General features: G+C 38.2%; 2 protein-coding genes, 1 non-coding gene and 1 pseudogene across 4 annotated transcripts; 2 read left to right on the forward strand and 2 right to left on the reverse strand.

Moving 5' to 3' along the window:
* The first annotated feature begins 16137 nt into the window (after positions 1 to 16137).
* LOC109278745 (UPF0538 protein C2orf76-like) lies at positions 16138 to 16738 on the forward strand. 2 transcript variants are annotated; one of them, XM_053899249.1, is made up of 2 exons: positions 16138 to 16264; positions 16542 to 16738. In XM_053899249.1, exons 1-2 carry the CDS (start codon positions 16138 to 16140, stop codon positions 16736 to 16738), a joined length of 324 nt encoding a protein of 107 aa, XP_053755224.1. The 2 variants fall into 2 exon arrangements, with proteins under 2 accessions (XP_053755224.1, XP_053755223.1); XM_053899248.1 differs by having other exon boundaries at positions 16138 to 16254; positions 16463 to 16738.
* Positions 16739 to 87363: 70625 nt separating this feature from the next.
* GUCY1A2 (guanylate cyclase 1 soluble subunit alpha 2) lies at positions 87364 to 411628 on the forward strand. The gene is made up of 8 exons (XM_019469312.2): positions 87364 to 87787; positions 118126 to 118187; positions 126707 to 126828; positions 164022 to 164740; positions 282095 to 282580; positions 310782 to 310925; positions 365082 to 365236; positions 409237 to 411628. Exons 1-8 carry the CDS (start codon positions 87476 to 87478, stop codon positions 409442 to 409444), a joined length of 2208 nt encoding a protein of 735 aa, XP_019324857.2. The 5' UTR covers positions 87364 to 87475; the 3' UTR covers positions 409445 to 411628.
* On the reverse strand, positions 156671 to 156790 carry LOC128776349 (small Cajal body-specific RNA 7). The gene has a single exon (XR_008421426.1). It is a non-coding gene; the product is annotated as a small Cajal body-specific RNA 7 (non-coding RNA).
* Positions 256612 to 272203, reverse strand: LOC109278714 (protein dpy-30 homolog; annotated as a pseudogene).
* Positions 411629 to 576716: the final 165088 nt, after the last annotated feature.

Below are 576716 nucleotides of genomic sequence, written 5' to 3' on the forward strand. Positions count from 1 at the left end.
TAGATAATTTTATAAACAGCTAAAATATAATATTGATAACTCATTACTATATGTATAGTTGGTCACTTCAGATGCAAGAGAATTCATTGCAAATATTTTATTTTCCTCTCTCCTCTTTTTGCCTTAGATTAAGCCCTGTTTGATATGCCTATAAAAATTCAGAGTAACTTCTGGTCGTTGAGATAAGTTTTATAATTAGTGATCTCCGCTGCAGCTGTTTATGACAATCTGAATTAAATAGAAGAACTTCTGACAATTTCCATATCTAAAGCCAACACAAATTCTCATTTTTTCCAAAATACGACAGCCCAAGATCACATATATGTCATAATGAAAATGAGAAAAACTGAACTATTAAAGGGATAACACTGTCAAGACTGGGTCCCCAGAAAATCCAATATTTTCTGTCCATAAGAAATACATTTGCAGCAAAGTCATTTAGAAAGTTTTTAAGTTTTTAAAAAGTGGGCCGAATATTACTAGGAAAACACACACACACACACTAGCACACAAGCAAACTGGATATTAATACAGGATTAGTTAGATGTTAGAATCACACAGGGTTAAAAAATGAATAAAGAAGGGCAATTGATAAAGCATAAATTTTTATAAATTTTGTTGCATCAAATAGCATAGTATCATTTCAAAATGGCAACCAAAACAACTATAACAAAAAGTAGAATAATATTAAGGTAATTTTCATCCACCTCTCTCAGCTCATAAAAAATTAACCCTATGACCCAGCAACCTATGACCCATAGGGTTAAAAAATTAACCCTATGACCCAGCAGTAGCACTGATAGGAATTTACCCAAGGGATACAGGAGTACTGATGCATAGGGGCACTTGTACCCCAATGTTTATAGCAGCACTCTCAACCATAGCCAAATTATGGAAAGAGCCTAAATGTCCATCAACTGATGAATGGATAAAGAAATTGTGGTTTATATACACAATGGAGTACTACATGGCAATGAGAAAGAATGAAATAAGGCCCTTTGTAGCAACGTGGATGGAACTGGAGAGTGTGATGCTAGGTGAAATAAGCCATACAGAGAAAGACAGATAGCATATGTTTTCACTCTTATGTGGATTCTGAGAAACTTAACAGAAACCCATGGAGGAGGGGAAGGAAAAAAAAAAAAGAGGTTAGAGTGGGAGAGAGCCGAAGCATAAGAGACTCTTAAAAACTGAGAACAAATTGAGGGTTGATGGGGGGTGGGAGGGAGGGGTGGGTAGGTGATGGGTATTGAAGAGGGCATCTTTTGGGATGAGCACTGGGTGTTGTATGGAAACCAATTTGGCAATAAATTTCATATATTAAAAAAATAAAAAAATTAAGTGCATAATACAAATAAGTAACAATATAGAGAAGACTTTCTCTGACTATGTTCCAAGGATCACTTGCAGCAAACTCTGCCAGGAATCTTATAAAATAGAGTATATTCCAAGACCCTACTCCAGCATACAGCCTTAGACTAATATATTGATGTATAAATATACACTAAACAGAATATACAATTTGTAATCAAATGACCACAGAGTATTTACAAAAATTAACCAGAAAGTGCCATGAAATAAGAAATATATATATAGAAACAATAAGAACACACTTCTTTCAAGAATTAAAAAAATAGAAAAGCTAGAAATTAATGTTTTTGAAAGAGAAATTACATCTTGACTAGTTGAAAATTTAAAACTCTCTCTCAAACAATGTGAGCCAAAGAGAAATATCTAAATATTGCAGAAAGTTGACAAAGTAAAATGATAACAGTGTACACATCAGAACCTATGGAATACAATTTAAAAGAGTTTGAGAGATATTCACATCCCAAAATGCTTAATTACTGAGCAAGATAGAAAAATGATAAATAAATATGTAGTTCCCCTCAAAAATTAGAAGTGTAACAAAAAAATATAGTCAATGAAAAGAGAAGTAATTAATACGAATAGTTAATGGATTGAACATGAATCCTATACATAACACATAATAAACACTAGATCTGTTTCTTAAAAGTAATAAAATAAATACTGAATATATTAATAAAAATGAAAATAAATCAAAAACAAAAGGTTACATATAATTCCATTTATAAGAAATTTATAGAAAAGACAAAACTATAGAAATAGCACATCAATTATTCCCTGAAACTGGAAGTGGGCACAAGAATTGATGGCAAATGGGCATGAGGGAACTTTGTGGGGTCATGACTGCACAAAGTATAAATCTATTAAAAATCAAACTGTATACTTACAATGAATAAATTTTATGTTTAATGTTACAGTTATGCTTTAATAAAACTGCTAAAAAGTATGTTGATAAAATATCTCACTTACTATAGCAATTGAAAAATGGAATACCTAAAAACATGAAGGTAGTATTTTTTGAGGGAAATTAACTAAGACTTAGATGAATAAAGAGATATGACTTGTTCTTGGAAAAACAAAGGACGTAAAATATGCTTGAATTTATCTACACATTTAACTCAATCTCAACAAAAATATAAAACTGTAATTAGACAATCCCATTATTTTTTTATTTGGAAAAATGTCATTTTTTAAAAATTTATTTTCTTTTAAAAAATTTTTTCTTTTTTTAAAAAATTTACATCCAAATTAGTTAGCATATAGTGCAACAATGATTTCAGGAGTAGATTCCTTAATGCCCCTTACACATTTAGCCCATCCCCCCTCCCACACACCCTCCAGTAACCCTCTGTTTTTTTCTCCATATTTTTGAGTCTCTTATGTTCTGTCCCTCTCCCTGTTTTTATATTATTTTTGTTTCCCTTCCCTTATGTTCATCTGTTTTGTCTCTTAAAGTCCTCATATGAGTGAAGTCATATGATATTTGTCTTTCTCTGACTAATTTTGCTTAGCATAATACCCTCAGTTCCATCCACGTAGTTGCAAATGGCAAGATTTCATTCTTTTTGATTGCTGAGTAATACTCCATTGTATATATACACCACATCTTCTTTATCCATTCATCCATCGATGGACATTTGGGCTCTTTCCATACTTTGGCTATTGTTGATAGTGCTGTTATAAACATTGGGGGTGTATATGTCCCTTCGAAAGAGCACACCCATATCCCTTGGATAAATACCTAGCAGTGCAGTTGCTGGGTCATAGGGTAGTTCTATTTTTAGTTTTTTGAGGAACCTCCATACTGTTTTCCAGAGTGGGTGCACCAGCTTGCATTCCCACCAACAATGCACAAGAGATCCTCTTTCTCTGCATCCTCGACAACTTCTGTTGTCGTTTGCAAATATCTTCTCCCATTCTGTCAGTTGCATTTAATTTTGCTGATTGTTTATTTCGCTGTGCAGAAGCCTTTTATTTTGATGAGGTCCCAATAGTTCATTTTTGCTTTTGTTTCCCTTGCTTCTGGAGACGTGTTGACTAAGAAATTGCTGCGGCCAAGATCGTAGAGGTTTTGTCTGCTTTCTCCTCAAGGATTTTGGTGACTTCCTATCTTACATTTAGATCTTTCATCCATTTTGACTTTATTTTTGTGTATGGTGTAAGAAAGTGGTCCAGGTTCATTCTTCTGCATGTTGCTGTCTAGTGTTCCCAGCACCACTTGCTGAAGAGACTGTCTTTATTCCATTGGATATTCTTTCCTGCTTTGTCAAAGATTAGTTGGCCATACAGTTGTGGGTCCATTTCTGGGTTCTCTATTCTGTTCCATTGATCTGAGTGTCTGTTCTTGTGCCAGTACCATACTGTCTTGATGATTACAGCTTTGTAATACAGCTTGAAGTTCGTGATTGTGATGCCTCCTGCTTTGGTTTTCTTTTTCAAGATCGCTTTGGCTATTCAGGGTCTTTTCTAGTTCCATACAAATTTTAGGATTGTTCTATCTCTGTGAAGAATGCTGGTGTTACTTTGATAGGAATTGCATTGAATATGTAGATTACTTTGGGTAGTATCAACATTTTAACAATATTTGTTCTTCCTATCCAAGGGCATGGAATCTTTTTCCATTTTTTTATGTCTTCTTCAATTTCTTTCATAAACTTTCTATAGATTTCAGTGTATAGATTTTCCACCTCTTTGGTTAGATTTATTCCTAGGTATTTTATGGGTTTTGGTGCAATTGTAAATGGAATTGATTCCTTGATTTCTCTTTCTGTTGCTTCATTGTTGGTGAATAGGAATGCAACAGGTTTCTGTGCATTGATTTTATCTCCTGCCACTTTGCTGAATTCATGGATCAGTTCTAGCAGTTTTTTGGTGGAATCTTTTGGGTTTTCCATATAGAGTTTCATACCATCTGTGAAGAGTGAAAGTTTGACCTCCTTCTGGCTGATTTGGATGCCTTTTATTTCTTTGTGTTGTCTGATTGCAGAGGCTAAGACTTCCAATACTATGTTTAATAACAGTGACAAGAGTGGACGTCCTGTCTTGTTCCTGACCTTAGGGGGACAGCTCTCAGTTTTTCTCCACTGAGGATGATTTTAGTGTCTAGTCATTCATATATGGCTTTTATGATCTTGAGGTGTGACCCTTCTATCCCTACCTTCTTGGGGTTTTTATCAAGAAAGGATGCTGTATTTTGTCAAATGCTTTCTCTGCATCTATTGAGAGGATCATATGGTTCTTGGCCTTTATTTTATTGATGTGATGAATCATATTAATTGTTTTTTGGATATTGAACCAGCCCTGCATCCCAGGTATAAATCCCACTTGGTGGTAGTGAATAATTTAAAAACAATTTTTATAAATGTTTATTTATTTTTGACAGAGAGAGAGACAGAGCATGAGTGGGGGAAAGGCAGAGAAAGAGAGGGAGACACAGAATCTGCAGCAGGCTCCAGGCTCTGAGCTGTCAGCACACAGCCCAACGCAGGGCTCAAACCCACAGACTGCGAGATCATGACCTGAGCTGAAGTCAGATACTCAACCACCTGAGCCACCCAGGCGCCCCGGTAGTGAATAATTTTTTTAATGTATTGTTGGATCCGGTTGGCTAATATCTTGTTGAGGATTTTTGCATCCATGTTCATCAGGGAAATTGGGCAATAGTTCTCCTTTTTAGTGGGGTCTCTGTCTGGTTTTGGAAACAAGGTAATTCTGGCCTCATAGAGTTTGGAGGTTTTCCTTCTATTTCTATTTTTTTGGGACAGCTTCAAGAGAATAGGTGTTAACTCTTCATTAAATGTTTGATAGAATTCCCCTGGAAAGCCATCTGGCCCTGGACTCTTTTTTTGGGGGGGGGGGGATTTTTGATTACTAATTCAATTTATTTACTGGTTATGGGTCTGTTCAAATTTTCTTTATCTTCCCGTTTCAATTTTGGTATTATATATGTTTGTAGGAATTTGTCCATTTCTTCCAGGTTCCCCATTTTGTTGGTGTATAATTGCTCATAATACTCTCTTATTATTGTTTTTATTTCTGCTGTGTTGGTTGTGATCTCTCCTCTTCATTCTTGATTTTATTTATTTGGATCCTTTCCTTTTTCTTTTTGATCAAACTGGCTAGTGTTTTATCAATTTTGTTAATTCTTTCAAAGAACCAGCTTCTGGTTTCATTGATCTGCTCTACTTTTTTTTTTTTTTTTTTTTTTGGTTGATAACATTAATGTCTGCTCTAATCTTTATTATTTCCTATCTTCTTCTGGTTTTGGGTTTTATTTGCTGTTCTTTTTCCAGCTCTTTAATTAAGGAATAAGGTGTGTCTGAGACCTTTCTTCCTTCTTTAGGAAGGCTGGAGTGCTATATATTTTCCTCTTATGACCGCCTTTGTTTTGTCCCAGAGGTTTTGGGTTGTGGTGTTATCATTTTCACTGGCTTCCCTATACTTTTCAATTTCCTGTTTAATTTCTTGGTTATCCCATTTATTCTTTAGTTGAATTCTCTTTAGTCTCCAAGTATTTGTTACCTTTCCATATTTTTTCTTGTGGTTGATTTGGAGTTTCATAGCATTGTGGTCTGAAAATATGCACGGTACGATCTCAGTCTTTTTGTACTTGCTGAGGGCTGATTTGTGTCCCAGTATGTGGTCTATTCTGGAGAACATTACATGTACACTGGAGAAGAATGTATATTCTGCTGCTTTAGGATGAAATGTTCTGAATATATCTGTTAAGTCCATCTGGTCCAGTGTGTCATTCAAAGCCATTGTTTCCTTGTTGATTTTTTGATTAGATGATCTGTCCATTGCAGTGAGTGGGGTGTTGAAGTCTCCTACTATGATGGTATTACTATCAATGAGTTTCTTGATGTTTGTGATTAATTGATTTATACATTTGGGTGCTCTCACATTGGCACATAAATGTTTACAATTGTTAGGTCTTCTTGGTCTATAGACCCCTTGATTATGATATAATGCCCTTCTGCATCTCTTGATACAGTCTTTATTTTAAAGTCTAGATTGTCTGATATAAGTATGGCTACTCTGGCTTTCTTTTGTTGGCCATTAGCATGATAGATGGTTCTCCATCCCCTGATTTTCAATCTGTAGGTGTCTTTAGGTCTAAAGTGGGTTTCTTGTAAACAGAATATAGATGGATCTTGTTTTCTTATCCATTCTGTTACCTTATGTCTTTTGATTGGAGCATTGAGTCCATTGACGTTTAGAGTGAGTACTGAAAGGTATGAATTTATTGCCATTATGTTTCTTGTAGAGTTGGAGTTTCTGGTGTGTTCTCTGGTCCTTTCTAATCTTTGTTGCTTTTGGTATTTATTCACTCACTCATTCATTCATTCATTCATCTTTTCTCCCCTCAGAGAGTCCCCCTTAAAATTTCTTGCAGGGCTGGCTTAGTGGTCACAAACTCCTTTAATTTTTGTTTGTCTGGGAAACTTTTTATTTCTTCTTCTATTTTGAATGACAGCCTTGCTGGATAAAGAATTCTTGGATGCATATTTTTTCCAACTCAGAACATTGAATATATCCTGCCACTCCTTTCTGGCCTGCCAAGTTTCTGTGGATAGGTCTGCTGCAAACCTGATCTGTCTTCCCTTGTAGGTTAAGGACTTTTTTTTCCCTTTCTGCTTTTATGGTTCTCTCCTTTCCTGAGAATTTTGTGAATTTGACCAAGATATGCCTTGTTGATGGTCAGTTTTTTAAATATAATTGGAGTCCTCTGTGCTTCCTGGATTTTGATGTCTGTCTTTTCCCAGGTTAGTAAAGTTTTCTGCTATAATTTGCTCACTTCTACCTCTATTTCTCTCTCTTCCTCTTCTGGGACCCCTATGATTCTGCTGTTGTTCCTTTTTAATGCATCACTGATTTCTCTAATTTTTAAATTGTTCTCTTTTGCCTTAGCCTCCCTCTTTTTTTCTGCTTCATTGTTTTCCATAAGTTTGTCCTCTATATTGCTGATTCTCTGTTCTGCTTCATCCATCCTTGCCACCATGGCATCCATTCGAGATTACAGCTCAGTTATAGCATTTTTTATTTCAGCCTGACAAGCTTTTACTTCTTTTGTTTCCACAGAAAGGGATTCTAATCTATTTTTGATTCCAGATAATATTCTTATTATTGTGATTCTAAATTCTCGTTCAGACACGTTGCTTGTATCTGTGTTGGTTACGTTCCTGGCTGTCGTTTCTTCTGCTCTTTTGGGGTGAGTTCCTTCATTTTGTCATTTTGAAGGGAGAAAAGAAATTAATGAAGGAGAAAAAAATAAATTAAAAAAATTAAAGTTAAAAAATTAAAACAAACACACACACACAAATTGAGTAAATGATGCTAGATACTAGGTATCTTTTGGTCTGGGTGTTGAAAGTGGCTTGATAGAGAAAAAAGGGGGGAAAAAGAAAAAAAAAGAAAATCGTTTGAAAATTTGAAAAACATGAATACACTGAAGTAGACTAAAATGAAATGATGGAAGTAAAATAGAATTTGAAAAAATTTGCATAAAAGTAGAAAATATAGTATAAGAAAAATTAAAGAAAAATATTTTTAATAAAAATTGAAAATAAAAATGAATTTTTTCTCTTTCTGTATTCAAGAAAAAGAAAAGAAACAAAAAAGAGAAACAAAAAAAAAAAAAGAAAAAAAAAGAAAATTGAATAGTTGGACCAGCTAACAGACCCTAATAAGACTGAAATTACTTTGATTTCCCCTAGAAGTCAAACTATGAATTACTTTATATTCCATAAACTAAGCAGGTGGTGAGACTTGGGTTCTTGAAGAGTGAGGTTGGCCCAGTTGGGCAGGACTTAGTGTAATGGCTCCATTCTCCAATAGACGGAGCTCCTAGCCTACTAGGGTGGATTGTTGCGGCGCATGTAGGTGTGCATGCGCGGGAGCGGTGAAAATGGTGGCACCCAGCTACCTGGTCTCTAGTATCAGACCTCTGTTCTCCCCGATCAACAATCGTGCACCCATCCTTTGTCTTGGCTTCTGTCCACTCCCCACTTCCACACTGTCCGTAACCAAGCCCCAGGTAGTACCTCTCTCCTGAGTTTTTTCTCAGATGTGGCTGCCTTCCCCTGCCCCCCACTTCTGAGGGACTGTGGCTTTGACCTGCTCCACCCCTCTGCAGAGGGTCTCACAGAGCAATGGCGGGGTGCTGGCTGCACCCAGGAAGATTCGTGGGATGGTGCTGCTGCCGATGCCCAGAGACTGTGGCCAGGTGCCAGCCCGCCCCAGAAAAGGTTCACAAGACAGTGTAGCAGCAGCACCTCAGGGATTATGGAAAATCACAACACATATCTGGCACCAGGCTTTACCCACAATGACCTTATTCCAGCACCAATGAATGTGGCCATTCTCTGGGGTCTTCTGGGCCCAGGTGGCCTCACAGCCTCTACCAAATGTGCTTCCAGCAGTGGAACCGCTTCTCCCCATGTGTCCTGAGAACCTCCTGGACCCCACTCTGCTCTTGGGGATTTGCTCTTCCCACCAGAGCACATCCAGGTGTCCAGCTGTGGAGTTTCAGACTCTGCACTCCCCTTGTTTACCATCTGAATGGAATCTAAACCCTCTCCTTTCTCCTTTCTCCCTTTTTAGTCCAGTCACTGTGGCTGTTTCCAATTTTCCACTTTCTCTCCAGCTGCTTTTATGGAGGGGTGCTTTTCCTGTATTCCCCTCCCCGTCCCTGTCTCCATCTTCACTCTGTGTGCAAAAGTGGTTCCTTGCCCTCTGCAGCTTCTCTCTCCCCAAGTTCACCTCTCCACGCCGTGTACCTGCTGAATTCTATGGTTCAGGTTGTGCAGATTGTTGTGTTAATCCTCAGATCAGTTTTCTAGGTGTGCAGGATGGTTTACTATTGGTCTGGCTGTATTTCATGGATGTGAGACACAAAAAATTTCCATGCTGTTCTGCCATCTTGGCTTCTCCCCTCTTACATTTCTTATTTGAGTTTATAGCATCTCACTTTGAATCTACTTTGATAGATTATTATCTCTCCTTTGAAATCTTTTTTTCAGAAAGACAGTATTTTGTTTAATTCATGGGAGATGGTTATGCAAAGTTTTTCTATCTTTTTAATACTTTTAACTTTTGCTTATTTTTATCTCTTTGCTTTTATTTTCTTATATATTTCTTATACTATATATGTTAAAATATGTATTATTTCTTTTTCCATGTTTCAGACATCAATGATCTTTAAACAGGGGCCATTTTTCTATGCCTGATATTTAAAGAAAAACAATGTAAGGGAAAGATTAAAGGAAAAATCTAGAGCAGAAAGCAACTTTAATTATTAGGTGCATTGGTGTTGAGGTCTCTCAGTTACATCTCTGCTCTGACTGACCAGATCTGCCTGGCTAATAGCAAAACTATGCATCTTATCAGCCCTTGATGTATCAGACAATTGGGCACTGCCTTCTCTATACATTGCAGGACTGATTGCCACTCACTCCTCTTCAACTCTGTCTCACTAACAGTATATTTCTTTGAAAGAAGGCAAGTCTGAATGAATCTTCTTTGTGCCTTGTATCTTCTACTGCATGGCTCAGGAACCTTCCGTCTTCATAGGCTCCTAGATCTTGCTACTTCAAGCAGTGGATCATTGGTTCATTACATTATTTTTGCCACCCACTTTGGATGGATTTGGGGCACTAACAGAGTTGTACAGAGACATTTCCATTCTCAGCATCTTTCCTGGACTTAGCTGAAATTATACTGTATGTAGAATATATACCACTCTTCATAGATTGTGACTTGGAGCTGTACCTTTTTTCTAGTTATAACAGAGATGGATCAGTGTTTTTTTGTTTGTTTTTTGGGGGTTTTATTTTTCTTTCTTTCTTTCTTTCTTTCTTTCTTTCTTTCTTTCTTTCTTTCTTTCTTTCTTTTTTCTTTGCTTCTCATTCTTTTTACTACTTTTGGTTTTAGAAAGAACACTGTAAAAAGACAAAGACCAGAAAATAAAACCTTCATTAGTTAACTATAAGATGTTGAAACCATCTTTCTCTCTTCCTGTCTGTGTCAGTGTATGTTTGAGAGATAGGAGGGCTAAGACATAGGGAAAAGACTTTGTTACGAAGAATTTTTCAGGAATCTGTGTTCTACCTGGATGGACTTTGTCTGTGTGGATCCCTGCAAAGATCACCAAACATTACATCTTGTCAAACAGCTTGTCTCTAAGCCAGCTGAGATAAAAAGGACTACAAATTCCCAAGGAAGATAGACTTAAAAAGTTAGAACTGACCAGTTTCCAGGAGCCCTCCTTAGTGCAGCTATAATGCAGCAGTGTTCATTGTCCATTTAGCATAGATCACTTCGGGCTCTCATTCTTTAAGTCTTGGTATGGACCTGGTACACATTTGCTTTACAGCACTCCACCTGAGCACCAGCAATTATTTTATATACAGTGCGAAGAAACTGAAGTTCAGAGAGGTTAAGTGACATATTCAAAGACATTAATCAGACATTTCAGAGGTAAGATTAAAACCCACCTTTTCAGACCCCAGGTGCTTTTATTTTATTTTAAAAATCATCATCTCTAGTAACTGTCCTAGGAGGATTTTATTATTTCTGCAGGAACTGCATCAGAGAATACGAGTCACTTGCCTTGGGCCATAGAGATGATAATGGGAGAGCTGATCTGGGACTCAGATCTTCTGACCTACATCCAGGGTACTTTCTACTGCAAAAGTCTGCAGTCTGATTATGCTGATTAATCAATGTTTTCTTCCTCTCTCAGTATAGCAGCTCCAAGCCCACTTCCCTGGCTATATCACTATATTTTAAAGTCTTGTGTATGCTATATGCAACCCTCTAAGAATTTCTTGAATAAGTCAAGATGGAGTAGTTCAGTTTTTTTCTCTATTATGTCCCCAGGCTCTGGAATACTGTGCCTGCTGCCAGTGAGTATTTAAAACTTTTTCCTTTTTGCTCATACTAAGGCAGTTTCAGACTTTGAATGAAGTCAATGGGGGAAATCCGTGCTTATTTATAAATGCTTTATTGATACTGCTCTAAAAAGCCATCAAGGAGTAGAGATTTGGAAAGTTCCCACTGTAACCAGGATGTGTTAATTATCCAGCTGTGAGATACTGAGTTAGAGGCTCCGGAAGCTAATAGTCTTGTGTTGTAAAGATTGCAGTGCTGAGTTTAATTTTCTGAACTTGTTTCAATTTTCACCCTACCTTGAGAAAGACTGGGTACTACTGGGATGGTAAAATATCCATGAATTATTGGGAGTACTATGCTATATCCTGTAGGTAGGGAGATTATTTCCTTGAGATCTTTCGAAGGTATCTTTTTTTTTTTTTTTCAACGTTTTTTATTTATTTTTTTTGGGACAGAGAGAGACAGAGCATGAACGGGGGAGGGGCAGAGAGAGAGGGAGACACAGAATCGGAAACAGGCTCCAGGCTCCGAGCCATCAGCCCAGAGCCTGACGCGGGGCTCGAACTCACGGACCGCGAGATCGTGACCTGGCTGAAGTCGGACGCTTAACCGACTGCGCCACCCAGGCGCCCCTCGAAGGTATCTTTGAAAGATGTCCACCTGCATTTGGAGATATTAAAAAGATGTTTCATTAATAATGAAATAATATTTCATGAAAGTCAGCTGATTTTAGGTCAGTAGATGGGACAGATGTCAAACTGTACTAGAGAATATAGGGATGAGCAGTTTAAATAACCATCTTTAAAAATTTTTTAATGTTTTATTTATTCTTAGAGAGAGAGAGAAAGAGAGAGAGAGAGAGCATGAGTGAGGGAGGGGCAGAGTGAGAGATGGACACAGAATCTGAAGCAGACTCCAGGCTCTGAGCTGTCAGCACAGAGCCTGACCTGGGTCTCGAACCCACGAACCATGAGATCATGACCTGAGCTGAAGTTGGACGCTCAACCAACTGAGTCACCCAGGCACCCTTTAAATAACCATCTTAAAGCAAATTCTACCATATTTAGTTAGATAAATCTTGAATCATTCTATCTAAAGCATCTTCATTTGTTATTTTTACATGTGAGTTGATTTCAGCCTTAAAGGAAGTGTTATTGTTTTTTAATTTCACTTAGAGTTATATGATTGCAATGTCATTTGGGAAGAATATTATCTTTTTGCTTTTAAAAAAGGAGCACATATGTGGATGGTAACTAGTGAGTTTAAAATCTGTAACACATGAATGGTGGATGCAATTTGGCTAAATGTGCTCTTTCTATTCCTGTCTAAACAAGACTCATTTTCAAGAGGGTATACACTAATGGCAAGCCAAAACATTAAGATTCATATCAGATTTTGTGTTTTTGTTTTGTCAAAGCACGAGTGCCTCATTTAAGTGTGTTTCTGGCCCTTATAGTATTCTAGATTTTTCATGCAGCCTTTCTGGTAACTTCTAGTCTAGTAATGTTTAAAGGGCTTTAGATATCTCTCTAAAACTGAGCACATATAAATGATAAATCAATTGCCTGTGAATGGTGTTTGCCACAGTGTCTGATATCTGATTGTGTCTGTTTTTTTTCTCATTTTGGTTTTCAAACTGGACAATGCATGGAATTACAATTGTTTGCCGTGTCACAATCCCCTTTTGAAAAAGTAACCCTAGGTAGTTGCTTGCTAAGAAATTGTTAGGCTTTGGGGCAAAAGATCCTGTTCTCTTGGCCATAACACATTTATTGGAGGATCTGTGCCTTAATCAAAGTAAACATCTGAGTGATTCCTAGCCTGAGGTCTGCAAAGGGATTTCAGGGACATTTGTGCAAATATATTTGAAAAGGTCTATAGTTTTAATGCATTTTTGAAGGCAGAATTTCCTAAAATGTAGCTAATGTACAACTCAGAATCCTTGTAAGACTATAGAGTACTTAACAGGCCCTTGGCAATTTTAGAAAAAAGTTCACACAAATACATTATACATGTGAAATGTAAGTTTGATCATATTTGCAGAGAAATACATTATTCTTTATTTTAATCATTATGTCCTTGGAGACACTGAATGATTTAGGACTGCATTCATCAGTCTTTTAAAATATTCATTAATCAAGTTGAAGTTTAAAATGGTTAACCTATTTTTACATCATTTGTATGCTTTTGTTGTACCTCATGAATTTACCTTTTTGCTGCTATATTATATGAATTGCATTACATAAGCAATTCACAAAAGATAAACCTGTATCTCAAATTGACAGTAGTTTAAATATTACAACTTTAAAGAATATTCCAAATGTACAAAGTGAACAAGGCTCCACTGCCAATATGGAGTGTGAAGGTTTATGAGCTTGAATAACAGAATATAGTGTGATAACTTTCTTAAGGATTAGAAAAAGAAAAGAGTACAAATAATGAATTGTCTGAAAGCAGCTGGCCCTGCACCTATCTTACAAAATTTTGAAAAACATCGCATGAACCCTGAGAGGTTTTCATGTCATTTTCAAAGAAAGCACAGTGACCTCTCCAGTAAAATCAAATTTTTCCAAAATAAGAATAACATAATGCTTCCAGTATGAAATTGATACATTTTGATATTAAAGGCAGAGAAGAAGCCAAAACAAAACAATAGATCATAAATGAAGTTATACTCTGCATTCCTTGAAAAAGGATACATGTTTTGGTATGGCCAAGGAAGTTATAAAACAAGCTGCAAATGTAAGTGAAATAATTTTCCCCACACAGTAGAATGAAGCCATATCCCATTTTATGGGATCATCAAGTAACTCCAGGTTTTGAAAAGTAAATTGGAAAAAACTCTCAGCACACCTTCCTTGGAAGTTGAAGTATAGATTTGTTTTTATTCACCCTCTCAAGAATCCAATAAAGGTAGAAAAAACTCACCCTTAGGAAAAACTTTCTAGCTCATGGAAGACACAGGTATAAGTTTATATTTAATTACACATAATGCAAATATACCAAATTGAGAAACAACACAGAACTACTGAGAAGCTTTCCTCATTTGGTGAAGGTGGAGTAATCAGGACAAGATTTAGGCTGAAACTTCTGAAAATAGACAAAATATCAGAATCAAGGGTTTTCAAGACACTGGGCATCAGGCAGTTAAGAATGTTGATCTTTAGATATGAGAAATAAATTAAGTGAGCCGTATGATTGCCCTAGCTTATTGGCCAGACAAGGCTTAGGGAAGGGAGCCTCCTCCCTAAGTTGAGAGACAGATGTGGTAGTTTGGAGAGGCTAAGACAGCTAGAGTTTACAGGACTGAATAACATAAAGAAGAAAACTGCACAGAGACAAGACTTCAGAAATCAGCAGAGACACTCTTTCAAATATGCAGTACAGTAATGATCAGTACATGAATTTGAGGAAATTACTCAAAGTTTGGGGAAGAAATACGCCAAATGAGAGGAGGGAATTACCTAGAAAGTCACATATGACTGGGAATATTGCCAACAGAGTGAAAAAATTAGTAACTAATGATGTCAGTAGTGGGAAAAATTAACTCTAGATTAAATGTTGCTTTGTCCCCATGTAACAAAGCTTAAAAGTCACATCTAAAAGGATAAGTTTTTAAATCACTTAATTATGTTCCAGAATGAAGCTCAAACATATTTATAGGAATAAAAAAGTATTAGCACCCAACAAGGTATAAAGCACAAGGTCTAGCATCCAAGTGAAATTACCAAACATGCAAAGACATAGGAAAATGCAACCCTTAATGAGAAAAATCAATCAATGAAAATGAAACTAGAAATGACACAAATGGTAAATTTAGTAGAAGGGACATTAAAAGGATCATTATGATCATATTTTATATGTTCAAAAAGCTGGAGGAAAGACTCAGCAAATCAAACTTCAAATGATAAAATTATGATTTCTGAGATCAAAAATACACTGTATAGGATTACTAGAAGATTAAATAATAAAGCACAAAATACATATTAATAAACTTGAAGACATAGCAATAGAAAATACCCATAATGAGACACAGAGAAAAAAATACTTAAAAATGAAAAAGCATTAGTGACCTGTAAGACAAATTTAAGGAGCTAAATATACAAATAATTAGAGTCCCTTAAGAAGAGGATAGAGAGGGGGAACTTAAAAAACATTTGAAGAAAAAGTAGCTAAAATATATCCAAATTCATTGAAAATTACAAGCATGTAAATCCAAAAGTTCAAAGAACCTTAAATACAAGAAAGATGAAGGAAACTATACCAAGTCATTTATTAATCAAATTGCTTAAAACCAGTAATAAAATCTCAAAATCACTTAGAAAATATATTCCTTATGTTCAGAAAAACAAAGGTATAGATGACAGATTTCTCACTAGAAACAATAGAAGAAAAAATAGAGGTGCAACATCTTTAAAGTATTGAAAGAAAAAAAATATATCAGTCTAGAATTACTTTACCATTAAAAATATTCTTCAAATAGAAGAATATTGGAGGTGTCTGGGTGGCTCAGTTAGTTAAGCGTCAGAGTCTCAGTTTCACCTCAGGTCATGATCTTGTGGTTTTGTGAGTTTGAGCCCCGTGTCGGTCTCTGTGCTGAAGGTGCAGATCCTGCTTGGGATTCTCTCTCTTCTCCCTCTATCTCTGCTCCTCCCCTGCTCATGCTGTCTCTGTCTCTCTCTAAATAAATAAATAAACTTAAAAAAAAAAAGAATATTGGGATACCAATTTTGACTAATCACAGGCTTAACTTGCTGAATGTTCGGTAAAACCAAATGGGCAAAATATATTAGCAGAGTTTTCCTTGTTTGTGTATGTGAGAGATTCCCTAGGGAGCCTACATGTGAAAAAAATTTTGGATCAAAACAATTTCTTCACATGACTTCTGGAGAGGTGACCATTATAGTTTGCCTCATTCATTCATTTGAGCATTATAATTACAAACCTGTAGTATATCATGGAATTAATTTGGACCAAACTGTAGAGAAATTTATAGTATTTCTTTTTTTTTAATTAAAAAAAAGTTTCATTATTTGTTTTTGAGAGAGTGAGAGAGCACAGGAGAGGGGCAGAGGGAGAGGGAGACACAAAATCCAAAGCAAGCTTCAGGCTCTGAGCATCAACACATAGCCTGACACAGGGCTCGAACTCACAAACTGTGAGATCATGACCTGAGCTGAAGTGGGACACTTGACCAACTGAGCCACCCAGTCCCCCTGTTGTATTTCTAAAGCAAGAGGTCTCTTTAAGGGCCAGCCTGACACCACCATTCATTAATTATACATATGACAAACTGAAGGTAATTCATCAAGCTCATAAATCAAACGCAAATAAACTTGTGTTGAATTTGGAAACTGGCAGACCCCTGGTAAAAGAAGGTAGCATTCTGGAAGCTGCTAGAATCAGCAATGAAACTGAAATTGCATCCTTCCATGAAGAGGATTATGAGAACTACAAAGCTAATCCCATTTCATCCTAGTGAAAACCTCATGGGGCTTCCTTTTTTGTGTGCCTGTATTAAATTCTTTTATTCCACTAGTGAGGTTTTTGAAATTAACAAACTTAAAAATTTTTTTAAAAGACTTGTTTTGGAAAATTACATTTTCTTCATGCATACACAAGTTGCAATGATTCTTAACACAGAGACCTGCAGTGCAAGACGTGTTAAGAGAAGTCCTTCACGTAGATGTAAATTATATCATATAGAAACCTTGATCTACACACAGAAAGAGAAAACAACAGAAACTAACTACACGGGTAAATATAAGAACTTTTCTTTTTTACTTTAAACAATTTTCTTGAAAATATAATTAACTCTTTAAAAATTTTTTTTTGACATTTATTTATTTTTGAGAGACAGAGAGAGACAGAGCATGAGCAGGGGAGGGGCAGAGAGAAAGGGAGACACAGAATCTGAAGCAGGCTCCAGGCTCTGAGCTGTCAGCACAGAGCCCAACATGGGGCTTGAACCCACGAACTGTGAGATCAAGACCTGAGCCAAAGTCAGACGCTTAACCGACTGAGCCACCCAGGCACCCCTAAAAAATATAATTAACTCTTAAATAAAAAGTGATAATGTGTTGGAATTATAAAATTCATAAATAAAATGTATGAAAGAAAAGCATAAAACCTTGTGGAAGAGAATTAGAACTTCTCCTTTAAATAAATTTTGTAAAAAAATTCTGTAATTTTCTTATAAAAGAACTGATAAAGTATCATCTAAAAGCAAACTGCGATAAATTTTTAAAGAGTATTATATATACCCTAAAGTAACAACTAAAATAGCATAACAAAAATTTGTAGCTGTTAAACCAAAAAGGAGATAAAATGAAATAATAAAAAAAATGCTCATTTAGTCTCAAGGAAGAAAAAGAGGAAAAGGCAATCAAAGGACAGATGGAGTATATAGAACAAAACTAACAGGATGGTCTGTTTAAACCCAAAGGTATTTAAAAAATCACATTAAATATAAGTGGTCTAAACAGCCTAATCAAAAAGTACAGATTGCCAAATTAAAATTTGTTTAATGTTTATTTATTTTTGAGAGAGCGAGCAGGGGAGGGGCAGAGAGAGAGAGAGAGGGAGAACAGAATTCCAAGCAGGCTCTGTGTCTTTTGCACAGAGCTGGATGTGGGGCTTGAACCCACAAACCATGAGATCATGACCTGAGACGAAACCAAGAGTTGGATGCTTAACCAACTGAGCCACCCAGGCGTCCCCAGGTTGTCAAATTAGATTAAAAGAAAAGCAGTATATTATTATATGCTGCCTACAAGAAACTTGCAAGAAACTTTAAAGACACAGCTAGGTTAAAAATGAAAGGATGGCTATAATATATATGCCATAATAACTTCAAGCAAAAGCAAGCTGGGGTGGTTATTTTCATTTTAGACAAATTAGATTTCAGAGCAAAGAATATAACCAGGGATAAAGAGGATAATTTCATAATGTTACAAAGGGTAAATTTATCAAGAGGAAATAAGATTTCTAAGCATTTGTGTACCTAATAACAGAGTTCTAAAATAAAGCAAAACTGATAGAAAATATTTGGCAAATCCCAATTATTGAATATTTTAATACCGTATCTCAATAACTAATGAAACCAGTAGACAGAAAATAAGTAAGTATATAAAGACTTGAACAGTAGTGTTGACCAACTTGATCTGTGTCATTTATAAAATTTCCCACCAAACAACAGGTGCTTTTTAAGTGAATAAGTAAAAGTAAGCACTTATTAAGATAGACCACATTTTTGGCCATCAAAAAAATCTGAATACATTTTAAAGGAGTCAAGTCAAACTACATAATTTTCTCTGAACAAAATTAAATTTTAAGTAAGTAGCCAATAACAAAGATATCGGGAAAAACCACAATATTTAAAAACTAAAAAAAAATCAGATTAAAAATCTAAAAAAAAAAACAAACAAAAACCAGAGCTCATGGGTGTAAAGAGCAGAATGAGGCGGCTGCCTGAGGTGGAGAGTGGAGGATGGGCAAAATGGGTGTGAGGGTTTCAAAAGGTACAGATTTCCAATTGCAAAACGTATAAATCATGGGGATCTATAGTGTGGTGACTATAGTTAAGGATACTGTATTGCATATTTGAAAGTAGCTAGGAGAACGGATGTTGAAAGTTCTCATGAAAAAAATTTGTAATTATGTATGGTGATGGATATTAATGGGAGTTACTATGGTGGTCATTTTGCAGCATATACAAATATCAGTATGTTGTACACCTGAACTAATATGACATTATGTCAGTTATACCTCAATTAAAAAATTAACATACTTATAATCCAAGATTTAAGGAAACATTAAAAAATTGAAAATGTGTTGAACTACATGGAAATTAACTTATCAAAATATGTGGGATGTGGCTAAAATAGTAGTTCAGAAGATAATAAAATTGTGAAATAAAATCTCTAGCCAAAATAGTCAGGAAACAGAAAACACACAAGTTATTATGATGAGAAATGAGATAGGTGACATAATTACAGATTCTACAAATATTAAAGATATTAAGGGAATATATAATAAACTTAATGACAATGAATATGAAAAATTGAGCATATTCCTGAAAACACAAACTTTCACAGCTCACAAAAGGAAAAAAAAAACCCATAAAACCAGAATAGCTCTCTTTATATTGAATAAATTAAATTTTGGTTAAAATCTTCAGTTAACCTTTCTGTAGATATCCAGTTTCCACTCGGACATGTACTGAGCATGGAAGTTACCATTCCCATTCTCAGAAAAAGCTGGACAAATGGAAAATTAACAACTTGTCTTGCACCTTGTAGCAAGGTAAAATCTCAGGGCAAACTGCTGCCTTTAAATATGGAGAGACGGCACACGAAAAACAAATAACCCAGTGAAGAAATGGTCAGAAAACATGCATAGACACTTCTCTAAAGAAGACATCCGGATGGCCAACAGGCACATGAAAAGATGCTCAACGTCATTCCTCATCAGGGAAATACAAATCAAAACCACACTCAGATATCACCTCACGCCAGTCAGAGTGGCCAAAATGAACAAATCGGGAGACTATAGATGCTGGCGAGGATGTGGAGAAACGGGAACCCTCTTGCACTGTTGGTGGGAATGCAAATTGGTGCAGCCACTCTGGAAAACAGTGTGGAGGTTCCTCAGAAAATTAAAAATAGACCTACCCTATGACCCAGCAATAGCACTGCTAGGAATTTACCCAAGGGATACAGGAGTCCTGATGCATAGGGGCACTTGTACCCCAATGTTTATAGCAGCACTCTCAACAATGGCCAAATTATGGAAAGAGCCTAAATGTTCATCAACTGATGAATGGATAAAGAAACTGTGGTTTATATACACAATGGAGTACTACGTGGCAATGAGAAAGAATGAAATATGGCCCTTTGTAGCAACATGGATGGAACTGGAGAGTGTGATGCTAAGTGAAATAAGCCATACTGAGAAAGACAGATACCATATGTTTTCACTCTTATGTGGATCCTGAGAAATTTAACAGAAACCCATGGGGGAGGGGAAGGAAAAAAAAAGAGGTTAGAGTGGAAGAGAGCCAAAGCATAAGAGACTCTTAAAAACAGAACAAACTGAGGGTTGATGGGGGGTGGGAGGGAGGGGAGGGTGGGTGATGGGTATTGAGGAGGGCACCTTTTGGGATTAGCACTGGGTGTTGTATGGAAACCAATTTGACAATAAATTTCATATATTGAAAAATAAAATAAAATAAAATAATAAATGTGGAGAGACGGACATGTCCAGAGAGATACAGAAATCAAAATCTGCTTACCCAGAGAAGAAACCACTAGAGCCTTCAACTCTGATAGAAACACTTGCATGGTAGTTTTGATGGGTTGCTGAGACTGTGTGACTTGAGTAAGAGGAAGAAATTCTTGGGGTCACAGCAGTAGGGGTTCTCCATGCTTATAGTTAGTCCTTTGGGAAATGGAAATTAGAACCACAATAGGATACATGATACAGTTATTAGGCTTTCTATAATTAAAATGAATTGATGAATATGTGGGTAAATTGGAACCATTATACACTGTTAGCAAGGATATATAATTGTACAACCACTTGGAAAACAGGTTGGAAATTAAAAAAAAATGTAGATATATGCCTTCTATATTACCTCAACATTTCATTCCTAATATTTTGTTCAATGTAAGAATCAAATCAACAAAGAGTACATAATTTATTATTCCATTTGTACAAGGATCTAGAAAATGCAAACTAATCTATCGTGGTGGAGACAGCTCAGTGGTTACGTGGGGAGGAGGAGGTGGGATGGGGTGTGGGTCAGGAGAAATGGATTACAAATGGCACCAGAAACTCTTTTAGGTGATGAATATGTTAACAATTTTGATTACAGTAATAATTTCATGAGTGCCTAAATATGTCAAAATTTATCATATTGTATACTTTATTCATGTAGATTTTATTTTTATGTCAATTATACTTATATGTCAATTATAAGTATATGTCAATTATACTTGTTAAAAATTGCTAATCTAGGACTAGTGAAACCTTTGGGGCTTTTGCAGTAGAAATGCAGAACTTTAGCGTGGCTGCTTTTCTACAATCCAGAATACTTGTCTAGGAAAAAACAGCCCTACAAGCACAGCTCACAATAACAAAACAATTATAAACCACTCTGTATGTTGTATGGGAGTGTTGACTCGCTAATATTACACTGTATGTTAACTAACTAGAATGTAAATTAAAAAAAAAGAGTGACTATATTAAGTAGTAAATTAGATATAATTAAACAGAGAATTAAGGTAAAAATGACACTAAAAGAAGTCATTTAGAGAACAGAATAAAGTGACTGAAAGTATTAAAGAGTGATTGAGAGACATGGAAAGCATTTTGGAATAAATACAAGAGAGATAATATAGAATGAAGAAATGGGTAAGAATGTTCCAGAAAGCAAGAATTCATTAGATAAAGAAAAATAAATAGAAACCTGGGAACATAGTGAACTTGCATTACCTCAAGGAACAAGATACTATTTAAAAAGCTACCAGAGGGGCACCTGGGTGGCTCAGTTGGTTGAGCGTCCAACTTCGCCTCAGGTCGTGATCTTACAGTTTGTGATTTCAAGCTCCAAATTGGGCTCTGGGCTGACAGCGTGGAGCCTGCTTTGGATCCTCGGTCCCCCTCTCTCTCTGCCCCTCTCCTGCTTGTGCTCTCTCAAAAGAAAATAACATTAAAAAAAATAAAATAAAGGGGCACCTCAGTGGCTCAGTTGGTTGTGTCCAACTTCGGCTCAGGTCATGATCTTGTGGTTTGTGGGTTTGAGTCCCACGTCAGGCTCTGTCGCTCTCTCTTTCAAAAATAAATAAACATTAAAAAATAAGTAAAAAGCCACCAGAAAAAAGACAAGTCATCTGAAAGGAGTACCAGTTAGACTGACAGTAGTTGTTATCAGAAACAAGAGTGGCATAATGGAATTAGGCATAATTAGGCATATTTAGGGCATAGTAGAGTAATATATTGAAGATGCTGAGCATAAAGTAACTATCAACTGTGGACTCTGTATATGTCTATACTACTTTCAAGAATAATAGTGAAAAAAGACAAAAACTGAGAGCTTACTAATCACAGATTAATCATCACTGAAAAATCCATTAAAAGTTTACCTCAGGGGCACCTGGGTGTCTCAGTTAGTTAAGTGTCTGACTTCAGCTCAGGTCATGATCTCATGTCTCATGGGTTCAAGCCCCTCATCGGGCTCTGTGCTGACAGCTCAGAGCCTGGAGGCTGCTTTGGACCCTGTGTCTCCCTCTCTCTGCCCCTCCCCTACTCACACTCAGTCTCTCTCTCTCTCTCTCTCTCTCAAAAATAAACATAAAAAAAAAAAGTTTACCTCACGATGAAGAAAATTGAATCAAGAAAGGAATACAAAAGTTTCCAGGTGAGTAAAGAAATTAATCAAAATATAGTTAAGACTAAATTAACACTGTGGAAAACAATCTTTAATACCGATTAATTAGAGAATTTTAAACAAGGTAGAGATAAAATTCTGGACAAATATAACATGGAATTTGTGGAGCAGCAAAGCAAGAATTTCAATGTCAGAAAAATTTATTTTATTTGCCTAATTTAACCACATGAAAGAAGAAAAATTATGACTGTTTCAGTGGATACAGGCATTTTATTTTTTATTTGTAAAAATATTTTTTAATGCTTATTTTTGAGAGTGTGTGCAGAAAGTCTGAGCAAGGGTGGGGCAGAGAGAGAGAAGGAGACACAGAATCTGAAGCAGGTTCCAGGTTCTGAGCTTTCAGCACAGAGCCTGACGTGGGGCTCGAACTCACGGACTGTGAGATCATAACCTGAGCCTAAGTCAGACACTTAACCGACCGAGACACCCAGACACCCCATCATCATTTAAAAACTCAAATTAATATCTTCTGGAATCCACAGTTTCTGAGTCCATATTCCATCTTAAGAGACAAAATTATCTGGAAAAGAAAGACACTACGCACTCCCTGCTATTGCCGGTATTATTTGGAGTTTATATTTTTAATTTTGTAGAAGCAAAAACTAAGAAAAGAAACTTCCTGGATAAGAAATAACCCATGGTCCAAGCTCTCAGTGGTCTGTATAAAAACATATTATCTCACCTTTTACTGAAACAAACTAATATTAGTATCATAATATATAAAAAGTTATGCTTTCATTATTTAAATGTATTATGATTCTCATACATTTTTTTTTTTACCTAAAGTTGTTATTGGAGGCATTATACAAATGTCCATCTAATGACCCAAAGATATTACAATTTTGAGAAACATTCTTTAGGTTTCTTGTGGTCCATGAGAGAGTAAGATCCACTCAACTGAAGATTGTGTTAAAGGTCTACAGGGTGTCTTGATGGAAGAATTGTCCTCAGTAGGCTGTGCCATCATGGATGAAGACATTCTTACCCACTACGACTCTGTCCTTGGGGAAGGTGAAGTCCACACAGAGGAAAGGCAATAGGCAGTGTTAGATGCAGGGATAGGTGGCGGTAGAAGTGAGCACACACAGAGAAAAAGATAAAACTCTGACACAGAGCAGAAACACCAGGATATGGAGTAACCGCTTGTTCCTGACAAATGACACGTTCACTAGGGCAGAGCTCTGTAGGCTCACCAGAGTGATCTAGGTGTTCTGAGGGATATTGAATGATGTTCTCTTCCCACTGTCCCGTCCCCTGCAGTCGAGAGCACGAGTGCTGGAATGGCTTCTTGTCTTACAGTTGTGACTTTGTTAAATTAACATCTGTAGAGTAGAGCCCCAGTGTATCTCATGGATTTAATAAAGGGCCACAGGGGAATTAAAATAGAGAAGTTTATTACTCCCAAGTCCTGGAGGAGGTACAGGGTGTGCCTGGAGGGATCACATGGGGAGGTCAAGGCAGCACGCAGGCAGTGAGAGCCCAGGAGGATCTGGAGTATGTGCCTTTATGACAGTCCAAGAGTGAGGGGCTTTCGGGTTCCCTGGCTGAGGCCAGAGTGGCCAATACAAACCAAAAAGTGCTGGCTTTTGGTGAGCTTCTCAGGGGTCTTCTCTTTGGGGCACACCAAGGGAAGGTCCTAGGAGACAGGGAGAATGCTTTTTTTGGGGGCCTCAGGGGATGTCACTTCAGGAGATCACATTTGCTCGTGACTCTGTGGGCATGCTCTGGGGGCAGGGAGCACGAGCTCTGGGGGGCTCGTGACTCTGTGGGCATGCTCTGGGGGGGGGGTGTCAGTTCTGCTGGCCCCCCTTGCCCACACAGAATGGAGGCCCAGGCAACAACAGGTACGGAGTCTTTTAGCTAAATTCTCAACATTCGATTCACCGTTTAACATCTCAGTATTCCCATTACTTGAGAGTGGCTGCTCCTTGCAATTAAATAAAGCCTATTTGATACAGAATAACTCTGACGATTAAAGTAGTTCTCTTAAAATCATCATCTTGTGATGAAGCATGCCATATTTGCAAACTTCATTTTCTTCCCATTTTTTCATTCCTCATTAATAATGTTCAGAATTTCACTTTTATCCAGTAAAATCACTTGTCATTCTCGTGAGCTAAGGAAGCGCTGAATTTATCTAAAATTAAAGATTCGAGTTTAAGCAAATAGCTGAGGAACCTGAATCCAAAGGAGATTTTGTACAGAACAATGCTGTGAATTAGCCTGTGTCGGATTAACCGCATTCCTGTGTAAAATGGCCCAGGGCAGAAGGTGGATAGACTTAAAACATCATGAGCCAATAAGACGTTGCCATTTATAACAATAAATATATTATGTCTAGTTTGCTATGGAAGGAGTTTTAGAGCAAGGTGCTGTTATCAGACCTGGTCTTTGATCAGAATGTGAAAGCTGAAAGCAATTATTAAAAGCTACATACTTGCATCCTTTCCCTTCGCGAACTCAGCTTGGAGATAACTCACAGACACATTACAATGTAAACAATATTGAAAGGTGCCATTCCAGAGTAATGTGAGTTTCAGAGGAGAAATATTTTCTTTTTCCCAGTATGATTTCCAGAAATACTGGAAGCACAACAAAGCGACCCAAGACACTTTGAGGCTCTTCGCAGATCGGGCTGTTTTGGGAAGAAGTAAAATGCTGTCTTCTCACGGAAGCCACAAGTCAAACATTTCTGACATATATTCATATCATCACTTCCTGGCCTTCCCATCACAGAAAAACACTTAGGGAAACCCCCACCCTAGACAAGAAGAAGATCGGAGATAGATGTATCAGTGCACAGGAACAACTCTGGACAACATGGAGCACTTTGTTAGAGGGGTCTCATTTCACAGGAAATATAGAGAGTGAAACCATCAAGCAAAACTTGGGTTTACCAAAGACATGGGAGACGATATTGTAGGTTCATACGAATTTAAGACACATCTTTGGGAGGGGGAGAAGGGAACTTAAATCTCTTGGCTACTTGCTATATATCAGGTGCTTTCTGTATCCTATCACATTTAACATCCAGGTTCCCTGTTTTCCATATGATGACAGGTGACGGTTTTGGCCTAGCTGCCCTAAGGAGATTTGGTCTTTACAAAGCATGAAAGACTTGCTAGTAATCACGAATGATTATGCTCATAACCGTTTACATGCTCATCTCCCGGGCTACACTGTTTAGCTCTTTTACAGTCAGAGCCATGATGTGTTTTCACTGTGGTATTCAATAATTTTGCAAGTTGTCTGATACAAAGCATTCATTTAGTAAATGTATGCTGAAAGACTGAACATACAGGAAAGCGGACTGCCTCAGGTGGTGATGATGTATATTATCAACCTGTCGAATTATCCGTACGGGGATTCCTCCTGCAGTAGAATAAATGGGTCTACTATTAGAGAAAGCCAGATCACTCCACCAACCTAGGAGATGGTTATTATTATCCACCTTTTGTAGATGAGGAAACCCACCTGCAGAAGGGGAAAGACATTTTCCCAAGGTAACTCAATCACTAGTAAGCGATTGAACTAGGATTCAATTCTCAGATCTGACACCAAAGCCTTCCCACACTCCCCTTCCGTACTAAATTCCCAGGGAGCCTTCCATTGTATTCTTTGGCTTCTTGAAATTTGAACTCCTAAGGCCTCTCAAGGAACCATTTTCCAGATTGGGGGTAGGGTGTGGGGGCACAGGCAGTGAGTGCTGTTTCTGTTGTGTGTAAGGATAAACACCACCCAGATCTTTGGGAACTTTACTGTCCTCTGGGAACAAAACACCTCTCTGAGTTACTTCGTTAATATCAGCCTTTGATCCAGATACAAGTTCTTTTTGGCATTCTCTGCAGTTCTCATTTGCCAGAACAGAATACTCCAGAAATTGCACTTTGGGATTCAGAATTTGTTTTTCGAATTGTGTTGTTTTGCCATTGTCTTCAGCTCCTGAGTCCCAGCGTAATGCTGGCTCTTCTCTGCCCCTAAGAGGCAGGTCACTGAAGGCCAGCATTTCCGAGTTGCATTCTTCTCCACAACTGACTTCAAGCACAGGGTTCCTCTCATCCATCGCTGTCATGTCAGGAGTGTGAGAAGAAAAATGGAGAATTATTCTCGTGGTTCCCACAATTCCAGCTTCTTCCCTTTACTTCCCAGTCATGCCAGAGCTACTTCCTGTATTTGCTTACTTCCAGGTTATCTTTGGTCACTTTCTGCCTTTCCACTTCTTCAGTGCCTAACTGATCATTCTCTACATTAAATTCTCTCCGTTTAAGTAACTGGTGTGGGTTTTGTCTCATGACTGAATACTGACTCACACAAGGATTCAGCAGTGGCAGATTATGGACCTCCTTCTTTTTCATCTAGAGGAGAGCTATCACAGTTACTCAGAAACTTTGTGACCCTGCGTTTTATTTTTTCATGTGTTCAGGACAGACCGACCGATGTGTGTCAGGGGTCTACTCTGGGATCAGTCAACTTTGGTAAATAGGAAAGAATCATGTAGTTAAAACATGTTTCACTGGGGGCAGTGCCTGGATGGCTCAGTTGGTTAAGCATCTAATGCTTGGTTTCAGCTCAGGTCATGATCTCACAGTTCATTAATTTGAGACCCACATTGGGCTCTGATGCTGATGGTGAAGAGCCTGCTTGGTGTTTTTTCTCTCCCTCTCTCTGCCCCTCCCCTCCTCATGTGTGCTCCCTCTCCCCACAAAATAAATAAATCTGTCCTCTCTCTTTCAAAATAAATAAATTTAAAAAAAATGTTTCACTAGGACCAGAGAAAGAGGAACTAAACAAAGGGCATCCACTATATAATTATCATTTTGGGTTATTTAACAGTCCTAAGGGACTCAGAGTCCTTCTAAATCACAAAAGGAAGACAATGGTATTTTCTGCTGACTTAATATTACTTCTGTTACACCATGTTCTATTTTTTTAATTGATAATATATGTAACAACATAGTCATTGACAGGAAGAAATTGTAGAGAAAGAAAGAGGAGGATGGGAGGAGGAAGGGAGAGAGAGGGAACATGAACAATTTAGTTAAGAGAAACTTGGTTTTTGTTTTAATCTGTGTATTTTCAGGACACAAAGAAACCATGAGTAACTCATGGATTTTACTCACAAACAATTATCTCTGCAGTGCTCACACTCAGAAATGTAGTCATACTGCTACCTAGTGAGTTCTTTGAAGGGAAAATTTACAGGAAGTCTTGGAATGCATTAGTCCAAAGTCATAGAACTTGAAAGCTGGAAAGAATCTTATGATTTAGGTCAATTCCTTCATTTCAAAAATAGAAAAACTGTTATTTGAAAAAGTTAGCTGGCTTAAGGCCATCCAATTTGCTGGTGGGGATGAAAGATGACATAGAATCTCGTCAAAGTAAGCTGAACATTTGATAAATATTTGTTTTGCCTTGTGCTGTATCTATTTAAAAACATTAATGATATTTCAAAAACGTAAATGCAGAGAGAATAGCCTACTGAACACTTTTGTGCCTATCACCCACCTTCAATAATACATGCTCATTATAATTAATAAATAGCCCTTTATTCATTCTTGAGTGAGTTTTGGTAGTTGGTATATTTCAAGGAATTTGTCCTTTTTTCCTCTTATTCTTTGACTAGATGGAAGAGCCATAGTGATGTATCTCTCATTCCTGGTATTGGTAATGTGTGAATTCTCTCTCTCTCTCTCTCACTATATTGATCTCACTAGAGATTTATCTGTTTTTATTGATCTTTTCAAAGTATGAGTCCTCCAACTTTGTTCTTCTTTTTCAATATTGTTTGGCTATCCTGGGTCCCATGCATTTCCATCTAAATTTTAGGATAAGCATTTTTGTTTTATGCCAGCTGGGAAGCTGATTTCTTTATGTTGATTTTGTATCCTGCAGCTTTACTAAATTTGTTTTTGGTAGAGCCTTTAGGATTTTGTATATGTGAGATCATATCATCTGCAAATAAAGACGGTTTTACTTCTAGCTTTCTGATCTGGATGTCTTATATGCCTTTTTCTTTCCTGATTGCTCTGGCTGGGACTTCTGTGTCAAACAGGAGTGGTGAGAGTGGACACCCTTGTTTTGTTTCTGATCTTAGAGGAAAACCTCTGCGTCTTTCACCACTGAGTATGTTAGCTGTGAGCTTGTCATATGTGCTCTTTGTTATGCTGAGATATGTTCTTTCTACACACAATTTGTTGAGAGTTTTTTTTATCATGAAAGGGTGTTGTATTTTGTCAAATTCTTTTTCTGCATTCATTGAGTTGATCATATGGTTTTTATCTTTTCTTCTATTAATGTGGTGAATCACATTTTATTGATTTATGTATGTTAAACATTCTTGCATCCCAGTGATAAATCATGCTTGATCATGGTGATGACCCTCTTAATGTGATGTTGAATTCAGTTTGCTAATATTTCGTTGCGAATTTTTGCATCTGTGGTTATCAGAGACATTGGCCTGTACTTTTCTTTTCCAGCCGTGTCCTTATCTGGCTTTGTTATTTGAGTAATGATGGCCTCAAAAAAGGGTTTGTGAGTATTCTCCCCTCTTAAAGTTTTTGGAAGAGTTGGAGAAGGATTGGTGCTAATTCTTTATTTTCTCTTAAATGCTTATTTATTTATTTTGAGAGAGAAAGATAGAGTGTGAGCCAGGAGGGGCAGAGAGAGAGGGAGACAGAGAACCCCCAACAGATTCTGTGCTTTCAACACAGAGCTTAGCGTGGGACCTCAACCCATGAACCATGAGATCATGACCTGAGCCAAGATCAAGAGTCTGACGCTTAATCGACTGAGCCACCCAGGTACCCAGTGGTAACTCTTTAAATGTTAGGAACAAAAGTTTTAAACAGTGGGAAGAAACTTAGGGTACTAATTAGAGTCACTCTTACAATAGGGCCTATGCTCCTGACTGACCTTGGACCTTGCAGAGGCAGTGTGAGCAAGAGAGCTGGCCACAAGGTGAAAGGGGATAGGGGAGCCAAAGGGAGTTGGTGCAAAGGGATTTTGTGGGTGTCTGTTCACTAACCTGTCATATCTGTGTAACTGCCTGCTCCATATTATCACAATTTCTCCTTTTTTCTTAAATCTGATTCCTCCAACCCTTTATTTTTACCACTGTGTCCAAGTACTTTCCAATTTTCTCTTCCATATGCACTCTCCACTCTATCTTTGCCCCAGAATGCTGACCCATAGCAATAGGCTTCCTGTTCCTCAAACATCAAGCTGGACTTGGCTGATGGAGAATCGCAGGAGTTGGGGTGGTGGTGAAGTCAGGGTATTTATTCCCCTGGTTCCCTCTCTTCAGGGTCACCTTGGGCTTGTTGCTTCCTCCTTGAATGATGAAAGGCCATAGTGACTTCCACGTGAAACTCTCCTCACAGTTCTGTTTCCAGGTTCTAGCTACGTCTCCATCCCTCACCATCATCATTCTCATGACTTCCCTGATACCTGCTCAAACCTTTGTACATGATCTGGTTTTTTAAACCCTCCTCAGATTTTTCCATGTGAGCGTGCCGTTTCCTGCTGGGACCCTGGCTAATCACTTTGCTCACCATATTCCTATCTTCCTAATTCTATTAGCCATTCTTTATTTGAAGGAAACAGAGGTTGAATGCCTTTTCCTTACAACAGCATATGTTTTAGTTAGGTTTTTTGTTGTTGTTGTCGGGTTGTTTTTAGGTTTCAAGGAGTTGAGACACACTCATGCTCCCTTAAATAACGAGTTTATTATGAAGACATCAACAGAAATAAATAAAATAGTAATTTCTATCATGAAATTAGACTTTAAGAAGAGCTGATATTGCACAAAACTAGATCTCAAGGCAACTAGCAGGCAGTCCAGTTTCTTTTAAGTCAAAATCCTGACAGAGCATAAGGGAGTTCTATACATATTTTTCTAGGTTCTCCCTTGATCTTAACTCTCTTTTGTAGGTCCAGGGTTCATACTCATACCCTTTGGAACCAATAAATTCAAGGCCATACGCTTAGTGGCTAGGTGTTCTGGATCTAGCATCTGGTGTCCCTGACTTGAGTTTTGACTTTACTAACTGGCTGTGTGCCTTGGGGCAAGCTGCTTCATATTTTCTTAGGCTCAGTTAGGCCACGTGTAAAATGGGAATAATGACCAATCTTTATTTGATTCTTGGGACAATTCAATCCGAAGAAAGATGGGCTGGGTAAAGAATAAGTACGCACTGAATGTAAGGGCCTGCTACTATCATTTTCATCAGCAGCAAAATTGTTTTGCCAACAACTTACGGGAAAAATCACTGAACCTCTAGGTGAGCTATCATTTCAAGGCAATAGATAAACCTCTGGTGCTTGCGTGTTGTTATCAAAGGAGTTGTGTGGATAAGGACTGTGTACAAAGTTGCTGAAATGGCATAACCAGGGTCAAGATCTACTATTGTTAGGATGCCTTGGGAGACTTGTTACAGCATCAGCTGAACAGTGAGCACTGGTTAACCTTGTGTCTCAGTGCTAGCTGGGGCTCATTAACTCCTCCCTAGAGTTGGATTGGAATAGTCTTTCAGTTCTAGGGAGCAGATGTTCTCATTCATCTCTCATGGCAGGGATTCTAGGTTCTCTCCTTTAGTGTGATAGCAGCCTCTCACTTTGCTATATTCTGGATGTCGTAGGTTAGCCCCTGGGCCTTCCATTCTGAATGTCTCATGATTGGACTCTCTCAGACAAATACGTGATCACTACAGGTGGTTATGATCCTCTCTGCTGGGAAACATTTTCTTGTTAACTTATCTCATGGGCCCAGAGATGCCTGTGGACTGGCTGCCTTTGGGTCTGGGGTCCATTCTTTATTAAATCAGCTAATTCATAATTTGTGGTGTAATGTGACAGTAGCATGGTGACTTGTGTGAAAGTAGTTAAGAAGGAGCCCTTAGACAGGAGTCCCTGAGAAGGAGCTTTGCGCATAATAGGTCTTTCAGAGATTTGGCCCACCTAGTAAAGAATTAAATTCTACCACCCAGATGAATTTTATGTCATGTAAATTATACCCACATAAAGCTGTTTGATGGGAGTGGAGCAGAAAAGACAGATGATGCTGAGTAGAGTGTGTGCAATGACTGTTCAGGGCATCATCAACACCAAATATTTGTTGACATGTACTATGTGTCAAATACCATACTAGCTGTTGAATGTAAAATTTAAATAGATATATTCCCTGCTTTTGTTGAAATAATACTTGGGTATTATACTAGGGTATTAATATTTCACTTCAAGGTAGAAGTACAGTGTAGATGGCACTGTGGTATAGATTTTGTTTCTCAGGGCATAGACAAAAAGCCCTATTTCTGTATCTTGTCTGTTAAGTACAAAAATATTTATGGAGTGACACAGAGTGCCTCATGGAAAATTATGTTTCTGATCAGGCAAACTTTTTATCTGAGCCATCACTTCAGATATTGAGTAGAATTATAATTTTGGTAACTCAATATCTGACTGACAATATGAAACTAACCGTACATATTTTTTCATTTCCTGGAGACATCAAAAAATAGTTCTTACCCTCATGACAATGGAAATAATTTTAAAGCTGCTATTGTCATAGGTATATAACATAATTATTTTCATGGTCTTGAAGCAATCTGTCTAGCCTATGATTCTCCATGTCTCCTTCCTACCTCCCCTCCCCTCCCCTCCCTTTCTCTCTCCTTCCCTCCCTACTTTCCTTTCCTCCCTCCTTCCTTCCCTTCCTTTAGATCTGAGTAGGAAATGGTTGGAGAATATATAAGAAATGGCTGTTTGGTTTTCCTAAAGGAGAATTTCCAGCTCCCACTGTCAAGCAAAGATAGTCATTATCTCTTTTTCCTTATACAGGTGTACATAATTGATACTTTACCATATTTACACATTGCTTAACAGTGATTCACTTATCTGCTTAGCAAACATGTTTTTAGTACTTTGTGTCAGGCTGTGGTCTTGCTACTGGATATAAAAATGCAAACTATTGTCTTTTACAAAAAGAAATGACTGGGGTGCCTGGGTGGCTCAGTCGTGAAGCCTCTGGCTTTGTCTTAGGTCATAATCTCGTGGTTCAAGAGTTTGAGCCCTGAGTCGGGCTCTGTGCTGGCAGCTCAGATCCTGGAGCCTGCTTCAGATTCTGTGTGTCCCTCTCTCTCTGCCCCTCCCCCTTTTGTGCTCTGTCTCTTTCAAAACAAAAACAAAAACAAAAACAAAAACAAAAACAAAAACAAAAACAAAAAGACATGACTATCCATTGAGTGGCAGACAGCATCCTGAAAGTGGTCTTCCCTTTAAATGTTCTCAATACCTATGTGTCACAGTGTTTCAAGACAGGGAAATAAAAATTTAATTCACAAAAATCAGTCACTCTTTCACAAAGAGTGTTCACTGTCCTAGGAAACTTATCACCCTGCTTGAGTTTATGACATACCAGACTCAGCTGGTTCCTCACTATGGTACTAATTTAGATCCAGAAACTCAGGACAAAAAGTATCAGAGTTAAATTTTGATAGGTTATGTCAAATTGTCCCCCAATACTATTATAGTAATTTGTATTCTTCCTTACAATGCACACTTCTCATAAACTTGCCAATCCTGGATATTATCAGTTTTGTGTGACATTTTAAGCTAAGCTCACTGTGCACAACAGATGAAGGCTGTGAGCTGTGACTGAAATGAAATCCCGGTTGGGGAGGGCCACCGCCCTGTCTAGTCAGCTTCCCGTCTCCCTGTCCTGGGGGTCCTCAGTGGCATCTCTCAGGAATCGCAGAACTCCATTAAACGTGGTTTGAAAATCATGGTTTATGAGTTTGCCTTCATGGCTCTATTTGGTTGGTATTTGGCTTTCAAATTAACAGTGTGTTTCTTTTGTTGGTAATCCTTGAGTTGTAGTAGTATTTAGATATTATTTCTAGTTCTCCAGACACAAAATAAAAAGTCATTGTGTGCCTGTTCATTGTTTGAAAAAACTACTAACCAAGATCTCAGTAGGATGCCAATATAAAGAGCTTTATTATCATCAGTGTTCAAGTGGTACCCTCCTTACAAGAGAAGCTGTGTATGTCACATTAACTCTTTCAGGTCACAAGAGAAATGTTTAGCAAACTCCAAGGGTAGCAGCTCTAAATTTAATGCATTAGTGTATTCCATTGTGAGGCCTGAAAGACTTTTCAAAGGATTGAACTAAAGTCTTTGGAAGTATTCAGGCTTAGGTTGGAAGGCTTATGATAGCAGGACAGTCCATGGAATGCATAGGGTTTTAACTGCACTGCATTAGTTTGGTGAAGAGTGGGATTTGGGAAGACATGCTGGTGAGAGTGATTCTTCTGGATCATGTTCCCCACTTCGTTTTTCTGTGAAGGCATGCTCTAAAACTGCATTAAGCATGCATTGGCTATAAACATGGTCTGAAGCACCAGGATGTATTTACTGGATGGGGACTGTCCTAAAAGGGGGTGGGTTTCCAGTTCTTCCATACTTGGAAGAAAAGTAGAGGAGAGAGCCATGTTGTCCTGCCAATTCAGGAACTCAACAAAGTGGCTCCCGTCACAGAGGAGTCAGCTAGACTTGTTTTCAGCAGTTGTGTCAGTGACTACATGGGAGGTAGCCCCCAGTGACCCCTGCTGCTGGGCCTTTACACCACTGTGTCATTTCCGCTCGGGGACTGCGGGCTGGACTGAGGGACTTAGTTCTAATGAACAGAGTATGGCAGATTGTGAGCTGTCTTCTGTGAGATGAGGTTGTAAAAAGACTGCACTTCTACCTTGGGTACTCTCTCTCTTTTTCTCCCTCTTAGATTGTTCTGGGGAATGGCCCTCGTGGTGAAAGACAGCCTTTTCAATAATTAGGTGAATGGGATTGGAAGTGGACTCCCTCAGTCATTTTCCCATCAAGCGTTCAGATCATATCGCAGCCTCAGTTTACTGTTTGAGAGGCCCTCAGACAGAGGGACCCCAGCTAAGCTCTCCCTGGATTTCCCAACCCAAAGAAATTGCTTTGTTGTTGCTATTTTAAGCTTTTATATTTTTGTGTTCATTTTTACATGGCAATAAACAAATGGATTGTTTAAAAAATACAAATCCATTGTACAACATCTTGAACAGGGTAAAAGTAAAGAAAGGTCTGTGCTAAGTGGTCCTCTGTTAGTAAAACTTCAGGTACCTTCTCTTTGATGATAACTCATCGAACAGAGAGGCAATTCACTTGGTCAATGGCATTGTTAGCCCACATTTCAGTACAGCCACCATGACTGCTAACTTTACACATGTTTAACTGACATTGTCCTAAGTCATATTTAAGACCAGGGTCCCAGGAGGTCACCTAGAGATTTACAACTTCCTCTGGTTTAGAGTTTAGACGTTGGTAGCACCGTACTAGGGATGTCCTACACACTAGACTATTTCACCTTCACAGGAACAGTGTGAAAGAAGTATCCTCACCATTATTTTAAAGATGAGGCAAATTCAGAGATGTCAATAGGCCGATCAAGGAATCATAGGTAGAAAACACTGCAGAGAGATTTGGGATTCGGGGCCGCCTGGTTCCAAAGCCAGAGCCCTTTCCACTTTCTTATTCCTCCTTCACACACCGGTTTAAAGCCTAAGGTGAGAAGGACAAACATGGAAAAGGTTATTACAGATGTGGAGGACCTTGAAGAGGTGTGCAGATTTGAGCTGACGTGTTGTGCTGGAACCCAAGAGGCCTGTGGGAGGGAAGCGTGCACTTCAAGAGAGACAGGATGGAGCACTGGGAATTCATGGGTCCTGTTAAGAAAGGAAGTCAACCGAATCCATTGCTCATGTGCTCTGACACAGCTCGGCTAAGATAAAATGAACTGCCACCTGTTCTCAGGTGGCCTCTTACTATTCCTAATTTATTGTCCCCAAGGAGGGGCCCTGTGAAGCAGAAAGTTGTCACAAATCTAAAAATACAGCATTTTTATGGAAAACATTCATTTACACTAAATGCACTTACGTACAGGGTGTAGCCCATTCTAGTTTGTTCCATTTTGTTAGCCAAAATTATCAGTGACAGTTCTTGTAATTATTTTCCCTTTTTTTTCCCCCCAGTTACAATCTTTATGAAATTGGATTTAAATAATTACATCCTTCTGGGATTTCTTTTTTAAAACGCGTTGTGTGTAAGGCTAAATTTGGGATGCTTCATTTAACATTGCTGAAGGAAAGAACAGATACTAAAATATTTTGAGCTGGAGCTTTACATAGACAAAGAGAAACTTCAAATACTGATTACTAATGACATTTGTATTTTGCACACCAAAACGCAGGAGCAGTTGCAAATATATTTGACAAGTTTCAAACTGTGGCAGTAACTGCCTTGTAGAATTTTTAAAATTTGAAGCTGATTTTGGGGGGTGGGTGGGTGGGTAGTAAGAGTCCCAGCAGGTGAATCCCAGTCTGACAGTCTCGATGGCAGTTGGATGTGTCTGATTTGATATCATGGATATTTCATGATCTTAAAAACAGCCTTCAGCTTCCATCTTGTGCTGTCACTAAGAGGTGCCCGCAGATGCTCACACTATCATTCCATCCAGACCCTTCCCCTACCTCTGCCCATGGCATCACTGTAGATAGCCTGTCTTTGACTTTCACCCCAGTCTCAGGGCATGACTCCTATCTCCCCAGGAGGAGGGAGGGCTCCTTTTTACATGTAGTACTTCCTATTAAAAAAACCCCCAAAACTATAATTGCTTATTTCTTAGGGTCACGTTAAAATGTAAAAATGTGGCTGTGTCACATTGGCTTGCGAGAACATCGTGTATCTGCAGCTGCTAAGAAAAGGCTCTCATGTGTCAGTACAGGGTGCACAGGCAGCACCGAGAAAGCCAAATGGTTTCCCAGGGAGAGTGAGTCATTGATTGTCACCTCTCCCCCCACCTTCCCTCACTCCCTCCTCCATACCCCACATCACCACGTGAGGTTGGTGTGGGAGTCGTGCTGGTCCCTTGTGGAGGCTTGGGGTGAAAACAGAGAGAGTCTGGAAGGGGCTAACATTTGTTGAATATGGACTGTATGCAGGTGCACATGCTAGTTGCTATTTGAGTCCCGCTTAATCCTTGCAAGACCCCACCTGTTCCATTAGCATTGACCTCATTTGGAAAGATTAAAAATGGAGGGAGAAAGACTAAATAATTTTGTGATTATTGTGTGAGACTGGCTTAAACTTGGGTTCATCCAACTCATGCTTATCGTCTCAGAATTTGTGAAGGGATATGGCTGTCCCCTGGAAATGTTTGGGCATCCTTGATTTCCAGGAATCATTCTCTTACAGGCTACCTTTTTCTTTTTTAAAGTTTTTATTTATTTATTTTGAAAGAGAGAGAAATCACAAGCAGGGGAGGGGCAGAGAAAGAGGAAGCAGAGAGGATCCCAAGCAAGCTCCCCACCATCAGCACGGAGCCGGATGTGGAGCTCAAACCCACAAATCATGAGATCATTATCTGAGGTGAGGTCAGACGCTTAACCAACTGAGCCACCCTTGTAGCCACCCAAAGGCTCCCCTTGTAGGCTACCTTATATTCTGTGTGTGTGTGTGTGTGTGTGTGTGTGTGTGTGTGTGTGTGTGTGTTTGGATGCACATGCATGTGTAATAGGTTTGATAAATAGAGCTCCGGTGTATTGTAGGAGGCTGAGTTCTTTAATATGATCATGTCAGATATGTACTGATTTGTAATCTATTCTGGTTGAACAGTAGAAAATAAAATCGATGCTCATTAACTTAGTTATCACAACTTACAGGGTAATTGGCACTGTATTAAACTGTGGTTTCTGATTCCTGACTTGAGAAAGTCCTGCTCTAAGTCAGGAATGTTTCCTTGAGGACTGTTTGCATGGTATTATTTTTCAGTCAAGGCAGTAAAGGGGTAGTGATTAGAATGGAGGAGAATTATAGTTTGAGGTAGATCATATAGATTAGTTGGCTGAACTAAATTTGAAGGCCAACCCCAAAGAAACACTAGAACTCTTGTCACTGTTGCTCATGTACAGCAAGAACGTGAAACAACAGCCCGAAGGGAGGAGAGGAGGAGATCAGGAAACAACTTCTGAAAACAAATTCTAATAGTTGTTTATTTTGAGCAGTCTCTTCTTTTCTGACAGATCTTTAAGCTTTTCAGTATTAATAGTCATTCATGCAGTTTTCAAAATGTGTCCTTAATAGGGCAAACATATTTCTAAGTTTTTTAGGATTCTCCTGGTTATACTTGTGAGTGTGGAAAAATTTTTAGGCTCCCCCCTTCTTTCTCACAAGCGTCCCTGCTTGAGTGATCAGTTCCATGGTTACTCTGCGGAACACCCACCATATGGTAGGATCTGGAGAGAGACACAGAAGCAAACAAAACAAACATGGTTCCCTATTTTCAAGGAGCTAATGTTCTAGTGGAAGGGCCATCCCACACCTCAAAAAAAAAAAAAAAAAAAAAAAAAAAGAGTCACAGAAAAGGTAAGCAAAAATTTACAGAGTAATGTGAAGGAATCAAAGCAGGACCTGAGATGATAATTGCAAATGAGAGACCATCCTTAGAGAAACTAGAAAAAGAACTTCTGAAGAGGTATCATTTAGGCCAAGACCTAAGAGATGAGGAGTTAGCCATACAAAGTCAGGGGCAGAATATCTCTGGCAGATGCAAAGGCCCTGAGGCTTTGTACTATGGCATATTTGAGAAATTGAAAGAATGCAGTGAGGATGTTGTTTAATATCAGAGAAGAGTAGTAGACAAGGCTCAGATCATGAGCCTCACGAACTGTGATATCATGACCTGAGCTGAAGTTGGACGCTTAACTGACTGAGCTACCCAGGTGCCCCAAAAGTTTTGTTTTTATACATTTAAATATATAGGCATATATGTTTCTCTCTCTTACTCTGATGCTCTTGTCCTTTCCTCAAGGATAGTCGCTATTAAAATGTCTTGTGTTTCCTTCAAAATTTTATTCAAATACCTGAATATTTGTATGTATAAAAAACAAAGGGATCATGTTTACATGATGTTCTGTACTTATCTTTTCACTGAATAATATATCGACACCTCGAAAACCTCATTCTTATAAAAAGCTACATAATATTCTGGCTTATGAATTCATGATCTTTTTTTTTCACCAATTACCTATCAATAGATATTTTTGTAGCTTTCCTTTCATTTTTGTTTTGTCATAGCAAACAATACTTCCCGCAGAATCTTTGATCATAAATCTTGGAGCTCTTTTGCAAGCTTAATTATTAAGTAACATTACTATGTGCTTTTCAACTTTTGAAAGATAGTGCTGAATTGTCCTTCCAGAATGATTTCACCAATTTAAAACCGCTCCCTTCAAATATATGAGTGTGCCTGTTTTCCTACACCTTCCTGAACACTGGATAATATTAAGTTTTTAAACAATTTTTTTTCACGTTTATCTATTTATTTTGAGACACAGAGAGAGTGCAAGCAGGGAGGGGCAGAGAGAGAGGAAGAGAGAGAATCCAAAGTAGGCTCCACACTGTCAGTGCAGAGCTTGACACAGGGCTTAAACTACAAACTGTAAGATCATGATCTGAGCTGAAATCAAGAGTCAAATGCTCACCCGACTGAGCCACCCAACACCCCTATCATTAAATATTTTTATTTTAAGTTTTGCCTACTTGGTAAGTAGGAAATGGTATCTCCATGTCTTTTGAAATGACATTTTTTGAATCATGAATTGAGTTTTTCTTATGTCTATAAGTTTTTCATGTTTGTGTCTTTTCATACATTTTAATCACCTTTATCCTGGGTCCTTCTTTTCATTATGGATTTATTTGAGTTCCTTGTGAAATAATTACTTTGTAATTGAGGAAAGGATGCCTGGTGATACTGTAACAAATATATTTTCCTAGCTTGATATTTTGCGATCCAGAGTTTTGATTTTTAAGTAGTCAAATTTGTCAAGTTGTTCTTCATGGTGCCTAGATTTAAACCATGTTTAAAAGAATTTTTCCACTTCCAGATCATAAATATATTACAGATAAACTCAACTGTATTTTCATCTGCAACTATCATTTTGAATAGTTTCAAGCAAGCTGGTGATATGTTTTGATTTGTATTTTAGTTTTAATAATTAATTAATTAATTAATTTTTAAAGTTTATTTACTTTGAGAGAGAGAGAGAGAGCAGGGGAGGGACAGAGAGAGAGAGAGAGAGAGAGAGAGAGAGAATCCCAAGCACTGACAGTGCAGAGCCTGATATGGGGCTTGAACTCATGAACTGTGAGATCATGACCTGAGCTGAAATCAAGAGTTGGACACTCAACCAACTGGCCCACCCAGGCGCCCCTTGATTTGGATCTTAAAAGCTCATTTTTGGTGCTGTGTGGTGTGTGGACTGGAGGAGAGCAGGGGTGGGTATGGAGACATGAGCTGGGTGGCCGATGGGTGGAAGGAGATTGTGAAGGCTGGCTTAATGGGGTAGTGGGAGAGCTCTAGGGAAGAGGAACAGCAAGATAATTTTGGAGATCATGTTGATAGGACTTAATTATGTACTGGATATGTGCGCTGCTGGATAAGGAAGAATCTGGACCAGCTTCTAGGGTTTTCGACTTCTGAAGTTGGGTGGATGTCATATTACTCACTGAAATGAAGATGGTTGGTGTTGGCATAAGGGGTGTTTTGGGAGACAAAAGTCTCATTCTAGTTTCGGCATGTAAAGTTTGACATCTCTGAGCGACGTCTGGCTAGCTGTAGCTTTTCACTGTTAGGTGGGTAACTGATCCATTGGGAGCTGAGAGGTAAGGTGTTTTTCAGATGGTGTTTCAGTCACTGAGATTCAGCAGGGATGAATCAGAGAAACTCTGACTCAGGTCAGGATAAAGGACAAAGAGCCAACAAAGGAGTCTGGGAAGGGGTGGCTGGAAAGAGAGGGGAAAATCCTGGAAGGAATGATATTGCTGAAGCCAAGAGAGGGGTTCTGTGAGGTAGGGAGAAGTCAAGTCTACAAACTGCTAGTGAGAGCGGGCACACGAGGACTGGATTTGGCCCACGGGCATCACTGGCCATCTGGAAACTCCCAGCAGGATTTGGGGCAGAAGCTTGATTGGATGGATTAAATTGGATGGTGAGTATATACTGATTGTATGTCCATCGTCCAGCCTTCCCCGTGTCATCACAGCACTCCTTGCTCTTCATGTATAGGAATAACCTTCTGATGAGGACCATCCATGTCACGTCTTTATTAGGGCCCTGTTCCCTGTTGTGTTCTTATTCTTGTTCTCAGATTATCGTAACTACCTGTGCATCTCCTATTACACTTGCTTCTCCTGCCTCTTCAACTCCTCAATTCCTCCCACTGCGCCCTCTGGAAATCACAGTGTGTTGTTTCCAGAAGTCTCTGTATCTTAGTCATTTCTCTGAACACCCCTCTTTGCTTGCTGCTCTCACTGACATCTGGCCTCTCCAAGGGTCCTGCTTTCCCTACAGCGATCCCCAGTGGTAGTTGCTTTTGCTCTCATTGCCTTACCAACCTGGAGATGGGAGGGAGCCCTGTTTGCCCTCCACTTTTGTTTGCAGACCATGCTCACTCTTCCCCTTCTTCAGAAGTTCATCTTGGAGTCTCACAACATTGGATTATTTTACCCACCACCACTCACGGTTCCTTTGCTCTTCCTTCTCCTGAAGCATTTCCCTTACATTTCCCATCATTTTGGCTCCTGCCTAACTGGAACTGTCTCATATGGCTCATCATAATTCTTGTTTTTTTCTTCAATATTTTTTAAATAATCATTCCCTGCACCCTCATTCCTTGAAGTTATCTTCTCCAAGGCTCTGGCCTCTGTACTGAGCAGCTTGTTTTTCAGGCGCATGACCTGGAGCTTGTGAACAGTGGTAGCTGCAACCCCTCCCTCATTTTTCTTTCTGCTTCACTGCTGTTAGTACTCCAAGCCCAGCAATTTGTTAGTCCCACTAAGATCACCAATCTATTGCTTGATTTTTACCTCCTTTTCAGGTGAACCCCCCCACCTTTTTTCTTTTTTTTGAGAGAGAGAGAGAGAGAGAGAGAGAGAGAGAGAGAGAGAGAGAGAGAGAGAATATCATAAGAAGACTCCATGCTCAGTGTGGAGCCTGAGATGGGGCTCAATCTCATGACCCTAGGATTATGACCTGAGCCAAAATCAAGAGTCAGATGCTCAACCAGCTCAACCACCCACATGCTCTGATCTTTACCCCCTTGAGGTCCTCTTTCCCCCCTCTTTGCCCAGCTTATGCTTTATGGTCAGTTGTTATAATCACTCCCTTGTGTGCTCGTTGACTCTCAACACTCTTGTTAAACTCACATCCACCAACCCCAAGCATTCCCTTAGTGCTGCTCCACACTCTTTCCCCTCTATACTTCCACCTTCATACTCTTTAGACAATTATTTCAGACCTTTTCTCTACTTAAACATCCAACGTCATCTTCCCCAAACTACCCTAAGCTTATGAAATTTCCTACTTCCCTGCAAAATGAAAGCACTCAGACAGGATCTTACCCTAACTACCATTCCCACATTTATCCCCCTCCCTAAACCTGCATCCACGTTTTCTGTTCTCTGCCTTGTTACCATCCATGACCTAGTCATAGTCTTATTGAAAATCAGTCTTGCCATTTGCTGACTACTGTCCTCTCCTCTCACCTACTCAGAGATACTACTCCAGCAACTCCCCTTCTCTCCTACATGATGAACTTTCCCCTGCACCAGAACATTCTCATCAGCATGCAAACATATTGCTATTTCTTCTTTCACAAAAGAACTGGAAAGGAAACAGAACAGAACACTTCTCCAGACTTACTTATTTACATCTCCTTCCTAGGAACTCCTCACGATATTTGTTTGCACTCACAATTTCTGCTATTTGTTTGTTTGTTTCTTTTTAATGTTTGTTTATTTATTTATTTATTTATTTATTCATTCATTCATTCATTCATTTATTTATTTATTTATGAAATTTATTGTCAAATTGGTTTCTATACAACACCCAGTGTTTATCCCAACAGGTGCCCTCCTCTATACCCATCACCCACTTTCCCCTCCCCCCCCACCCCCCATCAACCCTCAGTTTATTCTCAGTTTTTAAGAATCTCTTATGATTTGGCTTCCCCCCTTTCTAAGTTTTTTTCCCTCTCCCCCATGGTCTTCTGTTAAGTTTCTCAGGATCCACATAAGAGTGAAAACATATGGTATCTGTCTTTGTATGATTTTTTTCACTTAGCATAACACTCTCCAGTTCCATCCACATTGCTGCAAATGGCCATATTTCATTCTTTCTCATTGCCAAGTAGTATTCCATTGTATATATAAACCACAACTTCTTTATCCATTCATCAGTTGATGGACATTTAGGCTCTTTCCATAATTTGGCTATTGTTGAAAGTGCTGCTATAAACATTGGGGTACAAGTGCCCCCTATGCATCAGCGCTCCTGTATCCCTTGGGTAAATTCCTAGCAGTGCTACTGCTGGGTCATAGCGTAGCTCTATTTTTAATTTTTTGAGGAACCTCCACACTGTTTCCAGAGTGGCTACACCAGTTTGCATTCCCACCAACAGTGCAAGAGGGTTCCCATTTCTCCACATCCTCTCCAGCATCTATAGTCTCCTGATTTGTTCATTTTAACCACTCTGACTGGCATGAGGTGGTATCTGAGTGTGGTTTTGATTTGTATTTCCCTGATGAGGAGTGACGTTGGCCATCTGGATGTCTTTGTTAGAGAAGTGTGTATTCATGTCCTCTGCCCATTTCTTCACTGGGTTATTTGTTTTTCGGGTGTGGAGTTTGGCGAGCTCTTTATAGATTTTGGATACTAGCCCTTTGTCTGATATGTCATTTGCAAATATCTTTTCCCATTCCGTTGGCTGCCTTTTAGTGTTGTTTATTGTTTCCTTTGCAGTACAGAAGCTTTTTATCTTCCTGAGATCCCAATAGTTCATTGTTGCTTTTAATTCCCTTGCCTTTGGAGATGTGTCATGTAAGAGATTGCTGCGGCTGAGGTCAGAGAGGTTTTTTTCCTGATTTCTCCTCTAGGGTTTTGATGGTTTCTTGTCTCACATTCAGGTCCTTTATCCATTTTGAGTTTATTTTTGTGAATGGTATAAGAAAGTGGTCTAGTTTCATCCTTCTTCCTGTTGCTGTCCAGTTTTCCCAGCACCATTTGTTAAAGAGACTGTCCTTTTTCCATTGGATATTCTTTCCTGCTTTGTCAAAGATTAGTTGGCCATACTTTTGTAAGTCCAATTCTGGAGTTTCTCTTCGATTACATTGGTCTATGTGTCTGTTTTTGTGCCACTACTATGCTGTCTTGATGATGACAGCTTTGTAGTAGAGGCTAAAGTCTGGGATTATGATGCTTCTTGCTTTGGTCTTCTTCAATATTACTTTGGCTATTCAGGGTCTTTTGTGGTTCCATATAAATTTTAGGATTGCTTGTTCTATCTTCGAGAAGAATGCTGGTGCAATTTTGATTGGAATTGCATTGAATGTGTAGATAGCTTTGGGTAGTATTGACTTTTGAAGGAAAGAGAGACAGAGTGTGAGCAGGGGAGGGGCAGAGGGAGGGAGACAGAATCCAAAGCAGGCTCCAGGCTCTGAGCTGTCAGCACAGAGCCCAACGTGGGGCTCAAACCCATGAACCGTGAGATCATGACCTGAGTTGAAGTCAGATGCTTAACCAACAGAACCACTCAGACACCCAAATTTCCACTGTTTCCAGTAATTCTCTTTGTCTGTTAAGCCAATTGCAATTATTCTTTCACCTTCACTACTTTGCTTCAGTTACTCTTGTCAGTGTCACCAACAACCTTCATGTTGATGATTTCAGTGGCCCATTCTCAGTCCTCATTTTATCTGAATTTTTATCAGCACTTGGAAATGTTCACTCTGTTCTGTGTGCAAAGCACACACCTTGTTTGGCCTCTAGAACAATGCAGTGTCCTGGTTTTCTTTCTACCTTGAAAGTCACTCCTTTTTTTTTTTTTAATGTTTGTTTATTTTTGAGAGAGAGACAGAATGCAAGCAGAGGAGGGGCAGAGAGAGAGGGAGCCACAGAATCCTTAGCAGACTCCAATCTCTGAGCTGTCAGCACAGAGCCGGACCCAGGGCTTGGGCTCACGAACCTTGAGATCATGACCTGAGCCAAAGTTGTATGTTTAACCTACTGAGCCACCCAGGTGCCCCCCAAGTCACTCCTTTATAGTGTTTGTGGAATCGTCCTTTCCTTCTTCACCTCTTAATATTGGACTCTGTCTTGGTTCATGTCCTCTTTATTTTCCTGCGTGCAATGACTCCTTTGGTGACCACTTCATGACAGTGATTTACAACTGCGTACCTCCAGCCTAGGCTCCTCCCAAACTCCAGACGAATGTATCCAACTACCTTAGAGACCTCCAATTCAGCGTGACCCTAAACCAAGCTGTCGTCCCGAAACTGCTCCACCTTAAACATTTCCCTTTTCAACTGGTGGCCACAATATTTTTTCATGCAGCTACTCAAGCCAGATGGAGTTATTCATGATTCTTTTCTTCCTCTTAACCCCCATATCCAATCTCTCAGATAATCTTTTTGATTCTACCTTCAAAATACATTTGAGATTAGACTGTATCTCCCTATTCCTAGTGCTGTTACCTTTGTGTTTCTGCAGATTATTGAAATATCCTTCTAACAGATCTGTTTCCATTCATCCCAATCCCCTCCCCCAGTCCATCCTTAAAACAGAACCCAGAGTAACCCTTCCCAACATTAGTCAGATTGTCACTCCTCTGTGAAAAAGCATACATTGAGCCATTATGTCCCTATTTTACCCAGATATAATTCATAATGTCTTCCAAGACCCTACATGATCTGTATACCCAACTACCCCTCTACCTTTTTGTTGCCCTTTCCTTACTGCGTGGCACTGAGCTCACACTAACTTAAATGGTTTCTTTGATGTTCCTTGAACTTCCAGACATGGCTAAATCTCTCACCTCCTTCACTTTTTTGTTTGAATGTCAATAAAGCCTACCCCAACCACTCTATTAAAATGAAAACCCCCTCATCTTACTATCCCTCTCATCCTACTCTTTATTTTCTCCCCCCATTACACTTAAGACTCTAACATGCCATGGATAGTTAGTTTTCTCTTTATTTTAACTATTGTTTATTTTCTCTTCCCATTAGAATATAAGCTCCAAAAAGATTGTAGATCTTTACTGGATCTCAAGCACATAAATGGTGCCTAGAGCATTCTCAATACTCAGTAAATATTTCTGAATGATTGAATAACATGTTTGGGTGAACAAATAAATAGTTCCAAAGTTACTAGTCACTTGGCAGAGTGAGTGTCCCATCCTTTCAGGCAGGTACTCTGTAGGCTGACCTCTTTCTTATTCAGCCAGTTTCACTTTCTTTCAAAGCCTATATGAGACAGAGTAGATGTTGCATGTACAAAGGCAAAGGAAATTGGCTCAGACACTTATTACTCTCTAAGACATGACCAAATGGGCCTACTTATCATTCATAAAATCTCTAAAATCTATTAGGCTCTCTAGGGTCTGTTTACTGAAATCAATACAACAAACCACATTATTAAAGAATTATGATGGCAAAATTGAGTGCTTGAGTGCTTTTGGTATACAGCCAAAGATATAGGCAAGCGAAGCCAAAAGCATACTCACTGTCTGCCTTTAATCTTTATGATTGGTTAAGTGTGATTAGGAAATGTGAGTTCTTCCTAAAACATTTTGTTAACTAGGAAGGGAGAAAAATGCATGGTGTCCAACACTGTGAGTCTGTGACTGAACTGCCCCAAATGGTTCTGGAAGGTTATGTAGACTAGATGATACTCTTTTCTACTTACCTTTCAAGGGGTAATGATGATGATAGTGACAAGGAAAGTGACAACTATATTAATAGCTATGAAGGAATAATTCAGTTCTTCTTTTTAGTTAGGTATCTAGATACAGTGGAATATTTAACCACTTCTCACCTCCAAGAAAGACTGTTTTCTTTCCACACTGTCCTTCTAGATTAGACAGTGATTTGTTATTATAAAAACAAATTTGGCCACATTTTAGAAATGGACAACTTTTCCAAATTAATTCCTAAGATTCTAATCCCTCTTGTTCGAACAACGTGGGTGGGTGTGTATTTCTGTGTGTGATGGAGGATGTGGCATATGGGTGGGTGGTATCCGTTGATTGTCGAATACACTTGCTATCATCCTTTTTCCAAAATACCTGATGATCCACTAATTAATATTTATGAATTCATATGCTCCTCTGTGGGTAAATTTTTGGTAGTTTTTCACAGTATATTGCCCTTACTGAGATATTCACCTAGCTGGAGAGCTGAAAGGCTGTGTGTGTGTGTGTGTGTGTGTGTGTGTGTGTGTGTGTGTGTGTGTGTGTATTCATGTGTGTGTGCAGGTGTGTGGGGGAAAAGATGTTGAAGCTCATGTTTGGGACTTAGAACATCTCAGGGAGAAGAAATCTGGATGAAGCCCTATAAATAGGTCTTTAAAATCACCCTAAGATTAGCTGGTGGTATTGGGAGGAGGTGCCAGTGATGGAAGGTTCTAGAGTTTTGGATGTGGGAAAGGAAGAAAGAAAAGATGTTTAATAAATATGTGTTGAATAGTTTGTGTATCAATAAAAGAATGAGTGATTAGATGTTCTCTGAGTCCAGAAGGTGATAATAAAAATTATCTGACACATTTCACAGGCTGTTTGTGGGTGTTTCAGAGATCACTGGTGATCAAAGAGTCTCTTTTGGGGAGTGAACAGAGCATTTTCAAAAAAGTAGTTTTGCCTCTTTTCTTCACCCTCAAGTCTAACAGAAACCATTTTGCTTGTTCTTATGGCTCTTCCCTGAAGAGAATTTCTCTTTGATAAAATTTTCAAACTTTTCCTTCTTCCTGACTTGTGAATCAGAAAGATCAGATGGCCAAGACCTAGTCATTTTAAGTTGACCTTCCTTGCAGGCAGCAGAGAGGAAAGAAGATGACTTTAAAGCACCCCCCTCTCTAGGTTTTAAAAAGTTGTTCCTTGTCTTTACCAAAGGTGACTTGGTGCTTTGAGGCTCCTTATAGAACCAATTTAGTGTTTTTTCCTTTCTTGATGTGGAAATTTTAAAACGTTGCTTCTAGTTAATGTTTATGTTGGTATTGTGGGTTTTCTCTTTCTTGTTCTCTCACGTATGTGTGCTGTCTCTCTCTCTCTCAAACTGAGAACCAAATATACTTGCTACCATCCCTTTTCTAAAATACCTCATAATCCACTAATTAATATTTAAGAATTCACATATGTATGTGTGTGTAAATATAGACATAGATTAGATATAGATATAGATATGGATACATTTTTTTAACCTCTGCTGTTCCACTGGGATAGGGAATGGGGATAAATTCTTAAGGTTTGTTCCTGAAGAAAGCAAACACCAGGGCTTACTCAGTTTGTTGCTTTGAACAACTTCCAAAGCTGAGGTTTATCTTAGAATATTCATGAGCTTGTGTCTGGTTATGACACTTCATTTGAGATATTTTGAGGGTCTTGCTATGGGTAAAATGAAATGGAAGCCTGGAACTTGAATAGAACTCCATCAAATCCTGACAAATCTACCATGGTTCTTTTTCAGGGCTCTTGATGCATCCAGAACCTTACTGACCCCAGAACTGGGGCATTCTATTTCCATCTTAGTTACCAATACCACTGCTTCTTCAATAAGGCAGATTTCAGTTTACATTTGAGGACGTTTCAATCTGTTTTACAAAGCATCTTGACGGAAGGGTGTATTAGTCAGGGTTTTCCAGAGAAACAGAACCAGTAGAGTGTGCGTATATATTTTTACATATATAAAGAAATTTGTTTTAAAGAAGTAGCTCATGTAATTATGGAGGCTGACAAATTGCAAGATGCACATTTGGCAAGCTGGAGACTCAGGACAGCTGACGGTATAATTCCGGTCTGAAAGTGGGCAGGTTTGAGACACAGGAGGAGCAGATGTTCCATTTCAAGTCTGAAGGCAGGAAAAAAAAAGTGTCTAAGCTTGAAGTCAGTCAGACAAGAGGAATTGCCCTTTCTTTTCAGGAGAGGGTCCTGAAAAGTGCCTCTAACCTGGTGGCTTAAACAATAGAAGTGTGTTTGTAATGTCTCCCAGTTCTGGAGGCTGCTTTTTGTTCTATTCAGGCCTTCACCTGATTGGATGAGGCCCACCTACATTAGGAAAGGCAATCTGCATACTCAGTTCACCAAATTACATGTTAAACTCATCCAAAAACATCATTAGAGAAACATTCAGAATAATGTTTGACCAAATATCTGGGCTTTCAGCAGCCCCAATTTGGCACCCATACACCTGTCCTTAAACCATACTTAATCTCCAGGCACAGAAAATAGCAAGGTCATAATTCTGCCTAACACAATACAACCATCCTGCATATGGATGAAATGTTATGGACTGAATCCACATGTTAAATCCCCATCTCCAGCATGGCTATATTTGAGAGTAGGGCTTCTAATGAAGTAATTAAGGTGAAATGAAGTCCTAAGGGTGGTGCCTTGATCTGATAGGATTAGTGTCCTTAGTAGAAGAGGCACTAGATTGCTCTCTTGAGCTCTGTCTCTCTGAGTGCACACACCAAGGAAAGGCTGTGTGAGCAGATAGCAAGAAGCCGGCCACCCACAGGCTAGGAAATGGCCCTCACTAGAAACCAAATGGGTGAGAACCTTGATCTTGGACTGTCAGCCTCTGGAGCTGTAACAAGTTCAATTTCTGTTGTTTAGGCTACCCGGTCTTTGGTATTTTGTTATGGCAGCCTGAGCACAGGAAGGCACAGGAAAACTTGTGGACAGAGTAAATCTCTTCTTCAGGCTTCTTGGTATCAGGGACTTTTTTTTTTTAAGACAACATTCACTGCTGGATTTATGACACGTTAGGAAATGACGGAAGTCATTACGACTCAGAAATGAGGAATCGAGAGATCTTTTTGAGAAGTGTTGTTGCTGCTGTACTTTGAACAAAATAGTAAGTTATAAACATTTCTTGGATAAATGAGCGAATCATCTAAAATGAATATTGAGCATTTATAAATAAAGTGATTCACATGAAAGCATTAAAAGTTACATTCTTATATATGTTTCTTACGTTACTCTAAAGAAGGATACTGCAGAAACAACTTTAATTGTCTACCAGAAGAGGGGAGTTCCATAATTTATGGCTCATCTACTCAGTGGAATCTTATATGATAATCAAATGTGATCATTGTGAATCCCACTTGGGAAAATGGTTATCATATGTGTTAATGAAAAATAGAAAATGCATTCTGCTATATTATACTTAAAATTATGCATGTATATGGACAAGACCGCTCTTTTGTTTGTTTTATAGTAATTCTGTATGACAATAATGTTTAAAAGGATGGATATTTATTTAATGACAGAAGTGCCCCAAAGCTGCCCATATCTGTCATGCTGTGCAGCCTTCCTCACATCTGCATGGGACAGAGATCCTCTGGCTTGGATGAGCCAGATGGCATGCAAACAGCAGAGAGAACTGAGCTCGACACCATTTGAGTCACACTAAATGTGTGTTTGGTACATGTTTTTCTTTCTGGAAGCCATTTGCATTAAGTACTCTCCAAAGAGCACACCTTTCCTTTTTCCCTCCACAGAGGGACAGGTTCTCTTGAGGGAGAAAGACTGAAGACTAAAATGGTTAAGGCATCCAGGTGGGAGAAAGCTTTGAAAAGTTGAAACTATATTTGGAATCACAATCCTTATTGTTTAAGGGACAGTTTTCAAATTTAGCATTAGATTTTTGCTTTTTACCAAATGGTTCCCCCCACATTACCCTTCTTCCTGACTCATACAGTTTCTTTTAAGGGGTTCTAAATGGCTCACCATGTTCTTTGAGTTTATAGACTGCAGTATTTAAAAGGGGCTGACGTATCTTTTACGGCCATTCAAGACCTTTCTCACATGCCTTGTTCTTAATGTTCATTTATTTTTGAGAGAGAGAGAGAGAAAGAGGGAGAGAATGAATGAATGAGTGGGGGAGGGGCAGAGAGAGAGGGAGACTCAGAATCGGAAGCAAGCTCCAGGCTCAGCCCTCTCAGCACAGAGCACAATGCAGGGCTGGAACTCACGAACTGTGAGATCAAGACCTGACGCTCAGCCACAGCTACCCAGGCGCCTCTTGTCACATGCCTTCTGTGACTTTCTCAACCAGGAGGTGAGTTGTCTCCTGACACTGGCTTCAGGCCACTGTTGCCACAGGGATCTTTGGGATAAAGCTAAGGGAGGTGTGCTTGTCTGACTGGACGTGGAGCTTGGGTTGGAGGGTTAGAGAGGACACAACTCTACATGAATTCAGCTTGTGAATGTGCCAAGAAGTACACTTTGATCTTATGGTATTTATTTATTTATTTATTTATTTATTTATTTATTTATTTATTTATTGATTTATTTATTTTACTAATTATTATTTTTTTTAATATATGAAATTTATTGTCAAATTGGTTTCCATACAACACCCAGTGCTCATCCCAAAAGGTGCCCTCCTCAATACCCATCACCCACCCTCCCCTCCCTCCCACCCCCCATCAACCCTCAGTTTGTTCTCAGCTTTTCACAGTCTCTTATGCTTTGGTTCTCTCCCACTCTAACCTCTTTTTTTTTTTTTTTCTTCCCCTCCCCCATGGGTTTCTGTTACGTTTCTCAGGATCCACATAAGAGTGAAACCATATGGTATCTGTCTTTCTCTGTATGGCTTATTTCACTTAGCATCACACTCTCCAGTTCCATCCACGTTGCTACAAAAGGCCATATTTCATTCTTTCTCATTGCCACGTAGTATTCCATTGTGTATATAAACCACAATTTCTTTTTTTTTTTAATTAATTTATTTTTTTACAACACCCAGTGCTCATCCCAAAAGGTGCCCTCCTCAATACCCATTACCCACCCTGCCCTCCCTCCCACCCCCCATCAACCCTCAGTTTGTTCTCAGTTTTTAACAGTCTCTTATGCTTTGGCTCTCTCCCACTCTAACCTCTTTTTTTTTTTTTTCCCTTCCCCACCCCCATGGGTTTCTGTTACGTTTCTCAGGATCCACATAAGAGTGAAACCATATGGTATCTATCTTTCTCTGTATGGCTTATTTCACTTAGCATCACACTCTCCAGTTCCATCCACGTTGCTACAAAAGGCCATATTTAATTTTTTCTCATTGCCACGTAGTATTCCATTGTGTATATAAACCACAATTTCTTTATCCATTCATCAGTTGATGGACATTTAGGCTCTTTCCATAATTTGTCTATTGTGGAGAGTGCTGCTATAAACATGGGGGTACAAGTGCCCCTATGCATCAGTACTCCTGTATCCCTTGGGTAAATTCCTAGCAGTGCTATTGCTGGGTCATAGGGTAGGTCTATTTTTAATTTTCTGAGGAACCTCCACACTGCTTTCCAGAGCGGCTGCACCAATTTGCATTCCCACCAACAGTGCAAGAGGGTTCCCGTTTCTCCACATCCTCGCCAGCATCTATAGTCTCCTGATTTGTTCATTTTGGCCACTCTGACTGGCGTGAGGTGATATCTGAGTGTGGTTTTAATTTGTATTTCCCTGATAAGGAGCGACATTGAACATCTTTTCATGTGCCTGTTGGCCATCCGGATGTCTTTAGAGAAGTGTCTATCCATGTTTTCTGCCCATTTCTTCACTGGGTTATTTGCTTTTCAGGTGTGGAGTTTGGTGAGCTCTTTATAGATTTTGGATACTAGTCCTTTGTCTGATATGTCATTTGCAAATATCTTTTCCCATTCCATTGGTTGCCTTTTAGTTTTGTTGGTTGTTTCCTTTGCTGTGCAGAAGCTTTTTATCTTCATAAAGTCCCAGTAATTCACTTTTGCTTTTAATTCCCTTGCCTTTGGGGATGTGTCGAGTAAGAGATTGCTACGGCTGAAGTCAGGGAGGTCTTTTCCTGCTTTCTCCTCTAGGGTTTTGATGGTGTCCTGTCTCACATTCAGGTCCTTTATCCATTTTGAGTTTATTTTTGTGAATGGTGTGAGAAAGTGGTCTAGTTTCAACTTTCTGCATGTTGCTGTCCAGTTCTCCCAGCACCATTTGTTAAAGAGACTGTCTTTTTTCCATTGGATGTTCTTTCCTGCGTTGTCAAAGATGAGTTGGCCATACGTTTGTGGGTCTAGTTCTGGGGTTTCTATTCTATTCCATTGGTCTATGTGTCTGTTTTTGTGCCAATACCATGCTGTCTTGATGATGACAGCTTTGTAGTAGAGGCTAAAGTCTGGGATTGTGATGCCTCCTGCTTTGGTCTTCTTCTTCAAAATTACTTTGGCTATTCGGGGCCTTTTGTGGTTCCATATGAATTTTAGGATTGCTTGTTCTAGTTTTGAGAAGAATGCTGGTGCAATTTTGATTGGGATTGCATTGAATGTGTAGATAGCTTTGGGTAGTATTGACATTTTGACAATATTTATTCTTCCAATCCATGAGCAGGGAATGTCTTTCCATTTCTTTATATCTTCTTCAATTTCCTTCATAAGCTTTCTATAGTTTTCAGCATACAGATCTTTTACATCTTTGATTAGATTTATTCCTAGGTATTTTATGCTTCTTGGTGCAATTGTGAATGGGATCAGTTTCTTTATTTGTCTTTCTGTTGCTTCATTGTTAGTGTATAAGAATGCAACTGATTTCTGTACATTGATTTTGTATCCTGCAACTTTGCTGAATTCATGTATCAGTTCTAGCAGACTTTCGGTGGAGTCTATCGGATTTTCCATGTATAATATCATGTCATCTGCAAAAAGTGAAAGCTTGACTTCATCTTTGCCAATTTTGATGCCTTTGATTTCCTTTTGTTGTCTGATTGCTGATGCTAGAACTTCCAGCACTATGTTAAACAACAGCGGTGAGAGTGGGCATCCCTGTCGTGTTCCTGATCTCAGGGAGAAAGCTCTCAGTGTTTCCCCGTTGAGGATGATGTTAGCTGTGGGCTTTTCATAAATGGCTTTTATGATCTTTAAGTATGTTCCTTCTATCCCGACTTTCTCAAGGGTTTTTATTAAGAAAGGGTGCTGGATATTGTCAAAGAACTTTTCTGCATTGATTGACAGGATCATATGGTTCTTCTCTTTTTTTTTGTTAATGTGATGTATCACGTTGATTGATTTGCGAATGTTGAACCAGCCCTGCATCCCAGGAATGAATCCCACTTGATCATGGTGAATAATTCTTTTTATATGCCATTGAATTCGATTTGCTAGTATCTTATTGAGAATTTTTGCATCCATATTCATCAGGGATATTGGCCTGTAGTTCTCTTTTTTTACTGGGTCTCTGTCTGGTTTAGGAATCAAAGTCATACTGGCTTCATAGAATGAGTCTGGAAGTTTTCCTTCCCTTTCTATTTCTTGGAATAGCTTGAGAAGGATAGGTATTATCTCTGCTTTAAACATCTGGTAGAACTCCCCTGGGAAGCCATCTGGTCCTGGACTCTTATTTGTTGGGAGATTTTTGATAACCAATTCCATTTCTTTGCTGGTTATGGGTCTGTTCAAGCTTTCTATTTCCTCCTGATTGAGTTTTGGAAGAGTGTGGGTGTTTAGGAATTTGTCCGTTTCTTCCAGGTTGTCCAATTTGTTGGCATATAATTTTTCATAGTATTCCCTGATAATTGTTTGTATCTCTGAGGGATTGGTTGTAATAATTCCATTTTCATTCATGATTTTATCTATTTGTGTCATCTCCCTTTTCTTTTTGAGAAGCCTGGCTAGAGGTTTGTCAATTTTGTTTATTTTTTCAAAAACCCGACTCTTGGTTTCGTTGATCTGCTCTACAGTTTTTTTAGATTCTATATTGTTTATTTCTACTCTGATCTTTATTATTTCTCTTCTTCTGCTGGGTTTAGGCTGCCTTTGCTGTTCTGCTTCTATTTCCTTTAGGTGTGCTGTTAGATTTTGTATTTGGGATTTTTCTTGTTTCTTGAGATAGCCCTGGATTGCAATGTATTTTCCTCTCAGGACTGCCTTCGCTGCGTCCCAAAGCGTTTGGATTGTTGTATTTTCATTTTCGTTTGTTTCCATATATTTTTTAATTTCTTCTCTAATTGCCTGGTTGACCCACTCATTCGTTAGTAGGGTGTTCTTTAACCTCCACGCTTTTGGAGGTTTTCCAGACTTTTTCCTGTGTGGTTGATTTCAAACTTCATAGCATTGTGGTCTGAAAGTATGCATGGTATAATTTCAATTCTTGTGAACTTATGAAGGGCTGTTTTGTGACCCAGTATATGATCTATCTTGGAGAATGTTCCATGTGCACTCGAGAAGAAAGTATATTCTGTTGCTTTGGGATGCAGAGTTCTAAATATATCTGTCAAGTCCATCTGATCCAATGTATCATTCAGGGCCCTTGTTTCTTTATTGGCGTGTGTCTAGATGATCTATCCATTTCTGTAAGTGGGGTGTTAAAGTCCCCTGAAATTACCACATTCTTATCAATAAGGTTGCTTATGTTTGTGAGTAATTGTTTTATATATTTGGGGGCTCCGGTATTCGGCGCATAGACATTTATAATTGTTAGCTCTTCCTGATGGATAGACCCTGTAATTATTATATAATGCCCTTCTTCATCTCTTGTTACAGCCTTTAATTTAAAGTCTATTTTGTCTGATATAAGTATGGCTACTCCAGCTTTCTTTTGGCTTCCAGGAGCATGATAAATAGTTCTCCATCCCCTCACTCTCAATCTAAAGGTGTCCTCAGATCTAAAATGAGTCTCTTGTAGACAGCAAATAGATGGGTCTTGTTTTTTTATCCATTCTGATACCCTATGTCTTTTGGTTGGCGCATTTAATCCATTTACATTCAGTGTTATTATAGAAAGATACGGGTTTAGAGTCATTGTGATGTCTGTATGTTTTATGCTTGTAGTGATGTCTCTGGTACTTTGTCTCACAGGATCCCCCTTAGGATCTCTTGTAGCCTGGTTTAGTGGTGACAAATTCCTTCAGTTTTTGTTTGTTTGCGAAGACCTTTATCTCTCCTTCTATTCTAAATGACAGACTTGCTGGATAAAGGATTCTCGGCTGCATATTTTTTCTGTTTAGCACACTGTAGATATCGTGCCAAGCCTTTCTGGCCTGCCAAGTTTCAAAAGAGAGATCAGTCACGAGTCTTATAGGTCTCCCTTTATATGTGAGGGCACGTTTATCCCTTGCTGCTTTCAGAATTTTCTCTTTATCCTTGTATTTTGCCAGTTTCACTATGATATGTCGTGCAGAAGATCGATTCAAGTGACGTCTGAAGGGAGTTCTCTGTGCCTCTTGGATTTCAATGCCTTTTTCCTTCCCCAGTTCAGGGAAGTTCTCAGCTATAATTTCCTCAAGTACCCCTTCAGCACCTTTCCCTCTCTCTTCCTCCTCTGGGATACCAATTATGCGTGTATTATTTCTTTTTAGTGTATCACTTAGTTCTCTAATTTTCCCCTCATACTCCTGGATTTTTTTATCTTTCTTTCAGCTTCCTCTTTCTCCATAACTTTATCTTCTAGTTCACCTATTCTCTCCTCTGCCTCTTCAATCCAAGACGTCGTGGTTTCCATTTTGTTTTGCATTTCGTTTAAAGCGTTTTTCAGCTCCTCGTGACTGTTCCTTAGTCCCTTGATCTCTGTGGCAAGAGATTCTCTGCTGTCCTGTATACTGTTTTCAAGCCCAGCGATTAATTTTATGACTATTATTCTAAATTCACTTTCTGTTATATTATTTAAATCCTTTTTGATCAGTTCGTTAGCTGTTGTTATTTCCTGGAGATTCTTCTGAGGAGATTTCTTCCGTTTGGTCATTTTGGATAGTCCCTGGAGTGGTGAGGACCTGCAGGGCCCTTCCCCTGTGCTGTGGTGTATAACTGGAGTTGGTGGGCGGGGCCGCAGTCCGACCTGATGTCTGCCCCCAGCCCACCGCTGGGGCCACAGTCAGACTGGTGTGTGCCTTCTCTTCCCCTCTCCTAGGGGCGGGATTCACTGTGGGGTGGTGTGGCCCATCTGGGCTACCTGCACACTTCCAGGCTTGTGGTGCTGGGGATCTGGCGTATTAGCTGGGGTGGGTAGGCAAGGTGCACGGGGGCAGGAGGGGCAGGCTTAGCTCGCTTCTCCTTAGGTGATCCACTTCAGGAGGAGCCCTGTGGCAGCGGGAGGGAGTCAGATCCGCTGCCGGAGGTTTGGCTCCACTGGAGCACAGAGTTGGGTGTTTGCGCGGAGCGAGCATGTTCCCTGGCAGGAACTGGTTCCCTTTGGGATTTTGGCTGGGGGATGGGCGGGGGAGATGGCGCCGGCGAGCGCCTTTGTTCCCCCGCCAAGCTGAGCTCTGTCGTCCGGGGGCTCAGCAACTCTCCCTCCCTTTGTCTTCCAACCTTCCCGCTTTCTAAGCAGAGCTGTTAACTTATGACCTCCCAGACGCTAAGTCGCGCTTGCTGTGGGAACACAGTCCGTCCGGCCCCTCCGCTTTTGCCAGCCAGACTCGGGGGCTCCGCTTGGCCGGCAAGCCGCCCCTCCGCCCCGGCTCCCTCCCGCCAGTCCGTGGAGCGTGCACCGCCTCGCCGCCCTTCCTACCCTCTTCCGTGGGCCTCTGGTCTGCGCTTGACTCCAGAGACTCCCTTCTGCTAATCCTCTGGCGGTTTTCTGGGTTATTTAGGCAGGTGTAGGTGGAATCTAAGTGATCAGCAGGACGCGCGATGAGTCCAACGTCCTCCTACGCCGCCATCTTCCCTCTCTCCTCGATCTTATGTTCTTTAATGTTTGTTTTATGTAACCAGAAAATATTCCGCATGCCTAAAAACGAAGCTGGAAAGTCCCTGAAGGAAAAGGTCAAGAATTTTTGGCCTCACTGCTCAGAATTTTCATAATTTCTATAAGATATTGGTCATCAAACCTATGAAGGTTTCTGACCTATTTTTTTTTTTTTTTGGCAAAATTTCCTCATCGGGAACATTCTCTTTCAGATATTCTGACTTTTCTCTATTGGACATTCATTCAGTTGATCATTCAGAGTTCAGTGAAGATCCCTTACTGACAGTTGCTAGGTACTAATCTAGGCCTGGAAAGAATAGATAAAAACCCCTCTTTGCAGAACATACATGTTTTCATGGATTACATAAATAATTTAATCCTCAGGAAAGACCTATTAAGTCATCATTATTATCTACATTTTAGAAAGAGGGAACCAAGGCTCTGAGAGATTAAGTACTCTGCAGCAAGGTCATGTAGTTGGAAGAACCAAGATTCAGTCCTCAGTCTGAGGAGGGGTCTTTTTTGCGCTTGGCCTGCACAGGAGTTTTCAGTGCCTGAAATGGTGAAGAGTTGTATGGATGGCCTTCCCGAGAGCAGCTAATACGAAGATCAATGAGCATCAATGCAACCAATGTCTAATAAAATTCTATTATGTTCCAGGCACTGCGCTACAGCTGGGGATGCAGTGATGGGCATGACAAGACAGGACTAGATTGCAGGGGTGGGGAGGAATGTAAACAAGAAACAAAGGAACATGTGCATTTTATATAATGTGTTATAACATGTGACGTGATTTTAGGTAGTGATGAAGACTACAAAAAGTAAGTAAGGTACAGGGACATTCACTGACATGGCGGGAGGCGTTTTTATGTGGGCGCAAATAGAAGACCTCTTTAAAAAGGACCTATTTGGGCAGACACCTGGATGAAGTATGAAATCAGGCTATGAAATTGCAGGCGGTGGTATTTTGCGGAAGGATCCTCTAATAAACGTACTTTTCATCAGGAAACTCTGACCAGCTCCAACTAGATCCTTGCCAGATAACTGAGCCCTTACCCAAAATGCTTCCTAGAATAATTTGGAGGTATCCAATCTCAAAAGCTTTTTCAGGGTTTAATAGAAGAAAACATGACCAATGGATTGAACAGTAAACTTTCCTGAGAGGAAAGTTTGAAGACTTCTTTTCCTGCCACATCAAGATGCAGTTGACATCTATCATTGTACAAGTGTAAGGTGTACATTGGGATGATTTGACACACTTATAGATTGCAAAATGCTTGCCCCCAGAGCATTAGCTAGCATCTCCATCACACCACATCATTACCATTTCTTTTTTGGGATAAGAACATTTAAGGTTTACCTCTTAGCAACTTTCAAGTATGTGACACGGTATTATTAACTATAACCACCAAGCTGTACAATAGATCCCCAGAACCTATTAATCTCGTAACTGGTAGTTCGTACCCTTTGGCCAATGTCTCCCCACTTCCCTCACCCCCCCTGCCCCCAGCTGCTGGTAACCACCATGCTACTCTGTCTCTATAGGTTTGGACTTTTTAGATTCCACATGGAAGTGATATCATATGGTATTTTTTTTCTCTGACTTCTTCCACTTGGCTTTCTCCTCAAGGTCTGCTTATGTTGTTGCAAATGGCAGGATTTCTTTGTTTCTCACAGCTTTCTCACACCACATCTTCTTTATCCATTCATGCATTGGTGGAAATTTAGATTATTTCCATAAATAGTGGGGAATAATGCTGCACAGGCTTTAAGTTTTTATTTCCTAATAAAAATGGGAGGAAGTTTCTGCAGGAGCATCTGTGGATAGGCATGGTAGCGAAGCCAGAATGGAATCTATCCCTTTGTGTGCTGTGCTTGGCCCAATGGTCAGATTCTATGGAGCAAGAGCTCTAAGCAGATGCTACAGAAGCTCTTTCAACAAAGGGATCAAAATGTGGGGATAAAAGCAGCGTTTCTGCCCAGACGGGTGGTATTGGTGCCTAGCTCTGGAGAATTTGGTGAACCCAAGTGTGAATACCCTTGGGGTGCTTTCCAGAGGTATTGCCAGACTGGGTTGGGGCAACCCGTGATGAAGACTATTGTTGATGTGCTTTCCTCTGGAGGCAGACAGGTGGATGAGACCTGGAAACAATTAAACCTAAGTCAGATACTTCCTCATTTCGACCTCAATTCTAACGTGTGATACTTACTTATTAACAGCTGCTACAAGGGCTTTAGGGAGGGGCAAGTTCACACCGCCATATTAGATGTTCACACTGCCATATTAGATGTCCACACCAATTTTAAGAGATATCCTGATTTCAGAAACTTGAAAATGTGGAGGAAACACTGTTCCTGAGAGCCAAGCTGGTGAGCCATAGACCGTGTTATGTTATAACGTGGTCTACCAAATATAATGGCCTATTTCACTGCGCTAGGCTCCGTTCAGTCACTTTGCAGCAAAAGCTTTGGAGTCAAAGAAACCTGACTTTGTATCTTGGCTCTTCAACTGCTGTAAGTTACTTAAGGATTTAAGCTCCCTGCACCTCACTTTGTTTTCTGGTAAACTGAGGTAATGATTGATTGAGCATGATAAGGGATCATTCTTGTAAAGCACTTAGCATACTGAATGGCACATGTAAGGGGTCTATACTCTTGTGATTTATAATAAGAAATATATGTGGGGTCTTTGTTTCTGGCACAGAGCTCCTAAAACCTTTGGCATTTCCTAAGTAATGAGAGCCACAAAGGTGTCTTTTGTTAATTAGTTGACTTCTGGATCCCCTGTAAGGATGAGGCCGACTGCCAGGAAAACCAAGCTCACAGGCGATTAGAGCGTTGGGACTTTGAGCTTCATGCTCACCTCCCCACCTTCAGAGAGGGGAGAGGCTGGAGGTCAAATCAGTTGCCAATGGCCAGTGACTTCATCAGCCAAACCTATGCAATGAAACCTCCATAAAAACCCACAAGGGATGGGTTCAGAGAGCTTCTGGGTTGATGCACTTGCAGAGATTTGCAAGGAAGTGGTGTTCCTGGAGGAAGTGGTCGCTCATCTCCCTTTCTCCATGACTTGCCCTAGGCATCTTTTATGTCTGACTGCCCCTCGGGTATATCCTTTTATAGTAAACTGGCGATCGAGTATGTAATAAAATGTTTCTCTGAGTTCTGGCAGCTGCTCTGGCAAATTAAGGGAACTGAAGGAGGGTGTCGTGAGAACCTCTTGTTTATAGCCAGTCTGCCAGGTAACAACCTAGACTTGCACCTGGCATCTGGTGGGGGCTTGCTGGAGTCCCCCAGTCTATAGCCAGGTGGTCAGATGCACAGATGACAGCCTGGGCTTGTGACTGGTGTCTGAAGTCGTGGAGGGCAGTGCTGTAGGGGTGAACCCTCCCCTGTGGCTCCTGATTGCTCTCTGCAGGTGGATACTGTCAGAATTGAGTTGAATTCTCCTTGAACACCTTCTGGCATCCCTGAACCATTTGTTGGTGTGGTGGGAACCTTGCCTCCCCTACCCCCAAACATTAGAATTGATTCCAGGTACCCAAAAGAGCCTCAAAAAATGGTGGTTATTGTTACTGTTTTGTTTTTGTATAGTAGAAAAGTAAAGTTTTACAGAATATCAAATCACAACTTAAAAGGAACATTAATGTTTGTAGAAAGATAGCCAGGCTGGGGAAGGACCTGTTAACCAAATGAGACAAATAATTATTGAGACAGTGGGAATGATTTGCTGTGAATTAAGCAGGAGGTGGATTGGTAAAGAAAAAAAGCCTAATTGTTAGCTGCAAAGGTGAAGAATTGTCATATATGTAAAATGGAGAACAGATCCGTGGTGTAAAAATCTAGGTGTTGAGAATATAAGCTCTCTTGTGCATTAATGGTTGGGAATTGTAAAAATGTACCAAACTTTCTGTGTTCTTACTCAGACCAGGCCCCGTTGGCTTAGGTCTGGTCACTGCTGCTTTTTCGGGCAGAACATACACGACTCCTATTTGCTCTTGCTTATTTTCAACTTTGGTCTGTATGGCTTGGGGCAACAGTAAGGCCATCTGAGGTCAGTGCCTTGGACATTTGAAACTGTCATAAGGGCAGAATGATTAGCGCCTTGGTGGTTTCGCTGGCTTTTCTCAGTCAGTGTTGGGCCTTTTATGTAGTGATGTTTTGGGAGGAGGTTGAGGGGGTCTCTGGAAGGCAACACTGAGTGGTGGCCAAAAGGCCGGCTGAGTTTTCATTCTTGTGTTCACCACAAATAGAAGCTGAGAAAATTCCCTCTATTCCCTCACACTCCAAGCTCCTTGTGTGTAGAAAGAAATGTCTAAAACACAGAGCTAGGGACTCCTATGAAAGAGCTGTTTTCAGGTAAGTCTTAGGAGTTCGCCTCGCGTTCCTACATGAGTAGCCGTGAAGGAGGACACCCTGGAGCTTGAGTGTGCATGTCCTGGTGCGAAGATTACTGGTGTCTCTCACGTGGCCTTCAGCGTAGTGTTACCACTCGTGATGGGGTGACGGCCCGTGAATACTGAATCTCACTCTTCAAATGCAAACCACGGGCCTGCACATGCTCTGTGGCAGAGCTCTGACTCAGTCTGCCTCTTTCATTAAGCCTGGCCCAAATGAGGCATTAATAAAGTGTTCTCTGTGACACTGACCGAGAGTAGTTTCCAGATAGTTGTGTGTCCCCCTCGATCACATTAATGATCACGTTAATGACTACGTTCAGTCAGTAGGCTGGTATGTAGGTATTGCATTCCTGTGTTGGGAACAGGTGCAGGTTTAAGGAGCTTGCAGAACAAAAACAAAGGCAAACACGAAAGCGAGAGAGAAGCATTACCAACCTCGAGCCGGGGGCCGGGAAGCTTCACTGTCAAATCCACGGCCCTGCTTCTGTGTTTTTGGCCAGGTGAGTTTCATTGCTATAGGCAAGTAGCTAGATCATTCTGTGGTGGGTGTTTGTTCCATTGCTGACCTGTCACGTTTGCGGGAGCGCAAGGACGCATAATGCGGATGAGGGGCTGAGGGTGATTTTGTATGTGCCAGATGGGAGCCTGTGATATGGTCTCCCCTGATGGTGGAAGCAACTGGCTTAGAATGTTCTTGAGCTGCAAAAGCATCTCCTCATTACTGTGTACAATTAATTACATGCCACCAGCTTATTGTTTGCTATAAATAGCCACACATTTGTCTTCATTTACATTTTAGAAGGCGTACTCTGCCCAACAAAGCATCACTTTTCACAGGAGCGTGTTGGAGAGATGTCTAAGGGAGATGTGGCAAACCCCTGGTGGGTCTCTGGTATTTTTAAAATAGTAATTCTAGAGGGGCTCCTGGGTGGTTCAGTGGGTTGAGTATCCGACTTCGGCTCAGGTCACGATCTCAGGGTTCGTGGGTTTGAGCCCCGTGTTGGTCTCTGTGCTGATAGCTCAGAGGCTGGAACTTGCTTCAGATTCTATGTCTCCCTCCCTTTCCGCCCCTCCCCAACTCACAGTCTGTCTCTGTCTCTGTCTCTATCAAAAATAAATAAAAACATAAAAAAAAAGCCCCAGTAACTTGATTATAAAGGATTTCTTTTATTTTAATCATTAGGAATTGTTTTTATTTCTTGTCTCCATCAAGCATACCATTTTCTGAGAAGTGTTGTCCATCAAACACTTTCTTCCCATTTTAATTAAAAACAGCAGCCATAATTCATAAGTTCTAATCAGGTAATAAAATTATAGCTAAGAAAGAAAAAAAGAGTGATGTTTTAGTTAGGCTTTTGTTGACTTTTTAGAGATAGTAAGTGCAATTCCCATTAATTATTCTTTAAAAAACAGTGACAAATAGTGAAATAGTGAAAGCTCTCCAGCTTTTATTAACGCCTTCCTGGGCATGGGGGTCCAGGCATCTTAGACCAGGCAACTCACAATTGCCAGTGTTCTAGCATTACATAGGTGTTATATTATGATTGATGGTCATTACACTTACAATTTATATTTTTATATAAGAATTTTCTTGTATTATCTTATTTAAGTAATCAGAGTAGTTCCCTCAGGTAAAATTCTTAAAAATTTGTTTGTTTATTTAGAGTTGCAAGCAGGGGAGAGGCAGAGAGAGAGGGAGGGGGGAGAATCCCAAGCAGGCTCCATGCTTTCAGCAGAGCCCAGTGTGGGGCTGGAACTCATAAACTGTGAGATCATGACCTGAGCAGAGACAAGAGTGGGACACTTAACTGACCAAGCCACCCAGGTGCTCCCTTCATGAACCCACAAACCCATGAACCCATGAACCATGAGATCCGGACCTGAGCAGAAGTTGGACGCTTAAGCGACTGAGCCACCCACGCTCCCCAAAGAAAGGAATTAAAAACAGAGAAGAGAGATGCAGGAAAAGAAAGAATCAGAAGATGGATAAAGAGACAAGAGAGTGGACACAAGGGGCCAGGGGAAAGGAAGAGGGATGTTACTATATATTTAGGGAGGAGGGAACTGTGGCAGTGATAGGGAAATATCTGTTATAGGATGGCCCACAGGACTGATAGGGCAACTCCAGTCCCTGTCTGAAGACACCCTTGCGGGTTCTCCTTCCCACCTTGCTTGCCACATGCACCAAATTACCACTAATCAGGAATGCTGAAGTAACAGACTATACACTGTCCCCTCTGCTTATGTTTGGGGTGCAGACCGGTGGAGAATGATCTCCTCTGATAACACCGGTGTAAAATAAACCTCCTGCCTTCCAAGATCTCCGAGTGCTGCTTGGTTCCTCTGCTGGGTGATCCAGACCAGTTTCCCTAACAAGAAGAATCACACCTACCAGCAAAATGGAAGTCAGTGGGCACACACACACACACACACACACACACACACACACACACACACACAATTTCAAAAATGCCTAAAATGTATAAATAAAAATTCTCATTCATTTATTAAAACATGGAAAGCTTTACTTTTTATTGCTTTATTGAAATATGTCATGTACCTTACGATTCACTTAATACTGTTCAGCCCCAAAAGACCTTGTACCCATAAGCAGTCCGTCCCATTGCCCTCCCAACCCCAGTCTTAAGCAATACTAATCTACTTTCTCTCTGTCTAAATTTGCCTGTTTTGGACACTTTCTCTAAATGCATTCATACAATACCTGGTCTTCTGTGATGCACTTCTTTTTTTCCTTCCCACTTTACTGAGGTTATAATCGACAAGAGAAACTTTGTATATTTAAGGTAATGTTCTGACACACATATGCATTGTAAAATGATTACCACAATCAAGTTGATAAACATATCCATCACCTCACAGAGTTAAGGTTTTTTGTTTGTTTGTTTTGGCATGTATGGCAGGAAAACTTAAGATCAACTCTTGTAGAACATTGCAAATATATGATACAGTATTATTAACTATAGTTACCACACTGTTCATCAGATCTCCAGAACAACCCTTAGTCGATCGATTAATCTATGGAAGTGACTGTCCACTAGTATTATGAGGGATAAAATTTAGTGATGAGAAGTTTATGGGAATTATATCATCTAGTGGAAAAGAAGTGTTAGGAGCTGTACAACTTTGTGTTTATGATTTGTCTTGTTTTAAGAAATCCTACAAAGGAAAATGAAATGCATCAAGCTGGTAGAGTAAGAAGAATCTTTATATTCCAAAACTATTCTTTTTTCATCAAAGTATGTTTGGCGGGTATCTTCTGAAGTATAGATGCTTGGTACATTTACATGTGAACTGTGATCAGTCAGAAATAAGACATCTGGGAAGATGTGTGATTACATATGTCATTTCGTTCAATATGAAGTTATTACCCAAACTACAAAGTAATTGGGTGTATTTTAAGAACCTATTTTACCAGGGTTAAATGAAAGTATCTCTGCTTCTCCCAAGTTATGTCATTTACAGTTAGCTACATATGTTTCCTTTTAAAGTTAAGTGAAATGGTAATATATGAGATGGGTTCTCGGACTGTGTGGTATTATATCCTATCAGTGGTGCAGTAAATCAAGTCTGGGCAATATTACTTGAAGTATGTTCATAATTCACATTATATTCATGCTTGAATTTGCAGGCCACCTTGACACAGATCCAAATATAAATATTTTTGTAAATAACTGAAGTACCTAATTCAATCACATTCACTTAGATGGTCATGTATGAGTAATTCTCATTCTGATAATTATATATGAGTAATCATGATATTCAGAATCATAGTGTGGTTAACTATCTAAATTAGATAGAAAGAAGTATCTATTTTGGACTGTGTAGAACAAGTTTCATTTAGCACTGAAAGGTCAGGCTGAAGACATTTTTAAATGGCACTTCCAAAAACTGCTTTTATTGCCAAAAGACAGCAAGAAATGCATTTCTCCACGTAATTTCGAATGTAAAAAGGAAATCAAAGAAATAAATGTCAGTGTCATCTTTTATCTTTTAGCCAAATGTCACTGATCAGCATGAATCTTTGCCAAAGTGTCTTCATTAATAGCTTTGGAAACTGTCATTTACTCCAAAGTTATCATGGTTGTGGAGATGGCAGGACAAGGTGTTTGCGTTCTTTTTGAATGGTTTCACTTCCCCTGTGGGTTCCCAGAGATGCCTTTTCAGATTTCTGACTTTTATTTGGCTGAGGTAGAAAACAAAAAGTTACGTGAAGACTTGTTTTGAGAATGCCCTTCTGTGAAAACAGTTACACTGTGAGAAGTGGTTTGTTTAAGGAACCCACAGTAGTTCATAGACACCTGTGAATGTCTGTATTAAGTAGCTAAGGAGAAGGTACGTAGCTTCAGTCACTGGCCATGTCTGTCTTTCAGCCCAGTTTCTTTTGGCCAAGAAAGGTATTAGCAGTGCTAGGAATAGTATCATTTATGCCTACGGTTTCAAAAACACAATAGGACAGGGAGAGCCTTTAGCCACAGTTTGCTAGACTACCACAAGATGGGGCTAAATTATAAACAAGACAGCTAATTTTGGGATCTATGAGAGCAAGCAGTTACCTAGTTTTATTTTTGCTATTGTTGCTGCTGTTGGGAACGGGCATGAGTTTGTAGCAATATAACGCTTACAAATTTTAACTGGCATTTGAAATATTTTAAAACAATTCTGGAAGAAGTATTTCTTCTTCCTAAATGATCTTAATTTTAGTGGATGCGTATAATTTTTTCTTGCCAAATAGTGAGTTTGAGTTCTTGCCTTGAATTCTTGTACTGACTATGTATCTGCATGTGTAACATAAAGTGGTACTTCTAAAGAGATTTTTATAGCATTCCTTAACATACAATAACTCTTCCTAGCCTTCCTTTCTTTCCCCATTCCTTCTCCTTCTCTTTCCTTCTTCTCCCTTCCCATCCCTCCTCCTCCTCCTCCTCCTTCTTTTTCTGTCTCCTTTTCCATCTGTCTCCCATTTTTACCAGATGACTAATATGCTAAGGATGTTTTTTCATTTCCTATATCTCCTCCCACAACTGTGAATGAGAAGGCTAAGCTAGACATGCTTAGATAGAACTGAAGGGATTTTCTGGGTTGTATGTATCCGAAGGATTTGGGATCTTCTCTTATGTGTCAAATGTCGATGGAAATCAAATTGTATCAATAATCATTCATTAATCAACCACCCATCAAACACCAACTCTGAACTAGGTATTATCCTGTATATTAAATATCATTAGTTACTAAGTGTTAAGTGTGTATTACTTAATTATAGCTATTAAGTATACCTTAAGTTAATAAGACAGACATGAATTCTTTATAATCAAGTTTTTGTACATGCACAGAAAAATTTTCAGTTTGATGGCTTCTGACAAATATATTTACCTATAGGAGTAACCTTCGAGTCCAGATATAAGACATTTTCATCACCCTAGAAAGTCCCCTCACGTCCCTTCCATTGATTTCAAGGCAGTTCCCCCTGAGCACCCCCTACCTGCAGCACCCATTCTGATTTCTATCCCTATAGATTAATCTGGCTTCTTCTTGAACTTCATATAAATAGAATGCGATTTTTTATGTGTGACTTGTTTCACTCAGCATCGCATTTTTGAAGTTTATCCATGTTGTTGGGTGAATCAATAATATGGGTTTTTTTATTGTGAGTAATATTCTATCATATAAATGTACCACAAATTGCTTGTGCATTCTACTGTTGATGGATGCTTCAGTTGCTTGTATTTGACTACCATGAATAAGGATGCTATGACCATTCTTGTGCACATTTTTTTGCAGACATATAGTTTCATTTCTTTTGGATATATACCTAAAAATGGAATGGCTGGGTTCTAGTATAGATGTATTTTTAACTCTACAAGGAATTGCCAAATAGTTTTCCAAGGTGTTTATACTATTTTATACTCCTGACAATAATAGAAGAAGTTTCAAGTTGCTCTACATCTTTAGCAACATCTAGTACAGCCAATGGTAATTTGAAGCATACTAGGGGTGCAAAGTCGTATTTCATTGTGAAGATGTGCACCTGACTCAGTTGTCAACAATGCTACCATAGCCCTGGAGGGCATGGTGGGAAAACTTGGGAGATCGGGTGTGAAAAGAGGAATCTTGGAGAGAAAAAAAAACCAAAGTGACATTGGGAAGAGATTTTGTGCTAAGAGCAGACAGGTGATCAGAGGCTTTCATTTTAGCCAGCTAAGTAAGAGAGGTAAGAGCCATTTAAAAGTGCAGGTGGGAGCCCATACCTCAGGTATGCAGTGCATTTAGCTCTGTGCAGCCCAACTGATAGTTGAAACTTTACAAACTGTCTACATGATAGTGGGATGTTGGAATTAGAACAGCCCAGAACCTATTCTTGGTCTTATTCTTATGGTACCATAACATACTGGTCATAGTCTGTTAGAGTAATTAAACCCGCTTGTAGAAGACACTTCATCCTGAAGAGTTTTCTAATATTAAATATACTATTCACACTTCACCCCTTTACAGAGACTCACTTGTGGATGGGACCTTCTGTTTTGAAATCATCTTTTATCATAGCTGGGAAGGGGGCTTTCTGTAGATCTTCTCATAGTAAGGTGAATATAATTTATACTTAAAGGAGAATATAGAATTTATTGCTACCATAGATCATCAAAACATCTTGGTGGACTTTTATTGGTCATAGATATGATGGAGCTAGTATATTTAGATCTTGGCATTAAAAAAATCGCTCATCACTGTACTTATATTTCACAATCTTAAATGTTAAATTCTGAATTTTAAAATGTGCCAACCAACTTTATAAAAAATAAACATTTAATTTGGGATAATTTTAGATTTATAGGAAAGTTATGAGGATAACACAAGGGTCCCATACACCCTTCACCCATGTTTCCCTAATGTTAACAATGTACAAGGTGCATTTGTTAAAACTAAGAAATAATACTGATATATTACTGCTAATAAACATAAGATTTTATCTGGATTTTGCCAGTTTTTCTAATTTTTTTTTTAACGTTTATTTATTTTTGAGACAGAGAGAGACAGAGCATGAATGGGGGAGGGGCAGAGAGAGAGGGAGACACAGAATTGGAAGCAGGCTGCAGGCTCTGAGCCATCAGCCCAGAGCCCGACATGGGGCTCGAACTCACGGACTGTGAGATCGTGACTGAGCTGAAATCGGACGCTTAACCGACTGCACCACCCAGGCGCCCCTGGATTTTGCCAGTTTTTCTACTAACGTCCTTTTTTTTTTTTTTTTTTTTTTTTTTTTTTTTTTGGTTCCAGGACCCAATCCACAATATCACATTGTGCTTAGTTGTCATGTATCCTTAGATACCCTAGATCAGTGACAATTTCTTAACCTTTTCTGGTTTTTCAGGATCTTGATAACTTTTTTTTTTTTTTTTAATTTTTTTTCAACGTTTTTTATTTATTTTTGGGACAGAGAGAGACAGAGCATGAACAGGGGAGGGTCAGAGAGAGAGGGAGACACAGAATCGGAAACAGGCTCCAGGCTCCGAGCCATCAGCCCAGAGCCTGACGCGGGGCTCGAACTCACGGACCGCGAGATCGTGACCTGGCTGAAGTCGGACGCTTAACCGACTGCGCCACCCAGGCGCCCCAGGATCTTGATAACTTTGATGAGTCCTGATCAAATATTTTGTAGAACATCCCTCAATTTGCTCATCCGATGCTTTTCACATGATTAGACAGGAGTTATGGTTTTAGGTTACAAATACCACAGAGGTGGAGGGTCCTCATCATATCTTTTCAGAGATAGATGATATCAACATAACTTATCACTGGTGATATTGAGCTTGGTCACTCGGACAAGATGCTACCTGTCATATTTAACCACATGAAGTTACTGTTTCTCTCTTTTCATTCTCTGTTCTTTGGAAGTGGGTCATTAAACTCAGTCCACACTTAACATATGTGTACCTATAGTAGAGGTTGGGGGAGGATGGAGATTGTTTCATGTTTTGGAGCGAGGGAATATCTACTTATATTATTTGGAATTTTTCTGTAAAGAAGATGTATTTTCTATTTATTATCTATCTATCTATCTATCTATCTATCTATCTATCCATCCATCCATCCATCCATGGACTAATGGATATTCATAACTTTATAAACTTTGGGTTATAGTCTAATAATACATTTTTCTTCAAATTCATCTAGTGTTGACCACTGGTCTAATAATACATTTTTCTTCAAATTCATCTAGTGTTGACCACTAGAAGCTATTTTAGGTTGGCTCCAGTGTTCTTTTGCCATACATACCCACTATTTATTTATTTCCTTCCTTTTCAGTGTTTCTTTATTTTTTGGCACTGGAAGATGCTCTAGAGTTGTCTCGTTTTTTCCCTGTGCCAGCCCTAGAATTAGCCCTTTCTCCAAGGATCCCTAGCTCCTTTATTGGAAAATTGTGTATAGAACACCAAGATCAGAGCAGTGAGTGTGCTTATTGATACTGGGGTGTCATTACCTCCAGGCTCTCTCTGAGAACAGAGCTAGGAAATATGTGTACATACACTAAAATATGTATAAACACCTATCCATAATCAGTCTGTCTGTCTATCTATCTATCTATCTTTCTATCTCCATCGATCTATCAGTCTATCATCTATCTGTCCATCCATCTGACCATCCAAAACATGAGTTCATACTTGATGTTGCTGACTCTAATCAAGTACCACAGAGTTTAGCTTAGACTCTTCCCCTTGCTGTTTGTAATTTCTTTTTCTGATAGTAAGAAACCTAGATCCTATTTATCTATCATTTATTCACTTAATGTTTTCAATCCTAGTGGACATGTAAAATAATTTCAGAATGTTAACTGATACTCCTATGGGAAACAAATTTACTAACTTGCATACTGTGTTTATGCACAGTTCTTTTTGTCTCTAGTCTTATTTTCAGTGAAAACACCATTTTACTGTCACTTAGGTAAACCCCTTTTACCCCTACTACCTTCAGTGAGGTTATTCATACATTTTGATTTTAAATAAATTCATTATGCCAGTCATATTTGTATCAAAATGCTTATTATTTTCTCTGTCTCTATTCTTTTGTTTAGTACTGTGTTATATAGTAGATATGTACCCTTTATATTTTCAAGAGATTTTAGTAGAATGGCTAGATATGAATTTGAGGACTGACTCACCTACTTAAAATTCTCTGTGAAATTTAAGTTGTAATATGGACTTTTTCTTCACAGAAGCAGAATGTTTCACAATGGCTTGGGAAATACCTTGGCTTGAATTACCATGGGAAATGCCAATGTTACGAAAGTCTTGAGATGGATGGGAAATATATACGCTGTGTCCAATCCTCCTGTAGTATTTCTTTCGATGGACATGGGTTCTATGGATTTGGCAAATCATTGACAGAGCATCGGACTAATTTTTCAAATGACTGAATTATATTTTGATGTTTACCTTTTCAAAATAGAATGTATTACTTTAAAACTTTTTGTTTTATTATTTATTTTGAGAGAGAGCGCGTGAGCAGGGGAGACAGACAGAGGGGAGCAGAGGATCTGAAGCCGGCTCTGCACTGACAGCACGGAATCCGATGTGGGGCTTGAACTCAGGAACTGTGAGATCATGACCTGAGCTGATGTCAGACGCTCAACTGACTGGGCCACCCTGGTGCCCCAGAATTTATTACTTTTAATTTCTCATTCTCCTTCAGTATTTTAATCTGAAAACTACCCCTACCACAAGTACTTCTTCCACGAATGTTTAGGCTATTCCTATATTATTTGCCATCTTTTATCTTTTTTTTTAATGCTTCCGTAATGGACTATTTTTTCTTTATCTAGTAAGTCCTCATATTTTCACCACTAAAAAAATCTCATAGAATAAAGCTATAACGGAAGCCTGACTTACATACTCCAAACTATTTTCCAGTTTCCACCAACTGCCAATCTAGCTGGTTAAACCAGATTATAGTTCCCCGATCTTCCTCTAGCATTGCCTGTTTTCCTCCTGTGGTGTTTACTAATGTTGAGGTCTTTGAGACATGCGTTTATTTCTTCCTCTCCTTTCATCATTAATTTTGGGTATCTGGGGGAGGAGGGTTGGTTCTTATTTCCTATCAGTTATTTTTTGTTGTTGTTGCTGGTTAATTTTTTTTCTATGCATTTCTCTATACTGTAGGGCTTTGTTCTTGTTTTTTATTTTTTCTCTTTCTTCACAGATTCTTATCCTGCACATGTCCAGTCTCCTCTGCCATCCTGTGGTCTCTCACTGGATACCCAGGACCTTTGTTTGTTGAGTATCACTTGCCAGAGTAGTTGGGCGATATACATTTGTCCATATAAAAAAGTTATTAGTAGACCCCTCTGTCATGTTTGACTACATCACCCTCCATTCCTAAAATTCTTTGACTTGACATTCTCCTAATTCTTTCTGGTCCTTTTCTGATCGATTTTCCTCTTTCTCCTCTGAGAGTTGTTCTTAGAATTTGGTGTTGCTCAAATATTTTTGTTTCTATTTTCATGATAGTCTCTCTGTGTGTCGGTTTGCTATTGCTGATGTAATAAATTAACTACAAATTTAGTGCCTTAAAACAGCACAAATTCATTCTCTTGAAGTTCTGGAGGTCAGAAGTCCAAAATCATTTTCGCTGGACTGGGTATCATGAGCCTAGGTATCATGAGGGCTTGTTCCTTCTGGGGGTTTTTAGGGGAATATATATTCTCTTGTCTCTTCCATCTTCCAGCCGCTACCTGTACTCTTCTGTATTCTTCAGCTTGCAGCCTCTTTGTCCATTTTCAAAGTATATCACTCAAATTTGTGTTCCTGTCATCACTTGGCTTTCTTTCCTAGCTCTGATTCCTCCTGCATTCTTACAAGGACCCCGTGATTACATTGCATTTACCCAGATAATCTAGAATAATCTCCCCTGTCTCAAATTCCTTATCTTAATCACATCGGTAAATTATCTTTTGCCATTTAAAGTAACATAGTCATAAATTCCAGTGATTAGGCTATGGAGGTCCTTGACAAGGGCATTATTCAGCCTATCACACTTTTATCAGTCTCTCTTACTCTTTTTTTTTTAAGTTTTATTTGTTTGTTTTTGTTTCTTTTCTTTTCTTTTCTTTTCTTTTCTTAGAGAAAAAGAGAGAAAGATGGAGAGAGAGGGGAAGAGAGAATTCCAAGCAGGCTGAATGCTGTCAGTGCAGAGCCTGACGCAGCGCTCAGTCTCACCAAGAGTTAGATCATGGCCTGAGCCAAAATCAAGAGACAAGGCTTAACCACCCAGGCACCCTAAGTCTCCTTTATTCTTATGGTTTTGATTAAAACCCAAATGCTAATAATTTCCGTTATCCACATGTCCTATCCAGTTCCCTTTCCTGCATTCAAGGTCCATACATCTCACTGCTTGCTAGACATTTTCATCTGAATCTATTTCAAATTCAATTATAAGAAAGAGACCTTATCATCTTCACCAGACCGTGTCCTTTTCCTGTGTTCTTTATATCAGTTGACAGTCTCCAAAACTGAAACATGGGGTCATTCTTAAATCTCAGCTCTCTCTCAGTTCCTGTATTAAATCAGCCACTGTGTCCTCCTAACTTAGATTCTCTACACTTGTCTAATCTTTCTCCTTTATCTTTATTTTCAATTATCATTTCCCTCATTTGCAAAATGGTGTGATAGTGTATAATTCTTGTAAGCACTATTATGCCAACTTTACAGATAAAGAAATTGAAGCATAGGGAGATGAGGGCCCGTGTATGGTTACCTAGTGAGGGAGTTGGGATTTAACTGTGATGTCCACTGTGAAACTCAGTTTAGACATCTTTATCTCCAAGAAGGTCTTTAGACCTTCTTTTTCTCCTAAGTTGTATTAGGTACCTCTTTGTAAATCCTGTGTGATCTCCATTATTAAACCTACCATTAAAAGATGTTTATCATAGGGCATCTGGGTGGCTCAGTCGGTTAAGTGTCTGTCTTCAGCTCAAGTCATGATCTCAGAGTTGGTGAGTTTGAGCCCCACGTCGGGCTCTGTGCTGACAGCTCAGAGCCTGGAGCCTGCCTTGGATTCTGTGTCTCCCTCTCTTTTTCTACCCCTCCCCTGCTCATTCTCTGTCTCTCTCTGTCTCTCAAAAATAAATACACATTAAAAAAAATGTTTATCAGTTTGTGTGTCTGTTTCTTCCAAGGGGATTTAAAAAAAAAAAAAACTGTATTGCTGGGTCCTTGAATAAAAAGACTGTTTTATACTCCTTTTTGTTTACAACACCAAGTACAGTGCATGACACAAAGTATTACTCAATAAATGCTTGCAGATGAAGGAATGAATTAGCAAATATATGTTGGTTTTATTATTTTTTCTCAATAAAACCAGAAACATTCTTTGTGTTTTCTGCATGAAGCCATTATCTCTAAGTCTTTAAGTAATAATCATAATAGAGGTAATTACCATGCTGGAGAAAAGACAACTTAATTCTATCCTTGATATGGATTCCTGTTTTTGTAAGGAATTGCTTTATACAAAATAATAAAAATAAAATAAATCATGAAATTAATGTTAAATAGAACAATGCTTTCATTACCCTTCAGAAAGCATTTTCTACTTTTTTTCCTGGTTTAAGTAAGCTGCAAGTATAATGTAGAGCAAATGTAAAAAATCTTTATTCACATAATTTAAATTCCTCAGAACTAACTAATGGTGGAAATGAATTCTTTTTCTGTTTGTGTTGGTATCCATTCAAGCATGAATGCATCTATAATTTGTTCTCAGTTATCAATTTACGTAACAGGAATATGTCTCTTTTGTAGCTTAGAAACTGGGTAGCAAATACCTTGGAAAAAAAGATTATTTTTCTTTGTGAAAAAAATGTATAGCTTTACCTCAGAACATTGGAACTCACCACGGTAGAATACCAGCGTGTCACTGATTGCTGTATGCCAGTGAATTTGAGTGACAGTCTGACTTTGCCAGTGCTGACGCTTACTCAATTCCCAAGTGTATGAAGACTATTATGATCTATTTTATAAATTGACACTTTTTTAGTGATTAATATTGAATTCCCTTTAAATCTGGCCAGATTGCACAGAAATTATGTCATTTGTATAATAAGAAAACTTTTTTTTTTTTTTTGCTAATGGAAAACTACCAACAGAAAGCAAACAGCAAAGAGCAAAGGTGTTCATTTTCGAAATAGGACACCAAATAGAGCAGGAACAACTGAGGAAGAAATTCTGCTAAGATAACTGGAAATCAAGGACACTGAGAATCTATGACCTCATCAGTCTGGAAACAATTAATTTTATTATGGTTCATTACATAACCTCCTAAAGAAACAACCACCATATAAACTAAGACAAATGAAGGAGCAGTTGAGAGCTACAGATAGAGAACAAGTTGAACATTTTCCTTTAGTAGCTTTAATGCTATTTTGGTTTTGCAAATACTTTAGTTATCCTGTGAAAAGAACACTTTAGAAGCAATTAAGTATGATATTTGGATGGGACATTTGCATTTAAACTTTAATCAAATCTTTGAGGCACTTCTGAACAAAGTTACAAATGGTGGTTACTGCCTTATAAAATGGACAGTGTTTATGGGAAATTTGGGAGATGACTCTTGTTTTCTTGTCAAAGTAGTGAACACTCTCAATTTTGCTGTCTCTGAGTAAAGATCCCATTTCTCATTAATGGGCGGCTCAGTCTCTTGAGCATCTGAATCTTGATTTCGGCTCAGGTCATGATCTCATGGTCATGGGATCCAGCCCCACATCAGGCTCTGTGCTGAATGTGGAGCCTGCTTGAGATTCTCTCTATCCTTCTCCCTCTGTCTCTTCCTCTCTCTCTCTCTCTCTCTCTCTCTCTCTCAAAAAGAAAAGTCTGGTAATTTCAGATACCTGTTTGCTCCTGTTTGGTCCATCTTCACTCCTGTTTGGCCAATATTTGTTGTAGAATTGTATATGTTGATCCCATGATATCCTCCTCCTCTCCCCAGTTATCCTATAGTCACCATGACAATGATCAGTATTCACACAGCCATCTTCCTATCTCTCTCTCCTCCTCCCTGCCTCTAGAATCTCCAGGTCCTGGCTGATGGTGCTTCCAAAGTATAATCTGCACTGGCTCACTAACTGACAAGAAATGCCTGGAAGCCAATCCTTTCAGTTTGTGTGGATGAACATTCACTTTCAGCTGAGATACCAAAGGGAGCAATCTCACAGTCTTTCTTTCACAGGAAAGGGAGCTGTATTAGATTGAATGTAAGGGTACAATGTATTTGGTATGAGTCAAGGTGAGATGATTTTCTTGACCAATGTGGTTTAGGATCCTTTTCACTGAGTCAACTGCATGACTGTCTTAGGACACCAAAGGAAGGATTTTTGTGTCTGTCTGTTAAGTACAAGACATACCACTGATCCTAACACACAAGTGGTAATTACTGGGTCTTTGGGGGGGTTCCATATTTTAAACAAGTGGTTTCTGTAGAAGGTAACTCTTCTTCCAACTGCTTTATTATGACCGATGTGCTTTGCAAATTGGTCATTTTAGACACTAAGAAAGCTGAAATGGAAAGTTGATGTCCTTTATGGATTTGGATTATATTCTTGGATAATATCATAGGCAGATAATACATAGCAAGTATGCCCCAAATTTGAATGAGATTAAAGAAAGTGGTTGTGTGTGTGTATGTGTGTGTGTGTGTGTGTGTGTGTGTGCATGTGGAGGAGGGAACATCATGAAGAGGCAGCATACTGTAGTTTTAATCATATGCAGCCAATTTCTTGGACAACTGAGGCAGTTTTGCTGATTTATGTTCTTGGAAATAATGGGTTGTAGAGATGAACGGGTAGCTTTTTTTCACATGTCTAATACAGTCTTAATGTCACCTGCCAGGTAAAACAATTAGAATAATTTTTTTTTCAATGCTTGCCAGAACAATTGGGATAGTAAGGCCTATCCCAATCTGGTCTTTGTTTTCTTATTAAACTTCCCACAATCCCTCAGTATTTATTCTTTGACCCTGTTTGGATTGCGTGCACTGTATTTCTGAACACAAAATACCCTCTCTTCCATGTCCAATTTATTCATTTACATCTTTTCAAATATTACCCATTCTTCAAAGGCCCATTTGGGTCTCATTCCCTTCATATGGAAACAGAGTTTATCTTTCTTTATTTTCTAAAATATTGCAACTTATTTTCCATAGGACAGCTAATCTGGTATATTTTGTAGGGCCATTTAGGTATTGATATTATTTAAGTTTTCCTTTTGCTTTTTAGAGTGTAAATTCTCCAAAAGTGGAGACCATATTTTGTCTTTATAATGTCCACTGTTCTTGGCTTAATAATATACTTTTAAAATATGCATTAAGATGAATGGACATGGATGAATTAACTTCTCCATAATGGTCATGTGTAAGGGGATTAATGCAAGTCTATTCTTACTATCTGAGAAAACAACCAAATAATATTCTTTACAAATAATGAGCTAAACTTTTTTTCCTTTCCCAAGGGAGTCTTTCTTAGAAACAGTATTCTACTATAGAACTATGAAACGAGATTTTGCAGTGCTAAGAGCTCTACCTGTGATTAACTATGTGCCGTTGAACCATGGACAGGTCTTTCAATCTCTGAACGCCTTTGTTTCTCTATCAACAAATGCCATAAAGTTCTTTCTTTCCCCTGCGTGGCAGTAGATGTTATAGGGAATAATGAGCCCTACCTTTGCCTTTCCTGGCCTTATCAACAAAGAATACTTACCAAGATTTCAGGGTCGGTTTTTACAAGAAAAAACATAAAAAAATCTTTAACAAGTATTTCATAAGGTAATACTGTTCTGCTACACTATTGGCATACACAATCTTTGGTAAAAAAGATTATATGTATAAGAAATATTAAAAGCAAATATTTTATGCGTCTTTCCAAATTATTTAATTTCTTACTAGGCATTCAAAGCTTTAGTTGATAGACAATTAATGAGTTAAACTATGAAACATTTTTAAATCATAGAATAATGCACTGTTAATCATACTTAAGGTAATATTCTGTACACAAATTTATTACATTAGAAAATGGCATTAAAATGCATAACTTTCTTTTTTTTTAATATGAAATTTATTGTCAAATTGGTTTCCATACAACACCCAGTGCTCCTTCCAACAGGTGCCCTCCTCAGTGCCCATCACCCACTTTTCCCTCTCTTCCCCTCATCAATCCTCAGTTTATTCTCAATTTTTAAGAGTCTCTTATGGTTTGGCTCCCTCCCTCTCCAACTTTTTTTTTTCCTTCCCTTCCCCAAGGTCTTCTAAGTTTCTCAGGATCCACATAAGAGTGAATACATATGGTATCTGTCTTTCATAATTTTCATTTTACACTGGTAAGCTCTTAATGTCTATTTACTCAGAGTCTGTAATCAAGATAACGGGCAAGCTTTTTTGAGAACTTTGGAAGGGCTGAGCAACCACGGTCATAGTTCCCAAGTTGCAAAGCAACAGATTCCTGGGATGCTGTCATGAATGCACAGGGGTGCGGAGAGAGTTTAAAAGCCCAAGGGAAAAATGCCTATACTTAACATCTGTTAAAAACTGACCAGACTGTTAGCTTTAAGTAGTTTACGGTTTTAATATTGGATTGTGCTACATCATTTTGATCACTTCATACATTTGTGAGGCTGGGTTTTTGGGAAGTTGCTGTGATAAAAAAGTGAAAAGCACAGGAAAATCAGTGTGGAACAGGGTATGAGGGTGGCACCGTTGTCTCCTCACTGGGTTTGAGAAGGTGTGCGGTGCTCAACCTCATTATTAGTTAGTTTAAAAATGAATTAAATAATTAAAATTACTTAAGAAATATTTTTTTGTTCATGTTACACATGTTTTTAAGTGCTACCAGATTGTTAAGTTGTGAATGCTTATTAAATTGTTTGGGTGCAGCTACCTTACAAATTGAATTGTTGCGTATTTCTTTTGGTCTAGGGTGCTATCAAAATTACTTAGAAAAGCTAAAAACCAAGAAAATTTGGGACTTCTGTTCTTTGAGATCAAAGTGCAAAGGCTTTTGGATCGAGCAAGGATAGGTCCAGTTTACGTGTGTATAACCTGGACGGAGACAGAGTCACTTGTGGGGTCTTAGGACAGAGGACGTGTGCGTACACAGTTACATGGTTCTTGTTTGGCAACAAGGATTTCTCTGTATTTGGCCCTGATAAGACTTACTGTGAGTTAGAGAAATGGAACGTTTTCTAGTTCATGGTGGTGGTATGGATGCCCATTGATTTTGGTCCACCAAAAAGAGGAATTAATGCCGTCACTCTAAGGCGAACTGTCGGGAATGAGTAAACATATGTTTTATTTGAAAGGTTTCAAATCTTTTGGTGGGGAAGTGTTTTAGAATTATTTTACCACTGTTTTTATGCTTGAAGTGATCTGTTCATTGCTGAGGTCACTCATTGCAAAATCAACCTTGAAATGTTTTTCAGAAATGATAATGGCATGAGTATAAATTGTGATTTCTTAATTTCTTAAACAGTTTGTTCCTATTAATTATTTTAAGGGATCTAAGTACATTGCCATTTAACCATTGATAGTGATATTTTGCAACTATTTACTTTATATCTTGTGACAAGGGTACAACATTTCATTCTTAATGCTAATACTTTTAAGAATTCTGATATTTATATAAAAATTGGATTTTAAAAGAATAGAGTCTTTGTTTTAAGATACTGATTAAATAACAGATTGCATAATCATGACAAATTGGGCATATTTAAGTAAATGTCTGTTAACATTAACAAGGTTATATCAAGATACTCTTACTGATAATTCATACTTATTATTGCTAGCTGTCAAGCTTAATAAGTTGCAGACAGGAAGATATGATTCCTTTCTATAATATAATAAAGCAGACAGAGGAATTAGGTTATGAAAAGACAGGGAGACGGTGAACATCTAACCAAATACAATTGAGATGAAATTTTTTTTTTTATCCATTTAATCCTGTGGACCATGTTCACGGCAGCTTTGTATAAGGAGAAGATCTTAGGCAGTTACAGAAAGGATTTGCTGAGGAATTGCATTCTCAGAAAGGATACAGTGGGGAGGAAGAATAGAAGATGGCCTTATGATGTGCAAGGAGAAATTTTTCTAGGCACAGGGTATGTCTGGAGTGAAAATGAGTAACTACACAAGTAGAAACATTATAAAATACTGGGGATTGATCATAGCCTGGAGAGTTTAATCGAGAGGTGAGGGGTCTGATCCCAGGGAGGTTAAGCAAACTTGCTTGTGGCTAGTTATTAGCAGAGCAGCTTCTAGAACGTGGAGATGCTGCACCCATCAGTGGTTTTCCATGACACTTTGTGCCAGGGAATAATTCCAACATGTTAATTGTGTATGCAGTATTTATTTGTAATGCAATAAACCACTCACATTGTGATTTTAATGCATCAGATTTGTTTTTCTCTGTGTTTTTAGGACATTTGAGGACACTTACAAGAAGCAGTCAGGAAACGTGTTTCAGTAGAGAAAGCACAGGCTTAGGAGTCAGGGCTGGAATTATGACTAATATTTATCAGCTCCATGACCCTGGGGAAGACATTTAAAGTCTCTGTGCAAGAATTTTCATATCTGGGAGTACCTGGGTGGCTCACTTGGTGAAGTGTCCAGTTTTTGGTTTCGGCTCAGGTCATGATCTCACGGTTCATGAGTTTGGCCCCCGCATTGGGCTTCACCCTGGCAGTGCGCAGCCTGCTTGGGATCTGTCTCTCTTCCCCCCTCCCTTGCTCATGTTCTCTCTCTCTCTCTCTCTCTCAAAATAAATAAACTAAAAAAAAAAAAGAATTTTTATATATGTGAAAGTGGGATGATACGTCCTAGTGTGGCACTGAAAAAAATTACATGAAGCTAATGAAGAGATCCTGGTCCTTAACAGGTTCTCAACAAATGTTAATTCAACTTTGCTTATATAGATCTGGAAAGCAAAGGTTTGGAAATAATTTGGAAGGTAAAGGTATGGGTACAAGGTGGAAAGAGGTATTTAGGAAAATTTTTACAGGCTACAGTGGACCACAATAGAATCATTAGTGAGAAAATATTGCTCTTATTAGACCTATAAGGGCAATACTGTGGTCTACAAAAACATGTAGGCAAGGGCACACTAATCTTAAAATATAGTCTTCACTTAGTATCTGAAAAAGAATCCTAACTTAAGTAAAGTGTGCAGAGAGCTAATGATGCTGAAGACACAGAGGCTGGGAATTATAGGAGATGTTGACTTATAGGGTCTTTCCTTAGCAGAAGATAGGTTTCTGCAATGCATGATGGAGAATGCAAAACCACTTAGAGCCACGTAGGAAAGAGAGCGTAGTCTGCCAAAGGCACCAAAAGACACTGCTTTCTTTCCCTTTTCTTGCTTTCTTGGAAATGGTAGCATCAAAAAGTAGCCATCCCACTCATAACTCATGAGTATCTTTCTGGAACAAATTCTACTAAACGTTGCATTAATTTTATTACTTGCCTTCTACCTCCCCCCACTGCACGCCCCCCTCCCCCACCTTTTCTTTTTTTGAGTATCGAGTGCTTTCTCCCTTAGGGATGGTTTCATAATGAAATGGAACCGTAGGATGATGGATTGCATTGTCTTCCATGCGTCTATATATGAACAAAGCAGATGGTTCTTCTCAATTTGATATTATCCTTAATATTTATTTTTACTTGCAAAGTTATGCAAAACTATGAAGTATAATATCTCCACTCTTATTTGTTCACAAACTTGCAAGAAAGTATTTTTGCTCTCTTTTAAAAAGGAAAGTATGAGAAAGTGGGAGGTATAGACAGATCTCATTCAGGGAGATCTGTACCTAGGGTTAAAACTACAGGGATTGAGCGTATGTGTATGTGTGTGTGTGTGTGTGTGTGTAATTTTCTAGGTTAGGGATCCAGAAATGCTTGCCCTAGTTAAGAATTCAGCAGCTACTATATTTCATTAGAGAACTTGCTTTAATGTTACATGTACAGTTCCTCTGAGGCACCAGATTTATGTAAAGACTGACTCCAGGGAGAGATTTCATCAGACTTCTGATAGTAGGCAAGAGATCTGCTCCAGGGAACACTTATGCAGATGTTACAGGTTTTCTTTCTGGAGACTTAGATGGATGAAAAGAAATTAAGAAAGAGTTTGAGGTTCAAAAAGCAAAGAATTTGGGGAGCAAGGACTGATTGTAGTTTTTATTTGAATTTGACAGACGTGAGTTTTTAAAAAATTAAAAAAAAATTTTTTTTAATGTTTATTAACTTTTGAGGGACAGAGAGAGACAGAGTGTGAACAGGGCAGGGGCAGAGAGAGAGGGAGACACAAGGTCCAAAGCAGGCTCCAGGCTCTAAGCCGTCAGCACAGAGCTGGATGCAGGGCTCAACTCATGAACCTGAGATAATGACCTGGCTGAAGTCAGGTGCTTAACTGACTGAGCCACCCAGGCGCCCCAGATGTGACTTTTTAAAACTACTTCTCCAGGAAGGATGAACATCAAATTAAATGGAAAATGTAAGTGAAAGGAGTTTATAAATGGTGATGCTGTATATGAAGCTAAGGCATACACAACAGTTTTATGTTTAAAGGGGGGAAGAGTCACTATCTTAATTAAGGTGGAGAATCTGCTTGCTTTTAAAAAATATTTTGGAGCATTCTTCCCTTTTTTAAATTGAGGTACAATTGATATATGACATATTAGTTTCAGGGGTACGAGCTAATAATTTGAGTTTTGTATGCATTACAAAGTGATCATCACAATAACTCTAGTTACCATCCATCACCGCATTTGACCCCCTTCACCCATTTTACCCACTCCCACCTACCTCCCCTTCTGATAACCTCCAATCTGTCCTCTGTATCTATGAGATTTGTTCTTTCCCTTTGTTTTGTTTTTTAGATTCCACATATAAGTGAAATGAAAGTATTTCTCTTTCTTTGTTGGACTTATTTCACTTAGCATAATATCCTCAAGGGCCATTCATGTTGTTGCAAATGGCAAGATTTCATTATTTTTTATGGCAGAGTAGTATTCAAGTATATATCTATAACTGTCTATAACTCTATCACATATTCTTTATTCACTCATCCTTTGGTGGACACTTGGGTAGCTCCCATACCTTGGCTATTGTAAATAACACTGCAGTGAACATAGGGGTGTATGTATCTTTTCATATTAGTATTTTTGTTTTCATTGGATAAATGTCCAGAAATGGATTAGCTGGACCATATGGTAATTCTACTTCTGGTTTTTTTGAGGAACCTCCATACTATTTTCCATAGTGGCTGCAACATTTTGTATTTCCACCAACAGTGTACAAGGGTCTCTTTCTCCAAATCCTCTCCAACACCTGTTGTTTCTTGTCTACTTGGATAATACCCATGCTTAATAACAGGTATGAGGTGATAACTCACTGTGGTTTTGATTTGCATTGCCATGATAATAAGTGATGTTGAGGACCTTTTCATGTGTTGGCCATCTGGACGTCTTCTTTGGGAAAATGTTTCTTTAGGTCCTCTGCCCATTTTTAATTGGATTGTTTTGTTTTGGCTATTAGATGCTAATCTCTTGGTAGATATATGATTTACAAATATTTTCTCCCATTTAGAAAGTTGCCTTTTCATTTTGTTGATGGTTTTCTTTGCTCTGAAAAAGGTTTTTAGTTTGATGTAGTCCCACTTGTTTGCTTTTGGTTTTGTTATCCTTGCTTACAGAGTTAGATCCAAAAATTCATTGGTAAGACCCATGTCAAGGAACTCACTGCCTATGTTTACTTTGAAAAGTTTTATGGTTTCAGGTCTTATATTCATGTCTAATCCGTTTAGGGTTAATTGTGGTGTATGGTGTAAGATAGTAATCTAGTTTCATTCTTTTGCATGTGGCTGTCCAGTTTTCCCAACACCATTCAAATGTCCATTCCACATTGTGTATTCTTGCTTCCTCCGTTGTAAATTAGTTGACCAGGAGAATCTGCTTTCTTAAGGAGTGTTTTCCAATGCTTGATCAATCTGAAACGAGTCCTTGGGTGCCCTCTCCAGCCTCATAAACAAACCGAGTATATTCCTGTATTTCCCTTTTCCATTGGGAAATGATGCTTTAAGGAGTTTATTGAAGCACGGTGTATCCAGCAGGGCTAGATTTGTGGGTATGAGTCTTTGAAAAAAAATCAGAGCACAAACTCTTCATTTTCAGTAGACTACTCTTTCCTAAAGTGTTTGGATTCCTTACACTAGGCCTAAGCCTTAACAAATTTTTTTATGAGAATCGATTATGTTTCCTTTAAAAATGTTAATTCAACTATAGAACACAGCATTCTGAATCCTACTCCTGAACAGAAATACAAGGGAAACTGTTGAAAGTAGTGGAGATGATCTATTGTCTATATTTAGGCCTCCATTTGTTTATAGTTTAAAGATCAGTAGGAAAATCATGATGAAAGGCAGGGTAATTTATACAGAAAATCATAAGACCCCTTCATCTGGCTAGGTTCTATAAAGAGTCTTTGATTCAAATGGTTCACACAAAGCGGAAATGTTCCAGTGGTTCAAAGTTCTTTCTGGCAATAAACTTGCAGTGTAAACAGGAAGACTACTTAGGCCTCTTGTGAATTTTAGAAACAGAAGATACTTATTGCTTTGCACCCAGTCATTTTTACTTTGAAACATGAGTTGGAATGTTTAGTAAAAGTTCTGGTTTTAAGTTCAGTGCACAGGTATTTCCCTTAGCGTAGAAATACGTGTGTGTGTGTGTGTGTGTGTGTGTGTGTGTGTGCACTCGCTCAAAGCAGTACTTGGTTAAAAGAATGAAGGGCGTATGCCATTTAGCATCCTTAATGGAAGCTATAAAATCCTGTGACTCTGAAGAACTGGCCAATTACTTCATTAGTACTAAAGAATTAAGAACTACAGCTTGTGCTGTGATGGATACCGCACAGCAAGATTATTAAACAGTTTCTCCCAAGTTGGAATAATGTACTTTTCAAAGGCACCATCCGTTGTATTTCATGGGAAAAACAAGGACTAGAGAAGCTTTTTAGCAAAACTGATGACTATTCTTTATGATAGAAGGTATAATTTGTGTCTCATTTCCAGTGGAAACAAATACATATAAGATTAAATGAGGTAATGGGAAAATCAACAGTAGATGCACCACACGATCAAATGAAAAATAGCAACAATGATAATTATATGTAATAATTACTATAATTATAATAATCATTATTGTTTTATTTATTTTTTACAAGTTTTTATTTATATATATTTTGAGAGAGAGAGCAAGAATGGGCCGGAGGGGCAGAGAAAGAGAGAGAGAGAGAGAGAGGGAGAAAGAGAAAGAATCTCAAGCAGGCTCCTAGCTGTCAGTGGAGAGCCCAATGCAGGGCTTTATCTCACGATCTCACCAACCTTGAGATCATGACCTGAGCAGAAATCAAGAGTCAGAAGCTTAACCAACTGAGCCACCCAGGCCCATATTATTATTTTAAAAGCAAGACCTGAATTTCCTGTACTAGGATAACCTATGCAGTTAGGAACTTATTCAGCAGGTTCAGAAAGAGTACATATATTTTTGAAGGCGAGCATGTGAGAGTACACACTTTTTATAACTTTAACGTCTACTTAAAATCTGAGAAGAAGGGATGTCCTGAATTAATTGAGTGGATTTTCCCAAAATATAAAAGGAGACCTCGAATAGCATTTATACTTATTTGGGTCCTCATAAACAACTGGGAAGATTTAGAGTTAAAATCAAATTGGGGTTGGACATATAGCAAAGGTTTTTTTGTCGTGTGTGTGTGTGTGTGTGTGTGTGCGCGCGCGCGCGCGCCTGTGTGTGTGTTTCAATACACAAACAGCCCACAAATTCATCTGCCTTCACCTTGGAAGGGCCAGTCCTTTAAACAAAAACACCACCAAAAGCACTTTGGCATGTGCACCCTTGAGGAGCTAAAGCTAGAGCCCCTGAACTTTTCTTTCCAGGCGAGTGGAGGTGGGGAGCGTGCTCACCTGCTCTGCCGCACGGGGAAGCACAGCCCGGGACCCCTCTTTTTGGTGACTCTCTTATTTGCCCTTTTTGTCCCCCATCTCTTCCCTAATGTCCGAACAAGTCCGACGCTTTTCAGGAGCTAACAAGCAGGCGCAATGGGGCCAGGCTCTGAGGGCGGCTGCTGGTTTGCCACGAGGCAAGCTTTGGAAGGAAACAGCTCCACCGCAAACTCGCGGCAAGAGATGTGCTCGCGCCCTGGCCGGTCTGCTCCTGGGCTTTGAAAGGCCTTTCTCTCCATCCTCCCTCAGCTTTCCGAGCGGCATGCCAAGTGCACAGAGATCGCATGTGTAGCGCAAAGAGCAGGGAGACTGCGGGGCCTGGAATCACTCCCCGGTGTCCCTCGGCCGGGTCCTAGGTAGCGGAGTGTGCAGAAAACAGGCGGAGCTGTCCAGCACTCGTGCGGAGCCGGCGGGAGCCCGGAGCCCCGCGCGCCCCAGCCCCGCGGACGCGCAGCAACAGGGCTCTCGCCCGGCAGAACCTTGTCCTCGTTAGCTGCCTCCCGGCCCTGGGCCCGCTCCGAGCCCCCGCGGCCTCGACCGAGGCGAGCACTCCGCCCCGCGAGCTGCTCCGGCGGGCTGGGTGCCAGCACGTTGCCCCTTCCCTCCCCTTGGAAGCGTCTTCTCTGGAGCCGGCGGGCTGCGCCCACCGGCCTTTCCCCTTCGCCTCAGAACTTAAATAAACTCGGAGGAAGGCAGGGGAAGGACGGCTCTGGACCCCCCGCTCTTCCAGTTGGCGCCCCCAGGCTGCCCCGAGGTGGCTCCACAGGGACGTCTCCCACGCTCGGCCCCCCGCGCTGTCCGTCCGCTCCCGGGCTGGCCCCCCGCGGTCGAGGGCCGGGGGCGCTCGGGGGCTGTGTGGGCCCTGCGGTCCGATCCGCCCCGCCGTGCGCTCCTCCTCGGAGGAGGGGAGGGTGGGAGCGGGGAGGGCGCACAGAGGACGGCGACCAAGTGTCCTCGTTGCTCCTGAAACGTGGCGACGGGCGAGGCTGGGACTCGCAACGAGTATGATGGCGACACGTGATACCGGCGGAGGGAGCGCACGGGGGGGGCGGGGGGCTGATAAAGGGAGAAGGAGGGAGGCGGGCGGCGAGGGGCGGGCGGAGAGAGGGGAAGGGGGGAGCGATCGGCGCGCGGGCGGCAGAAGCTCAGCCTCCCGGACCGCTCGGGGCCGCAGCGCCGCCGCCCCGCCGCCCGCGGCCGCACTCTCGCAGCCTCCCCGCGAGCGGGAGCGGGAGCGCGGCGCACCGCCAGGCGGCCGGGCGAGCGCAGAGGCGGCGCGGCGCGAGCAGCGGCGGAGGCGGCGGCGGCCCCCTAGCGCAGCCTGGCGTCGCCGCCGCGCCCGGGCCCCAAGTTCCCGCCATGAGCGGCCGCCCGCGCGGGCTCCGCGGCTCCGGGGACTCCCGCCCGGCCGGGCGCGCCCGTACAGCCCCGCGACCCCGACGCGCCTAACGCCGCCGCCCGCGGGTCCCGCCGCCGCCGCCGCCACCGCGGCCGCCGCCCGCGTCCCCGCCGCCGCCGCCGCCTCGGCCGCCGCAGGGCCGCCCGCAGCATGTCTCGGAGGAAGATCTCGTCCGAGTCCTTCAGCTCCCTGGGCTCCGACTACCTGGAGACCAGTCCCGAGGACGAGGGCGAGTGCCCCCTGTCCCGGCTCTGCTGGAACGGCAGCCGGAGCCCGCCCGGGCCGCCCGAGCCCCGCGCGGCCGCCGCCGTCGCCCCGGCCCCTGCCGCCGCCTCCTCCTCCTCCTCCTCCTCAGCCTCAGCCGCCGCCGCCGCCACGGCCGGGGCCCGGAGGGCGCAGCGCCGGAGGCGGGTCAACCTGGACTCGCTGGGCGAGAGCATCAGCCGCCTGACGGCGCCCTCGGTGAGCCCGGGGGGGTGGGGGGCGGAGGACCCGGGTGGGGAAAGTTGGCGCCGGGAGAGCGCGGGCGTGCGCGCCGAGCCCGGCCTCTGGGGGGCGAGCCGGCTGCGGTCCCCGGGCCGCCCCCGACCCCTGCGCCCGGCCGGAGGGGGGCGTCAGCGCGCGCGGCGGCGGGGCGAGGCTTCACACATGGGGTGTCAGGGTTCTACGCGGGGGAGGGGGGGGTGTGGTGGCCCGGACGCTCCCCTCCTGGCCGTGCACTCCTGCTCGCTCTCGGTCACCCCGGCGCCCCCTTCACACCCACCTGTTCTGCTATCCCTAAACTTTCCCAGGCCCAGTGTCGTGCAGCTCCCCTTTCCCGGTCTTGCCTCACTGTTCCCCAGGATCCCAAAGGAGCCCCTGCCCCTTCCAGGAAACTCTTCCTCTCTTTTTTCCCACACTCTCTTGGGCTCCGCGTGACCTTTTCTGACATCTCTGAATTCCACAGGCTTTCTGCCTTCTGTGTTGCATCCCTTTTCTCAAGAATTTCAGGAACTGGCTGTCAGATACTTTTCTGAGTTGCCTTCTAATGATCTCTGGTTTTTTCCCCCACCCGCTGCCCCCCCCCCCCCCCCTTATTCCCTGAGCATTTACTGGCTCAACTTTCTTCTCTGGGGGAGCCTGGTGTCTGCTTTTCTAAACCTCCCTGGTGTTTCTTGCACACCTACCTCAACCTTCACTCCCTTTACCCTGGATTCTTCAGTGCTTTCTCCCTCATTTTGTCCTGGCTGCCTTGTATTGGACGCTTTATACTGATCTGTTGAATTACTAAATGCCTTCCTAGCCTTCTCTTAAACTTGTGCTCACCCGGGATGTCTGCATCAGCATTTCGGGGTGTGCTCCAGACTCCTCCACGTTCTAGACATTTTTCCAGTGGCTTCTGCCTCATTCCTGTTCAGGCTGTTCAGCTACCCTTGACTTTTACCGACCGCAGGAATGCCAGACCTCTGTTCCAGTCTTTCTGTGACAGATGAGCTCTGTTTTGAAGGAATCCGCTCCAGTGCAGACGGAATCCTAAGGAGATTGTGTCAAATCTCCTGAGAAACCTTTTATTCTCATCCTGGTCTTGGGTGCAGGGGCTTCCACTCGGGACAGAACTTTAACCTTTGCACCCCTGGGTGCACCCCTGCACTCCTCTTCCTTTTCTCAAAGTTTGTGAAATGAATCTGAACAGCCATCTTATTTGACTATTCTGGAATCTCACTTTTGAAAGCACTCTTGCAAATGATGATAGGAGGCACCTGTGAAAGCGTGGGATCCGGAGGGACAGGGTATTAGTACCAGGCAGTCCTACAAATATCCCTGTGGCCCTGGCATTAGTGAAGAAGGACCTTTTCTGTCTCTGACAATGAAACTACTCTCAGTCCTCTTCCTTTCCTTGCGTATTTTCCCTTCAGCGTCCCTTTCTTCCTTCCACGTCTTCCATTGATAACATACAAAACAGATCTCAGAATGGGTTGGCAACTGTTTGCTATTCTTTACTGCAAATACTTCCCAAGACGCATCATCTTAGGAACTATGTGATGTTGCAAATTGTTGAACTTAGAAGCCTTTATAAAAGGAGGCCGGTAATCCTGCAGGTCTGTAGTTTTGTGTTAGTACCTAAAGCAACATTTGTGCAATGTAGTAATTGGTCAGTACAACAGATTCGTATCTGATACAGTGATTTTACTGAAGGAAATGACTAGTTTTGGGGAGTGTTTTTTTTTTCTTTTATCATTTTGGAGTTTTCTTTTTGCCTTTGCATCAGAATTTACAAATCTCTAAAAAGTCATGGCAATGCCTCCGGTAATGCCGATTTAACTGAAGGCTGTTCTCGACCGCTTAGGTGAGAGGTGCATAAAATAAACTGAACTCAAGTATTTACTGCCAGAATAAGAGGGAAGGAAGGAATAGCTTCTGATTTTTACCTTTATAGGTCAAATTTGAATGACACTAGCTTTCTGATGGATAAAAAGCATGTGCCCAGATAATAGTTTTCAGGATAAGAAATTTGCAAATCATTGCAATGATCATATATAGGTAACAGCTCTGTCTGCTTCCCATGCTACAGTTATTTTCCATTTTGAAATTAGCCTATTAGCTACAATGCTGACAGCACACAGGTGAGTATGGTATAAATATTTGCAACATCGTAAGGCACGTAGGAGCAAATTTTCTTTGGCTAACCATATCACCTGTAGACTTGGTAACACAAAAACAACAGAAAGATTTTATTTCAAAGCAGTGACTTATTTCTGTGTTCTCCACCCTCCCCCCCCGCCTTTTTTTTGGCAGTCTAGAACTCTGCTTCAAGAAGTTTCTGTAGATTCATTTTCTTATGTTGTCAGCATTCTAAGTTTCTCTGAAAACACTTGGGGAAACAAATTATGTCTTCTGCATTCTCTTTCATTAGCACCAAGTGACTGTTTTTGAAAGAAGTAATTTAATAGAGAGTAGTTATAACCAAAGCATTCTTAGAGGGCAGTTTCCAGCTGTTTTGTGTTGGGAACCCTTTTTTGTATTCTGTCACAGCGTACCTTAGGAGAAGCTATCTTTGCTGTGGAAGTTTCTGCCTTCTTCGTGGCCTCGCCACGGAATGTTGTCTCAGCCACAGCGGATTGGCTCTTTATTCAGAATAACTTGCAAGTAGGAAATGAATTTAATAAGCCCAAGGATATGGCCAAGTGATTCAGCTAGCTGTTGGATCATTGGAATAGTCACACTCAGGTTTTTGACATTTTGATAGGCATTGTTAGATGCATTGATGTTGGCTGTAAATATTGTAATACTTGACACAGTTTTAATGATAAAAGTAAACTGAATTGGTGAAAGTGAAAAAATTCCAGAATTCATGAGGCCTGGTTCTCATTCACTGGACCTTGGACAACTAACTACTTATCTATCCCTGTGCATGTTACTTTAACCCTCTAGGAGCCCCCTTGTCTGTACGGTGTGACACTTAGGGTTCCCAGGATCCCTCCCTGTTCTTGCAACCTATGAAGACATATTTTCAAGCTTTTGATAAGCTCTTATAAAGGCATGTCAAAGGAAAGCAGGCATCTATAAGTTTTAAAACTTTGAAGAAAGTAGATTACTTTCTGAAGTAGGGACATTTATTCTGCGCAGTTATTTAAAAATATTTGAAATATTTGTGGATCTAGTGTGTGGTAAGTATTGTGCAAAGTACTGGCAATACATATTCCAAACAAAACATTCCCGGTCCTTGACCTCATGGAACTTCTTTAATTATAGCCTTTATTTTAAGGAAGCTGTGCTGAAGGAAAACATAAGAACTCCGATTGTCTTGGAGCTGTCTATGGGAAGTTGATTTACCATTCGCTGTGGATAATTTTGTTCATTGTGAATTTCTGGGGCACAGCCATAGCAATAAAAATAATCCTAAAGACCTGGCTGAAGATGCATAAATCACTTATCACATTATTGATTTTGAAATAATTTACTTGGGAACACATATGGAGAAACAGCTGGGGATTTTACATCAAGGGTGAATTTAGTAACTCATGTATTGCTATTTTGTTCTTATAAATGAGAGTTGTTGAGAACCCTATCACTTAGAACCCTATCACTTACCGGGCTTGGGATTGCTAATGTCAGCCTGTCAGTGAAGATATTCCAAGGGACCAGTTTAAGGTCATGGCTTTGCTGGTTTTCTTGTCGGAGAACTGTTGGCTGTCACAGCATCGCAGGTGGCTCTCAAGGCCCCAGAAGCTTTGGAGAGCCGAATGGCAGGAAGAAAAGTAACTGGAAGGGTGGCAAATAAGGGGAGGAAAGCTACTGACAGAGAGTAGTCCAAGAAAATGAGAGAACAGCGAGGAAAGGAAATGGAAGGGAAGCCTACATTCAAGCAGCAAAAAAAAAAAACAAAAAACAAAAAACAAAAACAAAAAACAAACAAAAATTGCTTCATTATTAGTGGAAAGGAAATTGTATTGGTACATGTCTAGGAAAAAGTGGAAGAACATGAAAAAACATTTAGCCTTCCCTGATATTAAATAAAATGAGCTCTCTGCCCTGTGTAAACCCTTAAAAAAAAAAAAAAAAAAAAAAAAAACAGAAAAAAAACCCCTTAGAATGTGACAGTGGTACTAATATGGAAATAATGAAAAATGAGTATGGTATATTCATGAGAGAGGATACTTCATCAATTTATATATCTTATTGATGATTTCAAGATTTGGGGCTCAATTTGGCTAATAAGTTCTGAGCAACACATCCATTAAAATTAAAAAGTTAGACAAAAGGTATTCTAGTAGATCCATGTTTTTATATCTGTAGTAATTAGATGCTGGAATCTGAAATCAGAATTTGATGGGCATCTGTCGCATTTCCCTACCTCATCCCTAGTCATTGAGAAGCATCATGGCAGAGCTGAAGGAAGGCGGATTTGGAATTTGACAGCTGTGGGTTTGAGTAACTCCCTGCTGAGCCCCTTACTATGTGTGGGACCCTGGAAAGGTGACTCCTCCCTTCTCAGAGCCTTGGTTTCCTATTTTGTGAAATAGGAATAATAGCTACCTTGTGGATTTGTTGTGAAAGAGGGCACTATTCTTTGTGACACTCCTGCAACACAGTAAAACATTAGCTTCAGACTGCGATCCATCAATTTCAACTGAATTAGAATGTCTCCAAATGATTGAAAATTTTTCTACATAAAAATTTTCTTTTTCTTTTACTTTTTTTTTTTTGCAATAATTACTTGCTAGTAACCTTACTGAAGGAGTTTATGGGTTAACTGATGTCATGTCCTCAGAAAAAAAGGTGATAAGAAGGAATTAATTTTGTTGGCCTTGCCCAGCCAATCCATTAAAAAAATTAAAACTGGAGTCCCTTTTTGGCTTCCTGGCTAGGACTGCTGTGTGCGCACGAGCATGTGTAATCATTGCAGATTCAAACATTTCCAGCAAACTGCTGAATGCTATGTGGCATTATGAAAACCAGTCTTGTAAATTCTCTAAAAATACAAGGGTGTGTATATTTGGTAGAATGTGGGTATTTTCCAATAAGTCAGTTTTAGATTAGAAAGAAAATTAGAGAGGTGATAGAGAAATTGCTTATTTTTATTGCCTGAGAATTTCAAGCATTCCCCATCTAACCAATTCCCCATTCAAACGAATTTGTACGGCTGTTCAAGGGCTTAGGCTGTGATGTCCAGTAGTTACTCAGCTAGTGGCATTTATGTTTCACGTACAGTGCTCTATCCTTGTTTGGCTACTGGTTCAGTTGTTAAGTCTTTATTTTGAAGTTGATTTTTGACAATGAGAAATGCCATCAGTGATTCTTAGTTTATAGGCCGAGGTGATAAGTGATTATACATTCCATTTTAGTATGTGATTTATCTACCTTGAAATACTCTGGGAAATGTGGGGAGAGTACTTGAGTACTGTTACGTGTTTTCCATCTATATCATCATTGCTCTTTTATTTACCTTTTTTTTTTTTTTTGGACTTGTTCCATCATGTAGAGCTGAAGGTAGAAATTGAAAGACACGTATTTCATTGCATATGGTAGTAAAATAAATGCATTGATTGTATCGAGGTATATACATCATTCACTGTGAGTTAGCAAGAAGACAGAATGATCCCTTTTGGAATTTCACACATATCTAGGAAGGAAAAAGGATCAGCTGATATTAGCAGAGAGAATATTTGCTAGGGTTGTCTGGTGACCAGGTTTCCCTTACTTGATGCATGAGCTAGTATTTAGCTCAAAATTTAAAGTTCCTCTTTTTAAATTCTGACTCTTACCTTGATACTCTTATGTTGGTCTCATATTTAGCACAGTACCTGGTACCTGATGGGTGATTCAGTAAAATACTCAGAATAAATGAGTGGATGTTCTTTGTTCAGTTGTCAAATTCCATTATTTCTTTTGTGTTTGAGGTTTCTTGTATTATGTGTGGTTCAAACAAAGTATTTATATTTTGTGCCCAGTCTGTGAGAGATACTTTCAAGTATGTGAACCTGTTTGAATTTTACTTACACCTGCCATTAAAAAAATTTTTTTAAGTTTATTTATTTGAGGGGGGGGGTGGGGCAGAGACAATCCCAAGCAGACTCCACATTATCAGCACAGAGCCCAATGCGGGGCTTGAACCCACAAACCGTGAGATCATGACCCGAGCTGAAACCAAGAGTCAGACACTTAACTGACTGAGCCACCCAGGCACCCCCTACACCTGCCTTTTAAAGCAAAACTTCAGAATGCAGTCATGTTCAAAGAGAGCAGATGGAGTAGTTTCCTCCTCCTGGAAACTTAGCGAGTGGCCCATTTGTATTTTAAGAAGTTAGGTAAATGTGATGACTCTCCTCCAGTTTCCTTATATTTTCTTAGTTTTTTTTTTTTTTTTTTTATACAATTCCCTCCCAAATGAGAGAAACATGTTTGTCAGCAAGTGGGATCAGGCTGCCAGAAATGCACTCTTAAGAGCTGGAATGACATAATTCTGCTCTTCAAATATCACTTCAGGACAGGATCTGAAGACCTAGAATTATGTGCTGTAAACTCAGAGTATCTCATAAAATTGACAATTCCAGACTAGAGTGATTTAGGAAGTAGGGGAGCTGGAAATATCTCTGAAGCCTGGAGATCTGTTGAGCTGTGGTGGGGAATTGAGAAAGAGTGAACATTCTTATAAATAGAACAGTGAAAAGTCACTATCAGTACAGGCTTTATCTAAGGCTTATTAAACAGGTCTTCCTTTAAGCTAGTGGTTTATCAGACCTCGTTGAACGTAAGAAATACCTGAAGAAAGTTGTGAAAATGCAGATTCTTGGGTCCCTTCCTCAGAAAGTCTAGTTTGTAGCCCTAGGGAGGGGCATGGGCTCTAATTTTTAAGTCACACTCCAGGTGATTGCTAGGCACACTGAAAGTGACTGAATTCCATACTGTCAGGATCGTGGATCCAGGCTCACTGAGCTCTGCAGACTGAATTTTTTGGACAGAATAGATCTGGAAGTAACTCCTTTGGGGTGAATACATGTCAAGCAATTACTGACCAACAGGGGACAGAATAAAGGCAGTGACTTGGAGCCATGTCTCATATGGTATCCTTTGTGTTCAAAATAACCTGGTTGGTTGCATGGCAGAAGGTATCTGAGATTTCACTGTTTGTGGTTTCAATTATTTATGACCCTTTTCCCATTTTTGCTGAGGATGCCTTGTTAGCTTCCCGAAGTTTCTGTTCAATAGGTCACGTGTCGTTGCCGTCAGTGTTCTGTGGCCTCTTTCCTCTGATTCAAGAAACAGCTATTCAAAAAACGTTGGGGAGAGTAGAGGAGAAGGGAGAAGGGTTGTTGTGAGGGTCCACTTGACATTGCATTCCGAGTTTGGTTTTCAGACTGAGGCTGACATGGCATTTCTCAAATGTTCCTTCTACTGGTTCCTTTTGGAGCAATGACTTGTTTGTATGCCAATACATTTTTTTTTAAGGTGAAGGGAGAAAGAAACATCTGGATGCCAGAAAAAAATGATCTTCCTAGAAAAGAAGCAATAGGACATTCAGATAGCAGACATGTAGAACCAGCCTTCAAACCCTACCAAAACATGACAAATACAATACTGGTTGCTAATATCTCCATCTGTAGCCAATTAGTCTTTCTCTTATTCCGTGGTTGAGCTGGGTAAGAGTCCAGTTGAACTGTCCAGATAAATGGTGATCCAACATTTAAAGAAATTTGCATTTGCAGAGAACTCTAGAACCATTCTGTCATGAGAGGAGGCTGTCCCTGTGGAAATCCTGATGTTATCTTACTTGTAAGTCCTTGAAGTCACCTTTGCCTCCTTTTCCTTTCACCGTAGTTTGTTATGTGTGAGTCTGCTGTGCCTGGTGGAGGAAATAAAAATGTTCTAGAATATGCTTCCATTTCTTGTTGCTTTATGCCTATACTTCTTCATGCATAAACCCTCCAACTTAATATTGGGAGAGAATGGTTTTTTTAATTAGTATTGTGCACACACAACTAGAGACGGACCGACAGGCAAACATACACACACACACACACACACACACACACACACACACACACAGACACAAACACACACACACATCCATCATCTTGTTTCCAGTCACTGCATTATTTTCCCCATGGACTACTAAGTTATCTTTCACATCTCTAGTATAGTACTTACTGTGTTGTGATGTGATTTTGGTTTATTCTGCCTCCTTAAGGCAGAGATCTATATATGTTCATGCCTAGTAGAAAGTCATTTACCTATTTATTTACTTATTTATTTATTTTAAAGTTTATTTATTTCTTTTGAGAGAGACAGAGACAGACAGTGAAAGTGGGGGAAGGGCAGAGAGAGAGGGAGACAGAGGATCCCAAGCAGGCTCTGTACTGCCAGCACAGAGCCCAATGTGGGGCTCAAACCCAGGAAACTGTGAGATCATGACCTGAGCCAACACCAAGAGTCAGATGCTTAACCGACTGAGCCACCCAGGTACCCCTAGAAAGTCTGATTTATATAGACCCTCAGTAAATGTTAGGAGAACAAATAAATGTTGAATAAATCCTTGTGTAGATTGTGGTGTATCTGGTAATGCTTTGTAGGCTCCCATTATTTTATGCTGCCATATTTCAGTTCTGCTTCATGAAGGGTTCTGTTTGTAGCTTTTGCTCAATCACAAATAGGAGTAAATATAGTTATAACATGTTTTACAGTGCTTTAAAATTTTCACGACACTCTGTATTGGGTATTTTATTGTAGCTTCACAATAATCTATAGATTTTATGCCAATTATCTTTAACTTTGCTTAGTATGATTATCGTAAATGCCTAGAGACACAGTAACGGGGGGGGGGGGAACATACGTATTCTCACTTAGAGGTGTTTGTGTTTTTTCTGCGAAAGGGATATGGTTCTCTATAAGTTATAGAGATGGTATCCCGCTCTGCTCTTTTATTCAGCGTTATCTCAATGTATACGAAATCCTGTGTTATCAAACATTCTACTAAACAAATTCTTCACAAACTAGCACATCCACAGTGACCATTATAGACATAATAATGGTGCTGGAGGGATAGAGTCTTCAGGAAAGTGGTAAAGTTAGAAATTATTGACGTAAGGAATGGAAAAGAAAACTGATCAGGAATAGGTAGATGTATTATTGGGTATTTTTTGAGGGCCCAGCTGAGGCTGAACGTAATGAATTTGTAGCCTAAACTGAGCAGGTGATTACAACTAGAAGAGACAGAAAGTTGTGAAGGTATATGCGTTGTATATTAAAAGGTCTATATGTCAGTTGAGTTTGAGGTGTTTGAGAGCAATCCATTGAAGTAGAGGGTTTTGCTTTGGGAAATAACGAGAATGAATGTCACAGGGGGCAGACTGTAATATTCAAAGGCATTTCTAGTCATCCTCTATTGGACGCAGATCTGATGTTAAGCTTATTTAATTTATATCTCGGTCTTATTGTTTTCGCTATTGAAATCATTCTCTTAGAATAGCTGATTCCCCCAGGTGGCCTTCCCTCTCCACTACACCATCCCCAAACCAGAACTGGTAACTCATAATTCGTGATTGAAAAACTCAGTTCTATCTGCTTGATTAGTATTTACATGATGTTTTCAAAGTTAGAATTAATCCTTGAAAAATATGAGAATATTCAGTTACATCATTCAATGCACTATTTATGGTCCTTAGTTGTCACACAATGAGGTTTCCTTGGCTCAGACTTGATACACTGCTTCTTGAGTATGAGAAGTAATGTGTATGTACAGTATGTGGAGTTTAGAGTAATGGTGGCTACCAACACATTTCCTCTTGTATTGGAGAGCACATTTCTTTCTTTCTTCCTTCCTCTCTCTTTCTCTTCCCTTCCTCCCTTCCTTCTTTCCTTCTTTCTTTCCCTTTCCATCCTCCCTTCCTCCCTCCCTTCCTTCCTTCCTTCCTTTTTCCCCAGCAGATATTTTCTTACCTGAAAAGTTAAGAAAATAGTTTTGGTGAACCAAACATTCTAAGTAAACTGTTACATATGCAATATCAATTTGTCAGTGGATGAAATTCAATAAAACACACTTGAGGGTTAAGCAATTTTCATTGTATTAATCAGTCTTTGATAATCCCAGAGACTGGCTATGGGTTTCAGTACCTCATTGTCATCATTATGCGTCATAATTACCACTGTGCTATAGGTGTGTGGACATTCTCATAAGTGGAATATCTTAGATAATCAGATGCTTATGAACAGGACATTTCTTCTAAATGGAAACACTGAAGAACTCTAAGGTTCTTGTGGCCTCAGAGAGTTAATATGCGTTTACTTAGTTTCTCACACTCCAGCAGGAGGCAAGGGGAGGCAAGTTAGGAGTGGATTTTAAAAGAAGTTTTAATTTGGGGTGCCTGGGTGGCTCAGTTGGTTAAGCATCTGACTTTGGCTCAAGTCATGATCTCATGGTTCAGTTCATGAGTTGGAGCCATGTGTCAGGCTCTGTGTTGACAGCTTAGAGTCTGGAGCCTGCTTGGGATTCTGTCTCTCTTTCTCTCTCTCTGCCCCTCCCCCATTCATTCTCTCTCTTGCTGTCTCTCTCTCTCTCTCTCAAAAATAAATAAACATTAAAAAAATTAAAAGAAGTTTTAACTTTTACAGTCCTCTTTATAATTTGGCTAATGTGCATGTGTGTGCCTTGTTTTCTTGAAAAATGCCTGTGTGTGTATGTGTGTATGTTTGTGTGTTTGTGCAGAAGCTACAATTCAATACATGCTGCATTCTGATTTTTGTTGTTTTAATTTGACTTTGGGGAAATAACTCCTGTCTCTCTTTCCCCATCTCTGAAATCATATATGATAATACGAATCTCTTACTTAAGTGTAAATATGTAATTAAATGTGGATGGTGAATTGAAGACGTTGTGTTTAACTATTATGGATTACTTCATTGTGCTGCTATGCTGATTTTTTGAGGACCACGGCATTGGTTCAGATTCTTTTGCTCCCTGCACTCTGGGAAGAGACCAGGCTGTGGGGTCAATCACTGACTCTGGCCATTATTTTGTGTGTTCTTGGCTAAGCCTCTTTGAGGCTCAGTTTCTTGTCTATAAAATGAAGGTGATGAGTGGATGGTTAGCTCCGTGGGTTCGAGCCTGGTGCTGATAAGATGAAGGTAATAATTTATAGGATTATGAAAATCAGAAGTGTAATGACAGCATAGTATTTTGAATCCGGTAAATAATCCGTGTTGCTGCCTCTATCCAACCCCTTCCTGACGGCCATTTTACCAATAGGCATATTGTTAATCACATCTCCTGATAACCTTCCTTCCCCTCCAGCCACAAGTTTTGGCAAAACCTGTAGGTGCTCCCCTTTGTTAGAGGGGTATCTTGTTCAGCCTTCTTGTGCTTTTTATGGGAAACATTTCCACCATTTTCTGGGCATGCAACCTTTCAGGGTTATGAACACTTCCAGAAGTTCTGTCCTAGAAATCTAAAAACCACATATGATTCTGGTCTCTTGTTCATTTGTGCATTCCCCTACCTCTCATTTTCATTCATTCATAGAGCATTTATTTAGCAAATGAGCATTCAGTGATTCATTCAGCACGCGCACCATGTGCCTGAAGCAACATGACTGAAGTAGGACATTCAGACAGAAATGGGATGTGGTCCTTTTGGATTTAAAAACCATAAAACCACCTTAAAAAAATTACTGAATAATGTACATGACAGCTGCTTCTACCCCTCCTTCTGTCTTTCCCCTTCGTCTTACCCCAACTTTTCTTTATTTGGCATGATACTGGGGATATAGGGACAAAAAAAGGGTTTGTATGCAAAAGACCATTTGAAACTGCAACAATAATGACGTGATAGTAATAACAATGGTGTTGATTTATCAAGCCCTCATCATGCCTCAGGCGTCGTGCTAAGTGCTGTGCGCATTGTATTTAATGAGCTACTCCTAACAGTAATAGGGAGTGCTACCTTACCATGGTCTACATGACAGGGAAAGCCTACCTTTCTGACCTCACCTCGTGAGGTCTAACCTACACTCACGGTTCTACAGTAGCTCCCTGAACATTCCAGGCAAGGACCATCTTGCCTCTGGACTTTGGTCCTAATCCCCAGGTCAGAAATGCCCCCTGGCTCCAGTTGTCCACGTGACTGACCCTTTCTTGGTTTTCACGTTCCAGCTCAATGACACCTTGTTGTGGAAAACCCACCTCTATGTGAAGACAGAGTCTGGGGATAAACAGGATCAATAGCTTTATTGCTTTGGGGGACAAAAGAGGCTGCAGGAGGCCTAGGTCTTCAAACTGCAAGCCCACCGAGAGGAAGGAGCTGGGGGTTTTAGCGGGAGATACAGGACCTCATGGGTTTCGGGACAGGGAGTGTGTATGTGCTGCCTTTGTCGTGTTTTTAGGGTGGCGCTGGTTCCTGAAAGAAAGGGCTAAGGAAGGAGGAGGGAAGGTTTGCAGAAGAGACAGGAAAGGGGCTACTTAGTGTAACATCGAGCCTCACTGAAGCATCGGGCAGGCATTTTGTTTTCGCTCAGCCTTCTGCTCTCAGGAGGTTTCAGCCTCAGCAGCAGGCAGCCCTTTGTCACCCAGCCCCTGTCACCTGGCTGTTTACTGCCATCACAGCCCTCACCATCACAAGTTACTCTTTATCTGCTTGTCTTCCTATGTGTTCTCCGTCTTCCCTGCTGTACTTCCGGCTCCTCCAGGGCAGAGGCGTTGTCTGGGTGCACACGACGGTGTTCGCTGTGCCCAGAGCAGGCCTGGCTGGCACGTGGTGCTCGGTGCATCCTCACTGACTCGATGAGCAAGTGTCATTTTGGAAGAAGTCACAGCACTTGGGAAAGAAAGAGCAGAGTTCTAAACAACAACACTACCAACTTAGAGGGTGGAAGAAGGCAATTAACCTGTGTAAGGCATTTAAATGTTTCCCCATTTGTGTCTGTGACTTTTAAAAATAATCTTATCAGAGATTCAGAGAAGTTGAGCAACTTGCCTAGGATCACAATTCCTTACTGATAGAGAAGAGATTAGAATTTTGGTGTGTTTAGCTCCAAGCGTTGTATTCCTTCCACCCTGTGGTATATTTTGAGCCTCAGTGCGCATGGTGGACATTGTGATGCAGTGTCTAGATGCCCCTTTAGAAATGAAGGACTTATTCCCCTGGATGCTAGCCATGATGCGAATTCTCACCCTCCATTGTCAGTACCTTGGATGCATTGCCCAGACTGAAAAGAGCCGCCTTGTCCAAGGTCTTGCCCCCTTCCAGTAACTAGTGAGCATGAAGCTATGAAGCCTTGATCTTCTTGCCCTCATTTAGCCAACTCTGAAGGGACATCTTCATGTAGGGTAAACTGAGGCCTCCCCTGAGACTGCATCACCCTCCATCTCCTCCTTTCCTCTTGTTCTGCCTCCTTCTGTGCTGTTCCATGGGTATTGATCCCAAGAATACCCCCTAATAAGCTTTGTACATGCTGATCTTCTCAGAGTGTGCTTCCCAGGGAGCCCAGCCTGTGCCTGCATTTGAAAACAGTGATAGACACAGGTAGTAATGGGGAGATGGCATGTGGGAGAAATATAATGATAACCTTGTTTGCACTTGGATTAAAAAATTTTTTTTAATGCTTATTTATTTTTGAGGGAAAGAGAGAGAGAGAGAGAGAGAGAGAGCAAGCAGGCGAAGGGCAGAGATAAAGAGACACAGAATGTGAAGCAGCCTCCAGGTTCTGAGCTGTCAGCCAGAGCCGGATGTGGGCCTCGAATTCACGGACCATGAGATCATGACCTGAGCTGAAGTTAGACGCTCAGCCAACTGAGCCACCCAGGTGCCCCCTTTTTTAAGAAAATTTTTAATGTTTATTTTTCAGAGAGAGAGAGAGAGAGAAAGAACGAGCAGGGGAAGGGCAGAGAGAAGGAGAAAATCCAAAGCAGTGGATGTTTTGAATTTAGGTGCAAATGGTTGGCTGAGCCATGTGCATTCTTTCAGGGCTTGGTATTGCTGGATCACCAGCCTCAGCACAGTCAGTGCCTGTCACGTTGCAGGCAATGTACCCAATAAATAGAGATTTGGGATTGGGTTTTGACAAGAGCTTGTGGACGTAGTAGCTAATATCTTGAAAACTGATGAGCTCTCTGAGTGAAAGAGAGAGAGACAAAAATCCTAAGAGAGCATTGAGACTAGCATACTAAGAGAAGCTGAAGAATGTAGGTGCCGGGGTGCTGTTTTGTTTGTCTGCCTGTGGGGGTGGGAGGTGGCTGGGAGCATCTGAGAGCAAGGGCTGCGGTGGTTGACATTTGTGAAATGACCATTTGTGAAATGACAGGAATTTAAGGCTGGTGCTCAGTGTGAATGAAGCGGCTGGGGGCCTTAGGAAAGTGATGTCAAACCTGCTTCGGAGATAGAAACCTATTTACAGAGGGAATGTGTGGTGAGTAAACAAAGGATATCATACGCATCAATTTATCACCCGAGACATTTGGCAATAAAAGTAAAAAGCGAGAAAGAGCTGACAGGGCCTGTGAGGCCAAATAAAAGTTTATTAAAGAAGTGGAGACTAGTGTTTGAAGGTAACAGTCAAAAAAAGTTGGAGATGGATGAGATAAATAGGCTTCAGAAAAAATGGGATTGATCTAGAGAGTCTTGAGTCCCTTGGCCAAGCATGAGGATATTTTCTCTCTGCCCAAGGGGAAAGTAATATGGTGCACTAGGGGTGTGATGCAAAGGCAGCTGGCAAAGTTTGGTTTTATTTACACCTGTTTTATTATGATCTCATCCTGATTTTATAACTCTGTGATCGGCCAATAATTTTGTATACCTAATGAGTGTTACGTTTAACTTGTGCTATTTGCGGTTCCCAAGATCTAGTTCAACTGTGGTAGCTGCACTGACCATGGGATGTCAGTTGAGGCCAGAAATGTCACTAATGCATCCTTCAGAAATTTTATACTCAAATCAGGAAGTACATTTAAAAATTTTTTTTAATGTTTATTTTTAAGAGAGACAGAGAGAGAGAGCACACATGAGCAGGGGAAAGGCAGAGAGAGAGGGAGAGACAGAATCTGAAGCAGGCTCCAGGCTCTGAGCCGTCAGCACAGAGCTTGATGTGGGCCTCGAACTCACAAACTGTGAGATCATGATTTGAGCCAAAGTTGGATGCTTAACGGAATGAGCCACCAAGGTGCCCCAGGAAGTACATGTTTTCATTTGTATATTATACTGCATATAATTTTTGGATTGTTTTTATCACTGTGAACACTTCAGATTTTTTTTTTTATCCTTCTAAAGATAGAATTTGGTAAGCCTAATAACATGTGGTGGGAACTATTTTTTTGATTTGTGCTTGTATGAGTGTGCTCTCTTTCAGTTTTAAAGGTAATTTGAGATATATATTTTATATATATAACCCCTGTTCTTACCCTTGCCATGTCTGATATGACTTTGTTTAGAGTTAGAGCTCTTTTTGACCCTGATGGAAAGGTCCCTAATGGAAGGAACTCTCCAGGGATTAGGGGCCAAGTGCATGGGACTGTACTTTGTTGTTATATTGAATGCGTTTCACACAGTTGAAAGGAGGTGTGTAAGGTCAGATAAGGCCAGTCAGGGCATACACAATCAAATATAGCTCATTGGCCCTCTCCTTTTCCTTTTCTAGATAAATTTTGCTCAATTTCAACAAGCAAGGATTTTTGTCTCTTTTATATACTGCCAAATCCCAGGTTTTCCAGGGTCTGGCACAAAGTAGCTGGTCAACAAATATTTGTGAAATGAATAAATTTAGAGTAAATATAAGAATATTTATTTTCACTATACCATACAAATGTTGTGAGAAAAAAATGAATTGATAAATACTAATGTACTTTAGGGTTAAAATTGGTAACAATAAAAAAAACAAAATAAAACATAATATATAGATTTAAGAAATTATTTTGTCCTACTATTTTTATTCTTTCATAATATGTTTACTATATGCCCACTGTGCATGCTTGACTTTATTGTGTCATGAGCCAAAACACAAGATCTATGGAGAAGAAAATGGTGCTAGTAAATATGCAGAGTTGAAAACCAAAGTGTTGGGTTTTCCTTAAATACTCTTGTAATCTACTATACCACTCAATTTACATCATGTACAAGGAGGAAGAAATAAGTTTTTGGTATGTGATCAAACCATATTTAAAAAAAAATTCAACTCCAGTTCATTAAACAGATACCTGTTGTTGGCTTTTTCTGTGCCCAAAATTGGCTATGTCATATTTACATGGGAAAAATTACAATCCCCCCTTTCCGACCCCATTTTTTCTTATGATTCTGTTGCAAACATTTCAGGATTAAAGCATGAAAAAGATTTTATCTTTCTTCCAACCTATTTCTTGTGTAAAGTCTTCCCGAGGGAAAGCAAAAACTCTTGGAAGAAAAACTCACATCACCCCAACAGCACATTTAAGGAGAATCTGCTGCTGCCCTGGTGAGAAGCCTGTCATCCTAATTCGTAACCTTATGGAGATCTCAACGAAAGAAAAAGTGTCTTGTTTAAAAATGCCTGTTGACCAGATTCTCCCAGTGCAGGGTCACTCTGTCTTCTTATTTCACATATTCATGTGTGATTGGTTTAATTTGTGTATAAGAGGTGTCTTGATTTTCTTTTTTATAAAAGTTTTTATTTACTTATTTTGAGAGAGAGAGAGAGAGCAAGCAGGGAGGGGACAGAGAGGGGGGAGAGAGAGAATCCCAAGCAGGCTCTGTGCTGTCAGTGCAGAGCCTGATGTGGGGCTCCATCACCCGAACTGTGAGATCATGACCTGAGCTGAAATCAAGAGTCAGACGCTTAACTGACTGAACAACCCAGGTGCCTGGAGATGTCTTCATTTTCAAAAGTTGTGTCAGGAAATATTTGATTTTTAACTTAAGGAATTTATTTCTTTATTTGTTTTTCACTGAGGAAAGGGTTCAGAGATTATTACAAACTGCGTTTTCATCATGGTATGTACATATATAAACATGAGTTTATTTTAATAGCATTTTTGATATTTACCTATTTATCGACGTATTTGTCATTCATGTGTGTATGTATGCATGTATCTTTCTATCTACTGTTGATCATGCAGGGCAGAAAGAAAAGGACTCTGTCTTTGGATTCTGAATTAAAAAATGCCACTCAGTAGGAATCTGGAGTAGGTATAATTACTATCATTGTGTTTCTTTAATAATTTGCCACGAGTAGTGAAAATGTCTTTTATCTCCTTAACAAAAGAATCTGCCTCTAAAGGTGTTTATTACAAGGAGTGATAATGATGAAGTAACTGTGTTGTAATGGAAATGGAACAAAGATTGGGGGAAAGAGTAAATTGTAGCTCCTGCCTATTGTGATTCCATCTGAAGCTTCAGACACATAGGAGGGAGTTTCTGGTGTGGATGCTGGAGAAGAGAGGTTTATTGTTTCCTCCTGATAATAGCGATCAATAAGCACTTTGTGGACCTGACAGTGTTTGCAAGCTAGAAAGTCTCCTTTTTTCCCCCTCTCTCCCTCTTGTGTAAACTTACTGCCATTATAAACACATTTCAAAGAAAACCAGTCTTTCCTTTTGTTCTGAATGAAATTCTTTCTCTAAGAGTTTGCTTGCAAAGTATGAACCCAGCCTTTGTGCTGAAGGAGAATGGTTGGCACCCTCAGCTCTCAAGGACCTAACTGTGTAAGTCTGGTATATGAGGCTGCTGCCTGCTGGTATTTGAAGCACTTGGTCAGTTCATTCCTTATTCAACTACATTCTCGGGATGGGGGTAGGGGGAAGTTGGAGGAAATCAAATACTAAGTTAAATTGTAAGTGTAAGTTTCCACCATTAGCCTTGCATTCTTGACTATTGAGAAAAATCTAGGTCTCAGATATCTAGTTAACGCAGATATCCAATTATTTTGATTATAGCAGTGGGATAAATTGTCTTAATCAGTAGCATTCATGATGACAGTAATGACAGAAATTACCAATTCCATCGGGTATATAATTGGAAAAAGCATTTTACTACAAGTCACTCCAAGACACATAATAATTTTTCAAAGAAAAATTGAGTAAGACACTTTCAAGTACGGGTCAATAAAAATGTTACCATTGTAGAACTATAACATACGAGGCTAAAAATGTGAATCTGAAAATAAGATCTGACCAATGGTTCTTGGCCATTAAATAAGGTATTCAGCTACTTTCTGTGATTTATAAATCAAATCAAGATACGCCTGCCTGGAAACATCTTAAAAACCTAAAATAACAAAGTTTATTATTTTGTTCTTCCAGAGTCACTAACAGGAATGAAAGCAAGGGTATATCATGTATGCTTTACGTTAAGAGTATCAAAGTTTCTGCCTTGATGTTAAACTCTCATATGCTATGACTTAAGGTTGAAAAAAAATTGTGAAGCAGGGGACAGTTACTTCTGGTTGTCCCTGTTCTCTCTCTCTCTCTCTTTTCTCTCTCTCTCTTTCTCACTGCTGTCACTCTTTCTCTATTATCAGAACCTCATGCCGCAAAAATCTGCCATGAGTCTCTCCCATCAGACAAATTGGACTTACGTTAAATTCTTGGTTGAAAAGTACCTCTCTTGATTTTAAGAACCTTAAAGGAGTGGAAAGTAAGTTTTGGCCGGGGAGGACTGGGAATGGATGGCATGAAGATAGTTCTCTTGGTGCTCCTAAAATCCTGAAATCAAACTTGGTGTCGGTTCCCACAAAGCTCCGACATACATTGATGGCTATAGAAGTGGGTATATCTCGCTGCTTCTCAGGCCGCCTTCTAGAGCCCTCTGGAACTGCAGTAAACTATCTAATGTTCTTGGTCTGTAGGAATCAACTATGTGTGTATATATAATATATGGGAGATATAATATGGGATAATATATATTCCTTGGTCTGTAGGTATCAAGTATATATATAAATATGTATATATATATGTGTATATATATATATACACACACGTATATGATGGGATATATATAACATAGGGAATATAATATGGGATAATATGTAATATACAGGAGATTATATATAATAGATATATACATCTATATAAAACTTTGATTATATGCTGTTATACTTATTAATTTTGTATCATAAACTATTATGTGTTTTTTAAAGAGCTGTTACTGCTACTTCAGGGTTCATTTGAAATAAAGCTCGCAGGACTGATGTTGTCCTTATGTTTTATAATGCTCAGAGATTCTGGAGATTTGGCTACTGAAATGAATAAATTATGGGTTAATATGTATTGTGCCAATTATGGGTGCCCTTGCACTGGGTTTGCCTTGGAAACTCCAGTTAAGAGCCCTTGTACGTGCAAGGAAATTAAATTGTTTTTAAAGCTGGAAAGCACTGGATGATATCCCATCAAGATCTTGTTCCCAAGCATCATTTCATTATAATTCTCTGTTGTTTGGTGTAAATGTGTACATGTGACTTGTGTGGATCCACATTTGAATGACATTTGTAGAGCTGGATGGCAGAGTAAGGTATTTAAAACTCATGTAGTATTCTAGGAAGGATGTGAAAAAATAATACTGCACCAGAAACATTTCTCCTCTTCTGTAGGCAGCTTTTCCCAGTATCCCTTTCTTACTCACATCCTTTTACCCCGCCCCTTTTCCCAGTTACTAATTTTCCATTAGGTAATGAGGCAAGCAAATGGCTAAGAATTACCACATAGTTAAAAGTTTGGTTCTAATGTGAGCAAGCTTCAATGGCTTTTGTTGGAATTCATCTAAAATGACCACAGCAATTCTTATTATCATGGCCATTTTAGGTGATAAATGGCTTATTTTGATTAGTTTTTAGTGTAAGCCGATTTGAAGAGGAGTTTGAAAAATCAAGGGCTTTTGCTGACTGTATTTTTTTTTTTTTTAGCACTCAAGAACACAAAGCCTTAGTGACATTTTTTTTTTTCCCCTTCTTAATTTAACCCCCTTCAGGACTGTGAGGGAATGATGTGCTGACCCACACTTTCCATCCAGAAAAGCCACTAGCAGTGAGTGCCATCATTGGAGTTTACAAGGCATGTTTCGTGCAGGACATGTATGACGTAGGCAGGACCACGATTAGTATTAACTCCAGTTTAAGGAAGAGGAAACCAAAGCTCAGAGAAGAGCAGTAACTTGCCCAAAGTGAAGATGCCAGCAACCACCTGCATTTTAGTGTCCAGCCTCCTGTGTGTAGCCCTAGCTCTTGCCATCATGGTGTGGACATCTGTCTACGCGGCCATGAATTGTTTCATCCTCCACATACCGTGTAGACTCCCTGTTTCGTCTCTCACATGTTTCCTGAGTGTGACTCTCTGAGGGATGGCTGGTCGCAATTTCCTGTTGGTTTTCCTGAACCTGACCCTTCCTTGCCAGTTGCGCACTTCCTGACTGTGCTTGGAGTCCCAAATCGACCGGTGTTAGAAACCACAAGGACTCTTTCTTCATCAGGGCTCTGCCTCCGGGCTGACCTAGTTTGCCTGTCCACTGTCATGTCTGTGCGCTCTGGGCTCCCGTAGGCAAGGCAGCTCTGAACAGACTGACAAAAGCCATCATCACTGCCAGTAGTTTAGCTTCCGCCGCAGTCTGGGAAGAGCAGTGATGCTACTTGTGGTTTGATTTCTGAATGCAAAAGAAGTCATGATTATCATAGAAATAGTTATGTAAGTGAGGGTTTATATTTCTCTTCATAGGTTGCGTATAATTGTGCATACCCAGACATACACAGATCTTGGTGTAATTAAATACTTTGTGGGAAGGAGTGGGGAAACAGTGTAATAATGGAGTGATCCCTAGAGTAAAAAAATGGGCTCACGTAGAGTCGAATGAAAGAAAGTAAGGCTTTTCACGTCATGCAGGGTTAGCGTTCTCTTTGCCTGCATGTTTTTTCCAGAATGAAGTGTGATTATTCCGTGCCTCAGCCTAGGAACGTGATGCATCATAAACACTGATGACGTAGGCGCCATTATCTGCCTAGTAAGCACGCTTCTATCTGTCTGGATCATCAGATTGTAGTTAACACTAGACAGGACTATATTTAGGCCCTTGTTGAGTTTTATCTTCCAAGAGAGGTGGGAGCAGCAGAGCTGGGCAGGACCCTGGGTGGGATTTGGACGGTTGTCCATGTTTCAGCAACCGAGACTTTTAAACTGCAGGGACCTGTTCTACTCAGTATCCTGAAGCCATCAGACCTTCAGCCTCTGACTGACTGAACAAAACACCTGTGTCACTCTAGTTGTGGCATCTGCGTGACAATTTACTTATTGACAGTGAGCAGTAAGTGTGAAGTGAGGCTCATTACCTGAAGTCTGTGTGGTCAGCACATTTCTTACCTGTTCAGGCTACATGATGAGCCAAGTCATAATTAAAAGTTTGCTTTAGTGGCGTCTGGGTGGCTCAGTCGGTTAAGCGTCTGACTTCGGCTCAGGCCGCGATCTCACGGTTTGTGGGTTCGAACTCCACGTTGCGCTCTGTGCTGACGGCTCAGAGCCTGGAGCCCGCTTCGAATTCTGTGTCTCCCTCTCTCTCTGCCCCTCCCCCTCTTGTGCTCTGTCTCTGTGTCTTTCTGTCTCTCAAAAATAAACATTAACAAAAAAAAAATTTTTAAAGTTTGCTTTAATCCACTTGGAGTCAAAGCAAAATGAAATTTCAAGCCGAATGATTCAATCCGGTTTAAGGAGCTATTGGGTTCGATCTTGCTAATGAGACCTGATGCTCCATGGCTGTTGATAAGAATCCCTCTGGTTAAGGTGGTTGGGCACTTTTTTGTTTAGGAATAATCTTTCTCCATGTGACGGAGGGCAGTATACCCTGAACGGTGTTAGATGTAATGTTTCATAAACTGTTCCCCTTCCTTCTCTGCCCTGTGGGTTGCTCTCTGTTAACCTCACCTTCCGTCCCCATGCCCTGTTTGCATCCTCTTGACCTTTGTTGTATCTGTTGCTCAGTGGCCCATTTTGCCTGGAGCTGTACTTTGGGCTGGATGATTGGAGATAAATCTCCGTCACCCATTTACAAATTATCTTTGAAGCTGATGCATTTGGAGTTGACAAAACATTTCCCCGTTTTGTGGGTTAATTTTGTAATTTAACTGTCAGGAAATCCTACTTCCCTCATCTCCAGGCTCCTGTTGGGAAAACCCCTTGCTGTGGCTCCCAAGTACTAGAAACAATAGAGAATTCTTTGGGAATGCCCAAGTGCAGGCTGCAAAGGAAAGTAAGGGGCTACAAATGATTTCCTGACACGAGGGCCATTGCTCTCCAATAGCATATTCAGGAGTTGAAATGATACCAATTAGCTTTGCAGCATCTAATTGGCATCTTTGGGCTGTGAGGCATGTCTGGCAACAGTCCTAGATGTTAGACATGGTCAGTTTAGTTCAATTTAACAATTTTTTGACTACCTCCTCATCAAGAGATTTTTTTTTTTTATGGAATCATCATATAACACATATATGTATCATATTTTGTAGTTTAATTTCATTTTGACCTTGTAACAACCCTGAGAAGTAGCTATGCTAGAAATTTCTGTTTTATAAAAAAGGAAGCTGAAGTTCAGAAAAATAAAATGCTGTATTCAAAATCACAATCTAGCCAAGAGTTAATTCCTTTCTTTTTATTATTTATTTATTAAATTTTTTTAATGGTTATTTTTGAGAAAGAGAGAGACAGAGCGTGAGTAAGGGAGGGAAGGCAGAGAGAGGGAGACACAGAATCTGAAGCAGGCTCCAGGCTCTGAGCTGTCAGTACAGAGCCCAACGTGGGGCTCGAACTCATAAGCCATGAGATCATGACTTGAGCCAAAGACGGATGCTTAACCGACTGAGCCACCCAGGTGCCTCAAGAGTTAATTCCTTTCAACTGTAACCTTTCTGCCTTGAAGATTGAAGAATGTGTTTCAGTTTAGAAAAACAGATTAAAAGCTTGGCCGTTTGGAGGCAGTCACATGTAAAGGAGACAGACACTTAGTACCTACGTGACTTTGGGCATGTTTTTTAACTTGTCTGGGATTAGTTTTCACATTTATGAAGTAGCATAATACTTCTTCTAGGGTTTCTGTGAGGAGTAAATGAGTTGCTCCACGTAACTACGGTGTTTAATCAGGAAAACTTAGCATTATTTCTCTTCGTAGACTGAGTCAGCCTTGCACCATCTGTGGGATGCTTTTTGGTTGGAGGGTTCAGGACTGGAGCCATATCCTCTAAAGGTTTGTAGTGCAGCGTGATCCATTGCCCCGAGAAGGTGTCTAGAACCAGTACCGTCCTGTCTCAACATTTTTATTCGGACAGCATTTTTATTCGGACAGCCAAGTTGGCCACGATGGTGCCCAGTGAAGCACGTTTCTCCTAAAGCTTCCCAATTCAGAAGTTAACGACCACACCAGAACTATTAAAATAACAATAACAGCATTTATGAATTTGGGGAAACGATTTTACCACCTTGTTTTCAAAGCCATCAAAAATGAATAAAAGGAAATTAGGGATTTCAGTTAGATACATGGAAGGATATTTCAATACTCAACAGAGTGAAAGCAGCTTGTGGGAGAAAAATCGTAGGAGACCCAAGTCCTTGTCCTATTGGTGGCTCTTTCCCTCTGGGTAGCTGAGGCAAAGCACTTTGACCTCTCTGGATCTCAGTGTTTGCATCTGTACAACGTGGATAATTACATCGGAGACTCACAAGGTTGTTGTGAATGTCTAATGAGATGAAAAAAGAAAGTGATTGGTAAGCTGTGAAGTGTTTTACAAACTTAAAGTGGTGTTGTTATTCTCCAGAGTTTGTTGAAAACATCCAAAATTCTTGGATAACTTAAATGTATTCTTGCCGGAAGGAAGGATAGGACTAAATAAATCACCTCTTGGATCTCTTTCAGTTTAAGGAACGAGTGCTTCCAGCTTAAATTGGTATTGTTGATATTAGGTCTTGTATTAAATTGGAACTCAATGGGTATATTTGGAAGGGCATTAAAATAACAGAGGGAAATGCTTGGAAAGGAAACATACTTTGTATAGGAAGACTTGATTATACTGTTGATTAGGGGGTAAGTATATTCAGTTACAATCAATAATTACAATGATGGTAACCACTGTGCTTTGCTAATTAGAGCATATCTCTAATAAGGCCAAGGTGATCAGTTTGAATCCCTGTATGGGTCAATTAGCATCATGTCAGCCTCCACCCTAAGCTCTCATGGGGTCATTCAGGTGTGTACTTGTGTTCACAAGGAGAATAAAATGGAGACTGGATGAAATCATGCAGATCTTCAACCAGTACGGGGAGAAGTCTACCTTCTAATGCATTCGTAGCTTTATTTTTTTTTCTTTTAGCACACTTACCACTTTTGCTTTTTGTGATTAGTTATCTGGACTACCACAGTTTTGTTTAGCAAATTACTGGTGTCATTCACTTGAAATGGTACTGCCGAGCTTCCCAAGAGATGGTTGAATCTCCGGTCTGATCCAACCCTCTGTTTTCAAGTGCTTAACTTTGCAATGCTTTACTTCAAATGACCCTGAGAACTAGGAACTTCTTGCAAGTGTTTTTCAGATGGGAAAATGGAAGCATCGTTTTCCCCAAGGTTTCCTACTCCCAGGTGAAGAGATGTTGGCTAATTTTATAAAAAGGTCAGTAGCACAGCTGGGCTTGAAATACAGAGGTCCTGACTCAAAGTTCTATATTTAATTTGCCATCTATTTTCTCTCTCTCTCTTGCTCTCTCTCTCTCTCTCTTTTTTTTTTTTTTTTTGGTTTATATGTAGTAAGTTTAGTCAGAGGCTGGGAAAGTGAATATTTTGTCTTCATATTTAGCAAGATTGATGAATACTGCAATCACATATCTTTCAGAAGCAGTTAAGCTGGTTGTTGGAAGTGACTTATTGTTTTGACTTATTGTTTTGACTAGTTTTATTAATACCAATCATATCATTTGGTCCGTTGGCGTCTATAGGCTTAGCCGTAAAGATAGGGTATCTCACATTATGATTTTGGTCATGTTAAATGATAGAATTTGGCATATCATGTCCTAGTACATGAAATAATCTTGTGGAGAACATGGAGGTCCCTGTGGTGTGATTTAGAGGATGAGAAGTGGTCTCTGCCCCCAGTTTATCTCTCACTGATAAGCCTATTTACCACAATTCCACTGTTTGTGGTTCAGACCATATTTTATAATGTAGGGAAGCTCCTTTTTTATCATCCTCTACCTTAGGACCAGGGATCAAGTTTTTGAGGAAATGGTGGTATGACTCCTTCTGAGCACCACCTGAGATAAGAACACTAAAGGTATTTAAAATTTTGATGAGAAAAGGAAGTAGATTATGCAATGATGATTACTGGAGACCTGTTTAGGGAGTTTACATGATGATGGTAGCGATTGAGCCTATCAGAATGCAGCTGAAGATATTAGATGCCCAGGGTGTAAGGAAGGGGTGAGCCAGAGGAGGACAAAGAGTTGAGAGAGGAGGAGTGGAAACGTGTGTCCAAGGCAAGACTTTATTCCTGATTTTGCCTATGTCTTTCTTTGTCTATACAGGTTTGGTGTCAAGAATTTTAAATGTGTTTTCAAGAAGCAATTTGAATCCATGTGATTCTTTAATTGTGTGTTGACATTAAAAAAATTCTTTCTTACTGGAAACCCTTTCTAAGGGGAGAGATGCTCTGTTTGCAAGAGAGGACTTGTAACATCTCTAACTCTGGTTCTTTTTCAGTCAAATGGTGACAATAACACCAGCCTGACTGTTTCCCTGGAGGCCCCTGTGACCGGTGGAAGATCCGCTGGCACGGCACGCGTTACAAAACGTGAACTGTAAAGTGTACAACCAGATCCAAAGTCTTAAGTGTAATGTGCAGTGTAGGTTGGAGCCTTTGTGCCTGGACTCTGGAGCAGATTACCTACTCTTCAGTACGGGTTTTGCCTCTTTTTACCTGTGTGACATAGGCAGCTTCAATTTTGTGTGTCTCTGTTCTCTTGCCTGTAAAATAATAACACCCATGTCTACGTCATGCTGTTGATGTGACGAACAAGGGAGTTCGTGTGCAGGGAGCTTACAGCAGTGCCTCTCATAGAGGGAGTGTCATACTAGCTGCTATGTTGTATGTATGTGTCCCAGCATTGCTGACATAAGTGCCCGGGACTGAGTTGTATGGAAATTTTAAACATCCTTTATGTATGCCTCAAGCAATATAGCGCTTTGTTTATGTAAGAAATTCACTTTAATTATCAGCCATTAGTGACAGTTAATAGATGGAACTGTGTTGAACTTGGCAGTTACGTATGAACACCTCCCAGAAGCTTACTTCTCTTGATATTTGAATAAAGAATCTCTTCTCATTAACGTAGACTTACTCAGTTCAGGTAAGGTTCATAGAGTATTATTGGTCTTGATCATCATGTTTATACCTTAAACGAAAGGTTTACAACCCATGACTGCACATTAGAAGCAACTGGGTCTCTCAGACCAGTTGAATTGGAAAATTTGGAGGTGGAACTCAGGCATTGGTATTTTTTAAGAGCTCCCCAAGGTGATTTTAATGTACAGACAGAATAGAAAACCACTGGCCTAGAGAGTTAGTAATTAAATGTATATCTCTATCATTTAATTGCTGACATTGATATGTAATTTCCTCATATTTAAGTAAATAAAATGACATGGCTATTTACAGATATTTCTTTAAAGGAGGGCCTAGGGTTTCCATTAATTCTGTAGCCTATGGGTGTGTGCCGTAAAGCAGAAATGAGAAGCTTGTTTTAAAATTATCAAGGTCACCTGGGCGGCTCAGGTGGTTAAGTGTCCTACCTCGGCTCAGGTCATGGTCTCACGGTTTGTGAGTTTGAGCCCCCTGTCAGACTCTGTGCTGACAGCTCAGAGCCTAGAGCCAGCTTTCTATTCTGCCTATGCCTCTCTCTGCCCCTCCGCCACTCATGCTCTGTCTCTGTCTCTCTCTCTCTCTCAAAAATAAATAAACATTAAAAAACAAAAATTAGCTATGAAGTTTTGTTTGTTTTTGGAAGGATGAAGTGCTGTCAATATTAGCAAACAATATAGAAATCCCAGAATGTTAAAGATGAGAGGGACCCTCAAGGCATCTTGTAGAAAGAGGGGTACACTTTGAAGCCAGTCTTGGCTTTTAGTGGCTTATTCACTTCCTACCTTTGTGATCTTGGGTTCTTTACTTAACCAATCTGAGCCTCAACTTCTTGATCTGTAAAATCGAGGTGAGCATGTGCTTTATATGATGACGAGTGTGTTTCATGGGCACACACACACGCATGTCTTACTTCCCTGCCTCCTACCTGATCCCTAGATCCATCTGATGCAGATGTCCATGGCAGGGACTGCGTTGCAGCCTCTGCAGGGCCAGCTTCTGGGAACTGCTTCCTCCCACTCCTCGGGGACCACTTCTCTGGCTCTGTTGGGACTGTTTCATGGCTGGATGTTTGGATCCCATGACCTTAAGTGAGCATAACATTTAGTGTGCAGGGGTCAGTACTGCTGGCCAAGCAGAGTGAAGCTGTTCATGAGACAGGAGATGAAGGAGATATTGTGGCCATGTGATGGCAGCCTTTGAGTGCCTTCTGTCTGCCCCAGACGATCCATGTGCAGGACCCAGATGGCTGCCTTGTGTCTCCAACTATATGTTTTTAGCCATTGCTTCTTGGGGTTGAACAGGAACAATGAGAGGTCACTATCTCTATCTTAGCTTGGGGTAAGCACAGAAGAATCATAGACCTCTTTGTTGTTGTTGTTGTTTTCATGATAGGAATACTGGATTTCATCTTTTTCCCCACCCTTGTCTCTCAGATCCTTCAGCATTTGGCTATAAAATGATTAGGCCACCTAGTTCTCCTGTTGCCCATTCTTTGCGTCCTAGGAAGGAGGTTCGTGGTTTCTTATTCCTTGTAAAGCTTAAGGCCTCAGGTCTTGATTCCAACTATGGGGCTTCAGTGTCCTTCCCACTTGTAAGCCTGCTTTCTAGGACTATCCTCAATCTTAATTTTCAGAATTCTGCTTGTATGACCATCTCTGGACTCATCTGAAGTTTTCATTGGAAATGAAACTGCCATTTTTCTGTTGTTTCCTTTGTCTACTGGAATCAGCACCCTCTTATGATTAACAGTAGTAGGAGCTGTATTGAATTTTTAGGTGGTAAGGATCTCAAAACATCACACTTGTGGGCTGGGCGGTCTGACTTAAATCCTGTGCTCCTCCACTAGATTATGAGACTCTTGAGGGTAGAAGCCATGTTTTATAGCTGAGTATCGTCATAACTATCATTATGTATCTACTGTGCACCAGAGACTTTGCTTTATTTCAATTAATCTCCATAAAAATAATGTACACATGAGGAATCTTAGAGAGCTTAAGTAAACTGTCCAAGGTCACGTGGCTTTTGAGTGGATTTTTGAACTCACTTTGATATTAAACCCTGTGTTCTAAAATCATGTTTCTAAATTCCTTCTGAAAGGAAGGAGCAGATACAGGTAAGAAGAATGGGATCTTGGCCTATAGAATGTTGGATGACCTCTTGAGTCGGGGTCAGGTATGGAGGTGTATTCTTAGAGGAGGAGAGAAGGTCTGCATATCTTCAAAGCCCCTGTTTTTCCCATTAATATACTGACCGGCATTGCTGACGTACGTGGACTAAGAATGGACCCTATGACTCTCAAGGCAGAAGTCACCCCCGTGGACGGCTTTGGCCCACACGTGGCTTTTTTATTCAGGTCAAGAGAGACCCCGAGATTACGTGAAGACATCTCTCACCGATAAGAGCCATTGGGTGAGCAATCAGGCAAACTCTGAAGAGGACTCTATGAATCCATGGTGATGAGATGTTCTGTGCTGAAGTCAGCTTTGGCTTGCTGATGATGAGGAGATAGTCTGTAGTCACCTGCTGTGTTTGGAGTTTAGACCATCAGAACGTGCCTAGCAGCTCTGGTGAGCGACAGGAAGTATATAAATGCTTTCTGGCATTGGAGCTCTGTCGGATATTCCCAGAGAACGTTTCCCTTTTAATGTATTTGGAAACTATAAATTTAACTCCTGCTGGGGGAAAAAAAGTAATGGTTTCACAAAAGAAAAAAAGCTCTTTAAAAGGCTTAACTCCTGTCACAAACATGTGCTTTTTAATAACTGGGAAATTCCTGGTGCAGGGAAAAAATGCCCTTTTGTACAAATGAGGTCATTCTGGTCTTAACTGGCCCTATGCACTCTAGTTCCTGCGTTCTGTTCCACGTTTTGTGACCAGAGGTTATTGGAAGGGTAATCCCTGTGTGCATAGTCACTGCTTTTAGGGCATGTTGCCAAAGAGAAAGTTATCTTAGCTCACAAGCTTCCCAGCCAGTGCAAGAGGCCCAGCTCCCAGGGGTACCCGGCCAGTGACTGATAATGACTTGGTTTAGCTTGGCCGTGGGTTGAGTTTTTAAAGCACACTTTTCTTGTGCACTGGGATTTTTGTGTCTGCTGCTTCTTTAGATTTCTCAACAGCTCCATTGCTTCTCGATTCAGGAGTGATTTTTCTTGCTTGGGCACATTCTATCTACTGTGCTTTGATTCCGTCCCAAAGAGAAGAAACATCAGTGCCAGATTGAGGCTTCCTGTTCATCTTCTTCACCTGGTGTATATGAAAAACAGCTGTTGAAGGCATTTGCCCTGTACCCATTTCCTTGCACACTTGGAGGCTGATTCCTCCAAAAATTAATTTCTGATTTGGTTCTTACCCCAATTTCTTAATAAAATCTATGTTCAGGGAACTTTGTGGCTACCTGGGTCAGAAACTCCAAGCCCAGGCCCTGTTGCCTAAATAAGTCTAAGAAAAATTTGTTGACCTGGGAGTAAGAAACTATCTTCAGCTCTCCCAGAGAGGCAAGGATTATATGATTCGGCTGGGAACTACTTATGTGTTTGCTGCAGACCCCATTTTGTTGCCCAGAGCACCTGTGGCCCCTCTTGGAGGCCTCAGCATCCTTGCTTGAAATCTCTTGGGTCCTTGAGGAGGTGAGGCTTGATCTGGGCATGGCCCTTGTTTCTTGAGTCCGCCTCCCCTCCACTGCCCTCAAGGCCTCGGTTTGTTGTAGACAACCACAATAAATATTGAACCTAAGGGCTGGTGCAAAAGAATTGGAAAAAATATGGCTAGGAAATGCTATCACCCTTGAAACGCTGGGAAATTCGGGGTAATTGCTGAGTGCCTCATATTAGTTCCTCTGGAGAAAATACATGGCAAAATGCATAATGGGTTAATATTACAAAGTGAAAACTGGTAGAAGATAAATCAGAAGCCCCATATCTGCCTCTGATGCTCAGAAGGGGAAAGGCACTGATTTGCTGATAATATATTTTTATTTTTCTTCTTCTTCTCCAGCCTCAGACGATACAGCAGACTCTCCAGAGGACATTGCAGTATTATGAGCACCAAGTTATTGGGTAAGTAAAATAGATTTTGGTCATTATTTGGGGAAAATTAAAGATAATTACTCAAACACAGCTGTTGAGCATGCGCTTTCCTGCCACCCAAGTCAGTCTTTACCAGTGGCTGTGGGGCAGAGATTCCTTGGGACCCCTGGATTGACTTCCTTTGCTTTATTTTTGTTTAATCCTTTTAAATGAAATTCCCTTTTGGTATTGCCTTTCCTTTTCAACTTTTCTTCTTCTTGTGTTCTTTCCATCTTCTCCACCGAATCTCCTAATTGTGCCTTCATAATACAGTCAGGTTTAATGGTACCAACTGAGAGGCTTTAAATGGGATTTTAGAATCCTTTAGGAAAGTCGACTCAGAGTCATTACAAGCCTAATACAGTTCAAGGAGAGGTATTGCTTTAGTTAGTTTAGTTAGTTCCACGTTCCATATTTGTCTTTAATCTTTCTTTTCTTGACATCGTTGGGATATGGTGTAATGTAAGAAGACAAAATCAAGGAACAGGAACTCCAGCCCTCACCAGCACATAGAAGTTTAAAGTTACTTTAATCTGTTTTGTAAGGGAGGATGACGATGGTAACAGCTAATTGAAGATTAGATGCCGTGGGTAAATGAGATAATTTCAGTGGGAGTATTCTGTAAATAGAAAGCTCCAGATAAGTGTAAGGTATACTTACGACTGGCTATGGCAGAAAGCAATTGGAAATACAGAAGCCTCAATTCACTTTCTGATGCAGACTACCTTATAATGAAGAAGTTGAAGTCATTGACATGAGAGGCAGTGCATATTTGTAATTCACATAGTTAATTTCTCTGAGCTGCCATCATTTATTTGTGTAAGATTGTGAGCACTTTTGAGGAGCTAAGATTCAAATCCTAGTACCTTTTGAAAGGCCATCAAGCATCATTTAACATTTGGGGCCAGTAGTCATTGCCCTGGGGATCGAGACTATATTTGTGGCTAGTAGGCTACACTGTGATTATTTTTTTAAACCAAAACAGAAGAAAAGAAGATTTAGTGGAAACATAATCTCCATACCTAGTACAATGCCATGTACTTTAAGTGCTGGATAATTATGTTAATTGTCATTTCAGAGGGAATTGCTTTGAAACTTTGTCACATGAGTCCTCACAACTGTGGTACTAGGAGAAGCATATTATTTAAACTCATGAGATGGCTTTTAGTTTGAGGCCATTAGTGACTTTAAATGGTTTACCCTAATGGAGGCAAATGATGTCAAATTAATCTCTCCCCACATATTCTAAAATAAAACTTAATCACTCTCATTGGATTTGCTGCTTCCAAAGTGTGGTATTTGGATCAAATTAGTCAATATACTTGGCACAGTTTCTTGTGTGTGGTGAGCACTACAACCTGTTTGCTCTTGTGTTTAGTGTCATTATTATTTTTTAAATTTTATTTTATTAAAATTTTTTTTAAAGTTTGTTTGTTTTTGAGAGGGAGAGAGAGAGTGTGTGCGCGAGCGGGAAAGGGGCAGAGAGAGAGAGGGAGCATCCAAAGGAGGCTCCAGGCTCTGAGTTGTCAGGACAGATTCTGACACAGGGCTCAAACCCATGAACCGTGAGATCATGACCTGAGCCAAAGTTGGTCACCTAACCGACTGAGCCACCCAGGCGCCTATTTTATTTATTTATTTATTTATTTATTTATTTATTTATTTATTTAATGAAATTTATTGTCAAATTGGTTTCCATACAACACCCAGTGCTCATCCCAACAGGTGCCCGGCTCAATGCCCATCACCCACTTTCCCCTCCCTTCCACCCCCCATCAACCCTCAGTTTATTCTCAGTTTCTAAGAGTCTCTTATGGTTTGGCTCCCTCTCTCCCTTTTTTTTTCCTTCCCCTCCCCCATGGTCTTCTGCTAAGTTTCTCAGGATCCACATAAGAGTGAAAACATATGGTATCTTTCTCTGTATGACTTATTTCACTTAGCATCACACTCCAGTTCCATCCACGTTGCTACAAAAGGCCATATTTCATTCAAAACCACACTGAGATATCACCTCACGCCAGTCAGAGTGGCTAAAATGAACAAATCAGGAGACTATAGATGCTGGCGAGGATGTGGAGAAAGGGGAACCCCCTTGCACTGTTGGTGGGAATGCAAACTGGTGCAGCCGCTCTGGAAAACAGTGTGAGGTTCCTCAAAAAATTAAAAATAGACCTACCCTATGACCCAGCAATAGCACTGCTAGGAATTTACACCAGGGATACAGGAGTGCTGATGCATAGGGGCACTTGTACCCCAATGTTTATAGCGGCACATTCAACAACGCCCAAATTATGGAAAGAGCCTAAATGTCCATCAAGTGATGAATGGACAAAGAAGGTGTGGTTTATATACACAATGGAATACTACTTGGCAATGAGTATTTTTAATATTTTAAACACAATACCAGTAACCAAAAAACAAATCATTTCCTGGAATTGCAAATGCCCTCTCTTTTGAAATGAAATGGTAACTGATGAAAGGCTCATTTGTGAACTGAACTTATGTCCTCAGGGCAGATTGGAGCAGGAATCTTGTAACTGTGATCAGAGTAGTTACCTAGACTATGTTACCGTATTCAGGAGAAAATTGTTTTTTCCATTAGTAAGAGGGCGTTCTCTTTTATCTCAGCCATTGCCTCAACTCTCCTGCTCCCTCTTTCCTTGTAGACATAGCCTGTGGTGATTCTTGGCCTCCAAATAGTCTTTGGTAGTTCTGTTTCTTAGAGACAGTGTAAGGAAAACCGTGCATGTGACTCCGATAAAGAGGCATCCTGATGTCCAGCTGTCTCCAAAGAGACCCGTTAACACATTTTCACCTGAGTGGGGGCTGCCTTCTGAGGACTTGGAAGTACCAGTGCCCGCTGCCTTTATTCGTGGGCACGCGAAAAGAAAGGAGATGTTGGTGGCAGTATTGTGACATTGGCCTTTCTTGACTTTGTCTTCCCTCTTCCCTTGGCCCCAGTGTCCCCACCCATCTGTCTCTCTTTCTTCCTATTTCTCTGTAATAGTGAAAAAGGAGAGCATCTATTATGACTAACATTTGAATTCAGTATTCACACCTGCCTGTTGTACTTCTTTCAAAGACACAATTAAAGGCTTTTTATCTCTAACTGAAAAGGAGTGTGTTTCTTCCAGTTAAAGGGATTTCAGGCAATTGGTAAAAATTGCCGAGTATTAGTTTACATGTTTCCGGCAGAGGGTGAGGTTGGGAGAGCGATGGTTTTCCAAATCTCTGAAATAGGGCTTTGCCCAAGGTTTGTCTTGAAGTAATTCAGCTTTAAGGAGCCTTGAGTTGGGAGGATGAATCGGGATGAATGGTAAGGAGTATAAGCTAGCCCTCCTGGGGTTTCTTTTTTTCAAAATTGTAATTGCAGTGCAGTTAACATACAGTGTTATGTTAGCTTCAGGTGTAGAATATGGTTATTCTACATATATCACCCTGTGCTCATCACAAGTGCACCCTTCACCTGTTTCATTCATCCCCCACCCACCTCCCCTTGGGGGACCACCAGTGTGTCAGTGTATTCTCTGTAGTCAAGAGTCTGTTTCTTGGTTTGTCTCTCTTTTTTTTTCCTTTTGCTCATATGTTTTGTTTCTTAAATCCCACATATGAGTGGCATGATATGGTATCTGTCTTTCTCTGACTGATTTCACTTAGCATAACTTTCTAGCTCCATCCATGTCCAGAAGGGTCCCAGCCCTTCTGTTGTGAATTTCTTAAGTCCCCTCTAACCACAGGCCTCCCAGCCTCCCTTTCTTATCCTTTAAAACTGACCTTGGACCTGCTTTATTTATCAGAACTTCAGGACTGCCTGCTGGTCCTTGATGAATTCTTGCAAGTAGTTCACAGAAACTCTCTGAGGCTTTTTTAGTCTCCGAGATGGAGACATGAATGCAGGGAGCAGCTGTTGAAAGGCTCACACAGATGGAGGACGGAAGGGAGGAGCTCGCGAGCCTCTGTCAGGGAGACAGCCTCTCTGTGCCCCAGGAACTTCATCTTCAAAAATTTGTTCTAGTCCTCAGCTTGTCCATTCTCTGGTTCACACAGTTATTCACAGAGACCGTTCGGGCTGGAAAAAGGAGGGTGAAAATGATTCATGCCGTGTGGAAAAGCCTCTGCATCCCCACTGTTGCCGTGGCGGCTTCTGGTCTGGACACTTAGTCTTGTGCCTCAACGTTGTGTCCACCACAGAAAGGTGACTAATCAGATTAGATTATGTCCCTTTCTCATTTCAGCCCAATGGTTCTCACTTGTTAAGGTGCATCAGAATCACCTGCGGGCTTGTTAAAACCCAGGGGGCTGGACCTCGCCTGCAGGACTCTGACCCCATGTCTCCCATGCACTCGTGGGGAGTTTCTAATGAGTTTCCAGATAATTCTGCTGACGCTGCTGGGCCAGCTATCACACTGTGAAATCCTTGCTTTACACCATTTAATGGCTTCCTGTGATAGAGTAAAATCTGAACTTTGCCTGTGATCTGGGCTCTGCTTACCTCTCTGATTCCATCTTCTTCCACTCCCCCTTGTCACTCCCCGCCCTCCCTGCCAGGCGTCTGTGGGCTTCTCAACTCCTGCTTAGCCTCAGGACCTTTGCACATACCATCCCACTTTCCTGAAATGGCCTGTCCCCAGATAGGTACATGGATTACTTTTTTTTTTTTTTTTTAAATGTTCAGGTCTCTTTTTAAACATCGTTATCTTCAGAAAAACATCCCATGGCCGCCCAATCTAGAGAAGCCCTCCATCCCCTCCTTACATCTCCAACCCAGATATTTTGTATTCTATTCCTCTCTGGTATTCCTTTTCATACAATTTATCATAGCTGATGTTATCTTGTTTATTTATCTAAATTACTTTCTTTTATATTTCTATGCCTTTATAATTGCTTGGTACATAGGAGGGACTAACATGTTTTTTGGGGGGCTTGGGGAAGTGTGAATAAATGAGAAAGTTGCTCCCTGGAGGTATATACATAGAAGTATGTGTCTAGTGGATAAAAGAGTAGATTATGCTTGGAAGGGGGCTTAAAATGAGGGGTAGAAATAATCTCCAGGTTCCATTACAATTGTAGTATCCAAGAGCCTTTCCTGCATATCATAAATTTTACTGATTTATTTGCTTAGTTTCTCCTTTATGTTTAATGTTCTACTACTGTGTGTCAGGCTGAGTTTGTGGTAAGTTTATTTTTAAATTTTTTTATATAAACTCTGCACAAGCACACTCACCTGTCCATACAGCACAGTCTTCTTCCCTCAGTATGAGGAAAAGGGGCACTGAGTGTACATCTTTGTGTTAGTCTTTCTGTAACTCCAGCTTCTAGGGGCTGGACTCGCTTCTTGGACAGTGTGGTGGAAGGAACAATCAGAGCCAGAGGGGGTAAGTAGGGGATAGGCTGGCATCACTGTCAGAATTGAAAGGCACCCCAGATTGAGGAAAGTCTGCTTTATGATGACTTTCTCCCTCTGATGTCATTGTTGCCATTATGTTGTGTCCCTCCTGGTCTCTGAGCAGAGGGATGAGAAAATGCTTTGGGAGGAGACCTACCACATACCAGGTTTCCTAGATTTAAAGTCTGATTCTGCCTTTGAATGCTTTAGGGCACATTAGGTAACAAAAACGAGCCTCAGTTTTCTCATTTTTAAACTGGTAACAACATACTGACGTCCAGAGTGCCACTCCCAGACTGTCCTCACGTTTGTGCTTCATGACTCCCCCTGGTCTATAGCTCACCAAAGTGGATTACCACGATGGTGCAGACAGAGAGTTCTTTAAACCCATGATTGGAAAACACGCGATGATCCATCTTCCTGAGACGCAATGTTCAATCGTTACATATTTTAAAAGCTGAAGCCTGAAGAAATGTATATTCAGAACACTGCCACTCATTTCGAGCCTTTTTTGCCAGAAGAAGCATCATTGTGCTAATATCGCGGGTGGAGCCACTGCCAAGCTCTTTTATTATTTGGGACAACTTTTCCTATAGTCATCTAAAATTAAATTCTCTCATTCCCTTTATCACTGCGGGCCTCATGTTTGTTTTGTATTGCCAACCTTCTTTTTTCTTTTGACAGTCGAATAGGGATTAATAAACTAGGATAATTTCCATAGAACATTAGAAGTAGGTGAACCCTGGATATTCTGGGACACAAACCTTAATGTTATTACTTAGGCTGTCATGATTAGATTTGTGGCTATCCGTCATTTTATCTAAAAAGTGATATAGCTTCCTTTTCATATATTTACAAAGAATATGTGAATGGATAAACACAATGTTAGATAAAAGCTATTATCTTTTCTCGTGGGTGGGTGGCCCAGTGTGTTAAGCAATCTACTCATGATTTCAGTTCAGGTCATGATCTCACAGTTCCTGAGTTCAAGCCCTGAGTTGGGCTCTGCACGGACAATGTGGAGTCTGCTTGGATATCTCTGTCCTTCCCTCTCCTCCCCTGTCCTGCTCACACACACACTCTCTCTCTCAAAATAAATAAACTTAAAAAATTAAAAAAAAATAAAAAATAAAAGCTATTATCTATTAATTGATTACTCTTTTTGAGGCAATGTACTGGACACTTTACACCTCTTATTTTATGGGATATTGACCATCTATTTCATAAGATTATTGCATAAAGCTCATTTTGTAGATAAGGAAACTGAAGCTGTGAGAAAAAAACATTTGGTCTAGGATCAGTCCAATTAAAGTGAGAGAGCCTGATTTTACAAACAATCCTGTATTTGTCTGTTTTTGATGACCATGTTCCCCATTCTACCTTTTACTGAGTGATTCCTGCATCCTGGAAACTGTAATGAGCATTTTGCCAAACTGGTTTGTTGGGATCTGATCTCAGGGGAGTGTGCAAGCCTGAGGCCATCTTATTTTTCCTCTCAGTTGCTTCAAACATGCAGGGATGGGTCCGCTGTGATATTGGGTGGATTGCCCTGATTTTCAAGAACTTCCAGGGAGTCTGTAGTCTACTCCAGATGAGTTCACATGTCAATCCCATATCCATTCTCCCCATTCCATCCCTGTCTGCCTGTGTCAGAATGCAAGTAGAGGGGTATCCTGGGGCATTTCACTCCTGTGGTCCAGGCCAACCCTTTCTACGTCCCTTTCTCTTATGTATCAGGCAGGAGTAAAATGGAAGATAGGGGCAGCCTTTTTAAATTCACTGATGACTGTGACAGTCCTGTCTTGGCTAGGAGACCCTCAGTAAGGTATTTCAGATGCCCCACTCTTGCCCCTGAGAAGTATACTTCATGGTCTTGCTGGTGGGATCTCTCTCCTGCTGGGAGCCTCTGGCTGGGGAAGGCAGTAAGAGGGGACAACCCAAGCGTTCTTCTCTTTCCTAGTATCTCCCCGACCCATGGGAAATGCCTAATTTTTGCCTTGCCAAATGGAGGTATGGTAGGCGGCTCCTATTTTGCCTCTCTTTCTTTTCCCTGTTAATAAGTCTTTCTGGAACCTTCTCCCTCCACTCAGGCACCAAGGGATGATCAGGAATTATATACCACCTCAGCAGACGTTCACAGTGGAATGTGGTACCCAGCGCCCCATCTTGACCAGGGGCGGACCCCTCTCTCCCCAACTGGGCTTCTGCAGAAAACCTGTCCTTTCTCTTTTTCTTGTAAGGCAAGGGAAGAATAAAAACAGTGTTCTCCTCCTAGGCCAGTTACTTTTTCTTCCGAGGATTTGCTTTCAATTTTTTTTTATTCCTTTGCTTCTGTGAGCTGGTGATGGCAGGGCCTCCAGTCATTTCTTAAGTTCTGAAGGGAATTGCTACTTTTGTAGAATGTGGGAGCATCAGGCCTCTAGTGTCTTCAGCTCTGGTGCCTTCGCTCTAATCTAGAGGCAACTGGAGAAGTTCCAGGCATCACCTGATTACACAGGCATTTTGTAATTCTGTCCTCACAAGAACTGTGGTGGGGGAGCGGATCTCCATTTTATGAGGGGGGCGAGTTAGACTCAAAGAGATGAGGTTACTTGCTCAAAGTCCCACCGATAGAAAATGGTAAGAGCATGATTCAAATTCTGTCAGACTCCCAAGTGGTTCGTTAGCTAATTTGTTATCCATGCACCACACTGCTGCGTCCTGGGCTGTGATAGAGGTTAGGGCGTGTTGACTTTTCACAAAGTACCAGTGCACCAAGTAAGTACCATTAATTATTTTTATTGCCGGGCATCTTGCTTACAGAAACAGATTACCAGCAGCTCTGAAGCACTCAGATAAGGAAACCACTAGCTGTACAAACTGATACATGTTCTGGTTCTCCTCATGTATTTTTTTTTCCCACACACAGCTGTCTTATTAATGATGGCCTCTGGTTCCTGATCCACACAGCTCATGCTGATGTTAATGGCGGGTTATGCCAGAAGTGGTGTCTGAAACCCTGAGTTATTTTAAAATGCAGTTATTTTTAAAAGCACAGAGTACGTGTGCTTGTGTGTGCATATATGAGTGCGTTCGCAGATGGTTTAAAAATTTGCTCTGTATGCTAATTTTGTTTTCTTCTTAGTTACAGGGATGCAGAAAGGAATTTCCACAATATCTCTAACAGATGCTCCTATGCAGACCGTTCCAACAAAGAGGGTATTGAAGACGTCTCAGGAATCCTTCAATGCACTGCTAATATACTCGGTATATTAACTATATGTTTATAGGTTGAGAGAGAATGAGGGGAGAAGGGAAAGTCAAGTATAAATGTTTCATTTTCTACTGATGGGGGGTTTGGAGACTAAGGCAAATGAAGACTAGGACCTTGTCTTCAAGTGACTTAATTTCGACACTCCTGGAGATGTGTAAGTGCAAATTACGTGCACGCCGTTTCCTTGGAGGTAGAAAAACATAATAAGAATACTCACGTGCCAGGGAAACCCAGAATTTGTATGTTGGTATCAGCCTCCTGTAATCCATATTTCTCTGGTTCTTAACTTCGACTGAAGTTGGGGATCTTCCTGTCCAAGCCCACACTCTATTATTGGCATAACAGTATTTGTGAGAGGCCTTGGTTGGAGCTGGAGGGTGGCTCACATGTACCCATAGTGGACTCTACACTCAGAGGTGGTGGCAGGTCATCTACTGAGGTCTTTGTCCGTGTGTGTGTGTGTGTGTGTGTGTGTCCACCTTGAAGATGCCAGTAGTATGGCAGCAGGACTGTTTTTGAAGGAGGAGTGTTAGCACACTAAATCATGCTGCCTTCAGGCACCATAAATGAGCCGTGCTCTCTTACTATATGATGTTCTTGGTGTGTGAGAGCTACCTTGTATTAAATGCACAGTAGCTATCAGAGCAGAAATACTTTTTTGCCGTAATGTCTTTTGTAGGTTTGTAGTAAAAGAAAAAATAGCTCTTTGAATTTTTTGGGAATTCTCCTTTTTCCTTACTACTCAGGGATCCATAGAGTGTTGGGGAGGGGTGGTAGGGAACAACAAATCTTAGTGACAGACTCCATATAGAACTCAGAATCTCCTCTCTCTCAGAATCAGATGGATGAAGACTGGGGCAAACTTGTTTGCCTGACTTTGTTTCCTGTTAGAGTAGGTGCTTTCTCTGGAGACATCTGAGTCCCTTCTACAGACAGATTCCAGGTGACCTCAAACCATGACTCTACCAGATTTTTCTAAACATATCTGACTCCCAGAGGTGGATCTGGCTTTTACACTCAAGCTGTGATGCCACCTGCCAATTGATAAGATTTTCATCCTAGGTAAACACAAATTATTAAGAACATGGACCTTTTTGTGAGGGGTGGTTTGTCTATTATGCATGTAAGAGAGTGATGGACAGTGAGAAGAACCCAAGGACTGACTGTCCTCAATCTTAGTACAGGTGCAGGGATGTCTTACTACCCCAGTAAACTTAATTATTGTGGAAGAGAAGGGATAAGAATAACTGGGAAGAGGGGCCAGTCATTACCCAAAACCAAACTTTTCTGATTTTTTATTTTCAAGAATTGTCCATCAGTTAAAAAAAAAAAAACCCAAATAAAGTTGGTGAACTTGGCCAAGTAAGGATAATTTGTTAAAGTGATCATGTTGTAACATCACCATTTCATAAAAAAGGGACATTTAAACTCTCCGCAAAATAGGAAAGTCTAATCTCCAATAAAAGATGGGCATTTAAATGGAATAAATTTAGCTGGATGACAAAAAAAGAAAAAATCCAACTCCATCAGTAACATTTATTTCTCTTGAGACCTTGTGATTTTCCAGGGGTGGCGTGAGATGATGCCTCACTAAGGGATGTATTAGAATCTTGGCAAGGGGCGTTTATAATTTTGAAAGCTGCTCTTACTCAGTTTCTAAAGATTTCACCGCCCCTCACATTGTCGTGTCATATGCTCCCCACCTTGCCCATCACGGAGTGAGAGCAGGGAGGAAATGTTGAGGATAAATCTATGCAGGTGCTCAAGGCATGTCAACAGCCTTGAAGGTGGGTGTGCCCAAGTCCCACACACTTGAGGTCAGACAGTTTGACAGGGTAACCACCAGGGGGCACTGTTGGCCCAGCACAGCTCAGTTGCTCTCCTGGAGTTGCCTTGAGTTGCAGCTCAAGTAGGGCATGAAAAGAGCTGCAGGCAGGATGCTTGCTACCTGAGGATATCAATGACAGAGTGTTTTTAAGTGAGGTGCTTATGATTTAGAAGGTGACTGTACAACAGGGTTTGGATTTCATAAATAGCAAGTTTTCCTAGACACGAGATACTAGATTTTTTTTTCCCTCTTAGTAACAATGGGTTGTTCTTCAAATCTAAAAATCACAATCTTGTAAAATTTAAATGTCTGAAGAATAAAATGAAATGCCTGCCATCTGTCGACCAGATACTGGCGTGGATCCAACAGGTGATTATGTGTCTAAGACGTAGCTGTTCTCTTTTGGGTAATGTCTTTTCATAACTCTTGCTTGCAATACAGGCTATCCTAGGACGAAGGTAACAGATTTACCTTTACTGGTCAGAGTCAGTGAGAGCTTTGTTTTCAACAGGTCACTGCACTATGACTGACCTAGGCTTGCTTAGATTTCCTCTTTTTAAATTACATTTAAATTCCACAGTGCAATCATTTTTTTAATATTAAATATAATTTATCATCAAATTGGTTTCCATACAACACCTAGTGCTCATCCCAACAGGTGCCCTCCTCAATGTCCATTACCCACTTTCCCCTCTCCCCCATCCCCCATCAACCCTCAGTTTGTTCTCAGTATTTAAGAGTCTCTTAGGGTTCATTTATGAGAATGTAAGAGTTGATCAACTCCTTGAACAGAAAAACACTGTATGAGAAAGGAAGTTATCTTCTGAGTGGGGGAGTTTAGCATGGGAGTGGAGAATCTCAACCAGGTTCAGAGGAATTTTGATTGCTGGAATCCTCAAATCCTACCAAAGGGCGATTTTCCAACAGTATGATTTATGTTCATTGATTTTGGGGAGCATGGTTAGAATATGGGTGGATTGCAATGGAGAAACACCTACTTCTCTCACCTTCTTAACCAACAAGGATGTTGTGGTAGAGACGAGAAATGTGTTTGTTCGCTCATCTGTAGGTGACTTACACTTCCTCTTCTCAGGAAAGATTTAAATTCCTAGGTCAGAAAATAAGACTAGAGAAGCCAATTTTTCTCCTTTCAAAATAACCCTATCAACTAAGCATGTCTTCCTTTGGATGGTTTGATCATTTGCTGGTTTTTAGGTTGAAGTTTGAGTTGAGTGGTTGGCCTGCAGTAAAAAGAAGGATGTGAGGGGTCTGCAAGATCTTGCTGCAGAAAACCAGTTTGGCCTCTGTCATGCGTTCGTTTCCTCCCTGCTTTCCTAGGACTCCCTGGAAATGCGTGTGCATTAGAGAGTGGTTCACGCCCCTACGAGTAATGGGACAGAACTGTTTCCAGATCAACATTCTCTCACTTATTTCTCTTCTCTTGGCTTAGAAACTGGTTGTTAATGTCTTTTGTCTCATCTTACAAATTAGGAATATTAAGTACAGGCTGCTCATACTCATCCATCGCCTCATATTGGTGCTCCAGCAGTCCCTGTGCTAATTCAGGACAGCACCCCAAAGGGGCTTTTAAACTCTGAGAAAGGCTCTCCAAAGAAAGATAGTTGTGAACTATGCCCTCCCTGCTGGAGGCTTTTTGTGTTAAATTTACTGCTTTATTTGGAATATGTCTTTTGCTCACCGAAATGATCTAATTTTAGTTGTCTGAAAAATTATGGCTTTTCCAGCCGTAGTCAGCAAGGCCCATTTTTAGCTCCAATTAAGTAGTAAAATGTATTGATATTCTTAGGTGTGGCATTGAGTATTTTCTCGGAAATTGGAATGCTTGAATGGTACAAAGGAGCATCTGTGATAAAGCCCTGACTGAGTAGGGAGAGGCAGTGTAAATGGCATAACTTCCTCACATAAGGCAATGTAAAATAAATGAGGGGTATGGCTGTTCCAGTTGTTTTTATCCTTTTGGATTTTCCTTATCAACCCAAGCAGAGTCTTGGACATTCAGGCTACCCTTAACGACAGAAGGACGGACACCCAGACTACTCTGTGTGCTCGATTGTTTCCTTACAACAAGGTAACCATCCCTGTTCAGAAGGGCATCCATGGTGTATCTGCCTAAATATGTAGGCTGACCAGTCTTGAATCAAGCCAGAGCAGCGCCTTCCCCACAGCTCCCTTTTAGCTTTGCAGATAGAAAAACAGTGTTAACGTGGCATTAAGTTTGGTCCCATACTTTGGTGTGGCTGTTGCAGCTCTGACCAGTTTTAGTTGTGTTGGGGGGACTGGGGATGTGTTGGTTGGAGAGCATCTGGTGCCCTGAGGTGGAGGTGATGGTGGTGTCAGAAAAAGTCCTCGCGCAGTAGGATAGAAATCAGAGATGGGCGCTCTAGGGAATTCACTTCCTAACGACCTGGAGCAAACTTGAGGTTGCTGTTTCAGTAAGCACCAGTTATTTACTGGGTGTTCACAAAGTAGAGTTTCATGCTGCTTTTGCTAAGTGCATTTCCTCTCAATATAATCACAAGGACATGAACAGTGAAAGAATATTCGTTTAAGTTGTCTCTCTTTTTATTTTATTTTATTTCATTTTTTTTAATTTTTTTTTTTTTTACATTTATTTCTTTTTGAGAGACAGAGACAGAGCGTGAGCAGGGGAGGGGCAGAGAGAGAGGGAGACACAGAATCAGAAGCAGGCTTCAGGCTCCGAGCTGTCAGCAAAGAGCCCAACGTGGGGCTCAAACCCACGAACCGTGAGATCATGACCTGAGCCAAAGTCAGACGCTTAACCGACTGAGCCACCCACGTGCCCCAAGTTGTCTCTCTTTTTAAAGGTTGTCTGTTAGAGTGGGGCTTTATTATCTTCAAAAAACTTAGCACATGTTAGGTCAGAATCAAAGTGAGGTCATGGGGATATTTGTTGGGAAGGAGCTAATGAGGAGGATGAAGGAGATGGCTTTTGGGGCTTACACATTACAGCTTTTTCTTAGTCTTGGGGACTCAGAAATACTCTGAATGCAGAGCTCACTGTAAAGTGCTCCCCATTCCAGAATCATTAGCTGATAGGGACCCTTTTATTTTTTATAAGCAATAATTTGTTTGTATGTTAACTGTTAGGTTGGTTTTCTTGTGCCTCGGAATGTGCGTGTTAGCAGCCTTGCTAATTGACCATAAAACTGTGAAGGATTAGTTAGCCTTACTTAGGGTTAAGATTACTTTGGGGGTTTTCTTGGAATAACTCTTACACATTCTCCCATTCACTGAACCATTCTTTGATTAACATATATGGAATCTTGGAGAACTCACTGGTGCAATAATCACTTAACATTTTTATTGATGAATTAAGATAGACAGTAATAGATAAATTCTAATATAGTTCTTGTTAATGTCACTTAGTAATGGATAATTTTTCTCTTTCATTAAGTAAATCATGTCAGTATTTAAAGAAATGGATTAGAAATAAGGTGGTTGGAGGAGACTTGATTTATTAATTGTTTTAATAATGGTATTCTGCTATACTAACGGTTTAGGGCAAAAATGAACCAGACTACTTGGGTTGAACATGCAGCTTACCTACTTAGTGGCTGTGTGAGCTGAAACGAGTTACCCAGCCTTTCTGTACTTTATAGTTCCCATTTTGTAAAATGATGGTAATATAACCACGTACCTCCTACAGTTGTTAGGAAGAGTAAATAAGTTAATTTATATAAAGTGCTTAAAGCAGCCTGATGCATGACAAGTGCTACACAAAAGTTTGCATCAGCCCTGGGAGACTCCATTGCTCACTCTTGCAGGTGAGGAAATGGATATTTGGAGATGTTAACTTGTTAGGTTCCTTTGTCAGGGATGAGAAGCCATAGAAGCAGGGTTTAAACCCAGGTCAGTCTGATTCGAACCGCAGGGCTTTCTTTCCAGGGCTTTGCGCGGTCTTCCAGAATCACGACCGAAATGGGCTTTATGTCACTTCTCTATTGCGAATTGCACAAGTCTCTCTGAATTGTGTGAATTGTACTTAGTTCACTGCTTTTCGATATGTGCTTGCACGTGACATGTATCCACAACATTCCCCACTGGTGTTGAGGAGACTGCAGTCTCTTTACAATGTGGACCCTTGTCAGTTTAGAAACAGTATTTGTCTAGATTTCAGGTGTTGACAGTGCGAAAGAAGGCTGATGCGTTTGTCCTCAAGACACAGACAAGGCCTCACAGTTAAACTGTAGTAAACGACATGCCAGTTCTGCTGGCTGCAAGATTTCAAGCCGATCTTGGTATTTTAAGTGGCTTGACTTAGTATGTTAGACATCACTGGTGGGGCACAAAGCCTCTAAAAGTTGTGTTTCTTGGGCCATTGATTTTGTTTTAGTGGGTGCTGCCTATTAAAGTTTAGGAACATGGTCACAGTATCTCATTAAGAAAGTTGTTACATTATCTCATTTAATAACATGAATTAATTAACACAATTTAAAAAAATTTAAAAAAAATTTAGCATTTATTTATTTTTGAGAGACAGAAAGAGTACAAGCGGCGAAGGGCAGAGGGAGAGGGAGACACAGAATCTGAAGCAGGCTCCAGGCTCTGAGCTGTCAGCACAGAGCCTGACATGGAGCTCAAACTCACAAACTGTTTACTTTTCTTTTTTCTTTCTTTTTAAACACGGTTTTTAAAAATGTTTAGTTTTGAGAGGAAGAGACTGTGCACGCAGGGGAGGGGCAGAGAGAGAGGGAGGGACAGAGTCCCAAGCATACTCCTCACAGCACAGAGCTGGACGCAGGGCCCTATCATGACCTGGGCCAGAATCAAGAGTCGGACGCTTAACCGATGGAGCCACCCAGGCAACCCAAATTAATAACACAATTTAATTCCTAACAGAGATCTTGAATAGTGGGTCTATGTAAATTGGAAGGAACCTGTGTTTTTCACTTTCTGCTTGCATACTTTACATGCAGTGATGAGATGTGGCAGGTCGGTCTGAAAAGGAGGAAGACTGCTGAGGGTGGACACTGGCTCCTGCGTGTAAAATAAACACTAATAACTGAATCTTCAATCATGCACATCACTTTTAGAAGATACAGGCGTATCCACAGAGATGGGGAGGCTTTCTCTCTTCCTGTAGATCATCTGTTTTATTTTAGAACATTTTTTTTCTGTATCTTATAACTGGTCTTTTCCCATTGTCCTGCTGGATTTCTCCATACTTAGCTTCTCTTCCTTACTGGAAAAACCTGACTGTCATTTTTCTTCCCCCTTTTCTGGGGGGTCTTTGTTTTTCTCTATTACGTTGTCTCATTGTCATCACCAGCTTTCTGTCTGGCACTTCTTTGTATGGGAGGGCGACTTCTCACACCGTGGATTCCTCCAACTACTGTTCTCTGTCCTGAAATTTTCAGTAGGTAGGTCTTTGTTTTTCTTTTCTAACCTTTATATTTTTAAAAATTCTTAATTTCAGTATAGTTCGATATTTATAGAAGAGTTATCACATATTCCAAACTTCTCTCTTGTATTATTGATGTCTTGATATTCATATGGTACTTTGGTCCCAATGATATTCATACATTATTAGTGACTAAATTCCACACTTTATTCAGATATCCTTGACTTTTACCTGTTCGGTTCCGGACTTGCATGTAAGATACTGTATTACACTTAGTTGTTGTATCTCCTTAGACTCCTTCATCTGACAGTTTCTGAGATTTTCATTGTTTTTGATGACTTTAACAGGTTTGAAGAGTACTGGTCAGGTCTTGCAATTGTCTGCTGTGTACTTGGACATATGCCCATCACTCTGTGTGTGTGTGTGTGTGTGTGTGTGTGTGTGTGTGTGTGTGTGTTGAACAGTTCCTCACTTGATAGCAGTACAAGATGCTCCAGGCTCATCGTGTGTATTTTCTGCCTCAGGCCTAGAATCAGCTGTTAATCCGAGGAGTCCTTTGATTGGAGAATGGTGTTAGAAACCCAAATCTGGGCACTCGGAGTACTTACTGCGGCTGGGATATTCTTCCTTTCAGGCCCCCTCAGCTGACAGAGCAGGAAAATACCTATGTGTGTACTAACTCCTGTATATATGCCTCTCTGTCAGTGTTTCTGTGTGCATCCTCTCTGGATTATGCTAAATGTGAGTCCATAGTGATCCAACCGCATGGAATGTTTTAGCTTATTCCCCTTGCTTGTCTGTAACCTCTTACTGCAACAGCGGGAAACTTGGCCCTCCTTGGGCATCCCACCCACTTAATTGTTCACTTGCAGCTTACACGTACAGTTGTTTCAGAATTGTTGACACACACTCTTGTGGGGAAAATGTTTTATCAACCAGAGTGTAGTGTTGTGCATTTTTGGGGTATGAAGTTATGTATGGAGTTTTAGACTCTACTCATTTCCCATGTTACTTAGGTCAGCACCTTAACCCCCTACCACCTCCAGTGAGGAGTTTTTCCTCCATTTATAATACAGTTCCATTATTTAATCACATTCTTAATTTTGTCCTGTGATTCTTGGATCTGTGTGTGTGTGTGTGTGTGCGTGTGTGCACGTGTGTGTATGTGTGTATTTTTAAATTGGCATGCGTTAAAGTTCACATTTTGTGCTGGAAAATCATATCAGTATTGATAAGTGCAGTGTCATGTATCTGCCGTCCACCATTACAGTATCATACGGAATACTTTAACTGTTAGAAAAAAATCCCCTGCACTTCACCCATTCAGCCCTGCCCTCCTCCTTGCACCACATCCCTGGCAAATACTGATAAGTTTGTTTCTCTGTAGTTTTTGTCTGTTTTAGGGTGTCTTCTAAATGGAATCACACGAAATTTAACATTTTTACATTGTTTTTTTTTTTGTTAACAGTATGCATTTAGGGTTAATAGATGTCTTTGTGTGCCTCGATAGTTCATTCCTCTTGATCTCTGAAGAGTATTTCATCATACATATAGACCACAGGTGGCATCTCTGTTCATCTCTTTTTTTTTTTTTTTTTTTTTTTTAAATTTTTTTTTTTCAACGTTTTTTATTTATTTTTGGGACAGAGAGAGACAGAGCATGAACGGGGGAGGGTCAGAGAGAGAGGGAGACACAGAATCGGAAACAGGCTCCAGGCTCCGAGCCATCAGCCCAGAGCCTGACGCGGGGCTCGAACTCACGGACCGCAAGATCGTGACCTGGCTGAAGTCGGACGCTTAACCGACTGCGCCACCCAGGCGCCCCTCTGTTCATCTCTTAAAGGACAGCTTGGTTGATTGTGTGTTTGGAAATTATGAATAAACCTGCTACAAACATTCAATCACAGGTTTTTGTGGAGACATAAGTTTTCAAACTAGTTAGGTAAATACCCAGGAGTGTGATTTCTGCACTTTGTTTAGCTGTGTAAGAAACTACTAAGGTGTCTTCCGAAGTGGCTGTACCATTTGCTACACATCCTATACAGAAATTGGTATTGTTAGATTTTTAAAAAAATTTTATTCCTTCTAATTGATGTGCCTTTTCTCTTTAAGTTTTATTTTTATATTTTAAAAATACTTATTTATTTTGAGCAAGAGAGAGCACGAGCAGGGAAGGGGCAGAGAGAGAGGGAGAGTGAAATCCCAAGCAGGTTCTGCACTGTCAGCACAGAGCCTGATGCAGGGCTTGATCTCATGAACTCTGAGATCATGGCCTGAACTGAGATCAAGAGTCAGATGCCCAACTGACTGTCCCTCCCTTGAAGTTTTCATAAACAAAACCGCCCCTGCTGTCTTCTTACAATTTCAACATCAACAAAAGAGAAAAGAATTTTGCCTCCTGTTTTGTCATCCTTAGTGCTTTTTCAAGATTTTATGACTGAATGGAGAAACTGCTTGGAAATTCTCAATCATAGCAGAAATTGCCCATGGTACTAATGGGTAGACTCTTTATCTTTGCTTTGGTAAAAAATAAGTCTCTAAAATGGAGCTAGCCAGCATTACACAGTGGGAAATGAAATGAAATTAGGAATTTGGGTGTAAATTCTAGGTGACATCACTTGTAATCCTGTTTGTTGGAGGTGTTCAAATTTGAAGATACCCACAAGCAGTCTTGATCAATGTCCTTATGCACCCCTAGCCCCCAGAGGGCGGTAATTTGAATTCCTTTCAACACCGTCGGGACCAGTGAGTCATTCACTTCACTAAACCTCCTATTACTCTGGTCATTCTTCTGAGCAGGTTTCTCAGTCCTCTTCAACAACCTCCCATCCCTCTTCTCAGGAGATGGTATCACTTCCACTTAATATCTGCAACATTCAAGAAAGGAAGAAAGAAAGAGGGAGGGGGGAAGAAGGAATGAAGGAAGGAAAGAAAGGAAGGAAAAAATAAAGAACGAAAGAATGAATGAACTGGAGGAAGGAAGATGGAAAGGAAGGAAGAAAAGAAGCTAGGTCTGACTTAGAACAGAAGAAATCACACAGATAGGCCAGGCTGCTTGCAGAGGTTCACACATGAGCTGGTGGGGATGGCGACGCTGAGGCTCACATGTGAGAGTCTCCAGATTTGTTTATTGACTCCTCAACTGCTCTATTGCAAAAGACTAATGGCTATTTTGGTTTTTTCTCTGAGTTAGAAGGAATTCTGATTCTTTCCTTACTATGTGAGAAAGAGGTGCGTGAGCCTATATCATTTCATATGTCAGACTTGGATCTCATTTTTGTGAAGCGAGTTCATCATGATTTGGCACATTTCCTTTTTTAATGTAAATACTATTTTTTGAATCTTTTATTTTTATGTACTTATTTTTAATGTTTATTTTTGATAGAGAGCATGAGAGGGGGGAGGGGCAGAGAGAGAGGGGGACAGAGGATCTGAAGCAGACTCCATGCTGAGAACAGTAAGCCTGATGCTGGGCTTGAACTCAGGAGCTGTGAGATCATGACCTGAGCCCAAGTCAGATGCTCAACTGACTGAGCAACCCAGGTGCCCCTATTTTTTTGAGTCTTTTAAACTCAAATGGACACACTGCCTCTCCTTCTCTCTTCACTTTTTCCTTTTTATTTGATGACTTTTATTTGCAGATTCATCATTTCTACCTGTAGGTGTACTTTTTCTTTTTTATTTGGTACCTTGTTTTCTGTTTTCATTGCTCTTTGCTACAGAACTCTGACTTTGACTCAACTGTGCATTTTTATAACATGCAATTTAATTATCCTGAAAATTAATGAAAATTGACAAAGATTAGAGTTAAATTCAAGCATCCTAGGTTCTATGCTAGATGAGTTGTCATTCTTATTTGCCATGAGTTCAGATTTTCAGTCAGTTTTAAGTGTTTTTGACAGCATTTCTATCAGCTGTTTAAATTAATTTGGTGAGTAGAGTTTTATGAGTCACAATAAAAATGTTACTTAAATTAGGGCTTTTTATGTATGGCACATTCCTTTTATTATCTCACTGTTAGTCTATATTCAAAAAGCAAAATATTACTCTCTTGTTTTTCATGAGCCTTCTCAGCTAAAGATTCCCATATGCTCTATTTTCCATGTGGGGATCTAGGGAGGATTCTGTATCCTGGATGAATTCTCTAGATGCTTTAGAATCCTATCTCCCTATTTCTGTTACCCCTAATGATAGGTAGTGTGTGTGAGAGGAGATTCATTTCAGACATAGCATGACTGAACCCCAAATTCCAATTTTTTTCCCTATCATGTTTTTTACCCTAGATTTCCACCAACTCTGGTCTTAGCTTTGAAATAAGAAATGGTAATTTCTGGGGATGCCTGGGTGGCTCAGTCAATTGAACATCGACTTGGGCTCAGGTTGTGATCTCATGGTTCGGGAGTTCGAGTCCTGCCTCGGGCTTTCTGCTGTCAGCCCAGAGCCTGCTTGGGATTCTCCGTACCCCACCTCTACCTCTCCTCCTCTCTCTGCCCCTCCCCCACTCATGTGAGAATGCATTCTCTCTCGTTCTCACTCTCTCTCGCTCTCTCTCTCTCTCTCAAAAATAAATATTAAAAGAAATGGTAAATTTTCTGTGTGGATAGAGAAGATGTAGACCTGGAAATACTAGCAGCCTGTGATACAAGTGAATTTTATTGTAGTCTTCATAGGCAGCTGGTACACTGTTTCCCACCAGTGTGCCGTCTGGATCTGGTTGGGTAGGTTGTTGGGAGAGACAGTGGTTGGAGACATGAAGGATCAGGCTTCACTTACCACACAGAAAATGGGAGTCAGAAGAACCACAGTGGTGAGTCCCCCATGAAAGAGGTGTATCCTGGATGGTATGGGTAGAATGGTATTTAAGGTAAGGGAAGTGTTGGTAAAAGATGCAAAAAGGAACCAGTGGAGCCCTGACAGGAGGCAGTTGAAGAAGAAACAGATGTGATTTTCAAACGCAAGGAAGCTGAGGTAATTCCTGACTCAGACACACTGGTCAAGTTGAATATTGTTCAGAGCCAGATGAGGGGAAAAAAGAGGAAAAGCCAACTCCAAAAATTTCTATTTTTATTTTAACATTAATGAATTAATGCTTTTGCCTTTGCTAGGGAGATGTGTTTTGCATTATTGATTTGAATGCTAATCCCACAAGTGATCATTTCTACTCCAGAGTCTAAAACAGTGGATTCTTCTAGTGATGGTTCAGTAGGATCATCTGGAGACATTAGCAAGAACAACAACAACAATAACAACAACAACAACAACAACAACAACAACAACAACAAAAGACAGACTAAAACCAAACTAAAAAACCAGCCTGCAGCCACCATATATTCTGTAAACTAGATACTCTGTAAACAACAGATCCTCTGATTCATCATGTCTAGGATGGGGACCAAGAATTTGTTTAAAAATCAGCTCCCAAGAGAGCCCTGGTGTGCAGGCATGTCTTGATACTTGCATTCCAAGGCTAACCCTGCTTTTGGCCAGGTGTGCTTAGGACACTTCATTGAATTCATAGGGAATTTGGTACCAAGTTACAATTCTGCTACCCGAAGTTCTAGAATCTGGGATTCTCTTTCTGTCTTCTTTTTGATAGTGGGTTGCTGCCTTGGACAACTTTCAGTTCCTTTGACTTACTCTACTTCTGCCTATGACTTTCAACTCAGCTTTTGAACCCTAAGCAGGACCTGGGGCCCGGCTTCCCTTCTATGCCCTTTGCCTTCCAGATAAAGGTTTAATGCCTCTTGCTAGATGCTCTCTGCTATAGCCAGGCTTTCTCTTTTCTCTTTGCCAGGTATCTTTGATGCTGAGCACTGCTGACTTTGACTGCCCATCTTCATCATACATTTATGATATCATGTTGCTTTTTTTCCCCGATTTTCTCTCATCCCTGCATAAATGGATATATGAGTTATGGGTCAGTTCTCCCTTTCTCTATCCTATGTCATTAACTTTGCAAAGACATATGGTAGGTGGTTCATCCAGCATCAGAAATTGTTGGTCATAGTTTTAGTAAAATGATAGTTTTATTAACATTTTTATCCCCCATAATATCAGGACTGGAATTCAAGTAATCACCAGAGGACAGTTAGCCTAGGGGGAAATTAAGTGGGCAGTAGAGTGAGTTTGCAGCTGCCATGGGAAAGAGAAGTTGATACTGGTCTGTGAGATTTCATTGAGCGGAGTGATTCATTGAGCGGAGCGGGGTCTTTACAAAGGCGACACCAAGAGGGATTTCACCCTGAGGACATGCAGAGCACTGAAAAATGATCCTGATTCTTAAGAGTTATTGTGCTGACTAGTGCCCAGAAACATTTTGACTGAAAATACCCTTGGTTGCCTTCAATTTTCTTTTTCTTTTTTTTAATATTAAAAAAATTTTTTTTAACATTTATTCATTTTTGAGAGACAGAGAGAGAGACAGAGCATGAGTGGGGAAGGGGCAGAGAGAGAGGGAGACACAGAATCCAAAGCAGGCTCCAGGCTCTGAGCTGTCAGCACAGAGACTGATGCGGGGCTCGAACCCACAAACTGCGAGATCATGACCTGAGCCAAAGTCGGACTCTTAACTGACTAAGCCACCCAGGTGCCCCAGTTTTCTACTTTTCGTTCTGTTTCTCCACATTCTGTGTACTTCCTGCCACATCTGACCGCTGGTCACTTCTTTACTCATGTCTGGGGCTTCATACTCTTGTTCATTTATTTTTATGCTTTCATACCCTTTCTTTTTCACTATTCTGATTCTCAGTCCTACATATCAGTGAAAAGGAACAAGGAAAATCTGCATTTAAAAATTGGCTTCTCTTAATTTGTTATTACTTTTTGCTTGCATGCCACATGGAAACTTACTGTTTTAGATGGGGATTGATTCATCAGGAGACCCTAACTTGTTACAAATCTATAAAACTTCTTTAGTTTAAGGTTCTACATGATCATTGGGGTTTTAGTTGTATTAAATACAGGAAACGTTTATTAATCTAGTGATATGTGTATTATGTATATGTGTGTGTGTGTATATATATATATATATATATATATATGTAATATTGTAGGCAGTGTCTTATAAAAGAATTTTCAAATACTTTGTTCTGTCAGTACAAATATTTACTGAATATCTACTTTCTTGAGGTACCATTCTAGGTGCTGGTGATGAGCAGGGAGATAAACAAATTGGGGAGACAGACAACAAAAAATCACAAATAACAAAAACAGTGACTTGAGAGTGATAGGTACTGAGAAGAAAAATAATACCATGGAACGTAAAAGCAGGTGGGAAGGGCTTAACTAATTAATTGTGTTAGTGATAATAGTTTTTAATTCTTTTAAACAATTCTAATGGAATTTCTACAGGACTATGGTGTTTCAATGGTATTTCTGGATTCACAGTTTCAAGAATGAACTTCCTTCTTCCCTTCCTTCTTCCTTTCCTTCTTTCCTTCCTTCCTTCCTTCCTTCCTTCCTTCCTTCCTTCCTTCCTTCCTTCCTTCCTTCCTTCCTTCTTTTTATCATTTACCCTAATGTGAAGGCAGTTGATAAAAGTTCAGGTTTCTCTGCTCATGTCTCAGTAGCGATTGCTTCAAGAGAAAGGCAGTGATGCTGTGTCGGTATTTTGGACAAGAAAAGGTCCCAACTGGTATTCCCCATACCACAGACATTTGGTGAGTACTCTCAACCTATCAGGCCTCTGCTGGTTCTAGAGATTTGACAGTGACTCAGGCAAACATAATCTCTGCTGTCCTGGCATTGCCAGTTTTCAGAAGCTCATGGGAAAACCACATGACGTGAAGAATAGAACTTGTGTACTTAATGAGAAGAATGGAAGACAGCCATTTTAAGAGAAGTGGGAACACCATCCCCAAATAGGCTGAGAAATTTGGGATTCAAAATTCCTCTATGTGGTAATCGGGAGAACTGTGTTTTTTAAATTTTTTTTTTAACGTTTATTTATTTTTGAGACAGGGAGAGACAGAGCATGAACAGGGGAGGGTCAGAGAGAGGGAGACACAGAATATGAAGCAGGCTCCAGGCTCTGAGCTGTCAGCACAGAGCCCGACGCGGGGCTAGAACTCACCGACCGCAAGATCATGACCTGAGCCGAAGTCGGCCGCCTAACCGACTGAGCCACCCAGGCGCCCCTGGAGAACTGTGTTTTTAAAAAATCCTAAATCAAATGCATCCTTGGCTTTCTCCCTCTCATTCTCATGCTCTGTCTAATGCACACACACACCTATGTACATAAGTATATCTGTGGACGTGTATATAGACACACATCTATAAATTACATAGTGCTTTACTATTTATAAAAACTTGAATGTATATTATTTTGTACTCTGTTAAACGTTAACCTCTATGGTTAACTGTTGTCATTCCATTTTATGGATGAACTCATTAAAGCCCACATTGTGACTTACGCAAGATCACTTAGCTAATAAATGATTGAGGTTGGTTTGAATATAACTTTTCTAACTATAGGAAAAAAACATAGTTCTTTTTACCAGGTCACATTTTTTTGTGTCTGAAAATAGTAATTTTAACACATGTCCTATTTAAAAGAACCATCCCTGTTTCTTAAAAAAGAAAAGAAAAGAAAAACCAACTTGGTGTGTGTGTGTGTGTGTGTGCATGTATTACCGTAAACTACTGTATGTGTGTGTACACACACACACACACACACTGTTTCTGTATATACTGTATCATGTACATATAATACTCCTTATTCATATATATACATACACACACACATACACACACACACACACACACACACACACACACAACTTTGGCCAGTTCCTTGAACTAAAAGACATTTTACAAATAATTTTTGCTAATGCCGATTCTGGCTATACAAGTATTCTTCTATGAAGATAGAAAAAAATAAGGATCTAGAGAGCAAGGGTTTTGAACTGATAAAGATGGGAGGAATCTGCTTATCCTTCTATTAAAGCACATTTCATGGTGTGCTTCCTGATTGTCTCCAGGTCTTTCTCTCCACCTTGACTGTGGGTACCTAGTGGTTAGGTGCTGTATTAATGCTTTGTAACCACACCAACAAGGCAGAGGGCCTGGAAGAGTAGGTGTCTGGGAAGTACTGTTGGAAGGACAAAGGCTGAGGAACTGTTTCAGAGGAAGGAAAGCTAAATACACTAGACAAATGCAGCGAATAATCCCGTATTGGATCCTGTGCTAGGAAAGAGCCATGAAGAACATTATTGGGCCATTAAACGAATTTGGAATATGGACTGTGGATTAGATAATATTGTCCAAAGTTAAATTTCCTCATCTTCAAAATTGTACTGTGGTTATGTAAGGGAACATCTTTGTTCTTAGGAAATATGCATTGAAGTATTTAGGGGTAAAGGAAAGGACCTGTGCCACTTAATTCTCAAATTGTGTGTGTGTGTGTGTGTGTGTGTGTGTGTGTGTGTGTGAGAGAGAGAGAGAGAGAGAGAGAATGAGAATAAGACAGATGAGATAAATTGTTAAAGAAAAAGGGAGTTTTGGTACTATTCTTGCAACTTTCCTCTAAGTTTGAGATTATATCAAAATGAAATATTTCTAAAAGCTGTTGAATAAAATTATAATTAAGATAGATAAGTCCAAAGGGACTTTTTATTTCTACTTGGTTGTAGCCCCAGTTAAAAAAAATCCAAACCCAAACTAAAACACCTGAATAAGAGCCTGTAGTCTGTTTTTATACTTAAGTGTGTTTTTTCCCCTAACCTCACTCATGAAAGCACCAAATTTTATACATGTAATCAGTGTCCAGAGTAGAGCCCATCTATGGGGTGCATTTCCTCATTCTCTGGTCTTGCTTATTGACCTAATGTAGCACTAAGGGTCTTGTAGATGAAATTAGAATAGTGTCTGAACATAATCCTACTCTATTTTCCTAATACTGCAGGGAATTGGTCTCAGAACAGGTGATTCATGCCTCTACGTTCCAGATCATCTTATTGTTTTCCCTGTAGAAAAATATGCAGGAATGAGAGCACGTGTTTCCACACCATGAAAATGATAAAACTGCTGACTGCTTGTATTGCTTGTTAATCTCCTGATGCTCTCGTAAATGGCAGGTACACTCCACATACACCTTCCTTCTTGTAATCCCTTTACTCTTAGGGCAGTTTTGGACTTCCCAAATACGTTCATGGAATTCAGAAGCCTCATCAATCATTGACATAATCTCTCCTGTAGACTGTGATTTTTTTGATTGCTTCCCTGACATTTTAAATACCCAGGGTAAAAGATTTTTCACAGTCTGTCATCAGTCATTAGATACTATTGCAATGTACTATTAAAGTGTTTCTATGTTTGGGACGCCTGGGCGGCTCAGTCTGTTGAGCGTCCGACTTCGGCTCAGGTCATGATCTCACGGTCTGTGAGTTCGAGCCCCGCGTCGGGCTCTTTGCTGACAGCTCAGAGCCTGGAGCCTGCTTCAGATTCTGTGTCTCCCTCTCTCTCTTCCCCTCCCCTGCTCATGCTCTGGCTCTCTCTGTCTCAAAAATAAATAAAAACATTAAAAATAATAATAATAAAAAAATAAAGTGTTTCTATGTTTAGTAGCAGTGCTTTCTGTCTCTGTCTATAGCAGTGTGTACAGTTAAACAGAATCTTCACCTTAAGCAGGACATCATGCTAAGTAGCTGTTCAGTATTTCAACTGAGCTAGTAGGAGTTCAAAGTGAACTGTTTAGAGGTGATGAAAAACCCTTTGACTGAAACTATATATGGTTAAAATGACCTAGGCTCAGTCGTTGCAATTCCTAGTGGGTCAGAGCATCTGACACATGCTAGATATACTAATTTTCTTTCTTGTTGTACAGATGGAATACTTTTCAAGAACATATCCATTTTTTTAATGTTTATTTTTGAGAGAGAGAGACAGACAGTATGAATGGGGGAGGGGCAGAGAGAGGGAGACAAAGAATTCGAAGCAGGCTCCAGGCTCTAAGCTGCCAGCACAGAGCCCAACGTGGTTCTCAAACTCAAGAACTGCGAGATCATGACCTGAGCCTAAGTCGGACACTTAACTGACTGAGCCACCCAGGCGCCCAAAGAACCATATCCATTTTAAATGCATGTCTGTGTAATTCTTGAAAACCTTAATTGTTGTATAGAAATAACGGGATTTAAGTGAATTATACTCAAATTTCAAACTTGTTTAGGATCAGAAGCCAACATACAAGGCAGATAAATGTCATTTAATGTCTCCCTACGTATTTTTAACCACCCCCCTCCAATCTGACATCCAGACATGCATTTTCATGCTGTGACATACTTGACAATCTTGATCCTTAGGGGGCACAATTTTTAATTAAATGGTGGGCTGAATCTAGTTACTGATGGGAGGCAGAAATTTAAGTAACAGTGGTATATTCACAAACCGCTGTGGCTGCTTCTACTTTAGTACTCAAGAAAAATAGGGATTTGGGGGATAGAGTATATCTTAGTACTACTGTTACCACAAACAGGCTTGCCTGCCCTTGGTTTCATTCTTGTCTTATTTATCTACATATTTGGATCATTCTGATAAGTGAAACGGATGTTATAGTAAGCTTCACTGTTGGCTCAGTTCTACTGGCAGCAGAATTGTAGTTTATTGGTTCACTGTTTTAAAAGAAGATCGCCCATATTGTAAGGTTTGCACTTGGAACAAGGTTACCATGGTCACAAAGCTAAAAAAAAAAATCTGTGTCTTTGCCTTCTAGGGCACCAGGCCAACCACTTCATTGTCACTGGGATAGAAAAAGCAAACTCTGTTGACCATTGACATGCTTCTGGAAGCTAGAAAGGAAATAGCAATATTCTGGCAAGTCCTGGGAATGGACTGAGGAGAGAAAAGCCATTTTTTTAAAATTTTGCTTTTAATTATGAATTTCTCTACCGCGCATTAAAGAAGTGCTTTGGAAAGCATGTGGCATCTTTTGTTGACTGAAAGTTCAAGATCTTACAGCTCTGTAACATCTTCTTCCTGTCAAGTACTAGATTTGGGTGACCTTTGGAAAATGCTTTTTTGTTTGCTTTCAAATATTAAGAAAGATTTCTCATAGAACCTTTGTTTTCTTTAGGAGTTAAGGAGTGGTAGGGCGGGGATAAATGTTTATATGAAAATGAAGAACTCTGAATCCAGACATTTTTGTTTTACATCTCCTTTGGGTCACGTGGCCCGTAAACTGACCTATTAAGCTGTCTATAAGAAGAAACTAAGCCTTTGGTGCTGTTTTCTTCCTCTTGCACCTTCTTTGTCCCATAGTTTTTCCTCCCTCCCCTCTGTAACAAGTAGAGTGTTTTCTTCTTTGTCCTCCTCTGCTTGCTTGTGATGACCGTAGGGAGGGTCTGAGTGATAGGACACCAGTTGGATAGTAGGACGTGCTCACAAGGCACTGATGAAGTCAGCCTAATTTGGGAAATGACTCTTGTTTGGACATTTTAAGAGATAAGAACAGGAGATGATTCTTAGGTTAAGTCTCCAGGATCTGCCAGCGCATCTCAGAGGTAGACTGTACTCAGCTTACTGTCTTCATTCCTCATCTGCCCCAAATTTAATGATTGGGGTTTTCACTAAAATCACCCAGTCTTTGGCATTCTTTTGCATTGATTTGTTGTATGTGTCCTATTGTGATAATGACAAAGTTGGCTTACTGGTTTTTGGCTGACAGAGTGCTTTTATTAGTGATTATTTTATTCTTCCTTAAATTTTCCTCATTGGTCCCTCTGCTAAGTTGTGCATAAATGAGGATCTAACACGTACCCATGTGGGCTCTCACTGTTACCACCACCACCACTTTTGCTTTGGAATGGGAATAATTTAAGAACTTAAAGCCACAGACTTATTAGTATCCAGTCCATATTTTCTGCATTATCTACATTTCTATATTAATGAGCCCCCTCATGTTTCAGTTAAAATTTAAAGCAACCTAAATATTCATTTATTCATTCACACATCTACTGAACAAATATATATATTGTACACTGGGTACCTTGTGTAGGCTCTGATTTACTCAGCCAAGTATAATGGAATGCTATATAAATTCATTATAGAGCATTCTGTTCTCTCTTTCTCTTTGGGCTTCTGAAGCATCCTGTTCCGAGCCTTGGGTCAAAGACACTATAATGCAGAACATAATCTGCCCTGATTCCTTAGTATATCTTCCTATTAGACTTAGTTGTGCCATATTACAACCTATAAACCTTTAGTATCAGTAGATTGAAACCTTCCCATCCTCTTGGTAATGGCCCACACCTTAGATTTTTTTGAAGAAATAATTCAAAACAAGAAGAAGAATCTTTAAATAATGGCTCGATGGCGTTTATTGAATGCTCTTTATAATGACAAAATATTGGCAACAACCAACTGTCTTACTGTGAGGAAATGGTCAATTAAAATATGATCTGCTTCCGAGGACATTAAGCAGCTGTTGCAGTGAGAACAGTGTGGCAAGATGACACTGTGGTGTGGGAGAATGTTTATGATGTTGTGATAGCCTGATTTCCCCAGGAAACAGATGAAGATTTGTGCTCAGGAACCCTTAGGATTAGTGACACAACCAGGCAAACCCCTGTAGGTTTCAAGTCCTGAGAATAACGCTTTGTGGCTCGCAGCTCCACCCTCCAATCATCCCTTTTTCTGAAAGTTAGGTAGCACGTGTTTACAGCTTTGTAGTTTCACCAGACTACTTCCTTGTGAGAATGTGAAGAAAGGAGAGGCTCCAGCGTTCATGTGCTGTCACAGGAAAGGACTCTGCTCAGCTTTTCACAGTTACCCTCCATGGAGACCAGGAAGCCTCATCTTTGCATTGCAGTGCATGTCTTTGGATGCAGGCTGCCCTGGGGAGGGGACAGGACATTGGGCCAGGCAGCCTTATTTAGCTGAAGGCAATTCTAGAGCAAGACTCGGCTGAGCACCGACAGCCACAAATAACCCCAGCATCTGTTAGAGATAAATGATTACACACACACAAAAAATAGAAACCAAGTGTTTTTGTGTCCATTGTGAATCCAGCTTTGTAAAATATGTGTATGGGTATGTACAGAAACTGGAAGGGGACACAGAAAAAAATGAGCACAGCTATGTCACAAAAGCGAAAGAAGTCATCAGGGCATAACTCTTTCCCCAAAGAAACCGTGAATCCAAACAGATCGTAGGTTCCTTTACAGTAACAGAGGAGCTCAGGTGTATATGGTCTCCTCTCCTGATTTAAAAATATGGCCATTTTTGTTAATTCTTGTGTGTCTCAGGCTTGCCTTTGCATTCTATTCGTGGAATATGTCTGGATGTGGTGTGATGAACGTAGCTCAGTGTTCTGTCAGATTCCCATGGAAATAGTAACACACATCAACAATCTCTGCTCATCTTTTTCTAGGGTGGCCTCACCCATGATGCCGAAGACACAGTGGCTATGCATTCAGTTCCTCTGGGTGCCATCAATACTGTTTTTCCATAGTCCTCAATTGATTTTCTACCTGGCCTAGCATCTTCTGTATGCATGATATAAAGGGAATGGAGTATGAAAACTGTGGATGGGTCAGAGCAAATAAATCAAATAGGACACTGGAAAACAGTTTGCAGTGTATACTCTAGTGAGGATGAATAAATACAGACATCTCTTTTCCCCAGTTAGAACACATATACACACAGGGCTGAAACCTGGCGTCAAAGCATCTCACATTAGCTCCTCTTACCTCAAATAGACCTCTTTTTCTGCCGCTTTCTTGTTCCCTTCCTCCTCATAACTTGTAATGTCCTTCCAAAACACACATGCCATGTATCTTTTTTCTCATGTACTCTTGCCTTTCACATCCATTTAAGATCATTCTTTTGAGCTGCCTTTAATGCATTTTGAATTAGTTCTTTGAAAATAAGATGAGAAGACAAAGGAGAGCCTGTGAGCTATTTTCAGGGACTTTAAAGGATTTTTGTGGGGAGAGCAGAGTGTATAATAGAACCAGTGAGCCAAAGTGATAGGAATAGATTGTTTCTCTGTGGAAGAAGGAAGGAACTATGTGATCACTAGAGATAGTATTGGGAGAGCATGCTTCAGGAGTTCCTCATCACGGGTGGTGTAGAAGTAGACGAAGGATGACTATTTATGAGGAATACTATATATTTTTAAGTTTATTTATTTATTTTGAGACAGAGCACAAGCTGGGGAGGAACAGAGAGAGAGAGAGAGAGAGAGAGAGAGAGAGAGAGAATCCCAAGCAGTCTCCACACTGTCAGTGCAGAGCCTGATGCAGGGCTCGAACCCACGAACCATGAGATCATGACTTGAGCTGAAATCAATAGTTGGACACGTAACTGACTGAACCACCTAGGTGCCCGAGGACTACTGTATTTTGACAGAGGTTAGACTGGCTAGTGCAGTTCCAGGGCATCTGATAACTTCGTGTCACTGATCTTGTGTGAAACAGTGTACCTACAAATGCTCTTTTAAATAAACATGCACATAGTCCCATGCTGTTGTCCTCCAGAAGGACATAATTACTAGGATTGGTTCTTTGTAAATTCTGTAAAGGCTGCCATGTGCTAACTGTAATAGCCACATCGTGGACGTATGATGTACTAATTTCTGTCACACTTAAAATCTGATGCTATTGGATAAGGAAACACATAGATTTAGTCTTTGGCTAATTTCTACCTAATTCATTTGGAAAGTGGTGAAAATTTTCAGATTCTCCTCAATTTTATTTCTTTACTGTAACACAACTTTCATTCCAAATCCTAATCGTTTCTGTACAAATTGGTCAGACACGTAGCTCCCAAGACTGGGTTGCAGCAGTTCAGGAGGGTGACTTACACAGCTGAACAATTGTAGAGGCGTAGCAATGAAAGAGGCATTAGCAGTGATTAATGGCTCCGAGTAAGCCCTCTGAGGATCTGTCCTTGTGGAAATGAAACTCTCCTGCCATCGCTACAGTGGCCTCCAATTTGAGCAGGGACAGTCGTCATCAACGGAAGCCAGAGTCCATGCATATTTGCACTGTGATTCCCTCTCCAACCTTCTTAGCCACCAGGTGAAAGATTGGGAGAGGTACAGGCATGAGAAATGATGAGAGCAGGTCTCTGTGGGGAGATGCCAAAGCCTGTGAGCCATTGCCCTATTTACACAATGCAAAAATGCAGGTTTTGGGTACTGGGCTGAAGCAGGTGCTTGGCCAGCTCCTCTTTGTAATTAGATTGTGTGTGTGTGTGTGTGTGTATGTGTGTGTGTGTTCTTTGAATCTGTACCACACTGCTGCTGGGCTTTTGGCTTAGTATCTTCCACAGCAGCGTGCCAGGGTGCTGGGGAAGGAAGGCTGGAAAGTGTGAGGAGCCCTTTGTCACCAGACAGGTGGCCCACAAGCATAGCACAGGCTCTGATAAGGCCACTTCGTGATCCATGTGCTGCCCTGAGTCTGTCCATTTCTTAGTTCTCACCTGTGGCTATGTTTTGGTAAAGGAAGAAGAATTCATCAAATAAGCATTTACATCTATTAAACTGGTCATTTGGTAGAACTTTTCCATGCTTGTGTAAAAAGACTGCCATTAAGTATTGAAGGGTCTGAAAAACAGAAAGGGAAAAATTATATATCAACAACATAGTCCAGTATACCTACTATATATATTATACAATACATACATCCTATACATTAGACATGAACAGTTACACACAGCTGTATTTGTTAACATATTATTGATTCTTCTGTTTACCCAGAAAATCCACTATGGGCAAGTCAGTGTGCCAGTGATTAGGGTTACAGCCATGGTCTTAGCTTCTCTAAAATTCAGTGTTTCTCTTCCAGGACCTTTACATAATGTTCTTTTGTTCTGGAATGGTTTTCTTTCTGTCTGTTCCTTCTTGGCTGCTTAGATGACTTGTATTTATCCTTCACTTTTTAAAGGATGCTTTCTTTGACCCAATAGATTATATTATGTCCCTGTTACATGCCCTCAAGTACTATGCCCTTGTCATTTTAACACTAACATCGTGTGTCTTCTTTTGGATTATTGTTGTATTACGTGTTCAGTTAGTGGATTATTCATTCTTTCCTGTAGCTCAGTAAGAGTAAGAGCCATGTCTGTTCTGATCAGTAGAGTATTGCCAGTACTCAGCACGGAGACTCAACCAGAGCAGGTGTTCCTCCGTTTTCTTTAATTTCTATAAAGCAGTGAATACATGTTAAATAAGATGTAACTCTTGTCTTCAGAGAGGTCAAGTCTGGTGAGGGGGTGCACAAACCAGCAAGTATCATGGGATAAATTCTAGGGGGTAATCACAGTGTGCTTGAGAAGCCCAAAAGCAGAGGCAGCTCAGCCTGCGTGTCAAGGAAAGCGTTCCAGAGGAATTTTGGTGTGTGGATCTGCAAGGTGAGTCTAAGCAGATGACTAGCTAAGTGGGTTAGGAGAACAGAATTCCAGTAAAGAAATAAAACAGAAGAAAACGGAAAGCGAGCATATGCAGGAGCCTGTACACGAGGGAGAGTTTGTTGAGCATGTTTGGGAAACTCCCAAGTGGTTCCTTCTGGCTTGTGCAGAGATGTGACACGGGGAAATTGGCGAAGGTGAGGATGGACCCAAAGGGAAAGCCGGGTCAAACTTTGCTGGGTTTGTATTTTATTCTAAAGGCAGTGGACAGTAATGGCGGGGGGGGCTTTAAGCAGAGAAATGATATGGAAGATTTGTGGTTTCGAAGAGTGCATAGAAAATGGATTGCAGAGAGACTGGAAAGCAGAAAAGTTGGTTAGGAAGCTGTTGAAATAATTCTAGACTATTAATCATGGCGGCCTAAACAAAGTGGTATTTAGGACAGAGAGACTGACAGACTATTGGGAGGTATAGCGTGCACATGGAGACAGACACATGCACACACCCACACGTAAACTTTTACAAAAATAAAATTGTACTATACACATTATTCTGACAGTTGTATTTATTTTATTAAAAATTTTTTATTTATTTACTTTATTTATTTAAATTTAGATCTTATCTCTTACAAACTCAAATATGTCTTGATGTCTGTATGTTTGCCACTTTTGATTAAGAGATACATGTACTGTCCTAGATTTTCTTCTATAGTATTTATTGTTTTGTCTTTTACATTTTAAGCTTCTAAGTGATCTACAGTTTGATTTTGTGTGTGATCTGAGATAAGATTTACTTTTGTTTTCCACATGGCTAGTGCCATTTATTAGGTAAACCATTCTTTCCCCCATTGAATTAAAATACTATTTTGTGCTGCATTAAAACTTGTCATATGCACAGTTTTACTTCTGAATTCTCTATTCTGACTCAGTGATCTCTCTGTTTGTCCCTATGGAAATAAGAAATTTAACTGTGGTCTTTTTCATTTATTCTAGTGTCTGTTTGCTCCCCAGTATTCCTATTCAAGCATTCTGCGCTATTCTAGATACTTATTCTTACATAGGAATTTTAAAATTACTATACTGGCAAGAAGCCAGCCTGGAAATGCATTAAACGTCTACATTAATTTTGGGGGAATATATAGTTTCATAATAGTATGTCTTTATATTCTAAAATACAGAATATTTTCCCATTCGTTAGGTTTTGTTTGCTGTGTTAAGATTTAATACTTTTCTTAATATAAGTTAGATGCCTTTCTCATGTAGTCATGTTGACTACAGTTTTTTATTTCTACTTAGAATATTTTCCCATTTCTACTTCTAGTTTTTTATTGCTAATACAGAGAAAAGCTATTGATTCTAAACTTATTTTATATTCAGCTACTTTAGCACAGTTTTAAAATACTAGTCTTTTTTTTTTTTATAAAGTGTATGTTGTAAAGAAATCTAGTAAGCAAGAAAGAGCCTCCAATCAGAAGACTTTCTACGTCTTCTTCATTAGCAAAAAGATAATTTTACTCTTTTTTCCAGTGTGTATACTCATTATCTCCTAGCATGTGCTGGAAACTCCAACCTACCTTGAATAGCAAAGATGATGCCAAGCCCACTCATCTAATCTCTGACTTTAGTTGAAATGTGTTTAGTGTTTTATCCTTTGAACAAAAGTTTTACTTCCAGTTTTTGGAAAGCAGCATTTAATTATATTGGAGCAGTTTCTTTATATCCCAATTTTACTCAAAATTATTAAGACCATTAAATTTCAGACTCATCAGAAACTACTGATAGAATTTTACCGTTTTCTCATTTAATTTTATTCATGTAGATGATATTTTTTTGTTGATAGATTTTCTGCCATTGATCTATGTTTTTATTTCTGATATAAATACTATTTGGTCAGAATGTATTATTCTACAAATTTATAGATTCATTTTGCTACTATTCTAGTAAATATTCATAAGACAAATTGGTTTTACTATACTATGTCAAGTTTTGGTATTACAGTTGTGTGGTCTTAATAAAAATAATTGAGTGATTTTAATATTTTTTTCTGTGGCCTGGAAATATTTAAATAACTGGAATTATTTATTTTAATGACTAGTCAGAACTCACATTGCCCATTTCTTGGTGAATTTTGATCATTTCTATTTTGCCATAAAATTATCTATTTAACATTACATTTACACATGCAATTGTATGTGGCAAACATTGCAATTTTTTTTGATTCCTCTATTTCTTCTCAATATGTGTCTATGTCTTCTTTCTCATTCCTAATTTAGTATATTTTTCTTTTAGTTTCAGCTTTTACCTATTAAGTTTTTAAAACCTTGGAGCACCCGATTGGCTCAGTGGGTTAAGCGGTCAACTCTGGTCCAGGTCATGATCTCACGGTTCGTGAGTTCAAGTGCTGTGTTGGGCTCTGTGCTGACAGCTCAGAGCCTGGAGCTGCTTTGGATTCTGTGTCTCCTTCTCTCTCTGCCCCTCCCCTGCTCATGCTCTTTCTATCTCAAAAATAAACTTAAAAAAAAAAAAAAACTCAACACAGTTTTCTTAATTTTACAGTTTTTGTTTGCTTACTTTTTGCTGGAAACATTGATTACATTTTTTTTCTTTTTTTTTTTTTAAATTTTTTTTTTTATTTTATTTTTATTTTTTTTTATTTTTGGGACAGAGAGAGACAGAGCATGAACGGGGGAGGGGCAGAGAGAGAGGGAGACACAGAATCGGAAACAGGCTCCAGGCTCCGAGCCATCAGCCCAGAGCCTGACGCGGGGCTCGAACTCACGGACCGCGAGATCGTGACCTGGCTGAAGTCGGACACTTAACCGACTGCGCCACCCAGGCGCCCCTGATTACATTTTTAAGTACAGTTTTTGCTGTGCCTCAGGATTTGTATGAAGTAGTCTTCTTTTCATTGCTTTCTACAAGTTATAATTCTAATTTTGATTGTCTCTTTAATTCAACAGAGTATTGCTCACCTTCTAAATAGATAGGACTTTGGGTTATCTTTTTGTTATTTACAAATATTTATTATTTTTATTACTATTATAAAATGTCATCTGCAAAATCTTTACTTAAAAATATATTACGGGAATTTTCTGACCAAGTATTTGAGGAATTTTTATAATTCTTCCTATGTATGCAAACACATATATGAAAGCACATGCATATATGTGTGTGTGTGTGTGTGTGTGTGTATGTGTGTGTATACTTATGCATATATGTGTTTGGACTTTGCTTGTGTTATTTTAATTTCATTTTTCCATTGACCTTACTTTTTGATCAGTTTTTATTTTTTATTGCTGATATGTATTTAATTAATCATTGACTTTGCTTTTTTAATCTTTGATCTTTTTGATTCTGAAAAAGGCACATTAAAGTTTCCCACTATAATTTTATTTTTATTAAGTTCATTTATTGTTATGTTGTATATGTTATTTAATTTCTCTATGATTTTGCTTTTCTGTTAGATGCATATGATCCTGAGAGATCTATATTAAAGTTTCCCAGGAGAATTGTATAGGATTCCTTCATTCTTAATTTTTAAATATATGAGCTTTATTGAAATATAATTCACATACCTTATAATTTAAACGTACCCATTTAAAGTGTATTCTTCAGGGTTTTTAGTATACCCAAAGTTGTACAACCATCACTAAATCAATTTTAAAACATCACTACATAAAAAAAAAAAAATGTATCCATTAGCAATCAGTTCCTAATGGTTTTTACTTTGTGTATTTAACGGCAATGTTGATTGGTTTAAGTCTTCTTTATATTTTGTGGTTTTGTTATATAATGTCTCTCGTTATCCTGATTTACATTTTTAGCTTAAATTATGCCTGGCTTGATATTAATCCTGCTCCTTGCTTATTTTTCTTGTAGTTTTCTGGAAGTTGTTGCCTACTGATTTATTTTTAAATCACTTTTTATAAGTGCCCCTCTTGTGGATGAAAAGAGAGTTCCTGCCATTTGACGGGAGGTTTTGCTTATACTTACAGAAATGCATAATTTACTTGATTTTCTTTCTTCTGTCCTGATTTCTGATTATTTTCCAACCTCTTTCCTTATCATTTTCTGTATTGATGAAGTTGAATCAACATATGTGCAGGGGTGTGTGGGTGGCTCAGTTGTTTGAGTGTCTGACTCGATTTTGGCTCAGGTCATGATCTCACAGTTAGTGAGTATGAGCCCCACGTGGGGCTCTGTGCTTACAGCTCAGAGCCTGCTTGGGATTCTGTCTCTCCCTCTTCCTCTCCCTCTCCATCTCCATCTCCCTGCTTCTCCCCTGCTGGTGTGCATGCTTACTCTTTCTCTCTCTGAAAATAAACTTAAATATAAACATATGTTTTTACCTTCATAATTTGAAAGTTCTACTGTGCTTGCCCATAACTGATTACCTTCATTTGCTGTTACTCAAATTAGACCCACGTTTGTCTCATGGTCTTAAAACAAATTATTACCTGTTTTCCTACTAAGACTGTATTTTGTCTCTCCTCACCCTGATTCCATTGAGAAGAGACTTTTAGAATGCTGATAATGCCTTCGTTCCCAACCTCCCAACTCCTGGATTTTACTCCGATTGCTTACCTCCAGATTATGGATAAAATACATCTTGGAGGAGTCAATAGTTTCTCTTTGCCCTTATTTCATGAATTTTTATTTAACACTTATTAATTTGCAGATAGTCTGTCATTATCCTGTATCCCATTATCCCGTGTGTTAGTGTGTGTGTGTGTTTGTGTGCGTGCGCGTGTGCCCTTATTAAATCTGGCTGAGGGGCGCCTGGGTGGCTCAGTCGGTTAAGCGGCCGACTTTGGCTCAGGTCACGATCTCGCGGTCCGTGAGTTCGAGCCCCGCGTCGGGCTCTGGGCTGATGGCTCAGAGCCTGGAGCCTGCTTCTGATTCTGTGTCTCCCCCTCTCTCTGACCCTCCCCCGTTCATGCTCTGTCTCTCTCTGTCTCAAAAATAAATAAATGTTAAAAAAAAAATAAATAAATCTGGCTGGAACTTGTGCCTTTCCATCTAAAGATGCAGGATTTTCTACAGCTCAGGGGGAAATTCTATTTTGGGTTTATATTTCTTCCTCCATTGGTTTTTTCTTCTCATTCTAGATCACACTGTTTTTAGAGGTCATACTTTTCATGAATTGTGCTATTAAATCTGTTTTATAGTCAACAGAGGAATCCAGACAAATATATATAATACAAGGGGATATCTGGTATTTTATAAGAAAGGCACACAGATAGGCTTTGCTGTTTGAAAGGGAAGAGAAACAACTGATAATATTGGAGTGTAATTTTATGATGCTCTTTTTTTAAAACTTAGATTAATCTCTTAACTTACATATTAAAAATTTCCAATCATACAACATTTGACACCCAGTTATCTCTATTTCATCATTTCCATAGGATGCGCTGCTTTTTAGGTGTAGTTTCTTGGTGAAAAATGTATCCCAGACTGTAAATGTAGCCCAGATTATAGAGTCTGGCTTCACCTCTATTATGCCATATTTCTCACTATTAAAATTTATATCCTATGCATATTTTAAAGTATATCTTAGCATATTCTCCAATTTAAAAACTTTAAACTTAACCATCACAAATGTCCCTGAAGCACTTAATTTGCCTTTGATAATACCTACTCCTTTGGATATTCACTAATTAATCTTAAATATATTAGAGAGTTCCCTGTTGTTAGCAAATTCTTTGTTAGCTCAAAGGTGTTAAAACCCTATATATTTTTTTAAGAATCTGACTGTATGCTCTGTTTTCTTTAAGTGTATCATAAAATTTGAAACAATTAATTTTGGTTCACTTATATTTAAAAGTAAATATATGACATAGTTGTGTTCCTTTTGGAGAGGGGCAGAGGTGCCACAAATGCAGTAAAAGGAGAATGATTTGCTTCTAAAATAGTAGAAACTCATTGTTTAACTCTTCACAGATTAAGGACAAGATTGATAAGGATCTTTCTTTTCACTATTATACCTATACTGTTACTTACTTAACTCCAGAATATCCGGAAACTACAGAGGTTTTATATCACCCCAACAGAGATTCAAATGAAACTGCATTGATAGATCAGATTGAAAACAGTTTTCTTTAAAATTACAATTCAGGCAATGGCATTTCTTTTTTTTTCTCATGAATATAATTTATTGTCAACTTGGCTTCCATACAGCACCAGTGTTCCTCCCAACAAGTGCCCTCCTCAATGCCCGTCACCCATTTCCCCCTCTCTCCTGCGCCCCATCCACCCTTAGTTTGTTCTCTGTATTTAATAGTCTCTTGTGGTTTGCCTCCCTCCCTCTCTGTATCTATTTTTTCCCCTTCCCTTCCCCCATGGTCTTCTGTTCAATTTCTCAAGATCCACATACGAGTGAAAACCTGTGATATCTGTCATTCTCTGACTGATTTATTTCCCTCAGCATAATACCTTCCACTCCCAGTGGCATTTCTTTTGAGCCTTTCTCCTTTGTTATTATTTAGACATATGCGTATAGTATTTACCGGTAAGTCTCCCCTGGGAGGCTGAGACCAACTTCAGTCATTTCTTTATAGATTGGCAAGACACTAGAATAATATTTTTATTAAAGTGTCATCTGGGTTTCAAACTAGCTCACAAAGACCTTAGGGTCTTCCTGATAAAAGTATTGTTTCTGGACAAATACTATATGCTGTCACTTCTATGTGGAATCTAAAAAATGCCAAATTCACAGAATGGCGATTCCCAGGGTCTGGGAGGTGGGGGATTGGGGAGATGTTAGTCAAAGGGTACAAACTTCCAGTTAGAAGATGAATATGTTGTTGGGATCTATTGCACAGCTTTGTGAGCATTGTTAACAATGATGTATTATATGCTTGCATGTTCAGAGAGTAGATCTTAAATGTTCTCACTACCAAAAACAAACAAAAAAAGTAATTATGTGGCATAATGAAAGTGTTAGCTAACACTATGAGGGTAATCATTTTGCAATATATAAATGTATCAAAAGAACACTTTGTACACCTTAAAGTTATACAATATTATATGTCAGTTATAATGGAGGAAGGAAAGCTGAAAAAATGGTTTCTCCAAGAGGATGATTATCTCCTTAAAATATTGGAATCTCTTTACGGTTTGGACTGGAGATATAGTTGTGCTTGAGGGACATTACTTAAAATTAAAAAAAATTTTTTTAATGTTTATTTATTTTTGAGACAGAGAGAGACAGAGCATGAATGGGGGAGGGTCAGAGAGAGGGAGACACAGAATCTGAAACAGGCTCCAGGCTCTGAGCCATCAGCACAGAGCCCGACGCGGGGCTTGAACTCATGGACCACGAGATCATGACCTGAGCCGAAGTCGGCCGCTCAACCCACTGAGCCACCCAGGTGCCCCGAGGGACATTACTTAGATGCAAATTTGATGGAGCCTAAATAATTAAAAGATAATTATGGGGCATCTGCAGCTCACAGAAGTGAGTAGCTGGTAGGTATTCACCTCCTCAGTTGATATTTGGTCCACATAAGGATACATTTGCTGCTTTGGTGTTTTCCTGTGTTAGTGGAGACCCGTGCCCTTCCTGGGTGACAAGGATGGTCTCTGGATCTAAAAAAACACTAATTGTACTCTTTTATTGATACATCTTCCCCTAGAGGACCCAGGACCCCAAATGTACAATGCTGTGTATTTGGTGCTATCTCTCTCTAATTACTTGGTTCTCAATGAAGGTAATATTTCCTTTTCCAAGTATAGTGGTCATATTTGTTACAGTTTTATAAAGGAAGTAATTTTAGCTCTCCAATAATATTAATCCAGCTGAAAACTTTTTGTTTCTTTACTTGTCACACACTCCTTAACCCCTTACACCCAGTAGTCTGCCCCCCTCCTCCACTAAAATTGCTGTCAAAGGTCCCCAAAGTGCTGACCAATCCATTTTACAGTTTTCTGTCTTTCTTTTACTTGACTTCACTGTGACATTTGATAGCTGTTGACTGCTCCTTATAACTGCTTTCTGTTGACTTCAGTGATACATTAATTCATTGACCATCCAGCTAATACGTATTAAGCATCTCCTAAATGACAGGCAAAATGCTAGGTATTGATTAAATAACAGTGGGCAAGACGTGCATTTCTTCCCTCGCACAGATGTTTTCCTCTGTGTTTATTTCACAAGATGTGGTATCAGACATACTTCACCTCGAGACCTACCTTTGCTACGTATAGTTGTGTGAACTTGGGCAAATGTCTTAACATTTTTCACCTGTAAAATGAAGACAATTAAAAATATCTACTTGATAAGAATTTTTTAAAGTGTAAAGTGATCTATGAAAATATTTGGCACATTGCTTAATATTCTTCTCACCGGGACCTCTCTAGTTCAGTCAATGTAGGCTTTTAAAGACATTATAGCATCTCTCTGGCTGGTGCCTTTGACTCTGGTCTTGGTGCTCAAAAGTCCAGGCTTGGTGTTGCCCATCAGTTAACAGCTCACCCCCTCATTCCTATTCCCCAGATGCTATCCACTTACCGTTTGCCCATCCCTGACCAGGCTGGGCTTTCCCACTTCTCTGGTTCATCACTGTATTCATTCTCTGTATTCCATTACTGTCCATCTGTCAGCGTGACTGTGCCTTCCTTGTTGGGTTTTTGAACACCCACTTTTATTCAAGTTCTTCTTCAGACGCTATCAGAGGCATGGGGCTCAAACCCATGCCTCTAACAGAGGCAAACAGGAAAACCTGTGGAGGAGGGGGTCACACATTCTTTTCTCCATTGTCCATAAGTATTCCCGTTTGCCTCTGTCACAGCCTAATCACACTGTGACTTAATTATCCCTAGAGGCTCATATCAGAAAAGAATGTGTCTAGGTGTCTAGGTACCCTTAAATGTGGCATGACTGTGGTTTTAGATACTTTTTAAATTTTTACTTAATTTTTTATTTTTTATATGTTTATTTTTGAGAGAGGGAGAGAGAGGAAGGGAAGGAGGGGGAGGGCCAGCGAGAGAGGGAGACAGAGGATCTGAGGCAAGCTCCATGCTGACAGCAGAGAGCCCTAATGTGGGCCTTAAAGTCACAAACCGGGAGATTGTGACCTGAGCCGAAGTCAGACGCTTAACCACCTAAGCCACTCAGGTGGCCCAACAGTAATTTAAAATTTTAACTTGTTAATAAAAGCACATTTATTGTAAGTTTTGCCTCTAGAGGAACATATTCTTATAGACCCAAAGGTCAAGCTGTCATAGCATCTTCTGACATGAACACATGAGCATGGTCTGTATGTTTTATGTGATTTGCTGTAAGTAGGGGGTTTGCATCCTCGTAAGTGGGATATTGGAAGTGAGAACTGTACCACTTGTCTGAGCTGAACTACTTTCTCTGCGCTTTCTGAATTTTGAGATAAGGTTTAAAATGGAACTATTTGTAAAAGTTACAGTGATCTTTCCCTAGTTTTACATGTTTCCAACTTGAAGAACTTCTTTTATGATCCTGTAAAGCTTAATAATTGTGAAAACAAAAGTCTTTTTTTTTAATGTTTAGTTAGAGAGAGACAGACAGATTGACATGGAGGGGAGGGGCAGAGAGAGACAGTGAGAATGAGAGAGAGAGAATCCTAAGCAGGCTCTGTGCTGCCATCACAGAGCCTGATGTGGGACTGGAGCCCACAAACCATAAGACCATGACCTGAACCAGAATCAGGAGTTGAACGCTTAACTGACTGCGCTACCCAGGTGCCCCCAAAATCTTAATTAGTTAATTGAGTACTGTGATTTTATAGAATTACCATGTATAGTATTTGGGTGTGATAGTAGAAATATTCTAGCTTTTCTTTGTTGGTACAAGTGACTCTAGTATCTGGGCAGGCCTCGGTGTCTTTATTTCAGAATTAACAGCCCTTGTACCCTCAGGTAGAGAAGTGCTTTGTAAGATAGCAGGGATTCCTAGCAGATAGAATGCTGTACTCATGGAGTAGTTTTTATTTTGTGCTCCTGGTGAATTTACTTGTTATTTTCTGGATGATTTTTTGGGATTCTGGCAATGAAAATAGAACATAAGCTTACTATATTATGTTTAATCTCTGTTCTTAATAACTCTGAGGGCGTTTTCAATGTTATAAAAAAAAAGCAAGTTAGAAGAAATTTTTTTTTTCTTTTTTGCGCATAAAGACTCTGAGTCCTTTTAAGATAGAACTCTTCAAAATATAGAAGCAATTCATGGGATGTTTTAGTGACTCATTGAATTTTGTTGTTCAGGGAGTATAATCAGCTTATAGGAATTTTTATTTATTTTGAATTTAGTTTTAATTAGAATGTTGTAATTGAAAAATTTGATAGCAACCAAGAAGGGATATACATTTGAAGGGATATACATTTAAATTGTATTAGGACTTTTTAGTTATGTATCGATGGTGATACAGAGATTTGGTGTAGGAAGACATTTTAGGGAACGAGTCTTCAGACTGTCAGTAATCAAACCAATGGTATATTTTTAGAAGCCAAGAGAAGGGAGATTTAGGAGAGTAAGATGATGATACAGTCAAATTAAAAGAAAAACAACAAACCAGGTTAACTAAGGTAGGGATGAAGCAGTATGTATTGCTTTAAGCAATTGTAAGAGTAGTTTCAGTGGAGCCATTGGGACAGGAGCCAAATTGCAGTGAGTGTCGTCCACCTTTTTTTCTTCCACGCTGGAGAACTGGACAGATAAATGCTATTATCATCAGTTGAGCTGGTCTTACTGCTCGTGATTGCAGCCTACGTTGAAGGGCAATCTTGTACCATGACCATGTAAGATGTGCGCTCATGTTTTTATCTTGATAGGTGACTTTGTCAGCTTGACTTGAATGTCAAACCTGTGAAAGTAAAATTAATATGAAATTCTTCTTAATAAAAGGACTCTTTTTCTCTTAGGTTTTCTACTTTTTTTTTCATTTCACGTTGATTTTCACATTCATTTCACTTTTTTTGTCCAACTGACTACTTCACTTGGCTGTCACAAAGTTTATACTCTCTAATACTCTCTCAAAAAATATTTGGTGTCTTTTGACTGTGTTTTTCAAATAGTAGTGTTGACTCTGCTTTATTCCCTGATTTCTGCATGGGGAGAACCCTTAGGGAATAATAAATGTAGGAATAGATAGCAAAGCGAGCCATAGACAGCCCAGATGGCTCTGCCCTTGAATAGGACACTGGCAGAGTGACCTTCTGTTTTTTTCCCAGTCTGGCCTTATCTTCAGGACCTCCTTGCAAGATGGAGTAGACGAGGCAAGAAAATATGAATATATGAACTTAAAATGTGTTGATTTCAGCCAAAGTCAAAGGAGAAGCAACAGACTGACTCTGTATAGAAGTTTCCTTTAGTCTACACCCTCAATCATACATGGGTGTTGTATCCTTCCTCTATGGACCGTAAATTTCCTCCATATTTTCCCTCAGATCATCCTTAAGGATGGATCTAACTAGATCACATGTGACTGGTTCTAATTTCTACATAGTGCATTGCATTGTGTGTGTGTGTGTGTGTGTGTGTGTGTGTGTGTGTTTACCATTCCTTATACCTCCATTATTATAAGATAGAGTTCCTCTCGCCATGGCAGGTGGGAGTGAATGTGAACTGGGAAGACAAAGACTTTTAACTCTTTCTTTTGAGATTACAGACTCTTGGTTACTCTCCGTTTTGTGGGTGAAAGAATGCAAATCCATCCACCCTTCTGCCATTTTTAGTTTCTTGTTTTGTCCCTCTCTCCCTAGTGTCTCACTTCATTCCTTCTGTTCACACTAGATAATCCATTACCTTTCTCTGCTCAAGTACCATAAATTCTCTCTCTGGTTGACATTTCCCACTTAACAGAAGAATTTTGGTAAGTCAAATAGTAATAGTGGATGGGCACGACAGAGAAACAAGCTGATAGCTGCTTCTGAAAAGTTTCTTTACCAATGAGGGAAACCATTAAGAAAAAGATCTCGTTTGTGATAATTATAGCAAATGGAAAACAAACTGTTGCAGCTAAATTAGCAGCATTTAGAAAGTTTGTGCTACAGGGGGTTGAGGTAAGGGGGGAGGCATGAACAGGCAGAGCACAGAGGATTTCTAGAGCAGCAAAACTAGTCTGTGTGATGCTGTAATGGTGGACACATATCCCTACACATTTGTCCAAGCCCAAAGACATACAACACCAAGAGTGAACCCTACTGTAGACTAACGACTGAGTGATGGTGTTGTGTCATTATAGTTCATTGATTGTAACAGATGCACCACTGTAGTGCATGACTGATTGTATGTGTGGGGTGGGGTGGGGTGGGGAGGTTGTGCGTTTGTGGAAAGAGGGTTCTATGGAAAATATCTATACTTTGTGCTCACTTTTGCTGTGAATCTCAAACTGCTCTAAAAAATAAAGTCTACTTAAAAACAAAAGCAAACAAACATAAAGGAAGCTTATGCCCATCAACATCTTAGAAGCCCCCAGAAGATGGATTGAAATTTTCTTTCTCTAATTCAAAATGAATTAATCTCTCTGGGAATCTGTGGGCCCAAGGGAAACACCTGTCCAGCTTCACTGCCTAGTTATCTCATTTGATGAGCATTCAAAAAAAAGCTATAAATTCGATTATTTTATTGCATTTGACTAACATGTGCTTCCCATTTACCTCTAGGTTTGAAGTTCGAGGAACTTCAAGAAAGATTTGGTGAGGAGTTCTTTAATATATGCTTTGATGAGAATGAGAGAGTCCTTCGAGCCGTAGGTGGCACTTTGCAGGACTTTTTTAATGGCTTTGATGCTCTGTTGGAACACATCAGAACTTCCTTTGGGAAACAGGCCACGCTGGAGTCCCCATCGTTCCTGTGCAAGGAGCTCCCCGAGGGCGCCCTTCTGCTTCACTACTTCCGTCCTCACCACGTTGTGGGCTTTGCGATGCTGGGCATGATCAAGGCTGCGGGAAAGAAGATCTACCGGCTGGACGTCAGCGTGGAGCAGGTGGCCAATGAGAAACTGTGCTCCGATGGTTCGAACCCAGGCAACTGTAGCTGTCTTACCTTCCTCATCAAAGAATGTGACAATACTGATGCCGTGAAGAACCTTCCCCGGGGAGCCTCCCGAATCCCTGCCGACCTCAGAATCAGCATCAGCACCTTCTGCAGGGCCTTCCCTTTCCACTTGATGTTCGACGCCCACATGTCCGTCCTGCAGCTGGGGGAAGGCCTGCGGAAGCAGCTGCGTTGCGACACCCACAAAGTGCTCAGGTTTGAGGACTGCTTCGAGATCGTTTCTCCAAAGGTCAGTGCCGCCTTTGAGAGGGTCCTGTTGCGACTGTCCACCCCGTTTGTGATCAGGACCAAGCCTGAGGCTTCCGGCACTGAAAATAAAGACAAGGTGAGTGGCCATGGGCTCGAGATGGGTGATGGGGACTGGAAGAGTGCATAATTATTTCTGTAAATTACATGCCGGCGGTACTTGTAATTATTTAGGCGAGAGAGCTTAAAGTGCCATTTAGAAAATTACTGGTCCCTGGATGTATGGAAAAGGATTTGGCCTTATTCCCAGCCATTTTGCATAGTGTCTGCCTCTTTCATTAATTTATTTCAGCATATAAAAAGAAGACACTTATTAATACCAGCCACAGTAATTACAAAAATGATAGGACTCACCAAGAACCTGATCCTGTAAACCCATGAATATTTCTACCAACTGAAGGCAAACAGGAGAGAAATGGAAAGGTGGATTCCAACAGTGTGGGGCCTGCTCACCTTCTCCTTAAATAACTATGGGTGGAAAGCTAGCTCCACTTTGAATATGCTCTGTTCTAAATGTCATAATTTAGGAACGTCTTGGTTGCATCCTATTTTTGTCTCAGTGTGCAGAATAATGGATTTTCTAAGAGTTGGAAATTAAGTGGCTACTTCAAGAGTGCTTTTCTCAATAGATTGTAGCATTGACACAGGGACTCGTTCCTTTAGAACAGGCTCACTGCTTGGAGAACAGCATCAACACTAGGAATTGTTATTAATTTCTTGGAATCCCTGTTTGGAAAATCTGGGTTATTAAGAAATGAAAATATAAAAGAAGAATCTTAAATAGTTGACACAAATATGTGCCCTCGGGTAAAGCTTTTTTTTTTTTTTTTTTTTTTTTTTTTTTAGAGGAAGTCACCATTAAAATAGGAGTGTGAAGAAAAGTTAGTCATTATTGTTTTAAACACAAAAATAAATGATATAAATGATATTCTTCTGCAGTGGACCTTTGTGTGTATCAACTGCCAGTAGAGCTTTTTGGTATTTTGTGACAAGGAAAGTATGGGGCGCCTGGGTGGCTCAGTCAGTTAAGCATCTGACTTCGGTTCAGGTCATGATCTCGCAGTCTGTGGGTTCAAGACCTGCATTGGGCTCTGTGCTGACAGCTCAGAGTCTGAGCCTGCTTCAGATTCTGTGTCCCCCCCTCACTCTTTGCCCTCCCCTGCTCATGCTCTGTCTCTCTCTCTCTCTCTCTCTCAAAAATAAATAAAATGTTAAAAAAATTAAAAAAAAAAGTGAACTTCTTCTAGGTGATTCAGCTTGTTCACAAGCATTTTAGGGAAAGCTGTTGACTTTTGGAAATGAATAGGCTCCTGTGGGCTAAAGGAAAGATGAGTTGTAGACACAATTAAAAACTCAGTGAATGAGTACTCACGTATTCTGACATGACTGCCATGATAAATAAATGAGAGACTAGCCCCCTGAAAGCAGAGCCAAAGACATTTTTGAGGATTTTCTGTAGCATTCGTTTTAGAACTGCTTTTTATAATTTTGAAATTCAATGGAAACATTTTAAGCAAAACACTTGGGAAATAGGGAACGATGCCCGTTTATTCAGGATAACTGGATCCCATGACTTAGGAAACTCATACAAGTGCTGTTTTCATCATTTAGATTCAGTGATTCGAAAGCTTCTAAGGATAAACTTGAAAATTCCAGCTTGGCATGCTTGGGTATTTTAGTCTGAATGAATTGTTATTATTTCTGTTTGATTACACATGGTGTTTTAAATAATATTTTTCACATATATATTATATGTATTTATATGTTCAGTGATTGCTACCCCTTCTTGAAGCTTGTTGCAAAAGAACGAAGTTGTTTAGTGTATGTTTTTGTCCGTATTTGTAGGTGATTTAAATTTGAAATTATTCTGTCCTTTTAATTTAGAGAATAATAAAACTGTTGGTTCTGTTTTACAGAAGTGAAGTGTTTGGCTAGAAGGGTGTGAGCAGTGTTGGCCTTTAAAATTGAAGTTTATATTTTTGAAAATGTGCCTGCAGTAGAATATGTTATTACCAATGTTAATTGCTTTATATATTTTGTAGATTGGAGAAAAATTAATTCAATTCATAGTTATTGCTACAGATTTTCCCCCTTTATTTCATCTGGCTTGTATTTATTTCATTTGTGTACCATGGTGAGGAATAGACATAATGAAATGACGACTCACAGGTCAAGGCCCCCTGCCAATTCCAGTAATAGGAAAATGTGCTCATTGAGAAGATGCCATTGTAACTTAAACATGGCAGTGACAGCTTAAAAATAAAGCAATAGGGCAGGATTTTTTCTTAGAATAGGACAGCAATCCTCTCATCCTTAGGCTTATAGTTCTGCTTATTCACCTGGGTTTGCCAGAAGGGGTCATTTGGGAAGTTCTTCTTGGCCCCAATTGGAACTGTGGTCAGTAACATTATGTCATGGAGTCTTAACCAGAGGAATAATGTTTTTGAATTACTATGTTTCCAAATCCCAAGTTTGTATTTTCTTAACACATGGAAAGAGGAAAGAAAACCAAGGTTAACAATTAGGATTCTCTTGATAAATTTGACCTTATTATTCATTATTTTCCCCATAATAGCTGTTCTTATCAATGAATAACTCCATGTTGTCTAAACTTTCTAATTTTTTATGGGGCTTTGATAAGAAAGTGCTAGTTTCATTTCTGTTTTACTTATTAAAATTTTTTTTAAATGTTTTATCTATTCTTGAGAGAGAGACCATGAGCCAGGGAGGGGCAGAGTGAGAGAGGGAGACACAGAATCGAAAGCAGGCCCCAGGCTCTGAGCTGTCAGCACAGAGCATGATGTGGGGCTTTAACTCACAAGCTGTGAGATCATGACCTGAGCCGAAGTCAGACGCTCAACCGACTGAGCCACCCAGGCACCCCAAGAAAGTGCTATTTTTCAATAATTTAGGATATTCCTTGGTCCAACGGTGAAGGCTTTCATGATGATTTAACTGTTTTGGCTGTGCACTAATACCTGCCATCCAAAAAACCAAAATAAAACGCCACATACCCAAGAAATGAAAACCAAGAGCTGATTGTGTAGCTGAATGACAGTAAATCGTTTGCGGAATGAATTGTAATGCTTCTGCTAAACAGGGTCTTTGTCATTTTGTGTTATCAGTCACTGGTTAACCATGTGATTAGAGGGAGAACATGCTTGTGAGCAGTTTGATAAATACTAATGGATCAGAAAGCCATCATCCTAGTTCCAGAGAACTTGCCTTGTGATTGTGTAGTAATGAGTGAATGAGACCAGAAGGGGGAATGTCACCGAGAGACATCATATGCAGTCATCAGTGGCAGGCTTCAATTCAGCAGACTTTAGAGGTCAGGAGGGACTCTTCCAGGTGGATTGACCCAGCTTTGAGTCCCTCTATTTGGCTCCCTCTGCATCTTCTAAGTGATCACCTATGCCTTACATAGTCTCCTCTCTCTCTTTTCTTCTCTGCCCATGTGGCATTTCTGTGTTTTTATCTTTCCTTAAAGCTCACCTTCTTTTCATCACATTTCTTTATCAGATGTCAGGCATTAAATATGAATGAATTAGTTCATTATTTAAAAAAGAACAGATTCAGCATTGGGAATTAAGGGTGAATTATGAATCTCTTAATTTGTACTTGCATCTTTAGGTCATTCAAATCTAACTATTTGGAGAATTTGGAAGTTTGTCACATCAGTCTTTGGAGGCATTGTGGTGAGTTTTAGAGGAAATTTGTTGCGGTGCAATGTGCAGCTTGGGGCGTTACATCTAGTCCTATGAATCTAATGTATTGACATAGATTCCAAAGCCTCTTTGTATGGAGGGGCCATGTGTGTAAAGAGGGCTGTTAGAAACTGGACGATGGCCCATGGCTTCCTTCTCCACATTATAAGGTGATAGTGTGTGGGAAAGTGGAGGTAGCCTGGGCGAGAGGCGTCTCAGACCCGTGATTTTAGTAAATCCCTGTAATCTGAGCCTCAGGTTAATTCATCTGGAAATTAAGAAGCCCAGATGAATAATTAGTATTTATACTCCTTATTAAGTCATCTTTAACATGTGTAAATTTATAGGAAGTCAGTGGGTCATGAAAGTTGCTATCATCCCTTTGATTCAATGAATTCAGGCAATTTCAAAGAGAAGCAGAGGGGAATCTGACTTTTCAACCATGAAGAGTCATCCTCTTATCAGGACCGACTTAAAGTAATTCTCTGACAGCTTAGGCTGCCTACCTCAAACACTTTTTTGTAAGGATTAAATGACAATCCATGTAAAATTTTTCTATCTTCAGCTTCAGTGTAAGCCATGATTATTATTTTTGCTCTACACACTTGTAACCTCTTCCTATCTGTTCTCCTCCTCACTTATGGCCTTAGAAAAGAAGGTACTGGACATCAGTAGGTTTAATAGTTTTAAAGAAATATGAAACCTGCTGGTATAACATCTCCCTAAAATATGACTTGGGGATCTGCTTTTTTCTTTATAAACTGTTCTTGTTTTAAAATCCCAAGTCTCCTTTTCAGAGTCACTGAAGTTTGGAATCAAGTTTTTACTACCTGGGTCTACTAATATCTTTTATATTCACATGTGATAGTGCTCTGCTGTGCCAATGGCTTCCAAGATAAAACCAACTGGTTAGCTTAGGCACAACCTGAAATAACAGTGGATTTGAGAAAAAATAAATAACATGAGTTCTTTTGATATTTTTTTCTTAGCAGCAACGCTTCAAAGAACTTTAATAATATTGTGGAAGGAGTCTAGGTTTTGAAATACATCATCCCCACAACAGAGCAATGGCATTGTTACTCATTTTCACTTGTGTTCTCAGAGTTGGAACTGAGGAAAAGCATGAACAATAATAACACATTTCTTTTTCAATCCCTAGAAATATCCCCAGGTCTGTCTTATTCTCCCCCCGTCCCTACCCCAGGTCTGTCTTATTAATTAGAAGCCACAAAACAAATGCTAGGAAATAATTTTAAAAGAATACGGAATTAACCTCTGATTTTCTGTGGTCAGATCAGCTTCCAGACTCCTTTATTTTTCCTAGACATGTGCCCATTTTCTCCTGACACGATGATTGAAAAGTTGAAAATATATTTATTAATCTTACTATGCCATAATGACACCATTGAAAGACAAATTTCACCTGGCTGTCAAGAATATATCATTTGACTTCAACTTCAGTTCAGTTTAGTGTGGGAAAATGTGAGTTTTTTTTTTTCTCTCTTCAGACTGAAACAGTCTGCTAGAGAATTTCAAATATTGAACGATAATTTTAGTGATGGACAAAATGCCATTAGGGCTTTCTCTATAAATTAGCATTATAGAACATAGTCATAACTCAAGTCACAACTGTCTGGAGTTTGCTTTGCTCTTGTAGTTATAAATGAGATGTCTAATTTTTGTGGGTTTTTTTTGTTTTTGTTTTTGTTTGTTTGTTTGTCTTTTCTCTGGAACTGCTTCCTGACCATAAACTGCCTTTTAAAGTGTGTTGGACAAATTTGGATTCTGACACCAGTATTGTTGAGGCTCATTCCGGGTCTTTCAATCTTTAAATGCCTATAAAGTTAAAATGTCTGCATAGTGCCATGCTACCGTCCAGTTACCGTATTCTATAGAGAGGACAAGGTATTTGTTACTTGGTGAATTATATATTCATTATAGTGACCTCCATGCCTCAAGTGCCCATTTACCACGTTTTAATTTTTGTTAGCAGGAAAGATTGCACCTGAACTAACAAAAGGTGTCTCCTACCATAGATGAGATACCATTGACTGCTAGAGTGGTACCTTCTTGGAGGGGAGGGGGAATTGGCCCTTTGAGTTACAAATTGTTCAGAATCTTTCTTTAATTGATCCTTTTGTTTTAGCTGGTAGCTTTCAGTCTCAGTTAAATTAAAAGCTGAAGAGCTGTTTGGAATTCATTGCCCACCTCCTCTGTTTTAAAGATGCTCTTAATTCATATTAACATTTTTCATAAGTATACAGCATAGTAATTTTTAGTTAGTGTATGTGCAACTATCACAACAGTAGAATTTTAGAACACTTTATTGCCTCCCCCGGCCCCAAACAAAGTTTCCTGTGCCCATTTGTGATCAATCTTTGCTCCTACTCCTGATCCCAGGCAACCACTGGCCTACATACATCTATATAGATTTGTCGTTTCTTGACCTTTCTTAAAAACGTAATCATACAAATATGTAGTCTTTTTTGTTCGGCATAATGTTTTTGAGGTTTATCCATGTTGTTGCATGTATGAGTAATTTGTTCATTTTTAGTACAGTGTTTCATTGCACATATATACTGTGTTTCTTGTTTTGTTTTGTTTTTTTTCCATTTACTAGTTGATAGACACTGGAAACAAAGTCTGATTTCAGACTTTGGCTGTCCTGAATAATGTTGCAATGAACATCTGCATAGAAGTGATTGTGTTGGATATATTTCCAGTTCTCCTTGGTAGATTCCTAGCAGAGGAATTGCCGTGTCATATACTAAGTATATGTTTCACTTTTTAAAGAATTGCTGTGCTGTTGAACAAAGAGGCTATGCTATCTCACATTTGACCAACATATGAGGCTTCACGCTTCCTGGTGGATGTAAAGTAGTATCTTGGGTTTTAGTTCACATTTCCCCGATGACTGGTGATGTTAAGCATCTTCTCTTGTGCTTATTAGCCATTGGTATAATTTCTTTGGTTAAATGTCTAATCAAATGTTTTGCCCATATCGGTGTTGTTTGTCTTCCTACTGAATTTAAAAAAAAATATACATTCTAGATACTGACTTCAAAAATTACTGTCTTTTGAAGCACAATGGTACTGTGATGGTACCATTATTTTCTTTTAGGAAGCTTGCTTTTAGTATGGTATCTCACAAATCTTTATATAACTGAAGGCCACAGATTTTCTCCTTTGTTTTCTTCTAGATGTTTTATGGTTTTAAATCTTAATTTGTGATTCATTTTGAGGTGTATTTTGTGTATGCCACGTGGGCCCAAGTTTTTGTTTTTTGTTTTTTATTTTTTTGCAGGTAGATTTCCGGTTGTCTCTGCTGTTTTTGAGAAAACGATCTTTTCGCGATTGAATTGCCTTTGCAACTTTGTCAAAAATCAATTGACTGTACATTTTTTCTTGCCTTTCTGTTCTTTTTCATTTTTTTTTAAAGATACCTAACTGTATGGTGATAACACAGTGTCTTGATTACTGGATCAAAATAAGTTTTGCAATTGGGTAAGTCTTCCAAGTTTGCTCTTTTTCAAAGTTGTGTTGGCTATTCTTGGTCCTTTGTATTTCCACATAAAGTTTAGGATACCCTTGTCAATTTCCAAAATAGCTTCTAGTATTTTTATAGGGATTTTACTGAATCTGTAGGTTTATTTAGAAAGAAGAGCTGTCTTAAAATACTGAGCCTTCCATTCCATGAAGTTATCTCTCTCAGTTAATTTAGATCTTCTTTAACTTTTGTCAACATTTTGTTTGTTTCTTGATACAACAAAGACAATATTTTTAAATGGTATTTTTGTATAGAAATACAAATCATTTTTGTATATTGATCTTGAGTCCTATGGTCTTACTAAACTCATATTAGAATAGTTTACTATTACAGAATAGGAAAAATGCTATTTTGTGGGGGAGGGGGGTATTTAGGATTTTTTACATAGGAGGTCATGTAGTCTGAGAGTTAGGATAGTTATCCTTCTTTCTTTTTATTTTGTCTTTCTTTGTCTATCTCCCTCCCTGTATTTCTCCCTCCCTACTTCTTTCTGTCTCTCTCCCTACCTTTGCCCTGGTTAGAACCTTCAGTACAGTGTTGAATAGAAGTGGTGATAGTGGATATCCTTGCCTTTTTCTGAACTTAAAAAGTAAAGCATTCAGTCTTTTACCCTCCATGTGATGTTAGCTGTAGGGTATTTATGTTCTTAACACAGATGGAGGAAATTCCTTTCTATTCCTAGTTTGTTGAGACTTTGTATCATGAATAGGTGTTAGATTGTGTACCATCTATTTTCTTTTATCTATTGAGATGATCGTGTGGTTTTGCCTTTCTCTTAATATGAGATACTAATTATTTCCAGATGTTGAACTCAAAATCTTGAGATAAATCCCACTTGGTCATATTTATGTGTTATAAACCTTTTTATATGTTGCTAAATTTGGTTTGCTGATGTTTTGTTAAGGATTTTTGCATCTTTGTTCATGAGAGATATTGGTCTTTAGATTTTGTCATTTCTTTCTTTCTTTCTTTCTTTCTTTCTTTCTCTCTCTTTCTTTCTTTCTTTCTTTCTTTCTTTCTTTCTTTCTTTCTTTCTTTCTTTCTTTCTTTCTTTCTTTCTTTTGCAGTGTCTTTGGCCTCAGAGAATGAGTTGGGAAGTGTTTGCTATTATTCATTTTCTGAAAGACTTAGTGTAGGATAGTTAATATTTGTTTTTGAATGTTTCATAAATAGATACTGTTTGCATGGTATATCTTTTTTTTTTACCTTTTCACTTTCAACCTGTGTTTGCCTTTGAATCTGAAGGGTGTTTCTTACAGATAAAGTTGGCTTTCACTTTTTTATACACCCTGAATAATCTCTGCATTTTGACTGGATTGTAGTGTATTCACGTTTAATGTAATTGTTGACTTGTTTGGAATTACATCTACGGTTTTGTTTTCTATGTGTCTCATGTTTCTTTGTTCCCATGTTCCTCTTTCAAGAATTCTTTTGCATTAAATGAATATTTTTAGCATGATACTTTAATTCCTTATTTATTTTACAAATATATTTTAAAGTTATTTTATTAGTGGATGCTCTAGAGATTAGAATGCATAATTTAGCTTGTTATAAGCTCTTTCAAATTAATACTGCCCTGGTGTTGGTAGACAGTTCTGTTCTTACACAGTTCCATTCCTTCTCTCCCACCACCTTTTGTGATGCAGTTTACATGTTATAAACCTAGTTATATGTAATAATTGTGATTATTATGTATAGGATAATAATTACATATATTATTTGTAACTATATATTTTTTTAATTAGGAAAAAAACATATATTCCAGTGTATTATATATTCTATTTCTTTTTAAAGTTTTAATTCAAATTCCATTTAACATACTGTATAATATTATATTTAAGTGTACAATATAGTGATTCAACATTTCCATGCATCACCGGATGCTCATCACAAGTGCCTTCCTTCATCCCCATCACCTATTTTACCCCTCCCCCCACCCAATTCCCCTGTGGTAAACATCAGTTTGTTCTCTATAGTTAAGAGTATGTTTTTGGTTTGTCTCTCTTTTTTCCCCCGAATGCTCACTTTTTTTTATTTCTTAAATTCCACATATGAGTGAAATCATGTGGTATTTGTTCTCCCTCTGACTGACTTATTTCACTACCATAATACACTCTGGCTTCATTCATGTTGTTGTGAATGGCAATATTTCATTCTTTTTTAGGGCTGAGTATTATTCCATTGTGTGTGTGTGTGTGTGTGTGTGTGTGTGTGTGTGTGTGTGTGTATGCACACCATATCTTCTTTATGCATTCATCAGTTGATGGACAGTTGGGCTCTCTCCATAGTTTGACCATTGTTGATAATGCTGCTATAAACAACATCGGGGCATCTGTTTAATTTCTTTCTTTCTTTCTTTCTTTCTTTCTTTCTTTCTTTCTTTCTTTCTTTCTTTCTAACAAATAAAGCTACATATTTTTTGGCTACTGAAGATTTTTAATCCTATTTTTTCAATCTGTTCCTGGAATCTTTTTATTAAGTTTTTTTTATTATGAAATAATTTATACTTTGTAAAAAATGTAGATCATGGGGCGCCTGGGTGGCTCAGTCGGTTAAGCATCTGACTTCGGCTCAGGTCATGATCTCGCGGTCTGTAAGTTCAAGCCCCGCGTCGGGCTCTGTGCTGACAGCTCAGAGCCCGGAGCCTGTTTCAGATTCTGTGTCTCCCTCTCTCTCTGACCCTCCCCCATTCATGCTGTCTCTCCCTGTCTCAAAAATAAATAAACGTTAAAAAAAAATGTAGATCATTAAAAAAGCTATTTTATTAGCACTTTGAAGTATTCACTGATAACATTTTGGTATACTTATTTTTACTTTTTCCTATAAATCTCTTTTTTTATATAGTTTTAGATAATCGGATCTAAAAATTGTTTCTCTGATAAAAGAGTAACATGTGCCAATTTAGTCTTTACAGTTTTTTTTTTTTCAGATTATCATTAGTGCAGTTACTTTTTTGTGTGTCATTTTTTGTTTACTCAGTAACAGTCTAACATACTTTGGCACACCTACTAACTCTATTCCTGTTAGTTCTCATGTAATTGTCTTGTGTGATTGTTTATTTACTTTCCTATAAAAAATAGTTATGGAGAAATTTTGGCCCAGGAACTTCTGTTCTTTGCAAATATAAGTCTAGTCTTTATCAGTCAACACTATTTGCATATTTCGGTATCTCCTTCTCTTATACTTCATCCTTTTTATAAATAGCATTGGTTGAAATGACAGGTGTATCTCTGAGTATATATATATTTTTTGTGCCCATGTGGGAACCCAGCAATTCAGTTGAACCACAAGGCCAGTATGTACCTTTATGTATCCTTGTTTTTCTCTGAGCAGCAACTGAACTTGGTCAGCTGAATACTCCAAGATCATTAGACAAACACTGTTGACATGTCAATGTTGTTATGACTACCATAGTATGTGTCTCGTAAGAGAACACACATTAGTTGTCTAGGCAAGCTTCACCCTATATTCATCCAAAAAGGACCTCAGAGGCCACCATTTACTGTGTTAATTGTATGGTGGGAAGGCAGCTTAAGTGGTCCTGACTTCCTGAAGATCTCAGAGACATGAAAACACAATGTACTAGATTTTCTTTTCTCCTTTATTCATGTCACGTCTTTACTCTTCAAGATTCTGAGAGTTGTTATAATTGAGTTCCAGAACACTGATCACGACTTCTTGACTGTGGAAGCAACTTGTACATCATTCTTTAAACTATATCTTCTTTCTTTTTTCAAGTGGATTTTATGATAGCGCGTAATGATTCTGGTTCTGATAGAAACAGTTAGCTCTATATGTATCTTGGTTGGACATCCTCCTCCAGAAAGCACAGAAAGGGTGTTGAGAGGCAGTATTTTGTGTGATTAAGAATGTCATCTTTGGACCAGAACTTCCCAAATTCCAACTCTGTCACTTACTTGCTGGATGATCTTGAGCAATTTAACTTTTAAAAACTTGTTTTTCTTGCAAACCTTATGGCCAGTGGGCCTTTCTTGTACCCTCCCATTTTCCCTGCACAACTATCACATTCTCCTGATGTCTACAAATATGTTTACTACTTCCATTTTACAAATAAACATATCTAACATTTCCTTGGTGGCTTCTCATATCTTTAATTCTTGATTTTGACTAAGCCCTGTTCCTTTTCTTAAATTTGAGTGTTACTCATTCTTAATGTGGTTTAATATTTAAATATGAAATATAATATTATATATATTCATTAATTCACGCAAAGCACTCAAAACAGTACCTGGGCTATTGAAAGATACTAAGTGCCTTGCATGAAAATATTCATAAGAAAGATGTGGAAACTTCCTTCAAGTATTTGAATAGTTATCAAATAGAAGAAAGATACTATTTATTCCACTTTATTTCAGAAAGCAAAACTAGGATCAAAGTGCAGATTATAATGGAGTAGATTTGGTTTTAGGATTAAGAGGAACTTTCCAATCATTAGATACATTTAAAATGGAGTGAGCTGCCGTTCAAGATAGTCAGCTATGCGATACTTGGGAATTCAAAAATATATTAAATGATAACCTCTTAGAAATATTTTATCAAAGATTCAGAGAGGGAATCCCAAAATCTTCAGAGGTAAATAATAGCACATTGTTTTTAAAATGCTATTTTAGGGGCGCCTGGGTGGCGCAGTTGGTTAAGCGTCCGACTTCAGCCAGGTCACGATCTCGTGGTCCGTGAGTTCGAGCCCCGCGTCAGGCTCTGGGCTGATGGCTCGGAGCCTGGAGCCTGTTTCCGATTCTGTGTCTCCCTCTCTCTCTGCCCCTCCCCCGTTCATGCTCTGTCTCTCTCTGTCCCAAAAATAAATAAAAAACGTTGAAAAAAAAATTTAAAATGCTATTTTATGGAATAAGAGCAGTACCTATGTTTTTCTTTTTGTCTGTCAGTAACACCAGCTGACATTTGTTGCGCTTGCCATTTGACAGGTGGCACTGTGCTGTTTTTTTTTTTTTTCTTTAATTATTTTGAATACAGTTGACACATGGTATTATGTTAGTTACAGGTGCACAGCATGGTGACATGATGAGTTTGAACATGCCACCAGCTCACCACAGGTGCAGTTCCCATCTGACTGGAACACTGCTTCTCCCCATGTCCTCCACCCGTGTTGCCTACTCCCCTCCCCTCTGGGGACAGCTAGTTTGTTCTCAGGGTCTGCAGGCCTGTTTCTGCTTTATATTTGTTGATTTACGTGTTTTGTTTCTTTAGATTCCACATAAGAGTGGAATCGTACAGTATCTTTCTCAGTCTGACTTATTTCACTGAGCCAGAGTAGTTCATATCTGACAGACATTCTGTGCTTTTATGAGGATAAGCTTTGATACCATTTTATTTGCTTTCCTGAACTGATGAATTTGTGAAATAGACATTTCTGTAAAAGCTGTAATTTTAGTTATCAATTCTTCTTTTATTTTTTATTTTTTTTTTAAAGTTTATTTTGAGGGAGAGAGAGAGAGAAAAAATGTGTGAGTTGGGGAGGGGCAAAGAGAGAAAAATCCCAAGCAGGCTCTGCTGTCAGCGCGGAGCCTGATGAGGGGCTCAAACTCAGGAACCGTGAGATCGTAACCCCAGCCAAAATCAAGAGTCAGATGCTTAACCGACTAAGCCATCCACGCATGCCAACAATCCTTGTCTTTTATAATGTAGTCTACAATGTCCTTCAAATTTCACCTCACTAAAGTATCTTTGAAATGCCCCCTATATTTGGGCTCCAAGTTTAGCAGCCAGTTTCCACTCCTCAAAATGCAATGAAAATTGGATTTGTATGAGCTATTTTTTATGAATAGTAAAACATAGGAAAAGCTATCTTTACAACAGCTTACAGAAGTACTGTATAAGAAAGTATTTATTTATGCTTTTAAGTATCAAAATTGAACCTCTAGGAAATCCTGAAATAGTAAATAATTCATTAGGATATGAGTCTTTAGTAAGTTTTCTTGAGGCTTTTTAGTTATTAGAAAATAACAGTTTTCATTTTCTAGTGTATTGTTGGTTAAAGACTGATTTTTTTTTATCAGGTTGATCTTTTTCTGTCATACATACAAAATATGACCCAGAGCCCTTGGTCATGTTTAATAGTGTTTCCCTATTTTGCAAGAGAATGAGTAGGGTTAACTGGATTGTGTTTTTCTGAAAAGAAAGTATGTTTGAATCACATGATTGTCTTGGTTTATTTTTGCTTTTCTTTTAAGACAGTGTGCATGTTTTCATAGAGGCTCAGAGGAGTTCAAATCTGATTTGAGTGCCAGAGACAAGCAGATAAAGAAAATTGATCTCCAAACTCTGTCCCTTTGAAGGAGAGATCTAGAACTGTATTTCTTGTCAGGACAGATTAATCTGTGATGTTTGTGACAGACTATGAGTCTCGAGTTCTCTCTTGTCCAGCAAGAGAGTGGATGCAGAATTGAATATGAGAGAGGCTAGTGTCTGGGAGGAGATGAGAGCCCCAAACAGGGGTTTCGTTTCTGTGTTTTTTGAGCTCACAAGATATTACCCACGAGGTGAACATGAGGAAAACAAGATCCTACACATGTGAACATGAAGAAAACAATCAGGCAGTAATCATTAACTTGTGTGTGTAAGAAGCAAAGGGTCTGAGGGACAAGTGGAGTTTGTGATCAATGTACATTGGTGCCAGATGGAAAGTAATTTCCTGCAGGTGTTATAACAGGTTACTCGTGATCCCAGTACAATATCTCACTAGCTCATCTTGGGCATTTTCACCCCTTGGTGGCAGCTTTGCACCCTAAGCATTTTTTCCTAACCCATTTGTATAAGTAGAACCTATTTCCCGACAGTTGTTGATGGTTAATATTGAGAATGCTTCTGGTAACATGTAGAATTCGTTAAAAGGATTGAGACTTTAAGTTTTATGTCTCAAAATTATGAGTGAATGAATGAAATAATTCTCTATGGACTGTTGAACGCTAGCTTCAGACATACTTCCCCTTTAGTAAAGATGTCATGGAATCTGTCACTCTCTACATGTATGGAGAATTTTACTATGATTCTAGTACCTTGCATTCCCTTATTTTCTAATTTAGATGGTACTAGAAATGCAATAAATGTACCTTTAGTACAGAATTTCAGTAAACAAGAGTAAAAAAGAAACTTTTATAAGTATTTTACATTAAAAGGATTCTGTGCTATTCTGATGCATTTCCTAGGTAGGTTATACATTATTTTATTCTTAAAACTTATTTTAGTGTTTATTTATTTTTGAGAGAGAGAGAAACAGAGCCTGAGTGGCAAATGGGCAGAAAGGGAGAGGGAGATACAGAATCCAAAGCAGGCTCCAGGCTTTGAGCTGTCAGCACAGAACCCGATATGGGGCTCAAACTCACAAAATGTGAGATCATGACCTGAGCCAAAGTCAGATGCTTATCTGACTGAGCCACCCAGGTGCTCCATACATTATTTTATTCTTCAGGTCTTTCTGAGACTGGTTATAACAACTAATTTTCAGTGATTTAATTACCATTCAACTCTGGTCTGTAGTTTTTTCCATACTGTGAGTTTATTATTCTGTGAAATAATTTGCATGTTAGTTTATATATAATACTTACAATTTATATAAACTCAAAAGGACAAAGTTTTATGAAGTTAGAATCCTTATTTATTCCCTCCCAATTTACAGAATAGAAATAATATCTAATAAATTATTTACAGGTTCTGTTTTCAGTTTCTTTATAATCTTTTTGATTTTATGGGATTATGTATTTCATAGATTTTACATTGCAGTCTGTCAGTTTTTCCATTCATGAATAGATACTTTTTTAAAAATTTTATTGTAGTCAGAACACTTAACATAAGATCAACACTCTAACAAATTTTTAAGTGTACAATACAATATTGTTAACCACAGGGCAGATCTCTAGAACTTACTGCTCTTGTATTATTGAATCTTTATTCCCATGGCTATGCCTTTTTAAACTTGAACCTGTATTACTAAATTACAGAAGAGAATGAATAATTTTGTCTCCATATGCATAAAAGGATTCAATGTTCTGTTCCTGATAGGGATCATTGGGCACTATAAAAATGTGTTTGATTTTCTTAAAGAACATTATCCTGAAGACATTCCATATAGTTTGATATCTTTAGCTTTCCCCAGACATTTCTTTGAAGAGATCAGCAGTTTTGTAGTGTGACTTTGTAAGCGCTGCCAATATTCAATTTATAGGACTGTTTCTCACCCCTATCATATAACAATTTAAAGTAATTTAATTAAAAAAAATGTGTCCTCAGCGTCTTCTCTAAGTCTAAATATAGAGTATATGTACATCTGCTTTGTTTCCCTTAACCACTAATTGGATAATTTCTAGGGGAAGAAATTATTAAGTGTGTCTGGTATGAAATGTTCTTTATAATTTGAACAAGGCTCTGATCTCATGTTTCCTGGAAGAAAATATTTCTCGTAAATTTCAAAATTGTTTTGTTATGTGTACAAGAATTTACTTCAGCGCTTTATTAATATTTTCCTGTTTTTGCCCTTAATAATTCTTGAGTCATAATACCTAAATTACATTTACTTTTACCTATCTTAGTATCAAAGGTGTGAGGATTTTGTGGGTTAACTTTTGGACATGTTCCCTTCACCCCATCTTTTATTTTAATTTTTAAAAAAATTTAAAAAAATTTTTAATGTTTGGTTTTGAGAGAGAGAGAGAGAGAGAGAGAGGCAGAGCATGAATGGGGGAGAGCAGAGAGAGAGAGGGAAACACAGAATCCAAACCAAGCTCCAGGCTCTGAGCTGTCAGCACAGAGCCCAATTCAGGGCTTGAACCCATGAACAGAATTGTAAGATCATGACCTGAGCTGAAGTTGGTTATTTAACCAACTCAACTACCCAGGCACACTTCCCTTCACTCTATCTTAATTGTAATTGCTTTTGCCAACATTTATGGTTTATTTAAAACTTTTCAGCTTATTTTATTTGAGATACTCCATTCCCCAATTTGATCTGTCTCCTTTTTCATTGTTTGAATTTAATGTTAGGGTTGGTTTTCTTGGTTTGGCATAGTTGGGTTGACTCTGACACTATTTTTACATATTGTAAGTTTGAGTATATTTTTCAAAAGCACACTTTACGATAGAGAAGAAGCCTTCTAGTGTTGATAGCACTAATGCCAAAAAAGTCAGTTATTAGACCAACCATTGATTTAATTGTGAACTATTATGTATCATATTGTAGATGTTTCTTTTTATTTTTAGTGTAAAATGCCAGAAATCATTCCAGCCATCCTGTTAAAAATTGGAGTAGACAATTATCTGATTACTTATTCCATGTATTTTCCCAACAGAATTAATCAAGACATTAAAAAAATTTATTTTTATTTAACTTAAAGTGAGACCTAGAATTCCTGATATATTTACCCTTTCAGAACTAAGGATAATTTACAACAGGTTTCATATCACTTGGTATAGAATTGGTCCATGGTAGGAGAGGCAAGAAAGTAATCTAAAATTCTACCACTGATGATAAACATATAAAACAGGTTTTGTGTGGCAGTTATTGTGAAGGATTAATGAAGTTAATTGAAGTTTAAAACTAACATGAATTTCTTTAAAATTAGTGACTTCCAGTTTCTGGTCACAAATCTTAGTATATTGTAAAACAAAAGAGGATCTTTGGGACTAAACCTTTTGGAAACTTTCTCAGGATTTTAATGTACTTTGGGGAAAGAGCTTATAATAGCCCGATGGGTTACTAGCCTGATAGTTAGCCTGATAGTTTCTTACTACCCTTTCAAAGTCGATGATTATGATGGCAGTGATAATAGGGCATATTGAGTGATTATGATGAGGCCCTCTTCTAAATATTTCCTGTGTATGATCCTGTTTAGTTCCTATAACAACTCTGTGAGGTATAGGTATGTTACTAAGGACCACTTCATAGGTAAGGAAAGTGAAGTCCAAAGATGTGAAAACGTTTCTAAGGTTCTAGACCTAGTCCTTGCCAAAGTCAGTATTTGAACCCAAACAGTCTGGTTCCAGAGGCTTTCCTACAATATGCAGCTCAGAATGAACTTCATCATCATATTCTGCTGAAGGAATATCAAATAGCATATATTTTTTGAGCATTTATTGCAAAAGGGGTGTTACAGGTTCTCATAAGGTTCATATTCTCACAGATCAACTCACAGGGAAATAAGATAAATATTTGCAAAGGTCATAATGAGCACAAAAGATACCTAGAAGTTTTTCAATAACTTAACATCAGTCTGAACTTAGAATACCTTCTTTGAGAGGAGGTAACTTTGTTTTTAAGTATCACATTTAGGTAATTCTTTTGATTGTCCTAGGTGTATAACTGTAGATGATAACAAAGTAATTGTATTATCATTTTTACTTATCCTTTTATTAGCAAATTGTGCTAATTTAAGTTTCTTTCTCAACTGTTATAAAACACAGGAAAATCTAATACTGTCTTGATGGCTTTACAGGACATCCTTAAAGTCTTAAGTCTATCATCCACCTCCCTATTTTATTCGGTAGAATTCTGATATATTGCTACCCCCCATTTCATATTTTAGTAGTTGCTAAAGTTAAAATTAAAAAAAATGTTGCTTCCCAATGCATCTTTTTTGTCATACATTTTTTAGAAAGTTTCTAAAAGTTTGCATTTTCTGCCCATAGTTAATGTCCTCTTGACAATGGCATGTTTAGGCAAATGTGGCTTTGGGACCTCAAAAGTGCTAGCCTGGGACTACATCTGAGCCAGTCACATATGTATGACCAGGCATCATACCTTGTCCTTTCGCTTCACGCGTGAGTCAGGCATGTCGGCTTCCATTCGTGACTCCATCCCCAACCTTGGGCCCCTGTCTGGCATGTCACAAGCACTCAGGAAATGTTTGCTGAGCGAGTGATTGAACAATTTTGTAATTCACTGTGTTTTGTTAAGGCCAAAGTGCGAGGATACATGTGATGGCATTTTGTAAAGTACTGTTGGATTGGGAGGTACTTTTAGATAAAACCAATTCACTCCTTAGTTAGTGGTCATATTTAAACTGTCACTGTTAACATAAAATAATTTGATTACTTAGACAATACTTCTCTGATTTACTATGCCTGGCGTCACAATCTGCCTGGCATAAAATGAAAGGGGACAAAAAGAATTACAAGTAAAATCCTAAAGTAATTTTCTGATAAGGGTCCCCCATTTATGGATTATTAGTCCAGTTTTAATCATTGCTTAAACATAAATAATTCAAGCTTATTATATATTTCTCCTTCTTTGTCTAACATGTTTCTACAGTGCATATTCAGAATTTTGACCTTAAGTCCCTCGTCATTTTTCTTTGCCTTCTTTCCTTTCCATTACTGCCTGCAACTCTTCAGTCATGCTTCAGCACAAGACCATTCAGTGAACACTTAGTTCATTCAAGCCCGTGGAAGTGCATATTTGAATAAGACACATTTCCAGCCCTTAAGGACTTTTATCACTCATTACTCATATTACATATATTTTTTAATTGTTGTCCGTTTCTGTGTGTAGGCCCTCAGTCATTGATCGAGTGAATAAGCTCACAGAGAGTTTATCCTTTATTAGGAAGGCCCATGTAAAACCATTTCATGCATAAACCTCAATTCAAATTCTTCTTTCAGCTTATCAACCTGCAGTAAGAGGGCAGGTCTTTGTTATCACTATTTTATAGTTGAAGAAACAGAAGGGCAGATGATAGAAATGATGTACCACATGCTGTGCTAATCCCAGACTCATTTTCATGAGGAAAGTAACCTATGCAAAAGCTGATTGTTAACAGTGTGGAGAGTTTAGCACTTTTCAAATTTTTATGGAATAAATATGCTTTTGGAGATGCATTGATGGGCACCGATGACAAGATCCTAACTGGAAAAAGAAATGAACGTCTTTTTATTTTATTTATTTATTTATTTATTTAAAATAATTTTTTTAAAATGTTTATTTATTTTTGACACAGGGAAAGAGAGACAGAGCATGAGCGGGGGAGGGGCAGAGAGAGAGGGAGACACAGAATCTGAAGCAGGCTCCAGGCTCTGAGCTGTCAGCACAGAGTCCGATGCGGGGCTTGAACTCACAGACCATGAGATCATGACCTGAGCTGAAGTCGGATGCTCAACTGACTGAGCCACCCAGGAGCCCCTTGAGTGTCTTTCTTAAATTCAGTAACTTGATTAATTCTTGATAATGTACTGTATACTAATCAGTGGGTTGTGCTTGACATTAAGGACACAGTGATGAATAAGCCATCTGTTGTTAATGAGTTTCCACCCCTGGAGAAGGCAAGACCAAATTCAGTGTGGTAAATAGCCAATACATTGTGGTAATCCTTAAATGGAAGGGGTTGGTTTGTTCTTGGCTTGTCTCCTTGGTGACTGTTTATTAAGTTCTTACCATGAGGAAGGCCTTGGCCTAAACTCTTTATCTTACAGTCTCATTTAATTGTTCCAACAGCCCTGTGAGGTCAAACCACTATTCCCGTTTTACAGATAAGAAAATTGATTGTGTGAATATTATTTTGTAAGCTCATCAAAGACGGGACAACACATAGAGGAATTGGAGAAGGCAATTGAGAATAGAAGGATGACATGATTATACTGGTCAAGAAAGACCACTGAAAGGTACTGAAAGCATGTTCTTAATAAAAGAGTTGCAGTTTAACACCAGAATTGCTCTAGTCTTTTAATGATCCTTGAGGCCATGTTTGGATTGCATTTTGTCTTGAGGATCACATTTCTGGCACGAATCCCTGGGAATATGAAGAAAGGCCATCTTAGAATGTTCCAGTTGGCTGTAAATGTGGAAACATCTGAGGGATTTTGCTGGTCAGGTCCAGTAGGAACAGAAGTCATACTGCAAGTTCGAGTCTTGGAGCATTTCAGGATATGAGAAATTGAGTTCAGTGAACATGGAAATAATGATGAGAAATCCATAAACAAGATTTAAAAATAGGTGACTTCCATGCCCTGTCCCTGGCTTTTCCCATGGTGTCACATAATCACATTATGTGGCACATGGACTATGTAAGGCAGGGGATATCACAGTTGGCCTTATAACATGATACTTTACTGGCTTTAGGACATGTTACATGTATTGAATCGATTATAAAATATGAAAAGTAAAATAAAAACTGGCCTTATCATAGGATTCTGAATATAATGTACATTTCAGAAACGTAGAGGCTCCATTGTTTTTTATTACTAGAATGTCATTGTGTTTGGGAGTTAATGAAGCACTGAAGTGTCATTATTTGAGCGTAATTGCAATAAGGACAGTCTGAATAAGAGAACTCATTAAATGGATATATTTTTAATAAATAAATGGAATTTTCTTATGCTCAACTTTATTTGGTATTGTGAAAGAAACCACCAGGTGAATGTTCTGCTAGTGAGAGGCATCTTGCAGGACTGTTGGAGTGGCTATAAAAGAGTCCTGTGTAATTATATTATACAAATGGCAAACAATTGGAAATATTTAAGCCATTAAACAGGGCTGAGTTCCTTTTAATAGATTAAAATTGCCCCAAAGTAGTAATCCTGCTTACACTTTTAATGAGATTTAATAAACTTACACTTCACCCACACTCAGTGATATATATCTTAAATTTTGAATTGGTGCTATGTGGTTTAATGACTTTTTCATTTTATTTTCCAGTGATAGAAATATAGCATTTACTCTGCATTTTTTCTATGCTAATTAATCCAGTTCCACTCTAATCCTGGGTAGATCTGTCTGTCTTGAGTTTCTCTTCTTGTCCTGGGTAAATATGGAAGAGCCTGACCTATTCTCAAGTTATCTGTTGAAAGATCATGAAAATAGGTATAACTCTAAGTCATTTTTTTGGAGGGGACTGATTAAGAATTGTTGATTTTTTTAAGCTTTTGCTCGTGTGATAAGAGTTTAAGATGTTGCATCCTCCAGTGTGCTCACCAATGGACAGGCTCTCATTTTGCCACTTGGTCCTTAAATGAATGCCATAGTCTACATGTGATCTGACCTGGAAGGATTGGAAATATTTGAGGTGTAAATGAGGCTTCTTCCATTAATGCAGCTAATGCTTTTTCTTTCTCCCCGCCCCCACCCTGTCCTAGGAAACGTGTGCTTTGGATTGGTAGTCACTTTTGATGCCCAGATCATTTTGTAGTAAACTGTTTTTAATAAGGTCTTTTGTCTGCCTTTGAATTTTGTTTTTGTATGAAGTTTTCACTGTTCAATCTCATCATCTTAAGTTTAGCTCATTGCTCTAGTTATTGGAATATTTTTGCAGACTGATTCTGTCATTAGTGTATTAGGAATTCCTTCTGGAAGGCTGCGTTTTAGCATATCTTTAAGAAGGGAAGGGAAATGGGGGAAGACACAATGGGGGAAATCCTATCAAAAACCTGTCAAGTGATGGCATTATAAAGGTTTTAACAATAAATGTTGGTATTTTGTAGTGTTTACTTCCCACTTCCAACACAGTAAAAATCTCCATTCATATGTGCATGTGTTCTAAGATGTAATTACTAACAATAATGCATCATAATTACATGATACATCTATTCAGAATATATACAACATCATTGCTAAATATTTTTTCTTCCTACCAGGGTAACATACCTTCCCTACTTCAATTATTTATCAATATTTTTAAGTGAATTTAGTAAATGCATTTATGTGATTGTAACCATGATTGACAGTTGAAAGCTCTTTTCTATAATTATATTAGTGATGGATTTCATAGTGCTTTTAGTTTTCTTCACAAAATGCTCATACATTGTCAGTATTAAGCAAGAGATCTACCTTTTTCTCTATAGTCTCTGCTTATATACTCTTGGATTATTATTATTATTATATATATATAATATATAATATATAATATAATATAATATAATATGTATATTATAATAAATATATATTATTATTATTACTACTCTCTCCTGTAATTTAGTCCCTAGGGCTTTAATGTCTGTTTCCATGGTCTCTGAAGTTCAAGGAAAAGGTTTAAAAAAAGAAACTGCATTGGATTATGTTCCCCATCTTCCAGCCACATAGTGGTGAACACCTAGCTATTTTTCAGTATTCAGTAGTCCCCTCCTCTAAGAGGATATTCCTGACTCAGGTAAAACTAAACAACCACTCCATCTTTAAATTCCCATATTTTTTAGAGTACCAATTTAATCATCACACTCTTAAGTATTCTTGTTATATAGCAGAGTATAAACTTTCTCACCTCTGTTTATGTATAAATTGTCCAGTGTCCCTTCACCGAGTGATGAGTTGTGCCATAGTCCTCTTTTTATGCCAGTACAAAGCCCAGTATCGGGTGCAGCATAAACACTCAATAAATGTCATGGAATGGGAAGACATGAGTGAATGAAATCTGCCTTTGGTCCTTCCCCTGGTCTCCAGTCTCTGTTCTAGAGCTCTGCTCACTTGGACTTACTCCTGGTCTACAAGTTTCCCATGTTTCACCCTGTTTTAATTCAATTTTACCTCATTTTCCAATAGGAGAAAAATTTATTCTTGCTTTTCCTTGATAAATGTGAATCAAACAGAATAAAGTAATTCTTGGGCTACTGTGTCTATTTTTTTGTTAAGAAAAGTGTTTTCTTTTTCTCTTGAAAAGTTTACATTTGCTTTAAAATGTTACTGGATCAATCAAGTTGGCTAAGAGATATTTGTGGACCTGTGTACACCAGGTGCCCCTGGATGGGTCATTTCTCTAGACCTGTTTCTTTCTAACAAGAATGGTTGGTTATGGAAAGTATTTTTTAATACTTAATAAAGGAATTTTTCACCTTTAAAATAACGTAAACCTCTTAAACTTTAAAAAATAAGCCTGCTGTACACTTCCTGTTTTCAGGAAGGTTTTTACAGTTTTCAGGAGAAAATAGAGACTTCACAGGAGTGAACAGAAGAGGAGGGAACAGAATAGCCAGCTGGCAGAATGCATGTGGTGAGAAACTGTGTGAGTGACTTTCTAAGGCACACTTTTGCCCAATAGGCTGGACAGGCACTTGGCTGGGAGAAAGGATCCCCCAACACGTAGCACATTTTAGCAGATAGATGTAAAAGTGGTATTTGCACAAGTTCAGCAGCCTGTGGTGAACAGGTGCAACAAACAGGCAATTTTCAGGGAGCCATGAGGACTCAGCCTGAGGCACTATGGGAATGGTCACCAGAGGAGGTATATGAGTAACCAGTGAAAGTGTGAGCCTTCTCTTCTGCCCAGGACAATCAGCAGCTGTTTGTTTGAGTCAGCTTTGTAACAAGAGGTAGGTAAGTGGAAGGCTGTGGCATAAATAGAAAGGAAAGGGATGGAGGGAATGAAATCCCATTAAAGCACTGCCCCCTGCCAGGTCTTTAATTCACTCAATATGTACTAACTAAATCCTCTGGGTTAAGAAATGGTAGCTTTACAAAATGTGACTAATTTAATTCTTAAAACATTGGTATGAGGTTTGAAATTTTATTTCTTGGTGAACAAGGAAGTTGGAGGTCAAGAAACTAATGTCCTTTCCTTAGGCTTCTGAAGACAGTAAACTGTAGAATTAGGTGTTAGGGCCCTCCTGCTGAAGCCCTCACTCAAAATTGCAGAAGGATTTACAGGTACTAACACTTATAAGGAATCCTTCTTTAAACTCTAGATGAAGAGGTACTAACAACATGTGTGCTTCACTTTTGAGAGCCAGGAAGGCAGCCAAATATAGTCCTGGCTTGGAAGACTCAGAAGTGCTCATGTTCATCATAAGATCCAGCAATACCACCCGACTGCTGATAATTTCTAGTAATTCAAGGGAACCAAATGGTAGATTTGGAAAAAAGGACCCCCAATACATTGACAGATACTCTCATTCTTGTACCAGTGGAAGGTAAATCCCTGACAAAAAGAAAGGAAGTATGAGGAGAAAAGTCAGGCATGGCTGATGGTACTAAGCCCAGGATTAGGTGCTACACACTGTGACTGATGCTATCGGGGGTTGCTGTTGTAGGGAGGTATAGAGTACAGATCACAGAGACTTCAAAGAATGTGTTTAGTAGTCCACTCAGTGACCTAACCAAGAGGTCTTTTAACTGAGATTTAAGGTGGCAATTATTATGAAGCTTAGACAAGTTTTGGAAAACCTGATGTCAGATAGCATAGAAAGAAAAAATACCTTCCTATAACTGATGGGAAAAAGCAGCAGGGAAGAGGAGTCAAGGGCAATGATTATAGTTTCTGATATGTACACAGTGATACACATTTGATAGGTAATAATAAGTTGAAATAGGAAGTGAAATACATGACTAGCTTCACCGATATTAATAGCACTGTAACTCAGCTGAAAACTAAACTTTGTTTTATTTAGAAAATAGATCTAAGAGAAACAGATTAGCCAAGAGATAGATCTCTATGTAAACCAATTAGTGTATTAAAGGCATAATTAAAAAGGGATACATTGAAGTGGTTTGATGGGAGTGTACTCTACACAGAAGGTGGTCAGAAAATGTGACTGGGGATTTTCGAACAGAAATTGCTAAACTAACATCGAGGTAAGACACATGGAGACACCTCCATTTTGACGGTCCCTTGGCAACATGGCCGAAAGCAGAGCACATGGTGGCAACTGACTTGCTTTGGTGAAAATTCCATCTTTTAGAACATATGTAAGAAATTAGGGAAATGGATGGGTCACTTTTTTTCATGTTTGTTTATTTTTGAGAGACAGAGCATGAGTGGGGGAGGGGAAGAGAGAATCTGAAGCAGGCTCCAGGCTCTGAGCCGTCAGCACAGAGCCCGACGAGGAGCTCGAACTCACAAACCATGAGATCATGACCTGAGCCGAAGTCAATGCTTAACTGACTGAGCCACCCTGGTGCCCCTGGATGGGTCGTTTCTCTAGACTTGTTTCTTTCTAGCAAGGATGGTTGGTTATGGAAATGAGAGTAACCTGGTCAGATCATCCTAGAGATTATAATAGCCAAGAAAAGGAACACTGGGTAGAGTAGAACAGTAGAAACCAGAAGTTCTAGAAAAGATGAGTGTTTTGTCATGAAGTAAGATTCTAAAATACTACTCACTGGAAGACAGTTGATCTCTTCCTCCGTCTGTCTTGTTTCACACACACAGATGCTTTCTCCCCACTGTTAGTATTCAAGAAGACTTTACTTAAAGGAAGCACTAAATAGTAAATAAAAAGAAAGTGATCAAAAATTATTTGAAAAGTCCTTATACACACTTTATAGTAACTCAAGTTCAGTTGTTACTTTTTCCTGTATTTGTTCATAAATTATAGAGCACCTGTTGTGTGCCCGGCATACAAAAATTAAGATGGTCAACTTGTAAAAGTATTTGTTAATAAATTATGAATTACTTATAATCTATTCATTTTAGGTTCCCCAAACTGTTGTTAATTTGGAATATAAAGAGTCAATCGAGTTTAAAAACATATATTAAAATTTAGGAAGTCTTAACAGTTACTAACATACTGTCTTTAAACTGAAGAATTATTTGAGAACTTTGAATTAATTTCATTAATTTGTGTAAGGATTTGCCCTTTGTCTAGAAGTGGGAGTCACTAGATTGATTTCATAAAATTCCCCTGAGCTTTAAAATACTTTGTATGATTTCATTGTTAAATTTGGACTAGATTAACCAAAATCTTGAGTGTGAGGGTTAGATTTTCTCTGAACACAATTAAATGCCACTAGATGTTTTTTTTTCTCTTTTTCTCTACAGTAATTTTTTAGTAAATGATATTTTATACAGACAGAATAATATAACATATATATAACATTAATGTAAGTTATGAAGAATAAAAATAACATAATAACCTGTGAATCCACTCCTTAATGTGACAATTAGAACATTTCTGATTTTCTACTGGACAACTTGCTGAATCTCTTTGCTGTACCGTCTGATCTCACCTTACTCTGCCTGTTAAGAGATAATCATCCTGCGTTCCATGTTATCACTCCCGTGTCTTTGGTTTTGTTTTGTTTTTAATGGCCTTATAATAATGTGTGTGTGTGTGTGTGTGTGTGTGTGTGTGTGTGTGTGTGTGTTTGAAGTTTTTAAGCTTTAATTTTTGCTAAACAAATATTTTTTCCTGCATAATTAAAATGGATAATAAACAGGATTGATGTGACAGCTGCTGTCATTTATGATTTATGAAGTAGTCTAAGTTTAATATATAACTTTAAAAGCAATTTGTATGTTTGACTAGGCTGTCAAATGAATATTTTGTCTTTTAAGCTTTAATTAAAGGAATACTTCTTGTGACCAGTGATAGGAAAGCTGATTTCAAAAACATAGTCACAGCTTAAAGTGTTGATCTTGGCATATTTTGATCATGTTCTTTATGTATCTTATGTCCCCGAGTGCCTTTATTCCCCTTTATGTATTTTTGCAATGAGAGTGGTATTAACCATGATAGATAAAAAATGCTGTGTATGTAGAAGCCCCTCTATTTCAAGTTAGGTTCCAGATTGCCTTTTTTTGTTGCTCATTTGATGAGTCCAGTGTGACTTAAGGGATTTCAGCTTGTAGGGTCAAATGTATTTCACACAAACAGGTGTGAGATTTAAAATGTATAGCTTTGTAATACAGCTCGAAGTCCAGAATTGTGATGCCTCCAGCTTTGGTTTTCTTTTTCAACATCACTTTGGCTACTTGGGGGCTTTTCTGGTTCCATACAGATTTTAGGATTGTTTGTTCTAGCTCTGTGAACAATGCTTATATTATTTTGATAGGGATTGCATTGAATATTTAAATAGCTTTGGATAGTATCGACATTTTAACAATATTTGTTCTTCTAATCCATGAGCATGTTTTTTTCCTTTCTTTGTGTCTTCTTCAGTTTCTTTCATAAGCTTTCTATATAGTTTTCAGCCTACAGATCTTTTACTTCTTTGATTAGGTTTATTCCTAGGTATTTTATGGTTTTTGGTGCAATTGTAAATGGGATCAATTCTTTGACTTCTCTTTCTGCTGCTTCATTATTGGTGTATAGAAATGCGACCAATTTCTGTATGTTAATTTTATATCCTGCGACTTTGCTGAATTCGCATATCACTTATAGCAGTTTTTTGGTAGAGTCTTTTGTTATCAAAACAGTATGTTACTAGCACAAAAACAGACACATAGATCAATGGAACAGAATAGAGAGCCTAGAAATATATGGCCAACTAATCTTTGACAAAGCAGGAGAGAGTATCCAATGGAGAAAAGACAGTCTTTTCAATAAACGGTGCTGGGAGAGTTGGACAGCAACATGAAGAAGAATGAAACTGGACCACTTTCTTACACCATACACAAAATTAGATTCAAAATGTATTAAAGACCTAAATATGAGACAGGAAAACATCAAAATTCTATGGGAGAAAACAGGCCGTAACTTCCTACTTGACATTTCTCTGGAGGCAAGGAAAATAAAAGCAAAAATGAACTATTGGGACCTCATCAAGATAAAAAGCTTCTGCACAGTGAAGGAACAATGAACAAAACTAAAAGGCATCCAACAGAATGGGAGAAGATATTTGTGGGTGACATATCAGATAAATGGTTTGTATCAAATATCTATAAAGAACTTCCCAGACTCAACACCCAAAAAACAAATAATCCAGTGAAGAAATGGGCAGAGACATGAATAGACACTTTTCCAAAGAAGACATCCACATGGCTAACAGACACATGAAAAGATGCTCAACATCACTCATCAGGGACATACAAGTCAAAACCACAATGAGATACCACCTTGTACTTGTCATAATGGCTAAAATGAACATTTCAGGAAATAACAGATGTTGGTGAGGATGCAGAGAAAGAATGCTTTTGCACTGTTGGTGGGAATGTAGAGTGGTGCAGCCACTTTGGAAAATGGTATGGAGGCTCCTCAAAAAATTAAAAACAGAACTACCCTGTGACCTAGCAATTGCACTACTAGATATTTATCCAAAGGGTACAAAAATGCTGATTCAAAGGGGCACATGCTCCCCAATGTTTATAGCAGCGCTATCAACAATAGCCAAATTATGGAAAGAGTCCAAATGTCCATTGACTGATGAATGGATAAAGATGTGACATGTGTGTACACACACACACACACACACACACACACACACACTGGAATATTACTTGGCAATGAAAAAGAATGAAGTCTTGCCATTTGCAACAACGTGGATGGAACTAGAGTGTATTATGGTAAGCAAAATAAGTCAGGCACAGAAAGACAAGTATAATATGATCTCGCTCATATGTGGAGTTTAAGAAACAAAACAGATGAACATAGGGGAAGGGAAGGAAAAATAAGATAAAAACAGAGCAGGATGCCAACCATAAGAGACTCTTTAATACAGAGAACAAACTGAGAGTTGCTGCAGGGGAGATGGGTGGGGGATGGGCTAGATGGGTGATAGGCATTAAGGAAGGCACTTGCTGGGATGAGCACTGGGTGTGTATGTATTTGATGAATCACTGGGTTCTACTCCAGAAACCAATACTACACTGTATGTTAACTAACTTGAATTTAAAGAAATAAATTTAAAAATAATAATAAAAGAAAAAATGTACAAATATTATGAAATCTTAAAATTAGGCATGATCTCTTTTTCACTTGGGTTACCTGGTTTATCTATATTGACATTGGGTTAAATCAAGAAGTCCCCTTTGTGGTCATATCCTGAAGTGACTTAGAAATTTTATAGTGGCTGTTGAATCTCCAGCAAGACCATCACCCTGTTTCCTTCATGTTCATGAACAAGCATTTAACTTACCCAAGATTAATATTAGGCCCCTCAGTATACAATGTTTTAGTCACATTACTAAAAGATTTTTCATGACAAATTGTTGATTACACAGACATGGCCCTTTCACATTTGTTGTGACTTCCTCTTAGTGGTTGCTTTAGATTTTGCAATATGTGATGACAACTAAACTTAAGTCCACTTTCAAATGATGTTATACTCCTACATGGTAGCATGGATATGTTACAGCAGAGAATGTTCCATTCCTTCCTCCCCATCCCTGTAGCACTGATGTCATTCATTGCACTTATACATGTGCTATAGTTAGTGCACTGTTACTATCGTTGTTGTTGTTGTTGTTTTTTGAGAGCTAGACAGTGTGTGGAAGGGAGAGGGACAGAGAGGAGACAGAGGATCTGAAGCAGGCTCCGCGCTGAGAGCAGAGAGCACAGTGCAGGGCTCGAACTCATGAACCATGAGATCATGACCTGAGCTGAAGTCAGAATGAGTCACCCAGGTGTATTGCTATTATTGTTTGAATACAGTTTACTATTAGATCAATTAAGAAAAAGAGAAATTACTTTACCTTTATTTATTGTTTCTCCATTACTCTTACTTTCTTCATTTAGATCTAATTCTGATCTATGTTATTTTTCTCTTCCATGAAGAACTTCTTTTAACATTTCCCTGTAAGGCAGGCTTACTGGCAATGAATTCCGTCAGTTTTTGTTGATCTCACAGAGTCTTACTGTCTCCTTTACTTTGAAGAATTGCTGGACAGAGAATTCTAGGTTGATTTTTTTTTACTTGACACTAAATATTTCACCCTACTCCCTTTTTGTTTGCATTATTTGATCTAGTAAAAGTTCTTGATTTTCAGTTTGTTCAGCTTTTTTTCTTGTTGGAAGATGTGATGATAACTTCCAGACTCTTGACATTCTGTGCTGAAACTGGAAGTCCCTCTGTGGCTTCCTCTTTGTCCTTCAAAATACTTCTTATTATTGGAAAAATCCAGACCTCATATAATAGTCTTGGTTTTCTCAGAGTTCCAGTTTTTAAAGTGCTATTATCTTTAATCTCCCTTGTATTTATTTCTCCTTTTATTAGCACTTTTAATATTGTTACTGTATTTGTACTTAATGGTCATGTCATGCCTGGTAATATTTTCAAAATATCTCAAAATCAAACACAGAAATGCCACACCAACTGAAGACTGTTTACTGTATGCTGGGCAATGAAACATGAGCCCAGCGTGTCTGTTGTCACCATTTGTTGATGGCACTGGAGTCGTTCTGCAACTAAATTTAATCTCTAAAAATTTTGAGTAGAGTCAGTTTCCCATTAATTATGTCAGTCATAGTGGAGCTGTGGATGGATATGTGCTGAGCATAGATATGAGGTGCTGTGATCTAGTAAGTTCCAGGGCATGTCTCTGGAAGCAAACCTGTATAGGTACTGATGCCCTGGAGGTAAGTTAAGAGCCCCTACTCTCTGCTTCCATAGCATTTGGCAGATACTTCGTGCTCTGTGTTTGCTGTTTTACCTGTCTGTCTCCTGCACTGATAGCTTTTTTGTTGATTTGTGTCAACAATTTGATAAACTCAAGTACTCTTCTAGCCTTTATCCAAATTATACACGATGGGCAGTAGTGAATCAGGTTTAGTACTCTTTCTACATTGTGGCTAAGGAATATTTTGGCCATTGAGTATAGGTCATTTTCCCTTACAGGAAATCTTTTGGAAGTTTAATAATAATTTTGTGAGGGGCACTTGGGTGGCTCAGTCTGTTGTGTCTGACTCTTGATTTCACCTCAGGTCATGATCTCACAGTTTGTGAGTTTGAGTCCCACATCGGGCTCTGCGCTAACAGCGTGCAGCCTGTTTGGGATTCTCTCTCTCCCTTTCTCTGCCCCTCCCCTGCTCACATGTTCTTGCTCTCTCAAAATCAATAAATAAACTTAAAAAATACTCTAGTGGAATAAACTTCGGTATTTTATTTAAATAATTTTGAGACAAAACAAGTCATGCCTGTGAATTTATAGAGTACATTAGGTCTACACCTGTCTAGCCTCACATGGGTACTGGATTTGTATTTTGAAGAGCTGAATTTTGGTGTGTGTGTGTTTCATAGATGATACAAGTTGTACTGAAACATTTGCTTTTAGTTATGTTAATGTTAAAAAACTCTTCTAAGGCATAAGCAAGGCATCAGTTTATTTTTGTAATTGTGTGTAGAATGCTGTGTCTAAAGCCAAAACACGTCCCTGGGTTTGGCAAACATCTTCAGAGTGGGTTTGCCAAATGCATACAGATTGTGTCTATATGATGCAAAAATATTTGGTTATCATGAGAAACGTAATGGTAGAAGTCAGTGTAAGGAAGCAGGCACACCTAAGTCTAGCTGATTGTAATTTTCACTGTTCAGCTGGTTGTTCTAATGCTGTGCAGACCTAACTTGCATCAAACAGGGAAACAACAGGCTTTATTAGTGGGCACAGTTAACAATTTTCTTTTTGCTTTTTCTCTTCATTGGTTGGTATTTGATCTGCATCATTTTAGTATTCCAGTGCTGTTAGGGCTTGGAGAAATCATTTAATCTATTCCTCTGACAGTATGTGCTGAGCTATTTCCCAAGCCTTCATTATGATTGAATATAGAGAATCACAGAGTTAAACCTCATCTTACTGCAGTGATCTCAAATCGAAGAGGAAAGTTTACCATGTGTAGGTAGAAAATACTCTAGAATAGAGATTTACATTGTTCCCTGTCCTTCATAGCTGTTGCAGAGAATATTCTTTTAAACACAAAGAATATCTGGGTTGGAGGTAAAGGCTTAAGTTTAAATGAAATTTTGGCCTTCCTTCCATCAATGTGTTTTCAAGATGGTGGGAAGATTCATGGACCAGTGAAGATGTACATCAAGTATTTTTTAAATATTATTTTTTGTGGAGGGCAGCATTATAGACTGTGATGAGAATTGTTTTTGAGAAAGTTTTATTTTAGTGTTTTTGAGATGGATTTGCATTGAAAGCTGGTTGTGAAAAAAGGTGGGAGTTGGTGTAGAATTTAGGTATGAATTAAGAACCTGTGAGTCAATGTGAATTATAGGGTATATAGAGAGTGTTCAGGTGATTTACACTATAAAACTTGTATTTTTATTTTTTCCAGCAGCTAGTTTGCTGGAGGAACAAAGAAATTAGAATAGGAAATTACTATAGAGTAAAAATTTCCTGTGATTTTGGATTTCTACTTAAACTAATTTTTAACAATAAAATAATCACTTCTTTTAAATATGGATTTAATAATTAGAGCAACTAATTCAGTGCATGTGATGAAGTGAAGTACCAGAAATATTAGAATATTTGGTCGCTTTGTCATCTAAAACATAACCTCAGTTACTATATAGTAAAACTTAAAATTTTATTTTAGAAACCTCTAAATTCTCAAGCTAATTTTATGCACTTAATTATGCATTGCTTCTAACAGTTTGCTTTAAAATGAACATTTAAAAAATATTTTCAAAGCATAGTTCATGTTTGTGCAGATAAAAGTCTTCTTGATGGTAAACAAAAATAATAAGTGCTGTGCACACAAGTTGATATTATTTTGTGAAACTCTTAGTCGTTATAGCCCTAGGGATTTTTCACATTACAATTTACATGCAAAACCAATGTTTGGGCATTTAAGGGATGATTATTAAATCTGAGGATTATCTAAATCCTGTGCTTTAACTTCTGCTTCTGTTTATCATTTCTTTGCTAATTGGAATCTTCTCTGAGGAAGAGGGAGAAAAAAATAGAACCTTAATACAAATTAGTCAATTTTATGACTGATGGTTAGTTTTTGGAGAAAGAGTTTAAACAGAGTGGTTAAAGTAGGATTCCACATAATCTGTCTTGCTTTCATTTTCCTGGATAGTAAAGAATTTGCTTTTACTTTGGGTTTAGTTTCTTAGTAGTTTTCAGTAGAAGTGGCCATTGTGAGATCTTGAAGTATTTTAAATGTATTTTTATCTTTAATAGTATATATATTGAGGTTCCCCCAGAAAAACATTTTTTTAAATTGTGCCGTTTGTATTCCGTCTGCTAACTCCTTTCCTGAGTGTGCATTTTCCTTCTTCAAGTGCCTTTTCTACCTTTTATTCTTTCCCTTCCTTCATTCCTTCCTTTTTTCTTCCACTCTTCCTACTTTCCCATAACAAATACTTACCGAATGTCATCTGTATGTCAGGCATGTATGTCTGCATATGTCTTAATGGTGGACCTTCTGGAGGAAAATCTTTCCTTTTTTTTTTTTTTTTCCTGGCAAATCAAGGGCACAATCAGTTACCTGTCTCTGGATATAAATAGCTGACTGGCTTCAGTGTGGGTAAAGTCCTCTTCCTTTCGAGATGTTGTATTGGTTAAGGAAAGCTATATTGCTGTAACAACTATCACTAGTATATAATAGCTCAAGAAGAGTTGAAGTCCATCTCAAACAAAGGTTCCTGGCAAATGTTCCAAATCAGAGACTGGGGATCTGTCCTTTATAGTCCCTGAGGGACCCAGGCTGATGCATGGCTTTTGGGTGTTTGCCATTTCAGCCCACGTAAGGGAGAAGAAAGCATGGAATATTGTGCCAGAGAGGTTTAGGGATCAGATCAAGGACAGTGTATATAAATTCTATTCATATTTTGTAGTCACATATTCACACTAAGTGAAAGAAAAACAGAAATGGAATCTAATTTTGAACCTAGAAATAAGTGAGGAATGGATTTTGATCTACAATTAATGGTCATGGATCACAGCCATGGGTGGCCACCTTGAGCCAGAACCAATCAGTAGCTTTCACAATGATACACTCTATAATAATTAGTTCTCAATTTAAAAACCATAAAAAAATAATTTCTGGCCTTTTTATTTCCTGTTTACAAAAACTGCTCCTGCACTTTGTAGGAAATTTTCTTTGGATATAAACTATTCAGAAGAATGCTAATTCTGTCCCTAGTCATATAGCTCAGAGAAGCTTATCATAATACTTTTGTATTTCCTTCTCAACTTTTATATACATTTATTTACTAAAAATTTTTTTTGAATGTTGTATTTATTTTTGAGACAGAGAGAGACAGAGCATGAACAGGGGAGGAGCAGAGAGAGAGGGAGACACAGAATCCGAAGCAGGCTCCAGCCTCTGAGCCGTCAGCACAGAGCCCGACACGGGGCTCGAACTCACAAACTGTGAGGTCATGACGTGAGCCGAAGTCGGACACTTAACTGACTGAGCCACCCAGGCGCCCCATCAACTTTTATATACATTTAAAAATGTGATTGTCACACTCAGATATCACCTCATGCCAGTCAGAGTGGCCAAAATGAACGAATCAGGAGACTATAGATGCTGGCGAGGATGTGGAGAAACGGGAACCCTCTTGCACTGTTGGTGGGAATGCAAACTGGTGCAGCCGCTCTGGAAAGCAGTGTGGAGGTTCCTCAGAAAATTAAAAATAGACCTACCCTATGACCCAGCAATAGCACTGCTAGGAATTTACCCAAGGGATACAGGAGTACTGATGCATAGGGGCACTTGTACCCCAATGTTTATAGCAGCACTCTCAACCATAGCCAAATTATGGAAAGAGCCTAAATGTCCATCAACTGATGAATGTATGAAGAAATTGTGGTTTATATACACAATGGAGTACTACGTGGCAATGAGAAAGAATGAGATATGGCCCTTTGTAGCAACGTGGATGGAACTGGAGAGTGTTATGCTGAGTGAAATAAGCCATACAGAGAAAGACAGATACCATATGGTTTCACTCTTATGTGGATCCTGAGAAACGTAACAGAAACCCATGGGGGAGGGGAAGGAAAAAAAAAAAAGAGGTTAGAGTGGGAGAGAGCCAAAGCATAAGAGACTCTTAAAAACTGAGAAGAGGGGCGCCTGGGTGGCTTGGTCGGTTAAGCGTCCGACTTCGGCTCAGGTCATGATCTCACGGTCTGTGGGTTTGAGCCCCGCATCGGGCTCTGTGCTGACAGCTCAGAGCCTGGAGCCTGCTTCGGATTCTGTGTCTCCCTCTCTCTCTGCCCCTCCCCTGTTCATGCTCTGTCTCTCTCTGTCTCAAAAATAAATAAACGTTAAAAAAAAAATTAAAAAAAAAACAACTGAGAACAAACTGAGGGCTGATGGGGGTGGGAGGGAGGGGAGGGTGGGTGATGGGTATTGAGGAGGGCACCTTTTGGGATGAGCACTGGGTGTTGTATGGAAACCAATTTGACAATAAACTTCATATATTGAAAAAAAATGTGATTGAGATTATACTACATATGGTTTAGGCTTCATGTTTTTAATTGAAAATTAATATTTTGAATTTTTTCTCATGACAGTAAAAATACTTGAAAATGTTATTGGCTTTTTAGATGATTAGAAGAATGATCTATGATTTATTTAAGTATTATCTTATTGGTGGAGTTGAGGATATTTCTATTTTTTATTATAAATGTGTCTTTGGTGAATAACTTTTATAGATAAATCCGTGCCTGCATTTCTAATTATTACCATAGTATACTTGGTGACTCAAAGAGTAGGAATACAATTAAGGTCCTTAATTAATGTTAATTTTTTTAAGCAGTTTTTTTAAAGTTTATTTATTTGAGAGAGAGAGTATGGATGTGCACACCAGTGCAGGAGGGGAAGAGAGAAAGGGAGAGAGAGAGAATCCTAAGCGGGCTCTGTGCTGTCAGTGCAGAGCTGGCTGGATGTGGGATTCGAACACATGAACCACGAGATCATGACCTGAGCCAAGTCAAGAGTTGGATGCTCAACTGACTGAGCCACCGAGGCACCCCAATGCATGTTATTTTCAAAGAATTATAACAATTTAACTTCCCAAGAGCAATAATAAATGTGCCCACATGATGCATGCAATTACCCGGCTCAGTCAGTTTGGCGTCCGACTTCACCTTAGATCATGATCTCGTGGTTTGTGAGTTCAAGCCCTGCATCGGGCTCTGTTCTGACAGCTCAGAGCCTGGAGCCTGCTTCCGATTCTGTGTCTCCCTCTCTCTCTGCCCCTCTCCCACACACACTGTGTCTCTTTCTCTCAAAAATAAATACTCAAAAAATTAAAAAAAAAAAGATCAGTGGTGGACTGTATTAATGTCAATATTCAGTCTGTGATGTTATTTGAAAGTTTTGCCAGATGCTATCATTGGGGAAACTGGGTAAAACGCATAGGAGATCTCTAGTTTTTCTTACCACTACATGTTAATCTATAGTCATCTCAAAATAAAAGGTTTTATTAAAAACAATAATGCCTACAATTTATCATGAGGCTTTAGTACTTCCGATATAATAAAAGCTCTGTTGTTTGATGTCTGTAAGCTTTGCTGTAAATAGGAAATTGTGCCTTTCTTGCTCATTCCCTATTCTTTCTAGCTGGTAGTTAAACATTCAAAATACAGATGAGTTCTTTTATTGTTTCTTGCTCCTATATTCTTCTTTTACTTGTTAGCATTTTTCCCCCAATATAATTGCAATTCCAAAAAATATTCCTTCATTCTGTAGCCCTTTTGGTTGGACATATGATCATAAAGTTTTCACTGATGTGTATTTAGAGTAGCTCTGACTGTAGCCTGATTTTTAAGTTTGTGTTTTTATGTTCTTTAGATAGAGAGTAATTGCTAAGAGACTTCTTCAGTGGCACGGGTTGTCTTTGTGCATAAGGAACCAATTGTATCTACTTATATGCTCTCGGTCAATAAGTAATGCTGTTAAAGGAGTTCTTTCATTTTATCAAAATAGAATCTGATTTTGTTCACTTTTTTATTTTGAAAACTGCTCTGAACAGGAGAACTGAGTTAGTGATATTCCTCATATCCTCAGGTTATAACACTTTTCTGTTATCACTCTGTGCCAAGCCCTTTCTTTCATACTTGATTAATTTGCTTGTTTACATTCCTTCTTTATCACTGGCTCTCACTTCAAAACACCACATCCCACAGTCAGTTTTCTGTTTTAGGTATGAATGTTTTCTTGTAAAACCTGTAGCATTTTGTGTATGTTTCACATTTACAGAAATATTATTGGGCTGTATGACTTATATCTGTTTAAATGATAAGAGTTAGGGGCGTCTGGGTGGCTCAGTCTGTTAAGCTTTCGACTTCGGCTCAGGTCATGATCTTGTGGTTCATGAGTTCGAGCCCTGCCTTGGGCTCTGTACTGACAGCTCAGAGCCTGGAGCCTGCTTCAGATTCTGTGTCTCCCTCTCTCTGCTCCTCCCCTGCTCTCTTTGTGTCTCTGTTTATCTCAAAAAATAAATAAACATTAAAAAAATAAATGATAGAATTATTTCTGGATGTCTATTTCCTATATATTTGAGTAAATTTGTTGAGTTCTTTAAAATATCTAGAATTTTGGTTAGGATTGTACTGTATTTTTAGATTAATTTGAGAAAAATTGAGTTTATCACTATATTTAGTACTTGCCTCATAAAGAAGGGTCTAAATGATAGAGAATACACTTGACAGCGTCTGTTTCTTTTTTAACAAGGGAACCCTAGTGTCATTTGCCTAATGTCTTTTTGATGATGCTTTTAGTATCCAAGCTTGAATTATTTTTGCTGCATTTTGGGTGCCTGTTGCTGTTCATGAACTAACACTTAGGTAATTATCATAACACTAACACATAGGTTTCTGTTAAAATGTTTGTAAATGTTCCCTTACTGTTTTTTTATATAAATTTTAATTATAGTAGTCTGTCAAAGGGATTTGAAACTCAATTTAAACTTTCTTGAAATTGTGTGGATAAATTTACTTGCATAAAGATAAAACTTTACAATATTTTAAAGATAAAATTGCTCTGTCTTAACTATAGCTAGAACAAATGGATCTTGGCTTATCTGGACTTCTTTTTTGCTAATGATATGTAGTGGTCTCAATTTTCTAAGTGCTATGGACTGAATTATGTTTCCCCCAAATTCGTAAGTTGAAACCTGCCCTCCCATTCCCCAGTATCTGTGTTGTGGAGAGAGAGCCTTTAAGTAGGTGATGAATGAAGTCACAAGGGCAGAGTCCTGATCCTATATAATGGGGTCACCTGTAAGAACCCACACCAGTGCTCTCTCTGCCATGTGAGCACACAGCGAGAAGGCAGTTGTCTGCAAGCCAGAAAGAGAGCCCTCATCAGCCCTCACCAGCACCTGCCCACACTGGTGTCCAGATCTGAGACTTCCAGTCTCCAGAACTGGAGAAAATAAATTTCTTTTGTTTAGGCCACCCAGTCTTTGGTATTTTGTCATGGCAGCCTGAGCTAACACTCTATGTCTGACATCATAATGATTGCCATATTAATGAGTAATATTAAGAGTATTAAGAATATTAAGAGTAATGAGTCATGAGTAAAGAGTAATGAGTAATGAGTCACCTTTGATTAGAAATCATCTTATTATAGTCTATTTTTGTTCCAGCATGTTTAGGCATTAAAGAAAATAAATGAAGCATTGATTCTATCTGTCCATGTCTGCTGACTCCTCATGAACTGTGTGAAATGGCAACGACATTTTCTAGCCATCTCAGGGCCTTATAACATGTTTAGGCTTTATGTGTCATTTCGTGTCTTTTCTGATACTCTGGATCTGAAATGATCTTGCTGTCTAATTTACTTAGGTGACCAGAGACACGCTTAGTAACTTAGGCTTCTGAAATGCAAAATAATATTGCTTATGTATCTTTATTTTTTTCAGAGCAGGGTCATTTCAAGAGTCAGAACCACCAAGAAAATTGGATAATTGCACTGCTGTTTTTGATATCAGTTGATATTATACATACTTTTCTCCAAGGGAATATGTCATAACAATCTGACATTTTCTCATATCTACTTCTGAGGCCTCATTCTCATATTGCATGTATTAAATTGGTAGTAGGTTTTGGATTTAAATAAAACACGGACTTCGTCATAAGTGTGGTAAAGAAATTTTGTCTATTTTATTTTCACATCTTCGGTGCTTGAAATGTGTCAGGACAATGGGTGCATAGTTATTTGTTATACATAAAAAAAAAACCCTCCATATAAAATCTGATCCATGTGAGAATTTGCAGCATTCTGACTTTGAAGTGCTCCTCAAAGAATAATAGTTATGGCAATTTCTGCAAAGAGGTTTATGTAAACTTCTGAGTTACTGGGGTAGAGATGTTTACTCACAACATCTGACATATGATGATGACATATTCTAAACGTTTAATCAACAGAATGCAGTATTGAGGCAACATGACAGGAATTTAACATGGGAGATCAGGAAAGCAGATAAGGAAACTCCTTGTGAAGAACACTTTTATGATGTTGCTCACCTCTGTTCTGGATACCACACAGGAACAGTCCTCCGGAGCTGCGCTTTGCATTGTGGAAAGCTGCCGCGGCTTTTGCCCTGAGGACAGCACACAGGCAAGTAGGGAATAGTGTGTTTAGCTGGTTTGTTTGAGACTCTTAACATCAGTAACTCTGGCTTTGTCCAGCTGGCAAGTAAGTCTCATTGCTTCAAAAGAATCTTAGGGTTAAATAAACTATGATTAACTATGAGTGACTTCAGAGTTTTCTGTTTGGTGAAGACCATAATTCTGGTTACTGAAGTGTCCTTTATGTAGCCACTGTTTGTGGCTTAGGACCTGGATGGTAAAATGCTTCTTTTCCTGTAAGAAAATGTTCTACAATATCCATTTCATTTTTATGCTATTCTCTGAGAATTATGGGGTACTGTGTTGTGAGTATTCCTACAAGAAGGCTTACAAGCAATTAATAGACCATTTTACCCAAGTGTGACCATGCTATATAGTTTGAAGGTAAATTAGAAGACAGGTAATACTTCACAGAAACGCTTTTGTCTTTTTCTAGCATTTTCCCTGCCCTTGAGGATTTTGTTTCCTTTGCTACTTAGTTGATGGCAGATTTCAGAATTTTTATTAAAAAAAAAATCTCTCATTCATTGCTTGGGGGAATGCAAAACGGTGTGGTCCTTTGGTTTCTTGCAAAACAGAATGCAATCTTATCATATGATTTATCCAGAAATCACACTCCTTGGTGTTTACTCAAAGGAGTTGAGAACTTAGGTCTACACAAAAGCTTGCACAGGGATGTTTATGGCAGCTTTATTCAGAGTTTCCCAAATTTGGAAGCAGCTCAGATGTCCTTCAGTAGGTGGATGGATAACTAAACTTTGGTGCATCCAGACAGTGGAGTATTTTTGAGCACTAAAAAGAAATGAGCTATCAAGCCATGACAAGGCATGGAGGAACCTTCAAGGTAGATTACTAAGTGAAAGGAGCCAATCTCAAAAGCCTACATATTGTATAATTCCAACTATAGGACGTTTTGAGAAAAGCAAAACTAGGGAGGTAGTAAAAAGAGCAGTGGTTGCCAGGGGTTTAGGGAGGGAGGAGGGAAGAAGAGGTGGAGCATGGAGGGTTATTAGGGCAGTGAAACTACTCTGTATGATACCATAATGATGGATACATGTCATTATGCATTTGTCAAAACCCATAGAACAGATAGCAGCAAGAGTGAATGGTAGTGTAAACTGACTGTGGGTGATTAGGATGGGTCACCGTAAGTTAGTTATAACAGATGCACCACTTTGGTGGGTGCACCACTTTGGTGTTAATAATGGGAGAGGCTATACATGTGTGAAGGCAAGGATATATGGAAAACCTCTGTACCTTCCACTTAATTTTGCTGTGAACCTAAAACTGCTCTTTAAAAAGTCTAAAAACAATCATGGATCTACATTTGAGTGGTATCTAGCCATAGCAAATAGGTAACAAAGTCCTAAAACCTTTGCTCGCCTTTGGGTTGATTAGCTACAGATTCCATCAGGGCCTGAGGACTATGAATGTTCAAAATAGACCCTGACCAGAGATTCATGATTTTGTCTGAAGAGGAAGTTTGCTTCTGGTTAAGCTGAAATTGGTTGTGGGAAATTAGGAAACAAATACTTCTTTTGTGTGGTAAACTGAAATTTACCAGCCTTCAGGAGAAATGCTGTAAGATTACTAGTGGTCTTGCTTTTATGTTGTGATGCAATGTAATGCCATGATGGGCCATGTGAAGATGAAATGTAATAACAAAGAAATTCTGTATCATTGTTTCTTTAGAGACAGTTCAGTAAAGGTCAAATATAGATTGAATCCAGATAGGGAAGCAGTGCCTTTGAACTGAAAAAATTGGATATGGCCAGACAACAGTGGAATGAAATTGAATCTGGCTGTAAAAAGCTTCAGAACTTGGTAATGAAATATTTTAAAAATGATTTCAATAGATGTAATAGTTGTTAAATATATTTATTCAAGACTCTCCTGTGTTTGGGACTTTGGTGCATCTATTTAATGTTCTACAGATTTGTTTTTTGTCTTTTGAAAGTTGACATTCAAAAGAATGAAAGTAGAGTTTGAGGACAGAGTACATCATTGCATATGTGTTTGAGGTTGGGTTAAACTTTTTATATCAGAACAGTCTGAGGGATACACCTTTGTAATCAAGATACGTGTGAGTGCTTTCATGACTCTAATGGAAAACTGGCACTGTTGGATGCGTGGTATAGTTTGGGGCCACTGCCTTGATTTGTGTTAAGGTGACAGCAGTTTTATCCATCATTGTTGCACTACCCATGAAAACATCAACACAGTGAATAAGGCAAATCATGTCTTGGTATTAATTTGAAAACAGTTTTTACCTTGTGGATTCCCTGAAATTATTTCTAAAAATTCTGGAGGCCTGAGAACCACATTTTAAGTACAGAAGTTCTAGGTCTGGGATCTCCAAGGAGGAAAGAAGGCATACTGTTTATTTTTAGCTATGCCTTCTGTTTGATCCTGAAAGTACAACTCTCTTATTTTAAAAGTCCCTGAATTCCATAGCATCATGAATGTTTATCTTCTATAATGCTTTAAATTTCCAGTTTTCTCCTTTAGAAGAATTGTAATAGCTTTTGGAGAAATAATACTTGCACAGTGTTTTGATTAAGTGTAAGACTAAACAATTATTTTTTTGGTGATGAAAATAAGTTTCATATTTTTTCCTAAAATGTATTGCATTTTGCATTTATATAGGCATCCCATGGGAGATTATAGACTAATTAGAAATATAGATTTAAAATTTTTTTTTATTTATTAAACATTTTTTTGATGTTTATTTTTGAAAGAGAGGACTGAGCATGAGCAAGAGAGGGGCAGAAAGAGAGGGAGACACAGAATCTGAGGCACGCTCCAGGCCCTGAGCTGTCAGCACAGAGCTCAATGCGGGGCTCAAACCCACGAACTGTGAGATCTTGACTTGAGCTGAAGTCCAGTGCTTAACCATCGGAGTCACCCAGTTGCCCCTAGATTTTTTTTTTTAAAGAAGCTTATCCTTAGAAATACCAAGATTCTTCTTCACATTTACTGTAGGTATTGGGTGTTTATTTGAGTACAAATATATTATTATTAGGGTTTTTTTTTTTTTGGCCATACAATTATGGCTAATGGACTCATAATTATGCTTGGTTTTTGTTTAAATAATGATAGTGGTTACCACATGCCATACACTGATTCACTACATGTATCATAGGTTCTTAATCAAGGACATAAAAATATATTTCAGGGGCTTCTGAATTATTAATCTGCAAAGTTTGGTATATGATAACTTTTTATAAGGTGAAGACCCTCCAATTTTTGAAAAGTTTTCTTAGAAATACATACTCTTGGCTATTTGATATTGGAGGAAGTGACTACAAATACTTTACTTCAATTCTTTGGGGAAGAAAATATGATTTTTAACACAGAATAGATTAAACAACTGGTTCCTTGAATTTTCTCTCTGTAACTGTTGTTTGGCATTATGTAGACAAAGTGCAAGTCCTTTAATTGTGTCTGAATTTACAATACATGAAATTCACCCACACTTTTTCTATTTATTGCTCCATGGAAACAGCATGCTTTGGGCTGCTACTAAATTTCCCACATGGAGGACATTTCCACTTTTATATTTAAAAATACATTCTTCTAGATTATATTGTTTCATTTAAACTATTTCTGGAGCAGTAAAGCTTAATTATCTTTTAAAAATGCATTTTGAATGACTCAGCTTTTCATTGTATGGATTGATTTCCTTGTCATAACATATTCCAGTATTTTTTGTTCTCGTGATATTTCTTGGTATCTTCTCCTTGCAAAAAAGTTCTCATGTGGGTGTTGTAGACTGTGGGTCTGGAGTTCTCACTTGTCCAGCAAGAGAGCAGATGCAGGATTGAAATGTGAGAGAGGCTAATGTCCAGGAGGAGACAAGAGCTTCGAGTAAGAGTCCTTGCTCCATTTTTATTAGGATCAGAAGACTTACAAACGTGATGGACAATCACAAAGAGACAATGAAACCATAAACATTAACTCATGGGCATGGGGGACAGGGGGTTTTGAAGATATGAAGTGTTAGGGGTTCAGGTCAGTATAAAACAAAATCTGGCACCAGGCAGATGGTGTTTACAGCAGGTATGAGGTGCCTCCTCTCTTTACCTAAACTTGTCTAGGGGACAAGTAAGATAGAGCATCCTACCTCAGAGTCAAGAGGACACCTTTCTTTTTCTAATTAGCTCTGGGCAACTTCACCCTTCTGTGGTCTCTAGCCCTGTTTACCTATTTTGGTCCTTCCTTCCTGTGAAAGCAGCTTTCTGCTATTATACTGAGTAGGGGGTGCTTTTGCCCTGAATACCTAATCTTGTTTACCTAATCTTGGACGTTTTCATCCTGAGATTTCCTATTCCTATACCTTTGTCCTATACTGGGGGCCTTTTCCCTGTTTACCTAAACTTGGATGTGTACATCCTGTGGCTTTCTATTTCTTTATGCCTTGTTAACCCATCATTGCAAACTCAGGGAATTCCTAAACTTATTCCCCACAATGGGGGACTTCATTAAAAGAGTTTTCTGTGTACATATTCCATGATGTATTTTTGTTCGTAACTTACATACAGCAAAGCCCAAATTATAAATATGTGGCTTTTAAAAAAAATTTTTTTTTAACGTTTATTTATTTTTGAGACAGAGAGAGACAGAGCATGAACGGGGGAGGGGCAGAGAGAGGGAGACACAGAATCTGAAACAGGCTCCAGGCTCTGAGCCATCAGCCCAGAGCCCGACGCGGAGCTCGAACTCACGGACCGCGAGATTGTGACCTGAGCTGAAGTCGGACGCCTAACCAACTGAGCCACCCAGGCGTCCCATAAATATGTGGCTTTATGTATCAATTTAATGGCCTGTTTTTGAGAGCAATTTTAGGCTCACAACAAAATCATGTGGAAGGTACAGGTATTTTCTACCCACCTTGTGCCCCTAAACCTACCTAGCCTTCTCTGTTAACTGCATCCCCATCAAAGTGGTATTTGTTATAAATGATGAACCTACATTGATACATCATAGTCATCAAAGTCCATGAGTTACATTACCATTCACTCTTGGTATTGTACATGCTATAGGTTTTGACAAATGTGTAATAACATATATCCCTGATTAGAACATCATATAGAGGAGTTTTGCTGCCCTAAAAATTGTCTGTGCTCTGCTTATTCATCTCTTCATTCCTCTGTATCCCCAGCATCCACTTATCTTTTAACAGTCTTCTTAGTTTTGCCTGCTATGGAATGTAATACAGCTGGAATTAGAAAATATGTAGCCTTTTCAGATTGGCTCCCTTCTCTCTGTAATATTCCTTTAAGGCTCCAGCATGGCTTGTCATGCCTTGATAGCTCATTTATTTTATAGCACTGAGTAATATTCCATTGTCTGGATGTACCAAAGTTTGTTTATCCATTCACCTACTGAAGGACATCTTGACTGCTTCTAAATTTGTCAGCTGTGAATAAAGCTGCTGTTTGTGTGCAAGCTTTTGTGTGGACGTAAGTTTTCAATTCATTTAAGTAAATACCAAGGGGTGTGATTGCTGGATCAATCATATGGTAAGATTATATTTAGTTTTGTAAAAGCCATCAAACTGTCTTCCAAAGAGACTATGCCATTTGCTTTCCCATCAGCAGTGAATGAGTTTTTGTTGTGCAACATCCTTGCCAGCATTTGCAGTTGTCAGTGTTCTGAACTTGGACTATGCTGATCAATGTAGTGGTAATTTGCAGTGCCCTCATGTTGTATGATGTGGGTCATCATTTCATATGCCTGTTTGCTATCTGTATATCTTCTTTGGTGAGATGTCCATTAAGGTCTTGGCCTATTTTTAATCAGATTGTGTTCTTATTGTTAAGTTTTAAGTCATCTTTGCATATTTTGTATAACAGCCATTATCAGATACGTCTTTATAAGCATTTTCACTGAGACTTTACAGTGTCTTTTGTGGGTTAGAAATTTCTTATTTTAATGAAGTCTAGCTTATTCTTTCTTTGATGGATCATGCCTTTCATGTTGCATCTAAAGAGTTATCACCAAACACATGGTAATCTAGTCTCCTGTTAATCTTCTAAGAGTGGTACAGTTTTGCACTTTACATTTAGCTCAAATCCATTTTACTAATTTTTTTAAAAGGTGTAATATGTGTGTCTGTTTTAATTTATTTTTTGCATGTCCAATTGTTCCAACACTATTTGTTGGGAAGACATTCTTTTCACCATTGTATTTCCTTTGTTTGTCAAAGATCAGTTGACTGTATTTATGAAAGTGAGTTTCTGAGCTCTTACTATGTTTCATTGCTGTTTGTCAATTCTTTTTCTGATACCACACTGTCTCAATTACTGTAGCCTTATAGTAAGTCTTGAAAGTTGGGCTGTGTCCGTCCTCCAACTTTATTGTCTCTTACAATACTGTATTGTCTGTTTTGAGTCTTTTGCTTCTCCATATAAACTTTAGAATTAATTTTTCAATATCCACAAAATAACTTGCTGGGATTTTGATTGGGAATGCACTGAATCTATAGATCAAATTGGGAAGAACTAACATGTTGACAACATTGGGTCTTCCTATCTATGAACATGGAATAGTAGCTCTCCATTTATTTCTTTGATTTCTTTCATCAGATATTTTTAGTTTTCTTCATACATCTCATATGTGTGTGTGTATGTATATATATGTATATATATATATATATATATACACATATGTGTGTGTGTATATGTATGTATATATATATATGTATATATATATATTCTTAGATGTATACCTAATTATTTCATTTTTTTGATGATAGTATAAGTGGTATTGTGTTTTTAATTTCAAATTCCACTTGTTTGTTGCTGGTATCCCAGAAGGTGATTGACTTGTGTATAAGCAGTATATCTTGCCACTTTGCTATCATTGTTTATTAGTTACAGGAGTATCCTTTTAATTCTTTGAGATTTTCTGCATGAAAAATCATGTCATTTGTGAACAAAGACAGTTTTATTTTTTCTTTTACAATCAGTATAATTTTTATTTCCTTTCCCTTTCTTCCTTCATTAACTAAGACTTTCAGTATAATGTTGAAAAGAAGTGGTAAGGACATCCTTGCCTTGTTCTTGATCTTCATAGGAAAGCTTTGAATTTTCCACCATTGAGTATGATTTTTTTTTAACTTTTTGTTTGTCTGTTTGTTTGTTTGTTTTTAAGTAGACTCCATGCCCAATGTAGGGCTTGAACTCACAACCCTGAAATTGAGTTGTCTGCTCTACTCACTGAGCCAAGCAGGTACCCCTAATATGATGTTAACTGTATGATTTTTTAAGGTATTCTTTGTTAAGGAAGTTTCTCTCTTTTCTTAGTTTACTGAGAGTTTTTATTATGAATAGGTTTTGATTCTGTCAGATGATTTTTCTGCATCTATTGATATGATCGTGTAATTTTTTCTTTTCAACCTGATGATGTGACGGATTACATTAATTGATTTTTGAATGTTGAACCACCTCATGTACCAGGGACAAATCCCATTTGGTTGTGGTGCAAAATTCTTATTATACATTGTTATATGTGAGTTTTTAATATTTGTTCAGAATTCTTGCTCTGTATTTTTTAATATTTGTTCAGAATTCTTTGTTCATGAGAGATACTGGTTTGTGGTTTTATTGTAATATTTTTTATGGTTTTAATATTAGGTATTCGTGTACTGAAGCTTCATATAGTGACTTAGGAGTTCCCTTTTCTTCTATCTTCTGAAAGGCATTGTAGAGAACTTGTATGATTTCTAGTTTAAACATTTGGTGGATTCATCATTGAACCTTTCTGGGCCTGGTGGTTTCTATTTTGGAAGGTTGTTAATTATTTATTCAATTTGTTTAATAGATACAGCCCTCTTCAGATCATGTATTTCTTCTTATCTGAGTTGTGTCTTTCAAGGAATTAGTCCATTTCATTTAGATTATCAAATTTGTGGGCACAGTCTTTTGTAGTATTCCTGCATTATCTTTTTAATGTCCATGGAATCTGTAGTGATGTCCCCTTTTTCATTTTTAATATTAGTATTTTGTATCCTCTGTTTTTCTTAGCTTGGCTAGAGGCTTATCTATTTTGTTAATTTTCTCAAAGAACTAGCTTTTGGTTTTGTTAATTTTCTCTATTTCTTGTTTTCAATTTCATTATTACTATAAAAACATATCTCTTTTTTCTTTATTTTATTTTATTTTTTACAATTTACATCCAAGTTCATTAGCTTATAGTGCCACAGTGATTTCAGGAGTAAATTCCTTAATGCCTCTTACCCATTTAGCCCATCCCCCCTCTCACAACCCCTCCAGTAACCCTCTGTTCTCCATATTCAAGAGTCCCTTATGTTTTGTCCCCCTCCCTGTTTTTTTTTTAATTTTTTTAAATGTGAATTTATTTTTGAGACAGAGAGAGACAGAGCATGAACAGGGGAGGGTCTGAGAGAGAGGGAGACACAGAATCCGAAACAGGCTCCGGGCTCCGAGCTGTCAGCACAGAGCCCAATGCGGGGCTCGAACCCACGGACCGCGAGATCATGACCTGGGCTGAAGTTGGACACTCAACCGACTGAGCCACCCAGGTGCCCCTTCCTCCCTGTTTTTATATTATTTTTTCTTCCCTTCCCTTGTGTTCATCTGTTCTGTGTCTTAAAGTCCTCATATGAGTGAAGTCATATGATTTTTGTCTTTCTCTGATGACTAATTTCACTTAGTGTAATACCCTCTAGTTCCATCCACATAGTTGCAAATGGCAAGATTTCATTCTTTTTGATTGCCAAGTAATACTCTATTGTGTATGTGTGTGTGTGTGTGTGTGTGTGTGTGTGTGTGTGTGTGTATACACCACATCTTCTTTATCCATTCATCCATTGATGGACATTTGGGCTCTTTCCGTACTTTGGCTATTGTTGATAGTGCTGCTATAAACATGGGGGTGCATGTGCCCCTTCGAAACAGCATACCTTTATCCCTTGGATAAATACCTGGTAGTGCAATTGCTGGGTCATAGGGTAGTCCTATTTTTAGTTTTTTGAGGAACCTCCATGTAGTTTTCCAGAGTGGCTGCACCAGTTTGCATTCCTGCCAGCAATGCAAAAGAGATCCTCTTTCTCAGCACCAACATCTGTTGTTGCCTTTGGTGTTAATGTTAGCCATTCTGACAGGTGTGAGGTGGTATCTCCTTGTGGTTTTGATTTGTATTTCCCTGATGATGAGTGATGTGGAGCATTATTTCATGTGTCGGTTGGTCATCTGGATCTCTTCTTTGGAGAAGTGTCTATTCATGTCTTTTGCCCATTTCTTCACTGGATTATTTGTTTTTTTGGGTGTTGAGTTTGATAAGTTGTTTATAGGTGTTGGATACTAACTGTTTATTTGATGTGTCACTTGCAAATATCTTCTCCCATTTCATCAGTTGCCTTTTAGCTTTGCTGATTGTTTCCTTTGCTGTGCTTTTTATTTTGATGAGGTCCCAGTAGTTCATTTTTGCTTTTGTTTCCCTTGCTTCTGGAGACATGTCGAGTAAGAAGCTGCTGTGGCCAAGGTCAAAGAGGTTTTTGCCTGCTTTCTCCTCAAGGGTTTTGATGGCTTCCTGTCTTATATTTAGATCTTTTATCCATTTTGAGTTTGTTTTTGTGTATGGTGTAAGAAAGTGGTCCGGGTTCATTTTTCTGCATGTTGCTGTCCAATTTTCCCAGCCCCACTTGCTAAAGAGACTGTCTTTATTCCATTGGATATTCTCTCCTGCTTTGTCAAAGATTAATTGGCCATATGTTTATGGGTCCATTTCTGGATTCTCTATTCTGTTCCATTGATCTGAGTGTCTGTTTTTGTGCCAGTACCATACTGTCTTGATGATTATAGCTTTGTAATACAGCTTGAAGTCCGTCTCATTTTTATTATTTCATTTCTTCTAGTTGCTCTGCATTTAATTTGCTCTTTTTTCCCTAGTTTTCTAATGTGGAAGCCAGAACTATTCGTTTTAGATCTTTTAGCTCTTTCTTTTTAATATATGCATTCAGTGTTATATGTTTTCCATGTGCTGCTTTCACTGTATCCCACTAATTTTTTGTGTTTTCATATTCATATAATTCAAAATATTTAAAAATTCCTCTATGGTTTTTTGTCTCATGTGTTATTTAGAAGTGTTTTTATTGAATATTACAACTATTTTGAGATTTCCTGTTTATCTATTATTGATTTCTAGTTTAATTATATTTGGTCTGAGAGCTAACATCAATGATTTCTGTTCTTTTAAATTTGTTAAAGTGTGTTTTGTGTCTTCAGAATGTGGTCTATGTTGGTGAATGTTCCATGTGAGCTTGAGAAGAATATGTATCCTGCTATTGGATGAAGTTGTATCTAGATGTCAGTATATCTAGTTGATGGATAGTGTTGTTAAGTTCAACTATGTCCTGCTAATCCTGCCTGTGGATAAATCCATTTCTGAAAGAGGGATGTTGAAATTTCCAAGTATAATACTGGAGTCATGTCTTTTTCTTACCAATTCTATCAATTTTTGCTTCGTATATTTTGACACTCTGTTGTTAGGTGCATACACATTAAAGATTGTTATGCCTTTTTAGAGAATTGATCCATTTATACTGTAATAATGACCCTCTTTCTCTCTGACAGTTTTCCTGGATATGAAATCTCTTCTTTCTGAAGTTAATATAGCTACTCCTGCTTTCTTTTGATTTATGTTAATATTAAATATGTTTTCCACCCATTTATTTTTAATCTGTTTCTTTGTATTTAAAGTGGGTTTCTTGTAGACAACATATGTTTGAGTCTTATTTTTTTATCCAGTCTGTCAATCTCTGTTTAATTGGTGCATTTAAACTCTTGATATTCAAAATGATTATTAATATAGTTGGATTAATATTTATTATATCTGCTACTGTTTTTTATTTGTTGCCCTTGTTATTTGTCTCTGTTTTTCTTCCAGCCTTTTTCTCCCTTTTCTGGTTTTAATTATTTCATACGATTTCATTTTCTCTCCTTTCTTAGTATATTAGTTATTCAATTCTATTATTTTATTTTATTTATTTTAGTTTATTTTTTAGAGGTTGTTCTAAAGTTTGCAATATATTTTATAAGTCCAAATCCACTTTCATGTAACACTATATTATTGAAAAGGGTAATATGATCACCTTATAATATCAAAATATTTTTAATTCCTCCCTTTCATCCCTTGTATTATAGCTGTTGTTCATTTCACTTATATGTAAGCAAACATAATCAGACACATTGTTCTATTATTACTTTGAAAAAAACTGCTATCTGTTAGATCAGTTAAGAATCAGAAATTTAAATTTTTTATTTTGCCTCCATTTATTATCTCTAATGCTTTTCCTTTCTTTATGTAGATCCGAGTTTCTATACCATTTGCCTTCTCTCTAAAGAATTTCTTCTAACATTTCTTGCAAGGCGGGTCTACTGGCGACAAATTATTCCAATTTTTGTTTTTTAACCATTTCAGTCCACTTTCTTCTTTCTTGCTTTGTTTCTGAGAGAAGTCAGATCTAATTTTTCACTTTGCTCCTCTCTAAGTTAAGTCCCCTTCCCTTCCCACTCTGGCTACTTTCAGGAATTTTTCTTTATCTTTGTTTTTTTTGTAGTTTGAATATGATCTGCATAGACATAGTTAATTTTTTAAATTATTATTATTGTTATTGTTATTGTTATTTGACATTTATCCTGCTTAGTGTTCTTAGAGCTTCCTGGATCTGTGAGTGGCATAAATTCTGTCATTTTTTGTCATATACATATATATGTGTGTGTGTGTGTGTGTGTGTGTGTGTGTGTATGTATACACACACACACACACACACACACACACACATATATATATATATATATATATATATATATATATATGTAATTGTTGTTCCTTTCTCTTTTTGTTTTCCTTCTGGTATTACCATTACTTGTATGTTACATCTTTTGTAGCTGTCCCTCAGTTCTTGGATAATCTTTTTTTTTTTTTTTTTGGCAGGTTTCCCCCCTCTTTCCTGTCCATTATTGGATGTTTCTATTGAGATATTTTCAAGTTCAGATTTTCTTTCGTCAGCTTTGTCTTGACCACTTATAAACCTGTCATAGGCATTCTTCATTTATATTACTGTGTTATTGATCTAGCATTTTTGTTTGCTTTTTCTTGGTATTTCCATGTCTGCTTACATTGTCCATTTGGTCTTAGATGATACCTACTTTATCCGTTAGAGCCCTTGGTGTATTAATCAGAATTGCTTTAAATTCCTGGTTTGACAACTCCAAAATCCCTGCCATCTCTGAATCTGGTTCTGATACTTGTTTTGTATGCATAAATTGCGTTTTTTGCTCTTTAATATGCATTGTAATTGTTTTCCTGATAGCGAGACGTGATGTACTAATAGGCCTTTAGCAAGGTGATGGTAAGGTGTAGGGGAGGGCAGCATTCTCTGTTCCTATGATCACCTCTCCATCTTTTCATGACCCTGTGTCTCTAGACAGTGAACTTCACAAGTCTCCATTTCTTTTTTTTGTCTGTTTTTATTTATTTTGAGAGAGGGAGCACGAGCGTGTGAGAGAAGGAGGGAAAGAGACAGAGAGAGAGAAGCCCAAGCTGGCTGTCTCCTGTGAGACCATGACCTAAGCCAAAACCAAGAGCTAGATGCTTAACCCACTCAGCCCCCAGGCACCCCTCTATTTCTGTATGCTCCCCTCCCACCTTAGGTGGAACAAGATGGTTCAGGTAACCTGGAGTTGGCTATTGTCCTTTCTCCACAGGGAAGGCGAGAGCTGTCTGGAGTTGAGTGTTTCTCTTCCTACAGATCAGTTAGGCTTTGATGAAACCTCTCTTGCTTAGGCTCAGGTAAAGTAATTTCTCCTGTGGGCAGACCTTGTTAAGAAAGGAATGTTCTGGTGTATTGAAAAATGGTTCTTCTTTCCTTTTCCTCACTGGAAGCACTAGGGAATGTTTCTCGGATACTCACCATAAGAACCTATTAGAGATTCAGGAGGTAAAATTCACAAATTGCCCCCTCCCACCCTTCCCCACAACTGGACTCCCCCATGGTATGTATGTATGTATGTATGCATGCATTTATTTATATTTTAAGTATAATTTATTGCCAAATTAGCTAATATACAGTGTATACAGTGTGCTCTTGGCTTTGGGAGTAGGTTCCCATGATTCATTGCTTACATACAACACCCAGTACTTTCCCCTATGGTTTTTAATCTTTCAGACTTTTACACACGAGACTCCAACAGTTCATCAATTACGGATCAGATTTTCCTACACCAATGTTGGTTCTTAGGGAGCTTTCCACTATGGTTTATTGTATTTCTCTGTTTTCACCTGTGTATTTCTCGAGTTTTGTGAGCAGAAATTTGCCCTGTGCACTTCTCTTATGTTTCTAAGAAGAGTTGAATTTTCAGTTTGTTCAGCTTTTTACTTTATGTCAGGGTAGAGTAACAACTTCTAGACAACTTATATGCTGGCCCAGAAACCATAAGTCACCACCATATATATTAAAAAATTTTTTTAATGTTTATTTTATTTTATTATTATTTTTTTAACGTTTATTTATTTTTGAGACAGAGAGAGAGAGACAGAGCATGAACGGGGGAGGGTCAGAGAGAGAGGGAGACACAGAATCTGAAACAGGCTCCAGGCTCCGAGCTGTCAGCACAGAGCCCGACGCGGGGCTCGAACTCACGGACCGCGAGATCATGACCTGAGCCGAGGTCGGACGCCCAACCGACTGAGCCACCCAGGCGCCCCAATGTTTATTTTATTTTTGAGAGAGACAGAGCGAGAGAGTGAGCGTGAGTGGGGGAAAGGCATAGAGAGAGGGAGACATAAAATCCGAAGCAGACTCTAGGCTCTGAGCTGTCAGCACAGAGCCCAATGCGGGGCTTGAACTCATGAACCGTGAGATCATGATCTGTGCCAAAGTCGGACACTTAACCAACTGAGCCACCCAGGCACCCCACCACCATATATTTTTAAGTTAGGTATCTCATGTCGTAATTTACAGTTTTGTATTTCTACTTTTTTTTATTTTAGAGAGAGTGTGAATGGGGCGGAGGGGTATAGGGAGAGAGAGATAATGAGAGAGAGAGAGAGAGAAAGAGAGACAGAGAGAGAGAGAGAGAGAGAGAGAGAGAGAGACAGAGAGAATATCTTAAGCAGGCTCCAGGCTCAACATGGAGCTTAATGTGGGGCTTGATCTCAAAACCATGAGATCATGACCTGAACCCAAATCAGAAGTTGGACACTCAACTGACTAAGCCACCCAGAGGCCTCTGGTTTTGAATTTCAATATAGATGTTCTTTACATTTGGCTTGGAGCTTACAGCTATGATATGACATAAATAATAGACCAAAAAGAATTGGTTGGAATATTTCTTCCCCCAGATATTGAAGAAGTATTTTTTTCAAGCACCAAATACTTGGTCTTTTACTCTGTGAGAGTTTATATATTTTGTTTGAGTTTAGGCAAATGCCTTTAGCCAACATACTTTTTGATTCAGCATTTATGAATAAATAGATGGTGCTTTCCACTGTCAGATCCCTTTGTGGCTTTGTCTAGAATTGTGTCATTCATGTGATGCTAGCCCCGTGGGACTACAGAAAACTTTAGGAATGTTCTTTAAAGATTATTTATCAGGTTTTCACTTGTATACTTTAAATGTTGAAAAGAACAAATCATTTTAAAGGGACCCTTAAGTATTTTCCTTAATATTTTCTAGAGAAGAAGCATCTGATAAGTAAATACTGTTGGGAGTGCAAACCCATATCAATTAAATAAGAAAACATAATGATTCTGCCCTTATTTCAGTGTTTAGCTGGCAATCCTGAAAGCAAGAGATGATTGGAAATTTTTCATTATAATCTGGCTAAGATGACGAATGCAAATACATTACCAGCCCAGAATATGAAAGATTTGAAAATGAGAGATCCATTGGTCCTGGGGAAATATCCCAAGATTTGTAGTTATTATTTACTTTGTCACCATGGACAAGTGTATGTGCCACCAGCAAACCAAGGGAAAATCCAACAAATAACTAAATAATTTTTAACCCACCAGTTTCACTAGCAATGCATGATATCTAGGAAATACCTAGGATGCCTAAGTGTCTGGGATATCGTAGGACAGAAATGCCTAGGAAAAAATTAATGAAAGACGTACAAGTTTTCTGCACTCAAAACTATAACATTTTTCTAAGAGAAATTAAGGAAGACTTATATGGTGAAATATGTTATATTCATGGGTTTGAAAGCTATTATGAAAATGTCATCCTCTACACATTGATCTACAGGTTCAGGGCATGTCAATCAAAATACAGCTACTTTTTTTTTTTTTTTTTTGTAGAAGTAGATGATGCTAAATTTAGATGATGCTAAAATTTATATGAAAATGCAAAATGTTTAGAATATCTAAGATAGTTTTGAAGGAAAAGAAAAGTTGGAGAACATGCCAGATTCAAGACTTAATACGAAGTGGCAGTAATTATCACAGTGTGGTACTTGCACTATAATAGGTAAATAAATAAAAAGAACAGAATTGAGACTTCAGAAATAAGCCCAAACTTATATATGAGGAGCAGAAGAACTTTCAATGAAGTGGTGTTACAGTAACCGTATATTTTATATGGGAAAAAATGAATCCTCATATCCCTCTTGTATGTAAACAAAAATTAATCCAAGAGGGTCATAAGTGTAAATGTAAATGTGAACATTCTAAAAGTTCTGTAACAAACTACAAAATATTTTCATGATCTTAGGGAAGGTGGAGATTTCTTAAGGGCACAGTAAGCACTAACGATAATGGAAATCTATTTAAATAGGATTTCATCAAAGTTAAAAACATTTATCATCAAACGGCAGAAAGCGAAAAGGCCATCGATAGATTGGGAATGCATAGATATGACAAAGGACTTGTATCTTCAATATATAAAGAATTCATATAGCTCAATAATAGACAACTCAGAGAAAACATGAGCAAAAGTCTTGCTCAAACATTTTTATAAATTGAGAAAAAAATATGGAAAAAGATACTTAAAATTGTCTTCAGGGAAATGTAAACTAAAACCACAATAATATGCCATTATAGAATGAGTTATCATAGAAAGACCAACAATACTGAATGCTGGCAAGGATGGGGAGGTAATGCAACTCTACACACACAACAGGAGATGTAATTGGTTTAAGCACTTTGGAAAACTTTTTGGCATTGGCTGATAGTTCAACATATTTCTACCGTTTGACCTAACAATTTCATTACTGGGAATATACCCAAAGGAAATAAGTACAATGTGCATAAAAGTATTTGCATAGGAATATAGTGCAAGTAGCTTTCTTAATAACTAGTAGCTAGTAGTTTTCTTAATAATTGCCCAAACCTGGAAATGGCCCATATGTTCATTAATAGGTTGTAACATTATAATGTTGCCTTTCTGTAGTTTGTCCAACACTGCTATATGATGGAATTTCAGTGGTTTTTCTAGCCTTAAACTTAAAGAGTTATCTTGATCAGAAGCCTAATGTTCTTTAAATGGTGTTGTTTTACAATGTTTATGCAGTATAGAGGGCTTGGAGACTACAGTTACATGCGAGGTGCTGTTGCAGGTGACTTCACTAGATGAAATTTTGTGTACAATATGATGGCATAGCATACTATCTGAGTGGTGCTGTTCAGTGGTAAGCAAAAAATATAGTGCTCAAGTGTGGGAGGTTAAGGTCATGAACCATCACCTATAGAGGAAATTAGAATCTGGAACTTCCTAGCATAGAGAAGCAGTGTAATGATGGCCATACACTCAGCCTTTTAGATGACTCCAGCTTTCAGTGGAAAGAGTGAAGGGGAGTCAGCCAAAGAGCAAGAACCAGCCTGCTGGAGTATCAGCAGAACGAGAAAGGGTTGTGTGACTGGTGTTGTCTTGGTATTTTTCTTATTAAGGAGTAAGATTGAGAAGCATAGTGAAGAATCACAGGATTTAGTGAGGATAGGTTACTGGCTATGCAGATACAAATGCATTTGAGACTAGCAAAATGTTTAGTGGAGGGTTGGGTTTTAATGGAATGATAGATAATAAATTAATAAATTTTGTCCTTAAAGACAGAAAAAAGAAAGAGTGGCAGATTTAATGGCAATGAACATCCATCCACTGACAATTTATTATTACTCAAACGGGACGGTTAAAATTAGAAAAGACAGCCTGGGGCAGGTGAGGTTGATTAATTAGGTGAGGATGTTAAAGTATACAATAGAAAGACTATTGGCATATAATTGGAGATGCATCCTTTTAGGAATGTGAGGGTCTGAGAGAGAGAGAGATGGAGACATTTATTTATATAAGATGTGATCTCAATTTTAAAATTTCTGCAGTCTCATATTTTTTGGTAACTTATGAGTAAAAAAATCCTCAGTAAGAATCCTCTGAAGGTGAGAAATTACATGATGCTAAAAATTAATATGCTTTGTCACGCTGAAGAAGCATTAGTTGTGACATGGTGTCTGTTTCTTTGAACACTTTTCGGTGAGTAATACAGAACCACATGTACAAAATGTCATTGACTGATACCAGGAAATAATGAAATTTTGTTGGGCAGCAAGAGGTAAAGCAGCCAAGACAGACAATAATTTTGCAGACATGTCAAGAGATTTTGAAATGAAAAAAAAAAATTAGCATGAGTAAAATAAAATCACATGTTTCATCTTTGCTTTAAAATTTCTTCACGTGTCAAAGGTCCTGTAATAAATTATGTCAGTGCTAGATTTTTCCTTGGTGCAAGAGCGAACTGTGAGACCATGGGCATAGATTTTGAAATGCTTGAGACTCGAGAGGTTGGAGCTTGCCATATGGACTGGATGTAGGCACATCTGAGATTAGAAAGCCAAGATTCTACACCTCTTCAAAAGTTGATAAGAATCTGTTACATGACCAATTAATTTATTTCCTGCCATCTGATTTTCTAACAGAATTGTCCTTCTTTGAGCTTCTTTCTGGGCCTTTTGAAATGTATGAGAGCTCATCCTAGAGAAAACAAAACAAAACAAAAAGATGCCAAAAACATGATTCCTAGCCCTTTGTAAAATGTATAATGTGAGAGACAAGAGTAAAAGTACATTTTATCTGGGAAATATTGTTAAGTGCCTTTAAATTATCAAGAAGAATAAGGAATATAAAATGCAAAACAAGAAATATGGCAATGAAAAGACATTCATTCGTAGGACCCAGTTTTCATTTAATTTATGTGTATTATGTGTAGAAGAGATATAGTGCATTGCAAATAATTTCTTTTTAGCCGATGCACAATTTGAGAGTCCTTTTTTAAAATAAAGAGTACTGGATTAAAATATAACCTTATATGTTCTACCTTTGAAGAGAGCTTTTCTTGCGGTCTTCAGTAGCAATTTTGTAGTATCTATAGTTCATGCTACTCTTCCTGTCCTCAATAAATCTTAAAAGAATTGGTTGTTCTAAAGTAGGGAATGGGCCAAAGTAGGAGGATGCATCAAGATGCCAAATTGGAAAGGAAATCAATTGCTTTTCCAATGATCAAAAAGAATATAGCACCAAAGAAATGAACTTTTCTAACTGTTCTTATGGGACAAGCAAAAGATTCCTGTAACCATGGTATCCAGCAACCAGAAGTGATGGATTAGATATTTACTAAATCATTATCCTTATTGAGGCACAAACACCTGTTGGCTATAAAGGAAAAGTATAGCCCTTAAACAAAAGCAAAAGGCAAGGGAAATAAAAACAATTGTATTACTCTCCCCACAGCATGCGGTGATGAATGTCCTGTTCAAGACTTGTGTACTAAAAATAGTTTGCTCATTCGGAATCTGCTCTAGGTCTCAGCATCTTTTAAAGACTTTTTTCGGACAACTTACCTTAGAACATAGTAGTTAGGTAAGGTGACTGTTCATTTTTTTTCCCTTCAAAGAGAGACCTTCTCAGGCAACTTAAAAAATTTTTTTTAATGTTTTATTTTATTTTTGAGAGACACAGAGAGAGTGAACAGGGGAGGGCTAGAGAGAGAGGGAAACAGAATACGAAGTATGCTCCAGGCTCTGAGCTGTCAGCACAGAGCCAGATGTGGGGCTCAAACCCACGACCTGTTAGATCATGACCTGAGCCAAAGTCAGATGCTTAATGGACTGAGCCATCCAGGAACCTTCATGCGACGTTTTTAGTGTTTTATCCAGAATCACTGTGGTAATAACCTTCAGAGGCTGATAAAGAACTTGGTAGGACCATGACCCCGTAGGGGAAAGATGAAAATGATACTATAAATTGTGGCAGTTGACAATATTTAGAGGAATATTGGGAATATAAGGCTACTATTAATTCTGAGTTGGATGACTTAATTCTATGGCTTTTACTCAATGTAAAGATCTTTGGATAGTTTAGAAAGGCAAAATGACCTGCTTTAGTTTTGATGCCTGTCACTTAACCTAAAAATATTTCTGTCACCAGCTACCTTTTCTTATTCCAGTAACACGTAGCATTGTAAACAACTGATTAATTTGAACCAGGCATTACGATTAGGTAGGTGTGACACAACTCTGAGAGGAATGAGGGTGCTGGGGAACATGATTGAAATGGTTGGGATGAGGTTCAAGCTGGGCAGGAAAGGAGGTGAAGCATGTGGGGTTTAGTGACTGGAGAACAGCATGAAGTCAAGGGAGTGGATGCTTCAGTATATGTTCAGTGGCTAAAAGGATGAATAAGACAGCTTTCAGATTTTGAGATTTAAGATACCTTTGTGGATGATCCTGTCTAAATTGAGGTCATGTAAGTGGAGAAAGGAAGGTCATTGAAATAAGTGAAGTCAGTGAACTATGACAACAAGGGGATGGATGGGTCATCCAGATGAAGAGTAGAGCAGACTTGCAATAATTAATTAGTTAATCAGTTACTGAACATCTGTATGGGGCATTAAGCATGAAAGGAGTTGGAAAATGTACTATTTATAATTTCTATGACTGGGGGTAACAGATTAGAAAATTCATTACAATAGACTTGATGGTTACAATAGAGATAGATAGTACCTTTCTCTCAGTAGATACTTAAATATTTGTTGAAAGAATAAGCACATGCATGACGTCTTAAGGGAGCCCAAAGGAACTAGCCCAGCAAGGACAACAGGGGAATGACTATGCAGGAGAGTCATGGAAAGACATCTAGTGGAGATAAGCTTTGAATGAAATTTGAGGGATTATTTAGCCATCTCCCAGCTCGGTTTAGAGGCTAGGGATTCCAAACGTGGAAAATGCCTCTCTGTGCAAAAGCAGAGAGGACAGGTGAGGCTGCCTGCAGGAGAGGACTAGAGAGCTTCCTTGGGGAGGTCCTGGATGCCTGCTTTATATTATTGGACTTTATCTTGAAGGAAATAGAGAGCCATTGGAGGATTTCACGATGGGATGTGGTAAAATCAGATTTGGAATTTGAGCTTCTAAGGACTCTTTTATTGGCTGTGTTGAGATTATATCGGAGAGATTAATGCTGTAGGCCTTTTGGGGCATTCCACATTTGAAGTGTCTGTTCTACTAGACAGTTGAATAGACATAGTCTTTTGCTTTTGTTTTACATTAAATTAAGTGTGCACAAATATATGTGTATGTATGTGTATAAATATTTGTTCTTGTGTTTATGCATAGCTGTGCCTATAAATAGACATAATGTAAGCACACACACTAACATATACAGCATGCAGATAGGATGCAGTGTGCCTGTGAATAGCTGAAGACCTAAAATACCAAAAAATTATTTCTGTTTCATGTGACAAATGTGTAGCCATCTAGAGTTGGTATTGGTGTATCAGGAATCCAGACAACTTTTATTTTTTGTTCCATTTCCCTCAGCATCTAGGCTCTTCTTCGTGGCCTAGTTGTCAGCGTCATATAAACATTCCAACTAGGGGCGCCTGGGTGGCTCAGTCGGTTAAGCGTCCGACTTCGGCTCAGGTCACGATCTCGCGGTCCGCGGGTTCGAGCCCCGCGTCGGGCTCTGTGCTGACCGCTCAGAGCCTGGAGCCTGTTTCCGATTCTGTGTCTCCCTCTCTCTCTGCCCCTCCCCCGTTCATGCTCTGTCTCTCTCTGTCTCAAAAATAAATAAATGTTAAAAAAAAAAATTTAAACATTCCAACTAATAGGAAGGAAGAAAGGATGGAAGAAACAGATAACCTTGGCTTAAAGAACCGTTTTACTCTAAGGGCACATTAAACATGATGTTTCAACTTACATCCCATTGACCAGGATTTAGCCTAACAGCCTCGCTTGACTGCGAGAGAGGCTGTAAAATCTTATCTGTTCTGGATGGCAATATGCCCGGTTTACAGTGATGGCTCCCCTATGAGGAAGTAGGGGGAGAAGGAATACAGATGAGAACTAGCAGACCCTGCCATTAAGTGCTTCATTTCTTCCTCCTCCAGTAGTTCTCTCTAGACAAAATGTGAGTGTGTGGATATGAAGTTGACGTGTTCTTAGAAGTCCTCCATTCGGAAAAACCTAAAATCACATATTTTATGGGCACTAATAACATTTTGCAAGTATAAGCATTTTTCAGAATGATCGTGTTTATGTCGTTGGCTTAGTATATACCACATATGATTGTAGTAAATTGCATTTGTTAAAGATTTTTCAGCATTTTTACAAAGTACGTTCACACCTCATATAGTCTAGCTAGCATTTCTAAAGTAAATAGGACGATAGCACTATCCGTATTTTATTACTGGGGAAATGGAATTAACAGAGGGTAGTTATAGTTGATATTTTAGTTCGGATGAATGTCTGCTGGTAATGGCATGGCATTCTTGGCATTTGAGAACTTAGCAGTCAAGAAGTCTGTTTTTTCACTTACATTGAACAGTGGTATCTTGACCATAGTCAGAGCCTCGCATTTTCTCATGGGTGTGACTATTTCCTTTTCCCACCAGGACACGTCAATTGTTTGGTGTTGCTCATTAACACAAACATCTTTCATTTCCCTGCCAGTGCGACACACAAAATGGATCTACATGTTAATTGTTTTTTGATGTATTCACTGTACAAAATAACCAGAGAATTCAACTATGTTCATTTTACAGTATCCTGATAAGTGTGATCACCAGAGATGTAAAGTGAGGCAAACACTTTCAGTAGAAACTGGCTCCAATCCATGTGTTTTGAGCTGTTAGTAGGATATAGTTTATAATTTCTTGTCCAGTGGTCCTTCCAGTTAATGCAAAGTATGTATTTTTAACAGATTATCTGTAGGAGTGAACTTTGTGAGGATACCTCTTTCTTGAAAGTAGCAAAGGAGAAAGCAAACTATTGAGTCACTGACCGGCCCAGGAGTTGAGCCACGTTTTTTTAAAACACTGAATTTTTAGTTAAAAACCTAAGTGACATGGTTTAAATTTAAACTCTCACTTGGTAAGAAGCTGACAACTAATCAAGGGCTAAAACAAGACAATTTGGCATGAAACTCCCTCATTTGTTTTTAATAAGGTTCTATATTGTAGAAACTAGTAATACAGCTTTTTACTAACAGTACCGATCTCCAAGAACGTTTTTCATTCCTCATCACACCTCTTTGTTTCGTGACATCATCTATTATTAAATTCTGTCTACATCTTGAGACACTTTTTTCCTTTGGTTTCTGTTAACTTTGCCTTTTTTTTGTTTTTCCTCCTTCCAAAGGCTTGCTTGCTCCTTCTTGGTTTACTTTGCAATCATCCTTGTCCACCCAGTCATTGGATGGGGCTTGTTCCAAGCTGTTCCTTCCCAACTCCCTTTTCTCTCTTCTCTTCCTTACCTCAGAGCGTTTGTACCTGGCCTGCTCTTTGCCTGAAATGTTCTTCTCTCCAGGATTCATCTGCTTAGTTCCAGTTACATTTTAGATCTAAATGTAACCAACACTTGTTCAGGGAAGACTTCCTTGAACTGACAAATAAAAATTCCCCCGTTATGGCTGTCATAGCATCACTCAGCTCTTCCAGACGTAACAGAACGACATGTCCATGGAGACACAATCTGTATTGTGTTGCTCACGACTTAAGCCTCACGTCTGCAATCTTTCTTACACACTAGATGCACAATAAGTATTTGTTGGCGAATGAATGAGTACATCTTTTTGGGCATATTCTACCCGTTATAAAAACATCCTTTGTGTACATTACACATGTGGAGATAAGAATATCCAGAAGTCTACTCACTTGTTGGCTGAGTTGAGATGGATATGTAGTCAAAAAATGAAAGGTGAACATTAAATGATCAGGTCCCAGGGTGAGATGTGTGCTTGTTCTAAGTGTTGTAGGGATTAAAACATTGTAGGCGCAGGACAGAATGAGTATAAATGGCTAGATAGTGTCATTGTAACCCCCCTCAATAAGGATTTGCGTTCTCCAAACAGCTTCCATATGTAATATCAAAGGCAAAAATCATTTTTCCTTATCCAAATGCAGGTTTATATACAAAGAGAAGACAACACAGAGATATTAGGCAGTCTGCCAGTTAGCTAAATGGTGACCCTCAGATACTGAGTGTTCACGTGTTTCTCTGATGAGAGTCTCAGGGTTTGAATGAGGGGCAATCATGGGTCAATTTTGTAGTTTGAGTTCAGAACGGATACAGTCTTAACATCACATCTCCAGTAAACACTTGAGACTGCCAAGCATATGGTCGTTTCCTCCTTGAGACAAATTTTATTCTTTTGGGGGTAAATTTCAATAGCAAAAATACATATTTTTGACAAGTGTAACTTTCTGTGAAATGATAGTGGGAAAATTGCAGATACTGTCAAATGAGAATCAACCTCCATGCTCAACCATAGGTCCAAGATGGTTTCTTCTGTAGATTAGATTTATGAAGTCCTAAAGGAGTACTTTGTGCTTGTTTTCACTAAATATTTTAAATCTTATAATACACATTTTGTCTTCACGCAGCCATTGGGAAACTTAGTAATTTAGTTATTGTTTAAACAATACTTTCTCTTCCTCCCCTCAAACCCCCACCTTGTTAAGCTGCTGGTTATAAATCACGACACTGTTGAATTCTTTTTTTGTTACTGTTACTGTTTATTTACTTTTGAGAGAGAGAGACAGAGAGACAGAGAGACAGAGAGACAGAGAGACAGATCATGAGTGGGGGAAGGGCAGAAAGAGGGGGAGACACAGAATCTGAAGCACCTTCCAGGCTCTGAGCTGTAAGCACAGAGCCCGATGCCAGGCCTGAACTCAGGAACCATGAGATCATGACCTGAGCTGAAGTTCGATGCTTAACTGACTGAGCCACCCAGGCGCCCCGTGACCCTGTTAAATTGTTACAACAGTATTGTGGAAACTAGAGCCATTAGAGAAAAGTGAAATGCACAGTTGACAAATCATCTGAATAATTTGATTCATGTAAAATTCCATTTTGAACAAGGCAGTTCCTATCCTACTCACTGTGTCTTCTCTTTAGCATCTCCACAAATTATGTAATAATCTTTGGCCACTTGGATGATGGTGATGCATCTATGGACCTCCCAACTCCAGGTATTATGTACTGAAATGTAGTGTGAAGAGCTGAGCCAACTTTTGTTTTCTTTTGTCAAATAAATAAGGGAAATGAAGAAAAGAGAGAGAGGGAGGAGGGAAAGGGAAAGAGAGAAAAGTGCTTGGCAGAAATTTCCAGCGGAGGGAAGTGACTCATCAAGCTTTGCCATTGACAGATCAAGGGAAAGTCTGGGATGTTATGAAGGAGCTTCCGACAGATGCTGTTCTCATATGTTGTGATGACATTTGTATCATTCCTCACTCATTTTCAGGTAGCTTATATAACAGTATATAGCAGATACACTCTTATTAGTGATTAACATTACAAAATATCATGAAACAAAATGTTCATGCAGAGAATATTTAAATGAATAAAATTGATCAGAAATTATTCTGGACAATTCTGTAGAATTGGTCGTGATAGTATTTATTTTAGAGCTTTCCATGTTTATTCCTGTGTTTTACTTATTATGAAGTACCATAGATTGCCTCTGAGGAGGAGAAGAGGAAGGTAGTCTGGGAGAGGGGTCCTAAGGGGCTTCATCCATATTGTCAACATTTTATTTCTTTAGATGGATGATGGGTAAATGGGTATATGTAGTCTTATCCCTTTTCATATATAATAAATTTTTAATAAGAATAAATACATTTTAAGGCAGACTTAATAGTCCCTAGTTTTGTGACTTTGAGCAAGCACATTGTATGATCATTCTGGATTGTATTGGGCTTTATGTAAAAATAATATAATAAACACGGTAATTTGTGAAGGCAAGTCAACTGAGATATGGCCATCTCTTAAGGATGACTCCCGTTTTCTAACCAAAAATTGTATCATTTGTAATTTATTCATCCTTTGAACCTTTAGGGAGTAGCTAATGTTTACATGCAGTTGATGCCTTAAGTAACTGTACTTTATATGTACATAGAGTTATTATTAGACTTCTAACATTTAAAGTGGAGGCGACTTGGGGTACCTGGGTGGCTTGGTTGAGCATCCAACTTTGGCTCAGGTCATGATCTCATGGTTCATGGGTTCAAGCCCCATGTCAGGCTCTGTGCTGACAGCTCAGAGCCTGAAGCCTGCTTCACATTCTGTGTCTCCCTCTCTCTTTGCCCCTTTCCCACTCACGCGCTCTGTCTCTCTCACTCAAGAGTAAACATAAAAAAAATAAAATGGAGGTGACTTTTCTAGAATCAAGTGTAATTGAAAATGAAAGTTGTTTATTGTCTGAACACAGTCCAAACCACTGGATAATTGGATTAATTCTGGGAAAATAGAATCATAGAAGGTTGTCTGGAAGGGACCTCAGAGATGATCTAATTTCCCCCTCCAATTATAAGTGGGGAAATGATTACAGTCCACAGAAGCTTTAGTCACTTAGTTATTTAGTAGAAGGACTAGTATTAAAACTAAGATTTCAGGGCTTCCTTACTGTATTGATATTTCTCAAACTGTCATCTCCAAAATTGTTCATATGAATGTAAGTAACAAAGCTAACGAACAGCAACAATAAAACTAGGATTTTGTGGTAAAGTATCTTTTTGCTATATTACATTCCTATATCCTCCCCCCCTTTGTGGGTTTATAGCACACTTTAGTGTAATAAAGGCTCTGAGAAGCTCTGCATTATTCTATAATTGTTTAATCCACTCTTCCCCACAATTTTTCATAACCCAACCCCTATTGTAGGAAACAGTGCATTTTGAGGAAATTTGACATAAAATTAGTCAAATCACTTTTTGTTATGCCATCTAATCAAATGAAAGATCAGTTTTTAAAATTAGGATAACTGATACGAGGCATATGGATCCACCTTAACATACACAGACATTCTCCCAATAAAGAGGTCAGTGTTCCATAAGTGCTTGTAAGAGTTTTCATTCATGGCTTAGTGAAGAGAGAGAATAAGGTTCTCTCTAATGAAAACTGAATATGCTAATGAAGATAGTAGTAATTATGGCGTAAATATAGGTGTGAGGCTTTGGCAGTGGAAACAGACAGAAGAGAGAGGAGAGAGGAGAGGAATCAGGCCCGTTTCAGAGTGATAGGGTTCTTAGCCCTGTCCTTTGCTCACTGGGGTGATCCTCAAACCAAATAAAAATACCAGAAGGTGTCATGAGAAAGATGATTCGTCTGAGGGCAGTAGATAGGAAGAAAGGACGTCAAACATAGGCGTGCTAAAGATTCAGTAGGACAATATGCCAGTTCCTCAATGAGGTTATTTTTGAATCCCGCAAGAAAACTTCCATGTCTCCACTCCTAAAACTTTTCCTTCTTAACTCTGTAATTCTACTTCGCCTGCTCTGGGTTCTCATTTAGCCATTTGCGTCTATGCTTTATCCCTCCCCAGACACCATTCTAGAAGACAAGGACAGTAGATGTTCTTTTTAGTAAGTCCCACAGGTACCGGCACATTACTTTGTGCGCATCATACTTTCAGTGAATGTTGGCTGACTGAATACATTACAGGACCAACAAGTGTGTATGTTACACGCGGTGCACAACTACGGTTGAGTACGTGATGCATTAGCCCTGGGAATCTCTTCTGTCGATGGTTTAGAGTTTATTCAAGACAACACACTAAACAAGAGCATTCTGTACTGAAAGCCTTGATATAGGACATGTCCATGTAAGAGAGAGGTCAGAGAAGGCTTCGTAAAGAATACAGTGTTGAAAATTATTATTTAGTAAAGGTGGTGTTGCTGGATACATTAAATTAAAGTCTGACTGCTGTTGTAAGAAATGATCACAAACTCAAGTATCTTAAAATAGCACCAAGTTAATAGCTTGCAGTTCTAGAAGTCAGTCTTATGAGGCTAAAATTGAACTGTCTGTGGGACTGTATTCCTTCTAGAGGCTCCAAGGAGAGAATCCATTCCTTGCCTTTTCCAGCTTCAAGGGACTGCTTGTATTCTTTGGCTTGTGGCCCTTTATTGTGTTTTTAATGCACATTATTGCAACCTTTGCTTCTGCCCTGGGACCCTCCTGACTCCTTCTTACAAGCACCCTGTGATTATATTGTCCCAACTCTTCATTTTAAGATCCTTTCCATTTTAAGATCTTTAAAATATGTGCACAGTCTCTTTGGTCACATTAGGTAACATAGTCACAGTTTCTGGGGATTAGGAAGTGGAAATCTTTGCGGAGACATTATTCTTCCTACCATATAGTAGGGAATCAACATGAGCAAAGTTCTGGAGGTGGACGAAAGCATGGAGTGTAAAGATGAACAATAAAATGATCAGAACAAAATGTGGAGTACATGTTAAGCAGTGTGGCGAATCGCCTGACTAGTGGGCAGGTTACAAAGGGCTTCAAGATTGAGAACAGGAGATTTAGGTTTGAACCATTTCACATTTTTGGAAAATGGCTAGTGTTGTGAAAATAGTATTTGTAAGAGATTACTTAGGTAGGATTTGTAGAAGAACCTGGTGGAGAGGACGTTTGAAGCAGTGATTCTGGCAGATGCAGAAATGGATGTGTTTCCTTTCCTGGTTCTTTACATATGTGGACACTTAATACACATCTGTAGATTATTTGATCACATTCTGTTTTTAAATGTTTATTTTTGAGAGAGAGAGCATGTGCATGAGGAAGGGAGAGGCAGAGGGAGAGGGGAACAGAGGATCGTAAGCAGGCTCTGTGCTAACAGCAGAGAACCTGATGCGGGGCTCAAACTCATGAATCACAAGATCATGGACCTAAACCAAAGCTGGACACTTACCCGACTGAGCCTCTCAGGTGCCCCTGTTTGATCAAATTCTTGAATTCGAGTGGCAATTGTTAGACTTTCTATAAATCAGTGATTTAATCAGGTCTTACCTATGTTTGGAGTATAGTGATGGCTCTTTCTGGACCATGATGGTCTCTGAAGCCAGGCTCTAACTCAGTTGTGGGTCAGTGTTTTTCTCTTATTTTCTCACTGTCTTGTGATTCCTCCCTTAACATTGGTATTTCAATGGCTGTTCTGAAGGGGCTCTTTTTCTCAGTTGGAGAAGTCTCCCTTATTCCTGTGGAAGTAACTTTATGTACAGAGTGATCAACTGGGGCGCCTGGGTGGCTCAGTCGGTTGAGCGGCCGACTTCGGCTCAGGTCATGATCTCGCGGTCCGTGAGTTCGAGCCCCACGTCGGGCTCTGTGCTGACCGCTCGGAGCCTGGAGCCTGTTTCGGATTCTGTGTCTCCTTCTCTCTCTGACCCTCCCCCATTCGTGCTCTGTCTCTCTCTGTCCCAAAAATAAAAATAAAAAACTTAAAAAAAAAAAGAGTGATCAACTACTTCTCCTGATATTGCTATAAATTTTCATTAATTCTTAGCTTTGTAATATTGAATAATTCTTCGCAGATGGAAGGTACTTATATCAGACTGGGTATTTAAATACATCTTAACTGAAGTTTTTATTGCTTTTAACTGGAAAAGGTCAAGGGTTAGTTGGCTAAGAAGGATTAATCCTTCTAATTATAATAGAATATCTTCTGTGATTTTTTTTGTTTGTTTGTTTTGTTTTTGCGTTGTTACAAAGCCATGGAGCTCGAATTGTATTTAACCTGAGTGTGAAGAGCCACATGTGCTTTGGCACCAGGAGGGAAAGGACAACTTGTATAATAGATATTTATTGTTTTTGCTACCTAGTATGTATGGGTTCTTCTATCCTTTTCCTATTACAGTCCACGAATCTTGCCCTTTCCCTAACCCCGTTCTTGATTGCCAATTATATCAGGTTTATGAGTTCTACGGTTGGCTTTTAATGTAATTTGAGTCAGTGAGGGATAGACCTGAGACTTTGACTAGACTTACTGAGGATGAGGCACCCACTCTCTCTTCCGGGGTGGTTAAGCTGATAGGATCTAAGTCCGAGCTACTGAAAATTGCTATTAGAGACAGCATCCCTTGTAATAAAGGCAATGCAGAGGAGAGCAAAGCTAGTTTAAAAAAAAAATGAAAAGGGCCTTAGTCCTCATGATATTATTTGAGCACTCAATCCAACTATGACTGAAGCTGAAATTTTTCCTTGCATGTTTGGTGTGTAAACCAGCATATTTTCATTATTTAAGCTGATTTGAGTCCTATATCTCTGTTTCAATCGGAATTCCAGGCTAATACCATATACCTACAACACCCAGAATTTCACTGGGGATCCACGTTCTCTTTAAGGTCCTGCTGTGGAATTTTGACCACGGTCTTCAGAGTGTTTGCCCTGCCCGCTCGCTTAATACTCTCGGGGAGAGGGACCTGGACTTCCTCACTACCTCCTGATAATTTGCAGTCATAAAAGTCAAATTATCAATAGTAGTACCGATAAAAGTATTTTGGAAAATAGAATTTCATTGTCTCAGTGGGGCCCGGAACCTGGTTAATGAATATTCTTCTTGTGTTTTTCCCATGAACAGAATTAGAATAGGCACCTATATCTGTGTTCAGTTCAGTTAATTTAAATTTAATAACAGTCTAGCACAGTCGTGTGTAAAGGTGCTTAGATATTCCTTTTGTTTTTCTGTGTTATTATTAACCCTTTGTTTTTGAATCATCTGTGAGTTAAACATTCTTTCCCGTCAATCTTTGATAAAAATAGACTATTTCAAAGCAAGTATTATAGCATCCTGCAGCAGGGCACTATAGACTGCCTGTTAAGATTGATATTATGCAAAATAGGCAATATGCAATATTTTGGGGACTTGGCTAATCAGTTCTTTTTTTTTATTAACAATTTTTTTTAACATTTATTTATTTTTGAGAGACAGAGAGAGACGGAGCATGAGCAGGGGAGGGGCAGAGAGAGAGGGAGACAAAGAATCCGAAGCAGGCTCCAGGCTCTGAGCTGTCAGCACAGAGCCCGACGTGGGGTCGAACTCACAAACTGTGAGATCATGACCTGAGCTGAAGTTGGACGCTTAACCGACTGAGCCACCCAGGTGCCCCTTGGCTAATCAGTTCTGAATTCAGGAGAATAGAAATAATGATTATGTTAAATGCTTTTTTAAATCAAAGTACACTACGTCTTTGACATTATCCAGATCAAGCAGTGTAATAACCTTAAAGCAAATGGAAATATTGTCAGTTTGGCACCCTTTTTTCTTAACGAACGTATGTTAAGTCTCAGAAATCTCCATTTCATTTTCCATGTGAATGTGACCTTATTTGGAAATTGGATCTTAGCAGTTGTAATCAAGATAAAATAAGTCATTAGAGTGAGCCCTAATCCAGTATAATCAGTGTCCTTATTATAAAAGGAGAAGAGACATACAGCCACACAGAAAGAATGCTACATGTCAGTGTCGGCGGAGATTTTGTGATGTGTCTACAATCATAGGAATGCCAAGGATTGCCGGTAACGTCAGAAACAAAGAGAAAGACATGGAACAGATCCCTCTCCCTCCCCCAAGCCTTTAGAGAGAGCATGGCTGTGTCAAAACCTTGACTGAGAGCTTCTTGCTTCTAGAGCTATGAGAGAAAAAATTTCTATGCTTTTAGGCCACTTAGTTCGGGATACTTTGTTATGGCAGCCCTTGAAAACTAATACGTGTAGGCATGCGTGTAAGTGTCCAGAATTCACTTGTACCCCTTTTTGACATTAGGCCAATATATGCTCATCTTAATTCCTTTGGTGATGTTTTAATTCTCCAAAGATTAGTGAAGATGGATTAATGACATTTTCACGATATTTTAATCCTCCAGGATACAGTTTCTCTGGGTGTGTACACATTTCAAGTACTTAGATCTTCATTGCTCCACTGTTTACTCATTTAAAACTATCTATGGATCACTAATTATGCATTTGGGAATCAGATAGGCACTGGAAATACAGATATATTCTTGGACTGGAAGAATTTATGGATAAATAAGGGTTTTATTTATCCATAACAGTTCAAATATCAGTACAATATGGAGCATTTGAGAGAGGATATGAATTTTCCCAGGAGAAAGCTTGGAGAATAGGCTTACCTGGGAAAGTTTACCATAGCTTTGAAATTGAGTTTGAATACAATATGATGTGTGGCAGTAGCCTAAGCCAAAAATAAATAAATAGGTAGATAAATACCTTTATTAATTAATTAAAAATAAACTAGAGGAATTGAAAGAGCATTAGATAGCTTGGAGGTAAGAGAGAGCAAGAAGCCTTCTGGGAATTTAGATAAGTAGATATGTTTGGAATGCAGGGTCAAAGTCAGGGAAGAGAGGTTGCTGGAGAATGTGTTCAGAAGTAGTTCATGGTAGATCTTGGATTTCTTCCTGAAGGTCCGACGCAGCCATTAAAATGACTGTCAGCCTCTCCAAACTTGAATACTAAGTCAAATCTTTCAAAGGAAACAAATGACAATGAAAAACCAAAGCAACTTTTTGTTCATCTCCAGTTTTGTTGTAACTTCAGTTATGCATAAACATAAAAGTTTTGTGCATATAATTCATATCCAATGAAAATATACTTATAAACGGAATACCAAAACCCCATAAAACTCCTCTATTTCAAATTAGAAATATCGTTATGTGAAAAATAAATGATTTTCTGAAGCTAAACTGCACCTGCTATAATTTTTTTTTAAAATTTTGAATTAGTGTTTTTATGTGAGTAATGTTTCTTATCCTGTCCATGTGGGATTGGTAAAATCAGTATTCTCTTATGAACCTTTGGATGGAAATTTGGATGCAATCTCCCCTCTGAGATTTTCCGGTTTACCGAAAGTCAAGAGCATATTTAGCAATTTAATACAGTTTCATGAAAATCTATGACAGAAGTACCCTTCTTTTATATTAAAAGATTCATAATGGGACAAGAAGGAATAAAAGCTAACACTATCCAAGGCAGAGTCTTGATATTTTATAGGAGGGTGTAGAAAAACCTAATAATGCAACCAGCATCATAGCTTTTTTTTCCCAATTAAATGCTTTCAAGCCTGTAGTCAAACTAGTAGACAAGCATTATTAGCTCTATGGTAGGTTTATCACCATTTCCAGTGCCAGTTTTTTCCCTCTGAGCCACTGCGAAGCATTCACCATCACATCCTTTCTGAAACCTTTTGCTTCCTCTTAGCACAAATGTGATTTTTTTTCACCTATGATAGTAAAAAGTGTGCTTCTTAGAGCTAACAATAACACAAATTCAAGTACAAAAAAGCCTTAGAATTGCTTAATACTTACTGTTTTCTAAATCTTTTAATGTTTGTTTATTTTTGAGAGAGAGAGAGAGAGAGAGAGAGAGAGAGAGAGAGAGAGAGTATGTGAGTAGGGGAAGGGCAGAGGGAGAGGGAGACACAGAATCTGAAGCAGGCTCCAGGCTCTGAGCTCTCAGCACAGAGCCTGATGCGGGGCTCGAACTCAGAAGTGGTGAGATCATGACCTGAGCCAAAGTTGAATGCTTAACCAACTGAGCCACCTAGGAGCCCCAAAATTGTTTAGTAAATATTAATTATAACTTAAAATATGTTTATACTAAATGTATACTGTAACACGACATTATGAGTTTTGTTAAAGATATTGTTTGTCAGTTGATCCTGTTTGGAAAAATATTGTGTTGCAGCATTTTAAACAAGAGATTTTAAAGTAGCATTTTAAACTGGTCTTGCAGGTTTGTTATCAAGTTTGTTCTCTTCTTTACAGTTTGAAGATTATCCACGTGGATAAAGACAGTAAAATAGGAGCAAAACGGGAGTATTTTTTCTTTTAGCAATTATATATTCATTCACTTATATAGCAATTACTCAGGCATTCTGACAATTACTGACGTTCTAGTGTTGGGCTAAAAATACCAGTGGTGAGGTAAAAATTCCTGAAGTTTAAGTTTTTATAGGTAATGAGTCAATCACTTTTAGGGCTGAGCTTGACTATTATATTTGGAGAGCAGAATTAACATACTTATATAATAAGTTATATAAGTTTTCACTGTAAAGAAGTGCACTGTCCTATATAATAACTACTAGCCACATGGAGCTATTTAATTTTAAATTAATTAAAGTAAAGTAAACATTAAAATGCAGCTCCTCAGTTATACAAGCCACATTTCAAATGCTTAATAGCCACATGTGGGTAGTGGCTATTGTACTGGATAGAAGTGATATCATAGACTTGATAAAGCATTGTGAACTTATAACTGGAAAAAATGCTTACAATTCATTTTAGTTGATGCTAAAGATGAATTTTACTTGAAACTAAACCATGTTCTGTACTCATGGTATTCTAAAGTGCACTGTTTATACTCAGTGCTTTCTTTAATAATGGCTGTGGTTTAATAATGGCTTTAATAATGTCTGTGCTTTATTTTTTGAGACTCTGAAGAATATTATAGTTTTGATAACATAAATTGGATTTCAGATTTTTTTTGAGGTTTAGCTGTTTCAAATATACAATCTTTGCACATAGCCGTAGCTATCCAGATACCAAATCAGAAGGGATTCACATATAAAAGCATTTATGTTAGTGCAATTTTTTTGAACAGTATTAATATAATAAAATCATTACATCGTAGGAGCTGCAGTAGAAAACTCTGTTTTAGAAATTCTTCCTTAGCAAACCTCAGTGATCCAGACTTTGTAAATAACATAGGATGTTCTTGAGGCAATATTGGAACTGTGGAATTTAAAAAAAAATTCTTTTTAAAATGTAAAAGAAAATTTTGTTTCAACTCCCTTGGTCTGCTTGGAATCAGATACTTCTCAATGAACTTTATGACCCTTCATTAAATATTTATAATAAGTATAAAGATGTTCTAAAAGCCATCTGTCAATATTATGCTATGTTCACACAGAATTTCAAGGACTGTGTTTATGGTCATCACATTTATCTTGCAACATCAGTGTGTTCCTGAGGGACCTCTACTGATTCTCAAGCAGGCAGTATTTATGATCAAAACTGCATTGCTTGTAAGGTGACATGCGAGGTATAGTTTTCCTTAATTGTAAATCACTTACTGTGATTACTACAAATCACTTTACCTACTCAGTCTTGCCTTTTTCAAATACAGGCCTGGCTTTGTAGCTACAGTTTTTAGATAATGTCCCCTGGCCTGGATTTTGTCCAGTTTTATCCAGTGTTTTCATGGGCCTTGTGAAATAAGCAAATGTATACTTGTGACTCACCTAAAGGACAGAGAGGACTTCCAGGATTTCCTTTTTTTGTTTTGTTTTGTTTTGTTTTGTTTTGTTTTGTTTTGTTTTGTTTGTTTTTGAGAGAGAGAGTGCCAATGGGGAGAGGCAGAGAGAGAGAAGGGGACAGAGAATTCCAAGTGGGCTCTGCATTGGTAGTAGCAAGCCCAGTGCCGGAGTGGAACCCATGAACCCCAAGATCATGACATGAACTGAAGCCCGACGTCAACCGAGTGAGCCACGCAGGCACCCCAGGATTTCCTTTTAGTTTGCTCTGGGGATTTGTAACCAGACCGGGGAAAGGTTTCTATTGGGGGAGTGTGGCTAGGACAGGTGGTGAAGGACAATTCTTATATAGATTTGGGAATAAATTGGGAATTCATGTTATTCCATTTGATTCCATTTGCAGACAGGTTAATAAATCATCCTGTGCTCCAGCAGTGAGCTACCATAGGATAGGGAGTAAAAACATTTTAATCCTTCTCCATCACTCTCCTTTCTCTTGTGTTCTGAATGCTTTAAAAATTAGAAAAGGTATGATTTAGATGTGGTGGTTAAACCAATGCATTGATCTCTTAGTCTTTGATATAAAATCAGCTTGATTTATAGTGCTCTACGTTAAACATTCATTTGATCTAACTCTTTTGGATATTTTAAGTTATTCTGATTCTATTTAACTTGAATTTTGCTTATAAAGTGTTATACCGGCCCTTAGCATTCACATTGGGACCTTGAATCGGGATTTAATTTGTTCCATTTTATGTTAAATGTGGTATAATATGCTGGTTAGGTATTTTGAATCTTGAGTAACACAGTACTAAACATTAGCCAATCTGAGTAAATTTTACCTCTAGAGGATTGTGTACACACTGAGAAATTGAAATGACTTCTCAACTGATCTCTAGAAAGTGGTTATGTTTTTTTTGTTTGTTTTTTTAAATTTTTTAATGTTTTATTCTTGAGAGAGAGAGAGACAGACAGAGCACGAGTGGGGGAGGTGCAGAGTGAGAGAGGGACACAGAATCTGAAGCAGGCTCCAGGCTCTGAGCTGTCAGCACACAGCCCGACGCGGGACTTGAACCCACAAGCCCTGAGATCATGACCTGAGCCGAAGTTGGACGCTTTACCGACTGAGCCACCCAGGCGCCCCCCGAAAGTGATTCTGTTTTAGTGTGTTTTACATTTAGTGTGTTTTAGTGTGTGCTTTCTCTTCGTAACTGGGGGACTCTATTGCTCATAGTTGATGTTAGTGCCTGATATATGTGTCTGTCTCCCAGATCTTGTAGTGTCTTCACACACTTCACACTTACTACAGGGCGGTAACAAAGACGATTGAGGTTGTGACTGCAGACTAATGTAGATTGTTGGTTCTTTTATTTCCTCTATCACGTTTACTACATACCATCCTTTGGATGATGTCTCAAAAAGAAATCATACATTTTCATAGTAAACCAACTGTAGTGCACGTTGATAATTGCCTCCTTCTGAGAACAGATATCTTAGCTTTCTAAAGGAGTGAGCCCAGTTAGTGCTTTATTTTTAATTAATTAATTAACCAGTTCATTACTTTGGTGGGGGGGGGGACTCAAGTTATGTGTTGAAGTGCATAGGAAGTTTCAAGAAATATTGGTTAACATTTGAGTTTAAGGGAAGGCAGTATTTAGGGCTTGTGGAAATTTAGTGGACAGATAAGATCTAGGCTGTCTTTTAAAATAAATTTCCTGTATTGAAAAAGGTTTTACTACTATCAGCTAGTAGCAACATAATTGATTGCTGGAGGTTGTTACTGCAAGATAAGAGTCTTGTTATCTGCATTTCTGAAAAGGCTGTCTCCTGCTTCATTCCATGGTGAGCTGGGTAGCCACTCGAAGCAATTGGAGTGCACACTCCTGATGCTGTGCATTTTAATAGACTGGTTTGACTCTTCACCTTACGAACTGCAAAAACTGGGAGCTGCAAGGAGGCTCAGGTGTTAGCAAATGAAGAGAGCAGTGTCACTGTTATCACAGGCCAAATAAAAGCAAAGGTACAGATGTGCTAACTCAACATAGCAGGACCAACTTGCAGAATGACCTTGGAAATTGGTCATTTTTCAATGGCTCGTCCATATTCTCCTTCTTGCATCTGGCTGGGGTAGCAAATTTCATTCTTGGTCCAAACCGTTTTTAATTCACCAAGATTTGCCTTTAACAGTAACAGCGACTTTCCCATTCTTTGAAGCCATTCACTGGCAGGTATGCTTCCTTAGGGAATTTTCTGTGACTGAATTTTCTCTGATAGAATCACCCTTCCCTCCTCCCTCCCTCCCTCCCTTATCACATATATAGGACTCCATATAGGTGATATATCACATATATAGAACACAACATGCCTGACAGAACACAAACTGCTTGAGGAAACAGCCTCTGTGTCCTTCACCTGCACATTGACGATAGCACCTTACAAACAGTAAGGTGCTATCCTTCCTTCCTCCTTCTCTCTTTCTTCTGCCTCCCTCCCTCCCTATCTTTCTCTTTCATTTTAGAACTCAAAGTTGAATTAGAGGTAATCCAAGTCAACTTTTTTTTTTTTAATTTTTTTTTCAACGTTTTTTATTTATTTTTGGGACAGAGAGAGACAGAGCATGAACGGGGGAGGGGCAGAGAGAGAGGGAGACACAGAATCGGAAACAGGCTCCAGGCTCCGAGCCATCAGCCCAGAGCCTGACGCGGGGCTCGAACTCACGGAGCGCGAGATCGTGACCTGGCTGAAGTCGGACGCTTAACCGACTGCGCCACCCAGGCGCCCCCAAGTCAACTTTTTAAATTTGAGGCAACTAGGGTCCAGATCACTTCAGCGGTGCCAGAGTTAGAACTAAATTTTTCTCATCTAGGCCTTTTTGTGCCACACATGTTCCCTTCTTATAATATACATGCTATAAAAGTATGAGCAAATGCTGTAAGTCTTAACACGTATATCCTGAGCACTTACTGTTTGTAAGGTGCTATCGTCAACGTGGAGGTTAAGGACACAGAGGCTGTTTCCTCAAGCAGTTTGTGTTCTGTCAGGTACGTTGTGTTCTATATATGTGATATATCACATATATCAGTCCCATATATGTGATAATCCCCCCCCCCCCTTTTTTTTAATCCTAGGTGAAAAGGATTTAATCTAGGGTCACCTCTTACTTTTTTCTGTTTTTGTCTCTTTAATTTCAAGCTTACCTGGAGGCCCAGGCAGAGAGAGTGGGCAGGCAGACTCAGGGGCCAGCCACATCCATCTCAGACCCTGGCCAGAGATGATTCACAAATGCTCCACAGTTGGAAAAATCACTCTTCCCTTTAGTTTGCAAAGTATAGCATTTTTCAAAAGAGGTATTCTTTAGGAGTCTAAAGAAAAGAGAGAAACTATAAAAGCATAGAAACAAAGAAGAGTTTACCTTGACCAAGTTCTTCATCCTCATATATCTGACCATCAAGGCAGAGATGTATTTAATGAGTTTACAGGGCCCCCTCCACACCTTCCTTCTCTAAAATCCAAACCCTCAGAAAGGAACCAGAGAACTTCTTTTTTTTTTTTTTTCAAGTATGAAATTTATTGTCAGATTGGTTTCCATACAACACCCAGTGCTCATCCCAACAGGTGCCCTCCTCAATGCCCATCACCCACCCTCCCCTCCCGCCCACCCCCCATCAACCCTCAGTTTGTTCTCAGTTTTTAAGAGTGTCTTATGCTTTGGCTCAGGAACCAGAGAACTTCTTACCCCAGTTCCCTCCTCCTTCCAAATCATGCTCCAACAAAGGACTGGAACAGAATTTCCAACCGAAACAGTATAGAGCATTAACCTTCTAAGGGGGAAAGTAATGACTGTCCTTCTCTGGGTATTCCCTAGGATGCGAACAAGTCTTAGTCATTTCCTCGCTCTGTCAGTGATAACTGATTCGCCCAGTTTTCACAGTAGCGGCTGTTTCTGTGAAGAGTTGCAGGACATTCTGGAGCTGTCCAGAGGGGAGTGAGATGCTCCTGGCTGGGGTCAGGAGGTTGGCTGCGTGCTGACATCATCACCAGCTACCACTTCAGCTCCTTGCTTGCACCAGAAACGAATCTACTGTCTGCGTTTTCTCTATCTTACCGAATCCTCACAACACTTCTATACAAGTAGTGCTATTATTTCCATTTTGTAAACGAGAGTTAAGTGACTTCTCTGAGGTCAGTAGGTAATAGTTCTTTGATTCAGACCCATGTCTTCTCTGACCTCAAAGCCCACCCATACCTACTCTTTGCACTACTGGCCTTGCTTCTCTCGGAAAAGAGAGCATTCTAAATCTGTTGATGGGATGGGTGGAGCGTCTCATCTCTCTGCGTTGCTTGCTTAGTGCACTTGAGGACATCTGCGTACACTGTTACAACAGCTTGCTTCCTTTTAGGAGGAAGAAAGAGGCCAACTATGTAATTTCTCAATTTTGGCTTATTGTGCCTTTAAGCACAATTTTTCTACAGTGCTCAGTGAGGAGGAAATCCAAATAGCATAGTTAACAATCGCCTTTAGGGGCGGCTGGGTGGCTCAGTCGGTTAAGTGTCCGACTTCGGCTCAGGTCGTGATCTCATGGTTCATGGGTTCAAGCCCCGTGTCGGGCTCTGTGCTGACAGTTCGGAGCCTGGAGCCGGCTTCGGATCCTGTGTCTCCCTCTCTCTCTGCCCCTCCCCCACTTGTGCTCTCTCTGTCTCTAAAATAAATAAACATTACAAAATTAAAAGAAAACAATTGCTTTTAGAGATTTTCCTCCTTTCACTGCCAGAGATTTATTGTATTGAAAATTTGGTATAAGAAAATGCTTTTCTGTACATACAAGTGGTGATGTTACTATATGCATATTATACTTCAATTTTTTAAAAGTAGAATAAAAGCTAATTTTAGATAATGACAAGCACTGTTAAGAGAACAGGGAAGTGAGATGGGGAAATGAGAGAACTTAAAAAAAATTACTTGGGAGGTTTCCCTATATTTGTTTTTGAGCATTTATTTTTTAAATGGCTTGTTGATTCAAGAAAAAATTTGCAATTATCAGATCTTCAGCTTGAGTATACAGAATATAAAAGGAAAGCCCAATTTTAAATGCTCTTCTTTCACACACATCTCTGCCTTCAGAATTAGCGATGTATAATCCCAAGAACATGCCTACAACTTGCTAATGATAGCTATAACAACAGTGCACAGATGATGTAGCCCACACTTGTATCTGAAGTTGGTGCTTCGGGGAGGGGAATTATCTCGGGACTGAAAATTGATGCAGTTGAGGAAACAAATGGCAAGTTAGTGGGTAAGCAACATGTCCTACCGACAAAAAGAAACCCATCCACATCAATAAGGGGAAGAAAAGAAAATGAATTCATTACTCAGTGAACACAGCTGAGTATCCGCAGATAGGTAGCCTACCAGAACCAGGAAGTCAGGGTGACATTTCCTACAAATTACACAGCAAAGTAGGGGAAAATACAAAGATTTCTCTGATTCTCTCTGTTACATCTCAAGAGAGGCTCCCAGATTAACTCTGGAAGTAAATTGACTTTTCAAGGGGGATTGAGGTCCCAACCTTGGCAACATGTTTGCATTGTAAAACTAGAGGTTGGATTTATCTAATCCCTGGAGAGATCCATTTTTATTCCCTAGATTAGAGCAAGGACTCAAGTCTCCTTTAGTTTTCAAGGACAGCTTTTCAAGAGGGGGTGAGAAGGCAGCTGCCTCCTTTCCCTTAATAACCAAAGAATATTCTTCATTTTCCTTCTCCTTGTCTCATCTTCCCCCTCCCATTCTCCCTTCTCCTCCTCTTCTGTTTCTTCTCTTTCTCTTTACTCTCCTTCTTAAGTTTGTCTTTACAATATGAGGGATGGACCTTTTCTTTTCTGGCCTATGACCCATCCCTTGGACTAGAGTCCAACTGAAATGAGGGTTGGCACGGATATTTTTAATTTAAGCTCTTCATGATGGCATTATACATCCAGCGGCAGCTAGAAAATGCACCCTTTTAATATTTGTGGGTTAATTCAGCCATTGTAACAGTCAGTGAAAGCATAGACATTAACACTTTATTATTTACTTAAAAATTTTTTTGATGTTTGCTTATTTTTGAGAGAGAGAGAGCGAGAGAGCGAGAGAGAATGAGTAGGGGAGAGGCAGAGAGACTGGGAGACACAGAATCCGAAGCAGGATCCAGGCTTGGAGCTGTCAGCACAGAGCCCGATGCGGGGCTCGAACTCACAAGCCGTGAGATCATGACCTGAGCTGAAGTCAGACACTCAACCACCTGAGCCACCCGGGTGCCCCTAGGCGTTAACACTTTAAATGGAGTTGCAGTGTCTGACAACCTCAAGTTTTCTGAATTTATCACAGTATGAGAAGGGGCAAGTAGCTCTGAGAAGTAAGATACAGGCCACATCTCTCACTTTATTGGAGCCCAGTTAGCTTTCAGTCTGTTTTGTCATCCGGTTACTTAACCTATAGCAAATTAGATATAATATGTTGCAACGCACCATGATAGGGGGAGCTGTTTCTAGTAACAGCAAGTGTGACTCTGGAAAGCCTATGTCAGGGGAGCTATCATGGAAATGACCTATAATCTGGAAGACAGGAATTCTGATGGTAGGAACATTAAAACATGAACATCATGTGGACATAATACATACAGTGTTAGGTAAGTACTAGATGCTTAATTCACATTTTCTTTTTTTCCCCCTCTGAAAACATTATTATATTACATTGCAGCACAAAAATCAGTGCTCATAATGTTGCCTTGAGTTTTGAGAGAAGTTTTATGACCAGGGTATGCTATACAAAGTAGCAGAGCAGCATCTGAGTATCTCATAAGCTCATTTTAACCTGAAATGTTGTCATTGAAACATAGTTTAGTATTTGAAAATAAGAACTTCAGTAATTCATAAAATTCAGACATGCTGAACAGTAATAATAGCTTCTTTTATTGAAAGCTGTTTTGGGTACTTGGCATGTATTAACACATGCTATTTATCATATTTATTCTGAGTCAGATGAAACTCTTCTTTTCCCATCAGAGCTAGATTATATCACTCTCTACCTTGGATTATTATTAATGACTAATAGCTGATTTTTTTTTATCACACTTTTTGCATAATAGAAGCTTAGTTAAATTTTATGGGTTTAATAATTAAAGCCACTGTAAAATTTCATTGGGCACTCTGTGTCCTTTCTTATAATTTATTTCTTAACAGGCCAGGGATAATATATGTATGAGATTTAGCAGAACAAATACATAAATTAGGCATGGATGGCTAGCTCAAGTTAAGTATGAGACAATATTTATTAGCCTCTGTTGGTTATAAATTATTACTTTTAGGGAAGTTTAAATATTCATACAAAAGAAAAATAAGCCTTTAAAAGAAGACTTAATTCAGATTTAAAGCTGTCAGTTCAGAACAACCTTGGTTCACAATTATGTGTCTGATGATCTAATTTTAGATGTTAGCACATTTACAATTACTGCAATCTTACTGTTCATTTTAATCTGAATTCGTTAATTTTGCATAATGTCACTAGTAGGTCAAATTATCATAACAATAATCTACATTCCCTAAAATCTATGACACAGGGAACCAAAGGTAATTCTAACATTGACTGTTCAGATTCACAACCTATTTATGCTTCTATGTGGTCAGGGAAACCTCAACTATTGAGTGGCTGCTGTTTCAGTAGATTATTTTTAAGTCAGCTGTTTGCAATTTAAATAGCAATTACCTACTCAGATGACATGGTAACTCACTAGGTTTCCAGGCTACTTTACAAAAGCCAATTATCTAAATTATCTAAATAAGCCTGGGACTATATTCAACTAAAATTTTGACTTCAAGAAGTAGGGGTGAGGAGGAGCATAATGCTTTTGTTTGGTATTTTTTTAGATTTTTGGACTAGATCAATATTCGATACCAGTGAAGCTTGTCTGAGGAATGGTTTTACCTTTCTGCATTTTGTCCTCATCTATCATATAAGTCCAAGTACTTCTTTTATTTTTTTTACATTTATTTATTTTTGAGAGAGAGAGAGCACAAGTGAGGGAGGGGCAGAGAGAGAAGGAGCCAAGCTCTAGGCTCTGAGCTGTCAGCAAAGAGCCCGACGCGGGGCTCGAACCCATGAACCGTGAGATCATGACCTGAGTTGAAGTCAGACGCTCAACCCACTGAGCCACCCAGGTCCCCCCGAGTCCTAGTGCTTCTGGTCTTCAGCCTTTAGGTGGCTAGTCATCATAGATGTTTGGAACTGTGATTCTGAGTTCAGTTAGACCTAGGTTTAAATTCTGGTTCTACCTCTTGGTGATGTGTGCTTCGACAAATTACTTACTCTCCCTTTGTCTGAGTTTTCTCACCTATAAAATGAAGATAATAATTGTACCTATTTCCCAGGGTTGTCAAGAGGATTCAGTGGAGGAACTCATTTGGAAATGTGCCTCGCACATGCTAAGTATGTGATAATTGTTACCATTATAGTGCCCTAAGTCCTTTACTATGGTATTCTGCCAAATCTTTTCAACTTTACAAATTGCTTCTCATTCTAAATGATCTTAATCTACCTTTTGTTTCCTGCCAAATAAAATTATTCATTCTTTCAGTATAATGGATAGAGTTCATGTAGATCTTAGAAGGAAAGCAATTTAATTATATTAATTTTTACTAAGCTATGAGTCACTAGGAGCTATAACCCTTCAAGAATTATTTGTGTTTTAAGAAGAGATTTCTTGTTTTCTTCAATATAATTAATTGTTGAAGATGGAGTCAAGGAGATAAATTGAAGTAAAGGCTGTAGACGGTATAGTGAAAAGGTACTTTTGTGGTATATTGCCCTTCAGGCTGCTTGGCATTGCTTAGAAGCTTATCAGAAATTTCGGTAATCAGAAAATTAAACCTTTTGTCATATTTGTTTCTTTATTCCTTTTAAAGTATACATTCTTCAAAAACTGTGACTTCTTTGCCAGGTGCAATGAGATGTACCATGGAGGGAAGGGTTGTGAGAGTAGGATGTGAGAAACAGTGATGGCTGATTTTATGTAGTCACGTGTAAGTAGGGACTGACTTTATTCTCAAGGTTAGAGAAATAAACATACTAATTCACTTAATGCTGGGTTTTGACGTACAGGTAGATTTGTAGCAGCTCCTTTGGGAATTCCCTAGGTAGGAAATAGTCCATTTTAGGAAAAAAAAAATACCAATTATTTGGAGATTGACTTTGTTCCTTAACAGTGAAAAACATTATGGGGTCTTTACAGTTGGGTTTCAGTGAAAAAACAAATATCCAGGAAATAGTTGATTTTCTCATAAAGACCATTTTATTGATGAGTAGGGAACTTGGCATGTCTCTGACTTCCACTTTTGGCAGGATAAGTTTTGAAGGAAAGCCTGGTAGGAACAAAAAGAAGCCAGGTAGTACATTGCCACAGGTTCTCAATTCAGTACAGTGGACATTGTGGTTGTCGTATTTGCCCCAGGGACACAGATGAAGGTGTCAGCCTTGCTTTTCAGATACTTAATGAAAATTTCAACTGTCTACAGATAGCATTTTCCATAGTAGAGCCAAGAAATCCTAAGCAGAATAGGGTATAATAGAATGGCACTTTCTGGTTACAGAAAGCTTTTACATCTATCATTTCACTTAATTTTCAAAAATAATCCTTGAAAATAGATAGAATGGATAGTTTTATCTCTAAATTACAAACATGGAAAATAAGATTGCTCAAAGTTCTAGTTTCTCCGTAGCAGAATCAAGGAATAAAACACAGACCTTCTCTAGTCCCTGTGATTCTTTCTATTATATTATTTTTATATAAAGACAATGAAACAAAGCAATGCTTAGACTTCACTGGCAAATTCTACCAAACATTTAAAGAAGAATTAATACCAATACTTACAAGCTCTCGTGAAAGAAGATGAGGGAAAACTGAAATATTTTAGGAGGTCAGGATGATTATCTTGATAGGAAAACCAGACAAAGACATAACAATAAAAGTTCAGATTAATATCCCTTACGAATATAGATGCAAAATCATTAGCAAAATACTGGTAAACTGAACATGGCAACATATAAAAATGATTATATACCATGTCCAAGTAAAATTTATCCCAGGAATGTAGGGTTTAACATCTGAAAATCGATGTAATACACCCAGTTAATGGAATAAAAGATGAAAACTTCATAATCATTTTTATAAATGCAGAGAAAGCATTTGACAACCCTACATCCTTTCCTGTTAGAGATATTCAGCAAGCTAACAATAGAAAGGCATCTTCCTCAACCTGGTAAAGGGAATCTTGCAAAAACCCACAGCTAATGTCATAACTAGGGTGAAAGAGTGCCTGACTTCCCCCTAATTTCAGGAATAACTCAAGCATATCTGCCCCTACTATTATTCAACACCGTTCAGGAAATTCTTACTAGGGCAATTATCTAAGAAAAAGATACAGTAGACACTCAAATTGGGAAAGAAAAAAGTAAAAGTATCTCTATTCTCAGATGATATGATCTTCTCTATAGAAAAACCTCAAGGAATCCACACAAAGTTACAACTAACAAACCACTTTATCAAGGTTGCAAGATAGAAGATCACTGTATGAAATTACATACGTTATATATGAACATTATATATATACATTATACATATTATATATACATTATATATGAACAATCCAAAAATGAAATAAAATAATTCCACTAATTACAGCATCAAAATAAATAATAAACTTAGGAAAAAGTATAACCAAACAAGTAAAAGACTTGCATATAGAAAACTATAAAGCATTATTGAAAGAAATGAAAGGCCTAAATAATGGAAAGGTGTCTGTGTTAATGGATTGCAAAACTTAATATCGTTAAGATGGCAATACTATGCAAAGTGGCTTACAAAATCAATGTCATCAGAATTCCCCCTGCTTTTTGGGAAGACAGTGACAAGCTCATGCTAAAATTCATGAAGCACAAGGGACCTCAGGATCTAAAATGCTTTTGAAATGTGAAGGGTTCACATTTCTTTATTTAAAAACTTATTACAAAGCCATAGTAACCAAGACAGTATGGTTCTGGCATAAGAATGGGCATATAGACCCATGGAATAAAATAGAGCATCCAGAAACAACTCTTACATGTATGGTGGATTGATTTTTGACAAAGGTACCGAGATAATTCAATGGGGAAAGAATAGTCTTTTTTCAGTGATTAGCATGTGCATTGTAAAAGAATGAGTTTGAACCCCCACCTCACACCCTATAAACAAATTAACTTGAAATGGATGTTAGATTGAAATGTTAGAGCTAAGCCAATAAAATTCTTCAAGGAAACATGGTATATGATTACATTTGTGTCCAGAAATGTCCAGAACAGGCAAATCTATGGAGACAAGAAGTAAATTAGTAGTTGCCTAGGATGGAGGAGGGATGAGTACAAAGTTTTTTTAGGAGGTGATGAAATGAACTAAAATTGATTTGTGGTGATGATTGTACAACTCTGTGAAATCCACTGTAAAATCTACTGATTATACACTCTAAAGGGGTAAATTTTATAATACATGGATGGTATCTCAATAAAATAGGTAAAAATGAAGACAGTGGTGTCCCTTCATCTTCTATATCGTGTACTTCAGCCTGTGATTTTTTTCCCCTTAATTTTCTCCAATATTGTGCCTAGATGAGATCGATTACTACTTCTGCTTTTACTGAAATTTTCAGGTAGATTTGGCTACAACAGGTATTTCTCAAAAGAGAGTCTTATATGGAAGCTGCCTTTCCTTTGAAAAAATTTTAATGTTTATTTATTCTTGAGAGAGAGAGAGAGCAAGCAGGGGAGGGCCAGAGAGAGGGAGACGCAGAATCCAAAGCAGGCTCTGGGCTCTAAGCCATCAGCACAGAGCTGGATGCGGGGCTTGAACTCACGAACCGTGAGATCATGACCTGAGCCGAAGTCAGATGCTTAACCCACGGAGCCAGCCAGGTGCCCCGAAGCTGCCTTTCCTTTGGAACATGATACAATTATTCTAAAAAATAGTTGAAGATATTTGATCAAAGATTTAATTTTGGAGCTGGGAGAAGGATGATTTACGTTTTGTGGCACGTTTTTCTACTTCATTTCTTAAAATAGAGCCAATCAAACACATTTCCCCTAATAGCCATTTACTAACTTGCAAATACAATGACTAATTTCATGAACCACACTAATTGCTACCCTTTCTGCACTTCTGTGCCTCCCCCAACCCCAGAATTTGTCAGTTAGCATATGTGGGCTTGTATAGACTTAAATATGCATAGGTATATTTACTTATCTGTAATATTTATTTTGTATATATCCTATATTTTCAAATACATATTAAAATTTTAAGTCTGTAGAAGACAGAACTTAAAAAAATTTTTTTTAATGTGTATTTATTTTTGAGACAGAAAGAGTGTGAACATGGGAGGGGCAGAGAGAGGGGGAGACACAGAAACTGAAGCAGGCTCCAGGCTCTGAGCTGTTAGCACAGAGCCCGATGCAGGGCTCAAACTCATGAACCGCAAGATCATGACCTGAGCTGAAGTCAGACGCTCAACCAACTGAGCCACCCAGGAGCCCCTGTAAGAAGACAGAACTTTTTAAATTTCTCAGACACCTAACACAGATCTCTACAAATGAGCTAACCAGTAAGTGTTTCAATTAGTTGTTAAGCCAGTCTCCACACCAGGGATGAGGTGTATTTATCCCTGTGAATGGCCCTTTTGATAATTCAGAAAATAATAGAATGGATAAAATTAAGGATGCTCTCAACCCTCTTACAAGGTTCATCATTTAGTAGCTAGAGTTTTTTATCCTCAAAAAGGGTAACTCTTTGCAAAGTACGTTTGGCCTAGAAGACTTTGACTTCCTGGAATTCTAAATAAAGTTCAAAATATAAATTTTTCTTCCCATAAATATTTAAAAGTGAAAATCAAATGCAGACAATACTTCATGTTGTATACGTTCCTATACATAATGCAAGGTGTAATGTGGCAATAAGATGGAATTTTCGATAAATGACCAAACATTCCAACAAGCATCGTTCGTGGCAGGTTTTTGGCCGTCAGCACTCTTTTTTCACTAATGGCGATACTGTGAAAGAATTTTTTAGTTTTTCTCTTGTAATTTCTATGAAAGCCAGTGTGCAAGTTAAATGAGCATGCAATCTTAGTCCTTTTTAATCATATCTGGTTTGCAACCAAAATTCTATTACTCAAGTCAGTCAACTACTTTATTCTAGGCTTAGCTCAGAATCACGTTAGGGTGCTTCCAAAATTATATCTACTGTCAAAGTAGGGAGACATGCTACCAATAACAGTTTTTTAAAATGGATTTTGAGCTCCGTGCCACAACAAATGCTTCTCTTGATTCACTGCCAGGTACATGCTCAGCACTTAGTTAAATTAGTTAAATGTTGCTTGAGTGACTGAGTGAGTATCATGTGTGTGTTACTTTGTACTACTTTGGAAAGAATAATACTCATTTAACAATATCTGTATATGTTTCTCAAAAATAAATTATTTCACATTCACCATATGCACATACTGATTCTGTGCTTGCTGTTTGAACCCTTGTTTTTTTCTGCTCATGAAATGGCTTTCCACCTGTTTATGCTGCCATATGTTCTATTGATTTATCTCCTTCTGCCTAATCATGAAAACAAAAGTATAAATAGTATAAATAATAACTAAAAAACTTGTTCTTATACCTTGTAGAGCTGATGCCTTCAGCTCGTTCTAAATGTCTGCAAAGTGAACATCATTGGGACCAAAGATTTGAATGCATTTGATTAGTTTAAGTAATTAGCATCTGGATCCTTCCCTATTTTATTGTGGTTTCCTGCACTCTTACCGCAGTGGCTGCTGTTGTGGTAATTAGGGCTGACCTTCACAGAGACAGAGTTAAAAGATACTGCTGAAAGTCTGTAATTTTCTAGAATCATTTATCATGTTCTTGCCCTCCCCATTTAATAAACTGGTGGCATTTCTCATTTTTAAAAAGTGTTTATTTCTTTTAGTGTCTTTCAAAACTTGTTATTTATTGTTTTGCCTATCTTTTCCTTTAGCCTCTTATTCCACGAAAAATAGACACATTTGCTGAAAAGGAAGAAAATAGAACGGATTTATGTGTCTTTCAAATTTTTCTAGGGCTCTTCTTCGACAGACTCAAATGTTTAATTAACAGTTCATTTTTCTTTTTGCCACTGAAATTTACGAGGGATGTCTGGAACGAAACATCACCTCTTCACCAGCCTGCATTGGTGGGACTCAGCTTAAAGGATCTGTCCTTCCTTTGGGTCCCAAGAGCTCTTTTGGTTTTTTAAACATTTTGCCTTATTACAGTTATATGAGTGCAGTTCTTAGTTGTCCTAAATAATTAAAAAATGACAATGACTATTGATTAAACATTTCCTTAGAGCCAGAAACGTTGTATATAAGATCCTGTTTAATTCTTAATTTTTTAAAAATGTTTTTTTTTAATTTTTTAATGTTTATTTTTAACAGAGAGAGACAGACAGAGAGACAGAGTACAAGTAGGGGAGGGGCAGAGAGAGAGGGAGACACAGAATCTGAAGCAGTTTCCAGGCTCTGAGCTGTTGGCACAGAGCCCGATGTGGGCTCTAACCCACTAACTGTGAGATCATGACCTGAGCTGAAGTCAGACACTTAACTGACTGAGCCACCCAGGTACCCCAAGATCCTGTTTAATTCTTACAACCGCCTTGTGTTAAAAGTATTATGGTCATCTTCATTTTATCTTACACATATGTATATGACTGTATGTGTATGTATAAACCTAGATATTGTATATAAAAATTGTGTACATATAAATATCATATATAAATATTTATATATTTTATACATTTAAATGTGCATTTAGAAGCATAAATTATATATAGATATGGCATTGTTGTTTTTATAAAAATGATTTCTGTCCATAATGAAAAGTTAAGCACATTATTCTGGGCAAGATAACCTTGGGTCACATTTTTTTCTCCCAAGGAATTTTTTTCTGGGCATCTGATCTTTCACAGGAATTTTTGAAACAAGCCTGGTTTTGACTTCTTGAAGGGATTTGCTTTTTTTTTTTCACTGCTTGAGTCCCTGAAGAACTTTGTTTTTAATCTTGAAGTTTAATAAGCTTTTCCCTTGATACACTGTATGCCACTTCTATCTGAAGATTGAATTCTCTCTTTATTTCACAGAAATGTCCTGTATTATATCTTTGAATAGTTTTACATTTCCTTTGTTTCATTCTCTATTTAAGGAAAATACAAAAATGATTAGACACTCAGTTGGTATTGGACAGTAGAAGGAGCGAAGAGTAGGAACAGGTGTAATGCAGAGACTTCAAGATGACTACTGCTGAAGAGGTCAAAATGTCCAGGCAGCCCACCCAAAACACGTCCCCTGAAAACCTCCTCAATGTGTATTAGTCATCAAAGAGTCTTATTAACAGTACAAATAGAGTACTGACTTCTTTAATGGTTTTTAAAATTTGTGGGGCACCTGGGTGGCTCAGTCGGTGAGTCTGACTCTCAATTTTGGCTCAGGTCATGATCTTAAGGTCATGAGATGCAGCTCAGCAGAGAGCCTGCTTAGGATTCTCCTTCTCTCTCTCTCTCTCTCTCTCTCTCTCTCTCTCTCTCTCTCTGTCTTCCTCCCTCCCTCCCTCTGCCTCTCCCCGACCCCCTAAATAAAATTAGTATTTTGTGGTCACTTAGTGTGAATTTATTATGTGCTAAATTTTGCAAAGACATTAATATTCTAATTCAAAATCTGAAACTTTTCCCACCAACTTTTTTGAAAGTTTTAAGCTTCCTAAAAAGTTGGAAACTAGAAAAATGAATTTTTGATATCCAGGCTTACTGATTGTTAAAACTTTACTGCGTTTTTTATGACTCATCGTGAGTATTGATTTCATAAAACCATGAATCCTTTGTGTCAGAGAAGCAATAATTTACATGTAGTTAGGGTTTCTCATGTAATTAGGATCATTTTTTCCACTCTCTGGTTGACATTATAGTGTTTAAAACGTTTGTTATACATGAAAATAATTCTTTTTACTTCTTTTCTTAAAAATATCTTCTAATCTTCTTAAATATAATTTTATTTTGCTTCTAGTTCCTTTTGAATCGTAGCTAATGGGTATATTAGTACTGTGACACTAAGAGTAAAATGCAGGTTTTAAAACTAATATCATAGCCTATTGCACCCTTGAGAACAATATTTTCAAATTATTTGGAGTGTTCTATGACATAGTTAATTTGCTGGAGTTTTGTTTTTGTTTGTTTTTACATGTAGAGTAGACCATTTTTTATATTTTTCCCATATGTCTGTTATGGGCTGACTTGGGCCTTCCCACCCATAATTCATATGTTGAAAACCTAACTTATAGGATCTCAGAATGAGACTATCTTTGTAAATAGGACTTTTTATTTGTTTTTAAAAAATTGTTATTTACTTATTTAAACTAAAACAAAAAAACATTCAGTCATTGCTTCTGCCTCCTTGTACACCCTGTCTCTTGTAAATACCTGTCTGTTCTCTGTATTTATGAGCTTGATGTTTTTGTTTTAAGAGCCCCACATATAAGAGAAATGAGGTGATATTTATCTTTTTCTGACTTTTCAGTTAGCATAATGCCTTTGAGGTCCATACATGTTATCACAAATGGCAAGATTCTGTTCTTTATTAATGGTTGAGTCATATACATATACAACATTCATCTTATATACATACATATAATATATATATATTAATACATATTTTTGAGTGATTTCATTTTCTTCAGATAAATACTCAGAAGGGGAATTACTAGATTATATTTTAATTTTAATTCTATTTTAATTTTTTAAGGGAACTCCATATTGTTTTCCATAGTGTTTGTACCACTTTTTATTCCCACCAACAGTGCACAAGGGTTCCTTTTTCTCCACAACCTCACCAACACTTGTTATTTCTTGTCTTTTTTATAGTAGCCTTTCTAATAGATGTGAAGTGATAGCTCATTGTGGTTTTGATTTGCATTTCCCTGATAACTAGTGATGTTGAGCATCTTTTCATGTACTTGTTGGCCATCTGTATATCTTTGGGAAAATGTCTATTCAGATCCTCTGCCCATTTTCAAATCAGATTGTTTTTTGTTTTGTTTTGCTTTTAGGTTATATGAGTTCTTCATATATTTGGGATATTAACACCTGGTCAGATACATGATTTGCAAATATTTTCTCGCATTCATTAGATTGCCTTAACATTTTATTGATGGTTTATTTTGTTCTGCACAATGTTTTTAGTTTGATGTAGCCCCACTTGTTTAATTTTGCTTTTGTTGATTTGGCTTTTGGTGTGAGATTCAAAACAGCATTGCTAAGACCGATGTCAAGGAGCATACCTCCTATGTTTTCTTCTAGGAGTTTTATGGTTTCGGGTCTTAAGTTCAAGTCTTTAATCTATTTTGAGTTAATTTTCCTGTGTTGCATAAGGTGATAGTCCAGTTTTATTCCTTTGAATGTGGCTGTACTGTTTTCCCAGCACCATTTTCAAAGAGACTATCCTTTCTCCCATTCTGTATTCTTGGCTCCTTTGTCATAAATTAATTGATCGTGTATGTGTGGATGTGTTTCTGGGCTCTGTATTTTCTGTTCGATTGATTTATGTGTCTGTTTTTATGCCAATACCCACTGTTTTAATTACTATAGTTTTTTAAAAGACATTTTAACATTTTATTTTGAAGGTCATTTTAAAAACAAAGTTAAAGACAATCAAAAAATTGCACAGACTGTACTCATTGAATAAGTAGGGTGCTTAAATGAAACTGAGGGAGATATGTTTTCTTCCTCAATTCTGGAAATGGGTTCTGTCATCCTGAAGGTTCTTATACTTACAAAAAGAAGGGACGGGAATCATGGCAATTAAAGCTGACTCATAAGTATGTAAATCTACAGGAGAAAACAATTTTTTCTGTTCTTCCTAATAAGTCAGTTTTGATCTTCAAACTGTGCATTGTTTCTGAAAAGATACGTTGCTAGAAATTCAGTGGAATTTGGCGATCTTTCTTCTCCAAGCACAGGAAGTCCCTGTGATGAAATGGGCACAGCTATCTCTCCAGGTTAGGCATGAGTTGGTAAAATCTGGCGATCCACTTTCTGTTTTGATGAGTTTTCTGTATTGATCTTCTCATTGTCTACTATCCTCTCAATATTGTCTGTGAGACTGTGCTCAAAGTGAGGGTTTTCTGCAACCTCCGTCTGTCCTTCTAGCATCTGCTCTGGCTCCCTTCAAGACACAATCCCCAGAAACTAGTCCTGGAAAAGAAGAAGAACCATGAGTTACCCAGGAGATTTCAACAGGAAGATTCCAGAATGGAGTCCAGCCCTTGCCACTGCCCCTGCCCCTCACCCCTACCTGGGTGCGGGAGCATCTGGAGCAGTAGAGGGGCATGGTGGGACGGTCCCAAGACTGGGTGCTTGCATCAGGTCCAGAAGCTCCGTGATAGTCCCAAGAACCTAGAAGAAGGGGGAAAGGGGAAAAGGGAGCTGATTACCTGCATCCAAGATGCTTGTTCTTAAGAGCCCTTTACCGGGCCACCAACTCTTAATTAGTATAGCTTTGTAATAGAGTTTGAAACCAGGGAGCATGATGCCTCTAGCTTTGTTCTTTTTCAAGACGGCTTTGGCTGTTTGCAGTCTTTTTTGGTTCCATACAATTTTAAAGATTGTTTGCTTTATTTCTGTGAAAAATGCCATTGGAATTTTGACAGAGATTGCCCTGAATTTGTGGATTACTTTGGGTGTATGGACATTTTAACAATATTAATTCTTCCAGTCCTTTTTTTTAAATGTTTTTTTTTTTTTTAACGTTTATTTATTTTTGAGACAGAGAGAGCATGAACAGGGGAGGGGCAGAGAGAGAGGGAGACACAAAATCTGAAACAGGCTCCAGGCTCTGAACTGTCAGCACAGAGCCTGACGCGGGGCTCGAACTCACGGACCGCGAGATCGTGACCTGAGCCAAAGTTGGCCGCTTAACCGACTGAGCCACCCAGGCGCCCCAATTCTTCCAGTCCTTAAGCACAGAATATCTTTCCATTTGTGTCCTCTTCAATTTTTTTTATTAATGTCTGGTAGTTTTTCATATCTAGGCCTTTGCTTTTCTTGGTTAAATTTATTCCTAGGTATTTTATTCTTTTTGGTTGCAGTTGTAAATGGGACTGTTTTCTTAACTTATCCTTCTGATAAAGTGTAAAGAGATAAAACAGATTTTTGTGCATTGATTCTGTATGCTGCAATTTGACTGAACTTGTTTATTCTGCCAGTTTTTGGATGGAATTTTTAAGGATTTGTGTAATATCATGTCATCTGTGAATAATGAGTTTTATTTCTTTAGTTGTTGAAATTCAGTTCTACCACCTAATCCCTAAGATTTCAGTATGTATCTCCTAAGGACAAGATTCATCTACATAGTCATAATACCATTGTCACCTCCCCCAAATTTAACTTTCAAAGTATATTACCTAAAATATAATTTACATTCAAATTTCCCCAGTTGTCCCCAAAATTTTAAGTTTATTCCCCTTAGGATTCACTTGAGCCTTTTATGTTATGTTTAGTTTTCACGGTTTTTAGTCACCTTTATTCTAAACAGATTCACACTATTGTTTTGAAGACCTTAACATATTTTCAGAAGTACTTTGATCCGAATTTTTCTGGCTGTTTCCTCATGAATAGGGTTAGGTTAAAGACATTTTGTTTTGTTTTGTTTTGTTTTGTTACTTATCACGGATTTATTTCTTTAAGGCCAATTAAAGTGCTTTCACAGATTATCTAAGTATATTAAAACCACAGAAGACTCTTTTTTTTCTGTCTTTCTTAAACATTTATTTTATTTTAATTACAGTATTGTTAGCATACACCGTAATATTATGTCCAGGTATACAATATACGTACATCACAGGTGCTCATCACAGCATGTGCATCCTTAATCCCCATCACCTGTTTCACCCATCCCACCCACCTCCCCTCTGGTAACCATCAGTGTGTTCTCTGTAGTCTCTCTTGTCTCTGTCTCTCTGTCTTTGTCTCTCTGTTTCTGTCTGTCTGTCTCTCCTTTAGGTTAAAGGTTTTTGGCAAGAATATTGGATAGGCAATATTGTTTACCTTCTATCACACCAAGAAGTACTTAATCTGTTTATCCTATTCTTTGTAATGTTAACTGAGATCACTTGGTTAAGGTTTTGGCTGCTAGAGCTCTCCATTGAAAAGGTAACTTTTACTTGGTAATTAACAAGTTATTTGTGGGGTGATACTCTGTACTATGTGAACATACCCTGTTCTCCAACAAACTTTCACTCAGTGGATTTAATATTTATTAATGATGTTTGCCTGAATCTATAACTACATTGGCAGTGGTACAATAGCTATTTTCTAATTCTGCCTCCTAGTCTTTTAAGCGTACCTGTGACCTCATTAAGAACTATCTCTGTCTGCCCAAAATATGCTGAGCTGCTTTTTCTGTCTAGTGGATTAGAATGAAATCTCTTTAATAGAAAAGACATGAGTGTTGATAGATGTCTGACAGACACCAGGAACACAGATAAAGTGTACCTATATTAACATGTTTATCTCCTTTCAAGTAAAAAGTAAAGAAATACCCAGTTCCAAATATTAAAGCCATTCCAAAAAATAAGGTGGGCCAATGCCATAAGGACTCAGAAATTGATTTGTTGTGGGAAAATGAAGAGTATTTGAGAAAATACTGGCCTCACTTTTGTTTATGTTGTTTTTTGTTTTGTTTTGTCTCTTTTGAATAAGAAGAGAACACTGCTTCCATAAAACATGAGCAAGCTCCTTTCTCATTTACTTGCTCTGGGGTGAACCCTGGACAGTGATACTTTAATGTCTTTCCAGGTGATGTTAATGTGCAGCCAGGGTTGAGAACCTTTAGGGGAAAAAGAAGTAACTCCAGCTTGAAAGATGGGTGGGATTCGGACATGTAGAGATTGAGGGAGGTCACTCCATGTTAAGATAAGAGCATGAACAGAGGCTGACCTGATGACAAAGATTGGCTGTTCTTTTTCTTCTGTAAAACCCTTTTTCTTGGCACGTTCATGAGAAGGTAGCTTGAAAGATGATGTAATAAAATTCACTCATTTGAAAGATTGAGGCTTAAGTATTGCTGTGACTGTGTTATTCAGAGAAGAATAAGGCTCTGTTCTTGATGATGTTCTGCAGCTTATCATTTGTTGCACAGCAAGCCCTGTCATGTCAGTCCTGGTAAGCCCATTCATGGAAGGACGTTACAACCTTTGCTGGGTGGCAAGATATTAAGCAAAACATGGCTTATTGAAAATAATTTCTGACATGGCAGTGATACTGTAAAAGAACAAAAAAGGGCAAACTTGGGTTTCATGTTTGTGCTTTAGCCACAGGTTTGAAAAGTGAATCTCAAGCTTGTAAATACTGGTTATGAGGCACAAGAAACAGAATGTAAATATCTTGAATGGATATTAATCAAGAGTGGTGAGTCACAGATAGCAGATGAAAAGCATAAAACCAACTGTGGCAAGGCTTCAGCTCAGAGTTAGCTTTCAATTTTGGTATCTGCTGAGAATGGCCAAATGGAAGATGAAAATGAGTAAATATTGATAATACAAACTATTGAATTTGTCTAGTGATAAATATTTCTTGGGTTTTGTATAGATTCCTAATGTGAAAATACATATATTGTGTGAAATGCTGGAAAGAAACCCTTTGGAAATATTTTATCTTCCTCTATTATATTTTAATAAAAGAACAAGTTTTAGAGAATCAGATAAGCAGAATAGCAGACAGTATGGGATCCTAAAGCTAAAAATATTTATGTCCATATATTCCAGAATACAGAGGAAAAGTAATATCACCCAAATTTAAAACATGAGCACTATTTTCTCTTTGCATTTGAAAACATTACCTGGAATAATTATATCCATAGGAAGAGAGTTACTTTGAGTGGACCTCCGACAGAATTACAAGATGGTGACTCAGTGTTACACCCCATTCCCTGGAAAGTTCTCAGTGCCCCCATATGGGTCCTGTCATGCAGGGACTCAACAACTCATGTAGAAATAGATTTTTCTCACAATTTCCAAAGTAATGTGACATTCAAAAATAGAAATAAGAAAAAGAGAAGAAAATAAATCAGAGTCAGTAAAGTAGAAGGAATAAATGGCTAAATTCTCATTGTGTCTCTGTCACCAACCAGCTCTGACTTTGGATAAATCATCTTACCTCTTGACTTCACTTGCAAAGTGAACATTAGGCTAGTATTTTAATAGTTCATAAACATTTAAAGAAATAGAGTTATTTTCCCCTTGGAATGAAATCTTACTTGGAATCATAAAATGTCAAACAATTGAAAATAAATATGTAGGAGAGAAGTCCTTTCTCCCAGCCTCCCCCATATTTCTGGAGGCATGATCACAGACATTGACACTCAAGGGTGTGGTCTGGCAGCATCAGCACCTGGTTGGTGTTGCAGAACCTCAGAAGCTAGCTAGTAAAGGGAAATCTCAAGCCCCAGCTGGACTTACAGAATCTGAGGCTACATTCTAATAGGTACCCCAGCAATATGTTTCACAGTAAAGTTTGAGACGTCCAGCTCTAGAGATCCCTGAAACTCCATTTAAAAACTAACTACTGGACTAGTTAATGTTACCACAGGGATTAAGCATGATTTTTTTTGCCCTCTGATATACCACACTGACCACTTCTCAGCTGGGAGCCCAGTGGGCAGAAAGAACAAGAAGTAGTGGAAGCAATGCCATTTTTAGAGTCTTGGAATCAGGAATGCAAAGGAGTATTTTATTTCACAGAGAGTCCAGTGTTCCATCTGTTCCACAACATCATTTCAAGGAGGGTCTATGTAATGGTCTTTATGTATGTTAATCTATCAGTCAAGGGCCCAGCAGAAACTTAATGACACACTCAACCAAGATGATTGACAAGCCTTTTTAAGAGTTGTGGGCAGGGTTAAGAGAACCAATGGTGAAGCACCCAGAGACTTGCAATGGTGGGAACCATTGACACTTCTAATCTTGATGGAGAAAGGAAAGGAAAAGTACCTTGGGAGAGCTTAAACTGTAGGAAGGGCCCATTATAGGAGCTCTTGCCTTAGGTGAAATGATACAACCATTGCCAAACCACACATTAGGGTGGAGCAAACCAGAAAAAGAAATAAACCACACTTTTTCTCCTTTCTTACTCACCTGCTGGTGGCCAAACCCAACTGGAAACCAGAGTGCAACTGGAAAGCCAATGGATAAAGTCCATATAACTGTCTTCTTGGGGCACAGAGGGGGTACAGAAGGTTAGAGAGTGATTCTGAAGAGCACATTTAGAATAGCTAAAGCAGTGACTAAGATGGTTGGATTTGGCAATAGGACAACAGATAATAAAGTAGAATTTTAATGGAAAGGTTTGTTTTGTTTGAATATATATTTATACATAGATATACATGAATGAATGTATATTACACATTCATGTGTATATATACACCTATCATGTGTATAACATGAAGATATGTTAAATTATCAAGGAGACTTTTTTTAAGAAAAAGTAATAGCAGAAGGTATGCTTTAAAGAAGTATTTTTATACTTTCTTCTGCTGTGAAAAGTTTTAAAAAACGGAATGATGTTAAATTGTATTTACTTAATACATTCTCTTTGGTAGGTGCTATTAAAAACACTCAGGTACAAATCTTGGACCCCATCTTCAGGCTATGATACAGGTTAAAAGAAAAATGATAAAATACATCTAGAATATACATATGGAATGGAATGATTTATTCAGCCAGTATTTATCAAGCACCTGCTGAATACCAAACAATATCTTTGTGACTGAAGTTTACAAAAATAATGAGTTGTACATAATATGGTCCATATCCACACAGAATTTATAGTGTCGTTGGGAAGATAAATAATAGTTATAGTTCAAGGGTGATAAAAACAGAAACATAGGGTTCTTTGGGACTTTATAACAGATACACCTAATTTAAATTGGAGATCCAAAATAAGCCATCTTGAGGCATTTGAGATCTGAAATGGAGATAGGAAGTCAGCCAGGTAATGGAAGGTAGTTACCATGAAGAGCAGTTGAAGGGAGTGGTGGAGGTGAGGGTATGTATATGTGTGGGTGCTGGAGGGAAGGCCGTGTGGGGTGCTCCAGCCAGAGCAGATCATATGTTCAGAAGGCTTAGAGAGAAAAGAGACCATGACATGTTTAACAAACTGACGAGAATCTCTTGCATGTGGTGCATAAAACTAAGGAAGCGTGGTACCATAAAGCCATGTGAAGTTATTAAGATATCATGATTAGTGAATCGCTTGATCAAATGGGGGAAATTATGAATATAAAATATTGAACTTAGTGTTGCCACTTCAGGTAAAACTTGAACTTATTGTCTACTGAAATTTCTCTGAAAAATAAGGACAAAAAGGCATGTTTCTCAAAACTTTCCCTAAGTTTTTATTTTTTTCCTTTAATGTAGGAAAATAGCTGAATTGTTCTGAACTTTCTGTCATATGCTGCTATACACCAACCTAATAACTCATTTTCAAAGGAAATTTATGACAGTGTTCCTTTTAACAATCTTATGAAGATAGAAGCATATTTAATTGGTTATTGCTAAAAGTAGCATTAAAAAAGTATCATAGAATGGTTGACAATTAGCAAGTAAATTTCATGACTGTGTGTGTGTGTGCGCGTATGTATGTGTGTTTTTTGCCATTGTTGAAAATTCTTTTATTTATTTATTTTTGAGAGAGAGAGAGAGAGAGAGAGAGAGAGAGAGAGAGAGAGAGAGTGAGTGGAGGAGGGACTGAGAGAGGGAGACACAGAGTTGGAAGCGGGCTCCAGGCTCTGAGCTGTCAGCACAGAGGCTGACGTGGGGCTCAAACTAGGAACCGTGAGAACGTGACCTGAGCTGAAGCCAGACGCCCAACCGACTGAGCCACCCAGGCGCCCCCATTGTTGAAAATTCTTAATTCTCTTTATCAGTAATAGCACTTATCTTTGAGTTCCTTCATCCGCCACCTTAGGCTGTTGATGCTTCTATGTAGTCATTTTGCCTTCTGGAGAAGGTAATTTATGACCAGTATGTATTTCTCTGAATGCTAGCCAAGTGAAAATGACATACAGAGTCTTTCTTGTGCTAGAACCATCTACGCAGACACGATTATTTCATGTGCACATTTATTATCAATATCTACCATACGAGAACTATCAGAAGTGTTTGAGATCCTGCCAGTCATCTCTTCCTCTGCCTTATTTTTCCAAGTGTTTCCTTTTATCACTAGAGTAGTCCTGTAGGATTCTAACACAGGAAAATGAATAGTGCAATCAACAACACTTTATTTCTTCCACTGCCAGTATTGTCATTCTTGATGCAGGTGAGAGGTAATATATTATTCTCAGACACATGAAACTGTACATGGATGGACATGATTGAAGGAATGATTTCTTCATTGGTCTCATCTTCTTCTCTTCCTTCTTCTCCTCTTCTTCTTCTTCTTCTTCTTCTTCTGCTTCTGCTTCTGCTTCTGCTTCTGCTTCTGCTTTTCCTCCTGCCTCTGCTTCTGCTTCTTCTGTTTCTCCTTCTCTTTCTTCACTATTCAGTGATTTTAACATTATATGCAAAGCTATGACAAACTAGCAAAATCTAGTTTTAGAACATTCCCATTACCCCCCAAAGGTCCCTCATGTTTACCACAATCAATTCCCAGTCCCACCCCAGCCCTGGAAACCATGAATCTGGTTTTCAGCACTACAGATTTTTCTAATCTGGGTAGTTCATATAAAGGATTTATACAGTATGTGGCCTTTTGTGCCCTGTCTCATTAGTCAGCTTCATGTTTTTGAGGTTCATCCATGTTGTGGTGAGTACTAGTGCTTTATTCCTTTTTATAGCTGAATAATATTCCATTGTATGTCTAGACCTTATTTTGTGTATCCATTCTCCAGGTGGTGGACATTTGTGTTGTTTCCACTTGTTGACTATGCTGCTGGGAACATTTGTGTACAGGTTTTTATGTAGACGTGTGTGTTCAGTTCTCTTGGGTGTATGCCTAGGAGTAGAACTGCTGGGTCATAAGTAACTCTACTTAACCATTTGGAAAACTGCCCAGCTGTTTTCCATGGTGGCTATACCATTTCACATTCCCACTAGCAATGTATGATGGTTTCAGTTTCTCCACAGAAGGAATGATTTCTTAACCAGCTTACAGCATCCTATTTTTCAAGCCTTATGGATTCAATGGCTCATTTTAAATTATTTTAACAAAGATGTTTTTCACATCACGAAGAGGACGGCAACATTTTTGTATAAGAAGTTCTGATCTTGCCAAATGTTGGATTTCTGTAATACATAGTTTATAATAGATTAGACCATTTGTTCATGGTCTCTCTTTGCTTCTCAAGATGGAATCTTGTTGGTCCGTTGGTTATTAGTTAAATATAAATGTGAAAATATAATTATAAATGTACATACACAATCTATGTAATTTACAAGTGATTTATCTCTTTCATATTGCTCCTAAAAGCTTATTTGTTTCAGAGATGTTTTCCATTTTCATTTCATTTCGTTAATTCCACAAATATTGAAGCCCTACTCTAGGTAAAGCCCCATGCTAGGCTCTGTTTTCAAAGTTTACTCTTAAACAGATCTTAATTTCAATGAGCTTTGAGTCAAGTAGGGAGCTGTGAACAGAAATTGTAAGAGTGAATATGTTAAGTCCTGAAAGAGAGGCTTGAGCAAACCCATGATGCTTCTGAGGTAGGGAAGGTTATTTCTATCTGAGAAGGCAGTCTTGGAAGTCAGGAATAATTTCCTAATGGAAATGACATTTGGAAAGCATCTCTCAGAAAGGATAGGACTGAGCCATGGGAGGATTGGAGAAAAGCACATTTTTATCTGTAAATAAAGTATTAGCGTAGAATATGTGCTTGGGGCAGAGTGGCTCGGTTTTGGCAGGAGCACAGTGTAAGGAAGCAAAGTGTGGAGTCAGATTGGATCTTGAGAAGGCTTGGAATGGTGCCTAGATCACGTGGTTTGCAACAGGCAAATGACCAAAAACTTACTATTCAACAGAAATAACAGAGATACATTTCTTAGAATCTGATAATGCTCTGGGGATTATTTATTTATGTACTATTTATTTTACAACAAAGAAAGAACTGCAGTGTGGCAGTGGCTAACTTTACATGCACTGACTTTTCACTCTGTTTTTCTCTTTCATAGTAACTTACTTTCTTACCTCTGTATGCTGTATAAAATTTTTTCGATTACATCATTATTTCTTAAGTTTGTGCAGTAAGAAAAAATCATCAGGGATGATCGTAAAAAAGTAGCATACTACAATTTCTATAAATATTTCAAGTCCTGTTCCATAGACAGAATATTGTTTTAGATTTACCTCCTTTTTGTTCACCATGTGTTTTTCCATTGTAGACCATTCTTCTGGGTTTGTTTTCCATTTTTTTTCTTTTTTCAATAATTACATTTTTGTATGTGTTTTAGTTTACTCTTCCTAAACAGTAGACTGTGAGATAACAATGAGATAAACAATGTTTATCTCTTTAGCATTTTTATTTATTTTTTTCCTTTCTTTTTTTTTTTAAATATATGAAATTTATTGTCAAATTGGTTTCCATACAACACCCAGTGCTCATCCCAAAAGCTGCCCTCCTCAATACCCATCACCCACCCTCCCCTCCCTCCCACCCCCCCATCAACCCTCAGTTTGTTCTCAGTTTTTAAGAGTCTCTTATGCTTTGGCTCTCTCCCACTCTAACCTCTTTTTTCTAACCTCCCCCATGGGTTTCTGTTAAGTTTCTCAGGATCCACATAAGAGTGAAAACATATGGTATCTGTCTTTCTCTGTATGGCTTATTTCACTTAGCATAACACTCTCCAGTTCCATCCACATTACTACAAAGGGCCATATTTCATTCTTTCTCATTGCCATGTAGTACTCCATTGTGTATATAAACCACAATTTCTTTATCCATTCATCAGTTGATGGACATTTAGGCTCTTTCCATAATTTGGCTATTGTTGAGAGTGCTGCTATAAACATTGGGGTACAAGTGACCCTATCTTTAGCATTTTTATTTATTTATTTTTTATTTTTTCTATTTTTTAATTAAAAAAAATTTTTTTTAACGTTTATTTATTTTTGAGACAGAGAGAGACAGAGCATGAACGGGGGAGGGGCAGAGAGAGAGGGAGACACAGAATCGGAAGCAGGCTCCAGGCTCTGAGCCATCAGCCCAGAGCCCGACGCGGGGCTTGAACTCACGGACCATGAGATCGTGACCTGAGCTGAAGTCGGACGCTTAACCGACTGAGCCACCCAGGCGCCCCTCTTTAGCATTTTTAAAATGTAGCTTCTTCTGAGTGCACCATTGCAGGATGACAGTATTATTTCTCAGCCCATTTAAAATATTACTTTATTGACTCTGACTCCTGTTATGGCTGTCTGCTGTCAGTCTTTCGTTTGCAGGTGATCTTTTCTCTCTGTCTACTCTTAGGATCTTTGTCATAGCTAAATCTCGGGCAGGCTCATTACAAGTGTCTAGTATTGGATTTCCTTGTATTTATATTTCTCAGTGGATACTGTGCTTGGTGGTGTGGATTGATAGTTTCCATTCATTCGGGAAGATTCACAAGCTCCAGAGCTTCAAATATTAACCTTTCCTTCATTTTCCCTGTTCTTTGCCTCAGGTACTCTGGTTAGAGTTAGGCTACATTTTTTCATTATTTTTTCTTACATATCACTTGATTTGTCTTCCATATTTCCCACATTTTTATCTCTTTGTGTGACATTTCACAGTATTTTCAGGTCTGTACTCTGATTGTAGTTCATCAATTTTTTTTTGTTGTTGTTGTTGGTGGCATCTTAATACTTTTTAACCCATCTACCCTTTCATTTTGTTTAAATTTCAACGCTTATATTTTTAATTTATAAATTTCTATCCACCCCCCCCCCCCCCTTTTGAATGTTCCTAAGTCAGTTTTGGTCACTTCTCACTGTTTGTGTGCTTGTGATGCTATCCTTTATTTCTGTAAGCATTCCATACCTGTTTTGTAGCTCTCAGTCTGAGACCTCAGTATCTGATGTCCTTGGTGGTCTAAATCTACTTTTTGTTTCTTCCACGTCTCATTTCTAGTGGTTAGTTTCCCTGTATGTTTTGGGATTGTTGCCCGTTGTCTTCTGTTTGACATTATTTTATTGTCAGGAAAATCTTGGAACCTAAATTCAGTGGGTGTTCCACATGAGAGAAGGTTCGTGTGTTTCCACGGGGACTGTGGGGGCATTGCAGACCTGGGACCACTTGAACCCCTTTGAGGGTCTCTGGTACAATCCAAACATATCAGGTTTAGCTCTGCATCCCTGCTGCTAATGGAAAGCTAAGTCTCCAGAACTTGGTGCTAATGTTGGCATTTACCTTCAAGCTACTGTATCTTTAAGTTTGCACATGTGGCTCATGGTTAAGATTTTAGTTCAAGATGATGGGTTTTGTTTTTGCGTAGGCCCTTTGGAGCTTTTCTTCACCTATGTAAAGCTCAGCAATGCTATAAAAATTATGTCATGTACAGGATCTACTTTTTTTTTTCTTCTCAAGATTCTCTTTGAGAGTCTCCAGATTGGCCTGCTGCTGGAAGCTGACTAATGATAGATTATTGTAGCACAGTAGCCATATGGGAATTACCAAAATAGTTTGATCAGTATAAGTAAGACAAGCAAGGATATTTTAGAACAAACAAACACTAATTTGGCATCTGATTTGTCCAGTGTAGTTATCTATACCAATTCTTGCTTGTGTGTGCTTTTTGGAGATAACCCAAAATATTGTATTAATAAAATATTTGAAATGTTCCTGTTGAATAAAAGAAGTAACTGAGCCACTAGGAGACTACTGGTATATACCTCTTCTTAAAATGTCTTTTGTCTGGGGCACCTGGGTGGCTTAGTTGCTTGTGTGTCCAACTCTTGATTTTGGCTCAGGTCCTGATCTTGGGGTTATGGGATCAAGCCCTGTGTTGAGTTCTTTGCTGAGCATGGAGCCTGCTTAAGATTCTCTCTCTGTCTGTCTGTCTCTCTCTCTCTCTCTCTCTCTCTGCCTCTCTCCCTTGCTTGTGTGCTTTCTCTCTCTTTAAAATAAATAAATAAATAAATAAATAAATAAATAAATAGATAAATAGATAAATAAATAAATAAATAAAATATCTATTTTCTTTAGTATAATATGCTTTACAATGTTCCAAGGAAGGGAAAAGAGGGAATTGATCCATTAAGCAATCAAAGACCTGTGAAGTAAGACCAAAGGTTTCATTTGTCCATTCTTGCATTAGTTAATAAAATCTTTATCCATTTATGCATGATTACTTTCATATAAATTTGTTTAATTAAAAAAAATATTTGTAGAGTGGTCACTATATCGCATGTACTGTTCCATATGGTAGAAAACCTAGCAAGGAGCAATTAGAAATCTATATGCTTATAGATCTTGCATTATATTATAAAGATAGACATAAACAAGGAAGCATAGTAAAATATTATGGTAGGATGGTAAGTGCTAGGGAGAACAATAAACATTACAAGAGGAATAAACTATGGCGGTGTTAAAGTAACAGATGGGTAGATGGATTTACTGGTTCTAAGCACTTTACTAATGAGCCTTAGAATCTGGTCTAAAATGTCACAGCTGGAACGCTCACATGGTCAGGTAAACATTGTTTAGGGAGTTGGCCTTATGAGTTGAATTGTGTCCTCCAAACGAGATGTGTTAGAGACCTAGCCCCTAGTACCTTAGAATGTGACCATAAAATGGGATCATTAGGGTGGCCCTAATCCTGTATGACTGATGTCCTTATAAAAAGGGGAACGTTTGGATATAGAGATGGACATACACACAGGGAAGGAGAGCACTGTGAGAAGATTAGTCTTCTACTTATCTTCTCATACTGATCATACTGTTATAAGCCAAACCATGATCAGAAGCTAGGAGAGAGGCATTTAGTGTTGAGAGGCTTGATCTTGGACTTTTATCTTCCAGAACTCTGAGACACTCAATTTCTATTGTTTAAGCCACTCAATTTCTATTGTTTAAGCCATTCATATTTTTGGTACTTTGTTGCAGTAGCCCTAACAAACCAATGCAATCAATAATTCATTGTAATAAAGCTTACCATTGTGTAGGACAATAGGAGATGAGAAGGAAAAAGGCTCTAAAACTGCTGATGGCTTATTATGAAACAAGTGGTGGTTTTTTAAATGAATATATAGTGTCTGTTATATACCAGGGACTATTCTATGTATTTTGTAAATATTAGCCAGTATATATCCCAATAGCAATCCTGCTATAGAGGTTCATCTATTATTGCTATTTTATTTATTTATTTATTTATTTATTTATTTATTTATTTATTTATTATTTAATATTTATTTATTTTTGAGAGAGACAGAGCATGAGCAGGGGAGGGGCAGAGACAGAAGGAGACACAGAATCTGAAGCAGGCTCCAGGCTCTGAGCTGTTAGTCCAGATTCCAACACAGGGCTCAAACTCACGAGCCATGAGATCATGCCAGAGCTAAAGTTGGGTGCTTAACCAACTGAGCTACCCAGGTGCCCCCATTATTTCCATTTAAAAGATGTGGACTCACATTTTGGTCATGCATCTACTTCCCAAGAGGAGGAAAACATTTAAACCAACATTACAGGGCACAGAGATTCTTGGACCTTGTGTAGTAGATTTTCCTTAGGGTTTCCTACAATACATGTGAACACGCAATTTTGGAAAGTCCTCTTTTTGGTGATAGTGGAAGATGGAGGGAAAGGGTATGCTTAAGATGAGGACGCCGATATTCTAGTTCCCCTTGTGTGTTCGTTAACCATTGACCTTGGGCCCATCATTTAGCTGTTTTCAGTCTCGATTCTTACACTTGTTCTTACACTAACTGGATAGCTGTCAAATTAAATTAGAAGATAAATTTAAATTTAAAAAGAACAAAAAGAAATAAAGTCTCCAATCCACTGTTTCCCTTGGAGATTTTTATTTTTAGAGGAAACATCTCCTCAGTATCTCCCAAACACTATTCATTTATACGTTCTTTGTAAACATTTAGATCTAAGAAATGTTTTAAATTATTTATGGTATACTTGAAAAGCTTTGATACCATCTCACTGGAATGAAGGAAATACATGTAATCTGGTTGCAAAGAGACGATTGATAGCAAGTTATGATTCACGTTGGGTAAGCATAATACTAAGCATACATTAGCCTTTTACACAAAGCTTTAGATTCATAATTATAGACTGAACTAGGTATTAGTATGAAGAGTCTCAAGGCTCTTCTTGTAATTCACTGATGGCATAGAACCTTAGAGTGATATTAACTAGAATGATGGTGAATATATTCAGGTTAGATGGGAAAGACCCATGATTGAGTCTTTTTTCCAAGGTCTTAGCGTGGAAGTGGTGTGATTCTAGACCACCTGTCAAGTGTGGCATGGAGATGGGGGAAAGTGACCTTTTACCAAGACCTGGTGTATTAGCCAAGGTAAATAATGCTAGCTGTGGTGACAAACAGTCTTCAAATCTTATTCCCTTGACACAGTGAAGATTGATTTCTTGCTCCCATGATCTGGAGTCGGGGGTCCTGGTTAGATGTCTAAGCCACTGGGTTGCAAGAGAGACTTTCTTTTTTTTTTTTAATATGAAATTTATTGTCAAGTTGGTTTCCATACAACACCCAGTGCTCATCCCAACAGGTGCCCTCCTCAATACCGTCACCCAGCCTCCCCTCCCTCCCACCCCCCATCAACCCTCAGTTTATTCTCAGTTTTTAAGAGTCTCTTATGGTTTGGCTCCTCCCTCTCTAACTTTATTTTTTTCCTTCCCTTCCCCCATGGTCTTCTGTTAAGTTACTCAGGATCCACATAAGAGTGAAAACATATGGTATCTGTCTTTCTCTGTATGACTTATTTCACTTAGCATAACACTCTCCAGTTCCATCCACGATGCTACAAAAGGTCATATTTCATTCTTTGTCATTGACACGTAGTATTCCATTGTGTATATAAACCACAATTTCTTTATCCATTCATCAGTTGATGGACATTTAAGCTCTTTCTATAATGCAAGAGAGACTTTCGCACCCAGGCTCCTTCTTATTCCACCATCTTGGACATGTGTCCTCTGTGGTTCCAGAAGAGAGAGTAGAGAGAGGACTGGAGAATCACAAGGCCTAGGCACACCTTCTGGTGGTCATGACTCTGTTGTGTATCCTTGAAATGGCTAGACCTTCTGGTCAATTCCCTTTTGCTCTCTTTTGTTATCATTCTGGACCTTCCTGAGTGCCCTCAATGTTCTATACTCTCTTTTTTCTCTGGGATTTTGAACTTGCCATCACTCACCTTGGAACACTTCCCTTGCCATATGCCAAGAACTCCTGTGCTTTTCACTGTCAGAAACAGTCTCTAAGGCACGCTTCTTCGGTAAGTGCCATGATCTCGACAAGGAATTCTTACACATTGTTCATGTTCCTGGGGATGTTTACAAAGACAAATACCAATTATGTATGTCTGAGAAATTTTGCCAATGCAAAGTCAACCTTCATTGTGATATTTTAATTATGGTAGCATTTTGTATGATTTGTGAAACTTTCTTTTTAATTGATATGACATAACTCATTTAAGTAGAAATCTATTACAGGTATTTGTTTACTGCCTTTTTTTACTATTACTAAAAATGCTTCAGTGAATAAAGACATGCATTTTTAAAGTTTATTTATTTTTGGGAAAGAGAGAGAGAGAGAGAGAAAGAGAGAGCAAGCACAAGCACGAAGGGGGAAGGGGGGAGAATCCCAAGTAGGTTTTGCTTTGAGAGCACAAACTCATGAACCGTGATATGACCTGAGCCAAAAACAAGAGTTGGACGCTCAACCGACTGAGCCACCCAGGCGCCCCAAAGGGATGTGTTATTTACTCCTATCGCATGCCTATTCAATACAGACAGCTTCATAAAATGTATTATCATCATAATTTCTTCAACAAAATTGCATTATCATTTCTTATTTGTAGTGTGTCTGTAGCACCAGCCAAATCATCATTATCATTGTCGTGATGCTTAATAACAAAAGTAACAATAATAATAATTACTGTGTGCATGCGTACGTGGGTACTAGGCTCGGCTTTTTATGTATATTACCTCATTTAAATTTAATCCTAATGCTATTGCATTAGAATCGTTACTATTCCAGTCTTACAGATGAGGTTGCTATCGCCCTGAGGGGCCGTGTGATCTGTCTGTGGTTAATCAGCCAGTAAGTGGTGCAACTAGGCTCTAAACTCACATCATTTATAGTTTCAAAGCTATCACTCCTTTGATCCATCCCTCTGCATTGTGTGTGGAAAGAACATTGGTCAGGGCAGCCTAGCTTCTCTCTGTCCCTGTCAGGGATCCAGCTCAGCATTTCACTTGTTGTTTGCCTATTTGTTTTCTTTGTTTTGATTTGGTTGTTGCATTTTCTGGTGTGTGTATAAGAGAGTGTCCTTGGAAACCTCTCCTACCTCTTAAGAGATCACCATTGCCTCAACAGTATGTTTGTTCTGCAGCAGGAGGGTCCCTCAGCCCTTCTTAACCTGTCCATTCTTTCCCCTTTCTTTCCTTTTTAGGATATATATATGTATATATATATATATATATAATATATATATATATATATATATATATATATATACACACACATATATATATATAAATGTATACATATATATATATATATACATATATATATCTCCTCTGTTAGAATTAGAATATAATAGAATATAAGCTCCTGAAAGATCATAATGCTTTCTCAAACCTTTTATGTGATATTGTTAAAAGCAAAAACATCTCCATGACCCCAACACTAATTCATTTCTTACCTACAAACAAGTGAAAAATGATATCTAGATGAAATGATGGATTGAATATTGGAGCCATAAATTTTACATGAGCACCATGCTGTCTGATATCTTAGTGAGTAGCCATATGTGGTTCTGTGCATTTTAGTTGAAATTAATGAAAATCAAGTAAAATTTAAAATTTAGTTCTTTGGTCATGCTGTTTTCATCATTACAGAAAGATCTCCTGGGTAAGAATCCTCTGTATAAAAGTTTGAATCTTCTATATAAAAGCTAGATTCTGCAGCTGTCCATATTTGTTTATCCATGGTATATCCCCTAGACTGAGCAAATGCCCTCTGATCTCATTAGAAAATTCCTTATGTGTGCCAGTGCCCTTAATTCTCCTTGGATTTCCAATGGCTGGGATTCTCAGTATGTAGCATCAGGTTTTGCCAACCCGAGTCTAAGCACAAACCCTAGTTATTTCTTTTAAATGTTTAATGCAATCGAGTCAAAGTGCAAAATGCTGTTTTTATTACTAAAAATAAACAGCCACTGTTAATCTTCCATCCGACCCCTGACTCACAGAAATGAAATGAAGAGTTATGGGAGAACAAATATTTTAACAAAAATGCACACATGCCCACACACACAACACACACATAATAACATAGAATTGGATAATTGGAAGTTAGGGCTTTTGTTTTGTTTTGAGGCCTTGTCAGAATAGTCTCGTGATAAATTGGCTGGGTCAAAATGGCCAGTATTTTTTATAATCCAAATTCTTATTTTGTACTCTGTTACTATGAGGAAGCTTTTCCTTCATCCTTGTATAACAATGAGTTAGTGCTTTGTGCAGGATTATTTTTTATAATATTTCCTTGAAGAGAGTGCAGAATTTCCTTTCCTTGCAGAATCTTTTAGTGGTGGTTCCAAAAATTTACTATAGCTTTCTGAACTCTTTATATAGCAATGTAACCAAAATCTCCCATGGGACATGTGAGTGGCAGTGTGGGGACAGAGGTGTCCCAGAGGTGCAGCCTAACTGTGGGTGGTAAAGCAAGGCAGACTTTTTAGTGCTATTCCTTAAATGTGTGTGATTTGCTGCTGGTGTGAATGTGATGAAAAATACAATCGTTTGCACTCTTTGGGGGAAAAAAAGAGCCATCTCTGGGTGCAAAGTATTAAACACCATGTATCACTTTAATATTCCCCACATTGTGTGAAATTTTCAATAAAAAAAATGAATAAAGAATCTAAAAGCAAAACATAAGCCTTTCACATTTGGAAAATTTTCACAACAGAATATGAAATGTTTGCTGATACACTTCTTTCAACTATGAAGCATAAAACTATTTCCTTTAAATATTATATGAATCCTGCTGTGACTTAAAAAGAAAAGTGGCATCTAATCGTGGAACATGAAGTGACTTCATTATGTGGTTTACCAGCTTATCTACCAAAACAAAACCTGAATCCATTTTTAGAATGAAGTTTTGAGGTTTGAAGAATAACAATGAAGTAAATACAAATACACGAAGCGGGAGGGAAGCAAGCATTTCTATGCTAAGCATTTCTCTTCTAAGATGAAATGTCTGGGGGTTATGTGTTTTTTTGGGGGTGGGGGGTTGCTGATTTCATCAATAAACCGTATGAATTTTTTTGTATCTCATTTCAACAAAGGCAACATTTCAGTGTACAGAATAAGTATCATAATTAGCCTTAGATGTTAATATTCCCCCAGATACATCCACTTTACTATTGAATTTATTGTTTAGTTCTTTAAAAATGCAAAGATGTTCTGCTTAAATTCCTACATATTTAAAGTGCATAGCATAGCAATGATAGGTCATATATACTAAGTAAATACTTATAAAACAGATGAATAAATAAGAATGCTTTTAATTTTTGTAAAGTATATTAGTGTATTTCACTCAAGAATTTTCGTATTGCCTCTTTAAATAAGAATATTTAATGAAGGATTCTTGCCAGAGAAAATCAAAACAAAATTTACAGTTTTTAAAAATTGTAGCTGTTACAAATACAGAGAGTAGGCTAGAATTACAAAAAACCAATAGCCCTCTGGGAGATAACAGGTTTTATTTCAAAACACTTTATTTCTTTGGATAATTATAGTCTAAGAATCAAAACACAAACAGGTGAGTGATAAAAAGAAATAAGCAAACAAGAAAGCAAGCGCTCTATTTTATTAAATGAGATTTTTTTTTCACTTAGTGGAGTTCCTTACAGATTAATCCAAAATTTGGCTTATGTGAGTAGAGTCATCTTTATTTTACTAGATAGTATTCCTCTTTAGGTTTTATCATTCATCCATTGAAATGCATCTGGACTCTTTTCAGTTTTGGCTGTTATGAATATGTTTTATGGTGATTGATGTCTAGTTTTATACCATTTAGAACATATTGTATATAATTCCAAGTCAAAACATTTGTTGTGTTGGTTTTTCTTTTTGCAGCCCAGGATATGGTCTGACTTAGTGTATGTTCCATGAGATCTTGAAAAAATTATGTACATGCTGCTGTTGGGTGGGTCTTCCCATATGTGTCAGTAAGGTCTTATTTGCTAACTTTGCTCTTTCAATCTGTACGGCTGTTGTAACAAATTACTACAAATTTGGTGATGTAAAACAACAGAAACTTATTCTTACACAGTCCTGAAGGTCAGAATTTAAAATCAAAGTGATGAGGAAAAAAAAAAATAAAATAAATAAATAAAATCAAAGTGATGAGGGAGCATAAGGCAAGCTGAGGGCAAAGTACAGGCTAATAGCATCCCGCACCCGCAGGTGGGATTTGGGTGCTATTCCTCGGACACTCCTGGCTGCCCAAGAACAAAGGAAAGGAAAGAAAACAAATGGTTTACTGATAGAGATCACAGTCATGCAGGATAGGAGTCTCCTTCAGTTTACAGATAACTTAGTAAACTGCAAGAAAAAGACAATCTTATCCGTACTCCAATCTGCAGAAACCTATAGACTCCATTTCCTAGAGCCCTAATATCACCCTCATCAAGATGTAAGGGGGTTTAAGTGTTTGCCATGGTGATGTGGGAACTTAAGACAAATGAAAAATTAAATTCCCTTACTGCCTACAGCCCATTGACAAGTCCTTGAAACAGGCAGAGTGACCTCCCTCTAGGAGCTTAGCTGCCTCAATGATGACACTGTGTTGGGGCAAAAGGGAATCTTGGCTTAACATTATCCCACCCCACCCCCCACCCCCCGCCTCCCTGGATCCTGAGAGTCTCCTTACTTAAAAATTCCTTTGAAAACCTCCTTTATCTTTAACCCCCAAGTATATGTTGGCAATCATACTTCAACATATGGCTGCTGATATACATCTGAAGGGTCTCATGACTGAGGTTTTACTAAACGGTAATAAATGAAGTTTTCCTAATAGCAGCTAGCCCATCAAGGTCCTGGAAACCTTGCTTCCAAAATTCCTTAGAGACTTAAACTGTCCCTAACTCCCTTTCAACCTGAAGGTATATAATCAGTCACTCTTCGCAACCCCGGTGCAGCTCTTTCTGCCCACAGGTCCTGTCCCCATGCGTTAATAAAATCACCTTTTTGCACTGTTTTCAAGAATTCGTTCTTGACTGTCAGCTCTGAACCCCACCATCACCCCAGAACTGCACCAGAAGTGTGGATAGGGCCATGGACTCTGCAGAGGGTCTGGAGGAGAATCTGTTCTTTGACTCTTCTGGCTTCTGGTGGCTATTGGCACACCTTGGTGTTTCTTGGCTTATAGTTACATTACTCCACTGTGTCTCTTCCTCCACATCGTTATGTGTGTGCCCGCACGTGTGTTCACACATAATCTCCCTCTGCTTCTCCCTTGTAAGCACACTTGGGATGAGAGCAGATGGTGTTATAATTTTTGTTTCAATCATTATATCTAATTTAGACAACTCAGGAGAAAGATACTCTGTGGTAAGAACCCATATTCCTAGTTTTTCGGTTGTTTTTTTTCCCCCTTCCTGATACTCTAAGATTCCTTCTCTTATACTATCTTTCTGTTTGAAAAATTTTCTCTGTCCAGACTTTAAGGGTAGGTCTGTTAGGACACAGACTTTCAGTGTCTCTTTAGCTGCAGATGTCTTTACTTTCCCTTCATTCTTCAAGAATAGTTTCCCCAGATAGAGAATTCAGTGGACAAGTCTTTTCTTTTGATATTTAAACGACTGTGCTACTTTCCCCTGGCCTCCATAGTTTCAGATGAGAAACAAACTTCCATGCAAATTAGCGTTGCCTGTAAGTAATGAATCCTTTCGTTAGGGATACTTTCAAGATCTTTTCTTTGAACTTATTTTTAAGAAGTTTAATTAAGGTGTGTCTTACAGTGGGTTTCTTTGTGTTTATCCTATTTGAGGCTCACATAGTTTGTCGAACCTGTGGATTTATATTGTTAGTCAAATTTGAGACATTTTCAGCCATTATTTTTCCAGATGCTTTTTCATTCCTGTTCTTTCTCCTTTCCTCCTGGAACTGCCATGATAAAAAGGTCGGATATTGTCGTCCTCATTGTTGTCCTTGTTGTTGCTGTTCTGCAGGTCCTTATAGCTCTGTTCATTTTATTTTATTTTTTAGTCTATTTTCTCTCTGTTCAGGTTGAGTAAATTCTCTTGAACTATTCTCAAATTCACTGATTCCATCCTGTGTCATCTTTTTGAGCCCACCCAGCAAATTTTCTTTTTTGGTGCATTTTTCAGCTCTATAATCAACATTGGTTATTTTTATATCTTCTGTTGCCTTACTAAGATTTTCTAATTTTTTATTCCTTTCAAAAGAATTTATAATTTCTTGTTGAAACATTTTACGATGGGTTCTTTAAAATTCTTGACAGATAATTCCAATATCTGATTCATTTCAGTGTTGGCATCAACTCATGGCCTTTTCTCATTCAAGATGTGATTTTCCTGGTTCTTATTATGATGCTTGGAGTCCTATTATGTCCTGGTTACTTTGGCTATTATGTTAGAAGACACCAGATCCTATTTAATTTTTTAAAAATTTTAACAAGCAGTCACTGTGTTTAGGTTTGGCATACAGGCCCTGGCCTACTTTTGTAGATAGTAGTTGCAATGACAGTGTGATTTTCAGAGCTCACATGGTCCTATTTTCATCTGTTGAGTTTATTTTATGCTTCCAGGGTTCCCACTAGTCCTTGTTAATGCTGCTTAAGGGAGAAGAACCAGCTCCCAGAGGAGAGATGTCCTGGTGTCTTCATGCAAAAGAGGTTTTTTTCATTCATGTGGGATATGAATAGTTCCTGACTGGGCCCTTGTGGCAAGATCCTTCTTGCTGGTGGCTCCAGCTGGGCAGTGCCTCAGGAGGGGGCTTGAGAGAGGGAGAATCTCAACTCTTGTGAAGATACAGAAGTTTTCCAGGCTGGCCATTTGTTTCCTACTTTTGTTTTTTCCTTCTGGATCTAATCCTTCGAAGTGAATGTTACGCTGTGAGAACAAAGACCTCTGTGGACACCAAGGACATATCATTTTGTCTGTGCATCCATAAGTTATATCCTAAAGATGAAATCACATATAGAAGTAATTTTTTACTACCCTATCAGTGGATAGGCATACAAGTAACTATTTCATCTATATCAAGAGCAACAACTTCTATCTTTTCTCATGCCTATTGTGAATATCTCAATAAGGTTACTTTGCCATCACATTGGTTTACATGTAGAATTATTATTGTCCCTTCTGGCCTTGCCCAACATCCTTACCCATCATGCTTCTTCAGTGACTTAGAGCATGTCCTCTGGGTTTAAAATGCTGACTTTGCTGTTTATTAGCCTGTGCGTTGTTAGAAGGCCTCCAACCTCCCTAAATCTTTAAAAAAAAAAGGAGAACAGTAATAGGGTACAGTAAAATTTAACAACATGTAGATTAAGTACTCAGCACAGTACCTAGCTGATGGCAAGCACTCAGCAGATGTGTTGAGTTAGCTACAGGCTCATCCTCATCAACATAATTATCATTTCATCTCTATCTTAGAGATAAAGAAACCAAAGCTTTGAAAGTATGAATAACTTAAGTTGGCCCATTTAAATGTCAAGAGAACTGGAATTCAAATCCAGGTCTGACTGTTTCCAAATCCTTCTTTCTTAACCATGCTATAAGCCTGCTACCAATGATTGTCTTCCTAGACTTGAGTCTCATGGGAGCATTGGTTAGTCCACATTCAGAATATGCGGAAATACAGAAATGTGTAGTGTACAGTACATGAGCTACTCAGTTTTCAATCACTTCTTGGTTAGGCTGGTAAATGTTAGTATAGAGATATCTGCGCATTAAAATAAAAATGACCCAGGTAGTTTAACAGAACCTGACCACCAAGATTTCTAAAAGGATGACTTTAACCTTTTGCCCCATCCAATACTCCTTTTTATTATGCTTACCAATTTCTGAAATCTGACAGATTTAAAAGTTTATTTTTCTTATACCTCATGCTCTTTCATTTAAACTTCAGTATAATTTGAGGGGGCACCTGGGTGGTTCAGTTGGTTGAGCGTCCGACTTTGGCTCAGGTCATGATCTTGTGGTTCGTGAGTTCGAGCACCACATTGGGCTCTGTGCTTTCAACTCGGAGCCTGGAACTGCTTCAAATTCTGTGTTTCCCTCTCTCTCTGCCCCTCCCCTGCTTGTGCTCTGTCTCTGTCTCAAAAATAAATAAACATTAAAAAATTAAAAAATAAATTTTAGTATAAGCAGGTATAAAACAACCTGGAAATATTTCTGAGAACAATTATTTTCTCTGTACTCAAACCACAGTCTGCAGTCTTTTGAGAGCCCATGTTGCATGAGGGAGCTAGAAGTGTCTTCTTCATGCTGTTTTCCAGTCCCCTCCACCATACTGTGATAACTTGGAGAAGGGGGATCTTCCTTTACCCTTTTATGCTTATCACCCAGTTCGAGTAAATAGAAAACAACATATATATCAGTGAGTAAATGAGAGGATTATGCTTAAAAGGATGAAATACTGAGCACTAGCAGAAACTTTACACAAGATAAAGCCAACTTTTGATTTCGTGAAAAGTACAGCATCAAGCATGGACTCAATTGTATCTCCTTCCCCATACTAGATCTTGATGAATGGCACAGGGGGAGCAAAGTAAGACATAGCTGCAGGGCTACCACATATTTGTTCTTTGCCTCTAGTTTCATCCACCAGCCTAACTACTTCATGCTATGAAGAGGAAGGGAAGATACATTTATTGAGCACATTCCATGGGGCCGTGGAAGGTGACACAGGTTACACGGATGGGCGGTCTCTGCTGGCCAACTCGTATGCTGTTCTTTCTAGGTCATTACAGCCCCTTTCCTCTCCAGGTGTGATCAGATACCTTATTCTGACCCAAATAACTATATTCATATTGCCGCCTCCTATGTCTACTTCCTTTCCTGCCTCTGCTCCTTTCCTTGCAGTGTTCTGTGGGGCGCTGAGCAGAGATAGCATAAACCTGTGTTCACTGATGGGAAACATCAAATGTCCATTCCCCAACTTCTCCAGTCCAAGAGCACAGAAAGGAGGGATGGATTTAAAGTACTATTTCTTCAGATTCTTTATCTTATTAGATGCATTCCATTAGTGCTATTCTGATTTGCGGGGTTTATTTTTAGCCTATGTTGAACATGTTAGTTGAGTGATAGTTACTTCCTAGTAATAGTGACTTAATCATATCTAGTATAAATTTCTGTTTTTTAAAAAATGTTTATTTAGTTATTTTGAGAGAGACAGTGTGCTCACCTGAGCAGGGAAGGGCAGAGAGAGAGAGAGAGAGAGAGAAAGAAAGAATGAGAGAGAATCCCAAGCAGGCTCCATGCTGTCAGGACAGAGCCCCCATGCTGGGCTTGATTTCAGGACTGTGAGATCATGACCTGGGCTGAAATGAAGAGTCATAGGCTTAACCGACTGAGCCATCCAGGTTCCCCTAAATTTTTATTTTTAAGATCAAGTGGATTATTCCCTAATCCAGTCAGTGCAAGAACTGCTACATATTCAAAGGTCTACAAACTGTTTGAAAAGTGACTTACATAAGGCTAAACAATAATTTTGATTTATTTTAATCTTCTGGACTTTTTCCTGAGCCTTATTTTAATGACAATTGAATGTAGTTATTTTGACAGATAGATTTTTCCTAATTTTATTATTAAGCAGGTTGAAAGGTTTTGAACTGACTCCTGAGCCCGTTTCATGATGTGCCTGAGTGTAATTTCATCTTGAATAAAAAATGTTTTCCTGCTTCATTTCTCATTGATCTCACTCTTCATCTCACCATTGTCTTTGGAGAGTGGCAGAGTGGGAGATAATAACAAAGATTTCTGTTTAGAACCATGAATTTTTACGCTGGCTGGAAACCATATTTAAATATGCTTATATGAATGCAGAAATTCAGCATAGCTACTAGCACATTTCATGTTCCTCCTCTTCATCAGCGTCATAAATAAACTTTTTTGTGAACCTACTTGTATGAAGAGTGCTGATGAAAATTTCATGTTAATTTTGCAGGTGATGGAAGTCAAGGGACAGATGATCCATGTTCCAGAGTCAAATTCCATCTTATTCTTGGGCTCTCCATGTGTGGACAAGTTGGATGAACTCATGGGCCGAGGGCTGCATCTCTCAGACATCCCTATCCATGATGCCACCCGAGATGTCATTCTGGTTGGCGAGCAGGCCAAGGCCCAAGATGGCTTGAAGAAGAGGATGGATAAATTAAAGGCGACCTTGGAAAGAACTCACCAGGCCCTGGAAGAAGAGAAAAAGAAAACAGTGGATCTTCTGTATTCGATTTTCCCTGGTGATGTAGCTCAGCAGCTGTGGCAAGGACAGCAGGTGCAGGCCAGAAAGTTTGATGATGTCACCATGCTCTTTTCAGACATTGTTGGCTTCACAGCCATCTGTGCCCAGTGTACCCCCATGCAGGTGATCAGCATGCTGAATGAACTGTACACCAGATTTGACCACCAGTGTGGATTTTTGGATGTTTACAAGGTATTTGGGTTTAATTGCTTGTACACAAATACTTTTTAATAGTAAATTAAATTGCATGGGTATAATTTTCTTTTGGTACTTAAACTTGATAGTAAATGATGGAAATCTCTTTAATTTAGAAATTTTATACCAAATAACAGGTATTTCTGTTTAATGAGTGAACTTCCATTGTGAGTCAATTCATAGTATTGACATACTATAGGTAACCAAATCATAATATTGCTCAGTAAGGAAAACTTCTACAGATCTAGTTCTCTACATACATTATTATTACAGAATTTAATTGCTGAATTCTAGGCAACTTTGCACAACATCATAATTAGTCTTTCTTAGAGAACAGGATTCCAATATAAACTAAGTATTGTATTTTGACAGTTAGTAAGAAATAAGTTATGTTAAAATATGCATTGCGTTATCAGTTATATGATGATTAATCGGTATTTGGCAGTGCATTGTCAAATAACCCTCTAATTCTAAAGGGATACTTAGAAATGTTCTAGCTATTACCAAATGACCAGTGGTTTTTAGTGGAAGCATCTTAATCTTCCAAGCTAAATAAAGGAAGAGCTTTGAAAATGGGTCACCATTTTTTGGTCTGATTTGGTGAACTCCTTACTATTTTCTTACTAAAAACTGCTATCTTGAACAATTCAGAATCATATCTACCTAATGAATAATTCTGTAACTTTACAAAGAATTTCACGTGGATTACACAATGTCAGGTTATATGGCTTTTTTATATAAAGGACAGAAAGCACTTTAGTATAATGAACAGTAGTGAACTGTAGGCTTTTATTTTCTTCCTTACTAAACCACCTAGACTGCTACTTTTTTTTTTTTTCATAGCATGATCTGCACATAAGAAGACTTGGAAAGAAACATTGTAGTTTGATATTATTATCCCAGAGGGTGTTTTCATTAAGGTGTCTCTCCTTTGGAGAAAGGTGTTCTTTGGTGCCATTATGTATAATGTGTAGCTGCTGCTGAATATTTTAGTGAGTCTCTTTGGCAAGGTGAATTTTCAGTGTTTGGTATATGTGCAGGATTTGCCTTGTACAGAAGTTCTTATAAATTATCTTCAACTTCCTTATAATTTATTGTTACATAATGTATGGTAGACATAGCCAAATGTCTGATCTTAAACCAGAGAGACACTACAATGAGTTGTCACTGTTACACTCAGTGATTTCCAAAAGGTAGAACAGATTGGCCTGAATTTGCCAGCACATGCCTTTCTCCAGGCTGCGGGCTCTACTGCACTAATCTTAGCAACCACCAATCTCCTTCCTCTGTGAACCCCTGATTTGCTGTGTTAGCTTTCTCCAACCAAAGTAGTCATGTTATTTTGGCTCTAAGCTTTTACAACTAAATGAGATACAGATAAAGGATAAACAGATAAACAGATTCTCCTTTGAAAAACCAAGGGAATCCTTGATTTAAATATAAGTGTCAAGGTTTTGAGAAAAGAAGGTATGTGATATCTTCTGAGGGTACCACAACAATTTGAAGGTTTAAAAATACAGATTTCACAACATCGTGTTTCCTTTACCTTGAAATAAGCTAGGATACCCCACAGAAAAAAATATGGGAATTTCTGTGTGAGCCTCAAATTTTTCCATATATATATGTGTGTGTATATATATATTAACCGTATATATAACCATATATATATATATAACCATATATATATAACCATATATATATATAACCATATATATATAACCATATATATATAACCATATATATATATATATAACTATATATATATATATTTATATATATATAAAACTGCCCATGGTTAATATATATATATATTAACCATGGGCAGTTCCATACAGTGATAAAAAATTATCAGCAAGTTTTAACTTATAAAATGGATCTACTATTTCCCTGATGCTCAAGACTGGGCTTTCCATCTTTGTGTGTGTGTGTGTGTGTGTGTGTGTGTGTGTATGTATGTATGTGTTTATATATCTATATATATCTATATCTATCAGAGAGATAGAGAAAGAGAGAGAAAGAGAAACAAACATTCCTGGTTCACAAATTCTCTTAAACTGAACTTGTTTGGAAATTTTAGCAATAAATTATAAAGTGATATTATTTTAAGGCCTGGTGTTTTTAACATGTCTTTGATGCCAGTATGTGTATGTATCTTAAATAGGTATCTAGGCCAGCTTTGATGTCTCCTCAGGTTTATATGGGTTGAATTTAGGGTTCAGACAAGGAAAACATTATGTGTTGAAGCCAGAGTGATGATGGCATGGCCACACAGAGGGAAAGACTAAATAAAGAAAGAATATTAGCCTTGTATAAGATAAAACAACATACATTGTGAGAAATGCGTTAGGAGGAATATAAAGTAGAAGTCCTCTTATATGCTTAATCTGAGATTTCTAATCATCATAAGCAGATCAGCTTATTTTCTAGAAAATTTACACAGTGCTCTTTTGTACCATGAGCTATCTGCTCATTTTCTAATTACTATTGAAAAAAAATTCCAAAAGTGGTACAGTTCTTAAAGGACCAGATACCTGCTGATTTCATAAAATTAAGAAGACTTTTTGCTGGATTTAAATTACATGTAGAATTTTTCTGGAATAATCGTATCATGAGGAAAAATATGGTGGAATCGACTTTTTAAATTTTTTTTAATGTTTATTTATCTTTGAGACAGAGACAGACAGAACATGAATGGGGGAGGGTCAGAGAGAGAGGTAGACACAGAATCCGAAGCAGGCTCCAGGCTCTGAGCCGTCAGCACAGAGCCCAACGCGGGTCTTGAACTCACTAACCGTGAGATCATGACCTGAGCCAAAGTTGGAGGCTCAACTGACTGAGCCATCCAGGCTCCCCGTGGAACCCACTTTTATGTTGGAAATGTGAAAGGAAACCAGGTAAATCTGAATACCAAGAAAGACCTAGAGAGAGTGCCCCACAAGGGGGCATTCAAAGCCTGCTATTGCCTAGTGAGACTCCCCTTTCCAAATTGATGGTTGTCCTTTTCTTGATCATGTTATTATTCCATGCTTTCCTATCGTTAGGGAAGATGGTGCAGGGATGGACTCTAATTCCAGGGTTAGGATTCAGCTAAATTAGGCCATAATGAGGAGTAAACCTTCTGTAAAGAAGGAGGTATAGGAGGAAGCTAGATATTTTAATGGGCATATTACTGGCATTGAGAAAATTAAAGCCTTTACAGCACTTGGCTGCCAAGATGTCCCAGGTATATGGATCCTCAGTAAAAGTTAGGTAAATTGAAGGAAGCATGGGTTATAATTTTGATCCTTTTATGATTAGAAAAGCAAATATTTAGTAAAAAGTTGGCATAAATAATGCACAATATAACATTTTGCTCCTTGGGTTTTATATGGTGTAGGGGATGAAGAAAGAGCCAGTATCTCTAACTTTTTAAATCATTGGCATATAGATCATGAGGATGGTGGAGGTGGTGATGATGGTGATGATGATGATGATGATGATGGTGGTGGTGATGGTGGTGATGGTGGTGATGATGGTGGTGATGATGGTGATGATGGTGGTGATGATGGTGATGATGAATATGGTGGTGGTGATGATGATGGTGATGGTGGTGATGATGGTGGTGATGGTGGTGATGATGGTGGTGATGATGGTGATGATGATGGTGGTGGTGATGGTGGTGATGATGGTGGTGATGGTGGTGGTGATGGTGGTGATGATGGTGGTGATGATGGTGGTGATGGTGGTGATGATGGTGGTGATGATGGTGATGATGGTGATAGTGGTGATGATGGTGGTGATGATGGTGGTGATGATGGTGGTGATGATGGTGATGCTGATGATGGTGGTGGTGATGGTGGTGATAATGACATTGAATAATGAGGGTTTTGCCTCATTTTATATTTTTATCTCTGGCAAACCCATCACTTAGAAATAAGGGATAAGCAAGGAGGGTAAGTGAGCCCTTAGTTCTCCGCTTTCCACTTAGGCAACAGTGCAGCATCCCAGTGCTTTCTTAATGCTCTTCATAGAGTTCTCATCTTTACACCTGCAGCCACTTTTTAAACTTCACTCTTCTCCATTTCTGTAACCTATCAGGTTCAGATACTAAGTGTGTCTACCTCAGAGTTGTTTTTCAATGAGCTGATCCCTGCAAAATGCTTAGAACAGCAACTGCTCCATAGTAGTAAATGTACATGGTAGCCACCATTGTTAGTTTTCAGACAGGTATATCTGGACATACGGGAATCTGCCTCATGTGACTGCTTTGTATGTTTTGGATATACATACCCATAGCGCATCCAGTGTGTATGAGAAAAGAATAAAATATCTAACTGCATCTCCCATGACTAACATGTGGAGTTGTTTCTTGATCTCCATTTTCAGGTTAGGAAATGGAGTTTTAGAAAGGTTAAAGAATCCAGACAGTGTGACTCAGAAATCAGAATATGAACCACAGCTTGTCTCGTTCTAAAGCCTACAATATTGTCACAAGTCTGGGCTGTGATCTATTCAAAGGTAAAATAATAATAATAATAATAATAAAGTGGAACTGTTGTTAAAACGATGTTACATGATCATCATGTCAGGTGATGAAGAAAAATCATGTGACCACTTTGCCCAAATCTGCCCGATTCCCTTCCAGGAGCAAATAGTTCAGAGCTTTGAGAAGCTGCATTTAAAAGTTGGGGACTCTTGCCTCTGCCATTCTCCTTTTTTGGTCAGAAATCAGTAGCATCTTCTCTCTTAATTTTATGGATAAATAACATGTCGGAAATGGTACAGTGGGACCAATGATCCCTAGTGTAGGCAAAAGGCAATATAATCTTAAAATAATAAAATTGAATAAAAGTTGATTTTTAAAATCATTTTGACCAGGCATCCCTTAAAGAATACCAGTAATAAAATCCTTTCCTCTTTTGTGGTGGGGGTAGAAGGAGCATTTCTATTGCAAACTGAAAACTTGGTTTGCAGCTGTCAGTGAAGTTAAACATTGAGTAACACTGCCAGGCTTGGGTTGGGGAGAAGGGGTAGAAAGACACGATGCAGCAGCCAGAAAATGCCAGGACCGATCTGTTAGGTCAGGGAACCTGATGTTGAGCGTCTGAAGAACAACACAAAGTTCATATTGACAAGGGAATGCAAGTAGTTTAAGTTCAAGTGGAAAAGCTGTACAGCAAGGTAGGAAGGAACAGAAATCCAGACTCATCGGGGAACAAAACCTTGGCACAGAGCACAAGGAGGCTGGGTTACAGGAACCAGAAATCAGGCAGTGTGTCCAGGCAGCAAGTATGAAGACAGGCATCAGGCCAAACTGATACAGAACTAGAGTCTTCCCTGACCAGCATCAGCATTAGAGCCAGAGGATGCATAGGACCCTCTTGGTAGAGTCAACAGGTAACCAAATATGGAAACCTCATCACAGGATGTAGAGATGTCCACTGAGCTTTTATCATTTTTTAAATTTATTTATTTATTTTGAGAGGGACAGAGACAGCATGAGTTGGGGAGGGGCAGAGAAAGAGGGAGAGAGAGAACCCTGGTCAGGTTCCAGACTGTTGGAACAGAGCCCCACAGGGAGCTAAACTCACAAGACCACAAGATCGTGACCTAAGCGGAAACCAAGAGTCAGTCTCTCATCTGACCCAGGCGCCCCCACTGAGCTTTTAAATGCTGAAACAGGATTTAGACCCACAGAGATACTAGAGTTAGCAGGTTAATTCTTTCCATTCTTGAAAGTGAGTAGAACATATTTGGGGACACTCTTGATGTTAATAGAATTTGAAAATTGCCAGGTAGCTTGAGTTCTGAAAATCTCTGAAGGCCCATGGAAACACTGTTGACTTTATAACCTCCAAACTTCAGTAAATACAGTACCAATAAAAAGGGCTAGAAAGCCATTAACATGATATACATTTCACATAATTTATATAAATTGTTCAGTCTGCCTATTAATTATACACTCCTTTTAAACTGTAACTCCTTAACTACTATGTGGGGAAAAGCCTGTACATTCTAAAAATGAATACAGAATGCAGAAGCGAACAGTGATACATATCCGCAGTAGGAAGGTTTCCTACCCAGTAGCAGACGGTCAGTGGTCAGGTGTGAGTAGGCATGTTGTTAATACCCCAGGGAAACTGAGAGTCATGTATCCCTTCAGATTCAGACGTTTTGGTGAAGACTGCCTCTGCTTTGCATGGATAAGCTAGAGGTTTGTAAATTGGGCAGGTAGCTGTACCGGACTGGCATCCCCATCTTTAACCTACTTAGTAGGAACTGAAAGCAGACGTTTCGCACATGAAGTTACCAGGCCACACAACTCTATGCTTTGAGAATTTTGATATATCTTGTGCCACTATGGAGCTACTAAAGTCTTTGTTCACTGGCCCTGCAGCCAGCTTTCAGAAAATTAAGCAGGAGCTCAAGGCTATCAGTCTAGCGTGAATGTGATTCTGCAGGAAAAAAATACCCAAGTGCCTCCTTTCCCCTTTGTTTTATTTTATGATAAAATAGCCTTTTAAAATGTTTAAGTGCTTAGATTATTCTTGGAATTTTAGAAATACATGTATATCATTTTACTCCATTTCCCAGCACTGAGTGCCAGTTCCATTTAATAAGGAGTGGGTGACTGGTTCATTTCCGCCCCCCCACCCCCAACATTTACGTATTTTCTGCTTCAACGATCAGTGCATATACTTTTGAAATTAAAAGCTACGAACACTTTATACTAGTTCTTTTCAGTGCTTTGGAGCACATCAGTGCCATTTATTTTTGCTGGAAATGAAGTCACAGTGTCTTCTAGTAAGTCTAGAAAAGAGGAATTTCTGAAGTAAAAAATACATATATTCTCATCATTCATTCACTCATTCAATAAACATGTTTGACTTGTTCGCTTGATAACAGGGTATGACTCCCATAGAAGCCTATAAAAATGTTATGGAAATTAGTATATATTTTTAGCCTGATTTTAATGAGTAGGGAAGAACTAATTTATATGCTTTCTAAGGTAAGGTGAAAGTTGCAGATAAGCGTTCCGTTCTGATATCTTTTCTACTAGGGGGATTGCATTGTCACTTTCAAAATACCATAATGCCCTAGAAATTTCCCGACGAGGATTTTGCCTTTAAATTTTTGCCTTTGGCAAGCACTGGGGTTGGAGATAAGGGAGAAACAAGAAGGAGGTTGGGTGCTTTTGCATGTTCTCGGCATCACAGTCTGCTAAAGTGACTAAATCCCAGTGTTCCCGAAAGTCCACTACCTGGAGTTCTGGTCTTTCTACATTTAACTGCTTAGTCAACTGCTCTCCTTCAGTCCCACCGTCTGTAAACAGACCAGTTTCATCTTTCTCATAGTTCCATTTTATGAGCTTTTAATTAGTTAATAATTATTTTTTTAATGTTTAGTTTTGAGAGAGAAAGAGTGTGAGCAGGGGAGGAGCAGAGAGTTAGAGATAGAGATAGAGAGAGAGAGAGAGAAAGAGAGAGAGAGAGAGAGAGAGAGGGAGACAGACACAGAATCTGAAGCAGGCTCCAGGCTCTGAATTGTCAGCACAGAGCCTGATGCGGGGCTCAAACCCATGAGCTGTGAGATCATGACCTGAGCCAAAGTCAGACGCTTAACCGACTGAGCCACCCAGGCGCCCCTCATTTTATGAGCTTTTAAATGAAATACCTATAAAGTACTTATTACAGTGTCTGGTCCATAGTAGTGACTGTAAATGTTAACTATCCTTTCTCACATAGGTGTTTCTGGGCATATATGGTGAGTAGAGGGGTGGGTGTTTGATAGGCACATGCTTGGATGTGCATGTGTTTGTACATGAATAACTGTGTGGTCAGTGATTATTAGAAATAGATAAAATGCTCATTTTCTTGGGTTCATTCTTTCTGGTTATTAGAATTACATTTTATGCCAGAGAAAGTCTATGAAGGAAGGGTATGGAGAGAGGTGAAATGAGGGCTAAGAGCGAAGCTCCCAGAGATGCATTATTTGTATGACCTTTACTGGAGCCTCATGGATCCTCATTCCTGAAGACGGGCCCATAGTCTGTCTGCACTTTTATCTGAATAACCCAAGTTACAATATGGCATCTATGAAGATAACAGTGCTTCTTTAAGTAACATTGACTTGTGCGATGTGTGTTACCAACACTATGAAACGGAACTTAAAATGTTTTTTTATGTTCTAATCTGACATCCTGAATGATTTTCCTTCGATATTCAAACACCGTCTTCTTTTAGTGTTGTGGCAAATTCTGAAATAGAGAGAAGGCTAAGATAACGTGGATTGCCAAGCAGAAATCAAAATTGATGAAGTGTCTTGCTGAATTGATCAAACAAAGTGTTTGGGGGTTGTTCTTTTTATCTCTATTGATTTTTTAATCACCTCAAGAGTGGTGGACGCTGCTAAGAGATTGATGGTGGTTGATTTTTATGCTACCAGGTGTCATGGGCTGAATGCTTGTGTCCTCCCCAACTTCTTTCATTGAAACCCTAAGCCCCACTGTGATGGCATTTGGAGGTGGGGCCTTTGGAAGGGGGATCCGGATTAGATGACATGATGAGGAAGGGGCCCTGTGATGGGATCAGTGTCCTTAGAAGAAGAGGAAGAGACCAGAGTTCCTTCTCTTTCTGCCAAGTGAGGACACAGGGAGAAGTCTCTGCAAGCCAGGAGGTCCACCTTCCCCAGTGAACCAAATCAGGCTGCACCTTGGTCTTAGATTTCCGAGCCACCAAAACTGCGAGAAAGAAATTCCTGTTTGTTTGTTTGTTTGTATTAATTAATTTATCTATTTATTTTGAGGGGGAGTGAGAGAGTGAGCAGGGGAGGGGCAGAGAGAGAGGGAGACAGAGAATCCCAAGCAGGTAGCTCACCATCAGCACAGAGTGTGATGCGGGGCTAGAACTCACGAACCACGAGATCATGACCTGAGCCCAAATCAAGATTTGGGTGCTCAACCAACTGAGACACCCAGGTGCCCCAAGAAATTCCTGTGTTTTAAGCCACCTAGCCTATGGTATTTTGTTATTTGCAGCCTGATTGGATAAGACACCAAGGAAAGTCCTATCAATTCTAAAAACAGTCTGGAAATTTATGATAACAAGTCTCTAGCGAGTTTTCTTAGTATATTAACCCATGTTGCTAGAATTTCCTGTATCTACAAGGGTAAATGTTACCTCATGATACAAGTGAAAGATTTTTCACTAGCCTTTATGGGGCCTATGTTATTACACAGTGTATGTCTTTTATGTATTAAGCTGTAAGAAGTTAAGCTCTGAGCTCAACAGCATGCTTGCCCTTGTCACTAACACCTTTATCAGAACACTATGAGAAACTAGCTTTTAGTTTGTGTACACTTTGGAATTTTAAGTTTCCCACCTAGTGAGTTACTTCAATATGTTTACTTAAAAATTTCACTTAGGGAAAGCTGGGTGTCTCAGTTCACTGGGCATCTGACTCTTGATTTCGGCTCAGCTCATGATCCCACAGTTCATGGGTTCAAGCCCGTGTCAGGCTCCATGTTGATGGTGCAGAGCCTGCTTGGGATTCTCTCTCTCTCTTTCTCTCTGCTCCTCCCCTGCTCATGCTCTCTCTCTCTTTCAAAATAAATGAATAAACTTAATTTTTTTTCACTTACAGATATCAACTTTTCTTTGTAAAAAATTATTACATTATATAATCATTTCTGTTACCCTTAGGCCATTTAGCAGAGGATTTCTGGCAAGCTTTAGAATGTGAATATGTCAGTTATATTCCCATCAAGGTTTGTAATACCTGGGTATTGGATGCGTTTACTAAAATGGAAATTGGTCTTCTAGACAGGACAGCTGCCTCTCACTTATCTGATAGGATAGCCTCAGTGCAATCTGCAAATCTTATTGAATCGGATTGATTCCATTATCTTCCTCACTAACCTTTAATTAATGCTATGTAGCAGAAATGTAATGTGATTCTCATATTGTAGAAAACAGTGGTTGAGATCATTCACATATCAGACAGCTACTGTTCCTAATTAGTTAGATGCAGAACTAGGACCAAAGGTTGTTCTAGCTTTTATATATATATTTCATAATGTGGTATCCTGCATCCAGTAACTGACAACCACGAGGCAAATTTCATACCTTTAGAATGAAACAGTGGGTACATCACAGGACTGTTCAGAGAGCAAAAAGAAAGAATAGCCAAAACCCTTTATTATGAACACAAGGCTCTTGAAATAATGGCTGAAGGTTGAGTTTGAGTCTTTAAATTGTGATTTGAATTTTAGTCTGGAGTTAAGACTATAACTAGGTCTCCTTTTTTAAGGCATTAAACAAATATGTATTATTTTTATTTTATTATTATTTTTTAAATGTTTATTCATTTTTGAGAGAGAGAGTGCAAGCGGGGGAAAAGCAGACAGAGAAGCAGACAGAGGATCCAAAGTGGAATCTGCACTGACAGCAGTGAGCCCAATGCGGGGCTCAAACTTACCAACCATGAGAGATCATGACCTGAGGTAAAGTTGGACACTCAACCTACAGAGCCACCCAGGCGCCCCTGTACTAGTTTTTAATATGTGTTGGATTTCATAAAGATTTGTTCTCTTTGGCTCCAGGAAGCTAAAGAGAATCCTTATGCAGAAGTTAAAAAAAATACTTAAGGCACAGTAGACTATCCTTACGAAAGTTGCTGTTTCCCAAAATGAAATACATTGGCTAGAGCTATATGCTCTGGTTACTGGAGTAATTCAGACACAGGCTGTGATCTTTTGATGGGATAGATAGGAGCAAATCTCAAAAGATCACATCATTCCACAAGATTCTAAGATTCTAATACTCAATGTTGGAGCTGTATGTAGTTGGCTGGGAGAATGTTCCTAAAGTGAAAATCAACCTGCTGATTCTCTATTACTGGTTATTCAAATATGAAAAATTTGAAATGATTTGGGTTTATTTTTGTAAATGTTTTTTAAAGTAAAAAAAATGAGAATTTAACTTTGTTCTCTTAAATTCAGGTATTTGATTATAAATGTTTACATATTTTGATGCATTTTTCAAGCTTTGAAATTGTTTTTTTTTCCAATTTGGATGCCTTTTATTTCTTTTTCTTTTTTTTCATTTTATTTTTTTTCAATATATGAAATTTATTGTCAAATTGGTTTCCATACAACACCCAGTGCTCATCCCAAAAGGTGCCCTCCTCAATACCCATCACCCACCCTCCCCTCCCTCCCACCCCCCATCAACCCTCAGTTTGTTCTCAGTTTTTAAGAGTCTCTTATGCTTTGGCTCTCTCCCACTCTGACCTCTTTTTTTTTTCCTTCCCCTCCCCCATGGGTTTCTGTTAAGTTTCTCAGGATCCACATAAGAGTGAAAACATATGGTATCTGTCTGTCTCTGTAAGGCTTATTTCACTTAGCATCACACTCTCCAGTTCCATCCATGTTGCTACAAAGGGCCATATTTCATTCTTTCTCATTGCCATGTAGTATTCCATTGTGTATATAAACCACAATTTCTTTATCCATTCGTCAGTTGATGGAAATTTAGGCTCTTTCCATAATTTGGCTATTGTTGAGAGTGGTCAAGCTTTGAAATTGTTAACAGGATTTTTAATAATTTAGAAAACTATGAGAAATCAGCTGAAGCAAAACTCTTGTTGGACTTCTGATCCAGCTCTGTGTGTGTGTGTGTGTGTGTGTGTGTGTGTGTGTGCGTGCACATGCATGTGCCAAGATGTTGCAATGTATTAAAGCTGCCTATTAAGATAATACTGTTCTTAATAGAGTCCAAAGCAATATTTTTAATTTCCTATTTTCCTTGAGTACTCAAAGTTTGATATATTTTTTTAAGGTTGTTTATTTGTGTACAGTGAATGAGGGGTAGGGGCACAGAGAGAGGGAGAGAGAGAATCCCAGGCAGGCTCTGAGCTGTCAGTGCAGAGCCCAACTTGGGTCTCAATCACATGACCCTCAGATCATGACCCAAGCTGCTGCAATCAAGAGTCAGATGCTCAACCCACTGAGCCACGCAGGTGCCCCTCAAAGTTTGATATTGTATAGATTTTTTTATGCTGTCATGGAAAGCATAACTTAACCTAATTTCATTGCTCATTTCACTGTCTCATAAACAATAGGGCATATTTCAGCTGTATGATGAAAGAAATTTCTTTGACCATCACAGGAGGCCTGCTGAGGACTGTTGAATTTGCTCATGTGCAATGACAATTAAGACTAGGGGGAAGGGTATTGAACAGAAGCATGGGAAGCTCATTTTAATTCTTTGTTACTTAATTAAGTCATGTAACATATCTGTGCCTACCTTCTGCTTCTATAAAGTCAGAACAGTAGTATTTACAGAACATTTTGTTGTGGTTGACACATAAATTGTGCTCAACAGATCATTGTTGTTGGGATTTTTTTCTGCCCATAAAAAAGAGAGTGTTATTATTTGGAAAATTATAAATTCAGTTGAATTTTCCACATAATAACACTATCTGCAGTAAATACCTTGTGAATTAATGAACAGTGCAAACAACTGATTCCACCTCCATCCAGTTGAAAGAACAGCGGGGCTAGAAGGAATGTCTTGGGGAATTTGCTATGAAGGGAGGGAAGAAGAGTGTGTGCGTCCATTTGGATTGCTATAACAAAAATACCACACCAGGTAGCTTATACACAACAGAAATTTATTCCTCACAGTTTTGGAGGCTGGGAGTTCCAAGATCAAGGTGTCGGCAGATTCACTGTCTAGCGAGGATCCACTTCCTGGCTCATAGATGGCTGTCTTCTTGCCATGTCCTCACATAGTGGAAGGGACAAGGATGTTCACCTTCTGTGGTCTCTTTTATAAGGACTCAAATCTCATTCATGAGTGTAGAGCCCTCCCAAAGGTCTCTAATCACCTCCTATATCCCAATATCATCACACTGAGGATTGAGTTTCAACATAGGAATTTGGGGGCACACAAACATTCAATCTATAGTAGACATTGATATTTACTGAATGCCTAATTTAGCTAGGTACCATGCTAAATTCTTTTTATATGTTTATTGATTTATCTTCAACAAATAATTATCACCTACTGTGTTCTACATACTGAGCTAGGCATTGGAGCATAGTGGCATGGTCCATATTGTTTGGTGCTTATAAATTGAGCATTGGGGATAGACATTAAACAATGACACAGTTAATGATTACTTAATTAAAATTATGGCTATCACTATAGAGGTATAAAATTTAATCTTTTCATCAGCATTGTAAAATAGATATTATTTGCTTTATACAGAGGAAGAAAATGAGGCTTAAAAAGGTTAAAGAAATAGTCTGAGGTCACAAAGATAATAGGTTGTGGACTTAACATTGCTTAGGCTTTATCTCTTCCAGAAGGCTGCTTGTGGGGGTCTCAAGGCTGCATGATCTTAAGGAGGTCCACAGCTTGACCAACCCCTTTCACCCATTTATCCCTTAAAGGAATGTTTCTTGAGCACCTACCACATGTCACCAGCATGCCAACTAGTGAGCAAAATGGACATAATACCTGCCTTCATGGAGTTCATAGTCTAGTGAGGATGGCAGAGAATCACTTCTCAAAAAAATACATAATTATAAACTACTACAAAATGACTGAGAAAAGATTAAATGGTGCTATGAGAGCCTGTGATAGAGACATCCACTTTAGCCTAGGAGTTCAGGAAGGCATCCATGAGGAGGTGACCTTAAAGTAGAGATCTAAGGATGAGGAGGAGCTAACCAGGTAGGAAGGATGGTGGAAACAGAGGATTGTACGCAGGGGGTGGGGGTGGGGGGGTCAGGATCCGCAAAGGCTGTGAGTCAGAAAGGAACATGATTAAGTTGGAACAAGTAAATGAAGATCACTGTGGTCAAACTGAAATAATGGAAGAGTAGCACAAGGTAAAGATAGGTAGGAGCTAGAACCTGGTGTTTTAGCCTTTTTAAGGAATTTGGTCTTAATCATAGGATCAAAGTGAAGTCATGGAAGGATTTTGGATAGAGGAGTGACACAAGTAGATTTGCTTCATCAAAATCACTTTATCATATCAATCAGTGAAAATGGGCAGGAGACATGAATAGATTCTTTTCCAAAGAAGACATCCAGTTAGATGTCACATGAAATAGACACATGAAAAATGCTCAGCATCATTCATCATCAGGGAAATGCCAATCAAAACCACAGTGAGATACCACCTCACACCTGTCACAGAAACTAAAATTAACACAACAACAGATGTTGGTGAGGATATGGACAAAGGAGAACACTCATGCACTGTTGGTGGGAATTCAAACTGGTGCAGCCATTCTGGAAAACAGTATGGAGGTTTCTCAAAAAATTAAAAATAGAACTACATTATGACCCAGCAATTGCACTACTAGGTATTTATCCAAAGGATATAAAAATGCTGATTCAAAGGGACACATGTACCCCAATGTTTATAGCAGCGGTATTGACAATAGCCAAAATATGGAAAAAGCCCAAGTGTCCATTGACAGATGAATGGATAAGGAAGCTGTGGTATATATATTCAATGAAATATTGCTTAGACATTAAAAAGAATGGAATCTTGCCTTTTGTGACATTGTGGATGAAACTAGGATGTATTATGCTAAATGAAATAAGTCTGTCAGAGAAAGACAAATATCATATAATTTCATTCATATGTGGAATTTAAGAAACACAACAGATGAACATAAGGGAAGGGAAGCAAAAAAAAAGAAATAAAAACAGAGAGGGAGGCAAACCATGAGATACTATTACATACAGAGAAAGAACTGAGGGTTGCTGGAGGAAGGTGGGCGGGGCGGGCTAGATGGGTGATGGGCATTAAGGAGGGTACTTGCGATGAGCACTGGGTGTCCTATGTAAGTGATGAATCAGTAAATTCTATTCCTGAAATCATTAAAAAAATAAAGAATTAACAAAATCACTTTCTCAGTGGTGTGGGCATAGATCTTCAGAGCAAAAGCAGAACATAAGGATATTATCGCCATCATTCAAGTGAGAAATGATGGTAGCATTACCTGGGCTGGCAGGTGTGTATCAGAGGCTTGAGTCATTGATGGAAACCAGAAGGAAGCAGTTAATTTTGTCTACTTAATGGAAATCCTTCCATTCATGCAAATCACCTGCTGATCTGAATATGTTCTTGATTTGGCATTAGGTAGGCTCATCGTGAGTTGATTGTTAACGATGACTTTGATTTTGAAAGTAGTTTATATATTATCTATATTGACCTAGCTCTTGATAGAGATGTTTATAATACAGTTTGACTCAGTCATAATTCTCTAAGCGTTACTATTCTAGCGCTCTATTAACCCCTGCAGGACTTAAAAAGATAACTTAGATACTATCCTTGCTTGCAAAAGCAAGTGGCCTAGTAATCTAGACAGGATGATAACAAAGTACAAACACGAGTGACTGTGGTGTACAACGTGCCATGCTGCGGCCAAGTTTTATTGCATTTCTTTAAGAAGCAAAGATCACTTTCTACTGAAGGATTTAAAGGATCAGCAAAGATAGAGCATGGAAATGGACTTGGAGGCATGTGACACATTTAACTCATGGAAGAGGGGGTGTGGAAGGCAAAGATAGAGCATGGAAATGGACTTGGAGGCATGTGACACATTTAACTCATGGAAGAGGGGTTGTGGAAAGCTTAATCTGGGAGGATAAAAGATAGTAATTATATTGATACCTGAAACTATTAGAATTTTTGGAGATTAGATAATCTTGCTTCAAGAAACAAATCTGTAATGAAACAGTTTCATTTGATTTGCTTATTTGGCTTCACCATGCACTTCTTAAAAGAAGACTTAATATTTTTAGAGCAGTTTTATGTTTACAATAAAATGGAGAGTAAGGTACCGAAATTTCCCATATACTTGCTGGCCCCGTAGCTTTACCCAGTCAGCATCATTCACCAGAATGATTTTTTACCAAGGATGAACTCACATTGATACATTATAAACACCTCAAGTCCATAGTTTGCTTTAGGATTCACTCTTGTATTGCACATTCTATGGGTTTGATTAAATGTATAACAACATATGTTCATCATTCTAATATACAGAGTATTTTCAATGCCTGAAAAATTCTATCCCTAGTCATCCCCCTCCTCACTCACCAGTCACTGTCAATTACTAGTCTTTTTGCTATCTCCATAGTGTTACCTTTTCCACAGTGTCATATAGTTGGAATCATAAAGTATGATGCCTTTTCAGATTGGTTTCTTTTACTTACTAATATGCATTTAAGTCTCCAGGTCTTATCACGGTTTGATATTTCATTTTGTTTTAGTGCTGAATAATATTCCATTGTATGGACCGTGTTTATTTGTTCATTTATCTAATTTATCATTTCTCTGATGCTATAGGATGTGATGCATCTTTTCATATACTTATTTGCTATCTGTATATCTTTGGTGAGATGTCTATTAAGGTGTTTGGCCCATTTTTCAATCGGGTTATTTTCTTACTGGTGAATTTTAAGAGCTCTCTCTATATTTTGGATAAGAGTTCTTTTATCAGATGTGTCTTTTGCAAATATTTTCTCCCAGTCTTTGTCTTGTCTTCTCATTCTCTTGATACTGTCTTTTGTAGAGAAGGTTTTAATTTTAATGAAGTCCAGTGTATCAGTTATTTCTATCATAGATCTTGTCTTCAGTATTGTATGTAAAAAGGCATCACCATATCCCAAGGTCATCTAGGTTTTCTTCTTACAGTAGTTTTATAGTTTTCCATTTTCCATTTAGATCTGTGAGCCATTTCTAGTTAATTTTTGTGAAGGGTGTAAGGTCTCTGTCTAGATTCATTCTTTTGCATGTGGATATCTACTCGTTCCAGTATCATTTGTTAAAGAAGCTATCTTTGCTCCACTTTGTTGTCATTGCTTCTTTTTTGTTTGCTTGTTTATTTTGTGTGTGTGAGAGCTAGCACAGCATGCTCGGGGGAGGGGCAGAGAGGGAGGGAGAGACCATTTCGGAAACAGGCTCCACCACACGGTCAGTACAGAGCCTGATGTGAGGCTCAGACTCATGAACCATGATATCATGACCTGAGCTGAAGTCAAGAGTCAGACCTGAGCTAAGAAGTCAAGAGTGGTACACTTGACCAGTTGAGCCACTCAGGTGCCCAGCCTTTCATTATTTGTCAAAGATCAGTTGACTGTATTTCTGAGAATCTACATCTGGGTTCTCTGTTCTGTGCCACTGATATATTTGTCTGTTCCTTCACTAGTATCACAAGGTCTTGATTACTGTAGCATTATCATAAGTCTTGAAATTATTCACTTTTGTGACATTAATTCACTTAATTTTACACTCATTATGTGTTTACTGAAAATATAGCAGACATTCACTGATTTTTAGGGGCAATGTTTAAAGTTCTGGCAAATCAGGAATCCCTGGAAAACTTCTCTTGAAAGTGATAGACAGTAATTATTTTACAAAGAGTAAATAGTTGATGATTTCAAGTAGAGCAGTAATTCTGAGTATAAACATGGTGGTGGGAGATATGGGAAGTTGGCAAAGAACTTTGTGTTCTTCATTTTGATTGGCGCATAGAGTAAAAGTGGTAGTGGGGGATGAAAGTGGAGAGTTGGAGCCCTATCATTGATGATCCTACAGGATAGCCTGCTGGACAGCAGAAAGAAATTTTCAGTTGCCCACATCTAACTTGAAGATTTAGAAAGAAATTTTGACTGCATGTTTCAATATATTTTTCTTTTTTCACGTGACCCGGTATTCAATAACTTTTATGGTAAATAACCTGGGGCTTGACAGCAGCATTTTCCACATGGTTGAGATTCCTGGGAAGAAACTGGAGTTTATATTGTTAGATCTACTGAGCATATTACCAGAAGAGCTTTATTTGATAGGCAGTCATTTGGAATCTATTTTCCCTCATTTGGGAGTAGTTACCAGGCCAAATCACTGTTCTATTTATATCCATGACCTCTTTTCCAGTGCTGTATCAGCTGAGCACTGTAGAGACATCCTTAAAAGAAGTAGTATTTGGGTCAGAAACGTCAACCAAAATGAGTGTAATTAGACAGATTTTTTTTTAAAGAATGAGGGGTTTTTAAGTAGCTTTATCAGTAAATCCTTAAAGTAGTTTCCATTTGAATTGCTAAGCGATTATACAGCCATTAATTGAACTTAGCAAACTTGTTTTGGATCATTGAATACCTATTGTGCAAAATGACCCTCAGCATTTTGGGTGTGTGTTGGGGGGGCTGGGGTGATGCCTGGGCTAGGACTTGTTGAAAGTTCTGACAAGGAAATCTTTGCAGAAGTTTATTGCCCTATGGGATAGGGTGGAAGACCAAGAAGGAGTATATGGGAATGACTGGAGTTCAAGGGTAGGAGTACTTTTCTTTCTTTTCTTTTTTCTTTTTCTTTTCTTCTCCTTGGGTCTTAAAGAAAAGGTGAATATCTGGGTAAATATTGTAGTGTTGTTAGTTCATGTAATATAAGAGAAGTCCTTCAACTTCGAAAATCACAAATATACCTGAGAACATGTGAAAATGTAGATGGCTGGGCCTTATACCTATATTTTGATTTAGTAGATCTAGGTGTGGGACCTTTGGGGTCTGATTTTTAACAAGTACCCTCTGGGTGATTTTTATGTAGGTGGTCCTGAGTTTTGAGTTGGAAAACTTTACAATTCCAACCTGTAGAAATCAGACACAATTTAAAGCATTCAGTAAAACTCATAAAAACGATCCTGCTACTGTGCTAGGATCCAGGCATATAAAAAGTAAAGTACATATCTAGTAGGAGGAGAATATAAACATGTGCGTGCACGCGCATGCACACACACACACACACACACACACACACACACACACTCCCAACACCAATGTAATACCATGCTAAAGAGAGAAATTTATCCATTGGGTATTTGTATGCCAGTTACGCACTCAGAAGTAGGGAAAGAAAACTTGAAAGTGAGGGCTTCCTCTTGAGATAGACTTTGTCTGTCTAGTTTGTAGTGTTAGGAACATGCCCTCCAAGCTGTGTACCCAGTGAGGTAGAAATAGTTCCTCTTCGTTATGAGACATCTCCTTTCAAAATAATGAGCACATCCATGTGGTTTTCAAGGCCTTTAAAAAAGAGTAAATAAACCTGGTTTCAACCCGTTTGCTGATTCAGGATGTCTGGTGGTAATCAGGCTGTGAATTTTAAAGCTGTAGTGGGGAAAACAGTCCAGGTGTAAAAATGGGAGCTGACTTTAGGAGCACGAACTTTTATTTTCCTGAGACTGTGCAAAGAGTCAGTGTTTGTGTACAGAGACTCACTCCTCTCTCTGAAGTTCCAGTTAATGACAATGCCAAGTGAGAACTTTCAGTTCCTGTGTGACAAGAGGTAACATCCATAGAAAGTTAGAAGTAATAGGACGTTACTTTAATGACCCATCACACCTTCGTTCTTATTGCCAATGACCACATAAGGACCAGCATGGAGCACTAGCCTTTGCAACATTAACTCATTAAAACATCAAAATTATTTCCAGAATATCAGTCTTTGACATCATAAAATAAGACTTATGATGAAACTGCTAATATTGGATTGACTATAAGATGATCTGAAAAAAAATTAAAAAGGACAGGGTAACAATTTTGCTTTCTGGTAATCGTTGTATAGGAAGGGGATAAATATGTGGAGGTGGATTCCCAACATAGCGTCTGATGAAAATGAATGTGCTAAGGAGGTGGAGGCTGCTTCTTGGTCCCCCTGTGGGAGATAGAGGCCCTTCGTGCTCAGTTGTTACTGTTCTGTCTAATCCCAGGTACTGGTGTCCTCAGTGGTGTCCCCTCCTTTAGAGTTAGGGTGGCAGGGTGTGGCCATACAGGCTGCTGCATTCTGCCAGCCATCACCTGTGAAGCCTCAGTTTTCTCCTGTACCTCTGTTACTGGTGAGTGATCTACTTTTACACCCTGGTAATGCCAGGTGGAATGCCTACAGAGATCTGGTTCACAGTGTCATAGAGATCTCAGGTGATGACTGAAGAGTGTGCCACCTTCTCTCTCAGTGGCAGCAGAAGGAAGTAGTGGATGAGGAGCCAGTGGAGAGATTGGAATCCTGGAGAAGAAAAATGAATGAGGAGGTAGAGGAGAAGATGAGGAAGGGATGTTCAGATGAGAGATGGTTCAGGAGAATAAAGTGGTGGAGGTAAAGGAAGTGGGGGGACCTTGAGCCCTGAACATGATCTCTTCAGGGACTTTCTTGAGTGTGGAGTTAGAGACCATGGATGCTCAGGTTGGCAGGGCCTTCTCCACCTGAATCCCAAGTTGGGGTAAATGCAGCGGCACTTGGGTGAGGGCACAAGTTTCATCAACCAAAATATACCCGCCTTGTGGGACCTCGCCTTTTGAGCCAACCCCCACCTAACACTTAAGAGCTCCAATGCAGATTTGCTAAGGTTTATACCAATTAGGGTGAAAGAGTTCAGACATCCCAGGACAGGCTACAAGTTCAGGGTCTTCTTTTGGACAGACTCTTACTGCAGAAACAAGGCGATCATTAAAGAGTATGATGAGGTCATATCTTCTGGACAGGTGTCATTTCTTTCCATTTGAAACATAGGATCAGCACCGTTTGCCCACCTCCGACCCCACCCTTCATCTACAGGAGCAGGACATCACCTGTAGCTTCTTCACCTTCATCACTGCCTCAGACCACAGCCTCCCAGAATCTGACAAAACAATTGTTATTACTAATGGGGAACTATAGCCCAGTTCGTACAGGAGTAACTACCCTGTGAAGGGAAATCAGACCACATTCAGCAGGGCAGTCCATGGAGATACTCAAGCTCTTTGGGTACTCATGTGGTTAACGCCTGCCTTTGGAAATTGTTCTCGCCCCAGATTACCTGCCATCATTAGTCGGACCTCTGTTTGGGCAACTATGGTGTTGTGCATGTGCTGGTCTCTGTGCTCCATCAGTGCTGTCATCATCATTAATGTAGCTTGTGTGGACATGGCCATCATCTGTCTAAGCCAAGGAAATGATACTAAAGACAGCACTGCCTTTATCTCCATTGCTTGAATCTTTGTGTCAAGGCCTTCCTGCCTGCTTCTGATATAGATACTTAACAGTCATATTGGAAGAGGATCATTGTATCTTCAAGCCCCACAACCACAAGAACAATGAAAATCTAGGTTCATGTTTAATGTCTGGCAAGTTGCTCATCTTCCAGTGGATAACGCCATGGCCCCAAGACCTGTGCTTGGCCATCAACACCTGAATTTTCATCTTTGGCCAGGAGCCCATGTCACCCACCCTGCTGAGTATCTGGAAACAGGGACATAAACAGTGGAGAGCTGCTGAACTTGTATGAGGTAGAGGATAAAAGTAAGGGACCTCTCAATCTACCCAAATCCAAAACTTTCCAGTAGCTTTTTTGCTACTGATAAGTCTTCATGAAGGCCTGTGCCATGCTCTACCTTTTCTAGTCAGTCTTTTGGATAATCTGTGTCCAGAGCACCAGCGACCCCATTTTTTGGTTTCTAGGTGACAGGGACCTTCAGAACCACCTGTGGACTCAGGCTCCCTACCAACCACTGGAAACCTCTTCCACCTCCCTTCCTTTCATTGTCACTCAGGAACCATACCTGATGTCAGAGAGGTGATTAGGCTGGCAGGTGTGGCTCTATCCTCTCAACAAGGGTGAATAGGGTGTCCTTTCTGGGAATTACGTGTTCTTAGCCACAGTCAATGAGCTCATGCAGAGTGTGGCATGTTTCTCAGCCCCCTTTTGCCTACCTGATCATAACCAGGTGACAAAGTGCTCTGTGAGATTCCAGGAGAGAAAAGACATATTCATTTGTAGACTTCATCTGCCTCCAACTCATTCCAACATCTCTCTTCTCCTTTCTGTGCCTCTCTCAACTTTTCTCTCCTCTTTCTGTTTTTAATGACTTGAGGGACCAAAACCAGAAAGCAAAACAATTAGAAAGCAGACTTTCCAATTTGGTTCTCCTCTTGATGATACCTAGAAGGAGAGAGGGAGGTTGTCCAGTAAAATAGGCTGCCAGAGCTCTCTGACCCTCTATTTTTATGCCCCCTCCCCCCACTCCACAAGCTTTCTTTTACAAGTCCTAAAGTTCAAAAGAAGACAGACCAAGGAATGTGGGATTGAAGGACTGAGTTGGATGTGAATCCGTGGGACAGAGATTATTCATTGCCCTGTTATACACAGTATTCTTTTAGGCTAATCCTAGGCCAATATCACCACCACTACCCTTCCCCATGACACACACAAACTCCTTTCTCCTTACTGTGCCCAAATTTCTAAGAAACCTGGTAGATATTTCTTGAGCATTAGCCTGGAGGGGATGGAGAAGAATGTTACAGGAGTGAGATCCTATTAAGAACTAAAATAAACTCTTTTAAATGATTACTTTAAAACTAAAATAACATTGGGGCGCCTGGGTGGCTCAGTCGGTTGGGTGTCCAACTTTGGCTCAGGTCATGACCTCACAGTTCGTGAGTTTGAGCCCTGCATCAGACTCTGTGCTGACAGCTTGGAGCCTGGCGCCTGCTTCAGATTCTATGTCTCCCTCTCTCTCTGACCCTATCCCACTCAGGCTCTGACTCTGTGTGTCTCTCTCTCAAAAATAAATAAACATTAAAAAAATTTTTTAACTAAAATAACATAAATAAAAAGGAAGAGTGCACAGCTCTGTGCACTCCTTTATTTCTACACCTCCTTTATTTCTGGGATAATGTAAGGGTTTTTACTATCAAGGGTTGAACAGATGATATACAGAGATGGGTAAATTGTTTTAGTTTGATAAAAGCATCTATAATAATATGTGAGGCAATAGTCATACATAATAATTTTAGTGCAGAAGCCTCCTATGTTCAGAAAAGGATGTGAGCGGTCTTTTCCACCTCCATGAGTAGTTTAGCCATATTTATTCTTATCTAGTACCATTCAAGAACAGGTCAGAGATGTCAAAAATAAATGAAATGCACTACTTTAGGTAGTTTGTTGTATTTAAAATTGTATGTAAAAAACACCAAAGCAAGTGTAAAGGAATTCAGAACATAGTCAACTTTACAGGCATTTTTTTTTTTGAAAGTTTACAATTTCCACTTGTTTATCTGGTTTAACTCAAGGAAACATCCTTAGGAGCAAATGTAATTGATATATAATGTTTTCCCTTTTTCTGCTCCCGTGAAGCAAAATTGACTAATGTTTTTGGAGGGAACCCATTAAAATTTGCATATATACTTAATTCTGCTAAACTTGCGTAGATCAGAATTAGATGAAGGGAGAGAAGAATAGAACTTCCATGGAAAGATGCATGGCTAAGGTGGTAGCATTTAGACCAAGATTTTTAGGTTAAGAGGCTGAATATATCTGTAAGGAAAGAAAAAAAAAACATCTTACAGATATATTACCTGCAGTTTCCAGACATCTAAGTATTTGAAAACTTTTAAGCTATTACCTATTCATTCATGTGCATACAAGTACTACTCACCAAATATTTCTGACTCGTGTCTGGGCAGAAGGGTGGTTGAATTTTCCCATCGCCTTTGCACTGATCATGGTCATGTGACTTGCTTTGGTGGATGAATCTTGAGAAGCTCTATATGTCACATCTGGGACAAAGCTGTAATGGCTAGTGCACGGTTTGTCAGAACCTCTTTATCTCTGCCATGGCAACCAGCACCAGGTGGGGAGGTTCTATTAGCTTTTGTCCTAGAGTAGAGAGACACAGCACACGTTTCTCCCCTCTCCTCCAATCCCTTAACTCACATGAATTTGTAGCATGAATCAAAAATAAGCCTTTGTTATTTTGGGGCATTCAGATATTGAAGATATATTGTTATTGCAACATATTCTAGCCTAGCATGATGAAAACATCTTTTAGATTTTTTCTATATGTTGGATGTTTATGAATAATTGTGAGTTGCACAACTTGATAAAGGCCATTGTTTTTTGATGTCTATTTCTTGCCTAGTTTTTTTCAGTTTGTTTGTTTATTTATTTATTTATTTATTTATTTATTTATTTATTTATTTTGAGAGAGAGAGAGCACGAGCAAGAGGGGGCAGGGAGGGAGGGAGAGGGAGAGAGAGGGAGAGACAGAGAGAATCCCAAGCAGGCTCATTGCCATTAGCTCCAAGCCCAACACAGGGCTGGAACTCATGATTGGTGAGATCATGACCTCAACCAAAATCAAGAGTCAGACACTTAAGCAACTGAGCCACCCAGATGTCCCTTGCCTAATTCTTGATCCTATTGTTTCTGACAGGTAAACAGACTTCAAATATTTGGAAACTAAATACTATAAAAGCTTACATGATCATGTATAGATTTTCATGTGAATTTGTTATATTGTGTACACATTTATCTTGCACTTTCTTAGAATTCTGTGTCATATCCATTGGCAACTGGTCCATATCCATACTACATTACACACAGCTAAAAGAAAAAGTGCAACATAGAACTAATCTGTATTGTTATGGTACAAATTCTAGGAATACACATTTAGTGGAACTCATTCAACTTTAGCTGAAAGATAATGAAGATGATGACTGATGAAGAAGAGGAGGATAGGGATTTCAAGAAGAGATAATGCTTCAGGAACATGCATGTTCACAGTTCACTGTAAAGCAATTCAGTTTGTACAAATAGTTTACTGCCTATGTGTTCTGATATCTGAAAATCAGAATTTAGTTTCAAAGTTCATGGCTCACAACATGTGGTATATACATAGAATGGAATATTTCTCAGCTATAAAAAAGAATGAAATCTTGCCATTTGCAATGATATGGTTGGAGCTAGGGGGTATAATGCTAAGAAAAGTCAGTCAGTTAGAGAAAGACAAATACCATATGATTTCACTCATGTGGGATTTAAGAAACAAACAAGTAAGCCAAGGGGAAAAAGAGAGAGAAGCAAACCAAGAAACACACTCTTAACTGCAGAGAATACACTGATGGTAACCAAAGCGGGGGGTGAGTGGGGGGATCAGTGAAATAGGTGACAGGGATGAAGGAGTACGCTTGTGATGGGCACTGGGTGTTGTATGAAAGTGTTGAATCACTATATTGTACACCTGAAACTAATATTACACTGTTTGTTAACTGGAATTTATATAAAAACTTAAAAAAAGTATATAGAAGTACAAAAAGATGAAATAAATAGAATTAGCAGAGGACATTGTGTTTTCAGGGGGAAATGGTAAACTGACACATATTAGACATTCATTATTTACTGGATGTCTTTCTCAGTGGGAATTCTTTGGGGGAAGTATATTTCAGTCCTTGGAGTATAACCTTTCCCAACTCACAATGGATTGTCTTTCTTTTCTCACCATATGATTTTATTTCCATTTCTCTGGCACAAGAAAACAGGTGAAAATGTTGAACTTCATGATAGGTCTAGGGTATTGGGAGTAACTTTAGATGCATATTTTCTGAGAAGATTTTGGTGATCAAGTGATCATTTTGGCATTTCTCGTCTCATGAGCTTAACTCTTCTCATTATATTCCCTAAATAAGTGCCAACAGATTTTATGCAGTACATTTTTTAATACCCTATTGTTAGAATGCACTCACACAAAATCTAATTATGGCTATTATATCTTAACTAATAGCATATTTTATAAGTTTTGGTAATTTATGATAGAAGCATCTCCAATCATTCAGAGGCAATTTTTTTTCTATACACATCTATGTGGCGCTTATGAAATGAGCAGTGAATATGAAAACACTATTAGAATGATTTATTATAATCATGATAAACATGGATAAACATGGATAAATCATGATAAACATGATTTATTTGTTTATTCATTTGGTATATATTTATTAAGTAGCTATATTTTAGAAACCACTATAAGCATTAGGAATACAGAGATGAAGAAAACATGGACCCATTCTTTTTTTTCTGTTTAAAAAAATTTTTTTTTTAACCTTTATTTATTTTTGAGACAGAGAGAGACAGAGCATGAACGGGGGAGGGGCAGAGAGAGAGGGAGACACAGAATCGGAAGCAGGCTCCAGGCTCTGAGCCATCAGCCCAGAGCCCGACACGGGGCTCGAACTCACGGACCGTGAGATCGTGACCTGAGCTGAAGTCGGAGGCTTAACCGACTGAACCACCCAGGCGCCCCAACATGGACCCATTCTTAAAGAGCTGCCATCAGAGTTGGGGATACATCTTGATTATAACCTATGATGTAAGCCATAGCAAAGAGATGTGGGAAGTGCTGTGAAAACAGAAGGAACGGTTAGTTGTACTAAGAACCAATGGAGAGACCATGGAGGGATTCATAGAAAAGGTGATATTGGAATTGGACATTTAACATAATATTTTGTCACTTTCCTCTAATTAAAATGTTAGAACTATTGAGGAGTTTACCTCCATATACTTTTTAAAAATGTTTTTATTTATTTTTGAGACAGAGAGAGAGCATGAGTAGGGGAGGGGCAGAGAGAAGGGGAGACGCAGAATCTGAAGCAGGCTCTAGGCTCCGAGCTCTCAGCACAGAGCCTGATGCGGGGCTCAAACTCATGGACTGTGAGATCATGACCTGAGCCGAAGTCGGACGCTCAACTGATTGAGCCACCCAGGCGCCCCATCTCCATATACTTTTTAAATTTGAGAATGGTTGACACACAATGTTAGATTAGTTGTAGGTGTTCAACTTAGTGATTGGTCAAGTTTATACATTATGCTGTGCTCACCATCACTTGTCCCATTACATCGCTATTACAATATCATTGACTTTATACCTTACGCTCTTTTTACTCCCTTGACTTATTCCATAACTGGAAGCTTCTATCTCCCTCTCCCCTTCATCCATTTTGGCAACACCTCCATCCCCCTCTCCTCTGGTAACCATCAGTTCTCTGTATTTATAGTTCTGATTCTGCTTTTTGTTTGTTTATTAAGATTCCATTTATGAGTGGACTCACATGGTCTTTGTCTTTCTCTGATTGACTTATCTCACTCGGAATAATACCTCCTATGTCCATCTATCTTGTCTCAAATGGCACAATTTCATCTTTTTTTATCTGTTTGTCTGTTGATGGACCCTTAGGTAGCTTTTGGGTCTTGGCTATTGTAAATAATGCTGCAGTAAACATAGAGATGCATATACCTTTTCTAGTTCATGTTTTTATTTTCCTTCAGTAAATACTGAATAATGGAATTATTGGATCATATGGCATGTCTATTTTTAATGTTTTGAGCAACTGTTTCTTTAAAAAAGTATTATACTTTTTCCATACTCTTTTCCACAATGGCTGCACCAATTTACATTCCCACCTTCTTTTTCTCTACATCCTCACCAATACTTGTTACTTCTTGTCTTTTCAATTTTAGCCCGGATGGGTGTAAGGTGATATCTCATTGTGGTTTTGATTTGGATTTCCCTGATTGTTAGTGATGTTGAGCATCTTTTCATGTGTCTCTTGATCATCTGTATGTCTTCCTTGGAAAAGTGTCTATTCTGGTCCTCTGCCCAGTTTTTAACTGGATTATTTGGTTTCTTTAGTGTTGAGTTATAGGAGTTCTTTATAGTTTTTGGATATTGACCCCTTGTCAGATATATCATTTGCAAATTATCCAAAGTATACCACCATATACTTTGGATAATTAGAGAACTTTCCTCTGAACATAAGTTATGTATCATGCTATATGCCTTAGAAATTTAAGAATTTTAACCTGGGGTAAATACTTAGGAGATTTAACAAAAGCAATGTCTATTCAGAATGGATGCTGACAATAAAATTAGAATAGGGTCTGAAAAGACTCTGACAGTGCCTGTTACCTCTTTAATTGTAGAGTTATGGATGGGTTTTTGTACATCAGTTTCTCATCTCTCAGATATAAATAATATTGAAAGGTTGAAGGAGACAAGAGGATAGCTTTGTAAAAGGTCATTATTTGAAAATTGTTCACACAAAATACTGGCAGTTCTGTTTTTGTGGAGGATAATTGTTTTATGTTCCAGTTTTCCCCAATTTCAATGATCATCTATGGTGATTACATTGATGAACAGCCCTGGAGTGAGATGTCAGTATTCGACAGCGGCTGTTTGCAAACTCTGCTGTGATTACACTCTGTTGTCTAATTGCTTAATTTATTGATGTTTTGCTGACATGTTTTCAGCAACATTTGTGATTGCAGATAACTCATCATTTCTCTTCTGGCTCATTATCATATGTTTGCATTTGGTTTGTCTGATTGCTGCAGGTGGAAACAATAGGTGATGCATACTGTGTTGCTGCAGGACTCCATAGGAAAAGCCTCTGCCACGCAAAGCCCATTGCTCTCATGGCCCTGAAGATGATGGAACTTTCAGAAGAGGTGCTGACACCTGATGGAAGACCAATTCAGGTAACATTCTCTACAATGTGGTTTGAGTAGTAGCATGCCTTTAACTGAAGGGGGCAAGAAATTCCCTTTTGAATTCTACTTATGTGTCCTACAGATTTAGACAAGTAAGGAGGATGAGGCTTAACTAGAAAAAAAAAACTCATAGAACACCAGCAAAAGAACAAATGGAATAAGATCCAAAAAAGGAAAAGGTGTATGAAAGGCTAATTGCCATGGAGAAAACAAAGAGCTAAAGACAGACTAAAGAAACACTCATTGTCAGTTACCAACTCACCAACACCAAGCAAAGATGGTGGTGGGAATCAGGGTCTCAGACATAATCCTCAGAAGAAAATGGAGGACCTGAACACTTACTTTGGGTAGTGTACAGGTAAGTGTTCCTTATAAAACCTCAGCACTCAGGGTTACCTGTGCGTGTTTTTAATGTAGCAGAGCTTGAAGGTTGGAGCCCAATAACTAAGAAAATTTAATAGTGGTGGGAAATGTAGCTCCTGGTATGTTGTACTCTTTTTGGTACTGATGCCTCTCTGCAGTCTAACGTCTACCTCTAAGAATGGATGAGATCACCCACCTCTAGTCTTTCCCAGACCCAGTGGATCCCAGAAGTATTGTTACTGTGACTTCTTAGAAACCAGAAATCATGTATTTGGAGAAGTAACCATGAATGTAAGGCAGCCCTTTTATAACAGCTCACCAAATGTGAGTTTAAAATAAATAGAGAAAAAGAGAGCTTCAAAATGTGGTACAATCCTATTCCTGGAGTTAGGGCAAATTAGATATTATGAGTGTCCTTCTGACTAAAATTATTAAAATGCTGTGTTAAAAATATTTTTAAAATATTTAACACTCTTTAAGATTTCTAAAAACTACTAAGCACCTCACTGAACTATTAGGAAAGAAAAAATGTGCCAATAATGTTGCATGTGTAGATTGACAAAATTTCAGTGGGGAATTTAAATTAATTGCTCTGTCATGAGAAGTGATAGTAGGAAACTAGGAAACATTAGTTCTTTCTGGAGGAAGTCAACTTCAATCCCTCTTGCAAAGAATATCCATATCTTTGGATATATCCGTATTTGAATATATGGATATCTGTATCTGGGGACTGAGTGACTAATACTAAAAACAAAATAAAACAACCCCTCACCTCCCCCACAAAAAAATAACCCTAAACCCACACGTTCATGAAAGAAATCAAAGTATTATAGGTAAGAACCAGTGGGAACAATAGCTAAGAAAACAGTGAAGTGTTATCAGATTATCAAAATTTTCAGACAGAATCAAAATGACAATGTTTAATATAAGTAAGAAAATAAAGAAGAAGCTTAAAAACACGACACAGGAACAGTAGATGTGAAAAAGAACCAGAGAACCCCTAAGTAATCAACATAATACTTAAGAAAATGGCCGGTAGATGAATTTAAAAGCAGATTAGACAGAGCCGAAGGAAAAATTAGTATACTGAAACTTAAAGCTGAAGAAATTACCCATTATCAGGTCCAGAGAATTAAAAATGTGGAAATATGAATAAGATAATGTAAAATATAAAATGTGTGGGAGAAATGGAAGACAGACTAGGAAAATATATGCTCAGTTGGGGTTTCACATGGAGTTACAGAGGGAATGCAAAACAGGGCATTTTTTTTTCTTCTGGAACGGTAAAAGACATCAATCAGTTCTCAGACCCAGTAATCCTAAGGGATTCTACGAAGCCAAATCATAGGAATTCAAAACTGAACATGTCTTAATAATTCTGTAGTGTGTCGGAGAAAAGAGGGACTTGATACATGACGAAGGTGAAATTGATTTGTGGGGAAAGAATGGGCTATTCCATCAAAGGTTGGAGGACAACTGTTTATCCATGTGGACAAAAGTATTAAAACTGGATCTCTACTTCACGAAGCTGTACAGAATATAATTCCACCTGGGTTAAATTCAACCTGGGTTAAAGACCCACTATAAGGTCTTAAATTTATAATTTGGGAGTTTTTAACTCAGCGTAAGGAACATTTTTTTTTTGTAAACTAGTCAAGTCAAAACTTACCAAATCATACAGGAAAATAGGTGTAAATTTTTCTACACTGAAGTTAAAACCTTCCTGCTTATCAAATAACACCTAAAAAGAGAAAAAGATAACCACAAACTAGGAGGGTTTTTTGCAACACATTTAACCATTAAAAGTATCTTTGGTTAACCTCACGAGTAACGGGATGACTGTATATCGGTAGCACCATCCTGTAGCATTTCTACCTACTAGTTTGGCACAACTTTGAAGCTCTGACACTATCAGGTTGGTGAGGATCTGGAGCAGCCGGAAGTCACACACAGCTGGTGGGAGTGCGCCGTCCCAAGTACGGTATATTGTGTGTGCCTTAGTTTGTGCTTTGCCTACATCCCAGCAACCTCGCCCCTACACGCTTGCTCAGGGAAGAACGTGTTCAGGTGTAGCACAAGTCACAAGATTATTCACAGCAACACCTTGATAAGAGTTTCAAACTGGAAATAACTCAAATAACCATCTAATAGAAAGGATTGCCTGTAAAAAAATATGTATATGTACATGTGTATGTGTAGACACACACACACACACACACACACACACACACACACACACACACACACACCATACACTTGGGAAAATGAATGACTTCAGCTACTGACACCAACAAGGATGAATATGTCAAAAACATAATCTTGAGCAAAAGAAGCAAGTCTGAAAAGAAGGCTGTAGCCTTATCCCACTTAATTAAGTCTCAAAACTGGGAAAGTGGGAAAAATATGTTATTTAGAGATAGCTGCATTGCTGGAAAAAGGGTAAAGGAAAAAAAAAAGGGAGTGGTTACTACAAATTCAAGATGGTGCTTAACTCCAAGGGAAAGGAAGAAGATGATGGGAAGAGAGAGGAGGCAGGAAGGAAAGTGCAGGTAGGATTGTAGTGCAGAATCACCCATTTTACTACTGTTCTTTGATGTTTACATATATGTTTACATTTGGCAGTTTTAAAAAGTGGAAAGGGGGTGCCTGGGTGGCTCAGTCGGTTAAGTGTCCGACTTCGGCTCAGGTCACGATCTCGCGGTCTGTGAGTTCCAGCCCGTGTCGGGTTCTGTGCTGACTGCTCAGAGCCTGGAGCCTGCTTCGGATTCTGTGTCTCCCTCTCTCTCTGCCCTTCCCCCGTTCATGCTCTGTCTCTCTCTGTCTCAAAAATAAATAAACGTTAAAAAAAAAAAACAGTGGAAAGAGAAAGGGTTTTCTCACCATTCTCATCAGCAATAAAAATAGGAAAACATTGAGCATTCAAAAAAATAGTTTAAGTCCCCTCAGGACATAATTATCCAGTTATTCAAGTGTAAGAATGGCACTTCTACCACTGCCAGGAAAACAAAGTGATGCTGTCTCAGATCTGCTTCAAACTGCAAATATACACAGTCCAGACTGAGTTCCTATAAGTTCTTAAATTTTCAAGACTGCTAGCTGGGCAGTCTTATCACTTGGGATTGTTTTTCTATGTTGGATTTTCTTTTATAGGAGATATCGTGTTTGTATTGATTCAGCCTTGTCAAAGCAAACTTAAATTACCCTAGAACAAAACCAGGGAATCATGCGTTACGGTATGCTCCTCCATATTTTTATCTGTGGTATGTAACATTACTCTGTCTTATGAATCAGATAGTCTTATTAAATCAGAAGAGGAAATGTCTATAAAGATTTAATAAGAATGCAGAAAGAGAATTCAAAATCATAAAACCACTTTAATAATTTTAGCTTCATTACTTATTCATATTATTTGCGTGGTTTGAGATTGTTTTTGGCATATTAATTTGACTTTGAATTGGCTTCTAAGTTGGTGCCATGGGAACATTTCTAAACTTATTGAAAGAATCTTTTATTAAAAATGCTTGGGTGTGGGGCGCCTGGGTGGCCCAGTCGGGTAAGCTTTTGACTTCGGCTCAGGTCATGATCTTGCGGTCCGTGAGTTCGAGCCCCACGTCGGGGTCTGTGCTGACAGCTCGGAGCCTGGAGCCTGTTTCAGATTCTGTGTCTCCCTCTCTCTCTGACCCTCTCCCATTCATGCTCTGTCTCTCTCTGTCTCAAAAATAAATAAACGTTAAAAAAAAAATGCTTGGGTGTGCAGTAGGGTTGATATGTGATCAGCTGATTGTTTACTTCAAACTATGTAAGTTTAGGATGCTTAAAATTTAAGCTATTTAAGTTGTAATAGTTCAAAATAAAGTTCCCTCAAACCTTTCATATTTTGAAAAATTAATTGATAATGTGTACATGATTTTATAAGTCTTTCAGGTACCTCTCATTACAGGAAATATGTACCTGAATTATCAGTTATAAGTCCTTGAAGGTGATTGGTAATATCCTTGAATCATTAACTGTAAAATTGGTTTAGTTTAAAAAATTTTTAAAGTAACAAAAGAATATAGTATTTCAGTTATTCATTTTATAATATTCACAGAAATTATTTTTTATAAATACTCTAATGAGACTCACAAGCTCATTCCACACTGTAGCTACAAAGCATACACAAATATGGTCCATTTGGAAAAATAATCCCAAAGTGACTTTAATTAAGTCTGCTTTCATAGAGGGAAGCAAACCCTAAGAGACTTAGCCATAGAGAACAGACTGAGGGTTGATGGAGGGCGGTGGGTGGGGGATGGGCTAGATGGGTGATGGGCACTAAGGAGGGCCCTTGTTTTGATGGGTACTGGGTGTTGTATGTAAGTGATGAATCACTAAATTCTCCTGAAACCAATGCTACACTATATATTAACTAATTAGAATTTAAATAAAAATTTGAAACAAACAAAAAGCTGCTTTTAAAATTAATGATTAGAATTTTTAATATTTTCTCAATATGATGTTTATTCTCCTGGCTGAACTTGTAGAAATGTCAGCATTATGCTTATTCCACTCCCCCCGTGCAGAGGAAATCTGATTTTCTTACATCTTAAACTTAACTCTTGAAGAAAAGTACTATCAAATTCATATTCTTTGCCCTTTGTTTGAACTAGCTATATTGTGACTTCACTAGAAAATTGTATGACTTCATGCTGTTCCTTAACCTTGTGACCCTAATCTTACCAAAGCATTTTGAACAGTTTTTAAGGCTGAAAGGCTTTTACTAATAATTTAACCACTGTTTGATTAAAATAACAAAATGTTTATTACTGCTTGTGCTTTATTCCTTAGAAATAAAAATGTGGGTAGGAAAGAAAAGCTGCATTGATGGACTAGAGAATGTGATTATATAGATTTTGGAAAGACCAGTGGCATTTTCACGATTTCAGGCTTTTGAAGAAGATTGAGTCAGCGTGTCCAAATATCTAAGTTTTACTTCTGAACTTCAGTTTTTAAAAAATATTTGCATTGAACTTCATCACACAGGCACACAAATTCAAATTCGCTTCATTAGTTTAGAGAACAGTGCATTTTATATAATGAGGCAATTATACAGAGATTGTGAAAGAGAGTTTAAAAAAAGACAATGTGTAATCATGTTGTAATACTAATGTGTCTAGCAATCTTAATTGCAAATCAGGGAAATGCTATGAATCTTCTCTAACCGCCTAGTCCAAAGGCAGGAATATTAACATACAATTTATGTATACTACAATTTGCATGTAATACATTAAATTGTAACTTGTGTAAGCTTCGACTGAATCTTCTAATGAGTTTACAGGATTTTTTGAGATTATGAAATAATTATTCTCCAATTAATTTTTAAATACTTGTTATTTATAAAGGAAATCTGATGTTGTTACTTTAATATTTGGAGGGATTTGTTCTCTGCAAATACTGCAGTATTCACTTAACCCCATGAGATTATAGCCCAAGATTGTATTTAGGGAAAAAAAAAAAAACCTAATTATTTGGTAATTTGATTCTCTGTGATTCTTTGAGAAGTGTTTATGTATAAAATTCTAATTTTATTTTTCACCCTGAAGTGTGTATTGGACTTACCGGAAATGTTCTATCTCTAGAACTTAAACCTAAGGGTTCAGAAGTACTACTTGGGCATTGTGGGAACTCACTAAGATAGCCCAATTTATTCTCACCTCCTGTGTTTATCCAGTAGACACGTTTGAAAGTACTTTTAATCTTTTAGGTAATGCAGATAGTTGCAGTTTTGGTAAATTACTGTTTTATTGTAGCAGTAATATACAAAGTTACTATTCCTGGTGAAATTTATGGCTAAATGTATTTTCTAATACATCACTTTGTATAGTGAATTTATATGGTACTAGAAATGTGTTTCTGTGCCTTTAAAGAATATGTTTAGAGTATATTTTCACTGACAGTTTACCAGTACAGGAGGTTACAATAGGTTCTCTTTTATACTTTGCTTCTGTTTAATTATTAGAACTTTAAAGTCTGTATATTCTCTTCAGCTCTTCTAACTCACTAACACTCCCCTCAACTGGTTATGAAAATCATTCATTAAACCCGCCCCCTTGATACTTCATGTTGTCAGAGCAGTTTGTAGTTTTTTTAAGTTTCCATTCGTCTGACAAAACTTTTCATACTGTTTTTATTTCCTTGACGGTATCAGCCATCTTTAAACTCTTTGCTCCATAAATACCTTCTCTAGAGCCTCATGGTCTATGATATTATCTGTGCTTTCACTTATTTTTTAGTCATGTTACTTATCTCCTGTGTACCTAATTCTTGTTACTTTTTGTTTGTGTGCTGGAGATTGTGTATGAACAGTTACAGAATCATTTGAGAAGTGGAATGATGTTACCCTCCTGCAGGGAAATTTTATGTGTTCTTCGGGTGGGAGGAATTGCTCGGGGCTCTAGCAATCAGGGTCACATGATTTAATGGCAGGCATCCTTCTCCAAGGGGGCCAGTTACTGATTCACCTTATATTTTTGGTATCACCCTTATACCTGGGGTGTTGGCTCCTAGGGTCTCATCTTAAAAGTATGGAGGGTTTACCAAGGTGTCCCCCTTGGCCATCCTCAGACTTGGGTATTTGTCCCCGTAGTTCTGTAGGTACCGTTAGAGTCCCAAAAGCATTTCTCTAACCTCACTCCCTTCTGAAGTCACAAGATGCCTGTAGCGGACAAGCACCCTCAGATTTAGTAATGACCTCTCACTGAGCTTCATCTTCGCCCCCTCCCCCCCATCTTGGTGTCATATTCTTTTCATTGCCTTGTGAGCTGACCTGCAGAGGGGTATTCAGATTATATAACCTGCTCTTCCTAGAAATAGAAGTTCAAAGTCATGTACATTTTTTGTAAGAGTTTTATTACTAATAATGATTCATCCTCACTAATCTACATTTGTGCCTATTTTCAACCCAAGTCACAGATGATACTATCTGTAAATAGAAAAGACCAAAACATCTAACTGTGTTTAAACTAGCCACTGCAGAATAACAATAAATATATGTTGAAGCACTTCGCAGTGTGCCAGGCAGTCGCCGATCCAAGGACTTGGCATGTGATAGCTCTACTGAGTCTTATGAACCTAGAAGGGCTCTATTGATATTATTTCAGTTTTACAGTTGAAGGCAAGAATAAGAAACATTCGTTAACCTGAGCTCCTAATTGCACTCTATAGGGCTTGTTAAATAGAAGTGTGGTAAATAAACTTCATATTGTCACAATTTTCTTACTGTGTAGAATCTGTTAAGTTAGACTTTTCATGGCTCTAGTCAAGAAAAGTTAAACTACCGTTAGGTGTCCTCTTGAAGAGAATGGAAATAAGTAATCTATTTAAGAATTATTCCATCCAAAACGATTAATTTTTTAAATTATGAAATGAGGGAGATAAGTTCCGTGATGTGTGTGTGGGGAGGGAATGGCTGTCATTTCATCCTTATTTTGAAAATCACAGTCACCAGCCAGATTGGGTGAATCCTTAGCCACTTTACTTCATTGTTTTTTCTCTGTTTATTGTCTCTTTGGTTATTGTGGATTGTGACACAGAAGATGTATGTTTTAAAATGTTTACATTTTTTCCTAAGATAGTCTTTGGATTTAAACATCGTGTCTTATATTCTAATTCGTTATTTTTATGTTTTGAGCAAGAAATTTGTTTTAGTCATCGAATTGCACTTCTGGCCCGATGCTGCAGTTCTGAGCTGTAATAGAGCACACCTACTGCCTTGCAATCCTTCTATAAAATGTTGGCATAATGAATTAATAGACCTTAATATTTATGCTTTGCGCATGTCAATGAGCTAGAATTCCCTTCCTGGTTTGCTTTGGCTTTTGTCTTTAATCATGACTGGTTCTCATATAATATAGTTAGACTGATGATCACCTTTTTCATCTGTGGAAAAAATAGTTTGTCAGGCACACACTTCTGAAAGGGCTGGCCTTATTGAAGAGTTTTGTCATGATATTTGTCAAACAGATTTTCTAAGAAGTCCTTTCGTGAAAGTGTTTGCATATTTTTGCTACATGCAAACAATAGCAGTAATACGTGTGTGAAAGGAAAAACAAAGCCAAGCAACCAAGGGAAAGTTAAATTGTTTGGGTGGAAACTGTGCACATAAAATACAAAATTGCTTAGCCTGGTTTTGTGTACTGGTTTTTACACTTCCGCATTTTCACAAGAGAAATGCACTTTAGTGGAGACACACTTTAAATGTTTTATAAAGTTATGCCGTTAAATCATGTCACGATGGGGTAAACCCTCCTCAAGAAGATATAATCTGTTTCATTTATTTTAGCCTGTCTGAGAGAGGGTCCCTCCCAGGAGTGTTTGTACAATGTCCTAAGAGAAGACTAGAAATTATATTAGTAAAGGTGCTCCTTTTCGTTTGATTCTTGCATCATGTGCTTTAGAGTGTGAAGCCTCCAAGCAGTTAGGTAGCTCATATTTTTATTTATCTGAGTTTTATGTAAAGAATAAGAATCTCTGTCTGACAAGTCTTGCTCCTAAAAAGACATTAAGATGTGATTTTACCAACCTATTGTGAGGGCAGTTAGCCCATTATATTTTAGAATATGGTCTCTCTGGTGTTATTGACCAAGAAGGTTTTTCTTTTTTACTGCCAGTTTAACTTACTCTCTTTTAAAGTTAATTGTGACATGTGCATATGCCAAGGCCAGCAGCTTGAATCTTATAATACCACCACTGATGTGAAGATAGCCAGATGGAATAATATGTGAGAGAGGAACGTGCTCTCTGCTTGCTAACCGTACTGTTAGGATTTATGTTTTTGATTTGTCACGCTGTCTTGAAATCTAATATCTAGCGCCAAATAAAAATGTAAAAATCATTTCAAAGTAACTTTATTAGTTTTCCAAAATCACAAAATGTCAAATGACCTCTGAAAAATTACACACGGAAGAAAGTCACATCACCTGTAATTTACCAACCAACCATCACCACATACTAAATTGTGTCGTATATTAGGACATCTGGGTAGCTCAGTCAGTTAAGTGTCCAACTTCGGCTCAGGTGTTGATCTCACGGTTTGTGAGTTCAAGCCCCACAACAGGCTGTGTGCTGACACCTCACAGCCTGGAGTCTGCTTCAGATTATGTGTCTCCCTCTCTCTCTCACCCTCCCCCACTCACATCTGTCTCTCTCTCTCAAAAATAAATAAATGTTTAAAAAATTTAAAAAAATAGTGTTTATTCTTGAAGGCTTTTTTTTCTCCTATGAATATTCAAACACATGGAAATAGAATATACAGACTTGAAGAGTAGATTCTTTTAAAAATTGAGAAGACTTCATTCAATAAAGTGAAATTATGTGACACTGTATACCATAGATGTACCTAAGCACACTGGTGAGACTTGGTAAGTCTTAGGAGGCATCTCTCATTGTTCTTAACTCACTTTGATTTTGCATTTGAATTTTTGAGTCATAGAAAGGCAACTCTTGAATCACCTGAGTTGCAAAAGTGGTAGGAATAATTCAGTGTCATGTGTGCTTTTAAAAGTCTGTTACCCTTTGTGTTGATATCATGCCAGGCATATGGTAATTGTCTGGGTCACCACTATAATATTCCTTATTTGGAATGTGGTTTCCTAGCAACTCTTGCTTTTTCCTAATGGCTGAATTGATTTCTGCACATTTGTAATGCTTCCCACAGCATCAGAAATTGTCACCCTGTGTGCAAATATTACAAGATCAAATTTACATGTAGATTCGGTTCTAAGAAATTATTCTGCTTTACCGCTTGCGTTTAATGTGCTCATTCAAAGGTTAAACCAACCATAAAAAAATAAATTTCGCAAAATCTGATGAATGCAGATCGTGCTCTTTGGTGAAACATGGTAATTTTGACGACAGTGTCCGAAATACGTTTGAGTAGTTTCTAGTAGAAGGCCTGCTGAAGTTGAAGAAATGGACTAATTTTGATGGTCAAATGACCAGAGAATCAGCAGGTGGGTACGAATATTGGCCTGGACTCTGCTTTGAATGTCTCAGGGGACAAACGACTTTCACTCTGGAGGTAGTTTGCAGTTTGCTGATTCTGGGTGATCCTTGCTGGAGTATTGCCAGGAGTGACTTTTATTCATGTGTTTAACAAATGGACTTTGAATACTTACCATTTTCTAGACAGTTGGTTAGGCACTGGGGATGTAAGGGTAATTAAACCAGATATGGTCTTGACCCTCCCAGAAATTACAGTCTGGAACCAACACCTATGTCAAGTGGAAAAAGAACGGTGGATTTTTCTCAGTACTGTTTCCATCTTTCTATCAAGTGAGAAATTTGCATTAGGCTTTTGAAAAGACTTGGCAAAGACTTTAAATTCTTCTTGGAATACTCAAGATGTTGCTGTACATTCAGATCTTCATTATTTTGATTTCTTTGTAGATTTTGTTTGTATCTAGGAAAGTGGAGTTGAGAGACATTGCAAACCAGCTATGCACTGGGTTGGTTTGTAGTTTATATAGCATCTCATTCAGTCTACACAGCAACCCTATGAAGGGTACAGATGTAGTTCTTATATACTTTAAAGATCAAGAAATAAAACATCAGGGGTTAAAAAATAAGTGTAAGATCATGGATAAAATGATATGTATATTGTACGTCTTCTGTATGCCAGACTTTGTGTCGAGTGCTTTATACACTTTATGTCTTTTGATCTTGCTCACTCCTCAAAACCCTGCAGAGTAAATATAATCTTATTATTTCTGTAATCATATTTTACCTTTAAACAATTGGAGCTTCAGAAGTTTACATAATTTGACCAAGATCATACAGCTAGTCAATTGCAGAACTAAATTTGAACACAGATCTATCTTCTTGAAAAAAAAAAATCTTTGAACTTCTGCTATACCAAACTGGCCAGGACCTCGCCAGAATGTTCAGAGTAGAATTCTATTACCTGAATATTTAATAAGAATTGCCTTTCATTGAGCACTTATTATGTGCCCAGCATTATGCTAAACTAAAGTGTGTGCATGCTCCCTTTTCCTCTCATCTGTCTGTCCATCTATCTATACACACTCCTATGTACCTACACACATATATGTAATTTATTCACACATATACATGTGTCTTATAAGCATGTCTTCATATTGGTGAAATATATACAGGTATTGAATGTTACCATGTAAGTCCTACAGCAATCATGGACCATGAATAAGGTATCATCCTTATTTACAAATGAAAAAAACAGGACTCAGAGAGGTTAAGGGAGTTATTGTCAACTAAGAGTAAGTAGGTAAGTAAGAGTAGATTCCTAATTGGAATTTAAATCTGTTTGACTTCAAAGTCCCTCTCTCTAACCATTTCCCTAACACTGCCTCCACAATATAATTAGAATGTATGATTTCTAATCTTAGGACTAAGCTAATCACTTTAATCTTCCTTGAAAAAGAATGACTGCTTTTCTCTCTTCCTTAAGAAATGTTCGGATGTAGCAGCAGTGCAATGACTTGAAGACATTCTAATTTGAGACGAACCCTAGTGGCTGTAACTGTGCACAAAGATGTGGAAATGAGGATAATTATGTCTGCATTTAATATAGAGAGTTGAAAATTGGTGGTTTTCTAAAATTTCACAATCTCTGAAGGAAACGTTAAGTTGCGGATAATACTGAAATATGAACTTCTGTAATATTAGCTTCTTAGGAGAAATAGAAGATGTTATCTCTTCTTTGTGGCAATACAATAATCCCAAACTGGGAAAACAGAGATTTCAAACCACAACAGAAAATCCAAAAGAAATATTGTTCTTTAAGACATATTGTTTTCCAGATGGTATCAGTTGATTCTTTTGTATATTAAGTTATCCAGGATCGCTTTTATATTTACAATAACCAAAGCCCTGATGGGAAGTGGGAAAATGTAGTAAAATAGTTTGATCACTCAGCCAGCAAGCATTTACTGAATCTCTCTCATGGACAAAACTACATAATTGAGTTGCAGACTGAACTGCGGGAGTGCCAAATACTAATCTGCTTTTCCTTGGCTCTCATTAAGTAAAAATTCTGTCTACACAATACCACAACATCTGGTCACTTAAATCCATTCAGTCAAAAATGCAATTAGCCGCCCAGATTTTCAGACTCTAGGATTCCATTCAACTTGTTTGCTTTAATTATTAGTTTATCTGAAAGCTGTGTCAAACAGTCAGTAGCCTATATTTGGTTATTTCAACATGCTTGGCAAGCACCTTACCTAAGAAAAGGTACAGACATGGAAGAGAAAACCCAAGTCCTGCTTCTCACGGGCCCTCAGTCAAGTGTTTGTACAGACCCGTGTGGTGTTCTACTTCTCCTATTCTGTTTACCTTCCCTACCCCTAGCCCACCCTACCCCCCAGACCCCACTTACTCCCCTTTCTCTGCCAATTTCATAAAACTGCTTGTCATTTTCCTATGGGCTACCTTAGATTTATTTACACAAAATAATATTGTTATAAATAATGCACATAAAACTGTTGATACTGGTTCACTTAGGAGAAGTGGCTTTTTCTACCTTTAACCCTGAAGTTTTATATTTGTTTACATTTTCCAAATATGTGCATGAATTACTTTACATATTCATTTTTCTTTTTTTAAGTGTATTTATTTATTTTGAGAGAGAGAGAGCATGCATAGCAGGAACAGAGAGAGAAGAAGAGACAGAGAATCCCAAGCAGGCGTCACGCTGTCAGTGCACAGCCTGATACTGGGGCTCGAAATCACTAACTGTGAGATCATGACCTGAGCCAAAATCAACAGTCAGACGCTTAACTGACTGAACTGCCCAGGTGCCCCCTGCATGTATCAGTAAGAGTATACAGGCAGCACTATCATGGACTTCTATTCTTTCCTTCTTTATAAGTATCTATAATTTTAAAAACATAAATATATCTTAAAAATGAAGTAAGCACAAACTTTCACCTATGTATTCAGTTCATACAGAGTAATCAGCAGATAATGCTTAAAACTGAACAGGGTCATCAAGATAAAAAAGCTTCTGCACTGCAAAGGAAACAATCAACAAAACTAAAGGCAACTGATGGAATGGGAAAAGATGTTTGCAAATGACATATCGGACAAAGGGCTAGTATCCAAAATCTATAAAGAACTCACCAAACTGCACACCGGAAAAACAAATTATCCAGTGAAAAAATGGGCAGAAGACATGAATACACACTTCTCTAAAGAAGACATCCAGATGGCCAACAGGCACATGAAAAGATGCTCAGCGTCACTCCTCATCAGGGAAATACGAATCAAAACCGTACTCATATATCACCTCATGTCAGTCAGAGTGGCTAAAATGAACATATCGGGAGACTACAGATGCTGGAGAGGATGTGGAGAAACGGGAACCCTCTTGCACTGTTGGTGGGAATGCAAACTGGTGCAGCCACTCTGCAAAACAGTGTGGAGGTTCCTCAAAAAATTAAAAATAGACCTACCCTATGACCCAGCAATAGCACTGCTAGGAATTTACCCCAGGGATACAGGAGTGCTGATGCATAGGGGCACTTGTACCCCAATGTTTATAGCAGCACTCTCAACAATAGCCAAATTATGGAAAGAGCCTAAATGTCCATCAACTGATGAATGGATAAAGAAGTTGTGGTTTATATATACAATGGAATACTACTTGGCAATGAGAAAGAATGAAATATAGCCTTTTGTAGCAACGTGGATGGAACTGGAGAGTGTTATGGTAAGTGAAATAAGTCATATAGAGAAAGACAGATACCATATGTTTTCACTCTTATGTGGATCCTGAGAAACTTAACAGAAGACCATGGGGGAGGGGAAGGAAAAAAAAAGTTACAGAGAGGGAAGGAGGCAAGCTATAAGAGACTCTTAAAAACTGAGAATAAACTGAGGGTTGATGGGGGGTGGGGGGGAGGGGAAAGTAGGTAATGGGCATTGAGGAGGGCACCTGTTGGGATGAGCACCGGGTGTTGTATGGAAACCAATGTGACACTAAATTTCATTTAAAAAATAAATAAATACAAAATAAATGCTAAAGAAGAATTTTAAAACATGACCTGAGCTAATAACCATTATCTGCTAATTAATAAACAATTATGTTAATGAACAACAAAAAAACTGAACAGGGTCAAAAACATTTATTGGCTAAAAATTATTAGGAACATCAAATCTTTTTAACAAAATGGGGCATTAAAGCATTTGGCCAGGAAAATGAGGGTTGGTAGAAATAATGGTCATAGGGGCGCCTGGGTGGCGCAGTCGGTTAAGCGTCCGACTTCAGCCAGGTCACGATCTCGCGGTCCGTGAGTTCGAGCCCCGCGTCAGGCTCCGGGCTGATGGCTCGGAGCCTGGAGCCTGTTTCCGATTCTGTGTCTCCCTCTCTCTCTGCCCCTCCCCGTTCATGCTCTGTCTCTCTCTGTCCCAAAAATAAATATAAAAAAAAAAAAAAAAAAAAAAAAAAAAGAAATAATGGTCATAAAAGAAAACTACACTAGCAGAAATTAATATAAATAAATATTTGATTACTGAGTCACAAGTCATGACTGCAAAATTTAAAATGGGTAAGAACTGATGCCATTTAAAATATTTTCAGAGGAACACAACTAGAAATGTAAAATATTAGAATCAATTTAACTGTGTTATACAGAGCATAGATCAAGGAATTAAATTTACTTAACAGCAGTTCAGAAAATAATTCCTCATGATAAACTTCAGCATTGGTAAATTTCTGCATTCAGTTGAATTCCTTTGCCTGGATCCAGATGTCTCAAACTATAACTCTTTTATTAGTTATAGTAATTACCTGATGTTGTAGACATGTTTGCTCAATAAATTGAATTAAAATTTACCCAGTGGTGGGAGAAAGGAGAGAATTTAGTTGTTATGACATTGATAGCTATCATATCTTTGCTTGTATGTATATAATTTCTTCTCTCTGATCCTTCATTGTACAAGTAATATGGTTTTATATTTGCCATATTTTTGCCACCATTTACCTGACGTACCACTAGATACACTGACTTCTGGAGTCTGTATAAATTTATAGTGGTCTCTATTTCCTTTATATTATCTTCTCATATTCTTCTTTTCTCCCTAAATTTGCGTATTTAGAATCACATGTTTTGAAAGTTGCTAAACGTATCCCAGTGCTAAATTTACCACTTAAGGCAGAAATTAGTAATTGTGGTACCAAAAGTACAATGAAGCTAAGTGGAACTTCTTCGTCATGCCGTTATTGAGAATATATATTGTGACGTTATGATACAGTGTGATGTCTGCATTGTATGCAGTGGGGCATCCTGTGCTATACTGAAATCACTTTACTCTTTAGCTATGCTATTACAGCATATTACGTGTGTTAAAAGTTTAAGCATAATATAACTTTTTGTCTTTACTGAACTGGGGCTAAAATGCCCTTCCTTTCCCCTCACCCCCTTTTACTCTAGTTTAGCCAGAATAACCAGAGATGATAATTATATAGGAACTTAGGAAATTCACTTGTATTTAATTAATTGGTATTATAGTTAACTATTGGTAATTGTTAAGATTTTAAAACATAGAACATTTGGAGGACAGTTCTCTCATTCCACATACAATAAAACAGGTATAAAACATTAGGTAACTCATTGGCAATGGAATCTCAACATTTGAGATTTACCAAGAAAGCTAATGAAGAAGACAAGGCCAGACAGAAGCAGGAGAAATAATTTTATAGTTTCTGTTTTTTCCCAGTAGCTGCTCATTATGATAGAAGAAATATCACTTGGAGTCTTTTTGAGGTTATTATGTAAAAGAAGTAGAAAACATTGCACAAAGCTGTGTCAGGAAGTCCAATTATTTTGACCTCTTGAGTGTCATTTCTCTATTAGTAGAATATTACCATTTTTACTGTTTAGTTCTTGTAAAAAACTATTTTCTCCCAATTCCTGAGTCTTCCTTCAGTGAGAGACTCTCATGATTTTGGGGGCAACTGTTCATGTAGAACTTGGTCAAAGATGACAAGTAGATTTCTTCTTTTAACCTTCAGCTTTTCTGTTAGGGTCGGTCAGTTGTTAGCTTGCAAAAGGGAAAACACCAATATGTCAGTACCCTTCTGTATCCCCATGCCTCTTCCGTTGCATCTCTAACAACATGTTTACTTTTGAAAATAGTAGAGTGTCCTGATGTGTCTTCAGGTATGAACATTTTTCATATTTCTTGTATTTGTTGTCATCTTCAAATGTGTGAAAGAAATTGATTACAGAAAAATGATTTTTATTTACACTTTGCCTAAGTATCAAGTTACAAATACTATGAAGTTATAATAGGAAGCTATTCTTTTACTTTAGTAAAAGGGAAAATTTTGACCTTTAAACAAATTTATGCTTACGTGCATAGTTGTACGTTAACCTGTTGTCCGTCTGCCATTTTGTATTCTCCCATTCCCACTGATATCAGCATGACCTGCAAGCCTAATCCTTTCAGAGGTTTTCAGTCTTTTATTTGTCTTCTGGCTATTTGCCTTCTGTTTGCCGAAGGCACAAAGTGAGTGTCTTAAATGCTAGAATTTTATTGTCTCACGGTTTTGTGGCTAGAAATCTCAGATCAAGGCATTGGCAGGGCCAGGAGGCCCCTCTGAAGGCACTAGGAAAGGGTCTGTCTGTAGTTCTTGATCTGGGGACAGCATAACTTCCAGTCTTCACATGGTGCTCTCCTTGCGTGCATGTCTGTCTCTGTCCAGATTTCTCCTTTTTGTAAGGGCATCAGTCTTACTGGATTAGAGGGCCCCACGCATACTCTATTATGACCTCATCTTAACTAGTTCCATGTGCAATGATCCTATTGCCTGCATTATGTTACATTCTGAGGTACTGGAACTTAGAATTTCAACATATGAATTTGGGGCAACACAATCCAATTCACAACACTTTATCTAGCCTAGATCCCATTGTCTCATATCTGACTCAACACTGCTCCTAACAGACCTCTAGTTTTACTCTTTTTTATCTCCTGCCACACTGGACTACCTAGGTAGACCAGTCTGGGTCTGGAATTAATGAGCATTATTGGAGAACATGATGTGATCATGATAATTAAATTATCTGTTACAAACGCATGCCTTTGAACGCAACTGGTCCCTAAATTCTCAGGGGTGTCATTTTACTATCCTCTGGCAGTGACCGTTGCTTAATGTTTTTCACCCTTTAAAAGGGTTTATCTCTTACCCTTGCTACTTTTATTCTCAACAGACTCTTATTTTCCAATGAAATAAAATAATAGAAGGTATCAGTATGAATGACTTCACCTTTTCTTCCACACCACTCTCCTACATAGTCCTTTTTCAAATGTTTTCTCCTTGGCCTCTTTTGTCTCTCCTACTCAGCTGGTCCCCATGTGTCAACAAAATTTCTTCTAATATTAATACGAAATTTTGATAGTCTTTGGAGGCTTTCCTCTCTAACTCATTTTCCTCTCATTTTCCTATTCTATTCATCCTTCTTGGCCAAGTTTCACCGGTGTAAATTCATCAGTGACAATCAGACTCTCTTTAGTGGCAATTAATTGCTTCCTCTTAAGGAAATCCATAACTTTTGTAGCATATAACTGTTGGTATTTAGTATCTCCTATCTTGCAAATAAATCCTTTATGTGTATTAGAGCCACCAATGATGGGCTCTGAAGTAAAATATCTTGTTACATAACAAGTTAAAGATAACAAAATTTGGGATTTGCCATTAAAAAGAGGTTATGTATACTTCTTTGTATTATGAATTATACTGGAAGAACTTTTGTATGTTGGATGGTGTCTCCATCTTTGTACATTGTAGTGCAAGCAGCTTATGAATAATTTATTGAATTATATTAAAATTGATACACTAATGCAGAATATTCATTGTGACAAACAGGAGAAAAATGATATCCTGGTATATTTATTCATTTTTTATTCATTTTTTTATACATCACTTTTCCATCCAAAATATTCATCAAGATGGGACGCCTGGGTGGCTCAGTCGGTTGAGCATCCAACTTCAGCTCAGGTCAGGATCTCGCAGTTTGTGAGTTTGAGCCCCACATCAGGCTCTGTGCTGACAGCTCAGAGCCTGGAGCCTGCTTCAGATTCTGTGTCTCCCTCTCTCTGCCCCTTCCCCTCTCATGCTCTCTCTCTTTCTCTCAAAAATGAATAAACGTTAAATATTAAATATTTAAATATTAAATATTAAAAAAAATATTTATCAAGATACTACTGTGTGCTTGATACCAGATACTCAATAGGTATAGAAAACTGCAATTTACTATATAATTTTATTCTGTAAATAAATCCATTATGATTGTATTTGGCTAGCATATATGACTTTTTATTTTATTTAATTTATTTTATTTAAAAAATTTTTTTAATGTTTTATTTATTTTTGAGACACAGAGAGAGACAGAGCATGAGGAGGGGAGGGGCAGAGAGAGAGGGAGACACAGAATCGGAAACAGGCTCCAGGCTCTGAGCTGTCAGCACAGAGCCCGACGCGGGGCTTGAACTCATGAACTGTGAGATCAGGACCTGAGCCGAAGTCGGATGCTCAACCGACTGAGCCACCCAGGTGCCCCGTGACTTTTTATTTTACATTAAAACAAAGGTTTATTATTTCTTGTAGACTTGCATCAATTAAATATATTTGTGAACTTTTCTAATTTTATCTTGAACATTTTCATAATTCTTTTGCACACCTCTCTTCCTTCTCCCCCCATCTTTTTCCTCTTAATTTTTTATTCAAGTATAATTAACACACAGTGTTATATTAGTTTCAGGTATATGATACAATCAAAAATTCTGTACACTACTCAGTGCTCATCATGACAAGTGTATGCTTAACCCCCTTCACCTGTTTCACCTATCCCCCACTCACCCTTCCCTCTGGAAACCACCATTTCTCTATAGTTCAGGTCTGTTTTGTTAGTTTGTCTGGTTTTTTTTTTTCCTTTGTTCATTTGTTTTGTTTTTATTTTTTAGTTTATTTATTTATTTTGAGAGAGACAGAGACAACACAAGTGAGGGAAGGGCAGAGAGAGAAGGAGAGAGCAAATCCCAAGCAGGCTCCACACTGTCAGCACAGAGCCCAATGTGGGGCTCATACTCTTGAGCCACAAGATTATGACCTGAGCCAAAATCAAGAGTCAGACACTTAACCAACCGAGCCACCCATGTGCCCCTGTTTTGTTTCTCAAGTTCTACATATGAGTGAAATCATATGGCATTTGTCTTTATTTTATTTCACTTAACATAATACCTTCCAGGTATATCCTTGCTGTTGTAAATGGCAAACATTCATTCTTTTTTCATGGCCAAGTAATATTCCATTGTGTATATATACCCCATCTTCCTTATCCATTCATCTATTCACGGACACTTGGGTTGCTTCCATACCTTGGCTACTGTAAATAATGCTGCAGTAAACATAGGGGTGCATATATCTTTTCAAAATTTATTTTTTAAAATAAATCAGAAAATTTGTGTAATGTCTGCAAATGGTCTATTAATAACCGTAACTCAGGACGTTGGCTTGTAACATCATACTACTCTTGTCAGTAGTCAGACACATTGGAAACCAGGTCCTTATGTCAAGTCTGAGGATGGGAATCCCTATGGGGCTAGGAAAGTGACATATGGAAGTATTGAATCACTGTATCAAACACCTAAAACTAATGTAATACTGTATGTTAACTAACTAGACTTAAATAAAAATTTTTTAAAAAGAAGAGTGAGGAGCACCTGGGTGGCTCAGTCAGTTAAGCATCCAGCTGTTGATCTGGGCTCAGGTCATTATCTCATGTTTCATGAGTGTGAGCCCCACGCCTGACTTTGTGCTGACAACACAGAGCCTGCTTAGGATTCTCTCTCTCCCTTTCTCTCTGCCTCTCCCCAGCTTGTGCTCTCTCTGTTTCACGCACACACACACACACACACACACACACACACACACTTGCACACACACACACACAGAATTGATAAACTTAATAAAAGAAAAATTTTAAATTTTTTGAAAAAGAAAAGTGATATAATCTAATGACCTGATGATTGTCACTAACCAAAGGAGAATAAAACCTCATAGAAGAGTTTCATAAACTGGGCTTAATTAAACTGATCATGTCCAATCCTACTGCACATCCTTTTCTGCCCAAGCTGTCGAGACTCTAGAAATAGAGCAGATTCTTCCTTTTGATTTGTGTACATTTTAATGTCTTGAATCTAGAGGCTACTTCTGAAATTCACTGTAGTTACCAAAGATTGAATAATTATCCCTTTCTCTCATTAACTATTATTAGAGTCATTATCAACCCTTTGCAGTGAAAAGTACAAAATGTACCAATGGTTGGGCTATTCAAACATTTTCCGGGGCAACATTATCCTATCAGGACAGTATCCTTAAAGAGGAGATGTGTGAATTAATATGCAGTGGCACATAGAGCGAATTACCCAGGCATCATCTTTTCATTTAAGGAGCACGCACATGATTAAATTTCACAGTTAAAAATTCATCCTTAAAAGTTAAACTGTAGCAGAATAACGGATTTTATTTTATAGCTGTCAACTTGATTGACAAGTAGGACCCATCAGTATTTTTCTATTCTTATAATTCAGGGACACTCCAGAAATATTTCCTAAGAGAAAACAAAGAAATATATGGAGGAAAAGAAGGAAGGAAACAGCCTTTTTGATTAAGAACATACTCAAGATAAAATATAGACATTTTTCTATACCCACTATGGTGCTAAAACCACTAGGCTGGAAAATGCCTTAGTTGTGGGGTGATTGGTATAAATCAAATACTTCATTCTTATGTAGCAACCATTTATCGTACTGCATAACTCATTTAATTTTTGGTAGTGTCATTCTGCATTTTTATGCAATTGGAATTGGTACTTTATTTTGTAATTGCAGGAAAGGCTTATCTTTCCTGTATAAGAATTCAGAATTTTAGCTTTGTAATAGCTTATTGAAATATTCAATATTTTATTATGTTGTTATTATGGTACCTTCAGTGCTCAGTCTTTACACGTGGCTGTGCTGTATTGGAGGTCATCTAAGCCATGTGAATAGATGTGGTTCTCATCTCCCATTTCCACAGTGAGACGGACAGACGGACGGCACTGCAGCCTTGGAGACTGTGTTCTGTGTGGCATTTTACAGCTTCACGACTTCTGTCCTGGTGTAAGAAAGACGGGAGCTTCATTACCCTCTTTTTAAAATGAGATTTGGTTAACATACTATAACATTCACCTTTATAAAGTGTCGTAGACTCTGGGTCTAAAGTTCTCTTTTCTCTAGCAAAACAGTGGGACACAGTATTGAAAGTGAGAGATGGCTAATGTCCAGAAAAAGGCAAGAGCTCTGAATAAGGGCCCTTGCCCTGTTTTTATTAGGATCAGAAGGCTTACAAACATGGCGATGGACATGCACAAAGGGACAATGAATCTGTGAACATGAACTTGTGGACGTGAGGGAAAGGGGGTCTTGAAGATACTCATAGTTAGGGTTTTGGGTTAATGCAAAAAAAAAATCCAGGCGGGAGGAGGGTTGTTTACAACCCACTTGAGGCAGGCAGCACCTCTGTTTACCTTAACTAGCCTCAGGGATGAGACAGGGGTAAATAACCTCAGGGTTGACAAGGCACCTTTTCTTTTGTTAACCATCTCCTCTCCGGGCTGCTTTGCCTGCAGCGCAGTGGTCCATAGTCCAATTCACCAATGTACCTAACCTGACCCTATCCTCCTGTGAAAGCAGCTTTTCTGCCATAGTAATAAATTGGGGGTGCTTCCACCCTGAACATCTAATCTTGTCTATTTCATATACCTATACATTGGGCACCTTTGTGCCGTACCTATTTTAGGCCTTTGCCCCTCCCTCTCTATTTTGGGGGCTCTGCACTCTCTCTCTATTTTGGGGTACATTTGCACCTCCCTAATCCTGGCACCTTTGTGCCTCCCTATTCTCGGGCTGTCTTTGCACCCCCCTATTCTTGGGGTGCCAGTCTGGTTTACCCAAACTCAGGTGTGAGCATTTTATGGTTTTGTATTTCTTTATGCCTTGTTAACCCATTGGTGTAAGCCCGGGGGATTCCTAAGGTTATCCCCACAATAAACTGTACAGCTTGGTGGGCTTTAGTATATTGAATTAGTATTCAAAGTTGTTTGACCATCACTGTCTAATTCCAGAACATTTTCAACACTTCAGAAAGAAATACTGTACTATTAGCAGTCACTTCCTACTTCCCTTCCCTCTCCATGGCCTCTGACGACTTCGAATCTTTCCCTCTATAGACTGGCCTAATTTGGACATTGCATATACATGGAGTCATTTATATGATTCCAGCAAGTGGCCTTTTGTGTCTGGCTTCTTGGGCTTAGCATAAAGATTTAAAAGCTCATCCATGTTGTGGTATGTATCAGAACTCCATTCGTTTTTATGGCTGAATGATATTCTATTGTATGGATGTGCATGCCACGTTTTGCTTATCATTTCCTCAATTGAGTGCCTTTTGGTTTCCTTTTTTTTTTTTTTTGCCACTGTAAATACTGCTGCTCTGAGCATTCATGTACAAGCTTTGATGTGAACATATCTTTTCAATTCTCTTGAGTACATACCTAGGAAAACATTGCTGGCTCATATTAACTCTGTAGCTTTTTGAGGAACCACCACACTGTTGCCCAGAGCAGCTGCACCACCTTGCATCTGACCAGCAATGAGGGTTCCAATATCTATACATCCTCACCAACACTTATTATTTTCCCTCTTGAATGTCATGTATATTTTTTAATGTTTATTTGTTTTCGAGAGAGACAGAGACAGGGCAGGACTGGGCGAGGGGCAGAGAGAGAGGGAGACAGAATCCGAAGCAGGCGCCAGGCTCTGAGCTGTCAGCACAGAGCCCAACGCGGGGCTCAAACTCAAGAACTGGGAAATCATGACCTGAGCCAAAGTTGGACGCTTAACCGACTGAGCCACCCAGGTGTCCCTTAAATACCATGTCTGAAAGGACAGTGTGCAGTATTCATCAAATATTTATCATGCACCTTAATTTTTATGGCAATATTCTAGGATACTCTACCTTTCTATGTATTATTGTCACTAATAAGTAGAAATAAGAAAAATATAAAGGAGACTGGAAGATTTGGAAGGGAGCTAATGACCTTCACCCCATACAGGATGGAGCTGAATTCTTATGAGGTTACCTTCAACCCATACAGGATGCAGCTAGTGGATGTATGCTTTTGCCTGCCATAGACAGAGAGCATTCCCTATGCCTTCTAGGAGGAACCCCTGGCAAAGTCCAGTCCACACGGCTCACAGGAGTGTGATCTTGAGATGTAACCTTACACTATTCTTTCGTACTTCTCAGTTTCATTCCCTTTTCTCACTCCTGACCCTGGTATCGTCTTCCAAACAAACCACCTACACCTAAGACCTTATCTCAGACTCTAGAGAAAGGCAGACAAAAGCATATATCCACTAGCTCCATCCTATGTGGGTTGAAGGTTACCCCAAGGTTATTAACTGCCTCTCACTTCCAGGCTGCACCAACTCACCCCAGTAAGCCCCACAGCGTTAGAGAAACTGCAGGGAAAAAAGTCAAACAAACATACAAACACGGATAGGTGAGAAGATAGCAATGCAGAGTGAGTCCAAGAGCTTCTAGAACTGTCCACAGAACTATGGCTGAACTCCATCATGGCCCAGAGGCTTCCCAGTGGAGCACTGGAAGGACCTGGTAAGCATGAGGCATGTAACATGGCTGCTTCCACAGCACAAAGGAAAACCTGACACCCAAATATCACCTAAAACAATGGATTTCAAGTATTTTTTTCCTTATAAACAACAGTAAGAAAAAATATATCCTGATTCTATTGGGCATACAGAGACAAAAGTTTATTAAACTATATACCCTTACTGTGTACAAAGCAATATAATATTTTCTATTCTGTACTATGCTGTTATTTTGTGCTTAATTTGAAACATTGCCATTCATAACTCTCTAAATTATTTTTGAAATTAACCCATAGTTTGGAAAACACTGGCTGAAAAGATAATTAAACTGATTTTCAATAAATTAAAAAATGCTTATTAGTATAATTAAAATCATGTGCCCTGGTGCCCCCACAAGGAAATTTTTAGACATAAAGGTCATATTCTCAAGGTCACTGAAAAGAGTAGACTGAATTCTTAAGAAATTAGAAAACAGGGTTGCCTGGGTTCATGTTCATGGTTCTGAATTTCATCTGTCAGTGTTTCAGAATCTATAAATGGGTAGAGAACATCTAGCTCCATAAGAGAACGAACAGGGTGGGAACACAGAAGGGCCGAATAATGAGGTGCTGTGTCTCCTGTTTTTCCCTTGGCTGTTTTGTTTCCTGCTGTCCCAATTCCTGTGTGGACAGTGAGGAGATAGTGCACACTTGTGCATAGGTACATGCATACATTCACAGCCAGCTGTGTGCGGCTTATCCTTAGAGCTGGCTGGTGTAGTATCTCAGGATCCGTTTGCATTTTATGTTTGTTTCAGGGTTATTGTTTTGACAGTTGTCATTTCTAAGCTTCTTTTCTCCTCTTGTAGAGGAAGAGCTTTTGGTCTCTTAAGAGCAGAGCTCTATTATCATAATAACCTTTCAGAAAAGAGAAAATTACCTGTAATTTTTATGCTATGAAGGTGTATCATAATAATTCAACCACCCACCTTACCCTCCAAATCAAATGGTGATTTTTTTTGTAAAAAAAGAAACTACTTTGTTCTTTCCTATTTCTTTTCTTCATGTTCTTCGGAGGAAATGAGAGCTTGAGAATCTGGGAAATCCCACCCAGCTTCTGTGAGCTCTGGCTGCCTGTTGTTACTGTCAGCTATTGTGTTTAAGAATATCATTGTTGGGGTGCCTGTGTGGCTCAGTTGGTTGAGCATCCAACTTGGCTTAGGTCATGATCTCATGGTTCGTGAGTTTGAGCCCCACATGGGGCCCTGTGCTGACAGCTCAGAGCCTGGAGCCTGCTTCGGATTCTGTGTCTCCCTCTCTCTCTGCCCCTCCCCGACTTATGCTCTGTCCTGTCTCTGTCCCTGTCTCTGTCTTTCTCTCTCTGTGTCAAAAATAAACATTAAAAAAAAAAAGAATATCATTGTCACAGGAATCCACAGCACAGCGGTTGTAACACATTCTGATACAAGGGCACTGTTAGGGGGTAAAAGAACGAGAGGGATAGGAACCCTCACATCAGCCACAACCTTTCCATAAGGTCTTTTGCAATTACAAACACCACCTTTGCTAGTGTAGACAGCCCCTTCTAAGAGCTCCACCCTCACCTCCCAAGCACTCCTATGAATCTGTCTCATGGAAATGATAACACATGTGTACATGGGCACACATAAACACACACACCACTGAATCTTTTAGTTACCTATTAGTATTAAGGTCTCACAAAATCCCAGTTGTAATTGAATATCGTCCACTTATTGTAGGAAAAAAAACACAGGGACTGCTGGGTTGGGGGGCTTCTTTTGCCATCTGTCGCTGGATGTCTCTGCACCTGGGTTCACAACTATTCCCAAGAAGCGCCTTTAGTAGTAACCCGTAGGTAGCAGTTGTCTTCTTCATGTTACAGTAGAGCTTCTATGATAACAGTTCTGAAGCTGATTTCATGTGATGTTACATGAGTGTCCGTTGAAACTTAAGTTTGGTAATGAGGTAACTTTGGGAAGTGCTGTCCTACTGCGTGAGTGCTCGTAAAGCAGGTTAGCATCTTCAAGAGTCTGACAAGTCTCAAGGTTCAGGAATTTAACTTTTCAAACCCAGTATTTCCCACATCTATTCATAAAACATCTTTTAATAGCTTGAAAGACAGTGATTATTTTCATAGCTCAGTATGGGAAACAGGGTTCTAACCAGCGTGCCATTTTGTTTTTTTTCCTGGATGACCTTGCCATTGCTTTTTCTAAGATGTTTTTTTATTCTTCTAAGTTCCCTTGAAGAACTTTGTCATCCCTTCAAACAACAAACCTTCCTCTCCTGGATAATTTCTTTATTGTACCACCATTGTCTCCTTTAGTGATATTAGCTGTAAACTACAGGATCATGGCTATTCACACATGCAGATTTAAGAAGTCCCCATATCAATTCTTGATTCTTGTGCTTTGATTCACTTCGTGTATTAGTGTGGTTTTTCATACCCTAAAGGAATGAACTCCTCTCCTTTCCTTTGCCCATCTAGCAGTTTTGAATCACCATTAAAGAGTTGGAGTTGGGTGCTGGAAGGGTGAGGTGTCTACACTGGTTGGGAGAAGGAAAACAGAGGACGTAGATGTGCATCTACGTCCTACTTCTCTGATTATAATCTTCATTTCTCCATTCAAATATTATCATCTTCATTTTGTTAGTAGGAGGAATAGTAGTTGGTTGAGTGTTCACTTCATGCCAAGCATATGTGAGAACATATGTCAATGTTAATTTTCTTTAGTCCTCTCAGCAACCCCATAATGTATGCCTTGCTTTTCTCACTTTACAAATAGGCTCACATAAATGAACTGACTTGCCCACTCACATGCTAGTAAATGGCAGAGCCAGAAATCCTATGTAGGTCATTTTAGCACAGAGCTTTTGTCCCTCACTGTGGCCGCTGCTCCCCAGTTTTGCTCTCCTCTTACAAGCCAGGTGCTGATGTGTTTCCAGGTTTCAGTAGCTTCCGCTCAGGGTTCTGCTTTACCAGGACTGTGTCTGAACCTTGAGCCAAAAAGAAAACACTTTTGTTCTCAAATCTTAACTGTGGGACTAAAGATGGAAACTCACCATGCATTTCTCTAACAGATGTTGATGATGACTATCAAAATAATTGAAAATATCCAATTTTGAAAACAAAGGACTAAAAAAAGGGTATAACTTGAATTTACATGAGATGGTAAACATATTTCCTGGGCTCAAAATAGATCCCTTTGACTGTTGTTAGTGCAGAACCACAGTAGCATTTAAGGAATGCTTGAGGAACTTATTGGCAAAAGACAGAATTTGTTATCCAAATGCAAGACATCACAGAGACCATGGGGGCAAAATTGCAAATGTAGTTTGTTCTGAGAGTAGCTGTGTTGCATATTAAGACAGTCTTCATTCATGGTTAATTATTATTTATTGAGTATCTGTTGTGTACAAATGGATAACTTGTTAAGACAGAAGTTGCTATGAAGTAAACACTGATTACTCTTTATGCCATGTCATAAAAAGCATTTTAATATTAAAATTTCAATCCACTGAAATACTGACATGTAGCAACAAGGGGTAATTAAAATAAATATTTGATGGGATTTTATCATTTAAAAATGGGATGCAACTTAATGAGGGATATAATACACAGTGATATAATAAAATGGCTAATATATAACTACATATTTTTTTGAAGAAGTCAAAAACCAATTAGACAAAACACTTCTAATTTTTTTTAAAAAATGTATGTTTGTGGGGTGCCTGGGTGGCTCAGTCGGTTGGGCATCTGACTTCGGCTCGGGTCATGATCTTGCAGTCTGTGAGTTCAAGCCTCATGTCGGGCTCTGTGCTGACAGCTCAGAGCCTGGAGCCTGCTTCAGATTCTGTCTCTATCTCTCTCTGCCACTCCCCTGTGCTATGTCTCTCTCTCTCTCAAAAATAAAATAAAAACAAAATTTTTTAAAATGTATGTTTGTGTGTATATGTGTTTATACAACTATCACTATACATTACCCAAGAACTGTTGTGGAGTTTAGTAAGTAAGACTCTTTTAAGTACACATGCCATTAAATAAAAATACAAGAGCTAAATAATTTTTAATTTGAATATTGTGCTGTGGTATTTTCTGGCCCCACTTGCTGTGAACTATGTAGAATGAACAAATCTTTGCCAAAGAGGGCAAAGCATCCTCTCCTGTGTACATAGTCTGTTAACATGTGGTGAATTTAACTTATTTTTCTCTCTCTTCCAAATCTAATCATTTTTATTCTTCTTCTTTATGAAACAGTGTTTTAGCATTTTAAATAATTTTATACCAAGGGTTTTACACGCAGGAACTTAACAAAAACAGCAAAATATTTGGTCGGGGAATCTTTTTGGAAGTGTCAAAGTGGAAACATAATTTAAAATGCGGAGGTATAAGGACAAAGAAAAGTCCATCATTATCCACTTTTGACAACTTAAGTACTCACTAAAATATGGTTTTTGATGAAGTATGTAATTAGCCTCTTTTCCAAGGACCGTAAAATGAGCTCTGCCCCCAACCCCCACCTTCTCTGTGATGACGAGTTACAATCTTTAAATGTTGGGGAAGTCCTAGAAGCCACTGTGTTCACTCAGTGATACAGATTCTCACTCGCTCTTCCAACAGCTCATAAAACAAGATCATTATATGACATGGCAAGGAAAGCTCTTCTACTCACTACCTTTCATAAGCATGTCTTTTGGAAATGCCTAAGAAAATATAAGGGTCAAAAAGATAAGGGTGGGGAAAGTGTATACAAAATAAAGTTAAATTTTTCAGGAAGGGTAACAGACCTGACAATTAAAAAATATATATATTCATTTTGATGAACACACAGGAAGACATCTGCTAAACGAAAGTTTCCAAAGGTTTTTATACCCTCCTCAACTTGTTTTCAGTGCCCTTTTCAGTTCTGAGTGAAAGCAAACTGTATTCCCTCCGCTTAACACAATAATGGATAATGGCTAGGTATACTCATGATTTAATAACATTGTATATTGTACATGCAAAGTTTTCTTGGTAGTTCATTTCTGTCCTAGTTTCTAAATTAGAACATGATTCATCTAAGATTGGGGTGGATTCTTAAACTACGGACTTTTAAAAGAGGTAACTTTTTGGTTTTCAGAATATTATATTACACTCTGGAATTTTGTATCCAACTCTGGGCATGTCGGTAGACTGAATCCATTTTGACAAACTTAGTGCCTCTTATGTGTGAAACACTCCTCTGAGGAATTAGGTTCTTGAATGGAGAAGATCCTGGCATAAATGATATGCTGTGAAGAACTAAAGATTAAAAAAAAAATTAATGACTTTCCCTGATCTCAGTGAACTTGTGAGTTCCCACTAGTGGGAGGCACAGAGAAAAATTAGTATGGGGATAATGTATGAAAGATCAGGAGGACCCAAACTCTAGCTAGAGTCAGGAAAAACAAAGGTTCACTGTGAACACAGAGTGAATGGAGGGTAATCAAGGACATGAAGTGAGACAGACTGGGCATCACGTTGGGCTCTGTGATCGGGCTAAGGAGTGTGACTTTTTCCAAGCAGGGGAAGGACCCCTCTGGTAGCTCCGTGGCTCATGAATAGGAAGAGACAAACTGGAGAACAGAGAGATTAATTAGGTTATTGTGGTAGTCCTGTGAGAGACAATGTGAATCTGAACTAAGGAAACAGTATTGGAGGAGATGAAAAAGGGTTCAAAATGACCTATGAATCTGAATTGACAGCAATCGCTATTTGATGAGACAGGGCACACTCGGGAACAGAAGATTGCTCCCAGGATCCTGGTTGGAGGGCAGCACCTTAGTGGTACCATACTGTTCCCTTAGCGGGAACCTATCAAAGGTCAAAAGACCATTTTTATTTACTTTTCCTTATTATTAAAAACTAAATGTTAGGTTAGCAGACAAATACCAAAGGAAACCATAATTGGTTCTTCATGGAAAGGGTACTTCTGAAGTGCAGAACGTCTTCAACATCTCTTTCCCTATTGAGACGTCAGCTGTCTGAAATTCCGGGTGCCTGGTGTTTTTTTTTCTACTTATTACTTGATTTTGTTGAATGTATTTTTTTTTTTTTCAACTTTTTTTTTTTTTATTTATTTTTGGGACAGAGAGAGACAGAGCATGAACGGGGGAGGGGCAGAGAGAGAGGGAGACACAGAATCGGAAACAGGCTCCAGGCTCTGAGCCATCAGCCCAGAGCCTGACGCGGGGCTCGAACTCACGGACCGCGAGATCGTGACCTGGCTGAAGTCGGACGCTCAACCGACTGCGCCACCCAGGCGCCCCAATGTTGAATGTATTTTGATAACATCACGAAGTGTGATAAAACAGCTCAAACGACACTTATTTGGAAGGCTGCAATTGCTAAGTAAGTAAGACTAACCAGATGTAGTGGGGTCATTTCTTCTTATCAAATAATAAATCTGTTAGCCTGAGGAATGAAACATGAGCAGGCTTCTTACATAGTCAAAAGACATAACTGTATTCAGGCTTGTCTGTTTAGCCATATGCACTATATAGAAATGAATGCTAGTCAAATTCATGAAGCGCTTATCTAGATTAAGAACTAAAAGGATTCAGTGCACTTGTGACATTTCATTTAATGGTAAAATCCATCATGTTTGCTGTAATTGCTGGTATTTGCACAATGAGAGGTCATGTGCATTTGTTGTCATTACCAATGTAAAATTTTCTCTCAATGCCTGTATGTGGGTGGTGCTGGAAGGGAGACCACATTTTTGCTTAAAAGCATTACATTTCTTCCCTTCAGAATAGTTAGCCAGTGGTTCAAAACTTTCCACCTTTTATTTTGGTCCCCAAATCCTCCTATTTCCAGTAATTTCTCTGTTTCTACTAATGAAACACTAGATCTCATTGTTGAAACCTTAGTTTCTATGATTACTTTCTGTTTTTCCTTATTCCTTCTCCCATGAGTCACAATGTCAGCACACCTTGCTGATTGTTTCATCGCACGGCCCTTTTCATTTGGTAAAAATATGACATCTGTTTCCTCCTCTTCAAGCTTCAGTAGGTAGGTCTGCAGCTGCCATGTCCAGTATTCTGGTCCTGAGCCACAGTGGCCTGTGGGCACTTTACACATAGCTAGTCTGAACTGAGATGTGATGGAAAAGAAAAATACTAGATTTCAAATACTTCCTATAAAATAAATGGATATAAAAATCTTAATTTTCAGTTTGATTACACTTTGAAATTGTTAAATTTTGGATATATTAGGTTAAGTAAAATATGTGATGAACTGTGTCCTATTTTTATTATGATTACTAGAAAATTCTGTATTTCATATGTGGCCTGCATTGTATTTCTGTTGCCCGGCCTGGCAATAAATGTCCCTAAAGAAGTCATGCTTTCTGCTCAGAGGTTCCACAACTAGACGTGAGAGGAACTATGAAATCATAAGATGGTAAGACCCTCAGAAGGGTGTGAAGAGGAGAGTGAGTCATCCTTTCTGATGAGCAACTGAGGAGGGGTCCACAGGAGAAGTGATATTGGACCATCCTCAGAAGAGGAGGACATTAGCAGTTCAGTAGAGAAAACCACACCGGTAAATTTTGGTGACAAGAAAGAGGTTGCCGACGTCATCTCCTCAGATGTTATTTAATCACATCACCCTAGAAGCTGAACACCTGTCAGGAAAGTATTTCAAGGCCTTACCAGTGGCACTCGGCAGCACGTGTGTCCCCTGCCCTGCCTTCCTCTGGCAAGGACTAGCCCCGTCAGTGAGGGTGGGGAGGCAGTGCCCCTCTGGGGCTATCAGATTGGTGGGGGACCATGTGGGGCTGGCCTCAGGTTGTGGCTCCTGAGGGGGGAAAGCAAGATGTAGCCACCTGACACCTGTGAGAAACCCCAAAGGGGAATGGGAAGGGAAGAGGAGGATTCCTGGGGTTGTGTCTAGTGAGAATCAGGACATCTTACTGTTCACCACAAAGTATTCAGGAGTGAGGAGAGTAAACAAAACAAATGGAGAACGGAATGAAGGAAGTGCGGGTGGGAACAGTTTCCAAAAGGAATGCTTTGTACATGGAGATAAGCCCATAAGGAGAGTAGAGAGAAGAAGTGGGGGTTATACACGAGGTGGTGAAGGATCTTTCGAGGGTTGTAATTAAGGCTCTGGCATACACTGCCTCTTCACTGTGGGCTAGCTGCTTAATCTCCGTGAGTTTCAGTTTCCTGGTCTGTAAAATGTATAACAAAGACTTCCATGCAGGCTAGTAAGAATTAGAGACAACATGAAACACAGCATCCGGTACCTTGTAGTATTCAATAAGTGTCAGCTATTATGTTTGGCCACTCTTGGTTAACTGATTTTGAATATTTGCCTAATTTTGTCTGACTCCCTAGAAGGAATTGGGAGGTTAAGTGTCTTATCCAAATCTGTTCATAATTTTTTTTAAGTTTATTTATTTTGAGAGAGCGAGAGCGCAGAGTGTGAACAGGGGAGGGGCAAATACAGAGGGAGAGAAAGAGAGAATTCCAAGCAGGCTCTGAACTGACAGCGTGGAGCCTGACATGGGGCTCCAACTCGCAAACCACAAGATTGTGACCTGAGCTGAAATCAAGAATCGGATGCTTAACCGACTGAGCCACCCAGGCACCCCTGTGACCTATTATTTTTAAAGGGAAAATTAAAAGACAATTCAAGGAAAACATGCTTTATTTAAAGAACTTTGAAACACATGGTTTCCCCCACTCCCACCCCATTTAATGTCACTGAACCCAGGGACTGGGTCATTACAAAGTCAGCCAGACTGAAGTAGTTGTTCCTGACTGTGCATCTGGAGACTCGTTACTTCTGGTGGCTTGTGTACACAAATGCAACCCTAGATATTTCAATCCACAAAACCTCTAAAGATTATTTGAAGAAAGACTATGAGACATAGTGATTGTTTGAAACATTCCTTTGTTCATAGTTTGGCGAAATCCAGACGTTTCCTCATTCAGACTTGTTGAATCATGAACCTGTGGCCACAGAGGATGTGCAGGTGGAAAGCCATGGACAACAGTAATGGAAGTTTGAAAAATGGGTCATAAGAGTTAGAGTTGGGACACGAGGAACTGTTAGGAATTGCTTCACCAAATTATTTCGCTCATACTGGCTTTTACGGGTTCCCAGAGTGAATGTGATACAAAATTTATCTCTGAATAAGTCTAAAGAAATATTTCAGTATTTGTCAAAGGAAATTCAAAGAGATATGAAAGCACCATGTTAGGGTTTAACTGCTTATGTATTTTTTTACTTTCTTGGTGGTACATAAAATAATCATGGATCTTACAATTTATGGAGTCTTAGAGTTTATGAAATGCAGTGTTTTTTCAACCTATTGTGAAAGAGAATATAAATGAACACGTGAAGCCCCGAATCATCTCCGATTTACCAGATATTCTTAATGTGACGAAACACCGTGGCAGGCCAAGGGCAGAGCCAGGGAGTAAGGAAAATATATCTTTGATTTTGGTTCCTTTTGTTCTTTCTGAAATGGCAAAGCAGTCGGTACAAAGGGCAAAGGATTTGGAGTGCAGTCTCAGGGCTTTAGTTCTTCAGTAATTGCTGGATTGGTGAACTTGTGTGGGTCATGGCAGCTCTGGGTTTTCTCTGGCGATAATAATACGCTTGCTTTGTGTTCTTCAGAAGGTGGTTAGTTAAAAAGCACGTTGGAAAAGCACTCCAAAATATTAGTTATCCTCCTTTTTCTTGTTTTACAGATAAAAGAAAGGAACTCAGATTTATTTGTGTGGAGGACATGGGGTGGAGGGAGATTCATATACGGGGATCTGTCCACACCCACAGTCATACCCTGTGACTGACCAGTTACAGTCTAGAGTGTACATGTAGCCACGTGCTTCAGTTCCCAGGAGCTGGAGGAATAATCCTGTGGGAGGCGTTGCTGAATGCATCCTCAGAAAAAGAGTCACGGTGTTTCTAAGAGATACTTCCTGATGTCCTCTGCTACTCAGGTTAGGGCATCCCGAGGTCCCTCCTCCTCCTGGCCCAGCATCCGCACTCTTCGCTTCCGGCTGTTGAGGAGTCCTGGTTCCCTGCCCCAGCTCCCCTTCTTCTACAGTGAGTGCCCCGGGCTGGTCTGCCACTACTCGTCTCTCTCTCATTAGGAAAACATAGTATTTGTGCTCAGCATCTTATTCCCTCAGAGCCAGTCTTTCTGCGGCTTCTGGCTGTTAAATAACTAAAACTAGACTTTAAAGATCATCTCATTTTAATAAAAATCATTAAGAAATGATCTTGAAGCAGATTTCTTTTTTCAGTCTTTTTTGAAAAACTTTTTAATGTTTGTTTATCTTTGAGAGACAGAGACAGAGCATGAGCAGGGGAGGGGCAGAGAGAGAGGGAGAGACAGAATCCGAAGCAGGCTGCAGGCTCTGAGCTGTCAGCACAGAGCCTGATGCGGGGCTCGAACCCATGGGCTGTGAGATCATGAACTGAGCTGAAGTTGGACGTCCAACCAAGTCACCCAGGTGCCCCCCCCCCTTTTTTTTTTAGTCTTAACGGAGGAGCTACAGTTCAAAGGGTATAAACTTTCAGTTGTAAGACTGGTGAATTTGGGGATCTAATGCACAGCATGGGGGTTACAGCTAACTGTCCTGCATCACATACTTGAGTTGTTGCTAACACAGTGGGCCTTCATTGTTCTTAGCACAGAAGAGAAATGGCAACTATGTCTCAGGGGGAGAGAGAAGGTAGTTAATACTGTGGTAGTAAATCAAATCAAGGTGTCATACATCTTAAACTTGCAGTGTTCTGTCAGTTGTATCTCAGTAAAACTCCAGGGGGCGCTAATGGTGGGGCTTTAAGGTGAGGTGGAGAGAGAAAGGCACCTTGACCAATGTTGGGAAATTAACTTACTGAGGAAATAGTGAGTGCTTAGGGTCCTCCACCGACGTATTATAGGCATTCATTTACTTCATTTATATCTTGAGTTAATCTTTACTGAGGCAATTCAGACATTTCCATTAAACATTGTTAAGATCTTTAAAATGACAGCTTTGAAATGGTCTGACTGTAACTCATAATAAATACATTTTACGCCCTGAGCCACAGCACACATATATGTTCATGTGTGTATATAAGGTACACATAATTAAAAAAACAAGAATAATAAAACAACTCTTATCCTTACAACTCACGCAAAGATTGGAACCAGCAGTTTAACAAGCACTGATTTAGAAAAATAAGTTCCTTTGGCAAGCTTGACCGGAAAAATGTTCAGTGGCCTATAAGTTACTTTGTTCGAAAGTATTTCAGAAAGCATTTCAGTGCTAAAATGTAACAAATAATCTTAGATTACAGCCATCTGTGACTATTCCAATTCTGAATTTTCCATTACTACCTTATTTTTTTCTCAGGGACTACATTTTTACACATAATTTTATAGCAGATAAATGACGTAGCATAAGGATATTGTTTTTTATCAAATCTAGTCTGTGTTTTCTACTCTCTTTTGTACCCTATCCTTCTTACTTAGCTTTGGTTAAGAAATGATTTCTGTATACAGCTCTTGTTCACAAATGAGTACACTGTCTCTTACTTTCTGTAAGAGAAAAACTGCCCATCCTTAAGTCAGAGCCTAAAGAATTTTCCTCTCCCAATATTAGTTTTTCACTAACTCTAATCCCATTAAACATTTCATTGTTTGGGATAACATGTCTTTTGCCTTTTAAGGAAGTGCTTCATCATCATTCTTGCCTAAATATGTTGTTGGTAGTATGGAAAGGCAATTATAATATTTGATATTTAACATTTTTAAGTTAAAGATTCATTAAGTATTCCATTTTGTCATCATGAACAAATTCAGCAAAGGTGGATAAGAGTCTTTTGAAGCTAACTGTGTGTATGTAAAGTTGAAGAATGTGAATATAAAAATATATCATTTTAATTAAAGGAAGTTGCTTAGCCATTGAAGGAGTGACTTTTCTTCCTTATCACTATAGAATAATATGCTTGGTGAAGCCATTGTAGAAAATAAACTATAATTATTCATTCATTCCATCCATTCCAGAAAGATGACTTCTGGGGATTAAAGATGTACATGGGAACAAGATTATTATCTAGAATAGGAAGCAGACTTATAAAAATAATTAGAGTACAATGTCATCAATGAACTAGTTGAAATATATAGAGCACAGTGGTACTAAATGTCATGAGGGAGAAGGGTTCAAAAGATGGGTTCCTTAAGCTGGATACTGGAGGAATGTGGAGGGAAGCTTATTCCAAAGGACAGAATAGTTGTGAGAAACCATCAAGATGTTTTCAATCTTCCAAGCCCTGCCTTAATTAATTGTTGTGATTCTGACAGGTATGATTTCCTCCAAATTTACAAAAAGAGCTAGTTCATCATTGAAGGAGTCATTTTTCCCCCTGCTGATTTTACAATGATTGGCTGACTTGTGTCATTGTAGAAAATGGTCTCTACTTAAATTATACTGAATTTCTAAAGGGCAGTTACCACTACAAGACTGCGTATTTTTGCCCCCTTTGGTTTTCTCAGCTAAGTCTCTCCCTATGACAAAAGTAAGATTTTCACCACTCAGTTTCCTGGCAAAGTTGCTTGTTTGCAAAGTCATACACCCAGCCCAGAGAAATGAAAAATTATTTTAGTCAGTCAGTTGGCAATGCTATTTATACAGATAGGTTAGGAACACTACAAAGATTTGAAAGATAGCCAAAATCTGAAATTGCAAAGCTCAGAGTTTGCATTGTGTAGTGGCAACAGTAGACAACAGACCCCACCAATTCTTTCCTCCTGACTTCAGCTCCCATATCTTTTTACCAGGTATTGAAAAGAACAGAGGTTGGGTGCTTGGGTGGCTCAGTCCGTTAAGCATCCCACTTCAGCTTAGGTCATGATTTCACAGTTCATGAGTTCAAGCCCTGTGTTGGGCTCTGTGCTGACAGCTCAGAGCCTGGAGCCTGCTTCGGATTCTGTGTCTCCCTCTCTCCTGCTTGCACTCTGTCTGTCTCTATCTCTCCCCAAAATAAACAAACACTAAAAAAACCTTAAAGAACAGAGTCATTTTTAAAAATATGAATTTGTGGTAGTATGGAGATTTTCATTTATTTGCTTATTGTATTTCCATTAGAATGCAGATGTTATAAAAGCAGAGACCTCGTCTTACTGTATTTATTCCTGTATCTTCAATACATAGAACAGTGTGAAGTGTATAGTAAGAACTCAACAAATATTTGGTTGGTGAATGAATATATACTGAAATAAATCAGTACTGAATGAAGTAAATCTTTTCTTCTAGCAATATTACTTTTTATAAACAGGAAGATGTGGTTGCATTCTTCTCAAAACCAGGGAAGCAGGGAATGAGCATTTTGTGATTTTTTTTTAAACATTGCAATTTCAGGTATGTGGTTCATTTATTCATCTAAAATCTATTGAACATTTACTATTTCTTACACAAAAATAAATAGACATGGTCTGTCCTTTCATAGAATGTAGATTGGGATGGATTGGCAAATGTTTAAACAAGTAAGTGCTATAATATTGATCCTTAGTATTTATACAATTTACATTCTTAGTTTGAATAGTTCACTAGTAAGTACAGAGTAGTTATACACCATAAATAGTAATTTCACTTAGACATATATTTAAATTGTCCATGAGATAGGAGTTGGGCAGGGAGCTAGTCAGTGAGCTGAGACTGTTTTTCATCATCTGCACATTCATATACACATATGTTTTGTCTCCTTCTTAAGAAACATTTTTGGGAGAAATTTATGATGCTCTGGCTTTGTGAATTTAGGGATTTCCAAAGATTAGTCTGGATTGCTACAGAAATGACCTCTTCATCTCTTCAGTAAGATTTTAAGAGTCTACTATTATTTATACATGCTAAAGTAGAGGAGTGTACAAGAAACCAGAATAGCAAAGCGGATGGGATGATAGACAATGGCTGGTGAAGGGTGGGAAGAGGGAGGTCAAGAAAGCAGGGAAGTCTTTATTAAGAGGGAATGTGAGATGAGCATTGAAGATTAATAGATTGAGTAGGAATTTCTCAGGTAATTAAAGTAGGAGGACAGTACAAGCAGAAGAAATAGCATATCCAAAGTGCAGAAGTGTGAAATTATTCTTTGAATTTAGAAAATGAGAAGGCACATGGTGTTTTAAGAGGAGAAATTATAAGGAGTGTCTGATGAAGCAGGGCCGTTGGCAAGGAGCCAGGCCATTAAAAAATATGAACTCTTTGCAAAGGGGTCTGGATATTAATCAGGAGGAAGTCAGGAACCATTGAGAGATTTTAGTTGGGGAGAAACTTTTTCAGAAGAATGTCCTAGAACATTTTAGAAAGTACCACCTGGAAGCTATGTATTGGAAGATTGAAGAGGAACCAAGCTAGACACAGGTAGACAAGTTGGTACATCAGGGTGGGACTCGGTAAGAGAGTGACAGCCCCAGCTAAGGTGGGAACAACAGGAAAGGAGAGGAGAGAAGCCAGTTAAAGATTTCTAAGTGATTTCAGTTACTAAACTAAACTAAGTCTAGTTTCTGAACATGCGTTGTTTTCCTTTTTAAGAGGTCTGTGATTTTCTTTTTTCAGAAGTGTTACAGTATTTTTCTTCTGTTGAATTCTTTCTAAATGACTGGGGCAAAGGAGCAATTAAAAAATGTGACCTTAGTGCTGTGTTTAGGAGATTGAAAATTCTTCTGAGGCTTAAGAAATTAAGAATGTCTGTGGTTTCCTTCCCAGATCAAGAGACTAAAGTCATCTAATTGAGAAGCTCATGTCCTCATTACATGTTCTCATCTTGCAGATGTGGGAAAATGCCAGTGTCTGGATTCTCTTTGCCAGATTCTGTGAGTCAGGTTCAGGGGACTCTCAGTGGGAAAGTCTCCAGATGGGCTGCCTCTCTCGGGACATCTCTCAAATTTGGTCTCCCATGGTCAGGATGGGCCTCTGAGTCTCTGCTTACCGCAACATGGATGTCCTTTTTGCCTACTTTCTTCTTTCTCCAGAACTTAGGCTTTGTTAAGGGACTGACTCTTGTCCTGATGGGTTTTCTTTACGTTTAAGGTCCCCTTTTTTTCATTGCCTCAAGCTTCGTCACTTGCCTCCTTACACATCACCTACTTCTTGGTTTTGTCCTGCCGTTTTGCCCTGATCTACAACTCCTACGTGTGTCTACTCTACGATTTCAGACTGTGGACTTGGCTATACTTTGATCATGAATCTTTTAAATATTTTGTTCCTCAAAATTATTCACCCAGCTGTTTTTCTTTCTTGCCCCATGTTTCACTGGTCAATCTGCCAAAGACACGGCATGTGGAACCACTTCAGAGCTGATTTTTCCCATTCAAATCTAACTCACATTTAACACTCCCATTCAAATGTTCATCTCACCCAAAGGAATGTATTCTTTCTTCTTTAGCCTTTATTCCAATCCATGACACCTAGCACACTAATCCAGAGTTTTGGGCATCCTCATAATTCTTTTAACCTTACCTGCATTTGGTCACCAAGTCCCATCAATTTGCCACCTAAATCTCCAAGACGGCTCCTCCTCTCCATCAGCATTACCACTCATATTTCAGTAAGAACTCCTTTGACCTGCCATCTTTGTTCCTCAGCCAAAAGTCTAAAGTCATTTTCCATCCTGTAGCCCATGTCAGTACTCTGGATCAAAAATATAATCTGCTAATGTACAACTTAAGTTTTGCTTGTTTACCTAATAAATTTGTATCAATCACCTATTTACAAGATAGACACGACTGAGTCTCAGCCTCTTGATAGCTTTCTTTTTTTAAAAATTTTTTTTTTCAACGTTTTTATTTATTTTTGGGACAGAGAGAGACAGAGCATGAACGGGGGAGGGGCAGAGAGAGAGGGAGACACAGAATCAGAAACAGGCTCCGAGCCATCAGCCCAGAGCCTGACGCGGGGCTCGAACTCACGGACCGCGAGATCATGACCTGGCTGAAGTCGGACGCCCAGCCGACTGCGCCACCCAGGCGCCCCATTGATAGCTTTCTTAATCACATCAAAAGTCCTTAAAATGCTTAAAACCCACAGTCTGTTCTTGCCTGCCTATTGGGGGAAAAAGGGGGAATCATACTGTGTAACATTTGCTTTTATTTGCTTCTCCCCCCCCCAAAAAAAAAGGAATGCATAGTCCATGCATGGCTATATAAAAGGGACAGAAACAATCTGGTGTAAGAAGTTGGGTCCAATGCTGTCACTGTGAAAGTCACTGGAGATTCAGGCACTTAATTAGACATGCATGTGTCTGTTCCTGACCACCTCTTAAGTTCATAATAAAAATTGGTATCTTACCATTTCTGATGTTTGGTTCAAGGTACCCTGAAACACTTCTAAGTCCTTTCTATGAGAATATACTCTTTTTTAATATTGTGACAGAAACAAATTGCATATTGAAATGTGTTACTTTATACTAAAGAATGGTAACCTGCCATGGCTTGATTTTTGTTCTGATGATACCCGTCCCTATTTACATTTAAAGTACTTGATGTAATTTTGGTAATTGTAGGATATATATGTTCTGTTCCATATGCCAAATGGATATCACAGCTCGATGTTTTAGTGGCTAGTGTCAATAAGAAAGTGGGAACCGGCTTCATTTTGCCACGTGCCTGGCTCCCGATTACAGCCCTCACAGGTAACCCTTAGAGAGTCAGTTCCACTGGGCAGGTGCCATTGCTCCGATACAGTCACTTAACCTGACTCAGTTTCTTCTGTTTGTTCATCTTGTTGTTTTTCACTTGGTGGTAGAAGTGAAATTAAAACACATGGGGGAGTATCTTAGGCAAGTTTCTGGCAAATTACTCTTTAGTTAAATCTGCATTTTAGGGTATTTCTTGTATGAAGAGGAACAGTTGAAGAAAACAAAACACGTTTCAGATATCTAATTCAAAAGGCATAGTCATATTCTGAGGTGTTGAAAGAAATGACTTATTCATATTTCACTTCAGTATTTATTGAGCCACTACTATCTGCAGGAATGTTCTGGTAGGTGCTGAGATATAACAATGAGCAAGACATATACTACCCTTGTTTTTCAGAGATTAGCACCACGCTGAGGAGATAATGAAAACAATTGAACAAAACGTAGTGCCTGTTAGGGGAAATGCAGTCACTACAATTCATGCCAGGACACCTATATTCCTGATGAAAGGCTACATGGAAGAAATGATTTATAAGCTGTGGTGTGAAAGGTGAGAGGCCATCCAGATAGGTCAAGGACTGGGGAGAGCAGAGAGAGCAGCTTCTGCATGGGTACAGAGCACTGATGATGGCCAAGCTGGGTGTCTGAAAATGTCCTCCAGGCAAGTGGTGGAAGGGAGTCAAATCAGGTAAAAAGCAACAATAAAGGCCCAGGGCAGTAAAGCAGTGGGGTGGTTTTAGGAATATATAGGTGACTTGGCCCCATAATAAAATATATCAAAAGAACTGTGTAGATTTTAATAGTCTTATAAAGTCACACATTAGTAAACACAAAGAATCAGAAATCCCTTTATAAATTAAAAAAAAGAAAAGTGTGGTTGACGCTACTGAGTTCTTATCCCACATTTCACGTGCTCAGAAAATGGGGTCAAAACAAATCCGTACACATGAACTGTTCTCGGAGTTCTTTGTGTGAAGAGATTCCTTAAAATTACACACACACACACACACACACACAGAATTGGTCTTTGATGACTGCTCTGTATACGTTCTTCATTCATCATGTTACCTTTTTGAAGAAAAAGGTTTCCTACTCTTTTTCCCGTTGCTTGCTTAGATGGCATCATCAAGTGTTGTGTTAATTAGAAATAAATATTACAAAGCCTTTCATTTCAAACTTCAGAGCTTTTCTCTCAAAGCCCAGGTTAAAAGCAGAGCCCTGGTTAAATCAGATGACTTCTTCTAGTCCATGGACTCATTGATTCCTGAGAATCTATTAGCCTTTTATTTAGTGCTAGAGAATGCCATCAAAAATAAAAACATCACAGCTGGACTGAAGCAGCAGTAAAAGAACAATTTTGAGGTTTGAGTTGTAATTTTAGCCCCAGTTGCTAAGGTTTTTATTTTCTTTTTGCAGCCATTAACTAGTTTCTTCTAATTTTTAGCCAGATTTGGGATGATCTAAAGCTACAACTTTATAAAGTTCTGGGATGATGTTCCTTTATCAATTACAGGACTAATATGATAAGCAGTGGCAGGACTGGGTATAAAACCACCAATTCAAGATCCCTTGTTTAAAAGGTGCTTTTCAATCTTAGTTTGCAAATATTGATGAGAGATACATAGATAAATAAGTGTCCAATGACTTGAGTTGTAAAAAAATATAATGTAAGTATTTAGAGGAAGGGAAGGGGTGACATTTGGGCTCAGCATAGAATTTCCTTTCGTTCATTCTTCTCATCAGTTTGTTTATTCAGTTGAACTTTTTAAAATTGTGTATTAAATGCAAAATTTAATGGTAAATGTTGAAGATAGGGACATGGTTTGAAACTGAAAGGTATATTAAAATAATTGTTCTCAAATATTGGGGTATCTATGGATCCTTTGAAAATCTGATAAACATGATGGATCCAACATATATGAACATCTTAAGGAGATCTGTAGATGCCTTGAAGTTTGCCTTTGGAGCCCTTGAGATTTATGAATACTACTTAATGATTTCTTAATTTCCGGTTTTGTTCATTGTTTGAATTTTGCCTCCCAACCTAAGGTAATTATTTAAACTTTTTTATGGGGTTAACTTTGTTTTCAAACAATTTACCTTTAAAATTAATATTGGGCCAAATCTTCCAGAAACATATTGGAGTTGAGAGATCTATTGCTGATATTAAGTCAACCGGCTCAGTAAAATGAGCATGAGCGCCATCTAATGCCCAAATGGAAAAATGTTGGTAACAACAGTAATAACATGACTAGGATATATTAACACTTGTAAAGATTAAAAAAAAAAAAACAACTTTGAAAATGTGTCCTTTTATTGGTAGAGGATCAGATGATTTACATTTTAAAATAAAGTTTTTATTTTATAACAGTTTTAGATTTTCAGAATAATTGCAAAGTTGGTACAAGGAGTTCCCAAATAGTCTACATCCACTTTTCTCCAAACAGTAGTATGGCACTTTTGTTATAATTAATAAACCCACATGGATGCATTATTATTAACTAAAATCTATAATTTATTCAGATTTCCTCAATTTTCCTCTACTGTCCTTTTTCTGTTCCAAGATGCCATCAAGGATAGCACATTGCATTTAATAGCCATGTCTCCTTAGGCTTAGTTATGATGATGGTTGTTGTATTTGAATTTTATTGTAGGCATTAGTTCACAGAATGTTTTTAAGAATTTTTCAGAAAATAATTTCCCTTGTTTTATTCCTTTGATAATGCTATATAACTAAGCAGATTTTGTGGAGGTTTGTAGAAATACAAATTATCATTGTGCATTTTCATCTCTAGTAATGAAAAAAAAAAGAATTAAGAAAGAGAAATACCAAGATGTTATGGAAGGACCAATTTGGTAGAAACCATAAGAATTATGTTTGCATTTGGACTCTCATCCTTACTAGCTGCATTCTTTAGGTCATTTACCCTTTGGATTAGGTTTCTATATCTGTGGAATAAGGTCTGTGAACCTGGAAATTCCCCAGCCCTTGTACTATGAGAAGATTAAAAAAGTATTTTCCTAGTACAAGTTAATAATCTAATGTTTCATGTTGGATATGAGTCAACACTTAGGATCTACCACCTAAGCTGGTACAGTATCTCTGTATTATAGATGACACGATGTAGAGAAGTAATTTGCCCAGGATTATTGAGCAAGTAAGTGATGGGTCAGATTCTGGTCTATGACAACTTTCAGAGACAACACTGCTTTCAGCATCCGTAAGCCTACAGCGCCCTCCATCCCAGCCACCATGCTTGTCCTAGGTTTGCTCTAATGACCAACACTCCCAGATGAGGTTCTTTCTCTTGACAGTTCTATTGGCCCTAGCCATGTAGACTCTCTAAAACACTATATATGAGCCTGGGTTGCCACCCACCCAAAAACAGGTGCTGAGGTCTCAAAGAAACCTCTGTCTCTAACCAACTGAAATGTATGAAGTCTGAGGAGTATTCATAGTTCTACCCAATTTGCTAATATTTTAATTAAACATATATTCTTATTGCTTTCAAAAGTCTTCAACATACAGGAATGTTGTCTTCCAAGAGCAAGAGGGAATATTGTGTTTCCTTCTCAAAACTGAAAGGTATTATGTATGTGTGAATGCATATGAAAGTATTTACACAGCGCTGCTAAAACCATTTGCTAGGAAAGGGCCGGGCTATTTAAACGACTTGTCTCCAGCAGAAACTGAAATGATGTTCTACACTTGGTGGTTCGTAACTTTGGATGCACGTTAGAAACTCTAGAGGGAGTTACAAGTCCCACGTCTCATTCCAGACTCATTAAATCAAAATCTCTGGAAGTGAGAACCAAAACAGCAATTTTAAATCTCCCCCCTTGATTCTGATGTGTGGCCAAGAGTTCTACATTGTAACTCAAGAATTTAATTTTGTTACTTTACTTTCATTTGGGGGATAAACGTGTCCATGCTATCAATTCTTATAAAGAAAAAAAATAATGGCTTATAAAAGAAAGAGGGTAGTTATTAATGTTTAATAATTAAAGTCATTAATTTTTTTTTCTTACACATCTATCAAGTCCATTGTTTTCTGAGATATAGTACTCTTTCGAGATGTAAAATGAACTCAATTTTCTCTGAAGAAATTTAGTTATCAGCAGTATGCATGGACATCATTATAATATATGCCATTTTCTCATAGAGGAACTTTGTTTTAAATAGAATGTAAGTGGAAAATCCTATATTTGCAAATTTTATTTTCAGTTTTTGTAAAATTGTAAAGTAGTAATGTGATTATCTAAAATCTTGAAAGTGATATTTGTTGACCACATGTATATTTTTTCTTAAGAAATAAGGTTTCTATCTTTCCTTAATTTTGTAAGATTTCAGGTTCCTTGAAGTAAGTGAATAAAGTCTTTCTGTCCTTCCTTTCCTCCACAATGCCTAGTAAGTGTTTGAGAGTGAATTGTTACATAATAACCTTCAGAAGGAAAGGAAGGGAAGGAAGCTGAAGGGAAGGAATGGGCAAAGGGCAAAGGAGTTCTCACATTTTGCAATGTACATTTCTTTTGAGGGATTTTCTGTTCTTTGAAATTGTGCATTATTATTAAAAGGGCTCGACTTCAGGGTTATTTCTATTGAAAGGAAACTTATTCTATTGGTTGACTTTGGTGCTTGGTCTTGAGAATAAGTTACAAATAAATAGATAAAAATATTAAAAATATAAAGAAAAACTAATGTAAATTTTTTACTTTAGATGGATTAACTTATAAATTGATGAATACACAATCCTTACTATTAGAATTCTTTGTAAATTCCTTTATGCCATTTCTACATATTTAAGCTTTTATTAAATCATTTTTTTGAAACCATAATATTGTAAAGATTCTTTTAGACTAGAAATTTATTCCAGATTACCTGTTGTTAAGATCTGCATTTTGACAGAAGATGATTTTCATTAGATGACAGAGAGAGAATTGGTCAGTAGCATTATTTTTTAGTGGTAGTCTCAAAACAGAAACTTCTAAGAGCTTTGAAGTTTTAGCAATTAACATACTTTGTTGTTAAAAAATGAGCCATTAACAAGGAGTGCCTTTGTGATATTAGTTAGAAGGAAATTTCAATCTGTGCAGTTCAACAATATAGATGTATTTAGTAGAATGATTTGATAAATGTTATAGATGTGATTTGTAAAGTAAGTATTCCCTTAGTATCACAAGTTAGATAACCAAAGATTGGATGTTTCTTGAGATAAAGGTTTCTTATTCTTTTCTGCATATCAGAATGAAAAATCAAGTGCTCTTAGAAAATAGTATCAATCATCTTCTTAAATTAAAAAAAAGCTTATCTTTTAATTATGTTATTAATCTTTATTATAATGAGCAGTTCCATATGTGTTTAAAGCATAGCACTATGTTAATGATTTATCAGTGTCTGTATTTCTAGCACAAAATGCTGTGTTTTTCAACTGCTAAATTATATGCTGGTTATTCCCAAATGCACGCATATTTAACTCAAGGAGATGAATTGTCTTAAATCAGTTTCTCCCTTTGAAAAACAATTCTTAAAGCATTTTTTTTCTGCACAAAGGTAAATTTGAGATTCTACTTCGAGGCCTTAGTAATAACACTCCTACAAATTCAGTCATATTTAAGTCTTTTATTAGCAGCAAATGTATTTAAATAATCACATACATGGTTATCAATACCCTGTGAGAAGGTTACAGTGAAGCTGAACCATAGTGCCCTCCCCTCCCCACCCCCTGCAGTCTCTGATAACATTGCCAGTGGTACCCTTTGTAGGATTCCAGGGCATGCCCTCCTAATTATCTTTTTTAAGGTCCTATCCTTCCCCACCAAAACACCATAAACAAGATTACCAACTCACTTTCTCCCCTAACTCTAAAGTGCCAATTATTTAAAATGTTACCGTTTTATTTTATAAAAGTCACCATATATCTTGTGTCTGAAATTATATGTTAACATACCGGCAATGAGAACCATTTTTTTTTTGTCAAGTATTTTCTGTAAATTGAAATTTATCTATGAGTGGTACTTCTGTAATGTTCAGAGTAAACACAGTGAGACATTTTGCCCAAAGTGCTATTTGTCCAAGCATATTACTTGCGACTATGACATTTTGACACCATCAGTTGGAGGCTGAGTCCCCTGATAGAAGGAAAAATGCCACATATCTACAGAGATGATTTCTCCCTGCTTTTCCTACACGTGGGGGAAATAAGGAGAAATTGTGAAAAACTACAGAGGTTTTATGAGTTGATTGTATTCTGCCTCAGCATCTCAAGCTTTTAAAATTAGAAGTTAAAACATTAAGTGACATTTTCTTGTCAGGGAAATATTGGTTATTAATAAAATAATGAGACAAAAATGTGAAAATCAATTTAATTTATTTCCTTTTATTAGTGAAAGAAATATTTTTTGGATGAAACTTATAATGCATGCTAATACTGGAAGAAGAATAAAGTACTTGTTTTCTTCCCTGTTTCCTAACAATGTGAGTAACGATTTTAGTGTCCTGGCTATTAAAACAGTTAATTAACTATTTTTTAAATAATTTTTAATATTTATTTATTTTTGAGAGAGAGACAAAGACAGAGCATGAGCGGGAGAGGGGCAGAGAGGGAGTGAGACACAGAATCTGAAGCAGGCTCCAGGCTCTGAGCTGTCAGCACAGAGCCCCAGGCGGTGCTTGAACTCCTGAACCCGAGATAATGACCTGAGCCGGTCAGATGCTTAACCAACTGAGCCACCCAGGCGCCCCAACTCACTATTTTTAAAAGCTTAAAATCTCAACTACATGAATCTCAGAATGATACTTAAATGCAAACACGATTACACAGATAACTGGCTCTTTCTACAGAAGTCTTTCTTCTTTTTCCTACTATAGACCTTCTATTTTAATTTGGAAATTCTGTCTTGCTGCAGCAGGACTATTTCAACACAAATTGGTATTTGATTTTCATAACTTGCTAGCTCCTAACTCCTGTTAATCATGGTTTCAGTCTGATTCGGACATTCGGGCATTAGTCCCTCTATTAACTGAACTAAAAAGGGGTCCTTGCCACATAAGCACCACCATGGGCGCCATGAGGTATGGGAAGGGAACTTGCACGAGTGCCCCCTGTGGGCTAATTGCTCTTTTTCATTGTGCTCCTCTGGACTTGAGTTTATTTGTAAAATGAGGGGCTCAACTAATGAATCTGTGCTGCTCTCCCAACCCAAAGATTCCTTCTTGACGAAACCAGTTTTGGCTAACGGAGGTCTAACCCTATAAGCCTTCTATTTTTAGGCACCGTGGGAGAAATATTATCTTAAAATGCACTTGTTTATGTGCCTCAGCAGATGAATAATCAGTGAAGTATTAGGAGAATAACTGCATCTTTTGATGAGTGGGGACTCTGATGTTTTCCAGAGCTTTGCAGTCTTTCACACATTTCAGGTAGATAGAGGAGATTGGGTAACAGGTATCCTAACCTCAGGATGGATCCAAAAGTTACTGTGTTTTTCAATAAATCCCTAGGGTGAACACTATTTGTTTTCATAAATGTTCTCTGAAAAGTGAAGTCTAGTGTTACGCATCAAGGCTTTGGTCTGATTAAAGCATTTATTATTTCGTGTGTGTGCTGGTCTACTAAGTACCTATAGAGTGCCAGAAGCCTGTGTAGGGCAGATTCTGCACCATTTCTCAGATTCTGCACCATTTCTCAGATTCTGCACCATTTCTTAGATTCTGCACCATTGCTACTTTGGACTGGAAAATTCTCTGTTGTGGGGAGGCTGTCCTAGGGATCTTTAGCTCAACTGAATAGATGAAAAGAATGGAAGCAGCTCCCCATCCCAGTTGTGAAAATAAAAAAATGTCTCAAGACATTGTCAGATGTTCACTGAAGGGCACAAATGTCCCTAGTTAACAACCACTGGTTTAGTGCAAAATGACCTTCTTTAGTGAGGACATACTGGGCAGATGGATGCCAATGTTTCTGAGTGGTTAAATTATTTAAATGATGTTAAATCTCGTTGAAAGGAATCTAAATTCATCATTGAGAGTTGAATGCATCTATTTTGTCTAACTGCTCGATGTTCCTGACATATTCTGAGTGAGGCAATCATTCCCTTCTTTACATAGGCAACACTTCTTGCTATCCTTCCCAATTTTGGGGAAATCTCAGTAAGTTGTCAAAAGAAATGCAGAAGATGGGCGCCTGAGTGGCTCAGGTTAAGCATCTGACTTTGGCTCAGGTCATGATTTCATGAGTTCAAGCCCTGCATCAGGATTCAGTGCCAACAGTACAGAGCTTGCTTGGGATTCTTTCTCTCTCAAAATAAATAAATAAACTTAAGAAAAAAGAAATGAAAAGAGAGGCTGATGATTCAGTTTATAATTTCTTAATAGTATCTCCTTCCAAAATTAAATAATTCTTTGAGTTTTGTTTCATTGTATGATAGACGCAATGACAGCAAATTTGTGCTATTTGTGTGGTTATTGATATTTTTGTGCATGTTTGGTGATATTTTGTGCATGATGTTTTGTGCCCTCTAAGAGAAATCGTTTGTTTAAATGACCATTTCTCCATCCACCCCGCCCAAGGATATCAGGGTTTTTATTGCTAGCATTTTTTAGGTTATAATAATTTTAATTCTGATAATTTCATTTAAAAAACCCTCAGGTCTTTTGACAGGAGGCAGCAGTGGAACTACATAAGCCTTCTGTGTAGTGTGTGGGGGGTGTAGAGTCTTTCTCAAACAAAACACACAGAGTAAACAGGCTGTGAGATGTATCTTGCCTCCTGCATAAAAAGATCAATACAGTGATCACAGGTCCAAACTGATAATCTTAGCATCTGAGGTGTTTTTTAGCAAGCCTTCATTACACAAAGTAATTTAGTATAAATGGGCCTCATAAAAGCAAACCCAAAGAAATATAATAATATTGCAAAATGCTTTCTAACTTGAGAGAAGGTGCTTTATAATTATCTTGTTTAAAAGGACTATTGCCATTCAGCCGTTTTCTTTCTCTTTCTCTTTTTCTTTTTCTTTTTCTTTCTCTTTTTCTTTTTCTTTCTTTTTCTCCTTCTCCTTCTCCTTCTCCTTCTCCTTCTCCTTCTCCTTCTCCTTCTCCTTCTCCTTCTCCTTCTCCTTCTCCTTCTTCTTCTTCTTCACCTTTTTAAATCCAAATAGATAATCGCTCATCAGAACCAGGCCTGTGGGGCACCTGGGTAGGGTAGTTCAGTTAGTTAAGCATCTGACTCTTGATTTTGGTTCAGGTCATGATCTCATGGTCGGTGAGATGGAGCCCCATGTCAGACTCCATGCTGACAGCACAGAGCCTGCTTGGGATTCTCTCTCTTCCTCTTCCTCTGCCCCTCCCCTACTTGTGTGAGCACCTCTCTCTGTCTCTCAAAAAAATAAAAAAGAAAAAGAAAAAAATAGGCTTACATTTTTCAGACAGGTTTCTTAAAAAAAAAATAATAAAAAAAAGTATGGGGCGCCGGGGTGGCTCAGTCGGGTAAGTGTCTGACTTTGACTCAGGTCATGGTCTTGCCATCTGTGAGTTTGAGCCCCACATTGGCCTCTGTGCTGACAACTCATAGCCTGGAACCTGCTTCAGATTCTGTCTCCTTCTGTCTCTGCCCTTCCCCACTCATGCTCTGTCTCTGTCTTTGTCTCTGTCTCTATCTTTCAGAAATGAACAAACGTTGACAATTTTTTTTAAAGTACTATCTATTTCTGCTTCCACTTAAAATGGAATAACAGACTGGATTTATACTTCTACCTTAAACAATTAAAAATCTGGAGGAAAAAGTACAATAGAACAGTTTTTATGACACTGGCCACTAGGCAATAGAAAACAGTGATCCCTGAGAGATAGGAAACAAATAAGATGAGACATAGGATTTCCCTGGTATGTTGTTTTGGGAACATCCAGACTGTGGTGCAAGGAGAAGCAAATCAGGAGGCATGGAACAAATTCCTGCAGTCAGAGAGGTGGAGCTCAATCTGCAGAGACCAAGGAAGCTGGAGGTCACAGACAGGGAACCAGTAAGGAGAGAGTTGCACAAAAGACCACCAGCATTCTTCCAAGGAGCTTCCTATATGTTCTGCACAACATTGATTATTGTTTCTATGTGAGAAGATTCCCTTGGCTCAACAGGGAAAAACACCTGGAAGGACTAGAGGAAAAAGTTCCTGGCACTCACAAAGGACCTGGAAAAAATTGCCTGTTCCCATCGGGAAGACCTGAGAACCTCATAAATCATGGGCACTGGGTACAGTACTCCGGGTGTTCTTGCCTCAGTAGTGGAGAATAATTAGCCCTACATGAAATACTGCTCAAGACTTGCCTAACAAATCCTAAAAAGCAAGACTTGAAAAGACTGAATTGTTTCCAAGGAACTTGACTACATCCATAGACAGAACTCAAGAATATGTACAAGGATCTAAAAAATATCCCCACTCAACAAAGTCAAATTTGTGATACTGAACATTCAACCAAAAATTACTAGCTTGCAGCAAAGCTGAAAAATATTACCCATAATGATGAAAAAGACCAATCAAAACTGAAATAGACTAATAGATGTTAGTATTAGCAGACAAGTTTTAAAATAGTTATTTTAACTAAATTCCATATGTTCAAAAGTTAATTTGATGCCTGAAAAAGAAAAATCCCAAATTGAACTTCTAGAGAGGAAAATCACAATGTCTGAGATTAAACATGCAGTGGATGGGGTTAGCAAAAGATTAGACATTATAAAAGAAGAGATTAATAAATCTGAAGACGTTATAATAGAAGTTATCCAAAATAAACAGAAAAAGTAATGTAAATGATTAAATTATCTGTCTTACATGGAAATACTGCAAGTATCCCAATATGCATATAATTAGAGTTTCTGGGATAGAGGGGTGTATAGAAAACATATCTGAAGAAGAAATAGCTGAAGTTTTTCCTAATCTGAAGAAAACTACAAACTCACAGATTCAAGAAACTCAACAAATCCCAAACACAAGAAGCATGAAGAAAACACCAAGGAAAATCATAACTAAATTCTGCAGGGGGTGCCTGGGTGGCTTACTTGGTTATGCACCTGACTTTGGCTTAGGTCATGATCTCACAGTTCATGAGTTCGAGCCCCACATTGGGTGATCTTCAGCCCTGCTTCAGGTGAGCTTGGGCTCCATACTCTCTGTCCCTCTCTCTCTCTCCCTCTCATTCTGCACATTGTGGGATTCTCTCTCTCTGCCCCTCACTCACTTGTGCAGTCTCTGTCTCTCTCAAAAAAAAAAATAAATAAGTTTATTAATTAAAAAATTATTTAAATAAATTTTGCAAAACTAGAAAAAGAAAGAGATCTAGTACGTATGAAGGAGTTAATATAAGCACGACAGCAGTGTTCTCATAGGAAACAGTATACAGGAGGAGATGATGGAACAACATCACTAAAGCACTAAAAGGAAAGAAAAAGCTGTCAAGCTAGAATCCATATCCAACAAAAATATCTGGATAGGAAGACAAAATAAAAACCTTTTCAAACATACAAAAGCTGAAAGAATTCATCATCAGTGGACCTACAGTTAAAAACATGTTTGAAGAAATCTTTTAGGCAGAAGGAAATTGATAGAAAATGTAAGTCTGAATCTACCCAAAGGAATGAAGAGCACCTTAAATGGTAATATCATGACCCTTCCCTTGAGCTTGCACTATCTATCTTGCCCCATCATGACTTGGAACATGGGAGTGCTCCTGACTCAGCTTCAGGTTTTCCAACAAGGAATATATGATGATGCATGAGGAGGAACACAATGATAAGACCTGTCCCTGACCAAACAGAGCTTCCTGACAATCTGGGCCACTCACCTGGGAACTGTTACTGAGAGACTAGTAAAAGTCTATACTTTTTAGGATTTCTGTATTTTAGAGTATTACTTATACTGCACATTGACCTTTACCTTAATTAAAACAATTATTTTTAAAGCTGTAAAGTAGTGCCTTTTAAATTAAGATCCTTACTCTACTTGGAATTTTTTTTTCAACATGAAGACACAGTTGATCTGTAGCATCCTAATGGAAATGCTGTCTTTTTTTCACTCATCTGAAATGCCAACTCTATTATATATCAATCACCTGTATATACATGGAAGTCTTCCTCGACTTCCTCTTCTGTTAGTCTGTTTATATATATACTGGTGTATGTTCACACTAATAGGGAAAATTTTTATTCTTTATAAATATAAAATTATTTATAAATATAAAGTTATTCTTTATAAATATATATAAATATAAAAAAAGAATAAAGAAAAATCTTTATTCTTTCACCAGTGTTGGATTTCAAAATAAATGTCAGAATCACTTTTTAAAAATTAGATGAAGAGGTTATTAAGAGATGCAGCTATATCACAATGATTTCAGCCTGTCTTATCAATAGTTGATGTATGCAGGAGTCTCCAGTTCTCTGACAAAGGTTAGTCTCAGAATGACTTTTTGTCCTCACAACTATAGGGACAGAAGGAGACATGGTAGTGAAGGAGTGACACTTTACTTACATAGTAGCTCCTAGGGGTCAGATTGCTTCCCTCTCTTCCACATTCCCCTGGGACTAAGGATCCCATTCCCCACTTGGTCAACATTAGCTTCAGGTATTTTGGTGTAGACCATGTACATGCAACTTCATTGCTGTAATCACACTGAAGTTTATATTGACTTCACATTGAGGACTCCTCCAAGGCATGGGACAGACTAACAGTTATCAGATTCACAGAGTGTAAAATATACAGCCCTTAATTTATTTTTCAGGGTTTTCAATAGATACTTCTTGACTGGCGCAAGGGTTAAATTCTCTATAACTCCATTTTGATACAATGTTGAAGAGTTTTGACAACTTATTCAACATTTATCACTTACTATTGAGGGCCTACTTTGCTCTAGGTATAATATTAAGTACTGAATATTCAGCAATAAGAAAAAAGATATGGATACTTCTCTCCTAGGACAACCCAACATTTAAACAAAATAAACAGAAATATACATATTTAATTTATAATTGTGCTTAATTTTATGAAGGAAAAAATAGGGTTGTATGTGAGAGTAAATGGAGGGCAAATAAGTTTTTTATGTGTTAGAACATGTGTACAAATGAAAGGTGATCTGACCTGTAGTATAACCAGATTTCTGTAGCTAATTAAATACAATTTTTTCCTATAATTTCCTATTTATTCCATAGTATTCATGTTCACTGCCACTATAATGTTCCAGATATCAGGCTCACAAAGATGACCAAGACCAACTTTCTGTCTTTGAGGAGATCCTAGTTCGGTGGTTTACATAATTAGCAGTAGTACCCCTCCTTAAAAGAATTGCATACCAAAAGAAAAACATAAATATATCCTTTTCATTTTTCTTTCTTTTTCTTTTAGATGAGGATAGGCATTCACTCAGGTTCTGTGCTCGCTGGAGTTGTTGGGGTAAGAATGCCACGATATTGCCTGTTTGGAAATAATGTCACTCTGGCCAGCAAGTTCGAATCAGGAAGTCACCCTCGGCGCATCAACGTCAGCCCTACCACTTACCAGTAAGTGTTCTCTGGCCTCCACCCCCTCCTGTCGTTGACATTGCCTTGAGCCGATATCCCGTCATTTGTGAGACCCTGTATTTTTTGTGTTTGATCCTTTCATTCTCTGAGGTAATATGAATAGATGCACCCAGTCTGAAAGATAGCAACTGTGACACAAACGTTTATTTGCATCATGAGCAAGTGCATGAAGAGCCTGACTTGGCTGAGAGGAAACACAGGTTTGTCATTTCCCACAGTCATTGTCCTTCTGACAAGAGAACAAATGTTAAGTGGCTGCATCACACAAGAAGTCTTCACATTTCCAAAATGTTCCTCAGTATTTATAAAGCCAAAGGAATGAGATAGAAAAGACATTTTGTCTACATTTATTCTTTGGAATAATTAAGATAAAAACTCTCTAAAGATAAATATATACTGGGCACAGAGTGAAACTGCAAACTCTATTTATTCTTAAAGGTCATATTTGTTAACTCGATACATACAGCTGACAGCTGAACGTATCTGTATTTTGTGCCTGGTAGATGTCCCCTCACCCACTAGATACTAAACTCCACAGGGACAGGGAGGATCTCTGCTTCAGCTCATCATTATCTTCCCAGAACTTACAAAACATGTTTGGCACATAATCACTGTATAAATATTTATTGAATTATTGAAAAATTCATTGACAGGGTGGACTTCTCTAGAGTAAGAAAACATGACTATCTCCTACATGTTAGACTTTGGCTTTACACTAGGCATCTGTGTGCAAACTAATTTAGTGCCATGATTTGGATAACTAGGAAATCGTATGGTAAAACTGTAGAGTGGAAACAGTGGCCATTGATTCGCCTTTATTTTATTATTTATTGTTTACTGAAGTATAATTAATATACTTCAGTTTCAAATGTGTAACATATTGCTTTGACAATTCTATACATTCCTCAGTGTTCACATGATAAGTGTAGTCAACATAAGTCTTCATAAAATGTTTTTATACTATTATTGACTATATTCCCTCTGCTGTAGTTTTCATCCCTGTGACTTATTTATTTCACATTGGAAGTTTTATCCTTCTTAATCCTCTTTATTTTACCCATTCCCCCACCCACCTTCCTTCTGGCAACCACCAGTTTGGTCTCTGTATTTAAACATCAGTTTGATTGTCTCTTTTGTTTGTTTGTTTGCTTTTTAGATTCCACATACAAGTGAAATCCTACGGTATTTGTCCTTCCCTGTCTGACTTGTTTCATTTAGTGTCATACACTCTAGGTCCATTAATGTTATTGCAAATGGCAAAAGCACATTGTTTTTTAATGGCTGAATAATATTCCACTGTATATGTATACCACATACTTATCCATTCATCGCTTGATGGACACTTTAGGTTGCTTCCATATTTTAGCTGTTGTAAATAATGCTGCAGTAAACATAGGGGTGCATATGTCTTTTTGAATTAGTCTTTTCTTTTTCTTTGGGTAAATACCCAGTAGTGGAATTACTGCATCATATGGTACTTCTGTTTTTAAAATTTTTAGGAAACTCCACAGTATCTTCGAGTGGCTGCACCGTTTTACATTCCCACCAGCAGTGCACAAGGGTTCCCTTTTCTCCACATCTTTTCCAACATGTGTTTTTTCTTGTCCTTTTGATACTAGCCATTCTAACTGGTGTGAAGTGATGTCTCATTATTTGTTTTGTTGTTGTTTGGGGGGGGTGTTGGTTTTTGTTGTTGTTGTTGTTGTCTTTTTCCTGATGATTAGTGATGTTGAGCATCTCTGCATGTATCTGTTGGCCATCTGCATGTCTATTCAGATCCTCTGACCATTTTTAATCAGATTGTTATTTGATGTTGAGTTGTAGAAGTTCTTTATCTATTTTGGTTATTAACCCTTTGTCAGACAGATCATTTGCAAATATTTTCTTCTATTCAGTAAGTTGCCTTTGCCTTTTTATTTTGCTTTCATTTTGCCACTTCATTGTTTCCTTTGCTGTACAAAAGCTTTTTATTTTGGTGTAGTCAAAGTTTATTTCACTTTTGTTTTCCTTGCTTCAGGAGACAGAGAAACATTGCTAAGGCTGATGTCAAAGAGATTACTGCCTATGTTTTCTTGTAGGAGTTTCAGTTCTCATATGTAGGCCTTTAATCCATTTTGAGATTACTTTTGTATATGGTGTAAGAAATTGTCCAGTTTCATCCTTTTGCATGTAGCTACCAGATTCCTCAAAAACATTTTTTGAAAATACTGTCTTTTCCCCATTATATATTCTTGCTCCTCTATTGTAGATTAATCAACCGTATATGAGTAGGCTTATTTCTGGGCTCTTTATCCTGTTCCATTGATCTATGTGTCTCTTTTGATGCCAGTACATCCTGTTTTTATTACTATTGGTCTGCAATGTATCTTGAAATCTGAGATTGTGATACCTCTAGTTTTGTTCTCTCTCAAGATGGCGTTGGCTATTTGAGAACTTTTGTGGTTCTTGAAAAATTTTATTTGTTCTAGTTCTGTGATAAATGCTGTTGGTATTTAGAAAGAGATTGCATTTAACCTATATATTGCTTTGGGTAATAAGGACATTTTACCAACACTAATTCTTCAAATCCATGAGCATGTTATACTTTTACATTTGTTGTTTCATCTTCAATTTCTTTCATCAATGTTTTATAGTTTTCAGAGATTAGGTCTTTCACCTCCTTGATTAATTATTATATCCTTTCGGCGCAACTGTAAATTGGATTGTGTCCTTAAATTTTCTTTCTGCTACTTTTATATTTCTGTATAGAAATGCAACACATACTTTATATTGATTTTGTATCCTGCAACTTGACTGAATTCATTTATCAGTTGTAATAGTTTTTTGGTGGTGCCTTTAGGGTTTTCTATATATAGTAACATGTCATCTATAAAGAGTGACAGTTTTACTGCTTCTTTAGCAATTTGGATGCTTTTCATTTCTTTTTCTTGTCTTATTATGATGGCTGGGACTTCCAGAACTCCACTGAATAAAAGTGGGAGGAGTGGAACCCTTATTTTGTTCCTGATGTTAGAGGAAAGCCTCCCAGTTTTTCACCATTGAATATGATGTTACCTATGGATTTGCTGTGTACAGTCTTTATTATGTTGAGATACTTCACTGACTTTTTATCAGAAAAGGATGTTGAAAGTATCAAATGCTATATCTGCATATCTTTACACATGGTTTTTACCCTTTCTCTTGTTAATGTGATGTGTCACACTGATTGACTTGCACATACTGAAACACCCTTACATCCCTAGAATAAAACCCTACTTGATCATGGTCACTAATTAATATATTGTTGAATTAGGCTTGCCAGTCTTTTGAGGGTTTTTACAGCTATGTTCATCATATATGTTGGCCTGTAGTTGTTTGTTTGTCTTGCATTTTTGTTATTGTTGTTGTTAGGTTTTTGGTCTGGTTTTGGTATCACACTAATGCTGGCCTTGTATGATGGATTAGGAAGTTGGTTGATTACTAATTCAATTTCATTACTAGTAATTACTCAGTTCACATTTTCTATTTCTTCCCGATACAGTTTTGGAAGATTATATGTTTCTGTAATTTATCCATTTGACTAAATTGTCCACTATGTTGGCATATCATTTTTCATAATATGCTCTTATCCTTTGTATTTCTCTGGTGTCAGTTGCTATTTCTTCTCCTTCATTTATGATTTTATTTGAAACCTCTCTCATTTTTTCTTGATGAAGTTGGCTAAAGTGTTATCAATTTTATTTTTTATTTTTAAAAAAAAATTTTTTTTAATGTTTATTTATTTTTGAGACAGAGAGAGACAGAGCCTGAACGGGGGAGGGTCAGAGAGAGAGGGAGACACAGAATCTGAAACAGGCTTCAGGCTCTGAGCTGTCAGCACAGAGCCCGACATGGGGCTCGAACTCACAAACCTTGAGATCATGACCCAAGCCAGAGTCGAATGCTTAACCGACTGAGCCACTCAGGCGCCCCATCAATTTTATTTTTTTAGAAAATTGACTCTTGGTTTCATTGATCTTTTCAATTGTTCTTTTAGTCTCTATTTTGTTATTTTCTGCTCTGGTGTTTATTATTTCTTTTCTTCTTCTAACCTTGGGTTTGTTTGTCCTTTCTTTTCTTCTTAGTTTCTTTAGGTTTCTTAGAAATTAGTTTCTCTAGTTTCTTAGAAATTTATTTGAAAATTTTCTTATTTCTTGAAGTAGGCCTGATTACTATAAAATTCCCTCTTACTGCTTTTGCTGTATGCCAAGGTGTTGGACTGTTGCGTTTTCATTTTCATTTGTCTCCAGGTGTTTGTTGATTTCTTCTTTGATTTCTTGGTTGACACTTTCATTGTTGAGTAGCATTTTGTTTATCCTCCACCACATGTTGGTGTGCTTCTTCCAGATTTTTTTCTTATAATTGATTTCTAGTATCATATTGTTGTGGTTGGAAAACATACTTGATATGAGCTCAATATTCTTAATATTTACTGAGACTTACTTTAAGGCCTATCATCTGTTGTATCCTGGAGAGTCCATGTGCACCTAAAAAGAATATGTATTCTGCTCTTGGGGGATGGAATGTTCTGTATATTTGTCAGCTTCATCTGATATAATGTGTGTTTCAAAGCCACTCTTGTTGATATTATACCTGGATGATCTATCCATTGATGTAAGTGGGGTGTTAAAGCCCTCTACTACTATTGTATTACTGTCAGTTTCTGCTTATATCTGTTAATATTTGCTTTATGTATTTTGGTGTTTCTATATTGTGTGCATAGATATTTACAATTATTATATCCTCTTGATGTGTTGTTCCATTTATCATTATATAGTGCTTCATTATCTCTTGCTACAGTCTTTGTTTTAAAGCCTATTTTGATATGAGAATTGCTACACTGGCCCTTTGTGCAATTTCATTTGCATGGTATATGTTTTTTTATCTCTTCACCTTTAGTCTGTATGTGTTTACAGGTTTGAAGTGAGATAGTTGTAGGCTGCATATAGATGGGTCTCGTTTTCTTTTTATCCATTCAGTCATCCGATATGTTTTGATTGGAATATTAAGACAATTTACATTTAAAGTAATGATTAGTAGGTATATACTTGTTTTCTGTTTGTTTGTTTTATAGTTCTTCCCTGTTTCTTCTTCTCTTGATCTTTTCCCTTGTGGTTTGATGGCTTTACTTAGTGTTATGCTTGACTTTCTATGTTTAAAAAATTTTTTTAATGTTTATTTATTTTTGAAGGAGAGAGAGACAGAGTGTGAGTGAGGGAGGGGCAGAAAGAGAGGGAGACACAGAATCCAAAGCAGGCTCCAGGCTCCAAGCTGTCAGCACAGAGCCCGACACGGGGCTCGAACTCACAAACTGCGAGATCGTGACCTGAGCTGAAGTCGGAAGCTCAACTGACTGAGCCACCCAAGCGCCCCTAGACTTTCTATTTTTTTCTGTAACTATTATAGGTTTTTGATCTGTTGTTACCATTGTGTTCACATATAACTTCTTTTTTGAATGTTTTTTAATGTTTATTTTTGAGACAGAGAAAGAGACAGGGTGCAAGTGGGGGAGGGGCAGAGAGAGAGGGAGACTCAGAATCTAAGGCATGCCCCAGGCTCTGAGCTGTCAGCACAGAGCCTGATAGAAGGCTCAAACCCATGAACTATGAGATCATGACCTGAACCAAAGTCAGATGTTTAACCAACTGAGCCACCTACACACTGCTGTGTTCATTGTAACTTCTTAAGTATCTAGCAGTCTATATTAAGGTGATAGTTTCTTAAGTTCAAACACACTGTAAGCACTAAATTTTTACTCACCCTGCATGTTTTATGTATATGATGTCACATTTTACATCTTTTCGTTTTGTGTATTTGACTAATTTTTGTAGATACAATTGATTTTTACCACTTTTGTGTTTTAACCTCCATACTGACTTTATTAAGTGCTTAATCTATTTTTTACCATATGTTTGCTTTACATCTCAAAATTTTCCCTTTCATAATTTTCTTATTTCTAATTATATCCTTTCCTTTACACTTAAGGAATTCTCTTTAAAACTTTATATAAGGCTGGTTTAAAGGTGATGAATCCTTTCACTTTTGTTTGGGAAATTATCTTTCCTTCTGTTCTGAATGATAGCCTTGCTGGATCAAGTATTCTTAGTGTAGTTTTGTTTTGTTTTGTTTGTTTGTTTTCTTTAGCACTTTGTATATATCATGGCACTCCCTTCTGGCCTGCAAAGTTTCTGCTGACAAGTCAGCTGATGGCTTTAGGGAATTTCACTTGTATGGAAACTTTTTTTTTTTTTTTATGGCATCTGTTAATATTTTCTCTTTATCATTACTTATTACTCTTTTAATCATTATTTGTCATTTTGTGGGCCTCCTGGGATCTTTGTGCTTCCTGGACCTGGATGCCTGTTTCCTTCCCCAGATTCAGGAAGTTTTCAGCTATTATTTCTTCTAATAAGTTTTTTTGTCCTTCTTTATCTCTTCTTCTTCTGAGATCCCTATACCATGAATGTTATTACACTTGATGTTGTTGAGTTCCTTTAACCTTTTCTCATTTATTGTTATTTTTTTTTCTTTTTGCTGTTCAGCTTGGATGCTTCCCATTACATTGTCTTCCAGATTGCTGATCCATTTTTTCTGCATCCTCTCATCTACTGATTCTCTATGGTGTATTTTTTATTTTATTAATTGAATTCCTTATCTCTGAGAGGTTATTTTTTCTATTTTCTTCTTGTTGAAATTCTCACTTATTTCATCCACTCTTTTCCAAAATCCACTGAATATCTTTATGACCATTGCTTTGAATTCTTTATCAGGCATATTGCTTATCTCTGTTTCATCTAGTTTATTTTAATGATAGTATCTTGTTCTTTGATTTGGTACCTATTCCTTCTTCTCATTTCGCACGACTCTTTGTGTTTGTTTCTATGTATTATGTCAGCCGTGTCTCCTGGTCTTTAAAGTAGCGGCCTTGTGTAGAAGAGGGCATGTGGTGTCCTATAGTAATGTCCCCCTGGTCACCAGAACCATTTGCTCCAGGAATGTCCCCTCTGTGGGCTGCATGCACGTCCCATTTTGGCTGAGCCATGATTGTCTCTATCCAGGCCTGTTGCAATGACTAGGTTTGCCTGCTATTGGTGTACTATTGAGTGGTGAATGTGGGGGGGGGGGTTAGTTTCCTCAATGTTGAGAGGCCCGAGGCTGCTGTGGGCTCATTAGTGGGCCAGAAGTCCAGCTGACTGCAGCTGGGATTTGTGCCAGAAATGCAGGTACATCAAAGGGCAGGGCTTTCTCCCTGCAAGTCTCAGAGACTGTTATTGGTGAATGGGGCCAGTGGTCTACAGTTAGCATCTCTGCCACAGCTATTGGAACACCGAATGGGAGGGCTTACTCCCCCAGCAGACAGCTAAGAGACCAGGATGCTGGAACTGACGGCACTGGGGTGTGTGGTTATCTTAACCCTTCCCCAGGGCAGGAGTCACTTTGGAGTGGTACTTGTCCCTGCTGGAGCTGCTTACAGGGTGTTGCAACGCAGGAGCTGCTTTGGAGTGATGTCTGCTAAGTTGAGTGGGTTGGATCAGTGTAGCCGGAAAGGATTGTGAAAGCTGGGTGTACAGGGCTAGCAAGGTAGATGAAGAGTGTTATCATTGGCTCCTGCAAGTTTCCAGCTACCTAGGCTGGGGGAGGAGAAGAAAAATGATGCCCACCAGCACTCTTCTTCCTCAAGAAATCTCTTGAAGATCTCTGCCCCTCCAGAACACATTCCAAGATTAGTAAATAAATCTCCTTCACATATATCCAAGCTCTTTTAAACTGTTGCTTCTGTGGTGTTTCTCAGGGTTGAGTTACTACGCTGAGTTTCCTACTGCCCTCTATGCTTGTGACATACCTTCCATTTATAGTTAGTCTCACTGGAAGTTTGGTTCCCAACTGTAGCTCCACCGCTCCTACCCTTTTCATTCCTCTCTGGGATTAGTTTTGGAGGGTCTGCTCTGCCAGTCTTCAGGCTGTTTCCAGAGTCAGTTGTGCAGACGTAGCCATTATCTTAGCATGTCCTTGGACTGAGGGGAGCTCAGGGTCCTCTTACTTTGCTATCTTCTCTGAATTTCCCTTGGATTTTATTATTTTTTTTTTTTAACGTTTATTTATTTTTGAGACAGAGAGAGACAGAGCATGAACGGGGGAGGGGCAGAGAGAGAGGGAGACACAGAATCGGAAGCAGGTTCCAGGCTGTGAGCCGTCAGCCCAGAGCCTGACACGGGGCTCGAACTCACGGACCGCGAGATCGTGACCTGAGCCGAAGTCGGACGCCCAACCGACTGAGCCACCCAGGCGCCCCTCCCTTGGGTTTTAAATTGTATCTAAAACAAACACCCTGAGACAGAAAATGTGAATATATAGATAATGATAAACAAAATGGTGATATTTTGAACCTTTTGATATATCTGTAGAGAGAGAGGTTAGTCTTTTAGATGGAAGATATATATGCAGATTTCTGAGGTGATGAGAAAGGGAACTGAAATTTCAAATATAAACTCGAAAGTTGCATAAGAACTACCTGTCATTTAAAGGGTATTTATATAAGGGTTTTGCCTCTTTTAAATTTCTTCCATTTTTTTATCTAACACAATTCTGGGCATACTACAGATGATTTGACAGTTTCCATCTTAAAATTTTTCTATTTTAAAAAATGACATGTAAAGAATGGATTAACTGTTTGAGGAGTTCGTGCCCTGAGCTGAGACAGGATAGGTATAGCTGGCTTTGTTTACACATAAGCAGTAAAGGAAACCTTGCAAGCCACACAGGATCTGTGCCTTTGGGTGCTGTTTCTATCATAATCTTTTTCACATTGAGTTTGTGATGATCCTCGGTGGTCAATAAGGTCTTCAGGCTTGAATCATTTCAACCAAAACATTTTATTCTGTTATTGTCTACCTCCATCCCCCCACCAAAGAAAACAAGTGGAGCCATGGTCAGACACATTGAGCTGCCATATGGATAGATTCTAAAAGATATTTTTTCTGATTGGGCCCAAATCCTGTCATTCCTACTAATACTTTACGCAAATATTTTTACTTTTATTCTATTTTACAAAAAAAACCCTTTCCTTCCTCTTTCCCCACGTTTCCTCCTCCTTCCCTTATTTCAACAAACATTTGTTGAGAACCTCCTACATTCCAAGCAGTATGATAGGCACTAACATTATAAGGATAAACAGCATAAAAACCATCTCTACCCTCAGGGACAAGATCAGAGACTAGATGTTAAATGTACCTGAGCAAAACAAATTAATTTAAACAGACTAGTGCTGAGGTGAAGAAACCCCAATTAGAGTATTGGAGCAAGAGGAGAAGTGGGCTAAAACGAAGCTGGTACATCATGTTAAGATGTTTCAGCCTAATGCCAAGTGCAAGGAAGTATATTGAAGTCTTTTAAGCAGAGGAGTGTACTTGACCACATTTGTGCTTTAAAAATGACGAAGATGGTCGAAAGGAGAACAGATCAGGTGGTACATAGGGGCAGCACTCCATTGATTGAAAGCGGGTAATCCTACCCCCATTGCATTGCTGGGAGCACAGCTTAGTTATACTGTGGACTCCTAACCTTTGGCTATTTCACCTTGTCTTCCCAAGCTTCAGAAGAGCAGGTGGTCTTACTGACCTTTGACATCCATGTAGATCTGGGATACCATTAAAAACACTGTACCTGGGGTCCTGGCAATTATCTCAGTATGACTGGGTTTTCAGAGTCTGGATCAGTTGGTTTAGCCTGTGCTACTCTGCACAGTTGACTCATGTCTGATTGTTGTGTTCTACACTGCACAAGGTGATTTATGAACCCACAAGTGTGGAGTGTACCTCCCCTTTCCTAGGACACTGAAAGTGAAACATCAGGATTGAATTCTCAGGAACATCATCTACAAGGAGGCAAAATTGCACTTTTTAGAGCAAATAGGAACTTGTGATATAAAACTCAAAGTTTAGCTTATGAGAGCTTGAAGCTTCTAGTTTTCTTTCCTGAATTCAATCCTGTAGAATGCTCCCTATTGTCTGGTTATCTGGAAATCTTCAGAGAGGTTTATGTTCACTTTGTTTTTAGTAAGACTATATGATCATCATAAACACCTGTGAATCATTTGCATATTATGATGAACTGAAATAATTTTCTCAGTTACTCATTCCAAACACATTTTGCCCAAAATAGTAGTTTTATGAAATCACTGAACTTTTACAAATATTTTGAAGTACTAAAAATTAAAAGAAATAATACTCATGACCCCACCACTTGTTTAATACTTTATTTGCCTCAGATATTACTTAATAAAATAAAACTTTTCCTTTGGAATTTTTACTCCCTTTCATCGTGACAAATACCACTATGAACTTGATATATTTCAAAGTTCACTGTTTTATACATTAACTTTCTCAAAAATATCCATAAACAACAGAATTTTATATATTTTTATTTGCATGAGTGATAACATAGTATATGAAAATTTCTCAAACATTGGTTTTTATTTAAAAAATGTCATATATCTAAGATCGATACATGATGGAACATTAAGCGCTAGTTCATCTACTGCAACATTCCATTTTATGACTACACTATATTTTAATACTTATTCATCTGCTCCTCTATTGATTAACACCTAATTGTTTTTTCCTAGTTGTTAACTATGACAAAGTGTGTTCCTATGAACATTATGTACCTGTAATTACTTAACTCACCTTACATTTCATGTCATATAAATTGAGTGTCTTATACATACAAGAGTTGGAATTAGAGTACTTCACAATTTTGTAGACATAAGGAATAACACTTTAAAAATCAGAGCTACAAGGTCTATATGGTAATCTTCACTTTTTTAGACTCTTAGTGTGTGAGTCATCTTGTTGCATAGAGTAATGGCCAAGAACGATTCCTTCTTCACCTAGAGCAGTTCATTGCTTGTTTTAGTTCTGGAAAAAAAGGTAGCCAATGAGTTTTTAAGTTTTCCATATTTGATGTTGTTCCCTTTTTCTCTAATAAATGTGAAGCTTATACTCATCTTTATTCCCACTCATCCCAGTTTTGAAATAATGCACACATGATAAGCACTTGTCTTTTACCATTATGTTACTGATCTTTGGAACTAAAATAATTGATTATATTTAGGATAGTGGAAGCAAATTTTGAGATGGCTTGAATTATCAAATGATTTGCCTGAGAAAAATCCATTTCCTTGCTAATTGCAAACTAAAAATGTGCAAAGACTCTTTAATTCCTGCAAAAGAAGTTTTCCTTAACCTTCAAACATTTTTCTTTTCTTATTTTACAGTTGATCTACTTCTGGGCTTTTCAAAATACCTATTTTTCATTCACTGTCAAAGTCCCCTTCTGCTAACACCCAGTTACCTACTAACTCCTGCTCATCATGTTAGGGGATCTACAGTGGACAAGATGGGGTAGTGGTTGAGTGTACAAATTCCACTATCAGAGTGCCTATGTTGGAATCCAGGCTCTAAATATCTGTGTACAGTTTAGCAACTTAATTGCTTTTGGATCCAGTTTTCTCATCTTAAAAATGGGTACCTATTCCTGATGATTATCATTGGGATTAAACATGTTGTTTATAAATCTCCCAATACTTGGAACACAGTTGGAATTCATTTATTGCTTCATCCCATTCTTTTTTTTAAATTAAAGTATTGTTGACACACAATGCTAGATTAGTTTCAGGTGTACAGCTTAGTGACTCAACAAGTCTATACCTTGTTATGTTCAACACAAGTGTAACTACCATCCATCACCATACAACATGTTACAATACCACCTACAATATCCTCTATGCTCTATTTTTTATTCCCATGACTTCCTCATTCAATAACCAGAAGCCTGTATCTATCTCCCACTGCCTTTCACCCATCCCCTCCATCCCTAACTCCTTCCTCTCTGGCAATTACTAGTTTGTTCTCCATATTTATGGGTCTATTTTTGCTTTTTTTTATTTGCTTGTTTTACTTCTTAGATTCTACATTTAAGTGAAATCATATGGTATTTGTCTTTCTCTGTCTTATTTCCCTCAGCATCATACCCTCCAAGTCTATCCATGTTGCAAATGGCACGAGCTTATTATTATTGTTATTATTACTTTGGTGGCAGAATACTATTCAGTTGTATATATACCACATCCTCTTTATCCATTCACCTATGAATGGACACTTGAGTTGGTGCCATACATTAGCTATTGTGAATATTGCTGCCATAAACATGGGGGTGCATATATCTTCTGGAATTAGTATTTTTATTTTCTTTGGATAAATACCCAGTAGTGGAATTACTGGATTCATATGGTTTTTCTAATTTTAATTTTTGAGGGACCTCCATACTGTTTACCACAGCAGTTACACCAACTTACATTCCCACTAATAGTGCATGAGGGTTCTCTTTTTCTTAACACCCTCACAAACACTTGCTATTATTTTGTCTTTTTGATAGTAGCCATTATGACAGGTGTAAGGTGATATTTCATTGTGGTTTTGATTTACATCTGCCTGATGATGAGTGACGTTGAGCATCTTTTCATGCGTCTGTTGGCCGTACCTGTGTATCTTCTTGGAAGAATGTCCAGTCAGGTCCTCTGCCCAGTTTTAAATCAGATTTATTGTTTTTGTGTTTATTTGTATAAGTTCTTTATTTTGGCTCTTAAGCCCTTATCAGATATATCATTTGCAAATATATTCTCCCAGGGAGTAGGTTGACTTTTTTACTGTGCAAAATCTTATTTTAGTGGAGTCCCAATACTTTGTTTTTGATTTTTGTCTTCCTTGACTGAGTAAACCTATCTAGAAAAATGTTGCTAAGGTTAATGCCAAAGAGATTACTATCTGCATTTTCTTCTACAAGTTTTATGGATTTGGGCCTCACATTTTAAGTCTTCAGTCAACTGTGAGTTTATTTTTATGTATGGTGTAAGAAAGTGATCCAGTTTTCCCAGCACTATTTATTGAAGAAACTGTCTTTACCCCATTGTGTTCACTTGCCTTCTTTGTTGTAGATCATTTAACCATTTATGTACGGGTGTGTTCCTGGAGTCTCTATCCTGTTCCATCTGATCTGATTTTTGTGCCAGTACCATCCTGTTTTGATTACTATAGCTTTGTAGTATATCTTAAAATCTGTGATTGTGATACCTCTACCTTCGTTCCTTTTCAGCATATTTTGGGTTATTCAAGGTCTTTTGTGGTTCCATACACATTTTAGGATAATTTGTTGCACAAACAAATAAATGGACAAATAAAATGTGTTCCATACACATTTTAGGATAGCATTTTGTGAAACATGCTATTGGTATTTTGATAGGGATTACATTGAATCTTTAGATTGCTTTGGGTAGTGTGGACATTTAACATTAATTCTTCCATTCCATGAGCATTTAATTTTTTTGTGCTTTCTTGAATTTCTTTCATCATTTCTTTTTAATAATTTTCAGAATATAGGGTTTTAACCTCCTTAGTTCAGTTTATTCCTAGGTATTCTTTTTGTGCAAATATAAAGGTAATTGTCTTCTTAATTTCTCTTTCTACTACTTTGTTTTTAGTGTATAGAAATGCAGCTGATTTCTGTGTTAATTTTATATCTTGCCTCTGTATTGATTTCACTTGTCAGTTCTAATAGTTTTTGGTGCTGTCTTTAGGGTTTTCTATATAGTATCATGTCATTTACAATAGTGACAGTTTTACTTCTTCCTTACCAATCTGGATGCGTTTTACTTCTTTTTCTTGCCTGATTGTTTCACTAGGACTTCCATTACTACACTGAGTAAAAGTGGCATACTGGACATCCTTGTGTTGTTCCTGATCTTAGAGGAAAAGCTGTCAGTTTTTCACCATTGAGTGTGATATTAGCTGTGGGTTTTTCATATATGACCTTTATTATGTTGAAGTATGTTCCCTCTAAACCTACTTTGTTAAGTTTTATCATGAAAGGATGTAGAATTTTATTAAGTGTTTTTTCTATATCTACTAAGATGGGAATTCACTTTGTTACTGTGGTGTTATTGATTGATTTGTGGATATTGAACCAACCGTGCATTCCTAGAATAAATCCCACTTGATTGTGGTGAATGATCCTTTTAATGTATTGTTGAATGAGGCTTGCTAATATTTTGTTGAGGATTTTTACATATACATTCATCAGAGATATTGGCTTGTAATTTTCTTTTCTGTGGTGTCTTTGTCTGGTTTTAGTATTAGGGTAATGCTGTCCTTGTAGAATGTATGTGGAAGTTTTACTTCCTCTTTTATTTTCTTTTTAAAGAGAGAGTGAGAGCATGAATGTGCAAGTAGGGAAGGGGAAGAGGGAGAGAGAGAGAGAGAGAGAGAGAGAATCTTAAAAAAGCTCCATGCCCAGCATGGAACACATTGCAGGGTTCCATCTAATAATTGTGAGATCATGACCTGAGCCAAAATCAAGAGTCAGATGCTTAACCAACTGAATAACCCAGGTACCTCAGAGTCTTCTACTTTTTGGAATAGTTTGAGAAGAGTAGGTATTAACCCTTCTTCAAATGTTAGGTAGAATTCGTCTGTGAATCTATCTGGTCCTGGACTTTGTTTCTTGTTTTGTTTGTTTGTTTGTTTTGATTAGTAAGAAAATTGAATTGGTAATCAGTCTGTTCAGATTTTCTATTTTTTTCTGGTTTAGTTTTTGGAGATTGTATGTATCTAGGAATGTAAGTTGTCCAATTTGTTGGCATATATTTTTTTGTCATAGTATCTTAAAATCCTTTGTGTTTCTGTGGTGTAGGTTGTTATTTTTCCTCTTTTATTTCTGAGTTTCATTATTTTGGCTGTCTCTGTTTTACTTGATGAGTCTGGTTAAAGGCTTATCAATTTTGTTTATCTTTTCCAAGAATTAGCTCTTGGTTTTATTGATCTTTCCTTTTATTCTTCTTACTCTCTATTACCACTATGATCTTTATTATTTCCTTCCTCCTGTTAAATATGGGGTTCATTTGTTCTTCTTTTTCTTCTCCCTTTAGGTGTAAGGTTAGATTGAGATTTTTCTTGTTTCTTGAGGTAGGCCTATATCACTGTTAGCTTCCCTCTTAAAAGTGCTTTCACTGTGTCCCAAGGATTTGGGACCATTGTGTTTTCACTTTCGTTTGCCTCCATGTATTTTTAAATTTCCCCTTGGATTTCCTACTGACCTATTGGTTGTTTAATAGCATGTTGTTTAATCTCCAGGTATTTCTGTTTTGTCCTGGTTTTTTTCTTGTAATTATTTCTTTTTTGTTGTTGTTATGCTGTTGTTTTTTTTTAACAATGAAACATTTTGTAATTATTTTCTAGTTTTATATTACTGCAGTCAGAAAAGATACTTGATATGATTTCAGTCTTCTTAAATTTATTGACACTTGGTTTGTGGCTTAACATGCTGTCTATCCTGGAGAATGGTCCATGTGAACTTGAAAAGAATTTTATGTTCTGCTGTTTGTGGATAGAACATTCTGTATATATCTGTCAAGTCCACCTGGTCTAAAATGTCATTTAATGACACTGTCTTCTTATTTATTTGCTGCCTAGATGATCTATCCATTGATGTAAACGTGGTGTTAAAGTCCCCTACCATTTCTGGATTATGGTCAGTTTGTGTTTATATCTGTTAATATTTGCTTTATGTATTTAGGTGCTCTCATGTTAGATGCATAGTTATCATTTTTAATTTTTTAAATGTTTATTTATTTTTGAGAGACAGAGTGTGTGCAGGGGAGGGGCAGAGAGAGAGGGAGACACAGAGTCCCAAGCAGGCTCCAGGCTCTGAGCTTGCAGCACAGAGCCCAATGCAAGGCTTGAACCCATGAACCATAAGATCATGACCTGAGCTGATGGGGGGAGGGGGGCGATACTTAACCAAGTGAGCTATGCAAGTGCCCTGGGGGCATAGATATTTACATTTGTTATATCCTCTTGTTGGACTTATCCTCTAATCATAATGTAGTGCCTTTGTCTCTTAATACAGTCTTTGTTTTGAAGCCTATTTTGTCTGATATAAGTATTGCAGTCCTGGGTATCTTGTTTTCTGTTCTTTCGTGTGTGTGTTGTTTTGTTTTGTTTTGCTCCCATTTCCATGGTATGTATTTTTCCATGTCTTCAAATTCAGTCTGTATGTAGTTTAGGTCTGAAGTGAGTCTGCTGTAGGTAGTATATAGATGGGTCTTGTTTCTTCATCCATTTTATCACACTGTATGTTTTATTGGAGCATTTCAACCATTTACATTTAAAGTAATAATTGATAGGTGTATACTTATTGGCATCTTGCTAATTGTTTTGTAGTTGTTTTGTAGTTCTTCTCTGTTCCTTTTTCTTCTTTTGTTCTCTTTCCTTGCGATTGGTGACGTTAGTGTTATGCTTGGCTTTATTTTATCTATTATAGGTTTTTGCTTTCTGGCAACTATGAAGCTTATATATAACATCCTAAGTATATAGCATTCTATATTAAATATTGATGGTAACTTAAATTTGAACACATTCTAAAATAATCTCATTTTTACTACCAGCCTCCACATTTCATATATATGTTGTCCTACTTTAACCTTTGTAAGTCCCTTTAACTAATTTTTCATACAATTGGTTATACTGCTTTTATTTTTTAACCTTCATACTAGCTTTATAAATGATTGATCTACTTTTACTGTGTTTACTTGTACTTATGAAATAATTTGCTTTCATAATTTTCTTCTAATTATAGACTTTTCTTTTCTACTTGAATAAGTCCTTTTAACATTGCTTCTAAGGCAGGCTTAGTGATGAAGTCCTTAATTTCTCTTTGCCTAGGAAACTATCTCTTCTTCTTTTCTGATTGATAATTTTATGGTGTTGGGTGTAGGGGTGTTTGTTTTTTTATTCAGCACTTTGAATATATCATGCCACTCCCTTTTGGCCTGCAAAGTTTCTCCAGAATAATCAGGTGATAGCCATAAAGAGTGTTTGTAGTACACAAGTAATTGCTTCTCACTTGCTGATTTTAAATTCTCTCTTTACGTTTCATGGTGTGGTCCTCCTTGGGTTAATCTTGTTTGGAATGTTCTGTGTTTCCTGGACCTGGAGGTCTGTATCCCTTTCCAGGTAAGGGAGGTTTTCAGTCTTTCTCTCGCTCTCTCTCTCTTCATGTTGGGACCTTCATAATGTAATGTTTGTTTACTTGCTGTCCTAGAGAGCCTTTAACCTATTCTCACTTCTCCTTATTCGGTGATTAAGTGCTTTCCATTAGCCTGTCTTCCAGATCACTGATCCATTCTTCTGCCTCTTCTAATATACAGTTGACCCCCTGTATTTTTCATTTCAGTTATTATATTTTTCCACTTTAGTTCTTTTTTCTATTTTCTATCTCTTGAAGTTCTCACTGAGTTCATCCATTCTTTCCAGTATGGTGAACATCTTTATGACATCACTTTCAACTCTTTATCAGCTAGATTATTCATCTCCAATATCACTTCTTTTTATTAGGTTTTCTCTTGTTCTTTCATTTGGAACATTTTCCCCCTTTCCTTATTTTGCTTGACTTTCTGTGTTTTTATGAATTAGAAGAAAAACTACTTCTCCCAAACATAAGGGAATGGTCTTGTGTATTGTTGTGCTTTGTGTAGACTGCGTGTGCCTGGTGACTGTGGCAGACAGGGGTTTTGGATGTGATAGACTGGGGATCTTGGAGCACTCCTTGCTGAGGCTTTCCTGAAGGGAAATATGGAGCTATAGTGGGTGCAGGCCAAGGCAGTTCCAGGGTGTCTGTGCAGAGGGTGCCCTGGTAGGACAGCTGCAGTGGAAGTGGTTGCAAGCCAGGGGGTCCTGGGAATCTCTACACAAAGGATACCCAGGTAGGATGTCTAAAGTGGGTTCAAGCCAGAATGTTATGGGGCTTTCCATACAAGGGGTGCCCTAACAAGGCAGCTGGAGCTGAGGTAGACACAGTGCTGCAGGGTGTTCTGGACAGGGTGCTCTCCAGGGTGTGCACATAGAAAACACCCTGGTAAGCTGACTGGAGCCTAAGTGAGCATGGGTGGTCCTCTGGTACCCTCTGTTGGGGGTGCCCTGGTATGTCCTTTGGAGCCTAAGTGGTACTGGCCTAGAGCTGTAGTGAGCACTAACCAGGGCTGCTCTCGAGGTGGAAGGGGAACATAAATAGTGATGCTCTTTAGCCCTTCCAAACCAGAGTTCCAGCAGCTCCCCCACCCTCCCAGCCTCCATTACCCCACCATTTGCCAGGCTTCTAGGCTGGTTCCTTTACTTTCTAGTTGGCCTTTTAAATCAAAACTTTTTTGTACGTGGTCCAAGGTCCCTCGGGGGTATTCACTTCCGCCGCGGTTTACAGTGTTGGGGTGGGGTTCCCATCCTTACCATGTCGCTGTTTCTCTTGCTCTTCTCTCTGGGGTCTACCTTTTGGTGTGCAGAAGCTGTCCAGTCAGCCCTCAGTTCTTCTGCAGGAGGAACTGCTCTGTAAGTAGGTGTAGATTTGGTGTGTTTATGAATAAGGTGAGTTTGGGGTCTTCCCATATCTCCATCTTGGACCAGGACTCTATGCTGTCATTTCCCTGAAGGAATAGATCATCTTATTTCTGGACTTAATTCTCATATTTTATAAATTTTTTCCATGTTGAATGATGTGTGATAGTTGGATTATAGGCCTCATCTGGAAATCCCAAAGAAACAATGTATTTGGTAATTTGGCCAAAGCCATTTTAAGCCATGACTCAGCTCTGAACTAGCAATCAGCTTAATCCTACAAGTTTCTATTAGCAAAGGCCTCTTCCTGATGACTAAGTCATAGTAATGTGATTTTTAAAAACCTACCCATTTCCTTTGCAAATGCCCACATTTAACCAGAGATACATAATTATATACATGTTAATTAGGTTACTACAGACTTTCTGGCTTCAATGACACGTTTATTTCCGTTTTGTAGAACAGAATTCTAACATGGGTATCACTGGGATAACATTGTCATTATGACTGCATTCTTTTCTGGAGGTTCTAGTTGATCATCTATTTTCTTCTCAGCTTCTAGAGGCCACTTGTATTTCTTGGTTCACTGCTTCCCTCCTCCATTATCAAGTCAGGAATATTGCATCTTTATTTTGCTGTTTCTATTCATCACATCTCTTGCTCCCTCTTCCACTTTTGAGGACCCTTGTGATTACATTGGGTCCACTGGATAATCCAGCCACCTGAATTCATCTTTGTCAGGTGTCCAAATATAATCCATTTCCAGACATTAGGCCATGGGCTTTTTTTTTTTTTTTTTTTTTTTTTAGCAGCACAGGACCTGTTTATTCTGCATATAACAAGGGAAAAATCTCAGGACTAAATATGCCTAAAACTATAGCCCTGTCATTTTGTGCTGCTTTAACAAAGTGCCATTGTCTGGGCAGCTTATAGACAACATAAATGTATTTATCACAGTTGTGGATGCCAGAAGTCCAAGATCACAGTGCCAACATTGTTGGGTTTTGTTGAGAGCTTCCCTATGGCTTTCTGATAGCTTCTCTCTCATTTTGTCTTCACGTAGTAGAAAGAAAGAGTCCCATATGACTCTCATAAGGGCACAAATCTCATTCATGAGGTCTCAACCCTCACAAACTTAACCTAGTTCTAACTCCATCCCAAAGGTCCCACTTCCTAATACCATCACATAGCGGGGTAGGATTTAAACACATTAATTCATTCCATAACAAGGAATGAATTGTACTTTTATATTTAAGAAGAAGTGGAGTCCTTTGCTTGAGAAGGATGTTAAGGAAAAGTTCTAAGAAACATGGAATTTTTATAGAGATGTCTGCAGACATAGTTACCCCCTGAATAATCTCTTTAAAAAGTTGGGCACTCATGAGGTTGTAATCCTTAACATCAATAGAAGACCAGCACCAAGCATAAGGCTCCACAAACCACGTTGTGCAGGCTTGAGTTTGTTGTAGTGCATAGACCCAGTTCTCCTGTGTTCTGCACTAGGAATCTCATCTTGGTTCAGGAATTACTTTGCTGTGTAATTTTTTTGTAAACAGGATAATGTTTCTGGGTTTGGTCTCTTAATATCTACAATGAGGTGGTGGTGACCAAGATGGTCTCTAAAATATCTTTTAGCCCATGTGTCTATTTTTCAGGTAAGAGGAAAGCGAGACTTTGGTTAAATAAGTCAATAAGAATGCATGGCTAGATAAGTGTGGAGTAAGAATTCAATCCATACTCTAGAGCCTTATGCTGGGCTGCCTGCATTCTTCTCCTTGGCTAAACCATCTCTGCTGGTCAGTAATGAATGATATGGAATGATAATCTCTGAATAGGACTTACCTTGATAAGTGGATTTTCTCTGCAAAAGAGTGGTGCAGAGAGCAAAAGGGAGGAAACCAGAATCAGGAATAGGATCTTGTTCTTGTTCCTTTCCATCTCTTGCTACCCTGGAGTTTTCTTCATACTCAGGATGGTGAAGAAGAGGTATGTTCTTCTGAAAATATTTACGTGGTGTCTCCATACTTCTACCCACATCGGTTTCTCTAACTCTGGATCTGAACACAAGTGTATATTACAACGATGTGTCAAATACAGTTCTCCATGTTAAACAGCAAACTGTATTTTGTTTATGGGAACTTGTCTCTAATACATATAATAAAATCACTAATAATGTTGGCAATTTTCCAGAATGCACCTTTCTACTGTACTATGTGTGGAATAATAGAAGAAAGATGGTTACTTGTTATATTTTTCTGTCCATGTAAATGTTAGTAGTTACTAACACTAGTTCAGAACACTAGCTGGAAAATTTTCTATGCCTTTTGTTGGTATAATTATTATACAAGAAAGAGTTACTATATTTTAGATACTTAATCTTTATACAGATACTAAATGTAGGGGAAGATTCCCAAAAAGCTTCAGAAAATTCCTGTCTAGTAGTTTACCTGTAGTTTTCTGTTTTTTAAAAATCAAAATGCTCATGCACTAGGCATTTGATGTTTAAAGAAAATGAGAAGTATTTGGCCCATTATTTTACACTGTCCTGTTAGTCTTTTAAGTGAATTTATTGATAATCTTATCCATCGTAGAAGCATCAAAACAGTAAACACTGTATTTTACAAAAAAAAAAAAAAAAATAGTAATAACAATCAGTGAAGACAAATGACTTAATGGTTTTCCTAAAAGGAAAACTTGAGTTGTGCCTCAAGAACTATATTTCTACTTCAACATCACTCATCATAAGGGAAATACAAATCAAAACCAAAATGAGATTCCATCTCACACCTGTCAGAATGGCTAACCTTAACAACTCAGGCAACAACAGATTTTTTTTTCCATATATGAAATTTACTGTCAAATTGGTTTCCATACAACACCCAGTGCTCATCCCAAAAGGTGCCCTCCTCAATACCCATCACCCACCCTCCCCTCTCTCCCACCCCCCATCAACCCTCAGTTTGTTCTCAGTTTTTAAGAGTCTCTTAAGGCAACAACAGATTTTGGCAAGGATGCAGAGAAAGAGGATCTCTTTTGCATTGTTGGTGTAGCCACTCTGGAAATGCAAGCTGGTGCAACCACTCTGGAAAAGAGCATGGAGATTCCTCAAAAAACTAAAAACAGAACTACCCTATGACCCAGCAATTGCACTACTAGGCATTTATTCATGGGATACAGGTATGCCATTTTGAAGGGGCACATGCACCCCCATGTTTATAGCAGCATTATCAACTATAGCCAAAGTATGGAAAGAGCCCAAATGTCCCTCTATGGATGAATGGATAAAGAAAATGTGGTATATGTATACAATGGAGTATTACTCAGTAATCAAAAAGAATGAAATCTTGCCATTTGCAACTACATGGATGGAACTGGAGGGTATTATGGTAAGTGAAATTAGAGACAAAAATCACATGATTTCACTCATATGAGGACTTTAAGAGACCAAACAGATGAACATAAAGGAAGGGAAAAAAAATAATATAAAAACAGGGAGGGGGAAAAAACAGAAGAGACTCATAAATATGGAGAACAAACTGAGGGTTGTGGGAGGGGGGATGAGCTAAATGGGTAAGGGGCATTAAGGAATCTACTCCTGAAATCATTGTTTCACTATATGCTAATTTGGATGTAAATTTTAAAAAATAGAAAATTAAATTAAAAAGAAAATTATATTTCTTCTTTTCTAATTAGAGATAGTAGCATTAATATTACCTTCTTAAATGTGCCAATAAAAGTCTCATCTAGCAAAATTGAACGATATATGAATTCTCAACCTGCACTAAATGTTAGAGACATAAATAAACTTTGAAATGAATTAGATCAAAATCTTTCTTTTTCCACGAGGACATTGAGAACCAGAGAATCTAAGTGATTTAACCAAGGTTATTAGCTAATTTTCTTCTATGTCACCAGGATGGAGGTGGGGTGGGAATGACACTAAAATTTAAGAGGTGAGATTACATGGTTTATCAGCCTCTTCTCCTGTCTCATCTCTATTACTGCCTTGCCTTCTGTGGGACTGAAGTCATTAAAACTCTGTGTATATCTCCTTACAGTTTATCTAAGCTACTTCTGCATCTGATTGGTTCAAGAATATAAAATATAGAGAACATAGAATTCCTTAAAATTGATTGTGGTCCTAATTTTTAAATAATGAAGTCAACAGAGAATTGTTCATTTTTCAAAATAAATGCACATATTTTCTTTTTCTACTCTGTCCCTTAATAATGGACTTGTTTTTAAGAAATCATTTTGATCAAAGACATAAAAACATGTGAGGCAATTATTTAACTGACACGAGTTGACTACAGTTATCTTTTCAAATCTCTCATTTGACGTATCTTTTTAAAGTTCCATCAAAAGACACGGAAAACATTTTAGTGTTTTGAATCTCTTGGTATTTAGTCTGTTGATGGAGTTTTTAGGCTGTTAAAGGTCAGAATTGATAATGTTCACAGAATCCAGTGGGGCAGAATCATGGTTTTGTTTGTTTGTTTGTTTTAAATTCAAGTTAGTTAACATACGTTGTAGTCTTGGCTTTAGGAGTAGAACCCAGTGATTCATCACAAAGTGTCCTCCTTAATGCCCATCACCCATTTAGCCCATCCCACCCACACCTCTCCTTCAGCAACCCTTAGTTCTCTATAATTAAGAGTCTCTTATGCTTTGCCTCCCTCTGTGTTTTTATCTTATTTTTCCTTCCCTTCTCTTAGAGGTGGAATCATCTTTAGCTATTTAGGATCCTGAAATTCATCAATTTAACAGACATTTGTTTTGCCATTCAAATAGGAAATGCATGCCAGAATGTACCCTCTCGCAAAACACCAGGCATGCAGACTATGGAATCCATAGTAAGCACACTTGGCTGTCAACATTTAACTCAGGATGCTTGCAGAAAAAAATGAGTCGCAGCATCAGCATAGGGCTCTCTGCCCTGTATTTTTCAGAGGACATGCAGGAAGACTATCCCTTTCTGAGGATTAACTTGAATTAAAAACCCATAAATTGATAATTCTACAGAATTGCCACAAAACCTGCAACTTCAAGTGTTTGTGACCTTAAAATGCATACATATTTGGTGAGATCCTTCTTGCTGTATTTCATAGTGACCTGGATTCTTACTGTCCTTATTTGGACAAGAGTGTTATTTCCAGAGCATGAATTACTGAGTTTCAAGGGATTTTAGGCTCTCTAGCTGACTCAATAACTATAGTTGCATTGGGCCTGTCTTCAAACCACATCAGATCTCAGAGCAAAGAGCAATGAAGCACAAAGCAAAAATACAGAGACTTCCATTTCTTCCACTGAGTTGGAAAGATGAATAGGAAAAATTCAGGACCTACAGAACTCTTTAAAAAACATAAAGAATCTTCATCATTTTTTATTTTCATTTTTCAGAACTGTCATCTTTCTCCAGCATTCAAAGGCATAGTGTCTAAAGCCACTGAAATAGAGTCCAGATACTTTCCTTATCAAAAAGATATTCAGATGGATAATTAGCAACAGCAGAGACTTCTAACATAACACAGCAGATAGATGCCTGACTTTATCATTAATATTTTCTCAAACAATAGTAAAATGATAGTAAAGGTGTAAAAGAAGTACAGCCCTCTCCCAACATACAAGGAATGGAAGAGAGCAAGATGGAGAGTGTATATGTAAGTGGTATTTGACTTTGTCCAGAGGACAAAGCTGAAGTCTAGGGTTCTGATAAAAAAGGTACCGGTAAGAGGCAACCATATTCACTCTAAATCTAGATATTGGCCAATTCACTCAAATACACGAACACAGAATGAGAGAAAGGAACTAACAAGAGGGTTAATTTACCAAGTACAACATATAATGGAGAAGATTTCCAGAATAAGTACAGGAAGTAGAAACCACTCCAACTATTTTAAGCAGGAAGAGATTTCATACAATGAATGATGTGTTTACAGAATCAATGAAATGGGATAAAGAGCAGATTCTAAATCTCAAAATGATGCCTTAAATGCAAAACTGGCTAGTTAGGCAAGCCCCTACCCCTGAGGTTGCCACTAGAGCCATGGCCACTCCCATTGCTGCCTTTGAGCATCAGGAAACTGAAAAGTGGATACATTCCAGTGATTAGGCAATTATGTGAGAAAGTCACCAATAGGTGAGAAAAGCCCACTTTATGAGACTCAGGGAACTAGAAGCTGGAGACATCTTCTGCAAAATTCTAATCTTGACAGTCAGTGTTAACAGTTGCCAAAGGAAAATGGAGTCTACTTCACTTCTTTCATTTAAAATGGGCAAATTCATCTAACTGTAAGAACCTAATAATCACACACAAACAGTGGTAGGGAATTTGGGGAAATCTAGTTTTCTATCTGGGTAATGATGTGCTTACCTGAAACTCCATTACTAAGAATACAGTTGAGGGGACAAGTAACTTGAGAAGGATATCAGAGGTTTTCATTCCTTGAGATTTTGAACCAAAATTGTTCTATATTTCGGCAAGTGAACATGGCGGGGGGGGGGGGTTAAGTAAAAGTCTACATACTGAACAGTGATATTTCTAGCTGATTTCCTTCCATTCAGCTTTCAAAATGCTGTAAGCTAGGTATAATGCAATGGGCATGTTTGCAACATTGGTACTTGGACAAATTAGCTGAAGGGAAAACCACTAAATCTATTTTTTATTTGGGGAGCATAATGACATAGTCAGGGGAGACTCACAATTCCACAGTCTTACTACATTTATGACAAAGCCTCCAATCAGATTTTAATGGCTCACAGTTAAATAGAAGGAGACTTTGAGGAATATTAGTCATTTCTTGAATGCCTTTAATATGAAAGAGAAAGACCAAAACAAACAAGAAAAAAAAGTTAATTATTTAATGTCTGGAGAAGCAGAAACAATACAGAGAACAACCACTAAAACCAAAAATCAATAAAAGATTGATTAATATTGTCATAGGTTTCAGATCATAATTAAGAGCACAGCACAGCAAAAAAGAAACAATCCTATAACATGAATGAGCTTTGGAAATTAAAAATGCCGTATGTGAACTTTTAAAATTCTATAGAAGAAGGAAAAGGTAATACTGAAAGCAATCTCATAGAAAATACAAGAGAAAAATGAGCAAGTAGATCAGATAGAAAGGAAAACAAGTTGAAGGATCAATTTACCAAGCCCAATGTCTGATCCATTTACCAAGCCCAATGTCTGATTAAGCAGAAATCCAGAAAAAGAACACATACAGGAAAAACATAAGAAATCATCAAAGAATTAACACCAACAATAACAAAATTCCCAGAACTAAAACATCTAACTTTCTATATTAAAACGTTCCGCTAGGGGTCATTTTAATGATTAAAAAAGATGCATTGATGGAGTTGTGGTCCAAGATGGTGACGCAGGAAGACCCTAAACTCCCCTCCTCCATGGATGCACCAAACCTACACCTATTTATAGAGCAATTCCTCCTGAAGAACTGAGGGATAACTGAACAGTTTCTGCACAACAAGAGGTAGACCACTTAAGACAAGAGCAAAAGAAACAGATATAGTAATGAAGGGATTGCCCACCTCCAATACTACCATTCACAGTGGGGAGGGATAGTACTGAAGAAACTGTGAGCATATTTGTCTGCGTTGTGGAAAATAAGAAAAGCTATAGCTTAAAACGTAAACTAGAACGTAGAGGAAGCAGAACACAACCCAGACCCCTGTCATATGTTGGGGAACTACTGGGACTCTCTCTAGGTCAGAGGGGCTGATGAGGGCCACTGTTTGCCTTCCTGCTCTAACTTGTTGGTGTGGACAGGACACCACAACCTGAGTGTAATAGCCAACCTGCTGCTTCTGAGTGTAATAGCCAACCTGCTGCTTCTGCAAGCCCTGGATCCCTAGCCCACAACAGCCCCAGATATCCTGGGACATTAAAAAAAAGCCATAGTTTCAAATAACAACTAGAATATAAAAGATCCCGCCCTAGAGTATGGCCAGGGGAGTTGCTGGAACTCTCTCTAGATGGAAAGGGCTGGCAAATACCATGGTTTATATCCCCACCCCCTCACACACCTTGAGAGCAAAGACAAGAGCACTGTCCTGGCCTCCCTACTAGCCTACAACCTCAGTGACTCCTATGCTCCAAGTCCACACCAGCCTTACCTGTTCTACCTAGGCAACCCCCACATGGCATACAACAGGACACCCGTGGTCCGTGATCACTATAGCTCCAGCCATCTCACCAAGGTGACAAAGATGCAAAGCACCCCGTAACATTCTATGTCCACACCACGTTGGTCCCAGACAACTTCCAGGGTACCCCGTAACCTCCTCATCCATGCCTGTTTTGGCTACAGCCAGCTGGCCAGAGGCCCTTGAGTGGAGTGCCACAGGACCCCCCAACACCTGCCTCTGATCCAACTGTTCTACTAGGTCACCTCCTGTGCAAAGCACTCAGGAAACCACCAGCCCACACCTATCTTGGCTCCAGCTATCCTGCCAGGGTACCCCTAGTGCAAGGCACTCCAAGACCGTTGGCTTGTACTCACTTCAGCTTCATGTGTCCTTCCAGGGGCTCTCTGCATAAAAAGCCCCATGTCTCCCTGGGCAGTGCCCACTTCAGCTCCAGTCATTCCTCCAGGGTGGACCCAATTCAGAAAGCCTTGGGACTCCCAGCCCATGACAGATGCAGTTTCAACCAGCTAGCCAAAGTCAGCAGACATATATAGTGTTTATAGGACATGACCATATAAAGATCATTCCTTCAAGTTTAGAAGTACCAGTTCAGCCTAATTCATAGAAACAAACACAGAAAGTCAAGGAAAATGAAGAGATAGAGGAATATGCTTCACATGAAAGAATAAGACAAAACCTCAGAGAAAATAACGAAGTGAAATGGAGATAAGCAATCTGACAAGGAGTTCAATGTCATGTTCATAAAGTTGCTTATTGGACTGGAGAGATGAGTGAATGAGCTCCATGAGAACAAAGCAATAGAAAACAACCAGAGTTGAGAAATACAATAACTGAAAGGAAAAATACACTAGAGGCAATCAATAATGATTTAGAGGAGGCAGAAAAGCAGATTAGCAATCTGGAAGACAAGGCAATGGAAAGCCCCCAAGCCAAACAGCAAAAAGCAAAAAAAGAATTTAAAAAATGAAGATATATTAAGGATCTCTTGGGCAACATGAAGTGAAAAAACATTTGTGTTGTAGAGGGTCACAGAGAAGAGAGAAAGGGGCAGAAAACTTTGATGAAATAATAGTGAAAAAAGCACACAGAGTTCTAAACAAGATAAACCCAAGGAGGACCACACCATGATTAAAGATAGAAAAGCAACTAGTTATGTATTATGAAAACAATATAAGCCTAACTTCTACATGCCAAGGTTGATTCAGAATACAAACAGAAATAAAGGGTTTCCCAAACAAAACCTAAAGGACTTCATCACTAAACATGCCTTAGCAGCAATGTTAAAAGTGACTTATTTAAATGGAAAAGAAAAGGCCATAATTAGAAATAAGAAAATTGTTGGGGCACCTGGATGGCTCAGTCGGTTCAGTGTCCAACTTTGGCTCAGGTCATGATCTTGCAGTTTGTAAGTTTGAGCCCCGCTTCAGAGCCTGGAGCCTGCGTCAGATTCTGTATCTCCCTCTCTCTCTGCCCCTCCCTGACTGACTGACTCTCTCTCTCTCTCTCTCTCTCTCTCTCAAAAATAAACATTAAGAAAACTAAAAAAAAAAACAAGAAAATTATGAAAGAAAAAATCCCATGATAAAAGCAAACACACAGTAAAAATAGTAGAACAATCACTTAAAAAGCTATTATGAGGATTAAAAATGGAAGTACTAAAATCAATTACATCAAAAAAGTTAAGAGGACTCACAAAATAAGATGTAAAATATGACAATGTAGACGTGAAATGTGGAGTCAGAGAGTAATCTTCTGGAGAGAATGTGGAAAAGTGGAAAAAGCCACAGGGACTGAATTAAAAAGGGAGAAAGGAGAAAGGAGAGGGTTTAAATTCCATTAAGACTCTATAAACAGGGGGAGCACAGAGTCTGAAACTCTGCAGGTCAATAACTGGTGGTGCTCTGGTGAGAAGGGCAAATCCCTGGAAGCAGTGTGAGGTCTGGAGTCTTTGGGCCACACGAGGAGAAGCAGTTTCCCTGCAGGGAGGACATCTGGTAGAGGCTGTGTGGCTCCCCCATAGGCAAAGGCCCCAGTGGACCCTGGAGAACAACCACATTCCCTGGTGCTGGAACAAGGCCATTAAGGGTGAAGCCTGGTGCCAGATGTGTGTTGTGATTTTCCATAATCCCTGAAATGCTGCTGCTACACGATCATGTGAACTTTTTCTGGGGTGGGCTGGTACCCAGCCGCAGTCTCTAGGCATCAGCAGTGGCACGGTCTCATTAACATTCCTGGGTGCTGCCAGCACCCAGCCATTGCTCGGTGAGACTCTCCCACAGAGGGGCAAAACTGGTCAAAGCCACAGTCCCTCAGAAGTAAGGGGTTGGGAAAAGCAGCTGCATCTGAGATAGAACTCAGGAGGGAGGTGTTGCCTGGGGCTTGGTCACAAACCATGGAAAAGTGGGGAGTGGACAGAAGCCAAGGACAGGTGCATGATTGCTGATGAGGGAGAACAGAGTTCTGATACCAGAGACAGGGTAGCTGGGTGACACCATGTTCACCACTCTCATGCATGCACATACACACCTGCAAGTGCCACAACAATCCACCCCAATAAGCTAAGCAGTGCCATCTAGTGGAGAATAGAGCTGTTACACTAAGCCCCACCCAACTGGGCCAACTTCGCTCTTCAGGAACACAAGTCTCTCCACCTGCTTAGTTTAAGGGCTATAAATCAATTCATGGCTTGACTTCTAGGGGAAAACGATGTAATTCCAATTGTATTTCAGTCTGTTCCCTGGTCCATCTATTCAGTTTTCTTATTTTCTCCTTTTTATTTCCTTTTTCTTGAATACAGACAGAAAAAATATTTTATTTTAAATTTCTATTAAATATATATATTTTAAATTTTTTCTACTATATTTTTTACTTTTTTGTAAATTTTTCAAATTATATTTTACATCCATTATTTCATTTTATTCTATTTCAGTGTATTCATTTTTTTCAAATTTTCAAATGATTTCCTTCCCTCCCTCTTTTTCCTCTAATCTATCAAGACCCTTTCAACACCCCGACCAAAACACACCTTGAATCTAGCATCATTTATTTGATTTGTATGTGTGTGTTTTAATTTTAATTTATTTTAATTTTAATTTTTCTTTACCTCATTAATTCCATTTCTTAATTCAAAATATGAAATGAAGGAATTCACCCCAAAAGAAAGAGCATGAAGAAATGACAGCCAGGGACTTAACCAACACAGATACAAGCAAGATGTCTGAACCAGAGTTTAGAATCATGATAGTAAGAATACTAGCTGGAGTTGAAAATAGATTAGAATCCCTTTCTGCAGAGATAAAAGTAGTAAAAGCTAGTCAGGATGAAATTAAAAAAATGCGATAACATAGTTGGCAATCTCGAATGATGCCATGGTGGCAGGGATGGATGAGGCAGAGCAGACGTTCAGCAGTATAGAGCACAAACTTATGGAGAATAATGAAGCAGAAACAAAGAGGGAGACTAAGGCAAAAGAGCACGATTTAAGAATTAGATAAATCAGTGACTCATTAAAAAAGAACAATGTCAGGGATTCCTGGGTGGCTCCGTCAGTTAAGCGTCTGACTTCAGCTCAGGTCATGATCTCACAGTCCATGAGTTCAAGCCCCACATCGGGCTCTGTGCTGACAGCTCAGAGCCTGGAGCCTGTTTCTGATTCTGTGTCTCCCTGTCTCTCTGACGCTCCCCCATTCAAGCTCTGTCTCAAGAAAATAAATAAACGTCGGGGCACCTGGGTGGCTCAGTCGGTTAAGCATCTGACTTCGGCTCAGGTCATGATCTCACGGTCCATGAGTTCGAGCCCCTCTTCGGGCTCTGTGGTGACAGCTCAGAGCCTGGAGCCTGCTTCAGATTCTGTGTCTCCCTCTCTCTCTGACCCTCCCCTGTTCATGCTGTGTCTTTCTCTGTCTCAAAAATAAATAAACATTAAAAAAATAAATAAATAAACGTTAAAAAAATTAAAAAAGAAAAAAGGAACAATGTCAGAATCATAAGGTCCCAGAAGATGAAGAGAGGAAAAAAAGGGAGCAAATCATAGTGGAAAACTTTCCTAACCTGGGGAAAGACACAGACATCAAAATCTAGGAAGCACAGAAGACTCCTATTACATTCAACAAAAAACAACCATCAACAAGGCATATCATAGTCAAATTCACAAAATACTCAGGCAAGGAGAGAATCACGAAAGCAGCAAGGGAATAAAAGTCCTTAACCTACAAGGGAAGACAGATCAGGTTTGCAGCAGACCTATCCTCAGAAACTTGGCAGGCCAGAAAGGAGTGGCAGGATATGTCCAATGTGCTGAATCAGAAAAACATGCAGCCAAGTATTCGTTATCCAGCAAGGCTGTCATTCAAAATAGAAGGAGAGATTAATGTTTCCCAGACAAACAAAACTTAAAGGAGTTCACGACCACTAAACCAGCCCTACAAAAAATTTAAAGGGGGAGTCTCTGAGGGAGAAAAGACGAAAATACACACATACATGCATGCATACATACACACACATACATACATACGTACCAAAAGCAACAAAGACTAGAAAGGACCAGAGACCACCACCAGACACTCCAACTCTACAAGAAACATAATGGCAATAAACTAATATCTTTCAGTACTCACTCTAAACGTCAATGGACTAAATGCTCCAATCAAAAAACAAAGGGTAACAGAATGGATAAGAAAACAAGATCCATCTATATGTTGTTTACAAAAGACCCACTTTAGACCTAAAGACACCTTCAGACTGAAAGGGGATGGAGAACCATCTACCATGCTAATGGTTGCCAAAAGAAAGCTGGAGTAGCCACACTTATATCAGAAAATCTAGACTTTAAAATAAAGACTGTAACTAGAGATGAAGAAGGGCATTATATCATAATTAAGGGGTCTATCCGCCAAGGAGACCTAACAGTTGTAAACATTTATGCTCCAAATGTGAGAGCACACAAATAAATAAATCAATTAATCAACACCCCACTTACAGCAATGCACAGATCATCTAATCAGAAAATCTAGAAGGAAACAATGGTTTTGAATGACACACTGGACCAGATGGACTTAACACATATATTCAGAATATTTCATCCTCAAGCAGTGGTATATACATTCTTCCCAGTGCACACGGAACATTCTCCAGAATAGATCACATTCTGGGACACAAATCAGTCCCCAACAAATACAAAAAGATCAAGATCATACCATGCATATTTTCAGACCACAATGCTATGAAACTCAAAATCAACCACAAGAAAAAATTTGGAAAGACAACAAATACTTGGAGACTAAAGAACATCCTACTAAAGAATGAATTGGTAACCAAGAAGTTAAAGAGGAAATTTAAAAATACATGGAAGCCAATGAAAATGATAACACCACAGCCCAAAACCTCTGTGATGCAGCGAAGACGGTCATAAGAGGGAAATATATAACAATCCAGGCCTTACTAAAGAAGGAAGAAAGGTCTCAGATACACAACCTAACCTTACACCTTAAAGAGCTGGAAAAAGAACAGCAAATAAAACCCCAACCAGCAGAAGACAGGAAATAATAAAGATTAGAGCAGAAACTCATGCTATAGAAACCAAAAACAAAACAAAACAAACAAACAAACCCCAAAAAACCCAGTAGAACAGATCAATGAAATCAGAAGCTGGCTCTTTGAAAGAATCAACAAAACTAATAAACCATTCGCCAGTTTGATCAAAAAGAAAGAAGGAAAGGACCCAAATAAATAAAATCAAGAATAAAAGAGGAGAGATCACAACTAACATAGCAGAAATAAAAACAATAATAAGAGAATATTATGAGCAATTATATGCCAATAAAATGGGCAGTCTGGAATAATGGACAAATTCCTAGAAACATGTAATCTACCTAAACTGAAACAGGAAGAAATAGAAACTTTGAACAGACCCATAACCAGTAAAGAAATTGAATTAGTAATCAAAAATCTCCCCCCAAAAACAGAGTCCAGGGCCAGATGGCTTTCCAGGGGAATTCTACCAAACACCTAAGGAAGAGTTAAAACCCATACTCTTGAAGCTATTCCAAAAATTAGAAATGGAAGGAAAACTTTCAAACACTTTCTATGAAGCCAGCATTGCCTTGATTCCAAACCATAGAAAGACCCTACCAAAAAGGAGAACTATGGACCAATTTCCCTGATGAACATGCATGCAAAAATCCTCAAGAAGATACTAGCCAACCAGATCCAACAATACATTAAAAAAATTATTCACCACGACCCAGTAGGATTTATACCTGGGATGTAGGGCTGGTTCAATATCTGCAAAACAATCAATGTGATACATCACATCAATAAAAGAAAGACAAGAACCACACGATCCTCTCAATAGATGCAGAAAAAACATTTGACAGAATACAGCATCCTTTCTTGATAAAAACCCTCAAGAAAGTAGGGATAGCAGGAGCACACCTTAAGATCATAAAAGCCATAGATGAATGACCCAATGCTAATATCATCCTCAAAGGGGAAAAACTGAGAGCTTTCCCTCTAAGGTCAGGGACAAGACAGGGATGTCCACTCTCACCACTGTTATTCAACATAGTATTGGAAGTCTTAGCCTCAGCAATCAGACAACACAAAGAAATAAAAGGCAACCAAATTGGCAAGGAGGTCAAACTTTGACTCTTCACAGGTGATATGATACTCTATATGGAAAACCCAAAAGATTCCACAAAAAACTGCTAGAACTAATACATGAATTCAGCAAAGTTGCAGGATATAATATCAATGCACAGAAATCTATTGCATTCCTATACAGCAACAATGAAGCAACAAAAGAGAAATAAGGAATCCCATTTACAATTGCACCAAAAACCATAAAATACCTAGGAGTAAATCTAACCAAGGAGGTGAAAAAATGTATACACTGAAAACTATAGAAAGCTTTTGAAAGAAATTGAGGAAGACACCAAAAAATGGAAAAATATTCCATGCTGTTGGATAGGAAGAACAAATATTGTTACAATGTCAATACTACCAAAAGCACTCTACATATTCAATGCTATACCTATCAAAATAACAGAAGCATTTTTCACAGAGCTAGAACAAACTGTCCTAAGATTTGTATGGAACCAGAAAAGACCCCGAATAGCCAAAGCGATCTTGAAAAATAAAACCAAAGCAGGAGGCATCACAATCCTGGACTTCAAGCTGTATTACAAAGCTGTAATCATCAAGACAGTATGGTACTGGCACAAGAACAGACACTCAGATCAATGGAACAGAATAGAGAACCCACAAATGGACCCACACACGTATGGCCAATTTATCTTTGACAAAGCAGGAAAGAATATCCAATGGAATAAAGACAGTCTCTTCAGCAAGTGGTGCTGGGAACACTGGACAGCGACATGCAGAAAAATGAACCTGGACTACTTTCTTACACCATACACAAAAATAAACTCAAAATGGATGAAAGACCTCAATGTAAGACAGAAAGCCATCAAAATCATCAAGGAGAAAGCAGGCAAAAACCTCTTTGACCTTGGCCGCAGCAACTTCTTACTCAACATCTCTCCAGAGGCAAGGGAAACAAAAGCAAAAATGAACTACTGGGATCTCATCAATTGATGCTAAAAAGCTTCTGCATAGCAAAGGAAACGATCGGCAAAACTAAAAAACAACCAATGGATTGGGAGAAGATATTTGCAAACGGAATATCAGATAAAGGGTTAGTATCCAAAAATCTATAAATAACTTATCAAACTCAACACCCAAAAAACAACTAATCCAGTGAAGAAATGGGCAAAAGATATGAATAGACACTTCTCCAAAGAAGACACCCAGGTGGCCAACCAACACATGAAAACATGCTCAACATCACTCACCATCAGGGAAATACATCAAACCCACAATGAGATACCACCTCACACCTGTCAGAATGGCTAACATGAACAACTCAGGCAACACAAGATGTTGGTGAAAATGCAGAGAAGGAGGATCTCTTTTGCACTGTTGGTGGGAATGCAAACTGGTGCAGCCCCTCTGGAAAACAGTATGGAGGTTCCTCAAAAAATTAAAAATAGAACTATCCTACAACCCAGCAATGGCACTATTAGGTATTTACCCAAGGGATATGGGTATGCTGTTTCAAAGGGGAACATGCATCCCAGTGTTTGTGGCAGCACTGTCAACAGTATCCAAGTAGGGAAAGAGCTCAAATGTCCATTGATGGATGAATGGATAAAGAAGATGTGGTGTATCCACACACAATGGAGTATTACTTGGCAATTAAAAAGAATGAAATCTTGCCATTTGCAACTATGGAACTAGAGGGTATTATGCTAAGCAAAATTAGTCAGAGAAAGACAAATATCACATGACTTCACTCATATGAGGACTTTAAGACAGAGAACAGATGAACACAAGGGAAGGGAAGTAAAAATAATATAAAAACAGGGAGGGGGACAAAACATAGGAGACTCTTAAATACGGAGAACAAACAGAAGGTTATTGGAGGGGTTGTGGGAGGGGGGATGGGCTAAATGGGTAAGGGGCATTAAGGAATCTACTCCTGAAATCATTGTTGCACTATATGCTAACTAACTTGGATGTAAATTAAAAACTTTTAAAAATTAAAATAAATAGAAAAAATAAACATTAAAAATAAAAAAAATAAAAGATCAATGGAAACAAGAGTTTGTTTTTGGGGAAGGCCAAATTATCAAAAGTGATAAAGCTTTAGCTTGACTCCTCATGAAAAAAAAAAAAGAGGAATGAAATAAATCCAAAATGAAGAGAAGAATCTATACCATGGACATACAAAGGATTATAAGAGACTACTATGAAAAATTATATGGTAACAAATTGGACAATTTCAAAGAAATGGCCAAATTCCTAGAAACATGCAATCTTCCAAATGGAATGAGGAAGAAAGAGAAAATCTGAACAGGACCAATTAGCAGTAACAAAATTGAGTTGGTAATAGGAAAACTGCCACAAAAGTCCAGGACCAGATATATTCTCAGGTAAGTTCTTCTCAGGTAATTAAGAAGAATTAATACCAATTTTCCTGAAACTATTCCAAAAAATATAAGACAAAACTTCCAAACACATTTTATGAAGCCAGCATTACTGTGATACCAAAACCAGAAAAGGATAACACAAAAAAGGAGTATTATAGGCCAATATCTCTGGTGAACAGAGTTGTAAAAATCCTCAGCAAAATGTCAGCAAACTGCATTCAACAATACAATAAAAGGATCATTGACCATGATCAAGTAAGATTTATTCTGGGGTATGAGGATGATTTAGTGTCTGCAAATGAATTGATACATTATGGTAACAAATGAAGGATAAAAATCAGATGTTCATCTTAGTAGATGCAAAAAAAAATCATGTGACAAAATCCAACATGCTTCCATGATAAAAACTCTCAAAGTGGGTTTTTAGACAGAAATACTTCAACCTAGTAAGAGTAAGGTGTGGCAAACCCAAGATAGTATATACTCAATAGGGAAAAACTGACAGCTTTTTATTTTTTTTCCCTATGTTTCTTTTTGAAGGAGTAAGAGACATCATGAGTGGGGGAGGGACAGAGAGCAAGGGAGACACAGAATCTGAAGCAGGCTCCAGGCTCAGAACTGTCAGCACAAGCTGTGAGATCATGACCTGAGTCAATGTCGGATGCTTAACTGACTAAACCACCCAGGCGCCCCAAGAGCCTTTTCTTTAAGACCAGGAATAACACAAACATGTCCATTCTCATCACTTTTATCCAACATAGTACTGGAAGTTCTAGTCACAACAGTTACAAAAGAAAAAGAAATAAAAGGCATCCAAACCCATAAGGAAGGGGTAAAACTGTCACTATTTGCAGATGGCATGATACAGAGAAAATATAGAAAACCCTCAAGTCACTACCACAACAGTGTTAAAAGTAATAAATTTAATAACATTGCAAGATACCAAACTGAGACATCAGTTGCATTTTTATACAGTAATAATGAAGTAACAGAAAGAGAACTTAAGAAAACAATTCTGTTTATAGTGGCACCAAAAACAAATAAAATACCTAGGAATAAATTGAACCAAGGAGTTGACACACCTGTACCCAACAACTCTAAAAGATTAATGAAAGCAATTGAAGAGGACACAAAAGACATATTATGCTCATAGGCTGGAACAATAAATATTGTTGAAATATCCATACTACCCAAAGCATTCTATATTTTTAATCAGTGCCTGTGGAAATACCAATAGCATTTTCCAAAGAACTGAACAAATAACTCAAAAATTTGTATGAAACCACAAAAGACCCTGAATAGCCAAAGCAATCTTGAGAAAGAACAAAGGTGGAGGGATCACAATCTGAGATTTCAAGATATACTCCAAAGCTACAATAATGAAAACTGTATGGCACTAGCACAAAACTAGACACATAGATCAAGGGAACAGAACAGAGTCTAGAAATAAACCCACATTTATACTGTCATTTAATCTATAACAAAGGAGACAAGAATGTATAATGGGGAAATCTCTTCAGTAAACAGTGTTGGAAAGACTGGATGCTACCTACAAAATGAAACTGGACCACTTTCTTACAGCATACACAAAAACTCAAAATGGAATAGAGACCTAAATGTGGGACCTGAAATCATAAAACTCTTCGATGAAAACATAGGCAGTAATCTCTTTGGCATGAATATTAGCAACATTTTTTTCTAGATATGTCTCCTCAGGTAAAGGAAACAAAAGCAAAAATAAACTGTTAAGGCTACACCAATATAAAAAGCTTTCACACAGCGAAATAAACTACCAACAAAACAAAAAGGCATCGTACTGAATGGGAGAAGACATTTGCAAATGACATATCCAACAAGGGATTAATCTCCAAAATTTATAAAGACCTCTTATACAACTCAACACCAAAAAAGAAAAAAAAAAAGCAAACAAACAAACAAAAAAAAAAACCAAACAAGCAGTCTGATTAAAAATTGGGCAGGGGACCTGATCTGACATTTTCTTTTTTTTTAAAGAAAGATAGAGATACCAACAGACATGGAAGATGCTGAACATCACTGATCATCAGGAAAATGCAAATCAAAACCACAATGAGTTATCACCTTATACCTTTGAGAATAGCTAGTTTCACAAAGAGAAGAAATAACAAGAATTGGTGAGGATGAGGAGATAAAGAACCATGTGCTCTGTTGATGGGAACATAAACTGGTGCAGTCACTGTGAAAATCAGTATAGAGTTTCCTCAAAATGCTGTATGATCCAATAATTCCACTCTTGGGTATTCACCCAAAGGAAAAAAAAAACACTAGCTCATAAAGATATCTTGACCACTATATTTTTGCAGCATTATTTACAGTAGTCAAGTTACAGAAGCACCCTAAGTAGCCATAGATGAAAGGATAAATATATGGTATATTTAAAAAATGGAATATTACTCAGCCATAAAAAAGAATGAGGTCTTGCCATTTGTGACAACAATGAATGCACATAGGTTGCATTATGTTAAGTGAATTCAGCAGTCAGATAAAGACAAATACCATAGGACTTCACTTGTATGTGGAATCTAAAAAATGAAATGAACAAAGATAAAAAGCAAAAATAGACTCATAAGTATGGAAAGCCATCTGGTGGTTGCCATAGAGGAGGGGGTAGGCAAAAAGGGGTGCAGGTAAGTGGGAGGTACAGACTTTCAGTTTTGGAATGAATTGGTCATGGGAGTAAAAGGTACCATATAGGGAATGTAGTCAGTGGCACTGGAATCGTGTTGTACAGTGACAGACTGCAGCTACACTTGAGCTGAGCACAGCCTAAATTGTAGAGTTGTCCAGTCACTGTGTTGTACACCTGAAACAAATGTTACACTGGTCAGCTATACTTCAAACAAACAAACAGCAAACAAACAAACCCCGTGCAGTGTATCCTGGGTGTCTCAGTGGGTTAAGTGTCTGATTCTTGGTTTCTATCCAGATCATGACTTCACAGTTCATGAGATCGAGCCCCAGGTTGGGCTCTGTGCTGACAGTCTGGAGCCTGCTTGGGAATCTCTCTCTCCTCCTCCTCCTCCTCCTCCTCCTCCTCCTCCTCCTCCTCCTCCTCCCCTGCTCATGCTCTGTCTCTTGCTGCCTCACAATAAGTTAACTAAATAATTTTTTTTAAAAAAGGTAGAGAAAAAGATACATTGAGATATATTATCCTTAGTTTTCCTAACACCAGAGATAGAATGATGATGATGAGAGAGACTGATCAACATCAAGGAGAAAATTCATATCCACTGGAGTAGCAAACAGAATGAAATCTGAGTTTCTAGCAGCAAGTTCTGAGGGGAAAGTAATTTCCAAACAAAAATTTAATGCCTAATGAGAACAATCAAACTGAGAGTTAACTAAAGACATTTCAGACATCCAAGGTCTTTAAAAGGTCATTATCCAGATAATCTTTCAGGCCCTCAGCTCTGAAAGATGCAGCATATATTACCCTATCTTGCCTCGGTCTTACATCCCCTTTTGGCGAGTGGTAGCATGGTAATTAGTAGACAAGTTAGTGACCACTCTGGTAAGCATTCTGAATGGTCACTATCTCAGAGCTTTCTGCATATTACATGGATCTTTTCAGTTGTTGAAACGAAGGTTTTCTAATCTCACAAGATGACTTCAAACAAGTAGGTCTTAGGTGACTACCTACACTAGTGGGTCACCATTAGAGACTGCAACGACATGTATTAATTTCCTCAAGGTAGGTTCTGTCTGTGGGTGGTCCATGGTGTCCACTCGGCTAAATCAAAACAAAAACATAACCAACCACTTTATAGAAAGATATTTTCAGCAAAAATAAAAATTCTTCTCAGTCCTCTCCTGTCCCACAATTAATATGATCAGAAGTAGAAATGCACTGGGTCAGCACCCAGCTCGTGGAAGGCATTGAATAAAATAACTTTTGACTGGCTGACGGCTGAATTCACTGACCAAAGACTGCATGAAGCCTGGCTCAAGAATTGCACGACTGGTTATTTTTCCTCATAATAGAGTCTAGAGAATTGCGGGAAATACATAGAGCAAGTGGACATAATTCACAATGAAATCATTGTATGTAATTGGAGAAAAGTATATAGAAGAATGAAAGACCAGATTCTGACCTTATCCTATAGATGACCAAGCTGTATTTTATAGAAGCCAATTTGCAGAAGTTAATAAATCTTCTGATCTGCAGAAGTTAATAAATCCCAGAATAAGTTGCCTGAAATGTCATTGTTACAATTCTGTTACCTATTAAAAAGCTCTGAGTCCCGTGTTAAAATGTAAATTACATTTAGGTCATTTGGACCTCAGTGCGAATAAGTTTCAGGTCCATTTATAGGACAGAATACAGGATAGAGCACAAAGCTTGGTGTGGTCAGAGATGTGCAAATAAGAACTGAGTGAGTCAGAGATGGCTTAGTTTTCCTAACAGTGAGGGAGCAGCTCCATGGACCCCCATGGTATCCAGCTCCCCTCACATGTTTGGGGGCCATCCAGTGATTCAAAGCAGCGGAGTATTCTCATCTTGAAAATCAATTTGTAGGAAAAACTTTGTTGAGAGAAGATGAATACTAACAGGCAGGTGAAGTAGGATTTGTGTGCCTTCCCAATACTTATTAAACATGTTGCCCAAACCCCCAGGTTATATATCAACCAGCTGGGGATTATGGCTGGGGATGAATTTAGATTTGTGTGGCATCTAAGCTTCCATATCAGTCCCAAGTTGCTGAAGAAATGGATTCTTAGGCAGAGCTTTAGAGCCAGCCCAGGGACTTGGACTTAATAAAGCATTTCAGAGGGGATCAGAGGTTCTGGAGTGATCAGTGTATAAATTCCTAATCCCTGTGTACACATTTGAGCATTTATTCAGCACCACGACTCATCATCGCCAGGCATGCTGTGTGAAATGTTTCCCCTGACCTCCCGCACAGACCCACCAGGAACTCATTCAGATTGTACTACTGGAAGTCATCTCAATATTTCACTTCAGCATTCATTTATACAAACGCTGCTAAATCCTGGATATCATAGGAGCTTCTGTGAATTTGCTCTTCTGTGCTCTCATTCATGTTATTGAAGTTTAAAACTGTACTGACTTTATTAATACCAAAATATTTAGTTGGCGAAGAATAAAGCCCCATAAAAGCTACTGTCTTTGTGATTTTTAGCACATCAAAGATGAGACGTATTTAAAAGGTCAAGAGATCAATTCATTGTTAAGTTTCCTACCAAAGTGCAGTGAATTATTTAAAAGCACTGCCTCTAAAGCCGCTAGTGACCCACTTTCAGTCATTTACAAGTACTTTCATAGATGTAAACTCAATGTTATTTTTCAGTGTCAGAACATCTCAATTACGGCAAAATATGAAGACCTTGGTGACTCAAATAGAGCATAAAAAAATAGAGGACTTAACATAAATAGAAGAATATAGCTCATGTGGAGTCCTATCTACTGCATGGGCCTTTAAGGAGACTTGTTTGAAAGGTTGGTGTTGTGGCTCAATTTTATAATTGGTAGAGGTGAACTTTATTGCTCTGGCTCTTGCCTTTTGTACTAAGATGCACAGTCATCTCTCTAGTAACCATGCAGAATTTCCTTCTTTGGATTTTATTTTATGTGTTACTCAAGACCACCTTGTATTGCTGCTACTTTGTTCCTGTGAGTATTTCTTGCCTTTTAAATTCTATGTTAAGTCATTCTGGGCATCCCTACTTCTTCTCGTCCATTCAGAAAACCATTACAGCATGTCGCCAGCACTCAACATGTTTGTTGATTGATACCCAAATATTTTCACATCGATGACCATTCTGTTTGAGCTAAGCAAAATTATTGTGGAATTCCGTGCTAAACTTAACTACTGTTGAGGAATCTTACATTTTATTTCAGAAGTGACTGGTTGTATATTGTATGTACAGAAAATTGACATCTGTAAAAACAAAAAGAAAGCAAACTACCAAAAATTTCATTGTGATTGTCATTAATGCCTTACCTATATCTCAGTTTCATTGTTATCACAGAAAGCTATCTTAGTGTAGTCTTTTTTTTTTTTTTTTTGAGAGAGACAGAGAGTGAGCATGAGTTGGAGAGGGGCAGAGAGAGAGAGAATCCTAAGCAGGAATCCAGCACAGAGCCCTATGCAGGGCTTGTACCCACAAACTGTGAGATCATGACCTGAGCTGAAATCAAGAGTCGGGCTTAACTGACTGAGCCCTCCAGGCATCCTATCTTAGTGTAGACTTATTTATTATAGGGTTGAGCTTAATTAGGAGTTAACAAATCTGGATTCTAGTTCCAAGGCCACTGCTGTCTTACTGCTTAAGACATTAAATTAGAGTGATTGAGCAAATCAGCCTAACTTAATCCAGGCTTGCTTTTACCATAAATTTGTCAGAGAAGAGCATGTTGTTGTCAGAGAAGAGATTCTGCATAGGGTTATGTGGATGAGGATGAAAAAGGGAAAGAATTCTGAAATTTTAGAGCCTCATTTCCTTATATTCCAAGTTAGTATGGTCATTGTATAATATTTTTAAAGAAATGGTGAGTTAAAACTTAAAAATCCTTGGGGTACCTGGGTACCTTGGTCAGTTGAGCGTCCGAGTTTGGCTCAGGTCATGATCTCATGGTTTATGAGTTCTAGCCCTGTGTCGGGATCTGTGCTGACAGCTCAGAGTCTGGAGTCTGCTTCAGATTCTGTGTCTCCCTCTCTCTCGCTTTCCCCCCACCCCCATCTCTGTCTCTCTCTCAGAAATAAACATTAAAAAGACAACTAAAGCTTAAAAATCCTTTACAAAGCAAAATAGTACCACTCCTGTTGGTAAAAGTAAATATAGACTGCTCCTCCTACTATAAGAATTCTTAGTGCTATCAGCTGTTGTTTTCATATATTTTATCCATTAAACATCAAGGAATGTTTTTTTCCCTCTCAGTGTGGAGATGATTATCAGTGCTTGTGCAATGATCTTTCATTCCCACACGTCCTTTGTTTTCCATGAACTTACTGCCCTTTTTGACCCTGCCTTCTACCACAGCTGGTTCTTGTACCTGACCAGTCTCTTACATTGCATACCTGGTATCTGCTGTTACCATTCACCTGGCTCAGGAAAATGAGCTGTTTTTAGGAAAGGGGTGATGCTGGGTTTGGCTACTCTCTGCCTTCCAAATAAAGTCTACATGTTTAGGATTTCAAAGTGTTGTCTTACCCTACTGCTGATGCAGACCCTTCACTGTCTTCCTCATTATGTAAACATGGTTGGAAATGCATTGATACTGATCACACATTTCCCTATTACTGTGGGCTTTGGTTGTCAGTATTTATTTCCTGCTTCTTTTATTCCATGTTTCCATCTCTGTTGACAAAACTTGGTATTCTACTCATGAGTATATTCACAAGAGTGCCCAGGAGATTTTTCTCAGGCAAAAAGAAGCAACCTAGGAGGGCTGTTGAGTTAAATTGAATGGCGGGGCCACACCTTTAGGTCTGGGTATTGAACTTAATGTTTCATGGACCTGGACAAGAGTAAGTCTCTGGTGTTTGTGTACTAGAAAAGAGTAAGTGTGACTGGAAGGGAAGAGTCACACTGTTTGACCAGTAAATGCTGGAGTTCACAAAACATTGCTAGAGATCAGTGACCAACTATTAAAGACACTTGAAGTCATGAATGTTCTACAGTGCTAAATAACTGATATGTTTGACACACAGGACACGCATTTAAAGCCTATCAAGAATCTGCAAAACATAAGAGGAGTGCTCCAGAATTTAGGCTGGTTTTAAAACCAGAAAGGGTAAATACTACATATTCAAATAAAGATTTGTGTTATACATGGGGTGCCTGGGTGGCTCACTCAGTGGAGCATCTGACTCTGGATTTTGGCACAGGTCATGATCTCACAGTCGTGTGATTGAGCCCTCAAGTTGGGCTCGTGCTGAGCCTGGAGCCTGCTTGGGTTTCTCAGTCTCCCTCTCTGTCTTTGCCCCTTCCCTGCTTGTGTGCATGCACACATGCTCTCAAAATAAATAAGTAAACATTAGAAAAAGAAAGAATTTGCATTGTACAGTTTTCTTTTGCCTTTTGTTTAGGAAAAAAATCAAATTTGAAAAATATTTTCAAGTAGGACCAGAAATAGCATTTTTTAAAAAAAATTATAACATGAAGGCATCTTTCCTGACAAACAACATTTCCTGGCAATTGGAGCCCTAGGAAGGCCACGTGTTTTACAAAGAAATAGAGGTGTCAACATGAGCCTGGTCGTTGATTGGCTTCCTGAGCCTTTAAATTTTTTGTCTGTTTATTCTCCCTTATCCTGCCGATTTGACCTATTTGATTCACATTATCTGTATTTTCTTCTTAGATTATTAAAACGGGAAGAAAGCTTCACATTCATTCCTCGGTCCCGTGAAGAGCTTCCAGATAACTTTCCAAAGGAAATCCCTGGGATCTGCTATTTCCTGGAGGTAAGAACTGGTCCTAAGCAGCCAAAGCCTTCTCTTTCTTCATCAAGAATCAAGAAAGTTTCCTACAACATTGGCACCATGTTCCTCCGGGAGACAAGCCTCTGAGACCTTCAGCAGATCAAAGACTTCTCCACAAAGCACAAGCCCACAACATGGGTCATGAAGGGGGAGTGCAAAGAGATTGTTTCTCTTCCACTGATTTGCTGAGAACAAGCAGCAGAATTTCTGTGTTATGTTAGGCAATAATCCTAGAAAAAGGTGGGTGATGACTGTCAGTAAAAAAGAAACCGGAGGGGGTGGGGCAGAAATAAGAGGTGTCCATCCATAGGAGTGCTTTTAGTCATATATATATTTTAATCACAACTAACCAATAAATAGATTCTGTGTTTTCTTGTTTGTCGCACATACAGGTATCTTTCCCTATATATTTCTATCACTTTTGAGAGCCAGTTTTGATGATCAATTCCTACATTTAGTGAGTTGGTATGTGAGGAATATTTTATAATTTTGTTTCCCCGAACAGACATTTCATACGTACATCATAGCTCTGTGGTTGCCTTCCTGGCAGGAAGAACTATAACTCCACAAAATATTTTAGGGATATTACCTATTTTTATACATCTCTCTTCTGAATAATTCCATTTCACACACAACACTATTCAATTGTCAGAATCTGCTACTGTGTAGTTGGTATATTATGTAACTAACCTATTAATCAAATGTAGTTTGACATATTTAGACAGATTAGTGTTTGGACTGAGAATACATATAACAGGATTTCAGATGCTGAGAAAGCACCGTAAGTCTGCTTAGTAAACGTATCTTTTAAATTTAATTAATGTAGCATGGAATCCAGAGGAAATCAAATTTCCTAATAACAGATTGCGCTATAACTAGGATCACAGAAAAGTCTTCTTACTATCTTCTACTGAATGCCGGTTACAATGAAATGCTTTGCTGCATTGGACCCTTTTCAATTTAGCGCTTCTAAATCTAGGTAGCTTGTGCTCCATGTTCGAGGACATTGTCATAAGCAGCTTGCTGCTACGGAACTTGTTAGTACTTCCCCCCCAACCCCACCTTGCCCAACCACTGATGCCTCCTAAGTCTACCTGCCATTCTTGGGAGCAAATTCCTCAACGCTGGCATTAGTGACAAAGCAGTAGTAGGGACATTTTGCCAAGAATGCTGTTTCCTCTTGCCAAATAAGCCAGGGGTGGGGGGTGGGGGAGGAACCCTGTATTTTATGGCTTTGAGATTTCAAAAAAACAAAAGAGTTTTTCTTCTGCAGTTTCATTGATGTGACTCTTCAGTCGGTGAATCCCCTTGGTGAATGCTGAAGTAGGTCTAGCCTTCAGGCCCAGTAATTGTCATCGTGACAGATAGGCTTCTATTGCACATGGTGCTAACATGGAGAGCTGTTCCCACGAATCAATACTGCATGAAAATATTATCGCAGACTCGCCCTGCAATTAGGAGCACAGCCTGTCCAGAGTTTTTCTCTTTTGGATCAAATATAAAACCCAAGTTTCTATTGAGGTTGATGAGCTGGAAACATTGGTTTCCTTGAAACCTTGAAGGGGCTCTTTCTTTTCCTTCAGATGGTATCCTCATAGACCGCTTATGTCTACTGAATGTAATCCATTTCTTGTTCTAGTCAGGTATTTCGGCTGCATTACGATTTGTTTACGACAAAACGCAGCTAAGGAGCATATTAACTAATGTCCAGTGTAACTGTGGGGCTTATGAGTATTTTTAAGTTCTCTAAGTGTGTAGCTAGAAAACATTTATAGATATGCCAAGTATTTGTTAAAATGGTGATCACTTTTGTAATTGCACCCCAAGACTTATGAGGACCCTAGGGCAACACTTAGTGTGGAGACAGGATCTAGACCCTGAGCTCTCTGATAGCTCCCTGTCCCTCTCCTCCCTGGGTCTAGTAGGCCTCTGTTTTGAACAACATGGAGGCCAGAAAGCTTGGACATTTAAGGGGAGGCATATAGACTGAGAACAGGGTGCTGTCATGGAATCTCTTCAGGGGACTGGGAGATTAAACTACTTCCTTAACTGGGAATAAGGAGAGGTTTACCATCAGGTGGCCAGCACAGGCTGGGAGCACCGGAGCCCTCATACTAAAAGCAGTCAGCCCTTGCAATGTGTTCTGTACAGCACAGGAACATGGAGAGAGCACCAAGCTCGCTCAAGTCACGGAAGCTTATGCTGCACAGGAATTTACTTAGGGTTTATTATGATCATAAGTAAATCAATAAACATTTGGGTGGTAAACAATGTGTTTTGTAACCATAAAGCCAAAAGGGACTTCCAGTAATCATCCAATTTATTTCTCTGTTTTTTGTGAAGATTTGTCTGAGCAACTGTTCTAAATAGATGATCATTCTCTCTATATTTAAGAATATCTATGGCAAGCATATTTTAAAAGCATCATTAAAAATCCACTTCATTATCCAGTAATTGGTAATAGGGCCCAAGACATGAATTGTATATATATTCAGTTGGTCAAAATAACAAACTCTTTTAGTTTCTATGGTTCTACTTAGAGAAGTAGCCTTATCATTGTCACAAATATCACAACGAAAAAGATACCAGAGATTTATCATATATCACAGACAGGATGTAAACTACATTTTTCAAACAATATAATCTAAATGTATCTTTGAAGCTCGAGTCTGAGACAATAGTCTCATCTGTTTCCATTTTGCCAACCTGCAAGCATTGACTATTAGTTATGCTGTTGCTATGTGTTTGCAAGTTAACTGCGTAAAATGGCCTTCGTTCTAGCTGCTGTCATAGAATTTAGAAACTGTGAAAAACTCTTACATTTTTATTTCTCCGATATAACACAGTCCACATATTCTCCATTTTGGAATTAAAACTATAACCATGAATCATAGCGAGGATTTCACTTGACTAATATCTATACATTATTCTTACCTAAAAACTGTTGCAGACACGATGCATTTTAGTGTGCAGATTAAAAGAGAATGTAAATGGGGTGTCTCATTAGACATATGGTATTACATTAGGGAAACAGTATTAATCCACTCTCAAAAGGATACATTAAAATATAATTTGGCACATAGAGCTCCTTCAGTTTAGTGTTCTTTTAGGAACCTGTTTTGAAAAAGTCACCTTATGACTAGGCATCAGCAGCAAAGATTCACAATGGCACTAGTATTATTTTGATAGAACATCATTGTTTGCAAATAAATCAGTTATTCAACAAGGTCATATACCTTCATATGTACCCCTAAACACAGTGCACAGTATGTGCTTTGGGAATCTGGATAAATAGGTAACATTAGCCATAATAACAAAGATTAATACTCAATGCCCACACAAGACAGTGGGCTGTCTCAGCTACGTACTGTGACGTCAAGAAGGAAAGAAGATATAGCTCCTATGTAACAGGTGACCAAACTGTCTAAAACCTGCCTTGATATCCATCTCTTCTCCTTTATTTTGGAATTCTCTTTTAATATCTGACTGTGTGGAGTCCAATGAGCTATGACCTGTTAGGACTCTGAGATGGGCACTGATGCCTGAGACTTTGAGTCCATGGATTCAGCACTTCAAATGTGAACTCTCATGGTCTCACACTTGGTCTTCTTGTCCAATGACAATAGTATCAGGGACATAGTCTTTTATTGTTAAAGTGCAAAAATGTGCCTCTCCGGGAAACAGTAAAACGAGACAACAGCTTCTACAGAATCTTACTCCCAAGTGCAGCAGGGCTTTTAATTGTGCAAAATGTTCCAAAGATTTCAAGCAATAAAGCAAAATTAAATTGATGCATGCAAAGAAAAGGCAAAGCCTCAGAGCCTGGAAAACCACCAAGCTCTGTTTTTTTGTTTTTTTGGTTTTTTGTTTTTTGTTTTTTTTTTTGTACAAAAATACTGCTACCAATTGAGATCCTGTATTTCAGTTTGGGAGATATCAAAAAGGAACTCAAGATGACAACTGTCATTATGTCATTACATATATTTCCTGAAAGCGCCTTGGGATCGTGACTTGCTGAGGGCAGGTATAACGGATCGTCAGGGCCTATTTACACAGGTAGGTTTCTGTCTTATCATGCGTTTGGAGCATGACCCTGTCTTACTCCATGCTGTCACTGGAAACAAGCTGGCTCCCTCAGCCATGGCCCCAACAACCCCATCCTCCTTGTGCTTCTGAACCTAAGATGGCCACAGCAAAAGTTGCTGATGTCTGTCTCAGGCAGACAGAAAGACTCACTCCAGGCCCAAGTAACAATGCACTTCTGAAGTGAACTAAGCACTTCAAGTTGTGCTGGGGCATGCCAACACCTGCAGCTTTTCCCTGTGCTTTGTCTTCAAAATAACAATCTGACTCCAAGCACTTGGTGTAACTTCATAGAAAATTCCTTCAAAATGAATGATATATGACTCTGCATAGGCTTTGGGCAACACCAGATGCCTTTCAGCCAACAATACCTAGAAACTCAAGTCCAAGGACCAAGCCCCATACTGCAGCCTAGGTATTTCTATTATTAAGTTATAGATCTTCAACTACAAAATCTATGTTGTATCAGAGGCTTCTATAAGGGTATTTTATGAGATAGAGCTGGAAAAACACAGTATAGGAGAGACTGAGTAATCAGAGGCTAACATATTCCAATCTGAATGATTCTGTATGGGTAGCTCTTGATAGGAATATACTTCATCCACAAGCAGTTGATTTCATATATACATAAGTTGTGTTAACATGACTGAACTTTATTGTTAGGTGGATAAACTGGCCCCAGCATTGGACTCAGTAGGAGGATCCTTGAGGTGGTGAATGAAGAACAGACTCTGATATTATAGACAGAGTAACATAAATCTTGTCAGAATATACTGAGATAGTGTGCAAAATTCCTTCCTCACACTTGATTCAAACAAATGAAACCTAAGTATTCTTGTCCTGCTGCTTTTCTGTTGCCTTCCTTCCTTTTTTTCCTTCTCCCTTTCATAAAGAAAGGTCAGTGCTACAGTCAATCTCACCTTATAAAATAGTTACAGTTTTATAATGTAATGAATGCTCTTTGTGTGTTTGTGGGTGTACGTATGCGTGCGTGTGTGTGCCGAATGTAGAGATTAACATGATTAAAAGGAGTGCCATTTTGAAGGACCTACAAGGTCAAAAATTAAAGTTTGCATTTTTATTTCCGATATGTTGTGACCAGAGCACAGCACCAGTCAAGTGCTCCACTGCCATCCCATCCTTATTAAGAAATGATCCTGTTCAATGGTTCAGCTCATCAGCTTGGTAGTCTCTGACTGCCTACCTAAGAATGACCTAGGAAGCTTTCAGAAATACAAATTATTGAGCTTGACTTGTGTGGCCTAGGAATCTGTACTGAGAAAAAAATCACTCTCGGTAATGTGAATATATAGCCAGATTTGGGAATTATTGAAGAGTATTCAAATCATCCCAATTACTAGGAATAAATACAAGTTGACTAAGGGAGTATATATTATGTCATGTGTAGTTATTTTGAAGAGCTAAGTATTCTGGGCTTTGTGGCATTATTTCCTTCACAAGTTTTAATTTTAGTTTTAGTCTCAAATTTACAGTCTGCTTTTTGAGCACGATATTTCAAACCTATTAGAGAAAGGAGTCAACACTAATAAGCATGAGGAATGAATATTGCTCACTATAGGGCTATCAGGCACACTAGATATGGTACCATTTTCTTAGTTACCACCAGAGCTGTGCAGGATATCACAGTATTTGCTGATCCTCACCACCAAGATATTAACTATCAACTTTTGAACACAGAAGCAAATGTCGAAGTGACAGCCTGATTTCTGAATGCTTTGATTTTTATGTTATGAGAAATCACCAACTCAATACTTAGTCTCACTCTGTACTTTTCACGTTGAATTGTGCATTCATCTAAAAATGATTTCCTAGCAATACTTTATAACAACCTTGCAAGCAATAATTTAAGCCATGGTATGATGCCACATGAAACCCGCACTTTTGTGCACGTCATAGAACCTTTAGGGAAATAGAGACACGTTTTATACAAGCAATAATATAGCTGGCATGGACTCTCAAAAGATATCCGTGATTCTACTACAGCGAAATGAGCAGCAGCAAGTGATAAGTTGGACGAAAATTAGCTGAGCAAATAATATGGTTCATCTGTCTCAGAAGTTATTCATTTGCACACATGCTATAAAGTAATAGACTCCCATCACATTATTTCTCTTGTATAACTTTTAAGTACCTATTGTAATATGATTTCTATTCCTCTCAAGAGATATGTGTATGTAATGTTGCCCAGACTTTCAGATCTTTGTGGAATATAGTAGTAAGGAACAGTTAAGGATGGATAAATGAGTAAAGGTGGAGCAGAGGTTGGATGAGTTGGTTGAGAATGTAGGCTTTGCAGAAATGTAGATAGATGTTAGGACATGTAAATTCAACTCTTGGATTGATAAGGTCTCAGAAGATGAAAGACAAAAAGAGCTCACAACTACTGTTTTCTATGGTGGCAAATACTTAGTGAGTACAATAGTATTTTGTCTCCAGAATATGATTGGTTGGATGTCACCTGTAGCATAATTTAAGAAACATCTGAAAATGATTCTGTAGCCATGTTGCAAATAACCTGCCCTTCTCAACTATTTTGATGATAGCAGTGAAGCTTGCAAATTTCAAACTGAGGAACTTAAATGTTTAGTCTCAAAATGTAATTTTAATCAAATATGGCATAATCAATAATAATCGGTCCTTTAATACTTAAATTACCCCTCCACCATTTAGCATAACATACTAGGATTATAGCTAAAAGCAACCAGTAAATTTATGTGACACCGAGGAACTTCTAAACATCAGATTATCATTTAGCAAAGTCACATAAGCTTAGGATCCATTCAGAGGCCTCTCAATAAGATTACAGCTCCCATCACTGCCTCGGCCTGTAAGCTCTCTTTTAACCATGAATCTGAATACAGTTGGGATGGTGCATGAGTTTGCTGCTAGATTACCTTCCTGTTACCACTGCAAAAGTTAAGGCAGCATCCTTGTCACAATTTAGAGAAGACCCCTGCTGAAAATCCAGCAGGATTGTTGAGTCCCTGAGAAAGCTTTTGACAATTTTCTTTTGGTATGTCATTGGATGCTTAATTCTTAGTAAATGTGCTTTTGATTGTTAAGAATGAAAAATACTTAATTTGAACGTGTTAAACTATAGTGAACTTATCCTCTCAGCAAATTCATCTAGTTGGTGAGCAGATCATTCTTAATATTAGACGTCAGTACTGTTATTATGGAAAGCAGAAAACTAAATAGCAAGCCCAAGTCGTACCTTGTTTCTGATTCTTTTGATACATATTTTAAAAATAAAGGGATCAGTTCATGTTCAGCCTTCTTCTGTGGCCTTTTCACTATTTGGAGATAAAGAAGAGATTCTTCTAAATATGTTTTTATGGTGGCCTGTTAATACAGTCATGTATTAACTGGGGTAAAATCAGAAATGTGCAAAATTGCTTCTTCACACTACCTCCGTTTTTCAAGACACTCCTGCCATTTTGCTGCCTGGCAGTTGTAAGTCAGACTCAGACAGACGGACACGGGATGTGTGGAAAGGGTGGGGATGGGAGGAGCGTTAGAAGAGATTAAGCAAAAAGATTTACTTGTTTTTTTCAGGAAGGTATAGATACCCTTAGAGGAGAGGAAGTTTCCATAATAGACACATGTGGTTTCATGAAGCCAAATGACTTATCCGACTGCTGATCATTCTTATTTTGAAAAGAGAAAAGGGAAAAAATTCTTCACAAGCCATAGTCTGTTTTCTTAGGAGGTAGTGTCAGCCGCTCAGTAGTGGCACCACCAGTAATGCTGGGATTAGAGCCTCACGGAGATAAATATAGAACCCCTCTGAAGGTGGCAGATAGAACCAGCCGTGGTTTCTGTGATAAAGGTAAATGGAAGTGTCAGAACATTTCCCCCTTTATAACACGCCTGGCTGAGGTAACATTCAGGGAGAAGAATACAGTCTGATTTTATACATCCTTTTTCTGGGTGTTCTGGCATGATAGCAATGATAGCTTTCCCTTGCTGGGAACTTTGATCACTAAGAATGAAAACTATATTGGGTTCTACAATCAGGAAAATCATTTTTGGAGCTCTGCTCTCCTCCAAATTCTTCTTCACCCTGTTCTCCAGGTGGGCTTTGGCTGCCGGCATGACTAGCGCTCAACTGTAGATAGAAGCCTTTCTGACCCCAAGCCCACCCAGCTCCTGCAGGGACACTCCAGAAGTGGAGCCAGCCAGAGTCACCCCAGCATCGGACCGTGTGCTGTGGGAGAGAGCAAGAGGCGCCCTCAGGCTTCCGAAATTAGAGGCGGTCAGGTAGCCCTTTTTCTTCACATCTATGGAACTGGTAATTCGAGCAGAGATTTTTTAGAACGGGAAAATTTTTAAGGAAGGAAACAAATCTGGATAATTGTTAGTCAAAATTATCAGCTAGAAAAAGAATTTAGGACAAAGATTTGCCATCTTAAAAGACTCAACTTACTTCCATCCCAAAGTTGGAATGCTAGACACTTTTCAAAGTTTTCTAAATGTATCAAGTTCTTCAGCACTGAGAAAGAAAAAAAATGTTGTTGATGCATTTCTTAAGGTTTAACCCCCCAGGGATAACACATAATTATAAGATGCATTTAAATAATTGTTTTCTCCATGTTTCCATTTGTGGCAGAAAATATATAGAGGATGTCACAAAAAAGGTAAACTTACAAATTGCGGCATTAAGCCACGGTTTGCAAATTGGGCAACAACATTCTTTACTTAAAATGATAAACTCATTTGTAATAATATAAGCATTGAGAATAATAGTCAAATAATATTGTGTTAAGACTTGTTCACATTAGGATTATTCATCTTATGATTCTCAAACCAAAATCTAAATCAAAGTTACTGTATATGCAGATCATTTGAACAAATATAAATATCCTACATCACCTCTGACAAACAACAGTCTATACATTTCTGTACCCAATGAGACATCAAATCCTGAACTATTCTACATTTGTTATCTCCCTAGAAGCATTCCTCTATGCTCAATATCACTAACTTTCAAGGCCAGCAAGAGAAGACAGTTTTCTTCTGAGGGTGGGGCAGTCTGGATCAGTACATTTCTGTATAAGCACTTAAAACATTCCCTCCCTCTTTTTCTTTTCTTTTCTTTTCTTTTCTTTTCTTTTCTTTTCTTTTCTTTTCTTTTCTTTTCTCCTTTCTTTCTTTCTTTCTTTCTCTTTCTTTCTTTCTTTCTTTCTTTCTTTCTTTCTTTCTTTCTTTCTTTCTTTCTTTCTTCCCTTTTTGCTTTTTTCATTCAAATCTCCATGAAGTGAAGCATAATATTGGAAATATCAGGGTGGCCAGAAAGCTTATCAACAACCTGAAACCCCCCTTCCAAATTTTATTGGTATAAGTTACCATGTTGAAATTAAAACCCAACCTTGGCTTGGAGTCTCAGATGAATTATTTTTATAGTATTTGACTAGAAGGAACTATCAAGAAGAAATTAACTCTTATGGTAGATGTCATTCTAGCCAGGAAGGTCTCAGTAACCTAGATGACTGTGTAACTATCTACATTTATTCAGGGGGGTGTTTTTAAAACTTCTTTAGTCTTTGTGGTTGTTGTGTGAAGATGATTATTCCTGGATGACAGCCAAAACTATTATTGCTATATTTTTCATCTGTTTCAAATGTGTCACCAGGCACTTGTAAAATCCATTCCTTGTTTTGTTATATGACTCCGTGACCTGGGATAATGGGCACTCATTGCTTTTTTTTTTTTTTTTTTTTTGACCCTCAAAAAACTTTTTTTTTTTCATCTAAAAGAATTCTTCTAGCAAAAATGTAAATAAACACCTGAGTATGGAGGTGTCCCATTTTATGAGCATATATGAAATACTTTGGATTCAGCTAGACTGCAAGAAAGGGAAAGGATAGAAACTGGGAAGATGAAAAGAGAAAAGTCAAACTTTACCTACATTAAGATTATGTCTGTAGCCCAACCCTGTTCATCCCAAAGAAGGCTGAAAAAAGATGAAATGATGATCGATTTTTTAAATACGGTATTCATATTTAATAGAATGTCATAAAATTCATCATGTCAAAACTTTGATAAATGAGAAACTTAAAAATATATGCTCTTCAGAATGAGTCTATTTAACTTTTTTTAACGTTTATTTATTATTGAGAGACAGAGAGAGACAGAGCAGGAGCATGGGAGGGGCAGAGAGAGGGGAGACACAGAATCCGAAGCAGGCTCCAGGCTCTAAGCTGTCAGCACAGAGCCCAACGCGGGGCTCAAACTCACAAACCGCGAGATCATGACCTGAGCCGAAGTCAGACGCTCAACCGACTGAGCCAACCAGGCACCCCAGAATGAATCTATTTAAAAGTACAGGAACTTTTTGCTTCATACATGCCCACTGCCAGAATTTGTGTTGTCTTGGGAAAATGTGGTATTATGTCTTTAAACACTATTTGCCGTATGTCCTAATTAAACATTAGTATAGTCTTAATGAGAAACAGTGAAAGGGTCCCCATATTGAGTGTGGCTGTCGCTTGTACATCAGTGGAATTTGATATTATTTCTCAGGAAGACTCTTGGCAAGAGTAAAGTGAATGGCCTGCGTACAGGGATTATGTGCAGTAAACTAATTAAAGATTGCCAGCTTCTCTTTATATCCTTTTCGTTCTTTCTCTCTCTCCCTCTCTCCCTTCTTCTCTCCTTCTTTCCTTCCTTCCTTCCTTCTTCTCTTTCTTTGTAGCTCTTATGAAAGATGTAAAAATAGTATTTCACTATTGGCTGGGGTTTCTCTTTTTCAGTTTCATGCCACTGAGCACAATGTGGATTCAGGAGGTAAGGAAAAGGAGAACATGTTAGATAAAGATTGTTTGGGGAAAGAAAAGGCTGAGTTAATTGAGACCTTGGCTTCTCAGTTAACAAAACAGGGGTTTAAAAATATATATGTATGTTGTTCTTTCACAATGAATTTAAACACTTTCTCAAGAAGTTATCAGGGTCAATCTTTTTGGACATTTTTGCCCCTACAAGGATCTTCATTTAGAAGAATCCTCTTTACTTCTTTACAAATAGTAATTTTTTACTTGGGTACCAAGCGCTCATTGAAATAGAAAAGAAGATTTCTCCATTTGGAGGGAAACTGTTATTTTTTTTTTTAAATTACTTTCCAGTAAGGCAAATACACCCAATGCTACTTGATTTTACTGGCTTTTTATTTAGAGAGAACTGTTACACTGTCTTGCTTCCTCTGTATACCCCTCTGTAACTCAGTTTGGCATAGCATGATGTTTTGGGTTCTCTTTTGAGGGTCTGAAAACATTTGCTATCAATTTTCTAAGTCTACTGTATTGAAAAAGCAATATACAATGTATTCCCTGTTTCTTAGCTCTATGCCTTTGACATTTAGTATATATTCAGATAGCTATTTATAACCACAATTTCTACTTATTCACCAGAATTAACTAATTACCATGTTCTTAAATATAAAAAGACACAGGTTGGATCATCTACAAATCCCAACCCAAAACCATTTTTTTTTTCAAGGAAAATTCAATCATTTCTAGCAAAGTATTTGATTCTTAAGGGAAAAGAAGTGAATTATTTAAAAAAGTGAGGAAGACAGAATATGCCCTTTCATTTTAGATATCCCTAACACTATAATCATTTGAACAAGTATTGAGTAAGATTTAAAGAATCTTTAATCTCTGGAACTGAAAATGTTATTTTCATTTTTTGTTACTGTATTAACATTACATTCAAACTATTTGTCCTTGTCTCCATGATATAGATGTATTCATTACAGAAAATTACATAGAAATAATGCAGCCTTTTTTTTTTTTTTTCATGGAAAGATGTGCTTCTGTAAGTCCTTTATCTTTGAATTTTGGTTCTCACTTCTCATTTAGACTTCATCTTTATACCCCTCAAGGGTTTTCTATGTTCAGCCAGTCAGGCCAGAGAAAGGATATGAAAACTTGAGAAAAATTTAACACTTTAAAAGAGTAAATTTCTATGTTAATTGACTTTTATTTATTTCATGCTGACCAAACTATTGTGAAATTGTGAAGACACAGGCAGCTACCATATAAATTGACACTTCAGAAAATCCAAATTACTTTCTTACCATCATTTCCAGTGTTAAGAAAGCCTGTGTCTCAAAATGATGCACAAGGTCAGTATTTGTTCAAATGAACACACATGACCTTCAGTACCTTTACCGTTTTTATTTCTTGAGGGAAATATGTTTAATAATGATGTAAGAGTAGAAAAAAATTGGTTGAGGGAAACAGAAGAAATTGAGATCAGATGAGAGCAGCTGGGACCCACAGTCCCATTTTCTCCATGTCTTTGCCTCCTGCTGAGTTGGCATATGAGGCCCAGATTGGTATTCTACTAATCACGGTCTCCTTGAAGAATTTGGGTAGAAGCAAAAATTACTCCAACTACATGGTCATTTGTTCACATCATTGTGGCAGGTTTTGACTACTGTGAATACTAGGTTAAGTTCAAATTAAAAAAAAATGGTCCATGGAGAGAAAGAATTTTTTATTTTTCTTAGAGATGGATAAACAGCTTTTCCCTTATAAAAGAAAAAAATCTTCCTGGGAGTTAGGCCTTGGAAAAACTCTGAAGTTTTATAGCATCTGCCTGCAACTACATTATACTTCAGTAATCAAGTGACAGAATTGCCTCATTATGCTTTTAAAATGTACTGATTAAGTGCATTCCAGAAATAATACGTATCATTCTTCATTTCAAAATCAACCTACCTAAATTCTGACTCTTCAACTGTGAGTAGCCATTTTACAAAACCAAAGGGTCTCATTTCCCAAACAGTATTTTAGATTTAAAAACTTGCCTGTTCATTTCAGTGGATAACTAGCCAGTGCATTTCCATCAAACATTCTGGCACTATATAATAATCAATAGGTTTGCCAGCTCAATAAAAACACATAGTTATAATGTGCTAGGCCTCCATTTGCTTCCTCTGCATGGGGTAGGTCTTACATAACAAGATACCTGAATTATTTTAATACTTTGGCCAATTCATTTGCTGTAATTTCATGGGTCTGAATTTTTGGTTTGGCTTGCGATGTAAATACTATTGTACATCTGCTATTTTGCTATCAGAGTATACTTTGTGAGTCATTTCTTTTAAAAAAATCTAGTTATCACAAACTTGAATTACAATGTCATTAATAATACCAGGTAATATACTAATATATCTGTAAGGCATGGTTAAATTGCATATATTTTGAAATGTCAAGCTATTTTTTTTTAAAGATGAATGCATCTCTTAAACCTGTACCATTAATTAAAAAGTTTCATTTGGTGTTTCATATTATATTTTCAATATTTTCCTTTATTAGTACAGGTTTAGAGAAAATTTTTCTGAATGAAATGATAAAATATGCCTCATTTCACTGGAATTTTAAGAATACTAGTACCTGTAAAAGTATGTAAGCACTTACAGGATTATAAACTTCCACTCTATCTTCTTTGGTTTTCATGTAACACCACTTTTTACTTGTGTGATTATTTTTATTTGTAATTATTCCAAATCACGCACAGTGTAAATAGCATGTTTCATCATGAAAAATGTCTTTGTATTTATAGACTGCAGAACAAGGTAAATTTGTATATGAAAAATGAGGAAAGCCTTGGATTCTTACAAAACACAGTGGAAATAACAGTTGTGTGTGTTAAATTTACATAATTCATTACAAAATTAAGTCATGCATTTATTTACTTTCTAAGTCCAAACTGTCACTTATAAAATATTTAAATCAATAAATAATACCAAAAAAGATGAGTCTATAGATTCTTTTAAGCATATTTTTTTCACAACGTGAATGATAATGACTAAGAATATGAATGAGGGCTGCCTGGGTCTCTCAGTCCGTTAAGCATCTAACTCTTGATTTGGGCTCAGAGGTCATGATCTCACAGTTCATGCAATCGAGCCCCATAGGGCTCTGTGCTGGCAGCCCGGAGCCTGCTTGGGATTCTCTCTCTCCCTCTCTCTCTCCCCCTCCCCCACTTGCTCTCTCTCTAAATAAATAAACATTTTCTTTAAATGTCAGTTGCATACCCACTGGGTGCCTGTCAGCCCTCATCCAGCAGTTAGATTAGATGCTGCACACACCTAAAAGAAGACCATTTTGATCCCATGTTCCTGTATTTCTGCAGTGAATATATATGAAAGCAAGTCACATTTGTTACTGTGTTGGCCCTCTTCTCCATAACCACTAGGTCTCAACTATACCAATCTATTTCTAGTATTTCTAGCTGTTCCCAAAGTGATAGGGAAAAATCTGTTATAGGACGGCCCACAGGACTGATAGGGGAACTCACGTCCCTGCCTGGAGACTCCCCTTTCCGGTTTTTCTTCCCACCCCGCTTGCCACGCACAAACAGACTATAAATTGTCCCCTCTGGTTATGTTTGGGGTGCAGACCTCTGGAGAATGATCTCGTCTGAGCCCACCGGTGTAAAATAAACCCCCCACCTTCCAAGATCTCGAAGTGCCACTTGATCCTTCTGCCTGGTGACCCAGACCAGTTTCCATAACAAAAGAACTGTGTTGAACAGAGCTGTTCTCATTTTCTGCCCTGGTCCTCTTACAGACATCTGCAGTTCTGAAGCCACTGGGAAGTACTTTTCTGACCCTATGACACTGAGGAGGCAGAAAAAAGTAGAGGATGTGTGCACACATGCCTGTGTGGGGCGTGGGAAAACTGCAATTAAAAGGCGGAAATGGAACAAAGTTCCTGGGTGTGGAGCAGGATGGGGTCCTGGTTATGCAGCTCTGGCTACATCTAAAGGGGCATGGGGCAATCTTCCTTAGTGGCTTCCATAGCCCCCAAATGCTACACATATTTATAGGTTTAAGCACTGATGGCCAGCAGAGTGAAACATTTCTCCTGGAACCCCCTATGTCTTAAGACTAATGCTTTGCTATAGGGAAAACAACCTTAGCTTGACAATAGCTACTAGGCCTCCACTCTCTTGGGAATCTTCTTTAGCATATGAAAATCTCACTGGAAACTTCCCCTGGACTTTACCTCCCCCAACCCCATAGTATATAACCAGTCTCTCATCGTGGTCCCAGGGCAGCTCTTCCTGCCCATGGGTCTTGTCCCCTGTGCTTCAATAAAATCACCTTTTTGCACCAAAGACATCTTCAAGAATTCTTTCTTGGCCATTGGCTCCAGACCTCATGAACCCCACTGTCACCCCCAAAACCTCATCAGTAACTTCACAGGTTTTTCAAGACAGGATCCTTTTTGTCTTTGTTGCCGGACAAGATAATCTCCTTAAAACTTAGAAGGCTTCAGGTGCCTGGGTGGCTCAGTTGGTTGTGTCCAGCTCTTTTTATTTAAACAAATTTTTAAATGTTTTTTCCATTTATTTTTGAGAGAGAGAGCACGCAAGCCCATGGGTGTACCTGCAAGCAGGGGAGGAGCAGAGAGAGAGGGTGACAGAATTCGAAGCAGGCCCCAGGCTCTGAGCTGTCAGCACAGAGCCTGACGTGAACTCAAACTCATGAACCTGGAGAAAAAGACCTGAGCCAAAGTCAGATGCTTAACCTACTGAACCACCCAGGCACCTCAAGCGTCCAACTCTTGATCTTGGCTCAGGTCATGATCTCAGTGTTTGTTGGTGGGATCGAGCCCCATTTTGGGGTCTGTGCCTATAGCTTGAAGCCTGCTTGGGATTCTGTCTCTCCCTCCCTTTATGCCCCTCCCCGGTTTGTTCATTCATTCTTCTCTTCTCTCTCTCTCTCTCTCTCTCTCTCTCAAAATAAGTAAACTTGGGGCACCTGGGTGGCTCAGCCAGTTAAGCATCTGATTTTGGCTCAGGTCATGATCTCAGGGTTCATGAGTTCAAGCCCCTCATGGGGCTCTGTGCTGACAGCTCAGAGCCTGGAGCTTGCTTCTGATTTTGTGTCTCCCTCTTTCTCTGCCCCTTCCCTGCTCAAGCTCTCTGTTCAAGCTCTCTCTCTCTCTCAAAAAAAAAAAAAAAAAAAAAAAAAATTAACTTTAAGAAAAAATAAACAAACTTAAAAAAAAAAAAAACAACTTAGAAGGCTTCTGATCTATTTATTTGCTTCCAGTCAGTTCCATTTGCTGGAGGGAAGGAGGCACTCTTAATCTCATCTTTGCCCCAGGCTGTCTGTTTGTCACACCAAGAAGTCTCACTGGGTCTCAATTCAATCTTATCTTTTTCTTAAAATTTCAGTTTTGTCTTTGGTTGCTTGCTTTCCCCCCCACCCCATACAGAAGTCCTTAGCATTGTCCACATTTTGTGTGCAAACCACCCAGTCCTGTCGTAAGCAAAGTTCCGTCTCTTCATACCTTGCCAAATACAGCGAGAAGCAGCCAACAACACATATTAATGGTCTGCCTCCCCACGACCACTTCTGCTGCAGACTGAAGGCGTTGGACTCACCCACCAACTTATCCAAGGCTGAGAGTTCTACCCAGTGTTTCGGTCCTAATGAGCACATATCCTCCTCTTTCCAACCTCATGGACCACCTCACCTCTGCACCAGAGCCATGGAGTTTAGGCTTTTGTGATGGTAGCACCTATGTTCCCCATTTACACTGTGCATACTGATTAAGATATAGGATAGGCTGCACTTACAAAGGAATCCCAACAGATAAAGACCTCATGCAATGATTATGTATTTCTCACTCATATATCGGGACAGAAAGTTTCCAAGTTAGAGTAAAGCAATTTCATGCTGCCGTTCAGGGACCTAGTCTGAGGATGGCCCTGCCTGGTGCTATTTTCTAGGCCAGGCCTGGTAGGCATGGACTGCTTTCATCCACATTCCTACCTCTAGACTCAGTCTCACAGCCACAACTAACTGCAAGAGAGGACAGAAAAAGCAGTCCAACTCAAAAAGAGTAAGGATTTTGAAAACCTAAACTAACTCAGGCTTAATTAAGTCTGCATCTCCCTATTTCAAACAGAGCTGGAATCTTTCAGAAATGGTGCCTGCAATATTAGCCATGCGGGTATCTTGCTTCTCTAATTCTCAGGGACAGAGACATTCTCAACAAGTCAATGATTAGTATTTGCAAATAAATCCCCCAAATAAAACACAGTGACCAGATCACAGATTCCCACAAGGCTCCCAGATGCCTGTGGAATGGCCTCTACTAATCAGGAAGGGACTCTACTGCAAAGTGTCATCATCACCATCATCAAATGAGAGGATGGAAGGTGACAATTCTTCAGGAGACAAAGCCCATCCCACCTATGTACCTGGTATATACAAAGTGCTAACAGAGCAGTCCCAACATTCATTCTCATGGAATTACAATGACCAGAACAAGAGAAGTAAGAAACCCCTAATCACTCCAGTGCTGTACAGATTATGCACACTTTCTTTTTTCAGGTCTGGACTTCAATCCCAGGACGTTTTCCAGTGTGAACAGGCAATGCCCAGAAGGTTTCAACTTTCAAAATACAGAATTTATATAGAAACACTTCACCAAATTTTGATCTCACTTTATGTCTTTTAGTTGAAAGTTATAATTACAGAAACATGTGCAAAGAAGTACAAGTTATTACTTAAGTGTGTGATATTTGGAATTATACAGATCTGGGACCAACCCCAGTCATGCAAGTTGCTGGCTAGGTAACGATGAAAACAATACTCCTATCCAATTTGACACCTGTGCTTCTGTCAGCCTACATTTCCACGGAAGGAAAATACTTCCTGGCTAAACCTTTCTGCTAAACCCCAACATGAGGAGACCAGCAGGAAATGAGTCCCTCTTTTAAGAAGAGATGAAGCTCTTTTAGAAGAGCTTTATTAATTTCATTTTCACATGTAATTCATCTGATGCTCTCACTTCAAAAAAGGCATTGGCTTCCATTCTTTAAATGTTCTTTGATGATGGCTCCATGACTAACAAGACTTGTCTCTCAATGCAGAATGCTTGAGGGGCCAAGTGAAAATCACAAACAGATGAAAGGGGAAGAATGTGTTGATTTCAAGTATCGGGTGCAAACATCTTTTGACAACATTCATGAGTAATTCAGGTGACCATAGTCTGAAGATTCCTCAAGTTTGTTGTTATTGTAACAAAGAGTTAACCATGCACAACTAGAGTGGACCAACCGCATCTCCTTCCAAAGGCTGAATTTACAATATTGGCTGTCTTTAAATTCTAACACCCAAGATTTATTTATGTGGAGCCCTCTATGCAACCAAGTAAGTGGTGGTTAGCAGGAAGTAGTTTGGAGTAAATTCATCAGAACAGAGTTGCACCTCAGTGCTTCTACCTCTTCTGTCTACTCTATCTTATTTGAATCTACCTCTTAATCAAAATTTAAATATAATATATTATCCTACACACATATCATCACACTGTGTTCTTTGGTATAATATGTTAATGCATTTATGCTAGATAAATGTTAAAGTCCAGTTCATCAATTATATTAAATATGCTCGAGTATCCCAGCTAACCTTAAGGAGAAATGCGATGAATGAGCCTATTTGCATGAGCTGATTTATATGAAGAAGTTGATTCAGATACTAAAAAGAAAGAGGAGATGTAAATGGGTTCCGAAGGAAAAGACCAGTGAACATTGGAGAAACAACGGGTTATCTACTCTCCAGTCTGGCCTCAGGGAATAAGTGTGAGGTCTCATAGGAAGAAGCCCAGAAAGCCAAAGGTGAAGAGGCCATCCTGCTCAGGATCCATGAGATACCTGGAGCACAAAGAGTGCTGCTTCAAATTCTAGTTGACAAAGTTGACAGCTGGGGGAAGGGACACCCTCCCCATCTTACCTATAATGACCTAATTACACATGTTTGCTGTCACCAAATCCTGAAGTATCTGCTTTAGATTCTTCACCCTACCCAAAAGCATCTCCGTTATTGCCCTTATGGACACTGAACATGCAGTGATCCCGAATCCAGATGAATCCTTCACAATCTGCTTGTCTCTAAGAACTTTTGTTAAAAAAAAAAAAGTGGGGAAAAATTTTCATGAAGCTAAATCAATTTAATTTGAAAACCTTTTCATTTGGAAATTAACAGAAAAACTAATTTAGATGTATTGAGGGGTAGGTGGTTTTGAGGGTTTTCCTGGCTTGTTTTTACTTTTCCAGAGTACTTGCCTTTTGCCCTGAGCCTCCCACAGAACGTACTCATTCTTTAGAGTGGCTACTCGGATGACATCTTTTATGAAATTCTCCCTATCTGCTTCCCTACACATTTCACTGCCACAGTGGGGTACTACTGGAATGAGGTTGTGCCACTTAGAAATCTAAAATAGAATAGAACGATTATGCATTAATAGCCAATGATTAAAAAACAAGCTCTGTTTATTTAGATGGGTACACCATCAAGGAACAGAAAATTCAAGTCAATGTTTTTTGTTTGTTTTTTTAAGGTAAAGGAACCATATTGGCTCCTGAAAGTAAGAATTCAGGATTTAGATGTGGTGAAAGATTGCATTTATGTGTGATTCCACCCTCCCCCCTTTTGTTTTGGCTTGGTCCAGAGAGACTGGCTTCCCTTATGTAAGTAAAATGGCTTTGGCAGTACTTTTGTTCAATCACTGAAGGAAGGGAAAACCCTCTCTTTTCCTCTAGATAATGTTCCATGTAGATGTAAAGCCTGAAACAAATATCAAGTAATTACTTTGACCTGAGGATTACTGTGTTCTCACTGTCCTTTAAACCTGCCATGGCCTAAAGAGGGAGCAAATTATATAGTTAGCTTAAGCAATAAGGAAAAATTTTTTGATTGACTATTATCCAAAAGGGAAGGGATGCAGTGAGTTTGGGGAGGTAGCCATAATAATGCCAAATATTTCAGGGTTATTTAGTCTCCTTATGAAACACCTAGAATATGCAACCTATTGTACACACATCTAGGATCCCAGTATAGCCAATTCAGTGTTTTAGAGATACTTGCATTTGTATTTTCAAAGTAGGAATCAACTGCAATGGTAAAATGTAGTATAGAGGCTAATGTTTCAGGATGAAGGACAGTTTCCAATGTCTTTCAAACACATCATGTAAGCAGCCATCTGTTCTGTGCATGCACAAGGTCAGCTCTGTGAGCTGACATTATATAATGTGTCATTTACTATCACTGCTAAAACACACCACTTTTAAATTACTGCATTGAGGGCAGGGACTTTGGGATAGAACCTACCATGGGACGAGATATTAAAATCTTAACCCAAAGAGAATTTTTTGAAGGTTCTCTTTCTTCCTTCTGCTCATTGTCATTCACCTGGAAGAAGTCCTGCATTCTCTCTCTGGGAGGAGACTCCTGCTCAATGGGATACTGAAGTTGTGGGAACAGCTGTCCCTATGTGGCCAGAAGGCTGAGTTTTCTTCAAGATCACAAGTGAAGCACTTCATTGTCAAGATGCCTTATTAAGATAATGTAGCTCTGAGTTTATTAGTGCTAATGTGTGAGAGTGAGAAGTGATTGAAATACTTGATACTGAGGAACACTTTCAAATATAGAACAAGTTTTCAGCCAGTTAAGGAGTGAAATCTTCAAAGAACCTCTGCTGCTCTCCCTGCTTATGCACAATTAAGCAAGACTCCTAGGTAGGAAATATTGCAATGGCCACCTTATCCACCCCCTACCTCTAGTCAGGATGATTCAAACCCACTGGGCATGATCACAGTGGCCCCAGATGAGGTCTTCAAACAGAAGCAGACAAAGCTTTACAAACTTGCTGGTCCATTCCTGCACACCTTTATCCTCAGGAGGGATTTCTTGAGGATGAGTCCACTTTTCGTCACTAGAGTAAATTCTGTTTTAAAGTTTCCCAGATAAAAGTCTATGGTTATTACTAAATCTGGACTATCAGCCAGGTCCCATTTTATATTCTTTAATTTACTTACCCTCATAGCAACCTTACCAGGTGAGAATTAGTATCAAAAAATAGAGAAAGAGAAAGAGGATGGGCAACATTTCCAAAACCACTTGATAAATTTTAGAGCTAACTTCCAAATTAAGTGCCCTTCCCCATATGTCTCCAACACTTACAGAGGGACATTGTTTTACATTTTTTCCCTTTCCTTCACCTTAAAATCAGCTTCAATCTTCTTCACCTTACATTACAGAGCCTACATTTTAGCACTTGCAAGCTGTATGCTAACTTTTCATCATCCTCAGGGCTCTTCATTCAGTCATCAAATAGTTACTATGCCCAGAACTGTACTGGGTTCTGGGACCATCACAGGTAAACAAAATATACATGTTTTATCTCAAGATGAAGCTCAATTAAATGTGAAGGAGACAAAGATTCATCAGAACTGCATAGTAATTCATAACTAAAAATAGCAAATAATGTAACATGGAACACTTACAAATAGAGCTGGAGAAATACATTACCGAGAATGACATTTCCACCAAGAACTGATGGGTGAGTAAGGATTCCACAAAAAATATTAAGGGAAGATCTCTAGCCCTGTGGTAGAGGAGAAAAGTGGGAACCACTTTTCTAAAAAAAGAGCTAGAAATGAAGGATAAAGTGGGCAGCTTAGGGAAGAAAGAAGATGAAGTTGAAGCCCAAAGTAAAAGGAATATGTGAACATTGTTGCAGGAACACAATGGTGGGTACCCTCACATGGGATAAAGCCAGAACTCACATGGGATCTCACTATCGATAAAAAGTGGACCGGCAAGAAAAAAAAAAAAAAAAAACAATCACCCTCAGCCAGAAGGTTGCACAGAGGAAGTTCTCTCTCAGTAGTGTTCAGGTAGGACAAGAATTATAGTTTCCCTAAGAATTGATAACCAGAGGCCACAGTTAGGATTTTCAAATTATATTTTAAATTTAAAAATTGTGCATTTTAACTGTTAAACTACTATAAAAAAATTGTCCTGTCCTGGTGAGATCCCTTGTGCCTCTGTCAAGAGAAAACGCAAAACATCACTGAAATGATACTACTTCAACCCGCAGTCAGTTAATGCTTTTAAACGAAGCTTTCTCAAATACTAGCTCACAATCTAAATTTTAAAACCTAGAAGCAGGGGTAAATGCCACCAGGAAGGAACAAAACAGAACAACAGGGGGCAAACGTGGAAGGGGGTGGTTCTTGACCTCAGTAAACATGACAAAACCATCTTTCACAAGCACAGAACCTAAAAGCAACTTGAGGAAAAAGGCAGATGTCCTACAATGAAATCATAATTAGACAAATAGTATGTGTTCTCAGTAGGCATAGCAAAAGCCAGAAACAGTTTGGCATATTTCAGGGTGCTGAGATAAAAAGAATGTGAATTTAGAATTCAGGGATTAAGGCTGAATAAAGGCATTTTTACATACAGGTGAACTCAAGAATTTGGAAGAGCTTAAAAGTATACTTGGGGAAGAACTCAAAGATTCTCAGAAAAAATTTCTGAGATGTAAGGAGAATAAGGAGAAAAGATATCAATACATATGTTGGTAAATCCAAACAAGCAATGACCACATAAATAAATAATAACCATAATGCTAATTGAAGAGATTTTTAAACCTCAAGGTGGAAGTAATGTAAAAAAGTAAGGTAGGAATAAATGATTCGAGTGAAGTACATTAAGTCTTATATTATCTGAGAGGAGTGTGTGAGTATTAGCATTAGATTTTCTACAGTAGTTATGTCTGTCAAAATTGAAGAGTCAACTTGACAGAAAAAGAAGTTGTAAACTGCCAAACATATAAAGAGAAAACAAAAGAGGGGAGAAAAAAAGAAAACTCAATCAATACAAAGAAACATTTTAAAAGCATGGTGAAGAAAAATACAAAGTAGAATGTATATAAACCCAAATATCAGAGTAAGGACAGTAATGCAAATCAATACCACCAGTTTGAATAATGAGATTTTCATCTTAGATATTGAAGGAAAATGTTCAATTTATTCAGTTTCTGGAAACACGACAGTTAAAGTACCTGGGCCCTCCTGTGGAAAACTAAATAAACTGTGATATATATCAATATCATATATATCACATGCATATATGAAATAAAATCATTTTCTTGACTACAGCCAACTTTCCTCTTGAACACATTGTTATTCCCAATGAAAATGAACATGTGTGAGTTGAGGACTTGTATCATTAGAAAACAGAAGATGGGTCCAGGACTTTGCTTTACTGTATAAGCTCACACTGCACAGAGCCATACTTTTAATGTAAGGGTGAACTAAAATATGATTTCTTCCCCTGCCACATTTCTACCACCCAGAAAACAGCAAAAACATTTGACTATCTCATTCATTGATATTGACTGGAGGTGGAAATAAAAATCTCATTGAGCAACTAAAACCATATTATGATTCAAACACAGGTGTTCAAGCCAAATGGACACTACCTGAGTTGACCAAATCACCCCAAACCAAGAATTATCATTTTTTCCAAACCAAGAGTTATTTTGGGTCCTCAAAGAATGGCTATATCCCAAGCACCTGGGAAGCACATAGAAACATTCTCTAGAGAAACTTACCTTTGCCCTGGCCACAAAAACTTTTGCTCAAATAAGTTTCAAGGAAAGTACTATCTCACACATAAAAATAACCAAATGTACAAGGAAATAAGACATTATTATGAGAAAGGGGCAGCTGAAAAAAAGGGGCAAAGCTAATCCTGCAAAACCTTTTGGATGACGGAGTTAATGCAAAATAATATTAAGTGACTGCATTTAATACATTTCAAAAAATTGAAAGAGGCATTACAGTAAGAATAAACAACAAACAAAATTTAAACAAAGCTAAGAAAAATTTATAGAAATGCATAATATAATAATGTAACTTAAAACTCCATCTTTGACCAAACAGCAGAATGGATACAATTAAAGAATAGTGAAAGGGAAAATCAAGAGAGTAAGGTACATCAGAGAAGGTACATCAGAGAAACAAAGAGATGGAAATATAAAGACCAAGGGCTGGAGGACAGAGTTAGAAGAATTAACATGTCTTAAATGGAACGCCACCCAGGGGGAGAATGGGGTGGAAGCAATATAGATAGAAAATATAGATAGAATATAGATAGAAAATGGCTTAGATTTACCAGAAAAATGAGAAGCCAAACAATACGAAAGAAGAATGAATAAGAAGAAATCAAGAGCTAGAGAGAACTTTGGATACAATGCTATTTAAATTAAAAAAAAAAAAGGGGGGGGTTCCTAGAAGGAGTGAAAAGAGGACTAACAGCAAAAATGGAAGTCTCAGGACAATGGATAGTTTCCACCATAGGCAGATGGAAGGTAAATGTCAACTTACTAAATTATATTCACCACAAAGTTTTCTTAAGAAGGAATGTAAAATAAAACCTTTTTATATGGCAATAGAAAATGGACAAATTTTGTATCTGGCAGAACTTTATTTATTTATCTAAAAAAAATTTTTTTTAATGTGTGTTTATTTTTGAGAGAGAGAGAGAAAGACAGAGAGAGGAAGGGCCAGATAGAGAGGGAGACACAGAATCTGAAGCAGGCTCCAGGCTCCGAGCTGTCAGCACAGAGTCTGAATGTGGGGCTCAAACTCACAAACCGTGAGATCATGACCTGAGCTGAAGTCGGACACTCAACCGACTGAGCCACCCATGTGCCCCTCTGGTACAACTTTATTAAAGACAATTCCAAAGGATGTGCTTCAGGTGAGAGGAAAATAAACCCAGGAAAAAAAAATCTGAGACTCCATGATAAATTTAAAAAAAAAAAAGGAATTGCAAAACTATGGATAAATAGAAACAAACATTTGCCATATAAATCAATTATAATAGTATTTTGAGATTATAAAATATAAAATAAAACCAGACTATCTGACAATGGTGGCATGTAGGTTGGGACAGGTTGATCAGAGATAATATGGAAGATATTTATATACCCTTAAATGTTCTAAAATTAGATCCCTGTGTTATTTGCTAGGAACCAAAAAAAGGTATCGACTAACCTGAGATTTTGGTAAGTTACATATTATCTTTAAATTTATAGGATAACATTAAAATAATAAGAATAAATGATGAAATAACCAAATTAGCAGATCAAAAATAGAATGAAAAAAGGAAATAATCAAAAACAAGGCAAGAAAATAAAGAAAAAGAAACAAAATGCTGAGCAAAAGAAAGCACAAAATACTGTTAGAAATATACCTAAACAGGTTAGTAATTATAATAAAGTAAAATGAATTTAAAGGTCAAGTTAAAATAAAACACCGTCAGACTTGGAAAGGGTACATCTACATTATCTATGTGAAATGTGTTTATAATATAAAAATACAGAAAGGAGAAGTAAAAGGGCAGAAAAAAGATATACTGAGTAAATGCTACACTTAAAAAATACAGCTCATTCTATGTACCACTATGTTTATTGCAGCATTATTTATGATAGTTAAAATATAGAAGAAAGCCAAGTGTCCGTCAATATGAGTTAAAAAAAAAAGATGTGACATGTATGTACACGCACACACACACACACACACACACACACACACATTAATATTACTCAGCCATTAAAAAGAATGAGAACCTTGGTTGAGGTCATGATCTCATGGTTTGTGAGTTCTAGCCCCACATTGGGCTCTGTGCTAGCAGCATGGAGCCTGCTTGGGATTCTCTCCCAGTCCCTCTCTCTCTGCCCTTTCCCTGCTTGCACTTTCTCTCTTTCTCAAAATAAGTAAATAATTTAAGAAAAATTAAAAAAGGGTGAGATTCTGCCATTTGCAACAACATGGATGGACTGAGAGGTCCATGCTAAATGAACTAAGAGAAAAAAAAATTCCAGATGATTTCACTTATATGTGAAATCTAAAAAGTAAAACAAATGAATAAACAAACTAGTAGCAACAGACCTATAAAAACAGAAAACAAACTGATGGTTGCCAGAGGGACAGCAATGGAGGGATCGGAAAAAGGGGTGAAAGGGAGGGGAAGATATAAGCTTCCAGCTACCGAATGAGATAAAAGGGATTGTCAGCCAATGTGATTGTAATACACGGGGTAGCCACACTCACAGTGAGCATAATATAGTGTATAGACTTGTTGAATCAGTAAGTTGTACACCTGAAAGTAATGTAATGTTGTGTCAACTGTACTTTAATAAAAAAGGGATTTTTTAATTAAAAAATTTAAAAATAAGAAAAAATTTTGAAATAAATTGCCAAGTCTAATTTCAACAGAAAAAGCAGCTATAACGATAATATGGTAATTAGCGATTTAGGCAAAACAAAATTACTAGGTGTTGAGAAAGTCTTTTTCATAATTATGAAATGTTTAGTCACCTCAAAAGAGTAAAACTATAAACTTGCACTTTGTAAAAAAAATAGTGTTATATATGTTATGGGTAAATATAATTATAATTAAATATATAAATATATATACATACATATGTAAATATATATACATATATACATATATGTGTGTGTGTGTATCCCAATAAAAATAGGCAAATCTAAGAGGTAAAACAGGAAAATCAACAATTATAGTGAAACATATTTTTTAGACACTTTGGTCAGTAATGGATGGATTAAGCAGATAAAAGACCCACAAGGGCATGAAACATTTAAATAGCTCACTTAACGCCAGGTATAGAACACTTTACCTAATTCCTGCAAAATATTCTTCCTTTTCCAGTGCACAAAATAGATTCGAAATTGTACCACACTGGGCCATTGGATGTCTCAACAAATTCCAAATGATTAGCAGGTTTCAGTTTTAAATGGTAGTTAAATTCTCTTATCTTTGTTCTTTGACCCATAAATCATCGAATTTCATAATTTCAAAACTGTGCAACATTTCTACTGATCCTTCTAACATTCATTTGAAAAATTTAAATCAGACTTCATATCATACACAACATACATCCCAGGTGGTTTAAAGATTTAAATGTACAAGAAAACACTATAAAACTTTTAGAGGAAAATAGAGCAGAAAATCTGTATGATCTTAGGATTTCCTAATGAGACACAGAAAGCGTTATAGTCATAAGGCAAAATACTGGTACATTCATCTGCATGAAATTCTGTTCATTTTAAAAGTCACAAAGAAAGTGGAAAAGCAAGATCAAACTTAAAGAACACATGCGCATCTCATTTATCTCCAGCATATATTAAAGAACTTTTACACATGAGAAAATAGTAAATAAAAGGGAAAGGAATTTCATAGAAGGGAGTACAATAGACTCAAACGTTGGAAGAATGTGAAGTCTCACAAATAATTAGAGGTACAGTTATAAATAGAGATATACAAATCTACAAATCAAAACCACCATGAGATTTTCCGTCCTTCAGATGGGCAAAATTTAAAAGTGAAACATTATCAAGTGATAGCTGGAGTGTGTGGAGGAACAGAAATGCTCATCTATTTCTGATGGGAAGATAGAAACAGTAAAGCTATTTTGAAAACCAGTTTGATATCACGAATTGAGCTGAAAATATACAACAAACCCAGTAAGACTTATTAACTCCACTATTCTGTGTATAACTTAGAGAATTTTTTTTCCCATATGCACCATAAGCCAGGTTCCAGAATATTTGTGGAAGACTTGTTATAAAGAAATAACGAAACAAAACAAAACAAAAACCAAAAAAATGGAATTATCCAAATGTCCATCAACAATGGAAAGATTAGTCTGTTATGGTATATTCTTAAAATTATCTAAAACACAGTATGTAAAATTAATGAAATAAAATGCTGCAACATTGATGCATCTCTAAAAGATGATGTTGACCAAAAGAAATAAGTCTCAAAAAATTCATATAGTATGATTTTAGTTACAAAAGTTTCAAAGGAGATAAATCTAAAAATGTATTGTTTAGGGATGCACAAATATGTGGTTGGGTTCTAAAACTACAAAGGAAAAGCATGGTAATAATTAACAAAGGGAATAAAAATGGCCAATAAACACAAGAAAGGTATTCAGTTCACTAGTAAACATGGAAATGAAAATTAAGACAATAAACATATCCTATTTCAAATCCAGATGTTGGCAAAAATTAAAAGGTGTCACAAAACCACAATTTGGCAAGGATATAAAGCCAAGTTAAAGTTTCAGATACCCGCATCCACTAAATCTAGCAATCCAAACCTAGGTTTATGTCCAGGAGGAATCCATGCATATGAACACAAGCAGACATGTACAAAAATAAAGGGTGATATACAGTATCATTCTAATTAGTTAGCACTAGAATTACAAGAATCAGTGTGGTTAAATCTCAAATCTGTAATGGTGGCTACCTCTATTGACAGAAGTTCAGGAATAGATGCCCAGAAAGTATTACTTTATCTGTATGGTTTAATATTTTATTTCAAGAGAGAGTGATGTGAAGCACGTATGGCAAAAATGATAGGATGTGATGAAGCTAAATGGTGAGATGGCACATAGTATCCATTATACTGTTCTCTATGTAATTTTATATGTTTGAAATATATATTAATAATAATTATGTATAGACAGCAGGATATGATTTATAGGTATAGCACATTATATGTGTAGCACACGGTAGGATACTATTTATAGGCAACAGCACATACTGTTCTGGTGTCCTGGTCTTACCCGAGTATCATCTCATTTGTGACCGGTTTCTGAGACGCACACAAAAAAACACTAGCCACCTTCACACAGCTACACACTATTTATCATGCTGGGTTAAGGATGTGTCATCCATTTGCTTCAAGGGACTATGTCCTCATTGCTTATTCTCCTGGTGTCTAACACAGAGTGTTTGGCACAGGAAAGACAACCTATAAACAACTCTTAATGCAGTTGAAAATGATGGGGCTCTATTCTATGAAAAATAGTATGATTTTCAGACCTGGCTTCACATTAAGATCCTAGACCCACTCTAAAGCATATTAGGCAAATTAATCTCCCTGGATTCCATTTTATCAAACAAGATATCATGTTGATTGCTTACTTATACCCCAAGACACTGGAGGTATTTCAAAATTTACAGGTCATTTAATAAACCATACATGTATTTTATTTATTATTGGTTGGTATAGCAACATACAGAAAAAAATTAATCCTGGAATCTAAAATGTCTTGAATTAGCTGAAGTGTTTTCATTGAAATGTTTCAACACGGTGAGATTAAGTAATATATTTAGAGCTTAATATGAGTAGCATGAGGCTAGGGAAACAGCTTACTGAAGCTGAAAAAAATGTTTAAGCTCAGAAGCACTAAGAGGCAGAGTAAAAACTCAGTGGTATGGTTCAACCTGGTTGTTTAGAACTTGGTACCCATTCTGATGGAGTTTCTGCTGGTGCTGAATTGTTTGTTAAATATTTGGACTACCATTCCTCCTTTGAAGCAATATGATTTAATCAAATATTTAGTTAAAACTAAATTCCAATACATACCACTCAAAAATTACCAGGTTATATATAGGTCAGATGACATCTATTCAGTCCTATAACTTTATCCAAATTAATGCAGATTTTGCTTTTTAACTTTTTGGTGATTCCAACATGTATATTTTTTTCTTCATTTCTTGAAGTGCTTCAGGGCTATTTAATACAGCCCCTACCTATTTAAGGTAGGCTGACAGTCTGTAAATCATGAACCCAGTGTTAGATGCATTAAATTATCGTCTTATCCCATATGCACATGTGAACAGATGGAAGTAGAGATAGAAATAATAGTAAGATTTAACATACTAGCTTTGGTTGAACTCATGTTTCTGTTACATTTTTATAACTTTTTGGTGAGTATACACATGGGTATGTGAAGGAAGGGCAAAAGGACAGCTATCACTAATTCAATGACAGAAAGCTGAGAAATCAGAAAAGTAATTTCTTCTTCTAAAATCTAGAAAAATGACACTTTCCCTGAGGAGCTGGTTTAAGACGAGAATCTGGCATTCTATAACTAGGAAGGACTGTAGGTCTCCAAAGAGAATCAAAAGGATCAACAGCTTCCCAGAGAGGAGCTCAAGAAAGAGGCTGGAAATGTCAAAAGCATATAAAGGGAAGAGACTGGGGACACTTCTGTTGTGAAAAGTGTTTGGAATATAGTTTGTGACAAGCCTTTGTCACACAATCTCAGATTTTTCTATTCAAATTAAATGTTCTGTACTCAGGTAAATGACTCCTATGAATCCAAGTCCCAATGCCCACTCAACTGGACAGAGTGTACAAAAAGTAATATATTTTGTGGAAGACTAGGCAGAGTCTGTAAACACTGTTCAATCACAGAATTTTCTAGGCTTTCCTGACTTCTGAAGTGCTGAAAGCAAATAGGATAGCTTGAATACCCGGAGTTGGCCTGGAAGGGTGACTGTCTTTCATCACTAACCTCATTAAGCACTGGAATTGTCTGTAAGAAGGAATAGAAGCATGTGAGGGCTGGAACGGGCAGAGGAGAAAATGGAACATGGTATCTTCCACCGCAGCTCTGGAACCTTGATAGAAGAGGTTAGGATTGGCCATCTCCAGGAAGGCAGGGCTCATGGATTTGTTTGGAAGAAGGATTTGTATTCGAGCACACTGGTTTTATGCATTGCTTTTATGGTAGGTAGAGACCTATACCTTCGAACATTGTTACCTTCATTATCACGGTCAGTGTTTTTATTCTAGGGAATCGTGGTACAGATGGAGATTATGGGGATCATAGTATAGATGGATATTATGGGACCCGCAAACCACCTGCTGGCATTGACAGGATCCCAGAATTCCAAAAGCTGAATTAGTGTCTAAGAGTTCCTTAGCATTCTTAGGAGACAGTGGAAGGAAAGTTAAATTCTGGATGTTTGGTAATTTGAATACACATTTCTCATCTTCTCTCAAAGGAGATGAGGAATAGCCTACCATTCCATTTTGAAAATTTTGCGTCATTAGTGTTTCATACATATATTAGGTAATGAGAAGTAATAATGACAGTGGGTCTCTTTTAAATGCTTATTTAAATATTTTAAACATACAAAAAAACCCAGAATATAGTAAAATAATACCCCATATTACAGTCAGCCAAATTCAGCCTGTTTTTTTCAGAATGGTTTCATCTATAATTTTGTGTTGGCATTTAATTTTTTACATATACTTTATACCCAGTGAAATGTATAGATATTATTGTGTAAAATTACAAAAGGCTTGGTTAATGCATAAACCCATATGATTGTCTTATTAATGGATTGCTATCACCCCAGAGGTTCTCCTGCATCCACTTCTAATCAATTCTCACTACTCATAGGCAACCAGTTCTTTGATTACCATTGGAAAAGATTGGTTTACCTGTTCTAGAATTTATGTAATTGAAACATTCAGTAATTGGCCTATTTATCTCAGCTCTTAGCTCAGAATAGTTGTGAGATTTATCAATATGGTTGCATATACAAGTAATTCATTGTTTTTATTGCTTAATAGAAATTCATAACATGAATGTTTCATTCATTAAATGAATGTATTCATTCCACTAATGAAAACAAAAATTTTTTGAGGTTTTGGCTATTATGAATAAAACAGTTATATAAACATTGTATAAGTCTTTTTGTGGATATATATTTTCAGTTCTCTAGAAGTGGAATTTCCAGGTGATAGGGTAGAAGTATATTTAAATTGTAAATAGTTTTCTAAGTTGGTTTTTCAGTATTTCATCCCACCAACAATGTATGACTATGCTGACTGTCCTGCACCCCCATCAACACTTGGTGTTGTCAATTTTATTGAAATTAGCCATTTTAGTGTGTGTGTAGTGGTATCTTACTATGGATTTAATATGCATTTTCCTGACAACTAATGATGTTAGAGACTATTTCATGTGATTATTAACCACTCCTTTTGGAGGTATTCTTTAATTATTTTTAGTTTTTTAGGAATTTATTATTGAGTTTACGAGTTCTTTGCATATGGTGGACGTTAAGTCTTTGTTACATGTACATATTGTGACTATTTTCTCCCAATTAATGGATGGTCTACTCATTTTCTTGATAGGTTTATTCTTGAACATATTTTAAGTTTAAAAAAGTACAAAGTATATCCCTGTGTCCTAAGAAATCTTTTGCCTATACCTAAAATTTTAAGATTTTCTCCTTTGCTTTGTTGGAGAAGAATGTTCAGATTTATAATCCACCTCAAATTATTTTTGGAAGTGGGAGTTAAAATTTAGTTTTCCATGTGGATATACAGCCATTCCACGATCTGTTGTTGAGAAGACTTTCATTTTCCATAGTTGCATTTTGTGCTTTTGTCAAAAATCAACAGAATGTATAAGTATGGGTCATTTTCTGGACCTCTATTCTGTTTCACTGATTTATAATGTTTTTCTTATATCAATAACCCACTGCCTTGATTAATGTTGCTCATAGTAAGACTTATGAATTATGCGTGTAAGGTAATATAAGTCTTTTGATTTTGTATTTATTTAAAATTGATTTGATCAAGATATTTGAGATCATTTGCATTTCCATTTAGAATCATCTTGAGAATTTCTACAAAACACCTCCTGATACCGTGAATGTGATTGGTATTGCTTTGAATTAATGGGACAACTTGGGAAGAATATAAATTTTAACAATATTAACTCATCTAACCCACAAATATAATATAGCTCTTCATTTATATAATTTTCCTTTATTGTCTATCATCAATATATTCATTAAGTATAAAAATCTCTGATCCTACTGTAAGTGGTATTTTCTAACTTTATTTTCTAAATGTTTGTTGATAGTACATAGAAATGCACTTAATTTTTGTATATTGACTGTATATTGAAATCTTGCTAAATTAGCATATTTATGTTCTAGTAGCTTTTGTGTGTGTGGATTCTTTAAGATTTTCTAAGCACCTAATCATGCCTTCTACAAAAATAATTTTATTTTTATTTTTATAAGATTTTATTATACCTTTATTCCTTTTCCAATATTTGTTTTTTCCTCATGTAGATCTAGGTGTCTGGTCTATATAACTTTCTTTCTGTCTAAAGAATTTCTTTTAACTTTTCTTGCAGAGCAGTTCTGCTGGTAATTCCCTTAGTTTGGGGGGCAGGGGCATGGTTCTGAGAAAATCTTTTTATCATCTGCACTTTTGAAGATTTTCACTTGATATACAATTCTAAATTTCTTTAAACACTTTAACTATCTCACTCCATTGTCTTCTGGCTTGCATGATTTTTAAATGAGAAGTCCAACCTAATTCTTACTCCTGCTCTAAAGATAGGCTTTTTTCTTTCTATTATTCATTCAAGATTTTCTCTTTGTCTTTGGTTTTCCACAGATGGAGTATGCTGTGCCTGTGTATAGATTTTGGGTTTTTATCCTCCATGGTGTTCTCTGGACTTCCTCTATCTGTGGTTTGAGGCCTATCATTAATCCTGGAAAATTCTCATTCATTATTAATTCAATTATTTCTTCTGTTCTGTTCTCTCCTTCTTCTCCTTCTGGTATTCTAATTATGCTTATGTTATTCTTTTGGAAATTGTCCCATAATTCTTGGGTATCTGTTATATGGTTGTTTTCCTTCTTTTTTCCTCTTTGAATTTCGGTTAGGGAATTTTCTTTTTTTTTAAACGTTTATTTTTGAGACAGAGAGAGACAGAGCATGAATGGGGGAGGGGCAGAGAGAGAGGGAGACACAGAATTGGAAGCAGGTTCCAGGCTCTCAGCCATCAGCCCAGAGCCCGACGCGGGGCTCGAACTCATGGACCGCGAGATGGTGACCTGAGCTGAAGTCAGACGCTTAACCAACTGAGCCACCCAGGCGCCCCATCGGTTAGGGAATTTTCTATTGACTTAGCTCCAAGCCCACTGAATCCCTCTTTGTCTATGGCAAATCTATCCATGTGCCCATTAAAATCATTCTCCATTTCTGTTAATTATAACTTTTCATTTCTAAATTTTTTATTTGATTCTTAGAGTTTCCATCTCTGCACTTCTTACATTATCAAGCATGTTGTCCACTTTTTCTGTTAAATCACTGAACATATTAATCATAGTCATTTTTACTTCTTATTGGATAGTTCTGATATCTGATTCTCGTTCTGGAACTCACTTTGTTACTTCAGATATTTTTCTTGCTTCTCAGCATGCTGTATTATTAATACATAGCTAATCCTGTAGCTATTGTAAAAATCACAGCACATGTAGTGGCTTATACCAACAGAAATTTATTTGCTCACAGTTCTGGTGGCCATAATTCTGAAATCCAGGTGTCCACAGGGATACTTTCTATCTGGAAGCTTCAAGAAAGAATGTGGTTTTCACTGCTTCCACCTTTTGTCAGCTGTTGATTGAAATTCTTGGGACTTGTGGGTGAATTTCTTTATTCTCTACCTCTGTCTTCACAGGGATTTTTCCTCTTTATGTTGTCTTTCTCTGCCTCACTTGTATAGGGACAGTTTCTACTGGATTCAGACTCCACCCAGAAAATCCAGGATGCTTACTTCATCTTAAATTACATTCTTCAAAGATTGCTCTTTTTCTCCAAATGTAACATTTATAGAGTCTGGGAGTTAGGATATGAATATGGAGTTAGGATATTTTGGGAGGTCACCATTAATCCTATTACACATGTCCTATAAATTTGTTGAAAGCTGGACATGATGTATCAGATTACAGGAACTGCAATTCCTATAGACAGGATTGTTTGTGTTACTGGGGTGCCTGGGGGGCTCAGTTGGTTAAGTATCTGACTTCAGCTCAAGTCATGATCTCGCAGTTCATGAGTTAGAGCCCTGCATGGGACTCTGTGATGACAGTTCAGAGCCTGAAACCTGTTTTGGATTCTGTGTCTCCCTCTCTCTCTGCCCCTCCCCTGCTCATGCTCTCTCTCCCTCTCAAAAACAAATAAACATTAAAAAAATAACAAACAAATGAAAAACCTGCTCCATGGTTTTATAATAGCATTATTTTTACCCTGAAGGGCATCCTGTGAGCATAGCTGTGATGGTTAATTTTTTCTGTAAACTTAACTGCAACCCAGGGTGCCCAGGTATTTGTTTAAACATCACTCTAGGTGTGTCTGAGAGTGTTTTGGGGTGAGATTAACATTTGAACTGGTAGGTAGACGAAGTAAGGGATTGCTCTTAACAATATGTTCACCCTTCATTTACTTGGTTGTAGGACTTAATAGAGCAAAAAGCTAAACAAGAAAGAACTGGCTTTCTCTTCCTGACAGTCTTGAGCTAGGACAGAGGTCTCATCCTGGCTTTGCACCAAGAATGGAACTCACACTGTTTTCTTTTCTGGTTGTCAGGCCTTTATATTGTAGATTTGGGGACTTCTCAGCCTCCACAATCATCTGAGACTAATACCTATTAAAAAATCTTTCTTGGGGCGCCTGGGTGGCGCAGTCGGTTAAGCGTCCGACTTCAGCCAGGTCACGATCTCGCGGTCTGTGAGTTCGAGCCCTGCGTCAGGCTCTGGGCTGATGGCTCGGAGCCTGGAGCCTGTTTCCGATTCTGTGTCTCCCTCTCTCTCTGCCCCTCCCCCGTTCATGCTCTGTCTCTCTCTGTCCCAAAAATAAATAAAAACCGTTGAAAAAAGAAATTAAAAAAAAAAAATCTTTCTTCCCTCTCTCTATAAATGATGGGTAAATAAAGCTTTCTAGATTAATCAATCAATCGATCTACCTAACTACATACCTTCTATTTGTTCTGTTTCTCTGAAGAACCCTGACTAAATCGGTAGACCAGCCCCAGATCTTTATATAGACCAGAAGTGCTTGGTTGCACTTCCTGTTTGTGCATATAATTTGATATGGGGAGGGGGGCATAGAGTCAACCACAGGAACTTAAATAACTACTACTAACCATTCTATTTCATGAATATCTGCGACATTAAAGAAGACAATACACTCAGAATGAGATGTTATTTTATATTACAACCACAGGATGTAGTATTTTCAAAAGAATCAAGCTTGGTATGGAAGCACATGGATCCAAATGTAGCCACAGGCAGCATTAGCCAGGGATGCAGGCAGGCTGCACCTGATGTGTTCATAGAGATCCTTTGTTAGCATGGTCTTTCCATAAAAACATTCTTAATTACAAACTCGTTAAGGATGCACTAAATTGTCCATTTGTCAATTTGCTATTCTGTGGGGAGAAAATGATATATAATAAATGCTCATTATAACTATTATGTTATCCCCAAAGCATGTTTCAGGTGTCTGAATGCTATTTTGGGCACAAAACACTGTTGCCTATTTCCACAGAGAGTGCTCACTGCTTCTTATTCTCTCTATTGCCTGATTAAAGAAGAAACAAATACTTTAACCTACATTTACAATCAGCCTGTAATGGGGACAATGAGGGAAATACTGGCTAGCAATGGCTAGCAATGGCTAGCATCAGCACCTGGATGCTACCTGGATGTTTCCTAACGGTTGGACGGCATTTATGTGCTAACAACCTGAGGAAGTCTGTTCCAGGACCACAGGTGCAGACAGAGGTCTGAGAAACTGGGAAGGTATAATTATCTACACCTTGGAGAGAGGGAAGGTGAGAAGAACAAAAATATTTGTGACCTTGTCAAAGATTATCACAAGGTTTTTACTTGCCAGGAAGTCATAAATAGAAGGCAAACTTATTTGGGTGAATGTTGTGGATTCTCCTTGGAGAGCCAGTCACCATTTAAAAATGTTTTGGAACCCATACTAGAAAAAACAACAGATTCCAAGGGAGCTGTTTAATCATATATATAGCTCACTTAATACCAGGGTTTCTCAACCTCAACCTAGGTACTGTTAACATTTGGGACTGAATAGTGTCTTGTCATGGGGGGCTGCCTTGTGTACCTTGGCCTCCACTCACCCGTGACCCTGACCCCCCCCTCCCCACTGTGTCAACAACAAATGTCTGCAGACATTGTCAAATATCTACTAGGGGAGAAAACCGCTCCCAGTTTTTGTGAACCACTGTTCAACATGGGAAAGATTTCTTCCCTTGAATAGCTAAAATTTTAAAGATCTTTCTGAATTGGCTTTTTAATGAGATTTTTTTTTTCATGCCAATGGCCGAAGACTTCTACACATTTTTGCCTTTTCGTAAAAAAAAATGTTTTAAATTTTTAATTTTCTTAAAAGCTACCTTGACAATATATTAAAATAAGGCTCAACCTTTTTTTTTTTTTTTCCTCTCTAAAGGGTCACAATTAAATACTTTAAGTTTGATCCACCCTTGCAAAAGCTGAACTGTGCTGTTGCAACATGAAAGTTGCTATGTCACAGATAATATGTAAAAGAATGGTCATGGCTGGAGATATATATATATATATGTATATGTATATATATATGTACATGTATATATATATGTATACATATATATATATGTATATGTATATATGGAGATACATATGTATACATATACATATATATATATCTCCATATATGTATGTGTGTGTGTGTGTGTATATATATATATATATATATATATATATATATATCTCCAATGATGGATAGTTAGACTGTTTCCCTATCTTGACTATTATACATAATACTGCAGTGAACACGGGGATGCATATATCTTTTTGAGTTAGCATTTTCATTTTCTCAGATAAATATCTAGAAGTCGAATTGCTGGACCATGTAGCAGTTCTATTTTTAAAACTCCATACTGTTTTTCATAGTGGCTGCACCAATTTACATTCACACCAACAGTGCATGACGGTTCCCTTTTCTCCACATCCTTGCCGATACTTGGTATTTCTTGTCTTTTTGATAATAGCCATTCTGACTGGTGTGAGTTGGTATCTCATTGTAATTTTGACTTGCATTTCCCTGATGATGAATGATGTCGAGCATCTTTTCATGTGTCTTCTGGCCATTTTTATGGCTTCTTTGGAAAGATGTTTGTCCATATCCTCTACCTATTTTCAATTAGATTTTTTTTTTTTTGCTATTGAATTTTATAAGTTATTTATATATATTTTAGATATTAGCCCCTTATTGGATATGTGACTTGCAAGTATTTGCTCCCATTCTGTAGGTTGCCTTTTCATTTTTTTGTAGGTTTTCTTTGCTGTGCAGAAGCATTTTATTTTGATGCTATCCAACTTGTTTATTTTTTCTTTTGTTGCCTTTACTTTTGATGACAATTCCCGAAAAAACATCAAGACTGATGTCAGGGAGCTTACTGCTTATCTTTTTTTCTAGGACTTTTACATTTTAAGGTCTTACATTCAAGTCAATGATCTGTTATGAGTTAATTTTATGAATGGTATGAGTCTAATTTCATTCTTTTGCATGTGACTGTCCAGTTTCCCCAATGCAATATATTAAAGAGACTGCCCTTTCCACACTGAATATTCTTGGCTCCTTTGTCATAGGTTAATTGATCACAGATGCATGGATTTATTTCTATGCTTCCTATTCTGTTCCATTGAACTGTGTGTCCATTTTTTATGCCAATACCTTACTATCTTGGTTACTACAACTTTTGTAAGAAGGTTGGAAATAAAGGAGCATGATGCCTCCAAACATATGAGATGCAAGAAAAGCAGTTCTAAGTGAGAAGTTTACAACAATAAATACCTACTTCAAAAAAGACAAAAAAAAAAAAACAAGAAAAATATCAAACAAACAAGGAACTAGAAAAAACAAGCAAAACCCAAAGTTAGTAGGTGAGAGACAATAACACAGATGAGAGAAGAAACAGATGACATAGAGAATAAAAAGACAATAGAAAAGATAAATTTTCTTTGAAAAAATAAAAAAAAATTAACAAATCTTTATCTGGAATTACCAAGAAAATAAGAGGAACCCCTCCCCAAAACATAGTCAGAAATAGAAGAGAAGTTACAACTGATATTACAGAAATGCAGAAAATTATAAGGGACTACATGCACAATTTTATGTCACAAATTGAACAATCTAGAGGAAATGGATACATTCTGAAAAGTTACAAACTTCTAAGACTGAATCATGAAGAAGCAGAAAATCTGAACAGACCAGTTGCTAGTAAGGAAATGGAATAAATAATCAAAAGCCTCCCAATAAACACAAGTCCAGAACCAGGTGGCTTCACTGATAATCTCTACCAAACATTCAAGGAATAAATGCCAACCTTTTTCAAACTCTTCCATGAACAGAAGAGGAGGGAACACTTCAAACTCATTTTATAAGACTAGCATTATTCTGATACTAAAACCAGACAAAGACATCACAAAAAAAAGGAAGATTAGAGACCAATATTCTTGATGAACACAGATGCAAAAATCCTTAACAAAATATTAACAAACTGAATTTAATGAGACATTAAAAGGATCATACACTTGATCAGGTATGATTTATTCCAGGGATGCAAGGATGCATTGACACATGCAAATCAGTGAGTGTGATGTACACATTTTAAAAAATGAAGGACAAAAAATTATATGATCATCACAGCTGATGTAGAAAAGACATTTGACAAAATTGAATATCCATTTATGACAAAACTCAACAAAATGTATATAGAGGGAATGTAACTCAACATAATTAAGGTCTTATATGATATACCCACAGCTAATATCCTACTCAATGGAGAAAAGTTTTCATTTCCTCTAAGATCAAGAAGACACCGATGTCCACTTTTGTCACTTTTATTTGACATCATATTGGAAGTCCTAGCCAGGGGAATTAGGCAAGAAAAAGAAATAAAATGCATCCAAATTGGAAAGGAAGAAGTAAAATTGTCATGATTTGCAGATAAAATATTATACATGGAAACCCCTAAAGACTCCACCAAACACTGTTAGAACTAATAAATGAATTCTGTAAAGTTCCAGGGTGCAAAATCAATATGTAGAACTCTATATTTCTATACAACAATAAATTATCAGAAAGAGAAATTAAGAAAACAATTACATTTACAGTCACACTACGAAGAAAAAATACCTAGGAATATATTTAACGAAGGAGGTGAAAAATCTGTACCCAAAAAATTATAAGACAGTGATGAAAGAAATTGAAGAGGACACAAAGAAATGGAAAGATATCCTATGCTCATGGAATAGGATAATTATATTAAAATGTCATTCTGTCCAAAGCAAACTACAGATCAATGCAATCCATATAAAAATTCCAATGGCATGGTTTTCACGGGAATAGAACAATTAAAAAAAATTTTTAACGTTTATTCATTTTTTTCAGAGACAGAGAGAGAGCCTGAGTTGGGAAGGTACAGAGAGAGGGAGACATAGAATCTGAAGCAGACTCCAGGCTCTGAGTCAGCAGAGAGCCCAATGTGGGACTCGAACTCATGAACCATGAAATCATGACCCGAGCTGAAGTTGGCCACTTAACCAATTGACTCACCCAGGTACTCCGAAATAGAACAATTTTAAAATTTGTATGAAATGATAAAATGTAAAACTTTTCAAGCATCATATTTGGTGGGTAGTTTCTGTTAACATATTCACAGTAGAGAACAAAGAGCAGAAGAGATTTAAATTAGACATAATAGAATACTTCTAAATGTAAAACATAGTATAGTAAGAAAATAATTATTCATTAAGTGACTACTTTATGACATGCACTACGTGAGTATTTTCACACAGATCTTCAACTGTGTGTGGGGGTTATTATCCTTAAATTACATACAAAGATACTGGTTCAGAGAGTTTAAGCTATTTGAGTAAGGTCACACAACTAATAAGTGACAGAGCCCTGATTCAAACAAAGATGTTGTGACCTAATTCTTGTGCCCTTTTCTTACATGCCTCATTTCTGCTCTGAAAGACAATGCAGTATGAAATCACTTTTCTTTTAAAAAAGCTGCTGAAAATAGTCTCCTCATCCTGGAATTTTGTAATCTAATAGTACTGCCATAAGGAGAGAGTTTCATAGCAGATGCCAACAGCATCTATTATAACATTTCAATAGTCATTTTTTTAAAGTTGCATTAGGGCAGTCAGATTGTTTATTGTCGGACAGGAGTTAAAATACCTATGTGAGACTTTGAGGCTCAAGATGAATGAATGGGGCTTTAATCATTAATTCTCTCAATCAATATTTATTAAGAACATGCAGTACACATTGCCTTGTTCTAAGTGTTGAGGATACTATGAGGAAGAAAGCTGATGAGATCCTTGATCTCATGGTTTTACAGTTCAGTGCAAGAGACAGCCAAACAAACACATGAAATAAACAAGACAGCAGGAGCATTTAAATTAGTAATCAATCCCAGTAAGAATAAAATGTAGAGGGATACGGTGTGTATTGCTGCGGTGATGGTGGTACATGACAAATAGTTCTATCAGGAAAGGCATGGATGAATATGGAAATTTTCAGGGGACGCCTGAATGACCAAAAGAAACTAGGCATGAAAATTTATATCAAGGAGTTTCCAGGTAGAGAGAACAAGTACAAAGTTTTTGAGGTGGGAACAACTATTGGTCTTAAAATGACATGTTACTGTTTGACAAGCTCCATCTGTTTCTAGTTAGCATTTTTATTGTCTAATTCTTAAAAATAAATGTACAGCCCAGCATCAGCTGTTATTTGGGGAGAAATTGCAATGTGAAAGAAAAATAACACATATACAGATACACATGGGGGGAAGAAATAACCCTAAGTAAAACAAGAGTTAATTCAAGGCAGGAGAATGTCACTTTAAAGGCAAGTAACTCAAATTAATATTTTTAGGGAGACTAACAGATATTGCACCTATAAATCAAGAACAGGATGCTAGGTAAAGGAATACTCAAAGAGGTCCTGGAAATTACTGCACAGACTGAAAGTCTGGAAGTATCCACCAGGAGGCCATCTTTGGAATTGAATAGCATCTGTCAAAGAGTCATGTAATCCTCACATGTAAAATAAACCCATTGTGTCCCACACAGAAGTTAAAATTCCATTCAAATGAAGCATGGGGCGAAGGGCTGGATTTTAGAAAGTTGTCTTCTATATTAGGTCCAGATGTGGCTAATGCTCTTTAGGTAGGAGTCCTCTCAATTGGAAGTCACGTGAACTAAAGTGAGGATGCCTGCCCCCATTCCCACCACCACCAATACAGGACAATTACACAGGGACAGGAGGGTCACAACAGCCACCTCCCTTCAACAGGAGGAAGAAACAGAAAGCACACAGCAATCACTCATGCCTAACAAATGTGAACTGCAGCCAGGAACACGTTGCCAGTTCCCGATCAAGGTCCATCTTGTTCCTTGGATGGATATCATTCTACATGCATTTTGACTTCAGCCTCTGAGCCATTTTTCATTTTCCATAAGAAAAAAAAAAACATTCTGTAGCCTTCTCAGCCTTCCAGCTTCCTGTCCTTAAGAATTTAGGGCCCCGAAAGACTTTTTTCATTTTGAATAGCCTCTCACCTTTTCATTCTCAAATGCTGTAATTTCTTTAACAACTTTGTCAGGTTTCTGGTAATTCAAATGATAATTTGCTCTTTTAGACAAAAGTCATACCCACACATCTATTATAGACAAAGCCCTCTGTACACTGGTTGGAGTGTTAGGATGCTAGGAAACAACACCTTTACGGTTTTAGAAGTCCCTACATCCAGCTGAGAGAGTCTATGAGAGGCCACCCTAGTTGTTTCTGAGATATTAGAAGGGACCTTGACCCTAAGATCACATTTTGTTTCTTTTTCTTTTTTTTTTTAATTTTTTAATGTTTATTTATTTTTGAGAGAGAGAGACAGAGACAGAGAGAGCAAGAGAGTACATGAGCAGGGGAGGGGCAGAGAGTGAGACACACACACAGAACTTGAAGCAGGCTCCATGCTCCAAGCTGTCAGCACAGAGCCCAACATGGGGCTCTAACCCACGAACCACAAGATCATGACCTGAGCCAAAGTCGGATGCTTAACTGACTGAGTCACCCAGGCGTTCTCCTAAAATCACATTATAACTGAGAAACTCTAGATTTAATAATCCTCCAAAGTCATTTCTTATTTGGAGATTCTTTTTCCAGGGACCCAGAAGGTTCTGACTTGGAAATGTTTCTTCTGTTTAAAAATGGAACCCTTTCACTTAGGTTTATCTTTCCCTTTATCCATATTTTATTAAGTAAAGCTAAAGTAATACAGTTGGCACTTCTAAAATCAGGCCTGGAAATTCCCTTTGCCAAATATACAAGTTTATGAGGCAGTTTCTATTCCCATGTTGAAGCAGATGCATTACGTTGGTCACCATGATCACAGCCTCCATGGAAAATGTGTTTTCTGTCTTTAGAGCCTCCTTGCACAGTAAACATGAGCCCTTCTTGCTTCAGTATGCTGCCCATGCCCAAAGCCAATGCCATGTGTTTAGGTTTTTGTTACAGCAGTACCCCACCTACAATTTATGCTTTGGTTATATATTGTTGCTCAACAAACCATCCAAATACTTAGGGACCTAAAGTAATACTTTATTGTCTTTCATGGTTCTGTGGATTAACCACATTCAGTGGCTGGTTCTTGCTTTGGCTCTTCATGTGCTTACAGTCAGATGGCAGCTAATGAGAGTCTCAGGGCCTCCATTCTCCAAGTGGTCTCTCCAGCAGGGTTGCTGATTTGGTATTACCTGTGGTTCAAATCTCAAATGCACAAAAGTAGGAACTGCTAAGCCTTCTTAAAGCTTAGCACTGGGTGTTGTATGGAAACCAATTTGACAATAAATTTCATATTAAAAACAAACAAAAAAAAAGAGAAAAAAAAAAGCCTAGGCCTAGAACTGGCACATGTCAACTCCACCACATTTATGGGTAAAAATTAGTCATAGGTGAGGCCATATTCACTGATGTAGGCAGCTATATAAATGTATTGACTCTTAGATCCCTAGTCCATTGGGGGTCATTTTCAGAGAAAGAGAATATACCACAGGTATATTATCTCTTGTGTCTTTGTTCTTTTACTTAAGAATATGTTTGTGATATTCATTTATGTGGTTCCATGTAGTTGGTGTTCAGGGTCTTTTTATGGCCATGCTGGCCATACTTTATTTCATTGCATGAATATACCACAATTTATTGCTGAAGTCATTTGGATTGATTCTAGTTTTTTTCCGGTGTGAGTAATGCTTTCAAGAACCTTCTTCTGCCTGTCTTTTCATTGCACATGTTTACACATTTAGTGCTTATAGATAACTAAGTGTGGATATACAGAGTGTAGGATAAGATTATGTTCAACCTTAGTGGACAATGCCAAGCATTATTCCAGAATTACCTGCCTGCTTCAAATCTGCCTCCTTACAATTCACTGTGCACATAGTACCCAGTTTGTATTTTCAAATTTAAGCTTAACTGTGTCTCTACTCTGCTTAAAAAGCCTCAAATGATTCACATGACACTTAGAATAAAGCCCACACCTCTTACCCTTGCTTATAAAGCCCTCTATGACCTTGCTTCTTCTTACCTCTGCAAGACTTCATACCTCCTCCCTGCCAGTTACTGCGTGTGGCTACACTGATCTTTCAATTTCATAAAAATGCCAAGGTCATATCCACCTAAGTTCTTTTCTTTAATTGTTCTCTAACTCTGGAATGCTGCTTTTCATGACTTTTTATAAAGGTGTCTTTTTCAATTCATGCAAGAATTATGTACTGAACAACTGTTATATATCAGACAGTACTGTAGATATCAGGATTCATTAATGAACAAAGCAGATAAAAATCATGTTCCTTTTGGAGCTTACATTCTAGCAGAATAGACAAAATGAATAAAATAATTATAAAATCTGTTAGGAGATTAAAAATTCTATGAAAAAAGGAATAAAGGAGAATTAGTGTCATGAGGAAAAATTAGAGAAAGAACAGATACCAAGAGTGAAAGGGATTTTAGAGTTTTAAATGCCAAGTTCATGGTAGGCTTCCTTGAGAAAGTAACATTTGAACAGGGGTTTGAAGGAAGGGAAAGATTTCAGATGTGGATATCTGGGGAAAGAAGGTCCTGGTAGAGGGCAGAGACTGTGCAAAGGCCATAAGGTGGAATTCTGTCTGTTCAATGAAGACCAAGAACTCCAGTGTCGATAAAGCAGACTGCAGCAAGTCGGAGGAGAGATGATGGGGTTCGCACTAAGTAAGGGTAGCAATATGCTGGGGTGAAGCATTATGGACTGTTGAATGTGGAGTCAAGATGTATGTGGAATACAATAGAAATAACGGTTTTGAGGCTGAACAATTAGAAAGATGTAGACGTCTTCCATTAAGATGGAAAAGTTTGCACGTAGGTTTAGGGGTGATCAGGAGATCAATTTGGTACACATCAAACTAAAATTTGTTAGAAATCAAAGAAGAGTTATTTGATGGGCAATGGGATATATGAACCCGGTATTCATATGAGATATAAATTTGGGAATCCACTGTGTTATCAGAATTATTTAAAACCAATGAATATGTGATGAGTAGAAAGGAAAACCAAGGATGTGAATTTGCACACCAGCTCCAATATTTACTAGAGTTCTGACCTTGAATATGTTACTTAAATTCTCTGTACTTGAGTTTCTTTATCTGTATGATGAGGCACTAAGGTGTGATAGAGAGTAAATGAGTCAATTCAGCATATGTACTTAGCACATGACTAGCAGAATGGGCACTATATAAATATTACTTATTATCTGGTAGAACATAAATCTATTGGTAGTAGGGATTTTTCTTTCTATTTAGTTTATTGCTATATTCCTAGTACTTATGACAGTGTATGATCTTCAGTTGTCACTTAGATATTTAAACATATTTAAACAAATTTAAAAAATATTTAAACATATTTTTGGACCGGATTATAATGATGAAATCCAGATAATTGGTGATATAAGGTGATTAGGGACAATAACTCTTTAGATGTATTACTGTAATGTCAAAAACAGAAATTGTTTCTACATGAGCATTTGTTTCTACTTCAGTTAGAGGTGAGGGAAAGATAGTGGAGAAGAGTCATAACTGAGGTGGGAGTTTTGAACTGGTAAAGACAGGCTAGACAGGGAAATGTGTGAATTTGGAAGATGGTCTGGGACCACAGAGTATTTGCTTAGAATTTTATTCAGTTCTCATTTGGAATCTCAATTTAAAGAAAGTCTCTACTTCCCTACTCATTGGTAGGATACCTCTTCAGTAAGCAGACAGACATAGTATTTTAATTCTTGCTGCCACATGCATAACATCAACTCCTCTAAACTTGATATTCTTACATATATTTTTTTAATTTGTGAATATGAGGGAGCCTCTTGTTGGAATTTATAGTATTGCCTATAATAAAGTAATATCCATGAACTTTCTTTTTTAAATCCCAGAGTGCTTAAAGTGACTCTTGGAAATGAATGGATTTTAATAATGCTTCAAATCTGCAGTTTCATACAATTGGTAGACAGAGTCTGTATTGCTGATCAGTCTACTAAGAAGTTATTGGTCTTGGTTTTAGTAATTGAAAGGTAAAGTGCAAGACTTTTATAAAATAGTAGGTCTGAAATTGTTGGCATTCAAATCAGAATCAAGGTGGAATATGACTAGAGAGAACACACTAGTGGTCACTAGAAGGAAGGTGGGTGGAAGGATGGGGAAACAGGTGATGGGGATGAAGGAGAGCACTTGCTGTGATGAGCACCAGGTGATGTATGGAAATAATGAATCACTATATTGTACACCCGAAACTAATATTACACTGTATAACTAACAGGAATCTCAATAAACATAAAAAAATTAGGCCCTGCCCCTCCTTGTGGCCTTCAGGTCTTCCTTCTGGGTTGTGTTGGACTGTGCTTCCTGCCTCTGCCTGGCAGCATGGACTCTGGGAGTTGCCCTTGTGCTGCAATCTCCTGGTGCTGTCTGGTTTCTGGTTAAGCACATGGCATGTACCTCTCCTGGACCCTGCATGATCTAGCTTGGCTGATTTGTACCTGGTTGTGAATATCTGTAGCATCATGAAGGTCACTGTTTACTCTTCTAGACAAGTAATATCTTAAAGCCAGGGTTACTTCAATAAACAAGCCAAAGCACACCCTGTAGAAGGTCTAAACAACCCACCACTATGAGTAAGGAAGAGCTTTGTAGAAGACTGATCAGTGGCAAAGAGTAGCCAAATATGTACCAATAGAGTGCACACAACACACTCCAAAAACACTTCCTGAAGTGCCAGGCCCTGGACAATGTATGACCCTTTTTAATATGGTAGCACTCATGAGGGCAAGACACATAACAAGGTATTAAAACACACGAAAGACAAAAACCTAGCCAAAATGATGCAATGGAAGGATTCTCCTCCAAAGAAAATCCAGGAAGAAATGACAGCCAGAGAATTGCTCAAAACAGATACAAACAATATATCTGAACAAGAATTTAGAATAACAGTCATAAGACTAATAGCCTAGCTTAAAAATGCATAGGAGACAGCAGAGAATCTATTGCTGCAGAGATCAAAGATCTAAGAAATAATGACAACGAATTAAGAAATGCTATAAATGAAATGCAAAATAAACTAGATACAGTGACAACGAGGATGGAGGAAGCAGAGGAGAAAAAAGGTGAAATATAAGATAAAATTATGGAAAATGATGAAGCTTAAAAGAGAGAAAGGAAATTATTAGATCATAAAGGGAGAATTAGAGAGCTTAGTGATTACATGAAATGAAATAATATCTGTATCATAGGAATTCCAGAAGAAGAATAGTGAGAGAAAGGGGCAGCAGGTTTATGTGAACAAATTATAGCTGAGAACTTCCCTAATATGGGGAAGGAAACAGGAATCCAAGTCCAAGAGGCACAGAGAACTCCCTTCAAAATCAACAAAAATAACTGAACACCATGACCTATCATACCGAAATTGGCAAAATACAAAGATAAAGAAGAATTCTGAAAGCAGACTAGGACAAACAGACCTTAACCTACAAGGACAGACACATAAGGGTAGTAGCACTGGGCATTGAAACTTGCCAGGCCAGAAGGGAATGGCTGGAAATATTCAATGTGCTGAATAGGAAAAATATGCAGCCAAGAATCCTTTATCCAGCAAGCCTGTCATTCAGAATAAGGGAGATAAACAATAACTTTCCCAAACAATAATTTCCCAAACAATAACTAAAATTGTTCATGACCACTAAACTAGCCCTACAGGAGACTCTAAGGTGGACTCTGTGAATGAAAAGCAGCAAAGGCTACATAGAATCAGAGACATCATCACAAGCCTGAAAGCTATGGATAACACAATGACACTAAATCTGTAGCTTTTAATAATTGCTCTGAATGTAAATGGACTAAATGCTCCAGTCAAAAGACATAGGGTATTAGAATGTATAAAAAAACAAGATCCATCCATATGATGCCTACAAGAGACTCATTAAGACCTGAGAAAACCTTCAGATTGAAAGTGAGGGGATGAGGAACCATCTATCATGCTACTGGATGTCAAAAGAAAGCTGGAGTAGCCAGACTTATATCAGACAAACTAGATTTCAAAACAAAGGCTGTAAGAAGAGATGAAGAAGGGCATGATATAAGTAAGGTGTCTATCCATCAAGAAGAGCTAGCAATTGTAAATGTTTATGTACCCAACATGAGAGAACCCAAATATCTAAATCAATTATTCACAAACATAATACAATAGATAATAATAGATATATGGTATAGATAATAATACCATAATTGTACAGGACTTTAATACTCCACTTACAGCAAGGAAAGATCATGTAGGCAGAAAATCAATAAGGAAACAATGTCTGTGAATGACATATTGTAACAGATGGACTTAACAGATACATTCAGAACTTTTCATCCAAAATCAGCAGAATACACATTCTTCTCACATGCATATGGAATATTCTCCAAAATAGATCACCTAATGGGTCACAAAATAGCCCTCAACAAGTATAAAAAGATTGAGATCATACCATACATATTTTCAGACCACAACACAATGAAACTTGAAACTAACTACAAAAAAAAAATTCTTGAATGGGACGCCTGGGTGGCTCAGTCAGTTAAGCGTGTGACTTTGGCTCAGGTCATGATCTTGCAGTTCGTGAGTTTGAGCCCCACATCGGGCCCTGTGCTGACAGCTCAGAGCCTGGAACCTGTTTCAGATTCTGTGTCTCCCTCTCTCTCTGCCCTTCCCCTGCTTGTGCTCGGACTCTGCCTCTATCAAAAACAAATAAACATTTAAAAAAAAAAAAAAAATCTGGAAAGCCCCCAAATACATGGATGCTAAAGAACATCATACTAAAGAATGAATGGGTCAACCAGGAAATTAAAGAGGAAATTAAAAAAAATATATGGAAGCAAATGAAAATTAAAACACAATAATCCAAACCCCTTAGATTCAGCAAAGCAGTCCTAAGAGGAAAATACATTGCAATCCAGGCCTATCTCAAGAAGCAAGAAATGTCCCAAATAAACAACCTAACCTTATACCTAAAGGAGCTATAAAGGCAGCAGCAAAGAAAGCCAAAGTCAGCAGAAGAAGAGAAATAAGAAAGATTAGAGAAGAAATAAACAATATAGAATCCAAGGGGGAAAGAAAAACAAAAAAGATCTATGAATCTAAGAGCTAGTTTTTTGAAGAATAAACAAAATTGATAAATCCCTAGCCGGACTTCTCAAAAAGAAAGAGGGCCTGAATCAATAAGATCATGAATGAAAGAGGAGAGATCATAACCAACAACAGAAAAATACAATTGTTAGATAGTATTATGAAATATTATATTCCAACAACTGAACAATCTGTAAGAAATGGACAAATTCCTAAACACCCACACACTACCAAAACTCAAATGAGAGAAAAAAAAAAGACAATTTGAACAGACCCATAAAGAAATCGAATCAGTTACCAAAAATCCCCCCAAAAATAAGAGCCCTAGGCCAGATGGCTTCCCAGGTGAATTCTATAAGAGGTTTAAAGCAGAGTTAATACCTATTCTTCTCAAGTTGTTCCAAAAAAATAGAAATGGAAGGAAAGCTTCCAGACTCATTCTATGAAGCCAGCATTACCTTGATTCCAAAACCAAACAAAGACCTCACCAAAAAGGAGATCTATAGGCCAATATCCCTGATGAACATGGATGCAAAAATTCTTAAGAAGACACTAGCAAGTTGAGTTCGACAGTACTTTAAAAGAACTATTCACCATGATCAAGTGGGATTCATTCCTGGGCTGCAGGGCTGATTCAACATTCGCAAATCAATCAATGTGATACATCACATTAATAAAAGAAAAGAAAAGAACCATATGACCCGGTCAATCGATGCAGAAAAAGCATTTGACAAAATTCAGCATTCTTTCTTAATAAAAACACTTGAGAAAGTCTGGATAGAAGGAACATACTTAAACATCATAAAAGCCATTTATGAAAGACCCACAGCTAATATCATCCTCAATGGGGAAAAATAGAGAGCTTTCCCTCTGAGATCAGGAACATGACAGGGATGTCCACTCTCACCGCTGTTGTTTAACATAGTGTTGGACGTGCTAGCATCAGCAATCAGAAAAAAAAGGAAATCAAAGGCATCAAAATTGACAAAGATGAAGTTAAGCTTTCACTTTTTGCAGATGACATGATACTATACATGGAAAATCCGATAGACTCCACCAAAAGTCTGTTAGAACTGATACATGAATTCAGCAAAGTCTTAGGATACAAAATCAATGTACAGAAATCAGTTGCATTCTTATACACTAACAATGAAGCAACAGAAAGACAAATAAAGAAATTGATCCCATTCACAATTGCACCAAGAAGCATAAAATACCTAGGAATAAACCTAACCAAAGGTGTAAAAGATCTGTATGCTGCAAACTATAGAAAGCTTATGAAGGAAATTGAAGAATATATAAAGAAATGGAAAAACATTCTGTGCTCATGGATTGGAAGAATAAATATTGTTAAAATGTCAATACTACCCAAAGCTATCTACACATTCAATGCAATCCCAATCAAAATTGCACCAGCATCCTTCTTGAAGCTAGAACAAGCAATACTAAAATTTGTATGGAACCACAAAAGACCCCAAATAGCCAAAGTAATATTGAAAAGGAAGACCAAAGGGGGAGGCAACACAATCCCAGACTTTACCCTCTACTGCAAAGCTGTCATCATCAAGACAGCATGGTATTGGCTCAAAAACAGACACATAAACTGATGGAATAGAATAGAGACTCAACAATTAGACCCACAAATGTATGGCCAACTAATCTTTGACAAACCAGGATAGAATATCCAATGGAAAAAAGACAGTCTCTTTAACAAATGGTGCTGGGAGAAATGGACAGCAACATGCAGAAGGATGAAACTAGACCACTTTCTTACACCATTCACAAAAACAGACTCAAAATGGATAAAGGGCCTGAATGTGAGACAGGAAACCATGAAAACCCTAGAGGAGAAATCAGGGAAAAAACCTCTCTGACCTCAGCCGCAGCAATTTCTTACTTGACACATCTCCAAAGGTAAGGGAATTAAAAGCAAAAATGAACTATTGGGACCTCATGAAGATAAAAAGTTTCTGCACTGCAAAGTAAACAATCAACAAAACTAAAAGGCAACCAATGGAATGGGAAAAGATATTTGCAAATGACATATCAGACAAAGGGCTAGTATCCAAAATCTATAAAGAGCTCACCAAACTCCACACCCAAAAAACAAATAATCCAGTGAAGAAATGGGCAGAAGACATGAATAGACACTTCTCTAAAGAAGACATCCAGATGGCCAACAGGCACATGAAAAGATGCTCAACGTCACTCCTCATCAGGAAAATACAAATCAAAACCACATTGAGATATCACCTCACGCCAGTCAGCGCGGCTAAAATGAACAAATCAGGAGACTATAGATGCTGGCGAGGATGTGGAGAAACGGGAACCTTCTTGCACTGTTGGTGGGAATGCAAACTGGTGCAGCCACTCTGGAAAACAGTGTGTAGATTCCTCAAAAAATTAAAAATAGATCTACCTTATGACCCAGCAATAGCACTGCTAGGAATTTACCCAAGGGATATAGGAGTGCTGACGCATAGGGTCACTTGTACCCCAATGTTTATAGCAGCACTCTCAACAATAACCAAATTATGGAAAGAGCCTAAATGTCCATCAACTGATGAACGGATAAAGAAGTTGTAGTTTATATACATAATGGAATACTACTTGGCAATGAGAAAGAATGAAATCTGGTCATTTGCAGCAATGTGAATGGAAGTGGAGAGTGTTATGCTAAGTAGAATAAGTCAGGCAAAGAAAGACAGATACCATATGTTTCCACTCTTATGTGGATCCTGAGAAACTTAACAGAGGACCATGGGGGAGGGCAATGGAAAAAAAAAGTTAGAGAGGGAGAGAGAAAAACCATAAGAGACTCTTAACAACTGAGAATAAACGGGGGATTGATGGGGGGTGGGAGAGAGGGGAGAGTGGGTGATGGGCATTGAGGAGGGTACCTGTTGTGATGAGCACTAGGTGTCGTATGGAAACCAATTTGACAATAAATTTCATATTAAATAAATAAATAAACATCGGAAAAAAGATAAGAAGTGGTGTGTGTGTGTGTGTGCGTGTTCATGTGTGTGTGTGTGATATACATACACAATGGAATACTACTCAGCGATGAAAAATAATGAAATCTTATCATTCCAACATGGATTGAAGTGGAGGGTATTATGCTTAGTGAAATAAGTCCGTCAGAGAAAGATATGACATTATTTCACTTATATGTGGAATTTTGAGAAACTTAGCAGGTGAACTTAGGGGAAGGGTAGGAAAAATAAGATAAAAACAGAGAGGGCAACAAACCATAAGAGACTCTTAAATACAGAGAACAAATTGAGGGTTGATGGTGGTGGGGAAAATGGGTGATGGGCATTTAAGGAGGGCCCTTGTTGGGATGAGCGCTGGTTGTTTTATGTGATCAATCACTGGATTCTACCCTGAAGCCAAGACTACACTGTATGTTAACTAAGTTGAGAATACATTAAAAAAAAAACAACTAAAAAATTCTAGAACTAAATGAGTTTAGTAATGTTGCAAGTTACAAGATCAATATGCTAAAATAAAATGTATTTGTATATACTAGCCACGAACAATTGGAAATTGTTTTGTTTTTTAAAAATAACAGAAACTGGAGGCGCCTGGGTGGCGCAGTCGGTTAAGCGTCCGACTTCAGCCAGGTCACGATCTCGCGGTCCGTGAGTTCGAGCCCCGCGTCAGGCTCTGGGCCGATGGCTCGGAGCCTGGAGCCTGTTTCCGATTCTGTGTCTCCCTCTCTCTCTGCCCCTCCCCCATTCATGCTCTGTCTCTCTCTGTCCCAAAAATAAATTAAAAAATAAATAAATAAATAACAGAAACTGCTGGGAAAAAAAAATGGAATGTGCAGCCAATCTGTTTCAACAAAGGATCACAGCCATTACTTTGTTTCTCTCACTTTTGCATCTGCTTTAGCTAACATCTGTTTTTGGCAAGCTTATTTGATATCCGATAGTCAATTAAGCTTTACCAAGTTGGCATCAGAATCTTCATCTCCTTTAAAGAGCAAAAGATTGAAGAGCCAAAGCACTTTGAACTACACCTGGCATCATTTGAAACATCCTGTACCTATAATCACCATTGGTGAGCAAATTTTGCAGCTGGCATTAAAGCAGCTAATGAACTGCAGAAATGCATTTGGTCGTTCCCTTTGTTGTGCTGCTGTTTGGAGAAAAGATTTAAATGTTTATCAAATAAAGTTCTGTTTATGCACTAATATTCTGATTCTGCTGTGGGAGTGCCATCTCTGAGTGCCCCGAGTGGTGAGGAAAATACAAGATAAATAAGCAAGAGCCCTGGGTTCTAGACCTGGATCTGCCATTAGGATTTTGATCAAATTACTCTTCCTTTCTAGAACATTTGTTTCCTAATCAGTCACATGAGGAGTGGAAATGCTCATCTATAAAGAGTTCTAGACCTTTTTGTCCAACTCCTCACCACACATCTACACATTCATTTCCAAATCTCAAAAGATCACAAGTCCCAAATCAACCTTATTATATATACTTTCTTCATCTTTATTGTAGTTATACCTGACCCCTTCAGTTGTATGAGCTAGAAATCTAGTTCCATTGTCAACTGTATCATTTCCTCCAGTTCTACCATACATCCTATGATCACTACTGTCTGTATTTTACCTCAGAAATTTATTTCCATTCTGTAACTCTCTTGCTATGGTTTGAATGTTTGTGTCCTTGCAAAATTCATATCTTGAAGCCTAATGCCCAGTGTGATGGTATTAGGAAGTGGGGCCTCTAGGAGATGCTTGGGGAAAGAAGGTAGAACCTTCATGAGTGGGATTAGTGCCCCTTTAACAGAGAATTTAGAGACAGAGCTTGCTTCTTCCCCCAAGCAAAGTTAGAGCTAGAAGGTGGCATCTATAAAACAGAAAGTGGACTGTCGCCAGATACCAAATTTGATAGCGCCTTAATCTGGGACTTCCCAGGCTCCCAAATGGAAAGCAATCAATCTTTGCTGTTCAAGCCACCCAGTCTCTGGAATTCTGTTGTAAGAACCCATGTCGACAAAGACACATTCCATTTGCAGTAGTGCTGTGTTAGAGCAAAGAGCTCTCTCCTCATGGCTGGCATTGATGATTGATCATCTATGCTTTCCTGCTTAATCTATGAACCCTCAGAATTCTTCTGAATACACTTAGGCAGCCAATACCATTTTTACTATGCATGCTTATTCTCAAATTTTTGGGAAGCACGAACAAATATCTGACAACTGACTAGGGTCCAGAATACATATTTTAAAAACCCTCTCACAATTAAGAATAAAAAAATTCCAATAAAATGGGTTAAAGTTTTGAAAATAGACTATATGAAGATATAGAAATGACCAGTAAGCACATAAAATCCTGCCCAATCAGGAAATTAAAACCACCTATACCTGCTACTACCAACCCATCAGAACGGCAAACTGACAACTGCAAAACTAGTGAAAACATGGAATAGCTGGGATCTTCATATGATGTTTAGTGGGAAGGTAAGTGCAATGCAACCACTTTGAGAAACTATGTCACTGTTTTTTATAAAATTGAATGTATACCCACCCTATGGCCCTAAAGGTCCATTGCTAGCTGTGTACTCCAAAGAATTAGACATGTGTTCATTAAAAATAATAATAACATGTACAATAATGCTCCTATCAGTTTTCTTAATTCTAACCAACTATTGGAAAGAACTCAGATGTCCATCAATAGGAAAATGCATAAACAAAAAAGACGTATACTTATTCACAGAGAGGAATATTACTCTGAAATACAAAGGAATATGCTCATAATATATACAACAGAATGAATAAACCTCAAAAAAATTATGCTGGGTGGAACAAATTTTACACAAAAAAGAACATGTTGTATAATTTAATTCATATGAAATTCTAGAACACCCTAAACAAATCTAGGGATGAAAGAAAATCAGAGCAGCATTTGCCTCCAGCAAAAGGCATAGGAGTTAACTGGGAAGTGGTAGGAGATATTTTTTCTGAAGTGAGGATAATGTCTTAGGTCTTAATAGAGGTTAAATAAGTGTAGACATTTTTCAAAATTCAGCAAACATACATTTAAGGTTGGTGTATGTGATTGTACATAAATGTTACCTCAAAAGTTAAAAACATATCAAACTTTGAACTCTGGGGAAAATGTGCACGCCCGATATTCAAGAAGAAGGCACATGTCTGGAATTTAGTTTAGAATGAATAAAAAACAAAATAAAACGAATGGTGGGATAATGGAATGGATATATGGATAGGTGAGTTTAGTCACATATTAATGATAAATGTGGCTGGTGGGCATATGAGTGCTCACTTGAAAATTCTTTCAACTTTTCTGTTTGAAAATTTTCATAATCTTCAAAAACTTGTTAGCCACCAAGAATTAAGGACCTCTTTATCATTTATGTTGACTTTTGCCCCAGTCTTTTAACTGATATCCTTGCCACTCATACCTACTTTTTCTGATCCACATTCATATTGGTGCCAGAATCTTCTAACTAAAAAGAAAACTGTCTTTCATTTTACCTGGGGATGAAACGTCTTTCAAAATCTAAGTCCATTCTAACTCCTGCATTTACCTACCCTGACTCTACCCCACACACTCTGTGCATCAGCCATGTGGAACTGCCATGGCTTAAGAGTACATCCAGCTTCAAGGATAATTTACAAAAGCTCCTTACTTAGCCTTCCCAGCCCAGATCAAATGTTACCTCTGATGTGAAACTTGTCTAGCTTTTCTAGTAATCATCTCACTTGGGATTCCACATTACAAACTCAACACCATTCTTACAGCACAGATTACGTGTGCTATGTCATTTGTGCATATTTCTATCTCACAGAGTAGCCTGGTTACTAGTTCTCAAACTACAGCATGTATCAGAATCACCCAGAGGGTTTGTTAAAGCCCAAATTGCTGGGGATCATCCTCAGGAATTTGCAATTCTGTAGGTCTTGGATGAGGCCCAAGAAGGTGCATTTCTGCCAAGTCCCCGGGTGATGCTGATGGAACCAAGGACCACACTTTAAAAACCCTTAAACTGAACAATCACTTCCTTGAACTTAGATGCTTTGGCATAGTCATTTTTGTATCCCTAGAATATAGGGCAACTGCTAGAAGATAGCCAACGTTTGATAAATCCATGTTGAATTCTCAAATCACAATTTATGTGATTAAGAATTTAAAAAATAATAACACTGAATATGGAATGTGGGGTGAGCTTTTGGGACGCCTGAATTCTTTCCTAACGGCTGTGAGCACTGCACACTTTGGCTGTGCCTAGCTAAGAAATCTGCAATCTCTTCTTGACATGAGTTTTTGGTGGCTATGACTTTGGTTGTCTATGGAAGACCTTCATTTTGAGTAGTCAGACCAACACTCCCTGGGTTAGGAACTAGAATAGAAACAATATCACTGCCCCCTATGAATGCAGCAGAGCTGAAAAAAAAAAAAACTCACGTATTGGAACTGAGGATCCATCTGCACAGGTTAAGCTGTTAGGTGAGTGTTTTCAGAGATGGTTGTTTTGTGATAAGATCACAGTGAACTAGACAGCCTGCTCAGAATGAATGAATGGAGTTGGAGAAGCACACACAAACGGCTGCCACTTACCCCTTCACCAGTAATTATAGCACAGATTTGTTATGGGAGTGAGCCAGTTACACCAAGGCAACAAGGTGAAAGATTTATAGTACCCTTGCATGAGGCTGCATAATTCCCCCTCCCCAGAGAAGTCCACATCCTAATTCCTCCAGTCTGTGGATACAATGCCTCACCTGAGAAAAGGGAATTTGTGATTAAGTTATGGTTTTGAGATGAGATGATCTTGGATGATACAAGCGGGCCCAAAATCATCATGAGGGTCTTTACAGAAAGAGGTAGGAGGATTAGAGTCAGAGATCAAAACGTGACAACAGAATAAATCAGAGGATGCCAGCTGATGAGCCAAGGAATGTGGGCAGGCTCCAGAAGCGAGAGGAGACCAGGAAATGGTTTCACTCCTAGATGTTCAAATATATTGCAGATCTGCCGAGTTTAGTCCACTGAGACTGATTTTGGCCTTCCGGTCTCCAGAACTTCAATATAATACATTTCTTTCATTTTAAGCCACTCAAGTTGTGGTAAACTTGTTATAGCAGCAATAAGGAACTAATACACTTTGTCTGATAAAGCCATGCATGACACAGTAACCTTCTTGTCAAGAGATTTAGTGACATTCACTGGCTTATACTTTAGCAGGTTTTAGAATTAACCCCAAGCCTGGGCCCAACTACCATAAATTCAGGCTTGACACCCTGGAGCTGCCAGTATTTGTCATATAAAGTATAATATATTTCTATGCAGAAATAAGCAGTGTAGTGTTATGGTAGGAGCTTGGAATGAAATTAAAGCAAAACAGAATCTCAGCCATTGTCCAAATACGTATGTATTTGGGCAAATCAATCATATTCCTAGACCTCATTGGGAAATGTCAGGGTTAGAGTACAAGTAAATTATTTTTAACGGCTCATCCAGTACATTTATTTATTAGAAATAGGACAGATTATTTGCCCATGTCTAGGCCAGCTAATTGGGAGAATAACAAAAATGAAGTGTTCTAAGTAGCTCAGAGCTCTATCATTCTTGGGAAATCAATAGCACAGAATTAGAAGTTCATGGGGAGTGGTGAGAAAAGAAGATATTTAGGATGTTCCTCATCATCACAGTAAACAAGCTTACAAAACCTCACAGAGAAAAGTTAAATTTATTTCAACATTACCACCAACATAATCAGCACTATCTTAGCTGAGGAAAGAAAAAAAAAACCAGATATTTCATTGCAATAAAATATCAATGCCTCTCTTCCTATACTAGATACATTATATGCTTATTTTGATACTGTTTAAATTATTCCATCTGTGCTACACATTAGTTTCAGTTTTCAAGTCCTGTCAAGTGGAATATTCATCTCATTTTAGTTTGCCAGGCCAAGGAGGAATTGCTCTTGCAGTTAATGATGCCAGTGTAGATGAAACTATTCTTCCGCTTAGCCTCATGCTTCACTTTCTCTGCTTTCAGAGATGTTCCCCAGCTCTTCCTGGTGGAGCTTACATCTTGAAGCAGCCAATTATATATATTCATTCCTGGGCACAGGAACGAATTCTTAGGTTTTATCATCTAGACAAGGCACAAAAGGGAGCTTGTTTGATTTTTTATCCTCCTTGTACTCTCTGCCCATTTCAATCTGTATTTATGACTCATCCATCCAGGCACTGCAGAAGTTCTGTCCGGAGAAACAAGGTCAATGTAGAGGGACAGAGGAAGGTGTGATAGCACAGGGGAAGACAACTGGGGCACTGGAAAGATGTTTACATACATCTGTGGTAGGGAGGCAGCATTAATGTTGCCCTGTTAGTCTGCTTTCTGACTCCCAATAACGACGATAATTGCTAATGCATATTGATCAACCACTATCTGCCAGGTGCTGTACCTGCCATGTGCACTGTGAAACTTACACACAGATCTCATCTCTTCCTTACAACTGTGTGAGTGGGGTACTAACATTTTCTACCTCTTGCAGATGAGAGTATCAAGGGCCAGAAGGATTAATATTCCACAGTTAGTAAATAATAGTAGTTGCTATTATTTTATCTCATGACTAGACAAGACCAACATCTGCCTACATTTCTCCAAGGCCTATGGTCTTAATCCTACAAAGACACCTGCAAACTGTTTCTCACTGACACGTTGCTTCACTGACTTCCCAAAGTTTCACAGATATTCTGGCTGTACTCACCCCCACAATTCTAACCCTTTAGCATTTTCCTGATGTTTTCAACTGTACTGAAAGTAAAGTATTTCAGATATCATGGCTAGATAATTGGCTATGTTTACCACACATTGTGTTCCACATTCTGACAACCAATCTTCAGAAAAAATAAACGAATAAACTAGACAGGTTCAAAATCTCAGCACTCAACATTTGCTGCCTGTAAATGATCAGTTATGCTGCATAGTCCTGCTCAGATTATCCTTCCCTAAGAACTAGGACCATCGTGATTCAGGTAAAAGGTGCAACTACGTCTTAGTATCCGTGAGACTAAGCACCTCTATTCTGTCTTTCATTATTCCTTTTCCTAATGGTGCTTCTGACCCATCTATTGAAGAAATTTGTTAGGGTTAGAGTCAGAGGAAACTGATGCTCAGAGAAGTCAAAAGGTGACACAATTATTAGACCCTCTCTTAAGATCTTGATACGGGATGTTTTGGGTTACCACAGACATGGCCTGTAAAATCTGGGCACAATGCATGTCAGTACTGCACATACAAAGGAGGGAGGAAAAAGTGAAGAAGACACTGCAACTAAATTGCTAAAGTCAGTAGCCACTATATACTTATGTACTTAAATCCCCAGTACTATCCTGGGAGGTTAACATCATTTCTTGATGTATTCAAAGTTATTTAACCACCATATACTATATATTGGGCACTGTTCTGTGTATCAGAGATAGAGCAATGAACAAAATAGATAAGATTTCAGCCCCTCCAGTTCTTAGAGTGGGCAGAATCATATAATGAGAAAAAAAACAAAGGAATAATATTTCTGAGAAAGCACATTTTAAACTCAAATTCAAATGAGAAGGAGGTCCTGATCATGAGAGGATCTGGGTGCTGGATATCATAGGTAGAGGGCAAAGACCCTATGCTTCCTGTGTTCTAGGATTGACCAAGTATCTGGAGTGTAATGAAAGGGAGGTTCAATGTATAAAGTTAGAGACTCATGGGGAGATCAGGAGAACCTTATAAGCCAGTGCTTTTCTTTTCTTTTAAAAAATTTTTTTAATGTTTATTTATTATTGAGAGAGAGGGACAGAGTGCAAGCTGGGGAGGGGCAGAGAGAAAGGGAGACATACAATGTGAAGCAGGCTCCAGCCTCTGAGCTGTCAGCATAGAGCCCGACACGGGGGTTGAACCAACGAACCTGAGCCAAAGTTGACACTTAACCGAATGAGCCACCCAGGCACCCCTAGCCAGTGCCTTTCAAACTTCAATGTACATAAGAATTATCTGGACATCTTGTTAAGAAACATTAACTGCTTCAGAAGCTCTGTGGTAGGACTTGTAATTCTGCTCCCATGTGATCCGATGTTGTAGGTCTTGGTAATAAGTTAATATAAAATTCCAAGCATCATGAAAGCTGCAGTAGGGTTGTAAGTGGGCAATGAAGTGATAGGATTTACTTTTCAGAAATGTACTCTGGGTGATGGTTTTTACAAAAGCAAGAGTCAAGCATGAAACAGATAGTGATGCAGAACGAACCAATGCTTAGAGAAGTTCAGTACTTTGCCAAGATCTCCCTGTATATTCATAATGTGTGTCCAGGATTATGTGAGCTGGAGTCTGGGATCCTTTATCCCTACATCACTGCCTGAACTTGAGAATGCTGGTCTTAGAAGATACTCATTCATGTGACAGATATAGCCTAATGCACAGACAAGTGGATTCAATGCCTTAACTATAAATGTTTTTAATGGTGATCTGCCAAACAGGTGCCATTCAGTGGGTGCTAAAAACATTTTGTTCATCCTCGTTGTTTGTGGTAAGAACATCTTATGTACCAGGCACACTACAGGAGAGGCCACCTCCTTAACATGGGGAACCCACTCCTTTTATCTGTGTCTTGCTAGAGATGGACCAACTTCCAACAACTCCCAAAGGTGCCTTTGGTAGCTGAGCTGTGTACTTCTTTATTGGCATTACCGTCCAGGAATGAACTCTGAACAGAACCAGCAGGAGTGTTCACAACTCTCTAACGGTTGCACCAGGTAGCAGAGACATGGCTCAAGCACCCTCTGAGCAGTTGGAGTGTTAGGACAACAAAATAGCAGCAGCTGCTTAACTCCATGTGTCATCATGAGAATTGAGTTCCATGTTTCTGCTACACAAGAACCTCTCAGCTGTGACACTTCCTCAACAGCCTGCTCAGTACACACGTGATCCCAACGTTCAATCATGGACTACAGATCTAGCCATTTATTTCATAAATTCATCTTCAGAAAAATGCCATACCTTTTCACACGTGAAAGAATCTAGTATGTTTTCCAGAAATGCCTACATCCATATTTCCTGTTGGGACTTTTTTTTTTTTAATGTCTATTTATTTATTTTTGAGAAAGGGGGAGAGAGAGAGGGAGGAAGGGAGGGAGGGAGGGGGAGGGACACAGAGAGGGAGACAGAATTCAAGCAGGTTCCGCCCTGTCAGCACAGAGCCCTATGCCAGCCTCATGAATCACAAGATCATGACCTGAGCCCAAACCAAGAATGAGATGCTCAAATGACTGAGCCACCTAGGCACCTCTGGTCCTTCTTTTAAACTTTGTCACTTATATTTTTCCTCACCTCAAATAAATCAATGTAGAGTAAAAGATTGTAACTTCTTTTTTCATTCCCTATTGGGCTCCCTCAACATGGTTTTCCACCTGATAGGATTAATAATCACAAACATTTATGTAGCAAGTACTCTGTGTGAAGCAGTGTGCTAAATGCTCTACAAATATTATCTTATTTAAACTTCACAGAAGCCCATACCCCCAAAATACAAAAACACTAATTCAAAGGGTTATGTGCACCTGACATTTATTACATCATCATTTAGGGTAGACAAATTATGGAAGCAGCCTAAGTATCCATCAACTGATGAATGGATAAAGAAGAGGTGGTGTATATATATACAATGGATTATTACTTAGCCATAAAAAAGAATGAAATCCTGCCATTTGCAATGACATGGATGGAGCTAGACAGTATAATGCTAAGTGAAATCAGTCAGTCAGAGGAAGACAAATACCACATGATTTCACTTGTATGTGGGGTTTAAGAAACTAAACGACTGAGCAAAGGGAATCAAGAGAGAAATAAAGAGACACACCAAGAAGCAGACTCTTAACTACAGAGAACAAACTGATGGTCCCCAGAGGACAGGTAGGTGGGGGGATGGGTGAAATAGGTGAAGGGGATTAAGAACACACTTATGATGATCACTGAGTGATGTTATAGAATTGTTCAATCACTATATTGTATGCCTGAGACTAATATAACACTGTACGTTAAATATACTGGATTGTTTACAAAAATTAATAAAAAATAAACTTCATAGAAACCCAGAAAAGGAGGCTCTCTCTAGTCTACAGCTGAGGAAGCTGGGATTTTAATAAAGTTCAGTAAGTTGCCCAAGTTCTCACAGGTGGTGAGTGAAAGGGTAAGGACATGAATCTAAAAGTTCTGCTCCCAAGCCCCTTGTTACCACCACACCAATAATTTTCCAAGTATGTTCCTGGATCTGCAGCATCAGCAGTAACCAGGAATGTGTTAGAAATACAAAGTTTCCATTTCTATCCCAGACCTTCTGAATCCAAAACTCTGGGGGTGGCAGTCGGTTTTTGAAAACCCTCCAGATGATGCTGGTGCATGCTAAAATTTGACAACCACTGATAAACTGGGGTCTGCAGACTGAGGCCAGACAGACAAATCTAGCCAGCCATCTCACTGTGGGGCCCTGAGCCAATAAGGGTTTTTATGTTTTTTGAAAGTGGTCAAAAATAAAACAAACAAGAATATGTGACAGAGAATGTATAATGGCCAACAAAGCCTAAAATATTTACCACCTGGCCTTTAAAGAAACAGTCTGCTAACATCTGACCTAGATTATGCTTTTCAGAGGGCTGAACCTGACTTATTCTTGTCATTTATTTTCTGGTAATTGATAACAAGTAATTCCTGACACTGTCTGCCTCAGCTTCTCTCTCTCTCAACCCCACTATTTTTCACCCTAATACTTTTAGCAAAGTACCAGCACTCTGCTCTATAGATTACTGTCCCTTTATATTGACCTATCTTTACAAATTTGAATTTGCAGGAAATGTTCTAGAATGTGTTCACTTCCTCTGGGGCACTTTGCTTTCAAGCACTCAACTCCCTGGTGGCTTGGAATACTTTTTTATGGTCTTCTCCTTCATATATCTAAGCTCTCAGAGTACGTATTATATAGTTATGGATGCCTATGTTTTTTCTTATGTGAAGAGATACCTTCATTAAGTAAGTACTCTTTTCATTGATCCTAAAACATAAGTTTTGGTACATTTTTAAATCTCTGAAACAAGGATACATCTTTTTAAGTTTATTTATTTATTTTGAGAGAGAGTGTGAGTGGGGCAGAGGAAGAAAGAGAATCCAAAGCAGGCTCCATGCTATCAGTGCAGAGCCCCACATGGGTTTCAAACACCCAAGCCATGAGATCATGACCTGAGCTGAAGACAGATGTTTAACCTACTGAGCCACCCAGATGCCCCTAGGATCCATCTTAAAATCCATGATGCTTACAGCTCTTTTGGACCAGGAAGCAGTCATGCCATTGTTTTCTTTTCCTACAAGGATGGACTAGGTCATAGCTACTCACATTTCTAGAGCTATGAACATAGTCAACTACCCCTGTGGAGTTTTATTTAAAATGTATTAAAAGATCACATGGTATTTCTTCATAGAAATATAAAAGCTTCTCATTCAAAATAACATGGGAAGTGAGTGAAGCCAATATCCATTGTTGGGGGAATAAACTCAATTCCACGTTTTCTTTGAAAACAATGACGAAGTGCTGTACAGGATTGAAAAAAGGAAGACACCTGTGAGTAGATGAAGCTGTGATACATTCTGTTGATCAGAAACATGAAAAATTGCCTCAAAAATGTTAGGCACCAGGGTGAAAGTTGGGGGAACCACCAAGATCCTTAGAGCAGAGGAAAGTAATTTCCAAGCAGTAAGAGTCTGTGCCAATAATTCATGCAGCATGCAAAATTATCTTTGTGTGATATTTTATTTGGCAGATGTTTGGTTTTACTTAGTCGTTCATAAAATAATAGAGGGTCTTGCAATTGATGTCATCTTAAATTATATGAAACAGAGTCTTAAAAGTGGTATGAATTAATGTTGCTAAATATTATGTGATTATATACTAATTACAGCAATCTGAATTTAATAACGCCTATATTTAAAATGCCAATATTTGGATGCTACTTAGCCAACATTCAAACACTTACAATCAAGGTTGCCACAAACACACATGTCACGAAGTGTTGCTCAATTAATGGGTCTCAGTCTAGCTTAATTAGATATTTTTTTCTAACTTATTCTAAATCTATTAAACTCTATTTTTTCCTGAGGTGAAAAAGGCCAGGATATACTTGATTAACTGCGTCACACTCTTGCAGATTGCATCTGTTTCTGTTTTATATTGCTTTACATCTCATTTTCAATCAAGACTTTTAAATACCTGTCTACTATCCACCTGAAGAAAGGCTTAGGTAACTTTTCCAGAGTAACCATTTTCAACTCCAGCTTCATCATAGGGAGCAGAAACAAAGAAAAAGGAAGATCAATGACCATCATGAAAGCGCTGGCTCTTCTAAAGCTCATGATTATGTATTTCACATTAAACATAAAGGGGGTGGCTCCCCTCCTCCCTATCAGCCTGTGTTTACTGAGAGGTCAGTGCTTCATCCTTCTATTTGACATTTGTCCACTTGCTAATCATAACATGACCACCTCTGAAAACTGCTTAGCACTAGGGGGAAAAACCCAAACCAATGATCAAAATCTATGAACTTATTCACATTCAAACGGAGTATCCATTTTAAAAATTAAAAGATATTGGTCCTTGCAAAAAGAACACTAACATTTGAATCCTCTTTATGGCCCTACTTGAATCAAGAGAAATCCAAGATTTATTTCCTACTTGACCCTCCAAATCACTATAGAGAAAATTGTACAGTGAATGTCGATCTGTGGTAACTTAAGATTCATATGCTGTCCTGCCTGATAATGATCTAGTATTATGTTAGTGCTTCTAAGTGAGGAAAGATGTGTCCCTACACTGGCAATTACAAACACAAGTAGCTCTTGAATTTTGGGAGAAGAAGATTGGCCTTGGTAAACCAACGGCATCCTGGCTTTAGCTCATTTGCCCTGAATTTCATTTAAGAGGGTACTTTGGAATAAAAGGTGTCCTGATGAAATTGTCAACTGCGCGACTAGTGGTGCAGAAAGGAGGAGATGAACACTGCTTGAAGCACAGCGTGAATGGAGAAAAATACGTACAGCATTTCAATGTTAGCATCTCTATGATGAAAATAATAGGGAAATAACAGTCTCTTCCTGTCTGTTTCACACAAGCTTTGTAGCTTGTCTCACACAAGCAAGGTCATTTTATCTGCTTAGTTTCCTTAACAAAATCTTATAATCTGAAGAAAATCATGAATCTCAAGATGTCCTGCTTTCTGAAGTATGGCCACAAATCTACATTAGAATGGAAAAAAAATACATGACATATTCTTTATTTTATTCAGTGTATGGTAGAACTACATCAAAGATTTGTCTAGTATTTTTAAAATGTCATTTTGGGGCACCTGGGTGGCTCAGTCGGTTGAGCGTCTGACTTCAGCTCAGGTCACGATCTCACGGTTTGTGGGTTCAAGACCCGCATTGGGCTCTCTGCTCAAAGCTCAGAGCTGGGAGTCTGCTTTGGATTCTGTGTCTTCCTCTCACTCTGCCCTTGCACCTGCTTGCTCTCTCTCTCTCTCTCTCTCTCTCTGTCTCTCAAAAATAAATAAACATTAAAAATATCACTTTAAGATTTCCTTGATTAGCTTTTCCTGAGTAGGCTAAATGGCCAGTTGGCCAGCTGGATTAAAAGTCCTTTGATAAGACCTTGCCTGACCATTTAGTGTAAAGTAACTAGTATAATCATTTAGTATAAAATAACACACATAATAAAACGCTGATAGGAAGGCAGAAAGGGTAAAAAAGGAAGAAATAGAAGGGAAGAGAAAGGGGAAAGCAGTAAAAGAGAAGAAAAGAAGGGAGGAAAAAAAGGAAGGAAGGGATGGAAGAAGGGGAGAAAATGCTAATTTAGAATGTGCTAGACAAATACATAAGATTTTAGCTGATTTTCCAAAATATGTAGACATATATAAAAATGGAATCCAAATCTGAATAAAAAATGAGCTTACTTTGGCTATTTCAGTTATTAATTATAGGTTGCAAATAAGCTGTGGTGTTGATTTCTGGCAGAGGTGGGGAGTACGAGATAAAGCACACTTTGAAAATTCCAACATATCTACACTTTTGGATGGTAAGCACGTCCTCTGGCTTAACCCTAATCAGATGTCCTAACTGCATATTCACCTACTGGGGGCATGTTAAGGGGCAATCACTGATTGCTGGGGGGATACTAAATCCAAAATAAAACATGAGCTGAGACTGGGCTTATTTTCACTCCTTGGGCAATACTGAACACTTGTCTTTTTCTTTGGCTGTTTGGGAAATCTGTGGGAGGCCCAGGCCTTGGTGGGGTGTGGTTACATGGACAGGATTTTGAATGTATGGGCAGGGGAAGCCCACCCCAGAGGGATTGGGAGAAATACCTGTCACTGTCCAACACCACATCTCCTCTCTGTTAGTCTGGATTATCTAGTTTTGATTGAACCTGAGGACTTGACAGGGATGGGGGAAAGATCACTAATTATCAGTTCTTTGAATTGTTTTGGCGTAAAGTAAAATCTATCGTTATAGCTATTTTCCTATTTCTGAAGGTGAACAAACACAGCAATGCTAATAGTTAAGTGCCATTTAAAATATGTGTGGCAGGGGTGCCTGGTGGTTCAGTGGGTTGATTGATGGACTCTTAATTTAGGCTCAGGTCATGATCTCAGGGTTCATGAGTCTGAGCCCCACTTAGGGCTCTGTGCTGAAGGCATGGAGCCTGCTCGGGATTCTCTCTCTCCTTCTTCTCTACCCCTTCCCCACCTGTGCTCTTTCTCTTTCTCAAAATAAATAAATAAACTTGAAAAAAATAAATAAAAATTAAAGAATAAAACGTTTGGAAAACTGCCATCTTATTTAGCATAATCTGACATATTTGCAAATGGTGTTGATTTTTCACTATCATGTAAAGTACTCATTAAGTTTTATCCGAAGTTGAAATGGTAAGGACAGGGTGGAAAACATGAAGAATAAAATGTCCAGTATGAGGGGAGGGAAAGTAGAGAAGAAAACAGTGTGAACATACTTTTCTTCTCTTGAATATGAAAGGCATGAGGATGCATAGAAACTCATTGTGCAGCTGATTAAAAATTCCAAGAGAACTGTTCTTTCTTCCTCATTTCACACAAAATGAGCAGTGGGTAAAATGTGTCATCAGACAGAAATTTAAACATGGACTCTGCTCACTCTCTGTCAATACCGAAGAGAGTGCTGACCTATTTTTCTTTATTAAAAGTTTGATGCTTTCAGTATATATGACATTCTCAGGACTGAGTCTGCCCACACTATGCAATTTATTGTCACGTGGTATATTTGGAAACCTAGGAGTATTTTATGAATTCCAACATACTAGTTTTTTGTTTTGTTTTGGTTTGTTTTTTTGGTCCATTTCAGATTACTGTGATTCTCCGAAATGAGAATTTAAAAATTGTTAACATTTACAGTTTACTCTGTGAAATGCATTATCACTAATGTAAAAAAGAAAACTACAGATTAGGGTTCCTGGGTGGCTCAGATTCTCCCTTCCCTTTTCTCTATCCCTCTCTTGTGCTTGCTCACTCTCTCTCTCTCTCTCTCTCTCTCTCTCAAAATAAATAAACTTAAAAAAAAAACAACTCAGCCCCAAAATGGAATCACTCATGTTAGAGCCCCACATCAGCAAACCAAGACTTAGCACCCAACTTCCCTGTGGTTTCAACCCCCTGGGAACGTGACCTTTAACCAGCCAGCCTAGAACTTCCTGCTCAGCACTAGGAGGAAATCCCATGAAAGACCCTTTGGGTTCCCCTTAGGAGGGCAACCTTGCCTCAAACAGTGCTTTCTGTGTTAATACTTTCCTAGTCTCCTTTCCCTCTCTGACCTTAAAAACCTTTTCTTTCCTGGAAGCTGGAATTTGCTCCTTATTCTTTGCTGGGTGGGATGCTGCCTGATTCATGAACCGTTCGATAAAGCCAGTTAGATCTTTGGATTTACTTGGTTGAATTTTTGTTATTTAACACCAATGTTCATAATAACTGTGCAAAGTGAGTTTCTTTAACCTTACTTTACTGACAGTGCATAGTACAAATGGTAAAGAGTGTTCACAGACCTGGGTTCAAATCCTAGCTCTACTCCCTACTTGTGATGTTTAGCAATTGATGTAATGCCTCTCTCATAGTCTTCATTCATGAAATGGGATTAATAGTACCTATTTCAAGCATGTATCGTAGGAATCAAATTGGACATGCACTGGCATATAGTGATGACTCAATGTTTCTCAGCTTGAATTTAAAATACCTTGGGTGAGGCCATAGAAGTAGTCAGTAATGCTTCTGGGTATCAGATCTGGACTTATCTACCCTCAAAACGAAAATCACATTTTCTACTATAACGCAATACTCAAATCATTACAACAGGATATTTCACATACATTTAAGGTGTGAGACAGGTAATACATTAATTCACTACACTTTAAGGACAGAGTCACAAAAAATAGATTCCTATACACGGTCAGTGCTTTATTATCAGATTTTTAAAAAACAGTAGGTCTCAAGAGCCCAGAGGATTTCAGATGGCTTACCATGAGTATATGTATTAAAACCTGAGATGGCCTTTAACGACACACTTGAAAATAAATTACATTGAGTCCATTTGCAAGCAAAACTTGTCAGATAAAATTATGAAGTGATGGATTCTTAAAATAATAATGAGACACAGCTCTTTTACAGGTTCTTATTTTCTGTATGATGGTATGCTAAGGCCTTTCAATGCCCTATCTCAGCTGAACGTCCAAATAAAATTCATGAGGTAGGTCACACATTCTTCCCAATTTGTGGCAGAGCAGTGGAGGCTTGAAGTCCTATAATCTAGCCAAGTGGAAAAGCCAACATTTGAGTCCAAGTGGACCTGATGCCTAACACTACTTTTCTTGGTTTATTGTTTGGTATTTTCTGACAACTTTTATTCTGCTGACATATTTTCGTATCATCACAGTGTCTCTTTAGCAAGGAATTTTTGTGTACATTAAGTAAGGGTATGGAACAATGAAAGCCCAGTTTCTAACCTTAAAGCAGAATTGCATTCAGTGGGACATGTTAATTAAGGCAGAGGTAGTTATTTATGGGGAACAATAGATCTGGGTAGAACCAGATGGGAATATGTTTCGATGTCCATCCCCAGAAATCTCACAGGAAAGAAGTTCTAAGCTATCTATAAAACTCTCAAAGAGAACTATTTCATTCAGTGGCTGTTTGACCCAGGCTGCTGCTTCTGGCCTCCCTGAGGCATCTGGTTCCTCTGCCCCAGATTCTCCAGGCCTATCTGATTAAACATCATGAAGCTGTGGAAGACCCAGCCACCATGGGCTTTTGGAGGTTCCAGATGAAGGTCAGTGTCCTTCCCTATCACTTCCTCTAGACAATTTTCTTCACTGGCTGATAATGGACACTAAGCAATTTCCAGTCTACATGTGAGGCAAAGGCCATCTCACCTTGTGTGAGCTTGTGTCTCAAGCTACAGGAGACCTGAGCTCCCAAGGTAATCAAATGCTTGGCAGCCATGTCATTTACTACCATTGGCCAGAATGAGTGTCACTCTTCAACTCGTGAAACACTGTAAGAGAGGTAACCAGTGACCTCATAATTGTTGAAGCAGAGAACTCTGCCCAGGCCTGTTAGGACTGATCTTTGATGTACTATTTGGTGTTGTTGTCCACTCAACCTTTACCCAAAGTTTGTCTCAACTTCCTCACTGCCCTCCATGAAGACAAAGCTCTTAGGACAATATTTACCTCTCAACATTGTTTATTAACTCTTAGTGCTGATTATTACCTCCCTCATCAATCTTATCCACAGCCATATCTCCCTGCACTGCCCCCCATATATCCAGCTGGCTGGAGTGGACTTAGAGCACCACATGCAGATTCTTAAATGTTCAATGATGTTTCCTAGCTCGGGTTCTCTCTCCACATGATGCAGATTCCTCGCTCCCTTTTTTAATTTCCCCTTTTTCAAAACTTAGCTCATGCATCCCTTCCCCTGGAAAAGTCATTTCTGACCATTCCATATAAAAGTGAACACTCCCCTCTTCATAGCCTTGCTTAACCCTATGCATATTTCTGTTTTAGCACTTAGAGTGCTTTACTACACTTGTTTTTACTCATCTCTTCTGTAACTAGACTGCAAATTCATTAACTTCTTCTGGACCAACTATAATCTGTCATTACTGAAATTAACTCTCTCCTTCCCCCTTACTTCTAGCCCTAAGTCTACTCTCCAGATGTAATCAGTTACTAGATTCATGTGTATGCTACCCGAAATCTTCCAGGCATATGCATTTATATTTATAATATTGAGATTTTGATAGATGCTTCCATACTTAAGACAGGGTACAAACTGGTCTGAGGCTTACTTTTTAAATACATTTAACACCATCAGGGACATCTGCCCATATCAAGACATCGTTTTAAATAACTCTATGAGATTCTGTCATAAACATATATCCCGCTTAACCAAAGGGAAGAGATCTCACTCATTTTGTGTGCCTTCCACTTAATAGGGTGCTTAGTACCCCCAGCACACATGACACGTGTGAGGGGCATTACAAATGCCATTATCCAAACAGAAACATATGCCTTTTCCACTTCCAAATAGATGGCCTTCTGCTTGAACAAAGTCACAGCTCTACCCCTGGCTCCTTCCAGACTCAGCCTTCCGATTCCTGACTTTTTCTGGAACACATTTTGGACTGAATAACCCTGACTTCATCCTTGGAATATCTGATTAAGCCTGGCTTTTTTCTTTTCTTTACTTTCATTTCCTTTTTTTTTTTTTTTTTTCAAAGAAGAAGACCAGCTGGACAAAAACAGAACACTTGATTCAGAAACTCATCTCCAGAGCCAGAAGCACTTCAGTGCTGTCCCCCTAAAATGCGGACATGCCAGGCAGTCGCCAGCAACACTGGCCTTATCATCTCTTCTACCCGGTTTGTGACTCTGGTCAAGGAAATGAAGATTTGACTTGGTGGTGGAATTAGTCATCTCGGGTTGCCATGACTGAAGGCCACAGAACAAAGGGGGTGGCTTTAAATAATAGAAATGCATGTTGTCACAGTTCTGGAGGCCAACACCCAGTTGTTCACAGAGTTGCCTTCTGGTGAGGCCTCAGGGCCCTAACTTTATGACCTCATTCCACCTTTAACTGCCTCCTTCAAGATCCTACGTTCAAAGGCAGTTACTTTGGAGGTTAAGGCTTCAACATGTGCATTTTGGGGAGACACAATTCAGACTCCAAGTGGTAACACATCCACGGTAATTGTATGTCCTGGTCGCCTGAGACAATTCCCAGTTTTGTCTGTTATCTGGTGTTTCGTTCAGTTGGCCATCCCTTGCACTCTCAATAAATATGGTCACCCTGAGCATCCTCTCTCTCACTCCAAGGCCTTGTCCTCTATCTCCCTGGTTGGATAAGACATAAATTCAACCACAGGAGAAGCATTATTGTGAGCCGTACACAGATACCTCTTTGGTATGAACTGTGTTGTTCAAGTCTATAAAAATGGATTTTAAAGCACAGGTTTAATGCTGTTTTTTATGCATGGCCTATTACTTCTGTTCATTTCAGTCACACTGCCAATCAATTTTTGTCCCTCAGGTCCTTTGGTCTTGAGGTCTAATATGGCTTTGGGTGTAACCATGTATTTCAGGAGGGGTCTCTGTGATCCCCTAGAGGAATAAGAAATCTACCTCTGTTCCAGATACTTTCAGCACATGATCCTCAACATCCCTTTAAAATTCATGCTTTTGGCTTGGACTACTCATCTGTGAAAACTGTCTTCTGAAGGCTTTGTATTTTCCTCCTTCCTTTCTTTCCTTCCCTCCTCTCCCTTTCTCCTTCTCCTTCTCCTTCTCCTCCTCCTTCTCCTTCTTCAGTGGCATACTTATTTTGTGATTCGGAGCAGTGTTTCCCTCTTCTTCAGCCCCAGCCCTCTCTCAGCTTGCTCTTTGATGAATATTGGCTTGATCTCCAGGCCTTCTGCACTGTGCTCTTCTTAGATCTTCACTTTACAGGGACTACGCTACCTCTTTCCTCTGCTTCCACTACTGAGCCTGAACCCCAACAGGATTTGGTAGAGACACAGCTCCTGTTCTCAAATGACAGGAAAGAACACCTCTGAGGTCGATCCATGCTTTCACTCAGAACGTTTTTTATCTGGCCAACAAACTGATTCTATGAGCTGGATGCACCTGCTCGAAATAGAGTTTCCCTAGCATTGGTAAAATTCAACGGGAAGTGAAAATTCAACTAGCTGCCAGCCTCAATATTGAATATAGGTAAGACCATCCTCAACTGAGTGTTAACAGGCTGCGTACCATACATGCAAGAAGAAACTGTTTGGCCAAGTGTTACTGCACCAGTGCAACAGTACTTTTGCATTAATTTGTTCCTTACTCTTTCAACACACAGTTATTGAGTACCTACTGCAGTGGGCTAGGTGCTATTCTAGGTGCTGAGGAACCACTGGTAAATAAAGACATAACTTTGTGCCCAGAGGGAATATGGAATAAGTCAAGAAGAGTAAAAATTAAATCCACTATTACAGCATAATGAGTTAAATACTTTAAAAGGTCTAAGCACTGAATACCATGGGATCCCCAAAATAGGGCACTGAATCCAACATGGTGGCATTAAGTATGGTTTAATCTTGAGTAAGTCTACCTCTTAGAGTGCTTCATGGTTCAGAGATTGGGAAAACTATCAGATATGGTGGGTGGCAGTGAATGAGGAATATGTTTGCCTCTGCTGTCCATTGTCCTAGCCATCAGTCACATGTAACTGTGAGGCACTTGAAATGTGCTTAGTGCACCTAAAGGATTGCATTTTCATTTTATTTTATTTCAATATATTTAAATTTAAAGACTGAAACAGTATCAAATATTTTAAGTTAAACAGAACTTTCTTTTGATAGGACTCTACTTCACATTAATCGGGAATATTTAGCATTTACATCTCCAAATTTACATCACCAAATTTCCAAATTTAGCATGAGAACTAATATTAATTCTATTAGAAAATAAAATATTAATAGTTGCTATATTTATTACATGTTGACATGATAAAATGTTTTATAAATTGGATTAAATAAAATATATTTTAGAAATTAATTTCATCTTTTTAAACTTTTTAAATATGTCTATACCATCACACCTATTAGTTTGGCAAAGAAAAAAACCAACAATGACCCCATATTAAGTGCTAGCGACAATATGAAACCACTGAAACCCACACAGTGACATCAGAAAGTATTGTGGGGCAGACATTTGGGAAACAATTTGACCCTTCTTTATCAAGTTAAATATTTAACACTTGTGTTATGATCCACCAATCCTACCTCTAAACATTTATCTAAGAATAATTAAAACTTCAGTCCACAGCAAAACCTGTGTGAGAATGTCTGTAGCAACTTTATTCATAATAACCCCAAATGGAAGTAACCCAATTCTCCATTAACAGATAAATGAATAACTGTGATGTAGCTGTATAATGGCATAAAAAGGAATGAACTACTGATACAGATTACAACACCCATTAATCTCAAATGCATTGTCTGAATGAAAGTAGCCTTATTCAAAAGGCTACACACTGTGAGTGACAGCCAAAGACAGTGTCCAGAATAGCCATATCTATGGAGAGAAAGAAGATTCATGACTTCCAAGGGCTAGGGGAGGAGGCTGGGACAAAAGAGCAAGAGACAGATAATTGTGCTAGTGTTTCTTTTGAGACCAATGAAAATATTCCAAAAGTGATTCTGGTGATTATTGCACAATTTTGTGAATATACTGAAAACTACTGAAGTGTAGGTTTTAAATGGGTGAATTGCATGATATGTCAATTATATCAGTAAAGCTAAGACACAAATTAATATAAAAGTGAATAAAGATGAATTATTAAGGTAAATGTCACTAGTAGAAATTTTTTAATTATATAGATGAAATTATATATGTGAAAAGAATGTTTTCTTTAATTACATGTATGGCTTTTCATGTTTCTACTGGACAGTGCTTGCCTAACATTTAATTGATACTAGAGTGAGGCAAACTCTGGGGTAGGAAGACAAATGTAGCAGTAAATCTGACATTTGTTTCTCACTTTCTTGATCACATCCCTTACTCTTATTTCATCCGTGTTGTTCCCTATACTTTAGAGAATGTAATTCTACTAGAAACCAGAAATGGTAAATGGATTAATGACCAATGAGCCATTTATGAAATTTTTTTTATCTCCTATTTGCAAAAAAGAGTTGTCACAAAACAATCAGGACAGACTACCATTTAAAATAGTGTTGCAGTTTGTTTAAACTTTATTAATTTCTCTTTCGAAAAAATTTTTAATGTTTATTTCTGAGAGACAGAGAGACAGACAGACAGACACAGTGTGCAAGTGGGGGAGGGGCAGAAAGAGAGGGAGACACAGAACCTGAAGCAGCCTTCAGGCTCTGAGCTGTCAGCACAGAGCCTGACACAAAGCTCAAACTCAAGAATGCCCCAAAACTTTATTAATTTATAACATGAAGAGGTGAAAGATATTTAAAGATCACCTTTTTATTATTAGACTCCAGCTGACCTAATAATAAAAAACTAAATCACAAATCTGAGCAGGAAAATAAAGCTAGATAAACAATTTATTTAGGTCACTACTGGACATTATTGTCACCACGATTAATAGCCAGCATTTAATTTGGCATTCACAGCAACCTTTACAGGAAAGATCCTAGGCTTAAAGAACTCAAACCATTGTGTGTATAACCCATGTGTAGACTGGAAGCCATGAAGAAGGAAAATATGTCCAAAGGATGCCAAGACCCCAGGTGATGGAACATGATCTGAGAGTCAAGTTGTCATCATGGAAGTCTAAAAGTATGCAGAAAGAATTCCGTGAAGATGGACCAAGATCCATGTAAGAAATTTTGAAAGTAGGAAATAAACAGAGGCCTGGAGAGGCAGATAGGCTGCTCCAAAGTTCTGGAAGACTAAGTAACAAAGACCCAAGCAAAGCAGCCAGAATTCGGGGGCACAAAACTACTTCCTAACTAGAGAGAGGAAATAAAAAGATTCCATTTTCAAAGAAATGGAACTGTAGACAACTCATGCCATAACTGTGGAGGTGCTTTCTTGAAAACCTAACACAAAAATAATTACATCAAAAGTAACGTTTCCATAAGAGATGGTAGCGAAAGATTCTGTTACATAATTTTTAGGGTGCTAGATATAGAGATATATTCATTGCCTAAGGAGCAACTACTGTGACTCATCCTAGACCTAACCCCCCTAGAGGAATCATTAACACACATTATATCAATTACCCTCTTATTACTCTGCTTCCTTCAGAATCAAATATCACACACACACACACACACACACACACACACACACAATCTATGACAGATGCCTCTACTCCTTTACTTTGATTCATTTAAATGTGGATTCTATTATGCCGTTACACCAAAACTGTTCTCCTAGTGGTCACCAATGATTTTTCCACTGCCAAATCTAATGGTAGCTTCTTTATCTTTCTCTTATTTGGCCTTTCAGCAATATTCACCATAATTGACTACTACTCTTCTGCTTTAATACATTCTTCTCTTGGCTTCCCTAACTAGTATCATGAAGTCCTGATAACTAACCTCTCAGGTTTTTGGACTCCTTCTCAACGTATTTGGCTGGAGGCTACAACTCCTTCACCAAATTCTGTACATAAGAGGGACTAATTATTTGGTTCATACTCTTTTATCTATATACTAGCATTGGATGATCTCATTTATATTTGTGACTTCAAATTGTTATAAATGCCAATGATGTCACGATTTTGATCTGTGGCTTAGACCTCACTGTGACCTCCACACCCATTATATCAATTAGCCCAAATCCATCTCAATCTACAAGTACCCTCCATAACCCTATGTCTTAGTCAGCTAACTGTGCCATGACAAAAATACCACAGGCTGGTTGGTTTAAACAACAGTAATTTACCTGTCACAGAGGCTTAGAAGTCCAATATCAAGATTCAAGCAATTTGGTTTCTTCCTGGCTTGCCAATGGCCACCTACTTGCTGTGTCCTCATGGGGCAGAGAAGAGGACTTTGGTGTCTTCCTCTTCTTATAAGGGATCTAGGCCTGCTCCTTATGGCCCCGCACCTGTAAGACATCTGCACAAGGCACTGTCTCCCATTACAGTCACACTGGAGGTTAGGACTTCAGCATATGAACTTGAGGGGGCTCAATCCAGTCCATAGCATCCTCTCTCTTCAATATTCCCCATCTCAGTAAATGGTGCTACAATGTACCCAATTGCTTGAACCCCACTCATGGTTTTTGCCTCTGTCATAAATATAAGAACTTGCTGACAGATGGAATACACTCCTGGAGGGGGTCTTCAATCAATCCACTTCCCTTACTTTCATTGCCCCACTCTATTTCAAAGCCACTTAATTGCACTTTCCCTGTGGATTATCTATTTCATTCTGGTGTTATTTTGAAAATAAATGACATCACGCCATCCCTGGCTCAGAATGCATGAGTTGTCCATTGTCCTGAATATCGAGCCCCACACTGTTTATGTAGATTATGACCTCAGGTTACTATGACTCTTATTCTACAGCCCATTCTTGCCTTGAGCCACTTTATCCAAAGCTTTCTAGTGGCCCACTATTCTGGTTTTCAGTTCCCCAAATGGGAAATTGTCCTTCCTACTTCATAACCATCCTGCCTATCTCCATCATTTCTTTACCTAAATGTTGTCCCCACATAAAGGCATTCTTTGATCCCCAAACTCAGTTATGCCTTCCTTCTTTCACTCTCACACTTCCATGGCCTTCACATGAAAGTTGTCTGTGTGACAGTCTTCCCCAATGAGCTTAGGCAGGGACAGGATTATTATTTATTCATTTATCCCCATATCTAGCAGAGTGATTAGTACATAGTAGGTGTTTGAAAAACACTTGTTAAACACTTGCTGCTTCATTGAGTGAATGGTCCAATAAATAAATGAATGAATAAAGTTAAATCCATCATTCAGTTGCTCACTTAAAAAAATCCCATCCTTAATAGTTGACATTTCCTTTGATGTTCACTGCCACACATATTCACCAAGTGACGTGTATAACTACACAGCCAGGAGACACTCAGCATGCAGTTTCTAATATTAGGCCAAACTATTTCCATGCCCAGAATGGAGTTAGCAGAGATTAGCTGCCGGTAACATCTCCTGGCTGGAGATTAAGCAACTGAAAGATCTTGCTTACCTTCCCTACTCCTTCTCAGATCATCAGCTTTTGAGGAATAAGTCAAGTTGGTTAAAAATAAATAAATTGCAAAGATAAGTTTCATGACACTCCTATATGCTAATAACTACACCTTGAAAACCCTAAAATGTTCAATGGAAATGTTTACACATTACGATAATATAAGATGTCAAGGCAATTAAGATAAAAAGCACACCAAACTTTCCACAAATGAAATATTAAGGCCAAGATAATAGGTTAAAAGGAAACAGGGAAATTTAATTTTTTTCACTTTTCTTCATCTTTCTTGAATTCGTTAGGAAAAGCAGTTTGTTTTTCCTAGAAATGGATCACATTCTCTGTGTAAATCTCTAGCAGCACATATCAGAATATATAATTTTTGTCAAAACTAATTTTGAATTGATCAAAAATAATAACATACTTTTCTTTCAAGTAAGGAAAATAAACTGAATATTCTAACCTTAGAGAAAAAATTAACTAGAAGATTAAATTAAAACTATAGAAAAACAGAGCATCCAAATATTGATTAAAATTTCAATTACCCAACTGTCTCTTAAAATACATTGAGAAGCTCAGTAGAACCCAAATGCATGATGTTTGGGAAATCTTGAAATTTTGTAGCAAAACCCAAATGCATTCTTATCATTATTTATGTAATATATAAGCAACTCCTCACTTCACATTTGCGGGGAAAGAGTGTTAAACAGAAGCATATTAGAAATGTATCAACCTGGGGCAACTGGGTGGCTCAGTTGGTTAAGCATCCAACTTCAGCTCACATCACGATCTCGCAGTTGGTGGGTTTAAGTCCCGAAGTGGGTTCTCTGCTGTCAGCCCAGACCTTGGAGCCTGCTTCAGATCTTCTGTCTCCCTCTTTCTCTCCCCCTCCCCTCCCCTCTATCTCTCTCTCTCAAGAATAAATGAACATTAAAAGATACATTTTCATTGCAGGAGACTGAAATCTCAAACTGTGGCCTCAACATTGTCATCTGAAAGCTGGTTATCTATTCTCTGAATTTTTATACTGATCTGGAAGAGAAGGCAAGAAGAGCTAGCACTTTGGGCATCTCTACACAGGTCCATACTGAACACATTAATTTTAATTAATTTGTATAAACTTGTGATCCAGACATTATGGGAGCACTCACTCAGTCCACACTACCCTTTTTAGAATGTATCCCCTTTTGAAGGAAGTGACTCCTCACCACCAGCTGATATGGCTTGGTTTGAATGCAAATGCAAGAGGAACCAGCGTGTAGATGGAGAGAGACTAATTAGATTCTTTCTTCTGAGAAGTTGTACTTGGAGATACAGGGGATGTTATTCAGAAGATAGTGGAAAATTGAATCGAAGTGTCAGCAAGCAGAGGAATGTGAAATCACATGAAACTCAACAAGAGAGAAAAGAAGGAAGCAGAGATAAAGGAGAATCTCATGCTTTAAAAACACAAAGAATGAATGTGCACAAGAATTTTCTGTTCTAGTGTCCGTCCCCAGGAGGCTTGGCTTATTTCATTTCTTATCCTTATCCTAAAACTAAATTCACCTTAACTTAAACTGGCTTAAATGGGCTTTATCCCTTGCAACCAGTGATGCTATGCTGATACGTTAATTTTTAGAAAGATCTGTGGCTGAAGATAACCAGTTTCTCCTCCCTTAACCAGTCTGTGTGTGTTCAGACATGGCTTGAATGTCTGTCAGTGAACTCGTGGCTCCTCCAAATTAGCAACATCATTTCTAATGGCCAGTCCTCACACTTTTAAATTGACAATGGCCATGAAAGCTAATTTTCCAGAATCAGGCAAACTCTCATCCCATTTCTCCCTTGCAAATACAAAATTCAAGCAGCATCTTGCAGAAACAGCCAGGAGCAGGTTATTGCATCTGGGCTTTTGGGACTCAGAGTGCCAATTTCCCAGCACTGATAGGTGAGGTCTTTGAAGCTCCCTTCCTAAAATGGCAGTGCTCTAAATAACACAGTGGAGACATATTGAGATGGATTCACAACTGTTCTGCAAAGAAACCTCCTGCTGACGTCAATGGGAGTTTATCCTGAGGGCCTGAGAATTAGGCGCGTATTAATACCTTTTCCTCAGTGATTTCAATCTGATCTAAAAGCTTTAGCTTTTTCTTTCCCGAGAGTGGGTAGGAGAAATGGAGGATGTGACTGCGTGGGAACAACACTTTGAGGTTCCCTGTGTTTTACTTAGGAATTTTACTTCCAAATTCAAGTTGGGAGAAACTTAGCCCGGGTTCTTCTACCTCTATGCTTTGACTCTCATCCCCCCACCCCCAACTCCCTTTTAGTATTACTGCACTTCTCCTGCATGATTTCAAGTTTCACTGATCATTGGGAAAAGTTCTGAAAGTGACATCGACATTTAAAAGCAGATGGCATTGCAGATGTTGAATATTTAATCCTTAGGTTTGGGGGTCGTGGTGTACTCAGCCTTTTTCTAAATTTTTAAATTATTATTATTTTTTACTTTTTAAGAAGTCAGCTTGTTTTTTGGCAGTTTGGGTATGAGCACTCAAACTGATTAATTTCAGTGTGACTATTAGAGAAAAACCTTTTAAATATAGAGAAAAGAAAAAAGCTCTTAACAGAAAAGAAAGGCTATAGCTTTGGAAATGCATTGTGTTTTTTTCCAAACAATGTACATATGAATAACACATTCTCCCTTTACCCCATTGGATATTCTTGCTGCACAGACTAAAAATCATCATTGGAAAGACATATTTTTCTAATGTTTCAGGTGTCTAACAAAATGATTCTACAAACACACATAACCTCTTAATTTGTTGTCCAAATGAGGACACTTTGAGAATGAAAAGGTGTTGTAAATAATACACTGGGACAACAGGTATAAACCAGTTTATCTCACAAATAAGGCACCAGTTGTCACCATTTTCCCCCAAAGATCAAAATCAATGCAAATAGTTCTCTTCTAGTTTTCCAAACAAACAAACAAAAAAATTGAAACATTCTCTACTTACTTCATAGAGTTGACTTCAGTAAAATTTTCCTTACAATAGACAATTTGAAATTTGTCTTGTTTCAGCTTTCAATTTAGTGTTGAGTCTATTTAATTTTTTTTTTTTTTTTAGTGACTTGGCCTTTCTAATTTTATTGTTTGCTGTTTGATTATGGCTTATTGTGAGTTATTATAGGCATATACAAAAGTACATAAAATACAAGTATTTTTGCAATTATTATAAACAAAACACCTATATAACCATCTTGCAAGAGATAGAACACTACCATGTCCATGAAGCCCCCAAAAGGCACTTCCCAATAAAAATATTCTGTCACCCCCAAAGGAAACCACTATCTATACCAAGGCAATTACATATTTGATTTTTTTCTGTACTTTTAACCTGCAGTATAAATTCCCAAATAATAGTGTTCTTTTAGACTTGTCCAGTGTATTTGAGATTTATATAAATGAAATAATATTGTGTATTTTTTGGGTATGGATCTGGTTCCTTTTGTTCAATATTACATTTAAAGAATCATCCATACTGTTTTGTGTAGACACACAAGTTCATTATTATGTTATTATTGTTGTATGTTATTTCATTGTCTGAACATGGCAGAAATTGTCTTATCATTCTACTGGAAGAGACTTGGTTTGCTTCTAGTTTTGGGTCATTAAAAATAATACTGCCAAGGAACATTCTTATACATGTCTCCTGGTATATAAAAATACACATCTTTGTAGGAGGAAAATTTGTTGGGTAGGTCACGGATAACTACCTTTAGCAGTTAATACTGAATAGGTTTCCAAAATGATCCTACCTAGTGCATTCCCAAACCTGCATTATCCAGCACCACATGGGAACTTGTTGGAAAAACAAATTGACAGGCCCTTCTCCAGTATAGCTGGATCAGGAATTCTGAGGGTGCAGCTCAGGGATACATCTTTTAACTGGTCCTCCAGGCTATTCTGATGTAAACTAAAGAGGAGTATTCCCTAGACTGCACTGCACAGTGGAATTATTTTGGTGTCTTTGAGGGAAAAACCACCACTGCCTAGTTTACTTGCTCCAGAAATTCTAATTTAACTGATAAGGGTATAATCTGGACCTCAGGACCAAGACAGAGTAGTCCTAAGTCTCTGTTGTTGAGTTAAAATCATCCTGGACACCTTAAAGAGAAAACAAAAACCAAAAATACTTTCCATCTACAAGGATTCCGATGTAATTGTCCTTTGCAGGGTGAGGAGTTTAGGCATTGATCTGTTTTGTGACTTTGTTTCATTCAAAAATAGGTCCCCTAAATACAAATCAAAACCACACTCAGATATCACCTCACGCCAGTCAGAGTGGCCAAAATAAACAAATCAGGAGACTATAGATGCTGGAGAGGATGTGGAGAAACGGGAACCCTCTTGCACTGTTGGTGGGAATGCAAATTGGTGCAGCCGCTCTGGAAAGCAGTGTGGAGGTTCCTCAGAAAATTAAAAATAGACCTACCCTATGACCCAGCAATAGCACTGCTAGGAATTTATCCAAGGGATACAGGAGTACTGATGCATCGGGGCACTTGTACCCCAATGTTTATAGCAGCACTCTCAACAATAGCCAAATTATGGAAAGAGCCTAAATGTCCATCAATTGATGAATGGATAAAGAAATTGTGGTTTATATACACAATGAAATACTACGTGGCAATGAGAAAGAATGAAATATGGCCTTTTGTAGCAACGTGGATGGAACTGGAGAGTGTGATGCTAAGTGAAATAAGCCATACAGAGAAAGACAGATACCATATGGTTTCACTCTTATGTGGATCCTGAGAAACTTAACAGAAGACCATGGGGGAGGGGAAGAAAAAAAAAAGAAAAAGAGGTTAGAGTGGGAGAGAGCCAAAGCATAAGAGACTGTTAAAAACTGAGAACAAACTGAGGGTTGATGGGGGGTGGGAGGGAGGGGAGGGTGGGTGATGGGTATTGAGGAGGGCACCTTTTGGGATGAGCACTGGGTGTTGTATGGAAACCAATTTGACAATAAATTTCATATATTGAAAAAAAAAAATAGGTCCCTTGGTAAGGACCAGGATTCAGACCACTGCCTTAGAGTGGTTAATGATAGCATATTAAATGCCCCAGGATTACCTCTCCATCTCTTCCCATCATCCACTATCACTTCCTTCAGCACAGTTCAGCTCAATGAGGAACAAAACAAAATAAAACTAAATGATACAAATGTGTGAACAATGAAGAGGCTCAGAGCCCTGGAGTTTTTATTTAAGACTTAATTTTCTAAAATGAATCTCTAATTGGCAGAATTTCGGGTAGAACAGGAAAAATGAAATAAAGGATAATTTGGGGCAGAAACAGCTATTCAGCAGCTCTTAAGTCACATAAAACATATTCCATTTGAGAATGTGATATAACCTATTTTTTTTCTTTCAAGTGTCCTCTTATAATTTGTTTTGTAATCTGATGGAGATTATTTTGTCTCTTGTTCATCTATTTCCCATTGAAAGGTGTCCCTATTCCTTTCAACAGGGCATTTGATGGAACAGTTTGATAATGTCAAGTACTTTAGGTACCTAAATAGAAAAAAGACTTTTTTTTAATATATTTTTTTTATTGTCAAATTGGTTTCCATACAACACCCAGTGCTCATCCCAAAAGATGCCCTCTTCAATACCCGTCACCCACCCTCCCCTGAAAAAAAGACTCTTTTAAATTCAGTCTATTCCAAAAAGATACATGGGTACCAACATTCTACCATTTAAATCCAAGCTCGTGATTTAAGAAAATCAGATACAAAATCAACCAGGCCAAATTTTCAGAAAAGCCAAAAAATTGTTTAGTATTTGACCCATTATTTAAGGTGGCTTCTAAATTCAAAATTATCTCTCTTATTTCTGCAACTCCATGATCCACAAAATGTTCAAAGCTATAGAGAGTTCTATTTCAGCATGTTTGTCCCAACTTCTTGAGTTCTTTGTTACCTCAGAGCAATTTACAGTGTAGCAGAGAGTGAAAAATGTATCCAATAACTTTTTCAAAAGGTAATTTTTATCTTTCTTTTTAGGCCTGCTGATTTAATCAGCATCTGTCTATGGGATAGAACACTCAAGATTCTTAACCAAAACCAAGTATTTCATAGCTCTGGGATGATCTGCTCATGAGGACTGGCCTGTAGAAGCACGATCACATTCTCCTCTCTGATTTCTGCTTGAAAGCTGTAGCATGGGCCCAGATCTCTCCTTTGTTGATGCAGAAAAAGCAGGAATGCAACAAAATATTAGCAAATTGAATGTAACACTATATAGAAAGAATTACATGCCATAACCAAGTGGGATTTACCCCAGGTATACAAGTCTGGTTCAACATTTGAGAATCAATAAATCCATTGCATCAATAGACAAAAAAAGAAGAAGAAGAAGAAAAATCTTATGATCCCATCAGTAGATTCAGAGAAAGCAACTGACAAAATCCAACATCCATTCAATATAAAAATACTCTTAGTAAACTAGGAATATAATGGAACTTCCTCAACTTAATAGAAGGTATCTGTAAAACAACCTAGTTATCATACTTAATGGTGAGAAACTCAAAACGTTCCTAATAAGATCAGATACAAGGCAGGGACATCCCATCTCATCACTGCTTTTCAACATCATACTGGAAGTTCCAGCTAATACAGTAAGACAAGAAAAGGAAATAAAGGTATACATATCAGAGAGGAAAAAATAAAAATGATTCTCTTCACAGATGGCATAATTGTCTATGTGGAAAATCTGAAAGAATCTACTAAAAAAACTCCTCCTGTAAATAATAAACAAGATTTATAAATAATAATAAATAACAAACAAGGCTATTAGCAAGGTTGTAGGACACAAGGTTAATATACAAAAGTCAATTATTTCCTATATAACAGCAATGACAAGTGGAATTTGAAATTAAAACTGAAATACCATTTAAATTAGCACTCCAAAAATTAAAATAAATAAAAATACCCACAAAACTTTGATAAAAGAAATCAAAGAAATAAAAGGAGAGACATTCTCTGGTCATGGATAGAAAGACTCAATATTGTCAAGATGTCAGGTCTTCCCAACTTAATCTATAAATTCCATGCAACCCCAATTAATATCTCAGCAAGTTATTTTGTGGATACTGACAAACTGTTTCTACAGTTTATATGGAAAGGTAAAAAAGACCCAAAGTAGACAACACAATCCTGAAAGAAAAGAAAAACTCAGAGGACTGACCTAACTTCAAGATTTACTATTAAACTATAGAAATCCACACAGTGTGGTATTGGTGAAAGGATAAACAAATGCATCAGTAGAACAAAATAGGCACCTCAGAAATATACCCACATAAATATAGTTATCTTTGACAAAGGAGCAGAGGAAATACAATGGAGCAAAAATAGTTATTTCAAGAAATAGTGCTGGAACAACAGGGCATCCACAAGCAAAAAACAAACAAACAAACAAAAAGGAATATAGACAAAGACCTTACACTCTTCATCAAAAATATCAAAATGGACCACATACCTAAATGCAAAATGTAAAACTATGAAACTCTTAGGAGATAAAACACAAAAGAAAACCCAGATGACCTTAGGAATGGTGATGCCTTTTTACATAAAACACCAGAGGCAGGGTTGCCTGGTGGCTCAGTCAGTGAAGCATCCATCCATCTCTTGATTTCAGCTCAGGTCATGATGTCACAGTTCATGAGTTCAAGTCTCATGTAGGACCTCTGTGCATCTCATGTCTCCCTAACTTGGGATTATCTGTCTCCCTCTCTCTCTGCTCCTCCCTGGCACATGCACATTCTCTCTCAAAAATAAACAAAAAACACTAAAAAAATACAAAATGCAGAAACTATGAAAGTATTGATAAGCCAGACTTCATTTAAATGAAAAACTTCTGTTATGTTAAAGACAATGTCAAGACAATGAGAAGACAAGCCACAGTGTGGGAGAAAATATTTGCAAAAGACACACCTGATAGATGGCTGCCATACAACATCTACAAAGAACTCTTAGAACTCAACAGTAAGAAAACAAACACCCAGATTAAAAATTGCACCAAAGATCTTACCAGAGACCACACTAAATAAAAAAAGATACACAGATGGCAAATAGATATATGAAAAAAAGCTCAACACCATATGCCATTAGGAAAATTCCAATTAAAACAACAATGTGATGCTACTACATACCTAATAGATTGGTCAAAATCCGGAATACTGACAATGCCAAATGCTTATGAGAATGTAGAGCAATAGAAACTAATTCATGGCTGGTGGGAACGCAAATGGTACAGCCACCTTGCAATGGTACAGCCACTTTACAATGGTACAGCCAATGCAACATGGCCCCAGAATACATCTCAAAGTGGGATGATGGGAATATGACAGATTACTGCTTTTTCTTTATTGTTGGACTTGGCCAAAATGTTGTAAAATTTATCTCAACCCTTGTACTTTACAAGTGGACAACCACAAGAAAACCGAATGTTATAACGTTTTTAAGGATCAGACTCAGGTTCACAGCAAAATTAGGAGAAAAGTAATGAAATTTCCTATATGCCTCCCTAATCCCATACTATGACATTTATTTTTTATTGTGGTAAAATACATGTAGCATAAAATTTACTATTTTTAGGAGCACACAGGTGGCTCATTCGGTTAAGCACTGGACTTCAGCTCAGGTCATGATCTCATGGTTCATGAGTTTGAGCCCCATATTGGGCTCTCTGCTGTCAGCACAGAGCCTCCTTCAGATCCTCTGTCTCTCTCTGCCACTTCCCTGCTCATGCTGTCTCTCTCTCTCAAAAAGAAACATTTAAAAAATTACTAGTGTTAAGTGTACAGTTCAGTGGCATTAAGTAGATACACATCATTGCGCATCTATCAATACTATCCATTTCTGGGACGTTTTCATCACCCCAAACTGGAACTCTATACCCATGAAAAGGCAACTCCCATACCTCCTCCCACCAGTCCCTAGTCACCATTATTCTGGTTTCTATCTCTATGGATTTGACTGATCTACATGTCTCAGGTAAGTAGAATAATACAGTAAGTATCCTTTGCTAACTGGCTTGTTTCAGTTGGCCTAACTTTTTCAAGGCTCATGTATGTTCTAACATGTACCAGAATTCCATATGTTTTAAAGGCTGAAAAATATTCTAATGCACGCATATACCACATCGTGTTTATCCCTTTATCAACTGATAGACACTTGGGTTGCTTTCACATTTTGGCTATTGTTAGTAATGCTGGTATGAGCATGGGGGTACAAATAACTGTTTGGGTCCTTCCTTTAAATTCTTTTGAGTATATACCCAGAAGGAGAATCGCTAGATGATATGGTAGTTCTAGTTTTAAATTTTCTTTCTGAGAAACTACTATACTGATTTCCTTAGCAGCTGCCCCATTTTTCATTCTGACCACTAGTGCACATGGGTTCTGATTTCTCCACAACTTCACCAACACTAATTTTGTAAACATTCTTTTTGTTTTTTAATAATAGGTAGCCTAGTTAATGGCTGTAAAGTGGTATCTCATTGTGGTTTTGGTATTTCCCTAATGATTAGTGATACTGAACATCCTCTGTGCTTATTTTGCCATGAGTGTATCTTCTTTGGAGAAATGTCTACTCACATTCTTTGCCCAATTTTTACATTGAGTTGTTTTTCTGTTGAGTTGTACAAGTTTTCTTTATATGTTCTAGATATATCTGAGTTAATTAGATATGGTATAACACAAGGATCTAAAATTTTTTGCATTGTTTCCAATGTCCAGTTTTCCCACAATCATTTTTTTGAAAAGACTTTTCTTTCCCACTGAATCCATTTGACACCCTCATAAAAATCACTTGACTGTATATGTGAGGGTTTATTTGTGAACTGTTAATCCCATTTATTGTTCTGTATACCTGTCTTCATGCCACCACCACAGTGTTTCTACAACTGTAGCTTTGCATTAAGTTTTGAAATCAGGAAGGGTAAGATCAACTTTTTTTTTTTTTCAGATTGTTTTGGCTATTCAAGGTCCTTTGCAACTCCATATGAATTTTATGATAAATTTTTCTACATCCGCAAAAAAAATCAATGTTTAATATGATTGCTCTGAATCTGTAGATCATTTTGAGTAGTACTGACATTTTAACAATTTAAGTTTTCTAGTCAATGAACATGGGATGCCTTTCTACTTACAGGCATACCTTATTACAGATAGTGCTTTTTTTTTTTTTTTTTTTTTTTTTTTTTTAACAAAAAGTCTGTGGTAACCCTGCATCAGCCAAGTCTATTGGTGTTATTTCTCAACAGGATTTGTTTACTTCATGTCTCCATGTCACATTTTCAAATGTTTTCATGATTATATCAAAAGTGCTACAATCCCATGATAAAACTTTAATGAATGATGAGTTGTTTCTATTAATGGTTTCTTAAGACGGAATCTATTCCTGCTGAAGATGCTGTCATGACTGATGACATTACAACAAAGGATTTAGAATATTACATAAACTTTGTTGATAAAGCAGCAGTAGAGTTTGAGAGGAATCATTTCAGTTTTGAAAGAAGTTCTGTTGTGGATAAAATGCTTTGAAACAGCATCACATGCTACAGAGAAATAGCTCATGAAAGGAAGAGTCAGTCAAGGAGGCAGACACCATTGTTGGCTCCTTTTAAGAAATTGCCACAGCTGCCTGAACCTTCCGCAACCACCACCATGATCAGTCATCAGTCAGCAATCATCAACATCGAGGCAAGACCCTCCACCAGCACAAAGATTAAGACTCACTGAAAGCTTGGGTGATGATTAACGTTGTTTAGCAATATTTTTAAATTAAGGTATATACATTGGTTTGTTAGAAATAATGCTATTGCATATTTAAGAGACTACAATATAGTGTAATCATAAATTTTATACGCACTGGTAAACAAAAAAAATTCATTCAACTTACTTTTTTGCAGCGGTCTGGAACCAAACCTGCACTATCTCTGAGGTGTGCCTGTATTGGTTTCTTCTGTAATTTCTTCCAGCAATGTTTGTAGTTTTCAGTGTGCACATCTGTTACCTCCTTGGTTAATTTTGTTTTCATGTATTTTATTCTGTTAACCCGTTGGAGCCAATGTGGATTGAAAGATATAAAGAAGAAAAAAACCTGTCTTCTTCTCCATTAACACGTGGCCTCAGTACTCCTTAGATGAGGAAAAATAGCCGTTTAATGCGTTCTTAAACTTCAATACCCCATCTCTGCTAAGATCCTGTACATACTTCCCTCTTTTTCCTGAATTACTGTCTCATCTTTGTTTCTTTTCAAGATGTGAAGTGTATCTTGAGAGGATTGGACAAATGTGGCCTGACTCTTGTATGGGGGATTTTTCTCCCTCATTCATTTCCCAGGTTAATGGTTATGATAATGGGGGCCAATTGTCTGGTTAGTGTAGCTTGGGATGGGGACTTTAGGGAATCTTCCCAAGCAGCTGCCCAAACTCCTTTGTTTCAGGGCGGTTCCTTGTCTTCCCCTGCCCAACATGGACTGCCTATTTTCACTTTTTGCTGGTGAAAAGAAAACGTGTATCTGTTCATCTGTCTGAGCTGACCAGCTTTAGGATTGGGAAGCTTCTTTCTCTGCCCTCTGGGCTCTTATCTGCCTCCGGCCTTGCTGGTGGAACCTCGCCTCTTCTGCCTTCCCCTTGCCCATTCTGTTTCTGCACCGCCGTGGGTGTGGCTTGCATAATCCACTCCTATACCACCCTCTGTGCCTCCAGTGCCACTGGCTCCTGGTCCTCCTACCCTCCCTTTCAAGGAGCAACTAGCACTCCAAGCTCTTGGGCCACACCTTTATGAGATTCAAACTGGAGCACCTCCTTAATCAATGGGGTGTCCAGGGACTCCTCCCTGGACTTCAACCACCCACTTCAGATTTTCCCACAAGTGCCCCAGGGAAAAGTTGACAGTGAAGAACTGACTTTTAAGTGGACATAGGTGCATCATATTCTGTATTCAAACTAATTTAAGTGTGTTAGTTTAATTAAGATACACAACTTTAGAGTTAGCAGCATTAAATATAAAACTTTAATTCTACCAAGGTTTACTGAAAGCCAAATAAGCGTGTGTTATTTCTGTTGCAATTTTTCAGCAAAAAATATGACTTCATATGAAGGTTAACTTTTTCTGTCTCAAAGGTTTCATGGGTTATTGTTAAAAAACAAGTAGAATGAATAAATAAAAAGGTTCAGAGCTTTCAAAATATTTGGTAACCTAAAACTTTCAACTTTTACTAAGTTAGATGATAAACTGGATTGAATTCACTGGATATATGTCTTCTCCAAATAAGATAAAATACTGAAGCTTTGATTACTGAATGTAGGTTTGTGCTTTTGGCATCTCATTGCACAGAAACTAAGGATTCTTGGGTTTGTTGGTAAACGTGCCCTGTGCTTTGCTGTAAGACTGTACTATGGAAAAGCATGTTTTTAGGAATTTCAAATTGTATTTATAAAGTTCAAATATAGAGAATTCTGGTGTAACAAACAGTTCACAACTGGTTACTGATGTTGGAGACAATGGCATAAAAAATTAAATTTCCTTACTACTACAACCCATTGACAAATTACTCTTGTAACCTCTTCCACTTACTCTCTCTCTCTCTCTCTAAAAACAAACAAAAAAACCCAAAACAAACAAATAAAAAAACCCACTTCCTTTGGAAACTTCCTTTATCTTTACCCCCCAAGATATATGATGATGGCAAACATCCCTCAAGCATATGACCCACTGATACACATCTGAAGGGTCTAAGGACTGAATTTTTACTAAACAGTAATAAATGACATTTTCTTTTTTAAAAATCATTTTAAAGTTTATTTTTTTATTTTGAGAGAGAGAGAGAGAGAGAGAGAGACCAGGGAACAGAGGAGGGACAGAGAGGGAGAGAGAGAATCCCAAGAAGGTTCCATGCTGTCAGTGCAGAGCCTGATGCTGGGCTCAAACTCATGAACCAAGAGATCATGACATGAGCTGAAACCAACAGTCGGATGCTTAACTGACTGAGCCACCCAGGAACCTCATTAAATGACGTTTTCCTAACAACAGCTAGCCACCTCAAGGTCCTGGAAACCTTGTTTCCAAAATTTCTTAGAGACTTAAGCTATCCCTAACCCCCTCCCAATGTGAAAGTATATAATCAGTCACTTCTCATGACTCCAATGCAGGTCTGTCCAGGGGACCTGTCCCCGTGTTTTAGTAAAACCGCCTTTTCGCACCTAAGACATCTCAAGAATTCTCTCTTGACCATTTGCTCTAAACCCCAACATTTCCATATCAGTCACTGCTTAGTTTTCACTGGAAACTAAGGTTTCTTAGATCAAAGTTCTGATAAATATAGTTAAGACACTTGGGGATGATGGGAGAAGAAAAACAGTGTGCAGGAAAGGAGGAGGTATATGAGAAAGATAAAAGGAATTAGAATATATTTTGTTGAGGAAAAAAGGAAGTAATTTTCTCCTAAAATAAGACTGGCTAATTAGAGAGAAAAGGCTTAGGACAAAATCTGTATGAAAAAGGAAATTGTACAAGGTTTGTGAAGGGTAATCTTTGCAAAATAATTTTGTGGGTGGTCAGGACAAAAGTTCAAATGAATGGACTTTAAAAGTACACTGGTGTAAGATTGACATTCTGCTATTCTCTTTATTAAAAAGACAAAGTTTTCTTGATTTGTGGGTCTGTTCTTAATAGGAATTATAAAAAAAGGTTTTTTTTCTTTATCTTCCCAGAAAAACAAGGTTTCTATGTTCTGTCTTCCTCATCTTTGATTACTTATGATAGTGAAAACTTCCTCAATATGGGGCACCTGGGTGACTCATTTGGTTGAGCATTCAACTTTTGATTTTGGCTCAGGTCATGTTCTTGGTGTTGTGGGATTGAGCTCTGCATCACGCTCCATGCTCAGCATGGAGATTCGTTCTCTCCCTCTCCCCTACTCACATCGTCTCTCTAAAATAAAAAAAATAAAATAAAATAAAAACAAACAACAACAACAACAAAACTTTGTCAGTATCAAAGAAGCTACGTTTTTATATATAACTTCCTGTAAAATTCCTTATTGCTCCCTTGGTTAAATGTAAATACTAGTTTTGTAATGATCTATAATCCTACTTAGGTATGAGCTTCAAATTTTTCTGAGGGTTTTGACAAGCTTGATGACATTTGAGTTGTAAATGAAGTCTTTTTGATTAATTAGGCTGGTCTAATTGGTATGTGAAGTTATTTGGGAAGCACTGTCAAATGAATAATAAGCCTTAGATTGTATTGTTTGGATAATGCTGTAACTGTTCCAGGAATTATATGTAATTTCTAAAGTTTTGATATGTTTTGGTATAAGGCTATCACTTGGTATTCTGATTAGTCAAGTGTTATAGAAATAACTGGATTTCCTTGTCAGCTCTATTGTAACAAATTCTCTCCTTAACCATGTTCATTTTTGAGTCTTTTGTCATTTATAGTTATTGTTCTTATTCTCTTGCAAAATGTGTTTCATCTTCAGGAAGATTCGTTAAAATGACTTTTGACAAATACAGGTTTTTTGTTTTGTTTTGTTTTTGAGAGAGAGAGGGAGAGAGAGAGGCAGAGCACACGTGGGTGAAGAGCAGAAGGAGAGAGAATCTTAAACAGTCTCCATGCCCAGTGTGGAGCCTAGTGAGGAGCTTGATCTTATGAACATGAGATCATGACCTGAGCCAAAACACAGTCGGATGCTTAACCAACTGGCCAACCAGGTGCCCCCAATTGCAGGGTTTTGATATATTTAAAATCGCAAAACTGAAATGGGTAAGAATTTCCAGAATTAATGGAAAAAGTTGCATTCAAACCGAACAAGAATTAGTAACATGGGACTAAATTAATTGAGAAACATGATTATAGTTTTGTGACTCCTGTTTGAAATATTGTTGGTTCTCTAATGTTTGTTCTTCCAGACTGTTTACTTTCTCTTAAGATATCCATGATATATGAAAACATGATAAAATATTCCTTTGTGAACAAACTGAAGTGTTTAACTTTTCTCCCTACCTGAACCCTCTGAAACTCAGAAACTGTCAGTGAATATTTTTCTTCTGTGGCAATTATAATCATTTGCATAAGTTTAATGAGAATCTGTTCTCCATGTAACAGGATACCAGTGGAAACATCAGTTATATTACCAAAGCTTTGACTGGAATGTCATGTTTGACAGACATGCATAGACTCAGACATGACCATACAGTTTTAAGGAACTACGGCTGACTTCATGAAGCATGGAGCCAATAAATCCCCTTTGGAAATGTTGGCCTGATACCTTGCAAACAGAGTTCCCAGAAGCCTTACCACGTGAGTAAAGAATGTCACTTCCTGGCAGGTACAGGAATCTCGGATATTTGGAGGCCCTTGAGAAGAGGAATTTGCCCAAATCTACAGGCACTGCAGGCAAGCCTGATGGCATGGCTTCTGGCCTTAAGAGGTGCTTAAAAGTTCATTCTAGAGATTCCTTATAAAAAGTTCCAACAAGGCAGATTTCAAAAGATCTATGATGCTCAGTCATTATTCTTGGTGAGTGTATATAAATAATCATGCCAAGTTTATTAAAACTGGCTTGTTTTACAAACAAATTAGTCTTGATTTGGCTATCTTTGATAAAAATGATTGTGATTATAGAGAGAAAATGTGTTTTCATAACACATATTTGTAGATGTTAGATTTTAATACTATTTACTGTAAAGTACACTAAAATCTGAATTCTTCTGGGTTTCTCAAATATCTGGCTATGGCTCTCCAAATTAAAGTTTCCAATATTCTCTCAATGTAATAATTTAAAGTCATTAAAAACCAAAATTGCCCTTTTTCCTGAAGCCCTGAAAATTGATGCTGGACAACGTGAGGTGGGCTTCAGAGAACGTGTCACAAAACTTGTGTATGGAGAATCTTCGTGCTTGTTGCTGTATGGGTCATTCAAAAGGATCACCAGAAACATTTGAATTATAAACCAAAAGTCATCTGATTCCTGCTGCCTGTTCCCACTCCATCTGAGGATGCTTCAATTCTGAAATCTAAAAATCTTCTCATTGGCAGCACTGGAGACTAAGACACTAAGTTTGTAATTTTCTACAACCATTAACTGAAAATTTTCTTTTGTTTCCATAGAAGTTCCTCTTATTGATTACTGAATTGCTTGCTGAATAAAACAGTCTATATGATGGCTAACACCACCTGCTACACAATTAAGGCCTTAAGTGACTCTCAAAATAGCATTACATTATGAAACATTGAAATAACTCAAATGCATAAAGCAAAATTGAATGGTCTGAGATGTCTTAACAGCAACAGGAGGAACATGCTTCATTAATAAAACAGAATGTTCTGTATGTTGCAGATTATCACAAAAATATAACAGGATTGCAAAAAGATATGGATTGGTGCTTTAAACGACCTCGCTCTGTAAACTCCTGGACTGGAAGAGGATTTTGGACAAGTATCAGGTCTTTTTATTGGGCTTCTTTTTCTCATATTAATCTTATTTTGTTGTGTTTTCTGATGTTTCTCTGCCTGGTGCCGAGACTCCTTCACTGCCACAACTTCCAGCTGACAGATGATCCTTTCTTCTCAAGGAAATTCATATATATTGTCTACCTTGTACTGGGCTGCCTCTGCCTTTGGTTACTCCAGTATATAAATTCCCCAACTGACCAATGTCACCCATAGGTAGAGACATCCCTATGCTCATATTCAGCAGGAAGTAGATATAGAAGAGAAGACTTTCCACCCTCAGCAATCTTAAATATTTAAAGGTCAGGGGGAAAATGATGAGGAGAACAAAGGCAAGAGAAATGTAGATAAAATCAAATTTCCTTATAACTTGCAGCTCATTGATAAGTCCCTGAGATACGCAGCATGTGACATCCCTCAAGGAACTCACAACTGTCTTAATATTGATGCTTTACTAGAGACTAAAAGCAACCTCAGCTTGACAATAGCCAGGCCTCCAGGATCCTGTAAATTTTCTCTAACATAAGGAAATCCCTTTGGAGACTTCTGTTATCTCTAACCAACTCCCCATCCCCAACTTAAAAATATATTATTAGTCATTTTTCACAATCACAGAGTGGCTCTTTCTGCCCACAGGTCCTGTTCCTGGGCTATAATATAAAACACCTTTTTTCACTGTAAAATGTCTTAAGAATTCTTTATTGACCCTTGTGCCCAATGACCCCACATCAGTTATACTATTTACTTATTGTTTGTATGGTCACTCTTTGGTTTTCACAGTGAAATGGAATCTCCATCATACAGACTTTTTCTTACTTAACACCCTAACACTAATCCCTAGCACAACACAGGGATGTTCTCATTGGGACACATAAACCAACAACAACAAAATGTGATCACTTTCTATTCTCAAGAGAACAGGCAGGACAAAATATTCACTTATTCTTTGGCCAGCCCTGTACAAGAAAGCCAAAGGATACTGGATGGCTGTTGAAATGGGAGAGAGGGCTACAGAGAAGGCACATGGGAGAAAACCAAACACAGACAGCTTTACTGACCCTGAAATAAAAAACTCAATTTTTATTTCCTTTTGAACTGATGTGTTTACATTAGGGCACATGCTGGGCCTAGCCTAGGATCCCAAACATCCTGCTAAGGGGTTTGGAGATTTTTTTCCCCTCTTAATTCATTCCACTATGGATGCTTATTATCAAATGTTAACTTTCTAGGCTGCTGATAAAGCTACACTTCAAATCTGAACAATGGAGGTAAGTCTGTCTTAGCCCTCATTTGAAACAGTCAAATCTTTTCTCTTCTTCTCAATATAGTACATTTCCTGAGGGCTACATTCCAGTTAAATAAAGACTAACTCCCAAGCTCTTTCTACTACCTATTTTCAACCTTTGCAGCCCTGTGCTGCCCTCAAATTCTGGGATTACCTCAAGCAGCTGCACAACCCACAGGGTGGGAAGACTCTTGCTCTCTTGCAGGCTAAACTTGAGAACAAAGTTTTGATTTCTTTGACAACCTGGATTTATTTTTAGAGATATTAGAATGACTCACCTCTCCTGACATTTGTTTCTATAAAAACTAACTTTAAAATGTCACACTTCCAACTCTGTACAAAGAGCAAGAGAAAAGCTGCAAAAGCAATTGAACCTGAAGAGGACTCCACTTGAGACTTGCTTTCATCCTGCCTTATCTGCCCTCCCTCCCCTTCTCTTTTGAGACTGATGTGCCTCTCCTGACCACCCCCACAGAGCCACATCCTGCAGGTGTGTGTTTGTGTGAGTGACCAAACAATGGACCTCTAGGACCAGGAAGGCACTAACACAAGCCAAAATAAAAGTGAGCCCTTGTTTGCATCACTGCCTCTGCACATGAATTGCTGACTCCAATATTATTAACAGAGTATACAGATGGCTCACAGAAATATTAAAAATAATTGAAGGACGTACAACACAGAACATTGTTCCTGATACAATATTCAGTACCTTGCACCTCCCTTTTGTTTTATTTAAATTTCTCAAGGGAAGTCGACAGACTTGAAGCAAAGAGGATAACAAAGAGTATGAGGCAACTGATAAGTATGTCATGAAAGATTTCCATATGAAGTGGAAAAAGAAAAAGGCTCCAAAGTGAATAGATAAAGGGTAGGGAGAAATGGACAAAAATGCAATCATATTTCCCAATGCAAAGCTTACTGTGGAGCTGGAATTATAAAGATTTTCTTTGCTCTGGCAAAAATTTCTAATTTCCATGTGTTACTTTGAAAATGAAAAAAAGTGTATCAAATTTGAAAAAAATGCAGTTTTTACAATATTCTCTAAATGAATATGTGTGTGTGTATATTTAAAATGTATTTACTTGTAATATTTGTGAATTCCTGGATCGGTTACACTAAAGGACTCAAGTTGGCCATAATCAAAAAGTAGAAACAGAAATCTACTCCGGCTTAGGGTACCAAAAAGATATTATAGGAGCCAGTTGAGAGAGCAAGAGAATGTATTGTGGCTGCCAGACAGATGCGATACAAGTCTGAAACTGCTGAGAAAGGTCTTCTCATATGTCCAAATTAAGTAGTGAATAAGAGGAATAACTCAACGTGGGAACAGTGACCCTACTAAGCAGCAAATAGATTTGAAATATTTGCCAAGCACTTATGCACTAAATGTCCGTATCTAAATTATATGAGGAAAACACAACAGATTTAACACAGTGTACCAGTTTTTAAGGCATGCACAATCTAGAAATTTTACAGATAGCCACTCTTCAAGGCTTGAAAGATGTGAGGCCACTGTACATGCAAAAGAATCTTATGTAAGGGGAAACCAGGGGGAATTTTAGAAAACCCAAGATGACAAGGAGACTATTACTGAATCCTGAGGACAAGTAAGAGAAGAAGGAGTAGTATTAGAAATGGGAAAATCAGTCTAGTTGGTTAAAGATGGATAGCATTACATTTTGAAATAAGCTGCATTTCAATGTATTTAATGTTTCCAAAGCTATTCATAAAGTCTGAATATTATATGACGAATGAATGAATAAGCAAATGAGAAAAACAGTAAGTATATTGTGAAGTGTACTGTGTACATTTAAAGATGGTGGTGAGGGTTGAAAACTTGTGTGCAACCTGCCTCTCTGACAATTTACTTATTCCCAGCAGGGTCATGCCATGAGTATTAAAGACTAAGATTGTACCTTACACTTAGGATGAGGAATTTCTCAAGTCCCTGTTTTCCAGCATCTGATTCAAAGGTCTTTCTTCAGATCTCCTTTGCTCTTCATCTTAATCCCCCCCGCCACCCGTTCCTGTTCTTTGTCTATGCCTGTTTGATTTGTTGACTCATTTTTAGGTTCTGTCTAGCCTAAAATGCTTTAGACATTGTCTTCACTCTCCCATCACCTGTCATGGTGCTGTCATCACCTGTCATTGAGTAGGGGCAATGCCACCACTGTTCTTGTATCCAGAATTCCAGGACCCAGCCCTGACAAACTTATCTGGAAAAAAGTTTCCTGAATTGGCTAGGAGTCCACTCTACTGAGGTTATATTGAGTCAGTTAGGATAGAAGGCTGGATTACAGTTATGGTAACTCCATTAATTAATTCTGGATTCTAGAATTCAGCTGTGAACAAGACAGATATAGACTCTGCTCTCATGGAACTTACATTCCAATGAAGGAGAAAATGATAGTAAGTTTGGAGAGGCATGAAAGAAATCATTAAAGGGTGGTAAGGTTCAGCAATGCTATGATCCCACTTCTGTGTTAAGAGATTACTTGCTTCTGTGCACAGGAGATGTGTTGAGGGGGCCAGGAGTAGACCGTAGATGGTCAGTTAAGTGACATGAAAGTAGACTAAAGTAGAAAACACAGTAGTTGGGACAGAGAGTGGAGATGGGCAGATATGAGTGTACTAAATATGTATTTTGAAAAGTAAATTTGACAGGACTTGTTATTGCAATGGAATTGGGTGACAGGAAGCAAGAGCAAGGACTCCTGGGAAATTAGTGGAGTCTCAGGGCTCTACTGGCTTGTTATTTGACTCACAGCAGCAAGGGAAGACTGACTTAAATGTTCATATTACAACCAGTCAGTTTCCACTCAGCAAATTTTTCAGTGTAAATCATTGCCCTAATAGAAGTAAGCCAAACTCACATCTCTGTCGTTTGGCAGTTAGACTAGAAGCTGGTCCAAAACTGTGAACATACAATGCCCAGATTCAAGACCATCTGTTGGGTGGGATACAGCTCATTCAGAAGCAGATCATCTAGATTTAGTAGTGGCCAGATGCCAAACAAAGATGAGACAATTATAAACCAAAGAAAGCAGTTGGTGTTTCCCTGAAAGAGGTGAGTTTTGAAGAAAGGTCATAGCAATTCCTATTCTTTGAATTGTGTCCTCTAGTGGCTTAAAAAAAAAAAAAAGTAAACGATTGTAGGAAGCTCTTTGAAATAGCAGGGTGAATGACATCTGTCTTGGTCTATGAAAGTATTTGGTCACCTGGTTGACTTTTTACTTAAAAGGCAATTATCTCCAGGTCATTATTTCTGCTGAAAGATCATGACCAAATTTACAGATGTCAGTAGGTGGACCTCCATATTGGATTTCCATCCTCTGGGCTGTAAAAGGGCTACAGAAAAATTACCTTTTGTACCCAGGGGATGCTGCATTTTGTCATGAAGTCCCCAAATATTAAATAGCTAAGGGAAGTTCTCTTCAGCTCACTTAGTCCATGCTGTCAAAGCTATACATGATTTCTTTACTTGTCTCCCCAGAAGTTCCAAAGAATACAGAGGAGATAGGAGAAAATTTACTCTCCTCCAATTCAAGGGTCCCACTATACAAGTGGTCTACTTTTTAAAAAAAATATTTTGACAGAATTCAAGAAAGAAAATCAGGCAGAAAGACAGTGATGCAAGTATTGTGGTGATCATAGGTGAGAGAGATTACTTTGTGTTTTTTTAAATGATATTTTATTGATTTTGAGAGGGGGGGGAGAGAAAGAGAAGTAGAGAGAGAGAGAGAGAGAGAGAGAGAAAGAGAATCCCAAGCGGGCTCTGCACTCAGTGCAGAGCCCAACATGGGACTCCTTCCCGTGACTGTGAGATAATGATCTGAGCTGAAATCAAGAGTTAGACGCTTAACTGACTGAGCCACTCAGATGCCCCAGAGACCACTTTGAAGGATTAGAGGGTGATAAAATACTTCCATTACCAGAGTGTCTTCTATGCATTCGGTTATGTTAGATACTTTAGACCTATTTTTCTACTTAAATTTCACAGTGACTCTTTAAAATAATTGTTGTTCCTATTTTATAAAAGAGGAATCTAAGACTCAATCAATCTATGGATCCAAGGATCGAAAGAAGATATTCCAGTTGAGTCAAATGAATGAGAAATATATGTATGAAAATGGCAATAAATACTAGGGTCAGACACTGACTGTTCTTTTGGACCCCCAGGCAATCCTAAGACACTGTCTGCGAGAAAGCTAACTTCATGGAATTTCATGCCTCTCTGAACAAACTATGCCACTGAGGTCTCTGTCACTCAAATGGTTGAGGTAATATGAACAAAACAACTTGCATTATTTTATTCTCTCCACCCATTTGCCTCATGTGTAGCAATCTGATAAATATAATTCTCCTCTCTCTCCAGTATACAAAAGTTCAACCTTGTCACTATAGCATTATTGTGTCTTACTAGATTAAGACTTCTCCGTTCTGGATTTATTCAAATAAAAGCCCTTATTAATATATAAATATTACCTTAAAAAGTCAAACAAAGTAAAGATAAAATAGGTAGTTTAAACCAGTATGACTAAATTAGTTTTGACAAAGGAAAGAACAAGAACACAAAGCAGTGAATAGTGTGTGTTGTGGAGTCAGGGTTGGGGTGTGTGGAAGAGCGGTTTGTTTAGAATTTAGTATAAAGGGAAGGCAGGAGTGGAGGAGGGAGGAAGGGAGAGAATGAGGGAGAGAGGAGATGGCTTAGGAGGATGGAGGAGATAAGAAAGAGAGGAGGGCAGGAGGCAAGGCAACAGTAATATCGTTGAGTGTAAGATGCATCTGCCTCAGAAATTTTATGTAAATGGCTCAATGTACAAGTACAAGGACACCTGACTCTTTAACCCATTTGTGTTTAGACTCCTCTCTTCTGAAGGACTGATGTTACATGATCAGGGTGCTTTTTTATAAAGGGTGAATTACTTTTAAAATAATTATCTCTGAAAATATACTACACGGAGACTAATCATGGGACTCTCAGTTAAATATATCTTTTCTCCTTTGAAACTTCATTAGTCATTCTTGAGAAGGGATGCTGCTGTTTTAAGTTTGCATACCAAGAGAAGAGGAAGAGAAAGAAAGAAGAATCATTAAGCTGCCCAGATTTAACTTGGGCTGGGTGATCCAATTTCCAGGGCTGATGAATGTAACCTTTTCCTCCAATGATCTAAACCACAGGAAGGTAGCAGTCATTGTAGAGATTATCCTGGTGTAGGTAGCTTTACCTGTCTTTTGGTTTTTGTATTTTGCTAGAGAAAATGTGTTATTTCTTGAGATTGCTGAAGCCTTAGAGACCCACCTGTGCTGTCATGGTTTTCCAGGCTCACTGAAATGTGACTTACTGTTCTTTCTTCTCTGTTCAAGCAGGACCAACAAGTTCCTTGAACAAATATTTATGGGCTGTCACCAAATGCCAAGAAGAAGGCTCAGCCCTAAGACTGAAATAATCCATAAGGCATAGTTTCTGTCTTTGAGGAGCTCACTTAATTACGCCCAATATTTAAGATTTTTCTTCATGCCTAATAATTCTGAATGTTTTGTTGCTAATTTATATTTTAATGTTGCAGTGGCAGCCTAAGTAAACTTATTATTTTCACTTGGATTCTTTGTTTTTTGTTGACCTATGGCCAGTGGGTCAATGGTGGTACCATAGCCACTTTGTGCATGGACTGAGCAGTAATACCTGAACTCTTGACTATTAAATACAACTGTGAGTCTCCACTGAGCAGGAGCAGGAAAGTGGTTATTTCTGTCTGTCACACTGTATCAATCAAGATACAAGTACAGTATAACTATGCTTGCATGATAAAAGATTGAAATGAAGAGACTGCTTTATAACTTATTTGATTTTTAAATCTAATACTTTAAGAAGCTAATTTATGATGAAGTTTATAATAATAAAACAAATAAGTGATAAAAGGAAAAATTAAATGACACAATGAGAAATATATGATATATATACATTTATAGTGGAAGACTTTAGTACATGTCTCTCAGTAACTAATAAGACAAGAGAAAAAAAAGTCACCAAAACTACAGAAAAATAGAACACTATATTTACAAAATTGACCTAATTTACTATGTACAACACTGCATATAAATCTCTAGAACACCCATTCTTTTTAACTGCACATTAACTACATTGACAATATAAAAGGTGGTAAGTGAGTCTTGACAGATTTAGAAAAATTCAAAACATACCAGATATGTTATCTGACCACTTTAGAAGGGAATGATGTTAGAAGTAATTTAAAAACCTAAGAAATTCCATCATATTTGGAAATTTTAAAATATACTTTTAAATAACTCATGGTTGAATGAAGAAATTACAAATGACAATTAAAAAAATCTTTGGAACTGAATCATAATGAAAACAACACATCTGAAAACATGTGATATATAACTAAATGCATACTGAGAAAGATATTTATAGATGTTAATGTATATATTATAAGTGACAATCAGTTATTTAAGCATCCATTTCAAGAATTTGGGAAAAGAACAGAAAATTAACTCAAAGAAAATTAAAGGAAAAATAATAAAGATAAGAAATACAGGAATTAAAAATAATACTGTAAGGATAAAGTAAAAAACTTTCTGGCTATACATGGGGGGGATGAACAAAATCCTAGAAAATCACAAATTACCAAATGTGTCCCCAAGAATAACAGATTACTCCTATATCTATGAAATGAATTGTATTCATCATTCAAAACCTTCCCCAAAAGAAAACTCCATGCTCAGATGCTTTCATATAAATGTTTGATGAATGTTTAACAGTTAAAGACATGACAACACAGTGTTACAAAAATTTTCTAGAAAGTAAGACTGGAACACTTACCAAGATGTATGTGATCTATGTGATCTTGATATCAAAACCTAGAAAAAAAGAAGAAAATACATGAGACTATGATTTTTTTCAAAATTCCAGTGTGTGTGTGTGTGTGTGTGTGTGTGTGTGTGTGTGTGTGTGTGTGAGTGAGTGAACTGGCAAGCTATTTCTATAATGTATATGTAAACCAAAGTCATATGCTATTTCTCTAAAGGTAAATAATAAACCAATGATTTAGAATAGAGATTCTAAAAATAGATCCACACATATATAGACATTTGGATTATAAAAATTAGGATTATAAGTAAAGATTGTTCAGAATATAGTGTTGGAACAATTAGGTATCTGTGAGAGAAGTGGAAATCTGAATTCTAGCTCATGATGAAACAAAAATTCCATGTGAAATTACATCTAAACATGAAGGGTAAAGTATAAAATACAGTTTTTATATTTTTAATTTTTAATCTTGACAAAAGCATTAATTTGACTATCTTAAATATTTCATTAGTAAAGATTCCATTAAAAGAGACAAAAGGCAAATCCACAAATGAGAATATACTCTCAATAATTACATCTGATAAAGGGCTCATTTCTAAAATGTATCAAGTACTTCCACAAATCAATAGAAAAAGTGAAATCATTTGAAAAATTGGCAAAAAAAAACCCCACAAAAAAAACCTTGAAGAGGAACTTCAAAAATGAGGACATCTAAATGACCACTGAGCACTGAAAAGACATACTTCTTCCTTGATAATCAAAGAAATGAAGATTACAACCACAATGACAATCCACTATGCATCCACCAATATGACTAAAACTAAAAAGTCTGGCGGTGCCAAGTGCATATGAAATATAAAGTAAGTCAACTCTCATACATTGCTGAACAGGGATATAAATTACTATAGCACTTTGTAAAAGTCTTTAGCAGTATTTACTAAAGTTGAAACATACACATATTCTTTGATCCATATATTTTAGTCCTAACTCTATCCAACAAAAATACATATGAATGAACAGTTGTAGTAGCACCAAACAGGATATACTTCAAATGCTTATCAAATGTAATTGGGAGAAAATGTTGTATATTACAGGGTATGGTGTACAGCAATGAAAATGAATAAATTCTAGTTTAATGTAACAATATGGGTAAGTATTATTAGCATAATAATGAACAAAAGATGCCAGACATGGAGGAAGAGAGGCAGGAAGATGGTGGAGTAGGAGGATCCTAAGCTCCACTTACTCCATGGACACTGAGATAACACCTGCATCTGTGCAAGTAACTCTGAAAACAACATTAAGACTCACAAAATAGACCTTCTACAGTTAATCCTAAAGAGGAGGCCACATCATTAAGGCTGGGAGAGGCAGAGATGGGCTGGGAACCAAATCCCTGGTGGGACCAGCCCAGGTAACAAGGACACTACAAGCAAGGAGAAGCAAAAGACTCAGACCTCACACCAGACACCTCTGCCACAGGAGACCTACACTGAGAAAATGAATCCTTATTAACATCTGGCTGTGAAAAACAGCAGGACTGAACTTCAGAAGCTTTGAAAATTAGCAGAGCTTGGGGTGCCTGGGTGGCTCAGTTAGCTTAGCATCTGATTCTTGATTTTAGCTCAGGTCAAGATCCCAGTGTCATGGGATTGAGCCCCATGTCAGGCTCCTCACTGAGCATGGAGCCTGTTTAAGATTCCCTCTCTCTCTCCCTCTGCACCTCACCCCAAATCATTCTCTCTCTCTCTCATAAATTAAATAAATAAATAAATAAATAAATAAAATTAGCAGAGCTAAATTGTGGGAGAGCTGGAGGGTGAATGGAAATTGCATTATATATCCTTAAAGGGTCAACATAATAAATACCTCAAAGCCCAAGACATAGCCAGAAGCAGCAGTTTGTAAAGTGTCTGGGATAAAGTGAAGATTTACTGACTAATCTCTGAATGTGTGCTGCAGAACAAGGACCTTCCGGAAATTTCTCTAGAGACAATAGTGTTGTGGGTGCCATTTCTCTCCCCTCCCCAGCCTAGATAACCAGACGCTTGCAAGGAGCAGTTCTGCCCTGCCACAGTGCTCCCTCACTGCAGACCTGCCCAACATGCTTGCATTGGCAGGCATCCCTCAAAAGGGCTCCTGCCCCACCACACCCTGCAGGTAGCCCTAGCAGGGACAAGCACAATTCCAAAGTGACTCCTGCCCTGGGGAGGGAGAGTTAACTTCACACACCAGTGCACCCATAGTTCCAGCAGCCTGGCCTCTTAGCTGGTGGCACAGGGAGCAACCACTGCCCTTAGTGCCCAGCATCTGTGGCAGAGACTAATTGTGGACAGCTACTCTGACTACTGGCCCCACTCACCAAGGAGAGTGGCCCCTCCAATGAGAGTGGCCCCTCTCATTTGGCCATGCATGAAACAAGCCCTACTCTTTGGTGTTCCAGCAACTGTGGCAGACAGGCTAATTATACAAGCTAGGCTGACTGCTGGTTATATCTACCAACTAGAGTCTCACTTTGTGATCTCATAGAAATCTTGCAATAAAACTTGTCTAATGTACCCATAGCAGGCAAAGCAGATCATTGCAGCAGGCTGGGCTGAAGGCATTTATGGCTCAGCCACAACAGTAGGGTGCATGCAGCCCACACAGTGGGCACTCCCTGAGCACCTCATTCTGGTGACCAAGGTAGATTGCACTACAGGGCACTGTGGGACCTCTTTTACACAAGACCACTAATCTCAAGAACAGGAGGCACATCTGATCTACCTAATACACAGAAACACACAGAGGGAATTAGATAAAACTGTAAGACAAAGGAATATGTCACACATCAAAGAACAAGACAAAATCATAGTAAAAAAACTAAATGACATGAGGAAAACCAAAATATCCTGATTAAGAATTTAAAGTAATTATTATTAAGATCTCACTGGGTGTGACAAAAGAGTGGATAAACTCAATGAGAACTTCAACAAAGAGATAAAAAATACAGAAAAGATCCAGTCAGAAGTGAAGAATTTAATAAATAAAAAAGATACTAGAGGGAATCAATAGCAGATTAGAGGATAGAGAAGAACAGATCAGCAATCTGGAAGACAGGGTAATGGAAAGTAAGTTGAACAGCAAAAAGAAAAAAGAATAATGAAAAATGAGGGTAGGTTAAGGGAACTCAGCAACATTACCAAACACAGTAACATTTGCATTATACACATCCTAGAAGAAGAGAAAGAGAAGGGGGCAGAAAATTTATCTGAGGAGGTAATAGTTGAAAAACTCCCTAATCTGGGTAAAAATAACACAGACATTTATACCAAGGAGGCACAGAGAGCCCCTAAGAAGTAGAACCTAGTGTTCACACTGAAACACATTATAATTAAAATGGCAAAAAGTAATGATGAAGCAATGATTTTAACAGCAACAAGAGAAAAAGTTACATATAAGTGAAACCCCATGAGTCTATCAGCTGATTTTTCAACAGAAATTTGCATGCCACAAGAATGCAGTATGATATGTTCAAAGTGCTGAAAGGAAAAACCTAAAACCAAGAATGATCTACCTGGCAAATTTGTCATTTAGATGAGAAAGAGAGATGAAGAATTTCCCAGGCATAAAATTTAAAGGGGCTCATCACCACTAAACCAGTCATACAAGAAATGTTAAAGGGAATTCCTTAAGGGGAAAGAAAAGGTAAGAAATTATGAAAACTATGAAGAAAATTGCAAATGGTAAAAAAATTTCACAGGTAAAAAATATATATATATTAAAGGTAGATTAATCAATTATAAAGTCAATAAGGAGGTTAAAACCAAAAGTAGTAAACTCCGTTTTATCTACAAAAATTAGTTAAGGGATACACAAAATAAAAAGATGTAATATATGCAATCATATGTGTAAAATGTGATTTAGTGCTTTTGGAATGTATTCAAACTTAAGCAGCCATCAGCTTAATATAGACTCCTATAAACATAAATGCTATATAGAAACTCCATGATAATCTCAAATCAAAAACCTATAGAAGTTATACTAAGTATAAGTTATACAAGTTATACAAGTATACAAGTAATACTTTTCTTTCTGTAAAGAAAGCTATCAAAACACAAGGGAATAGAACAAAAGAAGGAGAAAGGAACAGGGATGAACTAAAACTAAAAACCAAAAACAACCAGAAAGAAATTAACAAGGTGGCACTAAGTACATGCCTATGAAGGATTACTTTCAATGTAATGGACTAACTGCTCCAAGAAAAGACTTTGGGTGACTGCATGAATGAAACAAAACAAAAACAAGACCCATCTATATGCTGCCTATAAAAGACTCACTTCAGACCTAAAGACACATATAGACAGTGAAAGTTCAGAAAAACATATAGCATGAAAATCAGGGAAAGAAGATTTGGGGTGGTAACACTTATATCAGATAAGACAGAGTTTAAAACAAAGTCTTTATTAAGAGTCAATGAAGGGCACTACATAATGATAAAGAAATCCATCCAACAAGAGGATATAACGATTATAAATAACTGTGCAACCAACATTGAAGGACCTAAATACATAAAACAAATATTAACAGACATAAAGGGAGAAATTGACTGTAACACAGTAATAGTAGAGGACTTTAAACACATTACTTAACATCTATGGATAGATCATCCAGACAGAAAATTAATAAATGGCTTTGAGCAACACCTTAGACTAGATGGACCTAAGAGTTACATACAGAACATTCCATCCCTAACCAACAGAATGCACATTCTTTTTAAATGCACATGAAACATTCTCCAGGATAAATCACATGTTGGTCCACAAAACAAGTCTCAATAAATTTAAGAATATTGAAATCACATCGAGCATTTTTCCAACCATACAAGATGCAGTTAGAAAACAACCACAAGAAAAAAAATCTGGAAAACACAAAAATATGGAGGACAGGCTTCTAGGCTGACATGGTGGAGAAGTAGGGGGAAGCCATACTTCCCATGTCTCTCAAACAAAGAAGCCACAAGACTTTGAACACCAGAGCCTGGGAGGGAAAGAGACTAAAACTACTAGGAAGAAAATGGGAAAGCTGGAAAAAAATAGGTGGGTAACTGTGAACTGGGGGAGAAAAAAAGGCAATGTGGGAATGGAGAGGAGGGACCCTCCATGTGCCATGTGCTGTGGCACAGCGAGTACGACTCAAACTGAGTCCACCGGGTCTGGCACTATGGAAAAGAGACTAGGGGATCACTATTCCCTCCCCACCCCCCACCACACCACCACCAAGGCGGGGCCTCAGGGATCACTCCCAGATGAGTGGAAGTGGGCCAAACCACTCCCAAACCAGATTACCCCAAACCACACCCCCTTGAACTGGGTAACTAGGTATACACCAGAGCTGCACAGACCCTGTGGACAGCTACCTCCTACAAGCGATGCCTCATTGCCTGGATTAACTCTAGGTCAATTCTGGATATATAGATATATTCTCCCCGCACACCCCCATTTCTCCTCCTTATCTCTTCCTTTCCTTGGCTCGTCACTTTGGTTATTGGTCTGACTAAATGGACATATTTAATCCATTGTCTTGATACATATTCTACACCTCCTTCTTTACACTCCTTTCTCTCTCTGGAATAATCAAGCTATATAGTTTCTCTGTCTGGGTAACATTATCTTTGTTTCATTTTCCCTGCCTCCTTCTTTATTTTCCTTTATCTCTCTCTGGATTAAACCTTTTAGTCTCTCTGACTAATCAATGTTTATTTTTTCTTCCCCACCACCCTCTGCTCCTGTCATTTCTCTCTTTGTATGTGCTTTTCCATCAGGACCGCCTCTACCCTCTTCTTTACTTGTAGTTGGTGTTTTTTGATTTTTTGTTTTTAGTCTTCAGTTTTTTGTTTTTGTGTATTTGTTTGTGTGTTTGCGTATTTTTGTCTGGTTTGTCTATCTGTTTTCCTTTACAGGGCTATGCCAAGGAACAAATCAAAGCACACCTGGTGGAGAATCCAAAATATTACTATGAGTAGGGTAATAAATAAAATAACCAAAGTCACAACAGAGAACAAGTAACAATCCCCCCAAAAATACCTGTGGAAGTACAGGCCATGGACAGTGTATGACCCTCCTTTAATATAGCAGTGCTTGCAGGTACAGAGCACACAACAAGCTTTTAAATTGCATAAAGGACAGAAAACTAGCCAAAATGACAAAACAGAAGAATTCTCCTCAAAAGATTCTCCAGGAAGGGGCGACAGCTAACGAATTGATCAAAACTGATTTAAGCAATATAATGGGACAAGAATTTAGAATAATAGTTATAATATTAATCGCTGGGCTTGAAAAAGCATAGAGGACAGCAGAGAATCTATTGCTACAGAGATCAAGGGACTAAAAAATAGTCATGATGAATTAAAAAATTCTATAAATGAGGTGCAAAATAAAATGGAGGCAGCCACAGCATGGATTGAAGAGGCAGAGGGGACAATAGGTGAATTAGAAGATAAAATTATGGAAAAAGAGGAAACTGAGAAAAAGTAAAAAATCTAGGAGTCCAAGGGGAGAATTAGAGAACTAAGTGATGCAATCAAACGGAATAATATCTGTATCATAGGAATTCCAGATGATGAAGAAGAAGAGACAGAAAGGGGTTGAAGGTTTATTTGAACAAATCATAGCTGAGAACTTTTCTGATCTGGGGAAGGAAACAGGCATTGAAATCCAAGAGACACAGAGAACTCCCTTCAGATGTAACTTGAATCCATCTTCTGCATGACATATACTGAAACTGGCAAAATACAAAGATAAAGAGAGAATTCTGAAAGCAGCTAGGGATAAATGGGCCTTAAGATACAAAGGTAGACACATAAGGGCATACTGTAGCAGACCTATCTACTGAAACTTGGCAGGCCAGAAAGGAATGGCAAGAAATCTTCAATGTGATGAACAGAAAAAATATGCAGCTGAGAATCCTTTACCCAGCAACTCTGTCATTCAGAATAGAAGGAGAGATAAAGTTTTTCCCAAACAAACAAAAACTGAAGGAATTCATCACCACTAAACCAGCCCTAGATCCTAAGGGGGATCCTGTGAGACAAAGTACCAGAGACATCACTACAAGCATGAAACCAACACACATCACAATGACTCTAAACCCATATCTTTCTATAATAACACTGAATGTAAATGGACTAAATGCTCCAACCAAAAGACATAGGGTATCAGAACGGATAAAAAAACAAGACCATCTATTTTCTGTCTACAAGAGACTCATTTTAGACCTGAGGACATCTTCAGATTGAAAGTGAGGGGATAGAGAGCTATCTATCATGCTACTGGAAATCAAGAGAAAGCTGGAGTAGCATACTTATATCAGACAAACTAGACTTTAAATTAAAGGTTGTAACAAGAGATGAAGAAGGGCATTATATAATAATTACAGGGTCTATCCATCAGGAAGAGTTAACAATTATAAATGTCTATGCACCAAATTTGGCAGCCCCCAAATATATAAAACAATTAATCACAAACAAAAGCAACCTTATTGATAAGAATGTAGTAATTGCAGGGGACTTTAATACCCCACTTACAACAATGGATAGATCATCCAGACACAGGATCAATAAAGAAACAAGGGCCCTGAATGATACATTGGATCAGATGGACTTGACAGATATATTTAGAACTCTGCATCCCAAAGCAACAGAATATACTTTCTTCTCGAGTGCACATAGAACATTCTCCAAGATAGAGCACATACTGGGACACAAAACAGCCCTTCATAAGAATAAAAGAATTGAGATCATCCCATGCATACTTTCAGACCACAGTGCTATGAAGCTTGAAATCAACCACAGGAAAAAGTCTGCAAAACCTCCAAAAGCATGGAGGTTAAAGAACACCCTACTAAAGAATGAATGGGTCAACCAGGCAATTAGAGAAGAAATTTAAAAATATGTGGAAACAACTGAAAATGAAAATACAACAATCCAAACGCTTTGGGATGCAGCAAAGGTAGTCCTGAGAGGAAAATACATTGCAATCCAGGCCTATCTTAAGAAAGAAGAAAAATCCCAAATACAAAATCTAACAGCACACCTAAAGGAACTAGAAGCAGAACAGCAAAGACACCCAAACCCAGCAGAAGAAGAGAAATAAAGAGCAGAGCAGAAATACACAATATAGAATCTAAAAGAACTGTAGAGCAGGTCAATGAAACCAAGAGTTGGTTTTTTGAAATAAATAAACGAAATTGATAAACCTCTAGCCAGGCTTCTCAAAAAGAAAAGGGAGATGACCCAAATAGATAAAATCATGAATGAAAATGGAATTATTACAACCAATCCCTCAGAAATACAAACAATTATCAGGGAATAGTATGAAAAACTGTATGCCAACAACTGGACAACCTGGAAGAAATGGAAAAATTCCTAAACAACCACACACTCACAAAACTCAAACAGGAAGAAATAGAATATTTGAACAGACCCATAACCAGCAAAGAAATTGAACCATTTATCAAAAATCTCCCAACAAAGAAGAGTCCAGGATCAGATGGCTTTCCAGGTGAATTCTACCAGACATTTAAAGCAGAGATAATACCTATCCTTGTCAAGCTATTCCAAAAAATAGAAAGAAAAGGAAAATTCCAGACTCATTTTATAAAGCCAGCATTACTGTGAATCCCAAACCAGAGAGAGACCCCTCAAAAAAAGAACTACAGGCCAATATCCCTGATGAATATGGATGCAAAAATTCTCAATAAGATACTAGCAAATCGAATTCAACAGCATATAAAAAGAATTCTTCACCATGATCAAGTGGGATTCATTCCTGGCCTGCAGGGCTGGTTCAACATTTGCAAATCAATCAATGTGATACATTACATTAATAAAAGAAAAGAAAAGAACCATATGATCCTGTCAATCGATGCAGAAAAAGCATTTGACAAAATTCAGCATTCTTTCTTAATAAAAACCCTCGAGAAAGTCGGGATAGAAGGAACATACTTAAACATCATAAAAGCCATTTATGAAAAGCCCACAGCTAATATCATCCTCAATGGGGAAAAACTGAGAGCTTTCACCCTGAGATCAGGAACATGACAAGGATGTCCACTCTCACCGCTGTTGTTTAACATAATGTTGGAAATGCTAGCATCAGCAATAAGACAACAAAAGGAAATCGAAAGCATCAAAATTGGCAAAGATGAAGTCAAGCTTTCGCTTTTTGTAGATAACATGATACTATACATGGAAAATCTGATAGACTCCACCAAAAGTCTGCTAGAACTGATACATGAATTCAGCAAAGTTGCAGGATACAAAATCAATGTACAGAAATCAGTTGCATTCTTATACACTAACAATGAAGCAACAGAAAGACAAATAAAGAAACTGATCCCATTCACAATTACACCAAGAAGCATAAAATACCTAGGAATAAACCTAACCAAAGATGTAAAAGATCTGTATGCTGAAAACTACTGAAAATTTATGAAGGAAATTGAAGAAGATACAAATAAATGGAAAAAAATTCTGTGCTCATGGATTGGAAGAATAAATATTGTTAAAATGTCAATACTACCCAAAGCTATCTACACATTCAATGCAATCCCAATCAAAATTGCACCAGCATCCTTCTTGAAGCTAGAACAAGCAATACTAAAATTTGTATGGAACCACAAAAGACCCCAAATAGCCAAAGTAATATTGAAAAGGAAGACCAAAGGGGGAGGCAACACAATCCCAGACTTTACCTTCTACTGCAAAGCTGTCATCATCAAGACAGCATGGTATTGGCTCAAAAACAGACACATAAACTGATGGAATAGAATAGAGACTCAAGAATTAGACCCACAAATGTATGGCCAACTCATCTTTGACAAACCAGGATAGAATATCCAATGGAAAAAAGACAGTCTCTTTAATAAATGGTGCTGGGAGAAATGGACAGCAACATGCAGAAGGATGAAACTAGACCACTTTCTTACACCATTCACAAAAACAAACTCAAAATGGATAAAGGACCTGAATGTGAGACAGGAAACCATCAAAACCTTAGGGGAGAAAGCAGGAAAAAACCTCTCTGACCTCAGCTGCAGCAATCTCTTACTTGACACATCTCCAAAGGCAAGGGAATTAAAAGTAAAAATGAACTATTGGGACCTCATGAAGATAAAAAGCTTCTGCACTGCAAAGGAAACAATCAACAACACTAAAAGGCAACCGACAGAATGGGAAAAGATATTTGCAAATGACATTGGGTAAAGGGCTAGTATCCAAAATCTATAAAGAACTCACCAAACTCCACACCCAAAAAACAAATAATCCAGTGAGGAAATGGGCAGAAGACATGAATAGACACTTCTCTAAAGAAGACATCCAGATGGCCAATAGGCACATGAAAAGATATTCAACATCACTCCTCATCAGGGAAATACAAATGAAAACTAAACTCAGATACCTCCTCACACCGGTCAGAGTGGCTAAAATGAACAAATCCGGAGAGTATAGATTCTGGAGAGGATGTGGAGAAATGGGAACCCTCTTGCACTGTTGGTGGGAATGCAAACTGGTGCAGCCTTTCTGGAAAGCAGTGTGGAGGTTTTCAAAAAATTAAAAATAGATCTACCCTATGACCCAGCAATAGCACTGCTAGGAATTTACCCAAGGGATACAGTTGTGCTGATGCATAGGGGCACTTGTATCCCAATGTTTATGGCAGCACTGTCAACAATATCCAAATTATGCAAAGAGCTTAAATGTCCGTCAACTGAAGAATGGATAAAGAAGATGTGTTTTATGTATACAATGGAATACTACTTGGCAATGAGAAAGAATGAAATCTGGCCATTTGTAGCAACGTGGATAGAAGTGGAGAGTGTTATGCTAAGTAAAATAAGTCAGGCAGAGAAAGACAGATACTATATATTTTACCCATATGTGGATCCTAAGAAACTCAACATAAGAACAGGGAGGAGGGGGAGGGGGAAAAAGTTATAGGGAAGGAAGGGAGCAAACCATAAGAGACTCTTAAATACTGGGAGCAAACTGAGGCTTGATGGAGAAGTGGGAGGAAGGGGAAAGTGGGTGATGGGCATTAAAGAGGACACATTTGGGATTTGCATTGGGTGTTTTTTGGAAACCAATTTGACAATACATTTCATATAAAAAATATGGAGGACAATCAACATGCTACTAAACAATGAGTAGGTTAACCAAGATATTAGAGAGGGAGTAAAAAAAAATACGTGGAGACAAATGAAAATGAGGTCATAATGGTACAAAATTTGGGATACAGAAAGATAAATTCAAACTGAGTAATTTTTATTCATATAGGCCTTTCTCATAAAACAAGAAAATTTTCAAATAAACCACCACCTAACCTTATACCAAAGAATCAAGAAAGGAAAACCAGAGCCCTAAGCCAATAGAAGGAAGGAAAGAAAAAGGACTAGAGTAGAAATAAAGGAAATAAAGACTATAAAAATAATAGGAAATATAATGATACCAAGAACTAATTCTTTGAAGATAGAAAAAAAATTATAATCTTTAGCAAGATTCATCAAGAAAATAAGAGATCGTAAGTTAAAATCAGTACTATAAAGGATTTTAAGAGATTATGATAAACTATACGCAAAGTAAACAACCAAGTAGTGGATAAATTCCTAGAAATACACAGTTTTCCAAAACTGAGTCACCAAGTAATAAAAATTTTAACAGACCAATAGTAGTAACAAAATTGAATTGGTAATCCAAAAACTCTTGGCAAACAGAAGACGAGGACCAGATCGCTTCAAAGGGGAATATTACTAACCATTTAACCAAGAATTAATGCCTATTATTTTCAATATATTCCAAAGAGAAGTGGAAGAACAACTTCTAAATTCACTCTACAAGGCCAGCATTACCCTAATATTCAAACCAGACAATGACTCTGAAAGCAAAGACCACTGTCTTTGATGAACATAGATGCAAAAATCCTCAACAAAATATTAGCGAACGAAATTTAACAATACATTAAAAAATCATTCACCACAATTAAATAGGATTTATTCTAGAAATGTAAGTGTGGTTCAATTTTGCAAATCAATTATTAAGTGAAATTAAGTAAAGTAAGTAAAATTATTAAGTGAAATATAACGTTAATAAGAGAAAGGACGGGGCGCCTGGTTAAGTGTCTGACTCTTGATTTCAACTGACAATATGGAGCTTTCTTGGGGTTCTCTTTTTCAATCTCTCTCTCTCTTTCTCTCTCTCTCTCTGCCCCTCCCCTACTTGCTCACATGTACATTCTCTCTTTCTCAAAATAAATAAATAAACTTTAAAAAAGTTTCTTTCATAAAAAAATAAGAGAAAGGAAACAAATCACATGATCCTCTCACAAGGCACAGAAAAACTCTTTGACAAAATACAACATACACTTATGATAAAATCTCTCAACAAAGTGAGTTTTCAGGGAACACACCTCAACATAATAAGGGCCATATATGAAAAACCCAGGGTAAACATCATGTTCATTGGTGAAACACTGAGAACTTTTCCTCTAAGTTCAGGAACAAGATAAGGATGTCCATTTTTACCACTTGTATTCAACATAGTACTAAAAGTCCTACCTGCACTGATAAGAAAAAGAAATAAAAGACATCTAATTGGTAACAAAGAAGTAAAATGGTCACTATTTGCAGATGACATGATACTGTATGTAGAAAACTCAAAATACCAAAAATCTATTGTAACTGACTATTGAATTTAGTAATGTTGCAGGTACAAAATTATAATAATGAAGTCTGGTGCACTTCTGACACTAATGACAAAGTAGCAGAAACAGAAATTAAGAAAACAATTCCATATGCAATTGTAGAAAAAATAAAAAAAACCTAGGAATAAATTTAACCAAGGAGGTGAAAGATCTATATACTTTGAAAGCTGTAAGACAATGATAAAAGAAATTGAAGGCAACACAAACAAACAGAAATATATTCAATGCTCAAAGAATGAAGAATATTATTAAAATTTCCACATTACCCAAATCTACAGTTTCACTGAAATTCCTACCAAAACACCAACAAAGCTGGAGTTAGCACATTCCCAGATTTCAAGATATTCTACAAAGCTATAGAAATGAAAACAGTTTGTTACTGGCACAAAGATATACACAGAGATCAATGGAACAGGATAGTCTAGAAATAAACACACATCTATATGATAAATTAATCTATGATGAAGGAGGCAAGAATATACAATGGGGAAAAGACAGAATCTCCAAAAAATGGAGCTGGGAATATTAGACAAATACATGCAAAAGAATGAATCTGGATTATTTTCTTACACTATACACAAAAATAAGCTCAAAATGGATTAAAGACCTAAATATAAGACCTGAAACCATAAAATTCCTAAAAGAAAACATAGATGGTAATCTCTTTGACATAAACCTTAGCAACATTTTTCTAGATTATGTCTTTTAAGCCAAAGGGGAAAAAAGTGAAAATAAACTACTGCGACTAAACCTAAATAAAAAGCTTCTGCACAGAAAAGGAAACATCAACAAAATGAAAAGGCAACCTACCATGTTGGAGAAGATATTTGCTAATGAAATGTCCAATAAAGGGTTAATATCAAAAGTAAATAAAGAACATATACAACTCAAAGAAAACAAACAGAAAATTCTATTAAAAGTAGGTAGAGGAGCTGAACAGACATTTTCCCAAAGGAACCATTGCAGGTGGTCCACAGGCACATGAAAAGATGCTTAACGTCACCAATCATCAGGGAAATGCAAATAAAAACCACAATGACACATCACCTTACATCTATCAGAATGGCTGGTATCAAAAAGATAAGAACTACTATGTGTTGGTGAGGATGTGGAGAAAAAGGAAACTTCATGCACTGTTGGTGGGAATATAATCTGGTATAGTCACTGTGGAAAACAGTATAGAGGTTTCTCAAAAAATTAAATATAGAAATGTAATATGATCCAATAATTCCAATACTGGGTATTTACCCACAGAAAAAGGAAATACTAATTCAAGTATATATATGCATTCCTATGTGTATTGCAGTGTTATTTACAATAACCAAGATAAGGAAACCACCTGAGTTTCCATCAGCAGATGAATGTGTAAAGAAGTGGCATGTCTGTCTGTCTGTCTGTCTGTCTATCTATCTATCTACTCAGCCATAAAAGAGAATGAGATCTTCCTATTTATGACACCAGGGATGGACATAGAGCATACTATGCTAAGTGAAGTAAGTAAGAAAGAGACAAATACTCTATGATTTCATTTATATGTGAAACCTAAAAATACAAAGAAACAAAAACAGACTCCTAAATACAGAGAACAATCTAGTGGTTGTCGAAGAGGGGAAGGGTAGGGGGATAGGGGAAACAGAGAAAGGGATTAAAAGGTACAAACTTCTAGTTATAAAATAAATAATGGTGATAAAAGTACAATATAGGGAATATAGTCAGTATTATTCTGTGCACGGAGTAACATATAGAATTGTTGGATCAGTGGGCTATACACCTGAAACTAATATAGCATTGTACGTTAATTATCCTTTAATTTTTAAAAAGATGCCAGATATAAAAGAATTTATAGTCAATGAATACATTTATAAAATTTTCACCAACATTTTATTCCATAATTAATGTATGGAGTTAAGACACCAAATTAATCCATAAAGTTGCACGATTTAAGAAGGCTATTGCAGTATCTTATCCAGGGAAACTATAGAGGTGTCTGAGAATCATAGCATGGGAAAATAAAAGAGAGCTGGTATTGGGGAAAAAGAAAATTAAACAAATTTTAGGTCTGTCTGAATTTTTGTTTTGGTAGTGCATTTTCTTATTGGTCTTAACCAAGAGACTCATACAATGTCCAATAATGTGTTGATAAACCAGCTCTCAAAAAACAAGGAACCTAACCCTTAGCCCTCATCGATTTTTATATTGTAAACCCTCTGAGCATGGCCAATTTCAAGCTATCCAATGGGATGTCACTGAATCCAGGGTTGGGAAGAAATAACACCAATTGGCTTGCCTGGGCCCGTTGGACCTAGCTTCAGCATATTACTGAATGGAAGCCATCATTAATAACATATCTAAGATCTCACAAGTGATATCCCTTAATTTTGAAATAACTGTGCTTTCAGTGCTACTAGGTTAAAAACCATTTTGTCCTGTTTGTAATAGAAGAGTTTCTCGAGGAAACTGAGGTAAGGAATACTGACGGGATGTAGTAATAGCATAGTTCAGCGGAAAAGGCAAAGTACAGGGAGTCAAAACCCTAAGGCAAGCGTCACTTGTGATGGTAACATTTTCCATGCTTGCTCTATTTCTGGGAGCTCACCTGCAAGTTTCTGCCACTCACTGGCAGGTAATTTTGCAAGCATGTCAATTTACAGTAACTATGTGTTCTCTTAATAACTTATTTCCTTTTTGGGTTTTAATTCCTTTTACACAAAGTGTGATCTACCCTTTCCTGTTAGGATATTGTCCTTAATGGCAGAGCAGAGAGAAGTAAAGTAAGGGTTGAGTCACTCTGCTTACTCTGTCATTTGCTAAAATTATAGCTTTATCCAAGCAAAGAATCTATCCAATCTCATTGATCTGAATGTAGCTGTGAGAATATGTATGCTGTACTCCCAGTTTTACATGTCAGCTTATTCAGTGCCTGGTGGAGAGGTCCACACTTAGGATGCATCCAATAAAACAAAGTATTTGTCAGAATAAATACATGGGAGGAAATAAAGAATAAATATATCCTGGGTTCTAGTATTATACTATATTCTTATAAGTCTGTGTCACTTAGCTGTTGTTTTTCTTAGCCAACTATAACCCATCTTCTGTACATGATCTATTAAAATTTTAGCACATTGGACTGATCATTACTTAGCAACCAAGGATTCTTTCATTTATTTATTTCTTTCAAAACTTGTTAATATGCAACTGTTCATGCGAGTACTGATTTTATCCTACTGAGATATTTTCTATATTTGGATCTTTGCCTATGGGAGAAGATAGAGTCTAGTATTTTTATTTTTTCAGTCTGCTTTTCTCAAGTGTAGACGAATGGTTTCACAAATTAGCATCAGAGGCAAATCACCATGTAACTAAAGATTCCCTTAGATCAGTAATTCCAGATCTGGCATTTTATCAAAATCACTTTTTAAATTTTTTAGCAATTCCTAGATCTCACCGTCAGAGAATTGCTTTCAGCAAATTTGGCTCGGGAGCCTGGCAAGTGCACTGTTTTAAGGGGATTGAGATTTACAGACTCGGACTTGCTCAGAGCTTCGCAAACTTTATAGGCATTTGCCTGATCTGGGATCTTGTTAAAAGTGCAAATTCTGATTTAACAGACTACTTTAAATTTCCAGTAAGCTCCTGGGTGATAGAGCTGCTGCTTTCATACTTTGAAAGCAAAGCCTAAATTAAGTATGTCATCTTCTTGGCTTGAATTGAGATATGACTGCATGTGTTTTGATGGCAGAATAAATTGCTATTCAAAGTTTGCATATAAGAGCACCTAGGACCCAATGAACATACAGCAATGTCTTAAGGTAGAACATCTGGGCAGAGAGTATTTACCTGTTTTTTTTTTTTCCTGTAAAAACTTTTCTCTCAAGAAGAGTACCAACAGATGTATGGATGGGTGGTTACATATAACTGTCAAACTAATGTATTCAGTTATTCTGAATGTAAACAAATATTTATGGAATGTTTCAGGGCCCTTCCTTTGTTCATATATAACTTGTTACTACCCTATGGTCTCTGTGGTTTCATGAAGGCAGTTTGTCCCTTTAGAAAATCAGTCTTGCTTATTGCATGCCATTCATTAATATGCAACGACTATGAAGCAAGCTTTTGAGAATACTACACCTTTTGTTTAGGGGAAGAAAAGAGAGAAATTATTCAAAGCTGCCAAAATTAACATTGCTTCTCAGAAATGAACATTGCGTCACCAATGAAAACCATAAGAATGGAATTTATATTTATTTACTAATTGTCTCAGTTGGAGGCAAAATTAGAGGTGATTACTGGAAGTAATAGTACAATAGAATGTAGAAGTTTCCCTGTGACCGCCCAGCAACTTGGGAACAATGAATTGTAACAGAATGTGGTGCTGTATAGCATGTAACTTGAAAATAAGTGATGGAAATAATTCACACTTGTGAGTTCCCACTGCAGAAAAGTGTGTATGCTTGTGTGGTAGCCAGGGCAAGGTGGGGGCAGAAATGTATCTTTTATCTTTGGCATTTGGAACAGTGATTTGTTTTTTTTTTTAATCATTTTTTTAAAATTTTTATAAATGTTTATTTATTTTGAGACAGAGAGAGAGAGAAAGAGAGAGAGAGAGGGAATCCCAATCAGGCTCTGCACTGTCAGTGCAGAGCCCAATGTGGGGCTCAAACTCACGAACCATGAGATCATGACATAAGATTGTGACCTGAACAGAAACCAAGCGTCAGACACTTAACCAACTGAGCTACCCAGGCACCTGTTTTTTTTGTTTTGTTTTGTTTTGTTTTGTTTTTCAAGCAATGAACATTTTTGTTTGTTTGTTTCAAGTTTTAATTTAAATTCTAGTTAACCTATAGTGTAATATTGGTTTCAGGAGTAGAATTCAGGGATTCATCACTTACATACAACATCCAGTGCTCATCACAGTAAGCGCCTTCTTTAATACCCACCAACCATCTAGCCCATTCCCTGACCAGCCTCCCCTCCAGCAACCCTCAGTTGTTCTCTATCATTGAGTGTCTTCTTGGAACAGTGATTTATATAGAGTGGGTCTGCATTATGTTTCTAGAGAACCTGACCAGCAATTAGTAATCAAATTTGTCTAGCTTTCTTTTTTCTACCATACTCATGAACAGACTGCAGGGTGGATTTGTATGCTCAGCGACAACATATTCCTTGTTCAGCAGCAGCAAAACAAGAACAAAAAAAGCAGAAAAATCCAACAATTATTGAAAGCTCACTGTGTACTAAGCTCTAGGTTAATACTTTACATTAATTATAACTTTTAGTACTAATAACATCCCTAGTAAGATATTGAGATGCAAAGAGTATTAGGGGTTCTTTGGGTAAAAGGATAAAACCACAGAAAGGGGGTCTATTGTGGAGACAGTTGGAGGCAGAGACATTATGTTCACTGGGAAAACAAAACAAAACATTAAGTCCTTTTACTTCTGCAAGATAAGGATGCTGCTTTAACACTTATTGTGGCTCAAAAACCAAGAGAGATCCTGGATACCTGTAATGTTTTAATTTTAAGTAATTAATTTCTAATCAGTTTCTACCTGGACACTTATACAAGTTTCCTAAATAATGATAATTTTGAACTTTACTTGAGCCCGGTAATCCTGCAAAGTAGCAATAATTAAAGAAATCCCCCACACCTTGTGTACTGGCAAATGTTTTACCGCAAGAGGCCAAGATTTCTAAATAACTCAGAAAGACTTGTGAATAAACAGCCCCCTTGTTCACCTTAGGACAAGGCCAGGCACAGACCCTCCCAATTCCCATTTTATGCTTTATCAGTGATTAGCTGAATTGTTGGTCCCCCTGGTCAATAGCGACAAAATGCTTGCGAATTTGACCTGATGGAATTTTAAGATTTTCCCTACCTCACAGGACCCTGAGCTTTGACAGGAGCCTGACCAAGCATCATAATGCTGAACTGTTCATCCTTAGGACCCAGAGTCATCTGCTGATCTGGGTGGAATGAGGGGGGAGCACTCTCAGTTCTATCGGCTCATTCTGGTTCTCGAGCCTCACTAACCACCACCCCCCCCCATTTAAGAAATGCCTTTTTCTGTCTGACCTTGAGACACTTGCATGTCCCATAGTCAGAGTTTCTCCTGATTACCATATTGCCTTCTGAAAAAGTCTCTCATTTAAATTTGGATTTGCTTTTATTTCAGAGTAGTCTGTCTCCAGGGACACCTCTGCAATCCATCCACCATGTTTCCAAAAGGCACACAATTCTGGGGGCTCCATTTACATGGCAGCAAGGTAAATGGCATCCCTGGACCTCTACAAGCATCTGTTGTCATACATGATGGTTTGGGCCTCAGGAGTGAAGTCTTTGAATCTCAAACTGACTACTTTATTCCCCTGCGTAAAAATATGTTGGTGACTCTAAAGTCTCAGTAGAAAAACTCCAAACTCCTAGATTTGACTTACAGGGACTTTTACCAATTGGCTCCCACTTTTTTCTCTACTTTCATCTACCACTCTTCCTGTGTGCTTTTTAACAATCGAGAGTCACCACAACTGTGAAACCTTTCTGTAATCCTCTTTTTGACTTACAGTCAGAGCTAGATATGCTGAAACATGACTAACTGTATATTAAGATGTTAAAAAATAATCTACAGTTAATTAGAATTAGTCAATGAACTTAGCAAGGTTGCTGGATACCAGGTTAGTACTTAAGATTCAATCGTGCCTCTCTATCAGCAAAAAAAAAAGAGAATTAAAAAAATTTAAAGATACATTTTATAATAGTATTAAAAAGCACCACATATCTGGTAATGAATAAATTTCATGCCAGACGTCTACATAGAACACTTCAAAACAAACTGAGAGAAAATAAAGACAAAGAAAGAGACTTCCTTTCCAGCCTGTACTATACGGGATTTCTTTTTATAGGTAGGTAGAAAAATGGAGACAATGTACGTGGAATCTTAAAAAAAAAAAAACAAATTTCATAGAGACAGAGAATAGAATGGTGGTTGCCAATAGCTGGAAGGAGGGAGAGATGAGGAGATAGGGAGATGTAAGTCAAATGGTACACGTACTGAGGCTTGATGGAAAACAAGTATTGCATACTTGGAAGTTCTGAGATTAAATTGCAAGTATTCTCACAGCAAAGCAACGAAAAGTTAACTATGGAGGTGATGGATGTTTACTTAGCTTGATCTTGGTAATCATTCCACAATGTATATGTGTATCAAACATCATATCATACACTTCAATATGCAGAATTGTATTTGTCAACTGTTCTTCAATAAAGCAGGAAAAAAAAGTGAAACCTGGAAACAATATGTAAAACAAATATTGGGCAACAGGCAGCACAGGCCTGTGATCCCTAAGAGAAAATAAAGTAAAAGGAGAGTTTGTCATAGTATATAATTGCAAAATATATTATGCACATATCAGTACCTTGCTTATATCCTTGCACTATCCACAAAGTAAAATATGTTGTCTCCTACAATCAAATGCACTATGTATTATAAGAAGTAAAATGAGAACACCAGCAGTATTTAGCATCATCTAAAGTTGAACACATAATGTGGAGGAAAAGGAACCCTTGTGCACTGTTGGTAGGAATGCAAACTGGTGCAGCCACTGTGGAAACAGTATGCAGATTCCTCAAAAAGTTAAAAATAGAGCTACCCTATGATCCAGTAATCATACTGCTAAATATTTACCCAAAGAATATAAGAATAGTAATTCAAAGGGATACATGCACTCCTATGTTTATAGTAACATTATTTACAAATGCCAAGATATGGAAGCAACCCAAGTGTCCAACGACTGAGAATGGATTAAGAAGATGTGTACACAAGATGATATGTACACAAGAGAATGTTATCCAGCCATCAAAAAGAATGAAACCATGTCATTTTAAGGACATGGATGAAACTACAGACTATAATGCTAAGCGAAATAAGTCAGTCAGAGAAAGACAAATACCCTATTATTTCACTCGTATGTGGAATTTAAGAAACAAAACAAATGAGCAAAGGAAAAAGAGAGAGAGAGAGGCAAACCAAGAAAGAGACTCTTAACTGTAGAGAACACACTGATGGGTACCAGAGAGGAGGTCGGGAAAGATGGGTTCAATAGGTGAAGGGGATTAAGGAGAACACTTGTCGTGATGAGTACCAGGTGACGTACAGAAGTGCTGAATCACTACGGTGTACATGTGAAACTAATATTACACTGTGTGTTAACTACCTGTAATTAAAATAAAAACAAAAATAGAATAAAAAACTAAAAGTATTCCTAAAAAATAAAAAAATAAAGTTAAATAGTAACTGATAAGCTAACAATTCCACTCTTTGGTGTATGTACAACAGAACTGTGTGTGCACGCGCACGCGTGTGTGTGTGGGTTGTGTTCACCAAAAGATGTGCACTGGAATGTTGATAGCTGTGCAATAGCCCAAACTGGAAATACTTAAATAGCCACTATAGTGGACTGGATAAACAAATTGTTATATACTATACAGGAACGAGAACACAGTCTACAACTACAGTCAACAATGTAGATTCATCTTACAAAAATTATATTGAAAAAATAGAGGTCTGTTACCAAAATACTGAATATAATCTCATTCCACTTATGTGAAGTAAAAAAAAATAAGCAAAATTAATCTGGAATAAGCCAAAATAGTGGTTATTGTTGACAACAGATAGTGAGCAGGAAGGAACACAAAAGAGACCCCTTAATGCTTGAAATATTTTGTTTTGGCATCTGGATAACATTTACACTCATATGTGTTCAATTTGTAAAATTGATCTGTAGCTTTATAATATAAATGCTATTTCCTGTATTTAAATTTTACTTCAATGATATAAAAAATACATAAGGAATTCCTACACAGTTAAAATTGGCTCCAGTAAGTTTAATGACATTTTAAATAAATGAACTGTAAAATTTCTCAAAATTTCAAAAGCATGAAATTAACAACTATCTGTCTCATATTCCCAAGGCCTGAAAGTGAGTTTCTGTCAGTGCCTACTGAAGAATAGGAGAAATAATTTGGCACATGTCATCAATTCATTACAATTTTCCACCTTTTTATTGCTTTGTCATTTAGGTGAATGCTTAACCTAGAGAAGTCAGGATTGGATACAGCTCATTCCATATTTTTATTTTTACAAGTCCAGTGTATAGTACAGAGGGGTGTTTTCCCTGTGCTGGTGTGTCTATTCTGGTGCTTTTGTCCTAGAGTGTACATTTTTTCTTACAGAAACAGCGTCTCCCATCTTTCAGGAGCTTAATCCTCCTCCTCTACGTGAATGGCCAAGACAAACCAACAAAACTTTCATACAGAATACATATGAGTCACCTTGAAGCTTACATTTTGGTAAAAGAGAGAGATAATAAACAAAATAAAAAAATATAGAGTATGGAAAATGATAATAAATGCTATACTAAAAAATCCTGGGGCACCCAGGTGGTTCAGTCGGTTAAGTATCCGACTTCGACTCAGGTCATGATCTTGTAGTTTGTGGGTTCGAATTCCACGTTGGGCTCTGTGCTGACATCTCAGAGCCTGGAGCCTGCTTCAGATTCTGTTGTCTCCCTCTCTCTCTTTACCCCTCCCCCTGCTTGCACTCTCTCTCTCTCTCAAAAATAGATAAATGTTAAAAGAAAAAAGAGCATGGAGAAACTTTAACCAATATACCTCTTATGGGGGATATGGATAATGGGGGGGTTGTGAATAATGAGAGGGTGTGGATAATGGGGCAAGCTACATATGTGTGTGGACAGAGGGTATATGGGAAATCTCTGTGCCTACCTCTCAATTTTGCTGTCAATCTATAACTGTTCTGAAAAATGAAGTCTTAAAAAAATGGAAGAAGGGAATATTGGGGTTAGAAGATGTGTGATTTTAAGATGCTTACAGAGAAGGCCTTCCTAAGGCGACATTGTAGAAAAGCAAAGGTAATTATGGAGTGAGCTTTGGGATTATATTAGGGACGAGTGTTCTGGGTGAACAGAATAAGGGTGAAGACCCTGAAGGAGGACAATGCCTGGTGTCTTCAAGGACTAGCAAAGAGGTCAGAGTTACTGAATAGAATGAAGAAACTCCATAGTTAGTTTTATTTCTCTCATTTGCTCGTTGTTAGAACAAACATTTATTAAAAATAGATTGTGTACAAGTCTCTCAGCCAGGTGCTACTGATACAGGGATAAAAAAACCAACCACTTTAGTTCAGGAAGCTGCTTCAGAGCATTCATGGCTCCAAAAAGCTTGGAGAATAGGGTTCAAGTCCTTGGACAAACACAAAAGGCAGTTCGTATCCTTGCCCTGGCCTCATCCTTCTCCATATTCATTAGTGTAAACAAGGTGTCCACTATGTTCCATTTATTCTAAGCTATTATCTCTTACTGTCTCATAGTTTTTTTTTTCTTTTTACCTTTACTAATCTGTGTGCAGTTCAAATCTCTTTTTATTATAAGAAATCTAAGAAAACTGTAGTTCTAAAGACTTGCATGGTGGTGGTGGCAAGAAGGGAAATGAAGTAAGATATTGAGAAAAAATACAGCTAAGCTTAAAGGGAAACAGAAATCTTCCTTCAAGAGTGATAGCTGCTGCTGTCTTAATGGCTTTTGTTCTCCAGAAACTTCTTTTTGCTTGTCTCTTCTGCTTCTGACAGTTTTCTCTGCTCATGCATGGTTTCTGATCCTACAGCATGTTGGCTTACAAATGACACTGGTTCACTTCCTTCCCTCTGATTTACTTTAGCCTCATGGTGACGTGTCCTGTCAGCACAGCAAACCATCCCCACATGGACATCATTATGAATATAGTCTTTTTGTTCACATTCTTGAGAGACAGTCTTACTGACTCCACTCTGCATGTTGACAGATTCACTGTGTATTACCTGTCCTTGGCAGTAGGGAGGCAATCAGATATTTCAGAAGCTATAGGCAAGGCAAGGCAGGTTACATGAGAAAGAAAAGTCTGGCATACCTGGAAAAATTTGAGTATGCTGCGCCCTCAATGTCCCCTCTTTTTGGCTTATTGAAAGGAACATGATTATGAGGAGTCTGATATGGGCCAGATCTCAATTCTGCTACTTACTTACATGATAACCTTGACCAATCTATCTGAGTTTGTTTCCTCATATATGAAGTGCAGATAACAGCATCCAGGGTTATTATGAAAATTAGGTAAGTAAGAGGTCATCAAGTATCTTGCATAGCATCTGGCTCATGGTGGATACTGCTAAAATATGAAGTTGTGTATTCTTTTAATCCATAAATTTTAGCTCTAGTGATCTTGTAAATCTGCTGGAACTTCTTTCCAACACCACACAGAATTATAAATCACTTCTTTCTGTGTGCTATTATAGTACTTTTTATTTTTACCTTACTGTATTATTATTAAATTAATTTATTAAGTAATATTTTATTAAATTATTATATCTGTGGCTTTCTCCTCCACCATTGTGAAAGCAAGTTGAGATGAGAACCCTTTTCTTATTTATATCTTTATATCCTCACTGTCAACACATTGCTTAGCGTATGGTAGAAACTCAGCAAATGCTTTCTATTATTTTTTTTTAAAGAGAGAGAGCGTGAGCAGGGGAGGGTAAAGAGGGAGATGGAGAGGGAGAATCCTAAGCAGGCTCCATGCTTATGGCAGAGCCTAATGTGGGGCCCAATCCCAGGATGCTGGGATCACAGTTTGAGCAGAAATCAAAAGTCCAATGCTCAACAGACTAAGCCACCCATGTGCCACTCAACAAATGCTTTTTAAATAAATATGTGAATGGATGCTGAATGCATGGAAATGAGTGAACGACAAATGAGTGACCCTGGAAGAAAGCCAAGAACACTACAGAGAAAGGCCACTGGTCACCACTGAAGTAAACTTTTCTCTTTGACCCACTTTGAAATAAAGCAACTTGAAGGACCAATCCCAAGTCCTAGTGCACAAAACAGAAGAGTTTCTATCAATGGCATCACATTCTGTTTCAAAACATTTTTTATCCAAATTGGAGCCCAAGAGAAATGAGGTTAAATAAAAATCTCCTTAGGCTACAAAGAAGAAACGGAAACTTGGAGTCATGAACTAAGCTCCATTTCAACTTCAGACGAAACACTAGTAAGACTTTCTGTGCTCATGAGGGTGGGGATTTTAAAAACCTGAGGGTTTCAAAAATGTGAACATCATCTTTTCATATTTAAAAAATCTTTTAATCCTCCAGAGATTTTAGTATTTTTAAAAGTACTTTCTATATTCCTATTTTATCTACATCTGCTAGTGTCCTACTTTAGACGAAATAGAGATAAACCACATTTTCATGGCTGAAAATCTTAAAGTGATGAACATTCATCATCCTGTAACAGGGTTTCTCAACCAGTGCTGTGGACAATTTGGGCTGGATAATTCTTTGTTGTGGGGATGTGCCTCATGCCTCACAGGAGGCTGCGTAGCACATACACCCTCTACTCACAGGATGCTGGTAACACACTCGACTCCTGACTTGTGACAACAACAAAAAAAATGATTCCAAAATCATTCCAAAATGATTCCAGATCATTCCAAAATGATGTCAACTATCTCTTGGGGAGCAATTATCTCTTGGGAGTTGTTCTCAATTGAGAACAACTTTATAAAATATTTGATAGACAATTACTTAGAACACTTGTTCTTCCTTTTTCTCAGTCTACCAAGTCATATTTTTTGTGTGAAAGTAGTCTTGAGATGGCATCTAGTTACTCATTCTGACTTTTCAAGGAGATGCCACCTACATGACCTAGGACCAATGGTAATATTTTGTTTTTAAATGCTTATTAATTTGAGAGAGAGAGAGAGAGAGAGAGAGAGAGAGAGAGAGAGAGAGAGGAAGGGGCAGAGAGAGAGGGAGACACAGAATCCAAAGCAGGCTCCATGCTCCGAGCTATCAGCACAGAGCCCGATGTGGGGCTTGAACTCACAAATTGCGAGATCATGACCTGACCCGAAGTCGACGCTTAAGTGACTGAGCCACCCAGGCACTCCAGACCAGTGGAATCTAATGTAATACTGGTCATATTACTGAAGGATATTTAAGTCATCAAGGATTTTGATGGAAGTCATGTTGAGAAGGTGATGGGGAGGGGGCACATAGCTAAAGCCTTCAGGGAGTAACAGGGAGTCATATGGGGTCAGTAAATCACTGAAACAAAGGTATGTGGGTGGCATTGTTTAATGACATGAGATTGATAGCTGGTATGTTATGAGAAAAACGGCAGGAAAATAATGTGGATGACACAGTGAGGAACCCCCACCTAAAGATCCAGAGGTAAGAGGGGTGTGAGAGAGAACACATCTACCACTAAAGAGCAACAGTAGGGTAGCAATGTGCAGAGAAGAGACCAATTTATGTTAGAGAAAGAAAATGAAAAAGATGTTGAGTATGTGGGACATTTTGTTAATGACTGATTATGAGATCCAGAGAGGAGAGTGAAGGGATTCAGAAGATAGGTATATGTGGAAGGCAGTGTCAGAGAAGGGAATGAACAGAGTCATATTGGAGTTATGGTCTGGAGGATGGTGGATGACTAGGGAATCCTGGGTTTCTTGTGGGGTGACATATGCAAACAGGAAGAAAAACATAGTAAGTCCTGATGGTCACCATGCACATAAACATAAGTGTCTGGCCAGGAGCACACTTAGGTCCTATGGATTCCTCTGAACTTCAGCTGATAGAAGCATAGAAACTGGGGAAGAGACTGTTTAGGGGATTCTCATTTTTTTAAATGTTTATTTTGAGAGAGAGAGAGAGAGAGAGAGAGAGAGAGAGAGAGAGAAAGAAAGATCGATCACACACACATGCTGGAGAAAGCACAGTCAGGGGAGAGGTAGAGAGCAAGCAAGGGAAAGAGAGAATCCCAAGCAGGCCCCACGCTCAGCACAGAGCCCAACATGGGGCTCCATTTCACAACTGTGAGATTATGACCTGACCTTAAATCAAGGGTACGACATTCTGCAGGCACCTGGGTGGTTCAGTTGGTTAAGTGACCAACTTTGGCTCAGGTCCTGATCTTACAGTTTGTGACCTTGAGCCCCACATCGGGCTCTGAGTTCTCAGCACAGAGCCTGCTTCAGATCCTCTGTACCCCCACCTCTGCCCCTCCCTTGCACTTTTTTTCTCTCTCAAAAATAAATAAACATTAAAAAAAGAAGTGTCACATGTTCAACCAACTGAACCACCCAGGCTCCCCTTATGGGATCCTTATTGATGTCTACTGACATCATCCACATTAATTTCAGACCCATGACCACTTCTCTTCCAGTAACACCGTCCTCCTCCCCACTTCAGGCACTGCCGCCTGTGACCATATCCTATTACCGTATAATTATCAATAACTGAAATGCCTCTGTGGGCTCAATTTTAAGTGTCCTAGTCTTTAACTACCACTTCCTACTTAGCTCACTCCCTCTAGTTCTCCAATTCCAGCAATTCTTCAACACAACAAAGAAGCTAAAGTCAATTTCTCCTATCAACTTTTCACTGTCCCTTACACCTCGATCCTCTTTTCCCTCCATACCTTGCTAAAATACCATCATTATCAGTATAATCACTCCTTGTTTATACTCTGTACTCCCCCCACCGCTTTGTTGCATCCATTTTTGGAAAACAAAATGAAAGTTGAATTCACAGAATAAGCTTGTTGATGTCTACTGTATTTGCCGCTTCCATGGATTTGCTTACTCTCTGAGATAACAATTTCATACTCCTCTCAAATTCCAACATCTCTCCTCCAGTGTTATACTCCACTGATGATCTTCCCTTCAATTGCACTGTGAACACCGTAGAAATAAGAGAAGTTTCCACTGATTCCCACAGTACATTTCCCTCCTGCCTCTACCTGTGGCCAGGGAATCTGTTTCCCTCTTCTCTCTGTAGATATCAGTGAGCCTAGCAAACATCACGCCTTACATTTCAGCAGATCACACACCCCTTGCTTCACTCAAGGATACTGCCCCAGTGATTCATTGGATCTTTGTTATCAGCCAATAAACATACTTTTATTATTTGCATCTTCAAAAAATGCCTCTTTGCTTTCACTTCACCTCTCAGCTACTGCTCCTTCTCTTCCCTTCTTTCTACAGCAGAAATCCTTGGAAACCTTTTCTATCCATTCTGTTCTCAGTTTTCCACCTCTCATTCTATCTTAAATCCATTATAATCTTGCTTTCTCTGGTAACACTCCACTAAAACCACTTTGTTCAAAGTCACCAATGACCTGTATGGGGTAAATCCAAGAGTAAATTCTACTTGATGTAGCTGTACCATTTGACGTGGTTGATTATCTCCTGCTCCCTGTGCCAAATGCTTCACTGATCTGCCACACAGCCCTGTCGGTTTTCTTTCTGCCTCTTTAGCTGCTCCTCCTTAATCTCTTTTACTGGTTCCTTCTAATTCATCAACTTGATGTCAGCATGTGATAGGGCTTTGTACTTGGACTTCTACTCTTCCCAATGTATAACCACTTCTTTGGAGATCTCATGATATCATGGCTTTAGATACATTCTATATGTGGACAATTCTCAAATTCGCTCAAATCTGGTCTTGTCCTTGTGTGGCAAAGAGAGGAAGTAAACATTCATGTGTTTTCTATTTACGGGCACTCACCCTATCATAAGAGTTCTACTCCCATCACCTAATTACCTACAAAAGGCATCATCTCCAAATACCATCATATTGGGGATTGCAGTTTCAACATATGGATGGGGGTGTGGGTGGGGACACAAAGATTCAGTGCACAGCAAAATCTAGCTCAGCTCACAGCACTCCTTTGCTGAATCACTCTTCCCAATGCCCAAGAGATTTCAAACTGTGAGAAAAAGCCTAAATTTGTAGTAAGGCCTGAGAGTCTTAAACAACCTACTCTCTTGTACTTCTCTGTTCTAATGTCCTACTATTCTCTGATACACTTATTTCCAACTACACAGGCTCCCCATGTCTTTAAACATTCCAGGCAAGCACCTTTGGACTTACTGTTCTCCCTGATTGCTCATCATTTCCCAGACATCTGTAAGACTTAAGTCTCTCACCTTCTTCATCAAATTATATCACCTCAGGCCACCTGTGACCACAGGAACTCAAACTTCCCCTTCCTAAAAACAATCCCTGCTTTTTTTTTCTGCTTTAATTTTCTCTTTATCACTTGTGCTAATATAGCATTTTATAAATCCATTTATTTGACTGGTTTTGTTTTCTCCTCCAGAAATCTAAGTGAATAATACTGGCCTATAATGTACATTTTACTTTGGTTTAGTTTGGGTTAATATTTTCATCAGTAAAAGAAAGCAGCCTAAAAGGAAAAAAGCTATCATTGCTGGCAAAACTTAGTAAAAAGCACCCACTCACGTTGCCAGGGTTTTAAATTTGCCATCAGATTTGCAAGTTCTGCTTAAAAACACCATTGTGTATATCATCATTTATACAAGGCTTATGAAATAATTGATTTATGCTGTCAGTTTTCTAATAGTATGGTAAAGTTATGTGCAGAAAGAAATAATAAGGAAGAAAAACATTTGAAAATGTAGGCCATTAAAAAAAAGATAAAATTTTCAGCTAAAATTTTAAATACAACAATGTAGAAATACCAAGGAACAAAAAAGAGGGAAAGAAATATGCTCTGTGTGAACTTTGTAAAAATAAAACAAGTTGTAGGTTGAAGAAACTGTCGATGCAGTACAGCCTGAGAGAAGTTTGGTCTAGCTCAAATCATTGCTTTAATTACTTAAAGACAAATAATTAGAAAAAAACCTGGTAGCTGTACACAAACATCTAACGGGGAGACTTACAGTTCAGCAGTAGATTTTATGTATATAAACATATATAATGTATACATATAATCCTATATAACTAATATAAGAGAAAGCTAAAAAAATGATATTTTACTGTTTTTATTATGTCTTCCTGTGCTTTATATTTAAAAATATACTCTGAATGCTATAAGAGGTGGTAGAAGAGGCCAGATGAATGTGCTGGGCTTAAAATATATATTGAGAGTCACAACAAAACATTTTTAATATAATGAGCATAGTAAGAGTAATGATCCAAAGACCTCTGACTTCTGAACCTTGAGGTTGAACCCACAGAGGCTGGGAGAGAGAAGACCTTGGTAATGCAAAGTGAAAAAGACCATCCAGAGTGATAAGCCTAGAGAGTTTTGTTTTGGCAGGCAAAGAAGTCTTTTTTGGTTGCTTGTTTGTGTTTTTCTTGAGATTAGAAATAAACTGTATGAAATATTGTTTTTAGTTCATGGAGAATGAGAACTAAGAACTTGTACTTAGCAAAACAGAGATATTTTCATAACTTTGATAATAGCAAATCTGATAAAGCCAGATTAGAATGGGACTCAAGAGAATACCAAGGAAAGATACTGGAGATAGTAAGGAATTTGCATGAGGAAGGAGAGACATGGCATTGTAGATGAGCAAGAAGTGACTGCCAAGAAGTATTTTCTTCTCCAATGGGAGTATTAAAAGTAGGTTTGTAAGCTGGCGAAAAAGATAAAAAAAATAGGAATAAAAAATTCTTGATCCAGAAGATTAAAAGAATTTCTGGGACAATGTTTATGAATAGAAAATAAAGTGATGTGCAGAGTTTGGAATGTGTTTGGTTCCGGAAAGATCATCCAAGGTAACAGAAGAGAAGGCAGAGCCTCTGGGTACAGAAACAGACAGTTGAGTGGATGTAATGGTGGGAATTTGTGGAACTTTTCCTAATGGTTTTCTTGATTTTCCTCCAAGAAGATATAGTTTGTCAGAGCTTATGAAACCCATTAGTTGACTCTTAAAACTTTGTGATGATGAATCCTGTCATAGTTATGTGCCTTTATATGTGCTTTTGTATTTTCTATGATAATATAAAAATACCTTCATCATGGAATATTTTTAATTGACATTTTTTCTTTGTCTCTACTTCCTAGGATCAGAGAACATAAAACACATAATGTGATCTTCTAAATTACACGGCATGTGTAATTTCACTGCAGAATATAAGTAATACATCTTTCAAAATCCCTAATATATAATAAATACGGACCCTGTCTTGCGGGGGGGGGGGGTCAGGGGGAGGGAGCATCAAACATTACTTTATTAAAGACTATTATTTAAGGAATATGGCACAGAAAGCAAAATGGACTGCTTAGCTATCTGGCCTAAAATAGACCTGAATCTAAGAAGGCAAAATAATCAGTTTCCAAAAACAGTGACTTCACTTCTGGTTGAGATAAAGTAACCACGACTGGATTTACCCTTCCATCGGAAACAACTAAATACACTGAACAAACTAGGTGAATCAATGGCTTTCAATACATTGGATGTCAGACCAAAAGAAGGCAGTTATGCTGAGAGAAGAAAAACAAATGCTATAAATTTTATATTGTCTCATTATATATAGATTTTTATAAATGCTATAAATTTTATAATGTCTTGAGTGAGCTTTTTTGCCTGGTTGCAGGAAGACATGGGGGGAAACCAAAGTAGAACGGGACACACTGTCAGAATTATGGACACAGAAGTCTGAAGGATCCAATAGAGCTAGCTCAAAGGGCAGAGTACTGGAAATGATGAAGTCACAGAAAGTGATCAACCCATAGATAGCCACAGGGTTCTCCTAATGAAGTCAGTGAGAACTTACAAGTAAAACCTTGTGAAGAAACTTTCTAAGGCCAAGGAAAGACGTATCTGGTGGAAATATTTGAAAAGGACATTTAAACATTCCACATGTACAAGAAACTAGAGGAAACATTGAGTAGAAACTGGAAATATATTTTAAGAGGAAGAAAATCAAACTTTTAGGGATAAAAACTATCATGTCTAAATTGAAAAATTCAATAGATGAAATCAATGGATGAAGTATATCTATAAAATCTGTATTACTTAGCAACAAGAAATGAAGTATTAATACATGCAACAACCATGTTTTTTATCAAAATATTTTTACCAAATGAAAGTAAGGAAACAAGCTAGAGTATGTACTTTGTGATTCCATTATATAGAATTATAGAAATTAAAACCAATTTACAGTGGCAGAAATCAGATCAGTGGTTGTTTTGGAACCAGAAATCAGGAGTGAGGAATTTCAAAACATCATGAGTAACCTTTGGTGGTGATGGATATCTTCATTATTGTAACTTTTGTAAGGTTTTCATGGGTATAGACACATCAAAATTTATCAAATGGTATAGTACACTGTATGTTCATGGTACTGTAATAAAGATATTAAAAGACATCAAAGGCACATATTCTTCCACATGCAAACACATACATGTATATTCATATATTCATAGTTAAATAACAACATATAGGGCAAAAACAAGAAGGTTTGTATCATCACCTCTTCTATTACTCAACACATATTCACTGTTCACCTACCTTGGGCTAAAAGCTGTGCTATATATTTAATATGAATCAGACATAATTATATTTGCAGCCATGTGGCCACTATTGTAACTTTTTCCTTGTAAGGGTTACTTTAAGCTGACCACAAGTTCACTGTGAGTAGGGACCATCTGGGAATAGGGATTATCTCCATCTAATTTGTTGCTCTAGCTCAAGACTTCTCAGCCACAGCACTATTAATATTTGGAGCTGAATGATTCTTTGCTATAAGGAAGAGTGCTATTCATTTTACAATGTTTAGCAGCATCCTTGGCTTTTACACACTAGATGCCACTAGCACTCCTCCCCATCCCTCAGTTGAGACACCCCCAAACTGATCTGGATATTGTCCAATATCCCCTAGGGGCAAAACTGCTCCCAAGTGAAAACCACTGCTCTGGTCCATAAGCAAAATGATGGAAACATACATGTTTGTTATATGTTTTTTGAATGGATAAATGAAAAGATATCATTTGTACAAATTCACAAATCTCATTAGTAATGAAAGAAATGTGTGTTTATTTAAAAAAATAATGTTTGTTTTTCAGAGAGACAGAGACAGAGAACTAGCAGGGGAGGGGCAGAGAGAGAGGGAGACACATAATCCAACGCGGGCTTCAGGCTCTGAGCAAGCTGTCAGCGCAGAGCCCATAGCAGGGCTCCAGCCCACAAATCATGAGATCATAACCTGAGCCAAAGTCGGACACGTAACTGACTGAGCCACCCAGGCGCTACAACAAATGTATGTTTAAACAAATTTTTTATTAAATATTTTTCAAAATGAGATGAAGTAAAAGAAAACACATGGTGTGCCTGGGTGGTTCAGTTGGTTAAGCACCAACTTGGGCTCAGGTCATGATCTCATGGTTGACAAGTTCAAGCCCCCCGTCGGGCTCTGTGCTGACAGCTCAGAACCTGGAGCCTTCTTTGGATTCTGTTTATTCTCTCTCTCTGCCCCTCCCCTGCTCGTACTCTGTCTCCCTCCCTCTCTCAAAAATAAATAAAAAACATTTATATATATATATATATATATATATATATATATATATATATATATATATATAAAAAGAAAACACACAATATTAGAAGTGACTAATGCATAAATATTTGAAATGTCACTTGGTGCAGTCCACATGGGAAGGAATTTGGCAATGCAGTCTGAGCCATTTACATGTATCCTAGGAAAATAAAAATCTTCAAAGCTTTATATGTATATATTTATTAGAGTACTATGAATTTCATCAAAAACTTATAAACAACTGAGAACTCCCATAGGAAAAAGAAATCACTGGGGCGCCTGGGTGGCTCAGTCGGTTAAGCAGCGACTTTGGCTCAGGTCATGATCTCATGGTCCGTGAGTTTGAGCCCCACGTCGGGCTCTGTGCTGACAGCTCAGAGCCTGAAGCCTGCTTCAGATTCTGTGTCTCCCTCTCTCTGACCCTCCCCTGTTCATGCTCTGTCTCTCCCTGTCTCAAAAATAAATAAATGTTAAAAAAAAAATTTTAAAAAAAAGGAAAAAGAAATAACTAAATAAAGCTTTCTTCACAGGAAAACATTATGTAATTTTTCACATTTAGGTTAATATGGTTTTTAATAATATGGAGAAATAATTTTGATATGAGATTAAATTAAAATTTTAAGTATACCTGTAACTAATGTAAAATGTGGGGAGCGGAGAAAATCTTGAGTACAGTAGGTTTCATATATCTAACTACTGCCTTGGAGTAAACACTAGCTGTAGATGCTTTAATTAATTGGTTTATTAGATTATTCTTAAAATATTATCAGTAAATAAATTTTGGGAACCCATTATGTTAGGAATTTAGTTTTTCCTATTTAAAATAGGTAGCTTATGTAACTGAGTTAAAGAAGATTTTGTATTTATCCAGATAACTCTACAGGAGACCATATTTTGCTCTAAAATTCTACTGCAAATATTAACAGACACATCATTTCTGACAACAGCAAAAAACAGAGCATAGGAAAAGGGAAAATACTGATAGATCCATTTCCCTGGTTCTTAAATAAATTTTAGATTTTAAATGTCACTGAAAATATTAGCAAGAAGCTATAAAATGTATAAAAATAAATTTAAAAGCTCCAGAGTATTTCTAAAATATTCAAAGTTTCTGAAAAGTTAATTATTCACTAGGCTGCAGTATGAGGTATTAAAAGGTTGAATTAAAACTGGCTATTTAATAGCTGTAGTATGGACTCCTATCAATTTTAAAGGTCAAATTATTCCCTCTAATCATCATGACCCATAGTGAAGACTGTTTTAACATAGCATATGCTAGCAAATGTGTACTTTTAACTCTGTGCAAAGGTAAGAATTATAGGCAATATAACACAGAAATAAAATTCTGAACTTTATTCCTAAATTAAGTGTATCTTTAATTTTATATTCAACAATCTTTTATTATGTGCATACTCTGTGCCAAGGCTGTCTGAGGCTCTAAGGATTTCAAAGGGAATGTCAAAGAGTCCAAACCTGGGAGAAAGACAAAGATATAAATGACTTAATTGTAGAATCTACCACAAATGTACACACATGGGTTGATTGGAGCATACAAGAGAGATGTAGTCAAGGCTGCAAGTTAAAGGGAAGGGAGAGTTCAGGAAAAACACATTTCCAGAGCTGAAGGTCTCTGATCTGAGTTTATAAAGAGTTTATAAGGAATAATATTTAGCCAGGTCAAGATGGTGGAAGGTCAGCAGACACAGGAAGAGAAAACAGTCTGAGCCAAGGAAGCAAGAGTGGAGGCTGGAGAATCGTGCCACCACACGTGGGGCTCTGAAAAGGGTCATGGGAGAAAGGTCTTTATTAAGTGGTAGCAGTACTAGGATTTATTTTAGAGTTTAAAGCCTGGGGCAAGAACTGGCTTCAGGAGCATGCAATCTGTACAATCACATAAACTGCACATTTAGAAAGTCCCTATGTTTGCTTTAATGCTTTTCTGTCACCATCTTGAAATTCTTAAGTATTTAAACAAGGCACCTGTATTTTCATTTTGTGGTAGGCCCCTCAAATGATGTGCCAGTTCTGACTGGAACACAAGTGAGCAGGAACAGAAGCAACCAGTCAGCTCATAACATGGCTCCAGTAGCATGGTTCAGAGTTTGAGTCTTCCTTGAAAACTAACAGCAGCCAGTATAAAGAGTACTTTAAACTGTGGGTGTACACAATCAACTGTGCATTTTGTAACAATAACACTGAATCAGATGTGAGTGTGGCTGCAGGGAGGGAGGTAAGAGGAAGCTACCACAGTGATTCAGAAAGGAATGATGACCATACGAAATCACACAGTGACAATGGAAATAAAAAGAGATTTAAAAATTTCCAGAAATATTTAGGAGGTATAGCTAAAAGCCTTGGTGACCAAAAATATAAGTGAGAGAAGAGAAAAATGATTCTAGACCACTCCATTCACCCAAACAAAACATTTACAAAGAGGCAGGCAGGCTTTGGGAAAAGACAACTTTGTTTATATGGCTGTATTCTAGATGTACTCACAGCACATAAGCGAGAGAGTCCTGCCTACTTGATGTGGTCTCAGAGGCTCTGAATGTTCCAACTCCAGTCTGTCCCCACCGGGTTGGGTGATTGCAGGTGACACCATTAATGACTACCCTTTGGGTGAAGGTATCGGGAAAAGAAGACCTCTGGCAAAGTGCAGGTATGTTACCTAACAGTGATCATCATCAACTTCCAAATACTTATGGAAGTGGGGTGTTTGTGTGCATCTTAATGTGGGAACAGTAACAAGCATCATTTTGTTGTATGATGGTATGGGTGGTTAGAGGTGTAGAAAGAATCTAAAAGAGAAAGAAATGAATGACTAATTTTACCTCCTTATTTGTGTGACAAGGTGGCTCTTCACAAAACAGGTTTTGGGAGAACATGGTACAAAGGGCCATTTTAATTAGCTTACTAAATTACCCACTCGACTAAGAAACATGAATGAAGAAATCTTTATTGTAGATGGAACTGAATTAGGAATGTGGAAGAGTTAGAAAATTTATACAGGCATTCTGTTGGCAACAATATTTACAGTCAATGCATTAAGAATCTTACACACACAAACACACCCACGTTTATCACGAATCCCTTTCTTTAAGATACTGTTATGGAGAAATCCCCAAGAAAATAGAATAAAAAAAAGCAAGATTGAAAGAAGTTGAGAAAAAACTATAAGATCAATTTTACAGTTTCTAAAACTAAAAATAGGACTTCCTGAAATATAGAGCTGTATCTAAAGGGAGTAAATTATCAAAATAATAAATTAGGAGAAATTTCTGAAACTGAAGGATGAGAGTTTCCAGGTTGAGAGTACCTTTCAATTGTCTGGCAAAATAGATGAGAAAAGGCACACAGCAACATACATCATCATGAAATTTCAGAACACTGTGGACAATGGGATGGTCCTAAAATCTGAAACAGATAGAAGGGGGTGAGAGAAGGAGGAATGGGAGGGATGGAGGGATTATGTCCAGAGTGTCTAGAATTATAATGTCATCAAGTTTATTATGGTAAGTGTGGAACCCACATTAATATGGTTCAGTGCTTTCAAACTTCTGAGGAAAAATTATTTCAGCACAGGATTCTATATAGGCCAAGTAATCAAGGGTAAGGGTACAATAAAGATAGTTTTGGGGCACAGGGGTGGCTCAGTCAGTTAAGTGTTAAATTTTGGCTCAGGTCATGATCTCTTGGTTCTTGGGTTCAAGCCCCACTTCAGGCTATATGATGACAGCTCAGAGTCTGGGGCCTGCTTCGGATTCTGTGTCTCCCTCTCTCTCTGCCCCTCTCCCACCCATGCTCTGTCTCTGTCTCTCTCTCAAAAATAAATAAACATTAAAAAATTTAAAGATAGTTTCTGTCATAAAAGCTCTTTACATATTACCATCCATGCATTTGGGGGGAGTTCTGGGAGTACACAAAAAGAAAGGAAGATATTGGAATTAACACTAGAGAGAAGGAAAGAGAAGCCTCAAGAAGACGGCAAAGAGACGTCCAAGGATAACAGAGTTGTCACAGTTCTAGGAAACAGCCTATCTAGATTGTACTTGGAAAAATGAAGACTCCAGAAGGAATGTTTCAAAGAAAAAAAAAGTGAGTTGGATACTTTTAAACACATCAGTAAGATTTATACTAATGGTAGACAAACTGTGGATGAGTTTGTGGATTAATAATGAGTATTTAGAAACTACAGCAACTAAGAATCAACCAATTATTAGCTCCTTGGAAAAAATTATACAAGAAAATAATGTACACTATGTGGTTTAGTTTTAAGTAACATTTACATTATTATAAACAGCAAACTATCTTGGAAGCATAGAGAAGAGAGGAAAATTCTAAGTGGATAGAGAAGGAAGTTTCCATAGTGGGAAGCCAGTAATTAGGTACGAAAATAAAAAGAAGAGCACCTGGGTGGCTCAGTTGGTGGAGTGTCTAACTCTTGATTTTGGCTCAGGTTATGATCTCACGATTCATGACATGGAGCTCTGCATCGGTTTCCATGCTAAGCATGGAGCCTGCTTGGGATTCTCTCTCTCTCTCTCTCTCTCTGCTCCTCTCCTACTCTTGTGCATTCTTCTTCCCTCCCTCTCTCCCCCCCCCCAAAGAAAAGAAAGTAAAATGAAAGCATAGAAATTTTATTTGGTAACATGGATGAAAAAAACCGGTTGAAAGTAGTTGCCTCTGGGAAGCAGAAAGAAGTTTGAAGAGAGAAAAGGACAATCTGTTCTTTAAAATTATACTATTAAACTGATAGAAATTTAAAAATGAGGAGTTTATTGGACAGTTATAGATGTGGCTTTCCTGCAGAGGAAACAGTATGAGAAGAAGCAAAAAGTATGATGGTAAATGGTGTCATTTGTCATCATCATGTCATAAAGTTTGACTCAAAGAAAAGGTTAAAGAGGGAAAATAAATAGGAAAACATGATGCTGAAAACAGGTTGAGATCTTATTACTGAGATATTTGAATACTAACTGAAAGAGCTTAATTTATGCCTATGGTGGCCATTTACTGTGTTCTGCAAAGCCCTTCTCTCAGAAGGGCTGCCCACCATCAAGAAGCATGTTCCTGTCAGCTGACCCTATAGCCGTAGCTGACTACTAAAGGGTGGATCGCTGACCCTTTTCTGGTCAAATGATTCTTCTTAATAATTCAGAATTTTAAATTTGGAAACACAGGGGGAAGAGCTATTGGTAACTGAGTAATATTACTTGCAGTATTTAGGGGAAAGATCCGCAAACTCATTGAAGTCTCAGGGATGCTCTGATTCCTGTTTTCCCCAAGTCTGCTCTAAGGTTTTTGATACAGAAATACTCCATCAATATATTTATTTTGTGCTTTAGCAGAGCCTGTTTCTGCTATTTACATCTTAACTGATGCACAGGCAACTGAAAACGTTGTTCTTTATAATGAAACATGCACGTACCAACCAGAGGTATCAATGTTGAAACAGGATGACCCCTTTTCAGGAATCCTGAAGAGGGGTTATTCAGAAGGAAATGCCTTCAAAGAATCCTTAGGCATCCTTCAGTGTCTGAACAGAGAAACTATGACAGATCCAGAGCCTGACTCATATCCCTAAAGTCAGCAAACTGTTTGAGTTTTTCCTAAAACTAACCCTGAGCTAAGAATATCTTCTTCTCATGGTGGGTACAAAGTCCAGCTGTTTCATATTGCTAATGGGTCCATTTCTGAGGATTGTGGTACATCTATATTTAAAAGGTTTAGGGCTTTCCAAGGGGGTCTGGGTGGCTCAATCAGTTAAGTGTCTGACTCTTGATTTCAGCTCAGGTCATGATCTGATTGGTTGTGAGATCAAGCCCCTTGTCAGGCTCCAAACTGAGCATAGAGGCTGCTTGGCATTCTCTCTCTCCCTCTTTCTCTGCCTCTCTCTTTCTCTTGGTCTCAAGATAAATAAATAAACTAAAAAAAAAAAAAAAAAGAATTTAGTGCTTCCCATGTCTACTTCAAAGAGAAATAACTCCACCTAGGGCACTGGTGAGGGGATAGTGACCAAATTTTGTACAAAAATATCCTGGCCCCTTAGTGATAGACTGTCAAAGTTGGACACTTGACCCGAGTACAATGAGCCAGTTGGAAAGCCAAAAAATTATTGTATAATCTATAATTTTAAATCCATGGTTTGGCGTGAAAAGATATACTGGGAAATCCATTTCCTGTCAAGGAATTATTCAATTGAAAATATTAGAAGACAAAATTTTTCGAGAGGAATCCGATGAGGGGGGATCCAGGCTGGAATGGGCATGGTAAGGCAAAGTTGAAATTTTGAAGAATGAGAATTTTTACAAGCGTACAAAATGCTGATTGATACAGAGGCTGCCTCAGGTAGATACACAGAGTGACATACAGAAGTTAAAAGAGGAGATACCCCATGGTAACTGAGAGAAAGTGAGTAGCCCTTCCCTAGGGCTGCCTTAGTCCCTGTTAATGTTTATTTTCTAGTTCATTGGTATTTGTAGAATAATCTATCCTTTCTTTATCCTATTGTGAGAAGATGTTTATTCATTTCAAACAAATGAGCCATCAACTTTAAGCTATCAAAGACCATTTTATGTTCTAATGTAACCTACATTCGTTTGCTTAAATCCAGGGAGTGGGCAAGGTTGGTAGTGTTAGTGGGGCAGGAATGATACATGGTGCTTTGCTTGTTTCATGTTAAGGATGCATTTAATGGAAAAGTTAACAACGTTTTGCATAACAGTAGATTGTTAAAAGCAATTAGCTAAAAACAGTCAGAGCCAGGATTCTTAAATCAGCCAATTTCAGGAAAAATAGTCAAGCAAGTAAACTCCTGAATTAAAATAAATGAGAAAATGGGATTCCACTGGACAGACTAAAAAATAAAGAGCAATGAGGAACATTACACAAGACTAAAAGAAGAAAAGGAACAGTGAATTAATGAAATTAATCAATACCTTAGTTTGGGAATGGGGAAGTCACACTCAGAAGTCTGAAGTCTGGATTTGTGTAAATAAAATAAATGTATTCAATCTATAGTCTTGAATACTTAACATTGAGTTTTATAAGGAAATGGGCTTGATTTTTTTCTGGAACACCAAGAGGAAAAGACTCAGGCAAGGCCTAGCTCAACAATAGCAAAGTTTTAGGAGGGGAGAACAGGAAACTTCAGAAGAAAGTCCTGGGTGTTGAGCCACAGGACTGACTCACCACTTTGCTGGTAAGCCAGTGAGCTATGTGATTTAGTACACACCCCAGGAGAGGACAGGATCTGAATGTTTAGGTAAGGGAATCCAAGACGATATTATCAACATATCTTTTCATTTTTATTTCCCAATGATTCCCTACTATAGAGTTCATCAGTCTGTGAACTGTTGAATTTCACTGTTTGGTGCTTTTCATCTATTCTTCCACTGTTTAGAATTCTCCCTCCTTTCCATCTTTTTCTCCCCAAATCCAAGGTCAAGACACATCTTTGCTAGAATGCCTCTCTGGTCTCCTTGGGTAAAAAGCAATCTGCCCACTTCTTTTTCAGAACTCATTGTTCTTACTTCTGTCTCAAAAACCATATTAATTTTCAAAGCATTTTTTCTTTTATTACTTTTAAAAGCAGTTTGGCTATTGACTTCATGTTTGACTTTTTCATATGATCAGGCTTGTTTTATCCATGTAACATAATTTTAAGTCCCCTTCATGTTATGAGGTCCTAAACATAAGACTTAGCCCAATGCCTACTGTCAGGTTACTAGTGTGGATTCAGAAGGCACTGCTACGAAAGAAGGTTACACACCACGTATTACACTCCATTCTAACTCCGACACTTCTTTCAGTCTGATTCCAAGCCCACTAAGTTCTGAGGTTTTAGAAAATGTGCCCAAATCTGTGATCCTGTGGGGTATGGTTCAATGTCAGCTTTTGTTACTCAAGTAAGCAGTCCTTAGCTTACAGCTTTTGTTTCCAGGGCTTCTAATTTTTCTGTCGAAAAAGAATCAGTACTATCTAGAGTCTAATTCCCTGAAGTAACTGAAGTAGTACTTGTCCCAATTTTGGTAATTTTGATGCTACTTTCCCTGGAATATATTTTATCACTCAAATCTCAAACTTTACATGACAACATGACTTTCAGAGCTGCCAGATCAATTTAAGTTGATTTAATTTGATTAAAATGAACGTAACTGGGAGGCTGGAACCCATCTCCCTAATTCCAGAGCAGATGGGGGAAAGGACAGTACCTGGTCTGGAGACAGAGTTGGGTCTTTATACAAATTACAATTTTAAGCCCATGACATAAATTATTTATAGCTAAGGGATATGTCATTAAAGGATATGTGGCTCACAGAGTCTTTTTATTTTTTCAAGTATGTTCAAGAATACTTATTTTGGACCAAGGTGCCACTGAAGAGAAGGAACTACCACCACCCTGCATAATAATATAAAAGACAAATTGACCAAGTGTACAAGCTGAGCTGCAGTTATGAAGCAGCCAGAGATAGTTTGTTTTTTTCCTCAGTAGGCCATGAAATGGTAGAGTATTAATGATAATTCTTGGGAAAGTGGTGTGTGTATGTGTGTGCATGTGTGTGTATTTGTACTTATGCTGTGTGAAATTCAATCATTTTAGTCAGATTGACAGAAATGTACTACTATAGTTATAATTTACCATCAGCTTCCCAGAATATGCCATTCCAGAATGTGCCACTGTGGTAGGTGGATTATTTCAAGCTGAAGACAATGAAGCCCCAGCAGATTCACGGAGAACTTTTAACCTCCCCTTTAACTGAAGAAAAGAATTGAGATAGGGGGCCTATGCCAGGAAGAAAGCTACTTCCAGAGATAACTTTTTTATATCAGAAAGATATTTTCATTGTAGAACAAACATTTGTTTAGGAAACATTTGCTCTTCTCATTTTCCTGTGAATTCCCTTCCTCCCCTTTGTAGCCCTTGACCCCTACCCTCTCCTCCTTGGCTCAGGACTGTATGTAAGCCTCAATTACCTGACTTCAGGGGAGTCTTATATTTTTATGGGGCTACCATACATTCAAAATTTGTTTTTTCTGATCATCTATCTTATGTCAATTGAATTAGACCAGCCAAAAAACCTAGAAGGGAGGAGGAACGTTTTCCACCCCTACAGGTGGAATTTTACAAAATAGATGTCAGAATAAAGCCGAAAGAGGCATTCTTTCCTGTATTGTCATTTCATTTAGTTTCTTCTCCTTCTAGCTGTTCATGAAGTTTGATTAACAGTACAACTTTGTGTGGTGCTAGGTGGTAGGTTGAGAAAAATAACAAGTGGGTCAAAAAGAGATTTAAGGACTGTCATAGTAACTCCCAGTCCACAGCCAGCAGGAAGGAGGCAGTGGTGACCTGTGACACAGTGCAAAGGATTGGGAGGCGTGGAGAAACAGGGTAGAGGGTCCACCAACTTTAACCCACATGCATCCCTTCAACAATCATCAATATTTTGCCAGAGTTGTTTCATATACCCTCCTTCCTTTTCAGCTGCAGTAATTTAAAACAATCTCCAGTCATCATGTTGTTTACTCCCAGATATTCCAACACATTTCTTAAAAAAACAGAGTGAGGGGGACAAGAAACTTCTTACAGCATCATGAGGTCATTGTCTCACCTCTACATTAATCAACAATTCCTTAATATCATCTAATGCCAAATTTATATTAAAATTTACCCAACTAGTCACCAAACTGCTTTTTGTCAGTTAATTTATTTGAATCATACTTTCTAGAAGTCAACTTAAAAATCATTTGAATCTGTTTCAGTCTCTTTCAAGGCTATTTTAATCATTTTCTAAACCACTATTGCAATGTTGAAGGAACTTAGAAAGACTCCATATTATGGATTTGGGTAAGTACTTCCCCTCCTATCATTTGACTTGTTTTCCATCCCCTGTGTTTCCTGTGACTGGAGATAAGATTTAAAGTCTTGATATATGCATATATATTATATGTAATATAATGATAAACTGTATTTATTATATATAATATATGCAATATAATATATAATAAATTATATAACTTTAGATAATTATAATTACATAATTAGAAATTATATTATGTATATTATGTAATTATATAATGTATACATACACACACACACACGTATGCATCATAGACAGTGCTTAATTCTTCATATTGCCTCACATCGCAAGGCACATCATATTTGGTTGTCTTTGGTCTGCTAAAATCCATCAGTGAATTCAGACAGTGACATCCTGTTCTCTTTATAGTCAGTTTCCTGGGCATTGGATGACCTGAAATCTTTCCCTAGATTGTCACGGTTTATGCCTGTTGTCCTGGCATGATTACTAACAGTGCATCTTTCACTTGCAAAGTGTCTCTGTTTGGATTATAGATTACTTACCAATTTCACATTTAGTGATTTTGTCATCTATTGATGATGACTGCCTGTTAGTTACTTTATTAATGATTGCATAATGATTTTCTAATTCCATCATTCCATAAATCATTCTGCATTTATCAACTGGGAACACTTTCATATGAAATTCTTTCCTACATCCATAGGACTTGTGTGATATCCTGAAATACCATTTACTTCCAAATGGCAAGGTAAATGCTGAGTTCTTCTCTTTCAGTTACCAATATTCAGAATATTGAATTGGTGCCCAAAAAAATCTCAGATAGATGTCCAAAGTCCAATGAGTTTTGGTTTGTATCTTTAAAAAGAAACATTTATGAATGCTTCACTTTTTTATATTAAATGTGTTTTAATCAATTACAGCTATCATTATTTTTGATGCTCATATTGTTCCATCTCTGGGCAGTGAGAGTCTATTCTAGATAGTTCATGTGTTATTTTGACAATACCTCATTTCCCTTTCATGGTCCTCTTATTTCTGGCACATGATTTTCTAGACTTATCTTTCCAACATAAAATCAAGTATTTCACCAGAGCAGTGATTAAGCAGATGATGTAGAAGAGAGCTTTAAGCAAACTGTCCCTTGCTTCTCCTAAATATTAGAAGAAAAAAGCCTTTAAAGAAAAGAATTCACTCAGGTTAATATTGGCACTCAACAGTGAAAATATAAAAAGCTAGACAGTGGCAACAAAGCTACAAAGAGAACAGTTACAGTCTCTGTCTTTAAAAAGTTTTTAGGTTAGAAAGAAAATCAGACTTCTTCGAGTAATTGTAGATGAATTTAGCATGTTCTAAGCTCTCCAGCACTGTAGAATTAGAAAAATTTTGCCTAATTCAATTGTATATAGATAGCATACACTAATGTTTTGATTCCCTACTAATTGACTTAATAATCATTTTCCCCTAACACATGGTTTTGATGTTTCCCTGGCTGAATAACTTAGTAGAGGATTTACAGTCTTCTCTTTAAAAAGATGAGAAAATATATATATTCACTTCCCATCCTTATGACTTTTACAACTCCTATAAGTATTTACAAAGGAGCTACCAGTTCACACAGAAGAGGTCAAAGGTCTCAAATCTACTTAGAGAAATAAACATGTGCTTTTCATGATCTCAAAAATGTTACTGGGACAGGAGTCATCATCCACCACCCTTCTTCCTCTGAGAATGAACCCAAAGCCTCAGGTGAAAAATCTAAGAAGTGACTGCTTTTTAATATTTAGAAAAACAAGAAAATAGTTTTTTCTCTAGTATGTCTTCAGTTCTAATGAACTACACCTTGGTAGATGTCAAGGCCTTTGTGTTAGGGTGGGAAACAACCTGCTAAATAATAAGGAGTGGCTTCAGCTTGTATTTGCCACTTGAACATCAGACTCTGCACCATGGGCCCCCTGTTCAGGAGTGGAGTCCTCTTTAAACTCACAGGTATTTAGGGGCGCATGGGTGGCTCAGTCCGTTGAGCATCTGACTTCAGCTCAGGTCATGATCTTACTATTCATGAGTTAGAGCCCCACTTCTGGCTCTGTGCTGACAGCTCAGAGACGGGAGCCTGCTTCTGATCTTATTCTCTCTCTGCCTCTCTCCCACTTGCTTTCTGTCTCTCTCAGTCTCTCAAAAATAAATAAATGTTTAAAAAAAATTAAACTCACAGACACTTAGCTGGCTCCAAGAACTGGTGTGGGAGTCTTTGAATAATTGGCAGAGATTAGTATAGGACTAGCTTCACTTATCAGTCTTAGGTTCCCAGCTGTTTTATATTCATTTTTTGCTGTCCTTCTTACCATTTTCTCAACAACATGGACAAAATAATCTGAGTCTTACAGAAAATAAAAACCAGAGCTCATAATGGAAAAATATGACTGACTCGTGAATCAGTGTATTCAGTTACTCCATGGGAGACAGAATTTTGCTCAGTTTTTTCCTCACACTCATTCATTCAGATATTCTCTATCCACTTAAAAAAATATTTACGATAACTCTAGTCACTTGCACCAGATGCTATACTTGTCATTCAGAATGGGAAAAAAAAAAAAAACTTTGTAATTCACGACTCCTATCTTTGAGGTACTCATACACACATGTGAGACAGGCTTATAAGTAATTATCAGCATAGCCCAGATAGAATCAAGATCATCCAGGATTGTGCCAGTGCTCTGTTAATGAAGGCTGAGTAAGGCTTTACAGAGCTGAAACTGTGTGAGCTGGGTAGAAAGAATGAGCAGAAGCCACCAGATAGAAAGGGGCTGTGCAGTTAGGCAACAGGTACATCAAATGTCAAGTTATTTGTTTAATAGGGCTTTAAGTATGTGTTTAATGTTTCCCTGGAAGATCATAATTCCAAATATTTGAGACTGTGGTCTAATAAGCCTGAATCACATGCCCTGAAAAAATGTCATTTAATAGATAACTAAATAAGAGAGACAAACCCCTTTTTCTTCTCATATACTGTCTTTGAAACAATCAACAGAGGAAATCTTCATTAAAACAACTAAACTTAGAGTTTTAAGGACCATTTTGTAAAAGAATGTGCTAATGTGATTTAATATTTCTTTCACTAGGCACCTGTTTTAAACCATAATCTTCGTTTTGCTTTTGCTTTGAAAGCAATGAAGGGATTATTTGCTATCTCCCATTGAAAAGTCTTTCTTCCCCCCTACTGCTCACATGTGGAGATTCTGTCAAATCTGCATCAAGTGAGAGAAACAAAGAAACTCTTCATTTATCCCCTACTTGTATTTCAGGAGCTACCTCATCTTTCTTGCAAAGAAAATTAAGATACAACTCTGCTTTCTCTTATCTTTTTTAAGTTTAAAATGTGCATGGGTTTCGTTGTTAGTCTAGGATTAAAACTCTGAGTGCTTATAGCTCTAAGATCTTGAAATGTGTGTGTGTGTGTGTGTGTGTGTGTGTGTGTGTGTGTGTGTATACATATATATATATATATATAGAGAGAGAGAGAGAGAGAGAGAAACTCTCTTAATTTAATTATAAAATGGACATTCTGTTTTCTTACGAAGCTGGCAAGTCAAGAATATCTTCATAAAGGTTGGTGGTTTCCCCTTTTTCTAACTTTTTATAGAACTTGAAATCTGAATTTAGTGGTTTCTGTAGCAACCAGCATTTTCTGACAAGTTGTTTGCAGAATAAATTTGGGCAAAAAATTGTTTCTTGAAAGCATCATTTTTTTTCCAGGATGTCATTTAAAATGAATATTTCAGTAGACACAACAACATAATTTAAACACGCATGATTGGGTTTTAAGACACAAACTTGGGACTGTGGTCTTAATTTTAAAAATAGGAGTTCTAAAACTGTTTTGAGTAATGGCAGCATTATTTTCAAAAATAGAATTTTCAGGATTAGATTTGAATGGGTACTGTTTAATATATATTTGAAGGATGGAGTTTGAATGTTTTTATATTCCATGCTGGGGGAGAGCCCAATTTTTATTCAACCAGTTATTTATGTTTTTGGCATTTATTTACCCTGTGAATTAGGATGGAGATACACACACACACACACACACACACACACACACACACACATATATATATATATACACACACACACACACATATATATGTATATATATGTATATACTTATGTATGTATATATATACACACATATATATGTATAATATGTATATATATGTATATACTTATGTATGTATATATATGTATATATGTATATATCCACATAATTACTTTATTAATGCCAAAGTCTCCTATAATTACATTGAATTTTGGTAGAGCAGAAGGCATCATCAGTGACTAAAGGAATATAAACTATGTAGTTAGTAGCCTCAGAATTTGATCCTATTTCCCATGCTTACTGAATTGATTACCTGTTTCTTCATCTTTTTAAATTGAGGAATTTGGTTATTCATTCCAGGGGACACCTTCCTTCCTTGCCCACTTGCTCCCTTTTTTTTTTCTAACATCTAACCCCATTCTCCTATTTGAAGATACTTATTTTTAACAAGGGCCTCAATGTCTCTGCCTTTGAGAACTGGAGACTTGACACATGACCTAGTCTCAGTCAACCAGATGCTCTTGGGAAAAGCTTTGAATCTTGATCAAATAAATCAAAGGCAAAAGTTTGGTTACAATTTATTCACAGTGACATTTTCCTGGGGCAGAATGTACCTGCTACCTAGCCTCCAGACACACCTTCTTTGTTCTTCACCATTTCCCCAAACTGAATTTTAGGTCTCCAACTGTCAGCTTCCAGTATCTGCCTTCTGTAGATTCCTGCTATTCTAAGACAAACAGGGTCAATTCCTGTTTTTTGCAGCAAAAGCCCTCAATGACACACCTACAATAGTAGGTTGGATAATGAATGTGCAAGGATATAAAGATCCAATTCTTGGGACTTATGAAGATTGACTTATTTGGAAAAAGGGTCTTTGCAGATGCAATTTAGGATTAGGGATTTTGACAAGTGTTTTTAAATAGAAAGAAGTGGAGAAAGATAGACACAGGTGAGAAGGTAATGTGAAGATGGAGGCAGCAATTGGAAAGATGCAGCCAGAAGCCAAGGAAGAGTGAAGCTACAAAAGTTCAGGAAAGCAACCTCCCCTAGAGCATCTGGAGAAGGGATGACCCTGCTGCAACACTCATAGTGGATTTCCGACTTAGGAAATTGTGAAACAAAGGACTTCTGCTGGTTTAAGCCTACACTGCTAATTTTGATGGTATGTAACTATAGACAGAATGACTAAGATCCAAGTCAGAGACTCTTGCCTTCAAAGAAAAAGTTATTTTCCTTCTAGATCTTGGTTCTTCAACTCCAGCAATGATGATGGAATCTGCAAGTTTGGGAAGAAATAGGTGATTAAATAGAAGAGTAAATATCAGAAGACAGGATTGCTGAAATCTGAGACTTTTGATAAAGTATGGCAGACTGACAATGTTTCTTACATCTCTTTCCCAAAATCTCACTAAAGTGATGGTAAATGAATCAAAAAATAATAAATCCTACAGACTAATGAGAGGAGAAAACAGCAGATAAGAAGTCATGGAGTATAGAAAATATATTTGTGAATAACAACTACTTTTTAAAATATTTATTTTTAAAAATTTTTTTTCAACGTTTATTTATTTTTGAGACAGAGAGAGACAGAGCATGAACAGGGGAGGGGCAGAGAGAGAGGGAGACACAGAATCTGAAACAGGCTGCAGGCTCTGAGCGGTCAGCACAGAGCCCGATGCGGGGCTCGAACTCACGGGCCGTGAGATCATGACCTGAGCCGAAGTCGGACACCCAACCGACCAAGCCACCCAGGCGCCCCTAAAATATTTATTTATTTATATTGATAGAGAAAGTGTGAGTGAAGGAGGGGCAGAGAGAGACAGAGAGAGAGAGAGACAGAGACAGAGAGAGAGAGAGAGAGAGAGAGAGAGAGAGAGAGAGAGAGATATTGAACCCCAGACTCTATGCTGTCAGTACAAGGCTCAACACCACAAACCATGAGATCATGACCTGGGCTGAAATGAAGAGCTGGATGCTTAACCCACTGAGCCACCCAAGTGCCCCTGAATGGCAACTATTTTGATAAAGAAAATAAAACCTAAGTGATTGGGAATAGGTTGCAGACTTGGGCGGGGGAAGTGGGATGATGTGAGAGAACGGAGTCTCCAAAGGTATTTCTTTAAACCACAGAACCTAGAAAAGCTCGGGAAGTGGTGTCCTAGGTATCTCTGAAGATTGGTGACTGAAGTGGACTCAAACAGGTGAATTCAACTTTTTCTACTCTTACCAGTGACACTTCGTCTCCATCACAGTGGAAGATGGAAGTTTTCTGTCTACAGAAGTTGAACCAAAGAGGCAAGTGACTCAGGAAAATAAGACACAATTAGCTGTGGACAAAGGTGAGAATATTGACAACAAAAAAATTAGGTGGGGTTTTTCACATGTAATATCAAGAAATTAACTTTTCCTTAATTTCCTCAGTTCCCAGAATGTGGACCTCAGTATTGGATGAAATGGCACGATCTGGGTAAAGATGGATATATCAGTAGCTTTGGTAGTGAAAATATGGGAGGTTTCCTTTTTGCATCAATGTTCTCAACAAAATATATAATATGAGGAGAGATCATCAAGTAAAAGTGAAAGGGATGGGTCAGGGTGAAAAAGTTTGAAGAGAAAAGAGAAGGTATGAAATAATCATTTGAGGAGTAGAAATTAGAACACAGGAGGAAAAAATAGAGGTTGATTCATAGTGAGAAAGTGGTAGATAGATGCACCAAGTCTCCAGGATAGTACCCGGCTCTTGGTTTATCTAAAACCATTCTCTAATACAAGGAACCAGGGCTCCTTGAAGAAAAGGCTACTTGTAAAACTGGAGCAGAAAAATGAGCTGAAGCATTCTGTAGTGCTGGAAAGTAAGGAAGTGCTATAGGATAAAAGGAAATGATGAAAAATATGTCAAAGGGACACAGAAGCCAACTGAAAGAGCTTATAATGGCCAAATTTAGAACAACTTGAACAAGAAAATGAATGTGTAGTTTTGAGAGGCAAGACTATGCAATGGGAAGAAGTCTCTTCAACAAATGGTGTTAGGCAAACTGGACAGCTACATGCAAAAGAATGGAACTGAACCACTTTCTTACACCATACATAACAATCAACTTAAAATAGATTAAAGACCTAAATATGAGACCTGAAACCGTAAAAATCCTAGAAGAGAGCACAGGCAGTAATTTCTCTGACATCAGCCATGGCAACATTTTTCTATATAAAAATCCTGAGACAAGGGAAACAAAAGGAAAAATAAACTATCAGGACTACATCAAGATAAAAGGCCTCTGCATAATGAAGGAACTAATCAAAAAAACTAAAAGACAACCTATGGAATGGGATAAGACATTTTCAAATGACATATTTGGTAAAGGGTTAGTATCCAATATGTAAAGAACCTATACAACTCAACCATCCCAAAATGAATTATCCAATTAAAAATGGGCAGAAGCCAGGAACAGACAATTCTCAAAGAAGACATCCAGATGGCAACACATGGAAAGATGGTCAACATCACTGATCGTCAGGGAAATACAAATCAACACTATGATGAGATATCACCTCACACATGTCAGGATGGCTAAAATCAAAACCACAAAAAACAGCAAGGGTTGGTGAGGATGTGGAGCAAAGGAACCTTCATGCACTGTTGGTGGGAATGCTAACTGGAGCAGCCACTCTGAAAAACAGTATGGAGATTCCACAAAAAGTTAAGAATAAAACCACCCTTCAATCAAAGAATTGCACTACTGGGTATTTACTCAAAGAATAAAAAAAACACTAATTCAAAGGGATACATATGCTCTCATGTTTATTGTAGCAGTATCTACAATAGCCAAATTATGAAAGCAATCTAAGTGCCCCTCAATAGACACAGAAGATGTGGTACATATATACAATGGAATATTGTTCAACCATAAAAAAACAATAAAATCTTGCCATTTGCAGCAACATGGATGGAACTACAGAGTATAATACTAAACAAAATAAGACAGCCAGAGAAAGACAAATACCATATGATTTTACTCATGTATGGATTTAAGAAACAAAACAAATGAACAAAGTTAAACAAAAAAGGGACAAGCCAAGAAACAGACTCTCAACTCCAAACACACTGATGGTTACCAGAGGGGAGCCGAGTAGAAGGATAAATGAAATAGGTGGTGGGAATTAAGAAGCGATCCATGGGTGAGTGATGCATGGAAGTACTGAATCACTATATTGTACACCTGTATAGTTAACTGTATGTTAACTATACTGAAATTGAGATAAAAGACTTAAAAATAAAATACTGAATTATATCACAAAGTAAAAAAAAAATGAGTATCCATGGTGTATGCTGATGTCAACCAATATTTAAATAAATATGCAGAAGAGACAATGTTCAGTGCAGATAAATACCAAATAATTTATATAGATACTCCATCTTCAAGGAGATGGAATATAACTCCTCACTCCTTAAGTGTGGGTTATGCATATTAACTTTCTTCCAAGGAGTACAGTATGGGAAAGCAAGAAAAAAGGTAAATTTACATTGGGAGAAAACTAACAAACACTTCAGTCAGGTGATCAAGGTTAACATCAACAACAAAAAGTCACATGGATAATAAGTATCATTGATATGATGTGATGAGAACAAGAACAATACTTCACCTCTGTGGTCTTCTTCCCCAAAACTCGTAACTTAGTCTAATGAGAAAAATCTATATCCTGCAAAATACTAGGCCAGTACTCATCAAAACTGCCAAGGTAAGTATGAGAAACTGTCAAAGCCCAGAAAAGCCTAATGATATGAGACCAAAGATATCAATATATCTCATATGAAATCTTTAAATAGAAAATTAACACTAAATAAAAACTAAGGAAATCTGAATAGACTATACACAATAGTTAATAATGTATTGATATTGGTTCAATTATAACAAGTATAAATACTAATAGGGGAAATTGATGTGGGATAGATGAGAACTCTACTCTCTTCACCATTTTACTATAACTCTAAACTACTCTAAAATTTAAAATTTCAGGGGCACCTGGGTGGCTCAGTCAGTTGAGCGTAGGGCTTCGGATCAAGGCATGATCTCGCTGTTTGTGAGTTCGAGCCCCACCATGGGGCTCTGTGCTGTCAGCTCAGAGCCTGGAGCCTGCTTTGGATTCTGTGTCTCCCTCTCTCTCTGCCCATCCCCCACTCAAAAATAAATAAATGTTAAAAAATTTTAATTTCATTTAAAAACAAATACAGAAAAGAAAAAAGAGACAAGTCTCCCGAGAGTGCATAATTGCTAGAATGAAACAACACATTCTGTAAAGCTGGAAGGACAGGTGGTGGACAGAGAAGTTAGTATTTTAGAAGTGGTATGTTATTTGGGGAAGACAATATGAAGAATATGATCCAGGGAAGAGTACCTCATGCAGAGGCTACTGAGGAGCAGAAATATGGAAAAACTAAGAGGCTAAAAAAATAAAATCATTCTCATGAATATTAAATCTGTCTAGAATGATATCAGAAAAAATGGTGGCAAAGATTATGGGGCATCCTTGTTTTGCTGAAGAATGTTCTTAGAGAATCTCTGAGTGCAGCACAAAGAATTATATGAAGGTGAGCTCTTGTCCCCTGAAGTGCCAATTCCTAATTAAAAGTCATCCATACGTAATAGTGGATCCACTTTTAAATAACTTCAGTCAGCCTTCAAGGAAGTGGACACTATCTGATTTACCAGAGTAACAGATTATCAAAACTAGCAGTGAAGTCAGCTGGTTTTCTCCACATGGGATGCTTAAGCTGGATTATATGCCAGTGTTTGATACTCAATCATCCTTCTGCAATATGGAAACAAACTCAAGCTCTAGTGGTCCAGGGAAAATAAGATTTTTTGTTTTTGATAATTGTTTACACAAGTAGAGTCACAGCAGTGAAAAGGTGATTTGAAGTAGTTTTCCTTCTAACTTTCTGCTTTGGATGCTGGAGAACACACACAGAGTAGCAGGAAAAAAAAAATAGTGCCAGATTAAATTTATGCCAGCAAGTTCAACTATTATTTTATCTATTCTGATACATCTTAAATAACTTTTCAATGGTGCCCCAATTTTAACACACTTTACACTTTTCATGGGTTGGATATGAATACTTATCTGAGGTAGAAAGAATATGAATGATTATCCCAAGTTTACTAATGTGAAAACAAAAGCTGAGAAGAATTAATTAAATCCCTTTCTCAATGTCAGCACAGGTAGTAAGGCATAGATTCAGACATGGAATGCACATCCTCTGATTTTTTTTCTTTCTTCTTTCCTTCCTTTCCTTTCTTCCATTTCTTCCTTTCCTTTCTTCCATTTCTTCCTTTTCTTTCTTTCTTTCTTTCTTTCTTTCTTTCTTTCTTTCTTTCTTTCTCCTTTTCTTTTTTATCTTTCCCTTTTCTTTCCTTTCTTTCTTTCCTTTTGTTTCCTTCCTTCCTTCCTTTTCTCTTTCTTTCCTCCTTTTCCTTTTTTCCTTCCTTTCTTTTCTTTTCTTTTCTTTTCTTCGTTTCCTTCCTTTCCTTCCTTCCTTCCTTCCTTCCTTCCTTCCTTCCTTCCTTCCTTCCTTCCTTCCTTCCTTCCCTCCCTCCCTCCCTCCCTCCCTCCTTCCTTCCTTCCTTCCTTCCTTCCTTCCTTCCTTCCTTCCTTCCTTCCTTCTTGCTAATTTATTGTAAAAGCATGTAACTACAAGGACTGCCAGGGTGAAGGTGTGCATAGGGCAAGGTATGGGGAAAGGGTGAGGAGCTCTGCAGTGCACCACTCTCCCTATATCACTTATTCTCCAACCTGGTGCTCTCTGGACCCCATCCTTCTGGGCTTTTATGGAGGCTTCATTATATTGGCACAGCTGATTAAAATTATTTACCATTGGTGACTGATCCAACCTCTAATCCCTCACCCTTCCCTGGAGATTAGGGAGCGGACACTGAAAGTTCCAACCCTTTAATCATGTTTTCTGATTTTAATTCAGTGTTTTCTCCCCATTACACTATAGAATCCCTCATTGCTCATTATAAATCTCTAACTTCACGAATATTAATTTGTTGTACCTTCATTAGTTCTTTTTTATATAAACTAAGTAATAAAAGAAATTTTAATAAAATATCTGGAAATGTTTATAGGACTCTCATTTTAAAATCATTAGTACTAGTCTATGTAGTCCTTAATATCAAGAACCCTATTTTGATTACTATTAAGTCTCCACAGTTGAGCCATGACCTTTACATGGAAAGAACTCAGTAAATACTGAACAGAAAAATAAATATATTTTCAAAGTAGTTAAAAAAATCTTTGAATATTCAACAACAGCAATTATGCCTTGAATATTCTGAGGCAATATTTCCTTTTTAAAAGTTTATTTATTTGAGAGAGAGAGAGAGAGAGAGAGAGAGGGCACACTTACATGAGAGTGGGGAGAGGCAGAGAGAGAATCCCAAGCAGACTCTGCGCTATCAGCACAGAGCCCAACATAGGGCTCGATCCCATAAACTGTGAGATCATGACCTGAGCTCTAATCAAGAGTCAGATGCTCAACAGACTGAGCCACCTACGTGGTCCTGAGGCAATATGTTTCTATTGGAGAGAACATAGAGCTTAAGTGCAGATATAGGTTCCATGTTTTATCAGCTTCCTCATCTGAAACATCTTTAATATCTTTGGCATTAAACTCTATGATATAATAAAATAAAATAGGTACCATATTATGATTTTATTAATGTTTTTGGTAGATTAGTTTGGTGGCCATGATATTTCACCCTTCCCTGTATCTGTACTCTTTGCTATTTAAGGTGTGAACACCTCCCAGAAAAGGCTCTTTGGTAATTGGGCTCAGCTGCATGACTTGCTTTGGCCAATGGAATGTAAGCAAACATGGTGCAAACAGGGTATTGACACTGGTTTGCACAGTAAAGCATGTCTTCTTGTGCATCTGCCATCCTCACAAGAACATCTCCTGGACAGAATGCTGGTCCCAGGAGGAGAATGAACTAACATGCTGCAATGTTTTACTAGTAACCTGTTCTAATCTGTCCAATAAAAATATCATTCTTGGTCAAAGCAACATTTTTCTAGATATGTCTCCTAAGCCAAGGGAAGCTAAAGCAAAAATAAAATATTTGGATTACACCAAAATGAAAAGCTTTTGCACAGCAAACCATCAACAATATGTAAAGGCAACCTACTGAATGAGAGAAGGTATTTGAAAATACAACATCTGATAAAGGGTTATTATCCAAAATATATAAGGAAAAGTCATACAAGTGAACACTAAAAAAAAAAAAAAGAATCTGATTAAAAAATGGGCCAAGGACCCAAATAAGCATTTGTCCAAAAAGACACAGAGAGAGACAACAGACATATGAAAAATATGCTAATTGTCACCAATAATCAGGGAAATGCAAATGTAAATCACAGTGAGATATCATTTCACATCTGTCAGAATGCCTAGTATTAAAAAGACAAGAGAGAGGAGGAGCCAAGATGGTGGAACAGCATGGAAGCTTTTTGTGTGTCATGAAATACAGCCAGACCAACACTAAACCATCCTACACACCTAGAAAACCAATTGGAAGATTAACACAACAATCTGCACAACGTGAACCACTGAATTCAGCAGGTATGTGATACGAAGGGCTGAACTTTGGGAGCAAGAAGCCCCGAAAAGTAGGGAACTGCTTTTGGCAGCAGAGAGAGGATGGAGACTGGGGAGGGGGAGAGAATATGGGAAAAGCAACCCTCCCCAAAAGCAGCTGGAGAGAAAGTGAAAAATTGGAAACAGCGCAGGGACTAAACTAAAAAGGCAGAAAAGAGAAAGGAGAGGGTTTAAATTCCATTAAGACTGTGAACAAGGGGAGCACAAAGGCTGCAACTCTGCACCTCGATACCTGGGGGTGCTCTGGTGGGAAGGGCGAATCCCCAGGAACAGAGTGGGGTCTGGGAGGTTCTCAGGCCACACAGGGAAAAGCGGTTCCACTGCTGGAAGGACATTTGGTAGAGACTGTTGAAGCCACCTGGTCCCAGCAGACCATGGAAGGCAGCCACATTCACTGGTCCTGGGGCAAGGTTGTTGAGGGTGAAGCCTGGTGCCAGATGTGTGTTGCGATTTTCCATGGTCCCTGAAATGCTGAGGCTACACTGTCTCACGATCATTTTGAGGTACGGGCTGGCACCTGGCCACCTGGCCACAGTCTCGGAGCACCGGCAACAACAGGGTCCAGTGGGCATTCCTGGGTGCAGCCAACATTCGGCCATTGCTCATTCAGGCATCACTCAGTGAGACCCTCCCACAGAAGGGCAGAATGGGTCAAACCCAAGGTCCTTCAGAAGTAAGGGGCCAGGGAAAACAGCTGCATCTGAGACAAAACTCGGGAGAGAGGTACTGCCTGGGGCCGCACGGCGAGTGGAAAACTGGGGAGTGGACGAGAGCTGAAGATGGAGGACTGGTGTGCAACTGCTGATCTGGGAGAACAGACAAGGTGGCTGAGTGGCACCATTTTTCACTGCTACCGCTCATGCATTCACATATGCACCAACCCCAGTAGGCTAGCAGCGCCATCTAGGTGAGAGCGGAGCTGTTACACCGAGCCCTGCCCAACTGGGCCAACTCCACTCTTCAACAACACAAATCTTACCGCAGGCTTAATCTATGCACATTAAAGAGCTACATGGACTGACCTCTAGGGGAAAACAAAACAATTTCAGTCCTACTTCAATCTGTTAGCAGGTTCATCTATTCAATTTTTTTTGTCTCTTTCTCCTTTTTCTCTTTTACAATTCTTTTCTTTACCTTGAATACAGAGAGAGAAAAAACTCATTTTTATTTTCAATTTTTATTAAAAGTATCTGTCTTAATTTTTTATTACTATATTTTTTACTTTTGTGTAAATTTTTTCAAAATCTACTTTACTTCCATCATTTTATTTTAGTCTACTTCAGTGTACTCACCTTTTCAAATTTTCAAACAATTTCTTTTTCTTTTTTCTTTTTCATTTCTTTTTCTTGAATGCAGAAAGAGAAAAACTTCATTTTTTTACTTTCAATTATTTTTAAAATATTTTTATTTATTTTTTATTACTACATTTTTTGCTTTTATGTAAATTTTTTCAAATTCTACCTTACTCCCATCATTTTATTTCAGCATACTACAGTGTATTCACTTTTTCAAATTTTCAAACGATTTATTTTTTTGTCTTTTCCTTTTATCTATTTTTATCTTTTTTCTCCTTTTCATTTCTTTTCTTATTTCTTAAATACAGAAACAAAAAAAATATATTTATTTTTAATTTTTATTAAAAATATTTTTCTATAATTTTTTTCTACTATATTTTCTACTTTTGTGTATTTTAGTCTACTTTAGTGTATTAATTTTTTCAAATTCTCAAACGATTTCCTTTTTTTCTCTCCCCCCCACTTTTGTTTGTTTGTTTCTCTAATCTGTCAAACCACTTTCTACACCCAGACAAAACACACCTAAGATCTATCATCATCTATTCGATTTTTGTGTGTGTGTGTGTTTTTAATTTTAATATTTTTTTAATTTTAATTTTTTTAATTTCAATTTTTCTACCTCAGTAATTCCTTTTCTCCCTTCAAAATGACAAAACAAAGGAATTCACCCCGAAAGAAAGAGCATGAAGAAATGACAGCCAGGGATTTAACCAACACAGACACAAGCAAGATGTCTGAACCAGAATTTGGAATCACAATAATAAGAATACTAGCTGGAGCCAAAAATAGATTAGAATCCCTTTCTGCAGAGATAAAAGAAGTAAAAAATAGCCAGAATGAAATTAAAAATGCTATAACTGAGCTGCAAGCATGGATGGATTCAGGGGCAGCAAGGATGGACGAGGCAAAACAGAGAATCAGCGATATAGACGACAAACTTATAGAGAATAACAAAGCAGAGAAAAAGAGGGAGATTAAAGCAAAAGAGCACTATTTAATAATTAGAAAAATCAGTGACTCATTAAAAAAGGAACAACATTAGAATCATAGGGGTCCCAGAGGAGGAAGAAAGAGAAATAGGGGTAGAAGAGTTTTGTGAGCAAATCATAGCAGAAAACTTTCCTAACCTGGAGAAAGACATAGGCATCAAAATCCAGGAAGCGAAGAGGACTCCCATTAGATTCAACAAAAACAGACCATCAATAAGGCATATCATAGTCAAATTCACAAAATACTCAGGCAAGAAGAGAATCATGAAAGCAGCAAGAGAAAAAAATTCCCTAACCTACAAGGGAAGACAGATCAGGTTTGCAGCAGACCTATCCACAGAAACCTGGCAGGCCAGAAAGGAGTGGTGGGATATATTCAGTGTGCTGAATCAGAAAAAATATGCAGCCAAGAATTCTTTATCCAGCAAGGCTGTCATTCAAAATAGAAGGAGAGATAAAAAGTTCCCAGACAAACAAAAATTAAAGGAGTTTTTGACCAGTAAACCAGCCCTGCAAGAAATATTAAGGGGGAATCTCTGAGGGGACAATATATATATATATATATATATATATATATATATATATATATATATATACACACACACACAAGCATCATAATGGCAATAAATTCATATCTTTCAGAACTCACTGTAAACATCAATGGACTCAATGCTACAATCAAAAGACACAGGGTAACAGAATGGATAAGAAAACAAGACCCATCTATATGCTGTTCACAAGAGACCCACTTTAGACCTAAAGACACCTTCAGATTGAAAATAAGGGGATGGAGAACCATCTATCATGCTAATGGTCAACAAAAGAAAGCCGGAGTAGCCACACTTATATCAGACAATCTAGACTTTAAAATAAAGACTGTAACAAGAGATGCAGAAGGCAATTATATCATAATCAAGGAGTCTATAGACCAAGAAGACCTAACAGTTTTAAACATTTATGCACCAAATGTGAAAAAACCCAAATATATAAATCAGTTAATCACAAATATAAAGAAACTCATCAATACTAATACCATCATAGTAGGAGACTTCAACACCCCACTCACAGCAATGGACAGATCATCTAGTCAAAAAAATCAACAAGGAAACAATGGCTTTGAATGACACATTGGACAAGATGGACTTAACAGATATATTCAGAACATTTCATCCTAAAGCAGCAGAATATACATGCTTCTCCAGTGCACATGGAATGTTCTCCAGAATAGACCATGTACTGGAACACAAATCAGCCCTAAGTAAGTACAAAAAGATCAAGATCATACCATGCATATTTTGAGACAACAATGCTATGATACTCAAAATCAATCACAAGAAAAAATTTGGAAAGGTAACAAATACTTGGAGACTGAAGAACATCCTACTAAAGAATGAATGGGCTAACCAAGCAGTTAAAGATGAAATTAAAAAGTATATGGAAGTCAATGAAAATGATAGCACCACTACCCACAACCTCTGGGACGCAGCAAAGGCGGTCTTAAGAGGAAAGTATATAGCAATCCAGGCATTCCTAAAGAAGGAAGAAAGATCTCAGATACACAACCTAACCTTACACCTTAAAGAACTGGAAAAAGAGCTGCAGATAAAACCCAAAACCAGCAGAAGACAGGAAATAATAAAGATTAGAGCACAAATTAACACTATTGAAACAAACAAACAAACAAACAAACAAAAAACCAGTAGAACAGATCAATGAAACCAGAAAGTGGTTCTTTGAAAGAATTAACAAAATTGATAAACCACTAGCCAGTTTGATCAAGAAGAAAAAGAAAAAGACCCAAATAAGTAAAATGAAGAATGAAAGAGGAGAAATCACAACCAACAAAACAGAAATAAAAACAATAATAAGAATATTATGAGCAATTATATGCCAATAAAATGGGCAATCTGGAAGAAACGGACAAATTGCTAGAAACATATACACTACCAAAACTGAAACAGGAAGAAATAGAAAATTTGAACAGACCCGTAACCAGTAAGAAAATTGAGTTAGTAATCAAAAATCTGCCAAGAAACAAGAGTCCAGGGCCAGATGGTTTTCCAGGGGAATTCTACAAAACATTTAAGGAAGAGTTAACACCTATTCTCTTGAAGTTGTTCCAAAAAATAGAAATGGAAGGAAAACTTCCACACTCTTCCTATGAAGCCAGCATTACCTTGATTCCAAAACCAGACAGAGACCCCACTAAAAAGGAGAACTATAGACCAATTTTCCTGATGAACATGGATGCAAAACTCCTCAACAAGATATTAGCCAACTGGATCCAACAATACATTAAAAAAATTATTCACCACGACCAAGTGGGATTTATACCTGGGATGCAGGGCTGGTTCAATATCTGCAAAACAATTAACGTGATTCATCACATCAATAAAAGAAAGGACAAGAACGATATGATCCTCTCAATAGATTCAGAGAAAGCATTTGACAAAATACAGCATCCTTTCTTGATAAAAACCCTCAAGAAAGCAGGGATAGAAGGATCATACCTCGAGATCATAAAAGCCATATATGAACGACCCAATGCTAATATCATTTTCAATGGGGAAAAACTGAGCGTTTTCCCCCTAAGGTCAGAGACAAGACAGGGATGTCCACTCTCGCCATTGTTATTCAACATAGTATTGGAAGTCTTAGCCTCTGCAATCAGACAACCCAAAGAAATAAAAGCATCCAAATTGGCCAGAAGGAGGTCAAACTTTTACTCTCTCAGATGACATGGTACTCTATATGGAAAACCCAAAAGATTCCACCAAAAAACTGCTAGAATTGATTCATGAATTCAGCAAACTGGCAGGATATAAAATTAATTCACAGAAATTGGTTGCATTCCTATTCACCAACAATGAAGCGACTGAAAGAGAAATCAAGGAATCAATCCCATTTACAGTTGCACCAAAAACCATAAAATACCTAGGAATAAATCTAACCAAAGAGATGAAAAATCTATACACTGAAAACTGTATAAAGCTTATGAAAGAAATTGAAGAAGACACAAAGAAATGGAAAAAGATTCCATGCTCCTGGATGGGAAAAACAAATATTGTTAAAATGTCGATACTACCCAAAGCAATCTACATATTCAATGCAATCCCTATCAAATTAACACCATCATTCTTCACAGAGATAGACCAAATAATCCTAAAATTTGTATGGAACCAGAAAAGACCCCAAATAGCCCAAGCATCTTGAAAAAGAAAACCAAAGCAGGAGGCATCACAATCCCAGACTTCAAGCTATACTACAAAGCTGTAATCATCAAGACAGTATGGTACTGGTAGAAGAACAGACACTCAGATCACTGGAACAGAATAGAGAACCTAGATATGGATCCACAAATGTATGGGCAACTAATCTTTGACAAAGCAGGAAAGAATATCCAGTGGAATAAAGACAGTCTCTTCAGCAAGTGGTGCTGGGAACACTGGACAGCGACATGCAGAAGAATGAACCTGGACCACTTTCTTACACCATACACAAAAATAAACTCAAAGTTGATGAAAGACCTCAATATAAGACAGGAAGCCATCAAAATCCTCGAGGAGAAAGCAGGTAAAAACCTCTTTGACCTTGCCCACAGCAATTTCTTACTCAATACATCTCTAGAGGCAAGGGAAACAAAAGCAAAAATGAACTATTGGGACCTCATCAAAATAAAAAGCTGCACAGCGAAGGAAACAATCAGCAAAACTAAAAGGCAACCTACAGAATGGGAGAAGATATTTGCAAATGACATATCAGATAAAAGGTTAGTATCTAAAATCTATAAGGAACTTATCAAACTCAACACCCAAAAACAAATCATCCAGTGACGAAATGGGCAAAAGACATGAATAGACACTTCTCCAAAGAAGACATCCGGATGGCCAACTGACACAGGAAAAAATGCTCAACATCATTCATCATCAGGGAAATACAAATAAAAACCACAATGAGATACCACCTGACACCTGTCAGAATGGCTAATATTAACAACTCAGGCAAGAAGAGATGTTGGCGAGGATGCAGAGAAAGAGGATCTCTTTTACATTGCTGGTGGGAATGCAAGCTGGTACAGTCATTCTGGAAAACAGTATGGAGGTTTATCAAAAAACTAAAAATAGAACTACCCTACGACCCAGCAGTTGCACACTAGGCATTTATCCATGGGATACAGGTGTTCTGTTTCGAAGGGACACATGCACCCCCATGTTAATAGCAGCAGTATCAACAATAGCCAAAGTATGGAAAGAGCCCAAATTTCCATCGATGGATGAATGGATAAAGAAAATGTGGTATATATATACAATGGAGTGTTACTTAGCAATCAAAAAGAATGAAATCTTGCCATTTGCAACTACGTGGATGGAACTAGAGGGTGTTATGCTAAGTGAAATTAGTCAGAGAAAGACAAAAATCATATGACTTCACTCATATGAGGAGTTCAAGAGAGAAAACAGATGAACATAAGGGAAGGGAAACAAAAAATAATATAAAAACAGGGAGGGGGACAAAACAGAAGAGACTCATAAATATGGAGAACAAACTGAGGGTTGCTGGAGGGATTGTGGGAGGGGGGATGGGCTAAATGGGTAAGGGACATTAAGGAATCTACTCAAATCATTACTTCACTATATACTAACTAATTTGGATGCAAATTTTAAAAAATAAAAAAGTTAAATAAAAAAAAAGACAAGAAATAACAAATGTGTTCAAGGATGTGGAGAAAAAGGAACACTCATTATTGTTGGTGGGAATGTAAATTGGTACAGCTACTATGAAAAAGAGTATGGAATTTCCTCAAGAAAAGTAAAAATAAAAATACCATATGATACAGTAATTCCACTATGGGTCTTTACCAAGAGAAAGTGAAAGGATATATACATCTCTAAATCTTTTGTAGCATTATTTACAATAGCCAAGATAATGAAGCAACCCAAGTGTCCATGGATTGATGAAAGGATAAAGATGTTGTATACATATACAAGAGAATATTACCCTGCCATAAAAAAGAATGAGATCTTGCTATTTGTGACAATATGGATAAATCTAGAGGATATTATGCTCTGTGAAATAAAACAGAGAAAGATAAATACCATAAAATTTTATTTATATGTGGAATCTAAAAATCAAAACAAATGAACAGAAAAAAAAAGTAGAAATGGACCCATAAATAAATAATGACCAATTTTCTAAAAGAGAGCAAACTGAGGGTTGCCAGAGGGGAGGATGTAGGGCAGATGGCAAAAATGTGTTAAGACTTGTGGAAGTCCAGGCTTCTGGTTTTGGAATGAATAACTCATAGGGATGAAAGGTATAGCATAGGGAATACAGTCAATAATACTGTAATAGCATTGTAGGGTGACAGACGGTAGCCACATTTGTGATGAGCACAGCATAAGGGATAAACTTGTCAAATTACTGTGTTGTACACCTGAAATTAATGTAACATTACGTGTCAACTATAAGAATAATTAAAAGACCATTCCCATTACAGGGATGTGAGTGGGGTAGGGAAAAAAGCTCAGAATGTTTTTACTTATTCAGACATTTTTTTAACTCCTGAGGGCATCGTTGATTTTTGTTGTAATTTTTATTTATTTTTTTCTAATTTACATCCAAGTTAGCATATAGTGCAACAATGATTTCAGTAGTAGATTCCTTTAATGTCCCTTACTCATTTAGCCCACTCCCCCTCCCACAACCCCTCCACTAACGGTCTGTTTGGTCTACTTATTTATGAGTCTCTTCACTCATATGAGGACTTTAAGATACAAAACAGATGAACATAAGTGAAGGGAAGCAAAAATAATACTTATTCAGATTTTAACAGTATTGTATCTGTCCTAGGTACTTGATCTTTGGTTCGTGAAAACTTCAGCAATCTTCAAACTTCATAGTTTTCTCACTATGTCCTTGGTTAAAATACCCTTTCTTCCACCTAATACCCAAACCCTTTGAAACTGTGAGTGCTTTGATGGTTCTTTATAAATCTTCTCTTTCCAATCTAGGACCCACTTTAAGAACTTCCCCTTTCTCCATATCTATCTTCCCTTTATAGATTTATGCTTTTCTATGACCCTTGTTATATTTGTTTTTCTGTCATCATGGACATCTGTTTCAAATTGTAGCTAATACAAGATTGACCTGAAAGAGTTTTCAAATCCAGAATCTTGAGCCATCCATACCCATCAACTCTCTGGGAATGGGATCAGAAAATCTCTTGTTGAAAGTTACTCCTCAAAGGATTCTTGTAGAGCAATTTTTTTTTCTAGCAGTTTGGCCCAGTTTTCTTTTTCTTGGCTATCAAAACTAAAGAATAAAATGACCCCTTCCCCCACCCCTTCCAATATTTCCTTCATTTCCACTTTATTAACTGGTTCTTTCTTGTTTATCATAAAAGAGACTAGTAAAGGACATTTCTGTCTCTAATTTTGACAGAATAGAATTTCCAGTAAATATGTATTCATGTCTTTCATCATTGTTGTAATTTCACTGTGAGATGTTTTTATTTATTTTTATGTTGTATTAGAAAAGCATTATCCAGGAAGATGGCGGCGTAGGAGGATGCTGGGCTCACGGTGTGTCCTGCTGATCACTTAGATTCCACCTTCACCTGCCTAAATAACCCAGAAAACCGCCAGAAGACTAGCAGAATGGAGTTTCTGGAGCCAAGCACAGACAAGAGGCCCAGGGAAGACGGTAGGAAGGGCAGAGAGGTGGTGCGCGCTCCAGGGACTGACGGGAGGGAGCGGGGTGGAGGGGTGGCCCTCTGGCCAAGCAGAGCCCCCGAGTCTGGCTTGCAAAAGCGGAGGGGCCTAATGGAGTGTGTTCCGACAGCAAGCGGGACTTGACATCTGGAAGGTTATAAGCTAACAGCTCTGCTCGGGGAACAGAGGGTTGGAGGACAACGGGAAGGAGAGTTGTTGAGCCCTGGATGACAGAGCTCAGCTTGGCAGGGAACAAAAGCGCTCACCAGCAACATCTCCCTCACCCATCCCCCAGCCAAAATCCCAAAGGGAACCAGTTCCTGC

Source organism: Panthera pardus, unplaced genomic scaffold (genome assembly GCF_024362965.1).
Source record: "Panthera pardus isolate Hobbes unplaced genomic scaffold, ASM2436296v1 HiC_scaffold_12, whole genome shotgun sequence".
In the NCBI taxonomy this organism is placed as follows: Eukaryota; Metazoa; Chordata; class Mammalia; order Carnivora; family Felidae; genus Panthera; species Panthera pardus.

Excerpts from the sequence above, each read along its gene's own strand:
- LOC109278745 (XM_053899248.1), top strand. The coding sequence starts at position 16,138 with ATGACTTCTGGAGAGGTGACCATTATAGTTTGCCTCATTCATTCATTT. Across the intron at positions 16,255-16,462 it reads AAACTGTAGAGAAATTTATA|CCACCCAGTCCCCCTGTTGT; the intron begins GTATTTCTTTTT and ends TGACCAACTGAG.
- GUCY1A2 (XM_019469312.2), top strand. The coding sequence starts at position 87,476 with ATGTCTCGGAGGAAGATCTCGTCCGAGTCCTTCAGCTCCCTGGGCTCC. Across the intron at positions 282,581-310,781 it reads GATTTTTGGATGTTTACAAG|GTGGAAACAATAGGTGATGC; the intron begins GTATTTGGGTTT and ends TGATTGCTGCAG. Across the intron at positions 365,237-409,236 it reads GTCAGCCCTACCACTTACCA|ATTATTAAAACGGGAAGAAA; the intron begins GTAAGTGTTCTC and ends TTTTCTTCTTAG.